The 500209-nt window shown below is 36.3% G+C and overlaps 11 protein-coding genes and 1 long non-coding RNA gene across 26 annotated transcripts in view; 6 read left to right on the top strand and 6 right to left on the bottom strand.

Annotated features, from left to right (window-relative positions):
• Positions 1 to 37526: 37526 nt before the first annotated feature.
• eys (eyes shut homolog) lies at positions 37527 to 211317 on the top strand. The gene is made up of 51 exons (XM_044136158.1): positions 37527 to 37714; positions 44724 to 45615; positions 46780 to 46896; positions 52835 to 52893; positions 54314 to 54441; positions 55973 to 56087; positions 57987 to 58146; positions 63185 to 63289; positions 69225 to 69364; positions 71833 to 71996; positions 72157 to 72410; positions 74857 to 74961; positions 78499 to 78621; positions 81246 to 81359; positions 82777 to 82899; positions 84022 to 84135; positions 84630 to 84863; positions 85745 to 85867; positions 85965 to 86078; positions 89081 to 89194; positions 90251 to 90364; positions 94134 to 94331; positions 97753 to 97874; positions 99989 to 100110; positions 102129 to 102388; positions 115607 to 115703; positions 117763 to 117870; positions 119560 to 119705; positions 126354 to 126525; positions 126818 to 126896; positions 127318 to 127517; positions 133118 to 133242; positions 133792 to 133916; positions 134308 to 134521; positions 140945 to 141135; positions 143826 to 143917; positions 147222 to 147372; positions 147508 to 147620; positions 148913 to 149169; positions 155864 to 156034; positions 165043 to 165193; positions 175006 to 175114; positions 182531 to 182754; positions 195692 to 195864; positions 201741 to 201923; positions 203134 to 203300; positions 203686 to 203830; positions 207005 to 207179; positions 207901 to 208073; positions 209149 to 209310; positions 210067 to 211317. Exons 2-51 carry the CDS (start codon positions 44871 to 44873, stop codon positions 211257 to 211259), a joined length of 9063 nt encoding a protein of 3020 aa, XP_043992093.1. The 5' UTR covers positions 37527 to 37714; positions 44724 to 44870; the 3' UTR covers positions 211260 to 211317.
• A 1705-nt stretch (positions 211318 to 213022) lies between these two features.
• On the bottom strand, positions 213023 to 226723 carry phf3 (PHD finger protein 3). 2 transcript variants are annotated; one of them, XM_044136160.1, is made up of 16 exons: positions 226590 to 226723; positions 224817 to 225067; positions 223761 to 223877; positions 221522 to 222845; positions 221157 to 221424; positions 220738 to 220789; positions 219374 to 219494; positions 218298 to 218454; positions 218094 to 218210; positions 217764 to 217886; positions 217520 to 217664; positions 217240 to 217426; positions 217011 to 217158; positions 216448 to 216537; positions 215511 to 215706; positions 213023 to 215418 (listed from the first exon to the last, which is right to left on the bottom strand). In XM_044136160.1, the coding sequence occupies exons 2-16, from the start codon at positions 225049 to 225051 to the stop codon at positions 213731 to 213733; spliced, it is 4968 nt and encodes a 1655-aa protein (XP_043992095.1). In that variant the 5' UTR covers positions 225052 to 225067; positions 226590 to 226723; the 3' UTR covers positions 213023 to 213730. The 2 variants fall into 2 exon arrangements, with proteins under 2 accessions (XP_043992095.1, XP_043992094.1); XM_044136159.1 differs by having other exon boundaries at positions 224817 to 225063; positions 226590 to 226712.
• Positions 226724 to 227654: 931 nt separating this feature from the next.
• si:dkey-103j14.5 (isoaspartyl peptidase/L-asparaginase) lies at positions 227655 to 231581 on the bottom strand. 2 transcript variants are annotated; one of them, XM_044136226.1, is made up of 7 exons: positions 231480 to 231581; positions 230183 to 230390; positions 229759 to 229901; positions 229396 to 229559; positions 228574 to 228692; positions 228333 to 228443; positions 227655 to 228059 (listed from the first exon to the last, which is right to left on the bottom strand). In XM_044136226.1, exons 2-7 carry the CDS (start codon positions 230370 to 230372, stop codon positions 227851 to 227853), a joined length of 936 nt encoding a protein of 311 aa, XP_043992161.1. In that variant the 5' UTR covers positions 230373 to 230390; positions 231480 to 231581; the 3' UTR covers positions 227655 to 227850. The 2 variants fall into 2 exon arrangements, with proteins under 2 accessions (XP_043992161.1, XP_043992162.1); XM_044136227.1 differs by lacking the exon at positions 231480 to 231581 and adding an exon at positions 230542 to 230639.
• Positions 231582 to 235422: 3841 nt separating this feature from the next.
• Positions 235423 to 332945, top strand: khdrbs2 (KH domain containing, RNA binding, signal transduction associated 2). 3 transcript variants are annotated; one of them, XR_006372564.1, is made up of 15 exons: positions 235423 to 235794; positions 250516 to 250643; positions 268027 to 268143; positions 274336 to 274482; positions 281763 to 281890; positions 283746 to 283929; positions 298914 to 298996; positions 300287 to 300345; positions 302288 to 302384; positions 305969 to 306022; positions 307647 to 307722; positions 308787 to 308847; positions 311017 to 311441; positions 317079 to 317081; positions 332931 to 332945. XR_006372564.1 is itself a non-coding variant. In XM_044136409.1 (9 exons), the coding sequence occupies exons 1-9, from the start codon at positions 235704 to 235706 to the stop codon at positions 302380 to 302382; spliced, it is 1032 nt and encodes a 343-aa protein (XP_043992344.1). In that variant the 5' UTR covers positions 235423 to 235703; the 3' UTR covers positions 302383 to 303888. The 3 variants fall into 3 exon arrangements, 1 of the variants encoding a protein (XP_043992344.1); XR_006372563.1 differs by lacking the exons at positions 317079 to 317081; positions 332931 to 332945 and having other exon boundaries at positions 311017 to 316174; XM_044136409.1 differs by lacking the exons at positions 305969 to 306022; positions 307647 to 307722; positions 308787 to 308847; ... (1 more) ...; positions 317079 to 317081; positions 332931 to 332945 and having other exon boundaries at positions 302288 to 303888.
• On the bottom strand, positions 327773 to 349381 carry prim2 (DNA primase subunit 2). 4 transcript variants are annotated; one of them, XM_044136405.1, is made up of 14 exons: positions 349276 to 349381; positions 348495 to 348644; positions 348256 to 348365; positions 346698 to 346774; positions 346501 to 346621; positions 345473 to 345568; positions 343922 to 344059; positions 340096 to 340163; positions 338629 to 338701; positions 337860 to 338045; positions 331781 to 331907; positions 330985 to 331067; positions 329375 to 329443; positions 327773 to 328218 (listed from the first exon to the last, which is right to left on the bottom strand). In XM_044136405.1, the coding sequence occupies exons 2-14, from the start codon at positions 348637 to 348639 to the stop codon at positions 327991 to 327993; spliced, it is 1521 nt and encodes a 506-aa protein (XP_043992340.1). In that variant the 5' UTR covers positions 348640 to 348644; positions 349276 to 349381; the 3' UTR covers positions 327773 to 327990. The 4 variants fall into 4 exon arrangements, with proteins under 4 accessions (XP_043992340.1, XP_043992341.1, XP_043992342.1 ...); XM_044136406.1 differs by having other exon boundaries at positions 348495 to 348669; positions 349276 to 349375; XM_044136407.1 differs by lacking the exon at positions 349276 to 349381 and adding an exon at positions 349064 to 349221 and having other exon boundaries at positions 348495 to 348669.
• A 1046-nt stretch (positions 349382 to 350427) lies between these two features.
• On the top strand, positions 350428 to 357713 carry rab23 (RAB23, member RAS oncogene family). Its single transcript, XM_044136383.1, has 7 exons — positions 350428 to 350841; positions 353518 to 353733; positions 353887 to 353972; positions 354976 to 355132; positions 355235 to 355317; positions 355402 to 355494; positions 355579 to 357713. Exons 2-7 carry the CDS (start codon positions 353579 to 353581, stop codon positions 355710 to 355712), a joined length of 708 nt encoding a protein of 235 aa, XP_043992318.1. The 5' UTR covers positions 350428 to 350841; positions 353518 to 353578; the 3' UTR covers positions 355713 to 357713.
• A 408-nt stretch (positions 357714 to 358121) lies between these two features.
• bag2 (BCL2 associated athanogene 2) lies at positions 358122 to 361141 on the bottom strand. Of its 2 annotated transcripts, none has more exons than XM_044136384.1 (3): positions 360829 to 361141; positions 360438 to 360580; positions 358122 to 359029 (listed from the first exon to the last, which is right to left on the bottom strand). In XM_044136384.1, exons 1-3 carry the CDS (start codon positions 360948 to 360950, stop codon positions 358635 to 358637), a joined length of 660 nt encoding a protein of 219 aa, XP_043992319.1. In that variant the 5' UTR covers positions 360951 to 361141; the 3' UTR covers positions 358122 to 358634. The 2 variants fall into 2 exon arrangements, with proteins under 2 accessions (XP_043992319.1, XP_043992320.1); XM_044136385.1 differs by having other exon boundaries at positions 360471 to 360580; positions 360829 to 361132.
• A 1342-nt stretch (positions 361142 to 362483) lies between these two features.
• On the bottom strand, positions 362484 to 370228 carry znf451 (zinc finger protein 451). Its single transcript, XM_044136470.1, has 13 exons — positions 370110 to 370228; positions 369567 to 369630; positions 369159 to 369242; positions 368965 to 369078; positions 367942 to 368053; positions 367676 to 367826; positions 367443 to 367569; positions 367204 to 367363; positions 366899 to 367046; positions 364963 to 366476; positions 364819 to 364890; positions 364425 to 364502; positions 362484 to 362620 (listed from the first exon to the last, which is right to left on the bottom strand). Exons 2-13 carry the CDS (start codon positions 369624 to 369626, stop codon positions 362580 to 362582), a joined length of 2661 nt encoding a protein of 886 aa, XP_043992405.1. The 5' UTR covers positions 369627 to 369630; positions 370110 to 370228; the 3' UTR covers positions 362484 to 362579.
• A 1219-nt stretch (positions 370229 to 371447) lies between these two features.
• Positions 371448 to 493267, top strand: dst (dystonin). 6 transcript variants are annotated; one of them, XM_044136131.1, is made up of 104 exons: positions 371448 to 371881; positions 372073 to 372104; positions 374267 to 374455; positions 389146 to 389362; positions 406282 to 406343; positions 410292 to 410381; positions 412215 to 412331; positions 413424 to 413501; positions 415277 to 415369; positions 422076 to 422242; positions 422444 to 422556; positions 423952 to 424058; positions 424138 to 424257; positions 424765 to 424860; positions 424960 to 425087; positions 426877 to 426970; positions 427057 to 427211; positions 427490 to 427970; positions 428054 to 428182; positions 428258 to 428335; positions 428412 to 428573; positions 428814 to 428918; positions 429031 to 429126; positions 429230 to 429355; positions 429806 to 429958; positions 430057 to 430211; positions 430295 to 430421; positions 430534 to 430717; positions 431064 to 431221; positions 431317 to 431495; positions 431593 to 431731; positions 431824 to 432017; positions 432206 to 432368; positions 432445 to 432528; positions 432639 to 432746; positions 432848 to 432946; positions 439034 to 439180; positions 440466 to 440554; positions 440638 to 440746; positions 441513 to 445367; positions 446084 to 446230; positions 446375 to 446593; positions 446678 to 446821; positions 446916 to 447152; positions 448641 to 448793; positions 448882 to 449115; positions 449214 to 449495; positions 450541 to 451089; positions 451271 to 451447; positions 452427 to 452550; positions 453308 to 453516; positions 453607 to 453924; positions 454009 to 454175; positions 454251 to 454407; positions 454825 to 454951; positions 455121 to 455171; positions 456241 to 456476; positions 456596 to 456725; positions 456988 to 457187; positions 457293 to 457791; positions 458660 to 460131; positions 466086 to 466247; positions 466368 to 466538; positions 466781 to 466947; positions 468270 to 468429; positions 468652 to 468978; positions 469123 to 469207; positions 469575 to 469816; positions 469906 to 470112; positions 470195 to 470314; positions 470404 to 470511; positions 470615 to 470833; positions 470915 to 471118; positions 471292 to 471523; positions 472252 to 472478; positions 472590 to 472712; positions 472822 to 472923; positions 473363 to 473464; positions 473735 to 473908; positions 474452 to 474607; positions 474766 to 474963; positions 475483 to 475611; positions 476128 to 476298; positions 478136 to 478291; positions 478543 to 478749; positions 479028 to 479147; positions 480069 to 480238; positions 480346 to 480505; positions 481848 to 482042; positions 482123 to 482251; positions 482813 to 482956; positions 483722 to 483910; positions 484043 to 484172; positions 484340 to 484503; positions 484585 to 484747; positions 484986 to 485140; positions 485220 to 485294; positions 485442 to 485459; positions 487713 to 487830; positions 488911 to 489024; positions 490903 to 491093; positions 491301 to 491408; positions 491883 to 492009; positions 492206 to 493267. In XM_044136131.1, the coding sequence occupies exons 1-104, from the start codon at positions 371695 to 371697 to the stop codon at positions 492460 to 492462; spliced, it is 21873 nt and encodes a 7290-aa protein (XP_043992066.1). In that variant the 5' UTR covers positions 371448 to 371694; the 3' UTR covers positions 492463 to 493267. The 6 variants fall into 6 exon arrangements, with proteins under 6 accessions (XP_043992066.1, XP_043992069.1, XP_043992070.1 ...); XM_044136134.1 differs by lacking the exons at positions 371448 to 371881; positions 372073 to 372104; positions 374267 to 374455 and adding an exon at positions 388661 to 388864 and having other exon boundaries at positions 446916 to 447185; XM_044136135.1 differs by lacking the exons at positions 371448 to 371881; positions 372073 to 372104; positions 374267 to 374455; positions 389146 to 389362 and adding an exon at positions 390915 to 391087 and having other exon boundaries at positions 446916 to 447185.
• On the bottom strand, positions 376865 to 379399 carry LOC122842351. Of its 2 annotated transcripts, none has more exons than XR_006372537.1 (3): positions 378709 to 379399; positions 378087 to 378193; positions 376865 to 376959 (listed from the first exon to the last, which is right to left on the bottom strand). It is a non-coding gene; the product is annotated as an uncharacterized LOC122842351 (long non-coding RNA). The 2 variants fall into 2 exon arrangements; XR_006372536.1 differs by having other exon boundaries at positions 376874 to 376959; positions 378076 to 378193.
• Positions 433061 to 439034, top strand: LOC122842350 (desmoplakin-like). The gene is made up of 2 exons (XM_044136138.1): positions 433061 to 436672; positions 436810 to 439034. Exons 1-2 carry the CDS (start codon positions 433763 to 433765, stop codon positions 438826 to 438828), a joined length of 4929 nt encoding a protein of 1642 aa, XP_043992073.1. The 5' UTR covers positions 433061 to 433762; the 3' UTR covers positions 438829 to 439034.
• A 1320-nt stretch (positions 493268 to 494587) lies between the features above and the next one.
• Positions 494588 to 500209, top strand: part of zmp:0000000760 (collagen alpha-1(IX) chain) — an 18107-nt gene continuing 12485 nt past the window's right edge. Inside the window, exons 1-7 of the mRNA XM_044136130.1 lie at positions 494588 to 494649; positions 495122 to 495233; positions 496025 to 496148; positions 496872 to 497265; positions 497357 to 497434; positions 498579 to 498674; positions 498750 to 498803. Coding sequence (XP_043992065.1) covers positions 495155 to 495233; positions 496025 to 496148; positions 496872 to 497265; positions 497357 to 497434; positions 498579 to 498674; positions 498750 to 498803 — 825 coding nt within the window. The 5' untranslated portion in view covers positions 494588 to 494649; positions 495122 to 495154. The remainder of the gene's footprint in view (positions 494650 to 495121; positions 495234 to 496024; positions 496149 to 496871; positions 497266 to 497356; positions 497435 to 498578; positions 498675 to 498749; positions 498804 to 500209) is intronic.

Below are 500209 nucleotides of genomic sequence, written 5' to 3'. Positions count from 1 at the left end.
GGGGGTGGACACCATTCCTTTTATATTACTACTAAGAGGAAGCATTTGGAGGATAAACAGGGGAGACTTAAACACTGCTTCCCAAGGGGGCACCTTGGTACTGATGAGTGATAGATGAGGCCTGGTTGCTGATGTGACAAACTGTTGTCTGTTTGTGAGAGGTGACCTTAAACATGCGAGGGTAACACCAGTCATACTGAGGTTGAATTGAACGCAGCGAGAGGTGTAGTGATGATGAGGGTTTTTGAAAACTGCTGTGAGGTTGATGAGCATGGTGAACAAACCTAAACCTTTTGAAGACAATGAGGTTGTTGGTGACTTTGGGGAAGGCTGAGTCTGGCCTATGTTATGAGCAAAGACTGGAAATAGTTGAAAGTCATCCCTGGAGATGAGTTGGGCTTTGAATTGAGAGGAAACAACATAAGTCACTTATTTCTGACAGAAAAGAGAGATTTGAATTTGGAAAAAGTGGAAAATGGTTGGTGTCAGTGAGGAGTCCAGGGTTTTTTTTTTTGTTTGTTTGTTCTTATGTTTCTCTTTTTGCTGCTGGTACCTCAGCCAGTTTCAGCATTTAGCAGGCTGAAGGAACAAACAAAGGATGAGTTAGTGATTTCTACTACAAATCAGTAGGTGGCTGGGAAGTCTTTATTTAGCTGAGAAGAAACATTATCAATCAACATTATGAAAAAATTGCATTTTTGTTTTACTCATTTAAGTATTGATATATCTTGTCAATGTTTGTGTGAATAATATATTTGTAATAATACCTCTAAAAGCAAGATAATGTCTTCCTTTCTGATCTATAAAAATGGCATCAGGTGCCTGGCATAGAATCATAATGAAATCCTTGGGTTCATCAATGTTAAGGTTTTTGTTATGACACAAAACATAAGACGGAATTGCAAAGGATGAAGGCTAAGAACAGCAATATGAAGAAAGGGTTGATATTGCCATGGTAACAACTCGAGATTGTGAGCTGTTGTGCAAAGCAGCGGAACATCTGAAAAGAGAGATTTTATGATATTATAGTAGCTATCTGACCCACCTCTATGTTCAGAGCAAAAAACACAACAAAAATACTGCATTTATAATGGAGTTGACAAAGTATTTGAGCTGTGTAGAGGAACAATTGTGTAGAGTCTGAAAATCTTAAAGCTTTCAGAAGCTTTAAGACTGAAAGTTCATAATGTGCATATGTGAGTTGGTCTATCATGTCAGTCTAAAACATGATAGACCAGGTGATGAAAACATATTTGCCAATGTAAGGTCTTTTGCCTGGTTTATGATTTATTCCAGACATTCAACCCTAAATTGTAGATGATAAATGTAACATTTTTATTTTCTAAATGGTCAATTCTAAATATGGCCTTTTGATCAACCTTCGCTTGAGTCATTATTGTTAATAGGAGAAAGGTGCAGGAAGCCGATTTAAAATCCATTTTTACTGTTCTTACTTTTTCATCGATTACCACAGACCATCAATAAACCTGAAGAAATGCAACTGCAAGGGGTTACAAAAATCAGTGGGAGTGGTGCAAAAAGCATACCACCCACATACGGTAGGGGTGGTTCACTGAAGCAACTTGAGTTTGTCGAAGACAGAATTCCTGAATAATTTCTAAAATATTTTCCCATATTTGGAGTTCTTCAAAGTCCAACATGACAACACTCATCCTGCAGATGAATGGAATTTTGTAAAAATACTTGCACAGGAAATTGTTTAAAATTGGGAAAACATGTTAGATTTATAGTAAACTTATTGTACTAGTTTAATGCAGTTCTTATGAGAAGAAAAAGTATCCATATCCCAATGTCACTTTTTGATTTTGTCACAGTGACTTTAGTGGCCTTTCAACTGAAAGGCTGTCAGTTTGATTCCAGTTTCCTCCTGTAACATGTTGTATAAATCGATGATTAAATAACCAATGTTTAGAATAATTGACCAAAGCGTTACATGTGTAAGGTTTACAACATGATTGTTATTAGAAGTATATTGATTAGGATGAACACTGACACAGCTTTGTGATTGTTTATTGCATAATGCGCCAAATTATTACATAATAATTTTTTTAATAGAGCTACCTCCTCATTTTGTAATAAATGGTGCAAAATATGCTCTGGCAGAAAATTTTATAAAATACCCTCAAGGATTTATTACATTATGTTTTGATTATTAATGTCGTTTTAATGACATTTTATTGCATTTTGAAGCCAGAATTTATTGCATATTTCAACATTACAGTGTTGGCTACTGTTTCTGTTGAAGCCCCTGCTTTTTGAGCAGCCAATTGAAGTGTCTCTTAAGAATTAGTCATGCCTAACTGTAAGTAACTGAAGAATGTGATTATAGTTACTTCCTTAATTAAAAGCTCCATGCATACGTGGGGTGAACGCACACAAGCATTAAGAGAACAAGCAAACTCAATGCAAATGCAAATGAATGAGGGATTTGAACCCGGGACGTTCTTGCTGCATCATTGTTAGCACAGTGTTATACTAACGGCACAACAGCGCATCGTTGCATGAGGGAACGATGCAATGCAATGATGCACTGTTGAACAGTGCTAACAACGATGCCACCATGCAGTCCTTCACAAACACAATCCATAAAAACACAGCCCTTCTGTGAAAGTCTTAAGGGTTTGTCAGGGAACATTAAAAGAGCAAACAGCAACCAACAGACACAGACAAGCAATGAACTAAAACAGAATTAAGACAATGAAAAGTACTCCTAGATTTTAACATTTCAAAGAGCTATGTTTCATTCCTAATCAGAGAATGGAATTTGTATTATTCAACCACATACCAAAAAAGTTATGAGTAAGCCCCAGACCTGAACACCCTGACAAAAAATTGCCGAGATCCAGAACTGAGGTAAGATAGCTAGTTTGACAGGTCTTGCATTTCATAAATTTGGCAGCTGTTGAAAAGTACCAAGTGGCCTTGCAAAGCAAAAGCAAAAAATGCGGTCAAATGAGACCTAAGTTGAACTGTTAACCCAACCAGAAAAATGTTCTCTTTTAGCAAAGATTTTAAATACACTCTGTATATACTAGATAAATACTAGGTACTTCAGGAAGAAAACTTCGAAAAGTTTCAAAAACAGTCCTGACTAGGGTGGAGGTTCGACTTAAAGCTGGACCACAATAACCACCTTATAGCCAGTTACAATGGAATGGTTTAGTTTAAAGCACCATGTTAGAAAATTGCAGTGAAATTAATAGAAATGTTTATTGATGGAATACAAAAAGATTAATTGTATACAATTCATATTCCAAATCTGTGTCCTCTTTTTGAGAATTTGACTTCAGGTTTCAAGAGTCAACATCATATCACCAAAAGAACCTGACAAGCTTTGAAGCCAGACTATTATACCTACACATGCATGTGTGAACATGCAAGAGTAACACAATAACACCTAGCCAGCCAAACTTTTGCAACTTTATTGAGGCAAGGTAAATGACACTCTGTAGCTCTGAACATTTGATGCAAAAACATTCTTGTATATTTTATGTTGTGAATTCTGGGACCCTGCTAAGTATTTATATAGAGAGCTTCAGTGGGAGCTTTTAGCATCACAAGCATCCCTGTTTGTCACTGATAAGGTCTCAATGTCATAAAGATCAGAGGGGCAGTTGAGCCCAGTGGATCAATAACTGCAGATGTTCTGCCTGTGCACATTTGGTAATCTTTAAGTCAGGGGTGCACACAGCACAGCTGAGAAATTAGCTCTGCAGGTTTTAAAAACTATTGTATTGCAGGACAACAATAAAAACAGATGTGCAGATTTAGATGATTTAATATTTATCCTCATGTAACTCCTGAGTTTATTCAAAGTCCATGGTTCAGATGTGTGGTCAGTTATTACATCCCGTGTTGATATATTTTCAGCGAAAGTTTAATTTAATTTTTGAAAGGATTTCAGTGATTTAATGTCCGATTATAGTCTATTGACTTTCATCTACAAAGACAATTTTGCAGCAATCATGAAGCATTAAGTCTCTGATAGAATAGGCACAAACTACAATTTTCCTCCTACAACACAAAAGCAGTGTGACTAAACAACACATTTCTCAACTTAAAAAATGTGTTTATTAATGTCAGATGAATGGTGGTGATTAAACCCTTGTTTATGTGGGCTTGTACACAAACATGGCTATATTTGCCTGAAGGACTAATGGAATATAAAATAAAATCCACAGTCTAGTCTGTAATCAGGCCACCCATTTGTATTATAATAGTTTTAATGTGCAATTAGACCCACTAAAAATCACTTTGTGAATATACTTACAACAAAACATAAGGAAATGTGTGCTTGGTTGATTATTCTTTTTGTATTTATGTTTCTATTGTTGAAATGGGTGGATTGCTTGCTCCGACACTGCTGTGTGATGGCATCACATTTATCAATAAACAGCTTGTGCAAGACAGCAAATATGCCTGTGTTGGTCATTCGGGCATGAGCAGTATGGTCATGCTGATCCCACAAGTGTTCAGTGAGGTCAGTGCTGCAGACCTGTCCATTGTCTCCTCTCCCTCATTCTGGAAGCAGTCTGTGATCAACTCTGCTCTGTCTTGACGCGCATTGCTATGTTGGAGGGTAGAGCTCTGTCCCTAAGAGTGCAGATATGGGGTGCCCACTTGTTGCAGAATATCATCTCAATATATGTCTCTATTAAGATGCTCTCTACTGATGACAAGCCTTATTTTTCAAGTGATAGTAGTGCCACAGCAAAAGCTTTTTGGCATTGTCAGAAAGGATTTTGCACGTACACATGGGCAGACACTATCCTACCAAGGATTTATTTCAAACTATTGAGAGAAAAACACACCAATTTCACTTTGAAACTTTGCTTTGAGGCTGAGGCAACTCTTAAGTCAATGAAAAGAGGAACAATTTTCAGACAAATGCTAAATACAGTGCCTATTATAAGTATTTGACCCCCTTGGATGTTATTCCTTTCACAAAACAGTCATAATCAACATTAGTTTTTGGGGAGGTGGTTGACAAAAATAAAAACATTAAATGCCAAAGTAAAAATTATTTTTTGCACAAAAATGAGAAACCTCAATCTGACAATATTTCTGGCAAGAAACTGGATAGAAGGAAAAAAATAAGTTAATAACCTATTTTCTTATAGCTGGTATGACTACAGTATACTTAGAACAGGTTATACTGCACAGCTAAATCTGTGACCTTTCACAATCATTTTGTGTTTTAACAAGAACTTCAAAGTTCACACACATTATTAGGCAAGGGTAAATGAGAAATAATAGATCAATGACTGGTTCTCTAAGAAGCAACTTGGTCAAGAACGGCAGAAGTCTGCCCATGGTTCAGAGTAAATGGAACGCAACCTTATATTCCAACAAGGAGTATAAGTGATGTTTCTCATATACCTAATTAATAGAATTTCGTAATAACCTCAATTTTGTTTTGTAATTACTCAGTTTGGTTGTTCAGCAGCTTAGTTTGGGATGTAATCTGTTAAGCCCCCCAGTATTTGTCCAGTATGGCTGCTAATGATTAACAAGCAGGGGGAGTCTGCTGCTTTTATCTGAAGCACCTGGAACAAAAACTGGATTCTCAATAAAGAAGTCATTTGTGAACAATCAAAACATGAAGATGGATGGCAATCAAATGCAATATTCATCCATACCCCCAACTTCACCATCTGGCATGAACAATGTCTAAGGAAATAGTGACCCATATGAAAAGTTTTGCTACAGAAATGCTGAGTAGCATCTGCTTGCTGTGAATATGCCTTGGGTCTTTCAGATGCCATGACAAATTACATTAGGCAGTTTACATTTAATTAGCCACTTCAGTGCTCACCTCTTAGCAGAAATAAAATTCAAGCAGAGTATTCTGACTTATCCTTGACAGTTTTTATCCATAACCTCAAATGTTTATGGTTTTCCAATTTGCTGTTTGTACAACACACAGCTATATCAATAGACACCAAGTATCAGGTTGTGAGTGGAACAGTTTTTTGTTTTGTTTTGGTTGTTTTCTTTTTATTTTGTTCTGTAAGGCCTTTCCTTTGACACTGCCTGCCTGCCACAGTTAGTAGTCACAGATGGACATTGTGGGTTTCCTTGGAGTCACAGCTGGCAATGTTTGCAGAGGAGAGTAGAGTCATTCAGCAGCTTTTGGCCATCCTGTCACAGATCAAAATGATGGGATGATGATAAATAAGCTTGTACTGATGAATGAAATTGTATAACTTGAATTCATCTTATGTCATGAACATTTATCATTTTATTCACAAATACATCCCAGCAAATAATAAATAATTATGAGTGATTGCTTTTAAGCTCGGCCAAATAAATTTGGCTCCTCCTCCAGTTTCCACCCAGTCTGTATAGAAATGGTTAGTGATTATAAAGTTTGTAACATGAAAATGTGCACCTACAAGACTTTCTGCTCAAGGCCTCACACTACCTTGGGCCAGCCCTGCATGATGAGCTGGAGCTATTGTACTGTGTATCTCTCTCCTGGATTTGAGACACAAAGAGGGAGATTTCATCCATGTGATAATAGTGACAAGGCCTTTCTGTTGTGTGACCGTTGAGTTTTTAATAGATTGCTTGTTTCCGTAGGGTGGGCTTTATGGAAAAGGGCTTTCTGTTCTGCACTCCTCATTGTCAGCCAGGTAGCTCTATAGCACTCATTTAGGTGTTTACAGTTCCACTCTGCGGCCATGTATTTAGCTGATCTGCCTGACTGGAGCAGAAGCAAGATAGAAAAGGCATTTGATATGACATAGTTTGAAGTGTAGAGATGCTACGTAACGACATGTTGCATAATGTCGGGACGACTGCGACAGGTTCACCATAACCAAAACCATTTGCCCACTAACTCATTTGTCCACTGAGGAAGTTTCCAGTAGTTCTGTATGCTGATTCATACCTGCTTTGAGCCATTTCAGGAACAAAGTGTTGGCCTGACTTATCAGTTCAAAAATCTGTTTTATGTTCTTTAGATCAGTGGTCCCCAACCACCGGGCTGCGGACCAGTACCGGTCCAGGGACCAATTGGTACCGGGCCGCGTAAGAAATAATTAAATATGCCCGTTCTATGTATTGAATCTGGAGGAGCTTTTATTTTGAAAATCCTAAACGAGATGCAGTCGGTTACGTCATCTGCGCCAACATGCAGCAGAATGAGTAAGAAACAACTGCATCGGTCTCGATCCTTACGGCGCAATTCAGATTTGTCCACACAGTGCTAAGTTTTAAAATTCAAATGTTTAAAAGAGTTGATATAAAGGCTTACGATGAAAATTTTTTTGGGAAAATATGGGTAAATTAAAACATTATTTTGACGCATTTTATAAATATTAGAAATTGATATTGAAATCTAAAGAGTTTCTATTATATATATATATCTTTTAACTCACTATTTCTAGACTATAATGATCAGTTTTGGATATATCAAATATCAGTTTCCATAGCCTTTCATCAGATATTTTTGTAGAGACATTTCCTAATGACCTGAGGAGTGAAGTGGAAGTGATGAAAGACTTATTTAAGGTTGAAATAAAAATCTAGGTCAATATGAATCTTGTTTTGTTGATATGGAGTAACACAATCAAATTTAAAACTTTCAAAACAGAAGTCAGCCCTTTGCAGGCTCAGACCCAAAGACAGAGGGTGAGTCAGAGAAGGTTTTTCAACTATTGCCCAGGATTTAGGTCAGCCAAGTAACTCCAGGTGGCACAGGTCCTTCCCTCAGGACATTATTCCATCTGTATCTAGACCAAGGTTAGAAACAGTGGCCCAGGGGCATAATAGGACATTAATTTTTAATGTAAACTAACCCATCTCTAGTTAGGGGAGCAAGGTTATGAGAGGTATGCTTGACTCTACATATAGAGTTCTAAATGTAGCTTTGTATTTCTTGTCCAGAATTCATTTTAATAGGTTCCAGTTACAGAAACAGGACATAAACCCTCAGCTATTATCCAGTACCAGCTAGTTTAACAGTCTGAAAATTGTGGAAAAGCTCAGAAGATGACATACCCTTGAACAGGTAACGCCTGCAGAAACACAAAATGATTAAAAGTGAAAATCAAAAGTACTCAGTCAGAAAAAAAAGAAAAGAGAATGATTTGGTTTCTAGGCCCATTTTCCCAGTGACCACTTACCAACTCACTTCAGAAGTTTAGCAATTTGCATTTGTTAGACAACATTTTTGCACATACAATATAATCAATCAATCAATCAAACTTTATTTGTATAGCACATTTCAGCAGCAAGGCATTTCAAAGTGCTTTACATCAAATCAAACACAAAAATACAATGCAACATAGAATCAACAATAAAAACACAACATCAAGTCAGATTCCGTCAATAAACTTGCAATTGATTACGTTTCAAATACAACTCTAAATAAGTGGGTTTTTAGTTGAGATTTAAAGGAAGTCAGTGTTTCAGCTGTTTTACAGTTTTCTGGAAGTTTGTTCCAGATTTTTGGTGCATAGATGCTAAATGCCGCTTCTCCTCGTTTAGTTCTGGTTCTGGGGACGCAGAGCAGACCAGAACCAGAAGACCTGAGAGTTCTGGAAAGTTGATACAACAGCAGCAAATCTTTAATGTATTGTGGTGCCAAACCATTCAATGATTTATAAACTAACAACAGTATTTTAAAGTCTATTCTTTGAGATTTGTAGATACTCTGCCACAGTCTTCTAATGTAACCCTGCTGTTTAGGGTTCCAACAGTGCCTCATTCTCGTCTTGTGTCCATTGCCTTTGTGTTTCATATTTCTCATCAAAATGCCCGGCCTACATGTGAATACATATAGGCAGACTTTTATCCCAATGCCTGTGATTCAGATTCTTATGTTGACGTACTGGCAATTAAGATGTCAAAACAAACTAAAGAGGAGTGCAACCTAAATATAACTTCTGTTTCCTGGTAAGATTTTGTTTTTGTTGTTCACCAACAAAACAATGTTATTTTTTCCATTTTGTGAACATATAATAATGTTAAAACATTTCCTCTCAAAAAAAAAGCTTCAATAGCCAACATGTTTATGGTGAAATCATACAAGGCATAAAACAGCTGATGAGAGATGTAAGTACGTTTTTAGGATGTCAACATTAAAAACCTTGTCCATCCTATGATACCAAAAACTAAATGAAGTGCTCTAAAACAACCCCATAGATTATTTAATTGATTTTTTTATTGATAAAGTAGCAGTTCAGTTTAATACTTACAGCCTGCAGGTAATTGCAAGCTGTCTTACCAACAAATCGCAAAGACTAGAAACATGAAGATAATGAAACCCTGTTACATTCATGACATTTGATCATTTAAACTGAACCATATAGAAAATACCCATTTATATTAATGTGGTCTACTCTATTTCCAATATATATTAATGCATGGTATGAATTTCTTCGCTATGTAGACAGGCATTTTCTTCAGCCTTCTACTCCCATTAAATGAACCTGAGGTTAATTATTCATCCACCATATAATGATTGATTTACAAAGGAGGATTGTGCTGAAATGGTTATTTCATTTGAATCAAGTATTAAACTATATAAATTAAAAATGTTTCTTTTTAAATTGATGTAAACTACAACCACAATATGCAAAATTATTAAGTGACTAATGGTTTATTGTAAACATTGACCTGTTGGTTTGAGATAAAATTTTATTTTTTATCTGCTTGATCAGTTAATATATTGCAGTCACAAACAAGTTGTACAATGCTTAAAGCAATGCTGTTGTGGATTTTGTTCTTATTTTTCTGGAAAAGAAGATAACACAAAAAGAAAAATAAATACCCTGAGCATTTATCTTGTTTGTGCAGATGTACTCCATTGATCATCAGTTGTCAAATCGTGAGAACTGATTGTATTTTTGTTGTTCTCACCATGATGGTTATTTTGGCCACAGGATATAATATTTCAAGCTCTGATGCTCAAAGCCTACTTTGTCATAATTTGCTCTGATTTGTGATGCCTTGATTAGATTAGGGATTTTGATTGCAATCAACAATTTACCCTGTACTGGAAAGCATCACAATGAACATTGATAACATTTACTCAAAAAGCTATAATGTGCCTTTCCCAGTCCTCTCTCCTCCATGATCCATTTATCCAATACACTAATGGCAATTAAGTGGCAGTAAAAACCAGTTAGTGTTCACTTGTGGGGCCCCGTGTGACATGAACGTGTAGCATTCACACAGAGTCAGGAGGGATAGGCAGATGGTGAGACCATAGGAGTGAAAACTTCATTGGATAGGTTAAATATGTACAAGTCCTCCAGTAACTGCAGACATTAAAGGTGTTTTTTCAAGCTGACTTTACATATTGCCTCAGGGTGGTGGAAGCACTATATTTACTGCAGTTTATTTATTTATTTATTTTTATTCACTCACTGTCTGTTGCTGTTGCACTTATTGGTATTTTATCCTGTTGCACTTATTGGTATTCTATCAGCTACACTTTATCCAGAATCTAAGTAAAATGTAACACTCAAGGACAGCTTGAAAAGGAAAAAAAGTTGTCAATTTTCTGCACAGTCTCAAGACAGTACTGCATGGCAATGCAGAAGTATGTAGGTTAATAAAGCATTAGGAATTCCTTCTTTCAGCCACTTTTGGAACTTTGCCCATTCTTTTGTCAATATTCTAATTAGGTGTTTAATAACTGTGGCAGGTAGTTTTTAACCAACTTTTGGGATAAACTATGACTGTTTGTCTGCAAGTAGTCTGTGGGCAGAGACTGGCAGGGATTATAGCACAGACTCATATCCATCCTAACTCCATCAACATACTTTGCCTGGAAATTAAGGAACTCCCAGCAAGATTCTGGCTGCACTTGCTAACAAGTGCTGCATGGATGTTGATAAAAATCAAACGGGAGTTCAGCCAGATCTTTGTCCATGGCTCAACACTTAAACTTCTGTGAAAGTAAGATAACAAAAATTGTTTTAACGTTATGACAAACCTAACTGACTAAAACAACAATACCCAAATCAATGTATGACAAGACAAGAAATTGAAGCATCAGAATTTTCTTGTACGGTAGTTGGAACACATTTAAACATGTGTCATATTGTTAGAGCAACTAAAGGACATAAGTCACATCTTTATCCATTGAAATATCAGGGGAACATGTGTAATCAGTGCAGTTTTTTTTTTTTCTGAGCAATTTTGTTCCACAACCTGGATTCCGTGTCCACAACTATTCTTCAGGAAAAATCAGTAGTGGAGGACTGCACTAATGCTTCTGATTTAAACTGTAGGCTACTACAGCATCAGGATATGAGTGATACTTTAGTGTACTAAAGCGAGCAAAATAGATTTTTTGCTAACTTGATTGGCTAGAGGTCACCAAAAGTCCTCTAGGTCTCTGGTGCTAGGTCTTTTGCTGAAGACCAAGTGTGATTTAGTTATATGACTTAGTTGGCTGCCTACTTAGTGAAGTAGGCAGCCAACTAAGTACTTAGTGAAGTAATCCTACTTCACTTAGTGAAGTAGGATTCAGAAACATTTCTTTGGAGACGGTCAAAACAAAAACACAGCAGTATCTTAAAAACAGGTGAGAATGCTGCATGCGTACTTGCCACCATAAATAACCCAGTGGTATAGTTGTATCTGTAACCTCAGCTCTAAGATGTAGGTTGTTAATGGCCCTCAGCAACAGATAATACATCTTCGAAAGTTATCCTTATCTGACTTGCAAACTTGCTAAACTTACTTTTCTTTGAAGCTGATACAGACATATTCTGTTTGCACAGCCATTCCTAAAAATGCTAATATATCAAACAGAAACAACATCTTCAAAAAGTCAGACCATATCTGTTTAAACCATTTGCTGGATTTTTGAATCACTTTTAAGACACATTTTGGTGAGCTGAATAAATGCACAGTACGAAAGCTATTGCTATGCTTGTTCTTCAGCTGCTTGCTTGTACACAAAGTTAAGCGGAACCACTGAGGGCAGTGTGCAAAAATAACTTGAGTTGTTTTTGCAGATGTACAGAAGAGAATTTCTGTGAAGAATTAGGTGCAGACCTTCTTCACAGTTGCTGTTCATGTGCTACACAGCTGGATGTTCTCTGCTTGAGAAGCAATCTCACAGCAAGAAAATCTCCAGGGTTGCATCTAGCTAAAGCACCCAGGAGCCATGATATGATACAAATAGTGAGGTGTGGAAATTACAGGGTTTTGTTCGGAGGAAAGTAAAATGTCAGCCGAGGCTCCCTACCTGTCTGTAATGCACAATGTTTTCTGTTGATACAAATATCACATGTATTTTTGGATTCATCTACTTTGATTGTTTGAGAGCACATACCAGGATACAAAAAAAACATCAACTCTTTCAGAAAGAATTTTGCAGTTGGTCACATTCTCATGAGTCCCACAAAAAACATGTCTACAAGTATCCACTGCTGCGCATTTTTTTTGTCAAAATTTCTAAATTTGTAGCTCCAAGCAGTGGAGAAAAAAACAAAAAACAAAGGGACATGTGAGTGCCACTTTTTTTTTTAAACCAACTAGTTTCAGTGGGAAAGAAAATGTATTAAAATGTGATGACTGTGGCACACTGGTGGTGGTGGTGGTCCTGTAGACAGTTGGCTAGAGAAAAACAATATGCTCCATGATTGCAATGCACTTAGAATTTCTACCAAGAAATATGAGGCTATTATACAGTGCTTGATGCGTGCAATGGTTCAAACAATGTCTTCTCATTATGTACCAGTACTGCTAGATTCTAATTCCTTGCCACACAGAAAAGTGTTTCACAACCATTAAGACATTTTTTTAAATCCTCCATAATTTTCCCATCTTTACACTTGTTCTTACTGTTATAATAATAGGAAACCAGTTTGTATTTTCTTCATAACAGAGCTAAAGAAAAAAAAGAAAAAAAAAAGAAAAAAACACAACTATACTCCAAAAACAGTTTTATAACTTATACAGCACGAACACTACATATAACTGAAACTAATGGGCTGTTGGAGGTGGGTTTACTATTTATTCCTTTTGTCAACTGCTGTTAACTCAAAGTTAATCAAACACTCACGAGCCTCTAGAACAGACCTCGGAGGTGATTTAATTAAAAAAGGCATTTAAAATTTGCTGGCTTGGAACTCTGATTACAAGTGTATGATGATTAAGTCTTGAATCCAGGAAGGAAAATTATTTACTGTAGATTCAGGAGTAATTGATGAATAAGAACACAAATTAGTCTTAACTATTAGTAATATAAATCTCAGAATCACAGCTGATTAACAAAATACAGAAATTAACATCACCAAGTCACGCAAATACAGACAACTAAGGCTGCCACAGTTTGGTTAATGAATAAACAGCATTTAAATGACAGGAAAAAAAGCTTGATTCCTCTCTCATAAGAAAAGTGTAAAATTGAAGACACAAGTAAAGAGCAAAAAAAGTGTTTTATATTTTAAGCACACAGCAGTACAGGAGAAATATTGATTTTCACTGTAGATAATTTACTGTATGTCACTGCAAAATAGCATTTATGGGAACACCATAAGTGCAAAAATAACTTCACAGCCACCAGTTGTGATAAACTTTGACTTCCAGTAAACACTACCACATTTTGCATATGTTGGAGTGGTGTGTGTTTAGCCCACCATTTACAAAAATATGAATTTGGTCCGTTGATCCAAGACGTTTTTCCTTTTTATTTGCATTTTCCCTTGCCAAAGTTTTTCTCACAATGTTTTCACTTTTGAGTATAATCTGCTTTTACTCTTGTTTTGCTGTAATTCTTCTGGTAATGAGAATGTTTTTAGGAAACAAACATGATTTTCCCAAAAATCATCTGACAGCGCAAAAACCATTCCCACCCTGGTTAGAAAGATGATGTTCACCTACATTTTAGCACAGCTTGCGCTTCATTAGTGCTGTACATTATACAATATTTTCTAAATGAAAGAGTGGTAAAATACCATAAATTTTGCACGTTAGAAAGCAGAGTAAACTCTCATAAAAGTACAGGTCATTATATGACAGCACATTTGAGCCAGCTTATGGTTTATCATCTTATTAAAAAGCATCCAATGGTAATTGCTGAAAGCAGGTGAAGGAAAAGATATCAAGGTGAATACATGCTCATCTGAATGCTGAACTGCCTCAATGATGCCAAATGATCTTTCTCAGGCTTGACTGGATACAGTCGACGTTCTGGAGGCAGACATCAATCCTGTTTATGGCTATTGGGCTTGAGGATGTTTTCTGGCTCTGCTGTTTAACACTACCCCCCCCCCATAGCGAAAGCTGCAGAGAGGAAAGAGCAGGAGCGGTTATACTGCAGCTCAGGGCAATGCAGCTGTCAGCTGCAGCCTCACACTCATTAAGGATTGATGTAACCAAATAAAATGTTGCTTGTATGTATCCAATGTGTATCAAGACACAATTTCAGGTGTTAAAAAGAAAGGCAAACATGCATATGTTTATAAAATATTTTTCACAGGGAACCTCTTGTCCTGGTTCTATTGAATGTCATTCATTACGTACACACGCACACAAACATGCGCACAATCAACAACTTACTTTTTGTTTAAACTCTAAATGGCGCAGTTCATCGTGGGTGCACATCGTTCATCATCGGAGGCGTTCCTGCCTCGGTTATCATATCCATCCTAACTTGTAATTTTCAGCGTCAAACATTTTTCCGGTTCATAATTTTGAACAGGGCTGTTTCCGGATTGTGGCGCGCTGGGAGGGAGTCACCTGATGTCATCAGGACGTATTGGGCGTTTTCTATTAAATTGAGTATTGTATCTTTTGGTCACAGGTTTATTTATTTATTTATTGTTTTTCTCTGTGCTATGATTATTTTATTTTGTATACTTTGATAAGAGTTTACTTGAGTAAACGGTTATATTGTTTAGTTTTTTTGTTTTGTTTTATTTTATTTTTTTGTCTTTCTATGGGTGGAGCCTGTGGCTAGAAAAGAGGGTTCTGCAGTACAGGGAGCCAGTGTGATTTTACTCTCCAGCCAAGTTACACAGAAGGTGTTGGACTGTTACAATGAAGGTACTGTTGTTTGTTGTTTTTAATCTCCCTTGGGCATCGTGTGTGTATATGCTGCACATCTCCATCTTTGTTCACCTCCTACAGACTAAAGATGAGCACAATAAACATCACTGAAGTGAACTATGGCATTGGCCAATCATTTTTGTTTTGTCCAAGTCATAATAGAGCCCTGCTACAGAAGACATCATCCATTTGATGTTCAGACAACCAAAAAATGTTTTTGCATCATCCTGTTTTTGAGCTATTTTGACATGGATCATAGACATGGCCTTAAGTGAACCACTCTCCACTTTGGGAGAGTGGTTCACTTTTGTGTTCTGCTTTATCCACCAACTATGTTTAATTTCAGGTGTCAAGATGATGGATTGACATTTTATAGAAGAAATGTAAGAACGTATCCCTCCTTTATTCCATTCACAATGTATAATCCACAAATCCATAACCAGAAAATCAACATCCTTAATGCAATCCATTGCAGAATCGATTTTTGAGCTATTTTTAAATGGCCATTAAAGAGAAGATATTTAAAATGTTCTTTTTTTTCTTAGTTATATGTTTATATGGCATTATCACTTTTTTATAGTAATATTATTGGGGTTCCTTGAGTTCTTGTAGAGAGGAAGAGAGCAAAAAACCCAGCAAAACAGACAAACATATATTTCTTTTTACCAGTTATGGAGTATATTAGGGAGAAAAAAAAAAGTCATATGTCATGCACGTTTAATTCACATGACCTGAAAAGTTTTTCTGGCTCTAATATATCACCATATTTAATCTAAAAATGCTTTTTTGTTTCTTCAGATTAGACCAGTTGAACTTATTTTTATCTGCTTTAATGTTAAGATTCATGAATAATTTCATGTATCTTTTTATTTCCCTTTTTTTGTGTTAAAATTTTTTAGACACTCTGCTCCTACCTTATTTCCCATTGCTCAGCTATGTCTTGACTAAAGAAATTAACATTTTATGTATTTTCCTATGTCATAATGCCTCATACTACCAACTTTGATTCGTAATATATATATATAAGTCACCCTGACTACTGGCAAACGTTTTAGCTTAATTTTTTGAGTAATTTGAGCAATAATTTGAGTAAAAACGTGTCATATCTCATAAGACGCAAGGTAGTGCAATAGAATATTTATAATTTCAAAGAGTAACTTCTATATTGTCATTAACTTTGCAAATAAGACATAGTGAAGAAAGCAAATACCTTGCCTTGCATTACAGCCAAAATGAAAAAAAAACAAACAAAAAAAAAAAACAAATGGAGTATTACATTGGCAAAAAAAAAAAAAAAAAGAGGAAAACAATTTAGTAGGGGTTTTTGTTGCTGTAGATAGCAAGCTTTTCTTAAGTGGATGATTGCTCTTATGACATTGATATATGATGTTTCCTGGAGCCTTACAGGGCCCTGCTGTGTTGGGTGACACATGGGAATTTCACTAAATGCCTGTACCCATGTCTTAGACCTGCAATGCAAACCTAAGGGGAATGTAGGTGATTTAATCCAGTGACATGTCCCATCAAAGCCTTTACAGCACTGGGAAGTGGAGGCTAAGACAGGTGTTATAAACACTAGGTTTAAGCTAACCACATGATGTCCTCTTAACCACACTTTTATTAAAGGCAGTTTCTTAAAAATTGTTGCACTGAAATGAGTAAAATGTGTGTATATATATATATATATATATATATATATATATATATATATATATATATATAAAATTATTATTATTATTAAAGTATAATTAAGCTTCCTATCTTCTAATTACAAGGTCAAAGCTCTTTTTTTAGATCTTGTCTTATAAAGGCAGAGTATTTAAACAAATTTTGTTGTCAACCACACTTTCGGCAAACAAGACCGCACAACAGGTCATAGGAATCCACACAATATCTCTAGAGTTCCATAAGTGGAAGATGTGTCTTTACGTTTCAAACCCCCAATTCTTTTGGATGGCATTTCATTATGCTGAAAAGAACCATCACTGTAATGAATTCATCAATGTTGGTAAGATAAATGGCTCAACAAGTAATAGATAGGGCCATCTACCCAGTCTAGTGTTGGAAATTGTCTTTTATATACATCATCTTATTAGGAAATGGAGCAGGTGTTCTGACACAGCCACCTTATGAATGAATTTTTCCATTAAGCATGTTTGAAATATTGATAGCAACATGATTTGAAAAACTGCAGACATATCAGAGCTATCAGATTTTGATAGTGGACTTTTGCCCTTCTTATGATTTTAATCTGATGGAGAAAGAAGCCTATACAGAAATAAAGCATATATTTGCTTTTTGCATGGGTGGTTTTGCAACTATTTTGCAAAGGTTATTGTCTAAATTAGAGTCATGCATTTTAGAGCTTACATTTATTGTTACAAAAAACTCTTACTATTAATACAGCAACACAATAAGCATATAATCTTTAGACTCACTTATTCACCCTTTTTCTTGTCTAGTGTACTGTATATAGTATCTACCAGTAGCTCAGCATTATCTGGCATCATCATCACTTCAGAGTTACATGGCAGGAACGTATTTAACAATGTGCCAATCATTCAGTTGTTCCTCATTTTTTTCTTTTTCTATTTTTTCTCATTTACTCAGTTACCTCCTGAACAATAATAGATTTTGATTAAAATGTTCTAATCAACATATAATTGCGCAATGGGTTCCATTTTTTCAGACTAGTGGGTTCTCTAAATATATGAGTCATAGATTGAGTTTTATGACTTTAAGAACCCAAATGTTATTTTTAGCATTAGAGAATCTGGTCACAATTATGAGAAGGTTTTGATTGCTGTTCTTTCAGTAACATTTTTTCTATTGCCTTTTGATAAAGATCTAAATAATGTTCAACAGCCCATTACTTAATGTTAGGGAGCTTCATGTTTGGACTAAGTCCATGACTATTAATCAATTATTATACAACTTAAATGACATTGGTATTAGAAAGTTGCTGCTAACTTTCTCTAATAAAACAAATATAAAATTTTAGCTAAAGTTACAACTGATTTATATCCAAGTGAGCTGAAATAAGAAAACGATTCTGAGAATGGGAATTTTGGTGTTTGTGTGGAGGTAGAGCTATATATGAAAGCGAAGGACAGTTACAGTATGAATTATGTAGGAGTGAGAGAAAAAAGCCTCTGTTGACAACGAAGAAAGAGAGCTCTGAATGATGGCTTTGCTGCAGCCGTTGCTCACAAACTTCTCAGGTGTAACAGACAGTAGACAACCTCAGTTTGTAATTTACCATAGCAATGCCCTCATAGCTATGGTAATTTTGTATTTGTAATGGAATACACATGCACACAGAGAGAGATGTATGTCATTTATCAGTTTGCATATGTCTATCTCAAATGATTTTCCAAGGCATAACAAGTCATATTTAGACATTATAATGTGTGCTTAGTCAAAGCAGTTCTTCAGGAAGCTGTAGTCATCTCTGTAATTACTTTGTCATTTCCTGCATGTTTAACCTTTACAGTGCACCATATGACTAATCTATTCCCAAGAATGATTCCTGCTAAGTGCATATATATATATATATATATATATATATATATATATATATATATATATATATATATATATATATATATATATATATATATATATAAGTGAGAAGTCGAATGCATGTCATCAGAAAATGCAGTGGATGCCAAGTCAAACAGCTGTGCATCATAATGCATTTATATCACCTCACTGTTTTAGGGATGCACATATACTTTCTGGTGCTAATTGTTCTCCCCCAGTGGTAATCAGAAAATCCAATTATGTCTTGTGATAGACATTTATATTTGAAAAAGGTCACATTGTTCCAATTCTTGCACATATTAATCAAAGAGTAACAGTAAATGTCCTCATCAAAGTTAATCAGGCAAAGCAGTCCTACCATATGCTGAAATGCAATTCTGCCTATTAAAATAAAATGCACCATCCAGTCTGCATTTTTCAATAATAAGTTTAAATTTAAAAATCAAGTAAATTCACTTCAGTTCAGAGTTTTTAAAATAAATACTGCTCACAAACTAGCATTGGCCTTTTGCATCTTCTAATATATTTCAGTGGACAAACAACTTGCATATTCACCTGCATCCCTTGTTGTCCGATGTCATTCTATGTTGCTGACCTCACGTCCCCTGTTATTTCTGCTCCTGCAAATATATCACTTAATTATAATTACATTAGGTTTGTGCAAATGAAGTATTTTTAATGTTGTGACACAAGGTGGTTCTTTACTTCAAAAAATATTTATGAGAAAGATTGAAAATGCAATTTTTCTGTGTCTATTTGACAAGTGTGGCATGGATTTGTATTTAACTACTGGAATGAGACAGAATCACTCCTCAGGAAGTGGATAAATAATATGCATTTATGCTGTGGCTGTCCACAGACTTTGCCTCAGTAGATCACATAAAATCTTACTAAAACACATTGAATTTGAAAAGTGTAAACTTCAGAAGGTTTTGTTTTCCATGGAATTTTCCTGACCAGCATGCAGAATCCAAGTCAGGATATAGAACAAATGGCAAGAAAGGATTTATTCACAAAATAAACAAGAATGCAAACAGTGATGGTCATTTAGATATCTGGGTTTAGCAGTCTCAGGAAGTGAGAAGCAGTTAACAAAAATTAAAGATATGCAGGTAAATCTTTGAAGGAAATGAACTGAGAAGGTCTGCTGGTTTAGAGTGGAGATTTGGCATAGAAGAGGGTGAAAGATCCTCATGAGAGATGTTTGTTGATGTTAGAGCCTTGCTGGTCATTCAGAGAATATGAAGTCTTGAAGTGTGAGATCTTAGTGATTGTTGTCAGAGTGGAGTTGGAGAGTGGGCAGGCATGTGGTAGCTAAGATTGTATGAATGGGACAACCGTAGAATGATTGATGGTCTGAGAATGAACTGATGGTGTCCAGGGAAGCATACCTACAGGTTTCTACCTGGAAGTCAGAAGAAGCAAGGATTTAAAGGTGCAGGTACCTCAGATTCATAAAGTTACCACATATTTTTTAGAAAGAGGAAACTCAAGAAGACCTCTGGCTTGATTTTACCAAGAGGCTTGACAATTAGGCGAAGGCTGGTCGTCCAACAGCTCCTTAAGTACCCAATTATTTACCCAGCACTGCGATAGGTTAGCTCAATCTCTGCAACAATGATCCTCCACGGAAATTCTCACATTCACACCAACACAAGCCAAAATCCTGACACAGCTCATCAATGTATGGTAAGTATACACAAACACCACCCAAATGATTATTTAGGCATGTAGCTTTTTTAATACCATCAAACCATAGATACATTCAAGAACGTCTGACCAGTTAGACCAGTTTTTGAAAAAGCTGTGTTACAATCTCCAAAGCTTTGTTTAACTCTGTTTTAAAATCTCCCCTCCATCCCCACCATCCTTTCTCTCTCTTTACTTTCTCTCAATAATCACTAGCAATTTTCTCACTGAATAAAATGATTTTCTAATTGCACTTCAAAAGAACATTTGAGCTGTAAATGATTTCTAAAGAAAACAAGAAAAACTATACAAGAGAGCTGTCATAGGACTGTTGAAGAGGTGTATTAAAACCAGTGATTGGAGAAGTCTCAGAACAGTTTAACAGAATCAGGAGTCCTGCTGCATAACGTATAACCTTTATAAATGAGTCAACAGAAAAATTCAAGAAATACAAAATTTATGTAGCTATACTAATAAACAATCAAATAGACGAATATTCCAACATGTTTTTTTTTGGGGGGGGGTTGCAATGCAACAGTCCTACTAGAGTTTTAACTATGTTATGTTATCAAGCACAAGTACTAAGATAACGACACAGCCAGATTAAAGTTTCTAAAAATAACTTTTTTCTAAAATGAAAAACATCAAAAGCAGTACGAAGGAAAGAACCTCAAAACCTTGTACAAAATAGTCGTGCTTACAAGCAACAAGAATGAGAAAGTATTCTCAAATCTGATACTGAAGTAGTCAGCATAACTGTTCCTGGGTAACAAAGTCCTCTCTAACAAACTCTAACTTTTGGGTGGGCTAAAGATCCATCCGTTGGGGCACAGTCATTGGCTTTGGTCTCTTCTTTATTTTAAAACAGCAAGATACTAAAATAGTTAAATAATACAAAAAATACTTATATTTTACCTGCATGAGTTTTTAAAATCCCCAAATTGCACCACATTTGTGTGTAACGTCACGCGTGGTTAGATGTTTATTGTACTTTGTTGTTGTTATTTTTTAAGTAACACTTTAATGAAATGCATTCTGGATGTTACTATTGACAAATTGGGTCCAAAATTAGCATCCATGATGTTACTCATTTTGCATTTATGAATTGTATCCAACTTTACTACACAAACATCGTCATGGTTTATGGTTTAAAAGTGGACCCAAATGCAGCATATTGAGACTTCAAGTAGATTTAGTGGATTTAATTAAAAAAACAACAAAAACAACAGAGGACACAGGGAACCAGAGCAGGGCAAAAAAAACAGGAACCCAGATGAGAAGAAAGCAGGGAATGAAAGAGAAGCAATGGGGAGATATTGGAAGGAACCAGTGAGGAGTGAGAGGAAAAATAGGGTGCAAGTAGAGGGAGAGTGAATGCTGGAAACATGGACCTTGGGTGATTAGCTAACTGTTTGCTGGTGTGAGAGCAGAGAGCAAAAGGCAGGCTGAGCACAGAAAGAGAGAGAGAGAAAGAAATACATGGGTCGAGGGAAAGTGCATAGGGGACTAGGGAATCAATCTAACACCAAAGAATAACTATACATTAGGAACAAAATGAAACTGGAGAAACTTGTAATAACTATGCAAGAAATAAACATAATAAACTAGAATCAGTAAGAGAGGACTGAAGTAAATTAAAACAGAAACAAGGCTGATCTAATCAGAGAGAGACTAAGGAACTCATAATAATAGCAAAACTAGAAGAAATACATCAAAATTCAAAAATAACTCAAAACAACCCAAGATCCTAATAAACATTTCAACAGTATTTTCTTTGGTATTGCTGAATTTATTATATATCATATTTTAAAAGCTGCTTTTGGATAAAAAGCTCAGGTCATCTACAGTAACATAAACCCCATGTCAGCTGTAAGGGTAAAAGCATTTTTAAGATAAGTTCTGGGCAGGCTGTTTCTATATTAGACACATGACTTATTGTTGTTGTCCTATTTAGCCTCGTATCTGGATGGCCTACGGCAGAGAGGCCCGATGACTATCTTACGTCCATTTGCTATGCCCAAGACAGAAACCTGCTGGGGCTGGAGATATTTTCTGCAGAGCAGTCTCAAGGAGCAGAGTGAGTGGGAGTAGGTTGTCTGTGTGTTTCATAAGATGCTGGCATTGTCTGAGTGTTCATCCTTCTATGAGGGTGTTAAAAAGTGATCCAAGTAAACTGGTGTGGGTGAAGCACTGTTTTTTTAAGACGACTCAAGCATCCATTAGAACTTGGCCCCAAAAGGGAGAGAAGTCATTCTTCTTGTTATGAGTAATAAGGATCAATGAACAACACATTGTTAAATCAGTGGTGTGACAAAGGTATTACCAGTTATAGTTTGTTAAATTGATCAATCCTGATTTATTTTGCCCATAAGCTATGTTTTAATGCCATTTAGATTGGGCTTTGCAGAGATAACACTTTTTTTTTTCTTATGAAGAGACTAGGTGAAAAGTCCTCTAATCCAATGATTGCTGCAAACAATCATTACAAAATTGTCATCTAATTGCAAAAAAGCCCAAAAGATTTACTTTCTCAAGTGGAGCATTACAGTGGTGCATCAGGATAACTTCCACCTTCACCCCAGAGAAGAGCCACAAAAGTCTCCCACATCTAGTCCAACTGCAGGTCCAGATATCTGAGACCCAAGGGGATACCACCCTCCAATAGAGGCACAATAAAGCCAGACCCCAAATTTGGTGGGGGGAGCTGAGATAATGAATACATTATCTATGTGGATGGTCTTCAATCAGCTCAATACCACTGATGGCAGGTTTGAACTTATTAATTGAGCTAACACTAAATATATGAAAATAAGTAAATGAAAGTATATGCCAAACCTCATCATGATGCAAAGGCCCCCATAGTCTTGCCAGTGGCTTCTTGATGTTATTCTTGGTGTGTATGGGTGTACATACCTTCTTTGTCTGTATGTTGATTTGCAACTCTCACTTTTCAGATTTTCTCAAAAATTTAATAGCCTAATCTGCATTTATTATTATTATTATTATTTTTTTTTTTTGTCAAGCACATGGAAACTTAGATTAGGCCTGGTTCTAACAACATAATCCTGTGTTCTATAATCAGCTTTCTCATAGCACTAGCTTTGCACAATCCCTATTTCTATATAAGGGAAAACACATCACTTTTTATGTCCGATGACTTCAGCAGAGACGGAATTGACATAATTTCAAAATTAGTACTCTGAGGTGTGTATCACCACATGTCACATTGTTGGCATTGTTGCTGGAACCATACCTGGCAGAGGCAGCTTCCCATCTGTTTGAAAGTCCCCTCTTGGACCACAGCCAGCATGCTGCTTCACATAAATGGCTCACTCTCCATTTATACGTGATGTAAAGCAATTGTCAATTGATCTGCAGCTTTTCAAGAACATTTGTCTTGCAAAGGGGTTTCATCTAGGGTTTCAACATTGGCTGGTATCACAGAAGCAATTAAAGCCATGTGTTTTGTGGAAAATTTTGCGGATTAGACCATTCAAAATGGGACATCAATTTACTCAAATTAATCAAATATACATGTTTGCTTTGAGGCTTGTTCATTCACTGTATCTTGTTCAAATATTCAATAGTTGGGCCTGATTCATTATGCTTCACTTTGGTTTAATTTGCTTTGCTTATTTCTCTGTCTGATTCTTTGTTATGAGTCACAGCAAATAATGCAACATCAGTGTATTTGATTTTTCCATCTTGCTATTTGTATTCCATCTGTGATTGGATTCAACATGATGTGTAGCTTGGGACAGTGTTATTAATTTTGCCTGTTATATGTGACTGTTAGACTGTGGAACCTCTCGCTTGTGAATTATTCTTGTTCATAACCTAATTAAAGCATCTTGTAGGTTGCAGCCTTTCTTTTAGGACTAAACGACTGAATGTAAAATATTATATGAGGTGTCTCTTTCTCAAACAATGGAAATCAGAGTACATTCATCATCGACTGTATAGTTTTTAGTTTATACATTCCAGTAAGCTTGAATGTCATGAGAAAGTTAATATATCTCAGTAACACAATTCCAAAAGTGAAACACAAATTATGTAAATTTAAATTCTGGCTGCTTATTTCTGCTCATTTAGCAAATCTTTATCTCAGTAAATCAGAAAATTTGAACACTATAGGGAAGAACTATACAACCAGATTTTTTATGAAGAATTTATTTATTTATTTATTTATTTATTTATTTATTTTTTTTATTTATTTATTTATTTATTTATTTATTTATTTATTTATTTATTTATTTATTTATTTAGGTCATCTTATGGTCAAGATGGAAGTCTGAAATGACAGACACTCCACAAGGACTGTGAGCTGTATTCAAGCATAATAATGGAAAATTGAAAGGAGATTCATAAAATGGTAGAAAAAGGCACAGAAGCAACAGGAATAATTGCAATCTTAAGGGGATTGTAAAGCAAAGCCCATTCAATACTTTAGGGGAGATTGACATTGCATGAAGTGTGGCTTGAGTCAGTTTTTTAAGAGCCATCATCTGAAAAAGAAGACATTAGAAAGATCCTGCCTGAGTTAAGAAGAAAAAGGACTTGACTAGACTTTTAAATTTTTGCATTATATTTAGAAATCCAGGTTCCATAGAATCCAAGTTGCTTGAAGTCGAGAGGGAAGCTCCCACAGTAATTTTTAAATGTCATGTTATGCGGTGGTGGTGGTCCGCTGTCCAATGTTAGTGCAGTCATTTACCACAAAACTCCAAAGCACCTTGTGATTCAATCTGCTGAAGAGCTTTGTAAAGGTGCTGATTTCATTTTCCAGAAGGACTTGGAACCTGCCCTCACAGCCAAAAGAACCAACACTTTGTTTAATTATAGTGACATGACTGCCTTTAATTGGCAGGAAAACTGGACTGACCTAAGCCCACAGATAAACTAGTGGGTTTTGTCAAAAGATAGAGGAGAGACAGCAGAGCCAAAAAAGATGCTATCAAAATTGATTTGATCAGAGTCACAGGCTTATTTCCTCAATGCCACATTGCATTGGTGTAGTAGTAGTAGTTATTGCTAAACAAACCCAGACCAAGAATTCAGTGTATATACTGTGCAACTCATAAATGTACTTTTTAGTAGTCCAACATTTCTGTTTAGATATCCTGTCTTATTTATCTGACACAATGTTCACATTTTCCAACTTGGGTTTTTATTAGCTGTAGGTCAGTAATGACCAAACCTTCTAATATAATGGCCAAAATAGTCAAATTGTTAGTATTGTTGGTCACACAAAAGCAATTCTTTAATAAGAAATGCAAAAATAAATTATGAATTTATTATAAATTTTACATGTATTCTCTTCTTAATAAACTAAATATGCAGTGTTTTACTGAAATGAACAAAAAATACTTAATTTTTAAATATTAAAATTAATCAGCAACTCATTCTAGATTCAAAACCTTATAAAGGTCAAACATTCAGTGAGCGCAATTTTGCTTTTCACTAAAGGTTGCTGGATCTTTGTGGTTCTATTTACTACAAAATGAAAATTATTGCAGAAAACTAAATGAGTGGCTACCGTAATATTGTTAGTGAAAATGTCACCTTAAAGGATGTGAAAGTGACTATCTCAACTTCCTGTGCTTGAATGCCAGATTTGCCGATTGTGGTTTGGAGGCCTGCATGTGGCTATTATCATAATCATCACAATAAATAGAAAATAAAAATTATTTAAAATAATGTATTTTAATCAGTGTACTTAGCCAGTGTGATATAGAAAAATTTACTTTATGAGTTATTGTAAAAAATAGGACTTTTGATATTTTAATGTAATTATAATAAGTAAATTAAAGGAATTTAGGCCTTATCCTAATTATTTTGAAATTAGGTCATTCAGTATGTAATTTTCTGAACTAAAGAAATGCATATTCCAATGCATATTGTTTTACATAGTTTTAGAAACCAATTGTAATATATGGGCATAGAAATAAGAATGCAAAATTGGCTGCAGGTAAAACAATATAACACTTGAATTATTACTTATTCAATAGTCTTACATTGTAACAGTCAATGCTTAGAGGAGCATCTGCAAAAGACCTACATACTGAGGGGATAAAATGTTTAAGATGGCATGCGCATTCCCTTACCTTTTTTTTTTATTTTTTGTGAAAAATGAAAGCATAGACGCATCCATAACACAGCCACATTCAAAAACTAACCTTCACTGCAAGCATCAAGGAGAAAGAGTCCTGAAACACTCCTGCACAAATAATAAATATCCAAAGTATTTGCATGCCAGGCGCACTCACCCTGTGTTAACAATGCCCGGTCTCCCTACATCAAAGTGAGAAGTCCTTGAAAAAACAGAGCATGAGGATGGAGGTGTCTGTGGGCCTTCTTGGTGAGGCATGGCAAGTTGCTTGCTAAGTATAGCCAGAGAAAAAAAACAATTCTGTGCATTGAAAATTACTTCCTCTGAGAAAAGAAAATTGCAGAACTTTTCTCCCTGTGAAAATAGGTGTAAAGGCTGTATAGGGCAAACATAATTACATTTTCAAATTGTAAATGTTATTTTTTTTATTCCTATTACAACAGCTTTTAAATGATTGCTAAGCATCTCAAGACATGTAATTGAAAACTCATTACAGATATTGTCATTGTATGTAGGATCACAGTGAGCAGAGACACACAGAGCTAATTTCATTTGAAAGACTGACTTGATGCATGCCTTGAGGGAATAACACTATGTTGGGGTAAAAAAAAAAAAAAAAAAAAAAAAAAAAAACTTAACATAGCAGAAAACATGTGACATTCCTAGAGGAAAAATGCATACTTTAACATTTCCCTTGGGTGTTTTATTGAAAACTGAAAAACTGAAATCTGCCGAGCAGAACACCTCCAAGCCTACCCAAGGTCAAGAGAAAAAAAAAAGAAAAGAAGGGAAAATGAAATAAAATCTAATAATTTAATTAATTATTTCATAAAGTTAGCAATGCTTAATAGTGACATCAACATTCCAAGAAAATGTATAACTTTTTATCCCTTAGTCATGCTATTTATTTGTGTATATTTAACATAAAAAGCAATAATTTTACTGCTTATGTGCAACTGCATTTGAAGAGCAGATTGTATAAACCACCAGGGAAAACAACAAATAACCTGCTGCACACTGTAAAGAAACAAGATATTACATAGGAAACCAGCCTGCTGAGTAAGGAAACCTCTAAAGAGTTTTGCAAGCACCTGGTAAAATGAGTGAAGGTTGGATAGGACAATGCAGCCCAATTTCAAATTAAAGCCCCTGTGGAAATTATCACCACAATGCCATTTACAAGTAATTCTGCAAGCTAATCTATTCTAGTCTATTTCATTTTTAACCATACATGATTATTAGTTTACAAAGCTAGGGTCAGTGTTTCATAGTTTTAAGTAGAAGACAAAACTGTTGTTTGACTATAAAGCCGACTATCCCTACAGCTCAGAGACAGAGGACCAAATGTGACCTGCAGAAGGTCACATCCAGGAGTGTAAAAAGACCATTGAACCAAAGAAAGGAAAAAGTGGCATCGCTTGAATTCATCCTTAGTTAAAATAGTTTAATCAAATATCATGGCTCAAAAACAGGCCTCGAGGGCCTGGTCTTTTCCTTGTTTTCGAAGAGATCCATAAATTCTTAACAAATGTTTTCAGCTCCTCGTTTTAGCCTGTAGGGGAAGCTGATCTTAGTTTTACAAGTTTCCTTTGTTTGATTAAACAATTATTAAATAGTGTAATTAGAAATAAAATAATTTTTGATTACACTGATTCTCAGCTCTAAGGTGTAATTATTTTAGTCTTAAAGATGAGGAAGTCCGGATCCTGATAAAAATATAAAAATGTTCTAAATTTTCCTTAAAAATTGTGGGGGGGGAATTAAGTGCAAAAGGGAAGATTTTGTAATTCAGGTTTGGTGTTTTTGCTACAAACCTGAAAAGCAATTTGATTATGACAACTGCACAACTTAATTGTGCAGTTGCTACAGCTCATGCTACAGCTTCTCCAAATTGATAGGCTGTGTTTCATATTCAATGATAAATGTGTTTAATTTTTTCTTATCTAATCTTTCTCAAGAGAAATTGATGTCTTTTGTCATTTTTAGAATGCACAATATTTGAGTTGTGAATTCTCAGACATGGCACCAAATGTCCCTTTGCAGAAAAGCAGTGATTAATTACCCTACTTATCTGTAAAATTAAGAATCTTTGCTTCTTTCAGATAATACATTTATTTTCTTTTTTGTGGCCGGAGGGGGAGAAAGCCAAAACGCCTGTCATACTATTAACCAAGTGTAAAAATCCCTAAACTTGCTGTTCTTTAACATTCTAATTATTTGTCGTATTATAATATAAACACATCATCTTATCAAGAAAACACTATGGCACCAAAACAAGTAACAAAGCACCATCAGTGACTTTCAAAAATAAATCCGTGGTCATGGATTTCAAGAGCTGTGACCTCTCAGGTGTCATTCGGTACACAGATATGCTCTGTCCAACTTGATTCATGTTCTGGCCTCTGTGAGTCATGGCAACTCCCCATCCAATTACCATCCCATAATATATCAAGGGAATTACAGGGAAACTGAGCAAAGTCAGAAGTGGCTTGAAGACACCTGAGGGTAATGGACAGTCATGGCATTTTGTTTGTATCACACCACAGATGTAATGATTCTGTTGGAGGGAGCCCAAGTTGACTGATAACTAGGTCAAAGGGAGAATGTGCTGCATCATTTCTCCCTATCTTCTGTGTTTAGCTTGCAAAGTTTAGAATTCTTTATTTGGAATGAAAACATCTAATCACTACAGATTTATTATGTGACATGATTTGTGAGTGAACCCTAATTAAAATAGGTTGATGAGAAGATCCAAGTTGATGTCAATAATTTTAAAATGAACAATAAAATAAACAATATTTATCTCTCCAGCTCGAATACATAAAGCACGTTTTTGTTTGTTGTTTATTTGAAACAATGCCTTTTGAATTTTTGCTTTAAAAACGTTTTCTACAATTTCTAAAAAAATAGTCAGGCTCTCATGCAAAGAAGGCTAAAACGTGAAATGTTGAAGTGCTGTGTACACTGCATGCTGTCTCACTAAAGGAAATGGTGTGTGGTGAAAGCACTTTATTTGGGAGTTGAAGCGGGTCTCTGAAGGGTTTTGTGCTGTATTTTGTTTTTGTTATGAAACTGTAAATTATAGGCATCTGGTAACAAAGAGCTGACTTTTGACAAGGAAGAGATTTTTAGAATCTGTTTAGCTGTACATGTCAACTTTGGATTCCCTGTTCTAATTTTAAACAGCAACCTTTAATAAATTTCCAATATGTGCTGTAATATCACACTACAAACTTAGTGTGCAAGAGCGAGTTGGTGCTCTGAATAACATCGAGTTTGGGCCATGTCTATGTCTGGCTTTATGGATGAATAATTGAGCCACTTGGCTCAAATTATCGCTCTGTTAGCTTAAAAAACAATACAGCTAACAAGGGAAAAATATGTCCCAAAATAACAGTAAAAACAACATGTATTAATACTTTGCATCAATTTTGTACAGCTGTTCTAACGTTAAGGTGGCATGTTTCTTGTTTCTGTTTGCTTTACAATTTTAAAATTGGGCAAGGGTTTCCTTAAATATATACTAATTATTAATTATTATACAACCTAATGTGTAGAAAAAAATAAATAAAAACAAAACATAGATTTTTTATTTGTTTGAGAAACGAGCAGCTGACAAAAGTTAGTGCAGAAAAAAAAGTGACAAATTAGGATTTCATTGTGGCATCACCACTATACTGCCTTCTCTGTGATGGTCTGGTGTCATTGGACGTCATGTTAAGGACACAAGGGTACAATGCATTTTCTGAGAGTGCCATGAAATATGAAGCCAAGTGATGATTTTAATCAATTCAATGGGGAGACTTAGAGGATGCAACCAGAAAGTACTCAAGCACAGATAAGTCGTCACAGTTTCAATTCACTGCTTTTCTTACCATGGACTGAGACTTTCATAAGAAAGTAAAGCTCAGTGAGTTTAGCGTCTCTTACTTCTGAGATGATTTATGTTATACAGGCTTTAAGTATTTCATATGGCTTTCTAAGCATGCTACAAAGTTTGATATTTTTAATATCATGGCCCTGACTCTATTGCTTTCCTTAAGCTATCATTAAATCCTTTAGCTAGACTGTTGTATAAAGTTTGTGAAATCAAGTTTAGTTATTTATTTATTTTTGCAAAGGTGGCTCAGCTGATTTTATGGTCACAGCATTGAAGTGTGCAACATCATTTACAGAATTGCTTCGTGGAGTTTAAGATAAATTGTTTTTTGGGGGTTTTTTTAGAAATGGTTTTTAGCCTTAAAGCTTCTTTAGAGTCACATTACTGGTTTCATCCTCGACTCATATCAGATAGGTTGTGTATTTATATAAACTGGGTTTCCTGTAAGGGAATGTTACAATCCTGGTGGTGATTTCATGGTTCTCCACAATTCAAAAAGACTCAAACAACATAGATGTGATCAGAGCTGGCCCATGGCATAGGCTTTAATCTGTTTTTATTTTTATTTTATTTTATTTATTTATTCTTTTTTTTTTTATTGAGAATACTATTAAATTTGATTTGGTGTTTCAGCATCCTTCAATCTTTACTTTGAGGTTGAGCTTGGTTTGCTCTCAAATAAATCATATCAACACAATTTAGTGTTTAATATAAAACTTATTGCCATGTTTAAAAAAACAAACATTTCATTAGTATTTTTAGATGTTTTGAACTGTGGTCCAAGAAATATTAACCATTAGAGACCTGGATTACTGGAGAAAAATATTTTGTCAAGTCTCTCCCACGCCTCAAAAATATATAGATTTTTTTTTTTTTTTTTTCACAAAACGTGTAATATATTAATATGTAACACAGCAGGTATTTGACAGTACCGTTAAGACAGAATATCATTGCTTAAGGCAAGGTGACAGGGATAATAATCTGCAGTGCTTTATGTTTAATAATTAAATCCCAGAGGTGGTGCAAAAAGATGCTGGTGTCCTTGTTTCCAGTCCTCTCAATACTCTATCACCTGGGTCCAGGGTAATCAGTCAAAACACCGGAGAGCATAGTTCATGTTTTCCAATTGTACACAGGTTGATTATTATTAAAATGATGTGGGAATATTACATGTACCAAAGCCGGGGATACACAAAGAACATGTATTCAGTTAACACAAAAAAACAAACATAATAAAAACAAAAACAAACCAAAAAAAAAAAAGAGGAGAACTACACTTTCCATTTGTAATCTCATGTTTCAAGGTGTGCGCTTATTTATGTTTCATGCATCACTGGTCTGCCATGTGGTATTTAGAATTATATGTATTTGCTGCACCTGCTCCCATCTTTTAATGGAATTACATTCTTTGTAAGTCAAGAAATGTAGAAATGAAAGGCGATTTATTGCATTTTGTGTAAATGTGAATATGCAACAGCATTTACCTTTGGATCTGTGTGGCCTACATGAGCAAGAAATGTCACATAACTCTGAGGCAAAACTGACTGTCACAAGTAAATGCTGATTAATTCCTGGAACCCTCAAGAAAATCTATGAAGTAAAATTTTAATTTCATATTGCCTTAAATATTTAGGGTTTTGAAGCAATTTGGCCAGAACATGGCATTTGGCCTATGAATCAGTAATTAATGTATTTCTTTATGTGACATTTTAGCACCGTCTGTCTATGTTAATTATTTTTACGTCCCTGTCTCTATTTTCACATTTCACATTCTTGACTGGGGGTTCTTAAAATGTCATCTGCTGGCACTTTCTATTTTTTTTTTTTTTACATTCAAAGATCTTGTTAGAGTTATAAAGTGAGAACATTTTATTTAACTGGAATAAAAAAAATAAAAGTAAATCATTTCACTTAACAGACATGTGAAACTTTGATTGTCAAGTGTTTCTTTGTTGTTGTTGAATTGTTCATTGATGCAATTTTACTTTCATCTAACAGTCTCTTAGTTGAATATACAACGTATACCTGAATTTATAATGTACGAACAGAGAATTTGCAAAAGTTTAATTATATCTGTGTTCAAGCAAAGGCCAAGTATTTCTCTGTGGGCTTCATGCAGCTGAAAGTGTGTGCATAAATGGAAGCTTGATTAACAAATTGTTAAGTCAGCACAAACTATAGTCAAAAGCAGGAAGCCCAAAGACGTTCTCACCTACAGCAAGGTGATTTAAAGTTCAATAAAGTGGTCCAAATCAAGTTTGTTGTTTTACTTTCATTTAGTAAATATTGTTTATTTTGGCAAAGTTTGGGTTAAGTTTGACAAACTCACCAAGTAGATAATAAGAGAGTACTCTTATAGTCATGTAATGATGAATGACAAATGAAAACATTAAAACATCTTCCTAGTTCCTAAGTCCATATTGCACTGACTTTAATAGTAGAAAGTACCTCTTGATAACAACTGTCCCAAAGCACTGTCAGTTTTGAAATATGATAGGACCCATGCATAAAAATGGGCCTGTCAAAGAGAACAAAATAGAAACTTACAAGAGAAATAGAACAGGTAATGGAACAGAGGCAGAGAAATGGAGGAATCAAGCAATGAATAATGGAAAAACAAGGAGCTTAAACACTGAGGCAGGAGTGGAAAATGACAAAGAAACCAGATGTACTAATCAGAGGAGATATGGAACAGCTGTGGCAGAAGGAAAGCAGGAAATTGAGGGAGGGAGGATAATAACACAAAGGGAGCTCATTCAAAAGGAACTATAAACAAAAGGGAAAAGACATACAGGGTTAAGAGATACACATTCAAATGCACAGAGAACAAAACAAAAGAGACTCAAGACAAACAGAGGAATTAATATGGCAATAATTTACTAACAATAGTGAACACAGAGATATTCACTTAATATATATTGATCTATACAACATAAATGAACAAAGAAATAATCAAAACATAAACATCACAAACACAACAAACACAAGCATTATAACAATTACTTGTAATCCTTTACTAAAATGACTGTCTTTCAATAGGTCACTTCCTTTTTGAACTGGTTTAGTCAAAGCAAATTTATAAACACCTTGTTTGGCTGCGATACTGCAGCTGTTTCTTTGAGTACCAGACAGTCTCTTTGTAATTATACAAGCAACATTTCTCGCTAAGTCTGGTCTGGTCCACCTCGGAACTGAAGTCTTATTTTACACTAAGATTGATGGACATAAGACACAAACAAGCTTTCATGTGGAAAGAAGTTGATTCCTTGTTCGCTCATCTCTGCTGTGTTGTGTTTTATCAGTAAATTTGGTGCAAAATTCTCTGTCTGCACCCACTTGCTGTACAGACTTGTGTCAGTTTAAACCAACAAGTCTTTTAAGAGATTTCCCCATTTCTATTACCATAAGGTTCCATCATGTTCCAAAGCTTGGTCCACACAGACCTCCACTGCCTGTGCCAGAAGGAACAGGACCATCTGCCTGAGTGACACCAAGATGCTGTGCCAAGATTGAGCCTTCAGCCAAGTTGAGTACGGGTGTTGGAACTGCATTTTTTTACAGTGACCACTGATTCTTGAAAGCCAAACTCACACTGCAGTAGTTTTGGAAGTCGTAACCCAAATGTTTTGTGGTGAAAGAAAATCTATTGTACTTGAAAACAGATGCAATGCCTGCTGATTCTATGATTTTCTCTGAACTGTGTGGCATTTTCTGGGACAACATGGAGTTTTTATGCTGCTGTTGCAAACAATGTGATTCTTCTCCTTTCTTCCACAGCCAGGCGCATCTCCATTCTTTTTTATTATCCTCCTTTTTTTGTATTTTCACCATCTATGTCCAATAAGAAGCACAATGACAATAATTGCTGTATCTTTATTTGATAGGCTGTGATGTTTGACTTCTGACAAGTTGTCTACAACTTTTAAAAATGGCACAGCTCAAAAGGTGAAACAACCTGGTTCTCCATGGTGATAAAAAACAAAAAAACAAAAAACAAATTCAACTTGAATTCCTCTTGCACCTTATATTAAAATTATGTATTATAATCCAGCATTTTTCTTCTTATAACCCAACAACTCCTGGTAAATTTTAAAATCTTACTCTAATATTCATGTTTTAATTGTTTGTTTCTTAGTTACAAAATTTTCCTGCTTCAATGTTAAGATTAGAATGCATTTTAAAACTGAAAATTTTGTATTTATGTCAATTTTTTTTATTTATTAAATTTATTTTAGTTCAATAGCAATAAGTAGATATTGCCTCATTAACAAATGCATGTATTTATTTAGTTTATTGGTGATCAGCTTTACTTCATTTAAATTCAAGTGGGGGTGTTTGAGAACCTGGACGCCTCCCTGGTGAGGTGTTCCGGGCATGTCCACCGGGAGGGGGCCCCAGGGAAGACCCAAGACACGCTGGAGGGACTATGTCTCTCGGCTGGCCTGGGAACGCCTTGGGATTCCTCCGGAGGAGCTGGAAGAAGTCGCTGGGGAGAGGGAAGTCTGGGCCTCCCTTCTGAAGCTGCTACCCCCGCGACCCGACCCCGGATAAGCGGAAGAAGATGGATGGATGGATGGACGGTGTTTGAGAAATATTCAGAAGTCCTATCATTTTAGTTTCATAGTACAAAGCTCTCTAGGGGACATGGAGAAAAAAAAAATTCCTTTTGCATTCCCTCGCAATATGCTTACTGCCATAATTGCTGGTCTATTTTGTATAGAGTCACAAATGTCAATTTAACACTTCAAATATATACACATTTAAAGAGCTTCAGTGAAACGTGTTTATTATTAACCGTTGGTTCAAAAAACTGATTGAAAATCAATGATTCTCTGCATGTTTATGTTTGTGTACGGTTGAGATGGAACTGCACATGGCCCTGTAAGGCCTTCAGATTACCAACAAAAAAGAGACACATTAAAAACTGTCAATTGATTACCCTGCAATAATAATTCAGAAATAGTCAGAATAGTTTGGATATATTTTTTCCATATATATCATAGGCCTGTGGTGCATTTCCATCCTAAAGAAAAATATAGAAAACTTCAGATATTTCACAACGAGATATTAACATACATGGAAAAAACTTATGAAAACCTTATATAATAGCAGAAAGTACGATGGCCACTGTAAGAAAGGCTTAGAGTGTTCAGTTATCCCGCATGAACTGATCAGTACATTATTGCGGAAGAACACAAAACGTATTGCAAGGTAACATGAATGTTTTGCAAGGTAACGCAAAAGGAAACAAATATCCTCCATGTCCCCTAGGGGGCTCCATATTATTGCACTCAATGCAATCTTTTACATTGCATTGAGTGCAATGTAAAAGATTTATTCTTTTCATTAACTTTGATAACCTAATAGGTTTATTGTCAGTTGTCTATTAGTTGTCAATCACATAGCTTAACCGAGTTATAAAAATAGCTCAACTTTACCACACAATACAATTTTAAGAGACAATAGCCAAAAAGAGGATTCAATCACTTATTTCACAATTATGTCTTCATGATCTCAAGTTTCCTAAGTGTTTATTTTTGTAATGTATAGAAATATGCACTAACAATTAAATAAAATTAAAATAATTATATCCCATGAGGGCACTCTTAAAATTAATCCAAAAATACATCCAAGCAAGGATGTACAACACCTGGAGATATAGAGTGATGAGTGTAGTTTGCCAAGCTATATAGATAAATGCTGGCTTTTCTCAGTGATACATTCTCATAAAAACCACTGAAGGTCAATATTTCGGCGTATAATGAAGCTACCTTAAGCTGGAGGAAATATGGCCAATGCTGTACGCAAAAGGGCAGCTCGTTAATCTAGTCACAGTGGGGGAGGAAACCAAAGTCAAGAACTTAAGAGCCTTTTCTCCAAGATGAGCATATGAGATGGAATATGTCAGCCCTTAAGGTCAGGCAGGTGCTTCATTCTGATGTATTTTGATAAGAACAGCCATCCTACAAATCCTGCAGAAATTATTTGAAACGGTCGTCTGACAAGATAATTTGCAGAGTTCCTCTATAGGACGAGTGCTTGTGGGGTCCCGCATGGAACAGGAGCACCCACCACTGCTGTTCCTGAATCTTTTGGGGGTTTTTTTGTTTGTTTTTTTAAAATATATTTTTTTTTTTTCATTTGCAAACACTACAGTGGGGAAGGAATAAAAAAGGAAAGCTGTCAGTGACCTTTATGAAAACATCTTACTTCACATCTCACCTACAGAAGCTTAAAAGTGGGTCATAGTTAGCTTTTGGCACATGGGGTCACAAAGGAGAATCTTGATTGTAACTATAGCCACATTAAAAATGCCCATATGATTTATTTTTTTTCAACCGTTATTGATGCTGTTTATCTCCATCTCTACATCTGATGTCATGGCTTCCCTCCAAACAAAGACTGAATATGTCTTTCTAAGTGACTTTATAGAAAAATTTTCTGGTCCAGCAGCCTGCTTATGAGAGGACAGTGTGAGGCTATAGAGAAGTCAGGCCTGGGTATGTTAATGGCCAACACTTTTTTTCTCCCTCAGTAGAATGCCACTGAAATGCCCTGGAGCAAGGCACTTAACCCCTTGCTTTATACTGCTTTTCATCAACCACCAACAGAAGACTGATTGCTGTACAGCTCCCTGGTGTGAGTATACCTGTACAGTGAACAGGGATGTAGGTCATTGCAAAATACATTGTAAACATGCTGTCAAAATATTTCCCTGAGCAAATAAACATTAGAAATAACATAAATATAGTGCCGAACAGACCCTCTCCTTGCTGTCTGGTGAGTTTGTGTGTGCGCACGTGCGAATTCAGAAGGAGGAGGAGGTAAAAACGAAGTGAACTGTAACATTTACCACACAAGACAGTGTGGAGTCTCTGCGGATTGCCTGCATGGGAAGACTGATAAATTTACCGCTACCAACAACATCCATAAAAGCAGAATAAACCCAATGATACCAAAGCTATTAAAAAAATCCTGGCTTTGGTCAGTAGATGTGTCACAACTGTATAGTTAGAAAAAAACAACAACAACCAAACATTCAGCTCTAATGATTGGAGATATTTGTGCATTTTGTTTGATTGACCTCATGAACAAACTGAAGTTTGAGGCAGAGCCCCCTGCCTCCCCCTGACCGTGTGTGTGTGTGTGTATGTGTACTTCCTCACTTACTGTAACAGGTTCAGCCGTTTACACAATTAATCTTGGTTAAACCCAGATTAAATACCAATCAGGCAGGCTACGGCCCCGCCCCGCCACGCTGTACAGACGGTGCGCGCTCCCAGCACCTCGGCGTCTGATCACATTTTGCTAAGCAACAGGTTTCCGCGTGCACGGACGCAGATTGACCCGTCTCCCCCACGGAGAGACACAAATCCTCTGCCAGTCAGAAAATTGCCCTCCAAAACGACGTTACAAGTCGCCGTCTCCGGGCGGAACACAGTTGCAGCTTGATGGTGAGCATGCACTCTTGCAGAGCAAACTTACCACTGTAATTAACTTTAAGCAGCCGAGACGCAGTTTGCACCGTTGAATACGGGAGATGGACATGTGTGTACTCTAGATGTCAGATTACCGTATAGTAAATCCCGGGCCCAGCGTTTTCAGAATGAACGCAGACAGACGCGTCGATGAGTTTAATGCTACAGTAAACTGTTTAACTGTGTTCTTTTGGCTCCAGGCCTCAGCCAGGTTTTACGCATGCGGAGGCAGTCCAGGGTTGACTTTAACCAACTAAAACTGATTAAAATTCCTTTAAATTGTCACACTTTAAGGCTTACCTGCTCAAGGAGGTAAAGACTCAGGAGGTACATTATAGTCTAAACTTACCAATGGCCCATAACCCCTGTAGAGACTTGATGTGAATCAACAGGGAGTTTCTGAGTGAGGCATCCTCCTCCACACGGTTTCAGGCAATCGATAGACACTTTGTCTCAAGCAGTGTGGGATACTAATGGAGCTCAGCATCAGGAGATGTTTAGGATGTCAGAAAGAATTCATTTTGAAAACTTTAGTTCATGTTAGGTTTGTATACCCATTTGACAGATTTACACAAAATCCGTGTAAATGTGATTTACACAGATTTTGTGTAAATCAGATTTACACAAATCTGATTTACACAAAATCTATGTCTACTTTTTTTTTAACAGTATGTCAATTGTTGCAATAATGTTTTTATATTATCAGCCATAACATCAAACCTATATTCCTTATATTTTTAAGGTACCAAAACAGACCGGTTGAGACAGAAACATGTAGTTGAAGCAAATCCAACATTCAGTTTAATTTGGAGTCCAAGTCAACACTTCAAATTTGATACTGTGCTTCATTTTTGCTTTGTCACACTGCTGAAAGAGGCTGCAGCCGTCAGAAAATAATTTTCTAATAAAATGGTGTGCATGGGCTAAGACAATGCTCAGAGTATTACAAGCAAGCAAAGTGGTTAAAAAAGTCAAAGAAAGACTCTTACTAACAGAGAACTCTAGTCCATTGTTCAGGTTAAAAAGCTGCTCAGAACTGGATTGTTTGTAAATGTCACCAGAGAAGCACAAGGTAGACAATCAATCAATCAAATCTATTTGTATAGCCCATTTCAGCAACAAGGCAGATCAAATTGCTTTACGTCATGAAAACATAAAAACATCAAAACACATCACACAGTCAACAATTGTGAAAACCAGTAACAGATGTTGCATTTTGCCATCATTAAAAAAATCATCAATATGCATCAAATATGGTGTGCAGTGTTCCACTTATTATGGTTCAAATGCAACTCTAAAGAGGTGGGTTTTTATTCTTGATTTAAAAGAACGCTACAGTTTTATGGATGTTTGTTCCATATTTGAGGTGCATAGAAGCCGAATGCTGCTTCTCCATGTTTTGTTCTGTTTCTGAGCAGACCAGAACTAGAAGACTTGAGAGGTCTGACAGATTGATAGAATAACAGCAGATCTTAGATATATTTTGGCACTAAACTGCTCAGTGATTCATAAACTAACAGAACTATTTTAAAGTCTATTCTCTGAGCTCCAAGGAACAAGTGTAAGGATTTTTGAAGTGGTGTGATGATAATAATGACAACATTTTATTCTGTGTTGACTTTTAGCTCTATGAAAGCTGATGTAAGTAATTATTTTATTCTAGGTATTAGGTGCTACCAAATGCAGTCAGTGCGAGTGGTGCACACCGCTACTCAGACCTTTCTGGTCACTGTCACTCTACAGAGCATTACAGTTAAGATTTTACCAATTATCCACATTGAAGATTTTTAGGCAGATAAATAAAGAAAGTAACTTGGGTAGTAATGCAGGAAAACTTCTAATTCATGCATTGACCTATTCACTCTACATGTAATAATTCTCTGGTGTGCATGTGCAATGCATACTCTTAATCTTGATATCCATGACCATGTTTTTTTTTTCTCCTTAGTGGGCCTCTTTTGCCTGTGTGTAACAAATAGTAAATTGTACTATGCCAGGTCAAGTGCTATAAACAAACAACAGCATACAGCTTTACCTTACTGTGGTTCTCCTTCAGAGGACTGCATAAATGGGAAACTCTACAATTTACTACTGAGGTTAGTGACTGATAAAGGTACTGCCTCAAAGAAAAAAGAGAGCAGGAAACAGAGGTGAAGTTACGCTGCTGCTGTTGGCTCTGGGCTAATTTAACCCATGGTTAAACATTATTTGAGGTATTATATACTTGAAACATCCTGCATTCAGAGCACTTTGCAATGTTCCTTCAGGTGATAGAGAACAAAGAGCAAAACTAAGGGATTCTGGGAGAGCAGACATGTTAACCGTAGCTAGTTATGCACTTTGCTGAAATAGAAGCAGGTTTTGCTGTCAGCTTTGAGCGTTGCTCCATTTGAAGCAAGAAAATCAATGTCTGTCTCTGTTTTTGGAGGTTTCAAGGCGTGGAGGCTCATCAGCGTTATTACTGATTAGCGGGGATCCACAGAGCTACCCTGGGAGCACGAGTGATGAGTCCAGCAGTGCGCTGCGGCCAGCAGCATGCTGGTGTTTTGCTAATCAGTCCTTCAGTGGCTCTGCAATGACATCAGAGGCTCTGTGTCGTCTCAGTGACATCCTGCTGCTAATAGCACACAGAAAATTAAACTGACTGCTGCAGCTTTGAGGCTTACCTGCAAGGAGTCAGAGTGAATATGCTTTGCATTATCAAGTGAGGATCCTTTTTGTGATCGTTCGTTGCACATCTTGGAAGAGGTTTTCATTAGTTAATATGCTCAGAAGCAGGTGGTCTGACACATCTAATGATGACATTTGATCTTTTCTGCTTTCTGTTGTGCAGTATATTATCAATGACCAACTATCAGCTGTGAAATGGGATGCAGAATAGAAGAAAGGGCTCTGTGCCAACTACTTAAAAAGTGTCTGTTATTTGCAATGAGACTTTCTTGAGTAAGATGAGATCCATAAAATATTTATATTTATTTCAACATGAGACTTTCTTTTTCATGATGATGGCAAATGGTTCTCTAAGAACAATTATCGAACCTCAGTACTAGAAGTTCATTTGTGTTCTTTAGTTGGTTGCAATTGTTTCAAAGACATACAGTATATTTAGCAGTTTTATCAACTTCACTATAGTACCTTTTTGTATGGCACAGAAAATGTGAATGATGTTTGAAACGGTTACAACAGAAAAGCTTCACATTTTGAAAGTTTTCATTTGACATTATATTCTACTTTTTCCAACAAGCAGTGTTGGATAAAAGGTGTAAACCTCTGAGAACTCACCCTTTGTCCCAAAGCAGGAAAACATAGCATAGTGCACTATTTGCCACTGGAAACACCACCAGACTCCAGTCACTGCAGCTGTCAGATTGTAAGAAGTTCTGAATGAAGCTGACGATAATGAGAAATTACCATATGCAAGGAGGATTGCACTGTTTATTTCAGCAATGTTTACCTCAATCTACACCTGTGTGTCCCAATTTTGCATGTGCCATTGTGCTGTAACTAGCATCTGCATCTCACTCACTTGGCCCTATCTTCATCACTGTCTCTTTGCAGTGCACTAACTGCTTAATGAGCAAATCTTTTTGCTACTTCTAAAGAAAATGAAAACACAATAGCTTGTACTTTTACAATGTTTTTCAACAGGTGGTAAGTAAGCAAAATATTTTTTTTAGAAATGAGCCAGTTTTGGATCCATTTAATGCATTGTATTTGTACATGGCAGTGTAATGGTACCTGTAGCTATGCAGAGGTTTATTTATTACTTTATATTACTTTGTTATATTTATGTATTTAATACTTAGCTTTTGTTACTCAGTGAGTAACTCTGTTCATAAAATTGTCTTAACTAAAAAAAAGTATTCACATTTAAGAAGCCAAGCTAATCCCTTTTTGCTACAAAGAGACTTTAAGTTATGAAAAAATATGCTGAATAATGTTTTTGATCATTTTTTTTCCCTTTGAAGTGGTATTATAGCTGTTGCATCTTATTTTATCTCACGTAACAGACAGCGACTGACACACAACCCGCCAGTTTGATGTGATAATTTGTCGAATCCTCCTTGTGTCTCTCTTAGTTATCAGCCAACTGAGAATATACAACACTCCCTTGATCTATTCCTCTCTGTGCACCCATGTGACTGGTATGGCAATTTTAAGGTTAAACTGCCATCTATAGGTATAAGTAGTAGGGCACTTTCTACTGAAATCAATTCACGCCATGTTACATAAACCTTTTTCTGACCTCTGACCCCTATTACAAATAAACTTCTTTTGCTTGTAGCCCTCAGTTTAATTCTTAGTGGTCAACAGCCTTAAGGTACTTAAATATCTGTGCTTCATGCATTTAAGTGCTTGTTATTTATTTAGATCAGGGGTCTCAAACTCCAGGCCTCGAGGGCCGCAGTCCTGCAACTTTTAGATGTGCCTCTGCTGCAGCACACCTGAATAGAATAATTAAGGCTCTGGAGAACTGATCTACACAAAGTGGAGGTAATTAAGCCATTTCATTCCAGTGTTTTGTACCTGTGGCACATCTAAAAACTGTAGAACTGCTGCCCTTGAGGCCTGGAGTTTGAGACCCCTGATTTAGATGGAAGGCAATTATTGTAATGCTGGAGATTTACAGTATGAGATTTCATTAAATGTGATTCAAATAGATGAATTCAGTAAACTCTAAGATAGAATAATGTGCTTCAGGGTCTGAATTGAATTCAGGATCTAAGTTGCATTCATTATGCAAAAATTATTGTGGTTTTAACAGCACTCTAAGTATTTCATTACATAATAAAGGCAGTTAAAACTAATTCACAGCTGAGTGTAAGAAACTATTCTCTCTGTGCATCCACTGGTTCTTTCTGGGTACTCCTTCCTCACACAGTGCAAAAACATGACTGTTGGGTTAATGCAGTGCTTCTCAATTCCGGTCTCCATGCCCCCCTGCCCTGCATGTTTTAGGCGTTTCCCTGCTGCCACACACCTGAATTGAATCTATGAGTGATTAACAGGCTTCTGCAGTACTTGATGCCTGCAGAAGAGGTATTGCAATCATTTGGAATAGCTGTTCTGAAATAGGGGCACATCTAAAACATGCAGAGCAAGGGGGCCTGTGGACTGGAATTGAGAAGCGCTGGGTTAATGTGTCTCTCTAGAGCTAGAAAAAAATGAGGAATATTCAATTATTGGCAGCAATATTTCAGATTTTGAGGTGGTAGCACTTTTTTGTCTCTAGTTAGAGCAAATAAAGGTAATAATCATCCAATTTCAGTATTTCTCTGTATATTTTTTAAAAATAAAACAAGCACTGAATCAACTCTTTGCTCATTTGTACCCATTTTATACACATACTGTAACATCAGCGTGTTTCTTCTGTTAAGCATCATGGAAATTTTCTGTATACCGGTAATAAGAATTACTTTTGTGAATATCCATTTTTTTGAATGCAATTCTTATCACCATTTGGGCCATTTATTGACCACTCAGGAAACCAAAATAACTAGGAAACTTAGTTTGGTAGATGCTATTTATTTAAGTCAGATAACCACATTTGCCTATAGTAGTTTTCTGCCATCTACTTATAGATAATAAAAAAAATGACTTTAAACACTGACCGTGAAAGCGAATGCAAACTCTCCCCAGGGTGGGTGCTAATAGATGGATGGTTGCTATGAAACATCTTGTCAGTACATTAGTATGAAAGAAAGAAAAAATAATGAAGCTGTAGAGGAAAACAAATGGCCTGCAACCTTAAGAATGTTATGCTCTTTTCTTTTGTAATTGTGTTAATTACAGTTTATTTTGCATCATTTTATTTTTTTTCAGAGATAGTTCTGGTTCATTAACATCAAAAAGAGAAGTTTAGAAAATGGACTGTGAAAATGCTTTCAGCTGATGTTGGTGATATTCAGTGGTAACATGTATTTCTTTTTGTGGGTGGTAATGATGTGCAGAACTCCTCAACATGTCCCTTTGGGGTTTGGCAATCCACACAGTAGGATTTTGGATCTGTTTCATTGAAACCAGAACCCTGCAGATAGTGACAAAAACAAGGTTTGTAGCACTGAACAAAATGAGTGAAGTTACTATTCCTTAAAAAGGGAACATTAAAGTCCAGTGTTAATCTGAGGAAATAAAGCTCTAAAATTTTATCTTTGCCTCTGAGACATTTCATATTAAATAAATTATCTTGAAAGCAGTCTTAAATTATTCAAATTAAAATTTAGACAACTTTATTGCAGTTTGATCTTGAGTCACTTCTTATGATAAATATCCCTCTAACAGTAAACCAATTACACATCTTTTGGACATATTAGAAATAGATGATTAGATTTTTTTTTCTTGTCTTCCTCTTGCAAATCAGGTGCAGCATTCTGATTTGCTCAGTGAAACACAATTGTCAATCTCATCTCATATAAATGACGTTCCCTAAATCCCCTCTGAGCTCTAATGACAATACATGCAATCTCATTCAGTTTATCACTCCTCCCGTCTACTGATATTGATGTTCCATAGTCAGAGCGTCATTACTTATCACCATGCAGTTATTCATATCTCCCTTTGTGACCTGATCAACCGGCAGAGTTTTTCATGCAGTGAGCCTTCCTTACGTTGTTGTTTTTATATGGAGCGCACATATGAAAAGGGCCTGAGGGAGAAAGACAATGCTGTCTGTTTTAACTCGTCTCACTGCCCTACACTGAGGTATCAGACATCGGCAGAGGAGAAAGAATATTTTATCTGACACTGTCACTCGCTGTAGAAACCTCAGGGAGGCAGGGACTGCTGTGACACACTTGGTGGTCAGCAGCACTGCATATGATTATGACAACTCCAGCAAGACAGACTGACAACGCAAGTCTGGTATTACAGTGGAGCTAAATCTTCAAATTACATTCACTGTCAGTTGTTTTGCAATGTTTGGAAGATGAATGTTTTCAAGAAAGCTGTTCGTTTTGCAAAAATTTGTATTCTTTGTTTTCCCCAGGTTGCTTCCGATCCTGTGAATTTGAAGCATGTGGAACAAAAAACCATATGACACACAATGCAGTCCATTTACGTCATTCATTAACCTGATGAAGTTGCTGCTAATGTTTCAAGACTGATTAGGCGTTAATTGCTACGGAGGGGAAAGATGTGGCCGTCGCTGTTCCACTTGATTGCCGTTTTTGTGGATGTCCACATTACCAAGTGCCAAACAGTTTGCAACACACAAGCGCCTGTTGAGTGGTACCTTAAGAAACACACAATCCAGCTGAATTGGACTTTAATCGAAAACATCTGTGAGAATGATTTGGAGTGCTGGGGCTCTCAGGGGAAGCGCCAAGTGAGCAAGCAGCCTTTAAGCTTCCCACAGATATGCCCACTTCAGCTACAACATGGAGACAAACTGCTCATGTCTGCTGATGAAACTCTCAAGACGTATGGCATCAGGATCTTCAACGTGTCAAGAGAGGACTTTGAAAGCTGTACTACAAATGCAGAGTTGAAGAATCAGTCTGTGTTCCCTCACAATACAAATGAAAGTGAGCATGTTGAGGCCAAGTGGATTACTCCAGGTCATAATTACTTTATCGCACTTCACGAAGGGGATTCACAGTTATGCAAGCTTGGTTTAAGGCTTAATGTTTCTGTTAAAACGCAGCTCTGCCGGGCCTCTCCTCTTCTGAGACTTTGTTCAGGGAATGGAGTTTGCCGGACAGATTTCTATGAAGGCTCTTACAACTGCCAATGCAACCACCGCTACTTTGGGAGGTTCTGTGAAAGGTTTGACGCATGTTTGGATAACCCCTGTCAAAACAAAGGAATCTGCTTGAGCAACGGGTCCACAGATCCAAACAACAGAACCTACAAATGCTTATGCCCACCACACTTTACAGGTAAGGATAAACATTTTTTTGTTTTCCTGTTGACCTCTTAAATTATTTTAAGTTTGTGTTGAAGTGTTTAAGTGGTGTCCGCAAAAAATACCTAATGTAAAGTTTATTTTTTAATTGCCCTATGCATTATGTCATCAAAGTAAAACATTTTTCTTTTACTTGACTGTTTCTTGTCAAGAGTACAGCATTTATTCATTACTTACCAGAAAACATAACAAATGTTGCATGCATATTCACTTTTTCTATAATGTTTCTAAATAACATACTATCCTAACAATTCACCTTATTAGGAAATAGATTCCGCCTGTTTGGGTCTTTTTCTTTAGGATTTTGGTTTTATGTGATCCTTAGTTTTAAGATTTGCTGTACTTAATTTTTGCTCTTATTTACATTTTATTTCAAAACAGATTTTTAGACAGGACCTCTCCCTCCACAAGACAGTAGAGAATTGTAACTTGGACATGTATAAGTAGCTCCTTATCTAAAATCTGGGCCACAATTTTCAGGTTTTCCCTCATCACAGACCCACAATACAGACAAAAGAAGATCTCCACAGAATTCCAGATGTTAGAGCAATAATGTAGATTGAACTCTCACATTTTGAGACTTCAAGCTTTATCTAGTTCATAAAGTGGTTGCTTAAATGGCAGTCACTTTCACTGCTCCTTCACTAAATAAAGAAAAAAAAAGTTTCATATGGCACAATTTTTCATCTTTTACATTGAATATATATATATATATATATATATATATATATATATATATATATATATATATATATATATATATTTGCATTCCACTTTAAGATTATATACTACTTTGTGTTATTTTATCATCCAAATTCCCTGATAATCTTCATCAAAGTCTGTGGTTGAAAACTACAAGTTATTTATTATTTATTTATTTTTAACATAATAAAATTATAAAATCACACACAAGGAATACAAAATACTTTGCACTACAATAATATTAACACATGTAATATGTCATCTATTGTAAGATTGTATGTAATGTTGATAAAATGATCACCTAAGCATTTATAAATAACTTTCAGAAAATCTATAATAAAGGAAAAAAATGACATCTCTCTCTTGCTTAGAAACAAACCTTAATTGCTCAACGTTTCCCTTTAAATGAAAGCTTGTGTGTTGTTTTCTTTAACAGGTGTAAACTGCTCTGAAATCATTGGGGAAGCAAACTGTCAGACAATTTGTGAAGATGGGACATGCATCCAACTGTCACCAGCTTCCTTCAAATGCATTTGTGCGTTTGGATTTCCAGGTAATAAGCTTTATTTTCTACTTAAATATGGTATTCTACAGATCCACTTACACTCCCAGGAAATATTTTTTCAACATGATACAGAAATTTTATTAATGACCTCATAAAGTCACTTTTTCCACAATACTTCACATCACAAACAAGCATTTCACTTTAATCAACAATGGAAAAGAAAAATGTAGTGGCTAATAACTACCAAGGTTGAAAAACTACAAAGACACTACTGTTTCTTCATGGGCTGTGAACTTGTTATAACTGGTGTCACAAAATATGAAGCAGCCTTGTCAAATCAAGCAACTCATGTTGCAACCAGTAATATTCTACTGGGGAGTCCTAAGACTGAGCATGTCTCAGTTAATAAAACAAAAGTTCACGGCTTTCAGTTTAAAGGTAATTTACAATGCATTGCTTCTGCTGAACTTGAGATACCAGTTTAATTATTACTGAGTGAAAAGCCAAAAGAGGTATTGGACCAAACATTAATGTTTTGTTTTTGCCTCATTAACACAGCCCGCAAAGATTGACAATTAAAGCTTACTATGGATTACGGTACTTCTCTTTCTGGAGTTATTCTTAAAGGGCAGTGCAAAAATTGGTGACAAATTTAGTTTATTTAGCTTTACTGTGGTAATGTGCTAATTTATGCTAATTCTCCTTCCCTATAAAACATTTATAAAGGCCAAACTGCTATGATGTTGTCATTTTAAGAAACTACTGGATGCTCATGTATGAAAATTTGATGGGAGTAATGTTCTTCTGGCCTCATAAATTTAAGGTTATTACTCCTTTAATTATAATGTAGTTTAATCTACCATAGCAAAGCACAGTTGGGTTAATAGATATCAAAAATACTTAAGCTACAAGACATGGATACTCTTCAGATTTCCCAGAATATCAAAAACATGAGATAAAAGTAAATACAATGGACCTTCTGGAGTAAGCCCCTCCAGGTGGCTCCTTACATTGATTCATTGTTTCCTTTGCTGCACACTTTGCTTTGGCAGCACTTTTGAGGTGTCATAGTTTTGCCTTTTGAGTCCAACCCATGCTTTCAGCTTATTGTTTCAGAAATGTGGTTTCAAGGTTGCTTGGAGTACTTGCTGGCATTCTTTTTTACAAGAGATGATTATGGCTGTACTGCAGAGTAAGAGTGTTATCTTTTTTTATCAAGTTTTTTTTCTTTTCTTTTTCTTTTTCTAAGGTTTTGTTATGAGCCAATTGCTTCTCTGTCTATCAGAGTTGGACTTTGAGAGTAGGTGGAGCATAGGTGAAGGATGAACATTTGTCTGTGTAACTGAATGGCTTTGTCTAAATAATCAAGAACAAGTTAAAAGACAACTAATCTCGAATGTAGTTTCAGAGTGCCACATAGAAAATGTAGGTTACATGAATAATGTGTTTGAAGCTGAATTTTAGAACAACTCTGATTTATGAGAGAAGATCATTAGTTAATTTCACATCTCTGAAAAAGAATGTCATCATTTCGCTTTGATCTTCTACATTCTGCATGCTGGATGCTTGCCAAACTGAATCCTTGATAGTTTTTTAAAAAGATGAAGGAGTAGTTTTATGTTATAAAAAGTTTTATTTGGTTACTTATCATGCTATAAGAATGAGTAAGGAAATATAAAATTTGAAATAGCAAGATACGTTAATTTGGTGAGCACAATTTATGTACATGCATTTTGAATTCATCCATCCATCCATTATCTGTACACCCTTCTTCCCTAATGGGGTCGGGAGGGTTGCTGGTGTCTATCTCCAGCAGCGTACCGGGCGAGAGGCGGGGTACACCCTGGACAGGTCGCTAGTCTGTCGCAGGGCCATTTTGAATTCTTTACAGGGAAATAGAGAATTAAAAGCAAAAAAAACAAAACAAAAAAAAACAAAGAAGAAGCAGAAGTAGATAGATAGATACAAAAATCTAGACACCTATCCACTGTCCAGGTTCAGAATATCCACCAGTAACACATTGTGTAAGCTCTAGCTGCCTTAAAAACTTTTCTAAGAAGCCAATAAGACATCTTTACATAAATCTGAGCTTGTGATAATAAAGATGTGAACCAGACATTCTGTGCTATCTTTTTCATCCTTTACAGCTGATTTCTAATTCTTAAAATATTTGCTGCTGTGTAGCTTTATATGATGTTTATATGTTGACATACTCCAGTCAATTATATTATAAAAGTATCTGTCAATAAATACAATATTAATCAAGGCTTTTATTTTTTTTTTTACATATCTCATAGATGCTGTAAGAAATTAATTTCCTACCTCAATATGTTTCGCAATTGATTAGCCAAATCATGTAGGATTTATTTTGTTAAGGGTGTTTGTCTGTTAAATGTTGCTGAGTGTGCAACATTTTACACTGCTACGATCTCCTACCCCCTTTGCAATTGGAGATATACACGGTAATAATTCATTTATTTTGTCACAAATATATATAATAGTTGAAGATATTAAAATGAGTCAATTTGAGAAAGTTGGGACATCTGAAACTCAATGGAATCAATATGCAGCTGGACAGACAAGTTTTAAAGAACTATATAGGGAGTAAATTACTTTTTGTAAAGTAATAAGTAAAATTATTTAATCAAATAAATAACTTTAAATTATTTGATTAAAGATAATCAAATAATTTATTTAATTATCAAAATTAAATGTATTTATGTAATTTTTTTTCTTCACTTGATGACTGTTATCAAATGTGCTTTAATTGATGGTGTTGTCTTTAGTAAACCGTATCCACTGGATGTGTTTGCATCGTCATTGTGTTCTGCCGTCCCGTCAGCTTCTTGGGAGTTCGGCGAAGCTTGTGCTTCCTCCGCCTCCCTGATGCTCTTGGCTCATTAATCAACTGAAATTTAGTGGCTGTTCCATTGCTTGCTGCCCTCACAGGCCAAAGTCTTATGTGCACAGAATAATGAGTTGAACTCATGGGATGTTTCAAATAAGATTTTCTTTTGATTTGTCTTTCCTTAGCACTACCTCCAGAGTATTTGTTCCAAGGTATTACCACATTTATAGGCCCATAATCATTAAGCAGTAATTATCGTGTTGCGAGTAATATTAAATTGAGACCCTTTCAATTTTCACAATGTATGTAATTATTACCCTCATTAAACTTTTCAATTACAGTGTGACTGTATTTGTATGTGAAGGAGACAGTTTGCAAAAGCTCAATAATATTTGTAAAGAAATAATAGGACAAATGCATATGCATAGCATGAATACTCTGGAAAAAAACATTATTAGACAGCTCATTAGATAATAATTATGTTATTATGTTTCTCATGTAAAAGTGAGGAGTAGAAATATTTGATGTTATTAGAACCAGTTCTGGAAACTTGTAAAAAGGAGGTGATGCAAAAGCAAAGCCTGAAGTTGTGTACATTAAGATTGATGCCCACAGAGGAGGCTCCAAGGAGCCTCTGGGACATGAGCACTTGTATCAGCAGGGGGATTAAAGCAAATCTGCAAAGAAAGACTCACTTGGAAGATAAATGTGCAGGGACCATGTGAAGAGCACAAAAAATGAAAACCCTCACGTGGGAATAACATGAAATTTTTATTCACCTTGAACCTGCAGTAAATTTAGTCTAATTTTATCTTTTGCACACAACATCTCTGTCAATTTCCTTGCATCTGGTTAAGTTGCTGTGTTTGAAAATGGTATGACTTCGGAGTTAAGTAAAATATGGGGTACAACATAAGATGAGCTGCAGCATTGACTAGCTGGAATGCATTTAAACCCCTTAAGAGTACTAATTGTAATAATAATTGTAAACAGAATTACACTTTTAATAATAATGAAAGTTAATCCAAAAGTAATAAAACACATTATTATGACCTTCAAAATGTATCAAAGTCAAAGTCAGTAGGTTATATATACATTGGGAACAACTGCTGACAAAAAAGACTGTCCAGAGAAGAATCAGTGAGACAAGAATGGTTAGCTGCAAAAGGTCATTGGTAAAGAAGCAGAGGATTGAGAAGATGTTGAGAGGATTATCAAACAAAATTCATTGAAGAATTTTTACAAGGAGTGGACTGAGGCTGGAGTTGGCACATCAAGAGCCACTATGCTCAGACGAAGCCTAACCATGAGCGAGAAAATGTTGCATTAATTATTTTACCGTAACGTGTTGGTTGCTCAGTGAAATACAAAGAAAATTTGTATTTTATCAAGGACCCAGAGTCTGCAAGAACAGTGGCCCAGCATCCATATTGTCCATGTAGTACATGAGTCTGAGTTTCTGAAATGAATGACAACAAATATTGAACTTTTTGGGATATTCTATAATTTAGAGCAGTACCTATATTCAGAATCAAGAACAAAAAGTTTGAATTTGGATTTCAAATTTTTTCAACATTAATATGAATATTCAATAAATATTAAAAATATTCAATAAATATATATTTAAAAAAAACATTGCACACTCTATCTAGTGCAATCCATAGTGAAGAAGTAAAACCTTTGAAGATATGTGCTATTTAGATATTTGCTAAGTAACTTCCTTGACAAAGACAAAAAGTGCTTTGTTTTTTTGAGATTTGATTCTTTGTTTTCGTTGAGAAATATTTTTTTATGAGGTTTTTGGTCTAGATCCTCAAAGACTTGTGAGAGAGAACATAGAGAAAACCTTCAATTTCAAACCAAACGCCCCCAACAGCTCTGCAGCGAGTCTAATATGACCCAATGAATGAAGAAGCATTGATAAAGAGAAGTGCTCAAGACATTTAAGAACTTGTTGAAACACTGTTGAGAACTAATTAGTAGAACGAGTTTCAGAATGAAAGCATTTGGACAGAATTTGTGTAAATTATGTAATTGTCATTTATTTATAAGTACACTAAGGGAAAACATTCAGCAGCAAAATAATATAGGCTGAAGACAGTGCTAAACATTAAATTTGCATAAAGTCCCATTCTGAAAACAACTAAAAGCATCTAACAGCTAAATTTATTAAATAAATTTGCAGTTAAAATTTTAAAGACAGAATTTAAGCCCATTTTATTTTTATTATGAGGTCTAATGCAGTTACTCTAATTTGCCAAGTTTAAAACAAATTTAGGATGTTAATTACACCAAAAATATGTTGTGTCACTTGACATTTTTAACTACTTCAGTAGTCTGAACAGTATCAGATTTTTCTTTGTTAAACCACTAATTAAGAGGCTTTCCAATACACTCAATCTAGCATGTTGTCATTACAGGCCTGTTAACAAAGACTGAAAATTAGATACTGTTACAAAATTTTGAATTAGTAATACAGCTACTCCTCGAGGTTACAGAGTTAAAATATAAAGCATACTACTACATAAAAATTGATAATTTATCCTACTATAACTATGAGGCCATCTTTACACAAATTAAACAAGTTAGACATTCCTTTGCATATGTCACTTCATTTTGAGGTGAAGCACCGAACACACAACAAAGATTTTGGAGTAGCCTAGACAAAATTAAACTCTGAATCGTATTATAATGCTGTGATACCAGCACAACAGAGACACCATCAAAACTGTCAGATGACTTATTACCACACGATAATAACTTGGAAATAGTCCACATAGTTCGGATGTATTTAGATTTCTTTTCTACTCATGGAAAGTTTCTGTTTATATCATAGGTTTGTGGTGCCTTTCTATCCTAAAGAAAGATATAAAACTTCAGATATTTCTCAACGAGATATTAACATTCATGGAAAAACCTTACATAACCTTGTATTAAATCAGAAAGTACGGCGGCCAACGTAAGAAAGGCTTACAGTATTCAATTATGCCACATAACTGATCAGCACAGTATTGTGAGGGAACGGAAAACCTTTTGCGAGGGAACGCAAAAGAAAAAAAATTCACCATGTCCCCTAGAGGGCTCCGCAATTAATAGCCTGAATGAACTTGCACTAATCTTTTGTTGCTGACTTTGCAGGCCCTCCCTGTGAGAAGAGGAAAGCCCAGTGTGATCCGAATCCATGCAGAAATTACAGTGTATGTCAGAGACCCATAAAGAATTGGTTTGTCATTTTCCAGAGTCTGGAGTTGTTTTCAACTGCTTGCCATAGTCATGTCTAAAGGAACCAAACTGCGATGCAGCTGAGCATATGAAGACTGTATTTCCTCTATTTGCTTTATATCAGTGGGGCATAAACAAAAATGACATGTGAAAATTAATAATCTCCCAAAACAAGATCAAATGGTTTCCTTCTGAAGTCTCCCACAGCAATTAATATTTCTAGCAGAGGATGAGCAAAGGGGAGGAGTGTCTGCTTTCTCTTGCATTTTGATTAAATGACCCTGCACATATTTAAGTGCCAGGCTGAAATGGCTCTCATCAAAGGCTTTGTGTAATTGGATGCCTTATGCAATTTTCACCTTGCACTGGAAATGTTATTGTGGCAATGCATTTTGCAAGGGCGGTAATGTTTCAAATGTTCTTGAAGATTCTCTGGGGGAAACACAGTTGCAGTCTAATTGTCTCTGTGTGTAACCTTTGTTTTCTTTTACACTCTGTGAAGTGCACTACTAGCTATTACAACTCTTTTTACAACAACTGAGTAGGACAGAATATGATATTTACAAGACTGTGGTTGTTCTGTTATTCCTGATGCTTTATATCAATAAGTTTTTATAAAATATCAGTTTATCACTTTGGAAAATTATTTTTTAAGACTTATGGCTAAAATATTTTAAAAAAATGTTTTAGACCTTCAAAAATGTACTCAACATCCTTTCATAATTCATAAGTAATTTATTTACTACTTTTTGTGTAATGTTGTTGCAGTTTTAAAATAAATGTTCGGATAAGGCAAACAAATTGACTGTGGTTAATAGAAGTATTCCCATATCAGATTTATCTTTGTTCTTCAAACCAGGCCATTTTGATAAATATTATCTGCCCTCCCTCCTTTGTACAGAAACTCACTGAACCAGAAAAATAAGACCCTGAATTAGATGCAATGCTATTTTTACAGATATCATTCTTAAATCTGTGAACAATTCCACTTCACAGTTTTTCACAGTGTGGTACTTCCCATCAATAATGTAATATCTGTCAGCAATGAGTGATTTAACTAAGTTCTTTGTAGTTATTCCCTTATTTATGACAAACAAGCTTCTGCAATTTAAATGTGAATGAAGATGTATTTAAGACATTACTCCCCTTGGGCTATGGCTTGAAATTAAAGTGAATTCAAATACATATTTTTTAAACTTCTGCATTTTGTTTTCAATCTTCATTTTGCACAGTGTGTTAATATTTTTAAAGGATAGTCATTAGAGGTTGATTAAGACAACATTTATCACTGCACTTTTTATTAATAAAACTCTAGAAAGTAGGGATGTAGATGTACCTATCTACCTTTAATACTGAGCTTACAGGTGACCTTGTTTTGTTGTATGCTATATGCAGGGCTCCGAATGTGCTTGTGCAGATGGTACTTTGGTCCCAGAATGCAGAAGGCAGCAGAGCATGTGCAGCCCATCGCCATGCCTGAACAATGGTACCTTTGTGTCTAGGGGAAAGGATTACTTCTGCAGGTAAAACACAGAGTGGTGTCTAATGGGGTCACCTTCAGAGGCCCTGTTCATACATGGCATTAACATGCATTCTAAGTGATCGAAACACTTGTGGACATTTAACTTCAAGCATGAATGCTCGCAAGATGCACAATGAGCACACAGTGCTCTTATATGGTTCAGACTACTGGAATACTACTGGGTGTTATATATAGATTCATGTAGCATTTAATATTTGTGCAAATATACTCTAGGGTAAGCTGATAGTGCAGCTTACGCAATAACCATCACAAGTAGAAGCACTACTACTATAAAGTACTTTGCCTGTAATTAGCCTAAACATACATTTTCTGGTTTTCTACCACCTGTCTGTTAAAACCAAAGAGCTAATAACAAAATGTTATTACAGCACTGCCTGGCACTGCCACATTTAAAGAGGTCCATAAACCATTTAGAAGTACTTCATTTTATTGATAACACTTGCAGTCAACAATATGGACTTTGTTTTGGCTCCGTTATTGTAATGAAGTTATAGGAAGTTTAGTTTAGTTTGTGTGATAAACGGGGACTCTGGTGAAGGACCTGAACTACATTCAAGCTTTAGTGCATTTAAAAATTGTAAGCTGAAAATCTGCTTAAAATCGTATGTGCAAACTTTTTAAAGATTCAGGTACTCTGAAAATATAAATGAATCACATTGAGGGCTTGTAGACTTAGCATTAAAAGATTCTATAGCGTAATGGTAACTTTGCATGGAGTTACTTACTAAAAAAAAGAGAAAAAAAAACTTTAGTTCAACTACACTAACTTTTTCATTTACTTCAAACATGCTAAGCTATTCATTGACATATTTGTTCTGTTTCATCTGTTGAAGTTTAAATTTTTAAACCATTTTCACTCATGCTTTCAGAGACTATAAGCTTTTGCCAGATTATTCTTTCTTTAATTCCCTTCAACCTATTTCTACTGTGGACTAAAGCTGAAGTTTATTTTTCCATCTGTCTTTTTCATACAAAATGAGACTCCTTTAGAAAACTCAAAATGAAATAGCTTTTGGAAGTCACATTGACAAAGTTTCCAGTCTTATTTAGTTCAAGGCATTCCACTTGTGCAGCTTGTGCAGACTGTGAAAGCGTATTGTTATACTGCATCTCTGGAATAACATTTCATTATAATTGCTATCACTCACGAGATAAACAAGAATTAAAATACGGTATGAAAACTTTGTGGGTCGTTTGTCATATTGGTACATTTGTCACATTAGACTGTACAGTCAGTAAGAAAAGAAGATCTATGTGGGTAAAATATGGTATGTATAATGAACTTTCATTTGTTCTTGTATAATACTTCTACCCATTTGACAGCCCAGGTCGATCAAATTGGAAGAAAATTGTGTATGCACTATTCCAATCAGCTCCAACTTACGATAACTGCCTGCGGAATACAAAATTTTAACCGCGTGTGTCTCACTAAGGCAGCAGTAACATGTGGCTTGTTAGTGCTTTGGTTCTGGGTGAATTGACTTTTGACGAAACTGACCCCCTCTCAACAGATGTCTGAGTGGTTTTTCTGGGAAGAACTGTGAAGGAGTAATTGACTACTGCAGACTGCTCAATATCAACTGCCTAAATGAGGGATTGTGTTTGAGCATAATTGGTGGATATCAGGTGGGTAATTCAATGTCTCCATCCTAATGAAATATTATAAAGCCCAGGAAATGTGACTCAGGCTTCATCTTAATAAGGATTTGGATACAGGGTTAAGTTTTTCTTAGGTATATCACTGTTTACTGTAGAGATGTTGTTTTGATATTGAGACAAGAAAATGACAAAAAGAAACGTATAAGAAAGCAGTGTATTTTTATTGCTTTTACTTTCTTCAGTGTAAGAATCAGACAAAAATAGAAACATCAGTGTGAATTCATTTTCTTCACAATTAGTTTTAACTTTGTCCAAAATAGTACATTTACATTAACAGGGGTAGTAAAGTTTATTTAATTTTTTGAAGCCTTTCCATTTTTCTGTCTATTGCTCTTTTCATAGAAAAGTCTATGTATTAGTAATTAAAGAGGCAAGCAGACTATTAGAGCATCACTGATAGAAAGTCCACAGACAGTAGTAATCTAATTCCAACCCATTAATCACTTTGAGTATATGGAAACTTTTTTCATTCAGTCGGATTCCAATCTAATTTTCCTCTTTATTGCTCTGATTTCTCAAATGTCTGGACTTTTTTTCCCCACAACACCTGAGGCCTGAGCCCTTAATGCCTTGTAGTTCCTAATTACACTACCATCAGTCTGTTTTCATTAAATCACATAGTACTTTGGCTCTAAAGTGTATTCTTAGATGGTTTGTATTTCTGCCTTTGTAGATGGACCGCAGACATAATCAGAAGTTATTACTGCAAATTGGCCTTTTTTTGGTTAACTTAAATTTTTATTTTATTTTATTTATTTTATTTTAAGCCCTCCTAGTCAATAATTTATGAAACAACTATTTATTGCTATTTCATTGTTTTAACTCTATTGCTATATGCTTTTTGGCCCAAATATTTAATTTTGGTCTTGTCTTACCAGCTCTTCTTCTACACTTTTCTGTGTCCCCTTCATGAGTTTAGGCAGGTTAAAAAAATGCTTTTTTTTTTTTTTTCTTCAACATTGGCTTTCTTCCTATCATTCTTCCGTACATTTTGGAATTCTGAAGTTCATAGCTTGAAGTTGGCCTGACATACTCTCCAACATGAACTGGGAGTCTCTGCAGTTTCTATTTTATCTTTGGACACTTGGCTGCATCTCTGAGTTATTTTTTTTTTTTTGTAAGCCTTTAGAATACTATCTATCATTTCATTCTATGTCCCAGTTTTGTGCCGTTTTCTGTCGGTGCATCACAAAAAATTCAGATAAAATACACTGAAGTTTTGATTGACAGAATTAGAAAATGTTATAAGGGTTTTCAATACTTTTTCAAGACATTGCATTTAGAGAAGTTTTGTTTTTGTACTTCTGAGAAGTGGAATAAACATGACATTCTTATTAAGTTAAATTAATGTATTTATGGAAGAAAATGTGAAACATAATATTTAGCTAGTCAAAAGATTTGAAAACACTTCTTCCTGGTTGTCATTATCTATCTGTAATTTTTGTAATGTGGTGATCAAAGTCTGTAGGAATCACACTTTCCTTGGCATGAAAACATAAAGTCGTGCTTCTTCCATGTGAGATACTGCTAAAAAGCTTGAGGAGACAAGCATATTGTACATTTATGTGTGTGGGCAGGTATACAGCTGCATATATAATGGCTTTCAGTAATTTCAGTGAATTGTGGCTTTTATTTGTGAGACATTTTTATTCATTTATGCTGGAGGTAAAAAAAAAAAAAAAAATAAGCTAAGACATTTCAAAATGAGATTCACCATTTTAAACCCCAAAATCCTTGAGTAATTTTACATCTACTCTGCTGAAATACAGACAAATATGGCTTTAATACATGCAAAACAGTTCAGTATGATGACTGTATACTGTACTATGCCACTAAATTTATAGATAACATACAGTATTTCTGCAGTGTGTTTGTATCCCGGGGTGGATTGGAGAGTTTTGCCAGCATGTAGGCGATGCATGCTTGATTCAACCAGACAGCTGTTTAAATGGAGCCACATGCATTTCTACAAGTCAGCCAACTTCTCCTCCTGAGTACTACTGCAAATGCCCTCCTGCTTTCACAGGTGAGACACCTTAGCCTTATCTCTCTTTTTATCATGTTTGGTTTTTCTCTGCATCTCAATGTAAGGAAAATGTGGTCTAACAGTATGTGTAAAAACTGTTGTAGAAATGGATTGTTATGGGTCATGAAATGATATGGTGCAAGATATGTTTAGTCTGGCAGTAATCAGGCCTGAATCTGTGAAATAAAATTAAATCACAAGATGTGTTTAATCACATTTAGTTCGATATTTACCACAAGGTGAAATTATGTTTTCTCATTGGCCAGATTGGTTTCGAAAGCAATTTTTTTAAGTAAGTCACTAATCATGTGAAAATAGCTTTTTTCCTTTGCTCAGTTTGACATTGTGTAATATTAAGGTGGCAGATAATTTTTCACTACACTGTAGGTATTCTTGGATAACTATGTTGGCTTGGAAATTGGTTTATATATTGATATTAAACTTGATCGTGATTTATATATTATTTTCTTTTGGATTTTATTTGAATATATGAACCGTGTAGACACTAACTTGTTTAATACATTTATTTTATTAGTCACTTATTTATGTTATCTGGGTGAAATAAACCAGACCAAATCTCCCCTGTTATATATAACAGTCATGTCTCACATTGCTTTTCAACATTGCTGCACAGATCAGCCAAAGACTTTAATGCTGTAGATTACACCCAAAAGGAGATGCAGCAAGAACCATGCTTCCCTTTAACTATCACTTCGAAGCTCACGCCCACTTTTCCAAGGATTTATTTTTTATTAATTTTGCAAAAAACAAAAAAAAAAGAATCACAGTAAAACTCAAGAGCTTTCCACTTGTCCAGGGGCATCTGTTCCACAACTGACCCCTGAACAGTGCACTGAGGTGGACATAAAGTACACAAATGCCTTCCAGTGTTTGTAAATGTTTTATCTGTAATACTTTGTTGCTAAATCATTCCAATTGGTGACTCACATATGTGCTGTTTAAAATCCAAAAATAGAGGCGTAGAATAAAGTCATGTCCTCTAATGGAGATTTTGGTAAAAAGTAAAGTGCCTATTTTAGGTCAAAGGTCTGATGCAAAAAGCATGCCAAGCAGATACTGTAACCCAAAGCCGGTTGTCTTTATGGAGATATTTTTTTTCATCAACTTGAGTCATAGTTACCAGTAGCCTTGCCTGCTTGACATTTGTAAAGTCTGCAGCTGATTGCATTTTAATCCAAGTACTCTTACAAATGGATTCTTAATTATACTTCAATGCTGGTGGAGCTTTAAGCGTTTAAGATGTTATAGACTTCTATAAAGTAAAAGTAGTTATTTCTTGATTTGTTTATTTAATTAGGAAAGCTACACATGTATTGCATACATCACCCATATACAGTCTAGTTAGTCTAATTGATCTTTATTCAAAAAGCACATTCAAAAACAATAAATCTGAACCAAAGTTTTCTTAAATACTTATAGAAACAAGGAAAGATAGAGAGAACAAGACACCAGCACGGTAAGTAAAAACACCGGATAAATAAGAGTTCAACTCACGTTGTCATAAGCTAGAGAAAACAAAAAGGATTCCAAGAGTTTTAAAGACTTAAAAATAAGTAGCCTGCCTAATATCTACCAATAACTTATATTACAACTTGGCTTCTGAGAGAGCAAACCATTCATCTCTTTAGAGCTTCAGTCTAGTTTTCATCACAACCGAGGTCAGTGGATCAGCAGACCTTAGGAACTGAGATGAAACTTAAGTTTATAAATACAAGTCAGAGATATTGGCAACACATTTCAGAATAAAGTCTCAGTTTTCATTAAGACTCTGTTAACTAGCATAAAAGGTCCAGTTAAGTCTTGTTCTGTCTGTTAATTTAGCTTCTAAAAGGACAGAAATTGTTGATTATTACTAATGATGGAAGATCAGGACTTTCATCCGTTTAATCTTATATCCAAGATCTGCCATGAGCAGGTCCAGGAAGGAAACCCACATATCCTTCTCTCCTGTAACACTGCACAACTCATTCTGGGGGATCCCAAGGCATTTCCATTCCAGGAAGGCTATGTCGTCCTTCCAGCATGTTGTAGGCCTCCCCCAGGCATGTGGAGGCATCCTGATCTGAGTCCCAAACCACCATAACTGACTTCTTTGAATCCAGGAGAACTGCTGCTTTTCTCCACCTTCCCATTTGATGAGCTCTTCCTTCTGTAAGGTTGTGACTGGCCATCCAATGGTAGAAGCTAGTTTGAACATAGGTGACTGTGAGAAACCCATAAATTACAAGCTTCTCTTTTTGACTTAAGTTCTTTTTTCTAACAACAGACTGAAATAGCACCTGTGTTGCTGCAGATAAAACCATCCATTCCTGCTCAGTCATATCGGCATAACCTAAGTGTGCATAAAAAAAAAAAAAAAACAATAAAAACATCAACATCAATTATCATTTTTGTGGATGCCTGACTCAGAAATTTTTTTTTTTTTTTTTTTTTTTTTTTACAAGGTCATAGAGCTTCCATTATGACTTATGGAGCAGTATTACAGGTTGGTCCAAATCATAGGTTATTTTTTTCTTTGTCCATGACCAAAAAATCTGAAATTTTGGCATCACTGAAATTCTATACTTCATTAACTAAGTGGTAGCAACACTTGCATTACGTTAGCTTCTTTCTGTCTGCCCCAATGCAGCTGTAGCTAAACTGTAGCTTACCAACATCAGCAGAACAATGTGAATGACTGAATGTAATATAAAGTCTGTTGAAGTACTGGCCATTGGCCAGTTTACCCTTTCTGTAGGCTTGCAGTCAGAAAGGTTGGTTCTATCTGGGAACCAGGGCTGGTGGCAAAATGAAGCCAGAATATAAGAAGTAAGCAGGTAGCTGACTTGTATGCCAGCCAAGGAAACTCTGAATGTATGTAGAGGAAAATGTCTGGTGAGATATTTATGGCTATTTGGAAAAAATTATGTTTAGTTGTGTTTTTTATTTAGAGGTTCTGCTTTTTTCATTCAGTCTGTGACATGAATTGGTTTTCATCTCTCTCATTCTTCAGTTTGTGTGGGGTATTGCAGGGCGTTGTATTTGAAACCCATTTAAAGCCTTTACTGTGTCACTTTGTTTTTCATTCAACTTCTACATATCACATAAAGTATGTCCTAAATGATGTAGTGGAGAGAAATGTATTTATACTGGTTCGGATTCTAGTTGAGGATTGCTTAAACAAGTCAGTACTTTCCCCCATCCATACAGTGCTCTCAGCCTTTGGCTAGTAGTGTGCTTCACAATCTAACTGTAAGCTCTGACACACTCGACTGTCAATCACATAAGCCCTTACATAGCACTACATGAACAATGCTTTTTATCTTCTCTGTTCAAAGCTGGAATCTGTTGCCACTTCTGTAATGGAAAATTGTCTCCTGCACCATGGCACTTTCTTAGTGACTGATAGAATTCATCATTTTCTGGCATCTTGGGATCTCAGGTTTAGTATTTCAAGCTGTGCAACATAGAAAGGCCCATTTAATTTAACCCTACACTCTCACAATCCTTATGAACTTTATCACTAAGCATATCTTAGAATGTATTGCTCTAACTCAATCAGTTTAAATGGCTTTGCTTTTTACAATACATGAACACATTAACTTAGCTTATATTTTTATAATTACTGTTTTTCACTTTGTATCATTTTCATAATTGTTATATAGAAAATATTTTTTTTTACCTGTTAGATAATTATGCCTCGGCAATCTGCATGATATTCTGTAATTATAAGTTGTGTCTATCAAGTATATGCTGATATATTACTTGTCTTTTCTTATTGAGAAGCCACATTTTGTCAATTCCCACAGTTTCTTGGTGAATTGTACTCATGCAGTTAAGTGTGTTTTAGTTATAACACTTGACAAAAGGACACATGGACTGGAGCACATGTGTCATCAACCCCAGGCTATGTGAATAACAATTAGGACTGGGCCATAACAAATCATTCATAATACCACCTGGTAAAAAAAACCCAAAAAAAAAAAAACAACTTGCTTATTTCATGGCATAAATAAATCACCCTGCCATCTACTACCATCTACCAGTGGTCCCCAACCACCGGGGAACCAATTGGTACCGGGCTGCACAAGAAAAAAAATCAAATATGTCCATTCTATGTATTGAGTGTGGAGGAGCTTTTATTTTGAAAATTCTAAACCGGATGCTGTTGGTTACGCCTTGCACGCCAACATGCACCAATCACCTAAAAACTAGACTGATATTTAGTGATTTTCTTTTTTTCTTAAAAAACAATTTCTGGAATGGATGTGACAAACTAAGACCAATGTTTATACATCGTTTTTTATATTATGATATATTTATGTAGTGCATAAATTGTTTTTATTGTTACTACATATTGTTTTTACTAAAAAAAATATTGTTAACTTTCATAAATCCAGATAATTTTATGCTGCAGTAGCTTATGCAGAATAAGCAGTCTGCATCCCCAGCATATTTAGGCTGCTCAGACTGTGTTGTCAAATGTTCATTTTCTTAGCTAGACATTCTAAATTATAGCATGGTGTTATAGCAGTACAACTTCAAACGCATTGCATAAAATATAGTTTTAAGCTTAATAATATGATGAGGATTCTGGAAAAACATGTTGATAAAAGTAGCACACACATGGGTATTTTACATCGGTTAAAATAAATTGATTTGCCACCCCCATTTGTTTTTGTCTACCAGAGTGATTAGATTGTAATGCTGGCTTGCATAATGTGGCTTTTAGTTGCAATAAACTATTAAAACAGACTTGCAGTTTGTTCTTACTTTTGGGCCAAATGCTATGTAAGAAAAAAATTCATTTAAGCATTATCACAATCAATCTTTTTACTCAATCATTTATTCCAGAATGAATCTTTTATTACCACAACAATTCAGTTTTTGTTCCTGTGTATAGGTAAATAATGTCCTGGAAGCTGATTTTTATTTATTATTTTTTTAGGCAATATAAAGACAGCTAATTCTGCTTTGTAAATACAGTGATAAAATATTATTGTAGTGATGAGCATAATGTTTGAATCTCTCTTTCCAGGAGCAGCGTGTGAGACCGAGATCAACGAGTGTGATTCCAACCCATGTCAGCACAATGGCACATGCTCTGATTTACTTGGAGACTATATATGTCAATGCCCTACAGGTATGCTGAGCTATCTTCACATTGGGAGTGTTGCAGTAACATTCAGATTATATTAGCCTTGGCAGCAGTACTATTTAAACATGTCTGCTGTTAATTTGGGCTAAGATCCACATCCAGGGCCCTTCTGGCTATCTCACTATACATTGAGAACCAGAGGTGATCTGCTTTTGCCAGCAGAATCCTAAGTGTGCACAGAGTTCAATTTAATTCATATTAGTCTTTGCACTTACTTGCATCCTCGTTAGTCCAACCAGTTGTTCAGTTTTTTGTTTTTGTTTTTTGGTGTATGACTAGCAACTGAGCAACTTTTTCCTGCCAAAAAATAAAAGTAAAAAATCCCTTCAACAGCATGATGCTGCTACAATCGTGAGTCAGTAAAAGGATGCTTCTGGTTTCATCAAGGTATTGTTTGCTTTCTATCAGTTTTTTTTGCACTCAAGCCAGAAAGTTAAATTTTGGTCTTATCTAACCAGAACTTCTTCCAATTGTGCTTTTCCACTCTGGTATTCAGGGCCCAATGGGACCCACATAAAACTTGTGGGACCGTCAGCACTGAGGACCAGGGTTAAGAAACATTGCTCAACATAAATCCTGGCCTAACCAAATGCCAGATTTCCTACAAACTCTTTTTAGCAATCACTTCTCTCCACTCTTCCATGAATGTTGGATCTGCAAAATCAAAAATGAAAAAAGTATAATTTACCACTTTTCAATCATTTGCTACTTTGTGTATGCTTTTTATTATGTAATACAACAAAAATGTGAAAAAGTTAAATGCTATGAATACCTGTGCAAGGCACTGTATTTCTTTCAGAGTTATTGGATTTTACTTCTTTTTTTAATTCCTTGGCTGAGTCTCATTTTTTCCCCCTAAATATAAGCAGGTAGAAGACATGCAGAAGATTTTAGGCATTAGTGAGCAGTAAGTCAGAAAACTTCCCTTGTCCAATGAGCTGCAACATTACTTTACATATAAACCTAAAACCCAGACGATCTTCACTCAAGAGTTCCCTATTTTTATTTTATTTTTAGTCTTAGTTTGTGGAAAAAAACCCCAAAAACATTAAAAGTAATAAAACTGTGCTCACACTCGTGCAGTTAAACAATAAAGTACTACCTCAATGTGGATGACATACAGTTGGGATTGAAATGATAGCAATGTGTTGGGGGAAAAAAAGCAAGTAAAGAGGTGGCATGTGATTTAGTGATAGATCAGGAGAAGATATCTGTCCTTAATATAGCTGGCCAAACTTTAATTCAGAACTTTCCTCTTGTCTTCCCTTCTTTTCTACTTTCCCATTTCCTATTTAACAAGCCGCTAGTGGCGCAAAATGATTATTAAGTGAGTAAATATAGATAAAATACTCCATGTACGCAGTTCATCGGGTACATTGCACATTTAATGTACCTGAAATGTAAACTGAAAAGAAAATGTTACAAATTTACAACATGCATAGTAATCTATGCATATCCTCTTATGCATAGATTACTGTGACCTTTTCAAGTATTCTCTTGCATACAAACTCATCAATGATCGCTTGTATGAGATAAATTGGGATAATTTATGAGAAACAACCCCACAACATAAAATCAAGCCACCATTCTTCACAATAAATGTTGGCTTGAATTCAATCTTTTGCCTCAAGACCAAAAATAACAACTTTGCTCCCATCGGTCCAAAATATATTACACTATTTTCTTTTGGTCAGTCAACGTGTTTTTTGGCAACTTCTGGCAATTTTTGTCAGAAGAGGTAGCAGAAAATAGTAACCCATCGTTGATCACCTTGGAGCTGATCATTTGCTAATTTTTTAAGTATTCTTTGTTCCAGTGAAATGGTAGTTTTCCATTTTCCACTCATATTTCCTTCTTGTGTTTCCAATTTGAAGCATTTTAACGGGACATTGTATCATTTTGTCCAGTTGTTGAAATGGGTCTGCAACTACCCATTTCATTGAGATTTTATGAGGGAACATTAACTGTCTTTGTCCGCAAATGAGAGCCACCTATTTAGTACCTGTTTTTTCACAGAATGAGTGACCCCATCAACTGAACTCCACCTTGCTTTTAAAGCATCTTTTCAGTGATTCAATTACATGGGTTCATTCATGACTGTTAACTCGGTTGGGTTTCTAATAATCCTCCACAACAAAAACTATTCATTACTGTGTTAAGGTAACATTCTTTTTGCCACATAGGAACATCATTTCTAATTAACAGTGATTGATCTGTTTAGTATAATTGGATTTCCCTTATTTTGAATGCAACTTTATCACATTTTGTTAATTGTTTATTGGCTGTGATATTACAGCAAATGAAGGGAGCATTCAGAAGTAGTGGTGTGTTTTCATAAACCCATGAGCTGCCCTTGTTGTGCCCGCACCTCTGTTTAGTTGGAAAGACTGCTTATGAAAGGTTGAAGTGTACTTGAAAGGTTTATGTGGTTCAGGGTTATCGAGTGCTGCGTGAGAACTTATCATTGTAGTCCAATTCTGTTCATATCAACAACAAATATGGTTATGGAATTGGGTTTTTCAATTTCTGACAGAGCAATGATAAGCATACAGAGATAACACCACATTTTGCCCTGGTTGTCCAATGCAATCAGAACAACAGCATGTCACAGTTTCACATGAGTAAACTTGTATAAGGATGTGCTGAGTTAAAAGACAGCTTGGACAAGACAATGTCAGCACTTACACACAATAACAAGAAACAAAGTCATAGCTCCAGGGAATTAAGAGTTTCCAGTTCACTTACATGGCTTAATCTCAGGGTACATGACCCCATCCATCCTCTTCTCAATACAGTGCAGGTTTCCTGTCCCCTTTGCAAAAATCATTCCCAAAACACAAAATTCCTCCCTTATTCTTCCCAGTTGACACTGTCTTCTCTTGGGCTTGCACTCATCCTTTGTCTTCATTTTCCCATACCTCTTCTGGATCAGCCTCAGGAGAGTCTGTACATATGCTGCCATTAGCAGGAAGACCTTGCATGTGCTCCAGGATCTTAATCCATGACAGCGTAGTCATTAATGGTAAACTTTGAACCTACGAACCATCTCTCTTCACGTATTTGACTCAGGTATTTAGTTCCAGGCTCACCCCTCATCTTTCTCATGATCATTGATAATCTGTGAGGTGAGAGCTTTCATGGAGAACCAGTGCAAGGGAGACTGACAGTCATCTTGAGTTTCTTCCATTTTCTAACAATTTAACAAACAGTTGTTGCCTTTTCACCAACCTGTTTGCCTGTTGTCCCTGTCGCTCATTATTACCTATGGTGGAATGTCATTGATTGACAGTGTGGACATGTCTTTTATACAGGCATAAACAGATGCAATTAATACAGGTAATGAGTGAAGAAGAGGAGGACTGCTCAAAGACAAACTAACAGCTCTGTGAGAGCCAAAGTGCCTGCTGATTAGTAGGAGGTTAAATTCTTATTTTATGCAATACAATTGAAATTAATTCTTTAAAATTATACAGAGTGATTCTTTTGGATTTGTTTTTCTCGTTTCTCTAGTTGAGGTGTACCTATCATGAACAGTACATATTTTTATTTATTGTGAAGCAGCTTGAAAAAAAAATGTGGTTTATTAAATACTTATTTCCCCATTGCACATACCTTAGAATATGCCAGTGATTTTTTTTTTTTTTTTTTAAATCCTGAATTTAATGCTTACATTTGCAGTATCTACTATTTTAAACCTGCAGTATATATTCACACAAGCTGTTCCCTTCCGTGGTGTATCTGAAGCCCAGGGTTTTTTCTTTGAGCTCCTTCTGAAACTGCCTACTGTAATCCCTGATCATGAATCCTTAACTCCCTAAGCAAACTGGAACTATATGCGGCCACTGCTTCATGGTAAGAAAATGCCACAGTGTACGCCTCGGTCTTCCAGAGTTGCTACTAAATCTCATCTGTTATCTTTGAAAACCTAAGCTGTTGCTTCTATGCCTCATCTTCAGTGTCTTATATTGGAGTCAACTGTGTAATTTTAAAGTAGTTCTTTTGAGTGCTGGTCTGTATGACGGTATGAAGAAATGTCACAAAGCATGGGTGGAATCATAATGTGCTTTGCTGCTGAAGGTACTCTGTTAAGCTGAAGAGACCCCAGTGTACCTGCTGTTTACTCATCTAAAACACAATGTTGGCTTGCTCTGCATTCATTATAGGACATTTTATTGCTTAAGTGAAAACTGTCACATACAAGTTTATCTGAATAAAGTTGAACATAGCTGAAAACTTAATTCATTTCAGCAATTAAAAAAGAGAAAGGCATATATTCTACAGTTATTCTCATTATGTGCAGGGAAATGTGTTTCAACTACCGGTAGTTATTTCTGATGATTTAATGATCATGTCTGAGCAAAATAAGGTACAAGTTAAGTTCCTCAGAACATTTGAATGTTATATAAGATCAACAGAGATTTTAATACAGAAATATTTATGGATATGGTTTTGTGTGGTGGCTCTTGATTAGCTGATTCTACCAGCAGTCCAGATTGTGTGAATCTCTTAACCAATCTCTTTCAAGAGCATCACCCACTTTCAGATCATCCATCATCCTTACTTTCATGATCTCCATGTGTTAATGTATGTCACATCTCATGATTAACAGAAAAATCCTGAAATAGAGTGGGATGATGAGACTGATTAACTACGGTACTTTGGGGAATTAGTAATAAACCTGAAACAGTAAGGAGTAATGGAAACTAATGGGATATGGAGTGCACAGGAAAGTGACAACATCATAAGATCCTCTGAGAAATGCATTGATCAGCAGAATCTGATTATGCCAACATGTACTGGATGGGACACAACTTTACCTTTATTTAAACTATGCTTTTTGGTCCCACAATTTTAGTTAGATAATATAAAAGCCTAAACATTCATTGATCTCTGCAAATTGCTGTGTACTATGTAAAATAACAAAGCCATGTGTAATAATAATTCTATTTTAAAACTATTTTTCTATTTCTCTTTTGTAATCTTTTTCATTGGCTTTAAGCCATAATCTTCAAAATAGAAGATTTTGAAGATTCTATTCAAAATAGAATAGAATCTTCTATTTTGAATAGAAGATTCTATTCTATATAGCTTGGAATATAATATATTCCAAGCTATATTCCAGCTTGGAATATATTATACAGTGTTCAATCTATGACTTTCACTGTTTAACTGAAATACTGAAATAAAGCAACTTTCTGATTAAAAATAGAGAAAATATAGAAGTATTAGTCACAATAAATGTTCTTGAGGTACAAACAAAGAATATTTTTAAAAGAGAAGCTTAAAAAAATCTCCAAATAGGGCATTGAAAACTTCACTTGTCTTTGTAACATGGTGACAATAATGCCATGATTTAAGATTATTTTTGTTGCATTTGGGCCAGGGTGGGTTTCCATATTTAATAGGACAATTAATTATGAATGAAAACACCAAATTCTGAAGGAAAATGTCAGGACATCTGTTTGTAAAGGGGAAACTTAAGAAAAAGTAGGTCATGCAGCAAGACAACCTGAGCCCAGTACTGTTTGTTGTTATGTATCTTCTTTTGTGAAGTTATCTTTGTGCCAGAATAAAAGAAAATCTACTTTCATTTTAAATACATATAAGACTAATAAGAAAAAATTATGAAGGTGAACAAGAAATAAAAGGCTCAACACTAGTGTTTCAATATTTAATTGCAAGATAAATTGAAGCAAGTTACAAATTCAGTGGGGCACTGTGGTTGAGTGGAAGGAGATGCTTTAAATGGGGCCAGTCCTCCTCAGTTGCACCAGTTTTGGCCTTGTTTATTAAATATATAGAAGAGTAGGTCTGGTGCATCAACATGAATTAAAGATGGGTTAGTGGTACTGATTTCTATTTTTGCTTCCAAAGTATTGCATGCAGAAAGATTTCATGTTTTTTTATCTTCGTCTTGCAGGTTTTCAGGGAAAAAATTGCGAAATCGACATAGATGCATGTTCCCTACCAGACACTGCATGTCAATCAGGAACTCAGTGTTTGGACCTCCCTTATGGCCTTGAATACACCTGCCGTATACCCTGCCCTACAAATCTTCAAGTAGGTACAGTTTTTTGTCAGTCTGGCTTACCAAAATTATTTCTACTTACTTAATGCAATAATGAGCAAGATAATCTATATTCACTTTTTTGTTTTTTGTTTTTTAACTGTAGAAATAGACATAAATCCTTTAGTATTTGATGCAGTTGGCCTCCAAAGTGTATTACTTGGGTCAAACATTTTAACTAACCTTGTAATAGTTTACTAGAATTTTGCCCCATTCTTTTAGACAGAACTGCTGCAGCAGTCAGGTTTGTAGGCCATTATGCCCACATGGACCTTTTCAGCTATGGGGTCAGATTATCTTTAGGATTGTGATCAAGGCTTTTTGATGGACACCAAACCCTAATTAAGAATTAAGCAAACTTCTTGATATCCAGTGTTATAAGTAAATTGGATGTATGCTTCTGCCCAGTATGTTTGACATATATATATATATATATATATATATATATATATATATATATATGTCAAACATACTGGGCAGAAGCATGTTTGACATGCTTCTGCCCATGTCAAACATGGGCAGAAGCATGTATATATATATATATATATATATATATATATATATATATATATATATATATATATATATATATATACTTTTTTTTGACAAAGTTGTGCCTTCCTGGCTGATGGCTCAAGATGTTATTTCAATATCTTCACATAATGTTATCTCCACATGATGACATCTCTTTTGTGAATTTCAGTCCTTCATGTGCTTTACAGCTGGAATGGTGTTCTCATACTTGCCAGTTGCATCCTCTTTTCTCCAACTGTAACAATGTTCATTTTGGTTAGACACTTCTGTTTTAATTTTAGCAAACCACAGGACATGTCACTAAATATTAAAGTTTTTCCATTGGGGTATTTGCAAACTGTAATCTGTTTTTTATGTTTCTTTTGGAGAAATGTCTTGTTGGTCGCTCAGCGGCATTTCAGCCCATGTTGATACAGGTCTTTTTTTCACTTTCAATGCTGTTATTACTAGCATCAGTGCGTACCTTTTCTTTTTTTCTTCTTCTGTTTTGGGAGTTGAAATAGCCTCAATATTTTTGACCAATACTTGTTATTTTTGGGACACAGCACATATCTCTTTTTCTATATCAATGACTGGGCATTTACATTCTGTTTGTACTTGCATCTAATATTTATACGAACAGATGAACCTTCCACCTGCAAGTATCTCTGAATTGTACCCAGCGATAAAATAGGTTTGGGGAGGACCACATTTTACTGCCTGATTTCTTTTGATTTTCCAATAATTTTTATTATCCTTTACATTAGCCCACAAATATATGTACTTGATTCTGCTCAGTTGGGTTCTAACTGATTCTGCTCAGTTAGAACCCAATTTTCTAATATATATATATTTATATTACGTCACATTTTATATATTTTTGTGTATGATTCCAATGACGATGAGCTTTAATACTACTTTTTTTCTGAAGAACAATGAGGCACCATGACATTTCCATACAAAAAATATTAAAATTGGTTATTGTTTATCTAAATATCTTGGGTATATCAACAGTTAACGACCCATTCTGCAATTAACTGGTACTGTGACTATTCATTGAGGAAATGTTTTTATATTCTACTGACTGAAACCTAAAAACTCACACATAATCTTGAACCTCTGAACTAAGTCGTAAAACACATAAAACTTTGATAGTTTATTTTCAATCTTAAAATTTCTTAAAAATTTATTTTAAGATTGAAATGATGGCAAATCTTTTTAGACAATCTTAAAAAAAGACAAAGCTTGACTTGTGTAATTGTCAGGATGTTTACATTTTATCTGTATAATGGATGGAGCTTTACGGGACATCTCTATTATTTTATTTGAATGAATGCCGTAGAATATTGACAGTATCTGTATTTTTGCATGTGATACTTTGTTGTGTGTTAGCAACTGAACTAATCATTTGCATCAATAAAAAGTCTCACTTGAACAGATGAACTACTCCAAATGACAGATGGGGATGGTCACTTGCTGTGGAGCAAGGCTTGCCTTGGCTCTTGTACATCATCGGCTATGATGACTGTATTAAACTGTGTCCCATAAGGCACTTCTTCCTTTGCCCTTTTGTTTCCCCTTTCCATAAATGCAGCTCCTAACCTCATGTCTGCTTTGTTACAAGGAGCTCTCAGGAGCTTTAGCTCTCAATGACCATTGATCTTGTCTTGTAGGACATGATGTAGATGCCACCTGGAATACAGAGTGAAGCCCTATATAAAGCAGGAATCAGTATTCATGAGTGTGTCATGTGGCTGTAATGAAGCTCATTTTCACTGAGCCAGGAGCAAGACATTATTAGGTTTTTCTTTGTGAAAAATAGCTATGATTCTGACCAGAATGAGCTCAGTTCAATCTGTGACATTAATGTAAAAAAAAAAAAAGAAAGCTTTCATTTGCATCTATGATGTAATGACACGTGCTTGACTAATTCATCTTTTATCAACAGCCATGTGCCCATGGAGGTCGCTGTATGCTGAATAATGCCAGCAGCTACATGTGCATCTGTGCACGTGGTTGGTCTGGTCAGAACTGTCGCACAAATGTCAATGATTGTGTCCAACACTGGTGTCAAAATGGAGCCACTTGTGTGGACGAGATTGATGGTTACAGGTAAGTTTTCAAGTCTTGATTGTCTTCGGGCCATTCTGGCACCAGAATGTCAATGATTTTAAAAGCTGTGACATTTACTGCGCTCCCTTTAGAAAAATCCCTTTAGAGAAATCTTCTAACTCACTCTCCTATTATGAAATTCTCTTTAATCTGTTTCCAGTTGCCTTTGTCCCAGTGGATATACAGGGGTCTACTGTGAGCAGGACATTGATTACTGTGTCGACAGTCGCTGCTCTGAACATGGTGTTTGCCTGGACCAGCAGTATAACTTCACCTGCCGATGCATGCTGGGATATGAGGGGCCACTGTGTGATGTGGAAGCAAATGAGTGCAACAGCTTCCCCTGCTCTAACGGCGCCACCTGTGTGGACCTAATCAGTGATTATCGGTGCCACTGTCCCCCGGGGTTTGAGGGTATGAGACCATCTGATATGAATCCGAGCCCATTTTGCAGCTATTAATACAGCTGCTAGTAGAAGTGTCGGGCTTTATAGTCTAGCCCTAGTTGTTAAAAACTAAACTTTTAAAACAAATTTTCAGTATTTGGCAAAATTCACCAGTGTAAAACATGCTAAGAGTATTTCCAAATACAATCCCAGATATACAAGTAATAAGTAAAGTAAAAATTAAACTAATTAAATTAGGGAATTTTGATATTTGACCTGACCTTACAATTTCGTATTTGATTTTCCTAATTTCCTAATGTTTTCTGACTCATTTTATTTTTATTTTTTGTATTTCCATAATATTTCACTAAATTCACTATATTTTTTTATGTGAATACATTTATTTTGTGATGTAAAAGTCTTTAATAAGTAATTGCTTTTGTCCCTCTTGACAAACGAGGAATAAAAGTAGACCCATTTGCTAAAAGGACAGCACTTATTCCCATTCAATAGCATTTCCAAAAGTTGAAGAATACATAGATCTTTAATAATTCATCATTGCGTCCTCTATAGATCATCCTGAGTCGTTGGCCTTCACTTTTATTTTCTTCAGCTTGTTTCTTGAATCTAAACTTGGGGACAGAAATTGCAATGGAAGATGTCAAATTTTGTGTCTGCTGAACCATTTCTGTTGTTTTTGCATATATTTTGGATAATTAGCTTACTGAAAGACCAAAAGCGACCCATTTTCGGCTTACTGGTAGACTGCACTACATGCTTTATTCAAAATCTTTTTTTTTTTTTTTTTTTCAGAGGTCATAATACCATGGTTCCCAGTGATATTGGAAGAGAAACAGAGCCAACATAATTAACAATAGACATGAAGTAGTTTTCCATATATCATGTTTTGTGATGCTAATCTCAAGAGGAATGTTTCTTGCCAAACAGTCCAAAGGGCTTGACAAATCTATCCCTGTTTTATATGTGAATCTATTGGATCTTGGTGACAAGCAAGCGCTATGATCCACTCAAAGATATAGTGTTCACTTCAGCTTCTTGTGGGGTGATAATGCAATTCTTTATACTGATTCGCCTCAGAGATGAAGAGGAGAGAAAATAAAAACAAAAAGAAAGAAGAAATTGATTTCTCACCAGATTATCAACGTAGTGTTTGTATTCCAGTTGTCCTAGAAATAAACACACAATGAGAAAAATGCAGCTCTCCCCCCACTCTGTTTCTTTAAAACAAGCTTTGTTTTTGTTTATCCTACTTCTCCTCATGATCTGACCTGTCGCTTTCTTTATCTGCTGTGTGTTCGGACTGGAACTACTAATGTCCCTGCCGGGGCGCAGTGCCAACATTTGCACAAAAATCTAGGCAGCATGTCCACAGAGACCCCTAGCGGATCCTAGAGCATCGACAGTTGGTGTAATTTACGTCACACAGGCTTTGTGGTTGAGCAAACAGCAGATCTGACTGTAAGGCTTCAGTTTCATCTGAAAACCTTTTCTGTTAAAATCCAGCTGTAGTAAAACCTGCATGTTTACATTTAGAAACATTAGACAGAGAAGGCTCTTCCAAATAACAAATTAGTGTGTAAATACAGTCTAATGATTGTTGTGGAGATCTGGTTACATAACTACCCTAGGGAACACTCATTACTGCTGAGTTTTGTAGCTTTATATTGACTCCATTACTGTCTTAATTACTTTGCACATTGGGTGATCAACATTTTAAAAAAATGCTTGCCATAAAAAAATTATTTTGTTAACTAGTGAAAATGTACTTCTTAACATTGAACTTTTGAATAAATTCACCCAAAGGTATTGGCATTTTTGCCACTATGACCCTATATACTTGTATTTTTTCCTCACATTTTTAATGTGAGATTATGCAGCTGCAATAATATTTAATGTTTATCTGGTGTTCCATTGAACCCTAGCTTAGTTCCATGTATTTTCATCCAGAATATAGGGTCATAGTGGCAAAAATCCCAATACCTTCGCTCCAGTTAAGATTGTGGACAGAAAAGTGGCGCCCCATGGCTCAAAGAGAACCAAGAGTTCTGAATTATTGCTAGAGGCCAAAGCTGGTGGAGCTTTAAATTTTGTTAGCAAAATCATTAATCTATTCCATATTAAACGTTTGCTTCAAGGATACTAAAACTGAAGTTGCACCACTTATGCATACATACTACGCTTCAGCATAATGAATACATGATCATTTAACTGGATTTCGATTCATTGCCATCAGAGTTGATCAGCTGTTCATGTTCAGTTAATTTTTTGAGTGAAATGAGAATTTTTGTCTTTTCCTTGCAGGTTTTCTGAATTTTGTGGTTATGGAAACACAACAGCTATTATTTAATTTCCAAAGTAGCAACAGGGAAAGAAGTTCCTCCACAACATCTTTTTAGCTGTGTTTCCTTGATCATCAACTAAAGCTTATTAATTGATCTGACTTTATTCTGTAGGAAGGACGTGCTCTCAGAATGTAAATGATTGTTGGTCGCAGCCTTGTCTAAACGGAGGTTCATGTGTGGATCTGATAAATGACTACATTTGTCACTGTCCTCTTGGTAAGTAGCGTGCATTATTGAGGATGTTTACAAAAATACTCCGCTATTAATTATCAGTGACTGTATCTCGGGAATACATGAAAGGTTTATTCCTTTAACAAATTGTTTGTTTTCTTTGATAGTGTTTTGCGTTTTGTCAAGAATGCACTTCCAAATATAGCAAAGAAACAATGGATCGTTTAGTCTGGTCTTTTCAGTTTGAATGCAAGCTTTTAGTAGAGCTCCATGTAAGGAAAATAGAAGCAATAAATCTTTATTACAGATTAGAATAAAGGTGAAAATCAATGTCCGTGTTTACTGTTTGTTTAATTCACCGACTCCATACGAGGTCTATATATGGCCTATGTTACTTTTCTTTGTGTGCATCTGGTTTTATTTTAACTTATCATGATAAAATATTTGATGCCTATTGGATTGGACATGTCATGCTGCAATGGCCAATCCATTTGCTGCTGTATATGCACAGTAAGTTGCAAACAGCCACACTCAGAACTAAGAAACAATGATCTGAGAACCCCTGTATATTCTGGGGAGTGATAATTAGTTTCAAAATTTTCAAGATTTTTTTAATCAAAGTTTTATATATTGCATTATTAATTTGACTAAGTTTACCTTTTGTGTTTTTCTCTCTTGTTTGATTAAAGATGCATAATGGTCTTTTACAGTATGCAGCTCCTACTACACGGAAGATTTTTTATTTTTTTATTTTTTAGAAAATGTAAAATGCATCATAGGTCGTCAGTAAATAATCTACTTTCAGTATTTTCTGCCTCTTGTTTAAATTAGATTTTGGCAGAAACAGAACACTGATGTGTGAGCACAGCTCCCATTACTGTTTTAATTTCAGTGACAGATTTATAAACAGGTGTTTTTGATCTCCTTTGTCCTTTTCAGAAATCCAATTAGATAAATGCTCTGCCAGGTTTCCGCGCTTCTCCCTGCAAAACATACACAGAGGGAGACAGACAGAAAAAAAAACAACTTTTTCAGTTTTTAGCTATTTGTGCATTTTTCATCTTTATTTGTAATTTTTTTGTCACTAATTATTTTTTCTCTTTTGATCATTTCCTTTGTACCTTTCCTTTATCAGAAAGCAACACATTTCCCACAGGAGTTCAACAAAGATTGCCTATCTCAATTTCTTAATTTGTACTTTAGTGTCAAAAATTTTAATTCTGCTTCCACAAGTGTATTAATTGGGAATCTTGTTAGTTAGTTGGCAGACCTTATTTTTGACAAAAGCACAAGTCATATAATAAAAATGCTGCACATTCAGAGATGATATTCTATATACAGTGGAATGTAGAATATCCACGGTAAACGGTGGTTAATTGAAGCTGCTGTTTTCTTACTATAATTTGGAATCATTCTGCCCATTTTCTTCTGGCATCTCACATCAATGAGGTACATTTGTTCTTAAAACTGTATTTTTTTTTCTCTTTTAGACTATTCCCTGTAAACTTGGGAAAGAATCAGGATATTTTTTTAAACTGAACACTAGCCCACGTGGCACTAGACACCTTCCATGTTCAAAGTTAGTTGAACTCAATTTCTTCCCCTGTCTATTGCTTGCTTTGAATTTCAGCAAATTGTCTAGATGCATAAATGCAATGACTCACTGCAGTATGTTTTGCTATTTGTGTTCATTAATAATTTAACAAGTTAGCTAATAAGGTGGTATCTAGCTGTATGTGGTAATATGCAATAGGTAAGAAATAAAAAGATCAACAATCATACAGCAACAACAATATTGTAGCAGGATATGGTCCCCAAAACAAGCTTGTCTGGCAGTGTTGGTACTCAGACCTGGATTCAGCTTTCAAAATAACACCAGGCCTTTAATCCATTTAAATAAATCAAACTTCATGTCTGGTAGCAATCTGAATTTGCTGAAAAAGTCAAAAGGGCAATTTCTATTTCAAACCTCCTTCTCTGTTGCACTAAACCACTAGCAGCTGTCTGATAGAGAAGGGAGGTCCCATTTGGAGATGGTGACACTGTAAAAGTGACATTCCTTCATGCAACATTAACCTCAAAGTGAATTGCATGCACAATTGGTTATTAAACACTTCTGAAACACCCTGTTGGAGGCAATAGCTGTCCATTAACTAGTCAAGGCAACACATAATCTAATGGGAAAAGGGTAACTGGAAGGTCATCAAACATCTAGATAGATATGATGTAAAGTAAGCTCCTTTGGACTTAGGTTCCAATATGATAAAAACTAAGCTAACTTAAAGGTAAATGTACCCACAACTTCTTGCAAATGTTTTCTTTCTAAATGGACTCCAGTTTTCCAGCACTCAGCATGCAAGCAAAAGTAATAATGCTCAAACTTTAGAGGAAGTAAAATGAGAATAAGGGAACAATGTGTATTTTACATATTTCCAGCCACTTTTATACATAAAGAAAAAAAAAAGATTGTTGTGGCATTGCAAACATTCTTATTTTGTTTCACAGCAGAGTAGCTGACTATTCTGTCTGTAAGGTATTCATTTAGTTTATCACAGAGACAGTGGCAGCTGTAGCACCGCCCCTGAAGGTAAAGGTCTAAACAGTTTATGTCCAAAATGTGTGTTGTCTGTAGAGATGTTAGCTGCCCTTTTCCTTTTCTTGACATTAGAGCTGTTCCAGTCCTGGATGCAAGAAGTCATATGTAGTCTCTTGACAGCTAGGGAACCCAGCATTACACGTTTGTACTTCATGAGGTTTTCTTCCTAGTTAGTGTATAGATTTATGTTGACTTTAGCTGTTATCATCATCATGTTATCAGCAATCATTCATTTTAGTTGAAGATCATCAATCATATTTTTTTTGTCTGATTTAGGATCTTTGCTTTGTAAAGATTTGAACCTCTCATAAATTGTCACCAATGTTGATTTCTCTATAAGGCTACAATTAAAACAATTTGATCTTTTAAAACAAAGACAAAAACTTACAAAAACAAATTACATGTTAAACTATCCCAATTCAATGACAATAGCACCCAATGTATAATTTATCCCAAAACAAAATTATTTGGGTTTGTCACTATTTAAAATTGCAGATAATTTATTCCCTTGAATAAAAAATAGAAGTCATTTGCACACAATGTACAATAATGTAATACTGTCTGTGTAAAGATTATATACTGGGATTTTAAATACAAATACATAAAACAAACCAAAGTAGCCTATTTAAGTTAGATTAATGATCAATCATTCTGTCTCTGTGCTTTATTTATAACTCTAGATATTGATGTTGGGATCAGTCGGTGACATGCAGACATGCAGCTTGTGTGCAAGATAAATTTGATGTAGATCAGTCTGATATGGTGAGCTGTTGTCAATGATTTTACTCATTTAGCATACTGCATAGCAGGTAGATAGTAAAAGGAAGGAATCAATACTATTAATCTGCTGAGAATATATAAAGCCATACAACCATGAAGATGAGCTCCTGGCCTATATGTTTTTTTATGCTTATTAATTCACTTTACCTGCGCTTTACCTGGGATTTTTATGTATTAACATGAATTTTCTATATCTATGCTTCCAGGATTTAAAGGAAAAGATTGCTCTGTGGATATTGACCTTTGCTCATTTGGACTATGCAGCGAACACACATTAATATGCACCGAGAGCAGGGATGGGCAGAATGTCTCTTGCACATGTGAAAAAGGTGAGTGAGACCTTTAAGAGGGTTGAATAGTGAAAGGGAGAGTGTGTTGTAGAGTTGTGTGTGGAGTGTGTGTATTTCTGATCTCTGAAGGCTTGACAAAGATGACTTGACTGTACTGAAAAGATAAGGTGATCTAAAGGACAAACAGTAGCTTCAGGGAGTATTCATTTGGCAACATTTTTTCATTGTTTTCACAGGATTCTATAATTCACTTTTTGTAGGGGAAAAAAAAAAACTATTTGCTGATTCACAAAAAAAATGATCATTCTCTGTACAAGCAGTTGCATTTGGTCAGGAAGGTTTTAATTTCTTTCAGAGAAGATGAGTCTCATTAGTTGCTGAAAGAAATTACTCAGAAGTGAGTGGGTTAGACTTGAATGAAGCTGTGCAGAGTGTCTAGGCTTCATGATAAAATGAGCCCTTCATGTTGAACTACGTCCACATGCACCGGGAATCATGCCGCTCATTTCTGGATGCTGTCAGCCTGCTGGAACTAAAAACATTTTTCCTACCACGCCAAGCATAATTCACTCTGGAGCAGCTAGAGCCTCTCTTTTCAAACGGATGGCTATTGCATAGAAGTTCATGTAATGCAATCAATAACTGTAACATCATTACTCCTGTTGCATTTATGCTTGGCATATGTCAGAATGAAGTATTGTGAGTGATTTCTTATGTAAATGAAAGCAACCTCCACTATGCTGCACTTCCCAGATCACTTCTCAAGGGTAAACTTTCAATTGCCGTCTTGTTTAGATGTCTCTTGTCAGCGGCCTTGGCATCCAGATTATCAAGTTTAATCCTTGTCTGTCTAAGTTGCAGCTAACTGGTGCTAAGTTTCCTTTTTATTCTATATATTGTGTAAAAATATTTAGGCCTGGTAGGATGCCTAATTTTGAAGTGGAAGGAACAAGAGATATGGTTTTTAAGACTTTTTCATGAAGTTCAATAAATGCATTTCTCAGAGGACATGGTACTCACCATGAAATATGATGATGATGGCAGCATGATGCCAAAGATGGAGCACTTTTCAGGCCAATCCTGGAGAAAGACCTCTTCAATTCTTCAAAGGACTTGACATTGCACCAGATATTCACCTTACATCAGTGCATCAACCTTAAATATTGACTCTTTAAGAGGTAAGAGCAAAACATATTTAGGTGTTAGAGTGGTCTAGTAAAATCCCATAAATAAATTCAATTGAGACTTCAGTTGTAGCACAATTTGATACAGACTCATTTTTTCCAATCTGACTCAACTTGTACCACTTAGAAGATGCAAAAATGTCACTCTCTAAATATGCAAACCAGATAGTGACATACTCTAAAAGAAATGCAGCTGCATTTTCAGTCAGATGTGACTTCTGAATCATTGACTAGGGTTCTGATTACTCATTTATTCTTCTCACGTTTGAATTGTTAACAATAATTGAAATCATATGTATACTTTTAATTCTACTTTTTAATTATGCTTTGCTTTATTTTGGTCTGTCAAATCTAAATAAAAAACTTCGGGTTTGTGTTTGTAATGTGACTAGGGTTTAGGGAAATGACTATATTTTACATAGCTACATATATCTTTATATTGTCAGAGTTGTAATTTTTTTACCCATTATCTAAACCATAAATAATATTTAATCCTAGCTTATATTTAATTGTAATATTCAACTTTGAAGAAGACGTGAGGATCATTTGTATTTGGTTGCTGGGAGAAATCTGGATGTTTAGCTACCATACCACTCATAGAGATTAATTTCCATATTTTAAGTGGGTTTTGAATTGAGACTTTTTAGACAGAGGCATTGTTTTCTTGCGCATGGTTCATACAGAGCAGCTTTGCCGTGTAAGATGTTTTTGTGCCATAAAATTACTTGAGCTCCATTATTTGTTTCATCAAATGCTCTTTCTGGCGTAAGATACGTTTTTTTGTTTGTTTGTTTGTTTTTTTTGCCATCATGCAGGTTTCTGCTGTGCAGCAGTTGTTTTTGTTTGGCTTCTCTTTCTGCATTTTGTCACTGTTATTTTTGCAGGAAACTGCTTATTCTGCAGCCAAGCAGATGCTGCGACTGTGCCTTTCATACATTTTTTTCTATCATATATCTAATTGTGCAAAGCATCTCGAGCAGCTCATATTCTGTTTTACCTTGGCTGACTATGTGAAACATTATTGTACCCAATGTACATGCAAATGCTTCTGTGGGTTAATTTAAGGTCAACCCACATGCAGGCTTTTTTCTGCTTGCAGTAAAGTGACTCAAACACAGGAATGTTTCTTTCCTTTTGGGTGTGTGTACGGGTGTTTGTGGGCGTGGGCCTTTGTGTATGCTGATGCATGTTATTTGATGTAGTACTGTCTGCGTATAGATTGATTTTGAAGAAGGCATTTGGCCTGTTTTATGTAATAAATCAGAAGGGCAATGATGGGCTCTTATTAAACATGATTAAATGATCCAGTGAGCTGAGTCTGCCTGTTCTCAGCAAGCTCTGTGAATCAATACAAGCATTGAAAGCCAGCTTTTGTTTGTGAAAACGAAGTCATGCTGATCCTAATTGGCTGAGGAATGAAACCAGGCGAAAAGATCTGAAGTAAAGAAATTCTCCCCTCTTCTTTAATATGTACTGCAGGGTATGGAGGTGCATTTTGTGAAGCAAATCTCAGTGACTGTGAATCAAAACCATGTCAAAATGGAGGAATTTGTGTGGATGACCTTGACCAGTATCAGTGTTTGTGCTTGGAAGGTAAGTTCCAGGGAACTTACAATTCACAAAAAAGTGAGTCCTTTACAGCAGACTGTTTGTTGCTTTGTAAGATATTTGAACATATTTCATTTAAACTTTAATGATACACAAAAGTTAATATAATTGATGCTGAAGAAAATACCTTTGAAACTTCTGTAGAATAAATTAGGCCACCTCCACCATCATTTTCATATAGAAATGCTAAAATTCCACTTGGGCATTTCGCATCAAATACACATGATGCAAACTTTGGCATTCAGCATTGTAAGAAAGACTTTCATTGGTGATACAGTAATGATTTACTTTGGCTTGCTCCTGATTGTTAACGTGACAGTGAATGCCATGTTTAGATTGAAAGAGAATTGAATTAAAACAATTTTTACTGTATATAAATCTTGAGAGGGAATACAAAAACATTTCACTGCACGGATAGTAGTTTGCAACTGAAAGATTTTCCAAACCAGTGTCCGCACGTTTCTGTGCATCAAGTAAAGCCAAACTGAAGCCAGGCTGCAAGATGCTAAAAAAAGTCTCCAAAAACTCTTAATGTTCCATTAAATAACCTACAGCAGTTTAAAGTAAAAGTGGTTACATATTAAATCAGAAATATATGGAGGTTCTGGGCATTGTTATTATTATTATTATTATTATTATTATTATTATTATTATTATTATTATTATTATTATTATTATTATTTAAGTAATTAGAATATTCTTAAGGTCAACTATTATTAAACAAATTTTCAGATCTCATAAGAGGAATTTCACTTGCATCATTAGTTTAATGAGAAATAAATCCCAGGGAGCTTCCTAGTAGAGTTGACACCATACCAGTGAAACGTATATCTGACTAAACCTTGATTGCAGGTGAAGTCTGTTATGCATTTTTAATGAAGTCAGAATAATTGTCAAATTTTATGACTTGGAGAGAGATGGAAATTGGTTCCATGGTCAGTTTGAGAAATGATGGGGATTTGACCTGCACTGATGGTGCTGATAGCTAAGCATTAGTCATGGCTCTCCTGTAACTCTGGTGTGTGACAGTGCTAATGATAGTCATTTTGTAGCGTGACCATGCAGTGGAATATGTTTATGAGAAACAGAATGGCAAAAATGACAGAAATTTCAGCCCTCACTTTTACTTCAATGCTTTAACCGTTTATTGTGAGAAAAAAAGCACCCAAGGTGCAAATTAAAATTTATTAGAATGAAAAAAAACTGTTAAGGCAGAAAGTGGGGAGAAATTGCATTTCTTTTTTCCTTTCCACTCATCAGTATGCATTTGCAAACGTATGATGAGCTTTCATTGACAAGTCATGTCAGATTTCATCACTTTTGATACCAATTAGTATCTTTTCAAGTCTGGTGTTTACTGACATTCACGCACCAATCCTGATGCTATTTTTCTTTTTCTCAGGCTTTGGGGGTTTCAACTGTGAAATCAACCATGATGAATGTGTCCACGGGTACTGTGCCAATAATTCCACGTGTATTGACTTGGTTGCAGACTATGAGTGCATCTGTCCTTCAGGGTTTGGTGGTGAGTTATCTTTATCATTTCTCCTGGCAGTCCTTAAAACACAGAGCATAGATTGATAGCTCCTGAGTGCTGATAACCATCAACCTGTCCCTTTGTCACATCCAAGAGCTCACTCACTATTTCCCAAATGAGTGCACCTGACTGAGAATGGTGTTATAACTGTTTCATATCCTGTAGATACCAAAAATCAAAATTTCGAAGTAAAAGTGAAGTGAAACTGATTCCATAACATGTACTCCAAGTTCTTTACTATGTTTAACGATATGCTGTATACAGCACACAGTAATGTAAGTTTTGTTATCATTTGTCTCATGTTTTATATATTCCATATGATGTTCTTTACACAGACACATATCAGCTACACTCAATAGCAATATCACCCTTACAGGATCCCGTACCACACATGCAATACACCGCAGTGGTTTAAATCCCTGCTGGTGATGGAAAAAAATGTCCATCAGAAATTAATTTGAAAATGTGCACATCATTAATTGAACACATATCTTGCAATCTTGTACAATTCCGCTTAAAAACAAACAAATATATCAGAGAGAACAACATAGAGGACAAAGTTTCAAAAACCTGGTTGCACTGACCATTTAAATCGTCATCCACCTTGACACGAATTCAAATTCTATCTCAAACATGAATCATCGTTTTTTTTTTGCTTGTTTGTTTTTTACCTGACTTGGATTGGCTAGATCATAGCCTGAATGACCCATAATTTTACACAGTTTTGAACATTTTATAATGTTATTTATTTTAAAAAATGTATTTTGCATGAGATGTTACAAAAATAGGAGTAAAGGTATGGCTTCAGAGTAAGCTATTATGGTGAAAACAATACACGATACTTTATTATTTAAAAGTAAATAAACCAGCGTGTTGTGGTGGGGCAGGGGTAGAACACAACCCACGTATGGAGGCCTTAGTCCTTGACGTGGCCATCGCAAGTTTGAGATAAATTGGAAGGTATGTGGTATTGAATTGAAGTGATTGTTTGCAAAGAGCTTCGAGACAACATTTATTGTGAATTGCAAAGCCATTTAAAAAGAGATGTGAAAAACATATTCAGAGCCACTGCCATTTACTTGTCTTTCGGATGTTATTCAAATATTTCAGGTAAGAATTGCACCATACCTTTGTCTGCATGCACAACTGATCCACACCTCTGCAGAAATGGAGGAACTTGTTTCCTTTCTTACACTGAGGAAGTACAGTGCATTTGCCCTTTAGGTAAGGATTTAATTTTTTTAAAAATCTAATTTGAGTTAAGTGAATTTATCTAAATTTCTATTAGATTTAATACTTGGGCTAAGTCTTTAGTCTTATTTATGATATAGTGGTGTGGTGACTATGGATTACACCATGTTAGGCTATTGTGTTTACCTGGACCTTTTCATGCTTAATGCAGTCTCCTTTGTGAGTTCTGTCTGTAATGAAAACATATTAATCTTGTTTATTGCTGTGAAATCAATGACAAACACATTAACCTCTGAACATAATCACAGTTTATTTGAAGACACTACCCGTGTTTTCTTTTTATTATTATTGTTTTTTTTTGTTGTTTTTTTTTTTTACAATTTCTACTCAGTCTACTTAAACAATAAAAATCACAGGCAACTGAAGCATTATGTAAAATCAAAATATGTGAATCCTGCCATGTGTAGGTAGGCATAAGGAAACCGCTTATGGCACATCACTCTCTTCTTTGATCCTACCTCTTTCAGGCTACAGTGGTGGAGACTGCTCGTCGTCAGTGAACCAGTGTGTGTCAAATCCATGTGACCCTGAAGGGACCGTTCTCTGTGTAGACCTGAAAAGTACTTATAGATGTGTGTGCCATCATGGCAACACGGGAACACACTGCGAGACACCTATAAACCACTGTGTTGATGGCCTTTGTCAACACGGTTCAGTATGTGTGGATCTGTCGAGAGGTTTCAAATGCAATTGTTTACCAGGTGGGTTCACCCTTCAGCTGAAGCTTGTTTCGTACAGAGGCATTCCCTCGACTGAATCATGTACATAGCAGGCACACTTCCAGCTGATGCTTTCACTTGTTCAGCTTTCTTCTCTGTAGGAGTTTAATCTCTTTGGCCTTAAGCAACAACCTGCAATAGCCTTTATGCATTGTGTAAGTCAAGGCTTAGCTCATCATGATGTGAGTTGACTGATAATGCACAAGATGTCTCTGTTTTGGAATGTGTTGGATTTTTTTTTTTTTTATCAAAGTAAGAGTCTACTGTTAGGGAAAGTACCGGCAAATCCATACATTTTAGGTTTACCGGTATATTGTAATGACATAATGACTGTTATGCCTAATTTATCAATGCAAATATATCTGTTTAGTTAGTAGTGGTAATAATAAAAGAACATACAAAAAGTAAAAATATGAAAATAAAAAACACCATTATTGTCAATGAATAAATTATTATGATGGCCAATGTTAAATCACAGGCCAGATCAGGTCACATACAACACTGGATAAGTTGTGATATTTCAATCACATCGTTGTGTTGTATTATATTATATTTGTATATCTAACTATATATATCTACATGTGCACCCCTACATGAGTGTTTTGCTCAGAATAATGTACCTAAATGATTACTTCACTTGCATGACTATATAGAAGAAGAGGGTAAGTTTAACTAAGCGTATGCATCTTCCTCAATCTTTTCAGAAACGTTAGATTTTATGGAAAATGTACCATTTCATTTATTTGACACACATTTGATATAGAGTCATCAATCAATCATATATTTGTAGCAGTGGTCACAGCAGTCGCATAACAGCATTCCATTGTTTTATCAAGAATGAGCTAACAGCCTGTTCTCTACAGGTTTAACAGGTCAGTTTTGTGAGATAAACATTGATGATTGTGAACTGGATCCATGTGGACTTCTCAGCATTTGTAAAGACTCTCTGAATGGCTATAATTGCTTCTGCGCACCTGGATTTATTGGTAAGTGAGAGCTATCTTGAAGTCATTCCTTATGAAATGATGTGGCTTTTTCTGTTTTAAATAGCAATCAACATATTCTGCTCTCAAACATTTTTAGGAAATGACTGTGAGATTGAAGTGAATGAATGTCTGAGTCACCCTTGTGAAAACGGGGGGTTATGCATTGATGAGCTCAACTCATTTAGTTGCGACTGTCCTGCTGGAATAACAGGTGGGTGATAATTTATTATATTCTTTATCTTCCTTGTTAATTTAAGATACACTTTTAAAGCATTTTTCAGTTATTTATAAATTATGTAGTCATAACAGTCAATATTTTTTTTTAATCGCTACTACCAAATGTGATGGATTTGATGGTTGTGAGTTCAGTTCACACTTTCCTCCTCTGCCACGTCTCCAAGGATCCTTTGACAAGTTGTCTACTGATCACTCTCACCTGTTATTCACTCACAGATCTCTATGTTGTTTATTTAACTAGTGTCACAGCTGTCTCCTTAGTTTTATGACAGCCACTACAAAAGCTGTTTTTAGTAGCTTTTAAAAGAAACTGTAGGTGTTTCAAAAAGATGTAGCTCAGAGAATAAAAACTAACTTTAATATTCAAGTATGTAGGTATACAAATATCAATTAGATTGCTATAAAAATGTACACCTGCTTAAATGAGTAATTAACAGAATTATCATTTGTACTGTAAATATAGCTAACACTCATTAGCTGACGGATATTCCTGTTCACAACTGAGCAATGAGAATTAAAATGCATTTAAAGTCTAATTATAACATTAAATCAGGATGCCACTCAAATATCCTTTGATATTTTACTATCTTAATTCTGACTTTGTTTTGCAACATTGCTTGTAAAAGGCGATTATGAATACACCATGCATGCTATTGATTTTCAACATTTTATGCTTTTTCATCGAGTGCATCAATCGGTTTATCAGTGCAATTTTGATAGATTGCTCCTGGGTTTTTTTTATTACATTAAAAAGTTGTACTCTGTAGTTGGCTTTCTGCTGACAAAGCAACCAACTGACTGAGAAAGAGGACATCAAATGTGTTGTTCTTTGAAGATCAAAGAATAACACATTCCAGGCACACACTGAACTGTTGCACCACTTATTTAGCTGCTAATGGATTAAGTTATTTACACACTCAAGCACATAAACAGCACATACAACTGCAATTAAGTGAGCACTGCCCTTCACAGACAACTATCTATACTATAACTGTAACTATACATTAGCAGTGTTGGAAAGTATATCCTAATACTGTGATGAAAACCAGAATTTAAATCTGATGCAGTTATAGATTCACTAGGAATTGCTACAACTCAATACAATAGTTACCTCAGATAATAAACAAAGAGTGAGAAATTTTGCAACTGTGTTTTCCATCATGTTTTTTAAAATTAACTTTCTTGTGACCAACTACCTTCGGAACACAAACAATAACGTTTATCTTTCTCTCTATTAGAATGGTTGGGACAACTGTACAGGACACAGACTTGAGACATTTTGATTCTGGATCAACAGAAATAAACAGGCTGCATTTATTTTCTGGCCTCCAACTGCATTGGGTGACATCGGTGTCACTTCGTCTGAAACCCAGCAATAGCAGAAAGTTGTTTTTCCACCGTCATCGCACTTAACAGGGAGAATATGAGTTGAGTGAAAATGTTCAGACCTTGCTCCAGGCTCTGATTGGTTGTTTTTGGTCAGGAGCGGTGCATTTCTGTAGATGGCAATAGTAGCTCAGGGAGGAGGTGAAGGACATTGATTTGTTCAAAGATTATCTGTCTCATAGCAAACTGTGACAGTTTTAGCAAATATGTAAAAAAAAAAACACAAAAAAACATATTAATAAAAGTTACAAACTTCAGGTTTAATTCTGTAATGATATTTACATCAGAAAGATACACACACACACGCGCACATTCCTAGGATGTTTTGTGATATATTTCATAGACTCATTGGACAAATGAGTCCATGGACAAATGGAAAAAAATTGCATTCCATCAAGCCTGGTATAAAACTAACACAGCATTTCAGATTCATCAATTGGGCTGTGTTGTTGGTGGTAGTGTGATAAGCTGCCTCAGGACCTGAACAACTTGCCATTATTGAAGGACCATGACTTCTGCTCAACACCAGAACATCCTAAATGAGAATGTTCGGCCATCAGTTCATGGCCCTAACCTCAAGTGCATTTGAGTCAACTTAAATCCTGTCCATGAAAATAATGTTTTGAAATAGCTTGATAAAAGTCTGGACTTTAATCAAATTGGAATGTAGAGTATGACCTTAAAGAGGCTATTTATGGTTCAAATTAATCTAATGAGACTACGGTAAGCTAAAATAAAGTTACTTGAAAGTGTTGCAATTGTTGCCACCAACGATGGCTCAACCAATTATTAGCTTGAATCAGTTTTTACTTTTTTACCCAGGGCCAGATTTGTTAGAATTCTTTTATTTTTTCCTCCCTTTTTACTAACAGAAATTTAGTTATGTTATTAATTTGTTGGATTCAAATCATGTGACAAAATATAAAAAACTGAATACATTTTAGATTTTTGCTTTATTTAACATGTTTGCTTAAGAAAAATCTAAACACAGATGTAGATTGTTCTTAGTTTTCATGAACTTAAAGATATTTGCATTTTTCCAAAGTGTTTGTGAAAGTCACTGTTTTCTTTCTTACCGACAATAGACTTTGACCAAAAAAAAAAAATCAATATGTCAACATGAACTACATGAACAACCTTCATGGCTCGTCTTCAGGGAAGGTAGTGAGGCTATAAAGCAAGTTCTGTCCTTTGTAGTGCTACAAGACCAGCACAAGCAGTACTCTGTAATTACATGAATTGTTGGCGTAATTCAAAGACCCATTATCATGTTGGCATTTCACACTTTGTAACAGGCTCCTCTTGCGCTCACACAGGCTGTAAATGTGTGAGACAGTGATAGTACAAAAAGGAAAAGGAAACATCTTGTGACTTACTGTGTTTGCTGTTCAGCTGCTTTGTTGTCTTTGCCCAAAAAAAGTGGAGCAATGCACAGCCCATTATGGGTCTATAGAGCTGGTGTATCTATTTTTTTTACATCTTTGTTTTATCCCATTTATTATTACTGTAAACAAAACCATCACATGAACACTTTTGTCATGTTTTTACTTTATTCGTCTTTTGTTTTATTTCATGTTGTTTTTGTCGTAGGTAACTTCTGTGAAGTCAATATAGATGAATGCATTTCCTCTCCTTGCCTGCACAATGCTACATGTGTCGACCTTCTTCATGGCTATGAATGTGTTTGCAAGCTTGGCTTTACAGGTTTGTACATTTTGCTAAGGAGAATTCTTACTCTTTTGTCTCATTTAGACTTCTAGAATTTTCTGACTTTCTATCACCTACTCTAATAGTCTTGCTAGCCATGTGCATCAGATTATAGAAACATTTCTGATTTCCAGTAGAAACGTAAGGTTAAACAATAAGCTCCAACATTAAAATTTTTGCTTTAGGTGTATTTCATTCTAATTATCAATTGGAATTATTAAAGGTTTCCTAACATTTTTCCAGGGCACTGATTTTACCCATCAATACAAATTAAAATCGACAGTCATTGCAACTAAACTCACTTTTTCAAGACCATTGTTTGATCTGTACTATACTTCAATGTTCTTAAACAAATAACTGCTAACACCAATTGTAAGCAAGGTGGAGAGAAAGCAATAAACAAAAAAAATCAAGTTTTATTTATTTATTTATTTATTTTTTTTTTACAAAGACAAGTTGAGATTAATTGGGAGATGCATCAATTCCACTCTTCAAAGTCAAACACAGTAATTGCTTTTCAACAGTTTCCTGACAACCCCAAATAATTCTCACAGAGAATGAATTATTGGGTGAATTACCAAAACCACTTGCGTGTGGTTGTTTGTAGAGGCAAATCTATGCTTACTAATTGGGTCGTTTCTATTTTTCCAGTTAATGTGTTAATTCCACACAAAGTACACTGAACACTCTGCTGTTTTTTCACCATGTTGCATCACTACTTGAAATATATCACATTCTTTAGTTCTGTTTCGCACGCCCAGATGTCATTGTTTTGTTTTGTTTGGTGAGTAATATTTGCAAATAGTCCTTTCTCTTAAACATTTAATTTTGTCAAGTTCATGTTGGTTACCCAAGATATTTAGTTGCATTTTTCAATAAGATAAAAGATTGTTCTGAGTCATTAATGCTAAGAAACCTGTTGGACATTAGTGATCCCTTAGGACACAGATCATGAAGTGTTTGACACAAACATTAAATTAATTACCTGCATTCTTTGTCTAAGACATCCTTCACTACAACATATTTATCAGTTTGTGTTATTTTCTGTCAAAGGTACAGAATGTGAGCTTGACATTGATGAGTGTGCTTCATCTCCTTGCAAGAATGGAGCAACGTGCATTGACCTGCCCGGTAATTACTTCTGCCAGTGTGTGGCTCCATTTAAAGGTAATGAGCACTGAGAGAAGGGGGACAAAAAGCAAAGTTAATTAACTTCTCATACTATTATTTTCACCCACCTGAACTCACTTCATATGACACATTAAAATGAGTACATCTTCATTTGGTATCTCAGGTTAAAGAAAGAATACGGGAGTGATTAGACTGATGTAAGCCCTGGTCAAGTTTGGGCCACCCAAGTGTCGACTTCATCACTTGGCTAAATAGGAGGAGTGGCGCTTTGCAACAATATTAGTGCATATAAAAGCTAAATAGTTTGAGGTGATTTAAGAAATCTTTGATTTAGATTCCATTATTCATTATGATAAGTACGGGTGCATATCAGATTAGAAAATCATTAAAAAATGTCTAACTATTTTTAGTATTTCAGTTAGAAAGTTACATTTATGGTTATGGTCAGTGCAATGTTGACTATGGCTTGATAGCAGTTTTCTTGTGACTGCTGATGTTTTAAAATAAATTAAGATTATAATGGTGTACTTCAGTTGCCCTGCTTTGTTGGATCTAATGTTTCATCTTCCTCTTAAGAGCACTCCATAGATCCTCTTTGAATTTTAGGTTTGATGAGTTTGAGCAGTCCAGCACAGTGAAATCACTGCTAAAACCCCACATACCAATCCATTTGACAGTGTCTGCAGGTGCAAAGCCCTGCTGGGAAATGAAATCGGCATATCCATAAAGCTTTTCAGCAAAAGGAAGTATAAAGTTCTCTACCATCCCTGGTAGATGGCTACATTGATTTTGGTTTTCAGAAAACACAGTGAACCAACACCAACATATGGCATGGCTCCCCAAATCACCACTAACTGTGGACAGTTCAATTGAAACCCAAGCCTGTGCCCCTCCAATTCTCTTCCTGACTCTGGGTCCTTGATTTCCATCAAATGCAATGTTTCTTTTAATCTGAAAAGAGGACTTTGGAACACTGTGCAACAATCCAATCTATTTTCCCCTTTATAAGATGGGCCTGAAATAGTCTCTGGTTCAAGACTGGCTTTACTCCAGCAATGTGACAGTTGTGATCCATGTCTTCTATGTCCTGAATATATCTGCCTTCAGTGGCTCTTGAGCATCTGCCCCCAAACTCTTGAATGTATTTGTACAAGCTGCAGTTAGCCTTCTGCTTATGCATCTTATTTCTCCACACTTTTTTCTTCTTCTCAACTTTCCATTCACTTGATTAGATGCAGAAATTTAACTGCCAGCTTCTTTACAAATAGGCTTTTGTTACTTTGTGTCAATGGCTCTTTGCTAACAACTGATGAGTCATCTGTCTAAAACATACTGGATGCAGACCCTCAAGGACTCACTGTGGACCCCATGGGTGTAGACCATAAAATAGTACTTCTGGTTAAAAAAATTCCTGAAAAGTAAGATTAAAATTTTTTGAGAAAAATAATTTGAGGTTTTATTAGCTATAATCATAAAAATGAATGCCGGAAATATCTCACTCCGTATGTAGAATGAATTGACAGTTTGAGGCCTGTCATAATGCATACCCTGCCTCCTGCCCACTGGCAGCTGGGGATGGGCACCAACCACAGATACGTGGTTATACACCACAAATTGATGGATTGACATTAGTTTCACTTTTTGAGTTAAATTACAGAAATTAATTCATTTTTATATTTTAATTTATTGAAATGAAGCAGTATTTTAATTCATTTCTAAGCAGCTTAAAAAGTGAGTCTGCCATTAACTTCAAATAACCTAGTTAAAATCTTTGTACTTCAGTTCCTAAGAGCAGCTCATTGCAAATTATTAAAACATATGAAAGACATTCAGTCAGGCGCTATCTTTACACATTTTGAATGAACCCTTGTTAAAACTGTAGTACCACTCTCACAATCCTAATTAGTTTATTGGCTGTGAGGTCCTCTTGAAAAGACAATAATCAAGACAGCACTTCACAAATCTGAACCTTGCTGAAGCATGACAGAGGAAGTGATTACTAAAAAAACACACCAATAATTTACACAAAGACACTTCAAACTGGCAATGTGAGTCAGATAAATTTTAGAGTCCAGACAAAGATCTAGCTCTTCAATCTGCAATTCTAAGCAGATTAGTACTTTTTTCTTGTATGTTTTTTTTTTTTTTTTTAGAAATTGAACTACCTTCCATCACACCAAAGCAGGTGTATGTACACCCTGAAAGAAGTCAAAAATTGTACATAATACAATTGCCTTTGAGTGAACATTTAACTGTTTATTGTTTTTTTTAAGTTTTATATCCAGTATATTCTTTTTGACAGCTAATTTTATTGGCAATGAATTATTTTGATCAAAAACATTGTATTTATTTTGCAGAGATTATTAGAGGTAGGACAAAATCCCAAAGCATTTGTTTTAGCTTTTTTATTGTTTATGTCATAGTTTCACAAGTATTGCATGGCGTCGTTAGGCTTCTGCTTTATTAAGCCTTTATTAAGCCTATATTTATATATATATAATTTCAGTTGCTTGTTAGATTGCTGACATTGTTTTTGTGTACTTCACACATTGTCTGTCTGTGTGGGAATGATTCTAATTGTGTACTTTAACATTTGTGAGTGGCCACAACAAAACCAGCAACAAGTCTCCCCTGGAGCTTTCTGGGTTATTTCCAGATTCGAGAGGTGTGGATTCTGAGATTTCAAATTACTTCAAACACATATAAAAACAAGGCAACCAAAAAAAAAAAAAACACATAAGATTTGACCATTTGAATGTTGGCACTCTGCAAACAAGATTGGTGAGAAAACAGGCCTCAATGTTTGTCCATTTGCCTGATAACAAAAGTTACATATCCTACAAAAAGCTAACTTTTGTGTAGGTTATATAGTTAAAAATATATGTTTAGAAGTTTTCATCTTTTGCCCCATTATCCAATAAGGCGTCATGGAGTCATCTGTGACTCAGGAATACAACATGCTAGACTAACCCAGAGAAAAGCACAACATAAATAATTATTTTATTTTAGGTGTTACAGCCACTAGAAATAGTGAGTCAGCACAACGCACACCACTGCTCACCCACCTGGTCACCAACATAGCACACTCAGCCCATCTTTAGCAGCGCAAGAGCTGGTAGCGTCATGCAGGTTTCCATGACAGGTCATGTGGAGCTGACTTTAGCATGTTATGGACAACAAGGCCTATGCATCACATTACAGTGGAAGTCTTGAATACACTACACATACATTATTATTATTTTTTTATTTTTTTCGTGAAAATTACAATTTTCTCTATTTTGTTCTGCTATGGTGACTTGTTCCTGGTTTTTCCATGGTGCAACATATTTGACTTAAGTGTATGTGTTTTTCTGAGTTTTAAATACCTTTATTTGTCATTGCTGTAGAAAAAGTTAAACAAATATTTTGTATGTTTTAGGTGCTTTAAAAACTTTTTTTTTAATAATAAGCCATTTAGAGTGACACGGTTAAATGGACTCTGATAGTCTATAAATCTCTGACTTTGATAATGTTACAAGATTTCAGAAATAGTTTTCAAGAAGCTGATTACACCAGTTTATTTTTCAGTTAAGTAAAAGAGAAGTTCTGTCTTCCTGCTGTTTGCGTTTTCTGACTTAATTTGTTTCTAGTTGACCAAGTGAGCTTCATTGATCATAATACAGAGTCCTAAATAGATATTACGTTAAACCCTAAACATAGGTTTAGTAGGTGACACCCAACTTTTTTACAGCTGAATTGTATGTCTATAGAGATTCTTTTGTTCTGCATGGTCCCTCTATCTGTGTGTTTCCTTTCCTAACTTCAGGTTATAAGTGTGAATTCTTGCCCTGTGAGGCCAGTAATCCCTGCGAGAATGGTGCAGTGTGTGTGGAAGAGTTGGATCAGGACCGTTTTCCTTTGGGCTTCCGCTGTCACTGTCGTCAGGGCTTCTCTGGCCCCCGCTGTGAAATCAATGTGGATGAGTGCAGCTCCAGTCCCTGTTTTCACGGTTTCTGCTATGATGGTAAGAAACAGCTTATGTTGGCAAAATTCTTAATAACAGGCCCTCAAGATGGGAGGAAAGTTCCAGACATGCATTCATACACACACTTGCGCACCCGCATACACACATCTAATTTGTTGTGCTTTGCACAAGTCATCTTCTGGCTTTAAAATCTATTTCAGAGCTTTTTAAAGAGGCACAGTAGTAAGTAAGTCCCTGATATTTGTGAACATATTTATCTTTATGGGAGGTCATTGGCTTCAAGGAGTTCTATTCAGTATGAAAAGTTTGGGGAGGAGAAGTTAAATCAATTTCACAGTGTAATTATTAAGGTTACTTAGCCACTTACTTACTTAAAACAAAATGTCCATACAGAAAGTGGAGAAAATACATTAAAATGTTTCTCAAAATATTTTTAATTATGGAGGAAGATGTTTTCAGATAGTTTTTTAGCTTGTTAAATCACCTTCCTTTGAGTTTGTAACAGATAACAAAAAACAAAATAAAAAAATTAACGAGCTACAGCTAATTAAGAACAAAGTAAAACTTTACACATGCCTTGAGAGAGAACTCATCTAGCCCCTTCAGTCTGAAGCTAAATGTCTGGGGGGGGGCTTTCCTATCACTTAATAAAGCATATCTTTAGTTCCAGCAGCATTCATCAATGTCCATAATGTTACTGAGGGAATATCATTTGGCCTAACAAGAGAAACATAGCAGGTTGAAGAAGCTTCAAGGAAGGACATATCCCGAGAATATGTGCTTTGTTTATTTAAGCTGTTGCTAAATAACAAGAAGAGCTATTGCAACAAAGTTGCTCTGTTTTACCAATTCAAGAATACAATTCTGCCTATCGTGCTGGATTTGTCAACACTTGCAGCCTCTTGAAAATCGCTACATTGCAGTAAGTCTACTTACAGTACAAGAAGTACATACCAAACCTGCTTTAATAATGTAGCAATATTGACTGTAACAGTCTTGCTGTTCATTTGTGTAAGATGGTAATTACAGTTTAAAGCATCCGTCCTGCAATCATTTAAATTTTTAACATGCACTTGGGTTTTATTTGGACAGATATGTCTGTCCTACAACCTGAAGGATTTTACTGTATGTTTAGATTCAGAGATTTCCAGTGATGCAGAGAGGTGTGTAACCTGGAACTCTTCATTTAGATTTCTTTTTTAGATTGTCTTTTGACTAAAATCTGTATCAGCAGATCAGACCCTTTCAAAATTTCTGCTCATTGCATCAGTCAACTATTTCATAATATTCCCAACACAAAAAAATTAACAAGACTTTGTCTTTGGAAGACAGAAATTCCCAGGCTAGATTATTCAAATTTTGATTCTTGACTGAAATGCATGGCTACACAGTAACAGAAGGCTGTGAGGCACTCCAAGAAGTCACTTGGGTGTCTTTCTGAGTATTATAGTCTCCTGAAGCTGTCACAGAGCAGAAATATTTTTAGCTAGCTCACAATCTATTGCTTTATAAAAACACTTTTTGAGTTTTGACAATTTAATACATATTCTACATATCCATGTTACCCATGATGCAAAATTGTGGACAGCTGTGCATATATAGTTGGGAATCGAAGTCTAATGAAAAAAGGCAAGGTTATATTAATTGAGATAAACAGTAGTGTCTGTTCCTTATGTTTTTAATTTTCAGTCAGTGACATTTATATATTTAGCACATAACATGTTTGTTATCTATGTTATTCTGTCAGTTTAGACATTAATAACACAAATAACACATTTCCACTATCATATGCATAACCCATTAAAATTTGCCCTCCATTTGACTCCATTGTTGCCTCCCTTTAAATATTCTGAACATAGTAAAATGGAGTGGTTACGTATGGATTTAAATCTGTGTTCACTAGTGTCTGTGTGTCTCTCTTGCTTTTTCTTTATCTCTTGAATTGTGATACTAATTTCACCCACTTTTATAATCTATGCTTTTGTAGGGTCACACTCACAGCTAATATGAATTACTTGATAATAAATCTGATGTTAGGCATGAGAGTCCCACACATTGCTTTAATGTTTCACACCTTACTGGTTCCGCAATATGACTTTATACAGAAATGTGTGCAAATGTTGTGGTACAATGTAACTTATAGATGATAAATGACATTATTTGTAAGCCTAATTTGATTTCACTCTTTATGTGTCATCTTAAGCATATGTAATTTAAAAACTAATTGGTCATAGTCATAAAAATGATTCGAACTATAAATCATGAATTATAGTAATAAAAGGTATGACTTATTTCCCACTGACCAATGATTGCTCTATAATTTAATAAATTTCTTTTCTATGGATTAGAAAGATAAGTCCTTTGTTATTACATTTTCTGGGTAGGACATGATCAGTGAAAAATGGAGTCCTGCAGCATAGCGTTTTTACTATCTAGCCTTTAATGTATCCTGAAATCCTTCTACTATTTCACCTTAATTGTTCTGTAAAAAGAGATGTAATTGCAGTTGATTACTATCTAAGGATCACTCTCTGTTCCCCCCAGTGCTACCGTAGACCTCAGCTAGCTTTGCTGACCAATCCTGAGCATAACCAGGTCACTTCAGGTTAGAGAGCAAGGGCCTCTACATCCTACTGGCCGGTGCTCGGCAACAGCCAGCCACCAGGGACAGCATTGCTTAGCCGCAGTGGCTGAGATGAGTAATGCTGCTGCCACCCAGGACTTAAAGCATTTAATGAGAGTAATAGCATCTACACGCAAAAAGACAGAGTGACAGCATAGATTACGTGGTAAATCTTTGGGATAATGAAGAATCCTGGGACCCTCACTGGGGAAGTAATAAATTTACTCTTGTAAGAACTGCAATTACCTCTGTCACTGGCTGCCTGTACCCATGTTGTGCAGGAGAAACAGAGTGAGGCATCTCTCTTTAACGTCATTAATAATTAAGAAGAGGGAGGAATGCATTGTTAGATGTGGGAGATTCTAAATTTTAATGGAAAAAACTGGCATATTTATAGCATTTGGATAAAGAAAACCATGAGGATCCGAGCTGTCCTTTTCTGTTGATCTACTTTCCCTTTCATGTTATGCTCTGCATACATGTTGAGTGTGCTTCTTTAAAAGACAATTTTTTTATTGAGAAGAAAATGTGGAATCTCCCATGAAATGGCAATGAAGAATGTATGGTTTCTATAGGCATGTTGAATTGAAGATGCTCATAATGGCAAAACCAATCTGACTAATGCTCAAGAAGCATTTCCAACAAAGGCTTTACTGATGCTGCAGAAGGTGTTTATTTAAAGGTCATATTCATAGGAAAAAAAATATTGTTCCCAATGGTCATTATGCTTTATGCTAATAATCAGCACTTACCTTTATCAAGATTTAGTACCCACAGAGCAATAAATTATTTTTTATAATGCAAGGTCATATAATTGTGCTACTATCTTTCTTCTAGTTGTAGATGGGTTTTACTGCCTTTGTAGTCCTGGTTATGTTGGGCTGAGATGTGAGGAAGACATTGATGACTGTGTGAACAGTTTGTGCAGTCCCAACTCTGTCTGTAAGGATCTCCATCAGGTGAGTGAGGTTTTGTTTTGCAAATACAATTGTTTTTTAAAAGCTTCAAACTGGGGTATGTCCTGTAGGTGTATATATATATATATAATCAGCAGTATTTGGTAACAGAGGTATAGTTGCGTTATATTTTAATTTTATGGTTCTTTTGCAGTGTAAAGTATTCAGTCTGGTTATCTTATTGAAACTGAGTAAACTGGTAGCTTGACCAGTTTACACAGCTTTAATTCAGTACATTAGAGCATCATTAAAAAATTTTACTTACGATTCAATTCAAAGCAATATATTATTTCAGTTCTTTACGCAAAGTGATTTTTAAGTGTCTGTATTACAGTATAGTTAATTAAAAGTAACTAAAAGGAAAGGTTGTTAATTGAAAACATTTGCATTGTATTATGGGTTACACAATCATGGGAGAATCAGTTATCCTGCAGCCAGTTGCTGGCACCCTCCACAAGAAAGACAAGCCATGAAATTTGACTGTTGATATGTTTGGTGTTGCAATGAAACACATCAATGACAATGTGCCTGTAATGAAAAAAGTGTGATTGAAAATGCTGTTAAAGTAATATATCTACTGTAGCTTTGAGAGTATTGTAAAGCAAGGCTCTTTCTGTATTTATTGAGGAGATTTACAAGGTATACCAAGCACAAACTTAAAAAACTTCGATAGATTTTAGCTTAAGAACACTTGGGTTTTAAGAAGAAACTCAAGAAGAGCTTTTTTAATTTAATGGTAAATTCAGGACAAATCCTATTTGCCACTTGATTTTACAAAAAACAAAGACAGATCCTACTGTTGCTCCTTTTCGAACCTTAACTGGAATTCTGGAAAACTCATTTTAGATACAACTGAACATGATATGCAGAATAGAATGGCATCTCAGTCAATATGTTTTTAATCCTAATGTTGGGAATAATTTTCATTATCTCATTATTCAAATAGGGATGGTTTTCGGAAACTCTTCTTGTTTACAGTGCAGCTATTTGCCTCTGTGAACACCTCGTCCTGTGGAGCTTTTGCTTGTTTTGGAGAATTGCAGTCCCTGAAGGTGACTTAGCAGTAAAAATGAGATTATGTTATTTTGCCAGGGGTAAGGAATTGGAGTCTCCTGGAGGTATCTAATTTATCACAAGATGACGGCATTTTCCCTCTCTGTCTTTTGAGCCTATATTGTACAAATTATAAGAGACAAAGTTTAAAGGCTTCCCTCCACTGCATGAAATGATGACTATCTTGCATTAAGCCAAAGGTTGCTTTAGAGCATTCAACAGTATGTTGACATATTAGGATTCACATCAACCCTTCACTGCTGCCCCTTATATTGTAAAGAGGTATTTCAATTAACCTTGCACATCAGAAAGCAATGGGCACAAAAACATTTATCTGCCATGTTGTGATTTATTATGATAACTCATAATGCCACAATGGCTAAGTGACAAGCAGTTCACATGTTGATTCAAATCCACAAGTTTTAAATAGAAGAACTATAGAGACAATTCATAACACAAAATCTCCCAAAATACTAATACATACATACATTTCAGGGGGTTATTTTTTTGTTTGCTATTAACAACCTTTCCCTGTCAGAAAGCACAGTTGTAATACCTCATGCTTATAAAAGCTCATATTGTGTATATTGAATGGCACTGAGGAACAGGCTTTCATAATGTCCGTAGGGTGGAGAGTAGGAGGAATACATCTACATAGTGGTAATAGGAAAATGTAAGACTACCATGACGCTTTGAGTTGAAACAGATTTCCGCAGGAAAGAATATTTGTTCATGAGTAGGAAGTTTTGTTCTGCAGTGTTTTTTATTCATAATGTTTTCAAATATTTTAAGAATTCCATCATCTCTTCCTTGCTCAAGAAATTAGAGCAAGGAATTTCATTTGCTATGGTATGCATTGTATACATTGTATGCATTTGCTATGGGATGTAGTATCTGTTACATCACAATCTAATTAACAGCTTCTTGTTGCGTATGCATCCCATTCAAAGATGTGACTTTGCAATTTGTACTTATCTATAGCTTAAACACTTGTAATACCAAGTGCAGATGTGTCAGTATTTCCCTCTGTTTATCTAGGACTGTCTGCGATTTTTCTGTTGCAGAGCTATGACTGCGTGTGTCAGTCCGGATGGGAGGGGAAATACTGCCAAGAAGAAATTGATGAATGTTTGTCGCTGCCTTGCAAAAACAACGCCACCTGCACAGACCTTCTTGATGGCTACAAGTAGGTTATGCTATTTGGCTCGAGGGCACTGTCCTCACAGGTCACATCAGAGATTTAATAAATGCATAAAAGGAAGCTGTTTAGAGACAGCAATATGTCCTTCCACTGACAGTGGGGATAATGAATTGCAGATGGCAAGTAAAACAAATGAGACAATCAATGGCTCACAGCATGAAAGGGTTTCAGGAGATCTGGGACTCATCGGAGAAAAGAGCCAGTGGTGCAGCTTCGGCTTATGCCCCACTCTCACTGGGGACACGTAAAAGTGCTTCAGGTGGAAAACTTGGGGGTTGGACAGGAATGCCATGAGGAATCGTTGCCAACTGTGTAGCGCTTGCTGTCACTAAGTGAAATATCCACCTGGCTTTAGAGCAAGTACTTCAGATTCACACACCCACACACACATCGACACACAGGTATTCTCATTCTCTATCCCATGTCCCTCTGTCTATGTTAAGCAATGCAAGCTTTTCCTTTTAATCCCCACTCAGCACTCTCACCTTTGGTGTCCTACATTCAGCCATCCAGAATTAAAAGCTTCTCTCACCCGCAGTGCAATTAACCTGCAAATTTCCCACACTGTCTTATACAAAGATGCAGGACAGAAGTGTCGGTGGATGGTGTTTGACATTATACTTGTATGCCAGAGCATGTGGCATATGTGTAGAATGTAAAATAGAGCACATTGCTCTACAATACTATACAAGTATTAATATCCATTTGAACATTTTGATTTTATTGTAATTTTACAATAACAAACCTGGATGTTTTTTTTTTTTTTTTTTTTTGTTTTTTTTACAAAAATAGTCCATGGGCATATTTTCACACTTTTTACTCTTGTGCAATCGCATTGTTTCTGTGGATGTACTTTATTGGAACTTACTGTAATATTGTAAAAATATACTTCATTTTCAAGTGGAAGGATTCAAAGTTCAATATTTTTCACAAATAAAAATAAAAATGTTTGGCATATAGAATAACATAGTTATTGTCTCCAAATCAGCACCTTATCAAACCTTTGGCCTATTCTCAAGTCGTTTGACCATAGTGATGATAAATGCAAGTTGATGGGCAGTGATTGTTTTCTTCCAGATGTAGCACTTTTCACATTGACCAAAAAGTGCAATTTTGGTCTCATCTGATCAGAGCGCATTTTCCATATGTTTGTTGTATTCCCTTGTGTAAAAGTGGGCACACAACTTTCAGGGGAACTTGCTTCATTTACTCTTTAAAATGCTTCTAAGGGCAATTAGTTACATAGACGTTTGCTGTGGGTGTGAGACTAAAAAGGAGAAGAATACAGAAGCACAACACACTTTTGTTGTTTTTCATACATAAATATGCACATTTTGTAAAATTTTAAAATTATCTTACTCAGTTGTACATTCTTTTGGATCAAAGTATGCTATTTTAAATTTTTGCCTTATTATATATATATATATATATATATATATATATATATATATATATATATATATATATATATATATATATATATATATATATATATATATATATATATATATATATATATATATATATATATATATATATATATATATATATATATATATATATATATATATATATATATATATATAGCACAGACCATGACAAAAACAAGAAACAAATCTCCCCAAGACGTTTTGAATTATTTACAGATTCTGAAAGCATGGCTTGTACGCTTTCTAATGACAAACACATAGAAATAAAAAAAAAATGTAATGTTGATACTATGCAAACAAGATCGAAGTTGGCGCTCGGTCCACCCAGACACCTTGCACAGTTGAATCGTTGCCTCTGGAGATTAAAGGATTTCTCAAACAATCATGAAAGAGAAAAAGCAACACTCTAGCTATGCTTTTGACAAGGGAACAGCATTGTAAGATCATGTAGGTACTTACCGTAATTTACTAAACTACTTAGAAAACCCCCTTACTTGTACATAATTTATTTAGGAATTGTTTTATTAGTGTTATTAAATTACTTCTACATATCTCCTGTCACTTGTATTCAAGGTGTTTTTGTTCAACGGGCTGGACAGGTGTGGACTGTGCACAGGATGTGGATGAGTGTGATTCTGGACCCTGTCTAAATGGAGCTCAGTGCACGCAGTCAGACATACCTGGGGAGTTCTCCTGCACCTGTTCCCCCTTCTTCACTGGCCTCTTGTGTGACCTGCCTTATGACCCCTGCGACTCCCTCCACAACCCCTGCCTGCACAGTTCCACCTGCCTGACACGCTCCGATGGAACAGCCTCTTGCAGATGCCCAGCTGGTGAGTGAACACTTTGCAGTAGCCTCATAGTTTCGTTTCTATCATTTTTCCCCATTTTTAGTAATTTCTACACAAAGAATTTAAATAGCTGTTGCAAAGCTCAATCATAGTTGCAAAGAAAAATTAGCATATATGATTTATTTACCTTCCATCTGAATTGCATTATTAATTCTATGAAAAAATTGGTTTATTAACAGATATTAAAGCAATTCTAGAGAGCCCAGCAGATGCTTGCTCTTTTGCTTTTTTCCCCACACTCAATGGATGCCTCATCACTGCTGTACCAACAAATATAAGTTGGTACAGCATATACTTGTACGGCACAGATGTGTTGTCAGACTTAAATATTTGGCATAAGGTAGATCAGAGAGTGCAGAACTTAAAGGGGATAAAACTGTATTACAGTATACTGATTGTAAAATAACTGTCTATTCTAATTTTTCGGGGTTATATTCTGTAATGCAGTTTAGCCATTCTGAAGCAATTTAAAAAATAGGAAATGAATGTTGAAAACATTACCTTCGCTTATTAGAGGTTTAACTTTTATTCTCTTTTTTTCTCTCTCTGTTTCTCTTTCTCTCTTCATCTGTCTCTTTTCCTCTCTTTTGCTGAAGTTTATATAAACAATTTTCAAACTAATTTTAAGTTCTAATCTTGAACAGTCATAGAAGGAGAGAAAGTCTGAGAAAGAACAAAGAGAAAGTCTGAGAAAGATCATGCCCAGGTACTCTGAGACCGCCTTAGCATGTCAGATACTTAAACCAAACCATGAAAATAGAACTTAAGAAAAAGTCTTCTTCTGGATCAGACAGATAATGATTTTCTTGAAAAATAATTGCATTTCTGCTCCAGGTTTGCAGGCTCTGAGTAAGTGAATGCTACTCTGTAATATTTATGTGCACTGAACTCTGTAGTATTTTATCAGAAATATGCAGAATTTCTTTTTTTCTTTTTTGATGAGTGGAGGTCATTACATTACACGTATATTGTATGTTTGCAGAATTTACAAGATTACATCTGGTATATAGACCTTTATAAGTTTGATCAGTTTAAAAAAATGCTCACTGTCTAATGAAACTACAATTTTCCTGAATTAAGTAACCTAAGGATAGCCTAACATTTTTATTTGCTAACTGCCAGAATACTGAGTATTTATTTATTTATTTTATTTAAACTCTCTTCAAATTCAGAGGTTTGCATTGGTTTCCTTACCATTTAGTAAAATTGCCATTAAAACGCATGACTTGGGTTAACATTTTGATTATCCATCCATTAACCACCACACTTATCCCTCGAGGGGTTGCCAGGGGTAGTGCTGCTTCTCACCATCCCAACCCAAATGACCAAACAGAGCATCTCATCCACAAACTTAAGGAATTTGGTTTTATGAAAATCAACACAGTAACATTAGTGAACATGATGTGCAGAGTTCCTTGAAATACATGATTATGATGATAAATATTTAAAAGGCCAGCTTATAATTTAAAATATACCATTTATTCAGTGTAAAATTGTTTTATCCAAAATTATTTAACATGCTAACATTAATAACATATTGGTGTTTGCTCTTTTAAACTTATCAGGTGGGTGAGCATACCTGTACACAAATTTACTTGTATTTAACAAACCTCTGCATTGAAAATTAACATTTTATTTCTGTTAGATTTTATCAGACATTTATATCATAGAAATTGAATTTTTTATTTTGTTTTTCTTTTTTTTAACTTGCTAACTTCTCATCCTACAGGTTAGGATGCTATGAGGTTGCTCTGTAACTAATGACTCTCTCTCTCTGCACAGAGATGAAAGAGATGTTGCCAGATATAAATAGAGCAGCTGGGTTAGTTTCAGAAAGGTTCCTTGGAGAGGAATAGGAAATTGGGAACTGGCTGCATACATTACAACAAGAGCTTTGCGTGGGCTTGGTCGTTTTCTCTTCATACAAGCGACTGTGACTCACTACTCTTCCTTATTATTCACCATAAATCCAACCTACATAACAGTCACAGAGCTATTATACAACTTGTGACTTGAGTTGTTATTTACCATCGAACATAGGTTATCAGTCAAGGAAATTGTTTTGGCTTCACAGTATGTCTAATTAGATTTTTGAAAAATCTGCATATGTCTGCAGATTTAATCCTGAAGGCAAATCGTATGTCACATTCTGTAGATGACCATTGGAACTGAATGTTTTCAAGGTTATTTGACTTTTATTTGGTTCATTTAATGTTTTGTACAGTTTCTGGTGAATGTTCACTAAAGAACACTGAAACGTAAAAAGATTTGTTTTTAATGGACACTTATTACACTTATTATGGACCTTGTGTTAACCAAGTTCAAAAGCAGTGTTGCTGCAGTTGGTGGTCAAAGATAGCCTACAGGTGTGTGTACTACAGAGCTGTTTCGAAAATCCCTTCACCACTACCTGCTTCATCTTCTTTAGCTCAACCTCAAGCTAAAGAAGCTCAACTAAAGCTCAACCTTACTGCCTTTGAACAAGAGGAAAAATACACTTTTAATACGACCCCAGTTTATCACAGTGCTTTTGCAGAGCCAGAACACCACATATACTCAAGGTCATATTTATGGTCAATTTAGCATCTCTGATTGATTTTACATATATATGTCTCTAGACTATGAGGTAAATGTGAGCTACGAGAAAAAACAGAAGCAAGGATAGCATGGAAATTTCATACAGAAAATATGAGGCTAACTAGACATCAGTATATATTGGTTGGTTTGCACAATTGAAATTCATGAGAATTCCTTCAGTAGAACTAGAACATGAAAATATTTGCTGATATTGATGATAATATATGGCATACATCAGTGAACTGGAATTTAATTTTGAATCTATGGAAGTGCAGTTGCTCCTCTAGTTTTAATATATTAGTCTACACAATAAAATTTAATTTCTGTCCATTTACCATATATCTGTGGGATTTAACACAAGGACTGAAATTGTGTAGAACCTTTCTAGTCTTACTAGGTGGCAAATTGACAAGTGGCAAGAGGAAGCTGGGATCAAGCCCACAACATTTGGACAAGACATTTACTCTTCAAACTGAGTCATAGTCACCCTGTAGTGCGTTTTCTTGAAAACCAAAAATGTTTCCAAAATCACATTTGGAGGAATGTCTAACTTGTCATCAAATTTTATACAATAGATCTAATCTGATATGTTAATCAGGATCTTCTACCTGATCCTGAAGTTTGAACACCTGCTGCTACAGATACTTTCACATGCATATTACTTTTATTTAAACATTGAGAGTTGTTTTTGCTCCTAATGTTAAATAGTATAATGTGACCACACACCATAGGTACTGTCAGCAATACTACTACATGCTTTCTTTTGTGTGTCAAGAATGACACCTATTGCCTTTGTGTTCATGGGCTATTTTTGACATTTTTAAGAAAGACAATTATTTGTAATGAATTTTGTAGTATAATAATTTCCACACAAGATTGATTTTATTACAGGTGCACCAATTGCAGTTATCTGGCTGATCACCAATCTTTAAAAAGCCTGACCTGCCGATTCCGATTTCAGCCAACATTGTCCGTATTGCTAAATTTAGCAAGAAAGTTGCTGCATTGGAAACAGTGGGGTGACTATTGTAAAGTGCAATCATTCATGGCCTGGTGGATGGGTTTTATCTACCTCTTATCCAGAAGTAGATAAGATCAGAGGATAAGATTAGTTTCTCCTTAAGTATTGGTCGATCACTGATCTCCCGCAATTAAGGAAATCAGGTCTGATTTAATTGGTGCAGCACTAGATTTCATGGTTAAAATTATTTTTTATGAACATAGAACCACTTGAAATATTTAAAAAAAATATGAAAAGAAACAGCAGCAAAAGACTTAAATCAATGTCTAATTTGTAAGCTTGTGTATTAGAGTATTTATGTGAAGAAGTAGCCTAAGTATCACTAACAAAGACCTTGTTAGTAATATACCTTGCAGCTATGACACCTGTGTGACAAGCACAAATGTGTCATAGCTGGCAAACATTTCTAATTCCAATGTTTGATTTATACGCAAACCTAATTAACAATATGCATTTAGACAAATGTTGAGCCAACACACAGAGAAACACCAAAGCTATGCAGACAGTAATGGCAGCTTGCTAGAGTAGTGAACATACCAAATAAGCTAATGTAATGATAGATTGGTGGAATCCTTTTTCCTTCAGGAATTAAACTTGATTTTTATTATAGATAAACTGTATTAGAATTAAGATAGGTTGGTGCTCAAAACTAGCACAAACCTGTATGTAGTGAAAAAATATACTACATATAAACGTGTGGCGTGTGATTGACTTGAACCATCTTTCTACTTCATTTATCATAGATCGTTTTCAAACAATCAGATGAGTGGATCAAAGTTTTTGTATGCATCTATCATGAAGAAAGGAAACTTTATTTTCTAAATATTAAAGACTTAGGTTTCTCTACTTTGGCACCAAATTTTGAAGGAGTATCAACCCTAAAATGTGGACTCAACTACTAAATTTTGGAATAAATCTTGATCCTGAATATTGATTTACCTTAGCTTGTAAAATTTGAACTGTACATACAGTATGCAATATTGTGAGGCTTTTACTGTGGGAAGCAAATGGAACAAGGTGTTGCTGACAAGTTTGTAAAATAAGTTACCGTAACAGTAACTGCATTTTATGGTGTGACAAAACAACAAGATGTCAAGGAATGTTTCCACTACCACTGTAGATGTAGACTCGGGTTGCCTCTTAAAAATAAGGTGTAGTTGTCAAATAAATAGACACATAAAATTCTAATAATTCTGATCATTTTACAGCAAATGAGCATTATTAAAAATAGAAAATTAAATCATAGTTACTCAAAAACAGTTTTTTTGTTTTTTACAACCAGTATTTTACACAATATGTGGAGTTTTAATTCAAATATCAAGAAATAAAATTTTAAAACAAATCAGTTCCTGTAAACTGTGCCATACAAAATACACAGTTTGAAATGTAAAACTCAATGATTTATTGATTGAAATGAGCTTGGGAATTTTCTTTGTCAAGACTTTTTATCAAGGTTGTCTTTGATCAAATCAGTTACACAGTTCTTAAGAAAAAAATATGCATTTTTACTGTAGGTAACTCATTTTTCTTTGTCAGACTTTCTGCGCAGATTTTTTTTATAAAGATGAGTGTGTGGTCCAAATTTAATTGAACAATATCTATCTTTAAAAATTGTTGATGTAGCAATTTAATGTTCATCAGTTCTATAAGTTCTAAAAGGCAATCATTTAGAGGTTTCTAGAGGGACTAACATTAAAGGATTTTTGCACAACGCAGTCACAATGGAAATGAGCTTTGTCTACAAAGGTACACTATGTGAACCTGGAGGGCAAAAAGCAAAGTTTGCTGAATGGAATAAAAAGAAAATATAGGTGCAACAGTTATCCTTTGATCATGGAGAGATTGTATAGGAAGATTTTGTTCTTGCGAACAATGACTGTGCTGAGACTCTGACCAGGAGGCTAAAGTCATCTTTTCTGACTGGCACAGCTGTTTTGTTTTCCTCCTAATGAGGAGTCCCAGCGGGGAATGGCAAACCTCATAGAAGAGAATCCTGAAAATGAAGGAGTTAGGGGAGTATGTGTAGTGCGTACAGTTCCTGGTCAAAAACAACAACAAACGAAACAAATAACTCTTAGCTTTTTACAACGAACCATATTGTCACCAGTGGCTTGACATTCAATGTAAGTATTAGAGAGGTTAGAACACTGAACCTAACCTTGGAACATTGAGTGGGCTTCCTGTCGCCTTACAGGGGATAGGCTCAACCACCAAAAGATTTCTCTTTTTCAAATGAGAGATTTGGTTTCCTGTGTTCTTGCTAAGAAAACAATATATATGATATATGTTGGAAACAATTTTAAGTTGGCGTACGATAGAGACCTGTAGTCTATCGGCTAATGTTTGTTGATGACAAGATAGGGTGACATCCAAACAGAGCAAGCAGAAATCCAGTTAGTCACAATTGAGATTATGCTTCTGCCTGTCATTGAAAGCACAACTTAAATCCTAACAGATAATGCAAACTCAGCAGTGTGGGAATTGTTATAAGCATGTTCAGAAAACTGGAAGATTTAGATTTGAAAATATCTTCATTTAACCAAGAAGTTTGTTTCTGAGGTGTGTGTCTCTACATAAGACACACACCTTTCAAAAGATTGTGCAAAAAAAAAATAATAATAATAATCCAAATATTAAATTGAAGTTATCCGTTTTTTTTTGGTTTTTTTATTATTTTGTTTAATCCCCTTACCTCTCACCTCAACATGTGTCCTCATGCCTGTAAAATGGTTAAAAAGTGCCATGTCTAAATTTTTTCAATTTTTCTCAATAATGAACAGGAAAAGTGTTTTTGTGTGAGATAAATCAAACTCTTCTTATGATTGCTGAGTAATATTTTTCAATGTTTTCACTGGTACTTTGACAAAATCTAAATCAGGAGTGGCCCTAGCCTGTTCAGTTTCCTGGGCAAGCAACATTCAGGGCCCTGTGGTTTAATCTGTTGGTGTCTTCACTATACTGGTGTGGTCACGCTTCAGGAATAAGACTCTGCAGTCTGGAGTTTAGTTGAACATCAAAGATTTTACTACCAACTGCAGCCTGAGTCAGCACATCCGGATCACGTGGAATTCTTGACCCGATCATAAAGAAGTCCCCCCAATTGCTGGACAACGTCCAAATTATAAGGCTCTGACAAATACATATTGCCAAAAGTAAATATATTACCACATACTTTTATGTTCCACATTTATGTCTTCTTTGGGTCCTGACGGTGGATTGTCTGCTGATGCATATGGAGTACATAGATTAAGCTTGTACTCCGAACTTGGTGTCTTTTAAACTTTGACCTGACTATTTTTTCCAAATATTCTATTGTGGGATTGAGTCCTCTGCGGTGTGAAGGAGGTGATGGATGATGGCTAAGGTAGAGGGATAGTGATAGTCAAACTTGCTAAAGAACTGGTTAATATCGTTCACCCACCCGAAAGTCTCTTTTGCACTTTGGGGCTGGGCGCAGCTCAGCTTGGCCTGGGCTCCAGCCTTTAGAACTGAGAGCTGTGGTTCCATTCGAGCCAGTCAGAACAGCCATTGACTGTTTGAATGGTACAATTACCTTCATCCTTCACAAATTTAAGATTGCCTCCTGCTAAACATTTAAGTAATGAGCCACAGCAGAGCTGATGTTAAAGAGTTTACGCACACCTAATATAAATCGAGAGAATGCACTGCCTAAGACGAGTTGAAAAGTCTTTTCTTATTACATTTGTTTTGTCCTTTTGTAAAGGAATTGGATTGTGTGAAGCATAGCAGACCTGTTTCAGTTGATAAACCAGCTGCCCCAACAGATGAAGTATATTTGAAGAGGCAGGTTTCCTTTATGGGATTGTACAAGATCATTCTTTCTGTGTCCCAGGAAAATAAAGAAACAGTATATAGAAAATAAAGTAAACACACAAAAAACATTTCAGTAATAATGAAAAAATCAAATAACAAAAAAAAAAATAAAAAAATAGCCAATATATGATAAGACCATGCAGTATTTTATAAACCAAGAGGGAATATTTTAAAGCCTTCCTCTTTCAAAGAAGTAGCCAGTGCAATGATTGCACTGGCCTGATATTTGAATGCAAATTGTATTTTATGTATTACTTTCTGTATTAGAGAAGAATTGCTCCATGCTAGGATTTATAGAAATTGCTGTGGCTTAGATGAAGGGATCCTATTGATCATACAGGTTAGTTTTTTTAAGCTTTTTTCTTCTTCTTTTTTTTTTTTTTTGTATATTTGTTCTGTATAATTAATACTTTTAGCATTGTGCCTTAGGAAACCAGCAAAGTAACTTTAAATGTCAACATAGCTGTACTTAAAACTCTCAAGATAAAATAAAAAAATCAAAGGTCAAAGAATGGCCATTTAGGATTGCAAGTCAGTGCACGTAAATTAAGGACAATGGTTTTGTTTAATATTTTGAACGTGAAGGCACGCAGTGAATAAATAAGCATCATTATGTTGAAAATGTTTGGTTTCTAATTAAAGTGTGTTCCCTTTTGGGGGAGGGTCAGAAAAGGTCAGTAATATTTGATTATTGAGGGCAAAGGCTAATCTTTTTCTTAACTTTGAGACCTCTGTTCCCAGCGTAGACAACTGATACATACAAGAAGTGGTGGAAAATCATTAAGCCAACTGTGTTTACAGAAAAAAAGGGTCAATACAGAAGGAAACATTTCCATCTTTAACTCCAGAATGCTTCATACTTTGTGAAGAAAAGCAAGATTTTTATATCTTTACATCCTTAAATCAGCAGAATATTAATGACAGAATCTACCTATTTATGGAGTATATACAACAGCACAGCATAACTGTCAGATATGTGAGATATTAATCAAAATTGAATGAGAACATGAGCATATTTACAGTTTTGTCGAATAACACAGACTTTCTGTTTTCAATTTTTCCAGTAACATTTATGTAACATATAGGTTGAACAAACTAGCAGTAGCATGAAAAGCTAAACTGGAATTGTCTGGCCTGAACAGTTCATGACTCCCCAAAATGTTTTTTCTATATTCTGGAATATTTTCATAGCTTGCCTCAATGGCAATGATCCTCATAAACTGGTTGCAAAAGTATTTATTGTGAAAATCTTGTCATTTTATCCTGACAAAGAAGAAAATAAGAAAATAAATTAATGGTAAGTTTTTGAAATTAAAATCTGCACTTTGTTGATTATCAGACTTATGTAATCACTCAAACCCAGTAACCGCCATAGTTTATTTTAATCATTTAAGAAATCACAGCTTTATTGATCTTAATTCTTTATAAGTTTGATTTGTATTTCTGACAATAAAAGGCCTGCAATCCCAAACGTTTATTAACATGGTTATGAAGTACAGAGGAAATAACAAGTGCATCTAGCTATTTCTGCTGTTGTCATAGGCCATTAATTGGTGATGTTTGTGTGTGGTTCAAGGATTGATTGTACTTTGAAAACCAGGTAGGAAGCCAGTGCTTCTGACAAAATAAATATAGGTGCTTTAGTTTGCTGTTTATAGCTTTAAGTGGCTTTCTGCGGGTGGCTTAGAATGTTTTCTTATAGTATGTGTAGAGCTATAGAAAGAAAAACAGAAGCTAGGGGTTGTGTTTAATGATCTCAAATAAGTGGTTTGGCAGTTTGAAGCCAACTAGATATTTGCTGCATGTAAAAGTGCTGTGGTCACAGTTAATAATGCCTCTTGAAAACACAAAAGCAGACTGTGGTAAAAAGACTGCATAGGTACGCTGTGGGCTTGACATCAGCTGTGGTTAAGCACTTGCACAACATAGTGAGAAAGAGGTTGGTGGCGTCATTTATACATAATGCTTAAAAATAGGTCCCAGGTTGGTTACAGCTGTACGGTAAACAAATTTTAAATAAACTCGGTGTTTAATCATTTTGTGCCGTCATTTGCAGAGCTGAAGAGGTGGTCCAGGTGTTGAAGAGAGTGGTAAATAGGCTTCACTATCCTGGTTATATGCAAGACTTTTCTATTCTCATCCCACTTATTCAAATAACCCACTTTTTGGTTGTGTGGAGGATTGAATTCTGTACCCTTTTAACTGCAGAAATAGAACCTTGTGGTTCTGAGTGTGTATATATATATATATATATATATCCTTTTAATGGACATAAATGGACATAAATCAGATTCAAATATAATTTATAATGTTTATGCTCTGGTTTAAAGGTTTATTTATGCAATTTAAATTGTTATTTTACACAATTTTAAATCAGATCAAAATATTGTCAATAGTTATAAAAAAAGTTTTTAAAAAAAGACAATACTAGTGAGAAACTGGTCAGTCACAGGAACCGAACAAGTTTCAGCTTGAGGCATGAACCAATGACTAGCTTTTTAGAAACTCAAAAATTCCTATTTTAGATAAATTTGCTCTTAGCTGAATGCAAGGAAGCACAAAAATGTATTAGACAATGAAAAGTTATATTTTCCTTAAATAACATCTTAAGTTTGTCCAGATTTTGAGAGTACAATGCAGAGTGCAGATACCAGAACGCCTGAATAAAATACAGGAGAGCTTATTTCTTTTATCTTTTAAAAAGTAACTGACACCAGCCAAATTCAAAAATGTTTCTAGAATTTTGGAAGTCTTAGACTTATTTATAATCTACGTTATTCAAAACATATAGGCAGTATCTGCTGAACTAATAGTAGCTAATAATAGCTTCAATATTTATTAACATGTGCTGACATATTCTTCTCTTTTAATTATTATAAAACTGTCTTGATCTTGTAAATCAGCTGCAAAAGTCTGATTGGTGCTTCATGAGACAAAACTTACAAACTAACCAAATAAACAGTTTGAAAGCCAATTTCAGCTTTATTTATTTTTCTTTTTTGCAAGATCTGAACATTAAAGAATTATTGTCTTTTTGTAAATGTTTTGAGGCCAGTGTAAATTTTAATCTTAGCTAAATGCAATAAACAAAGAAATAAACAAACAAACAAACATTAAAAATGCTCTCAAATTCAAAGCACAATAGATTCCAATCAACATTTTAAACTCAGAAGGTCAGAGCTGTGACTCCAAACCTACAGTAATATTGTGTTTTCATTTGGGTCAGATAATCCTGTGCAGATTAAACCACCAGTGACATCTGACATTTGATGTGTGACAGCACACAGATGAAACCACAGACAGAGATCCTAATCTATATTGCAGAAGCAGTGGGTGATACAATTTTAAATAAGCCTCTTCTTAGAAACTGTTACATCTGCGTGGCTGAAGACAAAAGTCTCAGTTGTGCCAGTCCAAACCAGACTTACACTTGCAAAAGAACCAAAAAAAGAAGACATTCATCATTTTCCAATTGGAATGTCAATCAGTTAGCTGAGTATCCACCGGGGATTACGCACAATTTCTTCTCCGCTGAGACAGTTACTGGCAGCTGCAGTGATCGCATACTGTAGCTCCTGCCAAATGATGAAATGGCTTTGTGGGCTCGCGCCCTGGGTATCCCTTTCCGTACTCTGTCAAACAGAAGCCTCCAGTCACTGCTTAGTGGTAGAAGATGCATTACATTGCATTGACATTCGAAATAGTCCCCAAGGTGCTCCACTGTGCCTTTGACTGACAGACCAGCTAGGAAAGCTGTGTTGTCCCATAATTCACCAAACACATTGTTCTCTTTGTGGTCTCATATGTCCCTGGATGCACTTAGTAGTGTCACTCCCTTTATCTTTTTTTTTTTTTCTTTTTTTTTTTGCTTCACTTTGTAATGTATCAAAATTGGAGCACCATTCTTTTTGGGTGTGTCATTTTGAAAACACAAGAAAATGAGAAAACTACTGATACAAACATGGTGTTCTGTGTCTTTACACAAAACATGTTGGTATCAACAAATAATATTGTGAAAATTATAAAATCCAGTGTTTTAAAATTATACAGATTCCTTTTTTTTCTGTTGGGATTATACATGCATTCTTGTTTATATGTTCTTATACTTTCAAGTGTCAAAATTCAGTTGTCATAAGTACTTATGCTATGTACAACTGTTTTGCATTTTGCATAGTACTACTACTGACAGTCATGTCAGTCAAATTCCTGCTGAAGCTGCCAAGGCCATCTCCAGAGACCGCAATAAAGTTTTGTTCTTGATTGTCCCATCCAGCTCCTTCTGTACTCGTGAAAGCTGAGGAAAATATTACATCAGCTTTACCTTAAAAAAAAAAAATCTAATCTGAGTGTCTTCTCTGAGCTGGACTCGCATTTGTTATTGCTGGACTACCAATGCGGCTTGTGGGATTTCTTTCGCTGGAGCAAAGCAAGATGTGGAAGTCTCCTCATTTAGTCTTGCCAACTTGTTGAATGTCATTTACTATTTAAATATTTTCCTGAAGTGGCACTTGTAATGCATTAATGTCAACAGGTTACTGACTAGCAATGGTATTAAAGCAATTGCAGCATAAACCCCATAGCATCACAGATACACCACCATGTTTAACTGTTCACATAATATGCTTTCTCACATAATCCTTCTTTTCTTCAAACAGTGTTGGTTGCCAAACATAGTTCCACTTAAACTTTTGGCAGCACTTAACAAACATTATGCTTATGACAAATACTTCTTTGTTTTCCTGAAATGCCCCTGAAATAACCAGTTTGCATCAAGATTGTAATGGAGAGTTGTGACCCCAAAAAGACACCCTGTGTTGTAAGGTGCAAATGGGATGGTGACTATGTTCTTTTAGAAATCCTGTCTTATAAATATCAACACATATCTGTCTTAATCATCAATTGGTCTTTCTGTCATGTCATAATGGGTAAGAAAGAAATTTCTAAATTATAACGTCTTGTACATATTAAACTAACAAAGGATATAAGGACATTTGACTATTAATAATTACTCATGCATAGGTCTTATTTATGACCAGAATAATTGAAACAAACACTTGTTTTTATACTATTTTCATAAGAAAAAAATATTCTTTTTTGTTTTGTACAAGTCACAAATCCAATCTTGTTCAGCATAATCTGTTCCCAGAGCTCGTTCACTTTCAAAAATGGGTTGTTTTGTCTCATCTTGGATTCAATAATACCAAGTTGGTTGATTTGTTATACAGAAAAGAAATCCAATAGCCAACTACCAAAGATAAATAGAAAATGTCCTGCAGGTGGAACATTACACACTCCCAGGCTGCCTTAAAATGTACAAAACATCCATGCTGATGTGCTTAGCTGTGCTACCCCTCAACCCTCTAATGAACGAGGCCAAAAGAGCTCTTGGGCTTAGCCTCTCCCGCTTACCCTAACTTAACAAGATGTCCCCATACTCACTGGCTTTTTCTCTCACAAACACACACACACATGCACGCCTACACACATGCTTACTGGCACAAAGGCATGCCCATGCACAGACACGCACATCCCCCAAACCCCAAACCACTAACCCTCAGACCAATCTGTCTGTGGCACTGTAGTATTATTAGACTTATATACTCTCAAAGGGGAAACACTGAGGGCTGAGAGCTGGAAGATGAGATATGCTACAGGGGCTAGTAGTTCCATTAAAATGGCATTCACCGGAGCCTTTGTTATCATCGGCCTTGACGTTTTCAGGATGTAGTGAGGTTTGCTGATCCATGACCATCTCATCTATCTTTCAGGCTTCCAAGGAAGTTTGTGTGAAATTGACACCAATGAGTGTGGCTCAAACCCATGCCAAAACCATGGGAAATGTGTGGACCAGGTCAATGGTTACAGGTAAAAAATATTAATATTTTTTTTTTCTTCTCAGAAAATTCAAGATAGTTACACGTTGTATAACTATCTTTACTTCGGGTTTGCTTAAAGTTGCAATATGTAACTTTCATAAAAATGTCACAATGTTATGACAGGTAATCTGTGGAAAAATTTTGCTCCTCTGCCTTTTCCCAGTGCTAACTAGAAACAACAAATTAGAGCCAGGAGCAGGGTCTTAGTGCTTGTCAATCACAATCTCGTAAACTGCTGCTCATTCCTCCTCTCCCTCTTTCTCTCTGATACTGCTGCAGCGTTCGCTTGATTCTGTTGTAAATGCTAGACTTATTAGCCTGATGATGGTGGGTAAACGCATTAGTTGGTTGTTTTTGATCGGAAGTGTTGCATTTCTTCAGATGACAATGAAGTTTACCAGAGGGGCCGCGTTTTATTGGCTGATGCCTATTCTATTTTTAGCGCGGCTACCACGTGCTAGCCGTCTCACAAACACACGCTTCCCGTTAGCTAAATATAGCTTAATGGCAGTACTGATACAACTTCCAAAAGTTCAAAAAGTTGAAGGCCCGACGTACCCAGCCTTGCAAGAACAATAGGCATCAGTGATCTTGTCCACAGCTATTTTGATGTGGAGGGTTTGTGGATCTGCCGTTTTCCTCATCGAACGGAAGCATTTTGCTGTGATGTGCACAATGTTGGAAGCAACGTGTGGCTCAAACACCTTGATCTCATCCAAAAAAGATGACATGAACTTGTTAGTTCCTCTGTCCATTGTAGTAGCTGATATATTGTGAAAATCCAGTAGAAATGAAGCACTAATCGAGTCAGAAATACACTGCAGAGAATCGGTCGAAGTGGAAGACACCATGTTTTCATAGAAACAACGTGCTGCAAGGCTTTGTTTGTGAGACTTGCGGCCACATGGGATTTTCCAGGTTGGTTGTGGGCGGAGCTTCGTAAGGTCCATAACGGCTATGGGGAAGAGGTGGAGGAGATTGATTACCTGTCTCATAAGATACTTTTAAACTTTACAAATATGTAAAAAAAATAATAATAATTGATAACAATTTAATTATTATCAATTTCAATATTCATTTTATTATTAATTATTTTCTTTCATTTGTTGTTTTATTCTGTGCTTTCTTTAAGTGTTTTCACTGCTGGTTATATTATACTGTGTGCAGCTCTTACGCCAACTATTATTGTTTTTAAATGTGATATAGAAATCAAGTCTGACTTAACAATTAATAAATTATACATTATTTATATTGTTTGTGTCAAACATGCTTAAATTATATAGACATATAATTAAAGCATGTTTAAATTATATATACTTAAATATATACATATTTATGTACTTAAATAAATATAAATTTAAGTATGCAAAGTAGCAAACATTAGAACAACTGAGCCTGACTGCCTGCTAGCTGTTTCCAGGTGTGTAATATGCACCAATCAGCGTTAGTGGGCTACATTAAGTTCAGAAGCGTTTATTATTAAAATCCATGACAAATGTCTACAAGGGATTAAAGCCTGTTAAGTTAAGTTCATATACAACTTTTGAGAGTTATGTGTTAAATATTGATTTGTAGACTAAGAACTCTGTAAATTTACATTGAAAAAAAAGCATGGATTTTTTTTTCAATGAAAAATGTGCAGGAACTTTGGGGCGTGAAAGTCTTCAGGGTTTTAATAATAACCTGAAATTGCCTTTATTATGTGTTCAAGGGATTAAAATGTCATTTTAATCCTTTGAACACGTTCACAGATTACAGTGAGCTAATATTTCCTCTCATCCTGAAATCAGGTCAAATTGTTGAAGTCCGAAATAAGTCATTCTTTCTAGACAGTCAGGCTTCAGGTTCAGTTAAACACGTAGTATTCATGTTTGTTTTAAGGTGTGTTAAAGGTAATTAGACTAAATTTGATAGGTAATTAATCTCAGTGAATCCTACTCTTGTTTATTTTTTTGCCATCTGCATGTGTGCGCAGGAAATATAAACCTATTTTTTTGTCTGAGACAAAATGTCAATATCAAATGATTTTATTTTTTTTTCTCTTCCAGGTGTGATTGTCAGATGGGATTTTCTGGCCTTCGCTGTGAGGAAGACATCAATGAATGTGCCTCCAACCCTTGCAGCAATGCAGGCATCTGTCAGGACCTTGTAAATAAGTTAGTATGAATAAAATTTCCATTTTTGTTTATTTCTGTTTGTTCCGTTTTGCTTAGACTTTGCATCTTAGCTGTTCTTCATGATGTTGTTTTAAAAAAAATCAACAACATTGTGTGCATCAGTAAGAAGCAGGTAATATTAATTTCATGAGTTTGCTTTGAAAGGGAAACAAACTAAATCATTTTCCAAAGCAAACATTTGTAACCGTGGCTTTTCTCCTCACAGCCTTTTGCATTATATAACAAGCCAGCATTCATCCTTGACACACATAAGCTTCTCTTCTATAGAAAGAGTGAATTCAGCAGGAACACATCATATATCTAGATTGGTCTGTACTCCACCGGTGCTTTTCTCTGCTGTGCTTAATGGGAGCCCTGAGGCTTCAAGACTTAGTCGGACAGATGGGAAGAGAAGTCCCAGGGCCAATTTGAGTCCTAAACGGTTGGTCTCCAAATCGTCTCCCTGTCATGACTTTGTTCCCATGTGACCCGTCCTGGCTTAGAGCACTCTCCTGGTAGCACAGTCCTGGGAGTTCAAGTTGGGTGTGTTTCAAAGCTGCCTAATCCACACCCTCATCTCCATCTTCCCTTCCCTGAGCCAAGAAGGTCAATTTCTGCCTTGATGATGAGTCACTCTGTAGCATTATCTGCAAACCCCGGTCTTATATACGTAGTTTGAACCTGCCAGGATGGGAAGGCTACACAGACCAAAAGTGCAAGCTGTGAAAGCAATGCTCAAACTAGTGCAGCCTTAAAAATGTCTCTAATGAGAAGCTCTAAGGAAAAGAAAATATAGTTTGCTGTGAAAATTAGATGAGATACTCCTGGTTTCATTTAATAAAAACATATTGTTAAGATTTTACCATTGAGTTGTCTAATTGTGTTCTTTCTTATTATTCTAAATGCACAATAACTATCTCCTTGGAGATATGTGTTTATGTGAAAGTAGTTTCACAGAGGAATTTGATTGAATAAGCTATGTCAACATCATTTTAATTAAAGTACACACAGGGAACATTCCTGTCCCATTGTTACAGTTTTTGCAAATTTGCTTGACAACAGAGGAAAGCTGTATTATCATCTGTTTTAGAGTGTTTTAGATGGAAACAAATGCTATTTTGCACCTTTTGTTTTGTTACCATCATATTTTCTGATAGATTAGCTTGAAGTAGCACCTAATTGTGATATGGTAGGAAAATACTCTTTTCTGAAAAGTTTGCTGAGCTTTTGTATTCTGCCCACAGTATGTGTTAGCAGTTAGAGCTCTTTGATCTCTTTCAGCTTTTCACATCTTAAGACATTAATTTTCAGGTTGTGACACAGATCTGAATTTTAACTGGGCCATTTAAGACCCATTCAAGGAAAGGCCCCTCATTTGATAGAGGCCAGATTTGCAGAGTACATTAGTGCATGTTGCATTATTTACATAATTTTCCTTAAACTTCTCAATTATTTAAAACTTTATTTTAGTTTATCACATGATTGTTCATGGTTGCAATTTTTGAAATATAAAAAAAAGTTTAGTGGGTATATATACAGAATGTATGTACACCCTTTATACATGCACAGTGCCTTTTGCATGGCACTGAACATGCAATCCTACAACGGCTTTATATTACTTTTGAGGCTTCTGGTCTCTGGTGGATTCTACCTTATTCCTATCATTTAGTGTTATCGCTTCCTCCTCAGGTTCCACTGCGTTTGCCCTTCTGGTTATTTTGGAGTGTTGTGTGACCTGGATGTGAACGAGTGTGAAGTCTCACCTTGCCTACATGAGGGCATCTGTATCAACATGCCCGGAGGCTTCAAGTGCATCTGCCGGCCTGGATACACAGGTACCCGCTTTGCCCTCAGGTGACAAGAAGATCATGCTTATCATGATGGCTAGGGCAGCTGCATGGTATTGACACAGCTCTGACACAGATCTGGCTTAGTGTTTCAAAATAATAAGACTCGTAATATTTGCTTTTAATTAACCTGTTGCTGATTCAAGGTATTTTTTGTTTGTTTGTTTTTTGAAAGACTAACAATGTAAATTCTAATCACCTAATTGATTTGTTTTAGGCTTTTAGTTAGCTTTATTTCAATTTATGAATCTATTTAGTTTAGATAGCTATTACTGGTTTCTTCTGATTCATTAGTTTCATATTCTGCTCCAGTATATATCGAGTTATTTTAGATCAAGTACATTTGTATGTGTGTGTTGGTGCACTGTCCAAAGCTGATTCCTGTCAGGTACGGCGAAGATTAATTTCACTTTTCTTCCACACTGTATCTTCAATTTATCCTTTCCCAGTTCAGAAAAGGTGGGGAATCTCAGCGGTATTGCCACTCTAGAGAGCAGAACCTGACATGCATGGCCCAATTCCCACAGAAGCTGCTTTTATTATTAGGCCTACACACACCATAGTACAAGTCATTACTTTTTCTGTTGCTCTAAGCTCATCTGAGGAAACGGGGTCCCCCCAAGAGAGTGAGCAGCCGGGGGATACAGGTTCGGATTGGCTCAAGCCAACCAGAACTCGTACGAAATATTTACCCATCTAACTTGTGCAGCAGCACTGCAACTTTGAATTTCTTGTTTTATTTGGTAGTAGCTGCATGTTCTGGTGATATTAAGATTAATTTCAGCTTTGCACGATGACTCATGCAGAAGTATTTTAATTGAAACTGAGAAAACGTCTCTCTGCTTTGGTAGGATAACACACCATGGTGGCTTAAAACGATGTAACTCATTGTGTCACTTCACAGCATTGCCAGTTATTGAGTTCAGCCATCGGGGAATTTAAGGGATAACTTTTTTTGCATATCAACTGACACAAATAATTTCAACTGTAGCAGCTGAAGCTGCTTCCTAATAAATCAGTCTGGCGTTGTGTCTGTTTACTTGTGATGTGATTAAGCTAAGATGACACTTTATTTTCACCTGCTTCACCGCCTACTTTGAGGTTTTATGCAGCCCTCTCTTTTTGCTGCTCTTTTATCACACTTGATTTTGGTTTATTTTTGGAAAAGGACACTTCAATACCTAAAGGGCTTTTCTATCTAATTTTCAAAATAAAAAAAATAAAAAAATCTAATGATTTTCTTTTAATTTGTAATAGAGAAAAAACTGAATTTTCCCCTTTGTGTATGGTCATGTTTTGTCTTCTAGAAACTGAAAAGCTCCTTTCAGAAAAAGTTCAGGAAAGCTCAGTAGCTCAGTAAGTTTAGATGAAGAGTGTGTCTGAAAACAAACCTTGATTTTATTTAATTTTTTTTTTTTTTCCTCTATAGATTCTTAGTTGGACAAATTTGGAAATTGACCTGTCATTCTTACACATTGTTATGTTTGAATTTAATCCATGCTATTAGCTGTTGGAGTGTGTGTTTGGATTCTCACTCTGCTCTCAGCCCACAAGTTTGTATATACTCTTAACAGGTTTTCCTGCAGTATTGACTTTTGTGTAGCTATGCCCATCTTCCCATCTGCTCTGAGCTGCTCCATTTGAATAAAAGCCATCCCCCATGATTCTGCCACTACATGTCATAATGAGACTTTTTGTATTCAAGATGACTTATCATTATTTTATGATTTTTTTTTAATTTATTATTTTTACTTGATTTTTCTGACATGCCTGAAGGCTTCCTGCTTCTCTTAATAATTATCTTCTGATTGCTCCTGCTAGCTAAGTTGTCTTGGTATACATAGGGATGTCATAATCTTTCATTTTTCAGGTAATGGACTGAGCTGTATTCTTTGAGATGTTCAAAGAATATTATTATTTTCCAACCTAACTCTGCTTGTAACTCTCCACAACTTTATTTTTGACCTGTCTGCTTTATACCTAGGTTTTTGTGATGTTGTTTGTTCGCTAGTCCAGAAAATCCAAGTCCTTTAGAGTGTAGACGTATATACAGTCAAATTTAATTGCACACAAGTGAATCCTATTCACAAAAAAAATAGGGTTGGTTGAACTAAACTGAGTATATACTAACGCCATACTTTTCAATTCTTTATTGGGGGGAAAAAATTATTAGAATGGTGTAAAAATGTTGTTTAACTTCACAATTATGCACTAATGAGTGCTGTTCTACCATCTAAAATCCAATTAAAGTATTACAAGGTTTAAGGAGTGACAAAGTTTAATGAGTATGTTTTTCCTGGGCACATCATGACCAATTTTAAAGGTATATAGTCAGATTAAAGAAGCCATTTTTTTTCTTTTTTTAATGCAGTCAGTGTTTCTTTTGTTAAGTAAGTTGTCTGACATAATCACATTTAATTTTCTATGTAGTAAGCCACAGATTTTCTTTTTTTTTTCTGTCTTAGATACTCTGAAGTTTAAGGTTTGTTTTGACACATTTGGCCGATTTGACAGCTGCATAGATTTTTGCTGACAGGTTAATATTAAGAACATTTCACTTAAGAGCCTCTGCAGTGCCTGTAATATATTTTTGAACTGCACATACTGTAGATGTCATGTTGTATTTGGGGGTCATAAGTCACTGCAGCAACATGATTAATGGCTGATCTTGTTTATATAAATCACAGTTTAAGCACAGTATTCATCACCTTCTGTTTTCTCTTCTTCACCCATCATTAGTGAGCAGGCTCCCTTGAGTTATTGTACAGTGCAATCAGCACATTGTAGCAGTTTCCTCAGTCAGCACAATGTTGAATGTTGATGTTTCAGCTTTTGCTGTGTTTGTTTCAGTTTTTGTTGTTGATGCTTTTAGAAATTCAATCTTTGCTGAATGAAGTTGTTAAAAACAACAGTGGTAATGTCTGTTTTTGTCACAGAGTGTCCATTTATATTTCATTTTATTTTATTGAATAACTTTCTTGCCTGTGTACCCTTTTCCACTGAATGTGTGCGCCATTTATGAGTCAATTATAAACCTGGTTCTTTGCACTGTAAGTCAACAAGTACACATTGTTTTATGGTTTATAAGATTTGTTTATAAGAAGCAGAATGGAGAGAACTGCAGACAGTCAAGCTTGATTATTCACTCTAGCAAAGTAGTTTAAAAAAATATAATCAGATTGTTTGCTTTACTTTTTTTTTTCTTTTTATGAGCAGTAATATGCAAGAAATTAGTTAGGGTTTACAAATGTCATCTCCCACAAACTTTTTTAAGTGAAATGAACATTCCCTTATTGGATACATGCCATTTAGTATACTTATATTATTGCATTGACTCAGAACTGTTCTGTAGTGAGCACTTTAAATTGTGATCTTAATTCTACAGCTAATGTAAACAAATTTTTATTAGTTTAACATCCCTGAATAATTGAACGTGCTCTGTGAGCTTCTTAGATGTACATTTTTTTGCTTATTTGCTTTCTTTCCATTTAGAGGTTTACACAAATATTGGTATCCTTTTTAAGCGGTTTGTGAAAGGTAACAGGTTAATTTACCACATTTTACTTAAATGGAAGGTCTTTTAAGCTGCACCTCAAGCATGCTGTTGCCTTTTGTGACATTAGAGGAAAATAATAAGACATCAGGCAAGATATAAGAGAAGAAAATTTTGGACCTCAATTATTTTTTCTTTCCTCAGGCAAAATTTCTAGATGCCTGAAGCTAAACAGTTATGTGCAAGAATAGGTTCCATGAGAATGTCCTTCCTTTACATCTTTCAGCAGACTGATTCTTTAAATACAGTATCTTCTTCAATAAAGACCTTGAATTATAAATACATGACCTGTGGTGTGATGAAGCTAAAGTTGAATTGTTTGGTTATAATGACCATTGGAAGAAGGTAAAGCTTCAAAGCCAGTGAACATCATCTCAGTGTACCTTTGTGACTTAATGACGGCAAAGTTAAGCTTTTGGATTGGTCATTGCAAATTTGTGATTAGAACTGGAAAGATGTGAGAGAGCGAGGCAGCCTACAAGCCCGACTCCATTACACCAGTTCTGTTAGGAGGACTGGGGCAGAATTCGAGCAAAGCAAACTATTGTGAGATGTTTGTAGAATGTATGTACACACTGGATTATGAGGAAAGCTTAAACATTTCTCTGAAAGACTATCTTGCTCATTATTCTTGCATTTAGCAAATAAAAATATGCGTAATTTGAACTGACTTAACACATGAAAGGCTTAATTTGATTCCTTGTTTGTTTTTATACAATATATGTTAAAAACCTAGTTTCAGCTGAGCATATCAATTAGGAAAGCATCAATTTTGAAATAAAAATCTGACAGAGACTAGGATGAAGTGTCCATACCTAATTCTGCCCACTCAAAAATCAGACAAGCATTGGTATATTGAATAAATCAATAATGCCTGCATAAATTATGAAGCCATTTAAACCTTAGCACCCTTAAAAACGATTTTTTTTCTGATTTATGTGAAGCTGCTGACTGGAGCAGTAAAGTGCAAGGGTCTTTAACGGTGATTTTTAACTTAAATCATTGATGAGCCTCTCTTTTTTAGGTATAGAGTGCAGTCTGTTCTTAAGTTAAAATTGTATAAGGGGTACTGTTCTGAGGTGCTGGTTACAGGGAGTGTCATGTAAATCCTGCAGAAGTTTCTTATTAGTCGAAGCAAGGCCTGTTAAACTTCAAGTTCTTTGTCTGAATGTTTTGAGTTATACTATAACAGCAAACCTCCTCTGCAAATCTGGTATTTCTACTTTGGCAAAGTAGCCGCAAAGCTGCACATGTGAGCATAAAATCTCCCGTTTGCTTGGATATTGTTTGTGACATCTGTAATCTTTTATTTAAGTAAGGTTTTCTCTACTTTTTTTTTTTTTTTTTTTTTTTTTTACTTTGAATTTGAATCTCTTTGGTAGCATTTTTCTTTATTCAGGATGTTTTAGACTAAAATATCCATTTGATTTTTAATATAGCAAATGTGCATGCTACAATGCCAGTTTGTTCCCGTAATATCTGAACACAATCCTTTGCATAACCATCCACAAACAGTAAACTGCAATATATTACAATGAGCATGTGTTCATAGTCTTAATTAAACATTTGTCCAGGATTTAAATTGAGTATAAACTGTTGTTATTGTTGAGATGTTTTTTTTTTTTTTTACTTCTAAAATGCCTGTGTCTTTTGACTTCAAAGTTTTATTAGACAAGCCAAGTAAAGCCCAAAGACATTTAGAGTCATCAAAAATGGATAAAAGCAGAATGTGCTTTCACAGGCTGGTGCGACTGAATATCTGGGTTGTTTGTGTACTAAATAACTTAAATGTGTAATTTAAACATTAGGGTTTTTAAAGATACGTTTTCTTTCTGCTTATCAAGAAATCTAGCTCTCACCCCACCAACATATTAAACTTGCAAGGACTGAATAAATAGGAATAAATTTAGCCAAACAACCATCATAGCAAAAATATTGCTACAGATCTTTTTTCCGTCCTTAGAACATTCTGAGCTAATTTTGATATATATATATATATATATATATTAAAAAAAGCAAGAAATTCACTGTTCAGTGAGTTTGACTTGCTTTGGTGTAAAAAAACAGACTTTATTTGATGTTGCTCCATAGCAAGACTTTTATAATAAAGATAAACTATGAATAAAGGGAGTTTGTATAGAGGCAAAACATGAGTTCAATAAGAGAGTTGACGAATCAAGAAGTCTTTTATCCTTTGGAGTGTAACATGCTCATGTTTACTGTTCCGCCAGGCTGTGTGATCACTTCATATCAACGGTTACTAAAGAGATCATAGAGGAAATGCATATCTTGCTGTTAACGCAGTTTTATCTGGACAGAATGCTCTTTGTAAGACACAGGAATCCACATAGTAATAACCTCTTTTTATTAACTGATTGAATTTGTTGTATTTTATGAATGGCAGTTTGAGTTTGCTGACTCATTTTACGGAAAAATTAAAGAAAATGAAGGTGAAGAATTAACACCAGAACTGTGTAGATCAAAGTTAATCTTTTTCACAACGGTTTTGCTTTTGATATTATTAAACAATTTGTAATTGTTTAATTTATACATGATTTAAATATAAACATTTTTGGACCCTTCCCCACTTTTTACTTTTTCTTTTGATGAAGAAATAGAAGAAAAAAAACAAAACAAAAAAAAAAAACACCCACTTTGATTTAAGTTTGAAGTGTTGGTCCATCATATAAAATTATCAGGTAAATATATTCAAACTTGTTTTTGAAACATGACAAAGTAAAATGTCACAGAGGTGTGAATACTTTTTAAAGGCACTGTAGTTGCAAAGAAGGACATAGTCTGCATTTATCTCCCATTGGCAAACTAAGAAAACTGAGAACTTAACCAAGGTTAATTTACATTATTGGTTATGGTTATGGTTGTTTAATTTTAAAAAGCTTAACATACCTAGAAAATTGGTTTGAGCCCAGATGTCACAAAATAATTAAAGCTATTTCCTCTTAATAGAACATAAATAGTCCATAATCCTCACTGCCCTTGAGCTCGGTTGTTGCTGTTTTGAATAGACAGCATATGGTTTGGCTTTGTTAGACTACTAAGACACACTCTTTTTTTTTTTCCAGGGTTACGGTGTGAAGTGAACATCAATGAGTGTCTTTCTAGCCCATGCCAAAATGGTGGAAGATGTATTGATGGGCCTAATCAATATCACTGCTGGTGTCCTGATGGCCTCATTGGGCTCCACTGTGAGTCCAACGTTGATGAATGCATGTCAGCACCTTGTCTTCATGGAAGGTGCAAACTTTTCACTGTCTTTCAAAAAAGAATGAAAAACATTGCGAGCAAAAGAGGAAACGTTTCATAATTAATGAGCTAATGTGATGCATGGCATCCTCTTGTGGTGCTTAAATTGTGACCCTTAACTTAGCTAAAGAAAAACTACTACATTCAAAACACTATATATTCCTTGTATAAGAATTATCCATAACTATCCAGAAATAAAACTTGAATGAAAAAGATGGCACTCAGTTTTTTTTATGTCTCACTACAGGACCCAGTTTTGACCTTGTCTGTTTTCCTCTCTCAGCTGCAAAGATGGAATAAATTCATACACCTGCTTTTGTGAAACGGGCTGGATCGGCAGCAGATGTGAAACAAACATTGATGTGAGTTTCGCTTAATTAATAAACCTGCTGGGAGTTCTGCAGAAAATGCCAGGAGAATTGTGTAGTCTTTCTATGGCCTTTGGTATCATTACCTCTATTGACTTTTGTGCAAGATAAGTCAATTGCACTACCAGGATCATGTAAACATTGTACAAATACCTGATTAAAAGGAATTGCTTAGTTTAATGCCTAATTGATTTAGACCAAAGCACTCTGCTGGACTCTAGAGATAAAACATAGAATTGCTTGCAGGCGTTTTGTAATTTTTATGCATAAACTGATGATTTTCATATTAGCTATTGAAAGATTAATTTATTGGGTGTTTCTTACCTCACTTTAAAATATAAAATAGTACAAAATCTTCAACATTGTAGCTATTTTTGACCAGGTGCTTCTCGTTTCAACCTTTTATATCTTTCAGGACTGTGCCCTCAAGCCCTGTTTGAATGGAGGCTCATGTGTAGATCTCATTGATAAATATGCATGCTTCTGTCTGGATGGGTTCACAGGAAAGACTTGTGAAAATGACATAGATGTTTGCAGAGACACCGCTTTAAATGTCCCACTATGCTTCAATGGAGCCACTTGCCTTGATGGTGAAGGATCAAATTTCACTTGCATGTAAGTTTCCACAGAATCTGTTCTAATGATCATCAAATATTCTACATTGATGGACAAGGAAGAATATAGTTCAAAGGACATTTTGCTGAATATTTTTTGCAAATATCTGTTGGCCTAATACATCTCAGTAGTTATAAGAAACTACAAAACATGACTAGTTCTGATTTTTAGGAATATTTGCAATGGACTAGCCTAAAATAAATTCTCAGTTGTTACCGGCAAGCTTACCTGCTAGCTGGCTCTAGCAGGTAAGCTAAAGCCAGCAAATCTAAACAAATCTAAAACATACCCAGAACAGCAGTGTGCTGTTCTGGGTATGTTTTAGATTTGTTGCCATGGGGAGCTTTGGGTAGTTTGGTTGTTGAGTCAAAGCCATTTGTTGAATATCAAAACGTTTGACAAGAAAACAGATAGTTAAATGTCCAGATTTTGCTCTTCTAAAATTTACTAACGCTGTAAGCCATTTTAGAAATGTCTGTAAACTTTCTGTTTTTTGTATCAACATAACTTATTTATTTACTAAGTAAAGTAAAAATGTGGGTGTTCTGGAGAGTAGGTTCTGTTTATATGACAAAAAGCTACTCAAAAAGTGTAAAAGAATTTCCCTTCAATTTATTCTGTTGCAGAATAAGGTTATTCTGCAACAAGCAATAATTGGTTCAAAATTGTATTTCTGATTTTAAGCTCTGTTGGTGGCAGACTCAGTTAGGTTCTTAACATAAAATGGTTTTTATCCATATAAATTGCCTTGTGTTACTTTTTCTTGTTTTATCAAGTTAATCTTCGTTTTGGCACCTGTAGAATTCCTGTAGTTTCCAAAGTTGTTTTATTTTGCAAACACATTGACTTTGGAAGACTAAGTCTTAAAGTAGCCAGGAAACGGGTAACATTTTTAACCAACCTCTTAAAGCATTTCTTCATTTTGCAACCAGCTTTAGTGGATTTACCATAATTTCTGGACTATGAGCTACTATTTATTTTCACGCTCTTTGGACACTGCTTTAATAGAAAGATTTTACCAGGCCGTGCCGTGGTGGCATAGGGGACAGCGCGACCCACATTTCAATCTGGATAGACTCACACAGAGAAAGAGAAGCACTTAGAAGATTTAATGATACAGAAACTTTGGCGCTCGAACCCGGCGGAAGACTTGTGAGCTGAGGATCACCAGGCAGGTGATCGGTCCAGGTTTAGCTCAGGGTAGTCTTCCCCCCGGCCCGAATACTGGTGGTGGAACGGAGCCTTGAACGAAGGAGCAGAGAGGGAGCTAGGAAGATGTCCCTGGGATGATGGTGGAGATGGGGAGGAGGTGGGTCAAAGCACGGCTGATGAGCGAGAAGATCCAGGGAGGATTGTCCTTTGAAGGGATCCGTGTCCTGATTGGCTGCGGCGGGAGCGTGATGAATGTCTGATGTGTGACGGCTGTGTTTTGTCTCCCAGCTTGAATTTTCGCCTATAGGCTTCATTTGGAGGCCTTGAGTCCTCGACGCGGCCGTCGCGGGTTCGATTCCCAGACCCGGCAACATTTGCCATATGTCTTCCCCCCTTTCCTGTCAGCCTACTTTCATGTAAGGGACACTAAAGCCCACAAAAGACCCCCTGTAGGGGAGAAAAAAAAACGACAAAGCTTTTACCAACAGGTTTCAAAGGGCTCAACTTCTGCGTGGTGAAGAGAACGGCATAAAATGAGGCGAAAGTGTTTTTGAGGAAGACAAGAAAAAAGGCACTGAAGTGTGAGGCCATGGAGCATATTGTTCGAGGGCACACACAAAAACCATCCACGCACCTGACCCACATTCATTAACATAACCTCATCCACAACACGCATCATGCGCATGGTGCACAAAAGCAGCACAATGCACCTGACAAATATAGACCATATGTGTGTATATTGGATACACACATGGCACGCAGAAACAGCAACTTCACACTGCACACCTTACGCTCGATTCCTGACCTACACAAATAGACCAAGTGTGACGCGCATTGGGCACAAAAACGGCACATCTGATCCACACAAGGCCTAATGCATGCAATGTAATACAGGTACACACACTTATGTGTACATACCTATTTGTTACAAATTACCTTATTTCTGTACATTTGGCAAGCCATTCCACCACATTTAATGGTTTTAAAGACTATTTACTCATTTTTGGTTAGCTTCATTGCCAAATTTTGCTTATGGAAAAAATAAACAATAGATTTGTTGTGTTTAGGATGTATGTGTGCCCACACAGTTGCACACAGTACAGGATGTTTTGACGAAAAGAAGAAAAAAAAAAAAACATAAGAAAATTTCACAGTTTTGTTAATAATGAAAGAGAAAAAATAATTATAATAAAATAGTTTGACAAAAATCTCAAAGGAAAACTTCAAGGTATGCACAATATAGACATGTGCAATTTACAGTATATACAAATGCAACCTATGAATATGCCCTATTTATGTTTTTTTTTGTTTGTTTTTGTTTTTTCTTTTAAAGTTAGTTTGTTTGTAGCTTTTATTCAGGTGCACTCAAGTCCATAAATTAGATTATAAATCAAATCAGCCAGTGTCACATTTGCAAGTACCCTAAAGAATGTTCTAAGTAGTATTTCTTTAGAAAACAATCAGTCAGAACTGTAAATTTTGAAGTTAAAAATGTGAACAAAAATATCAATAAGATGTTCTTAGACCAAGCTGAACAAAGGAAATTGCAAATACCCTGGTAAACCAATGTACAGTCCCATTACTCAAAATTCTCATTACAGCCCACGTCTTAATTTTTTTCAAAGTTGAAATCGTTGTCGGTGACACACAGTTCCAATTAAAAATGCATCCGGTGTAATAATAATTGTGCTTCGGTACATCTGTGCACATGCATCAGTCCTCCAGGTTGTTTGCAAGTGAATCATTACTTTTTAATTGCCACCATGCTATGTCTTGAGTGATGAAGTGTATCTAGATACAAGATAAATGCAGGCAGAGTATCCCAATTTGACACAGCAGATCCCTGGTTGCTGTACAGTTAATTACTTTGCCTAACCTTGTGCTGTTGTACTGGTATATGCTTGATGTCATGATTTATATGACTATGAGTACTGCGACTCCAAATAGGTTGCTGCTGTTTACAGTGTTAAGTGATGATATAGTGGACTGCCTTACCAGTATGTTTCAAATTATCCCCTGCTCATTTAGTGCTTGTTTCTGTAGATTAGACTACACGGATGCATTATGTGCTGTTGTTATTTCACTTGAATGAAGAGGAGCTGGAAAGAGCAAAAGACTAAAATCATTTGACAATATTAAATAGAAAATAGAAAAGCTTAATCTCAATCTACTCAAGGAATGTCTGATTTAACACAGTCTCTTCAAAAAGATGATCTGTCAGATGGTAATTTTATGGGTATAGATTATAAAACATTTATTCCCAGTTTTAGATATTGTATTTGATATCTTTCAGATTTGACTTTATAAGGGCTGTAAAATTACCTAAATGAGGCTGTAGGTCCCATAAACCCAAAAAGACTTTATAATTTTCCTTTTCACTTTCTATTTTGACCTTCTGGAATCGTTCTTATTGTCTAGCATTTGTGTTGTTCCCAGTTGAAAATTTCCCAGGGAGGTCCAAGCCTTAGATTTTTGCCCTTCCTGCCCTCAAATTTGTGGTAGCTTTGATGTGTAATTAGGCCCGCTGTCCATCTGGAAAATCTCAGTTCTTCACCAGTGCATAAAGACACAGTGGGATTTCAGAATTAAATGCTCCTTTTATTTTCCCAGTGAGTCAGTTATGTTTCTATATCTTTTTCATTTCTTCAAATAACTCTGATAATACACGTTGTTAGTATTCAAACAATGAATATTCTTTAGAACAGTATATTTCAAAATCATCTTGTGATTTACATTTCAAAATCTGCAGCCTACTTGGTAGTGAAGATACAATTTCACAGCTGCAGTCATTACTTTGTCCATGTTTTATGGATGCAGAGAATAACTTATTATACCAGACATCTCTGCTGGGCTCTTTTTGACTGTGAAATCTTGTCTAGCATGCACTTTCATCTGGTTTGTTCTTAATGTTAGAAAGCAATAAAAAAAGAATAATTGGTTTCTAATATTTTCTTGACAAATGCAGTTAAAGGAAATAGCCAGAGGTGCACTTCCTTTAAAAATACTGGACTGTTATTATAAATTAGCTGGACACCAAAAAAATCAGCAAAATAAGACATTTTTAAATCGCTTGCTAAACAGTATGTGTTTTGCATAGTAAACATCTGAGTCACCGATGTCACAGCAAGTCAAATGGACAGACACCAGATGGAGAAAATAATCATAAACATGCCCCTTCATGGATTTCTACTTAATTTGCTAGCTTTACTAAACACAAAGTTGGGTGAGCAATAGGATTTCAGGATAGATTGTAAAGCAATTTCTGACAGTCAGTTGGGCTTTTTTTTCCAGTAGAAATACAACTCAGTATTCCATTACGATTGAACTATAGTAAGACTTTATTGGTACGAAAGCCATCAAACATCCTGATTTTGCAGCTCTTATTTGGGACTTAATGCAGCTCATTTTTGAGTGATATTTTGAACAAAACTTGTTTTGTTTCACATCCCAAAAATACAAAGTGGCTGTGCTGTCACGGGAGAGACCTATGAAGACTTCCCAAGAGTTCTGCTCTGGTGTTCTTGTGATTATTAACCCAGATCCACCATCCTGCATGTTTTAGATGTCTGCCTGCTCAAGCACAAGTGATTCAAATGATTGCATTGCCTTCTTAGCATGCCTCCTATTATGGCAGAATTGGTTAACCAGCTTTTAATTTCAGTTAGGTGTGAAATAGCAGGGTAACACTTAAAATATGCATTACGGTGGACCTTGAGAACCAGGGTTGGGGACTTTTACTCTAGTGGACACCTCATATGCCACCAACTCCAGTTTAAATAGGATTTGTTATCAAATAAGGAAGTGGAATTCACCCATTTCCAAATTTTGCTTTCATTTTATGGGCTAATTTCTAATACCTTTGAACATGTAGTTTCATATTGTACTTTTAAAACACTTAATTTTTATTATGTATTCAATCCAACTCCTCCAGATGCCTCTTCTCCTCAGGTCCCTGAGCAACATAATGACAATGTTCCCTCCATGTTTCTGAAGATTTTCTGCCCTGGTGACTGTCCCCTGCAGCTTCATTTGATTTTTAATTTCATTTCATTTACATTATATACAAGACATTGTTATTAATCCAAAGACATAAAGAGCTGAGTCTTGGGACTTTTTACAGAGACTGCTACTCGTAGTGCCGTATTAATAAATGAGATATTGTAAATATAGTTCTGATGCTAAATAGAGCAAACTTTTACCACTTTTGTTTTATGCTATGTTGTCATCCGCTTTGTCCCCAACCTCCAAAATTATTTTTGATCTATGCTCATTAAATGCTTTATCTTAAAAAGAACTGATGAATAAAATAGATGAAATAACTTTTTTTTTTTAATATATATTTGTTGCAAAACTTAGCAGTTCTTGGACACAGCTTGTCAGATCTACAAAAATGAAGTGACAGCACAGTGAGACTGCCTAATAGTTTTCCAAACATCATGTTTTTTTAGCTGTCCACCAGGTTTCATGGGGGATTTCTGTGAAGTGGATGTTAACGAATGTTGCTCAGCACCATGCCAGAACAGCGCTGTTTGCCAAGATCTTATTAATAGCTACGTCTGCCACTGCAGGTCAGGTGAGTCATTCTGATATCCTGTGATTTTTCTCGGTTTGCCTCGAAATAAGGCAGCAGGGGTTTTTTTCACCTCTTTGTAGATCTTTTACAGGCAGCATTTCCAGCTTATGTATGTGGATACTAAAACATAACTTAAATAGCAACATGTTTTTCTAAGTCAACAGGAACATCTTAGTCTCTATCATGTCCCAGATGTGGAAGAATAGTTTATCAGCTCTAGTTTCTTGAAGATCATCCTGTGAGAAAGGCCACTCAGAGGTGACTGTGATACCTGCATAGTTCACCTTCCCTAAAGAGTGAAATTTCCTGTCATACAGTTCAAAAAAAAAAAAAAAGACAGTGATTAAAGAACGAAATGACCTTAACTTGTTGAAATGGATGTGACATCTTACTCTTTAGTGAAAGCCTTTTCTTGTCCCTGTTTGTGTGTGCGTGAACCCAGAAAGAAGCAAATCAATGTAAGCGAATCTGATTGATATTCACTTCAGAGGGTGGAAGTGAGAGAGCCCAAGCTCACTACGGCACTCTGTGGGCTTTTGTTCCTGGCAGGTTGGACAGGCCTTCACTGTGAGGAGGACATTAATGAGTGCCTTCCACAGCCCTGCAACCAGGGGATATGCATCCAGAATGATCCAGGCTATGGCTACACCTGTTTCTGTCGTCCTGGATTTGTGGTGAGGCTCCACCACTTTACACTCCCACTCCTCTTTTTTTAAACTAAACTTACTTTTATTAAACTGGTTGCTCTCAAGAAGTAACGTTTGAATAATTTCTTGACAATAAAATAACTTGTGATTAGTCATTCTAGTTAGTAATAAAAAAAAATAAAAAAAACACTATCAAGTAAAATCTAACTAAATAGGGGAAAATTATGTAATTACATGACAAACTAATCATGATCTTTTTTTTTTTTTTGCTGTTGGGTATCATCTTTAATAATATGGTTTTTAAATCTAAAATCTACAAACTACTTTGACGATTCAAACTATGAACACCACATCTCATTTAGCATTTCAACGCAGAGTTGCATGACACATCTCAAGACTGTCTAATTTATGTACACAGGGGAGGAACTGTGAGCACAACTATGATGACTGCCTGCTTAATCCATGTCCAGAAGCGTTTTCCTGTGTAGATGGCATAAACAAGGTCAGCTGCCTGCCTCCCAATACGAATGCTGTTCCCTTGGTGACGCCAAGCGAGAACATCACTAGCTGCTACACACCCAGGGATCTAGTGCCGGCTCTAAGCCCAATACCAACAGCTGAACCATCCACAGGTATGGACCATGTTGTGTACTTAGAAAAAATGTTTGTGGTAAAATATCAATGTGTCAGTATTGCTTGTAGTATTATCCCACTTTATGATTCCTGAGCAGATTTCACATTCTACATTTGAACAGTTTATCTAGAAAATGTAAATGACATTTGACATGAAAATATTTGACAAATAGTCCAAAACGACAAAAAAATAAATTTTTATGTAGTAATTAAGAACACTTCTTGTTTACTTCCTATGTTCCATTTGTTCTGCTACATTCACTAAAATTTAAATATCGTCTGAGCTCCTTGTGTCAATAAAACATTGTAATGGAAAGAGTCACAGTCCACAGAGAAAGGAGTGCTGTAGTGTTTGCAAATGCACGCAATGACCAAAATCTACAATCTTAAGCGACATGTCTTGTGTTGTGACACAACTAAAATTTTAGCTATCTTGACATAATTATTATCTCAAGACCATAAAAAACTGTAGGCAGACCTGTTGAGGTGTTTTCATGCAAGTTGTCTGCAATCCTGACTCATTTACATCAATTATGTGTGGAGGAATGGGACAAAAATCCAACAGATGATAATAACAACCTTTATGTTTCATTTCAATCATTCACATATAGTCAAATTTAGCCCTTTGTGTTATGTTGTATTATGGAAATATGGAAATACATTTATCAATTGTTAGTCGAATGATAAGATCAATTAACTTTAGATTAACTCATTTATCATTAACTTTGGGGGTTAGCATTGCTCTTGCTAGCCCTAAAAACTGAGATGGTTATGCATTTCAAGAACTTTAAATGTTTTCATATTACACAGAATTATTTAAACTTTTTTTTTTTTTTTTACATGTTTCATCAGTTTATTTTGATCAATTCTTTTGTGGCCAAGATAAATTTTCATTTCAAGATGGAAATACAAAGTGATTTGGTATTGAAGTACTAAATTTGCACCTCCAAAGATTCTGTCATATGGGAACCATGCTTCTCTTTCTAAATGTATAAACTCTGAATGTGGTAAAGTAATGAGGCCAATTACAGGAACTTGGTTTTGAATTAAAAATCCATAGTTACCATGTCCTTCAGAGCAAACACAGCTACACAGGTTTTTGCTAGCTTTGAATGAGAGAAAACAATCCGAGTCCTACCCTAAATAGAATTTTTAGGGAGCCTTTTGAAAATAACAACTTATGATTTATAAGCTCTGATTCAGAGATTGTCATAGGAGCTCCGTGCAGCTGTGCTGACATTCTGTGCAAATATATCTTTGTGCTTTCTACTAAATTGTGTTGCCTATATCTATTTGAGGAAAAAATGGGATTCCAAAGAGTAATATAGCTGATCAGTATTTGGTCTTACATCCTTAAAATCTCAAATGACTGATGCTGAACATAATTTGTTACACATTATTGGGATTGGATGCAGTCATCTGTGTAACAGGAGGAATTCAGGAGTGCAGGACAGACTGTTACTCTGTGACAGATGAGGTCTGTCTACCTTTGAAAGTGTGCGGAGAACTGTAAAACAGACCTACTGAACACAGACAAGCTTGAGCCAATTTATTGCGACACTCTGAAAATCAGTGTGGGCCAAATGTAATTGAGTCCTCCACACAGCACCTGATGCAGCTCTTAGTCAGCACACTGTTTAAGAAAGGGTTAAAGGTACACAAAAAATGTTGTTATAGGAAACAAACCCGAGCATCTGCACACTGAAACATCCTTTTACTCTTCTACACATAAGTGCATAATCAAAGTAAATAAGTTTTAAAGTAAGTGGAGCCAGAAACTCACAAGTTTATTAAAGTAGGTCACCATCTAAACACATGCAGTGCCCTTGGTGCTGCTTGAAATAGACTCAGTGCTCCTTTAAACCACAGACTGCTCCACAATCTCTGAAATATATATATATATATCAAGTTAAAGTGAAGTCAAAACATAAGATCGGTGTATGCACAGTACATTGACAACATACGATTCTTTTCTTTTATTCTAATGTGAAAAGAATATTCGGAACTGCTTCGAAATAAACCTTAAGGTTTAAATCAGTTATTTTCTGCTCTGTACATATAGAGCTGGGCTACACAGTATAGAACCTTTACTATGTAATGTGAAAGCTGATGAGAATCTGAAATTGGGATGGAAGGAGGCTTACTTCTGCTAAGCTATGATTTGGTTGACTTTCCTTCAAGTGATCACCATGACACAGGTGATGCTGTTATCTTTTGCAGCCATGTGTTGTGGAAATCAAATTACCCCCTTGGAGCTGCACAAAATCACCAAGATGAGTAAGATGTTTGTCATCTTTAACATTCAGCACCTCTTACTCCAGTTCCACTATTAATCTTAATTCCCACATCTGTGATTTTGTTTTGGTGCTCTTGATTATGTTTTTTGTAACACACTTTGCCTGTATTTAGATACTGATTCCTTGTAAGTTTTCTGATTGATTTGGTGAATTAATATTGCTGTCATGAAGACTTTCTCTGATTAGAAATTTATAAATAATGATAAGAACAAATGTTTTTAAAAAATTTGACATTTAAGGCTTATTTTATACATTCTCCTGTTAGAAGTATTTCCTCTTTTCTTCCATTGTAGCTGTTGTATCAGTCATTTATTTAAAAAAAATCTAAATATTACAACAGGAATGTATTGAACCAATTTATGTTTTTTGTTTCAAATATTTTGGAGATATTGAATAAGTCCATAAATGTACTGTGAAGTGAAATTACACACATAATAAGTACTGAGCATTCTTATTGTACTAGTCTTATGGATCACTTGGATGCGATTCTGACCCATTTTTTCCCACCTACTGTCTTAAAGGTTCTGTTGGCCTCTTCTCTGCATTATGATTATCAGTTATTTTCATTCTCAGGCTTTTGATTTCTATTTTACCAGCTTTATATTCTTTTGCTGAAACTAATTGGTTGTGTGTTTGGAATCATTGTCTTGCTTAAGAATCTATACTATTTCCAGATTGTTACCCTCAAGGTCAGATTAAATTTTTCCATTCATTATTCCTTCAATTATTTAAAGTCTGGAAATACCACACACTGAATAACAATCCCACATTGTAATGTTCTCATCTCTAAACTTCACTCTTACTTTGAGGTTTGAGGTGTTGCCTTAAAATACAGCCACAGGTGTCCCTCCAAGAAGAAAGCATCAAAACAAAAAAATGTCTAAAACCATTTTTTGTTTATTCTGTCACTGAACAAATGTGAAATATTTTTGATAATCCTAACTAACATAAGACAGGAAAAATTAAGTTTGATTTTAAGTCAACAATGGAAAATTGGTTTGTGTGATGAAGTGCATGCAGAAATCTGGTTGCAGCTTTAGATTTCTCACCAATTCCATCAGTACGTTTTGCAACACAATAAATGGCAAAGGTCCTGAGAGAGCACTTTACTTTTACCCATAATGATATGTTTGTTGTGTGATGCCTAGGTAGTGTTACGTCTTTTTATAGATTATCAATGCTATTAATTGATTATATTAATTGGCACGGAAACAAAGAAGAATTGCTTTCAAATTACTGACAAATTGTAGCTACTTTAACCGTTTGCTGTGCTTCTGTTCCTAATGTGTCCAATTCTTATTGAGTTTCTCCTTTCACTTTAGTACACACAACATCATTTGTGGAGTTTTTTTGTTTTAATTTAGTTGTATGTCATCTGGTGATGCTATCATGTCAATATGTACATTATGAATTACTGAAAAAAACATTGATCTGTTTAAGATTTGGGCTCATAGATATACCAGCGAAACCAGAAGAAGCCTATAATATATTTTGAATTGGATCTTTTATGTTCTATAGTAGAAGAAGGATATTCAGCAAAATCTTATCTATTATACGTTATTTCTCTGCCAATTTTGTAAGTACAGAATGACCTTTTGCCTTCTTTTGGGACTGTAAAATTGCTCGGGTCCAAGAATGGTCTTCTGCAGTATTTTATCTCTGTCCTGTGACAAGTTCAATCAGTCAGTCTATTACCTTACCCAATAAATCAGTGGCAAAGCAGAACTTACATCATGACTTCTTTTTTTTAAATAAATGGTACATTAAGTCCATATTAATTAAATTTCCCCATCAAAGTTCTGTCTCCCAATTAATTGATCCTTGGTTCACATTTCCTCATATATATTTTTCTAGTGGAACGTCTTCTACTTTAACCCTGGTGACATTCGCCTACAGTTTGTGCCGCAACACTGCGCTCCTTCTCTCCTTGTTCCATTAAATATGACTTATATCAGTTTTCTCACCTCTTTTATGATCATGTATCAGAACTGGCCCTAATTAAATCAGATCTGAAAGATTTATATCAAAGAATATCCTCAGTAGACAACATTTTCCCTTTATAGGAACTAGAAAAGCTTTTGAACAGATTAGAGGGTTGAAAAATTGCTTTGTCAGCATTATGTTAACGGTGAAAAAACAGATGTGGAGCATAGTGTGAAAGATTGTGCAGATTTACAATTTAGATAGGACGTGAAGAGTTACCTAAGGCATGTGCAAAAATCTGGAATGTGAATGCAATAGGTAATAGTAAAAACAGTAGACCTTTGAAGAAGAGACTGAAATCTACTGTTAATGAGGCATGATGCTGCTTCCTGGCAGCAACCTCCTAATGCATCAAAGACTACATCAGACTAAACAAGGCTTTAAAATTAATGAATGGCTTTGTCTCTGAGGGGTAATTTTCCATCATCAGCATTGGCAAACCCCATTGTCGGTAGCAAAGCAGAAGACAGTACGGCACTGCTTCCGCATCCATTTATCCTGATTAATTCATGCAACGCAGTAGGTCTGATCCTGATGATTCTCTCTTTTTGTTATCCCGGAATACTCCTCAGGGTTTGGGTAATATTGCTCCCTAGAGAGAATGTGGGTATTTAGGTTAGCTGGCTTTCCAAATTCCCTAAGGAGTTTCTGCTAGATCAAAAGAGGTATGGCTTATTAGAACTTGGCATTTGACTAGTATTGATAAGTTCACACTGAACAGCTGTATGGTTAATCACAGTATCAACTTAAAAAAAAACATGTTGCTAATTTCTCTAGTGATTTATTTTTTCTCTGAAAAGGAAACAAAGCAGAAGATTATTTCATTTGGGATTGCTTCATCCATTTAGCAGGCTCTGGGTTTTGACTTTTTTTTATATAGTTTGGTCTGCTGTTAAATTAGAAATATTGAGCATCAGTGATCTTAATGCAGGAGTCGTTTCGGTCTTTTAAGTTTTTTTCCATCACTAATGCCCAACTGTGTCCAAGGAAGAGAACCTTCAATCAAATACCCCATAATTGCCTAGTCTCATCCATGAAACATAGTATGTTTCATGGATACATACTCATGTATCATGTATTCATGGATTAGTAATAAGGTGAGGAATGTTGCATAGTACAACTTCCATGAATATCTTAATTTCAGTTCTGTATATAATTTTTATAACATAATAAAAGTGGGAAAGTACATCCATCTAGCTATTGTCCTCTTCTTTTCCGAGACTAGGTCACAGGGATAACAGTTCCAGGATGGAAATCCAAGCATCTTAGTGTCCATGGATATTCCACAGCTCATTTTGTTCAAATCCCAATGCGTCCGTAAGCCAAAAGGGATATATATATTCCCTCTGGGATTCACCTGGAAATTTATCCATCCGTCCATCCCTCCACCCATTCCTTTTTTTTTTTCTTTTTTTTCCCCACTTATCCTGGAGCACTAAGCATAGAGTTTCACACTTTCCTCTCTGCAGCCACTTGGGCCAGCTCCACTGGGGGCATCCCAAGGCGTTCCCAGGCCAGCCAAGAAACATAGTCCCTCCAGCATGTCCTGGGTCTCCCTTCTGGTCTCCTCCCAGTGGGACGTTTCCTGAACATCTCACCAGGGAGACATCCATTCTTTCAGTCATGGTCGATATCTCATAACCAGTTGTGAATCAAAATTGAATGACTTTAGACTCAGCTTGATGAAATTGAAAGACTTATGACTTGAATAGGACTTTTAGCACCAATGATATGACTTTACTTGAACTATTCAACTTGAAAATACTTGATAGTTTACACCAAACAGAAATGTGTTACAATACCTGGTGCGCAATTCAGCTCACTTGAGCGCCTCTGGCTATTTACCAGTATTTTGTCCTTCTGTTGCCACAACATGTACTGTCTGTAGACTTGCGTGAAAATACTTCAAAATTACTTGTGAATTTCAAAACAATGACATGACACCTTTTGTCACAAGTCAGTTTTTTTATCATTCTATAGATGTTTCTCTGTAGCATATGCTGACCTTACTGATGCTTTTTCCTTGAGAGGATCCATTGGGAAACCTAGCTGATCGCACTCTAAAGATTCATAAGGTAACATAGCTTATGTCTCCTTAACCTTTCCCACAGTCTAAGCTTTGTGTATTTATCTCTTTCCCAGATTCAAGCTACCTCCATTACTTTGGGAATTCATACCTTGAGTTTCAAGGTGTTGACCTTGGAACTCTCAACAACATTTATGTGAGATTTCAAACCACAGCATCTCAGGGAACTCTCCTATATGTCGACCAAGGACCCATTAATGGGGATTTCTTTTTCATGAAACTCTTTATCCAGGATGGGATCTTGCAGGTAAATTGTGCTTTTATAAAGATGTTCCAAGTTCTCACAATAGCTATCTGTTTGGTCATTTTGGCTTAAATATGCTTGTTTTTGTTTTAGAAAATTATTCTATAGTATCAAAATGAAAATATGAGAAATATTGGCACAAACTATTATCAAAATAGTAGGGCAAATAGAGTAGAACAATGTTGTTGTAGTATGTACCGTTCTTAGAGAGAGATCTAGTGCACTATAATTACAGTTGCTGGGGGTTTAGTGTGAAATGTGTTCTTAATGTGCAGTAAACTCTTTGGCACTGAGATTTAAAAAATCTTAGTGAAAAGAAGAACTTGAGACATTTATTGTGAACTGGCATTATACAGGTAATTGTATAATGAGGAAGAGGATTAGGGCCACCGAGAAAAAAAAAAGAAAAAAAAAGAATTCTGACTTTAATCTCAGAATTCTGACTTTAAATTCTGAGTTTGAAGTCAGAATTCTGAGATTAAAGTCAGAAAGTCTGAATTCTGAGTTTAAAGTCGGAATTCTGACTTTCTGACTTTAATCTCAGAATTCTGACTTTGAAGTCAGAATTCATTGTTCTTTTGTTTTTTTTGTTTTTCTTTGGTGGCCCTAACCCTCTTCCGTAGTATAATGCAGATTGAATTGAATTAATTTGACAGTTCCTAACTTTTTCAGAATATTTACTACTCTGGACAGCTTTTCAGAAGTTATTTTCTTGCATATGTTGATGCTGGCAATTCATTGTCCTACAGGCCACTGAAGTTGTCTTAATGCATCAGTACATACAATACACAAAAAACTTATCTAAAAATTAGTCTTGTACAAAAAGAGGATTAAACTGATTGAATGCAAATAGCTGGTGATACTAGAATCATTCATAAGTTTAGTTGTTTTACTTACACTATGGTTTATTTCGGGGGTCACCAACATGGTGCCTGCGGGCACCCGGTTGCCCGAGGGGACCTTGTCAGTGGAGCAAGTTCTAAAAATAGCCATAGTCATTAGGGAGCACTGCCAAAGAAATTATTTAATTTAATGTTTTTACATAGAATTAATAACATAACATTGTCAAAACCTTAAGATTTTCCTTGAAGTAAAAAAAGAAAAGAATAATTTCAGAAATTTTTATTATCGAACCCTCTTTATAATTACCAAAATTGTGGAGAAAAGAAAAAGATCTTATGTGTCAAAACATCTACTAGCGCACGCCTGATTCTCTGGGGGTCAAAGGGCTTGCCAGAACTTAAATCTTAATTGGTCAGTTTGCTTTTGTTTATTTGGTGGCTTGGCGCTTTTTCTGTCAGCTAAAAATGAATGAGCGGAGTTTGAACCTCCCGTAGTTGTAAGAGCGGTTTGGATCCCGGCAGATCTTTTTATTGTGTGCGGTTCTGGCAGGTCGTCGGTTTATGAGCTTCTTTGATGTTTGCTGAACTGGAGAGCTGGCGGGTCGCCCGTTAACTGACATCTGCCGCTCTTCCTGAGAGTCGCGCTAAGACTGAGGGTTAAACAATTTAATCTAGTCCAAACATTCCCCAATTAAGCAAACATTGTTGCTTCACCTTCTCCTCCTTTGGATGTCTGACACAACCTGAACTTGAGAATCAACATCCTCCACTTTCCGTGGATCTCACAGGGAGGCTACGCTTCCATGTCTTTATTATGTGTAAAAAAAAAAAAAGAAAAAAGGGCGACGCGCACATGATGCATGTTGGAGAGGTGGTTGTGCTCTTGCAGGTCAGGTGCAGTGATAGTTTCATGCGTACCTTCTGATCTGCTCTGGTGTCAGCTTTTAAGTTTCCCAAACCACAAAAAAAGCTAATAAACCGGCGACCCGCCAGAACCGCGCACACTGTAAAAAGCTCAGGCAGGATTTTAGAATAACGGGAGATTCAAACTCCACTCATCATTTTTAGCTGACAGAAAAAGCAAACTGACCAATAAGATTTAGGCTTTGGCTGCCCACCCCCACAGACTCACGCTGATGTGCGCTACATATGCATACATGATGTTTTGGCATAGAAGAACTTTTTCTTCTCTCCACAATTTTGTTAATAGTAAAGAGGGTTGGATAATAAAAAATACAATAACTTTTCTATTTTATTTAAAGGAAAATCTCAGTGCGTACAGCTGCAGCTGCAACAATCCGTACTCTTAGTGACTTGTGGGCAATTTAGAATCACACAGAAAAGCTCCAAAAGGGAATCAAACTTAAAACTCTGAACTAAGAACTTCTGATCACATAATAGCAATTAACCATATCTGCCATGGGAAATTATTACTGATAACTATTGTCAGTAGTCCCTAACATTAATATGATCAGGCAGCATGTAATCATATATACATATATGTATTATTGCTATAAAGGCTGAGCCAAGAAAATTTATGTCTGTATCAAACAAGTAGCCCTTCGTGTTATTCTGTACCCGTGAAGTAGCTCCCGGTCTCAAAAAGGTTGTTGACCCCTGGTTTATTTAATAAGACTGGAGTACAGTGACCATGAAGTACCCTGTAATGCTAAGAAACTTCAGTTTTTTCCCAGAGATAAAGCATTTTTTTATCTACTTTTAGAACACGCATGAATATTTTTGTTATTCCTGAAGATGAACGAAAACATTTTCTGAATGAGGCTATCAGAAGTCATGCATGAAACAGGCCAACACAAGTTGCATACTTAAACCTCCTCTCAAATGTTTCAGTATGCCTTTTGCTGCAATGAAGAAGATGAGGTTACACGGATGAGTGCATCAAGTCACGTTGATGATGGCAGAGTTCACATTGTCCACATTAGGTATGTACACCTTAATTTAAGCTTGCAGAGCCACAGTAGGTATTCATGATCAGATCTGTGTTGTGGTCAGGCTTCATAAAGAAGCGCTTTGTGTGTGTTAGTGTTCTAGCAGAAGTGAATAAGCAGTGGAAACATTTCATGGCTTTTACTGTACAGGACATCAAACGAGATGCAGTGTGATATTTATCTGCTTCAGGCAAGAATACATTTTCTATTGAGGAAAAAAGATGCATGTTCCCAGTGATAAGCCACTTAGGTCCTTGTAAAAAATCTGATATTTTTTACAGTGTAAGCACCCCAGGTCCTTTGAGCTACAACTCTTGTTACCTACATTTTCCAAATGGCAGATTTGTTTACAGGGTAGGGTTATAAACTAGCTCTTGAGCATTACAATTGTCAGGAATTACCAGATGAAGGATTTAGGTTTTATAACAAATAGACCGGGAGGCTTATGTTTTAAAGAAGCGAAACAAACATTAGAATGTGCCTATTAAAATGCATTAGTGATTACTGACCATGTTTTATTGGCTGTTCTGAAGTCTTCATTTGCAGTTTTTCATTATGAAAAGATTAACAAGCAAAAGCTAAGCACAAAATCAATGTTTAAATGATTTAAAGTGAGGCTGTGGACCCTTTAGTTATGTTACTTCTCATGTGCACTCTTGCTGCCAGACCTCTGTATTATAATCTGACATAAGACAAATTGTGGGTTTTTTTCAAGACATAAAGTTATTATGTATGAGCCTGAAGCTGAACCAGTCAGTGTTCAGCTTATAAAAATTAGGTTTACAGACATATTTGCATTGTTTTGAGAGTCTATTTTTCTTTCTTTTTTTTTTTTTTTTAGATCAGAATTATGTTCAGAAAAAAACATTTTAACACACCACTGAGAGAAAGAAATTAATTTGTTGCCTGAAGATGACATTATGTGTACAAGTTAAGACACTGAAGGTGATAACAAACATGCAGTGCCAAAGGAAAGCAAATTATTTTCCCACAGAAACAGAAAGTGAGTGGGAAGGTTGCCGTCTTGTTTTCTTGGCAGAGAAGCTGTTCTGCCCTAAATATATGAGAGGCCAATGAGGTTCAAGGGGCTACAGCCCTTGTTTTTTTTTTCCTGGAAGAAAAATACAACAGCAGTAAGAATCAATCATAATGTTCTACTCCAACCCCTTGAGACACTGCAAGAAAGAGAGCTGTCATAACTAGGGGGTTGGTTGTATGGAAAAATGGTTTCTGGTGTCACAAAGCAAATTCTTTGTAATTGTCTGATGGCTAACTCCGTCCATCTTTGTCTGATTTGACCCAGAGCTACACCACCACAGCCATCCTCAACGTCACTGCCTAACTCATTATAGACTTTTAATATATCTTCCCGTCAAAGACGCTTTTCAATATGTTAAATAGAAACCCGGTGGGGCTGACTTCTCAAGGACAGTGAGCACAGTGCCCTCTGGCTGCCGGCCAGGCCGCTCTAGCAGACTGCTTCTAAATTAACCGCATCTCTATGCTGGCTTTGGAGGAAGGACTTACGCAGGTTGTAGCAAGTGCCCCGAGTGTTTAGCCAGCATATGCAACGGCCTGCAACACCAGCTTAACAAATCAGACTAGATTGCTTCACGGACTTTCTAACTTCTACTCAGGGAACAAGAGGCATTGGGAGGCACAGAGAGGGGACTTTGTATCTGTGGCCTGAGAACCCTCAAGCTACAGCTAGTTAGTCCAGAATCTGCACTTAGGTAATTATCTGTGTTCCCCTGTTGTTTCCAAAAGGAAAATTGGTTTTGGAATCTGAGACTATGGGGTGGGTCCAGAATAGTTTGCGGAGCCTCATAAGATGACTTGAGAAAAGGAAAGGGAAATGGCCAAAGACTAGTTGGCGATTTGTTTTCTTTGTTGGTCATACCAACATAGAAAACCATTATACATGTGCATGTACCACAAATATTAAACTTATGCACAAATGTGGCTGTGATATCATGCCTGACACATATTCTGTAATTTCCAGATGATAGGCTGCTACTTTCTTCACACGTTTTAAGCACAGCGGTGCAGCTAACATATGGTTGTTTTAAAACGAGTATTGGAATCCTGGCCTGTTGCGTGATAGAGGACAGCACAAGCTCAAAAGCAAATTTGCCTTGAGACAATAAGAGCAACAACGAGAGAGAGACGACTGAGGAAGTGTGTGTGAGACTTTTCACTTCCAACACTGAAGAAGAGGACTTTAATGGTTCTAGTGTGCCGAGTCTGACCTCTCTTGGTTGTCTGCTGATCACTGACCAGTGCTGTTTGAAAAAAGCATTTTTGGTACATGTATGTGTGTTAGCAATACGTATTTCATAATAAGTTGAAAACCAATCTGTGTACCTCTTTCTGTGTAAATATCTCATGTTACAACTTGTTACAAGTTTGTGGGTGCGACTTGTATTGGGGTTTCAGGCACCCTCAGTAGGAGTACCTTAAATAACAGTGTCATTACAAACACAAACTCGAATGCTTTTATAAGGATTATTGCATAATAACACTACACAACAGTGATGTATAATAGTATAGTTGAGGAAAAATGTTTGTTTAAAAAATAGACCCAACTACAATATAGCTGCCCACCTAAACTGACAACCTATGCAAGGAGAACATTATTCAGAAAAGCAACCAGAGGCACAAGATCTGCACAGATAGAAAGAGCTGTCAAGATTGTTTTATCTTTTTATCAATTTAAATACTAAACTTAGCTGCAGTGTTGTATTACTTGGATGTTGTGTTATGATTTTTTTCTTGTCAATCCGACCAATATAACTAAACTGAATTGAAATCTACAACTCATATAGGAGGATCTTGTTGCCTGAACTATTGTTTTTGCACTTCCTGAATCTGACCATCATGAAAAAAAGCTGTGATGTGAAAGAAGGGGTTCTGGTCAGACAAAATTTGACCTTAATCCCACATGTGAGATGTGCAGTGTAAACCCTGCACATCACAAAGAAAACACCATGCCTACAAGCCTTTGGTGGTGGTAGCATTATCCTGCAGGGACAAGGACTCTGCTCAAGGTTGATGGGAAGATAGATGGTGTTGAATTCTGGTAAATTGCGTATAAAGATATGACACTGGTCAATTTATCATACTATCAAATAAAATCTTAAACTGAAAATACACTTAAATTTGTGGTCATAACATCAAATTGTAATGAATTTCAAGGGATAGGCAAATTTTTACAAGACACTGTGTGTTGCATGTTCTTGACATGGCAGCTTGTGTATGTCTGCTCCAGCATTTTGCTAACATGTTTTTGCCTTATCAGACAACATCTGACCCCTTGTGAGGCAGAGCTGACACTTTCGGGGCACAGGCGAATTAAAAGCACAGCAAGTAATTACTGGCTGGGACACATGATTCAAAGAACAAACCATGTCTTTGTAGGTGGTTTGCGACAACAATATATTCCCAATCAGGTAAACTTTGTGATTATTGTGGGATGGTTTAACTAGCTGTCAAAATTATATGGTTCTGAATGTCACTTTCAAACTTTATGGGTTCAACACATTATGAAGCTAAAAATATTTTCTTATGCATATTTTCTTTTAAAGAAAGCAAAGCCTCTTCACAACTATACTGGCTGCATTGAAGTAATAGAAATTAACCGTGTAAGAAGCTTCTACACAACTGATGCAGTTGCTGGCAGCAACATAGATCAATGCAGGTAAAACACACTGTATCCCTTTTTACCAATGAACATGAAAAGAAACAGCTATTTTGTATTTTCTTTCGTCATTTTTATTTTTTACAGTGCCTTTTTTTGTTTTATATTGATAAAGCAAAGTCGTCATGTTATTTTGACATCAACACCAGATCAAGCAAAAATCTGAACGTGGGGACTCTTTAAGAAATACCACTAATGTTTTTTTTTTGGGTGTGTTTTTTCTTTCCTTTAAAACTAGTCCTCTACTATAATTTGGCAACTTTTTCTTAGAAGAAAAATTAGGCTTGCTGAAACCTGATGAAATATTTGTGACATTCTAAAAATAATCAAGATTAAAGTGTCCAAGTCCTTTTTATTTTATATTTTACAGTTTCTTTCAGATGAAGCTATGTTTCATAAGACACTCACAGTCTTACTCTGATCCTCAGTTTTCTAAATATACTAAGAATTTATATGTGGATATTCTGTTTAGTCATTAAGCTAAACTAAGATTACCAGTTTCTTTCTGAAATATTTTTCTTTGTCTAGATTTTACATTGTTGATAATGATACATCTTTTATGCAGTCTTTTGCTGTCAGTAATATTTCAAGCTGTCCCATTCATTAAAACACAAAACCCCTGTTGGAAATGCAATGTTGGGTAATAATGAATAAGCCACACTTAAGTATTGCGTTTTCATTCATTACCAAATAAGGCTTAGGTTCCACTGCCATTTTAATTTCAGTGTAACGACAGCTTAACAATTATTGTTGTTTTTTATTGGAAGAAAAATTATAACTGTGTAAAATAGATAAAATTATACATTTTCTTTGTATTTTATTCAATAACAAATCATTATGTCTATGAAGCAAACAATAAATGGGCACAATAATAACTAAGAATTTACAGTATCATTTAATTTGGAAACACATTTCTCTTTATTTTGTTTTTTTTTTTTTTTACAGGAATGTGTTTAAAAAAGATTGATCTATAACATTTTAAGATGAAATAATCTTTATCTTTTCACAATAAACCATATTATCAAATAATTTTATTAGAAAATATAAAAAATAAAATGAAACAAGTGTGTTATAGAGATGCTTTGGATAATATATTTGGAATCCAGGAAGATTAAAAGTTGGGAGGAGATGCCAATAAAGAAGAAACCTTTTTTTCTTATCTGGACCGCAGTATTTCTGTACCTTTTGCTCTATAAAACTTATGAGGCCCAAAACAATTATTAGATTTTTTTGTTCTTTGACCTGAAAATATATGTCTTTAAATTGATGTTTTCCTCAATCCTTTCATTCAGGTATACTTTACATCACACCATGGCCTCCACAGAAAATTACTTGAGTCTGACCACTCCACCAGCTTCACCTACCACATTAAGCACAGCAACCCAGGTATTGTCCACACCACCTCCCAAACTTCCTCTGCATGAACTTGAAGCTGGCCATGCTGATCTTTGCCACAACGGAGGAATATTCCATCAGATGCAGCTTCATGGAAGAACTATTTCCTCTTGCCACTGTCCTCTTCATTTTACTGGAGCCTTTTGTGAAAAAGGTACCTCAGTATATTTGCTTTTTTTTTTTCTGTACTCTGTTTTTATTATATCTGATTTAGGAAGCACAGACCAAAAACCTGCTGTAATGTGACCTTTATAGTGGTATCACCAAGAGCCATCCTTCGAATTATGTCTGGTAATATATGCTGAACCTCTTTGGCTAATAGGTTTCAGTATGAGGGGTAATAGAGTCAGCTGCATTAAGAATTTTGAGTGATGTGAATTATTCAGAATATGATAAATGAAATGAGAGATCCACATAAGCAGCTTGAACATTGCTGTATGTTCATATTCCCCTTCGGCATGCACCCAGAATGAGAATGCAACCTTAGACCACTTGTTCTGCATTCAGCTACAGCTCTCACCACTTTTCTAAACAAAAATATTTATTTCTTTCCCACTACAAGAGTTTTAAATCCAAGATGAGGCTAGTAGTACCTCACATGCTGCATAAGAGTTTTTCTTTTAACCCATATTACAGATAAAATCCAATACATACTACTGTTTAAAGTCTAAATTAAACATTAGATTAATTAGATTTTAATGTTTGGCATTTTACTTGTTTCACACTTAAGAGTGAACTAGTCATATTCTTTCTGCTTAAATGTCAGTTTGAAGACAGTCATATGTACAAGTTAACATTAGTATGTAGTTGTGCCAAAAATGTGTCACAACTGCAAACCAATCAAGACCTGATCTGTAGCCTGAGCCCAAACCAAAATTATACACCTGATTGGGTTGGGTGGGTTTGACATTGACTTCTATAGTGTATTTTTACAGCACAAAGAAAAGTAAATCTGAACTGAATAAAGTTGTCTTAATCTACTTATCATTGACTAAAAGAAGAGCAGGTCATTTATCCTGTTGAGAAAAGAAAGAAAGTTAGGTTCAGAAGTTAATTAGACTGTAACAAGCCCAGTGCACTACACAACTAATGTGCACGTGACCCCACCCTGTTCAGCTTCTATCAATCACACCTCACAAAAGAGTGGTCCAAATACAAAAGCAGTAAAAGCTTCATTACAATGATATGACACGGTTTCATAAAGATGCACATCTTCAAGTAGATACAGATAACTTTGTTTAATACATTATTTCTTATAAAACATTATAGCATAGATATCGAGCTACACTGCTAAAAATAATATCTTCCACCATTAATTAAATAGCCTGGCTGTCAATATAGTTTGTTTATTAGCTATGTAACTTATTTTTATCAGCTAATATTTTCACTACATCTGGAAAGTATTCCCATTGCTTCACTTATTCCACATTTTATGTTACAGCCTTATTCTAAAGTGTATTAAAATATTATCTTTCCTCAGAAATGTACAATTGCCTCATTATGACAATGCACCTCACCTGTCTTTAGGCAGGTGAGTTAATGGTCTGAGAGTCCTTCAAGTACCTTTTGGCAAACTCCAAATGACTGCCATGTGCCTTTTATTAAGAAGTGGCTTAGCAGCCGGGACAAGAGTGAAGAACTTGAAATAATTACGCCTTCAGTCATGAGTTTTAAATTAAGACTTCAAGGTAAACAATAGTTACTAACTGTCATATGTGCTGCCCGTTGTTGACCTAAGAAAAGTTTAACGTGTTGGGAAATTATGCTCGTAACATAATCTCATGTTCCCAGAGCTGACACGATCCTGCCTCTGAGCTAACATTAACAGTCATTAACATGAGCCTGAGTAGTCCGCCTGCACCCAGCACCCTGATTTGACACGTCTGCCATGTTTCTTAAAAATGTTAATTTACAGGTGTTTAGCTAATTTACAAAGCATTATTTGTCTCTGCAGGCACTGTGATAAAATGCTTCTATTTTTAAGACTCGTTTGTTTTGTTGTTTTTTTTTTTCCTGCGGGATACAACCACGTTGACAGAAGCTGCTACCCGCCCCTTGCATGATACAGACCCTGGTTTATTTAGTTAGTTTAATATTTTATCAGCTAAGGTATTAGCTGATAAAAATAAGTTACATAGCTAATAAACTATATTGACAGTCATCATTCATCTCCTAAAGATCTACTGGAGACGAATGATGCATTCATTTGCTGTTTTCCAGAATGTTAGATTTGTTGGTTCAGGAAAATGAAAATGATGCACAACAAAATATCATTTGTGACTCCCCAAATTAGGAGAGCTTAAAACTTCCCAGACCAAATGGTGATTAAAGTTTTTGATTCTTTAGATTATGTGATAAATTGTTTTGTTGTATGATAGTAGGATATTAATTTCCTCCACCATACCATAACATTAATCAAATGTTCAGTTTGATTTAATTCTAACAATGATCCTTTCACCCTTTCCCTTCCTGAACTAGAAAATAAGTTTCTGCTTACTTGTCAGACTTAAAAGCTTATTCTTTAAATACCAGAAATACCCTTCCAGTGTCACTTCTGCTGAGTTTGAGAAATTGCTCTTTCTCAAAAGAACTAAAGTCTCAGGTTTAACAGGGTCCAGTCTCCTTCGAGCACTTATCCAACAATGTGCTTTGCAACACGAGTTTCTCATAGCCCGCTTTAAAAGTCCAGGGGCTGTTTACATGCTGACACAGTCTCTGAACATAAATTTGCCACATAACGACTTTGCCCGGCGACAATCTTGTCATTCCATCTTGTCAAATTAAGGAATAGCCACATGAGAACAGTGAAGCGAGTCACACCTGATACAAGCTAATTATAGATAAATCATGCAACCCAGTGACAAAAGAGGTGGACTGGTTTCTGTCCTAGATGAAACACTGATACGTAGCACAGATCTTTAACAAATATATTAATGCACATGGGTATGCAACCAGTTTATTTTTAGCTAGTAATTTAATGATAAACAAAAGAAATGCTGAAAATAGTTGACATTTCAATGACAACAAAGCTCACTGACAAATATTTTTATTACACAGGCACATAACTACTGATTGTTTACAATGCTCTAACTTTTATTTTTCTTGCTGTTATAAACTCATGATGCAATTGAACAGTAAGAGACTTAAGTTCTTTAACAGTGCCCTGCAAAATTATTTAGCTTTTTTTACATTTATTGAGACTTACAGAATCTTCAGTGTATTATTTTTAAAGGTTTTGTGTTATAGTCTTTAAAATACAAAAGATTGCTCTGTATTTAGTCGCACCCAACTCGGACCACCTTCCCGTGTATCCACTGTCGTCTGGAAAAATCAGGCAGGACTGTGAGAATGATGTTCTTTGATTTCTCAAAGATTTAACACAATGCCACCAGATTTACTGTCGGAAACTCCAGAAAACACAACTGCTTTCTGCCTGAATTAATGACTGCGTGACAAACAGAGCACAACATAGCCTGTTGTAAATATTCAGACTGGTTAGCATGGCCACTGGTGACTGCAGATGGTTATGGTTTTTCCTTAACAACAAGTTTTTTTCTACACCATTAGAACATTTAGGAGCGAGTACATGAGTTTGATTGACAGCGATGGGACCCCCGTCTTGCTTTCAGGGACATCCTGAGAGCCAGGGGTTCCAGACACTCATTGGTTGTTTTTGGTCTGGAGCGGTCATGAGTTTGGTCAGAGAGCAACAGTAGCACAGAGCGAAGGGGGTGTTAAACTGTTTTTTTTTTTACAGATTCAAAGCCTCAACATACTGTCATGACATGGTGAGAGTTTTAGCAAATATGTAAAAATTACTCTTTTTTTTTTTTTTTTTTTTTTTTTTAAGAGTTATGTACTGCAGCTTTAAAAGATATTAGTTTTATTGGATTTTATTTAAGGATGTCAAAGTAAAGGGGCCTAAACACTAATGCAAATATAAATAAATAACAATTATGCGCTACTTTGTGTTGGTTTATCCTAACAAAAGCTCTATTAATTATATTTAAAAAATTAGCTGCAATGTGAGGGGAAAAAAGCATGACAAGCTGCATGGGGTATCAGTATTTTTGCAAAGTAATGCAATACATTTTTATATACATTCTTCTTCTAGAATGTAGTCCTCTGCAACAACAGTTTGTCCAGCCTCACGATTAATAGAAAGTAATCTTAAAATGATGTAGTAAATGGCACCTGTGTCAGGTGGTATTTGTAAAAGACGAAACCAATGAAGTGAAAAATTATTCAAGGTTGCTCTGTATTGATCACAACTTCATTCCACACCTCACCGAGTTTATTTCTGACTTGTATATTAGAAGCTGTGATATAGGAAGCTGACCCCTAAGGGAAAATAAAATGCCAACTGCACAGTATGTCTCATTTGTGTCATTCCAGCAACTTTTACTTAACGTCTAACATCAGTTGCAATAAGAGAGTGTGTAATTTCCCCCTCTTAAAGCATCACAGCTCTGTTAATCTAATTTGCATTTTTATGCTCATTTAATTTTCAACCAGTTTAGCTTCAGAAATTATTCATATTTCTTTTTACAGTGAAATATGCAAAAAGATTTTTACATATCTTTTAAAATATGGATAAGATATGTGAAAGTGAGCCAGCTTGGTCATCCTTGAACAAATTTATTTGTTCAGTAGCAAAAAGGCAAAATGATAAACTTATATTTAAGAGTTGGGTTCATTCGTGTTTTCTTTTTTGTCTGAAAACTGAATACAGAAATCCAAATTGGAGCAGGTAACTTGAGCAGAAAGAAGACTGTCAATAAATTTAATCAGGAAAAACAAGAAATCATGCAGAACAGAGAAACTGATCAGGGCTTTTTTTGAGGTTTTCTGTTTTTGTCTGTCTTTGACATTAATGGGATCTGATGTGATGTGGCTCCTGATTTGCCAACATTTTGACTTGGTACTGCCAACTCCTTTTGTGGGCATCTAGTGTGTGGTTTCTATAATTGCCTGTGTCTTTAAAAGTGAGCCAGCTTGGTCATCCTTGCTCAGACATTTGCCAGCAAATATTACAGGATGGATTCATCATTTTTGGTCCAATAGAGCTGCTTCTTCCACAACGGAAACAACGTTGCTGATGTTTTCTCTTTGTAAGTTGAAGCCTTGGCTGCCATGTCTATTCGACATAATGTTCTGCAGAAAAAATAAATAAATCACCCACACTGTTTTCATGGGAAAGAAGAGTCAGCTCAAAATGTATTGAAAACACATTAAGAAAAAGAGGATCATGACAATATGACAATGCCACGGGAATCTTGGTTATTCTTTCAACAGGTGAACAGTTCAAATAGTCAAATGTGGTACTTCGAATTGCTGATACTTTCCGATACAGTAAATCTATAATACATCATTCTTCCTGCATGACGGATTGATATCAAGAAACATCAAAAGCAGAGCAAACTCTATGAAGAAGTAATTCCAAGTGCTATTAGTAAAAGTATTTGGGAAATTATGTAATGAATAGAAAAGTTAATTGTTGTGCAAACAAGAACAAATGTTTTTACTCCAAAACATTTCTAGAGAACAACCTCCCTTAATACATCCAAGGTTCTCAAGCTGTATTATTAATGGAACTTGGGCTGCCATCTGTGGTAATTTAGTAAATTGTGTGATTTACAAGTTAAATATGACACAACTTATTTGTAAAGTTGATCTAAAGAAAGAGACAAACTGGTAAAAGTGATGATGAATAGTCTTGTACTGCAGCCCTCACATTAAAAAATTTAATATATATACATATATATAATGGGAGTACAAATGTTTGTACAAACAATAAAATAGGAACAAAGGAACTCCAATGGCTCATCTCCTGTTGCATGATTTTAAAATTATTTGTTAACATAGAGTAATAGAAGGAAACTCATAATACCCTTGGAGTAGTTCTCAGATAAGTGCAAGGTGTATTTTTGTTTGGATGCAGTGACTATGAGCAGAATCCCCTTAGCTGTGGCTCATTTGGGCTGTTTTGAGCTGACTTTCAAGTTTCTGAACAGCAAACAATCCACTTGGTGTACAGTGTCCTTTGTGTAAAAGGCCAGCAGATTATCACTGGCCTGTGTAGTTGATGACCTGAGCCTTGTACGTCTTCCACCTTTCCTTAAAATCAGACCCTTTGTCATCCAGTGGGAAATGACACACCAGCACATAGCCCTGACAGCCCTCTGCTGACTCTGCTCACAGACAAGCTATCTGTGCTGTAAAGGCATACAGCAGGCAATTTCTGTTGTTCTCCTGACAAAGGAAAGCACTTACAGACATTGCTTTCACTTGGTATGCCATTCTTTGGAAAAATAAACTTACAAACCACTTTGCTGGGAGCAACCAGCAAAGTGGTTTGTAAAACCAGCCAGATCTAGATGACCGTTAATTCTACTTTTTATGAAGCTTCTGCATGTTCAGTTTTTGTTGATTATGCCAAAAGGGTGCTCAGCTTATTTCACTTTTATGAAACTTTGGAACTACAAGAAGCAAAATACTTGAAAGAGTTTGTAATGCACATGACCCCTCTCTGTTATTGGGAGTAGGAGAGCCTGAATTTCAAATATCTGTAGGAGTTCTTTGTTTTGGATATATTTTTCTTTTCCATCTCTTCTGCCACTCCCCCTCAGAGTATCCCATTGCAAGAGAAACTTGTCTTCATCCAGCCTTATTTGTCACACATCCATTTGTTACAACTGTTTAATTACTCGCATGAATTCATTATGTCACTGCAATAAAAACAATGATGATACACAAATGTAACTCTTCAGGTTTTAGAGCAAACTTTAAATATTAAGAATATTTGCTCTAATAAATGTAATGTTTCATTTCTGTTCTTGTGTTTTTAGATACCATCATCTATATCCCATCTTTTGATGGCACGTCGTACCTCGAGCTGAAACCTCTTTCGTCCCTTCAACACCCTTTAAATGACAGCAACAATCGACCGACCAGAGCAGAAGACACAACTTTCTATTTGACAGTCAGAACAGGATCAACCCAGGGCACCATCCTCTTTAGTGAGTACAGTCTCCCTTTAAAGTATATTTTTACTTTCTGAATGTTAAAGTAAATTTCACTAAAATAATCTGATTGTTAAAGACATACTTATTGTTCCGTTGAAAAGATATGTTAATAATCTACAATAAAAATGGCAATTTAATTGTTTGTTTTAGTTTAAGTTTACGTGCTGAGCACTGTATTACTAACGGTAAGAGAGTGTGCATAAAAAGTGGAAAAAATTTGATTCATCATAATATTTTTTATGTTTTTATATATTTAGTTAATAATTTATTCATTTAAGCAGTGACAAAAATTTAGTCTCCAAAAATCAGCAATCTCTATTGCACAGTGAATCAGAATTTCCATGATGACGTAACAAGACACCACACCATGATTCTTTTTAGTCAACTTTGCCCCAGGAAAAGTTTACATCCTTAAGGGAGGAAAGTTGTTTTTCTGATGTGAGTCATGGCAGGAATGTCAGTGTGGTAAAAATGTGTGCACCTGCACCAGTACTTGGTGAGTCTCATTGTTTACTGGCATAAAAGTGTTGTGAAGCCACTTAGAAAGTAATCTTTATAAACAAATTAATTAAATAATAAAACTCTGAGCAAAAGTGGTAACGTGGTGTCAGCACTTTTGACAAAGAACTGTATAGAAGTCTGCAATGTTGCAATTTGCAGGGTTTTTATTTATATAATGAGGATTTACCCTAATGCAGAAAATAATGCTGAGTTTTTATAAATCTTCTGGGTTTCTTTGCACAGATTAACTTTGGACTACTTAAAATTTAAAGCCACATTTGGTTTTCTTCTGTTTATGAATAGCTGTTGGGTAATGGAGCAGTCAAATAAATTTTTATTGTTTTAGCAAAGTCAATTCCTGTTTGCTTGTTTGTTTGTTTGTATAGAAAAAACGCATCGAAAGGACAATGAAAAGGCTGTTTGCGTTTTCAACAACAATCATAAAGATTGAAAACAAGAAATGCATAAATCTGATAAGAATTCTGTACATTTTCATTTTAATGTTATTGTTATTATTAAATTGGTATTTATTTTTATCCATAATAGTTATTTTATTTTGAACAATTGCTATGAACAAAAATTGACACAAGAAAAAGCATTAAAAACCCTCATCTTAACTAAATCACTTCGTACTTTTGTCGTAAAATCTCAAATACATTTTACATTTTCCAAGTCTCAATTACATTTAACTTTAAAACATTTCAAACTTGTCAGATAGAGTTTCATCTAAGGAGGAAAAATTGGTACTCCTGTGAAGGAAATCTCTCCTCTACTCATCTTTTGTGGGCATGTTGGCAGCTTTTCTGGTGTTTCACAACTGATGATTGAGCTATAACCTAAACGCAAACAAAAGAATCCTCAAGAGCTGGTCACTCGCATGCTAGAGATAACATTGCTTTCACCCTTTACATCAACCTTGAGCGCTACATTGTATCTCTGTCGCTTGCCAGTTTCTTTGTTCCTACACCTGCACAGACACAGACACACACCCCTTTGTTACAGAGGAAGATTGGGATGGGGAACCAGACACCCTGAGTAGATCCTCTCAACAATAGAGCATTGTTTGGGGAAGAGAACAAAGTCGTTAGATTACCCCCACCCCCATCTTTTTTAGAAGTTGCAAAAAGCTGAAGCATGAGAATATTTCTTAATTTTTCCAGATTTCTCTTTGTCACACATTAAGTTAAAGCATGTGCATATAATTCTTATTTTCCAGACAGCTTAGAGGTGAGGTCACCATGCCTTGAGCTATAGGTCCTCTAATGACTTAAAAAAACCTCCAAGCGTGTGTCTCACCGGACTGCAGTGGCTGTTCCTCGCTCTAAAAACTGCAGCCACCTTGATTTTTGTGAGTCTGCTCCCATGCTGCACCAGTCAGGTGCAAGTCCAACTAAAGTTTAACCACCATGCATTGTGTGACGATCATGGGTGATTTATTCCACACAAGCCGGGCACAGACATCATAACATTCATCTTACTGGTATGGCCTAGATCAACCTGTTATCTGTGACATCCTCTGTAGGTTCGCAAGCTCTGATCTACATTTCCAGGTCTGTTAAATGTTGCTGCACACCTCAGGGTTAAATGTCTGTCCTTTGATCACAACGTGGATTTTCTAGTCTCAGTACTATGAGAACAGGAAGATGAGGGTCGGGTTAAAATGCTCCCCTGAACCATAAAGTTGATGTTACACTGTGTCTAATTTTAAGCAAGTACATTTTGCTTAGAGAGTATACTTAATGTTTGAGGTCAATACAAAAAAAGAACTGAATTAATACATATTATATCTGGTTATATATATATATATATATATATATATATATATATATATATATATATATATATATATATATATATATATATATATATATATATATATATATATATATATATATATATATATCGCTTTTAGTAGTAGTTATTCTATTAAATATTCATTATATACTCATTACTTAACCCTTTTTTGTCTCTCTGAACTGCAGGTGGCTTTCTAAGATGGCTGCTGAGTGAAAAAAAAATAAATAAAAAATATATGTAAGATACTGACGGTTAAATCTGTCAGCTCATGAAACATAAAAGTAATGGATGCTTTATGTACAGTTGGTTTATTTGAAGGTCAGTTAAACCTTGAATATAAATGAGCAAAGTTCATATCAATATTAGTACAGACGCCTGGTCCAAGTATCCAATTAGAATTATAAAACTAATTTTTTGACAGCTAAAAATATTCAGTTTTAATTTGTTAGTTATCTTTTGTACAGTTCGGGTTGCTGAGGTCTTAGTGTAGATTATATTACTGTACAAATATTCTTGAGATATTTTTTTTATTAACTCATTGTACTGAATAAATTGTATTCAGATTTATAAGTTTTAATCTGTCTATTGAAATGTTATTATGGCATTATGATCAGCATAGCAACTTCTTATTTACCTCAAAAAATGTCTACGACAGGTGTTCAATTTAGAGAATCTTTGTCAAAGTGACTATATGTGTATGTGTGTTTTAGTCTGATAATATGTATACATTTATTTTCTGACTATAGTGGGTTGAGTTATGGAAAGTGTCCCATGCATTATTCAGGAAGTACTGTTTTGCAGACTTAAATAAAAGGTTTCTGAATAGAGTAGCAGAATAATTGTAAAGCAAAGCTTTTTTTTATGCTTCACTACAGTAATTACTAGCTATTTGGATGTGTTTTTGGAACATAAAAAACCTATACACCTGTGGTGAAATGATATTTTAGATTTTTTCACTCTTCTGGGAAAACATTTGCTGTGTTTGCAAAAGTATTGGTAAAGCCACCACCTTAGTTTCTTCAAATCGGTTTTAATGTGATAAACCATCTTAAAGGTGCATAACGGTAAAGAGAAATGAAAAAAAATAAAATTCTCTTAAATATATACTTTTTACCAATAGCAACTGAATACTCTGGGATGTATCTGTTTTTACCCCTTTGCAACAATGCTTTGTAGTCTGTCACCACCTATGTGCACAAAGGATTTCCTTATCTAGATACAAATACTTGTATTTGCTTTTAAATATCTTAATGGCCTTCCTCCAGCCTTTCTTTCCTTTACCATCTCCAAGGTCAGCTGACCAGAGGTGACTGGGCTTTTGTGGTTGCGACTCATACGTTATGAAACAGTTTGCCTCTAAATGTTAGGGAGGCTCCTTCACCCTTTTGTTTTAAGACTCATATTTTCCTCTTTCCAAATCCAGTATATAGTTTGGCCTCAATTGTTGAATCAGTGTTTGCCTAAAAGTATCAAACTTGTTTCCACACATTATAAACTCAGCATTTAAGATAAAATGATGACTAAGTGTTTAGAGTGCATCAGCTCTGACCACAGTCTGATGCTGCCACCTGGGTAGATGATGTGTTCAGGGTTATTTGCAGTGAAAGTTTTCTGCCACATAGCTATACACCTGGAAGCTTCCCTACATTTTACAATCCGTCTGTGGCAACTCATTTTTGTGGAGAAAACCCTTTATACTTACGAGCCCAATTCTCCCTTGCTTCCCTCAGGAACTGTTCGTGCTTTCTTGGATTAGCTGCCTTTCTCAGAGAAGCTTGCAACAACACATTGAACCAGCAGCTTTTCTTCTTTCCTCATCTCTTTTCCCACAGTCTACCTCATCCTACTTACTATTAAGAATGTATCCAATGCCATTCCATGAATGCTTACCTACCTTTTTGAGATCTGATTCAGATTCTTGTCTTTGCCAGACATTCTCTTGAACAGAGAAACAATTAGTTTGTTTATTATTTTTGTTTATTATTATTATTATTATTATTATTATTATTATTATTATTATTATTATTATTATTATTATTATTATTATTATTATGTTTGAAACTATTTTCTGCATTTCTGCAAGCATGACATGGAGTTGGAGAGTTGTTCTATTCTTTTTTTTCATTTTCATATGATGTATTGAATAGTTCTCTTTTAGGGCTTCAAAATTTGAGATTTAACTTTTTAATCATAAATTCCTCACTGATGAGGAACAAAGCTTCTGCTTTGTTTGATTAAGTGACTTTGGAAGGTACACTATTCAGATATGTATTTGTAAAAATATATTCAAATAACTTTTTTGTGTTGTATTTGAACAATTATGCTTTATATTGTATTGGACTGTTGTATCAAAATTCCAATAAAACCCATCAAGGTTGTGCTTGTAAACATATGTACACTGGTGATACATTATATTTTATTTTAACTAATTGTTTTTTCCTCATTACTGCCAAATATTGGAGGAAAGTTACTATATTCATATTACTATAGTAGTTATTATATTACTATAACTCGATAATGAGATGGAACATTGTACCATGGCGCCTCTGGAAGATAACACTGTATGACATCCTGATGAGTCACCTGTGCATTTGTGCTTGAAGTCAAGCTGTCCAAATTGCTTCACCTCCACACTGTCTTAGATTTTGTCATATATTTGGAGCAAGGAGATATCTGGTTAAGTAGATTATCAGTAACTAAATAGCTGAGTGTATAATCTCCCCGATATAACTTAACATAACAGTTAGCTAACATCATTGTGCCATACAAACATTTCTTGCCATTAATATCAGACTTGAAAACTCTGGTAAATTGGACATGAAACTCATAATTTCAGCCTTGTTGTCTCAGGTAAGTTAATTCTTTGTTGTATTTACAATAACGCAGTGCCACATAATGTAGAGGCTTAAAAGAAAAGTACTAGCCTTACGGTGAAGAGAAATGAGAGTTCAGAAAACACACAGTTTGCACAGTGGCTTTTATCTACCGTAGTTATGTTTCCTTGCTTATGACACGCTGTCTTTTTCAAATCAGACGATGGGAACTGAACAGAATCCTCCAGAGATCAAACATACAAAGTTAATCAGAAGAAAACCAAGTGATATACATTGAGATGTGAGGAATCGCTTCGCCAAATGTGCTCCATATTCTCCACCTCCCCTTTCACAACTCTCCCCGAAGCAAATCCACGAGTCTCCCTCTGGACTTCAATTGTCAGATTGAGAGTAGAAAGACTGGAAGGTGAGTTGTGAAGGGGGAGTAAAGGGAGGGAGAGAAAAGGAAAGAGAACAGGTGACAGGCACTGACAAAAAGGACGAATGCTCTGGAAGGTTCAGTGCACACTAAGAGGGCCACGGAGACGCCACAAAACAATTTCCTTTCAGACAAAAATTGGAAGAATAAAAGATAAGAAAACATTGACATCTGTTGTAAATAATATTTGTCCAAAAATGAGTTATGACACAATGCAGAAACAACTGCTAAAAGAGGAGACTATAGGTTATTGTTGTCAGAAATTGATATAAAAATTGACATGACTGATTGTGCTGGTTTGCTCATTAAATCTAATGACTTTCTTCTAGTTTGGTGTTTTGAAAATAAGTTAGATAATTAAGTGTCATGAGTAATTATGTTTTGCGGTAGTCACATATGTTTTCTTCTTGCTTAGATAATTTACCAGTTAACATTAGTTTGTTCTTTTCTTTAAAATTTGCAGTTTGTGTTTCTTCTGCTCGTTTCTCTGATGTTGGATGCAGTAAATAGAATTATTACCATAATTTATGCATTATGGCTCATTCTCCCTTAGTTTTCAAGGTGAATTAAATTTCTCACTGTCTATTCCTTTCTGTATCACAAACAATTCCCATACATAAATTTTTATTTAGGATTCATTAAAATGTTTAAAGTCCTTGAGATGTAGTGCTTTCTTTCTTTCATTTAAAGAAGTAGAAGCCTTCGGTTCAGTCTGCAAACAGAGTATGTGTGTGCAATTAAGAAGAGACATCGTCTGTAATCTTATCCCTTGCTGGCACAAGTTCCAGTACTTTTCGACCAATTAAATGGTCAAATGTCATTGCAAATTGCTATTTACAAAGTAGAACCATGCATGGAAATTTTGGAACACAAAGTCATTACATTCACTATTAGTGTGTCATTAGCAGCATTGCAGACTGGAAAATGTGGAGGACCAAACATGTTAAGCTAACAGCAGCCTCTATCTCATAAAGAGATGGGGATTGTATTGATCCCCTTCATTTTCATCTCGGTTACCATGCTGCCTTTAAACATCTAGCGTAGAAGCTGGTTTCTTTGCTGATGTCTAAACCCCCCACCCATGCCATTACAGGACCTCAACATAGATGACATGCATACTGCTAAGACACAAGGCTGTCAAGCCCACACACCTTCATACTATTTTTAGTTCGCAACATCAGCCTACTTCCTGAGATTCGTGGCTCTAACCCTGTTGTCTTTGGAAAATCAAACAGGTCTACTTCGCGCCTACTCAGTAGCTCTCTCTGGACTAGTACTCCCTTGTCACTTCTTCTATTTCAGCTGAAATATCCCCTATAGGCCTTGTTGGAAACACAGAAACATTTAAGGTCTCTCTAACAGGGCAGCATTGCTGCTCAGTCCCCTGCCCTGTAGCCACGTTTTCCTTCACTGCGAGACAAGAGGTACAGGTTCCCTTTCTGTCTGAGTCTCTCTCAATGACCTGCATTCTAACATTGTCATGCATTTGTTCCTGTCTGTTCAGATAGCAGTCTGGGGCTGGTGTGAATGTTCCCTCTACCTCCCTTATGAAGACCACAGTAGTTTATGAAGGAGCATAAAGCTGTCTAACACTTTCAAATTGCAATTACTTTTTTGCAGGAATTATGTCATGCAATAAAGTATTGTGACAATAAAGATTACATATCTGACAAATGACTAAATAAATTGTCAGTGGTCATATCATTGTTTTATCATCGAGAACATAGTGGTTTAAAAATCCAGACTGAAAGCAGATGTCATGAAGCTCTCCACTCAGAGACAGTTAGAGCTCTGCTGGACACAGAGTGCAAATACAGTTCATGTCATGATTTAGAATGATAAAAAACCTGAGTTTTAGTATTTTAAGAGTCCCATTTAAAAAGTGAAACTTGTAGATTTCTTACTCACTTTGATGTAATTCAAGGATCTATTTCTATTTATTTACCATAAGTGGTTATAACTTACAGCTTATAAAAACCAAACCCCTCTCTCCCTCCTGGAATATTAGAATATTAAATATGAATATAAATATTAAATATATATATGTTTATTACTGCTCACTTGACAGGTGTCCAACACAAAGCCATTAACACCATCCAGTCCAGCTGCAAATGATCATCGCTAAAGAACGTTCACAAAGAGCTGTAAAAGTTTTCCTTACTTGCTGTAAGGGTCTGCAAGTAAAAAAGTTGAGTAGAAGGAAGACGTATGGTCAGAAAATCCTGCTCAAGTAACATGGATAACTGCAGCCTTGAGAAGATTGTGAAGCAAAGCTCATTTGAGAGTTTGGTGGAGATAAGGCTTGGACACCAGCTGTAGTAACAGCATCTAGAGTCACCACACAGACACAGAATTTGGAGAGTCATGTTGTCTGCGGTGTTGTCTCAAGTTAACAACTTTCTACCAGGACATTTTAAATTCTGACATGATATTTATTTCTTATAATGTTGATTTTGAAGGGATCTGGCTTGTGTTGAGCTCTCTGACTGTGTATAGAGGCATTTATACAGCAGAAAATACACCTATATATTTTCTAAACAGCTTTTTGTAATAGATCAGTCTTCCTTTTCCAGTGGCTCCATCAAAAGTTTATCTACCCCTTAGAGAGAATAAATGATTGTATTTCCAGACTTTTTCAAATGAACTCTCTTTGCCCTTTGAGCAGATTCCTGTCTGTATTTCTTTATTCATGTACTGGAGAAGGAGGGGGTTACCGTTACTTTTAAGAATCGTGTCGCAGCTGAATTTTTTGACTTTTGTCACACAGTGGCCTCATACAAATAAACTAAATTGAACTGAATTGATTTTAAGAAATAAACATAGCATTGCATGCAGACAGAGCTTTTGACATTTTACAGTTTCTCAGGTCTGGGTCAGTTCCATGTTGCGGTTTTATTCTTCAAGGGAGGAAACGTTTTGCCATTGGCTTGTGTGTGTTGTTGCTGAGGTCAAAGCAATGTGAAAGATTCTTGATAAGCTTCTGTCTAGAGAGAGGCAAGCTTATTGGCTGTGAGATGGTATTTGTTAGCAGACAGGAGTCCTCCCTCAGGTTTTCGTGTGAGGGTTATTGATCTCCACAAGTATGACCTTGTGCTCAACATCCTCTATTTTATCGGTACATTGATGCAATATGTAAAGAATCTGTGTTTAAATAATTGAAATAGGGGTCTAGCCATAGGATGGCAGACGTATCTGATAAGGTCAGACTTGATCTACTTCTGCTTTTATTGTCTTTCTTTTATAATAAGCCAAAACTTTTTCTCTAGTACAAAACTAATTTCTTCAGAATCTTCTTTCTTTCTCTTTGGCATCACGCACAGAAGGGACTGACTTTAGGGCCTCAGTTTAGTTCAAAGTCATTTATATTTAAGTTTTTTGTCCATATGCTGAATTTAGGAATAGAAAAAACAAAACTCAAACTTTTTCCAAATTCTATGTTCTTCTTGTTTCAGCTCAGGAGCAGAACTTTGGGGATCAGTTCCTCCATGTGTCCCTTGAAGATGGACGCCCCATTGCTCAGCTTGGCTGTGGGGGCACCAGTGTTTTATATGCAGCTGCTGACAAGAGCATCAATAATAACAGATGGATGTCGATCCTAATCCGGTATGATGTTTGATTCCTTTTGAGTTTGATTCACAAAATATGTGTTTAAATATAAACACAACAATTGTGTTTATATTTATGTTTGCCACTATATAAATGGCAAACCAAAATCAAAAAAACAGATAATCTTTTCAGCTTCAACAGTATTAGAAACATGGCTAATAAAACATAGGTATTCAAAACTTACTGACCATTGAGCCATGGATCTATTTGTTCTTCAGAGGTCTGACTTGCTTTGACTTGCAAAACCTTTAGGGCTTCTAAGTCGCCTGGTTAGATTAATTAATTTATAATCTCATTCATGATAGTAAGTGGGAAATGATTACTGTAAAACCAAGTAGCAATGTAATATTAACAGAAAAAAAAACTGTTGTGTGTTTTGAATAAATTACATTCTCCATGATCTACTTGAACTTCAGAATAAGTTGAAAGACATTTATATTACATTTCTTTATATTTATCAGATTCACCTTTTAATATAACTATAGTAACTCTAGATTTAATTGTTTAATCAAAGATGGCATGCGATCCAGACATCAATAAAGTTTGTAGTCTGAATGTGAGAAAATAGGAAAAATGTATAAGGGTACATTTTGTTTTTGTAAGACAATGTACATTATGGGCAGGAATTTCATATTTTTTCTTGTCAAGGATCTGATATGTTCTTGTCAACACCAATATGTTTAAGTAATATAACTGGTTCTTGTTAGGCATTTTCTGAATGTAATTTACATAACACATACTTTACCAGAAACTTATCAAAATATTCATAATATTTGCCTTTTCACAATACTTGCTATTATTTGACTCATTTTCTTTAAAACATATTTCTTGTATTAACATCAAAATCACAGATGAATCAATCTTCTCACAATACAAAAGAAATGACTTGGCTCATAAAGATCTGGCACAATTTGACATGTTGATCTTGATCTCCATCCACCTACACTTCTTTCCCATCTCTTACACATAAGCCTGATGAACAATGCTTCTCCCCTGCACAACTGATCTTTCATCTCTGTGGTTTGCACACTGGCTTATGGCTCATCACTGTGGGGCAGCGGGAGCTGCTTGGGGAAATCTGAGAACGACTGCCGCAGAGCTCTGGCGGCTCTATTTATTCTTGATATGTTCAGCACTTTTGATTCATATGCAAATGAGCGTGTGACATCAGAGGTATTTGTCTGAGCACTAAATACCTACTTTCCTCAGCTAGGAGTTGACAACACTGAATACAGCCTTGGTAACTTGCAGGTGTCAGCATCTGTGTGTTGCAGGGCAGTAAATGCATTTAAGCATACATAAGCCAGGCATTTTTTTTTTTTTTTTACTTGGCACACGACACCAGAAAGAGAAAACATTTGCCTTTTGCTTTTTGAACAACCACTGTTAGATGTTCTATTCACTCTGTACTCTTAGCAAGTGGTGTGTTGCACTGATTCAGCACTATCAGTATGAAGAAATAAGTACACCCCCACTGTGCAACATTAAGTGTTGTGAAATGGGAAAAGGTGGTTCTTAAAAGTGCTAAGTATCATTATAGCATACTCCCATTACTTTTTTAGTTTATTTTATGACAAAAAGTTATGAAATTTTTGTGAAAGAAAAAAAATACAGCCAAAAGTAGACATCAAACTATGAAGGAATTTAGTTTTTTCTTCCAGTAGGATTTGTTTTTTGGCTACAAGAACAGTATTCAGCAGTGCTAAAGCACTCCTCTCTGCTAATCATCCGCAACAAAGGCATAGAAGACATTGTGAATATTTAATCTGTTGTGACACTAAACAGAATTGTGAAAGAACAGTTCAAACAGCTGCAATATAAATGAATTTCAGTGTCAAGACTACTGATAAAATGAGCACAGCTGGTATTTAGTACATTCCCAGTTTAATATTTGTTAATATTGCGATCTGCATAGAAATATTGGGTTTCTATTACATGAAAGTAGGCAGTGAAAGCAGATTTGTTCAACTTTATAAGAAAGCCACTATGGTCCTTGCTTAAAACTTAACAACAACCCAGAGCAACAATGCAAATTCATATAACCTGTGAAAAAGTTGACAGTTATATTATATAGGGCCTCTTCTATGGTGTGTTCCCCACTTTTTCACAATACAGCACTACTATGATGAAAAACATTGTAATGACCTACACCGCACATTTAACTTCTTACTCACCTCATCAGTCATATGTGTCTTAATCCATGCTGGGTCAGATAATGTTTGAAAAAGAAGGCAAGGAAAGCAGAGTAAAGCATCAGCCTCGCTACATGCACTTAGCTAAGCCCTGTTGTGATGTTTGGCTGATCCGATCCCAGCTCTTTCACCTCTGGCTTCTCTTAAAATGTTCTTCTCTCAAAAGGTATTGTTTAAAGTGACTTGACTGAATTATTTACTTTCTCTTGCTCCATTTGGCATCTCTAGTCGATCGTCTCCAATTCCCACTGCGCGATCTGTCAATCAGGCGAATTTTATGACAGGCAGCCCCACCGTCGGCCCAGTGGCAGGAGGATGGTGAGATGCAAAACAAACTGCATTCAACTCTGGGCGCAGGAGAGGGGCACCCCAGAATGGTCATATCTCTTGTATTGAAGCAAATTTTAATGAGTCTTTGGCCAAAGAGTTTTGTGCCCCAGGGCGGAAATATGTCACCACTCAGTTTACTCATTATGAACTATAAAATGTTTATCTTGCACAACAAAAAAATATATCCATATATTTCAATATATATATTTTTTAATTTTATTATTTAATTTATATATATATATACTATTTTTTTTTTGTCTTTTTCAAGACATTATTGCTCTCTATTGGCCAGCTGCAACTGCTAAAGAACTACATGAATATCTTCTCAAGGCAATGTAGGAAACTTGATACTAATGGAAAGAAGCGCAACACAACAGCTTTACATTACATTAATTTTCTACAGAAATTTTGTGTTTTTGTGTGTTTGGCTTTACTTTCAACAAAACTAGTTTAAAGACACTACCTTTGACAAGGGAAAAAAGAGCACTCTTGAAGTGCTCTGTGCTGTCATATCAATTCACAGAGAGGAGTCTGTGGGGTGGGGGAGGCTGTGTCATTTTTCATTTGGGGAGGACATGTTTGCTGTTGGCTAGCGTTTTGATGTCGGGAAGTTTTCTTTTCTTCAGGGACATTTTGGGGCTATACTGCAAAGATTAAATTTCCAGAGTGGCAGACTCCAAATGCTCCCCTGGTCATTTTGTGAGCCTGCGTCCATTATTTGGTTGAAACCTGTTGTGCCTGACATTCACTGCTAGAGTAATTTTCATTCTTAATACACACAGTTAGGGATCAATGAGGATGATACATAGCTTTCTGCTGGAACACATTTATTCTCTTGTCACATGCGAGTCCCTGGTAGATATGATTATTCAGCCTCCTTTATTTCTCGGCAGTCAAAGGAATGGAGTCTTTTATCTCTTTAAATGAAAAGCCAGGCTGTTATTTACTATATTTCGACTGCGTGATGGAACCACGTCTTTATTAGAAACAGGAGATTTATTAATTTTCTTTTATATGACCTGCCATATTTGCTTAAAATGCCACATTTTGATACTTCAAAATGAAATTGTGCACATAAACATTGAGCCCTTATTTCTACATGAGTGCATATTTGTGAGTAAGCCCAATTTCTATTATTTCTTCACCTTGCAGTGAGAAGCTCATTAGAAATTTGGAGTTACGGCTCTATAGACCATCTGCTTCTTTTCTCTTGACTTTTTGTCTTTGTGTCTTTCAGTGTCACAAAGCACCGAAAGACACAGTGTCTTCAATTCCACTGCAATTGAAGACACTGAATAAGTTCAGCTATGAGCTTTAAGCTCTTCACAGTCTCTTCAGACTTCATGGACTGTATCACATTATAAATCAATCTGTTTTTATTTGTCAACTGTAAAACATGATCAAGTATATTATACCCAACAACTTATTTGAATCATACATTTGTATATTAACCTTTATATTTTATTCGGATAAATAAACTTCTACAAATCAGCAATGTTACTGTAGTGAACAGATTTTAAAGTGTTAGAAGGATAAATTCTATTGGGTAGACATTTTTTTTCACAAATTTGTCTGATTTTTTTGCTCTGACTGTTAAATGTCATCCAGGCTGCAAATTAAATGAACACAATTGGATTTTAATTGGGCTTATTTATTGTTTGTTTGTTTTCTTCTTTTTTGCATTAATTTTGTTTTTATTTTGCACTGTATGGACTGGCAGAATTAAATCGGAATGAATTAAGCTGAGTGGACTGCACAGTGGCGCAGTTGGTAGAGCTGTTGCCTTGCAGCAAGAATGTCCGGGGTCTTTCTGCATGGAGTTTGCATGTTCTCCCTGTGCATGCGTGGGTTCTCTCCAGGTTCTCCGGCTCCCTCCCACAGTCCAAAAACCTGACTGTCAGGTTAATTGGGCTCTCTAAATTCTCCCTAGGTGTGAATGTGTGTGTGAATGGTTGTTTGTCTTGTATGTCTCTGTGTTGCCCTGCGACAGACTGGCGACCTGTCCAGGGTGAACCCCTCTTCTCGCCCGGGACACAGCTGGAGATAGGCACCAGCAACCCTCCCGACCCCATTAGGGACGAAGGGTGTTCAGAAAATGGATGGATGGATGGATGGATGAATTAAGCTGATGTTCATTGAATTGAATTCTGAGTAAACTGGAACTTAAATCGAATTGGATTGATTTAAACTGAATAGAATTGCAATGGGTCAAACTAAATTGAATTGACTTGAATTGAAACCAATTTAAACTAAAATGAGTTGAAATATAATTGAATTTATTTAAAATTTAACCAATTCCAAGTGTAGCTTTCTTCAGCATCCAACATATTTATTCTTTGTGAAATCAAAAATGATTTGACTGTATAGGAAGACTGCATTCATATTATATTTGGAGAGTTTCTGTTGAAGACAGCTTTTTGTGGGGATTGTCGTCTTCCTAAAAGGCACCACATGCATCTGCTGATCAATCAGCAGAATCTAATATTAGTAAATGATTTATGAAGCAAAAGCAAAGAAGCCCTGAAAGTTTTACTTGTTACAGACGACAAGTCAAGTTCCAAAGGCACCAATTATAAAGATTCTTCTGTCATTAGAGTCTCCTTGCATGGTAAATGTATTTCTTTACAGACTCCCATTAGGTTTGCAGTAATAGCTTTTTGTTATTTAGAGCCTCAAACCTTGGCTCAAGTCTTATTACCCCTGAAACAGCATGTTCCTACAAGACAACACATCCATGTTAATTTAAACTGAGTGATATCAAGCATTTTGTTGACCAGTTTTTAAATAGCCCGCACACTTAATTTACCCATGGAATTCTGTTATTTACTACTGCTGTTCATTGACCATTGAGTAAGTTTTCAATGTAAAAATGCACATGTGGGTGTGAGTGTCGCATAGCAACAGCCGCTGTAAGAGAAGGAAAACAGGCATGTGCTGTGAGGGGAAAAAACTGAAAAGACATTTTTAGGACATATCAGGAGTCTGACTTCTTTAAATTAATGCCACAGAAATCCTGCTTACCAGGTTCAGGTCCAGCCTGTTTCAAAAAATACCTGATAATCTGTGTAAGCTTGTTCAATAACAAACTCCTTAATGGAGAGCTGACAATGGAGAGCTGATGCATGTCTTCACTGCTTTTCAGTCTGTGAGTTTATAAGGTTTGGGGTAACTTAAATTAGAAGTCAATAATTTCTTAGTACAGAGAAGTTAATAAATCTCTTAAAAGATAAACAGTCTTACTCCTTTTGTTTTTATACACAAACAGCACATCGTTATTACACTGTGTTTCAGTTGCTTTAAAGTTTCATTAGACTTAATGACATATTGTGTATTCACTTGATCTTAATATAGAGCATTTTTGTTTTCAAACACACATCCACTCAGCATGACGCCAGATCAGAGTAAGGCGTGTTTATTGCCTGCACTGTATTCAGTGTTTTATTGACAAGACCTCCTCTTAAAAGGTTCACTGGAGAGGCAGTCGGCAGCCGTGCCTGCTCACTTGGAGTTTTGTTTTGTGAACCCCCACAATGCCAAGAGCCTTGCTGTGTGCTGTCTAATTGAATTGCCAAAGATATAATGATAGAACACAGACTGCCCAAATTAATTGAGGCTTGCCGGTCACAGCACAAATTATGCAGCAAATGCTGCAGTGCTGCGTGTGAGAGCACCACTGCACCATAGCCAGAGCAGAGATTACATGCACTGAAAGTGCAGATGTTGCTCTGATATATGTTTGAAAATACTTTGAAAAAAATAATTCAACTTTTCCCCCAAAATTGTTCCCTCTTGATGGTTTGTGCTAGATGGTGTGGAGAATTTAATAAGTAATGAATATTAACCATATGAAGGGTGATTTTTGTTTTGTCTTCTTATGTAACTGTTCAGGCTGTTCTGCTACAACTAAAAGCATGGTAACAGGTGGTATTTGTGTTCATCATATATGTATAACATATGAGTCAGTAATTATTAATTTGCTCATAAACATTAAGGGTGTAGTAAGCACTATTAACTTCAAACATAATAGTCGCGTATTGGTTAAACGCAAAACTATCAGAATACTACAAATTTACCATGTTGGTTTTTAGGAATATATAATATTTTTAGAATAATAAACAGCTGAAAAGGTGTCACCAAAGCCCATCAGTCAGAGAAATATGTTGCAAGGGCACCAGTGTGCTGCATGATGTTTTACTGCCATCTGTTGCCAATACTTTCAGATGTTTTATGCAGTAGTAATATTTTAATGATGATTCTCCCTCATTGCTAATTTTCTGCAAGGGGACTGTGAAGGAGGCACATTTGATTAGAAAGACTAACGCCCACCTCAGGTTTAATAAATACCTTTGCGTAAAGGTGCAGTGCTGAAAATATCGCCTGGTCCCTTAACATTGCAGGTAATATTTCAGAGGTTATGCTCCTGAAAGTTACAGAAATGCTCCTGCCCTGAATTAGTCACACACCCGGAGTCTAAATGAAAATTTTAGAGATGACAAATTGCTTATGATTAGATCATTAGCCAGATGAACAAATGCATAAATGATGATTGAGGATGTAAAAAAGCTTTCCATCACATTGAGGTTTTGTGTGCCTAGAGAAAATAAAATATTTACATGTCTTTGTTTGTTTATTTGAAGCTGGGATATTTCTCCTGTTGATCCTTTGAGACCAAGCAGTGGAATAGAGCAAAGAAAACCCAGTTCCAGATGATTTAATCTCTCCATTAAAAGCCTCTTTTCCCTCTCGTTCATTCATATATATGGAAGGCCTCATCCATTGTGCGATTTGTACTGTTTGTGATGTTAATTTGAACCCATAAGGAATAGTTTTAGTTGTCTGGCTAAAAAGACTAGAATAGTTATCTGTATAAATAGCCATGTTTTCCTTAGAGCCAGACCATTGTAAATTAGCTGAGTGGAGCAGTCAGTGTGCTGACAAGAGCTCATCAGGAGACATCATCCTATTTGTTTAGGCAGTGACTGTTTTTTTGGAATAATAGCAGGCACAAAAAAATAATCCCCACTGAGCAAACCACTAAAATATGCATCAAACATTTTCAGTAACAGACATTTAATAATATTTCTAGGATTTTTTTTATACTTTTCTACAGTTCTTTTTGCTTCACAAAAATGTGTACTTATGACATGTATGTGTTCATTTCCACCTTATCATCTTGCTTTTTGAATTTCTATGAGGAAGATATACTTTTCTACAATATCTTTCCAATCTGTTAATGTTATGGTAATGTATGAAGAATGACAGAAGAAACAGACCAGGCACCCTGGGGATAGTAATGTTTCTCTTCTCCCTTTTCTCTGGACATTAGGCTGCATTTCACATATTCAATCTTAAACATGTGTGCAGGAATATATGTGCGCATCCAGATATGTGTGTACAAAAGAGCTCTTGTGATTTCCATAGTTGTAATTAGTCCTACCTGAGGTTGTGTGTGGGGGATGGCCTCAGGGAGGTGTCCTGGAAGGCTGTTTCAAATTAACAGGAGGGCGATTGCCCTTATTGTTTCCATCTGGCTATTAAAATACACATTTGAGGCTTTGTCCTCATCAACACTCAGCCAGTCACAAACAGCCGGATGGTCAATTTTGCAGAGTCAAATTAGCAGCTCGGTGACATACAGCAGCTCTCAAAAGTGTACATAACCCTGTTAAAATGTCAAGTTTTCATTCCAAACCTTTTTCCACTGTTCTTGTGACATATCCTGTGCCGTATAATTCATAAACTAATCTGTTTTGGGAGGAAAATTTTAAAAGGAAAAAGAAATTGCAACAGCCTGGTTGCTGGGAAGAATCTAAACAATTTTTGCCATGACATTTTTTGATAAAATTTAAGCAGAAATAGTTTTATTATTCTCTTTTATAAATCAACACACTTCTAGGTGGAAGGAAAATCGTTATCAATCTAAATCTTCTGGAGGAATTAAAAATTTTAGGCTTTAACATACAACTTCTAGGCGATTGACCAGAGGTGAATTTACTGCAGTAGTCAACAAGAAGTTAAAGTTTTGTAATTTTCTACAGCCAGAATCCAGAATCATAAAGTGCTCCTTCAAAGTATCAATGTATGTATATGCACTCTAGTGCAACCAGGTTGTTGTAGTTTTATGTAGTTTTAAATCACACATTTTTTTATCAAATGCAACTTTTCCCTTTAGTTTTATATGATATTTGTCAAATCAATTAACTGGAGGTTTTGAATTTGTGACTTTATTTAAAGTCACAAAATCCTGGATTTTCATTAGAGGTGTAAACAAGTTTGAGATCTGCTCTGTCATTTATCTCACATTTAAGCAGCAGGCACTGCATAAACTTGTAGAATGAAGGTGCCTCATGTGAATTACTTCCCAGCACATAATCAAGTTTATATGAACAATGAAGTCCATATGCAACCTGTCGCAATATAGAGAGCCCATGATTGTATAGCGCCAGCATAAACCAATGATGGATAGAGGAGAGGGAAGTGCTTGACTTTGCCAATGTTGGAGTATGACACAAGTAGACCAGCTACTTAACATTATGGCTACAACATTAATGACTAGTGCAACTGTATATTTCCCCAGAGAGTCCCAGCAGGTCAAATGACAAAATTGTCTTCCTTCTCATTAGGGTTATTGTGCATATATGGTTTTTGCCCTCATTTTTATCATTAATTAATCCTGAGTGACATATAAAGCTCTTACACCAAGGTTTGCATTTTGCATGTCTTTGTGAGGCTGATTAGTTTATGTATTTATGACTGTTGTAATTATTAGTAATGTTAATGTAACTCCTGTTTTATTTGGCGTGGCAATGTGTGTCATTCAGTTATCATGTAAATGTGCATGCTAATGACTGCTTATCTCTTTATGTAAATTTCATATTTTTCAAAGGAGCACAGCGATTTAAAGTATATCACTGCAGTGCTGAGCAGAAACCTATTGTGATGCTTCTTTTTTTATTTAAATCCTGCATCCAAACCATCTTCTGTTTTTGTCATCTCTCCTGGGTTTTGGCTGGTGGGGAGTGATATAAGCGCATCATTGCACCCAAGCCAATCTACCACTGCATAAAAATCCTCATAAAACTGTATGTAATGTATACCTAGTCAGTTTATGGTATATTCTCAATAGTCACATTAGCAGCCCCATTACTGTGACTGCTGTCTGTCTCGCCATCAGAATATTTTCATGCTATGCTGGATTTATTGCGAATCGCAGATATTGCTTGGATCTACCTTACTTACTAACTCTCTGAATCACCTCATCTCTTTCACTGATTTTTTTCTTAACAGATTCAGCCTTCCTGTTGGCAAACAAGGAGGGTCATGTCGGATTGAAATTGCTGCAGATAATGGCACTACACAGCATCTTGAGGAACTTGTGTCTCACCCTGTGTCAGAGGTATGCTTACCTGCCTTCAATCACATCAACTGTTGCCCTTAATGTCCGGATCTCTCTTTGGCTTTCTATGAGGTTTATCATAGACTGCTGATTGCCATTTATAACTTCCATGCATAAATGGCATGCATGCTTACTCACTATTGCATGAGTAAGCAATAGTGATGCAGCAACCAGAGATATTAGGAATGAATTTCCAGTCAGTTTCTATAAAACTGACCTATCAATGCTCTACAGATTTTAGCTTATCTGTTGTTATTTTCTGCTACAAAATTTTTAAAAAATCTTTATAGTATATGTTACGTCCACAAAGGGCACAAAATATTTGAGGACTCGAAGGCAAAATTGAGGATTCAAAAAGTATTTTTTATTTCAAAACTCTCTTGACCTTTTTCTTTTGGTTCAGCTTCTTTTGATTTCCTGTGAAGGAAAAGAGAGAATTAAATCCTCAGTTCCCCGTGTCCCAAAAAAAGAAAACAAAAATCCCAAAGTATAAACAGGAAGTTGGACCTGGTGAGCTGATCAAAAAGAACAAAACGGTACAGCAGGGGGCCAACACTATACAGGGCCGTCGAAGCCCCTACTAGTACCGGACTACAAGAAAAAAGAAACTACTGCAAGGGAAAAATTGAAAACAGGACAACCGCTCCTACTAGGTCAAAATCACAATGAAAAAAAACAAACAAAAAAAATAGCAACCAAACAAATGGCTAACAAAAAACTACCGTATGGAGACGTGCACACCATGTCAGAGCGCATCCGTCCTCGGTGGTTGTTGGGAGTGGGCGTCGCCCTTTACATGGTGCAACCCAGCCTATTTATAGACAGTACAACAGTGTCACAAATTAAGGGGAACAAATTACAAAAAGAAAGAATTATCCAAAGTATATTAAACAACAAAAAAATCATACGACTAAAGTCAATACGAAACGATCCAAGAGAAAAAATAGACAGAAATAAATACAATGTGCCGAAAGCACATAACAGTATAGTTCTCAAAAACAGCCACAAGTTACAAAGCTGGGTCTCTCAGCTTCACTGAAAATATACAAATTTTCTATTGTACATTCAGAGTGTGTTCAGGAATATAAAATCAGAATGTCATGCACTGATGAATTATTACTGAACATAACTGTCTTACTTGTTCTTAAACCTAAAATTCAGTGAGGTGTGGATGTTCCTTAGAGGGTTTTTTGTTGGTCAAATGAAAGGGATTTTCACAGAGGCCACAATCATCTTGAATCCTGGTCTCACATTGAAAACAATCCAGTGATTCCAGGAATAATCCTACTTCACTTAGAGTGCATGTTAACTTTACAACTTCAGTTTTGTCCAAGGTACTCCTGTCCTAACATGGCCAAGCTTTGTGAGCACAAGTACTAATTTTACTAAAGATTATTTATAAATCTTTAATAAAATTGGGAAAAAGCATTAGAGAAGCATTGCACTTATCCACAATGGAGTTTTGTGGGTTTTTTGTATTAGCTTTATTTAGCACATGACCTACCTATTCTTGAATCAGGTGAATTTAAGGTGAAACTAAGTTATCACTGCCTCACTTATTCTACCATGCCTTGTGATGATCAGGAGGTACAAATAAAGCATTGATGTTGGAGAGCAACCTGGGAATATACACTCTCACATATTTGATTAAACAGATGATGCTTACTGGCAGCAGCTGAAACAGCGACTGCATTGTTTTTGGGGGGTTTTGTTGTTGTTGTTGTTTTGTTTTTACTGAACTTTGCCACCATCTCTGTGCCAACAGTGGCTTTGTTCAAACAACTGACCTACTGAACTCAAGACAGCAAAACAATGAATTGTTTCTTTGTTGCCCTTGTGTTGTCAAAAGCAGCCCAGTAACATCCAATACTCGTTAAGAGTAGGTGCACCTGTTATATTTCCCACAAATGATCAAAGTTAGAAGACATAAAAGCACCATTAAGATAGCTCAGACTCAATAATCAGATGTGGCTCATTAATTTCACCTATAACTCCTCTATATGTTATTTATTATTTTGTTTTTCTCGTTCAAAGGCACAGAGAGGGACTCAACCTTCCCACTGGCTCAGCATGCCCCCTCCCTCAGCATGATTTATGGTCTTCTAATTTGAGATGCTATGATTTTTTTTCACATCTTCTTTCCTTTTTCTTTTTTTTTAAATTTTCCTTAAACTTATCCCACATTCATTAATTACAGGAGCACTATCTATGTTGCAATTAGCAAGTAGAATAACAGATAACCTTTGCTTGCTCAGATTACCACAGTATATAGATGTGAAGAAGTGACAATGGGTTGAGTACTCAACAAAATGACATTAATGGCATTTTATTGGAATAATATTCAATATTATATTGGTATTAGATTTATAGATTTATATAGATTTATATTTCACATAAATCTAATATCTCTTTGAGTCCACTCATAAATAGAATGGTTATGTTGTCAAAACATAACCATTGTTTTATGTTTTCATCTAATTTTTATTTATATGATGCAAAATAGCATTCTAGTCATTTTGAGCAAGTTCACCTTAATTCAGCTTGTTTGCATAATACTAACATTAAATGTCATCTCAACTATACATAATTTCATTTAGTCAAAAGTTGATACAAATCAATCTTTTACATTTCAATACACTTAGTGTGGAAATTGTTACTGAAAGAAAAGCCCATGACTAGGTATTTTTAAGATGGCTAAGCTGTTTTAAAAACAGAAGCTTGCAGAAAGGAAAGTGATTTTCCTACAAATTTTCATTTGTGAAAGACAGTTAATTATTTTTACTCTACAATATTTAATTTATCAAAGCTGTCATTCATTTAAAAGAATGTTGTAAAAAAATAGCATCCTCAATTTGAGATGTCTCATTTTTTGTTAAGTTTTATTTGTACAGATGCAGCTGTCTAATAATAATTTGAAGGATTTTACTACATTAGATTTCCAGTGAGGCAGAGAAATACAGTTCTGCAATATTACAATTCACTTTTTATCATATATATCTTATAAATTTTCATTTAAGCTAAAAGGAGAACTTGTGATATTTACAAAATCTGAAATCAAGAATCAGCCACACGTTTTCTGATCAGTGCTTCTCTGGCACAAAAAATATCTATGTAGGCCCTGCAGATTGCATCAAGGAATTCACTTTCCACCAAATACTCATCCTGAGATCACATTCACTTCACAGTGCACACAAGTTTAAATTACGCCCAGTTATATTGAATCTAACTCTCTTCAAAATTCTATAATTCTCCCCATTCAGATTCAAACACAGTCCGATTCAGATTGGAGTTATATCCATTTCTAATTCGACAGTGATTTATTGTATTGCATTACTTGTGAAAGCTTTTTACAGTATGTTTACAAATGCACTTTAAAAGGACAGCCTATTCACAATTTGAAAGAAGCCCCTTACCTGGTTTTGTTACTAATGTTTATAGAAAGCTTTCAGAGAACAAGTAGTTCCAAGTGTTTATTCACGAACTGGCTCTACCACTGTCACAGAATCATTATACTTGTCACATGTCTCTTGGCCAGGGCTGCACCACATGAGAAAATAAGTCAATGCTAATATTAGTTGTAATATAGAAACTTTTTTTAACTCTCTATAGCTGTCAGCATCTTTAAAACTATGATATTTATCAGGTCTGGTTATCTATAACATATATTGACAGGCTTCATACTGTATCTGGCATACAAAGTCTGAACTTATGATAGCTTTGTGAAAGAATTATGATACTCTTGGTAATAATAATCTTCACACAAATATTGGTATCACAATATATTTGCTGTACATTGGACTGTCTTATCTATGGTAATATTCTTTTATTCAAAAATGGCATGGAACTGTTTACTAAACTGTAAAACTGGATTAATCCAAAGATGTAATATACACTGTAACCACGGTGACCATGTTAATAAAATTCCAATTCACTTGATAGAGTGAAAGACCTGTCTTTGAGGTCACTGTTGAAGAAAAATGTCTCCCTAAACGGTGTTTTCCCATTATAGTACTGAAATCAAGGTTTTTGCTCCAAGAACATGAAAGACCTTGTATGTGAAAGTATCTGCTATGTCTCCCAGTTTATTGCATGTATTAAATCTTCTTGTACAGAAGATAACTGTTTAACCATGCAACATTAATTCAGTACAGCCAAAAGCGCTACTTTAAAACAAAATTCAGAAATGAGCATATGGCTCTCATGAACTCAGTCGCTGTTGGTCCACTCACAAAGTCATGAATATTGCATAAGTGAGCATTTCGAATGGACTCGTCTCATAAACATGGTAAACACACTTGCAGGGGCCATAAATTCATTCTGCACCCCACTGTCATTATGTAACTCTAGCAGCTCATTGCTGATTGTATCAGTCAAATAAAGCTTTGCTCATTGTAAAGGTTTTCCAGCGTCGCAGCTTAGTTTATTTGACTCTTACGCTTTATTACAGATACTCTCAGGACTCCTAGCCTTGTGGTGACAGTACAATAGATGCTCCCATGAACCCTGTCATCCATGTTGTCTTTATGGGTTTTCAGATAAGCAGCAGTTTTGCCACCAAACGTTTGCATTAAACCAACACCCTCAGTGATTATGTGGCCCAACACTTCACTGTCCCTCCATGAAGCGACTCCTCTGCAGCTGTCCATCACTTTCGCTCAACTGGCAGCATAAAATCATAATTGACATTTTGAAAGCACCATAAATACATAAATACTGACGTGACTGCTCAGATTTTGTGCTGGCAGTTATGAAACTGAACTGTTATATTTGATAGAGGTGGAAAAAATATGGCGTAGATTTGGAAATAATTCACGTTGCGTAATTTCTGAGAATGTCTAAATTATAATGGAAGAGAACATAGAGTACAAAAGGAAAGTTCATATTTAAACTTTACATTGCTGTGCAAATGTGTAGTGTTTTTTTTACTACTTTTACTTTGATATTGACTGAATTTGTTCTATAATATTTATAAAAGGTAGTTATCCACTATTGCATTGTGACCTAAAAATTATTTGTTGTTGTAGTCATTGTATGGATTTAGAGAAATAGTTTGTCATTTTTTTCTGATTGGCTTTCGGAAATCTTTATATTTTTTAGTCAGTTCACAGCCTCTTTTTATACTTCAGAGTATTAAGAGCAAGGTTTACTTTTGTTGAGCCACTTAAGATTGACTTATAAATCATTCAAATATAAGCAAAGTATAAAGATTTAGGAGATGAACTAGTATTGTATCTATTCATTCTTAAAACTTTGGCACATACACTGACTTGTTTAAATTTCTTCCTGAGGATTATTTGTTATTCATTTCTCTAAAAGAGAACATATTTTTATTTTTTTAGTTGCAGTGCTGTAAAAGCTAATTTCCACATTACAGACTTTTTTTTATTTTTTCTTTCAGACAGACATGCTTTATATATATATAATCAGCATGAATACAAGAGGCCATTTTCAAATAGATTTATTTTTTCCCCAAGTTATTCATAATAACAAAACTCAAAGTAAAACAGTGAATGAAATCATTGTCATTAACTAGTTTTGTAGCAATTAGTCTAGTTTCACAAAACAAGAAATCACTTACATATAACCCATCTTTCAATATTAGATAGCTATAAAGAAATCAGAAAATTCAAAAACAAAAAAAGGAAACAAAGTTAATGACATCTTTTGGCTTTGAAACTGTTATAAATCACTTTTTAAGGCTTGGGGTCTCTAGAAAAAATTACCAAAAGTCATTATCCTCCAATGGAGAAAACATAAAACAGTTGTTAGGACACCAGCCACTACTGACTGGTTTCCAAGAGAACTTCAATGCCACATCCAAGAGGTCACAACAGAATCCAAAACAGCTTCTAAAGCACCACAGACCTCACATGCCTCAGTTAACAACACTGTTTCGAATTCAACAGAACGAAGGAGTTTGGGCAAAAACAGTAACCATGGGAGAGTTCAAAGATGAAAGCCACAGCCAACCAAACACACACAAAAGAATGGCCCACAGGATGTTTGTGAAAATATTAAAATGTGTGGACTGATAAGATAAAATGTTATTTTCTGGAAGATGTTTACATTTAAAAAAATGGCAATAAAGCATTTCAGAAATATTTAAACTGATTGTTAAACATGATGGTCTGGGGCAGGTTTGTCAATTCAGCACCTGGAAGACTTGACATAATTTATTCGACCATGAACTCCACTTTCTACCACAAAATCCTGAGTAGCTTTAGTTGTGGATGTTAAATGTGTGCGAAGAAAGGTTTGCATGCCCTCGTTGTTGTGAAACTGGATGCAAAGAGAGAACTGGTGGTAATTTATAGTGGCTAATAATCAAAACAAAAAATACATAATTCAGTAAGAAAGTTTCAATGTGTTATTAAATCAGAATTAGCTAAAAGAGAACATTATTTCAAGACTTTTAAAAACAGCATCATCTGTTTTCATGTTGGAATGGCAGCACCATTCCAACATGAATTATTCATTCACATAATGTTAATTAAAGAAAAAAATTCCTCGTCGGGTTTGGACTTAAAGTTCTAATTCTATAATTCCCTACATAATCTTTATTCCTGTGGCTTTTATGCAACATCAACATTGAGTGTCTCATCAAAAAACACAAACCTGTTAAAAATCTGAATTGTTTCAACCAGGCTATATAAAGGCAGGCTCAATAATAATGTTTTGGTTTAGTTCTATTTTCTTTAGCATGGACAAGCATATCGTTAAAAAGAAAAACATGACCTGAACCCTCACTGTGAATAAAACCTTGTTTAACTGAACTCCAACAGGATTATTTCTCCAAATTATGTAGCTCCTTTTTGGCAGCAGAATTAATTTTACTCATTAAGCAAAAGGTTATGGTAGAATAAGCTGTGTGTTCCTGAAATTTATCACAATTAATTCTATTTAAATGTCACATCAAAGTTAGCAGGTAATGTTTTTGTTTTTTTATTTCTTTTTCCATCTGTCTGTCTGTCTATCTAGTTGTGAGACATCTTTACAGCTTGTTAACTGAGAAATACTGATTTAAACATTTAACAACAAGTCAAAACATACCCTGGAAAATCCAAATCCTCTGCTTACAGAGGATGAGGCTGCTTACATGCTAACTTAGAGAACTTAAAACGCTTACATGATGGATTTACGGATTCCAAATTATAATTCTGTGCAAATAGATTAAGAAAGTGAATTTAGTTAACAGTATTGTGTTTTTTTCTACATTATATTAGCGTTGAACCTAGCAGTAGGTTCTAGACTTCATCTTGCATATTCATATTAATATAAATCAATCTCAATTGAAAATGTTATGTACTGTTATATCCAAACTGATCCTAACTTCAGAGACTGATTTATTTCAACATAAATCAGCTCTCTGACTTTTGTTTGCTTGTCTTTTCTTTTTTTTTTTTTTTTTTTTTGCAGAGATCCTTTGGACCTATATTTCTTGGGGATGTTTCATCCCTCTGGGAGCTTCATGATGAGAGAGGAAAAGAAAAGAGGAGATTCATTGGCTGCATCAAGGAATTCCAGGTCAACTCAAAGGAGATTGACCTGGTGGGTGAAGCAGTGAAGGGGAGGAACATCAAGAACTGTGACCCGCCTGTCTGCCAACACCTTCCCTGCCGCAATGGAGGAACATGTGTCAGGTACAGTACCAGGTCACCTTTAAGCCCAAACAGATTATTTAAGGTGCTGGAATGTAAAAACCAACACGAACGTGAGACAGTGTCCCTGAAAATTCATTTCTACATGATAACGCATGCTGCAGAAAAATGAATCTAGGAGTAGAGACCGCCTGTGACTGATTACACCTTACTTACAATATTCACCTGCACCAGCCAAAGTGGTAAGAAATGATGCTGCTGCATCACCTGATGTTTTCTTTTTTCTCACTGATTGCTTTGACACAGGATCGTAATAGGTAGTTTGTTTTGTGGGAACCAACACTTTATAGCTCTAACCAGATTTTTTTTCCCCACTTTTTAAGTAAATGAATGGTTATGGTTGCAAAATATGTGCTTTCACCACACATTAACCGCCCTGCCAGATATGGAAATGAGAGTTTGGCTGTTTCCTTACCTACTATTTTTTTTACATACAAACATGTTATGTTGTCAAACTCTGGTGTCCCTTTATCTTAATGATGTTTTTGTTGACTAATGGTTTCTAATGCACATCTGATGCTTTCACTGACGCACAGAGTAGTTATGGTTAAACTACACATAGGTGAGTTCTGTCTACTAGTGGGTTATATTTTGAAGAAAGAATTTTATTTAGAAGTATTAGATTTACGGTGGCTAGATACAAAATGCACACCCCACATGCAAAATTGTTGATAATCACAGACAATTGTTTCTTCCATTTTACATTTATGCAGACCTCTGTGTTTATCTCAATGAAATTTGTTGAAATTAGCTATTTTGATACAATAAAATCAAGGGTAAAAAAGGGTTCAAAGGCTCTGGATTCTTTTGCAGACACAGTATGTTTGTTGGCTGTTTTCTCTTTGGTTAGGATGGGGCTTTCTTTGTCTAAGGGACAATATGAAGTGTCCTTCACACTGTATCAAGCTTTTGCCTGGTTCATGTCAATATGGCTGTCACTGCTCTGTCTCAACTGAACCAAAGCTTGTTCTGTGCATGAATAGCTAATTCACAATTAAACTTCTTTTTTTTGTGTGTGTATATATATATATATATATATATTTATATATATATATATATATATATATATATATATATATATATATATATATATATATATATATATATATATTAGTTTCATATAAATATTTGGGAACATGATGATGCATCATGCATAAAATGTGGGTGGGAGGGTCTTATATAACCATTAGCAATGAATAAAGCTAACATGAACTCATGTGTTTTCTGCTCACAGGCATATTCATTTTAACTGCATAAGCTTTTCTAATATTTCATGGAACCATGAACTGCAACAAAATTATGTACAGGCTCTGTTTTTCAAAACATAATCTACAACACAACTCTGAAAGACTCGTCACATATTGCATTATATCATGTTTAACATTTTATTGTATTGTGCTGTACGGCATTTCTGAGACCAGAGATTTGCCTTTTTGTCATTCAGTTTTATTGTTTTGTTTCATTATACTAGTAAAAGTGTCATAATAGGCTAAAAAAAATACTGTTGCACACCATAAACAGAGTTATTGTCAGTTATTTCGTGACTATAAAAGAATACTTCTAGCTCTTAGACACAAATTTAGTTTTATGTTCTCTGTATGTGTGAAATTAGTTGCACCACCTGACAAAATGACAAAATAGGAGCTTTCACTTGCAATCTTAACTGCATCAAAACCATTTGCATCCATGAATTTGTCACAGTCACTGTTTGCCACATTCCTTTTACAAGCTAATACAATTTAATGTTGGGTTGCGGTTGTTGAAATGACACAGCAATTCTGTCATCCTTAATTTTATGACTCATCAAAGATTTCCTAAATGGAAATAAAAAAGAAAACTGTGAATAAGTTTAACTTTTGAATGTGCTGCAATCCTAAAACAACTGTTTTTGTAAAGCACTTTTTTTTCCGACCATTTATTCAGTCAACAAGCAGAAGAACAATTCCCTTACATCTTTTTATCTCCAATAATCGGCCTAATCAGTCTGCCATCACTCTCCACTTTCCAGCAATTTGGCTCGACTTTTTAAGTATGCATTAACTGTGCATGATGCTCTTTCACCTTTGTTAATCTAGGAAATAGCCACTCTAAATGTCTTCTTCATTGTGTTGTGACACTATCAATTAACAGTTGCATTTATTAAATAGGAAATGAGAAAGGGCGCCATGAATATTGGAATATGAATAGCTTTAAGAATCCCAATTAAGAGCCGGTGGTCATATTGGCTTGTCATGTGGGACAGTGTGAGCCATGCAATTATCTGCATGATGAATATGCGTTATTGCAGTATCCTTTTGAATCACATTTTGCCGGGGTCATCCAGAATTTGCACAGCTCTGCTCATTGTATTGGTATCCCTAGATTGCACTGCCGCAACATAATAGGATGAATCGAGGGTTGAGTTTTGGTTATTTTGGTTCCATCCTCTTTTCATGTGGCTGTATGTTTATTAAAGCATGTCGGAATATAAATTGAAAACTAAGAGGGTAGTGATTTGTAGTTGCTCGGTGACACACAATAGATTTATGGGTGAAATCTTTATTAAAAAACCTGTGATTGGAACCTGAATATTTTTGGCCTACTTATTTTGTAGTTGGGATGTTTGACGTCTATATCACTTATGAACCCCAGGTACAGGTCACAGAAACAGATGTACATTATTCAGCAGGTAAAAATTGTTTCCGAGAAGTGTTCACAGATACACGCGTATTGTAAATGCCGCTCTGTAACAAAAACTGTCAAAAAAAAGTCAAAAGATATTAAACCATCTGAGGAAAGATGTGAACACCTGTTCAATCAAAAGTGATAAAAAACAAAATCTGTGGACTAAGAGATCCAAAAATCTATACAACTGCTTCATTGTTTCCATGTACAAATATACTTATGATCAGTGTGGTGCAGCTTGCACCTGCATCCTTTGCTCCCTGACTGTGAGTTCCTTGCTGGGGTTCTAATGCTAATGGCATCCCCTTGTGCTTCTTTCTGAGCAGTTATTGGAAATTCTGTGGAAGCAGGTGGCAACATCCTGCTGGGAGTTTGTCTTTAAGACACCTGAAGACAGAGGAGAGATTATGAACACACTTAAAGATGCATGCCAAATTTTATTCCAGAGAACTAGTTCTTTTGTGAAGACTTTGTCTTTATGTCTTGTATATTTTTTTTATTGTTTGTGGACAGTTTGTTTCCAGGGGAATCTTTTTACATGCATACATTACTATTATTTTTGTTTCAAGTGAGATATAATAATACAATTTCTGTGCTTAAAGTGTGATCTTTAAACAGAGTAAGGGTAGCTCTACCACTATCAAAAATATTATATGAAACAAGATTAAAATTCAAAGCTAATTGTTAAGTTGGAGCTGGAAGGACTGGTACATTTTAAGTTAATATCTTTTTTCATGCATTTATTCTTCATAAAATGCATGTGAATACTAATAAATAGTTTCATTGAAAAGTTAATTGATTTCAATAGATCAATTGAAAACGCTACCCCTAATTTTGTTGTTTCGCAACTCCGAGCGTTTTATTTTAAGACTTTATTTCTGTTAATTTTTAAGAAATTATGGCTCACAACCACTGAGAGACCCAATTTTTTGTTTGTCAGAAAACAGGTCATTACATAAGATCAATTACAAAGGAATTTTAATACAGAAATATTTGTTCTTGATCGTATCATATTCCATTCAATGATGGATTACACTATTGACTTCACAGTTGTTCAACTGACACACTCGGCTTGGAGGGTAAACCAAATGTCTATATCAGAAGAAACTGGCTGGTTAGAGGGCTGAGTTCAAGTATATTACTAGAGAGTTGAATGCAAGGAAAAATAGATTAGATTTGTATAGTATTCTACAATGAATACTCTGTGTCTTTCAGTATGTTCCTTTGTCTATTCCAACACTACACTGTGTGGATCAGGTTGTCATAGCTTAATTAACACAAATCATCAGAAGGACATATTTAAAAGAATGATTTGCTCACAATAATTTTACATGGTTGGCATTTTCAAGCACATTTTTTTTTTCTCTTGTCAAAAAAAAATCGTGTGGCCCTGAAAAAGTCCTTCGATGCAACGCAGAAACCAAATAATGAGTTATTATATTTTTAATTCATTTATAACACAGAGCAAACCTTACAAAGTTAATCCCTTTGATTTAAAAGTGCCTCTTTTCTGTCTCATTTTGTTTGAAAATTTGCAAAAATGAATTGAATTTCACATTTAGAAACACACAAATTGGTGTAGAAGTAGAAAGGGCGCCTCATATATGGAGGTTATTAGTTCTTCATGCAGCCATCCAGGGTTCGATTCCCAACCCCAGGACCTTGACTTCCCCGCTTTTCTCTCTGGCTGTTTCCTGCCTATTATTGCAAATAAATGTTGCTAGCGCAGCAAAAACTAGGTAGGTAGTCTGTAATGGTTTGTTTACAAATAGTTTTCTGTTCTGTAATACTTATCATTACCTAACCTTAAACCAGAATGTTCGGGGATTTCTGTAGACATTCAAACATAAAACATTCATATAAATCAAGATGAATAAGACAAGGCCAGTAAATCAGTTGGAAGAAAAGTTGGAATGAAAAAAAATGTTTATCAGCTAAAAATGATGGCAAAATGATAGACATGAATTACTATTATGTGCAGCATTGTGTGCAGTATGGGTCAAACAGTGAACAGACCTCCTGGCCTGTATTTCCAAACAGCTTGTCAGTCACTCTCTCACACTCCCTTGACAGTCAAACAAGTCATGCCCTCAGAAATGCGTCTCTTTGAGGCCTGCTATCATTACTGATTATTTTCAGCAGGACCACTGGCACACTGATCAGAAGGATTCAATTTAACAACAGACAGCATTGGCATGATTATATCTTGGTGAAAATAATTAACTGGGAGCCAGAGATATTTTGAAACCAGCAATCGGTGATCCTCTGGAGCTGCATAACAGCATCATTTTTTTATTATTTCTGCAGCTTTTAAAGAAGCCACAAAGACAACCTTATTCATGGAGTTTGTCAATTTGAAATTTTTTTCTGTTGAAACTTCTTTTCCTTTTACCGCTAAATGTCACTTAGAAAGGCAGACATTGTGACATAACACTGCTAGCAAATCTGAGCCTTGTCCAAAAAACAGAATGTCCTGCAAATTTCTCATTCTCTCTGCTAGTTGCATTATAGCCCTTTGAATCAACAGAGAACTTCGTCTTCCACTGCGTTGGCTCTTACAATGTGTAACTGATTGCAACCTTGAAAGATTGTGGCAGCATTTTGCTACTGGGATGGTTTATTTAAGTAGGCATAAGAAAGTTGGTCAGAGTTTATGGGAAGACACATAGAGGTAAATAAGGAACAATGATTAAACTGAACCTGCTAAAGACCACAGTGGATCTGAAGCTGGGGTGCTGGCTGAGATTACAGCAGGATGACAACTCTAAGCAGTAGTTAGAACTACAATGGTATTGTGCAGGTCAAAGGATAGTCATGTGTTACTCTTCGAGTTCCATTCCAGGCTTAAGCAAATAAGAGTGTGTGGTGAAATGTTCAGAACGCTCTTCATCCAGTCTGACTGGGTTTGCTGTTTGCAATGAAGAATTTGTGAACATTTCGATCTCCAGATGTTCGCAGTTGGTAGAGACAAACTGTTGCACTTCAGTAATCCAAATTAGTTGTGTTGGTCTATCACATCAAACGCCGATAAAGTAAATTAAAACTTGTGACTGCAACTCGGCAAAATGTGAAAAGGTTCAGGGTTTTCAACACCTTTGCAGAGCACTGCAAAGCAGGTGTTGGTTCTTAATGTATGTGTTTTCTCAGGTGGAACGTCTATGCAGTAGAGCGAGGACTGTCTCTGGCCCAATGACCTCACACTTTTGAGTCTTTGTGTTCAACATCCAACATGCAGCAGCTGTGCAGTGAACATTAAAATCTAACTAAAAAGAGGAAATAAGCATTATTTATTATCCTTTATTCTTATTTATTAACCTAACAAACGTTATTCTATTAAACTGCATTTCTTATGAGCTCCTCTAAATGTATATATATTTTTTTCTTCTTAGCCAAGAGCCTGGATATATGAAATACATAGGTTTTTACATCGCTAAACCCTGGCTTGAATATACTTGAAGAACGGCTGAAGAAATTCACGTTCTTTTCCAGAGGGCAGAACTGTTGAAATGTTGCCTGATCCCTTGAGAAAAGTTCCCTTGGTGCTTTATTCCTCCTTTCTATACGGATTTTATTTCAAGTTATCATCTTTGTGTGCATTTCTATGGCACCATATTTGTAGGGAGTGCAACCGAGACTTAGCAGACATCACCCTGATTTACCACCCAGGCAAATGTTTGAAAGAGAGCCTGGAAGAGGTCAGGGAGATATCGAACAACCTTTTGCTCAAACAGGAGGCTGAATATGTCAAATGTGTGCTGTGTGCAAATTGCACCTCGTTCCTTTTGCTTTTATTAAAATTTAAATTGCAAATAATTGACTGAGAGACTAGTTACCTTTTACTCTATCCACTCACTTATCCTCCACTCTTTAGAAGTGGAGGATAAAGAGTAAAGTATCTTTTGTATAGCTGTGTCCAATTGGCTCCTTACAGTGTTGGAAAGCAAATGGCATTTCAGCACCAAAGCAATTCTCCTCTATAAATAATATCAACTCCACCCGGTGGTCGTTTTTTTTTTTTTATTCTCAAAAAGTATAAAAGCTTTCATCACAACAACTGAAGACTTTCATGGCAGTGGAACTATTATGAGAGATCTCTTTTGCTTACCAGAATGTACTTGAAAATGACTGCCCTGTGAATAACTTACAAGTATGAAATCTGAGAAAATCTGAGCATAGGGTTCTGAATGCAGTAGCAATGGTATAATACACAAACTGCTCCATTATTCATCATTTTATCTGGTACTTATTAGATTAAAAATGTATATCTTCTTCAAAATTCATTCAGCTTCTGTGCAGTGCCGTTCTCGTTTTGAATGGCCTAAGACGTGTCGCGTAACGGCTTTAAAGCATTTGTGATTAAAATATTCAAATTAGTTTGCAAGCCACAGTTTTGATACCACAATTATGTAATCAAAGTGATTGCCTCAGGCAAATTAAAATAACCTTTTGTCACCCCACACATCGAGATTTTGATTAGGGCAATTAAATCTTGAGTGTTTTTCTAAGCATATACCGTCTCCTGATCTACACATCTATGCGTTACATACAAGGAGTCAGAAACATCTGCTGCTTGTTGTTGCTCCTTCTGCTCAATTGACTTTCCAGTTTATTGTAAAGGATGTACCTTCCCTGGAATTACATGATTATAAACAGCCTAATGCTGTTCCTCCTATCTTTTTTCCACCAGGTCTAAAACTAAATTTCTTTGGAGAGCAAGGAAAGAAGATTGCCTCCCTCAGAACATGAAACTTCTGACACATCAGATTTTTCTCCATTATATTAACTTGGGCCTTAAAAAAACGTCTTTACCAAATCAGGGTTTGCTGATACATTGTTCTGAGCTACATATCAGTATTAGTTTATGTATGTCTGTATGTAGACCTACCTAAATGCAAAGTTTATATTTTTATTAAAGACGCACCAATCAATTTTTTGGCTAACCTCTAATGATTGTTTTTTATAAAGCTTTATTCTTTTTATAATCTTTATTTTTTTAAAGAACAAATGTTCCAACTACTCCTACTATTTTGTTATTATACAACTATATCTTATATAATTATTATTACAATAATTTTGAATATTATTGAAAAATGTGTCTATTTCAGTATTTAAATTTACTAAGTAAAACACATTATATTGATTATTAAACACAGACTGATTTTTTGAGTATTTATTTCTCTAAAGTATGATGGATTTATTTTGTTTTCTTACAGTAAGTAAAAACATTTGAGGATAAAATCGTAACTCTTCAGCTTAACATTGCAGAGTTTAGCAAATAGAAATAATTTAGGTAGTTCTAACTGAATAAAAAGAAGAAAGGTTTGAGATAATTTAACTCCAGACAAAGAGTAAAAAAAAGGTGTATGTTTCTTTTTATTTGGTGTATGTAAACTTATTTTTTCCAACCACATTTATTTTTCTGGGGGTATTTTCTTGTTTGTTTGTTGTGATTATTTTACAACCAAAACAACATGTTAATATATTTCAATTTCTCTGATTAATTACTATTTTTCAAAAGCATAAAAAAAAACACAAACATTTATCTGTTGTGATTTCTTTAGCCATAAAAACTAAAGATGCCAGAGGTATGTTAAGCCAGAGTCTACTACAGGTTAGCAAAACTGGGGAATTTGTTGTAAATGTTATTCTACTTCAGATTATCTGGTGAACAGTATTATGGTTTTCTGCAAAGTTGCCTAATGTTTAGCTCTAGAGTTTTATTCGAAGACCTCTTTTCTCATGTTGCCCTTTACCTGGAAAAGGAAGAAATTGTTACTAGGAACTCCTGACCAACATGACGGCAAAGAAGCTTTCAAACATGAAAGGCGGAGAAAATATAGCCGAGCAGAAAGGGTTCCAAGACGTACAGAAAGCTTGTCGGCTTTTATAAGAATCCTCTCATAGTTATGATGACTTACAAACAGCTTTTTGAGAATTAGAAAATTAATAATCTTTACAGACAAATTATTGTAATTCCTTATGAGCATCGTTTTGTCAGTTGTTTGTCATTAACAGACATCAGAAATGTATTGATCTAAAAGGAAAATACAATATATCAACATAAGCCCCAAAATCTGATAAACCGCAGATTATCAACATAATCTGTGGCTTAATTTGATGTAACCCACAATTTATATCAAATAATCTGTGACTTGACATTAATCAAGCCACAGATTTATCATCAAATTGATGATTTAATGTCAGATTAAATCATAATAATTTGACATCTAATCATTGAAATCTAAATTGTGACTATTTAGCCAAAATCTTGATTTTGATTTTGGCTAAATATCCAAAATCTATTTAAGAACATCATACTGTCTAATTAATGATCATGTATATGAAAATCAACTGGCATTCATGTTCATGTTTTTGGGTATAATCTTGAAGTTTATTCCAGATATTTAATTTGAGTGTCTGATGGTTTTATGTGTGATTTAAAGGAATCATAGTAATTTAGAGAGGATATTTTCTGCAGTTGCCATTCATAAATGTTTCTTCCAAATCAACTGATTTCCTGCAAGATATCTCCTCTAAGTGTAAATAAAAAGACTCCATTTCCATTATCAAAATTTCAGTGCTGTGCAAAATTCCAAATTTACAATTGACAGCATGTTATTAGGAACTTGTAGAATTTGATGTGATGGTCTGATTCAAAACAAAGCATTACTCTGAGATGAAAGAAAAAGCAAAAATTGTTACAATATAAAATCTGAAATGTATGTATTGCATTCAGTCTGATTCAGTACTTTGTCAGCTTACAGCTACAAAAGCTTTTTCTGATTTATCTATCAGCTTCGTGCATCTAGAGAATAAAATTTTCTTTCAGCCTATCTTGCAAAAATATAATAGCATCTGAGAATTGCAATTTTCAACTACTTGCACAAATTCAGAACTGGGTTTGGGTGCAGACGTTCATTCCAACACATGATAATGCTTTGATCTCTACTATACCATTGGAGCAGTTCTTGTATGATTATGGTCACTGGTCCACCTGAGACTCAAGACTTTAGGAACAGTGTTTCTTCTGGTTTTGGGTTGTATTTAATAACATCCATCTTCCCATCAACTCTGACCAGCTCTGCTGAAGAAAAGCCTCCCTGATGTGGAGATTCTTTCATCTGACCAGTTTTTTCGTCCTTCACAGTTTCTGCCAACTCGTGTCTCTTCCATGGCACGTAGAGAATTCCAAAGCATATCTTATTTATTTATGCTTTCTTTCTGCAATGTTGTCATTCTTGTCACAAAGGCCAGGTTTGTGGAGTTCACCACTACGAAGATTCTCCAATGTGAGCTGTAGATGATGGGAAACTTCATTTCTGTCAGCTATGGATCTCCTTTCTCCCTGAGTTACCATGGGCCTCTTTACTGCTGCTCCTCTTTATGCTTTCCTTCCTCACCCTTTCATTTTTACTGGACAGCTATGCTTTGATAGGTTTACACTTGTACCCTACTTTCTCCATTTTGTAATGGCTACTTGAAACAAGTGCTGTGTGGCATATTTAAAGCTTGAAAATGTATATTTATATTCTATATTCTAAACCTGCTTTAAACTTTTGCATAACTTTATCCCTCCCCTGTTTATTTCTTGCATCCACAGAAAATATGGATTTATTCATTTATTCAAACAAAGATTAAATTACCAACAGCTTAAGTTTTTTTTTGTTTGTTTGTTTGTTTGTTTGTTTTTTTACTAATTAGCTGACTTTTCAGCTGAATAAACCGAATTTTATTCTTTCCCTTTATTCTGCAAGCCAGAATAAAGGGAAAGAATACATATTTGTCTTCGTTATGACAACTTGACTTTAACCAAGACATTATGATCCGACATAAATTTGTTATAAAAGTATTACTGATTAAACTTTAAAAATTATGTAGCTTTATGTTATTAAAGCTAAAGTTTAATCAGTAATACTTTTATAACAAATTTGTCAGATTATGATTTTTTTGTTAATGTCAAGTTTTCATAATAAAGATATTTTGAAAAATTTTAACTTTGTGTTAAAAGTGTCATGATTTAGTGAATGACACTTTGACAACAGTCATAAATATTCATGAAGACTTACTCATGTTCATGACAGGTGTTATGTCATGTTTATGACGGTGTCATGACAGTCTTATTCACAACCTGTCAAATGAATTGGTGCCATATATTCTTACCCCAGTGTTAGTCTATCATGTAAGTCCTAATAAGGATTAAGGTTTAGTGACAACAGGTGAAAAGCTCAGCTGGTGTGAATATTTTTGCAAGGCATAATGATTGAAGGTATTGTTTAGCATACTGTCTTATAGAGACTCTCTCCAAGAATTACTGCTATTTTTGAATGCTGCTCACATTTTCTGATCTCTCCAAGATTTTGCTTGAAAATATCTGCAAGTCCAGAACAAAGTCGGCTGACATTTGCGCTCTCACTTGCCACCCGTCTGGAACATCTTTGCAACATTTCAACTCTAGAGCTGTATTTCATGTGTGAAAATGGCCTTCATGTCAGTGTTCAGTGTTCACAGTTCCTGCACTCTATATTTTGGAGAAAAAAAAGTATGACTTGCTGAATTTCAGCCACAGTTTGATGTGGAAAATAAAGATCTTTGAACCTATTCACCCATGATAGAAACCTATATCTATGGTTAACGAGTCGTCTGCTCTTGAGGTAAGTTAGGTACCTTCACTGTATTTTAGAAATTATCTGGAACTTGCGAACAAAACCCTATGCAATTTAAGAATCACATTTAAAGTGACAACTTTAAAGGCAATTTATCCAATTTAAAAGAACCAAACTTCTTTGTGTCGGTTGTCAAAGTCTATTAAAAAAAACCCATCTGTGCCTTTTCTGGCACATCTTCTCAGTATTTTCTATTGTTGTCTCTTGCTGTAACAAAAACCAGCACAGATGGCAAAGACAATGAGCTGCCATATACAGATGAAACCAGATATGTACATTAAAAAAAATAATTCTCACTGATAATAGATCAGACTAAATATTACCTGACGTTATTGCTAAAATTATTTATATCTCATACATTTGAAAATAATAGGCGAGATAAATGTTTTCATTTAGTTTTATTGTAATTCAAATTTGACATAATCTAACATTATTGCATGGTCGAGTAATTTTGAAAAGTCCAGATGAAGAAATGGCTTTGATAAGCTTCTGTTACTCATTCTTGTAAGTTTTTTTTCTTTCTTTCTTTTAAAACAATCTTGTGAAATTGATCTCCAGACACACACTGCTTCATTGTGACCTTTAGAGGGACAAATTGCAGCTGTAGTGAGAAACTTGCGAAAGAGTCCAAAACTCTTGAAGTGAAAAACAGAAGTGTTTAAAACAATTATTTCAGTCGTTTTTTGCTTTTGGCTAATAGAAATCCTTTTAGCAATCCTAACCGACCTAAAACAATAAATATTAAGATGACCTTATGTCAGACAGTGATAGTGCATGTATTTCTTTTGTATTTTTATACATTGTATCTGATTTCAACTGTATCTTTGTATTTAGAAAGAAAGCTCAATTTGTTAATCATCAAAATCATTCATATTGCGTATTTTGTGTTGTAGAGAATCCTTTTTGTGTCTCAGTAGACACAGTCTTTCCGAACAATGCTCAGCTTTGATGGCAGAATGTAAATATTTCATTCATAGAAGCCATTTTCTGAAGGACCAAAATAAATCCTACAGTGCTGCTGCTCAAAAAGCATTATTAATTTATAGGTCTGAAACCCTACCAGTGCTTCCACTGTCTTATCTTATACCTTTTTAGAATTGTGCATGTCGTAAGAGCACTTTATAAAGTCCCAGTCTAGATATCACTTCAGATGTTGGATCATTCTTTCTGTTCTTGCTGAGAGACGAAGTGCGGGGGAAAGAAGACAGAAAAGAAAAGGAGACAAACTATTATATAAATTCTTGGTATTTCTTTGGCTGTCATACTGCTAATGACCTGCTTCCTGCTGTTATGATTCAGAGGATCTATATTCACCTATGCAAAAAAAAACAAAAAAAACAACAACATCAAAAAAGTGTGCCCCTGCTGTAGCTAGTAAGATGAAGAAAGCTTTAATAGGATTTGTATTTTTCTCAACCATTATCAGAAGATTTTTACTTTCATTCCCTCTGGCTGGACACATTTGCTTTCACCATCCATTCAGAACTGGGTTTTCTTGATAGTTTATTTATCTCATGCTTTTTTTCCCCCAGCATTGTTCTGTGAGCCAATGCAGATTGCGACAGCTAAAACGATGTCTCTGCTTACAACAGTGATGCGGAGAACTGGTTCTGTGAGTGCCCGCCATTCCACACAGGTCGACTGTGCCAGCTCAGCGCCTGCGAGCGTGGACCCTGCAGCCACGGAGCGACATGCATCCCAAAGTCACAGCTGGAGGCCGTTTGTTTATGCCCCTTTGGACGACAGGGGCTGCTCTGCGACCAAAGTAGGTGATAAACACGGAATAGGTTGTCTCAGAACATTGTAGAGTGGTTAAAGCAGATACAAATTCATTAAGAGTTGGCTCTGCAAACAGTTGGTGGATGAAAGCCTTGAGCAGTTGGTATAATCAGAGTCTGTTGTTGAATAAAAAGGATTAATGAAACTGAATTGAGCTGAGCAGGCAGAAACGTCCTCCTCCAGCAGAGGAGTCAGATAATCAAACTCATGGCTGCTTTGCTGAATATTTTAAAAGACTATTTAAAGTTTATAAGATCTATTTCCTCTAACTGGATCTCCAGTGAATGACATTATTTCTCTGTGTATGTACTTGTGTATGACTGACACCAGCTATATAGAGCTTGCAAACATGATTATAAAGTCATGCTGCAGTATTATTATGCAGCCGTTTAATAGCTGATAAATGACTGCCACGTTAACTTTTTACACTTTTTGTATTTCTTATGCCATTTTATAATCCTTAACCCAGCCCCGAAGCAGTGCCATTAACAAAAAAAAACAAAAAAAAAACTGTGGGCTTCACAGGTCGTGACACGCAGAAACAAAAGGTTTTGCTTGACTAGACTGTAGCAGCAGCAGGGTGCTTGGCATATAAGTCGCTCAGCCATGCCGCAGCCCCAGTCAGAATCCCAGCACCCACTTGCCAAACACAGAAACCTAACCTTCTATTTTCACACTAAGTACATGGCTGACATTTGAATTTTAATCCTGAAACATCAGATTAGATCAAAGTCAAAAAGTGATCACTCCCCCTGCCTCCTGGGGCTTTTTTGTTCTTGGAACTTTGCACTACTTTTTGTGTGGTGCCTTTGCAAAATAGCAACAGTAATTACATGGGAGCCAAGCTGTCTTTTTTTTCTTCTCTCTTGTTGGAGAAGAGAGCTTACTCTGTTCATCTGCCAGGACATTTGAAACAGCTGCAAGTCTTTCCTTTACAAGTAGCATGTTTATTGTTTTGTTCTTATATGCAGCCATTAGTTACACATTTCACAAGGAACTACAAAGGAGCAAAATAGGAAAATGAGAGGCCAGGACTTGAAGGTGGAATGCCTCGAAAGCATAAATCATCAGACATTTGAAAAATATTCAGTATTGGAATTAAGAGTTCTATTTGTACTCTATATTAAATGTACACATATCTTAATATTGAGTCCTGTACAAAAGTATTTAAACTCTTATTCATATTGTTTTGTATTGGAATTTTAAAAAGTCCAGATTTTTTGCTGATAAATCTCAAAATTGTTGTGTGCATTGTATTCAGTCCCTTTTATTTTGACACTCCTAAACAAAAATAAAAAATAAAATAAAATAAAAAAAAGTATGGCACAACTTGCAAATCTATCAAGACATGCACATCCACTGAAACTGACCAGCCAGGCAGGCAGACGACTGATCTGAGAGGCAGCCAAGAGAATAATGGCAATTTACAAAGATCTGCAGAGATTCACTTCTCATGTGGGGAGAATTATCAGCCATTCACACAACATATCTGATCTCAATGGAAGAGTGATGAAAAGAAAGTCATTTGAAAGACACTCACCAGAAGTCCAGTAGGTAGTTTGCCATAAGCCATGCAGAGAACACAGCATACAAGAAGTTGAGCAGGTTGTCTGGGTGACTTGGCAATTGAATCTTTTGGCCAACAAATGAGATGGGAAACTAGTGCTACAGGCCACTCTGAACACATTCTCCTCCTATGAAACATTGTAGTGGCCACATTATCAGTGGACATGCTTGAACTCTTCATGTTGGTCTGTTATATAAAATCCCACTTGACTACACAGGAGTTTGCTCTTGCAACGTGAAATCCAGGGGATATCATTACTTTTGCAGTACACAATACAGATCTCTCTTAAAGGTTTTCACAGATTTGCATCACTAAAACTGAATATTTGTCTTGTTTGCTAATTACAAGCCAAAATGTTAATCTGTTTTCAATTTCAAATGTTTCCAGTGGGGCAGAAATAGATCAACAAAGCAGAAAAAGAAGTAAATGCGAGTAAATAATCTTCAGGATTTGATATAATAAAACAAGCAGACACCCACAGCTGTTAGATAGCAAAAACATTCTTCAAGGTTATGTCACACAATTTTGTGCAAATATTATCTTGTTAAAATGCTTTGTTCAGTTACATATTTCGTTGATTTTGGTCTGCTAAAACAAGAGGAACTCCATAAACGAGTCTAATATCAAATATCAACGCCCTCTTACTTTTAGCACAGTAAGAAACCTTTGTTCTTAATCTTAAAATTCACCACTGCTTATTTTAATGATCTCCAAATTTGCTGGTAATGGAAAAGTTTTATCTTGTCTTCTCAAAAAAGGTTTAAGATCTGATTTAGACAGTTCTTTTGTATTTGCATAATTCTTTTGGTCACTTTCATTTAGATTTAACTAATATTTAGAGTAATTTGTTCTTTCTCTCCGTGCAGTTTCTTGTACTTTAAGTGACTTCAAAATCTAACAATTAAGTATTTTAGTGGTTGAGCTTTGCGTTGGATGAGATATTCTTTTTTAACAGGTGTGTTTCTGTCTCTTAAGACTTTATGAGCTCAATTAATTTTCTTCTGTTCGCAGTTCTAATTTTCCATTTTCTTTTGTATAATGTAGATTTTATAGTTAAATCACAGATAATGTCGATAATATGAACACTAGCTGTTCAATCACAATCCAGAACATCATAAGTAGCGTTTTACTTCATGTTTTTCTTGGTGGAAGTGCAGGTTTGCCTGGGAGTCATGCTGCGCTTGCAGATCTTTTCTGGATTTTCATTTTACTTCAGCTGCCTTTTCTTCATGATAATCCAAAGAATTGAGAATTGTTGCCCAAAGCACTTTCATATATTTTTTATAACCTTATTTGTACCCTTTGATAGCTTAATTTTCAGATTCTCCATCAGTTATTTCAAGGAGTCGATGTTTGCTTGGTGTTGCCACAGAAGGGATTTATCACCTCTGGAGTTATTATAAGCTGATAATTCTGAATTATTACTTCTTCCCTTGAAGGAGCTCAAGTCAATTCAGGTCTGTCATGTTCTGAATCATGCCCACAACATTAAATACAACTGCTGTGCATTAGCATTGAACAATGCTAATATGTTATGGTAATTTTGCTGCAGGGGGTAGCAGTGCTTCACCTCTTTTACCTCTTAGATCAACAAATTATGTATTCTGCCCAAGGGTGGCTAAGCTTGTTTATTTTATACACTACACTAACAAATGCTCCAGTTTGGTTCATGTTTAGGAAGCATCAGCACCTCTGATTAGTATTAATTTATTATGGGGTTTTTTTTGTTTTTCTTTAGCTTTTATTATAGAAAAAATAGTTGTTTTTTTATTCAGGGTTGTTTTTAGAAATCATGAGTAGCCTTACCTTCTTTGTGGGTGAAAAGAAAAAAAGATGCACGTTGTGTGCAAGCAGTTCTATGTCAGAACTCATTTCACAATCTTGGGCTGCATGTCAGTTTGTTTTATTTCTTCAGCTTCTGCCTGTTTGGACTATATAACACAAATGCACAGCAAAGTGGAAATAATATTTAATACGGTCTGACTGGATGTAGCAGTTTACTCCTGCTGTCCAAAAGTTACATCTTGTGGGTCATTTTGTGATTCCTAATGCACGCAAAATAAAGAGTGAGAGGCCATACCTCTTGAACTTTTTCATACTTTGAAATTTGCGATTGTATCATGACTTTGTATCATAGCTTTAATGTGATAGTTTGTTAAATGCTGAGTATTTTTATTTTATGTTTACATGTATTTTTTGTAATTTTTCACCAATAAAAAAAATGTATTTTACCTTCTTCAGTCTGATACTGCCAAATAAAATTCAGTTATATTTCCTTCAGTAGTCCCCTGATTAATAAACAAAGTCCATTCAGATTCATTTAATCTTAATGCAAATTCAATTGTTCTGTGAAAGCCTTAGACATTTGTTAGACAACATTAGTAAACAAACAGCAATATAGAGACCAGGAAGCACAAAAGACAAGGACAAATTAACCAAGCATCTCATAGAGGACAATCATGTCTATCATCTGATAAAAGAAAAATTATGGCACAACTACAAATCTATCGGGACATAGTCATCCACCTAAATTGATAGTCATGTAATAATTACAGTAGATCTAGAGGAACTGCAGAGATCAACAGCTCAGATGGAAGAATCTATCAACAGGATAATTCATAGTTGTAATTTTTCACAAATTACAACCAGCCTCATAAATTTGTACCATCCTTTAGCTAAATTTGTATTATCCTCTACTTAAAGGGTAGTATAAATTTACCCTTTGAGAAAGAGTGGGACAATTGTTGAAATGGTGAAAGAACCCCATAAAATATTTTATTTGCCACAGCTTATGTTGGGGACACAGCAAACATGTTGGAGAAACTGTTCTGGTCACATTAAGACTATGATTCAGCTTACTGGCCTCAATGCAAAACTCTAATTGTGGAGAAAAACACTGAACACACTATTCATCCCATGAAATATAATAGAGGCAGCATCATGCTGTTGTTGTGCTTTTCTTCATTAGGGACTGGAAAATCTCTGAGTTCATAGGAAGATGGATGGTGCTAAATACAGTACAGTACTGCTCCAAAAAACTTCAAAAATTCCCAGTATTATGTATCTGAAACCTAAATTATTGTTTGTTAAATCCCCTGTAGATAGAGGATTTCAATTATTTAAATTTAAATTGTGAGACCAAATCAAACAAGATCCAGATTTATGGAAGTCTTTGTAAAATAATTTTGAACACTGTGCCATGACAATGATTTTCAATTATTAGTAGTTTAGGAGGAGCTGTTTTTGCTTTATTTATTTACATAAGCTATTTGTTCCACATCACTCATTTTACTTTAGAAAAGCAATTACATTTAAATGCTGTCACCTTAAAACCAAAATCAGGTCTGATCAGAAATTCATATTGGGCTGTATAAATGCAAGGAAAAAAAACAATTTATTTAGCTAACTTTAGGGTGTTTATGTTGTGTTATTATTCTGAGGTCATGAATGCAAAGAACTTAATGGCAGAGGTATACATCAGCATATTTGTATGATCTAATTAAACACAGCCCAGTTTGCAGATAAAGAAGCGCAATGACAATTCACTGAGGCAAACTGCTCTAGCAGACAATAACCGGAGCATTTGCAGCTTTATTAATAATTTAGTAGCCAAACTGAGCCGAGGGCAGTCGCAGAGGGTGCTCTGAAGCAGTCTTAGCCATCGCCCGAGGCTGCAGCAGAACATGCAAGGAGCCTCCGCACAGAGAAGACGGAACAGTTTTTTTTTTGTTTGTTTGTTTGTTTGTTTTTTCTTTTTGTTTAGTCTGGGCCCTCATTGATGTAAAGAAAATTGATGAACAAAACCCTAAACATGGCAGCGTGTTATTTTGATAGAGCGTGGGCAAATTTACACTGAGTCCCATGTGTAAAATCAAGTAGATGGGTGTGCTCAGATAAAAGGCAGAGGGGAACATTACTGAATCAACCATGCATTCTGAATGTGTAAATTGAAGATTGTAATTGAAAATCATCTGGATTATTGTGCTACCCTTGTGAACATCGCATTTAAAGTAAAGCCTGTATGCCAGAATCTCTTCTAAACAGCCACTGATGAAAATAGAATAGGAGTGAGGAGGTGGTAGTGTTTGAAAACAGGTCATCATCTAATAGCATCAGAAAAGAAAATTCATGTTTCTTTAAGCCGGGGTCTGTAATATGGGGCAATAGTGCCATCTTTTGGTAAACCAGGAAGCAGATTGTGAATCAGACCTCTTGCTAGATTACTACTCGAGCAGAGAAGTCCTCACAGCTGCTGGTGAGAATTTTTGTTTCTTCTCCCCCTCTCTTCTTTTCAGCCATCAATATAACTCGTGCCAGATTCAGTGGAACTGATGAGTTTGGCTACACATCGTTTGTGGCCTACACCGCCATCCCCAGCCTCAGTTTCTTCTACGAGTTCAAGTTGAGGTTCACACTCGCAAATAATTCATCTGCTGTCAGAGACAACCTGATTCTGTTTGCTGGACAAAAGGGACAAGGTGAGCTGAACCCCGTCACTCACAGAGGTGTTTAAAAGGAATCGAGCCAGCAAGTGAAGATAGAAAACTGATCAATTTTTAGGCTATTTAAGCCATTTTGGTCATCTCCAGTGTATGGTAATGTACTAAGTAAGGGACTTTCCTTCTCTCCTCTAACAAAGAGGGCTTTTTTTTCCTGATGATGATGATCATTTTCACATTCCGAAACTCATAGAATTTCCAGCTGATGTTTTATTGTTTCTGACTTGCGTGCTGCAAAGTTGTTGCGGCTTGCATAAACCGAACATGTAAACCAATCATCCTGAAAGTTTTGAAATTAATAACTTTAGACACGCTTTGAGGCGAGAGACTGTTGGCAGCTCTCACAATAAATTAGTATGTTTTCCTCCATGGGGTCAAATTTGGTTGCAGGTAACTGCTGTGCAGTTGTCAGCAGCATATTTCATCTAAAATAAAAAAAGAGGGATAAAAAAAATTAGATCTTACAGACCTCTGCACTTGTTTTCTCTTGAGAGATCAGTTCATCAAGGTGGAGGCAAAACAATACAAGAGGAATGCGGATAATGAAACACTTGTGAAGAGAGTGTGCTGTGACTGTATGCTTGGAACAAAGGCACAACATAAGAATAGATTAAATGTGAACATTTCACAGGATAACTGCTCTAATGAAGTGGCATCTCTTGTCAGCATCATTAAGGAATGTAGTAGCACTAATTATTTGATGTGGGCTCAAGTAGCACACACACTTTACAAAAGCAATAACGTAGAGCCAGTTTATTGGCATCTATGCTGAAGGTTTTGGAAAATCTAACTTCTAATGTCAATACATTATTTGGTAAGAAAAAAAAACTATTAAGAGGTAATTATTTTTAATTAAATCAGCAGAGCCATTCAAGTAGGAAAGATGTGTCTTAAGACATAAAATGGCTACAAGAAAATTCTCTCAAAAAAATGTCCATTATCCACAGTTTGAGAAATAATTTACATTTAAAACAACTAAAACTGTGCCAAACAAGGCTGAACAAGGACTTAAATTCAGCACATATTTTTTTTCTCTCTGAAATTATAAGAAATACTTTCTTTCTAGGCTTTATACACATCTTTACCATTACCAGTGATCATATAAAGAATGCAATATGTTGTTATGTCTAAGTTAGGATGTTTATATTTTTGATCATTACTAATGACCTCCATGTCCACATATTTTCAGGCAATGATGGGGATGACTTCCTTGTTTTAGGACTACGAAGCGGCAGACTTGTTCACAGATTTAACCTCGGGTCAGGAATAGCAACCATAGTCAGCGATCGACTCAACTATCACATCAGCATCCACACTGTTATCTTTGGAAGGTCCAAAAGAACAGGTTGGCTGAAGGTACTTTAATGCTTTGTTCCAGTTTTGTGTTTTCTTGTAAAGCATTCACTTTCTTTTCTAAACAAGTCTATTCACTGTAGTAACCAGTGAAACAGGATGTTTGTATCATCTGACTTTAGTGTAAAAATCTGCAGGCAGTAATTTTTATTTTTATTTTTGTATAAAACAACGTTTGAGAGTGTTGGTGACTCAGTGCCCTATAAAAGCCTGTTTAGAGGCAAAAACCTGGGAGGGTGACTATTAAGTGGACACGGACTGAGCGATAAATCTGAGATTGCACATTTCGTCAGGTTCAGCAGATTGTGAAATTGTCCTCCTACTCCTGACGCCTACAGATGCTAGGCTCCAGCGTGAATATTGATGTTTCACTTTACATCTTCCTCAGGTTGATGGGCAGCGGAACAGAACAGGATATTCTCCTGGACCTCTGGTGGGCCTCAATGTTTTCAACCAGCTCTTTGTAGGTGGATATAATGAGTTCACCCCTGAACTGCTGCCACTTGGCTCCAGATTCCGTCAAGGCTTTCAAGGTAAGACTTCAATGGCTTTATTACAGCCCAAAAACTGCTATCTGCAGCGGGAGCACTGGGGCTTGGACTTTCTCCCAGGATCTTTGTCTTTGTGCAAGCAGAGGGAAGGTCTGTAATGAAAAGGGAATTACAGGCCGGAACAGAGCTTTGAGGTTGATTGTATCTGTGCTCTGTAATTGCTTCACACCCTGTACTGTGTGTTGTGTGTAAATTCATTCCAGTACTGATAAGTCACTTGAACAAGGGCACTATCCAAATAATCTTTTGTCAACACCAGCGTCATTTATGCTCTCTCCCTGGTGACCCTCTGTGAGAACTGATTTTGGAGGGTATTCATTTTGCCTACTAATGTGAAGTGCCGTGCAGCAAAAACTGCCACCACTGTAATGATGACAACTGCTATGAATAGCACCATAACCCTATTTGGCAATCTCTGCACCACAGCAATGAAGCTTGTCATTATAAAAAAAGTCACGGCTGATCAATTTGAGTGGAACAAAAGCTTTTTAGTCATAAGGGACCAGAGTGCTTTGTATGTTTTCTTTTTTATCGTCTAGAGTTCATTCGTTGTTCTCCAGACAAAGCAAAAATCAAATCAACCAAAGTAAGACATTGTTATTTTCCTGCTGTGTTAACTGTGTCACTATCGCCTGCTAGAAAGCGCTACCTGAGCAGGGCCACACTGGTGGAACCGTAACCTTTCTACTCAGGATGTAATGAGAACTCATGAGCGTCTAATCAGATCTGTGTGACCTTCCTTGAGCCCTAATCATGATGGCTGGCAGTGAACACACTGATAATGCACTTCAGTCCCGGTTATCAACAGATCCACACTCCCCTGCTGGAAACGTGAAATAGCAGGCTGTGTGGCTGCCGCAGCAGTGGATAGAAAGTTGCTCTGTTTAGACTGCTGATCAAATAAACAAAAACAGAAATGATTGTCCTCACATTTCTATTGCTGATTCAAAACACACACAGTCACTTGCAAAAGTATTTGTACTGCTTGAAACTTTTCACATTTTGTCACATTCAATTACAAATGAATTTTGCAGTTGATGGAAAAAATAAATAAATACATTTTATATATATAACCTGATATAATATATATTAATTCAGTTCTATATATATAGTCAAAAATGTTTGCTGACACTTCATTTGACGGGTTGTGAATAAGACTGTCATGACACTGTCATAAACATGACATAACACCTGTCATGAACATGAGTAAATATTTATGACTGTTGTCATAAAATGTCATTTGGTAAATCGTGACACTTTTAATACAAAGTTGACATTCTTCAAAATGTCTTTGTTATGACAACTTGTCATTAACCTAGATTAAAAATATCTTTGGTATGGCAACTTGACATTAACCAAGAAATCATGATCTGACATAAATTTGTTATAAAAGTACTACTGATTAAACTTTAAAAATTATGTAGCTTTTTGTTATTAAAGCTAAAGTTTTATCAGTAGTACTTTTATAACAAATTTGTCAGTTCATGATTTCTTGGTTAATGTCAAGTTGCCATAACAGACATTTTGAATTTCAAAAACTTTGTAGAACATCTTTTCAATGCAATTGCAACTGCACATCTTTCGGAAAATGTCACATCTTGAGATTAAAAATGTTTGCGCATTTACTTTATCTCCACACATTAACTCTAACCAGCTTGATTGGCCCCTCTAAAAGACATTCCCTCAGCATAAAACTGACTTATGACTTCAAGTTTTAACATGAGGATAGTGTGTTCACAAGGATGTAATGTTTTCCAACATACAGTACAGACCAAAAGTTTGGATACACCTTGTTATTGTTTTCAATTACAAGGTGTGTCCAAACTTTTGGTCTGTACTGTACATGTATGGTCACATCTGATTAGTCCACCTTCCCCCACATGTTTGCTGTGTCCCTTTTGTGGCTTATGACAATTTGTAAATAGGACTTGGTTTGCTTATTTTCCAAAAATAGCTTTTTTCTTCCTTTCCCATTTCATCCCCATTCCACAAATTATTAGACAAAATGTTAAAATGATGCATCCTACACCTTCCACTTCACAGATATGCAATGATTAGTGTTGGTCTGTCACATAAAACCTCCGTAGATTAAGTTAGGGAAATGTTCTGTTATGAATCTGGGTTATGTTGTGTCACAATGCAAATTATTTACAGCCTTTGAAAGAACATGCAGCATGCAACTGCTGAACCTAACTCTTTGAGTTTCTTGGTTGAACAAAGAGGTATGCAGCTAAATCGTCTTTTCTAATCTTCCTCGTTAATTTTCCGTTTTGTTTTTTGACGTTGTGTGTTTGCATCAGAACAATCACTTGAATCTGCCAAGCAGACAGCATCATGCCATGAATATTCATGAATGAGCATGACATTTCCCAGGCATCCTGTTTATGCCAATGACTAATGCAGCTGAGAGAAAAGAGTCTGCATGGGCAGATGACTGTGAGGGTCGAGTTTGGCCCTTTTTATTTATAGAAGGCCCCGAGCGCTGGAGGTGCAGGCCAAAACAAATATTTTCTTGCTAAAATTGAATTGTAATAGCAAAAAGCAAACATGGAGATGGATAAGCTTGATAACAGATGGAGAGGATTTCTTAGAGGACTGTCAAATTAAAAGGTAGACTTGTGGTGCAAGTGGGTGGATTTAACAACTACAACCATGGTAATATTACTAATAATAATAAAACTACTTCCCCTTTTTTGATTGCATATAGTATTTTGTATGTATTTATTTTTGTATAATTAACTCAATATACCTTGTTTTATTTAATTTGATAATTTATTTTAACTTTTATGTGTATTGTTATTATAATACTTTTTTTTCCCCCATAAACCTCGCCATTCATTTTTGTTTATTAAATGATGCCATTGTGGAATCAGTAGTTTTGTACATACCAGATCATGTATGTTTAAGGTATTGTTAACAATAATTTTTTTCTGTATCTGTTGTTACATATGTTTTTGTTTCTTGTATTAGTCACTTTCCCATCTTCCTCCTTTTCCCTGAATCCTTGTTGGTGTAACAATTAACCTGCACCCCCACTGGAAGTGCTTTATGCTGTTTCCATCTGTATTTGGATCACACTTTGGATCTTAACTTATGTCCACTTGCTTAAAATAAAAAAAAATGTCTGTCTAACGTCTGCATGGGCTCCTTTCACAGGATGCATTTTTGATGTTCAGTTTCGGACCAGAAGAAATGGGAAGTTTCAAGCATTGGGGCAACCTGCAGGGCAACAAGCCTTCGGGCGTAGTGTGGGTCAATGTGGAGTCACCCCCTGTGTTCATGTTCACTGCAGGAATGCAGGAACGTGTGTGGACTCTGGTTCATCTGTCTAGTGAGTTAAAAATCTTTGTGATTAATTGGGTTATATTTTGTAGTGATTCCATTTTGTAATGGAATTTTAATTATATATTTTAATTATACTGAACAAAAGTATAAATGCAACACTTTTGTTTTTGCTCCCATTTTGTTATGAGCTGAACTCAAACATCCAAACATTTTCTACATGCAAAATAAACCCATTTCTCTAAATTGTTGTTCTCCAACTTGTCTGAAGAGGTCCTGTGGTGGGGTGGTTACACGTGGTTTGTGGTTGTGAGCCCGGTTGGATGTGCTGCCAAATTTTCTAAAACATTTTTGGAGATGGCTTATGCCAGGTCACAGGTACCCTGAAAACTTGTGACATCTGTGGCTTTGTGCTGTGTGACAAAACTGCCGAATTCACAGTGGCCTTTTACTGTGACTAACCTGAGGCACACCTGTGCAATAATCATGGTGTGTAATCAGCATCTTGATAGGCCACATAGATTATCTCGGCATAGGAAAAGTGCTCACCATCACAGACCTGGACAGATTTGTGAACAGTATTTGGGAAAAACACATCTACTGTGTTTATGAAAAAGGTCTGGATGTTTGACTTCAGCTCATGGCAAAATGGGAGCAAAAACAAAAGTGTTGTGGTAATATTTCTAGTCAGTGTGGTTGCAAAGGATATAAGTAAATGGAATAGCAGAATTTACAGGTGTTACAATGTGCTTGACTGTTCCTATATACAGCTGCCAATGCCCGCCCGGATGGAAAGGAACCCTCTGCACTGAGACCGTGTCTGTGTGTGATCCTGAACACCGACCCCCTCCTCTCTGTGCCCACGGCTCCACCTGCATCCCTCTGCCGAATGGATATACCTGCCAGTGCCCCTTGGGGACTGCAGGACTCCACTGTGAGACAGGTTGCAACACAGAACCTATCAATCCTTTTTTTTTTTTTTATAAAGCCTCCTGCAAAAGTATTTATAGCCCTTGTACTTTTCCACATTACACTGCAACCGGAAATGGCAATATATTTTTAGTGGGACTTTATGTGAAAAAACTTTTATGTAAAAGTTGTGCTTAATTGGAGAGTTTTTATACAAAAAGATTATCATCCATTTGTATTTTGACTCCTTTACTCTGATGCAACTAATTGCCTCCATAAGTCATGCATTTAATAAAGTGAATTTCCCTTCTGAGCATTTAGGAAAAAAATACATTTTTCTACCTTTATCAGTAGGCTTTGCAAAGTCAACATTGATCAGAGAAGCAGCCAACAAGCTGCTTACTTTGGAGGAGCTGCTGAGATCCACGGTTCAGGTAGGATAGGACTCTACAGTCCTCAAATCTGGCCTTTATGATAAATGTCTGTGAAGAAAGACATTCTAAAAAAGGTTTTATTTATAAAACTCATGGCCTTTTTGGCCATGAGTTATTTTGGGGACACAGGAAACATGAGACAAATCAGTGCTATATGTGATGGAAAAATAACTCTGCACATCATCCTGAACAAACAATTCACAGTAAAACTTTGTAGTGGCAGCATAATGCTGTGGGGATGTTTTTCTTCAAAAAATTTTTTTCAAAATTAAAGAGAAAAACACTGGATGGAAGTGTTTTTGAAGCTCATTCTCTTATTTTGTAAAGGAAATTGACCAAATTTTATATCAAAGAATGTGCAAGACTGGTAGAGACATCTCCCAAATGAGTAAGTGGTTGAAAAGGGCTTTTAAGACCCATGTGTTAAAAGCTGGATGATTACAAATTCAGGGCATAATTTCTGATTTTTATTTGAAAAAAAGTATTTTGAGATCATTTATCAAATCAAATTTCTGTGAAATAGATGTTTGCAGATATAATGTCGCATAAATTTTAAAAAGTACAAGGGGTATGAGTATCTTTCAAGGAACTGCATGTCGTTTATATTTTTATAAGACAAATATCTTCTGTGGGCTACTTTTTAAATTTAACTTCTACCTTGTCTTTTCCATTCAGCTGTGAGGATCACTGACCCATTCTTCAGTACTAACAAGTCTTCATGGATGTCATTTCCTCCAATGAGTATTCGGCACAGGACTGTTGTTGAACTGCAGTTCCAGCCTTTGTCACCTGATGGCATCCTTGTCTATTCTGCACAGCATCTTGGTGCCAGAGCAGGTGTGACGTTTAATCTATAGTTAAAGATCACCTTCTACCTCCATACTTTGTCCTATTTCAACCATTCAACTTTTCCCGTTCAACTGCAGACATGGCTCAATATGTGCTCCTTAATTCAGCTCATTAAGTATGTCATAACTATGTCTTTTGGTATTAACATCCTTTATGGTTTATGAAACATTCAGCTTTTTCTGCTCATCTTGGGTCCAATTGAAATTAAATTCTACTAAGTACTTTGACGTACTTGCATCTAGAAACACTAACATTAAACATTAGGCCTTCCCTAAATTATTTCTGCTTATCTTAGCTTTTGTCATATCTGAGAGAACAATACCCCCCTCCCTCAATCCTCTTTAAAACTCTTACCTTAACCCTCCTTCAAACCATCTTAACAACCCTATTCCCAATCCTCTTTCAAACCCTAACTCCAACTCTACTTTCAACCCTCCTAACAATTGCCCTTACCTACTCTGATTCAAGCCATATTTCTAATCCTAATTCCAACCTCCTTCTAACCACTGTTAATCATCGTGCTTCTGTATAGCCAAAATGAAACAATGACAACAAAGTTCTCAACCAAGAAATTATTCTGCTCTTTATAAGTCAACACTTGCAACATCTACATTCACAATAAGTGCCAAATGCTTACATTTTTGTGCTTTACCAAGAAGCATTATACAATTATAACTAGAAATAAGGTATTTTTAACCCTTTTGTCCACCACAAAAAAGAAATAATGATTTTTTTTTTTTTCAGGAGATTTCTTCTGTCTCTCCTTGACATCTGGGTTTGTCCAGTTGAGATACAATTTAGGTGATGGCACCCATGTTCTGCAGTCAATCCGGACAGTGGACCTGCGTGGCAGGACATGGCATGTGGTGAAGGCTGGCCGAACTGGTCACCAAGGCTTCCTCAGCCTGGACAGCGAGGAGGTTAGAGAAAACAGGACTGAAGGGATGACTACACTTGACGTTGCAACTAACATATTTGTCGGAGGCGTGTCCACTTTGAGCTTTGTCTCCCCTGAAGCAACTGAACATGAGCCAATGAGCTTCACTGGTGGCCTGAGAGAACTTATAATCAATGGTCAAGAACTTGAGCTAACAGAGACAGGAGCTATTGGTGGAGCAAACATCGAGGACTGGGACGGCACAGCCTGTGGATACAAAGTGTGTCATAACGGAGGTCAATGTAAAGCTACAGGGGCTGACTCATTCATATGTACATGTCCATCATTGTGGACTGGATATCTGTGCAACCAGTCTGTAAGCTGTGTAAACAACAACTGCAGACATGGCTCGATATGTGCTCCATCTACTGTGCTCTCCTACAGATGCATTTGTCTCTTAGGATGGGGAGGAACACATTGCGACACTAGAATGTCCACAGACATATTCAGGTTTGTTGGAAACTCTCACATTAAATACAAAGATCAGAGGTCTAACACAAGGAACTTAAAATTCACACAGGTTTCATTTAGTGTCTATGCCAGTTCAAGTGACGGTTTGATAGTGTGGCTAGGGATGTCCGAACAGGAAGATGATGACTATCTTGCAGTTGGACTTGAGGAAGGAAATCTGAAGATTGCAGTTAATCTTGGAGAAAGACTTACCCTTCCAATAACTTTAAAAAATCACAATTTCTGCTGTAGAAAATGGCATAATGTGTCGTTAAATCTAAACCGAACTGTTATTCAAGCGTTTCTCGACAATGAGGAAATCCTGTTTGAGGATTTGGACCCATTTGAGAGATATGTAGCCTTAAACTCTGGGGGTGTGGCTTACTTTGGCGGGTTTGAATTTTACAGAAATGTATCAGTGGTCACCTCTGGGATATTTTCAAAGGGGTTTGAAGGAAGTATCAGAAATGTGTTTTTGTTTGGAGATGGGAACCCGGTGCTTTTTCATAAAAACAGTGAAGGCTTTAATATTTTTGAAGGCACTGAATGATAGTGAAACTCTTAACTTTGGACATCTACAAAACCTGGAGAAAAGACAACATGAGTGTAAGGAGTTCTACAATTTATTGAAGATGTATATATATATATATATATATATATATATATATAGTTTTATAGAGTAATAGGGATTTGACTGAGTTGCATGCAAAACACCAAAAAATTGTGGATTAAACCATATTTATAAAGAATTTTAAGTTCTCTATTTCACTTTATTTTTTTGTCCCTGTAAAAATTTTGTATCTTTCCACAGATTGGCCATTCATGCACTCACTGGTCATTTTATTATGTACACCATGGGTTGAACAACTTTTATAACATTAGAACTGCCTTAAGTGGCATTGATTCAACAAACTGTTAGAAACATTTCTGGGAGATTTTAGTACATGTTGAAGTAATAGTATAACACAAAAAATTAGTAGGATGAACATTCAGGATTGAACTCTCCCATTCCACCACATCCTAAAGGCGACTAATGAGGTATTTGTTGTTCAGATAGATTCTCTTTTAGAAACTATTTTAGATTATGTAAACTTTGTGGCATGAAGCATTACCTTGTCAACAGTACTTATCAGGACTGGACATGGTCTGTAACATTATTCAAGCAGGCTGTTTGATTCTCAATTGTCATAGAAAAATATCAACACAGTATTTACACAAGACTGGTTGGATCAATGCTTTTGTGTTATTTTTATTATTATTATTGTTATCTGTGTTGCAACTAAAACTGATACTAACATCAAATTATTGTTCTGTTACTATCCAATTTTGGTGAGGTTGTTTGAATTGTCACCCTTTTCCTGTTCTTAGGCTGCCATACCTGATGTGGTCTTCTGCATTTGTACCCCATCTGCTTCAAGTTTCAATATGCTCCAGTGATGATAATCTACAAAACTTGGTTTTGACTGACTATTTACCTGGACTTATCTCATAATAAGTCCAGTTTCCTCCAAAATTATTGCCACTTTCTAGACATTTTTGCATTCTTTATTGGATAGTAAAGAGTGAAAATTCAGTAGTTGCAAATCAGGCCACTTGGAAAAAAATTTTTTTTTCACATTCAGTCACTAAAACTTATTTTTTTTCCCAGTTTGATCCTTAGTTTGAACTTCTGCAAGTTGTTAGCTGAATTTGATGCCTAAATGCATTAAATTGGTGCCATTTGCTTTAACATAAGTGACAAAGTGTACCTACTTCATATCTCTACTGAGGGAAAGATTAAAGTTGATGCTTAAAACTCAGCATCGACGGGAACAGTGGTGAAGTCTGTGATCCGTATAAAGAGGCTTCAGTCCTCGACGTGGCCGTCGCAGGTTTGAGATCCTGCCTGATGACCACTCCTCACAACCTTTTTTCCTGTCTGACCATTATCAAATAAAGGCCAAAGCTGAAACATTAAAAGCATTTCACCATAAAAAACACTCAGCATTGACTGGTTACCACTATCAAGGTCGAACAAGGCTACGAAACGTTATGGTTTTAGTAATGTAAATATTGTCTGCCAAACTGTGGCTTTGGGCTAGAAGTCCTAAGTTTTCTCTGGTATTACAAAGTAAAATGTAACAAACCATTGTCCCTCCCTAAAATGTTGCAATTCTTTAGCTAAATCCTGTTCAGTTGGTCGAAGAAAAACTGCTGCTGCTGCTACTTTTTCCTCAATTGCAAGGAATACAAAGTCAGCTGTTGGCAAATATTTCTACCAGTGAGCAACACCGACAGGTATGGTGTGGAAACTAAAGGACCACCACCCATGACTCTTTTCAGGGCAACACTGTTTTAATTGGTTTTAAAAGCAGATCATGCTATTAATTTTCGTTTTAAACATTTGTGTTAACACTTGGATATTTGTACTGAATGCAACATCTCAAAAAAAGCCACCTTCGGTAACAATTACCAATACAAAAGGATTAGTTTTATTATGAACTGTACATAAACACACAGTGCAAAGGCACACATTTCTAGTGTATATTACAAGCCAAAATGTACACACTTTCTCAACCGAAAGCTTATAAAATATTGAAGCAGTTTAAAAGAAATTAAAATAGAAAGAAAAGCACAAAGCTGCTGTTTAGATTTTCCGTAGTTAAATATTGTGTTAAACATTCAAGCTAAAATGTGGTGCTCATCTTATGTTCTCCATTCGCCCACATTTTTGCATGTGACCAGGAGACTGATAGTACAGCAGCATAATATAAACAAGATAGAGAAGAGATAAATCATTAAACCGTTCCAGTATTCTTTTCTTGGTCTGAATAAAAAAAAACAAACAAAAAAAACAGTTGGGATCTCATTTGGCTGCACCATTAATAACATAAAATGGAACTTCATTGTTGTATAAAATTATTTTATCAATTGCCAGTGTAGAAAAGTGGCATGTACCAGCCATGTGATCAACACGCTTCAAGTCCTTAAGAGCTCAAAACACTCTTTAGGCAGGATTTTTTTAAAAACAAAGCAACAGTACTATGACGAGTAGCTGTCTTTTGAACTTCTACGTCCGTTTTCGTAGTCAGAGTCCCGCCTGTGCCTGTGTCTGTCCTTGTGATGGCCGCTGTAATCGTTGCTGTGGTGCCTCTCTTTCCTCCTCTCACCGTGGCGGTCTTCAGAGTGGCCGTGGTGCCTGCTCCTCTCCCTGTACTTGTCGTCGTCACCGTACTTTTTCTCCCGCTCCTTGTCATGGTGCCGGCTCTTTTTCTCGTGGTACGAGTCCTTGTGGTAGCTGTGCCTCCCGTAGTGATCTCTATCTTCGGTGTTTCGCGGCCTCTCCCAGGGGTCGGTGTAGCGCTCGTTTAGAAGTTTCTGGTCTCTGGCCCCGGATGATATATGGCTGGTTGGCTCTGAAAGGCTTTCGGGATGCGGAGGAAGGGCCTCTGAAGTGCCGTCCTGATCTTTCTGCACGTTAACATTCTGGTCTTCTGTGTTCAAGTTGGACATAGCATTAGAAGTCGTGGCACCTAAGTTGTTACAGCTGCCAGCGACTGGCTCAGAGGCTTCTGTGTTCGACAATTCTTGATGTCCCTGGATTTCAGGAGGATTTGGATTTTGACTAACTGCAGCACCAGGATGACTCAGGCTAGGATCATCGTTACTGGGAAATGATTTACAGGTGGTTTGATTTATTTCTTCCAGCTTGTGTCTGGCCTGTGAGAGCTGCAAATATCCTTGGTGAAATGGTAACAGTGGATCCTTTTTAATGCTGCTTGACACGGGGACTGGTTTAGGACCTGAAACATCAGGAAGGCAGGCTTTATCCTTTTGTAGCACCATTGTCTTATCTTCGTTCTCTGAGGAATATGCTGAAGATTTTTTCAGTATTCCACTTAAAGGAGCTTTCGAGCTGTTTGTGTGATCTGCAGTAGCCTGGGATTCTGACTGCAGCGGAGAATTCCCTTCACTTGTTTCCTTTTCAGATTCAGACAAAGGGCCAGAGCTGCTTTTGTTTGCTGAGGCAGAACCGCCGGGTTCAGTGCCACTCGGATATGCCGACATGCTCACCAGGAACGCTTCAGTCGATACATCTGGGGGCTTATCTTTCAGTGTGATTGATGTGTGATGGACCACAACAGGAGAGACTTTTCCAGAGGAGATGTTGGAAGCAGACGCGTTAGAAGGACACGGCAGCTCCGATCCAGCTTTAACAGATTTAGTTTCTTTCTTCCTGATGAGAAAACGAGAAGAGGCACCAGCTGTCGGACCCTTCGAGTCACCAGTTGATGCATCTGTTTTGGGAGCAGGCTTGGTCTTTGGGGTGTCGTGTCCTGCTGTCGCAGGTTTATCTCCGACATCTGGCAGAGGAGGTAATTCCCCGCCCCATCCCACTAACACACCTGGAAGAAAGCGAAGTGGCTTTTGTGTCTCCTGGTTCCCCGGCTCTTCTGTTGCAGCTGGTTCTTCAGACGAATCGGCAATAGGCTCGTCTTCGTTAGTATCGAGGGGTTTTTCCACCTCTTTTTTGAGCGAAGCGGTCAGAGAAGACAGGAACAATTTTTCCTCCTCCTCAGTGTTTCTTGTAACTTTTGTGGCAACTGTGATGGGCTTGGTTTCTGGGACAATCCTCGTAGATTCATTCACATCCACAGTGAGGAAATCTCTTTTTGGCCTCTGGCGAATGATGAGTCCAAGAAGGAGGTTGGAACGGTTGTTTTCCAAACCTATCAAAGATATCAATTATTTTGAAGTGTTGCATGAGTAAGTTTACAAAATAAAAAGAAAACAATTACAAACGCTCTGTTGCCCTAGTTACCTGGCCCGTCAAAGGGAACAAGCTGATGAGGAACTTTTTCTGTGGCACCAAGGGGAATGAGATACATATCCTTCACTTGTCGCAGGTTATTGGAAACCACCCCAAAACGCCTACGGCTGCTGAAGTAGGCATAAAGAAGAGTATAGGAGATCTCATCTTCTTCTGTCTCCGGGGAGAAACGAACCAGGCACACCTCCTTTAATGAAACAAAAGCCATGCGTCGGTAAAAAAAAAAAAAAGTTTAATTACATTATGAATTATTGCATAATTAAATTAGGCATCCACTTTAAGTTAGGCCACAGCTTCTGACCCATTAAAAAAACAACAGTCATTTTTGTTTTATGGAGCATTTAGCCGGTGAAATATGAAAATGTTGGCAGGCATTTGGGAATCTCAGAAAGAAGGTAAGGACTTACACTTTCAAAGAATACAAATAAAAACTGATTTTTTTAAGTAATATTAGGTACCAACTTTAAAATGTCATCTCTGCAATAATTTTGGCTTTGTCCTAAATAACTGAAGATCCTGTTTTATGGGAACAGGACTGCTCTCCCACACACAGCATGACATAACTGTGATTAATGTAAGCCATTAATGACCGCTCATAACAGAAAAGCTAGGAAAAATATTTTTTAATGATGTACTTGAATCGTCTTGTACCTCTACGTTGAAGCCTTACAAAACAATAGATCTGAAAGCCCACTGATTACTGTTCAGTGTGTTTTACTCTTTTTCCTAATAACTCGATCTGTAAAATAAATGTTCCATGCAAAAAAATTTGGAATCCAACTTGGAAAACTTCTATATGAAGTAAAATCCTTGTCGTTTCATCCATGTGCACCAAAATATTTAAGATAAATTAATGAAGGCGGAGATTACTAGCTCATATTTTTGCTTTTGCTTGATTCCAAATGAAGAAAAGATGCCCAATACTCACTTTTGTCCCAGTTGCCCGAATCTTCTCCAAGTAGTCCCAGACTGTTTGAGGACTTATCCTTCCACCAACTTGGATGCTGTCTGGAAGGTCCTATTGAGACAAAAAAAAGAAAAAAAAAAAAAGACATTAAACACAGTACAGACCAACAAAATTAGAAATGCAAATTTACCAGAGTTTTAAAAACTGTTTAAAGACTTAAAGCTATTTGCTGGATACTTCATTTTTATTTGACAAAGTAAAATTGTGTTGCTTTTTAAAATTATTATTATTATTTTGCAGTGATAGGATGCTGCAAGTATCTGGGTCATGTCTCTGCAGTTCTTGTGCCTGCTTCACAGGTAACAACAGCCACTTATGTGGCAGTCAAACGATTTGAGCCTTTCTGACTCATTTTTTGTGTTGAAGTTACTCCCTGAGAGTTGTTGAGCTGTGTAAGGGGCACACAGCTGATAATCCAGACACTTCTCATAGGCTGCACCTGAATGCCTATTTCCATCTGCACTTCACTGTAGTGTTTACTTTTCACGAGAGAATCTGAACATGCTTTTCCGTATCCACTTTACCTCCGATAAGTTGTCCAAAATGCCTGAGACAGGAAAAGCTTTTGTCACAAGTTTTGCCACCGCGTGCATGTGAATGAATCCTCGCCACAGGGTCTTCAAGTTGGAAAGGAAAGCGGCTTCTTCATCTCTTCCAGCCGCGTGATCTGACCTGGAGCAAAAAAAGTGGAAAGCAACAGTGAGAAAAACTTGCAAGAGGCAAAGTTATAAGAGGTCAAGCAGTGCTTCCCACCTTGCTTCAAAGCCTGATTTGGCATTTCTGAAGCTCTCCTCCAAAACGGTGAGGTGCAGGTCGTCGTCGACTGGAGGAGGCGGCGTGCTCTTCCCCTCCTCTGATTTAGCTGAATGCCTCCGTACTACTGTGGTTGCAACTTTAGCCACCTTGGTTTGAGCCTCTTCCACTGGGGGCGCCATACGACCTTATAATAGAATGTAAAATAAACCAAGTTGGATGCTTAGAATGCTAATGTGATTAGTAAGATCACAATCAGGAAAATAATTTCAGCTCTTACCTGTGCAGATTTTGCAATGTAGATCAAATAAATGAGACTTGTGTTGACTTGTAGTGTCTTTCTCAACCTTTGTAGTCTCTTCTTTTCTTTCCGGGGTTTTGGGAGGTTCTGGTACTTCTTCAGTCACTTTGGGGAGAGGCTCAAGCTAAAAACGAAGAAGAAGGAAAAAGCTCAGGGTTTATCACTAAACAACTTTTGGCCACGTTTAAGAAAAAAATTTTCTGCTTTAAACTTTGGCATTTACTTCTACAGGCTCCGGGGCTTTCATCGGCTCCTGGCTCTCGATTTCAATTTCTCCTTTGTGTGTAATCTTAGTAATGGGTCGTCTTTCCACCTCTCTTTGTTCCTTTTCAATCATCTCAATAGTCTAAAACAGAATAAACAGATATAAGTTGTTTTTTTTTCTTAAAATTTAGGCATACTTCAAGAAAACTGACCAAAAACATGCAAACTTTTCAACATAAAGTAAAAATGACCTCTTGAGATTCACTTTTAATTTCACAGCTCAACAAGAAAGTCAGTACAAGTCGTCAGTGTGAGCAGTAACAAACAGAAAACATTAAGAATCACATACGTGTCTGTTTTCTCTCTGTCGCCAGGCAGCCAATTCTTTTGAGGCCAGCTCCTCCGGACTCATGCGAATTAGGTTACCAGGAGAAATTTCCCCATTAAGAACCCTTTTGAACAGAACCTGCAAAAGAAAACAATTACAAGTTACAAAAGGCAGATGGTATAATGGCAAACCTTTGAATTAAGTCTGGCATAAATAGGCACTTACATTATTTTTTGTATCCTTTAGGTTAAACATCAAGCTTCTGTACTTGTTCTTGTATTTGTGGTCAGTGTCTTTATAAAGTTGAAACAGCTCTCTTTCAGTCTTCTTGGCAACCTCAGAGGCTCTCTCCTCTGGGATGTTTAGATCTGAATCCTTCAACCTAAAATGAACAAGATGTCAGTTATTTAGAACATACGCAGATTTTTTGAATAGTTCAGCGTGTTACAGATTTGGACAAGATGCGCTTCTAGACAAATAATTGTTAGAATTTATTTCAGCTAGAATATACAATGTGAAATTCAAAAACTGGGGAGAACAGAGAGAAGTGTCTTACTTTGAGTGAGACTTTTAATTTTATTATAATTTAAATTTACCTACACGGTTTAGGTAAATTGCTGGTTCTTTTCAGACCCAGCATGACTCAGCTACTAATATCCACCCCTACAATATATACTACACTTCAGAACATTTACTAAAATTTAGATAACCACTGAAATCTTTATTAACTAAACCTTTTTTATATCTACAGTCTATCATTGTGGAAGAAATGGTAGTATTGACATGAGAACGATTTGCTTTTATTTACATAAACATGCAATTTTAAACAGTTTAAGGAACAAGAATTCTATTGCAGGTATTAAAATATCTGGGGATAAATTCCTTTCAACTGTCCTTGCAACATGGAGCTTGTAGTTATGAATATACACATTTATGACAGTTAAATATATTTTACGGGGAAAAAAAACTGGGTACATTTAAAGCTTTATAATAAGACATTGCAAAGTTTGTCATATACCCAATAGTTTCTGCAGAGAATAAGAGTAGAAAATAGCACACATGTGGTTGTATTTGAAACACTGAATGTAACTAGACAGCCTGCAAGAGAGAAATGACCCTGAGGTCACTCAGATATTGGGTTTTAAGGGGAAAGTCTGACACACATGGTATCACTTCTTTGTTAATGCTGTGGAGTTAAGGGTCTCCCTTTTTGCTCCTGACAGCGCAACACAGAGATGAGTCGTCACGGAAATATGATCAGAAAGGGTTAACAATTGTATTTACTTCTAAAATATACTGACCTCTGTGTGAGAATTTCTCTAAGGGAATCACGCACACTTTTCCTGATTGCCTCCACAGACACGGGTTTCTTCGAAGTCAATGACGTAGCCTTGCTTTTAGATTCGTGTTTGGACAGACTCCCTGTGAGGACAGAATGTTAATATGATCAACCTGTGTTAATAAATATTAAACTGTGAGTTACAAAAAAATATATCAAGGGATTATCAAATTTAACTTCAGCAACAATTATTTTAGTAATTGTTTATTCGAAAGAATAATCTAACAATTGATCAGATTTTAAAAATTAGAACATTCTGCAGATTTTTTATTTCACCACTTAAAGATTTGTATACACTATTAGAAACATATCAAAATATACAAAATGTTTTTCTAAATAAGAAAATAATCATTTAATCGCCCAAAGTGCAAAAATATAGCATTGCTTTCGTAAATGCTGGATCATTTGGAGTAAAGGTTGCATCAACAACATGTGAAAAACTCAGCTCTTACTGCTTGATTTGACAGCAATACATCGTAGAGCTAAACTGTTGAGTTATTTTTGAATTTAACCAATTAATAAGTAGAGAGCAAAAGTTGGTTAATTGATTTTTTTTATTAATTTATCAGCAACATTTAAATCAGGTGAAGCTAAAACTATGCCAGTTGAGGAGTTCTGTGTAGAACATATTTAAAAGGGTTTTTTGTTTATCTTAAATGCTAAATTTATATTTTTATACAGTTTTGACTTAATTACTTCTGAGTGCTGTTTTTTTAGTAAATGGAATTTTTTTGAGTCTGCTATTCCAGTTAATAATGAATGGATTACTAAATATGTTAACTATTATGTCAATAATTGATTCATAACAAATTGATCTGATAAATTGTTACAGTCCTAATTTCAAGCATCAAAAATCAAGCCAAAATTATGAGTAAAATTAAAATATATATATATATATATATATATTTAAATTACAATTAAATGTATCTGAATGAAAAAAGACAATAAAAAAAGTAAATAGTAATTTTAGAAATTAAATAGACTGCAAAGGTGAATCTCAAAATTATTTTCTATGAATTCAAACGTGTTTTTGATCAAATATGCAAGTGCTTAAATTCCTCTTGTATGTGTCTGGGAAGGTTTTCAGTCAAAATAGAGTAAAAAAGAAAACACCCCTAAAGATACATACATATATAAAACAAAATAATATTTATAAAAAATAAAACCAAGTACTGCAGATTGTTGTTCCACGTCAGTCTTCAGTAAATCTTGTGGATGTTCTTATAGGGAAGCTGAACCGAAGAAGCCTTCTGGCCTCAAGGCCATCATAATGTTCAAAACAGAACTAGACAGAAATATTTTTACATTCACAGCCGTTATCTGCACCTGTTTTATGAGCTGTTTCTTTGACATCAGTGGACTGTCTCCTCTCTGCATCCTGTTTCAAAATAAAAAGAAACAAAATGCATTAGATATACTACTTGGACAATTCATTAAGACAAACAGAACAAACTGCATTAAAAGGAAAGTCCCCAGTGACGCAGAAATGCTAGTAGATATGGTAGGTGAGATTAGTGTGTGAGAAACTAAATGTGTGAGTGGAATGTGTTATCCAGACACCTGTGCGAACACCTCTAGTTCAGCCAAAGTAAAAGCAAAAAGAGAACAAACCCTTACATAGTGGAAACACTGGCTATGATTAATAGAGGATTAATTAGCCAGGGAAACAAACATCTTAGTAAAATAAAACCAAATAAAAAAAACCAGATTGTTTAACTGAGACCTCCAAAAAGACTTCTGCTTACCTTTCTTACTGGTCTGACGCCCCCTGATGCGAGCGGCTGGGACGACCCTGGACGGGGCTTTTGAGGCGGCTTATGATCCTGCACTTCATGAGCTTCTGGCTTGGCCTCTGCTGAGGGCTCAGGATCCATCTTCTTACTTTCCTCCTCACAGCATTTTAAGCACACATACATCTGGTCCTCCTCCTCCATCTCGCGCACTTTGGCAAGGTCGAGGCCAACGCAGTCGCCGTGGAACCAGTCATCACAACGACCGCATCCCACCATGAACCTAAGCGAAGCATCAATGTGTTTAAAAGATGTTTCTCGAAAAAATCCCTGAATTCAGGTATTGTACGTCTTATATATAGGTAGAGAGCAACACTCACATGTTGTTATGATGTTTTTTACACAACCCACAGCAGTTGTTTCCATCCCAGACACTCTCGGTATCAGCAGGCTGCTCCTCAACCGTTTCCTTCTTCACAGGTGGGGCGTTATCTGGAACAAACAGCTCTGGCTCATCCAAAGAGATGCTCCTCGAATTCCTGCTTTTTTGTTTCTGGAAAATCTTTTCAGGCTTTTTGGCTTTCTCCTGTCCTCCTTCTTGAGTTTTTAGAGAATTGCCTGGATGATGGTGGTGATGCTCAGCTTTTGAGATATTATGAGGATTATTTAGCCTAGCTGCTCCCTGATGGTCACCAGTGCGATTAGCTGTTACTGGTATCTTCTTCGCAGCCGAGCTGGGTGTACCTGGTGATTTTGGCTTCATTTTATCTTCCCCTCCACTGTGCAGCTTTTGAACTTTAGCAGCGTGCTCACTGTGTGTGTTTTCTACGTGCCTTTTCAAAGGAGAAGAATCTTGTTTGTCCTTCGTAGTCTTCATTTTGTGCAGGTCTTCTCTGGTTTTAGATGGCTTGTCTTGGGTCGCTTTATGCTCCTTATCCGTGTGGCTTGTTTTGGATGAACCCAACTCCTTGTTCTTGTTCAGTGTTGGTCCTTGTTTAGGCTTTGGTGGTATTTTGGCTGCACTTTGAAGCTTTTCCTTACCATCAGTCTTGTCTTCATCAGCTATGTCTTTCTGAATGCTCAGTGGATGTTTGACACCGTCCTTTCCTTTGTGGAAAGGCCTTTTCTTTTTTACTGGAATTTTCTTATCTTCGTGTTTCGTCTCCTGCGTGGAGATGGTTTCTACTATTGTTCCGTTTGACGTCTGCACATCATTCGGGTTTACGTACGGGCCTAAACCGAGATTTACATCATTAGATAAGCTCTTCTCCGTCACATCAGTGGCCGACGCATTTTCTGGTGCTGGGGTTTCTTGTACTGGATTCTGTATGCAGGCAGCACCTTCTGGCAAAATGGCCATGTCGATGTCACCACCATAAGAGAAGCCGTCCTCGAAGCACGCTGGCTCACCAGTGTCGAGGCTGTGTGTGTATGAAGGTCCGGGAAGCAACTCAATTTTAAATCCACCAATTGTGACAGTGAGCCGTCTCAATTCAACTGTAGGATTCAACCATACTCCACTGTCTAGATCACTGATGTTAATACGGCCCCCCAGAGTCAACTCTTTCTTCTGCTGTGTGCCTCTAACTCCTTTCTCAATGAGAAAAGACTTGCTAAGCCATTTGCCGTGTCTCCTTCCAGGTCGTCCTCTGATTAAGGTGTTCTTGGACATCCTTGGCTGTTTGTCACCTCTATGATCTGAAGCTGAAGGAACACAAAACAAATATGACTCCTTGTCTTTTAAGCAAATTTCTACACGTTAAAAAGCTCTCTAACAACCAAACATTTAGAGAACAAACCTTTTCCTGTGAAACCATCCTCTTTGAGAAGGGTCTTCACAGCACATAGGTTTGTAAGTTAATAAATTCATAAACAATTTTCTCACTGACTGTTATAAGCTGGACATACGTATATACAGTTTTTCTAAAGGGATTAAATTAACATCGGAGATGCACCAATCTGAGAGTTTGTGGTCTATCACTGAAATGGAGACCTGTAGATTTTAGCCGGCTTCAGTGCCTTTGCAATAATGGAAATGTTTTTGTCGACTGTCTTAACAATAAAAAACATCAATAATAGAAAGAAGTATTTCAACTTGGTTGAACAAACTGCAAACATTTCCAAATGCTTTATGATCCATGTATGACAGAGGTTAAAAGTTCAAGTAATAAAATAAAGCGGCGTTGCGTAACACAGTTAACTTTTGTGTTGTTTGATGAAGCTCTCATAACTGGAGCTCTTCTGTTTTCTCAGGAGCTATTAGTGTAAAAATTTAACTAATTTCTACTGGTCTAAATATTTGCATAAAAGCAAACATTTATTTCATAGACTCAAAAGACGATGGTGAGCAGCAGACTGTCCATCGACAGCAGGCTTCCTTATCAAACTTTGTGTACATCTAAGCTTAAAATAAACTACAAATTCTAAAACAAACATCTATTGATATGACTGAAGCAATTTATAATTTACCAGATCACTATGTATATGTTATCTCAGAGTCTAACAACATTTTCTTTGTTTCTGGCCAGATGATCATCGCTCAATCATAAAAATTCTATTTCTGTTCACCAAATGATTTTTTGTTGTTTCCAATCAATCTTTAAATGACTCCCTACTTACCGTGGTCTAAACTGTTGGGATGTTTCTTCTGCTTGCCAGTGATTTGTTTATCCTGTGAGGTCTCAGCAACATTCAGTTCACTAGAGAGGCCTGCAGATTCTGAATCCCTACGCGGACCTACAAAAACCAAAGAGGAAAGAATCTCCTTATGCCGACATAAAGCGCAAGTAAACTACAAATGAATTCTAAATGCCAGCGACAAATATTACTGACTTTTTTATTGTGCTTGAAACAAAGTCTTGATCTACACATGCAGCTGACAAGGCTTGGGCCTGTCACAGATATCAAAATATAATATTTACAAAAGCCCATTTCAAAACTGCTTATATTTCCTACTACATTATTCCTAATGTTAGAAAAAATTAGTATTAATTACTCAGCTGAGCTCTGCAGGCTAACATTCCAATGAACCAACCAGCTGAAAGCAGCCTGATATATTTGTGTTTCTCTATAAAGACAAAAATTGCAAAACAGTGCAATATTTTGCAAGGTAACTTAAAAATTTTATTTATTTATTTTTTCCTTTATTCTATGTATTAAAATCAAAATAAACATATGATATAGATGATATCATCACTGTAGTAATCAAAGTGTTTTCTTAACTGTAGGACTAGTTGTTGCTTTTCTGTTTTGAACAGAAAACAGAAAAGCAGTCACGCAGTGCAGCTTTGTTTCTTTGCCATGTTGGCTACTGTGAAAATATTATTTTAACTCAACGTTATCAAACTGGGTCTCGTACCAGCAAGTGTTCTGCGTTGATGAAACAAGGCCTACGTACACACAGCTGGTTACCATGAGGATCTTACAAAAGCATCTCAGTGTTTGAACTCAGGTCAAACTGGCTTAAAAATTAACTACGCAAAACCAGCAAAGAGAAAAACTCTTTACAGATTTGTTTCTTAAACTTTTTTTAAAGGTTTTATAAAACGAGTGAGAATTTGAATTACAAATTCTCATTTGTTTGTCAAACACTGAATTACATGTTTGTTTTTAAAGGTACAAATCCAAAATCTAGACAAGATCATTTCTCTCAACATTTTTTGGCTTTGGACTTACTTGTTGAGCCAGAAATATGAAAAGCAGGATCTTCATTTTCCAACAGGTTGAACTGAGTGCTTGCACATCCAAACATGGGGTCTTTGTCACTGAGCATGTTCTTTAGAGAGTCTTCCAGTTTGGATCCTGTCCCAAACTCATTACTGGCTTCACATTCCAAATTCTGATTCAATGTTAAGGACTCATCCAACTGGTCACTGGGTATCAAATGGTTAAAGGTGTCCACAATATCCATGAATGCTGCTGCCTTCCTGAATCAAAACAGCAAACACACAGTATGAATAAGTGGCACAAACTAAAATACTACATTCGTAATGTTAAGAAAACCGTCAACAAGGCTTTAATCAGGTACACTATGAATACATACAAATGTTTTCCTTTTCCCTGTAAAAAACATACCTAATATTTGTTATTGTGATTTTGATTCAACAAAATTCTCTGTGTTTGATTTGCACAAAGATAGGTATACTGTTTAAATTAAGCAAGTAGGCTGTTCCATAACACTGACAAGTACATATGTACCAAAAAGTAACTGATCGATTTGATATGTCAGTGCCTGCTTATTGTACTTGTGTATAATGATGATTTCATCATAATTTATCAATTTATTTTTAGGATTTAGCTACAAATTTTAATTCGAAAAGAAATGAAGAATATTATTTTGTTTTAATGCAGAATGTTTTATATTTAACTGTAAAAATATTTTACAGCAAATATAGGTCTAAAGATCTGAATAAAAGGTCAAGTCACGTAAAATGTAAATTAGGCTAGCAAAAATTTCAAACATTGTTGAACAATTCATGGCATCCGAAGAATACAGAGATAAGTGGATTACACTTATTTAAAGATTTTCAGCTTCTAAAACGCAGCTACCTGAATTTCTAATCTACATACATAATTACGGATTTATTTTAAAATTGTAATGTTATTTTAGCTGCAATTGTTTGCGTCAATATAAGAATCAGGATGCGTTTGCGAACGTTTGTTATACGCCAATGCAAAAAAACAACTGGGCCAAGCAAACTTTATTTTTTGCTACTGCGAGTGGCTCAACATCTGGCTAAACTTTACCGTGTTTACCAACAGAGATTGCAAACAATCTAAATAGGAGTTCTGGTAGTTATCAGCGAATTCAACTTGAGAACTCTTCGTGGTCAATTTGTAAAATGGGCTAAAAGTAAGGCAGCGGATGACGTGTGTCCAATATTTTCTGGTGAACAGCCGCAAAGACTACACATCATGCAACAAGCCACATTTAAACAGCCTGTGCGCCATAAAACAAGACTGGAATCTGACAGGTTAATGTTTGATTTCTTTAAGGCTAAGTTAAAATCCACCCATAAAATTTACAATCAAAACAATGCCTCACTGAATCAATTAAAACGTGTTAGCAGGCTAGCATGCTAGCACTGCAGCACAACAATCCGCTTTAGAACGCCATCATGGAGGCTAGCATGCTTTACTTTTATGGGAAAAATATGCCCCTACAGTAAATCACTGTTACAAACCTTACCATCACTCTTTGCTTCAAATATGTCGGGTGCCTTAAAATTAAAAACATTGATTATTTATGGCATATATTTTGTGCTAATCTTGGAGCTAAATCTCCGAAACGGCGGCAGCTAGATAGCTTTAGCACAGGCCTTGGCTATCAAGTTTGTTTGTAGCCTATATATTGATTCTGGGCCGTTAGAAGATCTCGATCACTTGCATGTCGTGATAGATTTGCAGTTGGGTTATTGTGAATGATTGGTTTGTGTGCAACAGACTCACCTCTCCTGTGCCGCGTTAACGTTGCCCACTCGTATAAGGTTACATTCTAGCACAGCTGCACCCAGTAACTTCCTCTAACGGAGCCGTCATTCGTCCCGCTGATGCAAAGCTCCTGACAGACGACTACAGTGGTCACGTGGTTTCTGTTTACGGACAGTAAAGAAGCTCATTCTTCAAATATGATGGATATTATGCCTTTATTACTTTGCATCTCTACCATATTCAAAGTTATACTTTCAATATATTTAACATATTGAAAGTAAATCGTGCCAGTATGACATGCACCCTAAGAACTTTAAGAAACAACAGTTCAAATAATCTAAAAGTGAGAATCTCTAGTCTGAACTGTTGAAATTGATGGATTAAAATAAACAGACGTCATTTGACATACACATTAGTTATTTAGTAGAATTTTTCAGGTCAGATTTCTACCAATCCTATTGGACAGTGCCTTGTTTAAATATTTACTTTACTGATATCTTGTTTATGACAGTTTTAAAAGCTTTTGTTGAGTATTAGAACAATGGCTACCAGTTCTTGCACATCAACACACCTGATTTAAACGGACTGGTCATTCTAATAGAATGCTGAGTAACCTATTGGTACATCCAGAATCTTCAGGAAACTAGGACATTATTTTTATATATTAAGTGTAGGGAGCTTTTAGGTCTTGATCAACACATAAAGTTTAGGAAACATTTACAAAGGTTCTCTGAAAGTAAAAAAAAAAAAAAAGTTTAAAAAAATCTAACAAATGAAAAAATGTTTCATTATTGAATATAAACAATATTTAGCTTACCAAAATGGGACAAAGACATTTTTCCTTCAATCTGCTCTTCTCCCGGTCAGATTGATTTTTCCCCTAACATTCTTATTGTGCTCTCTCCCCCCAAAGTAATACATCAGCTGTGACATGTTCATACAGAAAGTCCAGTTTACATAGATACATACTTTACAAGAGATGCTTTATTAGCATTGGAGTCAAATATGTGTTTGACAATAAACAACTTAATGTGTGAAAATATTTAATGAAACACATATCAAGCAATCAATATATTAGCCAACCATAAACATACTTTCCATTTATATTTTTCAAATGAAAGCAAATACATTCATTTTATTATTGTGCACATATTTAATTAAAGTCCATTGTTCACTAATATGCACTGAGTGAAAGAAAAATACTTCTATAAAAGAGAACACAGTACTTTTGAAATGCATGTCATCTACTACTCAAAGAAATAATTAAAAAACCCTTCTTCTACTGGGACAGTTTCTCTTTCAGCCTCTCTTCTGGGTTTATGCCAAACCACAGCACACCATCTACAGCAGCAGCCCAAGCCATCCGCTTGGTGGTGAATGTTGCAGCCCACTGCCCTGACGGAGCAACTACAATTGTGCCACCTGCTCCTTGGACACGATCACCCATGTACTGCAGGGACAACTGTGAGGCATCTGCTACTGATTTTCCTGTGACAGCAGAAAGGAGACAAAAGAGAACTTATTTCTTGAATAATTGTGTGGTTGTTTAATTTCACTAAAAGTTACATGATAAAATTTCATTTTATAAAGAACTGGCACATTTGAAACTTTCACATAAAAAAACGGTTCAAAAACTGAAAATCACAGCAGTACAAAAAAGCACAGAAATTCATTGAACTTTAAAGGCGATCATACAAAAAATGCTTGACTGCAGACAAAATCTTACTTTATATGGTTTTTTTGTTTGTTGTTTTTTTTTACCTTGTTCGACATGAGATAGGATGAGTCTGGCTAGAGTCACTTTAAGAATAGATTCTCCATGTCCAGTACATGATACAGCACCACTTGAGTTATCAGCATATCCTCCACAGCCTTAATTATAAGACAAACAAAAAGAATATATTTTTTTATCTGTTTGCACAGAATTTAATAAAAAATTATTTTCATTAAAAAGTTTTGTGAAAATAATTAAGTTCTTTTGGAATTTCAAATGACACCCTACCAATCACAGGAGAATCTCCAACTCTGCCGACCATTTTATTCCTGATGCCTCCAGTTGATGTTGCACATGCAACATTCCCAGCACAGTCCACAGCTACCGCCCCAACGGTCTCATGAGCCCTTTCAATGAGAAAAGTTTGTTAACAAAAAAATAAAATGTGCAATCTGAATACATACAGAAAGCTAATCTGGAGTTATCTGCCGGATTTAAGGGGATTTGTATGTTGGCCCAAAGGCTGCGCAACATATCAAGTGGCAATCGTCTTTGCAATTAGCAAAGGACTGATTTATTGCAATATTTTTAAGGCCACACAATTTCAGGTGTGGTAGATTGAAACTCCGTCTTCTTATATGCACCCGTTAGAATGAACTTTCACTGTCCTTTATTCCCTTAAGTGGAACAGATCTTTGTGGCCAAAATTAGACAGCTTAATAAGAGTCGTGGAGACAATTATGTAAAAAACTGAGTATCAAGGAATATGTGTTAAATGTAATCAAAATTGCCATTTAACTGTCGAACAGAAATATTGTAATGTAAGCTTTTTGTACAATTGGGCAGCCTTAATTGGGCTCAGAGCCTTCAAAATCAACTAATCTGTATGAAAGTGAGATTATATTTGCTATTAGATATCATTCAACTGTATAAATACTCAGAATAACATTAGAAAAATCTAATAGACAGTCAAATATTATTGTCTGACTGAGTAGCCTATTCAGATCAAAACTTATGGTTTGATATAAAAGGCTTTTGCTTTTACTGAAAGCAGAATAGACATCCGTCATATAAAAGTTGGATTGAACAGTGCATTAGAAAACTGCATACCATTTAGTGTTGAATTCTTGCATTACTCCTGCAAAGTATTGCTTGTGCTTTTCCCATTCCTTCTTCTCATATTCTGTCACCAGTTTATCAGTGGGAACGGTGTTGATGCCAATGCTCTCCGCAAACTGGTTTGCACCTTTACCAGTCAGCATTACGTGAGTTGTCTGAAAATTTCCACAGCTTATTACATACTAAAATTCAATTAACTGATGATAATGTTTGAATTTTTTAATGTTTGATAAGCAAAAACATTTAAAAAAAAGAGTCCCAATCCATCACTAATACTATTTAACTTCTGTTCTATTTTCCTTAAAGACAGAAAGAAAACACAACACAATAAATAATAAAGTAGAATAAAAAGACCTTCTCCATGACAGCTCTTGCCAGGGACACAGGGTTAGCAATGTTTTTTACACAAGACACCGCCCCGCTGGCAAGTGTCGTTCCATCCACAATAATGGCATCCAGCTCCACTTCTCCATCAATATTTAGTGTTGCTCCATGCCCTTAAAGAGAATGATTTGAAGATATTTTGTAATGTGTTTGTACAGAAAGAAAACATAGCAAGATTTTGCATGTTTGGCTACTACTTCTTCAATTGTTAAGAAGAACACTAGAGCCCACAAAAAGACCCCCTGGAGGGAAAAAAAAAAAAAGAAAGAAAGACCCCGGGCCGGGAATCGAACCCAGGACCTTCTCGCTGCAAGGCATAACTCACTTAGAGTATTGTAAATTCAAACTAAGCTGCATACATTTATCTTGAAGTGATAAATGAAATTGTATGCACCTGCGTTAAAAATGGGATTGTCTTCCAAAGCCCTAACAGCAGCCTCAACAGCATCAAGTGCACTTCCTCCATTTTTCAGGACTGAAGCTCCATGGCGTGCTGCTGCTTTTACCCCATCAACAGAGCCAGGGGCCATCTCATCTGGTATGGCCCAGGCACCACCGTGAACTACTAACACTGCTGACATCATTAGGGTCCTGCAGAAAAACTTTAACACAGACAAGAATGTCAACATAAATTTCCATTTTCCTGACATTTGCTAAGCATGTAATGAGTTGCTAAACAAAATTTTAAGCTGATACTAAAAGCAACATTGAACTTTGAAATTTGAACTGAAGGTATGTTTGTTATCAAGATACCAGAAGGACTTTATTCCAAATAGGTTACTTATGTGTTTGGGTCAAGAGGAAATACAAGCGGCCAAGACTATTTAACTTAGCATTTTACTTAAAGGGTACTGGGGAGCGAACTTTTCTTTCTTCAGAAAATACGAGCAGTCCTAAAAATTAGTCAGGCAGATCTCTCTGGCATATTTTTGACTACAACAAATAATCCACGATTTAACGGTTTATTTTGCATGAACCAACCACACACATTATAGAAGTTAGCATGTGATTCAACCTTTCAAATTCTGCCGTTAAGAAAAGTGAAACTGCCGCTCCTAAAGGAGGCGAAAATACACTTCAAATCGTATGCCAACTTCAATTATTAAGAACAACAAAATGTGTTCTTGCTAACTTTATTTAGCTAAAGTTTTACTTAAAAAAAGATTTGCTTACACAATAAGAGTCTTGTGAAATGTACATAACTCTGAAAAGACAATCTAAACGCAAATAATTAAAAAGTGAATTTATCTGACACAGTGTGAATGCTTGATGAATTTTTGTAGTGGGTTTGAGTTATAAGCGGAGGTAAGTAAAATAAGCAGCAGGTTTAAGGTATGTATGACCCACTTTTACGAGGGTCTGAAATCTCTTCAACTTATAACACGTCTATCGTAAATGTGGAAATACAGACCATGAAATATACATAAAATTTATACCCCTCAGCATTTTTTTTTTTTTACCCCTTTTGGGGATTTAGACCTTAGTTATGGGAGCGAAACCCCTCTTTCTCTGTGCAACTCGCACCTTGCTTAAATGTTATTTTTTATGTTAGTTCATTTTTTGTCTCTGTACAGTGGATGACAAAGCGCTGATATGGAGAGCAGTTGGGGTTCTTAACACTCGTTTCTTGTCACTTCGCACAGTTCGTGAAAGCATGTTATTTCACAGAGCGGTATTTCAGCGTTTCTTACCTGTTATGACTTCCAACCTTCTTTCAGAAGAGACGGCCTGCCGACACCAAAAGACTGCGAGGGGTGTTATGCCGAGAAACGCATTCCTACATGACCTGTTGCAGGAACGCGGATCGCTATAAACTCTCAGATATTAGTGACAAAACGGACCGAAATATGACTGACGAAACAACCTTCAAAAATATTCGTAAAACTTGACACCTTTGCCGAGTTGTTTGAGTCGAATGTTTTACATTGAATATTAAAAAAAAGTCTAATACAAAAATACTTTATTAATCCCAAAGGGAAATTAAATGGCCTTCTGACTTACTAATTCCTCAAAGAGTTATTGTAGCTTGTAGATATCTCTTGTAGCGGTAAGGTAACCCTACCCTACATATTACAGGACGTAAATCTTTAAAAGCCTCTGACTGAAGATACTCTGCCTTCCCAAAACAGTCTCACGAAGAGGATGATCAGGGTTGTCCATAATCAATATGTGCAATTCCCCACTTTTTCTATTAGGACCATAATAGTTTAAGCATTGTGTAACATCAAAACTTTTGAACCAGCTCTTAAACGCTGGTTACAAATAGAAGACAGTCTAAGAATTACATTCGGTAAATTGCACAATTTGGTTATCAGTAGGTCTAAGAAATGCGAAATAAGACAATATGCAGAATGTGTGTAATACGTTGCATGTTATCCCTATAGCAGAACCTGCTATAAATGGCTTTACAATATAGGTTCTGAAGATACATTGTGGTAAGTAAATAAGTACTATTTAAAGGAAAAAGACAGTTATAGAATAATTAGAAGATTTTTCTAAGTTTAAAAGAATCTTTTCATGTGCAGATTGCCTGTAACAGCTGCAATAAGTGGTACATCCAACATTGTGCGGAGAACCCACCAGCTGACAGATTTTTCCTGTGTTGTGCATTTATGTGTGCTTTTAAAGCTAAAAGTTAACAGTGTGAATGTTTTCTGATGAACATATACTACTTAGAGTTAGACCTTTTTATAATAACTTTTACCTAATCTCACAAAATTTCAAACTGCAAACAAAAAATTATGGCAAGTTTAATTTTAAAGCAAACATTGGTATGAACAAAGACATTCTAAAAATATTCATTTGGCTAATCAATATCCTTAAATACACAAAATGAAATTTTGTTGTAGACCACATTAAATCCAGGAAAACATTCATCCATTAAAAGATGTAGTACTGCAAAATAGAGAATTCCTTGACTTTTTTACATAAATAAATTTTGCAATATAGAGAAGAGCCTGGATGCAAACACTTGCTAAAAATTTCGAGTGTACAGAGAGGCAACTTTGGTATATACATTTTTTAAAAATGAATAAAAACATTGGAAACAAACTGTGAAAGTGAGAAACCTCGATTTTATGAAGCCAAAAAAAAACCTGCAAAAGTTTATATTTTATAGAAATAAAAATTGTCCCTGTATGGAGCTTGATGGTAGTTTGATGTAGTGTTGTACTTTGAGCAGCAGATGGTGTAACCCCTCTGTCAGGGCTGCAATTTGTTTCCCTATATATTGTAGAGTTGCAATGTGACCAACAGATGGCGACAAGAACATGTTGAATGAATGAACAACTGCCCATCACCAGATCATACAATCAGTCTCAAAAGAGTTCAGGTTAAAAAAAGAGGCAACTCTCTCCCCAAAATTAATAAATATCTGTATCCTACCTCAGAATTCCATTTCCCATCAAAAGCAACAAACTTAATATACACCATTAAAACAAATCAATCCAATAATTATGGTGATCACAAAAATAACGGTAGGATAATGACAATCATAAATCATTACACTGACTGCAACCAAGTAAAATTTCCTCCTAAAGATCATTGTACATATAAGGTGAAATGATTTTACTTGCGTCCTGAAGAAACAAAATGTCCTGGATTAACACTTCTGGCCCAGACCAAATATTAAACTCACTTTGATAAATACAGCAGTTGTAGCACAGAAATGCCTAGCAGGCAATGCTAGGCATTTCACAGACAATGCAACCACTATCACCTAAAGCCCAACCAACACACTTAGTAGAAATAGAGTAGAATGAATCCTAGTCAGCATCAAATGGAGTCACATGAAATTGATCTGGTATCTATTCAGAATGCCTCTTGGGTAAACTCCTTTGCATGATTTCTGCACACGTTGGGATGGGAACAGTAGGATGTGGCTCTCATTGGAGTTTTTGCTCCAATGAGAGCCAAAACTCTCATTCAAGATCACAGATAATGTGTGATCCAAAAGTTGTCTGGTTCAAATTATGTTAAGAACTCTGTGTGAGGAGAATCCATGTTCTATACCTTCATTCAGAAGGAGAGTAATGAAGTCAAAAAACAATCACCTTTTCGGGCTATGATAGAAAGGTGAATTAGTAGGAATGAATATTCATTTACTCTAAGGAGAAGTGTGAATGTGCATTGTTTCTTTTGTATTTGTCCTGTATTTTATCTGCAGGCTTTCCACAACAGGACAGTCGCAGTGGATATAAAGTTCAGGCTCTTTATGACCCTAAAAATAATGTTGAAAATAATTATTAATGGCAACAAATTTAGCTGATCTGTGTCAATTTTCAGAACAGTGCATTTTGTCTCAGTTTTATTTCGTTTAATTATGATGTGCCAGAGATCACATCAAAGTCTGCCAGATTGGTATTTCTTGCCAATTGTAAGCCCCTCAAGGTTTATATTCATGAGATGTTTAATTTACGCAGTAAACAACTCATCCTATTAGAGGAGGAAACATAAATGACAACAGAATAATTAACACCCACTTGTGAAACAGTTTGTCTGCAGGTCCCCCGCAGTCTTTATGATTCTGATTGGTGGGAAGAGACATGACTTTAAAGGTCAAGTGGAGCTGGAATTGGTTTTTTGCCAGGCTCATCTGCTAAAATCTCATTTGTAAGTGAGTTAGACAGGCAGCATGCTGGGAAAACGATGTCTTTAAGATTCAACTTACCATTATGACAAGATTAGGGAGGCATTTGAAATTCTTTACACATTTTTGCTTGACCATTAAGTAAGTCAATTAACTTTCTAAAAATAGTTGCAATTTTTTCAGGAGTTTATCTTGTGATCATCAGTTATTTATTAAGCATTGTTTACAGTCACAATGTGCATGAAATCTGGCTCCAGCATAGACACTAACTGAAAGGAATACCAAGCAGCTTTAAATCATGGCAGGTAACCTAAAAATCAGACAGTGAAGATATCCCCCTGTATAAATAAAAATAATTTCACATTCTTTAGAATTTTATGTTTAGAAACTTTAAACAATAACTTCAAAGCACTGTTTTTAAATAATATGACTACAGATGAGAAGTTGTTTTTTCTTTTAATCTATGTTACATTTGAGAAGTGAAGCTCTCCTGGGGGCCTCCTGCTGCCCCTCTGTCCCAAGCAGTAGCCTACTTTGCCTTCCAGATGGCTTTGCTTTATAAAAACAAACATTTCAAATAGATCAAGCAGAGTTCAGCATTATGAACAACTACAAAAAGCTGTCTTTTTCTCTCAATGAGCACATCTGGTTGTGAATATTGTTAAATAGCAGAAACTCACAAGTCACAACTTCATTTGTAAGGAGTTTATAATTATGAAAAAAGGTGAATCGACCATATACCAAACTAAAAAGGCTGTCTTACTACAATGCTCAATCACCCAAGTAGAACAAAAGTTCAACTTTTGATTTTGATTATAGGACACCTTAACAGCTGGACTATTTTCAGCCTCCTTATAAAGCATTTTTTTTCTGCTTTAAAAAAAAAAAAAAAGACATTATTTTACCAGTCGCATATCTTGCATGAACAAGTGCGATCTTCAGCGCAGATGGTACGCTCAGAGGGGACCTAGCTGAGTCTTCATCAGCACCAGTCCCACACTGAATGTAGCCAATAATGTTGCCGAGGGGCGGGGGAGGGGAGCGCAGGCTGCAGACCCCCTGAGTCTGACGAGAGTCTGGCGGCTTTCTTACAGAGGAGAGGCAGCGGCGGCGGAGATGGACTCACACCTCTGATTACTGCTCATCCTCCAGTCAGCTTTTCTCGCAGATCTGGAACAGCTACATTTCACAGACGGGATTTTGGTTGGTTCTGGACGGACAGACTGCAGCCACCTGAACGCAGGAAGGAAATATTTTTAGTTACATTCCGACGCTTAGTTCTGTGGTCTCACCTGTACTGCCGGTGGAGAGACTTGCTGCGATCATAATGCATCCGAATAAGTGCTTACCTGAACTGATGGCCGAGAAAAACAGCCTGGACCCTTCTTTTGTTCATGCGGTTCGGCTTCTAGCAGAGGGTAAGTCAGGTAGCCTATTATTAATTTTTATCTAATTTGCTTTGAGCGTTAACGTGCTGTAAGCATCGCAAAAGAAGACTTTACTGTAGTTCCTACAAGTGCAACTGATATGTGATTTACTTTGGAACTTTGCAGAATACCTGCAGACACGGAAAGTAAAGTGTGCAAAGTCAATGAGTAATCACCTTGTCTCCCAAAAAGTCAGACACATTCTATGTCAGATTTGAACGGAATGCTCTTTTCACATTTGCATGTAAAACAATCAACAGTTAATACTGTTGATTGTGATCAACAGTATTGAAACAAAGTTGAAACAAGATTTAAAAAAATGAGACTGAAAGAAAACTAATTTCTGAAATGTCAGATTGATTTAAAAAAAAAATGGTTTGGTTATTTTGTTTTCTTCCTGTACTGATTGTAGTATTTTGGCATAGGGTGCTGATAAGTATTAAGGCACACAGAGGTTTTAAAACATTAAAGTCCTAACAACAACGGAAGTTTTTTTACACACAACTCTTGTGGTTTAAACTGTCTAATGCTATTCTGGAGAATGTGATGGAGTGGCCAGAGTCATCCCCAGCCATATGGACATACAGTAGCAAAACCCTCCTCTGTCTGTCGCTGCACACTACCAGTTAGCTGGATGAAAGAAGGCAACACATATCATTCTTATTATTTTTTTTTAGGTGACAGTTTTAAAACTTAACTTGGCAACCTGGGACATCATCTATGTTTATCAGCAGGTGATAAAAAAATAATTCTCTGCAAAAAGTGTTTGAAAACTGCTGCTAATTTAGTAGATATTAGTCCTATAATTTGCATGATCCTATGAATCAAGATAACAGTAAATAAATTATATACATAATGTTAATTTTATATATTTACTATAGTACTTTAGCAACAGTAATATAACTTGCTTTTCTGTTCTGAAATCAAAGCTATTGGATCATGTGGGAAATTTTAGTTTTAATGTTTTGTGCAAATACAAAACACTTTACAACTGGTGTATTTTTAATAATAGTGTTATTTGTAGTTTTTTCTTCTTTTAATAGCCAAGATGCTGGTGATTGTGATGAAGAAGAATGTGGGTTCATTTTGATCAATGCTGTCATTGCAATATTCACATCACAGTTAAATGTTTTTCTGATATTATGTAACCATAGTCATCCTGAGACAATTTCATACCTGTCTTTGCAGACTCAAAGTGACCTCAAATTTCAGTTGTGGATGCCTCTCTACTAGGATTTTGCATATTTAAATCCAACCTACTTTTTCATGAAAGTATCCCAAAACATGCATTAGGTTCATTTGTGACTCTAAGGTAACATTAAGGAACACGTATATGCATAATCTTTTTCTCATGTGTCTCAAAGTTTGAATGGGGTTCTCATTGTCTCAATTGAATTGCTGCAAGATCAGACCTCATAGAAACCAAATTAAAGATAAAAAGTTAGAATACAAATCACGAGTTGTTTGTAAAATACTGTAGAAGATGACGGTATAAAAGCAGAGTAAATATATGGATGAATGAGTTTTATGAAAAAAAAAACAACGTTTATCAAGAAAATATGAAAAAAAGTAAAAAATTCCCTAATGACCTTGAAGTTCCTCCATTTAAGCATTATTTGAAACCCATAGTGCGGTACAGTATGCTGGATTACCTTCTCCTTTTAGAGTTCTAATTCAAATTAGTATATATATATTTTTTTTAACAATTTTACTGATGTAAAAGTTTAATAGTTTTAAAGAAAACTTGTATATCAGCGTGTTTGTGTGAGAGTAATGTGCATCAGCTGGACAGGATGTCTTTAGAGTTCGGTCCCCCCTCCCTTTTGTGTTCCTATTGAAATGTGTTGATGAGACACCTGACAGTGCCGCTTTTGGCGCTTACTGGAGTGCAGATGGGATCATCTGTCACACACTACATTTTGCCAGATTTTCTCAAGGCTGACTCACATGCACAAAAAGTGAAAACAAGAAAACATGTTACAAAGACCATTAAGATGCTGTCATGCGTAAGAACTCATCAAATGGCGACTTTAAACTTTCTTTGCATACAGTTGCTCTTCAATTAACCATAACATAACAGTGCAGACTATCGATGCTTTACAGATAGACGCATAAATAATACACTGGAACAGGCAGTGTTAGAGGTGTGTGATTTCCCCTAAATCATTGTGAAAACTTCAATTTAAAGCCTCATCCATAATACTGGACAACCACCTCTGGAAATGTTCTAAAATTCTGTTGGCTTAATCTAAGGTAACAGCTGGTATTTCTTTTTCTTTCACAAAGCTCTTTACTCATTGATAATGCAGAATCCTGTATACCTGCGGGCAGCAAGATAAACTGCTTTCAGCAATTTATTGATTTAGTTATTTATCACTGAACAGAAAGGCACGTAATCCTGCATTATTCATATCACAGACAATGAAACACAAAACATGGATTTATTGTGGTCTTGGATAACGTCTCCATATTTAAGAAATATATTATTCACGTCTTGTGAATGAATGATGTACTCTGCATAATCATTTGTCTATATTTGACCAGATATATGATAGCTTAGGAAGAGGATAATTTATCACCTGGTTGTCCTGCAAGGCCGGAAGTGTGCTATTGCATTTTAGTCTGTAGGAACTTTTATATCTTTTTGACATTCAAAGAAACAATTAACTTTATAATATTACAAAACAGCTTTAACAGCCAGTGGCCATAGCTATCTTGGCATTTGCTGAAAGGCATTTGTTAGTTGAAACGGGAGGCTAATGACTTATCAGACTGACACATGAAAGTCAACTCTTTCTTGCTTTTTACTTTCTTCTTACTGAAGAACAGTGGAGTTGTTTTTTATTGTGGGTGGGAGTCAGAGACAAAAGAGGCGAGCCATTAATAGATCCCACAGGTTTTCCTTGGAAGACTCGCCTACATGCCATGTACGGAAACCAGAGGGATTTCTAATGAGCAGAAAGGGAGGCAGGAAGGAAGTGATGGACATCGAGATGAGCACTGGCATTTCGACGTTTATAAGTTTTTTGTTTTCTAACCAAGTCCTTTTCTATCAGATTATATTTTGACAGAAAATGTAATAAGAAATACAGGAAATCTGTCATATTGCAACCTTGAAGGATTTTTATTGGGATACAACATGCTAGGCTTGCTCAAACTGGTGCAGAAATATTTGCCAGATAGCGATCTTTAAATTTTGTTACAGATTTTATTTTTTCACCCTAGTAGTAGTAGTTAGTGGAGGCCACTTGTGGGTAATTTTATTTCCGAACAAATATGTCTATTTCATGAAGGTTTGTTAGAAACACTAGAGGAAACAGTATCATGAAGACCAAGGAACACAACAGAAGGGTGAAGGATTAAGCTGCCAAGCATTTTAAAGTGGGGTTAGGTTAGAAATAACATCCCAAGTGAATATCAGACCAGAATCATATTGGATTCAAGTACTAAACTGATCAGTTTAGACTTTGAAATTTCAATTTAGGCTTTCTGTCTTTTCCCCTTTGCAGACGTCTCTGGTGTGTTGTTTTTATATTCCTTTGTGTTCCTTTGCTGTCTTCTAACTCCCAGCTGCTCCAGGCAGACATCCACTCTGCCTGAGTTTGGTCCTGCTGGACATTTCTCCTGATTGAAAAGGATTTGTCCACAGCTGTGTTGTCCAATCAAAATGCACAGCCCAAGGAATTGAATCAAGTTGCAGATTAAATGCCAGTTTCTGATGACCAACTGAGTTGTATTTCTGCCGTGTTTCACCTGCAAAGTCCTAAGTACTTAAATGAAAAGCATCTGTGCGGGAAAAGCCCATCTAAAGAAGTTGTAAGTTTGTAAAATGCTAAAATCAGGTCTGCACCACTTGTTACTATGGCATGTTGCGGGCGATCGTAATGAATGACACTTGTTTTGACAGCTGCTTTGATAAGAAATTGTGGCTGTTCAAAGACTCCTGTTTACACTTTTATCCACAGTCATATTTTTGTCTGGCTATTGTCAGTGAGAAAACAGTAACAATTCATGAAGCCTGAAAGCTTGACATAACTACAAAACATTTCACCAACCTCATTTTATGTTTCATTGTTTGTTTACCTGTGATAGCTATGTCCGGGACAACAGAGAATCTAGAGCAATGCTTCCTATCATTACATCGGCTCCTGATTTAGACCTTAATTTAACACTCCAGATTCACTCGGAATTAGTTTAACAACAAATTTAGAAACATTATGTTTCTGGTTTCACTTTTCGGGCCCCCTGGTAAAGATGTGTCAAAAGCCTAAAACTTTTGACACATCATATATATCATATGATATATATGTATTTGTACGTACAAATACATATATATGATTTAAACTTTAATGTGAAACCTGTCATTGAACAGGACACTTGAAATAGAAAATACAGACTTACATCACGCTAAATATATGACTGGTTGTTGCGATAATTAAATACGTTAACTAGAAATATAATGCTATTTTACAGATATTTAAGTTGGTTGGCTAAAATGGATTGTACCGAGGAATACATTGAACTAGACATGGTTCTGTCACTACTCATACATCTTTGGCGACATGTCAAGATCTTTCAAATTTAAGATAAGATAAGATTTATTTGTCATTGTCATCAACAGATTTCAAATACACATCAGAAAAATCTACAACACGATCACAAAGTACAAATGGTTCAAAGAAGATTTATGTCTAGAAGACGCACGTTGCTCAAACACTATAAGATGACGTTGCACTCTCTCAAATTTGATACGATTATCCTTCCTTTCATTCCCTCTTTGTTCCCTTTCTTCCTTGTTTTCTTCCTTCTTTTTCTTTTCCTTTAAGAGAAAGGAAAAACTACTAAAACTCCTTTCAGTAGTTCGTGCAGAAAGGAAAAGCCTGACCACCACAGACATATTTATTTTAAATATATAGTGAACTTGTCAACTGGCTAAAAAAGGATCTGAAAAAGTATGGGAGTTTGACCAGGAGAAAGCCTAGAGAGCAATATAATCCCTCTTAATGTTTAACTTTTACTTCTTTACTCTGTACCCAGAGTGCATCTTTAAGTCGTAAAATTGATTTCGAACATGATTTTTCTTTTACCTTGAAATCTAAAAATTGATTTCCACTTATCTACCTTTCTTTATTGTTCATCAGTTGTTATTCAAATTTTTCTTGTATCCAGTAAGGCCTGCCAAGGATCCAGCGGTGACCGAGCTTGTTGTCACAGATAAACGGCAGCTCTTTTAGTGTGATCTATCAAAAGGATGCCAAAATTACATCTCAGGAAAGAGATGTAATTTTGGATTGCATTTTCGGCATTTAGCAGACACCCTTACTGAGAGTGACTTACAATGAGTGCTCGGGTCGAATAAGATTAAATTCCAAGGTCACGGGCATTTCCAGTAACAGAAACGAGTGAATGTGCCAAAGATTCAGCTCTCAGACAATAGATATTAGATAGCAGATTATATTACAAAGTATTTAATATTCACATAAAAGAAGGGAAGTTTTAAAGAAATACAACACTGGAAAAAAAAAACATCAAAGTCTGCCTGGTTAAATTATTGTTAATCCCAATTTTTTTTCTATTTGGATTTAAGTATTCCAGACAGCAACAAGTGAGAAGTAACACCAATCTAATGAGGAAAGTGAAAAGGTATTCATACCACTCTATTTCTTTTACATTTAGTCATGTTACAGCCTTGAACGTATGTGTTAAATTGGCATTTTATGTGTTAGAGGAATACAAAGTAGCACATAAATGTTAAGTCAGAAGACAATTGGAAGTCTTTTGCAGCCTCTACCTTATTTTCTTCCAGGATTCCTTTGTTGTCTCCATCAATGTTTCTATCAACTCATACTTGCTTCCTTCTTCCTGCCAAAGAAAAAGATCCTCACAGCATGATTTTTCATGGTGGGCATGGTATGTGGAATAAATTTTCCACCACAAAATATTACATGTTGAGCAAAAAAGTATCTACACAGAATACCTTCTAATTTCACATGCAAGCTGTTTTTCTTTAATAACTTCTGACAAATTTGAAATGGGATTTGTTTTGGGGTTTTCTCAACAGTAACTTAAAAACTATAATTTATTTAGGGGTATCAGAGTAACTTTTAAAGCAATGTATTATTTTTGTCAACTTTACAGCCACAAGGTATTTTGTTTTCACCACATAAAATCCTAATGAGATTTATTGGAGAGAGGGATTATGACAAGACAAAATGTGAAAAGGTTCAAGAGGGAATGTTTTCATAAGTAACTGTTCAGTCCTTGTGAATGAAAGAACTTCACATGTCCCTTGTTTTTGTTATTTTAGAACACAATTCGGTTTTTAATGTCTGCCAATTAGTTAGAATTTCAATAAAAAATTTAATAAAAAGCAAACAAATGAGGTAAGTGTCTCAACATATGAAATATTACTGTTGAATAGCAACTAGAGGAAAAAACTAAACATGAATAAAAGAAAACAATTACAAATTAAACTGTTCATGTCTACCTCCTAAAACCATTTTCTAACACCATTGGCTTCAGATTATATTTATGCAAATTAAACTGTAAACTGATAAATATTAATGTGTATGGTTTTTAATTCTACCTGCCATATCAGTAATTTAAAAGAAGAGTGATCATTAAAAATCCATTGTGATTAAAATGATAAATTACCCCTTACTTTTAATTTGTAATTTTTGTCAAACATAATTACTTTTCGACTCAGCACACTTCTCGGCACAGAATTGGAACATAGCATTGTAATTAGACAAGATGGCCTCGGTGCATCACAGTTAAAATCACATAATCGGCATGTGACCAAACACTTGGTGGCATGTGGCTCGGAACACTTCTTCCCAGCCGCATGTATTGTTTTTCATCCGTCTGTGTTTGAAAGAATAGGCCACAGTTCATTGTGCATCTCATAGTTCAATCCCCCCACTCTACCCCTTTCAGGCATTGTAACATATTTCATGGTTTGATCTAAGCAAGCAATCACTTAGAGGGGAGTAATTACACAGATTCATTTTTTCAGCCAGTGTGAAGTTATTATTGTAGATACTGTTCAATGGTTGGAAGAAATCTGTGAGTAGTTGAACCCTCTGCTAAAGTACTTAATAACAAGCCTCTGCTTTTAGGCCTCTGTCTGCATTTGGCACAGCAACCTCTGGTTCAAAGTATAATATAATAACAATTTTGCTCCCTATCGATTGGTTTACTATTATGTAAACAAACATTTCCAAGGATTTTGACATTAATAAACAGCATAATCAAATAGGTGTGAAGCCAAAAGCCGCACTATCACCTTACACACTCCATGTTTTAGTTATTTTTTCTTGCACATCAGATTTAGGGCTATTCAGGGTCCCCTGTCTTTTTTGCACCTAGACAAAGTAAAAAAGGAAGTTGTGGTTAAAAAAAAGAAAATAGTCAAAGAAGGATGCTTACTGTGTGCAATTTTTGTCTACTCAAAGCAGACATCAGATTCCTCAACGACCCTGAGTTTGCTCCACTGGGTGTTATGATGTGCATGCTTCATACTCTGTTTTATCTCATCAAATCTCAGTGTGACACGACAGTGCAGCAGACTGGAGATTAATCAGATGTATGTTGGTGGAAATTAAAGCTGATTGGATTGATTAAGGTGTCATTTCATCACTGTATGCCTGTTTTGTCTGGTTTCATGTTTCTCTGTCAACCCATTGGAAAAGCACATTTCCACCCCTCCTGCTTGAACCTCCTCTTACAAGCCCCAGCAGAGAGACGAGATGATTTGAAACCACAGAAACTGTCTGTGATATGTGTACACATTTCAAAAGGCTTCTTCCTCCTCAGTAGGAGAAAAAAAACCTGTATGCTAACATAGACTTTACAGCAAATAAACAGACATGGATTCGGAATATTGTGTGTCAAAGAATAGTATGGGGTTTTTTTTCCTGGCAGTTTTTAGTGTCAACATATTGAACGTTATAGTCTCCACATTTAATTTATATAATTTTCTGGAACATTGTTTAGGTTACTTTGATGCAGTGAAAGTTATTATTATCAAATCCCTTCATGCTGTCTTTTGTAACTTGTGTCTTTTTTAGTTTCCTCTGTTATTGGTTAGATTAGAACAAACACAAGGAACACCATTTGGAACAAATTTGCACTCAGGAGATTATCAGGTGACATATGAAGGTGTCAATATTGGGTATAAAAGCAGTTTTCAGGGAAGACTTGTCTTCTTCCATGAAGAGATGTCATTGCTTCTTGCTTTCATAAAGGAAAAGTTAGTCAATTATCAATATACTTAGCTTTTAGAGAAATTTAGAGATGACAACAGACTTTTTGAAGAGATGATTCTACAACTCTGTGAAATATGCATTTTCAAAAAGTAGATATAAATATGCCCTAGGTCTTTATGATAATTTTTTTGTTTGTTTAATTGCAAAACAACAATATTGCACAGAACACTTTTGGTAATTCACATCAGAGCAGCTCTCAGAAAAATCTAAATTTTGGCAGAATTTGTTTTGAAAGTAAAAGCGTAGATTCCCAAATGAAGTTTTAGAGATCTAACAATAATAAACTTTTCATCTCACTTTTGATTCAATCTTATCTTTGTAAATGAATTGGGCCTTGAGGAAATAAATCCTCAAGGCCCAATCCAAATATTTGAAGCCAAATTTTTGTTCTGGTTTGTGGTTTATTCCCTTTTTACATGATTAACAGACTTTAATCCAAAAAATAGCTTTCACCTGTTTGTATGCAGTATTTTCAAAACAGCTAAAGTGCCAGTAAGTTTAGACTTCCTGAGATCCAAAACACTTCTACATGTAGCTGCAGCATCAAAATTGAACATCCAGTATCTGCTAAGCTTTTAAGCAAATTGAACAGATTTAAGTTTGTGTGGCATTCTTTCTATTTTTATTTTTTATTTTTTTTAAGAAAAAATCTTCCCAACTTTCCTTTGCATAATTCATACTTTTCTTTCCCATTTCAAGGATAAATGTACTTCAAACTGTTATTTGGTCTCTTTTGGTGCTCTGTGTCACTGCATACATGCCAAAGCTGATGTGTTTAACCTTAAGCCATGGCAGGCTGACTTAGCAAATTCTCTCTTTTTCAGCAGAAACCTTGTCTCCTAACTCATAGAATTGCACACATACATCTGGCTGCTGTGTGGCTGATACCTTGTTATGTTTTTTTTTCCACTGCTGCCTGCTCTGAAGCAGCACTGATGCAGTTCGGGCAGTGAAACAAAGGGGATCAGGGGCACCAGAAAAGCCACTAAGAAGGTTTTACTCATTCAGTCTCCCCAAATGAGATTTTTTAAGCCGACAAGAAGGACTGAAAGAAGTGACCTTCAAAGTGCACTCGTTCTACTTTGATCTTTAGGCTCCTGCTGCTCTCTACCACGCTCTATACAAAGATATCAGCTCTCACCTTTTTCTGGATTAAATAGTGTAAGCTCATTTTTTTTTCTCTTCTACACAATTGACTGCTGAATTTACAGACAGGCTGTTGGCTAGAATAAGAGTTTTCCACTGCTATTCCAAAGTATAATCTACTTTCTAGCCAATTATAGATTATTGATGTAGTCAAGTAAAAATTTATATTAGACATATTTGTAAGATATACACTCCTCAGTCAAAAACACTAATTAATTTTTTATTCAATCTAGATCCAAATCTGTTATGTAAACTGGAAACCTGGTACTAATGTAACACAATGGTTGGTCTTAGGATATGTATGTATTAACAATATTTAAAATGTAAAACATAGCTTACATACTCCATAGAGGCTGAAGCAGACTCGGAACGAATGTCTGCAAGACATGTCTGCACCAAGATAAATTTTTACGACTGCATCCGGATTCCCATTTTTATACAGCAAACTGCTTGGCGAAAAATGGTGTTCACATCAAACTGTTTTGTAATCAAAACTGAGCTGATAAACCTGAAAGTAAGTGCATTAAGTCGCAAGAACACCCATCAGCCAGAATGCCACTAACGACTGGGCGGTGGCTGCCCTTTTGGACAAAAGGCTTGTTTAGCTGTACAACTAGCTTGTCACACTTTCTACTATCCATTCAAATTGTGGTAAATGTAGAAATTTTACATGAAAAATGAATGCAATCGGTACACTGCCCTATGAAAACCCGACAGTCTGGGGACAGTGTGTGCGCAGTCTGCGTGGCTCACAAAATACGGCACAGTATGCCCCCGTAAATGGCCCTTTTATTCTTTGTTGATGGAAATATTGATAAAAACTGAGAAAGCCCAGTTTTCCCAATGATATGTGCAGCTTAAATATTAGATCAAGGGTTCAAGAGTGATGTTCTTCAAGTGTTTCATTCTGTTAATATAGTTTCTCTAAAAAAAATTGATGTTACACAAAACTAGCAAGATAGAATACCATACCATACCATACCAGCTTTATTTATAAAGCACTTTAAAACAACCACAACCAAAGTGCTGTACAATCCAAAAACAAAAACACAACAAAATAAGAATAATTATAATTAAAAGTAGTTTAAAAACAAAGACATACACTTTAAACTGAAAAAAAGAATTAAAAAAAAGAACTGTTACCATGAAATACATTGCTAGAAAGACTGTTACGTAACTTGTCTGTTGTCTAGCACACAGCCACAGACATCCGGCATGAGGAAGGTACTCCCCAAATTATCACAGTTTGAAAAGCTGACTGTTCACAGAATTCTGCCTCCAAGCATATTTTGCAAAGTTAAACCATTTTCCAACGTCCTCTCTTCAGATAAAAGTAAACTCTGGGCTGGAGGTCCAACGTGAAGCTTCCGTAGTCAATACAGATTTGGGGAGCCATCTCAGCTGCTGCTGTTGCCCATCTGTGTTTTCTCATATCTAAAGTCTCCCCTTCGTGTTTCACTCTGATGGCAAGCTTTATTGACTGGCCAGCAATCTCATTTGACTTGAACCGCGTAGAGAATTTATGGAGTATTGTGAAGAGACACCAGATCCAGCAATGTAGAGAAGCTGAAGTTTGCTAATGAAATAACCTAAGCTTTCTTAATCCTCAGCAGACACACATGCTGTTTACCTCCATGCCACTTACCACTGACACAATAATTCATGCAAAAGGACCCATGATCAAGCCCAAGTCATACTCTGTATATTAAATAAACATACTTTCCAGTAGGTCAATAATTCACCTTTTGAATTGGATTACTGTAGCTTAAACAGTGATTTTTAACAAGATTCAAATTTATTGAGATGCTCCTGTATGTGGAGGCTCATGTTCTGTTTAAATGTCACAAATAGTGATGTGAATCATCTCTACTCATAGGAATAAAAGGTGAGCGAGTTTTCCAGTTTGATTGACTTTGATTTTTAACTGGAGGTTTTAGTCACACTCTGTTTCCAATTGCAGGTGACTGCAGTCTGGACATTATCTGGTTCACTGACATTACATAGTAAAGTCATCCTGGAACCTCTGCAGAAAACACGTGAAAGCACTTTTATGTACAGTACCAGTTACAAGTTTGGCCACACTTTCCTCATTAATCTTTAATTAGTTTGGTGGATCTGGTCTTACACGAATAACAAAGCAAATATTGATCTGTTTTCCAGAAGGAATTGAGTTTTAAGATTTCATATAGTTTTTCTAAGATTAAATCTTTAACATGATACTATACAGTACAGAGTTACAATGAAAATCGGTGGAAACAAAATCAGAATTGATAGAAATGCCTGCAAGTCAATATTCAGCTTGTGACCATATTGTGGTTGGAATGAGGGTTTTGTTCCTGTATGTATAGTATGTAGTTCTAGGAGATTCTTCAGCTTTTAGTCTACCTAGTGCTGTTTGAAGTCAGTCCTCAGAGTTTCTATAGAAACCAAGTTATAACTTGGTCTCATTTGAGTAACAAAATGTAGTATTGAGGAGGATCTCTCATGATGTTGGCCTGTTTTCATGTAAAGACTGTGAAAGAATTTGGCAATTGAACAACTCAGACAAAATTTGAAGTCAAAGTTTTTTTTAATTTTTATATATGTAAGTCACGGTCAGTACCCAAGATGTCAGTCAAAAAGGCAGAAGTATCCAAATCAGTGGGCAGAAGCAGAGTCAAAAGAGCACAAGGGATCAACACACTAGAGGCAAAAATCTAAAAAAAAAACATGCCTGGAATGCTTGGTAGTGGAAACAAACTGGAATGGAGGGAAGGGAACATAGTAAATAAATAAATGTGGGAGGTGAAGTGACTGGGAGCAGATGAGTTCAGTTAAGCATGCTTGAAATCATAGTAGAGCTGTAACGATTCCTCGAATGATTTGAGTACCTCGATTATTAAAATTTCTCGAGGCAAATTATCTGCCTTGAGGCTTTGTTAAATTATGTTTTACTGTTTGGCGCGCCTTGTTGCACCCGGTTGATTATTTGTGTTGCACAACGCTCTCACTTCGCCGATAAGTTGTTGATAAATGACAAATATTATGCAGCTAGCAGCATAATATCCAAGTTCAGTCCGGGGGGATTTTATTGATTGATGATAATGTCTGGGTTTACATGGAATACAATGGATTTTCTCTTCTTGGAGCTGCTGCCTACTGCGTGGCGGGTGTATGCATGCAGGCGGATAGACGATTTCTAAACTACAGAAAAGTAATTGTTAGAGTTAAATATGAAAAACTGGACTGACGTTCATATATGATATTAATACTGCTATCATGGCAGTATTAATATCTACAAAGTATAGTGCTCTTATTAATAAAAGCACTATACTTTGTAGATTTTGCAATACTAATTATTCTATGCCTGTCTATGTTTGCTTTATTTATGGAAAATCTAACGGACTAAGTGCTTTTCTTCTGGCAAAAAGGGAGTTATATTTATTGTGAGTCAACAAAGTTGGTATTACCAAATATAAAAAAAAAATAAAAAATTCTTATTCAATAGTTTTTCCCACTTAATAAATGCATTTAAATTAAAAGGTGATCTTTTCATAGTATTATAATACGCTGATGTTATATATGACTGTTTTTTATTACACATCTTTACCAGTGAAATCAATAATTTCAGTTTTTAAAGAAATACCATTGTCATTATTGACTTCAGCACAAACCAAAACATGAATACTGCCACATTTCTGGGTGTTTGGGTTTTGGGATATGTTGGTGCATTTAGATTATTTGGTTTCCCATACTAAAATAATAATTGACAACAGCCCTGATCCCTGTGCATTCCTATAGCCATTTTGTCCAGTTCCTCTGTTACACTTCAGTTAATTGTCTTCCCTCACAGCTGCAATCAGTTTCTAATCAACCACATCAACAAGGAACATGGGAAACATTGTTCAGCAATCAGCTCTCCTGCATAAATATCTCTGTCAGACAAGTCAGATCCAAGGCAATGTTATTTTGGATTTACCCCTGGACTTTCATTTTTGATTTTTCTTTATTTTTAAATAAACTATTTGAGTTTCACCAGCCTGCATCCTTCCTTCCTATCAATTAGAATATTAGTTTCAAGGGTCTTACGGTTTGTTTTAAGCATACTTGTGGCCAAAATGTTCTATCAGGTCCCTGGTCTCACAAAGCAGGATACAAATCCTGCTTAGTTTCACAGGCATTTTTGGCCATTTCTTTATGGTCTGGGATGCTTTAATGCAATTTTTTAAGGATACTTAAAAATTCTGTATATTTTAAGGAAAATACACAGTGTTAAATGACTCCAGAGTTTGAAGCTGCAAATCACATCTTTAAACCCATGAGTCACAAATTCAACTGACCGTCGAAGGATTGAGAATTTCTTTGTGTGGTGTGAAATTATTTGTGAATTTACACAGTGAGATCCACAGAAGTGTGACAGACTACATGATTTTTTGTAAGTGTAGCTCAGAAGGGATTATTGATCTCCTCTGATCCTTTCTGAGGTCCAATTCAAAACAGAATGAAAAATTTGTCCATTCTGTTTCAGGGGACAATCCCCAGCTAGGTGAAAAACAATGGTTTCTGTTTTAGAGCACTTACCAGCTGGAAATACAATGGAGGGAATCCCCAGAGTGATAAAATCTCCTTCATGTATCCTCCACAGACTATTTGATTTATTTATACGCTGGATTTACAATGCACTAAATGCATGTAGGTGCAAACACAACTACCAGGTTCAGGAGATGGGAGCAATTTGCATCTATTTTTGCATCAAGTCGCAAAGAAACTGCAGCAGGAGTAAGATATCTGCACGTTTCTAAATTAAAAGGTGATAATAAATTCTTTAAATGAATTAATTCAGAGGTGATTAAAAACATTTATTCAAGTCAGTCTATGCAATTTAAATATTATTATAAGGTGCCTGAGCAAATATATGTTCTAACTTAATTACAACAGAAGAACAATATTTATCCACAATTACAATAATTTCACTTGAATAAAAAAGTGTCTTGGGGCCAATTTGTTGACTCCTCTTCTCAGGTCCCTGGCCTCTCAGGAGGGAAATACTTCTCAGTGAACCTCACCCATGTTGCACAATAAGGAAAGATTTTCAACTTACTAAGCAAAAACACGATTTCAAACATAATTTATGCAATTTGTTTAGTTTGAATAATGAATCTTAGGCCCAAGACACAAAAAAGAGATTCTGCCTTCTGTGACCTTCCTGACCCATTTTCTTAAATAAGCCAGTCATATGTTAATTTGATAATATGCACATGTAATCTTTCTAATCTTTTTCTATTTTTTTTTTTTTTCATTTTGTTTAATGCTTCTGCAGAGATTGGGAAATATGAAGGTGATGAGCTGAAAAAAGATGCAGACACAAAGAAATACCTTGATATTATCAGCAATAAAAACATCAAGCTCTCTGAAAGAGTTCTTATTCCTATCCAACAGTATCCAAAGGTAAGAAACTACAGTTTCAAATTACTTGACTATTTAAGCTGTAATGCCAATACTTGTTTGTGTGTTATGTCTTCTGTGATTTCAGTGGTTAATTGCTGAATGGAGACTTTTGGTCTGGGCTTCCCTGTTTGGCTGCACCTGTCCACAAGCACTAAAATTTTAAAATCTCTGTGGGCTTGAAACTGCCTTACGGAGAGCTCTCGGATGGTGTCTGTTTATTTTGAAGTAGTCATCAAAACCCAAAGTTTTCAGTAGACTAAAGCACCCAAGGGCACAGTGAAGAACAGTGGTCATAAATCACTGTGACACAGTGCTCAGGATTCTGAGTTATGCAATGTCGGTACTGGCAAAGTCTGAAATGTAGCCTAATGAGACTTCTTCAGCAGGCAGTTTAGCATCGTGGAGCTGCTGGTTGAGCAAAAATGAAAAGATTTCCTTTCACTGTAATCACAGAAAGCGCAATTTCTAATCACAGATTCATGCGCAAGGTATGAATATATTTCATGCTTTAAGTTATTCGTTTTTAATGTGTTCATTTTTAGCTCTTCCATTCTGGGAAGCATCATTAGTTACATCTTTGTGTTACGCTGCACTGTTGATAATTACTGTTATCAGTCATGACAGTCATCAATATGAAAGGAAAAAAAGTCTGAACATTTTAATTATAGTCATTTAATTATTAATATTAGTTCCTCTGTGTAAGACTAAAAGCATTAGAAAATATATGAACAAAAAATTAAGTTACTGCGTTTTCCCTTTTCGCTATTCAAGATTTAATAGAAATTTTGAGACTAATTTCTTGTCATGGATTTTTGTAAAGCTTTGATCTGCAAGCAGAAATTTTAATCTATTCTAATTTCTGTGCTACAATTAAATAATATAGTTTTTTTTTTTCTTTTCAAAAAGTCTGTTGTTACAAAGTAATCTCTCCCTCTATCAAGGAAAATGCCTAAATATTTAGCATACAAACATTTGCATAAAGAGGCCCAACGAAAAAGTATTGCATCCAGTTTCCTTTACTCTTTTACAAATCAGATTACTATTTTGTAAACCTCAAAATCTAAAAGTGCATATCATTAATATTGTCTGCAAAAGCTATTTTATGGAATACCAGCATCAGTCAACTTAATATATTAAAATACATAAAAAATGATTAAATGCCTTTACTCTTACATGAGAGATAATTAAATCATCAGTTTACGCAATATAGTATCTTCAATAGCAGTAATCCTTTGATTATGAACATCTGCAGCATTAAAGTCAGAAAGAACTGTCAGCAGTCCTTTCTACCAAGGGAAGAATATTCTAGCAATATTCTACCAAATAGTGCTTTATGGCACTATTTGGTAGAATAGAAATAGTGCACTATAGTGCACAATAATATAATAAATATAGCAATATTTATATTGCAATAATATAATAAATCTATTATTGGAATGCAGGATTTGCATGCATATCCTGCATTCCAATAATATATTTAGCTTGTTGGACTAATTTTTAATTTTCTCACTTGGTGTGTATTTGTAATGGTTAAGATATTACAGCCCAAAAAGTGGTTGATATATTGCAATAAAGGGAAAATCTCATTTGAAAATGTCATTACAATGTTCAGCAGTAGTCTTGCTGTGGAAGCTTCAAACAGCCTTTATTTGCTTGATTAATAATTACTAACATTCAGACCAGGGCAACCTTATAATATTTTTGTGAAAAGGAGCAGCCAAGATTGCACAGCTATGCCAGTTAAAAGGATTTTATATTTTTTTAAACAAGCCCACTCATAATTACGGAGCTGACATTTTAAATATATCTAAACCAAGATTAACAGCATTTAAAAAAAAAATAAAATCATCAGTGGATTACAGAAATAAAAATATAAATTATAGGGAAAGAAGCTTAACTATTTAAACTACTACTTGCGTGAAAACCTTTTGATCATTTTTTGCACCATCACTGCAAAATAGCACTACATTTTTTTCCTTAATAAAATATCAATTCAGGACCAAAAACATCATTTGTTCTACAAACATTACTTTGTTTTCTTGAAACAAAACAAAGTACGGCTGTGGACTTCTGTATTTATTTAGCTCATTTGGAGTTGATAACTGATTGATCCCCTTTGTGTGATTGTTTAAATTTGCAAATCTATTTCAGCTTCATTAAAATTGTAAGCTGTGTGGAGCTTTTCTTTCAGTTAGACTGATTTAAATAAGATCCCTGGTTAACTTGCAAAGGGTAATTATTTGAATCTGCAAATACATTTAGCTTAATTACCAGTGGCTGGTTTATGAATGAAATGCATTAATTTGCAGCACAAAAAAAGACATTATGTTAGTTTTGAAAAGGTCTATGCAAGTTCTTATTCCTTTTAACAGAACTGGACCTTGAACAGAAAAATTCTTGCTGAAATGTGATTTATAAACTTTTGAGACTGAATTGACGACACGTCTCTATGAAGCCATTCTCATGTTTTCCACTGAATGACTGAGTTGATAAAGCACTACAAAAGTGCAGACAATTTACCAATAAATCAAGTAATATGTAAATAAATGCATTCAGCTTTAAACATAACATAACATAATATATTCAAAATAATTTCTATTATTTTGAACATATTATATGTATGTGACCAGTAATTACTAACAGTAGTTACTAAAATAAAATAATTCCTACTTATGATTTTTGGCTCAGGGATTGTAAGATTCCAGAGAAGATGCATAGCATATTGTAACTGATCTACTGTATGTGAACTGAGTAGTTTTTTTAGAAGGAACTTATTGCATCAACACTTTATTCCATCACCATATCAGCGACTGAATAACAGCATCACAGCTTGACATGAACCCATGCTCAGCTCCCACTTAAAAATCAGAATAGCTGTTCTTTGTTTTGTTAATGTTATTCATTGTTAGGAGTATGACAGCTTATAAAATCAAATTAATTTTTATTGTCCCTTATGCTCAAATTTCAGACAAGTAAAAACATTAAATATGTTTTATCACTGATATGTTTTGCTCTCATAGCTTGATTTCAGTTGTATTCTCAGCCTTGAACTAGATGAAACTATAGTACTTTGCAAAATCCCACTTCTGTAAAAGAGAAGACTTTCTTGTAACACATCCTAAGGAACTTTGTTGCAAGCAGCCTGACAAAAATACACAATGCGTTTCTCAACGTGGCACAAGGTTGATGTTTGGAAAAGACCAACTGCAGCATTCAGAGACTATAAACTAGCCCCAGCTGTGAAGCACGGAGGTGTGACTGACTTACTTTGGAACTGCTTTGCAGCATCAGGAGCTGGCCACGTCACCATTAGAGAATGCACCGTTAATTCAACCATTTTTAAGAAAGAACTTGACAAAAACGTGAGACCATCTGTCAAAAATCAAAACTGGATTCTGCAACATGAAAGTAACCAAAGGCATACCAGCAAATACTCCGAGGACTTACTGATAAAGCGAAAGGAGAATCGTGGGACAAGAGAAGGACCAGATCTTGTTCTTGTTAAGATGGCGTGGGGTGACTTGAAAATGACAGTTCATGCAAGAAACCCCTCAAACAAAGAGGAAAGTGAGAAGTGAGGCAAGCTTTCCCTTAGACCTCTAAATAGTAGATGGACACAAATAAATATTTTAGTTACTTTCACTAGCATTACGTAAATAAGGTCTCCTCAATTTTTTCTTCAATAGAAGACACCTTCTTGGGTGATATCAGTTCTAAAGCAAGGTTTACTTTAAGTGTTTTTCAGTAATTAAATAACTTTTTTCCCATTTTCTTTTATTTATAATGATTTCTTTCATTAGGGATATGAACCTAACGTAGAGTCAACAAAATCTATGAAGCTGCTCCATTGCTTTTTCATGCTTTAAAGCTGCAGTATTTTTTTTATTAAAGTTGCATTCTTCAACTCTAATACAGTCCTCATCAAAATGAATCACCATCTTTTGAAAATTTCACTAATAGCATAAAATGTGTGTATTTTACACCAAATTAACATTAGTAAGACAATCTTACGGAAACAAAAAATAAAAAAAGGGGCAGCTTTATATTTTTCTTTCCCACACATATACATTCATTCAGAGAACCTAGATGATATCCAATGGAGTCAGTTAGCTGTTTCATCCACAACTCACTGCTGTGACAGTAATTAAGACTTGTTCAGGAACTCTTAATTCTATTAAGCTGATCACGATCGCAAAAAAAAAGGAATCTGTATTGACTTTTTGTCCTTTTGTTTCATGTGCATTTCCATTTTTTAATCACTGAAAATCTTTGGAGCTTGTATGCAAATGAGAACTACTCTGGCATATAACTAATGTATTTTAATAAAAATCACACACATACACAAAACAGAAAACACTGACTTAAAATTGTGCTTCTATGTATTGAACTGAGACTCTTTTGTCTCTCCAGATTAAAGCTGCAGTCTAGAGGGACAGAGCAGTTGTCCAACAGTTTCGGTGGCTTAATTGCACAGTCAGCACTTCCTGTGACTGCAGTGTCACTGTCTTAAACATCTTGGTAACACTGCTCTTTCAGTTAATAATAATTAACCACATAAAGCAGCTCCTTGAAAAGCATCCGCTGCAAAGAATAGAATAAAGCTGAAAAGAAAGAGAGGTTCTGCTTGGAACATATAATTCTTGCTGATATAACATCCAAAATATTTACAGAAATCTTTGCACAGAAATGACCATTTACCAATGTCGGAATCACAGATTTTAGAGCAGAGGCATTTCTAGACAAGACACCAAACCAAGACAACACTAAGCAACTGCCTTTATTTTACTTGGTTTGGAACTTATTTGTATGTCAAAATGTTTTCACGGCTGCTGATAAATGATACTTATATTGACTGTCTGTCTCTGGAAGCAGAACAAAGCATAAAAAAGCAAACCATTTGTTCAAGCAGTCATATAATAGCGCTCATTCAAGCTTAAAGCAGCCATCTTGCTGCAGAGTAATTAAATGCAAGATAATTAAATTGTTACTTGAGAGAGGTCCTATGCATGACTTCAGATTTGTAGAAGCCAGTCATGGAAGATCAATGTGACAAATAAAACACAGAAGAAAAATTTGCATATATTTGTCTATGCCCGTACGTGGTACAAAGACAGATAAGTTGTTTGCACTGTCGACACATTGGAGCAGAAGAATCAATGGTGTGATAAAGAAGGCAGCTGTTATTAATCTTCACCTTTTGCTTCATGGTCACGCCTTGTGCTGAGAAAAGGAAGTGTTTGGTTTTATCTGCATAACTGTTTTATCATGACTGCATTACAAGGGAATTGATGGTATTATATCATTAATTATTAGCAAACAGTGTAAATTTAAAAAATGTTAGTGACAAAAAGTCAGGACCATGCTCAGCTACGTTTGAAAAAATGAGCTGTGTCCACTGGGGAGTTAAAAAATAAACATAAAAAGTGACTAGACATGCCTGATAGAACCAAAGTAACAGTCCGGGTATGCTTTTGAAGAGGGAATGACATTTTAACGTGAAGAAAAGCTCAAAAAGTTGGTTTTACATAATACTACCTCTTTATTATAGAACTGACAGCAGCATTGTTGGACTAATGATATAATCCAACTAGAACAACATAGAAAAACTAGAAAAGTATGTACTCACACAAACACTCTAATAAGTGCTCATTGTTTCGAAGCTAAAATATGGAAAATGTAATATTTAACTGGCAAAGCTTTGATTATCATATATAACAGAAACGATTTGAAGTAGCAATAAAAAAAATCATATAACATTGTCCACTTGGGATGAATGAAGGCATTTCACTTTACTGACAACATGGGAATTTAGTCTACACCAGGCCTATAAAATATTTAGACTTGACATCTAAAGCATTTTGTAGTGGAGAACCACATCAGCAAGTAACATATGTGCTTTTACAAAAGGCATCTGCATTGCTTTTTTTTTTTTATCAAGTACTGTGCTGACAGTATATGACATGAGTGTGACTAATTTCTGTCACATTAATCTTCCATGAGATGTACTGTATATAAATGTGTTATGCATAAAATTGTGTATATTTTACTGTCAGCCGAGAAAGAACATTTTTCGCCACTTTTAAATCAAAAAACCCATTTGTTTAGAGTTGCCTTTGAATAATTCTAACTTGAACATAGATTAATTCTAGATTGAATCTCATGTTTTCATTACTTCTCACCGGTGTCTTACTACTACAGACAGCTGTCAGATCTACGGTAGTTTGGGAATAACCTGAAAAACATTTGAAGTCAAACTCAACCTCAGTATCTTGGCTAACTAGCTTATGCTTTGATAAATGCATTATTTTTTAGCAAATCATGAATGCACTTAGATACATATGGGGATCATGTGCTGCATTTCTGAATATTACATTTGTCGTGACCTTTTCTTAGCATTGAATTCAATACAACCTCAAATACAGTGATGCAGTGAAGTGATCAAAGAGACAAAGAAAACTCTTACTTTTTTTTTTTTTTTTCTGTAATATAACCAAGTTATGGCATCCAAAAATTAATTTTTCTGTGGTGAAAGCATAAAATATACATTTGGCCACTTTAGGTTTTGATGGATTTCTTTTGGTTCACGTTGACATTTTTTAAGAACTTTCATGCTTCCTGCATTGAGCCATAAAATATGACTTTTCACCAAAGAGGTTCTTAATCATGGCTTGTGAAAATGCACTACTATTACTACCTTTGTTTAATCATTCTTAATCAGCTGATTTCTGATATACACCAACTGTTGAAAACAGGACTTAAAGACAATGTTTAGAGCAAGACCTATCAACACCACCTGGAGATATAAAAAGATCAACAGTGTTAAAGAACTGAGCAGTCAATGGTGTTTATGAGTTTAGGGGGAAATAATCAGCTCTGAGAGCAGCTGTAAGCAGTGGATTGACCTACTTAAACTTGGTGACGTGTGACTTTTAAATAAACTGCAGGATGATAAGAGACAGTCAGCTTTTTATTCTGACACTAATGCAACATTTTATTCTTATTGAAATGCTGGTGTCTATACGTTTTTCATTTTTATATATTTTTAAATATTTTGAATTTGATCAATCAAAAATGGGACTACCGTAAACGTTGAAATTTTAAAAACTTACACTCAAATGTTTTAATTGGCTGCTGTTTTACCATGAGCCTGTCCCCCAGCTCAGAAAAGCAGTTCTTTTCTCCAAACCCATAGACTTTGTGTACGAATCCAAACCAGCCCAACTCATTTATTCTAAATAGAGATGCGCACCAGAAGTAAAACCAATTTAAATTACTTCCAGCCCTACTGGCTCATTGGTGTAACTTCTCCTGTTTTTAGCTATTATTTAACATCTTCAAGCTCCATTTTGTCGCTTGTTGTAACTGCACGGTGAGTCAAGTGTAAATCTTCTGGGATGTGTGTGTGATTGATAGGAGTGGAGCAGGATGCTTGTCTGATTTACTAAGCACTAGAACTGGTTTTGGTGAAAACATGCTACTGTAATGTATTTTGGAAAACTTGAAATTTCAGGCACAACAACTCTACATATTTATATTGTAGCTTATTTAAGATCTTAATGCTTAATTCAGCCATTGGATTAGAATTATTAAAGCATTACTTTACAATGTTAAATATTTTTTCACTGCAGAATCTTTGCAGTATTCTTACATTACTGCCATGTGCTTTTTAGCTACAGTAGTTTTACTGTGTTAAAATATTTCAAATGTTAGTTCATCAATCAGTCTTTGCTGCATTTCTTTACAGCTTTTACAGATAAATTGTCCTGACGGAGCAAAACTTTGTGCTCTCTCACTAATGAATGTCCCACATGGCATGCAGCCAGAACAGCTCTGATTTCAGAGTCAGGGGCTCCATGAGGCCTCAGCCGCTTCATGTGTTATCAGCAGGCTAGCAGCAGGAGATGAGGATTATCCCAGCACATCCCTAAACCTCAACATTTTCTCCTGGTTTAGCCCTTTTCTAACCCCCATTTGCACTGTTCACACTCACCACTACTGGCTAGTCATGTCCCCACAAACCCTGTTGTTTCAGGGATGTTCAAACCCGCATCTTTTTGGCCCTGATGGCTGCTGTTGTAAAATGTAAAATTTGTGAACATACAATGCTCTGCCAACATCAATTGTTCACGTTCCATCTAAGTGATAAAAGCAATTTGTACGTGTAACTGCTGTAAAATTATTAACAAAGCTTCTGTCACCTGTGAGTGCTTATCATTTTTTAGCTTATTGTTGCACAGCTATTAAAACAATGTCCTTCAGTGGAATTTGGATTATGTGTACTCTTACAGATTCACCCCAGTGCCTTGCATCATTCATAGTGGACAGTTCGGGTGCTTTGTTCACCATCTGCAGAAAAAATCTAAAATGAAGCCTTCTGTTGTTTTGCAGCAAGTGAAATTGTAAATTTGGCCTTGAAGTGTCCATCCAATGAACTAATCAACACTTTTTAGTGTTTTGTCCTGCTAGTTATGTACTAAAATATAATGTTATCAGGAAATGGCAATATATAATTCATAACTGCACTTGCCTTATTTTGACATTGACAAGAGACAGAATTATACAATTTATTCAGTAGAAAAGGAAAGATTAAGATAAGCTTTGTCATTTTTACTGTACATGAATTTATTTTTGGCTCATTAACTAGATAGCTTGATTTGCATTTCATAACCTTGGAACATGGGATGGCTTTAAAATGGCTGGGATTGTCAGATGGTTTTGTTTTCTATTTTGCTTGTGCGCTGGTAGGTGGAAATATGATTTCTATTAGATGTATTCAATTTAATTTTCAGTGGCTACTACTATTCTATATTACTTGGTAGTTTTTGTGTATGCAGTCTGTAGATGCATTTAAAAACCTGATTTTATGTGTGTTTGTGATACAATTTTAAGCTTATCGGCCTTGGGTTATTGTGACCCTTAAATAATTCCTTTACAACCGAGACTCTGCCATACAAATTTCATTTTCAGCCGCTGTGGGATGTCGGTGTCCCAAGCAAAGGCACTATCATGTGCAAAGGTGTTTTGCTTAGATAAGTAATGAATACAGTGAAAGGAGTACAGAGCGTGAATTAAAATTAAGCACTTGTATGACAGCATCTCAGTTCCGCTTTATGGTAACACGGGCTAACTGTTTGTGTGATGGCTTTCTCTGGCACAATGCTGTTCAAGAGATGTAATAAAGATTAAAGGTCTGTCCACGACCTTCCCTGTTACATTGCTGTCTTACCTTACAGATAAAATAAATTCTGATCGGGGTTGTTTGTTACAGAAATTTAAATAGTTTATTTTTTTCACATGTGACTAATGATCACTAAAGAAAGTAGCTGGTGAATATTGCTAATCTCCACAGGACTGTGTAACAATCTGGAAAATCAATATGGTGTCCTGATCTAAAGGACACTATTTTGTCAAATTATAGAATTCAGGGTTTTAAGTCACTTTCACAGCCCCAGCTCCAGATATCACTCAATTAAGTATGCAGGCTGCTTCTAAAAAGGCATTTATAGACATTTACGTTGCTCGCAGGAGCTCAGTAAATGATAAACAAGTCTGGGTATGGCTGTTCCCACGAAAAAGGTTGTAATATAGCTGAAAGACAATGTAAGGTTTGGCAGAGGTGGAATTATGTTGTGGGCTTTTTCAGAGCTGGGTTAAAATCATGTGACTAACGTTAGCCATCACATTTGAGTTCCCAAATTTTCTCCCCTGCCCTCAAAAAAAGAAATTTCATGCAATATTGTTATGAGACACTGGAAGAATAACTAAAATATTTTAATGGGGGTGCTGTACCTGACAAACAGTAGCCTGGCCATTGCCTTCTTACGCAATTCTGCTTGATTCTCATCTCCCTTCAGAGCTCAGTTTAGAATTTCTCCCATTGAGCTCGATTTCTCTCTTTGAGCTAATTAACAAACAAAAGGAGTTGTAAACGATGACCCCAATTTTGTACAGCTGTTTTAGAATTGTAGTATTTCTATGGGAGCAAAGGAAGTGAACAAAGCCATTAAGTCCAAATACCAAATTAACATTATCGGCCATCATGTTTGGCTCAGCACTTCTATTTTTACGAGGGTTGCTTACATAACAAAAAAATAAATCCAATAAGCTTCATAGCATGGAACAGGTTTATTACATATGTTACAGGCAAACATTAGCAATTGGGTAAAATTTCAAATTTCAACAGAGTCACTTCCAGCAAGAAATTGGTTCCAACCGGTTCAAACCCTCTGAATGAAGCAAAGTGTGGAACAAGAGACTGGTTTTTACAGAGGCTACACAAATAGTAGTATCATTTGATAGAGGCTGTTATTTTGCAAAATATATGAAGACAGAAAAAATATAAGATGCTCTGTTGGCCTAAAATGTAAAAAAAATAACTAGTCGAGTCACAGTTACCACCAAACCTGATGTATCCTTTCATATAACACCACATGGTAAAATATTAGCAATTGTTGAGAAAACTGCGGTCTTTTTGACCAAAGAATGGGCACTTTTTCAATAAAAAGAATATGAGGTATATTAGAGCAGTACAATATATTGAATTATAGGGTTTGCGTAAAATTTCAATTGTGAAAGATAGCTGAAAAGCAACAATTTTAGAAGATTAAAATATTGCATTGCATTCTCTATTTCCCTGTGCCAATAATATATTTGGCCAGTTGGGTGATGTTTCTCTTCCCCCGAGGCCTAAACCTGACATGGATTTCAGAATCTGCGACACAGTTTGGGATTTTCTCCTTTTGTTTGTGTTTTGTTTTTCAATGTCATTCTAAAAAAGAGAAGAACATTTTTAATTGTTATGGATATTGTATTTTAGAATATTTCTCACCCATATTGAATTTCCTAATATAGATCAGCCTCAATGACTGAATAGAGATCTTTGCAGTATGCTTCCCATGTGTTTTCTTTGGAGCTTTATTTGTAAATTTATATCTTTCCTATGTTGTCGAAAGTAGGAGATGTTCTAACAGGAAAACTGCAGCTTTGGCAAGAAAATACAGGGTTTTTTTGTTTTGTTTTCAGTACCAAACAGCTTTTGAAGCTGAGTGCCATTTCAGCATCGCGGGCTGATTTCACATGTTGAGGGAAGTTGAAGAAAGGCCACAAAGCAGAATGTTTTAACTCTACAAATACTTCAACATATAAGTCAATATAGATGGTTAGAAGGTAATGCTAAAATAGGTCTGTCAAGACTTAATTTCTGTACAAAATGAAGCTTTTTTTGTTCACACTCAGTAGAGGTAGAAAACATATTTGGTGATTCAGATTCGAATAATTTTCTCAGTCTCCACCACAGCAAATCTTGTCCCCCTTACAGAGGACCCAAATGGTGATTTCTCAACTTTCTTTAATGTCTGTGGAGCTCTAGCGAAATAGTCCTCTGACACACCTTCCATCAAGTCCTCCACAGCTGTCATTAAAGCACAAACTTCTGCCTGAGGCGTTAATCCTCCTATCACACAAGAGCTGGATTTCCCCAATACCACAGCTCACTAACCTGGCAGTGAGTGCCTCGGGACGTGTTGACTGGCCCCAGTGCACAGCATAAAAGGGCAGTACATTTTCAAGCCCGAGAGATTAAATGTTGTTCTGTTGTTCAATTTGTGTTGCCACTGTGCTTTGTCAATATTTTTTTGCTTTTTTATGGAACTGACCTTATACTGAAGTATGGAAATATGCTAATTTGGCACCTGAAGTCACCTTGAGGCTGCTTTGATTTATTCTCTATTTTTATTTGGGATATTTTTCAATCATTCATCAAGATACCCTTGATAAATGATTGATGATTTTTATTGACCAGTTTTGTTTTCCTGCCGTTTGGAGCATGAAAAATTTGGCCATGGAAGAATCAAAATAATGGAAGTAACTCAGGCTTCTCTCCCGGGTTTAGAAATTATTATCTACTGTTGTTGTCAGCAAACTCATTTATCCACATACAAATTTGGTTGGCCAAAAGGAAATCACCGTGATTTGAATTGAACTCAAATCACAAGCTTAAACAGAGAAGTTTGAGGAAAATTTTACAGACTCACTATGTGGTTTTGCTCATCCACAAAACGGAGCAAGTCTAGCCTGCAACAAACATTTAGGTCTGCTGAGAGGATCATTAGAGCTAACCTTCCCTCCATCCAGGACTTGTACAGGTCTCAACTCAGAAAAAAGGGCAGGTAAAATTTCCGCAGACCCCACACACATCACGAACACAAACTGTTTGGACTTTTACCTTCGGGTCAATGCCACAGAGCACTTTTTGCAAAAACCAGCTGCCACAGAGACAGTTTCCTTCCCCCGGGCTGTCAGTTTGATGAAAAGTTAATAGAGTGCCTAGATCAATACCATGCATATTTGCCCTATTTCAACCTTGTTATTTTTTTTATTGTAAAAACATTTTATATATGTATATACGCATTTACAAAAAAACCCTGTAATTCTTACATTAATTCTTACATGTTCATGCAAGAATATGTAAATTCTTCTCATTGACCAGCACTCTTCTCTGGAGGCCTGACATTGGTTAGTTTGTGAAAGCTGTTATACAGACCCCTGTTCCTTCTTGTTACTCAGAAGAAGACATCTCACAATCTACCCATGTTATTTCATCAATCTTTATCATTTAAAATAAAATACTCATGTCTGGCAACTCAAAACCCAAATTGTATATTTTCTGAAAAACACCGTCACTTGAAAAAGTGACCAAAAAAAATGAATAAATAAATGAAACAAATTCTTTAAAGTGCTATTCTACAGACAACAAAGACATTAAACAAAATAAGTTGCACTCACATTCTGGAATTAACCTATTGCAATAAGTATACTAGTGTTACAAATACTTTGATTCTTTGTATTTCATTTGATGAACGGAAATATTCATGTTAGTTTTGGTTTTTTTATACTCATCTCCTAAATGATGATTTTTGCTGACCACTGAAAAAAGTGAAATGAGCATTTCTGGACATTCTAGCAACTAAGAGAAAAAAGTCCAACTGTAGCCCATCCACCCCTGCTAGAACAAAAGCATAAGAGGTAAGTTAGGTTAAATAATATAACTGATAAATATTTTTTTTCTCCAGTTAATCACTGCATTACTTTGCAGTTACACCATCACAAAAGAATGGACTGAACAGTAGAAAAAATATATATATTTTTAGTAGCTGCCATGTTTTAATAATCCACTGCACCCCGATTGACTGGATTGATTATTTAGGCAAATGCACATGCAGTTTGAGACTGCTTGAAACTTTACAAAGGCTGCACCAAAATTGTGAAGGGTTGCAGTTGCCCTTTTGATAGCTTGGAAGATTTCTTTTGAATGTCACTTTATTCTCTACTTAACTTTTGATGATGTGAAATAGAAAACTGTGTGTTTATCATTAGAACTTTTCCAAATTGTTTATTAGCATTGCAAATATTGTCTTATTGGCAAATAGAAATAATACCAATAAATCCAACTCAACACACATAAAATGTTTTGTCTGATTTAATATCCAACACTAAAGAATACTGGTTATGTGTGTATACAGTGTGTTTAAATATCTGGTTTTAACAATAGTTCTGTTACAAGCATTACCTTGATTGTTTGATTCAGTGGTGAGATATTGCAAAAACATCACCGTAGGACTAAACATGGCTCCTGAGTTGCAGAAGATTTTCACTTCCTTCCAAGCATACATGCAAAACTCTGTAAGCTAATCTCAATTTATTTAGTGGACAAAAGATGAAAAATTGAGTGGCTGGATAAATGGATTTCCGCATCTATGAATATGTTATTGCTCACAACGAGAATGGATGTATTAAGGAAGACATTTTCAGGCTAACATGGAGTACCATTTGCTTATTTCAATATTTTATTTTTTGCTTCTTGTTCCCTTGTGCTCTGCATATTGTACCCACTTAGTACTGCTTAATTTGACTTTATTTTGTCTATTTGTGTATTTTAAGGCCCCTGAGTATCTTTTATGAAGTCAATGTGATCTTGTTCAAAAATATAACTATAAAAAATAGAAATGCCTCAGGCATTGAGCTCCTGGTGAAATGTGCTTTGCTCAGCTTGAGTGTCAACTTTGTGGATGCACATTAGTGCAATGTGACTCAACCTGCTACTGTTTTATGCCCTGTCCACATAGAACTGCATCTAAAATTAGCCTATTAAAATGATCTCTCTAGGCTCTCGGTAAAATTTTGTTTTATTTTCTGCGGAATGTATTCTGTTAAACACATTAAGCAGAACAGTGTGCCCTCTTTGTAATGCAATATTTGTTCATTGTTTAAAGAGTCTTTTGTGCATAATTGCTGCATTCACAACACCCTTCCTTCTAATATCTGCAGAGATATCATTGCTGAGACTGTAGGGGGTACATAGCATAATTTCAAACCTCATTTAACACTGAACGTACCCTTTCTGGAGCTCAAATTGCTCACCATGGAGCAGCAGAGAGACTCTAGACATTCATTAGCTTAATGAAAACAGGCCACTCTTCTTCTACCGCCCAGTGAGCTTGTTCCTGATGTAACCGCAGCGACCATCTGCTCTTCTGCTCCCTGCCAGCCACAGGATAGTCCTGTCACAGCAGCTTCAATGAAGGAAGACATCCAGAAAGGTGCTTTAATCACTGAGATTTGAGGACAGGCAAGGACAGCAAGAATTCATCCTTTCTTGTTTTTATCTCTTTCTTCTTCTTTTTTTAGTTTTATTGGTTTTATCCCCGCGTCCCTTGGCACTTCCCGATTGTGGTTGCTTCACTCATCTGAGATGTTAATGATGTTCATGAAAGAAGCTGAGTGTGCAGTCATCAGAGTTGACTTGCAGCAGCCACACACAGCTGGCAGTAAGTTATTAGCTGCTCAGGCACAGCAGGAGATGATGCAATCTGCGAAGGTTAATATCATCTAAGGGTTAGATGGTAAGATGTAGTGGTCAACTGACCACCTGTTCAGATCTGAAAATGAACTTTTAAGATCCTAAGATAGGCAACTTAACTTTTGAAAGTCAAAAACATTGATTACAATTAGAAAACATCGTAGGGCTTTAACTTTGTTTCCAATGGTCCTTACGTTTATCTAAATTTCCAAGTTTGAGGTTGTTTTATCCATCTACTCTTAAATTAATCACAGCTAATCCTAGCAGAGACTCAGACTGACAGTCTTGAAAAATTATTCAGGTGCCCTGAATGTTTTACACCCTGTGACATTTTGTTAAATGTGCAAACCTTTGACAGATTACCACTAAGGTGTAGATAATTGTGAAGTGAAAAAAGATTTACATAATTCTTATTTTTTGGAATATGTTTCTATCGCAATGCATTTCTAAACTTTTCCTGAAACGTCTCATCCTCAGACAGGTTGGATTGGAAGCATCTGTCAGTAGCAAATTTTGTATTCTTAATTAGATTTGGTTATGTCTTGGGTTGTCTTGAGTTCCTTTAGAGATTTGATTATGCACAAAAGAGGATATGAAAGCACTTTTTCCAAGCAAGTTCTGACATAAGTGAACTTTAAATCACATGACTAATCAGCTGGTTCCACTGTTAAAATCAGTAGAACTGCATTTCTTTCTCCATATCTCCAGGCATCATGTAACATTGCCAATACTAGTTGACATGACAGAACAATTGCAACTTGCCAAATGGCAACATATTCTTGAAAACCTCTCTCCATTTTTTTGAGATGTGTGGTTCATGCTAGTTTGCTGTCTCTCCTTTCTGTTTGATTTTCTCTACAGTGGTAGATGGTATGTCCAAAAATATTTCCTTCCTTATAATCTATAGAAAATCTTAATTGGCACTACAGCTACCAAACATTTCTTACAATTGCTAAAAAGACTTGTAATTTTATTGAATGAGACCAAGCTTATAAATTCAAGTTTTAGCTTCCTCACTGTCATGTTGATACTCTAAGATTAATTAAAATCTCTCCCTGGGTTTTGAATAATTTTGGGTTTACCTGCAGCCATCTTTCAATAAACTCTGGTTACCTGCAGATCTCTTATGATACAGTTATGATACTGCTACCCCCACCATGTTTCATACTCAGTCTTTAGGGTGAGGTGCAGCTTTAGTTTTCTGCCACATATAGTATACATGTTTTGGTCTTATCTGATCAGAGCACCTTCTTTGTTTGTTGTTTCCTCTGGCTTGTGACAAACTGCAAATGCGACTTCTTGTGACTTTGGTCTTTCCAAGTCCAAGTGTGTGGAATGTATGATGGATGGTTGTGTTGATAGATTCTTCCACCTGAGTTGTGGATGACTGCAGCTCCTCCAGAGTTAGTAGTCTCTAAGGTCTGATTTTTGCCATGTTCTTTTCTTTTGAAGGAGACAGCCTGAACAATTCTGTGTTGTTTAAACACTGGCTTAATTTTCTTTTAAAGTCATACTTAAATTTCTCCATAACTTTATCCCTGACCTATCAATTGTGCTCATTGAGCTTCATGATGCATTTTGTTCACTTATGCTCTCTTACAAACATTGAAGGCCTTCAGAGAACAATCATCCACAGCCCTTATTGGCAGCCCTAGATTTTATAATTTTATAATTTTTGGATATCAAAGTCATTGGTAATTAAATATAAATAGACAGAACTTCTTATATCTTTCTTTGTAAAATAATTTGAAAACTATGCATCTTTTCCGTTCCCCTCTATTACTTTAATTATGAGTAAAATACATTTGTGGTTTCAATAAGTTAAAATGGTAAAAAATTTAAAGTGGTATGAGTATGTTTGCAGTAGTTTTACATGAACATGAGCTGGTGCAAAATAAAAGGGTAAATGATAGTCAGAGCCTGGAGGCTCGAATCTGATGGTTTGTCATCTGAATAGTATTACTTAATTTCCCAATGGGATGGGAACTCATTATTTCTGACTTTATCTCAGTGCTGACCTCTGGAACTGTTTCAGGAATGTTATTGGTTTGAGTCCATGCTCCCATTTTTTTTTTTATTTCTACAGTCCAACATTGATGGTGAATACAGATATGATACATCACTAGCGAGGGCACGGTGCAGGAGAGGGATAGACACATATGTCATCCTGGACCGCAGATGAGAATCACATTCACCTTTAATGCACAGCACAAAGACCAAAATGATATTGATTTATTACAGGCTACGTTACAGCCTTTTTCTGGCACAGCGAATGGAATGTGAAATTTTATTGATACAGGATGACTAATGGCCAGCAAATGTCTTTTATGACTAACCTTTTCTCCAAAAAGATCAAATTCCCTTTACACTAAACACTTACGGAGAGAGACTCACTCTGTGACATTTGTCTTCAGTTATCTAAGGTTTTTTTTTTCTTTTAACATCTGTGCTCTTCTCAAATGTTGGAAGCACCAATAGGCTGCTTGATTTCCACTTTTCTTTCTCTCTCTCGCTCTCCTGTCTCAGTTTAACTTTGTAGGGAAGCTGCTTGGACCTCGAGGGAACTCTATGAAAAGATTACAAGAGGAGACAGGAGTGAAGATGTCCATCCTTGGCAAAGGATCCATGAGGGATAAAGAAAAAGTAAGACACAAATTGATTTGTGCTGGAATGTGGTTATTTGACAGTCCTAAAAGGATTATTTACAGAAACCCAAGCACTACAAGATATTTAACTATGAACAAACATTTAGGATTAGAAATAACTTAAATTTACTATCAGATAACCAAAGAAAGTACAAAACTTTGTTTTTAAATGATAGCATGCATTAAGGGAAAAACCTCTGTGACCCAAACAAACCTATGTGGCCCTATGTAAATAAGAATTTGACCTTAAACCTAGTGACTGATTTTACCACTGTTGTCTGGTGCAACGCCTACCATCAATGATTTGCAATAAATGGCAGTAAATCTTGCACATTGCTAGAAAACCGAGCATTTTGTTTAAGGTCATACCATAGTATTTGATCATATTTCAGTACAGACTTTCACTGGGAATCACTGAATTTTGTGTTTAGTTTTCCTTTTGTTTTTAGGCATTCAGAAATGCACCGGACAACATTTTTCACACTACATGCACAGGGTGGCACATTTGGTGCTTCACCATCTACCCAGCTCAATGCATCAATTATAACCCTAGCTTATAAGCCTGGTGGGCCGCCAGGCTTATAATAACCTGGGGGGAATCCTGGGGCTCACCCTCTGAGACGTTTTTGCTTACTTCATGTTGTCAAGACAGGTAATATTTTAGAAACTTCCTGATTCTACAGATCAGATGAAAATTGGGCCTGGGTATGTCTTTTGAAATTTCACCGTAAATGGGCTTAATTACATATAATTCATGATTTAAAAAGGGCCGTTTATGTCTTCCTGTAGAGACGGGTTGGTTTGAATAGCTTACAGTATTTTCCATAGCAATTTAACATATGGAAACTTCTTTTGCTTCCATGATTGTATAATATGATGATCTGAAACTTTAAAGTGTGCTCAAAAAGCAAAGACAAGAAAATAAATTTGTAAGGGGACCAAATACTATTTTAAAGCACTTTATATCACACTGTTCATGTGCATTCTAGTGACTATCTTAAAATATTGTGTGGGGGAGTAAAATATATATACTTTTCACTTAACAGAACTAAATGAGAAAAAAATATTTTCCCTTTCATGTTGTTTCATAGCTTTTGTCTACTAGGAATCAAAGGTATTGAATGTCCTTGACAGAGCCATTTATCTCGTTGACTTATGGTCCCTTGGGATCAAATCAGGCGTGAGGACAGACTGCCTTCTGGGGATTATATTCATGCTTATAACAGGTCTCAGAGTGTTCCTATTGAGTTACAGTGCTATTATTACTGTAGCCTTTGATTCAGACATCTTGACATGACAAAAGACATACAGCCTTCCCATGTCTTCACTGAAACCGGACCTCTTTGTTTCATTACAAGGGAAAGATGGGGTGAGAAAAATAATGCAGGGGCTTTTAGAATGGGTTTAAAGTGGCTGTAATTGATAGTTTCACAGAACCATGAAGACTATTTGACAATGTGAAAGGGTGTTTTTGCTCGGATTATCAGATGGACTTGTGGCTACCCACAGCTTAATGGAGTTTTGTGCTTTATAATAATACATTTCATGTCACTGCTAAGTGCAGCTGTCTGCCCAGTTCCAATGTTCATGTATGCAGGAGGCAGCAAAAAAGTTTTGAAATCTAAGAATAGACTTTTTGCTGAAGGCAAAGCTGTGGGTCAGAAAAGCATTTCATAGAGGTTGCAAAAGTCCTTAGAATCAAGTATTCTTCTCAACAAAACAAGGTGGAGAACATTTAAAAGAACATCTAATATGCCTGACAATGACGGAGACTTGATCTGATACAGGACCTTAAACATTCAGCAAAAAATCTTTTAATTTGAACATGGATTCAAATTTATTTTAAATGCAAAATGACCAGGTCGGGACACAATTAGTTACAAACATTCGGCACAACAGCTGATTTTGTTTTATCTGTACAGTTAAAATTAACTTTAGCAGTGCTGATGTAATGTTTAAACCTGTTTGCAGAGGTGAGAAAAAAGTTGAGATTAAAAGAGAAAGCCTCAATTTTATTGGTCCATTTACATCATCACCCTCACCTGGAGTATGAGATAGGCATCGTGAGCAAAATAAATCAAATCCTGTATGCAAAGGGGGTAGTCTCCATGTAAGTAGCTGCTGCTATTTAAACACCAATTTATTCATCTATTTTTGCAATATGCTCATATCAAAAATATGTACATCTATTGTGGTACAAGCCTTTTTCATGCAGACTGACTTTTAGACAGTCAGATTCCTGCAGACAGAGGTTTGATACCTTTCAGATTTAGGAGTTTTTCTTTTTACGGTATTGATTTCGTCTACTATCTGAAGGAGATGCAACTGACATCCAGAGGTTATGGATAAAAGCCATCCTGCCATTTAAGGCAGCTGGCCACTTGACAGTGTCAAGCAGTCCCAGCCAAAGTCCAGTTATATATCACACATATGTCAGCATCTTGCAGCCAGCATAAATACCCCAGAACTGTGGTTGAATGCATCCATACCCCAAAATTTCAACTTTGTATTTTCATTTTTTACCTCAGCATAGTTCATCTGGGATATGTGTGTATCTAAAAAAAAATTGAATGTTGCATAAATCGGCAAAATTCTTGCCAGTCTACTGCTATTACTTTAGTGAGAACACGAGCAGAAGCGTTCTCAATCAGCTGGAGCTGATTTTTAGACAGATCTGTGAGGACACTGTTGCAGTAATCAATGCGACTAAAGAGGAATGTATGGATGAGTTTCTTAGATCTTGCTGTGACATGACTCCTTCAATCCTGGAAATGTTCTTCAGGTTATAGAAGGCCAACTTTGTAACTGTCTTTGAGTGACTCTGAGGTTCAGGTTAGAGTCAATCGCTACACCCAGATATTGGGCCTTATTGCTTGTTTCCAAATGTAATAACTGACGCTGTGTGCTGACTCTAGATTGTTCCTGTTTAGGTCCAAAGGTAACTTCAGCCACTCCTGAACCAGAGACAATGTCAGAGGCATCCTACCTAAGGAGAAAAGGACTGTTGTAATTTGTTGACTTGCACCTTCATAGTCAATAAACCAACATGTATTCATCAGGTTAACATAAGACAAAAACACAAAGCTTCTAGATGTTCTCCTCCAAGACAAATCAAATACTGATGGTTAGAGAAAATAATATTGCTTGAATTTACTTAAGGTCACAAATGCCTTAAGGCCCCCTGTAGAACAAAATTATTTAAATTCATTGAAGAGTCAGGCATACTGCAGGAGAAATAATTATTTCTAGCATAACTTGTGCTGTCCTCTGTTTTGCTTTTAGACATCTTGGAAGCAAAGACACAAAGACAATCTACATGCAGGTTTTGATCAGATCCATACTGATCTGACAGACATGCAAAGACTGCTAAAATCCTGGAGTGCTTTTAATTAAAGACGACCTCTCTTAAAGGGCAAAAAACAGTTCTGCAGTGCGAGGACAAGAGTTGGAATCCACAATCAGGCTGATGGGAAAAGAGTACATGACTGACACTCCCACCTCCACTAAAAGCCACTTGTCCTTGAGTAAAGAACCTAACCCTTAAGTGCTGATGTTCAAGATGGATCAGTTCAGACAAAAAAGGGAAACAAATTACAGTTCTGGTCAACAATTTACACACACTGAACATTTTCATTTTGGTATTTAATAATATTGACAAGTTAAAGAATATCTTTAAAACTCATACAGACAATAATTTAGCCATTTTAAAGGCTAAGTCATGGTCAACAGAATCATTCTATCACGATTCTGTTGATTGATTTTTAGTCTGGAGAATAAATATAACCAGTAATATAATTTTGAGTTGTCATAAACAATTAATTTAGTAATCGATTACTATCTGTCAATTATTCTGATGATTAATTAGGTAATCAAATAAGAAATTTGAAAAACTAAAATATTGGTAAATACTGCCCTAACAGCAGTTTTAATATCGGATATCAACAGCAGCCCAAATTTTTCATATTTGTGCATCTCTGACAGTTACTGTTCTATAGTTTGGAAAATTAACCTGTAACAATAATATAACACTAATAGTTTTTTTTTTTTTTTTTTTTTTTTTTATTTAGCTGGACAAACGTTCTTCAAACATTTGTTATGTTCAATGTAATAATAAAGCAACAGGCTCACAAAAACACTTCTAAGAAAATGTTTATACCATCTTTAGTTTATGTATTCATTTTCAGTCAATTTAATGGATTAACTCTCACTTTGCACAGCCACTTTGTGTCCATGTTAGCGACGGAATTTGGCATTTGTTATACAAAGAAATGTGTTTGCCAGTAATGCAGACACTACGGTGTGCTCCGCCATCCATTTATTGTGACTGGGATGGTGGTAAATTTATTTTCCATTTCATCCGTAAAGCATCAGCTAGAGCAGTCCGCTGTGTTCAGTCTATCCGCTCCACCTATATAAATACGTATACCGCACCCTTCAATGCTGCCCACCCCAAAGCAGCCACTGAGAAAAAGCTGTGAGAGGATAACATTACATTGTCCTATTCCATGCATCACACTTTAAGAATGCATATTGGTCCCCCAAAGAATGATAAAAACCCTGGACATTTTCATCGAACTTGAACATTATGATGCTAACATTCAAGTTATCAGTATAACTTTATTATTTGTGCAACATAAATAATCACCTGGCCAGAAAAATGTGTGTTTAACAGTAAAATGTAATTTAATTATGCTTCAAGACAGGAATTTGAATAATCAAGATACTTGAATCATTCATGGAATCGCTACAGCCCTAAAACAATCGAAAGATTAATGCACTTAAAAATGGCTTCCAACGTGATTCCAGGTATTGAATATGAAAGCTAGATGATAATACACTACCACAGTTAAAGGTGGTGGAACATGTGTGGACTTTATGTTTGACATCAGAATTGATTATTTTCCGCACTTTCTTTATTTTTCTATGCATCCGCTGTACCAAGTATTTTTGATAAATCTCATATAACTATTAATTCTCTTTTGGAATTTACTGAGAAATTGACTGTTCGTTCCAAAAGGGCTGAAACAGTTCCTCGATAAATTTGGGTACCTTGATTAATAAAAATCTGAGAGTTTTGACAACCAAAAACAATAATAAAAAATTAGCATACTTCTGAGGAAGAGTGAGCCATTTTCTTTCACATATTATGCTATTAGCAGCTGATTGTTAAAAACATTATGCACAACTGCAAGTTTGAAAGATAAAAACAAATGTTAACCTGTATTTAAAGCCAGTTCTGCTGCTCCCAAGTGGCCAAAGCAGATACAAACTCAAAATGTTGAGTTTACTTTAGAAAACAAATTATCCTGCCAGCAGTTTCCATTTTTTCTGTACAATTTATGGGATCTACTTTAAAAGAAAATATCGGAAAGCTTTGCAATTTACATCTCAACACTTTAGGTTTATGGAAGCAAGCGTGGTTTGAAGACTAATACAAAAAACAGCAAGCAAAAAATAACAGAATTGCATTTGCAGTTTGTCTCTGTTGATTAAGCCTGTCTTTTTCCTTTCCTAGAAGAAAAAGATGACTCAAGTGTTGTTGCAACTTTTAGCATGATGATGAAACTTAAAACTTTTAGTAATGTATATCTGAACACTTCCCAGTTTGTTTGTGATATTATTTCAAACTCTACTGCCTCTACCTATGATGAGACATTTGATGTGGTGCCTTTCAAAAAAATTGCTCCTGCCTCATGAATCTTTTTCCACATTTTTTACGACCTCAGGGGTCAATGTGTGTTATTATGATTTATGTGATAAATTGACACTAAGAAGTGAAAATCCTGATTGTAAAGTGGACGTGAGAAATTTTATTTATGAATTTTATGTTGAAATAAAATCTTGAATAGCATGGCATGCCTTTGTATCTTGCTGAAGCTTCATAACCTGAATAATCAGTAGCCCAATTACATTTGTAACCTGCGATATACATACTACAGGAATTCCTTGAACTATAGATATTATGAGCTCATGTGAGTTTTATTGACAGAATATAAGGTAGAGTTCCTGTTTTTTGGTGAGGTGTGTGTTTACCTTCATACAGTTTTGTGTTAAAGCACAGTGTGTCTTTTATTATTAATGTATGTATTGTTAAGCTGAAGACTATAATCACAGGATAAAATTATTAGTTTAAAATTTGACTTCTGTTCAAAAAGGCAAAATCACTTCACTGACTCCTTTATTTCTACAGGAAGAAGAATTACGGAAAAGTGGGGAGGCCAAATACGCCCACCTGTGTAATGATTTACATGTTTTAATTGAAGTCTTCGCTCCACCAGGAGAGGCCTATTCCCGCATGAGTCATGCCTTGGAGGAAATAAAAAAATTTCTTGTTCCAGTAAGTTTATTGCTTGATTCTCTCTCTTATTTTCTTTTATTATTTTTCTGTAAGAGAACAATAGTCACTACTGCTGACATGATTGTTTCTTCACCAGACCTATTAATTTTTTTGCTGGGCTCAGAATATGCAAGGTTTCGTTTATAGAAAAAGAAGTATGAAAAAGAAGTATGAGATTTATCTCTGCTGCTCTACATGGTTTTTTTTTTGTTCCAAAGAAAAAAATTATGTATTCTGCAATTAAAATGCAGTATGAAACAACTTGCAAGACTCTAGCAACTCAGAGCCTGAAGAACTTTGCTGTAATTAGTGTGCATGTTGTGTACTCTTGCTGAGTCTAAGCTGTAAATATTAATCAAGCTTTGCAAATGTGACAAGCCTAATAGAGGAGTTGTACTGGATGAATCTACTTTATGGGGTTCACGCTTCTTCCTGTACTGAGCCAGCGCTCTGTATGCGAACTGGGCCAGCAGGATGATGATGCTGCAACAGCACTGAGCTAAAGCAAATACAAATTACTTAACACCGAGTGCCAAAAAACAAATTAGTAAAGGATTATAACCTCCTTCCAAAGTGGTTAGGATACCGTATAGCATTGATTAAAACAGAATGAAGTGATTTGGAAACCATTTAAACCTTCTATTTAATTATAAAAGTGCTAAAACAACGTGATGTTCGAAGCGAAAGCTTTTTGAGCACGCACAACGGCTAGTAGTTTCTACTTTCATCAAATTTTTTTAAACATGCTGTGGCACACATTATGTTATTTAAAGAAGTTTTCACGATCAAGGACCTCACAAGTTTGCTTTTTTCACATTTGGAATATGTTATGTATTTTTGATTACTTAACTTTATTTTTGTAGGTTTTAATTCAGTTAATTTTGTGTGTGTGTGTGGGTGTACCACATTTTTACATCCTTGTGGAGACCTTTCCTCTGTCTACATTGTGAGGTTGTGGGGGCCACTGCTCCTTGTGGGGACAAATGAGGGGAAATGCTGTTTGTTACTGACATCTGGTGTAAATTTCATGTCAATAAAATACATTTTCTTCCTAATAATTATACTCACAAAAATATATATATTATCTGGTACTATGTTAAAATAAAAATGAAAATTGGATCAGTGAGCCCATGATGTTTAGCTTACTATTGTTTAAAGTCTTGACTGATCTTCATATCTGTTTATATTTAAGATTTACATAATCATTTATTGAAACAACCTGTGCAGTTTCATGTTGTCTGGAATCAAAACATTCATTGGGAATGGTACATGCTTGAATACAAATAAAACCCTTTGCAACTCCCCTCCCTCTCAAAGCTGTCATGCTCACAATTTAAATTTTACTTTAGTAGCCAATTTGATTCCTGCTGTGCCTTACGCTGTAACACTGTCATCCACCAGTCCTAGTAAAAAGGAAGGGAATTTATTTATTTTTGTTGGATAAAAATGCAAATATGTTTTGTCATTCTGAGAATAATAAAAAGAATACTGCAGGCAGAACTTCTTCTCAAGCTTTATTGCTGCAGTGTGGAAAAAGATGAGATACATTTCTTTTAGATATCGCAGCCATGTTTTTCAATTAGAATATAGGCAGAATGGACAATAAAGGAAAACATATCCACATCTATGAGAGTAAACAGATTGTCTCCTTTGTGAAGATCTCCCGCCACAAATAATGATGTGGAATCACTGAAAATGGAAACTCACATTGTTGCCATATAGGAGAAAATACTGTAGTTGTAATTGGTAAAACTCCTTATCCTGTCTTAACTTTGTAAATCTTATTCTCAGATAAAGCACTGATTGATAGAGGGGAAATATTTTATTTGGTTTCATATTGGCAGTTGAGGTGTTTGGTGTTTGAGTCAAGTCTACAAATATTTAGTTAAATTCAGAGCAGTGTACACCAATATTTAACAAGCAATCTCTCTATGTGGCAACTAAACCTAAAAATAAAGACATTGTACCTTCTGTTACATGGATCTTGCTTGTTGCCTTAGGGATCTTATGGATTTGCAACTGAACTCACACAATGCAACACAACAGGCACCTGTCAGTATCTATAGTGACAGATGTTTCCTGCCTCCAGTGAAGAATGAAATCACTGTCCTGCTGTTTTCCTTTCTTATTGACATTCGATGCATTAAAAGCTGTGCTGTAAAAGCCAAGCTGTCACATTATTTCTAAGCAGAAGTTGCACATTGGTGAAAATCACGTGCATAAAGCTGCATGTCGAACACACAGAATGACAACTTAACTGCTTCTGGTGAGAAAGCATCCACAGCTGAGTGCAGATACTATTACATGTTAAAAAGAGACAGGGCCTTTTTGTTACTGTCCATGCTGCTGTTTGGAATAACGTCAGAGCTTTACTTTTACAACATGGCTCTTACTGCATAGAATGGCTGTAAGAAAGAAAAACTGGAGGAGAGTAATTTCATTCATATATATATATATGTACACACTTTAGAGTTTTGTTTCAGGATTAGAAAAACATACAAATGCAGAGAGAAGCGCAATACCCCCATAGATATTTTGCAGAGTGAGAGGTGCTTTGGAAGACCAGGCTATCCTGCATGTAGATGGGTGGCCGTACTGCTTTAATCTCAGCCCAAATGGCAGCAGACTAAGGGTAGCACAAATGCCTGAGGAATTGTTATCAGAGCCTCACCAAATAAAATATATATAATTTAGTTGATGCATAATTTGGTTCAGGGCTGGTTTCTCATTAAAAGCCAGCCTGATTAGTTATCTAGTATGAAAAGTTGTGCATTGGACGCTTTTTTTTAATGGAATTTAAAATATTAGCACCCAAAATTGTTAAAGCTAGTTAAGAAAAAAACTAAAGATCAAAATCATTCAATGATTTGCTCATTTTCCTCCTCACCTAAAGAGGCAAACATTCTCAAACATTTTTAGATGTTCAATGTGTATGTGACTGTATTTCACACATTTTTGCAACAAATGCAATTTTGTGAGGATGCATTGTTCAAACCCCGGTCCCCGTAAGAGGAAGTGGTTTTTTGGATTAAGTTTAGGACTACAGTATGAGTTGAGTTTAGGTTAGAATGAGGTACTGATAATTGTTTGGCTTAGGGTAAGTGTCAATATTAGATTTTAGAAATTGATGAAAAATGAATGGTCCCTCTGAAGGTAGAAAGACATGTTGTGTTTGCATGTGTGTGGGCGTGTGTGTGTGTGGGGGGGCTGTTTGTATCTATGTATGAAGCATCTGGCTTTTGATGAGGAAAAAAATGTTGCACAATTTCTTCTGCTACCACGAGTCGTGATGTGTTCCTAAAATCCTCCTGACCCGTTTTATCATTTCATGCATCATTTCTTGTGAAATGATACATAAATTATTGTACTATTTTATGATTCATCCCAGTTTTTGATAATGTTTTCTACATTTACAGTGGGGATGAATAACTAGAACACCAGATTTTGCAAAGTCAGAATAGCTGGTTTTGTCTTTTGGCACCTATAGCAAAGATGCAGAAAAAAATACTAAAAAATTTAACTAAATACAACACCATCAGTTTAAAAGATTTCAAATATGAAACACACGCAAATATTCCCTTCAAACAACTCAACTTGCGACAAAGTGTCCAAGCTCTTCCAATCAATCATTACATAATAGAAAATACAACTCTAGTTTGACAGTGTTGCCCATTACAACACTTCCGTGCAAGTAGCATAAATCTTTCTCCATAAACTGTCAAATTGTTAATCTTGAAAAGATCTGGAACCAGAATCTGAAATGCTTTGATGCCATTATTTGAACCTTTTTTCAAACTGACTGAAAGCTGAAATAGAGTAAATATTAAAGAAAATTTTACTAATGTAAACCAAAATAAAATAAATATCAAAATATCAAAATATGAAAGTTAGAAAAAAAATCTAGTACAGAAAAAGAAAATCCCGCTGTTTATACTCAGTCTCATCTGTCTCAGATCCATGCTGGTTAAGAGCATGCTGTGCTGGCGCAGGGGCAAAGCACAACCCATGGATTGAGACCAAAGTCTTCGTGCTGGTGGTTGCAGGTTCAACTCCCGACCTAGGGACATTTGCCACGTGTCTTCCCCTCTTCCCTCTCAAACTACTTTCAAATAAAGGCAACTAGAGCCAACGAAACCTTGAAAAAAAAAACACACATGTTACCTTTCAAGGCTTGCTAAGTGAAGATTTGTGGAGGGTAAAGGTGCTTCAGTGGATTCATACTCCCGTAGGTAGCTTCTAATAGTTAGAAACAAGTGGCTTCTGTGTGGTTACCATAGTCATTCAAGCAGTCCGAACTCTGTTGTTGAACTGTTTGGGAAAAAGGGTGAGGAAAATGTGTGAAACCAATGAGGAATGGTTCATATATTTGCAAGAGGCGTCTTCTGTTCTTAAGAGCAAGTGCTGATAATTGACTGGATTGTAGTTCCCTTAAGCAGGTCAAAGAAATCAAAAGAAAACTGTAACTGTTGCCTGAATTTCTTCTCAAACTTGATTCCACCTCCTCACATACAGACTACTCGTCCTTGCCATCATCTATCTATTACTCTCATCCTCACTCCCACCCATTCTGATAAAAACAAAAACAGTTGTGGCACCTTTTGAGGTCTGTGAACTCTTTGCTAATTGCAGACTGGTGTGAAGGAGTGTCAAACATTTGCTTCAGTGGTTTCAGACTGATCGAGGTAGTTTCCAATGGATAGGAACAGGGAATGTCAATCCAATGAAAAAGGGTGAACACATTTGCAAGAGGTGTCTTCTGTTCTGCTGAAATAGTGATGATGAAAACTTAGTGGATCCCAGTTTCTTTAAGCAGGTCAAAGCAATCAAGAAAAACTGTAAAGAAATGCATGTGAAACAAGTAATGTTGTGTAATAGACCTAGATCCATGGCTACCGGTTAGACCACCCTTCATCTGCTGACCTTGTAAAGTCTAACTTTAGCTTCATGAACAGCGGTGAGGCTGTTCAAGGTCATGCATGGTCAGAATTAATCACAGAGAGCAAACAGTCAGCCCCGAGAAGGCTCCGATGGGGGTTATCTCTATGCACTCATTCTAGCACCTCTGTCAACAGTCAGTTTTGACGAGCTCTGGCTGCTTTGTTGTCCTTTGTATGAGCTGCCAGCTTCCCTATTAAGAGCTCCACCATTCCTTTTCAAGAAAACCAAATCGACAAATGCAGCCTGAGTGGTTCATTAAGAAAAGGAGCACATGTGCAGCTTGATAAAGGTTTTGGAACCCTTACAAAAATGATTTTTCCATTTGTCAATGACGCATTGATGTGAAAAATGTAATAGGTCTGTTTATTATATGTTTTCTATATACTACATAAAAACCATTCTTATGAAACTACTGTAGCTACCTGTCAATTTAAATTTTGATATCTCTTTGGGCTTTGGTTTGATAGATCTTTACCTGTTTCGGTTCACTGTACAAGTCTGAACATTTGTGTGATTTAGTTAGAAATATTTGCCATTTTGCTGCATGAGTGCTAAATGCTTTTTAAAAAAGAGTTGAAAGCAATTTGGCTTTTATTTTATTTGTCTGATGTTGAAAGCTGAGATATATATTTTTTATCAAACAGAAGTGATTAATAGATAACAAAATTACGTCTGATCTGAAAATGGAAATCTAAAACTAGATGTACTGTTTATTTCCATGACACTTGCGAACTGTGATTGACTAGAAATTAAAATAATTATCAGTGTTGTCACTTTCCAGTCCACCAGGTCAAATACACAGAAAAGCAAACAAAGTCTTACTGATATATCTGTCAAAAATATAGGAATAAAAAAACAAGGCAGCAAAGCAAATCTTTTAATATTTCAGAGAAATAAGCCTGTCACTATGTCAGAGATGACATGATAATAGATACTTTGTGTTTGTCCCTCTGTCTGCTCTGTAATGATCCATATTTGAAGATGTGCTGATAGAAATAATTCAAAGGACAAAATATTTTGAAAAGTGCCTGAAAACCTAAAGTGCAAACTATTAGATCTTTTAAGTGCATCCTAGGTTAAAGTGCTTTACTTTATTTGTACCTTTAGTCATGTTACAACCACAAATTTTATTTTGTGTGACAGACCAACACAAAGTCATGTGTAACTATAATGTAGATAGAAAATAAGAACATAAATCTCAAGAATGTGTAAGTGTTTCTACTCAATCCCCTTTTGTCTGAAACCTCCAAATAAAATCCAGATACTACATTGCCTTTCCTGTGTATATTTTAATTGCAGCATACATGAAGGTGCTCTGTAAAGGCCCCCGAGGTTTGCCAGATAACATATGTGATAATGAATCATCAATTGGGTAAGGTTGGAGTATTGTATTTAAGAATTATGGTATAAAACAACATCCTGAGCCCTGAACATGAGGATCCCTGTTGAAATCATCATCTTAACATGGAATGAGCCTAACCCATTGCAAATCAAAAAAAAAAAAAAGTCTATTCACCCAGACTTACATAATTAAGGAGAATGTCAATCAAAGCAGCTGCTAATAGTGCCATGCTAACTATCATCTAATTGTCCTGACCTAACTCTGAGGATATTTGATTGGGCTTGAAAATTCCTGTTCAGAGATACTCTCTATCTGATCTGACTGATCATAAGCTATTGTGCAAAGAAGAATGAGAAAAACTTTCCTTCTTTCAATATACAAAGTTGGTAAAGACATAAGACACCATAAAGATGTGCTGCTTTGACTGAGTAAAAGATTGCTCTCCAAGAATGACTCAGGGAATGGGCTAAAAAATATGCATGAAACACTTTTTTTAGATCTCAGTTTTTATTCTTTAAATTGAAACCCATGTATCATTTTTCTTCCACTTCACAAGTATGAACTACTTCATGCTGGTCTATCACATAAAATTCCAATAGCTTGTGATGAAGTCTGGCACTGTAAAAAGGAGGAAATGTGGAAGAGTCAAAGAGGAAGAAACTCTATAAGACACTTTTTTCTGTCTCCATACATGGCGAAACTTTTGAGTTCTGATGATTTTTTCAATTATTTTTACTGCAGTCATTTAAACCCTAGGCCTTCTGAGGAATATTAATTATGCTTGATATGTGTGTCAAGAGCAATAACTACCTACCACACTTTGTGTACCACATAAACAAAAGACAGCATGCTTCATCAACTATTTAATGCCTAACAACAGTGTGGTTTTCCTCTGTGACGAGATCATTTTCATTTGGTGCTGGTAAAGCCATCTGTTGCAGTCAGGAAACAGGTGTCCTTTCCTTTGGTATGCAAGACATGGTTCTTTTTGCTTCCTCAGGACTACAATGACGAGATCAGGCAAGAGCAGCTGAGAGAGTTATCCCTGCTGAACGGATCAGACGAGTCGAGCAGAGGGAGGAGCATACAGGGGAGGAGCCTAAGGACAACAACAACAGCATCCACAATGTAAGGTGGCAACTTAGATTTGAATCGAAATAAATCCTTGAATAAAGCTGGCGGAATATATGTAAAATGTGTGGTCTACTATGGTAAATAAAAAACAGATTAAATTCAATAGTATTACTTTAAACCTAAATATAAATCACTTTGAGCTCAACTATATATATTGTCAATATCAAGTTTCATCTTTAGTTGTGTTTGTAGATGTCTGCTTATGAAGACTGCATGGTCACTTTTTTAATGTTTTTCCCATCTGTCAAAATTTTCTTTGCTTTCAGGGGGCAGATAATATTTCACATTGTCTGCCTACTGCAAGCAACTGTGGTGTGGAGAGACAATACATTTTTATTGTCCTGTAATTTGCATGAATATGTAAATATGGGCATATTCTTTCCCTAAAAATGTGCATACTTGCTGATGTAAATAAAATTGCACAAGAGCTTGGCAGCACAATTTCAGAAGCAGAATTTCCTTTGCAGCCCCATAAATATAGCTGTTTTCTAGAACACCTTCAAAAACAGGTCCTGAGTTTAAATTAGATTTTTATTAACTGAAGAAAAAGAGGGGAGACACATGGCTGTTCAGACCCATAGAAGGCATATGAATATTTGTTAATCCTCTGACATTTTTCAGCCATAATGTGGCATGCTGTAAAATTCAATGCTCTTATGGACATTCTGGAGCTCAGCAGGATGTTGTGAACGAGGTACATTTCAATAAGAAAACACAAAGTGTCCACCTTCATGGTGAATTTTCAGATTAATTGGTTCTGTAGATTTTCTTTCCCGTATTTCAATTCAATTTCCACCGAGTTTCCTCGAGGGAGATAGCGTTAAGTATATAAAAAAAGGCTTTTTTTTTCCATTAATTTTTTTTTAATACCTTAATCATTCACGGTAGACAGAAATCTCTTCTCTTCCATGTATCCAGAGTTTGGGGATCTAAGCGGCACCAGAAAAAATAGCATTTGATTGACTTCGCCATATATTCAGCTACCTGCATGAAACACCTTTAAAGCAATTTGTCTGTAATCCACCTGAGCCGTGGCAGTCCCTCAGGAGAACGCAGGCACATTGTACCATGACAACATGGCCTGATTCAAGCAGTAGCTAAATCCAGCACAACCACGGGTTGCTCCCAATTCAAAAAACATCCCCACCACTTCCCTACCATGATTTTCTCCTCTTACTGTAACGATAAGCAATTTTTCAAAGCTCCATGAAAATATGCCATCAGAAATTCTGCTTTTGAGTATTTGTATTTTGGCTCCCAGTGCGCTGCTACCTAGAGGAGGATGTGCCAGAGGGAAGGAAGGTGTTCTATCCCATCTACGGGAGAACGCTAAAAGTGAGTTAACAACGCTACATCCTTATCGGTGCAGCAGTTTCTCTGTGGAGCAGTTGCCGGACAGTCACGCTGTTATTAAAGAAACAATATGGCCTAAATTCCTTTTGATTGCCCCGGTCCTCTGGCCTCTCTGCTGGTGGATGCAGTAATACTGTTTATACCTGTGTGCCTACAGCCTGAGGCAGGTGTTCTTATACAAACAAAAGGGTACTGTTCAGTCTTACTGAAAGAATGGTGTTTCTCAGTCATGCTTCGGGTAACTAAAAACAAAAAAAAATACTTAGGAGTTCTCTGATGATTGTAAAATTTACCTCAGTAGTTTTTTTTCTAGTTTATTTTGCCTAGAGTTAAGAAACAATGAGGCTACGCATATGCCAAGATAAGAGAGATCTGCCAGATTTATCTCTGTCTTAATTCTACTTTCTTGCAAAAATAACTCCACCTTTGACAAAAATTGCTGTGAGGCAAGATTCTGAGTCTATGCTTTTTTGTGTGTGCTTGTTTGTTTGTGCAGGGGCCAGGGAGGTGCAAGCAGAAGAGCAGCAACACCACGAGGGACTGCCTCAGCCACACACAGCAAACTTCCCAAAACTGCTCTGACGAGGGACTTGCAAGCTCCAAGGGCCAGGAGAGCAGCAGCAAACTCCAGATACAGGCCCCCACTGTTAGCAGTCACACATGAATCATATGATGACTATGTAAGTCCAATCATCTTTACTCAAATGCAGAAAGTCTCTCTGGTGGAAATTTGACTCAATCAGAAATGCTCCAATCCGCTTCGATGTGCTCTGGATGAGTGTGGCTTTTTATAAATGTGCATCCTACAACATGAGTTTGCAAAAAATAAAGCAGTAAGAAATGATCCCTTATGTTAGTTAACATATTTCATATTAAGTTTTGGTTCATAGCAAAACTTCATACCAATCTTTGATCATGTTAGGTATCTTATGGCATACTGCATGGAATAAATAAGATACAAAGTGCTGTACAGCAAACAAAGCAAAACATTGCAAGAGCAAAAATTTGAAGAAACAGTTAAAAACTAATGCACAAAAATTACATTGAGTCTTTGTTTTCATACATTTAGTTATTTGTGGTTCTCCTTATTGGAGCACAGTTTAAATCTTTTTGCTTTTTTTGACCTGTGCCTAAACTTTAAACAGAGAAACAATGACAAAAGAAAGGATTCTTTAAAATAAACCAGACACAAATATTTATTCCTTTCTACACAATGGATACTATCAGAATCCAGCAAAAATAGTAACATTGCTTTTGAGTGCTTTGCATGCAAACAAGAAGAAGATTCAAACTCATTTATCAGAAATAAACAATAACACCAGAATGATGAAAATGTGCAGCAGTATAAGGCACTGGTGTGTTAATGCAATACAAAAAGTACAATAAATAGTATTTCAAACAGACAGCTACAGGAATGTTGCAGAACTGAAGCAGAAGAACACATCAATCAATACAAACAAACAGCATGAACAAATGAAAAGAGATATGGGAAATATTGTACGATCAGGGACTAACAAGACACATCAATCCATTTTCTTTACTTGCTTCATCTCATTCAACAGCTGGAGGGTTGGTGCTAATGTCAGCCATCAATGAGAGAAGGACAGTGTACCACCTAAACAAGTAGCTGACACACCAAAAAACGTAATTTAGAGTTGCCAGTTAACCTAAACGTGGATGTTTTAGACAGAGGAAAGGAGCCAGAGTACTGCTGAAAAAAATGCACCACACACAAGAAGACCCAACTGAAATCCTTCTGGTTTTTAAATTCTAAACACGATTATATTAAAGGGGAGGATTTATGTGAAGTTGACTTTTTTAAAGCAGTATATCATTAAAAACATTGCATTGATTATTTTATGCGATAGAGTACATTTACATATGTGCTGTTCAAAATGATTATTCAATATGAGTCCCTTATCAATGAAATGAAATTAAAAACATTTATACAATGGAACAAGCTAAAGTAAATAGTCCTCTCCTGAAGCAGTTGAACATTGAATTTAACACTTTTTATGCCAATAAATAAGAAATATTTAAAATTTGAGTGCATCAAAATATGCTTAAAATGCCTGAAAGAACAGAATCCCCTACTATTTCTCACTGTTTAGATCAAAGTAAAATGTTTCTCTGTATGTAAATGTACATGGGCAGAAAAGACTGTGCGACTACAACCTAACAGAAGTCAAGTGAGTCATCACAGACATTAGAAAAACTGTTTCAAATAAGAGTGAAGAAAAACTATTTATGACTGAATACAAAATAGCAGATTCTGACTAACTCAGGAAAACAATGAAGGTATTTGCTATGAACTTCAGATACACCAGTGCACCTTTAAGAGCCACAGCTTTAGACAGCATCTGTAAATTGACTGGTAAGCACCTTTTCCAAAGACATTAATTTTTATTTGCATTTACTTTGTCTGAGCTATTTCCCAGTGCCTAATAGAAGGGAGGGAAACTATGTTGGTCTCCAGAGTGAAAACCTAAATATTCACAGCTAGCATACATCTGTTTAGCGAATGAAATTTACAAAACAGCAGTATTGTTCTTTAGGAATTAAATAAGCATATTGGTTTGAAGAATAAATCCCATACATTGTGGAATGTATGGGACCACTAAAGGTCTCCCTTTAGGATTTGAAGACACAAATCCTTGAAGCCATTGGTGATAAATAGTTGCACCACTAAAATGCAAAAAGAAAGATCCTCTAGTTAAAGGGCCTCTTGGTGCCTTGACTAGCTGCCTGCAAAATTTCTCACATTACTTGAAATAGTTCTGGGTTTCCATGTTGAAAAATTATGTACGGCCAAAGCTGAAGACAAACTTGTCCTGAGATCTGAGGGATCTTTCAAGGTCATTTTACAAAGAGAACACCAGAAGTGTTCCAAGTGCTCCAAGTTTCATCCAGATTAAAAAAGGCAACACTTTTACCAGTCTATTTCCTCAGCGCTTTCCTGCAAAGGAAAAAAAAAAAAATAGAAAGAACCCATGTGTGCAGGCAGTTGAAGATTGGGCTGTCTGCATGGGGAAATGCACAAGCGTAGACTCATTACCAAACCAAATTGAGTCCTGATGCAGAGCCTGTGTATTTCTGAGGAGCGAAAAAGCAAAGCATTTCTTCTCTTTGTAATTGGAGGTCGGGAAGGAGGCTGGAAGCAGGGAAACGAGGGGATTAAAGAAAGATGAGTTTGTCCTGAACATTCCCTTCTCTCATATCTCACTTTGCTGTTTTTTTTTTAACCACATTAAATAATTACATTTAACCATGCTTCAAGATTGTAGCAAGACCTTTTTTAACAAAGACCTGATTTAGCTTAATTTTTTATTCACTAAAGTTATTGAATCCTGCAATGTGCAACTTTAGCATGGTTTCCCCTTTTCACCCAGTGTTTTCCTTTAGGAAAATATTGTGTGCATGAGCATTACGTAGTATCTCTACAGTATATTCAATGGTGGATTTTTGTCAAACTGTCAGTCTGCCTTATAAAGGTGATACTCAGAAAAAGTCTGAAACCGTTCCTAATTGAGTGCTTTATTGATTTAAAACTCTGAAGGAACATTTTAGGTAGCTGGCAGTTATCGTGTATCAGTGTTTGCTCTGGAGTTTGTGATCTCAGTGTTTGTCTTTTAATATCCTGCCTCAAATCCAACTTTACTGGATCCTTTACACCAATACTTTGTTTTCTCTGTTCCTCCTGGAGTGCAGCTCTTTGTGCGAAATGATTCTTGAAGTTTCTTTTTTCCCTTTGACTAATCCCCGGGAGACTATAAAACCAGCTGAGAATTGATCCCACTAAGCACCGTCTGTGCAGTCAGAAATTAATATAGCTTATTCTTCAGAGTCACCATTCGTTTCCAGTATTGTAAAAACCACACATTGCTCACATTTACTTTAAGACAGCATGTTTTATGATTACAATGTGTTATTGCTTTCTGTTGTATTTTTTGTCAACTCCATGTAATTTACTCTGCTGTTGTTTTCAATAAGGCAATACTTTTCATTAATAGATATATAAAGAAAAACACAACACTTTAGAGTGCAGTTACTCTTAAACTGAAAAATATGCATTTGACATTATATTTATGCATACTCTTCCTGTGCTGCTTCTCTGATTTCCTGCATCTAATTCAACATTTCATGATTTTTTTTTTTACTAATCTATCTTTAAAACTAAAGACTGCATGATTTTCTATGGCAAATGCATATCTGATTTATCTTACATAATTATAGAACTATCATATCCTTGTTTTGCAGTGCTACAATTTGAAAATTGTGTGGTTCTCTTAAAAGCTTATAGGCAGCTAATTTTACCTGCAGTACATAACTCTCTTCATGACTTCATTTAGTATAAATTCACATGAGCTAATCCCTGCGGATTAAGCTAATGGCTAGCCTAAAAGCAAACTTCTACTATTTTCGAACAACAAGAAAGGTAGGACATAGTGCAGTACCACTTATCTTCTGAAGTTTAATGTGTCATTTTGTGCCGTAAACTAGTTTGTTTCACATTCATAAGACCTTACATGGATATATATATATATATATATAAATGAATTCTTTAGCTTGCTGTTGTACTTACTGACTGTTTGACAGATTTATGTTTCCATAATGTTTGTAGCATTTTTTTCATATCTTCATGGGACAGGGAGACTCTGGAGACTATAGTGATAAATGGACTCTGTCATGTTGTCATTTAAGTTAAAGCCAGTGCAGTGACAGTAAATGTTATCCGACATTTTAAAGGACTGCAACATTTCTGAAGTGAGTTGTCTTTATTCAAGGGTCAGGACGGATAATTATAATTTGGCATCACATCTCTGCCCTAACACAATAACAATAACAATAATAATAATAATAATAATAATAATAATAATAATAATAATAATAATAATAATAATAATAATAATAATAATAATATTGTGGGACAATTAAGGTTTATATTTTATTCTATACTATTAATAACAACAATTTTTTTATCAGTAACTTTAAAAACCCAAGGTTACCTTACATTGTGAATAACACATAATGGCAACATTATTATTGAAAGACACAATCAAGATAAAAAATAAAAAAAATAAAACAGAAAACTATAGCAGAATCAATCCATATCATTATGCAACAGTGGTAGTTATGATAATAATAATTGTTGTATCCAACCCAAGTAACTAGACAGTGATCCTCACTCAAAGCAAGGTAGTACTCTGGGCGGGGCCCTGGGAACATTAGCATTTCACTAATAAACAATTATGGGCAAACAGAAGAAACACATACTAATCAGCTTTAACCTTTTATACTTATTTATGATTTTTAAATATGATGGTGTCTCCAATAACCAAGAAAAAATAAGAGCTACTTTATTTTAAACTCAATAAGAATAAAGAATTTTAGCTTTCAAACCTTGTGCATACTTGTAGCAATATAATTAGGGCACAAGTCCTCTCCCTCTTGGGCCAGATCCTTCAGGGGAAAATTTAATGTGTCTCTCAATAGAAAGGTTTTTTGTTGTTTTTTTCATTTTTGCTAATTGGCATAAAAATATTTTTTATATATATATTTGGCTCTTCAGAATAATGAAGATTACAATTTTCTTGCTGAGAGAGCTGCCATTAGATGTTGGCCTAAGGTTTGCATACTGCATTAGGCTGCAGCTGATGTGTTAACATTACCACTGCTAGCTATTGTTTAGTGGCAGTTTAAAGTGGTATTAGTGGAGAAATGGCACTCGTTCTCCGGAAAGCAGCGAGACAAACAGTGTGAGTAACTCAAAGTGAAAAGTGTGAAAGGAAAGCTGGGAGCAGATAAAAGATGTGATTGATGCTTTTCAGTATGGACCAGGACCATGGCCTTAGCTCAATGCTAAAGATCAGATCCCTTCTGGATCAAATGGTACCCCTTAATGTCAGAACTGATGATGGAGGAGAGGATTTAAAGTCTGATACAGCTTTTAGTAACAGACAGCAAGTACAAATAGATAGTAAGAATTGAAACTTGCAGCATGGTTTTTAATCCTGAACCTTGCAACTGAATCAAAGCTATGGAGAAAATGTTTTTAATGCCATTAAGCACAAAGCTTTTTAAGGAAAAGAGAAAAGAAAAACAACACTCTTTTAAGATGAAAACAAAATCTGCTCATATCTATTTCTTGAACATAAAAGATAAAGAAACTCATTTATTGAGATTGAACAAGTGAAATGTCTGGATTTAACGCATACTCTGTAATTACATTATATAACAATGGGTTAATATTCACTGCTGAGTAATCATTTGTTATATTAACTATGGTCATTTTCCATCCAGAACTCATTTGTGTAATAAAACAAGTATATGCAGCACACATGTTCATTAAGTTATTTAAAATAACATAAAAATTCTCCAGTAGAATACATAGTGACGTCGGATGCACCATAAGGAATTGACACTGCCTGTGATGGGAAATCAATTAGCACCTGTTAGCAATTTAAATGCAAACATATAACACCAACTTGCCTGATTTGTTTTGTTTCTATATCCATTTCATTAACACCAGCTATCAATCATTATTTACTTAATATCACTAAAGTAAACAAAGTTTGATATTAGAATTACTGTATGGTGAATATGAACACCAGACATTACTTGGGTAATAGTTTCCTATAAAGTCTCTTCAGAATTTTCTTGTGCGGTTTGATGTATAGCCTTAGCAACCCCTTATCCCACACAGATGGTGTCCACGGTCTTTATGTACAATTATTATATAAAATATAATGTTTGGCAATGAGACAGAGATAATCAGCCAAAAATCCTTTATCAGCCTAGTCACTCTCAACCAAGCCTCATCAACCGTTGAGATAAATGCTTTTATTTTGCACTTCAGTGCTTCAAAGTTATGTTTTGCTTTTTCTTCACATCTCCACAATTCAGCATTTGTGCTAGTACAATTATTTTTTGTTTCTTCACGTAGTTAAATTTTACTCTGCCATGCCTCTTTATTTGCAGAGCACTCATAAAAAGCAACATTGCAGCTGACACAAGTGCAGTAGAAAAATAGTAAAAAAAAAAAAGAATGAAAACAAAACAATAAGAAAGCTGTAGGACCATATAATTTTAAACATATACAAAGAAAGAGGTCATTAAGATAGAGATGCGAGCTCACGGTAGAATAAAATATTTTTGAGTCTTTATGAAATACACTTTTTATTGTGATAAAAAAAGACAATCAACTATAACATCAGAATTATGCAGAATCTCTTAATTACAACTTTTCAAAAGGGAAGCAGGAATTCAATCTGCAGTTATTTTTTGAAAGATTACGACACTAATTATATAAATTTCTTTATGTATATTAAAATTGTTCAATGTAACTTATCAACTGTTATGTTTGCATAAAATTATTAAAAGCAAAAAATTGATTCAAAATCAAACCAATTATTTTAGTTCCACACTATATGAGCAGCAACAAAATGTGAAAAACACCATCTATTCACAGAAACAAAAGCCAGCAAATCTAATTTTACACCGCCGTTCAGTTACGCATAGTGGGCTTTAGAAGGCACCTCCCTATGAAGATCAGTCACTGTCAGGGGACATACAGGTTGTCAATTGATAATGAAGCACAGTGCTAAGGGCCTTTAGGTTCTTGCTGTCCTAATTACACCGGGCGAGGACTCCACTCTTGTGTTAACATTTGATTTATGTCCTCCTCTGTGTTAAAAAAGCACTACAGTTAATTGTTTTTACAGATGAGTGTCAAACTGGAGGAATCAAGCCTCATTAATTAGAGACTGGCCTGTTTACAGATAATACCCTCTTGAAGCTGAATGCATGTTATGCATGAAAGCAATACTGAGGTCAGCGAAAAAGAGATAAGCTGAGGAGAGATTAACAAATGATTCTGTTTCCTTTGACTCTTGACAGGCCAAACAATACTCGCCCCCAAAGATGCTTTTCGTTGTCACTGTTGCAGTGAAGCTTGCATTTTTACAGACGGAAATGTAATATTCAGCTACATGTAAACAGATAGAATATATCTGACAAAATACCATCTGTATGACATGCAAAAGTCCATATCTCCCGAGTGTTTAGTTCTAGAATGACAATATGATAATGGGAGTCTGATGTAAAACAGAAACATACCTGTATCCGTAAAGCAGCATGCAGCAAATAGCCTAGGCCAGAAATCAAACCATGGACCACTGAACTGAGGACTGTAGCTTCTCCTCCACCACCAAGCCATGTGGTCTGGCAATACCTTATGCCTTGTTTGCGAAACTTTTGAGCCAATCGGGTAGGTGGGGAAGAGTCTCAAGCAGGACACTTTTGAAGCGCATAGGAAATTATACATACATATTCAATTCATTTGAATATTATTGAAAAGTCTATTCATTTCAGGAAATGTATCACTAAATGAAATACACTGTAGAGATTAATTACACACAGATGTTTGAAAGGCTCTATTTTTGTTAATTACAGGTAATGAAAACATGACATTCATGATTAGAATATTAATTAGAGCAATTAGAAAACATTTTTTCTTTTTTGCAAAAATGTGAGTTTAATGAAAAGCATATTTAATACCATTTTAAATGCTGTTGTCAAAAGGTACTTTTAATCTGACTACTGGACCTTTATCTGAATGCATACTCTTATTTGTTGAATATGACTGAACTCATGTGCTACAGACACATATCTAATTAGCTGTAGGTATTGTAGTGACCTCTGACCTTTGTATATTTTACACTGACTTTTAACATCTTAGATAGGAATTATATACTTGCAGCAAATTGCACCTGTTGTGATAGTTACACAAGGCATTCATATTTGCCAAGTTAAGCTGATATATAAGGCTACAAATGGCAATAATATAAGAGCCATTTGCTCTTCTTTAACAGCCACGTCTACCACAAGAGCCGACTCTCTGAAGACTTGAACTTCCCATCACTGGCTGATTCACAGTTTGTGTTCAAACAGGCAAAAGCTAAAGAAGCTGCTTTTTTTATTATGGCAATTTCTTTAGATTTGTTTAATTTTTTTTTTTAAATAACAAGCACTATTCTTAAAATGTTTTTAACCTTGGTCATGCATTGTTACAGATGTATTACAACTGTGTAATATTTTTGTGTGTACAGCCAAAAAATATTCTCAGACTAATTTTGTCTGGATTTAATTTTTATCTTCTGGGACACAGTTAAAAGACAATGAAACATTAGACAGCATATCTCAAATGCATTGCAATATTTAATCAAAAGATGCGACTCAGCGGGAACCTTTGGAGATAACTATATCAATACCTTCCTCATGGTGAGCTGATGTGCTTCACAGATCTTCCCAATAAAGAAAAAATTAATTAGGTTTTCGCATGTTTAGACTAATATTTCCAAAATTGCCAACCTAGTTGTAGGGAGAAAACCTGTGGATGTGTTTCTGTGTCATGAATTTAACTTGTAATAAAGAAAACTTTGAATGGTCAATAAACCAAGAAAAGCAATGTCTAGATGCAGTCCATTTTTGGGTTATATGACTTTGTATGATTAAAAGAAAAAAAAAAAAAGGAAAAGAAAATGGAAGATTTATTTTTATAACCCATTATTTCTCCAAAATTAATCCACTGACTGCTTTACAGTCGTGGTTCAGTATAGCCAATTTCCGTATGGGATAGCTCACAAAATGTTTAATTACCGAGATATGCGGGTTTCTGACTCTGCTATTGTGGGTAGAGACTCATGCAAGAACGGGAGAAATAGAGGATCCCCTGAACAACTTAATCCCTGACATAATCCCTAACTTTAATTTAGTCAAATTCATGTTCACACAAATAAAGCCACACAGAAAGCGGAGCAGTTTGAATCAGCATTACTCAACGGGAGACGATCCTGTGTACAAGCGCAGTAAATGTAATTTCTTTTATGTCATCACCACAGATGTCTCTCACGCTGATGTCTCTTCTTTTGTGTCCCAAACCTTGAAAAAAAGACAGACAAACTCAACATTAAAAGCTATACTGTTTCTGTATTGCTGCAGACAGAAATGGAAGATATTGTCTGCCTCCAGGGCTGCATCTGGCACAACATTTTATTGGCGCATTAAAAGCAATTGATTTTTTTCTTTATTTTTTAAAGGGAAATGATTCTTGTATATTTTACGGTGGAGCTTTATTTTAAATAGCATGTTCAGAAAAGGATTAGAGGAAATTAGATCATGATGAAAAAGAAACAAGAGCACTTCAGATTCTTCCCAATCTCTCTAATGAGCAAAATCCAACACTTTAAATAAGAAAACAATAGCTGACTATACTGCTCTGCACACACTGTGGCCTCACATTATTTTCAACTTGGGCTGTTTGGTCTGCTGAGACTGATTATTCCCGTTCTCATGAATAAACCATTTGACAGAATATTATTTGGAGTTGCTTTCTTTTAGATATGTTCTCATGAAAGAGTAGGATTTCTCTCTGAGATAAAAAGAATACGATGAAGTCTTACATGTTTCACCCAGCTTTTTTAAATATGATTTTTTATTTATTTTATTTTTTTTTCAAATGTGGAGGCATTGCCCCCAAATGTGTGTGTTTATCTGAAAGGGTACACTTGATATTTCAAAATATATAAAAGGAGAAAAGTGAAAGATTTTTGAGAGATATTTCTCATAAAAACTGTGATGTTTAGAACAGGAAAAAGTAATACAAAAAATCTACTGCAACTTGTGTAGCACAGACTTATGGACTCCTTTATGACTTTAGGATCATTATGTTGTTGTAAACACGTCCCCTTTGCACTTTCCTATTTAAAAATCAATGCCACACTGTTTGAGATTTGTGTAATTAATTTTATCTCTTGTTTGCTGCAAGATAAACTCACAGCATGACCAACCCAAACCTCATTTCCAGCTGTTAGACTGTTTTTGGACCACATCCAACCCAAACAATCTTTTTTTAACTTCATATTTCAACAATGGTTTATCTGCAGTAATCCAGCAGGTTAGTTTCTATATTCCATGTAAAATTGCCATAATAGCTGCTGTAAATGACAATGCAGAGAATTTTGATGTCATGTCGACTTAGACGAATTCTCTTATCTTTCTGAGGAAGCAATGGCTGGAGCACCTTTACCTAAACGTTTCTGTGTTTCTGTGGTTACTGATTATTCTAATAATGCAATCATTTTTTTAAAATACAAGAAAGTGTTCTGATTAGTATTTATTTTGCTGATTATGATTTCTGAGAGGGCCTTTTAGATTTAGTTATGTCGTTGATAAGTGACTCCTGTGAAAAGGAAGTTGTTTCCTTCCACTTTTACCACATTCTTACTCAGAAGGAGGAATTGTTATAAAGTCAATGACCAGATTTTATTGAAATGGCTTATTAGATAAATAGCTGGAAATGTGTAATTAACTAAGTTTGACTATACAATGTATTATAATTGTGGTCTAATTGGAATGGCAGTATCTGAACTTGAAGCTGAGCTTATACTAATGAATAAGATAGATTTGACTGCATAATGTGATTTGAAGCTGTTTCCTTGTAAAATACCTTGAGATGATTTTTTTTGTTTGTTTGTTTTGAATTGGTGCTGGAACATAAACTAAATAAAGCAGAGCTGATCTTCCTAGTCAACTTTCTTTCTTAAGATATAACTGATAACTATGAACAGCAAACCACAGAATGCAGCAAGTAAGCAAATATTATTAATTTAAATAGCACCTTTCACTGATACATGAAATTGTGAATTTAAATATTTCTTTTGTTTGAAAGTGTTTTGGTGCAGATGGTTGGGAGATGTTGAGGTGAGCTTATTGGAGTTGTGGCTGCTGTGTGGTTCCACTGCAGTCTCAGGACACCTGGGGGCCCTGGCATCTGTTCATGTGTTACTGAATTAAAATCCCCTTTAAGGAACATTAACAAGATGTTCTCAGAAATATGCTCTGTTTTCAAATCATATGAATGGCATTACATAAAATGTATTTATTCAAAAACAGAGCATGAAATAATTCATATCTCAAAACATAATAGCTACTGTATTTTGCAGGTTGAGTTCATGGTCAGGCTTTTGAAATTTCAATATTTAAAACGGCATCTGTAAGACAGCAATGAAACAGAAGAAACGAGAAACATACACACGTGTTGATACAAGGCAGCTAACACATTTAGGTGTCAATTTTATGAAAGAACAATAATTCCTTTTTGTCACACGGAAATGTTTCAGACAATTTAAACAAATTTGAATGTCAGACATTCAGAGGTGTTGGTGTGCTTGAGGTTAGAAACTGATGGCCAGACATTTACTTAAGGATTTTCTTTTAAAAAGTAAATTTAAAGGCCTGAAGCAGCAAAACAGCCCCAGATAATCTTTCCACCACCATCATGTCTGTCTGCTGGTATAATGTTCTTTTTTCTGAAAACTTTTTAGCTTTACAACCAGGTTAACAGGACACACACTTTCCAAAATATGTGATGATCGAGTTGTATTTTAGCAAATGTGAGTGTGGCCACAGTGTTCCTTTTTAGCCAATAGTGGTTTTAACCTTTTGAATAGTTTGAATAGTTTTCCTTTTAAGTAATGAATCAGTTTGAAAACTACATTTTTTAGGGGGGCTTTCTTTATTTGATGTTAAAATTTGTTTCTGGATTTGAAATAACTAAGATTGGAAAAACCAAAGCCAGAAGAAAACCGCAAAGATAAAAAACCTAAAGAAATCCAAATACTCAGTGTTAATGTCTATTGAGAAAAGACATGATTTGCAGAATCTGCCACCATGTGTATCCTGGCATCATTCTCAGTTTCAGCTGCTATATCATGCTTTTCAAAAGCAGGTTTGGCTGTGTCATCTCCCTCTTCATCCTCTGGATCATTCCTCAACACTGAAGGTTTTTAGATGCAGCAATGAGCCACCTCTGGCCAACCTTCATGTCAGCTTAATAACTACTCACAGATGGAGGTCTTTCAGTTGTAATGTTTTGCTTGCTTGAGGCAGGGAAAGGCGTAGGTAGTCACTAAAGATTGCAATAGAGAAATTTACAGGTCTTGCATGAGGTAAACAGGAAAAGGAGCACGAGCATGGAAACAAGCAAATAAATGGAACAGAAGAATCCAGCAATGAACAATGAAAAATCAGGAGCTGAAGCTCTGTGGCAGGGATAAACTAATCAGAGGAGATATGGTGCAGCCGTGGCAAGGAGAAAGGGAAACTGAGGCAGGAGGACTAACAATGCAGATGGAGATGAACCAAAACTTAAAGGGTATAGCAACCAACTAGAAAAAAAGCCTTATAATAATCTAAGAAAAATAAATTCAAATGTAGAAGGATGGCCTAAGTATGGCAAGACCTAACAGGCATATATAAGCAACAAAGAAATGGTCAAAACACAAAGAAAACTAGAACGCAAGGATCACAACAAGAGTATCCTTACTTTTCTTTTAAAAAAATCACAATTCTGTTGAACTGAGCAGCTGTTTACTCCGATGTTTGAGTAGTATTCAATAATTGGTAAATTAGTTTCAGCTCATTATAGTTCCACCCCTTTTTCAGTTGTTTTCTCCTCTAAAATATTTGCACATATGGCTCACAACATGTAAATTGTTTTATTTTGTTTTGCTGAGATGGGACATTCCAGCTTGTAAAATATTGATCCTGAGATCGCAAATAAATACTTTTGTCATTTGAGTGTAATAAGGCATCTTTGAAATTCTAGCTAATAGAAAATCTGAAAGGAACCAAAGTTTGGAAAGGATGTGAAATTGCATTTTTCAGATTTAGTGGTGCCTCTGGGAGAATTTCTACCAAATCCACGAGAAAGACGTCAACTAGGCACTCACATCACCTCGTAAAACTTAATTACTCACAGCACATAGTCGTAACTGAAAGTATCTCTGCAGAGTTTATTAACACTCATCCACTGGACAGTAAAACTGAACAGCTCTTTTAAAGTGGATTTTATGAGTAAATCAATGAAAATTGGAAAAATGAGAAGTCCAAAAATAGGATTGTGAAGCACCTCAGGTTGTTTTCCTGGATGCAATTACATTTGATTCAGCACTACCAATAAAAACATAATATTCTATCAATAAGATCTTATGAGCTAAAAATTTATACTAATTGTGACATGTAAAACATGTTTAATAAACAGTTGCAATATATATTTACTAGCAGAAGTTCAAACTCCAGATTTGTGTAACACAGTAATGTATTAGTAATTCTGTTTATGTTTTTATGTAGTTATCTCAAGTGGAGATATTTGGCTAACCATCTGAGCGTAGGTGGTTGCTGCTGTGCTCCGTGTAGTTTAATCAGTTTTCTTCTTGCTGAACATCACCGGCTGCTGCCTGGTCATTTTACCTGTATTAAAGTATCTATGGACACAGAAAAAATTATCAGCAACCCTGGTTTTATCAAATATCTGTACCGCTGCTGACCCCGTTTGGCCAACAGGGCATCACATAGTTTTCCCTTTAACATTTCACAAAATTGAACCACACAGAGAAAAGAAACTCTGGTCATTCTTCTCTCCACAATCTGTCGTGCAGTCTGCTCTTCAGCTCTTCCCAACATGTTTTCTATTAGCCTAAGGTCTAGGGACTGTGATGGTCACTGAAGAAGGTTATTTTTGTACACCTTCTCTGTGTTGTTTTGCCCATTTCTTTTGATTCACCATCCAACTAAAATGCTCAGTATTGACTCATATTTATTCTTAGTTTCCTTGGTTGCATACATTCTAACAATGACATTTGTAATAGAGAAAAAACCCTGCCACATACATCCTCCACCATACTTTACAGTGAATATCAGTTTTTTTAACCACATATTCATCCTTTTTAAAATTTTTGTCTACTGAATCAAAGCACAAAACTCCACTTAAAGAGCAAACTTGGTTTAACAAATGCTTCCCTTCACTTGTAATGATGGTGCAAAGGGTAATCCCAAACATATGGTTGCTATGTGGATAGCCTTTAATGGTTGTTATGGAGGTTTGCTGACCCAAATATACAACTCTTTGCTGTAGTTATCCAGCAGTGACCTTTGGAAATTTTCCTTATTACTTCCCTTACTGTCATATTACTGTGTGGTTGCAAGATAAATATGGGTCCTCATCTATTCTAGTGGCATATATCCCCAGGGATATATATAAGAAAAGAGTCATGTCATGGATTACCAATTAAAAGTTTCCAATAACTTTGGTCAACTTACAAAAGTAAAGCAGAAATACAGAAAATGCTACAGTTACATTTATGCCTTTAAGCTGATTTTTACAGGTACAATCAATCCTGCCACCAGTAAGTTTATTAAAAACTATTCTCTATCTAATGTGGCTTCTTTTCTTTTTCTTCCAATTAAATATGCTCAAATCAAAAGTTGCATGTTGGTCAATTATTTTTATAATGCGATATGATACAGCACTGAAAGATTTATTTTTAAAGATTTTTACACTTCTTTACCAAAAATCCATATCTGTATGTCTAAACTTTCAAGATCCGGTTTGAGCCTCAGAAATTGCTCATTAGGCTTCAAAAGTGAGGCATGTTCTTTCGCCAGCTTTAATCAATAATTGCCGTTGGGCATTACAGACTGAAAGGAATGCCTTTTCCCATGTAGCCCAGTATGGCCTGTATTAAGTATTCATCTTTACATAGCTGCACTGGACATGAAGGAGAAAACATGTCAGCTTTAATATTTATTGCTTCTTTTCTTGCAGGGCTATGAAGACGGATATGATGAAGAATATGAAGATGAGACTTATGAAGCCTATGATGAAAACTACAGCACTCAGACAAAGAGGTGATTTTTACAGACACATACAACTGCAAGAACACAACTCCCTGCACAAATATCTGGACCATTTATAAAGATACAAAAGTTTTGAATTCCATTATCAGTTTGGAGGCTATTGTTTCACTGAAAAAAAAAAAAATTCTAATTAAAGGCTGCAGTTTTCTAAATTTGTCAATCTGAGATTTGGCTTCTGAAGATCATTTTGTTTCAGGCTCCTTTACCCATTTTCTGTGGGCTTGTTCTAATAATTCTCTAAGCTCAACAACACATATTTTAGTACCTGAATAAGACATGGCGAAAAGTAGGAAAATTACATATACAGAAGCTGTGGCATCCATCTCCAATGGCCATTAAAAGCACATCATTGAACAATTGGAGGAGTTCAAATGTATCAGTAAATCCCACAATCTCCACGGTTGTTGTTGAAAATCCCCACTGGAGCTCCAAATGTGTATTAATTCACAGATGTGAATAGTCCTAAACAAATGCTTTATTTACACCTCTTCAGGCAAGTTTCTAAACATTACAGAGCCCATCTGTTGTTGGATTAATGAGCTGTCCCACAGAGTAAAAGCTACACATTTATGAGCTGCTTTTAAAGGTCGGCAACTTCAGATGAAAACTTTCGTTCACAGTAGAGTGATACTGACAGTTTAGATGAGGACTGATATACAGGGTGAGTATTTTATAAAGTAATTGTGAAACTGTTGATTCTTGAATTAGTGGTTTATTTACAGTGGCTGACAAATGTGTTAATGCACAAAGTGAAGCATAACTGAAATGAAATGAAAATGGTACATCGCTTTTTGTTACTAAAAACAAATATGGATAGCAAATGTACAGCTACGGTGCAATATTTTGTAACACAGCATAGTCATATATTGGAATGGTCAAGTCAAAATCCCCACAAATTAGGCCTAAATCTAATTCAACAAAAAGTAGTACCACAAAGGATTGACTCAGGGGGACTGAGACCCAAAACACACTCTCCTTTCTAGATTAATAAAATTGTGAAAAAAAGAATGTATTATTTTACTTCCACTTCACAGTTATGCACTACTTTCTGTTGGTTTGTCACATGGGGGTCACATTTATCATGCTTCATAATTCCAAATATCTATGAGGTCTTGAAATTTGCTGCTGCAAATCTACAAATAGGAAGATTCAATTTCAAGTGGGATGAATACTTTGCAGATATATATATTTCTTAACTTTGTTTGGTTTTGTGCATTATTTATACACAAAAGTGCATCCTTTATCCTGAATGTTTTTTCTTTGTTTGTGTGTTTATTAAAGCATTTCAGAATACTATGAACATGGACACGGAACCAGTGATGAATCGTACAACAGCTATGGTAAGTGTGGCTTACTTGCTGTTTAAAAAAAGTTTGTACCGTGAACTATAGTCACTCTCATCCTTTTCTTCTGACAAGGACCCAGTGTAGAGTATTTAATTTAGAAAAAGTTCAACAAAACCTATTATTAAAGCTGAAAAGGGGGTTGATTATTTGATTGGCCCATCAATAAAAATTATTCTGCAATTTTGAGGTTGATTAATTGAGTTCTTTATCGAGTAAACTTTGCCTACTGTGTAGCGCATTCTTAGACTTATCAAGACCAATCATAAAATTAAAATACAATTTAGCTCCTATTCTCAGCACTTGCACTGGGGAAAGTCTAGTGCTAGGCCTGGCAATATATTAGGAATTAGCACTGTTTTTCTTGTTGAGAAGGAGAAAAAAAGCTATTGTAATTTTCCACTATTATTTCAAGTAATTAGCTATATTCACAAGTACAATGAAGGATGTTACAAACATTCTGGCAGTTTCTGCAGCCCAAACAGCTGCTACACTGTTATTAAAACCAACCAAGAGACAAAGAAAAAAGCCCTGCAGCCCACTTCCTGACCCAGCGAGCCGCTCCTCTACGCATCACCCCTCCTACGATACCTGACTGCAAGCTGCATTTAACTAAAACTGAAACTGTGAATGCACCAGTGGAAGCTTATGAGGCAACAAGCTGTTTTTTCTTTTGGGTGTTTTGCCCTTAAAGGCTTTTTTTTCTCCATAAAACTAACCTCTGTTGTGTGCATATGATTCATTCTTGGATGCTTCTGAAAGCTACATGATCTTTAGACTTCTTCAAGTCCAAAGACTTGTTTTTCTAGAATAGCATATTTGAAAATGCAGCAATAGAAACTTTAATTTTAATCTTATGCTAGAGTCAGAAAACTTTAAATAAGTCTTTAGAGTATTAAAAAACAGGTAAATTATATTGAATCTATTCACTGGTTTTTAATTTTAAAATATGCTTTTTCTGTGACCAAAAACCTTTGGAGATCCAACCCCTCCCCAAAAGCTTAGAACATTTCAGGGAGTAAGCAGCCAAACTGTGAGATGACTAAGGGTGTGGTTTGTGAGCATAAAGTTTGCATGATAATTAGCTGTAACAGTTTATTTTTTTCTACATCTGGAAAAAAACTTGGGCCAATATTTATAGCCAATATTAATATTGCTGTTATGGCCGATAACCAATATTTACCAATGGTGTGTATGTACATGTGTGTATACACACACGCACACACACACATATATATATTTTTCTTTTTTTGTGTAATTTTTTCCCCCACAAATAGAATAGAATAGAAATATCCTTTATTGTCTCACAGTGGAGAGCAGCAAAGTGGCAAGCAATAAAATAATTTTCCCATGTTTGTTTTTTATCATATATTTCTAATTTTTTAACATGGAGCTGAATTTGACTGTTGTGATCTACAGGCCTAAATACTGTTGGAAAATAAAAGATTTATTAATGTTGAAAATATGCCTTGTAAGTATAAAAGATAATTTGAATTCCATTGGCAAGGTCTAATGAAATCAACGGTTAGCTGATTGTTGTTGTCTTTTTGCAGGTTCATTTATTTTCAGCACAATGAATTTAAGCACTGGGGTGTTGAGGTCAGACCAAAGGAAAACCAAGCAGCCAATAATTTAATTTTCTGCTTCATAAACACGCGTACTTGAAAACAGTGCAGTGTGCCATAGCAAAGGTGGCCAACTTTATGTAATTTGCCTTTAAGGAAGGAGTCTCTGACAGTCTAATCTCAGTACTGGTCCAGTAGAGGGAAAAGTGGTTATGACAGTAATTTCCTGCTGTGAGAGAACCCTGTATTTCCCAGGATGCAATTTATTTTCTTTGCTGAAACATTCTGTGAGACGATAGAGTTCAATACATATGTGCACCATATGTTTTGAGAGATTTAGTTTTCACAAAAGTGAATGTGGTATATTCCCACAGAAGAAGAGTGGACAAGCCCCAGACCCATTCTCAAAGCTCCAGCTTTACGCCTGACAAGAGGAGGCTACAGAAAACATCCCTATGGTAGATACTGAAGGTGCTCCAGATTTGTGACCTCCTCTTCTCTTTTGAAACCTTTTTTCAACTTTTTCATAAAAAAAAGAAATGTAACTTTTCCTTTCTCATCATCAAATTTTAAAATAAAATAAAAAAAGATATAATCAATAATATTCTGATGTGTGAATAAAATCATACACAATCAAGTCTCTTTTTTTACCTTTAAACATAATCACCCATGTACAAGATGATTGTTCTTAAATTAGCTCTTTAAATTAACTCAATTGTCCCTATTGCAGAAATTTCACAATTTTGACAGACTTGTTCATAGAGAGTATATGTGTGATTGTAACAGATTGGTTTCCATTTATTGGCTTCGTTGGAGTTGTTATTAAAGTTTCACAAGCCGACCCCTTATTCTTTTCACCGAATTAGACATAGTCATGCAGCCATTGCGAAATTGGTGACTTCAACCTCCTGCGTTTTAGTAGGATGTTGTTTCTGTTCTGCTTCTGTGTCAGCATCATTAAAATATTCAGAGACAGAAGTTGAAAAGCAAAATATGTTCACAAAGGCTGTGAAAAATAATATTTTGGCCAGTGAATTGTTCCAACATTGACACAAATAAAACAAGCAGTTTCCCAGGAGGATGGGGGAAATTGTAACATAACACCAAAAGATAAATGCTTCATAATGACAGAACATATTGTTATATGAAGTAAAGCACAGGTGTCACCTGTTTCACTGGAACATAAGGTGTTGCTCTCTCTTATTATCGTTTGATGTCACTGTCTAATTGGAAACATATTCAGTGATAATCATGTTAGAAAAATAAAGTGTTTCATCAGATATTTCCAAAAGTCTTTTGTAGAATTTAAACATAACAGAAACAGCTTCACAATACATGCATGTATCAATGTGTTAATTATCCATTTTGTAATTACCTCGCAATGAATGTCACAACTGCACCTCCAGTTCCCGACTTCTTTATTACTTTCAACTACACTTTGTAAGTCAGCTATTAAATCTGTGCAGTGCAAGTAGCCATACGCCTTCATGGTATTGCTGTCAGTGTGAGAGCTTCTAAATGGACAGTAAACATGCATTCCCACAAATAAATACAAAGATCTGCACGTACTGTTGCAGTTTTCACTACAACATCCCCACTTGAGAGTAGTAAACAGTGGAGTGTTTTGTTTCCACCATTCTGGCCCGAACGGATTAATTCTTTAGACCACAGTAGAGTTATTTGACATTTAATTGATTGTTGTAGAATTTGGCTGACTCCATCCGTTTTAGTTATCTCAGACTTTTCCTATAAAATAAAATATCCCAATTTAATTTGAAGTCGAAAGGAGTATAGATTAAAATACCCCAATTCAAAATAAGATACATTCATTGAACAAGAAAATATGAAAAAACAAAGTGCATACAATATGCATGCAAATCATAGGATTTATGACTATCACAAGGTAATGTTTTGTTTTAATCCTCCAGTCCTAAATAGAACTTTCTTTTGCCATCATTTACAACAGTTGATGTCTTTTTACAGAAACAGATGCATTTTCAATATTCCAATTGTCATGTAAATAACTATAACAGTTATTTACATAATAACTGTTATAGTTATAGTAACTGTTAATAACTGTTATAGTTATTTAACTGTTAAACTGTTAAATAACAGTTTAACAGTAAACTGTAACAGTAACAGTAAATAACAATTAACAGTAATTGTTATTTAAATAACTGTTATAGTTATTAACAGTTATTATGTAAATAACTATAACAGTTATTTACATAACTGCTCTAGTTATTATAACAGTTATATTAACTGTTATAACTGTTATTTGAAGATGTATATAACAGTTAACTATAGCTGTTATAGCTATAACTTTATTTACATCAAGACTTTTGCCGTCTTGACGCATTTATTACACTAATAAAGTGTAATTCATGGGAACAAAGGAATTGTTCCCCTTTTTTCAGAGAAGTAGGACAATTCTCACCTGCTGACTTGACAAAATTAAAGGATAAGGACTTTCCCATTAAGTTATCAAACTTCATATTGTAGCACAACTTAAGATGTTTTCGACCAGACCAATGTAGAACCAATTTATTGTAAGATTAAGTGATATGACCAACACACCTTCATTAGTTTGGTCTATATAAAACAAATATGTTCAGGAAAAGTGTGTTCCTTGAAGTCTAATGCGGACCTGCAGTCTTCTTGGTCATTTCAGCAGGTGCTTAATTTTCCAGAAGTATCACCATGGTAGCAAACCAACAGAAAACAACACATTCCTTTAAAAGGAGTTAACATAAAAGACTGCTTAAAAGCAACAAATGGAAACCAGTCTTAAAAGAATCAAAGACCTGAATGTAAAATGTCTTAATGATCTAAACATTTCTTTAAAGAATTGTTCAACATTGTGAACTCTAAATATTTCAATAACCAGGTTCCCTTCCTAATTTAAAGCATAACATAACAGTAACTGACACCAGAAATAAAAGTTACTCCTGGTTTTATTGTGAATTTAGGGAATGTTGAAAAACACATCTTTATTGTTTGGACTGAAAGCATTCACCACAGTGTGTAATTCATAAACTGTGCTTTGTTCTGTGTGTAATCTGTATTTGTACATAAAGTATTTAATAAAAATAACTTAAACCTAAATCCTGAGTGGAATACTTAATAAATAGGAGAAAACCAAGCTGTAAATTAAATTTCTCTTTTAATTTTGATTCCTTCATTCATTATTTTTTGTTGATTTCTGTCAGACACCAGCTAAAATATTTAATAAAGAAAACTTCAACTTGCCCAATATGAATATTTGATCTCTACTTAAAACTAATACCTGTTTTCTTGCAACCCAGTCTCTGAAGTGAATAAACATATTGATTCACACAGACTTTCTTATGGAGTTTTAAAGAGGTAAGAACTCCTCTCATATATATCATAATATTGCCTTAAATATGTCCGGCTAGTTAAGGGATCTATATACTGATACTCTGCTTGTTTGTTTAAGGGAACAAACCTAACCTACTGAACTCAGTCGCTACCTGCAACATCTCAGTGTCTCTGCTAAACTCCTTCTGTTTGTGCATTTCTTCCATGCGATTTCTGCGTGTTGTAAACACCTCTGTGATTAGCACATCCGAAGCCTGACTCTGATTAAAGACTGTAGATGATGGGACTAAAAGGAAGACTAAACACTAAACAGGTAACCTTAATGCTAATCCTAATTTAACCATCAACTGCTAACTTTCATTTAAAAAAAAAAGTAAACCTGCTCGTTTTAACCCAAAGATTAATCTCCCTCGATACCTCTAACCACACACGTAAGAGATTCAGCTAAACTGAAATAAAAGAAAGATTAAATTAAATTAAAAAGCTCTAAAATAATGTTCGGCTAACGTTCTCATCACTCCTGAGAAATAAATACATTTCTCATTAAATGTCTTTTTTTGTTAACTTTGAATTGGTTTACTTTTTTTCCACAACCATGTTATGTAGATGTATCTCTACTTCGTAGACACTTAACACTGCATGCAGGCCATTAGTTTAAATATTATGCTATATAAGTTTATGCATGCTTTATACCAATGATCTGCTCTTTCTTATAGATACTGAAAAACAACCATAGTGGGTTGTCATCAAAGCACAGAGAAACACTGCAGGTGAGTAGAAACATTTGCGATCACATTTTCACATCTGTCTCTATTTATGCCTTTGGAAATACAAAGATATAAAACATGTTAGAAACTACTAAGACAAAGGAGCATAGCATAACAAAAGCAGGACTTCTGACTCGTGGTTTTTTGAAGTTTCCTTTTTATTCATACAAGCTGATAACTACTTGTGGTTATCAGCTTGTTACTATTTCCATTTAATAACTATTTCCATTTAATAACACACCAATTCACAAAAGTGTTATTTAATCCTAAAGAGAATCTGATGAACTCCTCCTGCAATCTTTTTATTAAGATAATCTCTGCCTCTTTTTGTTCTTTAGGGACCAGGTATTGCATATCTGTTTTCTGCATTTGTGTGTGCATTTTTTCTCTCTAAATATTGTCAGGTAATTCTGCAAATACTGTAAAATGTAATCCCCAAGGCCACATGCTCGCTGACCTATTCATAATTCACCAGCTGCTATACAAACCTTGATTTAAATGAGTACTCCTTTTTGAAAATGTATGTTAGGCCTAACGCCAAAGTTGTACAAATGTGCTGATAACACACAACAGGATTTATGCTCAAAACCACAAAAGCAAAGCATGCAGTGTCAGTTTTATTTAGTGGGTAAATTTCACTTGTACTGGTGCAGTTTGGTTTGACTGCTCTATCTGTGACATCCATTTACATCTTGATTAGAATCTGTACTTTAGAATAGTAGCAGTGCAAAATTTAGGCAAAAATATTAATGTTCTAAATTTAGAACTGCTAAGCAAAACTGAAAGATTTTTACATGCAGCATGAAATTATTAAAGATAAAAATAAAACAAATAAGTGCACACAGAATCTTCAGCTCCAAGATTAAGGTATGATCCAGATACGTTTCCACTTTGACTTTGTAGAAAACACTAGTTAAGAAAAATGTTAGAGAAAAAAGAATAATAATAGTAATCTTAAAAAGGTATAGATCAATAAAAAAAGCTTTTTGGTTGCTTATGTTCCTCAATACATACCTGACTGTGATATACCCACTTTGACAGTCAATGATTGAAATAATTCTTTTCATTATCAGCTCATAGCTTACTGTAAACAAAAGTAGTTATACAACTGAAAAATTATACCTAGCACTAGTGAGTCACTACAGTAGTTCTATTGTCTGATACTGATCATGAAATAAACTCTTAGAGGAGTCAGTTTTCACAAACTAGGATCAGAAACACAATCAATGTCAACCAGATGTAACATAAACTCTTCTGAATATAAGTTAGCAATAAAATCAAATATGTGAAATTAAAATTATTTTATGATTATCTCTAAAATATTCATAAAATATTATGTAGAATCTCAGTATTAATCCTACTATATTAAAATGGTTTGTCATTCCTGCTCCTGAAATATTGTGTTAATTATTAAAACGTTGTTAATGTCATCTGTTTTCATTCATATACATAAACAATGTTACTTTAATAACAGACATGGGTGTGTGTATCGGAAGGGCAGCGCTGTTTTGCTCTTTGCTCCATACATCCAGAGCTCCTTCCTGCACTTCCTCTCGGATCTTATGCATTTTGTTTTGACCAAAGAGTTTTTGTACAATTGTCTTTTTGTGTGTGTGTTTTCATGTAGGGCACAAAGAAGACACATTCAAGATGGAAGAGTCCCTTCACACATTTTCATCTTCATCCGAAGAGAAAATTCTTGGGTAGGTATTCATTGTTTCATAACAATGACCCACAGTCATTGTTATGAAACTTGAAGGAACAAGTTTCATAACAATGAAACTTGTTATGTTGACTTGTTTCAATTATTTTGTAAGCTTAATTAATATTTAATCGAATGTCTCTTTTGTTTGGACTTGAATGTGTTATGTTGCCACACAGAGTATTTTTCAAGGTTGTTTTCACTTATTGGAAATAATTGTGTGCCACAATACAACAATGCTCCTTATTCTATAAATTCTGAGGAAGAAAACAACCAAAGAAACAAAAAAGCTGCTCAGTAAGGAAAATAACAGAGCTTGATACAAAGATAACACAAATGGAATGGATGTCATTTATAGAGGATTGTTTGTCAAATATGTGTTTGCTAATTGCTCTAAAAAAAAAAGAAATAATAAAGGATTTAAATGCCTAAACTACGGTTTTCAACTCCTTGTTGATAATTCCTCTGTGACTTGTTCCTTCAAGTTACAGTTAAAACTTTAGTTGCACCTGCGGTTTGGAAGTGGTCCATGCATCAGTGGATGCCAGAAACACTGGCTGCTTCATTTTCATAACAAACCTTCCTCCAACAGCAAATGTGCCAGAAAAAAAAAAAAAAAAACATCCACAATTTGCCATAGATGTCCATGGATTACTTTCAACTGAACGCTGCAGATAAAACTCCTCTCAGATACAAATAAAGTAGTTTAGGAAAAAAATAGAATAAAATATATTTATTTTTGTTTTACACAAAGAATACATCCTAAGGTGCTTACGGTCTATGGAGCTGGCATTTCATCACTTTTCCATCAATCCATGCATGAACTCGGCAGTGATTCTTGTCCATTAGGGCAGGCCTGGCCAGCAGCCTTGGGCACAATAAAACACTGGCAGCTGTTTGCTTTGTTCCCTTGCCAACTCTATCACCTCTGGTGATGTTTTTGAGATGTCACACCAACCTTAAAAATATGCACACTGATATTTAATAACAAACCACTGTTACAATTTTGTTTCTGTAAAGAATAAACTATGGGCTCTGTTTTTGTTAATTTGTGAATTTAATCAGTCAGAGACAGAAGCAGACTTCGGGGGACAATCTAATGTGAGACATGATGGAAGATCCACAGGTAAGGAAGTGAAATCTAAAATTGCTTCCATTATTATATTAAAGGAGTTATGCATTCTATGTATTTTGAGCAGATTAAATCATGATCAAGCCATGCCACAGGAAGATTTTGAATTAAAATTACTTTTGTTCAACCAAGGCATTTTCTTCATGTAGAAGGAAATATGATCTGAAGAGTTTAAAAATATTCATTTTTTTAATGAAAATTAGGGGGAAAAAAACAATTATTTAAAAAATAGGCAAAAAAATCTTTATTATTATCCCTTTTATAACTTTAATGTTGAAATGCATCCTTGCTGTTACCCTGATCTTAAGCTCCCACCACAGATTATGTTACGCTTAAGTCAGAATTGGCTGGACCACTTCAAAGTGTTCAAATCAGAAAAGGCATGTTGGTGAAATTAAGACTAAGACTAAGTGGGTTTGTGTTTGGATGTGTAGGAAGCCCCTTAAAAGCAAGGCCCCACACATGCAAGAAGCTCTTCAGACTGCAGCCACTGAATAGTCCTGATATAACCATTGTTTCAGATTCATTTGTTTCTTTCTATAAAATGTCCCTTCAAAGAACATAATCCAACAACAACAAGAAAAATTTGTTCTTATTTTTATGCAGATTCTTCTGTGGAGTTGTTTGTAATGACATGTCTTCTGAAAGTAAAATGAAAATAAATATGTATGATTGATAATAAACCTCCCACAGCTTGAGCTAATACCAACACATTCTGTGGTCATGTAATGACACCATCTGCTCCTGGGTTCAGACTGGCTGCTAGAGAGCAAGGCGTTCTCATTGTGCAGCATTACGCACTTGCCAGTTTTGGTAAGCAACTGGAAACAAATAAATGAGGCCTGCCAAGTCTTATGCTGAGTGTTTTTATTTCCTTTAATAATTGCACCCTTATTGCTCATAACAACATGATAAAAGCTTGTTTGCAAAGGTTTAGGTGAGAGTGAGGAGCTTTAGCCTACCTCTGTATCCATTTCAAGGACAAGCTGATCGTGTTGGGCTAAAAGCTGCATCTCCATACAAAAATGTCACCCTGGATGTTGTACGCTAGTTGACAGATTATAACCAGGGGATTCACAAAGAGACAGCCAGTGGATCGAGGGGAATTACTGAGCCGCAGTTGATGCTCACCCAGCCCAAATGTCAGACCCGAGGGCTCAGGCTGCTACAAACCAAGGACACAAGTGTTATTTATCATACTAATAAAAATCCATTTGAAGAGATTGTTGCATGCTTTTTTTAGTAAACATTGTAAACCATTATTGTAAAAATACTAAAAGAGATGTTGGCTTTGGGAAAATATGCTATATTGTTGTGTTGTTTGTAGTTGGATTGGAAAATTATGTAAGGCTGTTAAAAGAACAAATGATGTAATTAAAAGAAGAAATCTAATCTAAATAGTCAATTTTGAACTGTTTAAGCGGAAATAGCCAAGAGTATATAAATTTACTCTTCATGTATATATTTTTTACATCCCTTTGTGGAACAATGTGAAAATGCAGGTCATTGTTGTCACAGAGGTTCGTTTATACTGACAGTACCAAGTGAATGTGGTAGTAAACAATTGCGATTAATTCAAAGAATCAAGTTTTCATGTGATTTGTTGGCTTTAGTAAATATTATGCTAGACAAACTACTTTTAGATTTTAAGATGGATTTTGAAGCATTTCATCTGGTCTGATTGACATTTTCCCCAAGTACTACTAAGTTACAGAGAATGTGAAAGCCTTCTGACATTTTTTTGTCTTCTTCCCCGCTGGTGTTGGGTGGAATGATGCTACTGATATATACTGTACTGCAGCTCATTTTGAGGCTAACTGGTTTGTCTGGCTCTATCATCAGTGTGTCAGCTTTGTCATCATTCCTGCCAGTTATGGAGAAAGATGCGGCAGTTTTTTCAGATCCCTGCAGGATTTAGTTGGTGCCTGAAAATGCATTCTGGCAATTCCAGTCCGTCACAAACTGATTTCACATCTTTTTGTTCCCAAATTATCTCAAAACCTATGCATTATCCTACATAGGGCTAATTACTTTTGATTTCAGCAAGAATTTGAAACAATTACATGAATGGCAAGGGATTTGTGTAAATATATGCAGTTAATATTCTTCTGGCATGCGCCTTTCGTGCATCACATGTATATCTCCTCTTTGTTTGTCTTACAGGCATACTTTGTAGGATGGGCTGAACACCTGGTGGACTATAAAACGTTCAAGTCTGATTGTTATGGGCATGGATAATAAAATATCCTTTGGCTATATAATTTTTATTTCTCCTAAAATCTACAGAGTTTGTACTTGTAGCTTCAAAGACACAGAATTTTATTGTTTTCATAAAACTTCACTTTGGTTGTACTAAGATAAAATAGGGGAAATTGCCATAGAACATGTTAACATTTTCTCAGTAAATCTATTTATTATGGGGCTATTGGCATAAAATTCACACCCGATTCTAGAAAATAATTCACACAAGTCTGTAGACTGTAGTTATGTGAAATAAAATTGAAAGACACAGTATAAGTACTAACAGGAAAAGTAATTTTAGGCTAACTCCAGATTTTTTCCAAAGATGATGAACAGTTAGTTCATTGGTGTAATGGTTAAATGGAATGTAATGTTTGTGATGAGGACAATTTTATGTGAATAGCCACATTAGAAATATATTCACTTAGAAAGATATTGATGCATTGAATGCTTATTTTACAGATTATTATTGTTCTCTGTTATTTTTTATTTTATTTTGAAAATCCTGATTATGAAAATGGTGAGATGTTTTCATCTGATTTCAGACTTGACCGACTGCACCCTGTGTTTTTACCCCGGTTGTTGTAATAAATGGTACACTTAGGGCTGCCAACAGGAACGTGTTAGTTCATTAAGTAAGTTGAGCCCACTGCCAGCATCCTGGCCAAATGTCACAGCCAGTTTACAACCCTGCTGGTAAATCCTCCTGCTGCGCCGTACAGCTTCACTTCTAGTCATTTCCCTGGGTCTTCATAATGAATGATGCTCTCTGTACCTCTAAATATGGCACAAGGTAATTAACGTCAGAGATTGATAGAAGCAATACAAGGTCACTACTGTTCAAATAAATGTTCGTAACTGGCTTCTGTTTGAGTTCCTGTGTTCCAATTTAATTCACAAAACAGCTTTTCAGTCGCCTTGTGAAGCAGGCACATCAAAACATGTTTGATTTGCCTAACTTGCAATATGATCTTCTGCATCATATTTGTTGCAGAAGATCATCTATTTCTTATTGTTTTGGATGGAGGGGGATTTCATACATCTACATAAGTTATCCACCCCTCTCCCTCACTTTGATATGTGCTTAATTCATTTGCCTCATGACACACTCCACACAGCCTGTTAGGCAGTACGGCATTTATCTCCCTTGATATTACTTGATCTAAATCCTAAAAGCACAAAGACACTAAAAGTGGGTCAGGATTTAGGCAACGTACATTGCCTCAACACAGTGTGTAGCGTTAACTAACACACTGCAGCTTTCTCCATCAAGGACAAGTACCTGAGCAAACTCAGCTCTGTTTGGACAGCTGCTCGATGAGCCAGAATAGAGAATGAGGGCTTATGATCACCAGAAGTCGAAAAGAGCCTCTTCAGCATCACGGCACTTCTGATGAAATGATGTCTTTGCAGAGTCAGAAGTCTTTGGTGCGTGTGGGTGATGTTTGTCTCTTATTTTTCTTTTTTTTTTTTTTAAAGAAAAAAAACCTGACATCTAAGTCAGGTGACAGACAATAAGGATTTACTGCTTGACTCACAATTTTCAGGAAGATATGAGAGCAAATGTAGACAGAATACTGGGTTGCATTTAAGCTTAGCTTTTGCAATTGTTTGCTTTTTCATTTTTGTCCAGAAGCCTCATTAGAGCTGCTTTACAGATGTGATGAGTTCTGACATATTGAGATGCTTTGTGCAAATGGAAAAACTAAGCAATAGAATTGCACAAATTATGCTTTTGACTGATGAAGGGTTGCAGAGCAAAATGTCTTCACATGTGCAATGCTTGTTAAATATCCTGTAAGAAATATACTATTTGTAACAAGATTAAAAATATTGTTTTAAAAGTGTTCTGAACAATACCAACAATTGACTAAAGGAAAATATAAGATATTATTTGAATGTTAAATGACTTGTATTTAAGTTGTTGTTGTTGAAGGAATCAAATAAAAAGAAGATAGATATTCAAATCATAACTCTTCATCCTGCTCGTTAAACAGAGCAAAGCTAAAGTCTATTCATATTTGCCATAATTTTATAATATATTGTAGAATTTATGGATGATATTTTTTGTTAATGTAATAGAACTTGTGAGGAATGCCAAGATTTTGTAACAAAACATCAACACATAAAGCCAGTTCCTTGGACATGTGGATGATGAAAACTAGTAAGAAAAACATTTTAAAGCAAGCTAACGTTAGAATTAGGAAACTTGTGAGATGTCTCAAAAAGGGTTATTTTGATTTCAGAAATGGGTGTTAGATATGATGGCCTTAATAGATGATATGCTGCTCAGCACAAATTAATCAGATTCATATTTTCACCCTTTAAGTTTTGGTTTCAAAGGACAGAATAAAGAGTTACTTGGGAACACATTTTTTAAAGGGAATATATAATCCTTTTTGGAAGCTTTCCTTTTTGTTGTCAGTTGGATTTGAGGGATATGCAAAATGACACGATAGGCAAAAAACATAAAGGAAGCAGAAAGTTGCAGAAGAGTGATGGTATTTTTTTTCAAATGCCAAATTTAGAAAATTTATAACATAATACCCACCCAAGACAGAAATTTGCGACAGTGACAGGTCTTCAGCAAAAATAAGAATTTATAAAGTTAAGACTTTTAAGGGGATTTATCCAACAAGGAGGACAAAGTCAGGAGAAATGTTGTCTTAGAGCATCAGGTTGGTGACCTAATAAGATGGAACCCCATGCAGGTATTTAAAAGCGCTCCATTGTGATCCCAATCTCCCTATAATTTGCCACAGTGGAGAATTAACATTTGTGACAAAAGTTGCAGATGGAAGTGCTAAAAGTTCACCCTGACCCACATTGTTGTTGGATGGGCACATTTCCCAGAAACCTTGTCCCAACAACTGTTACCACAATAGCCCACTTCATATTACTAACAAAAGCATCAGTTTTCTGTGACATTGTGTACCATTAGCTTGAAATGAGAATGTCACTTCAAGTTAATGGTACACATGTTGTGATTGTAAAGAAAGTTGAAGTATTGACAAACAAGACTTCAATTGACATCAAACACTTTTTTTTTTTTCAATCAGCTATGACATGGAAAATAATTTGGTTGCAGTGAAGGTTGGAGGTCATTAAGCAAAGGAAACTCATGAAGGGAGTAGTTTTATAATTTAGGACAATGTGCTAGCTTCAGCAGACATTTTGTACTGAAACTGTACATAAGTGAAAAACAAACCAAAAGAAAACAGTGGCGTCTCCGGTCTGGCTGTGCTTTTTGTCTTTGCAGTGGCATGAACTGTGTCTTGTCCACTTCCCTCAGACTTGGTTCACTCTATTCTTTTAAGCTAAAAGAATGGAGGATTATTTCATAATCTTGAGGCCCAACATGTCTCCTACAGTGTGGACTAATCTGTTCTCTTCACCTGTTTCCTTCCACTAATCTGACCTACGTTTCCTGCATTGAGGATTTTTGCAGAAAAAGCACTGACTAGATCCTTTTGTCTTTGACACCAAGACTTTGACACCCATGGTCACGTTAGCCAAATATTTTCCATCTTTGACAGTTTTTTTTTTTTCTCATAAACGTTGATGGAAAAATCTCTAGGCCATCTGTTATTTTGACAGTATACAATTCACAACCCAGAGCACTTGGTGCAGACATACATTTTCAACTTTACACACAGAGTACAAGTAACTAATTCAATCAAAAGAGATTCCCATGAGAGCATCTAAGCATAATCTGTGGACACTGACCTAAATGCATCTCACTATCCAGGAGCTGACAGGATGTTGAAGAATTATGGAGGTTTTGGAGCGCATCTGTGACCACTACAGTAAGACTGCTGCAGCTGAACTACTGGTGCAAAAAGAGCGCATGCTGTAGGATTTCCTCCTAATAAAGCGGGTGTTTGAAGGATGAGGAATTTCCTTGTTCAGAGTCTATTTCAATTGTAGAAATGTTTCCTGATTTAAAAACCTTGGCTGAAGTGATGCTTATAATTCCAGCAGCAGAGTATGGAGTTAGCCTCCAGAAAAGCATCAAAATTCCCATTAGAAGTAATTTGTCTGAGGCAGAGACAAAGTTAAAAAATATCATAACAATAGCCTCTGTAACAAGTTTGAAATATTTGATAATGAACAAGCAAATGAGGAATTCAGCTTCATGCAGAACATGAGAAAGTTATTAGATTGTGTGTTCAGGCCGCGGAGGGTGATTGTTCATATTTTAGGTGCATTGTTTCATTTCATTCTTTCTACTTACTGGGGGTCATAGTCAGAGCTTTAGTTATTTTGGAGAAAATGTTACATGCATTCATCTGCTTGATGTGTGATAGCATTAATTGGATTCTCTGTTAAGGTTGAATATTAAAATGAATGAAAATTAAATACAACAAATTATGTAATTTTCATTTTAGAAATTGACAGGTAAGTAGAGTTTACGACAAGATGTTTTTGATCCTGCCAGTAAAAAAAAAAAAACTAAACAAAAATAGTATTTTTGCAATTACTGGTGCACTTATTTGATATTCCTGTTAAAAAGCTCCTTTTTATACTGACTGCTTGTTTTTAAGTAGAGTGTGGCTGCAAATTTTCTGTCAACAAAAAGTGCTCTTAAAATTACTTATTTGCTTTGCGAAATACTGGAAAGGTCTCTTATGATTTATAGGTTTTGTAGTTTTATGATCTCAAACTATGATGAAGTTTTCCCTCTAAGGTTTGAAAGTACTCATTCTTAAATTTTGGTTTTTATGTATGAGAAATACGTACAGTTCACATAGGAGTTGTTTGTTAAATTGCTTGTTTATTGTCTTCACATGTACATGATAAAGTTATTGGACTACATATATTGATTTTATAATTTAGGGTAATGAGATACATGAAAGTTGACATGGTCTTCTACATAGGCTTTTACATTTTTATTTTCATTCTTCTGTACTGATTTTCTTCTGTTGTGAATGCCCTGAATGTTTTTGTGCTTTTTTGTAATTTAGAACCACAACCTATCAAATTTAAATTCCAGTCATGGAACACGGCTGTCTATTGAAGCTTGCTGCATAATAAATTGTGCAAGGTTAACATTGTGAATGAGTTTCTTTTATTTTCTGAGACTAACCCATCATTTTCCTATAAATCTTTTTTTAGGTAATAGATGTGCAAAATGTGTTGTGTTCTAGGACTAATTGTGTCAACATCTCTCTGAGCCATAAATTCTGAATCTCCCTAAATGGAAGGTTTTCTCATGCATTGTGCAGATAATCTTCTTAGAAGAGTTTTGTATTTAGATTACAAATCAAGTCATTTATGAATATAGATTATGTGCTCTTTGGCAACCGTGCTGCTGTAAACCACTAAGCGATAAGCACAAAGGATGCTTGTATGTGCCAAAAAATATTAGCTAATTATGGTTTTCGATCCAAATCTTACATATCTGAAAGGATCGAACAAAACAGTGTGTCTGGTTGTGTGCATTTATTCATTGTCCTATTACCCTGCGTTAGCAAAAATGATTATGTAAGATAGTTTTTTTTTTCTTTTTCAAAGCAATTTAAAATAAAACATTCATGATACATTTATAAAATCCAGTATGTAATAAACTGCATGTGGAAAAATGTCCACAGCACTTGTCCTTTTTTTTGGGGGGGAAGACTTCTGAATTCATGAAGATCTACAGAAAGAAAAGTGAGAAGGCTCTATCAATTTTTAAACAGTAAGTGAAATAGCACAAAGGCGCTGGTCTAGAAGTTGAAAGATAAAAAAAAGTGCTTTTTTTGGTTTCTTTTCATCTTCAATATGGTCTTCAGTTTAAACCTCGGAAGTTACCTATTATATGAGCCTCCTTATGATCAATGCTGTTTTCTGTCTCATTTACGACTGCTTGTTATACAGAAAACCAGGTCTCCCTGTAAACACAAAGTAAATGTATCAGACTCATTATCCCAGACAGGGAGTTTCAGGCGGACACCCTAAAGTCAAATTAGCGCAGAAGATGAAGGCACTGCCAGGATTTCAAGTCAGTGCAACATGTCGAGAGAGATTAGTGAAGAACTCTTTTTGGTGTCAGAATTTGTCACAAATATCCCTAAAATTATGTGAGGATTGTTCTGCAAGACAGGCAACATGTTGCCTGTGGAGACAACATGTTCAGAGTTACTGAGTTATTGAAATTTAAAGGACACAGCGGTCAAGTCGCCACAGAAACAGTGGACTGTTGAATCAGAAAATTGTCAGTCGAGGTCATTATGTATCTTTTTTCGCTTCAGTGAAGATCATTCTTACAAATTAAAGGACAAGCAACGGAAATTAGGTTAGTGGTTACATCTTCACAACAGAGGCTCTCTGTAATAAGATATGAAAGTGTAAATCCTGGAGATTACCAATCCATCACGCCTACAATCAAGCATCGTCTAACCTAACATTAAAGATTTTAAAAACATGCAGGCAAAGACAAACTTTCCAATTTTCAAACAGAAAAGCCTGCATGGGTGTGAACTGAGCAAGAGAATGTTGTGCATGTGATGCAACGTTATAATTGATTCAATGCCAACCAGCACACCTCAGTGTTGTTCGTATCTGAAAACATAATCAATGGAACTTTGATGCAAGCTGAGGATGTGAGAAAATACAATAAAAAAAAAAAAATCCTCGTATATACTTTAAGTGTTGTCTCCACAGGCCAGTCAGATTTTTACTTTTTACTAATCTTCTGCCAAGCTGCTTAAAAACAAATCAATGTTACTGTTTGTCTAAGGAATGTAGAATTGTAATTGAAAAGTTTAAGCCGAAAAGAAATCCCAATAAAGACAAATGTTGATGTCTAAAAGTGGGTCAGATGCAGAAGGAGTCAATCAGATGGGCTGATCCAACCTTACTTCCATTGCCTTTGTTTAGGCAAAATTTAGACAAAACTTTTAGATAATAAAATTATTTTTTTCTGGGGTATATTTTAAATAAATATTTAAAAAAGATGGCCATGGAAGACCAATGCTTACGGCTGATCAAGCATACTGTACAGTTCTGTGAAAGAGTTGTACTCAGCTACAATATTAAATATTGTATTAAAATATTAAATATTTTAATATATATTATACAATATTAAAATCTGTTTGATTTTTAATCCAACAAATGGTGGAAGCTTTCAAATGGTGATGTTAAAACAAGAACTAATTGTGATCTTACTAATTGTGATCTTACTTAATTGTGATTTTTATTTTATTTTATTTTTTTAGAAAGCTGAGATCATTTTCACAAACCAAACTAAGGCATGATTATTAACTGACCTGGAGATATAACAAATAGCAATTTAAACATAACCTTTCTGACAGATGAAATATCCCAAAATCAGCAGATAATCAGAAATAAATGAAGAAATTGTAGAAATTTCCCATTTTCAACAAGGTTACAAGGCTATTTCAAAAACTTGGCAACATTAATGAACCAAAATAATCACAATCCACAACTAGAGAAAACATGTTCAGTGGTCAAAATGACCTAGAGAGGACAGTCAACCAAAATTAATTCAAGAGCACAAAGACAATTTAACCAGGAGCTCACAAAACAACACAGAACGGCATCTGAAGCACTACAGTGTTCAAGATTTAACAACAACGAAGAAAATGGGCAAAATGGAAAAAGTTTCTAAACCTTTTTTAAAACTCTTCAAAAAAAGAAAGACCCATGTTACTTCAGCCAAAAACCATCTTCACGACCCCCACAACTTTTGGAAAAAAACTGAGGACTGATGAGAGAAAAGTGAAATATTCTGGACGGTGTGTGTCTTATTACCTAAAACAAAGACTAACACAGCTTTTGGTCAGTTTTCATAAATTGACCATTATACATAAAGTCAATCATGATGGCAATAGTGTGATGGTCTGCGGCTGCTTTACCTCCTTCAGATCTGGACAACCTGCCATAATTGATTGAATCATTAACCTTGAACTTTACACCAATCAAATTTTGCTGATGTAACAGGACAATGATCCAAAGCACTGACACATCTGCAACCTTTGAATGACTCAAAAAAAATAAATAAAATAAAACAATTTTAGAGAGGTTTTGCCAAAGTCTAGCCTTAAGCAGACTTTGAGCTGCTGCAGTTTGATCTTAAAGACATCATTCATACTTTGAAGCCCACCAAGGTGACTGAGATAAAACATTTCTGCAAAGGAGACTGAGCCAAAATCTCTGTGTGATGTTGAGTACTTACTACCACTTATCATAAACACTTGATATACATTGCTGCTAAGGTGGTGTAGCTAGTTTTTAGCTTTAGGAGGCAATTACATTTTCACAAAGGCCCAAATTGGTTTTGATAGCTTTTTTGCTTATTATATGAAATTCTAATTTGAAAACTGGGTGTGGTATTTACTCAGATATTTAAAAATGGTAAATGGCCTGTACTTGTGTAGGGATTTATCAAGTCCAGAGCACTCCAAATGTGTCACTCTGCATTGAGTCATTGACTTTCATGCACCCACAGACTTGAAACAGAGCAATGAAACTTCATCCCAAAATAATCTGGTGATTATTAGTATGAAATTAATCAGTTGAACAAAAAAGCCAAAGAAGTGAGACTGCAGAAAAGTGGTTTGTTCTGTCTTTACATAGCAGAGCACTGTAAATTTGATACCCTTTATCCCATCATACAGACATTATGCATCATAATATACACTCATACTTCATAGACATTACAGGAGTTGAGTTTTCAAGTTGTTCCATATTTTTTTCCATTTACATTAACTTTCACAAGCCTCATCGTTATGTAATTCTTCATATAACTTTCAGCTATAACATACTATGATGTATAATAATTTATCTGTCTGCTAAAGTAGACACATTTACTATGTGTCTGCTTTAGCACAGACCTGATGCAAACTAGGGTTATGTATAGTTAATAGCATTATTTTTGCTAGAACTAAAAAAAAAAATGAAAAAGAAAAAAAAAAGTCAAAAACCATTTTGCTAGTTAAAACCTTTTAGAAATGTCATGGTGAAACTGAAAAGCCTTTTCTCTAACTCTGAAACCACTGGTTGAAATCTGCACATGTAAGAGGTCCTCAAAGCAAAGACACCAAGGTTGAGACAATTATAGGGTTTGGCGAACAGCAGTACTTCGCTGTGGCTGTTGCTGGAAAACTAGCAAAGAGGAAAAATGCACAAGAGCAGTAAAAAAGAAAAAAAAAACTGAACCTCCCTACAGGAAACCAAAGCTATGAACCACAAGAAAAAGATTAACCAGTGCAACTACAGAAGAGAGAAGAGATGGTTTTCCTCTCCACCCCATCTGCTCTCCATCTCCAGATTGTTCTCAAAATGATTTATTTTTTAATAAATGTTCAACAGCAGGTGGGATTCAGTGGAGGAAATAATGTCTGTCAACCTGAACGGCCCAAAGGTTTGTTCGTTCTCACGATGATAAATCATGTACCTCTGAAAGCACAAAGCATTGACACATTTAACAAAACTCCGATGTCTTGATTAAAGAAATACGTTTTGTCAGCAGGCATGTTTTTGACAAAGATACAGAGCCAGGAGCTACAAAAAGGCTGTTAAAATAAAAGGTCTGCCACACAGTGTTCATTTTAATGTTCGCACTGAGGTGATGATGTGAGAGTCAATGCATTTTAACTCCCTTTTTTATCTGCAATATACTGACAATGTCTCAGCATTGAAAATGAGCAGTGAGAAAAACTTCTGGATCCATAAATCTTAGGAGGACAGTCTGCTGGACCCAAGAGAACTCTTGCTCATCTATTTGTCAACCTCAAAAAGGAAATTCAGACAATTGCATCAGTCTTTGGCTGTTTAAGCCCCCCGTACCTCATCTGATCTACCATCTGATCAGATTGCTAATTCCATGTTAATACAAGAAGTGTCAACAAACCCCTGCACCCCTGCTGGTTAAAAGTACAGACTTTCCACTGGTTGATTGTCAGCGCCATTATTCCATTACCCCTCACACCACCTCCGTTCCTATGTGTCTGCTTATGCAACATCGTCCCTTAACAAGGAGCTTTTTGTTTCCCACTTCTCCTTTGATGTGCCACCATTTGCTTCAGATATGTTTTTAATATGTGTGACAAAATCCATTCAGCTGGAGGTGCAACAGAGGGAGGAAAGTGTTTCTCTTGAGCAACAACCACCATTCAGAGCGAAAGCAGTTTAAGCTATTTTTGAACATCATGTCAACCCATAATTTAACATGTTTGAGTTTATGATGAAACCACCAATAATAACCACTTTCAAGTTGCAAAAGCAAGCAAATGGAAGTGATATTTTTCTGTTTTAATTCATTTTTAGCATTTAATTTTTTTTTACAAAAAGAATTGAAGTGTCTATATTTGAGACTGTCGATTGAAACAAATGGATTGATAGATTGGAAAGTCTTTGGGGTTGTCTGGTACTTTGTTAGACTTGTTCAGCAGACAGGGATTCCCATTTCTTGTTATTTTTTTGCCATTTTGAAGTTCTACATAAAACTCTCTTAAGATCTAAGTGCAAAATGTCAATTCTTACTATTTTTCAGCTAGTCTTAAAATTTTAATCAGAGTATATCAGAGTGGCTGTTCAGATGTCGACCATGTACACCCCTCAGTTCATCAAAGATATGCTCACTATTTGTCCCTAGGTTGACAAATATACAAAAGGAGCCAGCATTTAGTTTCTGTGCTCCTCAGCTGTGGCTGTGCAGAAACTGTTGGTTTCTTTAAATCAGGACTGGATTATTCTTTATGGAATTACACTCTTTTATGCATATTTCCCTTGGATATTAAAGAACACTTTAAGATCTATTCTTTTACATATTTGCAATTTATTTGTTTCTTTTTATGTGGTGCCTACATTTTATAAATGTATTTCTTGTTGTAAGATAGCTTTTCTTTATTTTCCTTTATTTACTTATTACTTTCAAATACATGTCTTGTGCATGTAAAGTGCTATACAAATAAAGCAGTCTTTGATTGACTTGTCTAAAAGGATTAACTGAAAGGATACTCAAAGTTAACTGTGAAAATGTATAATTATTCATAGTGAATTGCTTGTCAACACAGTTTTGGAGGTCAGTGATTGCCAAAGATGTTTGATGAAGGATAAGAGAGACTAATAATAGCTTTCCTATTAAATTTATTTTAGCTGTAAAGCAGAGTCATAGCACACACTCATAAGAAAATAAGTTAGAGAGCAACAGCCTTGGCAGTACATTTTCTTCATTTGTCAAATTACTACTAAAAATAAGACTCAAAAATCTTAGCACAGATTTATCATCTCAGTACAGGTTGAAATTGAATATCAAAAAATGAAGATAAAGCACAAGCTGTGGCAACAGTGCTCTAGCTAAACATAAAATTGATATTCCAAATAAAAATGTGTTAAAGGGATTTTAAAGTGATTATGTTGATATCCTTCGTGGAATTAAACAATTCAGATAATCAATCCACGGAGAAAAATTTGCTGTTCACATCTTGTACTTCTGCAAACTATTTAGGTCCACCATGTTAGAACTTCAACAAGACACCACAACAAAATGTAGCCGATCATAATCTTATCACCACGACCTGGGATTCCACTGACAGCATCCAGCACGACTGTTCATTATCAGAGAATCCCCAAAACATATTTAACAGTCAAGTTGTACACAAACATACAAGCTGAATTTCAGTTTCATTATCTGTTTCTGCCTATCCTCAGCAAATTCTTAACTAAAAGGAGGTTAAAAATTTAGTTGAAGGTAGATGCTATGACTTGAATTACAAAAAACAAATTCAATGATAATTTTATCTCACTAAATATACAATAATTAGCATGAATCAATCAAGGTGTTGTTATCAAAGCATAGCAGCTGAAATGTAACAGCACATAAAAAACTCTAAATGTAACCTGCCTACTTTTTCAGAGCCTGTTGTGCTCAGTGAGGCTGTTTACTGTGAACTGCCTACTGATTTTAATAGAAAATAGAACAGAAAACATTTAGCTACAAGCTTTTGTTCTGCAGGCAAACCTTTTCAGGATGACATTTCATACGTCAAAATCGTTATTTTGTTTATTGCAGCCATCATAACCCCAGTCATAATGATCCTCCTAATAGTAGTCTTACAACAAATTTAGTTGATTTCACTATCTGTTTTATCTCTTCTTTTAATGCTGTTGCTTATTTTTCTTGTGATCTCATGGATGTTGGCTGAAAATACAAAAAAATAGGATCAGATTGCTTTATAAACTCCCTCTCTGTCTTTGTTATTTCGGTTTTGATGGGCATACACTCAAGCAAAAAAAAAAAACAACAACAAAAAAACAGGAAGAGCACTGTAAACAAAGATGCAAGTCCTTTTCAGATCAAATATGGAGCATGTGTGCAGCTGTGGCTAAAAGCAAGCAGCACTGATGATGCTTTTAGCAGCCACCACTTTCACAGCTCTTGTTCAAGATGAGGTCTAACGCGAAGTGACAGCATGGCTGCAGGTGAGGCTTAGACAGAGTGAAGAGCTTGCAAGCAAACTTAATCACATAAGCAAAGAATCTCACATCTGTCAGGTTAATGAGACAACGCCCTAGGAGTGATCATGAGTTTACATACAGCTGCAGGAAGTTTGTCTCTAATTTTATAATCAACAGGGTTGGCACGTCTTCTGGCTAATTTTATCTTTAGGAATAGGCTTGATGATAAATATTTAGCTTGACAACACGAGTAGTCTACTTCCTTCTTTTATTTAATTTTTTTTTAGATTTTATTTATGCTCATTTTAAAATCTTGATAAAGAGAAAACGACCGCAGTCAGCGTGACAGCAAGAACTGCCAAGTTTCACAAGAATTGGCCAAAATGCTGATGGGGGTGTAACTGATGCTTCCATCTGGTGTTACGATCAATACCACGCATTGTCACCAGCAGACAGTAATGGAAACTGGAGGATCTCCAGATTTAGACCGATGGAACAAGGCAGGAAGGTGAGTCTGCACAGACACTTTGATGACACCTACTTGTGAATGACAGCACTGTGGATGTTAACCTTTGGCGTAGTGGTTAATTATTGTTTAAACTGTGAATTGTGCGTAAATATTTAAACTTTTATTTGTAAAAGGAAACTAAATATATTCAAGGATAACATTGAGGTCAGTGATTCTGATTAAGATGTACATTACATAATTACATCCAGCAGTTTAGTATGCAGCTCAATAGTCGGAGCCCTACAGTTTTCACTTTAGCATGGAAGCTGTTTCCTTGTAAAATGCCAAAATTCTTATTTGTGAGCAGGGCCAGCCCAAGACATAAGCAAACTAAACTACTACTTAGGATCTCAGCAGGGGCCACTGAGAAGCCCCTGTATTCTCACACAGGATGAATCTCAGACTGGGCGCTGATCACTTCATACTTTGTGGTTTTGGTTGTTTCATACTTCATTTATTCAACAAATGGAACAGTCTGCCATGGGAAGTGTTCAAACTGGACCTGCCAGGGGGACATTTCACACAATTTTAAGTAATTTTCTGTAATTACATAAATAAGCAGATCTGGTTGTCTAGATCGCCACTATGTCAGAAGATGGTACAAAAAAGGTCAAAGGGCACAATTTCTTAGTTTGAATGATCAGATTCAGTCTATATTATGACAAAACTGAGATGACTTTCTAATTTAGCACTGAAACAGAAACTTGAATTAAATACCAACTTCTGCATTACCAGCCAGCTGTAGTGTACAGATATGTTTTCTCACATTGCTTTCACTGTTCTAATTGTGTCACTAAAAATGATTTATAGATAAACAGTTTGAGATTCATTGAAAATATGTTTCTGCTTTTTTAGCATCAAAACAAGCTAAGATTGAGACAAGTAGTAAAAGGCAGATACAGATCAAACCTTAATTAAGTTATTTCTTCAATGATTCATTGAATCACTGTTCGGGTTTTTAAAACTGAAGAAAAAATACACTTAAATAGATAAAAAGAAATGTCCCCTCCGGACATATTTTATTATTTTTGGTGTATACTCAAGTTTAAGCCACCTTAAAACTGTCTTCACCAATTGCAAACTGGAAGACTTAAAAGAATCAATTACAATAACTTACAGAAAACTTTATTTATTTACAATTTAAAGAAATTTACAATTGTACTTTAATTGTACAAAAATAAATTTTCATATTTAGAATTCATGGTTTTCAGAGTGTGAAAACAAAATTTATAAAAATTATATCAATCAGTTCACCATATAAGGATTTTGTTGTTGAATCACTAGTTAACTGTAAACAACTGGTCTTAAAAGCAAATGTACAAACAGTTAGGATGTTGCTTGGTTTCCCAAATCGAATTTTGCTTTCAGTTATCTTAAAAGGTATTATAAATGGATCCAAACAGAAGCCACGACTCACCATTTCTTTTTTTGTATAACCCCTAATCTGCTTTGAATGTGCATGCTTCAATCTGTTTCTGGCAGAAAAACTAAATGTTCAGGTCAAATAATTATTTTAGCAAATTGTCCCACCATATTCATCTTGCTATGTTATAATACAACCTTCTGTCATTTCTTTAGATTTGCTTTGATGCAAGTATAATTCAGTGGGAGAGACACATTGATTTCAGTACATTTAATGTTACCTGAAACCAAGAGACCCAAAATTACTCTATTAATCCTGTCACTGAAATGTACATATTCCATCAGAAACACAAATCTCTTAGACAATCGACAACAAGACACAAGAAGGTTATCACATACTCTAATGTGCTAATGCTGTAAAGCTCTAGAGTGAAATGTGTAATGCAAGTATCAAACATTGCCTATTATCTGATTCTTAAAAATAAACAGTAATCAGACACACACAAATCCTCAAATTAACCAGAGCTGCCTCTGGTGAGGCATACCGAACTCGCATCATTTCATGTTCGGCTTCCTCCTCTGGGTTAAATTATAGCAGGATAAAGAGAAACATCATGCACTGAATAGAAATATACAATTAAGACAATGTAATCACTGCAACTCATGAATAACCTCTTGATTCATACTGGGACGCTTTTAAATTGTTAAACATTTAGGAGCTAATAGTTCAAGATTTTTCTTTCCACTTACTCCTCAGAGTGCCGTGCAAATAAACTTTTAAGTATTTGCACTTTGAAGTGCTGCAAATTCAAAATGCGGCAGCGAAAGCCTCACAAAGGATTTGCGGTACATTCATACTCAAGACTCCCAATCTAAGGCAGCTCGCTTATGTGGGATCAAATGTGATTGTTAGCTCTTGGATTACATTTTCTGCTTTTACAGTTAACACTCCAGCCTGACAACTTTGTAATGAGAATAGAGTCAATCCCGAAATGCAAAGCAAGTACAGTAGGTTCATGGGTAATGACCGTAAACGATCAGAAAACAGTCTCAAAGAGGCCAACTGTGCGAAAGAAGTCGTGCTCTAACAAATGTTAAACATCAAAGCTGTCTTGCAGACATAAACTAAGAAGCACATTATCTACTTGCTCTATTAGAATAAATGTGCCCAGTCAAGGATTATGAATTAGTTTAAGATGTGTTCAGCTTTGATTATGCACAACTAGAGTTCTGTGAATGTTTCCATAAAACAAGTATAACATAAAATGATTAAATGACCTCTGTAAATAGATCCACATTCATATAATGAAGGAAACACATCAGTCTCTCATTGGATCCGAAAGCAGCAATCTTGTAAAAGGTAAAGGAAGAATAGAGTAATTAGCTACTGAGAGAGAATTAAAGGAACAACTTGTGTTGGATTGCCATGGCAGTATAAAGGCTTTATAGCACTCACAAGGGATTGTTTTATGTGCAAATTCCTAAACAGAGGCTCAAGAGAGAAGGGGAAGTATCTTTTGACCAAGTGTGCTTTGAATAAATTGTACTGTGCTCTATAGCCAATATCACAGAAGCAGACTAATACAACTGTAGAAATTGTTTATTCTTTTCATCCATCCTCCTGTCACCATCCATTCACACTGCTGCCAGAAAATACAATGACATTGTTTCTGAGACAGCAGGGGAACGTTCAACCGAGCACACCCCAAAACCACATCCCTGCCAGTGTGCACTGAGATGGAGTGTGAGCCATCCAAGTTCAAACTGGAGTAAAAGCAAAGAAAGCAAACAAACAGGCTAAACAAAATAAGCTAAAAAGGCAAGACAATGCAATTTTGACTGACAGCTTGATAAAGTATTCAGTTCTTTAAAATGTTGTTACAATATAGCCATAAACATAAGGAAATTATTCAGAGTTTATGTTGTAAACCAACACAAAGTAGCACATAAGTGAGAAGTGGAAGAAAATTGTGTTTTCAGTGTATTTTTCATAATCAAAATCTGAATAGTAACTATGATGCCTTAAAATTAATTGTCTTAAGTAGTCATCCAATTATTAAATAGGGTTCTCCAATTTATTCCAGCTGCTCTGGAAGGCCTTAGAGGCTTGTTTAAGTAACTTTAATAAAGATCAAGCCAAACCAATCTTAAAGATTTAAAATAGGCATCTTATAGTACAAGCTTAATTACAAATGCTTTTTCCATCAATTTCAATCACTAAATAGATATTCTGTAAGAAAAATGGGGAAAAAGGATCGGTATATACAACTATAAAATTGGTTCAAACATTCCAGAAGACATGCAGCTGTAGTTGCACCTAATGTACTGATGAAGTAGTTGGTAAAGATGAGTTCATAGAACTTTTACAGATTTTATTTGTAAAAACAAAATAAATGCAAGCCATCCTTTTTTAAATCATTTTAATGTGTTGGACAATCACATAAAATACATTGATGTTCGTGACTGTAATGCAGCAAAATATGTAAAAGAACAAGGCACTGCATGACTGACTATAACAACGCAAAACGATCTTACTCAGCAAGTCAAATGATACAGTTTTTAATCAGCAAGAGACCTGACCCTCAAACCAGTACTTATTTCCACATGGATTAAAACAGAAATCAGGCATCTTGAAAGTCGGTCTCCAGGTTCTTTGTTATCTCAGCCAAATGCTGGGATTCATCTACTGCTGGCTCTCGAGCTGCAGTCAATCCTCTGGTGGCAGAGTTTTCCTGTGGCCTCTGCAGTATGTCCGTTTCTCGCTTCACATCTTTCCCTCCACCCAAAACTTTCTGGCTCTCTGTGAAGTACTGGTTGGGGTGACTGAGAGAGAAAGCGGTGTCTTCCACCTGCTCAGAAATATGAGAAAGCACAGCAAAGGAAGGTCAAGAGAAGTTATTAACTGCTAGATGACAGGTTGATTGACTGATTTAATGCAATGTCACCTTTGATGAAATGGTCATTTAATATCTCTCTCACTGTCAATGAGAAATGTTTCACTGAATTCTTCGCATTAAAGAATTTCAGAGACACATAACTGAGGTGAGTCATTGTTGGTTTGAATCATTTCATGATTTTATGGTTTCCTGTAGAGGAAGTACATGACTTTTCTACAGTTGCTACAGCATCTGCTGTGTGACAAATTACAGAGAGTGACAAAATATCAAAATTTGTAATTTTTCCCTTTGGAGAACGAGAATAAATTAAATTATGTCAACAAGAAAGGCAACAAATACATTTAGAGAACAATTTGTGCAACAATTTGTGTCACAATACTTCCACCTACTCATAACTTGCATTAAAATATTACAATAAAAAAACTGAAGGTGTTGTTAAAAGTAACAAGAGTGGAGGAAAGTGCTGCTTTTCTTGGCAATAAGCATAAAACTAACAAACATATAAAAGCTGTCATGTAGTATATTAACTCATTAAACAGATGATTTATTGGTTGATTGTTTCTAAGTAGCCACTGTTTAAATAAGTTCACATATGAGAATGACCCGTACCTGTGTGTACTTTTCAAAGCAACCTTTTTCTTTCTTTCTTTCTGCATTACAGATATGCTCTACATTGTATTAGATTACATTAAACCCCCCAAAATTAATTGAAGCTTGTAGCTGTAACAAGATTAATTTAGAATAAATGCTGTATTTAAATAGTGCAAGCTGACTTGACAAATTATTTGATTTAGGCAGATCATGCCATGTGTTTCAAATCAAGTAGAGACACAGGGCATCCCGCCAGATAAATGTGAGGAAAACTAAAATAAAATTACACATGGATCCAAATGTTATATGGTTATAGTTAGCAAGCATCTGCATCACACTGATCTAAGCAACCATATATTCAGGCAAAACGTGTGCATATGTAATGAATTTCAACCATCAAAAGTCAAACAGATCACAATTCTTCAAAACCATATATTTTGAACAATCATGGATGTGATGACTGTGTTTCAGTGTGAGATGTAAACACTGATCAGCAATTAAAACAGACTGAACTTACATTGTGGGTCAATTCAAAGTATTTTTGGCACGCCAGCTGATAATGCATCCCTTTGACCAGCTCAAGAATCTGCAACAAAAGGCAGAAAAAGTTACACCTTAGATAATTCAAGTATTTACATAAACAGTTAAGAGTCACATTTAAAGATAACATCAGCATCTGGTGCTGCTGCAGCAAAGTTTCAATAACCATTTTAACTGGATTTGGGTCAACTACCAACAAAAGCACAGTTCATAAATCATATCGGCAGCAGGAAACACATTCTTAAAGAAATCTTTGCAAAGCTAATAAAAACAGATGAATCAGCTCTTGGTAAATTGACCACAGGCAGCTTAACACTTGGTCTAAACTGTATTAACTATTTTCATAATGTGTGAAGCTAACTTTCCGAGGACACTGAGGTTCTGTGCAAAAAGAAACATCACATGCACCACAAAACAAGAGCGGTTACTCTTACATGAGACTAACTGGAACTAAATTAAGCCTTTTGGAGCATTCATTTTGGAGCTTTTCATTCTCCTGAAAAACAAATCCAAAGACTGCTCCTCGGCTTGGGTTTGTTTGTAATCATCATTCCCAAAGCTCTTACTTGCCAGCCTCTGGTGTAATAACGCTACCGGCACGCTCGTCTCTACAGCTGGTAATAGATCAGGAATGAGCTAAGCAGATTCTCTGCCAGAAACTGTACTTTCAAACTAGTTTTAACCAATTTTGTTGAGGAAAAAGGGGGATGTTGAGCATCAGGTTAATAAGAAAAAAGAGAAAATGGCAACTGTTAACTGAGATACATTTCCAATCTATCTCCAACAAACATACAAATAAGATATTAACGATGTCTCAGGGACCGCTTGTTTAACCTAATGGTTGAAGACAGATTGCAGAGACATGGGAAATATAAACAAAAACTTTGGTGTAACCGTGTTTCACTTAACACCACAGCTCCTAATCCAATTAGTTTAAGCGTCACCATGATGCTGATTTTTGTGGCTTCAAAAGTGCTGAATTCACTGTCATTATCATGCTTCAAATTGGTGAAAATTACTTTTATTAAATCTGTATAAATGTTTATTTCGCTTAAGGAAAACTTACTGATTAAAGTAAATATCTTCAAAATCAATATTACATTCCTTCTTATACAGCCTTTATGTCCTTTTCTTTAAATTATGGACTTTGACAAAGCCTCGTCAAGAAGTTTGCTTTATCGAGCACAAATCTCAAAAAGAACACATCAGGGGGGGAAAAGATTTGCAAAAGCTCTCAATTCTTTTACTTTCTTGCTCAGTTTGCCATTTACAATATCTGTGACTTGTCCATTTATTTTAATCAATTGCAATCCTGTTCCGCAGTGTTAGATGACATTATGCTGCTTTGTTTCAGACCAGCAAAAAAAGTCAGCTCACATTAGTCAGTAATATCACAATCTGTTGGTTCCTAAATGTTTTATTTGACAGAAATGTCATAAATCTTTCACTGGATTTTTCCTCAGCAACTTCTAAAAGTTTTCTAAGATAATTTTAAAAGTATCTGAGTAAAAGAAATGATTTTACTGCTCAGAAGCAAAAAGGTTATTTAATAGTACAACTTTATGGTCAGACTGGAAAAAAACCCACCTGACTGACTCCACTGGGAGACACTTTATAGGACTGAAGCTTCTGCTTCAGTAGTTCTGGATCACTGTGACGGAATGGACATCCTGGCAAAGGGAACAACATAGATCAATAAATCAATTATTAGACACTTCAAAAGAGACACTTGACACACACACACACACACACACACACACACACACACACACACACACATATATATATATATATATATATATATATATATATATATATATATATTGGCCATTTATGCTACATTTTCGTAGTTGGAAAATATTTAAGTTAAAACCAAAATTTGTAATTAATTTTTAGATTTGGAATTGTTTAGATTGTTAATTGTTAGACCCTCCCATTAATTTGAGTATTTAAGAACACACGGGTGCTTGGTGGAGTATTGTTTGTGGACGGGAAATTTTGTAAAATGATTTTTTGACCACTTTTTTATACCTTCAAACATTAAATTGAGATAATTTTTTTGTTTCAACTAAGTTACAAGACGTTTTTAGTAATTATTTTGTCTCTACTTCTACAATAAATAAATCAATTCGGAAGTTCATACAAATCCAAAACCCACCTGTTACCACCTATGGCCTTTATTGGAAATTTTGGCTTTTTGGAACAGAAGGCCGTGACATTTAAATCAAAAAATCAATCTTCTCTAATAAAATACTATATTTGGTATGTAAAAACATTACAGTTTTTACATACCAAGGTCTCTACTTCAAATCAAATTTAACATAAAAAATAAATAAATTTTTAAACAACAGATAATGATTTCTTCTTGCAGATGCTAACTCACCATGATAGTCGCCTTGGCTGGGTGGGTTTGATAAAATCACCTTCATGCAGCTGTAGGGAGTGTAGTCTGCTCGCTTGCCTTCTTTGCCAAACATGTGGCGGATGCTGTAGGCATATGCTTTGTCAAACTACAGAGAGAGACGAGGGTAAGGAAGGGGGGGGTCAGGAAGAGAAGGCATTAGTAAGGATGAGAGTATAAGAGGGACAAGGTTGGTATGAAAGAGGTACTGTCATACATCACGTCAGTTCTGAAGGGAAGTTTTCCAAGTGAAATATAGAGCTATTAGAGAGAACCTGCTACAGAGGTGTTGCAACACTCTAGATAGCTGCGTTATGGATGCTTTAATGAGGCCATCCTTCTCCGTGCTTTTTGCCTCCTTGTCCTGAAGAGCACTCTGACACAACATGAGGCGTACTTCAAATCAAGAAATAAATGAAGGCAAATCCAACACACTTCACAAGTTTCATGTGAAAAATAGTGCATTGCTTTGTGTGTCTCTTACTAAGGGGAATAATACAATATTATAAAACTGAGTAGAATCAGTTTTGACTAGTTGTAGCAATCAATTTCAAAGTGAAACCAGAGTTTCAAGCAATATGATGAAAATATTGAGTAAGTGTATCCCCTAGCTTATTTAAAGAACGGTTCCTCCTCCCAGTGTTCTTTCCAAGATATTTGTGAAAGCGCAGCATGGCACAGGGACCTGCAAAGACCAGGGTTGCTGATGCTGAAAATGATTTAATAGTAATTTCTGATAAGGTGAAAAGGTTAAAAAAAAGAGTTTCTTCACCAAGAGTGTTGGAGAATAAAAAAACTCGCTACATTTCAGTACAAGAACATTTGCTTCATTAAATGCTACATTAGACCTTATATTGACCGCTCGAAATAAAAAAAATAAAAACACAGAATTCCTAAAATTCATCACAGCAAATTGAAGAATAAAACTGTCATCACGTATCCTAAAATGTTTCTGAACCTCATATAATTTGGATATATTTTATGTGTTTATTTCAAGTTTAGTGAAAATTTTTGTACACGTCTCATTAGTATATAACTATAATTTAGATTGCCAGTAGGAAATGTGATCTAAGACCAAAAAAACATATATTTTGAAAGCAGAAATGTTTGCCTGCTAAAAAGTAACACATAGAATATGTGTTACTCAGGGCTTGGTTTAGTACAGGTGCTCTGGCTGTCCAATTAAACAATGATGGTCATTAAACCATTACCTTTCAAATGAAATGGAAGAAAATTACTGGCATCTTAAAACATAACTTCTGATTATAGATGCATATATAGAACAGTCAGGTCCTTTTGTCAAACAACTAATTATCTTCCAGTTACATGCAAATTTGCACCGTCTTAATCTCAACAAATACACAAAATATCAAAGCCATCAGTAAACAAGCTGATGGCAAAATAACCAGACAACACAAAAAGCAAAAACAAAAAGGTTGCCTTGAAAAGCAAAATTATGCTATTTGTCAAAAGAGCTTTTGGTAGGTTACTTAAAAAAATGAGTTAAGAAAACTGAAATCTACTCCAAATACAACACAATGACAGCTAGAAAATGTTCTGTTACCTCCACTGCCCAGTTCTCTGTTCCTGTATTGATGCTTTTGTCTGCATGTTCAAAGAGACTTGTTTTCTTAGAGTATAACATTGACTATAGATTAAAAAAAGAAGAAGAAATAAAAAAAGAACTTTAAAAAATCCAACTTCAAAAGATGCAGAACTATTCCTTTAATCTTTCTAAAAACATCTCTGACTTTTTTGCACTGAGGTTTAAATTAAATGAACCTTCACAAGTCTGATTTTTCCACTCTGAAGAAACAGAGCAAAGAAGCAAAACATCAAAGTCAAGAACACAAACTAAACATCCATAGAATATTTTAAAAGTGTCAAAATTTAGAAAACTTTCACATTCACTTCACTTTCACTCTATAGATATTTTTATAAATTCCCCCCCAAAATAAAACCAACACACATTTGTAACTGCCTCTTAAAAAGAAAAAACATCATTGTAACATCCACCCAGAGCACTCTGAAAGTACAAGATTATAATCACCAAAACTGCACCCACACACATTAATGTCGAAATAAAACCTTTGAACTTCCTAACGTGACAAGCTGCAGTGGCAATTTAAAAACCCATCAAATCTTCTTTAAGTATGATAAATCACACATTAATTATGTTGAGCTTCTAAGGATTCAAGAGGCCACTTGCTGATTTAAGAGCTCCATAGTCCACTGGCACTAAAGTGTGTTTAATATGCATTTTGTGGACTAATGTAAATATAAAAAGAATCCTAAGTGGTACAAAGTGATCACATGGTCACTACTGAGGTTAAAGGAGAATGATAAATATCTTTTTTTCTGCTAGAGGCAGCTGCTACTTTATATATTTACTGTTTCATCTAATTACAAACTACAGTGCTATACATCCAATATTATATCCAACACTATAACACTAAAACACTGACAAAGTCTTAGCATTAGAAACAATGAAATGAGACTCAAACAGCTGAGACATCTCTTCTGCAAATCTTGACTTATCAAGCTATTTCACTGCAAGACAACATCCATGAAAAGGCAAAAGTTCAGTTTTATTCCCTTCAACTGTGATATTAAATGCAATGTGGTCTAAAATTTGGGTGCACCTAACGTTTGTGCTGGTCCACCTGAGATACGTTAGCTACCCTATGGAATGAGATAAGGGTTTTGTAAAGCACACAACCTTAACGTGATTGTCCTTATGCCACTTTGGCACTAATTTGACAGTATGTTTAGAGTAATTATCTATTTGGAAAATCTGTTCGTACTCAAGCTTTAACTTCCTCCTTAAAATCTTGAAATATTGCTTCAAATTTTCTTCATACTTTTGTTTCCTCATTATGAAAACAATTTGACTGTTTTGCTGCAGTTTGTCCTGCAGCAAAACAACCCCGATGGTGTCAGAAGAAAGGAATTAACTTAAAGTTAAGGTCTGTAAAACAAGTAGTTTAACAGCAGTTCTGCCCCAAGGCTACACTACGCCACAGCAAAGTGGCACAAATAGACACTCTTACAAATGAATAGGCCAACCTCTGTGGCAAGAAGAATGGATACATCACGTTAATTTCATCAATTCTCCCTCTCCCACTAGTCTAATATTACATTGCCTCTTCCTCCAGGCCTTCCTTTCGGCATCGCTGCCTCTCATCTTCCTTCTCTCCTCTTGTCGCATACTAATGAGAAGGCTTTGTGCAGCATGCCACAAAGTGCAGCTTCTGACACAACACATACATCACTGTGAGAGCTGTGAGCTGGTCAGCACCATTCAGATGCCTCGGCTGTAGAACAAAAGCAGGGCTTTTTCCGGAAGCCATCACACGCGTTACATGGCAAGTAAGACACCTCAAAAACGGGGCACAAAAAAAGGGCCACAACAAAAGGTCCGCCATGTGAGCCTGATGGATGGAGAGATTATAAAACTACAACGGGCACTACTTGATTAAAGTCAATGTTATTCGTTTTCTTTTTTAGGAATTTCTTCCCATTTCTGTTTTGATAATCATTGCACTTTCAAACAGCATAGAGGTTTCTTTGAAATTCCTGTGTGGGTTAGAAAACTTTAATGTATGCACAAAATATTCATTGTGAATACACTGTGTTATCTTACATTGGTAATAAAACTGGTGTTTACACTGACTTCTGTCAAATCCTGTTCCCAACAATCTCACCAGTTTAACAGCACATCAAAGCATTTGAACTAATGAGAATCAAGAAGCACCAAGTTCCTCTCGAGCTTTTCTATATTGATTAAAAGAGAGAGCTAGCTCGTTTACAGAACATTAGCTGGTAAGAAACAGGAGTTTGATTGGTTGGAGAAAATCAAAGTAATTAAGAGAAGAATAAAATGACTTGTAAATTATGTTTTCTTGATGTTTTATAATTGATAAATTGTTAATTTTGACATTATTTATATAAAAGTTAAACTTTTGTTTTTCTTCTTCCTCTCTGGAAGACTGAGGTGATTGGTAAATTTGAATTGACAGGGCGTGATCTGAGATGATACAGGTGGGTGCCATTTTGAAAGCTGCTGCTTTTTTGACATCGTGGAAAATAAACTGGCTTTCTTCAGCAAAGTCAGAGCCATGACTCCTGTTTTCCACATTACACCTCTCGTTGTAAGAAGAATTTTCAGTCTAAGTACAAGGAATGTCCCAATTAAGATGTCCTATTGCTGATCGGATCTGAGCCACTGATGTTTTTATTTTTGTATTAAGCATCTCCTCTTCTGCTCTACAAGCTCTGCTTTGAGATCCATGCACCTCAGTGTGATGCAGAGCTACACAATGAAAAATTGATCCTATTAGCAGAAGCAGGGTAATAACACTAAGCAACCATGTGAGCTCTAAGTTTCTGCAGTAAAGCCAATTAAAGTTCACATCAGAGACCATACCTCTTAAAATAATTGCAAACTTATACTATAATGCCTGTGCAGCAGGATGTTGGATATGTGGTTGGACATCACAGGGGTAACCCTTGCACAAACACTTCTAAAGGGAAGGTAAATTCCCAATATTCTCATCCAGCAATTGGTAGGTCAACTAGGGTGTTGAATTTAATACACACTCTGTATTCCGTTTTGCCATTTGCTAGTCCTGTGGAAATGTAGCTCATTTCTTTGAAGTTTCTCCACAGTTTATTAAAGAGGATTTTGGCTTCTAATTCATAGAATTAGCTAAAAAAAAAATTTAAAAATCAAAATCAAAACACAGAAATACAGAAATGTATTTCAGCAAACCACAGCCCAAGTCAACTGAATGAGCACAATGTATTCTGTCAGTGTTTTCAACATTAGTTGTCTAATTAAATTGGTAGCACTAAACACAGTTCTGTCTTTACAGCACAAAAGACTCAAACACACAGTGGCTGCCAGTGGCTATTTCTGAAATACTTTCCCGTAGCAGATGTTAGCATAGCGTGGCTGTGGCAACATCTCCTGCCAACACTCTTTAAAGCAAGCTGCATTAAAGCTCAGCTGGCACAGCAGAGGAGCCGTCAGTACAGAGTGACATCAATCCTGGCCTAAATGAGGGCCCCTGTTAAAATGCAAGCATCATTTGGGATCAGACATTTCAAGAGCGTATTCTTAATTTAACATGTGATGTGATGGGCACTTTTATTTATATAATCAAATTTGACTGTTTATGTTGCACAAACTTTATTTTGTCATTTCAGTATAAGTGTCCAAGTAAATCAGCAGGGGCAAAACGCAAAAGCAAAAAAAAAAAAAATGAATTAAAAGCAGCTATATAAAGTATGAGTGTATTTCTATATGAATACAGATTTTTTCTTTTGTTCTATGGTCCAGAATAAAGTTAATCCACTTGGAATAAAAGTTTATTGTGGAACAGTGGAATGAGATGTAGCTACAGTGTCTTGCAAAAGACTCCACATTATTGGAAAGCAAAAACTATTACATGGTTTTCAAAATGTATTACAAATAAAAATTTGAAAAGTGTGGCGAACATATGTTTTCAGTTCCCCTGAGTCAAAATGTACTGTATGTCTCTATCAACTTTGCACATCTAGAATATGAAATGCCTTGGTACTATTTGAAAAATGTATAACCCTCAAGTGAGATGGAGTCTGAATGGCAATTCTTAATTATAGCAGCCACCATTATGTATTAAAGTAGGCATTGCATTATGTGTTGGGAATACCAGTTTCCCTTCAAATAATTTCCATCAGAGTATATATCCAATTCTCTGTCAGAATATCTCGAATCTGAGTGATTCAAATATAAATAAACTTGGTAAAGGCCAGCTATCTGGACAGGACATAACCAAGGTTTTTGTTGTCTCTGTCAAGGAATTTTGCTTCATTTTGAAATGATACTGAATTAGGTTATAATTTGTGTAATAAAAACAAAACAAGTCAAAATTTCAGTGTCTGTTAAAGTTCCTCTTAACAACTGCAAACTAGGTTGCGGCTTAATAATTCATGAGTATTTTGTTGACTATGATGCATTCTGCTTTGTTGCTAAGCAGGCCAAAGCAAATTAAAATTAAAAGTTTAGTTACAACATTACCTTGTCTGCATCCACTTTGCCTCGTATGAACTCCATCCTCCAGAACTGCAGCGCCTGCTCCAAAGAGAGGCCAATGCCTTTGAGGAAGAGACCGTACTGCATTCTGCCTCCGTGGCGGAGATGGTGCTGGTCTCTGAGCGCCTGGTGGAGCTGCCTCATACAGAGCGGGAAGGACTTTCCTGCAAGCTGAAAAAACTCGACTTTTAATGATGGACAAAAATCTCCCTAAAAAGTTGCACAATAAAAATTAATAACTTTGTTTTACACATGTATAAACAAAACCATGCTTCTGAACATCCCATTAATCACACTCAGGGACCACTTTCCAGTGTATTTTAGAGGTTTCCCTGTTTCAGCACACCTGACTGAAAATAAATGGGTTGTTAACAACCTTCTGCTGGCCCTTAATGACATGCTGAGGAGGGAATTTAATCATCTTAATCTGGTCTGATGAAGCAAGAAAACATCTAAAACATGTAGCATAGTTAGAGCAGAGGTTCTGGATTGAGGAATCAAACAGTACTCGTCGCATCCCTTAGGAGCAAAAGCCTTCTTGCTAAATCAAACATTAATTACAGTGAGGCTCTTGGTCAATTTTTTTGGCTAAAACAAGAAACTGTGAACTTTCTGTATTTTTCTCCAGGCACTTTAATATGTCACCACTGAGTGACCAGATATTCTATAAGCATCCCATTGCACTGCTTTTTACCTTCTATCTTATAATAAATAAAACCTGGCATTCTAATCAGACATAGTCAGAAAGACTTACTGAATCGATCTGCTCCAAGGAGATTTTCCCAACATTCTTTTGGACGCTGTAATCCTGTCCCAAATAGGAATGGCTGAAATAAGAGAATAAAGCATCAGGTCTGTTTCTCTCTCATAAATACAATTGCCATTAAAACTCAAAATAGCATAAAATATGTTTATGGTGGCTAAGATCATCCAGCCTTTTCTGATCTCCTTCCAAACCCACTTAAGGCCTGAGCTGAGTCAGAGTCCAACTGATTGGGCAGTAAATCATATAATATTCTCCCTATTATAAAGATTACTGACATAGCTTTTCATCTCAACAACCTATCCACTAATCCCTAACAACACTCTGGGATAATCCCTTCTTCCACCAGTGTATTTGGGTTTTTACTTTTAAGGCAAAATAAACACCTTCAGCTGTTTTACTGAAACAAAGATAAGATGCTGTTATTTTTGCCAGGATGCTTCATTATTTCTTGCAACCAAATCTAGATTGAAACACCCAAAAATTGCACACAGCTTTAATAAAGCCTTAGTGATAACAAATGTATGTTAGCACATTTGCTATAAGGAACATTCCATAAAACTATCTGGTGAGCACATTTAGGCAGAGTTCAGTTTCACTAGCATGACTGCAAACTGGACAATTGGACACTCAAACACCTGACCTTTGTTCAGTCAGTAAACACACCATACCCAACGGTAAATTGGTCAACAACACTCTTCAGCGTTGAACTTGCTATTTAAGGTAATAGTAGCAGTTTTACTGGGGTGTTTAAAGAACAAAGTTGGATTAACACTTAATTTCCTAGGCAGAGTCTGACAGTGATAACAGAAAAGTCAAATGAAGTTAGCGTTTAATCAATTTGAGCTTTCAACTTCTGTCCATATTCTCTAAGAAAAATACAGAGATTGTGTGTAGTAATTAATAATGAGTGCAATAGACAAATGTCATTTGTGTATTTATTTAGATCTGTGATGTTTACTATAGTGATCAAAAATAAGTCACACACAAAGTTCTGACTTTCTGTCCATTAAAGACACTGTTTTAGATTCAAGCCATGATAAAAGTTGTAAATAAAGCAGTCTATGAAAACCAAAACTTTGGAGATCAGAGTTCAGGATGATTCAATATTATTTTTTAACCAGCTGTCAAAATGACAAAAATAATCATTAATTAAATTTTTACAGAGTTTCCCTGATTATAAGTCATGACAAATGTTGACAGATTCTTTGACAACTAACTGACTACATGACAACATCACAGCTCTGGGGTGTCTGTTATCAGGAATATAAAATTGCATTTGCAGAAACAAGTGAAAATAAAATATTATGCAGCAATGCACCCCAACAATGATGAAGAATTACATCAGTAAGTGACAGATTTAACTCAACAACACTTCAAGACCACATTTGATGTTCTTTTGTGACAGTATTCTTTTTCAACAAGAAAAGCAACAAAGTTTTTAATCCTGCTGCTTACCTGAGGTGGTTAAGAAGCGGTTGGAGACGCTCATCAGAATGCACCGCTGGTAGGGAGCGGGCTGTCAACTGAAGAAAAGATGGGCATCACATGAATAATGTCTTGGTCAAAGGAATAGAAAAACCTACGGCTGCAGATCAGTACAACCAAACTGCTTAAAGGCATTTCCACTGAAAACTTAAGAGACAACATCTTTTAATTATAACCCCACTGTTTCTCAGCTTTTTCATTTAAACTGAATAGAAACATTTCATAAAATGGACACAATACCTTCATTGAATTAACCTGATGGTAGTTCTAACTCTTTTAGAAGGTAATGTTTTTGTTTATCAGACAAATTGTGTTTTAGATGCTGTGAGTCTCAATTGCAATATTTAAAACAGAGAACATTCACACAAAGTTTGTGTGATGGGGAGCAGACAGTTAACTTGGGAGTGTGAAGACCTTTAAAGTGCAAATAGATGTAAAACTCGCACCATCTTTAAAATATCTGCACCATATAAAATAACTGTCTGACAAAATATGACTGTTTCTGGTTTTGGTATTCAAATGCTGCTTCAGCCTAAAAGCAGCATTTGCTGCTTCAGCCTAAAAGCAGCATTTGCTGCTTTTAGGCTTCACTACTTATAAAAATACAAAAAGAAATAAAATGATGGTGTAAATATACATCTTTTGTTCAGAGGGTTTATTTTTTGTAAGTTATGTATTTTCCCAAATTTACTTTTATTGTTGCAAGTGGAAGAAAATATCCAACACAGAAACACAATAGTAGATTTCCAGAAAAAAAATAGAATTGTTTGGAACAATTATTCAATTTCAGCAGTTAGCCATCCGGATCATTACTTGGAAATGGAAGAATGGCTAAACCAAGCTGATTTTTGTTTTTTGTTTGTTGTTTTTCCCATTTGCATTAGCTTTCACCTCCTGTCCTTTGATAGTGGACATGTGCTTTTATCAACCAGAATCAAATACATCAGGCTCACTTTGCCAACAATAGGACATCTGCACCTAAAAGTGTGTTAGATTGAGGAGGAAGCAAAGAACTGATTGTTTCTTAAAAAAAACCTTTCAGACAAAAAGAACAGTTTGTGAAACCTCTCATCCTTTGTTACTCAGCAGGCACCAATATGAGAAGTTATATTTTAACCATCATCTGAAATCACACTTCTATAAATCAGGCGATCATAGAATTCAGTTTGCCAGAAGTGAGTTTTAAATAAGTTTGTTAAACTGCAAAAAGTAATTTTAGATTGTGTTCTGAGCAGAATCCAATGTTTGCACTACATTGCAACGGTTGGAGGCTTCTGTATTATAGTCAAAGGGAACAGAGCATAACACTGCTAATAAAAAAATATAATTTCTGTTTATGTTGCATTTCTTGTGCACATAAAATAAGGTTTTAAGACAGACTAAAATAATAAATAAGAACTATTGGATTTCATTTTGCTTAGCCGTGACACATTAAATTAAATTAGTTCAGATTTGGTTAGGAGACCTAAACCTCTGTCCATTAATTATAATAAGAGTTTTGAGGTTTAGACATTTCTGTTAACGAATAAATCCAGATATAATAGCATTACATAGAGACATAAAAAAATGAAGTACCACCATGATGATAATGAAATGAATGATGTAGCACTATGACATCAATGTGCTTTTGTAAGGCTCAGTGCTTTGGTGCAATGTGGGTGCCTGGAACTGTATGGATGCCTTCACATAGAAACTGCTTTCAGTTTTAAAATGTCACTCCAATCAGCTGCTGGTAGTGACTACTAATCCATCTGTGAGGCATCCGAAGAGTCAAGTGATCTTTATAATGACTGTCAGTTGCCCTAGCAACGGCCTGATAACAACAATGTTCTTCTTGTGCCCTCACAGCAGTGACCATTACAGGCATCCCAGCTCTTTGTGAACTGGACCATTTTTATCAGGTACTTAACTTTTTATTTCACAAGAAATGTGAATATTAACACCGCCTCAGACATTAAGTCCCAAAATGTACCCCGCTTTTTGGGATGAGCCACATCCTCCCTACAACTTTGGAAGGAGTAAAACTTTATACATGGATGACATTAGGCCATCAAAAACAACAAAAGCTACAATACAGTAAATTAGATATCTACACCAAGAATCAGAATCAGCCAAATTTCCCAAAAGTGGCTCTATTCAATTATCAAATTAGGGCTGCAACTAACAATTATTTTTGGTAACTAATTATTCTATTGATTATTCTGACAATTAATAGCATACAAAATTGGAACATTCTTCAATTTTTTCATTTAAGCACTTAAAAAATACAAATAATACAAATAATTCAATTCCTTTGTTTTAAAATAAGAAAATAAATATTTCGTTCCCTAAAAAACAGTATGTAGCAAAAAATTACACCAAAATGTAAAAAATTCAGGGCTTTCTGTCTGACTTTACATCAATGTAGTGTATGACTACTCTGTTAATTATTTTTTTAAGATTAACTGATTAAAAACTGAATCACAAAATGTGCTTAATAGAATATTTTTTTTATCATTTATTTTCTCATTACAGATTTTGAACCAGGTGGAGCAAAGACTATACCATTCCAGTTCTGGGTAGAAGATTGTTACACAAAGGGTATTTTTTATTTGAAATAAAAATGTGTATATTTTGCACACTTTTGACTTAATTACTATTCGGAACAGTCTTCTTGTGAGTCTAGATGTACCAGATGATGATTAGTCCATTTCTAAATTAGTTGACAATTATTTGAATAATTGAATCATTATGGTTAATCTAGTTAATTGTTTTAGCTTAAAATAAAACACATAAAAACTTGGAGTGAAAGGTGGGTCCAAAGTAAGTCCATCAGTAAAAACTAAGAATATCCACAATTTCTCCTACAAAATTCAGGCAAAGTTTAGGGACATATGGTTTGATGTATTCATGAGGGAAAAAAAAAAATCACAAAGTTCCCCAATTTTCTATAAGATTACAAACTACTACCTCAATCAAAGAACATGTAGTACCTTCTTTCTCTTTTGTGTTTTAACCTGGAATCAGTCAGAACTCAATTTGACAGGTTAGACTTTTGAAAAAAAAAAAAGAAAAGAAAAAGAAAAAGAAATCTGTCCTGGCCACGGACAGTCTAAACGTGGATTTGTTGATACTTCTGTCACTTCAGGTTATCTCTTCAGGTTATCTGTAAAGCATCTAATCAACAGAGGTTGTGTTTCATTTATCATACCAAACTACAGACTTTGGCTACTAAATGAAGCTGTTGCCTGATCTGCAGGCTGGACTCCTCCCCAGCACAGAACTGTAGTTGTCGCCTCGCATAAATAACAAGGAATGCCTCTGGTTCCAAAAAAGCTGCACTTCTACTGCCTCAGGTTATTAAGAGCAAAACATGAACCCCTAGATGCTGCACAACCATGGACCCCCTGCTATGCCTAAAAAAAAAAAAAACAACAAAAAAAACACATCAGGCCTGCGGGGACAATATGCTTTTTCCTACTAGCTGTTGCCAGTCTTCCCTCCAGACATTTAATACCATGTGTGCACACTAATTCTTCTCATTTAAACTCCGCATTTCTCCAATTTCCCTCAAGGCAACAAAGTCAACAGACGCAATTTACCAATCTGCCTCATGAAGTCAAGCTTTTAGTAAACAATGTGCATTAAAATAAAGTACTCAAAGAAGCACTTGAACTTGTTGTGCAATGAGTCAGAAGAATGTTCTTAACACCATAAGTAAATTGTGCTTTTCTGACATTTGATTTGCAGGACTGCAATGTTACAGCCTTCCAATCATTTTGTATGGTTTAAATATAAAACGTCCATCAGTACTTACTGCAAGAGCTTTAGAAAGCCTTGTGCGGAAATCGTTGAGAACAATGGTGACAATTTCATTATGAGGGATGTATACATAGCCTTCTTTAAGGTACACTTTTCTTGTTCGCACCAGGTCGAGAGCATCTTGAAAAGGAACCTTTAAAAACACATATTTGATTAATAGCAAAATCTGACTCGAAAGTGCATTGCAACCACCTAAAATGAAATAATTTATTCAAAAATACCCAGGATTAAAGGGATTTGGGGATTGACAGAGTGCTGTTTACTTGAAGATTTACACAAATTTCAGCGCTGTTAGGGAGAATGATTTACATTCGGCTCAATGGAATGTAAATTAGAGTCAATTAGGAGGCCAAAGCCACTTGCTCATTTTGTGTTTATGTTGTGAACCGACTGCAGATTGAAATGCACTCAGACATTACAATTTTTCTTTTTACTATATCAACTACAAGTTATAGTTTTATAATTCAACAGGTTCTACGTATTATGAATGTGATTGCCAATGACATTTCTTTTTAATTGATTCAAATTTACATGTAGCCTCAATGTGGTGTTGACAACTAAATTCTCACTTCTTTGTGAGTTTCCTAACAGAAAACCTGTGGGGGTTTTATTCAAAGCCAAATCATTTGGAGCTGTTCAGTATGCCTCATGGGATTCATTTGGTAATTTTATTTCATGCCAAACAATTTTAGGAATTATGGGCTAAAATGTAAAGTAATGCTTCATCAGACCATAACACATTATTCCAGATGGTTTTGGGAGGTTTTTGTCAAGTCTCTGGAAAAAATAACAAAACCATCTGTTTGACAAAAACTCTGATCATATTTCATCAATTTTTGAAAAAACATCTAGTTTTTGTAATGCTGCATTTGTGTCTCTTTTCTATTGTTATGGATGCTGGTCTTTACAGCATCAAAAAAATGACAAATTGGACGTTTTGCATCTTTATACTGAATCTCACCTTTATGCAATGAGATCAATTTTGACCCATGACTTTAAATAATGTAAACAATATTTAATTAAATTGTGCATTTGTAACTCAAGACTTTAAGATTTTTAAAAAAAATACTTACTATAACAGTCCTAAAATGTGTTTTCCTTTTTCTCAGGTTTATATCATGATTTAAAAATAAAACAATCTGGAAAAATTTTTTTGGTTTGGATGAGACAGAAAGACATTGGAAATTGTGTATAGTTTCTGGAAAAGTACTGAACGCAGGTTATTCATATATTAAAATATGCTGAAAGCTGCCACCTACTCAGGTTAAAAGTTCACAACTGTACAGGAAAGAATATAGAAATTTGTCCAATGAACAAGACCTTATTTGGAAATATTGTCCACATGAGACATATTGAATCCTACAACATTCATGTAGAAATTAATTGATATTTATTATAGCATTTGTTATAATAGGCACATATTAGCATTTGAAACAGTTGATCACTTTGTATATAAACTCTAGATGAATACTTGATGTTTAAAATTTTACTTGTGAATGTAATTAACGTTCTCATCAGTCTCAATGAAAAGAAATGAGTAACTCACTTTGTAGAAATCTTGTTCCTCCACCTTGACTCCACTGGCAATATAACTGGAGATGGCAAGTTTCTCCCTCAGATTATCCTTCTCCTCAGCACTAATCTGAAAGATTAGCAGAAAGTTTCAGCACTGATGTGTTCCAGCTATAAAGGCTGAAACACATCAGTGCTAATAAACCGACATCTGAGGCTCAAGCTTTTTTAAAATTAGCGCAACACTTCTATCCTCATTTGACGTCACTTGACGAGATGAATTTATATAGTATATTTAGTCTTTTTCCCCTTATGCATTTTAGTATTCATCAACATATGCACTGCTAAAAATATATCTCTCAATTGAAAATTTAGACTACATGGACAGACAAAATAAAATTACATAGTATTTAGTAAAGTATTTTATTACTTTACAAAAAGAAACAATTAAGTCCTTTGTGATTAGGATGCATGAGACATAACTGCAAAAATCAAAAGTGATAAAACATATTTCCCTAATGCATTACAATTTAAAAGCAGTACTTTAAAAAACAAGCAACAACTGCAGCTGAAAGTCAGCCTATGGATAACATTCAGGGGCTCAATGATCAAACTGCCCCACCTAGTGGACGACAAAACACTGTACAGCCATTATAGAGCGCTCACAACCAGGCAGTAGCCTGCTCCTTTCACAATACAGTCAGAGATTGAACAGGAAACATAAAATACAATATGAAACCCTGAAAGCTAAAATTGTTTGGATTTTTACAATCCTTCAACCTTTCTTTTATCTCCTTTCAACAAAAATGTTCTGCTATCAGTTTCCTCACTCTGCGTATGTCAGTAACTAAACATTTAAAAGTTCTTACAAAGTGCAATGTAAGATTGCCTTTTACCGTTTTAATCAAATATTTGCTTACAAATATAAGTATAATACCCACAAGCCTTTTTAGCACACCAGCACAAAGATAAAATAGTTTACATGACGTAAAAGGTATTTCAAAATTCTGAAATATTTAATGCATACAGTGTTTTTACTAAAATGGAAACAAATACACTTACTGTATTGTATTGGAGATTATTCTTGTGGAGAAATTCGAGTTTTTCACCACATTTCAGTTCTTTAAAGCGGTATTTGAAGAGATCGACTTCCTGTTGAATAAACCAGCGCCTCAGATCTTCCCTGCAACATCAATGGAAAAAATGTTAGCTGCATTGTAACTCTTCAATATATAAGATAATTAAAATCATCAACTTACGTTTGACAGTAGGCCAGTCTCAGAATGAAGTGTGAAATGTGGTCTTTCCTGCGTTTTTCGGTCTGTTCCTTAGCATCCTTAAGTTAGATAACAGATCATTTATCAACCCATTAATATATAGGTCCTGACAGAAGAGAAGGTTGTAATTGTACTTATCACAAGAATATAACCTGAAGAATAACTCAGTGCAACATATATTTGCCCCATGTTCTGTTTGCCTTATGCAACTTTTATACTAGTCCACAAATAAGCAAGAATATGCCATCTTTGTCAAATAACTGACATGGTACATTCTTAGAAATTATGGCATAGTACTTGCGTGACCAGTGCCTTCCTGTACAATGCTGCTTGAAAATAAATCTTACTTACAGCACAGTCTGGGCTTTCCCTCCTTGACTCAGAATGTCTCTGGTCAATTTTTCACCAGGTAGATGCTTTATCTAAAGCATCTGCATAAGATGCTTCAGATGAAGCAGTAACATGACACAAGATGCTTCAGATGAACTTGTCAATCTGTAATCTGTGTGTTTTGTTTGACTTACAATCAACTAAAACGTTTCACCATAGAATTGGAGTTCAAGTTAATGTTATGCACAGTCCACATGTATAGAGAGATCATAAACAACAGGCAATCCTCCAGAGTTCTTATAAAGTAAGAAATACACTGACCAGCTTATATGGATAATTGCTCATATTATCCATATCAGCTAAATCTGATATGGGTAATAAGAATCTTAGATTGTGTAAATGTTCTTTCTTATTCTTTGAGTCTCTTTAAAGGCTCTATACAAGTTTGAGTTGGTATTATTATTATTATTATTGCCATAGGAACTCAGACAGATTTTAGGAAAATCCATGATGCTCAACTTCAGCTTATTATGCAAAAGAACAATCCATGTTGAAGGTCAAGTCCTTTTTATATCCACAATCCCTACAGCTTGCTCTGATAGTAAATATAATCTATGATCTCAGCAGATGACAGTAATAAAATTATTTGAAGGGGGGGGGGTAACTGTAGAACAACAAAGAAGCCTGTGGTTTAAGTGTATGCACATTCGTAGGAACGCTACAAGTGTACATACATATATGTATTTGTATGTAATGGTTTTAGAAGCACAGACACCTTGCTACAGTCCAAACCTTGAGAATTTCCCTTAAACTGTTGAATCACTTTTGCTTCACAATTTTGCCAAAACTTCACTTATCCTTTTGGCCTGTGCATCTACCACTACCACTGACCTTTTCATTAACATAACGTCTTACAGTACTCTGAAACAGTACTGTACTTGTGGAGGGTGTCATAACTGTCTGGTGGACAATATCAAGTTGCATTTTGCCCTGTGATTGTGTGGGTAATAACATGACATTTCTGCCTTAAAAATCTATTTTTAATTTATCTTCAAATATTTTCATTTTCTGTTAACAAAAATATAAGCTTGAAATATGATACACCTATAAAGTAACATTTTTTTTATTTTCACTGAAATACTAACATAAACTATTTCAATTATATACCAATATGTTCAAATGCATCTAAATGGTGTTTCACTATACTCACACCAGCCCCATGTGGAAAGTTCAGCGTTCTAATCTCATTATCAAGTTTTTTCGAGTAGTCCTCATTTAGTTTCACATAGCTGACTCCCAAATTCTCCACAGTCTTCAGCACTGCAGTTGAGTTAAGGAAAGAAAATACATATGGAGGCACATTAAAATTAAGACACATACAGACAAGTAAACAACACCTTTTACAAAAAATATATGTTTAAATAGAGAATAAAGAGATTACAGTCTTACATTTCAGTCTGTCAACAGCAAAACTCTCAAATTCAGAGAGGGAGATGTTTTCCAGTGGAGGTTGTCCGTAGAACTGCAGAGGCTGTGAATAGAGCTCAGCCTTGATGTCAGTAACAGCCTTGGATTTTTTGCTAGGAAACTGCATGGTGCCTAATGGTTGCAGAAACAAATTATCCTAAATATACAGATACAAAACAAATGGAGTCGTTAGGTTTTTACATTTAGAATAACACAATTGTTTACTCTATGTGCACACATTGATGCACCAACGTTTGTAAAATGAAGACACGTTGTGTAAAATGTTTAAACACCACATAGGCAATTTTATATCGTATGCAGACAAGGAACACTGAGTAAAAGTAGGACACATAGTATAGCTAGTACCAACTCGACCACACATGCCAGTTGATCGTAGTTTTTTATATTGCAAGAACACTGTCAGCTAGAACCTCTGCTTTCAATTCAACTGCACTTCAAAAAGCCGCCGATGCTAACGATGCTAATAAATGTTACCACGCAATGAGTTGAAGCAAGTATCATTAAATAACTGCAAATAAGCTTTAACATACCCGATGTCTAACCTAATAAAAGTCAATCAAACCAACACATTCACCAACGTTGATAAAATCTTTTGTGACAAACACAAATAAACTCTCAATAAAACTACTTTCCCGTCGAACCGTCTGTAAGCTAGCATGCAACATTTAATGAAGACATAAACGAATGACCTCAAAACAAATAGCACAAACAACATTTATACAAATATTTTCAATAACATTACCAACAAGACGAGGAAGCAGGCTCTACACTGTCCAATCCCGCCAAATAAAAGTGGGCAGTTCAACAGACTCGGCTAAACTGTGACGTAGCAGGAAAAGAAACGCTTACGTAGTAAAGTGAGCGCTAGTTTTGTCATTCCATCTGACACCGACACATGAAAAAAAGTAAAAGAAATTGAAAAAATAAAACACCAAAACACAACATGAAAAGCGACAAAGTTCTGTTACATAATCGAAAAATATCCAACACTTTTTTTCGTAAAAGATTTTGTTTAAACTACTGTCTAGGTTAAAGAAAAACATGGTTAGATGTAACCTTTGCTGTCCTTTTAATTAGCGCAGAAAAGTGTTATAAGGCGAGGTAGAGCATAGGCCACTTAATAATCGCACTAAAACCTAATAAAAAACAAACAGATAAATGAATAAATAAATAAATAAGTTTCCTCGGTAAAATGCTACTACAAGTAAAGAAATATATCATGTATGTATGTATGATTATTTTATTATTTCACAATGTCTTAAATTTTATGTTTAATTCTTCATGCAATGCCAATGCATTGCATGAAGACTATTTATTCCACTGCTAGAAAGTTTATTTATTTTTTTATTGTTTATTTATTGTTTATTTCCACTTGAATTAAATAGTTAGGGCTAGCAACAATGCATTGTATCTCTCTCTCTCTCTCTCTCTCTCTCTCTCTCTCTCTCTCTCTCTCTCGCTTTTAAAACTGAACATTTTAATTGGAGATTTATTTCCCACAATGAGAAAAGTACATTTTCTTCTTATGTTGTTCTATTGCAGTTTGTTTTATTTGCCGAATAATTTCTAACGTTTTACGGCACAGTAAAAATCTTGAATTATGTAAATGATTTTGCTCCTTTTGTGCTCCCCAGTCGCTCCCACCAGTGGCCAACTCTGAAAAAAGAAGGCATCCTCGTTTTTATCTTTTTACTAAGTACAGCTAGCCATGGCAATATTCTTACATTCATTATGTTTGAACAAGTAAACAAGATTGTACAATGACATATATTATTATATACTGATTAATATTGGAACATCTTCTTCAAAATATTTCAAACTGTCATGAGTTTGGAACTACAAACGATCCCAAGGCTCCCAAGGAAGGCGCATATTCCTTCTTTCCTCTTTTGCCTTCTGCACTCTTTGGCGCCGCTGCTTAGCAACAAGCATTCGCGAGCCCCCGCTAGCTTCTCAGCACCAGCGTAGCAAGCTGGACCTTTTAGCTTACCAAAGATAGGAATGTTTTTTACACACAGTTAATGTAGTGAGAATTCACCCAGCATTAGATGCAAATTTTTTTTTTTTTATTCGACACTGTAACAGGCGAAATATTTTGTTCTGTTTTCTTGTCAGACAGAAATCGTTAACGCCCAGAGGTTTCTCTCCGAAAAGTGGCTAACCTAGGCAAGGTAACCTTAGCACCGTAGTCTGGCGTCTCCACTGGCTGCGAAGAGGAACAGATCGAGGACGTGGATATGTCATTGTGGGTTAGCTGGCCGGTTAGCTGACCTAATGCTGGTGGAGACGTTTTAACTGATTCTCACAGGTAAGAAATAACCCAGTTGTGTAGTTTCTCGTTTTCCATTCATCCAGACTTGCCGTGACTGCGTCAGTTAGCTTTGAGAAGCAGTTACTCGGTTTCCTACACCTCCCTGTCAGCAACAGGTCCTGCCTTGACCAGAAAAGCAGTTAGATATGGAAGAAAGAAACAGCAACGAATTACTCAAATTTAAGACGCCCAGGGGTTCCCACACAACATCTATATTTGCAGAAAACTGAGAGAAGGACCATAGTTTCATATCACTGAATTGGGGAAAAAAAGATTTTACTGCATTGAAGGATTGTCTTTCAGTCGCCTCAGGCCTGTAAAAGTAACGGTGAATCTGTGAAGATGTCATTCCTCGTTGCAGAGAGGTGTATTGTCTTTCACATGTATAATTTAAATGAAGTGTCTGCTATGTTCTGTGTATATCTTTTATGCTTGATAAGTAAACCCACTTTGCTGTACACAATGATTTAAAAAAAACGTATACTCTCCCCACTGGGGCGGCCACTTTCATCTGTTACTCGCTTGAACTTTTAGTATTCTTGCGAGTGAACTCTTCTTTATCAGATATATTGCTTGATTCGTCCACATTTTGATTTCACCTTAGTGTAGATTATGTTTGGAGGGGGAAACACACTTCAACCCATTCATCCATTGTCTGTGATTTGATCGACTCCGACTCATCAACTTACACATCAATGTTGACTTGCTGCTATATGCCACTAACTAATTAATGTCAAGTTGAAGAGATTATTTACATTTCCTGTTAGTGGTCAAAACGTTATGCCTGACTGCTAAAGGTAGACATTACTTGCCACACAGTTTATATAAGTATTATTTCATAACAAGACATGAGATTGCTAATATCTGGGTTAGATTGTGAAAATAAAGTAATTACTGACTCCAGGAGATTAGCCTGCTTTATTTTTAACTATGTTTTGGCTGCATGTTGTGATGCATCATGCAGCTTAATTATAGCTGATGAATAATCATTTTCCCTACTGAACCAAACTCACTGAGGCTGTTGGACGGCCTCGTCAGCAGCAGGCTGCCAGTGTCCACTGAGAGCAGCTTTGCAGCAATATGTTGTTTAGCATTGCACTCTTGTCACTCCACACATATACGTGGGGAGGACAGTGTTGCCATGTAGAGCCTGCACTTTTTATCACTAATGGAAGAATAAACATGCTGATGGCTGCTTTAGATGAATTCCCTGTAGAATTTACAACATTTATTTGAGTATTTTAAATAGGGAATTACAGGTTTAAGCTGTTTACTGAGTGAGTGATTATATTGTTGCTGAATTCATCAGATGCATGTAATAAGAGTCCATGAAAGCCACTGATGTTGGCTTTGATAAGAATAAAGTAGTTTTTAAATACTGCTTATTTTTTAATATGTTTTTTTATTTTTTTCAGAAATCTTAAGATTCTTTATTGTATACTATTTTATATTTACTTATCAAATGTTTTACCTCCTGTTAAAATTTAAATGGAAATAAGATGCAAATAACTTGTGTGCCATTGTCTTTCTCAGCAATAAGATTTAGAAACTTGTCAATATTTAAAATTTTGATTAAAAAATGATCAGCTTCTTTCTGTAGTGTGGGAATATGAAATTAGTTAGAACAATATATATATTTTTTGTAAATATATTTCTTGATAATGTTATCCCTTGCACACAGCGGTCAGGAGTATAAACATTGACAAAATCTCTAGTTTGGGCGGGGCCACTGTTTCCTGCTGCTAGTGAGTGTAGTAATAGGCTGACTTTTTCTCATAATCTACCTGGACCATTATTCCTCTCACCTAATATGTTTTTTTCAAATGTGAATTACAAATTTACATTTAAGCTATCTTGCTGACCATCTACTGGACTTGTACCAGGATGTAACAAACCAAATACTGAGTAACAAGGCATGGACTGGTATGAGGTTCTGACGGTGTCTCAACATTATGGTGTTTTGGTCAAAAAATACAAACATATTTAAGTATAACATTAAAAAAGCAACAAGTAATTATACTGCTGCTGAAATATTAAAATTTAGCTCATTATGGTAACTTGGACTGTCATACATCAAGCAAAAATATAGAATAAACATCTGATAAGTAAATATATATAAGGCAGAAAAATATTCTTTTTTGACATTTGTTAATATGTTTTTTATTTATTTATGCTTAGCAGAAAAGTTTAGAGCTTTTATGCAATAAGCATAGTAAGTTGATAGCTGTTAATTAGTCAGGCTGTCTGCTCTGGTTTGCAGTCAGCAGCTTAAAGAACATGTCACTCATTTTGCAAACTGTAGTTTAAAAACATGGATTTTTTATACCTGCTTGTCCCATTTTCAGCGATCATTGGGTGAGAGGAGGGGTGCATCCTGAATAGGTTGCTGGTCCATCTCAGGCCAACACAGACACACATAGGACAAACAACCACATACTCACACACACTAAGGACAATTTAGAGAGACCAATTAATGGAACAGTTATGTTTTTGGACTGTTGGAAGAAGCCAGAGTATTAAAATTAAAAACTCATTGCAGAAAGACCCTACCCCTGAGGCTACCAACTGCACTACTGCAAAATTGTTTCCAGTGTGGCTCCTGTCATAGAACCTGAATGTTCAAAAAATGTAACTTGTTTTATTTATTTTTTTGTTGTTTTTTTACACTTCCAGTTGGTGCATGTTTGCGTCATATCGTTGAAACCACTGAGTGCAACCAAGCAAAGCAGCCACCATGTTGGAAGAGGACATGGAGGTGGCCATCAAAGTGGTCGTGGTTGGCAACGGAGCCGTTGGCAAGTCCAGCATGATCCAGCGTTACTGCAAAGGCATTTTTACAAAGGACTACAAGAAGACAATCGGGGTGGACTTTCTAGAAAGACAGATTATGTAAGCATTCTTTGTCCCTGATGTTCTTCTGTGATTTACATTTAAAGCCACATAGTGAGAGTCTGAAATCATTTAATGAGTTTCTGTGAATACATATCACTGCGTTGAATTGAAAGTTACATAATGTTCCCTATTCATTGCGTTCCTCTGTAGAGTAAATGGTGAGGAGGTTCGACTAATGCTGTGGGACACCGCTGGGCAGGAAGAGTTTGACGCCATTACTAAGGCTTACTACAGAGGTAAGATCACCTGGCTGTATTACAATTTTATGCAAAAGTTTTGTTACTCCTTGAATATTTTCACAGTTTGATAAAACAACACAAAGTACCACCTAACTGTAATGTGGAAAGATTAAGCTTTTACACAGTTTTTGCAAATAAATACCTAACGAATGAGGCATTTATATGTATTAGAAAACTTGAATACTTTCAATGGAAGATGTTATAGGCTCCACTACTTGTTCCTGCTGCTGAATCACCTCTGAGTCAACAAACTAAGCTGTGCAGCAAGGGTTGAGTGCTAGTGTAGCTATTATTAGAATCAGATGGTGAAAAGAGAAGGAGGTGAAAAAGATAAAGGTAGAAACACTCATAGCCAGGCAAAAATGGAGAAGAATCAGAGGTGATCAAGGGCAAACACAGAGAATCACACTGTATTTTGGTCTGTCCATTTACCCATCAGCTCTGACCAGATTCTCTGTCCTCAGTCTGCTATTTGTTCATGGTGATGCGCAGTGTTGTCAGTACAAGCAGACCTCCATGTCTTGTTAGGTTTAAAGTTGTTATACTCCTCCCACTTTCAGATGATTGAACAGAACTTTGTGTGATGTTCAATTGTTGTTTTCAACCTCACCCTGTCAACAATTTTTTTCCTGCAGTACCTCATGCCTTCATGATGCTGTTTGTTCACTAATGTTCTCTCACAAACCTCTGAGGCTTTCACAGGACAGTTGCATTTATAAAGGTTTGAGGTAGATTTTAGTTACTAAACATTACTTCTCTATGGTTGCATCACATTTTATTTCAAGGCGCCTGAATAAATTTGAGTATACATGTGCATTTTTACATTTTGCTCAGTTGTTTCAGTTTTTATGGTTCTGTCACCTCACTTATAGAACCAACATATCTGAACTGCAACTTTAAGCCACATCCTAGATTTTTAAAATAATAAAAGACATTGAGTGTATATTTTGTAAGGGAGTCAACAGCTTGAAAACCGATTGAGTATGTTGTTGTGTTGCAGGTGCCCAGGCCTGTGTGCTAGTCTTCTCTACAACAGACCGCGAGTCGTACCAGGCCATCGACAACTGGAGGGAGAAGGTGGAGGCGGAGGTTGGAAATATTCCCACAGTCCTGGTGCAAAATAAAATCGATCTCCTGGAAGAAACTGTAATAAAAAAGTAAGTCAACTGTTTACAGTTGAATGTGTAAGACAAAAGGTAATAAGTAGAAAGTAACTAAAGAGATACCAAGATTTTTTATTTTTTTTCATTCATTTGCAGTGAAGAGGCAGAAGCTTTGGCTAAAAGACTTAAACTGAGATTTTATCGCGCATCTGTGAAAGAGGATCTGAATGTCAATGAGGGTAGGTAATGACAACGCTCCCTCTTGGTTGGATACAAATGAAGATGCACAATTAATTATATGAAATAAATTAAAATCTTTTCAGTTTTCAAGTACTTGGCTGAGAAATATCTCCAGAGACTCAAACAGCAAACAGCAGAGGAAACAGAGGTGATCCACTCTACGAGCAATAAAATAGGTACACATCTTTTTTTAAATGCTACATTTTAGTTACATTTCATTACTTTGGGTACAATATTGATAGTTTGTTTTTTTTCCAAAGGTGTTTTCAATACCACTAATAGTAATGTAACCAACCAGAGCTCCAGCAATGGCAGAGAAGTCATCACTTTACGACCCAATAAACAGAGGACCAAGAAGAGTAAGAACCCTTTTGGAGGCTGCAGTCTGTTCTAGAAAACATTTCCAACAATTTAGCTTTTAGTTTCAGCGACTTCCATTTCTGTTTAAGATGACATCAGTCATTGTTGTATTGCCTGGAGGTAAGACCATAAAGACTGGGAGTGTCAATGTAACACCATTTTCAGTTCTTCATTGATTTTGCAACTTTTGTGCACCTGTTGCTCCTCCCATTGTGATTGCCTTAAATAACAACAACAGCTGCAGTTTTCTTTTGTGTCCCTAATAAATTATATATTTGATTGTTAGTGGATTTTTCCCCTCCAAACTGTCTTGACATATAGAAATTTGTCCAGATGTGTACAAGCAAAAGTTGCACTTGGACTCTGGAAACATTTCTTCCAGTATGTGAATTTTTTTTACAGCTACTGCGGTGTTTAACATGAATGCTGTGCAATATATTTGCATGTATTGTAAAAGATACACAGATTATTTTGTACCATATTTTTCTAGCTATTAACAGAATATGGTTCAAACTATTACTGTTTATCCCTGACAGATCCAGAGGTAAATTGTATTTTTGTATTAAGCACAACAGTGTTGAGTGATTACAATGTGCCAAATTTACTCTTAATGAGTCTTTGTTGAAGATCACATTTCAGTGATTTGAATGGAACCTCAATTTTTTAGAATATGCTCCTCTGAGTTAACAATTGTGAATCAAGAATTACACAAAATTATTCCTTTTATGTACACTTTTAGTAAATGTAACGTTTATTTAGATGATAAATTAATTATGCTCTACTCTTTCGAGTCCTATGATATAAATTACAATTAGCGATACTATCTTTTCATTGCAGGGATTTACCTTTTACATCTTTTTTAAAAAAAAATATTTGAATTTATTTAGCTGTAAATACTAAGTATTGGTGATACTAAAAAATCAAGAGGAAATATATTTTAATTCTAACATTACAGATATTCAGGCACAAGCCTACAAGATTAAAAGCCCACTGCTTAGTGACATCTGTGGCAGTAAGTCTATAACAGAATGTAAAACCATGGCTCTCAAAGTGTCACAAGCCGCCCATTAGGACAGGATATTAAAGTGTTTATGTTCTTGTCTTTGCCTGAAAGTAAAAGAACATGAGGATGTTGACCTAAGCCTATATGTATGCCTTTTTTGTATCAAGCCTTTCAGTTTTTTTTCCTCTTTTGCAAACCTGTTCATCAAGCACAAAAACTTATACGATGATGTGGTGTAATCTGGAATTATTACCAGGATCAAAGCAAACATTTGCGTTCTACATGCAGCTACATCTGTAAGTCTTATGATAATACCAATGTATGCATGTTTTGTTTTTAGTTTTTACAATAAAATTCTCTCGTGTGTTTAATCCTCATCTTTATGATGAATTCTGAAAATACAAAAAAGGTGCTTAAATGTGTTCCACAGTCACATCATGGTACTGAAAATGTCCTGAAAGATTCAAGTTTTTTTTTATTTTTCCACATTGGCTCCATGTGAAATGTACTTTATATATAGATATATAAAATGCATGCAAGCCTTCTTTCACATCGGTGAATGTTCAACAATGTTTACATTAACAACTAGTAAGCATTTTAATCCCATCTCTTACCACTTGTGTGAAACTGCCTACACAGTAAACCTGTAAAGAAAAAAAATAAGTACTCCTTAAACCGTTTTTTTGTTGTTGTTGTTTTTCTGTTTGGACATTGTTTACTTTATTAGTAACATCATGACTGAATGATTTTTGTGCACTTTATCATTTAGATGAAATTAAGTCTCAAAACAAAACGATAATAATTACTATTCATATGTATTGTTACTCAGGTGGAATAATATCTCTGCTTTACTTGTATTCTGCTTTTCTCTCACATCGACCTTCGTAAACCAAATTAACACATTTAAACAAACTGACATGTACCAGTGTGTTGGACGGTAAGGTATGGCACTCAGACGTGCACCAGATGTTATGTTTTGGGGAAAGTGTTTGTTGGAAAATTGACAACTAAAAAGTTTTTTATTTTCACTCATGTCTTGGTGGAGTTTTTTTTTTCTCTTCTTCGCCTCATACTTTAAAATAGAAGAATAGAAATTCAGATTACTGATGTTTATGTAATGTTTTTATTGAATTGTTTCCATTAAAAACTGCTTCATGAAAACATCAGTTAAAATGCACAGCATATATGGCTTGCTGCCTTCACACAAGGAGGTAGTGCATAACATATCCATAATCCTTCTCTACCTAAAGCTGAGGTTTAAAAATTAAAGTAAAAGATACTTTATTGAGTGATTGTCAACTAGAATAATCCAGTTTTAGAATAGTATTTTCATAATTTATCAAGCTTGCTTTTGGCATTTGGATTCTACACATAATTTATCCAATTTTAATGAGCATCTTACTGTAGGAATATAGTTTTCAATTATTCTCGCATTGTTGCATTATCAAATATTATTTGGTAAAAAACTCCTGACTTAATGAACATGCATAGTTAGTGTAAACAATGCCATAGAGGTAACTGCATTTCTTCTGTCTTTAGGGTTTGATTCAGGGCCTTGCAAATGTATATATTCCTCCCAAACTCAATATTATATAGTATTCTGTTTCAGAAGAACCAATAACTTTAATGTATTTTAATGAAACTGCTCAGTGGTACATAATTGTGAAGTGGAAGCAAATTGATACATGTTTTTCAAATGTTTTGTTTGAAATAAAAGAATATTATGTGTTATTCTAGCACAAAACTCCCAATGAAATACACTGCTGTATGAGGTAATACACTAAACGGGAAGTTCAGGGGTGTGGCTACATTTGCAAGGCACTGAATCACTGTACTTTTCCCACAAGGATTTGCATGACAACTCCTGAAATTAAGTAAACACATAAAAGTTTTCATCAACTTTGTGTGAGGTTAGCGGAATTCAACACGAGTTTTAGATGTTGCTTTGGACCTTTAGTGACCTCCACTGGCTTTTGTGTCCTCGAGTTTTTGGTGATCCATAATCTTGATGTTCTTCTCAGCGTTTTCAGTGTTCCTCACCAAAGTCTCCAGCCTGCTCTTGATCTTCTTCTGGTCCTCCAGAGCGCAGCTGATCACTATGGCTTGAAACTTCTGGTCAATGGGGACAGGCGGTGCTTCGGTCACGCAGGCCGCGTGCAGAGCCAGCAGCTGCTGCCGAGCACCTTCCATGTCACTCAGTAACTTTTTCACTATTTCATCTATTATAGACGTGGCCTTCTGCAGCGCCTCCTCCTGCTGGGGGTTCCTGATTGTGCCAATAGAGATCTCCACAGACAGTGTTCGCCCCATCAGACGGTTTGCAGTTAAATTCAGCTCTTCTCTCTCACCTTGAAAATATAAGGAATCATTAAAAACATCATGCATTTTAAAACAGCTAAACCAACAGTTAATTAAACATATTGTAAAATTTGACTTTTGTCAAATATTACTTGATACTTGGTTGTAGAGACAACAAAATCTGACATTTCTCATTTTATAAATGGATAATATGCACAAAATTCAATCAATTGGAGAAAATTGAATCAATATGAAGACATTTGTATCATCCTTCCTCATCTATGCAAGCCATTCATTGCAGTACCTGTCCTGTCATGACTTGGTCACTGGAGTCAAAATTGGATGGCTGAACCCCTCACAAACCAAAGGTGACTTGAACATATCAGAATCTGTCATACCTTGATCAAATGTACTTGCATAGTACACTTAAACCAGCTAATGTTAAATTCTTCTGCCTCTTGTGATGAGAGTCTCCAGAGTCTGGAGGAAGAATCTGAGAGGCACAGAATCCAGGCTAAGTTCCAGTGTGAAGTTCCCACTATTATAATTTAGTGAGCCATGTCATCTGCTGTTGGTTCACTGGGCTTCATCAAGTCCAAAGTCACAAAGACATCTAGGGCAACAACATTGTGGAGCACTTCTTGCTTCTCTCTGCCAACAAGCTTAACAGACATGCTGATTTCATTTTCCAGCAGGTACCTGCAGAGCCTCCTTGCAAAAAGTGTCAATTCCTGCTTTAATGGCCCTGTTATCTTTGTGCTTTATTGGACACCAAACTGGCCTGACCTAAATCCCCTAGAGAACTGTCAAGAGGAAGAAGAGGGAAAACTAGCCCTGAAAAATGCAGTTGAGATGAAGGAAACTATTGAAGCAAACTGGGTCTTCAGAGGGTCACTTGTCACACTTCATTAATACAGCAAGTCATATAAAATGCACCCTGTTTAAGCACTGAGAGTAGATAGCCTACTGTGCGGCACATGGACATTTCTATATTCTGAATGTTGTGATATTCTATATTTCTGAGGAATAGAGTTTTGCGTTTCCACTAGGGACAAGGGAGAACAGAAATGGATGGATGGATAAATGTAATCATCAGAATTAAGACACATTTCAAAATAAATCACTGTGTCATGAGTTCGTCTTTCATTCATTGAAATCTCTAAACTACTTGCTGAGATTCTAATTGAGATGCTCTTGGATCTTTAAATGGTGACGAAATGATCTGGATGTAAAACAGTCGAGGCTTAGTGTAAAGTCACTGTGGGTGGAGGAGTAGTTGATTCGTGTTCATCTATGGCTTGCTCATCGTCACGATCACCCGTGCATCAATAACCTCATTGGATCACAATGTTGCAGAAAGAACAAAGCAACTGAAAAACACCAGATTTCAAAGCGCAAGCCCAGTTGAGCTCTCGGATATTTATGTTGTGTGGCATAAGGCTGCGGATGACTTTTTACCCTTATGTAAGTTGCAAGAATTAGCAGCCTCACCCGGACAGATGTTACGCATTTCCTGACTGTTCTGCACGGACTGAATCATTTCCAGGATGCTCTCCCTTTCCTGCTCCATGGCTGATGCAGCGTCGCGTAAAGCCTCCACCCTGATAAAAGGCACAAACAAGCGCATTGTTGTCGTTGTCAAACAAATTAAACCACAGCAATTTACAGTGAAAGAGCTCTTCTTAGGTTCCTACTCGACATGGTCCAGACGTTATTCTCTTATATTTGTAATCGTAAAGTAAAACTGCAACCGTAAAGATTTAGGTGGTCAGACATTAAAGTACACAAACGGAACATCGGACCGAGCTGACGTAGCGCACATGGTCTGGCCTGCTTTACTCCACCGTACCTCATTTCCAGCTGATCCAAACTTTCCAGGAGTCGCCCGGAGCGATCTGCCATAGACAGCGTCCTGCTGAATTTGCTGCAGACAGATTCGTTCATTTTTGCGTGTATTTTTGCCTGTGCCATGATAATATTGATGATGATGATTGTCCGCTGTGCTGTATTAAAATCTTCCGTCCGGGAGCGCTAATGTGATGTGCGTTCAGCACTCGCAGTTCTCCAGCTAATCGTTATTCTTCGGGCTGAAGCGACGCCTCGGGGGAACATTTCCAAACATGGGCTGCAACTTCCTTCACTTGCTTGTAGAAGCTTCCCGAGGAGACCCGAGCTGCGGTTCCTAAATGTGTGGGCCGTGGACCCCTAGAGGGGCCAAGGGAACGGTCACCTGGTCCACAGATATGATCTGCTTTAGGATATATATTTCTTTACATTTGTTTTGTAAAGGAAGCCTTTAAGAGCTCTTGTGCTTGGATATTATGAAACTGAGTGAGGAGCAAAGTCCTCAAATTTTATTACAAACTTTTAAATGGCTGTAGTAAAATATTTTTGATAATTCTTCAGAATTCTAAAGTATCTGTTAGCTTTGCTAAAAGTAAGGCAGTTTTATTTGTACAGCAAAAAGGTTTTACATGATTAGGAGGAAAATGAAACAGCCCATTGTTGTGACAAACTAAGAGAAAACAGTAACAGTCTACACTTTATGATATTCAGATATTAATCAGACAGCCTGCTCTAAATGACTGCTTTTTTAGCCTGGATAAAGGAACTCATAATTCAGCAAAAGTAGTTTATCCAAAACCTTTCCCTATATTGTCTTAAATTCATTATATTAAGTGACAGACCCAGAATTATTACTTATTCCTTTAACACATAAAAGTCCGAGAAGTTTGGCATGCAGCTAACCTAAATTTATTACAAGTCTCCTGGCTCCAGACGGACAGTCATGTCTTTGTAGGTCTACAATGAATATCTAAAGAACTAAATTAAGTTTGTGTTTTTGTCAAATCAAAATCTGATAAAACACATTAGTTTGACTGAAACATAAACAAATATGGAAAAAATGGATGTAAATACCTTTGCAAGTTTTCATTTCATTATTTAAAAACAACTCAAACTTTGATGGTGTACAGCTGTCACCTGCCTAATTCTACATGCAAAGATCCAATGTCAAATAACATGAGCATACACACTCAGGCTGTACCTCCTGAGCTACCATCAGTTTTTTCCTTATGTGTGATTGAACATTAATTTGTATAAATGTATAAAAAACAAGTTAAAATTTTATAAATATATTATTCTATGGCACGGTTAAACTTTTGCCCCAAATTGCATTATCATACTTTCCTTTTCACATTAACCAATAAACTCAATTTTACTTATGCCTTATCAGAAAAACATGAGATACTTTTTCTTTTCTTTAAGGAAACCTAAGACATCAGATGTAGAAATAGTCAAGAATGTGGTCACAAGGCCAACTGAGGAATCTTGCAGTGTCACCAATGCCAACTATAGCACATGTGTCAACACACCAAAGTGTTTGAGACTCCACAGGAGAACTCTTGGCAGAAAGCAACCAGCTCCCACTAAAGCCCCAAAACAAGCAATCAGCCCAGTTGCAGAAGGGGCAGCATGACTTGTGTTGCCAAAACAGAAGAAAGATGACGACAAGATACGTTTATTTATTAAATCAGACAACAATGAGAGTAGAAAACTGAAATTTTCAACAGCAGACGATTTCACAGAAGTTCCAGGTTCTTAGAATTCCAGAAGACTTCGTTGTAGAGCTTCCTCCAAATCTGTACAAAAAAATTAAAGACAAGATGAGGATTTACAGAAAAAAAGAAAATCACCCTATTCTTTTTTTAAACTTTGCACATTTGATTACTTTTGAGGATAGTCTTAGTTTGACTAGCATCAGTTTGAATGGCATCGGTTTTAATGTGGACATACTTAGACCACTTAATTCTGAAAAAGCTCCATTTCTGAAAAAGTACAATGCAATACAAAAAGCTAGAACTGATGTTTTGTGCAATGAACAGCTCCAATCTTCAGTCTTTACAGTGACATAATATTTGATTTGTGCTCAGCTAGCAAGAAGGAAAAAATGCCTCTCCGTTACTTTCAGTCCTTTACAAGCTTATTGGACTTTTTTTGTGTCACTAGAAAATGCAGAAAAAATGAAGCAGCAGGATTTGTTAAGTTAATTAGTATAACCAAAGCAGGACTGTGTCAATGGTCAGAGTACTGAGAGGCTACCGACTGAGCTGACCATTACATCAACATCTATGCATTGTTTACATATTATAGTAAAAGATGATTTAAGCAAAAAAAGAGAAAGTCTTGAGGTGTTATATAGGTTTACATTCTTATAAAAATGGTTTCATCCAAGTAACACAAACTTACAAATGTCAACATCATCATTTTACACCACACCGTGTTAAAGTAAAACTCATTTACTCTAACAATGGACAGACAGAGCGGCAGGAATCCAGAGTAATATTCTTCATCAAAGTTTAAAAAACATTTTAAAAGACAAATGTCTTGCTGACAAATGTCAGCATGCTTATGGATAGCTTCTGCACATTAAATAACAGAAAGAACTACTTGACAAACATCCAGGCACAAAAATCAGTCTGGTTTTCTGTAATGGCTATTGAAAGAGCTTTCAGTTAAATCCATACTAGAGCAGTGAGGACTGAGAGTCAAACAGGTTCTTTATGGGATTCAGGACAGTGGAAAAACCCTGACTAGTCTTTGATTTTTTTCCCCTCAGAAACAAGCATACTGCAAAATAGTGGAGTCCACTGTCCCAAAAACACAGGTTTCCACAAACTCAACAAGTGGATGTAAAAAGAGTAACATATGTCTGACACATAATAGAGTCAATGACTCCACACAACTGACTGTGTGGCTTAGATAGGGAAAATTTTCACCAAAAGCCATTAATAAACTGTACTCGTCTTTACTGTTATTCTGGGATTCAATTGGTATATGACTGCATATGAATTGAACTGACCAAGTGTGCTGAGATGACTTTCAAGCAACTCTTCAGAAACAAAGAAGGTAATTGTTTAATTTTAGGTGAATTTGTATAAAATATCAGGAAGCTTAGGAAAATATAAAGCACAAATAAAATGTTTCCTCTTTCCTGGATTTGAACCTTTAAATCAATGAACTCCCAACTGTTTCTTCTGATTGTAAAAGATGGAACTCTCCATAGGAACACAGCTGTGTTTAGGCTTTGTTTTATTGGGTGGTAGCATACCAAATTGTGCAATAAGTTATGGACAAACCAAGATGGTAACAATCTGCCACTTCTGATGTAGGTAACCGTGAATAATATACCGAAAACACATGCCTTTCCAAAAAAGTACTCTTCTGGTAATTGCAGAATAAAAGTTCACCATCAATAACAGAAACAAAGCAAGTTATAATATACACACCCAGGAACTGAAAGAAAAACAGTTTCTGGTTGTTATTTAAAGCTGCTATAACAGATCCTTCTAAATAGGAAAATACTCATCACATTTCCTATTAGAAAATAGGAAACATTAGTCTTAAGACTAACAAGTTTAGTCCTAGTTTAGTATGAATACATACCAGCAGACTCTCTTGCAGCCTCTATTGCTTCTTCTGCGCTCAAAGACAACACACGGCGCATTTCTTCATCTATTTGCTCTGGAATAAAAACAGAAAAAAATGCAACTGGTTGATTCTAAAAATTATAACCAATTACCAGGAATCTGTTACAAACAGAGCAAGTCAAATGCAGAGTTATTTTCACTTCCTTGATGTCAAAAGGGCTTTAACACAGAGCATTAAGTTTGCAGATAAATCAATCTGTAATTTCAACTGACATTTTGCAGCATCCAAACAAAATCACTATGGCCTGGCCGAGGAAAATGACAACAGGCTTTACATATGTCGGATACATATTTTTGGTAGTAAAACTATTTTTTCTTACAGTAAGTGTAATGACCAGTAGCTTGCTTACCTTCATGCCCTTCTGGTTCATCACTGACTTTATTGGTGCTTAAAATCTTCACCAATGTTTCGTCTTCAATCTCTGCATAAAGCACAAACCAAGATTGAAATGTGGTACAAAAAATGTGAACAAACAAAAAACTAACTGATTTACCGTCACTTCCTGAATTGATCTCCACAGCTTTGATTATTTTTACAGTTTTGGGGTCTGGCTTTGAATCCCTCATGCACTCCTGGGAGCTGAGGCATGGTTCCAGTGTACAGTGCATAGAATGATAATGTTTATGGAACTTCGGCACACTGCTGAAGCTCTCCTGGCACTCTTGGCACACTACGTCAAAGGTTTTGTCCAGGTTTAGGGACGCATGTTTTGTGTGGATATGAGTCTTCATCTGTGCATAAGAAGGAACAGACACGCAGCAGGCCGCACATATGTACAGACATTTTCCTTCTGTTGCGAGATTTCTCATGCACCGGGTGTAAGTGGCTTTCTTTTCCTCTATGAACCTTTCTCCATCCATACAAGGACATGCACTCTGACTGGTTTCCTCAGCAGCAGGAGGCTGAACAACTTCAGGCTCATCCATGCAGTAGTAGTCCTTACTGTGAAGATTCCTGTAGTGATCCATGAACTCGTCCTCGGTGTCAAACTGCATGCTGTCGCACAGGCCACAGAAGTGGGAACTCTTTATCTGCCCGCCGTGCTCATTCATGCAGTGTCGCCGCACGGTGGATTCTTTGAAGAACTTCTGTGGACAGTGTCCACAGATGAATCTCTGGAAGCTGTGACTGCTCAAATCGGTGCAGTGTTTGAAGACAGCCGCTTCTGAGTCAAAGACGTCTTCGCACATCCTGCACATCCAATTGTGTCCCGCTGTCGAAGAAGGAGTCTCCACCGTGTCCTGCTGCAATTTGGAAGCAGGAAGCGAGAGCAATGAGATTTCGATGCTAGTGGAAGGTTTGCCATCCAGATCTGAGGTGAGGTCATAGGGAACTGCCTTCTCTGTGAGGTAGGTGTGTCCGCTGTGGACTTCGGAGACATGCAGTAAGATATCTTCGTGCCGGGGCATTTCCACTTTGCACTTGCGGCAGAAGAACAGGAAGTTGGAGAGGTGCGCTCCCCCATGGAAACGGCTCATATGTAGGCGGGCGATTGAAGACTCCCCCATGTGTTTGCCACAAACGCCACACTGGTGGAAAATCTGGTTTGCAGCCAGTAGATGCTTATTAGCGTTGCCCTCCTCAGAAAACTGCAGGCCACATTCGCAAAACCAAGCCGCCACCAAGGTCCTGCTGCTGCTGCTGCTGTCATTCAAGCCGGGGCTCAGTCTTTGTCGTTTGGCTGGAAATCCATGGCGGCCACTCCATTTATTATTTCTTTTTTGAAACTCAACCTCAAGGCCAGACAATATTCTTTTCTGATGTTTCTCTGCTTTTCTTTGACTTTGTTGTGTTTCAACAAAGCGACTGTACTGAAGGAGTGCTTTCGCCATTGTTTGATTGACCTCGACTTCGTGTAGCTTCGACTCTTTGTGTCTTTCGATTTCAGCCTGGTTGAGAAAGATTTTAGAGCAGGGAATGCACTGGCCTCGGACTTGGAGCTGTTTTATAATGTCCACTATGGTTTTGTCAGACTTGGCCACAGCGCAGCCTTGCCTGCAGTGCACACTAGAAGAGAAACATGAAGAGTAAAACATCAGTGCAAACAGAGCCTTGCAAAGACAGTCAGACCACTTCAAATTTTTCTCAGTTGATGCATTATAGCCACAAACTATGTTGTGTTTTATTGGGAATTACTTGAAAGACCAAAGATCATCAACATTCAAAATGTACCGAGCCATTTTTGTCCTCATCTCTCCTAAGTAACATTTGTTGGAAGCCACAAAAGCATCATGAGCCATTGAAGAGAGAGCTTGTTGAGTCTATAAATGCCAACTTTGTTTAATTAAAGAACCATTTTTATTCATTTATTTTTTATTTCTTGCACCATTATTATTTATTTATTTGGAAAAAATGGCTAAAGAAAATTCAAGGAATGCTTTTGCAAGGAATTGCATATGTAGCATTAATAAAGTCACGAAGAAACCTACTTGAAGTGTGCTTGAGCTGTCTGATGGGAAATCAGCACTTGGTGACATAAGGAGCAGCGGACCTTGAATGCTACATCCTTACACAAAGCAATGAGACGATCCTTCACGTGATTTGGGACCGGAACTGGTTGCGCTGTTCCTTTTCTTTCTTTAAAAAGAAAGTGAAAGAAGTTCAATGAAAACTCGATCATCCAATTGCTTTTAAGTTCAAAGAAAGCATGTATACGAAGTCCAACACAAATTTATCAATAAGAGTACCGGTATGTGTTGCCACATCAGTTGTTCATTAAATCAATAAACCTTACCGGTCATAACGAGAGACTCAGTGAAGTGGTTTTTGTCTGACATGTGCTGAAGACACTCATCTCGCAAGTTAAAGAGGAGGAAGCAGGCAGGACAGGCAAAGCAAACGATCTGCTGATAGGTTTGATCCAAGCTGTGACTGTCAGTGCTAGACGAGGAAATCTAATAATGAAAAGCACATCAATTTTAAATTTATCAACTGAATATCCACCATCAGTGATTTCACTGAAAACCCACCGACCTTGGATTCAACGTGTTTCTTCCATTCTTCCTTGGTCTGAAAGCGCAAACAGCAGGCAACGCAGGCGAAGAGCTCGGATGGACTTCCTCTGAGGTGAATTGTAGGGTCACATGGAGAGTGATCAAACCTGCAAAACATTTGCACAAAATGATACATTTGCACAAATTGACCCCTTTATGTACGTGGCAAAAACTACACAAATAATACTGTAGCGGACAGAGAGACAACATTACCGCTTCAAGTGGCCATCAAGGAGGGAAATGTTCTCATAAACACGACCGCAGTTAATTACTGGGCAAGTGTGACCAGTTGAACTGCTTCTAGAGAAAGCACCATGAGTGTGTCTCCTTCCTGAACCAGCACTGATCACTCCAGGCTTAGGGCCTAAACAGACACAAAAAGCATGATGATTATTTATATTTGACAACGCACAGAGATCAAAAGAGTAAAACTATTTATATTCCAAACAATTCCAGATTTGTTTGGAATATAGACTTACCTGGCATCCTTAACCACATGTCCACACAGCGCTTTGCTTCCATGCTTACACCATTTGCTGAAGAACCAGCCAACTCTTGCTGCCCATGAGCTTTTTGTAAGATTTGTTTTTCCTAAAAGAAAAAGGAAAAGCAGCAAAGTTATGACAATAAGCACAAAGTTGTGAAAACCAAGAAAGAAAACATAATGCCAGTGTTTTAAATGAAAAGTACTGACTGTGCAGATTAGAATACACAAAGCATTGCTTATTTATAGTTGATTGGAATTGTTTATTCTAGGCTTTGGCCACTGGAGGGCACTGTTATAACTTTCTTTTTGTAGTAAAAATATCATTATTGTTATTTCAAGCATTGTCCAAATGTTTGTTGTTTTTTTTAATTCAAGATAAATCCTCAAGAAAGGCAGAAAGAGGTTATTGTGAACATTTGGTTTCCGTTATTCATTTGACTCTTTATAACTAAGCAACATAATATGGTGTGACTTGGTAAAAATCATCCACACACACATCAAAAACAAAACTTTTTAAGAATACATGCAAAAGTTATGTGTAACAGAAAAGTAGCACTGCACAACATCCTGAACATACTGCCACCAAGAGGAAATACACTTGTGGCTGCAATGAAATGGTTTAGATCAGAAGGAGAGAAAACAGGAAATTGGTGTTTACAGATTCATCCAATCTGACTGTGTAAAAACAACTGGACAAAGATTTAAGATTGTAAGTATTTTATTTTTTTTACCAGATATGAAACAGAAAGCTAGAAACACACCCCAAAATACCTACAGCTATTCAAGAATTTAATGAAGGTAATGACTAAGGTGGGCATGAATTTAAAGATTCCAAGCAGTAATATTACACTACAAGGCATCATATTTAAGGAGTATGAATTCCTTTGCAATGCACAATATTTACAGTGTAAATCTTTATATTTTCTGTTTAAAATACAGTATAGAATGTGATTGTTGCATCTACATGCATTAGAAAGGCAGAAAAAACATTGAACTTTGTTCTTTCAGGTCTTACCTTAAATGCTTTACATTTATCCGCTCTTTCTTTTTTCTCCTGGGCCACCTTATGTGCCAGTCTGTCAAGTGTAGACGTTACATGAGCTTTGTGTCTGTGGATTTTGTCTTCAAGCTAGAAATTTTAAGAAAAATATCACACTTTTAGAAGTTTGTATTACCACTTTTAAACAGATTACCTATTTTGTCACCCACCATGCCAGTCAGTGATGAGCACCCTTCATCCTCACTGTCACTCAGCAGGTCAATGCATTCCAGTACTGGTCTGAAAGAGCCCTCCTGAAGGAAGAACATAGCTTATCATCACAGAAAAACACGACTACACAAAAAGAGCTATGCTGGAGCTTCTTGTGCTTTATTACATTTAATACAGATAATTTGACTAAGTAATATTAAAATAAAGATTAATTCATGAGAGTAATGAAATAAAATCATACAATCATAAATGAAAGAATGTAAAACTGACGTGATTTTCTGATAACAGTGCAATGGTGCTAAATGACAGACAAATGACAACTTCAATAAATAAATTTTATTATCATTTCAAACTGCAGCACTCTAAAAGCTAATAAAAACGTGAAACGTAACGTAAACGTGACCCACCGATACAAACTCCACTTCTGCAAGCTCGTCGTCATCGTCTAATGGGGTTGGTGAAGACATTTAGCTTGAAAAAAACAACAACAAAGTTGGCTGGCAAAATTAGAGCACAATTCAATCTATGCTCACCATTTAAAACCAGTGTTGTTGAAATATAACCTACACAACCAACAGGGGAAGATATGAGCTAGCGCGACAAAATGCCATGTTGAAGTACTTACCTGAATCGAATATAAAATGCTCTACTTTGCATTTATTCGATCAAATCCGTATTTTAAATACATTTTTGCATTTTCCTTTAGGCGAACTACCACAAGTCAATTGTACAAATGCTTACCACTTGCTTAACAACTTTAAAAGTTAGACAATCTTGAACAAATATCCCAAACGGTGAGATATGTAAGCCTTACTAGCCTTACTAGCTAGTAAGGCTAGCTACTTGAGAAGTGCAACCACAGCAATGTTTTGATTTCGCTAAACTACTCCACAATCATAAAAGCGTGACGTTTTTTTCAACATATAAATCAAAGTGAATAGCTCGTTTACCAAATTTCTCCTACTCGCTTCTCCGTATGCAGGGTGGTAACTAGCTCCTGCAAGACTCCAAATCAACGTGAACGCAGCTAATCCAGTCTACTACGTCATGACAAACTTATGCGCTTCTTTCTCATAACGGTGTGTGCCGGACAAGCGGAGTCTATATTTTTCTGTCACTACGTTAAAGTATCCACCATGATGTGTTGCCAGCAGTTAAATCGTATATATTTATTTATATTTTAACAGAGTCATGTCAAAATGTAGTTAATCCCCTCTGAGTTATTTAAACTCCGGTCAGTACAGCAATTAACTGACCACTCATCATTTGCAATGAGCTCCAAGTCTTGTACAGGCTACAGCAAAGTGCGTTTTTGAATTAACAAGTAGTAGTTGAATTAACAATTTTTAAAATTTTCTCATGTGAATGTGCAACTAACTTCAGTATCACAACAAACCTCGCAGTCACACAGCCTGATTTAAAACTTATAGATCAGAACTGAAATTTGCTAGTTTTTAGTTCTTATTTTATTAGCTTATTTAATTGAGTCAAATTTATTAAGTTGTATTGTGGCTGTGTTTTATTTTATTTATTTCATCAAAACTGGTCTCTCTTGTAAGAGATCTTAGATCTCAATGAGACGAGCTCAGTGATGCCACTCACAATATGACGGAGGTGTTAACTCATCGGTTCGAAGCTCTTCTCTTCTGGATATGCTGTCAAACGTCAGAATAACTTCCCACATGTCTGGGGTCGTTTCCTAGGAGACGGGGGATATTGTGGCCAGATTCTGTGCTATTTATGTCTGAGGGCCAGTCTCACCATCACAATTCACTTTGATTAGGCTACAATCAAAGTCAAATGCGCACATTTTTCTGTAGCCTCATGAAGCAATCAGAGGTCTTCCATACTTTACTTTGTGACATCTGCTCCTCAGTTTATTGGATTCCTGTTTGACTCTCATTTTACAGCAGAAAATTTACATCATCCAAAATTTATAATCAGCCCTGGATTATGACCAGAAAAAGTTTCTGTGTTGATTGCCTTCCCAAATTCTGAAAATGCTAGAATACAATCCCATTTTATGGACATTATTTACTAGATAGGTATTTTTAAGAGATCAAGATCTATATCACACTGGAAAGCCACAGACTATTACCAAACAATACTGGCAGAAAAGCATTCATCATTTTGCATCTGAACTGGGCTGACACAATGTGACTGACACAGATATCCGTCCGACCGTCCAATAGGACAGTGTGAAATATTGCAGCGTTATCCTGGTGGGCAGGCCACTCTGCAGCAGACGCAGCGCTGCCTGGGATAAATCTGCTGACTCTCCCTGCCCCTTTTGGAAATGAAATAAATAATAAAAGATGCGCCTCTCTGCTGAGTCATGCGTTGTACCTCACAAAAATTACATCTCTAGCCTGGACTGTCCACTTTAACCCTGTGCGCTCTCCACGTTTTGCAGTGTGATGCTCCACGTTTGCCAACGAACGTCTTTAGTCGCATCCCGAGCTCTGAGTGGTGAAAAGGCGCACAGGAGAGGAGGCAACTGTCTGGAGCAGAAGGAGCTGTCCTATATTTCGCCTTATGATGATCGCTGCGGCGTTTTTGGTCCTGCTAAGGCCATACAGTATTCAGTGTGTTCTGCTGCTTTTGCTGCTTTTGCTCGGGACTATTGCGACGATTTTATTTTTCTGCTGCTGGCATCGCAGGCTCCGAAATGGGAAACATCCTATGAAATCTGTGCTATCCGGGGGACGCTCCAGGAGTCGCGGTGAGTACAGCGCAGGCCAGCCGCATCTCATCATCCCTAACTGCTTAGTCTACATTATTGTGCATGCTGTTTTCTGCATTCTTGCGTTAGTAATTAACATACGTTATAAATCTGAGAGTTATTGTGCAGTTTCACACTTTAAAAGAATGTTTGATTAAAGTCTAATGTAATATCTGTTGTCTGTTCTGTAGTTGGTCTCCGAACACATCATTTTCGATCGGAGGTAGGATAACCTTTCACATTGTTTTGTCAATAATACACTGACTAAAGTTTAATCAAGTAATGACTTCTGAAATACATGAGCTTCACAAAGTTAGGTTCTTGAACTTTTACCCAGGACTGCATGACTATTTCAGGCACTGTAGATGTGCGCAATGCGCAACCATTATCAATAAGTAATGTTGGCAAAGAGGTTTTGCAGTTTAAATGAATTAAGATTTTGCATGTGCTCTTATAATTGTCAAACATGAGGTGTAATTGAACCAATAGAAAACATTGTAATTCTGGCAAAATAAAAACCAAAACAACATATTAATCTATAATGTGTTTGTTTTTCTTGCTAGCTTTTCAATCCAAACAAATCATAAAAATTGTCTAAATCAAGTGTGAAAAGCTGCCTTTGCCTTGTACCAGGATTGCTGTTTTGCTGGAACTTTCTGACATATGAAAGACGTGGGTTCAGTATCTCTGAAAAGTTATATATTTCTGTAATGATAGTACAAACTGATATTTTTCATCCTTTTAAAATAAAAAAAACCAAGAGCTACTTTAACATAGTAGGTCATGTTATTGAACCCCTGGAGTTTGATACAGAATCCAGGGGGATTCTGTTCTCATAGAGTATCATATTCAAGGACATCAAGGCTGTTGTGGACCTTTAGTTAAACCAAATCCTTTTGACTCCTAATAAACCTTCTAGAGTGAGAAAAACAAAAGTAGGTGCAAAAGCTTTATTTTTAACTTTATTGTTTGTTATTTATGAAACAAAAACATGTACTTAATTTTGTTTCAACATGAATTCTAAGTTTTATACAGTTCTCCCTGTTAAAAGTCCACATGCCTGTAAGAAAGAAAAATGTAATAAATGATTAAATTTTTTTAAACACATGTAATAAGATATGTGTGTCTTGTACAACTCAATTGTGCAGAACACATGGAAGTCAAGCGAATATCTTTCATTAGTATGTTAAAACAACCTTTGATGCAATTTCTGCACTGAGACCTTTTTGTTAGAAATCTCTAAACATCTCACATCTTGACTTGGCAGATTATTATTAATCACCTCTGCCTGCAAAATTTCTCAAAATCAAATATGTTCCAAGTTGTAGGATCCCCTCTGGTGACCTCTCAGTCTTTTTGTCGGATTTAGTTCTTGACAAATGGACAAATGTAAAGCCCATACCAGAGCTTTATATTCTGTCTCATGAGATCATTGTTTTGGCGATTGATGAAATCCCTCTTCATTTGTGCCTTTCAAAGACATAAAAATTTGGGACAAAATTAAATAATATTTTGACATATTTATAACTTAATTCGTGTCAACAAAATTTCAGTTCCATCTGAAGATAAATAGGCAAAATAACTCCATAAGATTATGCTGCCACCATCATATTCCATGAATATAGTGTTTTTGTCAGTGACAAGCAATGTGTTGCATAATCCCCATCTGTCCAACCTCTTTGTTTTCAGTATTTTACATTGTTGATTATTTACTAGCATTTATTTATTTCTTCAGCTTTTCCACAGCATTTTCAATACCTGTGTGCAGCTTGCTCACCCCATCCTCGTCTCTGTGTTTGGGTCTCCAGTCATGGCAGTGTGTTTTTTGTGCCAAACTTTCTGTTTGTAATTATGTCCTAAAAATTCCAGTATGGTCTCATGAGTCCATTACACAAGGTTTTAGGAGATTTTAGAACAAGGACAGGTACTCTTAATTTCAACAAGAATGTAGTGTCGCTATAGTTGTTGGGAAATATGAATTTAAGAAGACTGAATGTTGATATCTGATCAAAAGGGGTATCAACAAAGTATGCAACCAAGTAACTGCAGTTTTAATTCTCTTAGAAATTTTCATTAGTATATATGATTTTCACCTCAATTACACAGCAGTAAATATTGAAATTATTTATTCAAGTCAAAATGTTTACATCTCAAAACTGCTAATTTTAACAGAGGTGCAAGAACCAGTTTCCTCAAGTTTGTTCTTCTTTGGGGGTTTTCATACTAAATGTTTTTCACATTTGGGGTGGAAAACACAAAATGTTTTTTCACATTTAATGTGAAAAGCATCTAGAACTCAGGATTTTGGCATCTTTAAATGTGAGACGGTTTCTGTGTTGAATGTGTAACATCTGTGCCTTTTTGACACTTCGTTGTTTTTCCCAGGGTTTCAGACACAGTCCACGTCACCTAAGAAGGACCGTGCATGCCCGAGTGACAGAAGAAAAGCCCAGTCTGGTCGAGGTTCCAGAGAGTGAACCCGATGTATCCTCGACTGTGAGAAAACGTAAAGTCAAGAAGAGACTCCCGCCAGAGTTTTACCAATCTGTGCAAGTCACTCCCACTCGTAAAGCTGTAGGTATCCCTCCCTTACGGTAACCATCATTAACACAGATGATGAAGTGGTGCAGGTTATTTGATTTATTTATTATTGGGGCATCTGTGTGCTTTTGAACATTTAGGATCTTAAAAACATGTTTATTTAAAGGGCTTGCGTATAGGTGTGCTTTTGAACTTTGATCTCCACATAGGTAATCTCTGGAAAGTTATTACACTGTAAAATGTAATAAGTTCACTTTACTTAAAAAAAGTTAGGAAACCGATTGCCTCAAAATCTTCAAGTAAAGTAGCTAATTCATTTTAAGGTGTTATTGCTAAAAATAACTATGTTTAGACCACTCAGATAAAGGCAGTAAACTTGAGTGCCGTTAACTCAAAATCATTAGTAAAGTTGACTATAAAATGTAAATTATGACTACTTCAAATTGTGAGTTATGTCAATTAAGCAGTACTCATAAAAATAAGTTATACTTACACGTTTAAGAGTTCACATTACTTGCAAAATATTAGGAAACCAATTGCCTTGATATGTTCAAGTAAGATGAACCAAAAGTGTTAAGTTATTGGAACGAAGAGCCAACAGACAACAGTTTGAATGGAAAAAAATGTTTAATAATTAAACAAGTTTACCTTAAATACAAGGTTCTCAAGTGTGGTTACATACACACTAACCTGGAAACAAAGTTTTCCATAGACTTTTTTTAGGGAAAAAAAATGACACGACTTTTTTTCTAGGGTAGCCTTCAATCTAATATTGAATCCTTCAAATGGCCCTCAGTCTTTAAAACTTTGAGAATCCCTGCTTAAATGTCTTTGTTGACTGGTGTGAAACAAAAACTCAATTCTCAATACTAGAGCCCAACATTTATCATAACATTGATAAAGTAAATAGTGAAGTAGTGAAGTGAAGTAATGTTTCTCCTCATTAACATAAAACCATTTAGTAGTCTGCAAATGCAATGATGCTCTCTCCAACAATAAAAGAATCAAACAAGAAATAAAAATCACTTTTCCAATAAGGGTAAAGGTATCAACGTTGATCCATAATGTCACATCACATTCACTCATTGCATCAGAAAATTTTTGAGTGATTGTATTTTTGGTTTTAGGGATTTATGTCCAAGTGAGAGAAGCACCCTTTGGATGAAGTCAAAGGTGTACTTCAGTTGTTGAGGGTACTCCAAATTCAGAGTATAAATAAGTCCAAAGAGCAAGCACATGGCATGTGGAAGATTTCCAAGATCATTCATGACAAAACTTCCTTCCAAAATGATGGCAGTTCTTGAAGACTGGAGGTGCAGTGAGTCAGTGGAGGCCTGCCTGTCCTCAGGAATGATGGTCAGGATCCCAATGGGGGTGTGAGACACGTCTGGGTCTTCGCAGTCCTAACAACAATAAACACCACAATTACATATCAACGTAACACTTCTTTAGGGTGACCAGACGTCCTCTTTTTCCCGGACATGTCCTACTTTTCAGACCTAAAAAATGTCCGGGGGGAATTTAAAAATCGTTAGGGATTTTGGTCAACTGCCTCAAAACACATTACATAGCTTACAGTGCATTGTGATTACATTGCCACTCCGTTCCACTACTCCATTTCAGGTTTCTTTGTATGGCAAAGAAATCGGTAGCACATGTACACACATGTGCTACCGATTTCTTGAGCTGTGTGAAGCTGACACCCCACCCACGTCAAAAAATTCAGCAAATAGTCTGAATGGTTAGTGCTCCGTTTGTGCAGGTTTGTGCCGTTAAAATTTTCGTTTGTGCAGTTTTGGTTTCTGAGATATTAAAAGTTATTTTTTAGGTCATCTAGAGTTCACCATCCCCCCATATCGCTCCAAAACAAACCAAAGTGGGCTAGTTCGTTAGTGCTCCGTTTGTGCAGGTTTGTGCCGTTGAAATTTTCGTTTGTGCAGCTTTCGTCTTTGAGATATTAAAAGTTATCATTTTGGCCGATGACGTCACCATCCCCCCATATGCTCCAAAACAAACCAAAGTGCGCTAGTTCGTTAGTACTCCGTTTGTGCAGGTTTGTGCAGATGAAATAGATGCACACATTAACTGGCCACTTTATTAGGTAGACCAGTTCAATGACATATGCAAATCCAGTAATTAAATAGCAGCATCCTTGTACATTTAGGCATTAAGATGATGACAGTGATTTCACCTCTAGCGTCAGAATCGGGAAGAGATGGGAATTTAAGTGACGTCAAATGCGTTGTTGTGTTGGTGCCAGTCATGCTGGTCTGGGTGCTTCAGAAACTGCTGATCTGCAGGAGTTCTCATGGACAGCCATCTCTGGGCTTTACATAGAAAAGTCAGAAAAAGAGGAACTAAATAAGTTGTCTTAATGTCTATGCTTGGGCAAGAGTGCGCAAATTGTTCCAGAAACGTCGAATAACTACTTGTTGCAATCTGGTGCGATCATGTAAAGTGCTAACTCAGAACGGCCAACAAATAAAACGGTGAAGAGGATAAGCTGCAGCCGCAGAAAGTCACAGCATGCGCCACTCCTGTCAGAAAAGGACAGGAAACAGAGCAGGATTGTCAATACTGGACTATTCCGTTTTTTAGCATTAAATGGTGTAAAGATCATGAATTGAAATTGGCAGATTGGAGTCTAAATGGGAAAAGCAGATGCTCATATCAGTCAGGAAAAGCCTGATCTGTAGATTTCTAGTTCAAATCATTTTAATACAATGATAAAGAAAGTGGAGCGACCAGACATTCCTTTAGCTGCTTGACGGCTGCCTGAAGCAGATCAATATTTTAAGACAGTTGATTGGAAATACTTGTCGTGTTTTTAAAGCCGTTGTTGTCTGAATGGTTTTCTCAGCAGATAACCTGACAAACTGATCAATTAATATCAACTTGTTATACATGTAAACATTATGCACTTGAATGGTTATAGTTGGCAATATTGTATCTGTAATGATCAATATGTCATATTTCAGCAGCATTAAAAAACTAGAAAATTTCTGAAGAAAATTAAATGGGGCCTGCCAAAGTGCGCCCGTCAGTCTGGACCCGGCGTTCCGACACTGAAAGTTAACATCGACGCCATAGAAAGCTGCAGCACGATCGACGGCATGAGGAGAATCACGAGAACATCGACTGACATGGACTTGCGCCATTCAGCGTCTTAAAATGAGCGTATGAGCTAAAATTAGCAAAAATGCTAACGTTTTTGCTAAACGTTAGCATTAGCCAAGACGTTTCGCATTTTGGCTAATATTAGTCAAAATGCTAATTGAGCTAATTAGCATTTTAGCTTAGTGCTAATTAGCTAATTTAGCATTTAGCTAACTTTTGTTAATGCTAAGATTAGCTAAATTTAGCATTGCTAACACTAATTTTAGCATTTGCTAATTTTAGCTAAATGCTAATTTTAGCATTTAGCTAAAATTTAAATGCTAATTTTAGCATTTAGCTAAAATTTTAATGCTAATTTTAGCATTTAGCTAAATAGAATTTAGCATTTTAGCTATATGCTAAAATAAAAGGAAAACATTTCAGTTCCTGCAACAATGGAGGACAAAACATCAAGAAGAGTGAATGATGTCCATGAAAAACCTGGAAATGACTCCAGCAGACATCCAGGTATTCAGAGCAAAACTAAATCAGTTGACCTTGGCTTCACCTTGGAACCTGGAAAGAGTCTCAGGTGGAAACGTTTACGCCATGATGTTCATGCAGGGAGAGGAGATGGGAACTGGGAGAACTGGGAGAAACATCTGGGATGAGTCCCTGGAGAGAAGACGATCTGAAGTTAAAGGAAGACGGACAGAAAAACTGAACTACGCTGTACGAAAGCTGCCACATTACGATTCTGGAGGACCAGAAATAAAAACCAGTCCTACAGGATTCACTGCACAGATGTTGAGGCAGATGTTTTAGCAAAATGAGACACTCTTTACTCTGGGTTTCTAACTGCTAAACATGAACAAGTATAAAATGACCTAACTACTAAAAATTGAACAAGTATAAAATGACCTAACTACTAAAAATGAACATGTATAAAATGACCTAACTACTAAAAATGAACATGTATAAAATGACCTAACTACTAAAAATGAACATGTATAAAATGACCTAACTACTAAAAATTGAACAAGTATAAAATGATCTAACTACTAAAAATGAACATGTATAAAATGACCTAACTACTAAAAATGAACTAACTACTAAAAATGAACATGTATAAAATGATCTAACTACTAAATAACTACTAAAACTAATTTACAAACAATAACTATACTAACTTTTCCTGAGTTTCAGGCTTTACATTTGGCTGTAACTCATTTACAAATGATAAGCCTGTGTAGGTTTTCTCGCAGGTTTTGTACCACTTCCCTGAAAGCCTTTCTCACTGACTTAAAGGGGTTCCACTGCGGCTGTAGTCTGTTTGCCATCGTTACCAGGACATTTCGTTGTAGTATTGGGGTCCCCGCCTCCAGGACAAGAAGGATGTACTCTACGTTTTTGCACTCCTTCATCAGGTCTTTAAAGATGGTGGTCTCCTGGAGTGCAATCTTTTCTGGGCTCATTTTCAGAACTCTGGGTTTTGTTTCAACCCAGAGTTTCTTAAAGAGTCGATCACAGATATAATTATATTGAATTAAAGGGTAATGGCTGTTTTCTGTCTTGTCAACAATCTGTTGGATAACTGCTCTGACAAGATTTCTTACAGCAGTCCTTCTCATATATATCTCTTCGGACTGGTCTTCCTCTGCTTCGTTGAGGGACTGGTCTTCCTCTGATTCACTGAGGGACTGGTCTTCCTCTGCTTCGTTGAGGGACTGGTCTTCCTCTGCTTCGTTGAGGGACTGGTCTTCCTCTGCTTCGCTGAGGGACTGGTCTTCCTCTGGTTTGCTGAGGGACTGGTTTTCCTCTGCTTCGCTGAGGGACTGGTCTTCCTCTGGTTTGCTGAGGGACTGGTCTTCCTCTGGTTTGCTGAGGGACTGGTCTTCCTCAGGTTCGCAGAGGGACTTGTCTTCCTCAGGTTCGCAGAGGGACTTGTCTTCCTCAGGTTCGCAGAGGGACTTGTCTTCCTCAAGTTCGCAGAGGGACTGGTCTTCCTCAGGTTCGCAGAGGGACTTGTCTTCCTCAGGTTCGCAGAGGGACTTGTCTTCCTCTGGTTCGCAGAGGGACTTGTCTTTCTCTGCTTTGCTGAGGGACTGGTCTTTCTCTGCTTTGCTGAGGGACTTGTCTTCCTCAGGTTCGCAGAGAGACTTGTCTTCCTCTGCTTCGCTGAGGGACTTGTCTTTCTCTGCTTCGCTGAGGGACTGGTCTTCCTCAGGTTCGCAGAGGGACTGGTCTTCCTCAGGTTCGCAGAGGGACTGGTCTTCCTCAGGTTCGCAGAGGGACTTGTCTTCCTCTGCTTTGCAGACGGACTGGTCTTTCTCCTCTTCCTGTAGCTCTGCGGTTGTCTTGATTTCTTTAGGAATATCAGCTGCCATGGCCGTCGTTTCCTTGTTGTCTTTGGCAAGCTGAGGTACGCACCCTTTAATGTCCGAAAGCGAAGCCTCGCCTTCTGACATTTTTATGTCTTCCACTTGGATGATCAGTGGAGCCACCTTTGCTGAATGTCTAGCAAAGAAATTCCTGAAAAATCTCTTGATCTCTCCTGTCAGACCTTTAGTCTTAGACTTTGGCTCACTGTCGGCTGGTTCCATGAATGAGGGCGATCTATCCAAAACGGTGACGTTGTGGGTCTCAGATGGTGAACTCTGACTATTTTTAATCATTATTTGTCAGGTTGAAGATAATTTTCAACACTAGCAAAAACAGCAGGTTCTGTGAAGAATGAGTGCAAAGTGATGTTTAGGGGGGAAAAAAAGCAAATAAAGACCTTGACCTATGACGTCTGTCCATACGTCATAGACATCAAACCGCCCACACAGCAGCGTCATATCCTCAGTATGAAGTCACGTTCTGTCAGGAGCCACTTTACTGCGCATGTCAGACTATATTTAAACTTTTTACAGATGGGATAATTAAATCATTTACAAGTGGAGCCACCGCAGATCGCTTCTCTTCGCCCCGCGCAACTCCCGCAGCCTTGCGGCGTCCGCAGCCGTCAGGTCTATTTTTAGCGCCTCAACCAGCTGCTTTTTATTTTGTTACATTTTTTATTATTTCTGAAGGTTTTGTTTGTTAAATGCCGTGATAGGAGAAGCTACAGCTTCATTTTCCTCTGATTGTGACCAGAATAGGGAGAAATGTTTTTATTTGTCCTTTGCTCGCTAAATATGAATAGCGCGGTATTTAGGTTTTTTTGGGGTTTTTTTATGCAGACGGAACTCGGTTTATCGGTAAATATATCTCTCATTGATGTTACCACGAACAAAATGGCTTTAATATCGCTAGTTTATAGCTAATATCCGACGTTTGGGGCATGTTGTCTCATTTATAGACTCACCTGCATTTAGTACTGATGGCTCATTAAGACAGAACCGAGAGTTAGAATAAATTACTCTGTGATAAACTGATTGACGACATGCTAGCTAATGCTAACTCGTTCATTCAACAGAGTAACATCTGTGTGTATGTGTGAAGATCCAGTCCTGCTTCTCTCAGTGATCAATTTTAGGGAAAAATAATTATCATTCAAATAAACAGAGTTAATAATATCTGTTCATGTTATGAAGGGGAGCAGATTAATTCACGAAGCTGAAATAATTCATCCCAAATAAATTTGACAAATAATGAGCAAATATTTTCAAACTTACAGGATTTGTTATTCATCAAGAAAGGAATATTGTTAAAATGTGTTTGATTCAGTCAGATTATTAAACAGTTAATCTTCTCCACTTGTAGAGTTTAATCAGGCACGTGCAGAGTGCCTGATCCGTGATGCCCCTAGTGCCCTTTTTGAAATTTTTTTTTTTTATTATTTATTTTTAATCTGTATGTCAGAAGGCCTGTTTGTGCCCCTCAGCAATAATAATTAGCTAAATATAAGTTAGCAAAATAAACTAGTCTGGCTGCCCTCAGTCTAATAATGACTCTCAGAGTGTAACTGCTCAGAGTCATTATTAAAAATAATAGCACCCCTTTGCATGGCAGGCCCCCAAAACAACCTTTTTCTATTCCATTTTAAATAAAAGCTATTCCATCATGTCATATATTTTCCTTTGACATTTTGTGAAAATATGATGAAGCTGTAATATTTTGGCCAATGTTATCATATTGCAAAAAAACCCTCAAAATGCTTAGAATGAGTGAAAAGCACACTATAAGAAACCTTTATGAACCCAAATTAGATCAAAATCGACTGTATGTGTGGATTATTCAGCAGATTTTCCGGCGCATAAATTTAATCCACTGCCCACTTGTCTGCTCTAAGGCATGTTCCCTCCCTTCTACTTTTCTCCCACCTGGCATTAAACCTCTTCCTAGCACTAAAAGCATATATCATGGAATATTTGGAGTTGTTCAGTGTTGGCCAAGCAGACTGATCGGAGCCATCTAACCATTTCCTTCCCTGGGATTATATGTGACAACATGGAACAAATTGTAGCCCTTCTGAATCACTCCGCAGCCCCAACAACTTAAGCACTGGAGGACAGCTGTGGTGAGCAGCGTTGGGAGTGCCATGCATCTTAAACCTGTCGGAGTCAGCGTTTCAAAGTGTAAATATGCGTATTTGCAAAGTCTTCCAAAATTCTTTTTTGTCAGGTTGTGTACTGTGTTGCTGCTACGGACAAAAAATAAATAAATAAATAAAGTGCAACCTTTGTTTATGTGCAGGTCATTTTATGTGGGGAATCTACTTAATACCTCCAGATCAAAGAGGAAATTTAACAACAACCAAGAAGAGGGACTTTGACAGCTGAGAAATGCTTGTGTCAATTTAAGCCAATTATGACTGTAGCTATTCTATCGTGATTTCAGGACAAAACACTAACACTCTTAATTTGACCGAAAAAAAACAGCTACAACTCTTCCTATAAAGACAACATTACAAAAGAATGTAGAAATCAGAAGTGAAACATTGTCAGTCATGCAGACACTCGGCAAACAAAAGAGCAACACTGACATGATTAGAGGTTACATAACTCCAACTGATTTGCATGCAGGTTATTAATTTACTCTAAAATCTGTGGGTCTCCAGGGTTCCTGCTGACAAATATTATATATATATTTTTAATTAGCTTAAATGTTAGAAATTAAACTGGGAAAACCAACTTGATATTTTTAAATTCAAGACTATTTTAAGTGTGCAGACACTGCTAGAATACAATTTGTGTCGTTTTTATGCAATTGATGTTGCTATGTTTTGGTAGAAAAGGTATTATAAATCGTGTATACAGTTAGAGTAAGACAATATCTGGTAATTGTCTTTTTGTTTTTTTATGAAGTTGCATGTGCCTCATGGTTTGCTATTGACACACCCAAATATCTGTAGTGTGAGGCAAAGGGTTTCTATCCTAATTGAGAAGTAATGAACCATGAAAGTGACTGTTTTGAAAATGCAATTAAATTATACATTATTATAATTATTGCTATATAATTATTATTATTATACTTTTTTTCTCTATTTTTTGAACCGTTATAGGCTAATGTATATTTTTTACACGTTTGCTGCATAATCAGCAGACAGTACGTCAACAATGTGAATATAATTGTTCAGACCACCTCCGAAATCAAAGCACAGTTGAACAGGTTATACACATTACGTTAGAGTCAGGGCTGCATGTCCTTTATTAGCAGGATTCAATTATTGTGGAGAGAATGCTACGTTCGTGAGAAAACATTGCTATCTTGAAACATTACTTGAAATGAGACACATTTTTTCTTGTTCTAAGTCTTTATTGAAGTTCAAAACAAAAGGTACACATTGTACAACAGCTGAAAATCTGAAGAATTAAAAGAAGTAGCCCACTTTGGTTTGTTTTGGCGCAAGATGGGGTGACGGTGACGTCATCGGCCAAAATGATAACTTTTAATATCTCAAAGACGAAAGCTGCACAAACGAAAATTTCAACGGCACAAACCTGCACAAACGGAGCACTAACGAACTAGCCCACTTTGGTTTGTTTTGGAGCGATATGGGGGGATGGTGAACTCTAGATGACCTAAAAAATAATTTTTAATATCTCAGAAACCAAAATTGCACAAACGAAAATTTCAACGGCACAAACCTGCACAAACGGAGCACTAACGAACTAGCGCACTTTGGTTTGTTTTGGAGCATATGGGGGGATGGTGACGTCATCGGCCAAAATGATAACTTTTAATATCTCAAAGACGAAAGCTGCACAAACGAAAATTTCAACGGCACAAACCTGCACAAACGGAGCACTAACGAACTAGCCCACTTTGGTTTGTTTTGGAGCGATATGGGGGGATGGTGAACTCTAGATGACCTAAAAAATAACTTTTAATATCTCAGAAACCAAAACTGCACAAACGAAAATTTTAACGGCACAAACCTGCACAAACGGAGCACTAACCATTCAGACTATTTGCTGAATTTTTTGACGTGGGTGGGGTGTCAGCTTCACACAGCTCAAGAAGCTGGTAGCACATGTGTGTACATGTGCTACCGATTTCTTTGCCATACAAAGAAACCTGAAATGGAGTAGTGGAACGGAGTGGCAATGTAATCACAATGCACTGTAAGCTACAACTTTGCGGTTCAAAATAATTAATTTTTATGGTAATATTTGTCAAGTTTTATTCAATTCTCTTGAATAAAACCTAACAGCAGGTACCAGCAAGCTGGTACCTGCTGTTAGTCCAGCCATATCTGTTTATTTCCTTTAGCTTTAATTGTAAACATAATATGCCTTGCTTATTATGTACCAAATAGCGCAAAGGTTTTATTCTCAGCAGAGCGCTTTATCTTTTCAGATTATGGGGTCAAAAAGTTATGGAGAGACAGAACCCATCTCCTGATCAGAACAATGATTGCTTGCTTTTTATTGTCTTGCTAGAAAAATACAAAGAGCTCTAAGCATATGGGATTATCCGGTGTGGACACATTGGTTAGCCATCCAAATTTTTGTATGAATTCTACTTAAAAACATATATTCCCATACAGCAAATATTTGAAAAACTTCATATATTATACAAAAACTACTTACCACTTTCACATCATAAATGTCATTGTATTTCATTGTGATTTACGTGATAGACCAAAACATAGTAATGCATAATTATAAAGTGGCTGAAAAATTATAAAAGATTTGATTATAAAAGTATCTAATAAGTGTGGTACTTATTTGTCGATAATTTTCTGAATGAAAGCTTTAAGTATTTGGGGAACGTCTCCTTTGGTTTTGCACATCGAGACACTGAGACTTTTACCACTTATTTGCAAATGTGCTCAAGGTCACTCAGGCTAAATGGAAAGCATTTGTGAAAAGCTATTCTTACGTACTACTAAGAGTTTTAGATGGATTTAAGTCGTTCTAATTCATATTTATGCTTTGAGCAAAAACCATTCCATTGCAGCTCTGATTTATGTTTTGTGAAGGTGAACTTCAACCCTCGCCCTATCTATTCTGCAGTAGTTGTAGTTGTGATCTCTCTGCTAAATTTTGTGTGATGTTGGAAGTGACTAATAGTTCAAAGGAACCTATTGATCTGTGTAGTCCTGTTATTTGCTATATGATAGCTGGAGATCACAGGGACACATTGGTTTTCAATCATTGCAGTCTTCAACAAACAAGATCCAGCATAGCTGTGCCAAAGCTTGGTTTTACATAATTTTTTTCACTTATTTTACTTTCAACTAAGCAATAATTTCAATAAATTTACCATAAGTGTAACATATTGACAAGTGGCAGAACTCTTAACCTAATTATGCAAATAAACATTAGTAAATTTGTAAAATCCCAAGAATCCCAAGATGACCAAGCATATTTTATCATGTCAGGGTTCAGCCTGAATCAGAAAAGAAGCAGTAATTTGCATAATTAGGCTGATTATCATCCCACCCTCTTTTGTGGTACAGTCCTAGATTGTCAAGATGACACATTTACAGTGGTTGTGTCGATAAGAACATGTCTACAGTGTTTAATCTATTTAACTGGTCCAGACCAGTGCAAAGGAGCTAAGGACAACACATTTTATTGACAGGAAGTGAAGCCGATGCAGACGTGTCTTATTTCATGTCTAGCTCTTAACCTCTAGAACCCGACGGACCCACCGGTGGGTCCGTAGGGTTCTTGTTTTTTCAGCTCGGAGGATTCTCCGAGCTGAAGAGGTTAAAGACATTCACTGCCTGCATGAATCTTGTCAAAAGCTAAATGTTTTATCAAATGAGCATGAAAACTTTGTGCTTTTTTTCATGTATTACTCACAATGGGTTTTTTTAAACTTCCTAATATAAGGCCACTCCCTGGAGAGAAATTAGTCATTGTGAGGTAGTTCTGTGATCTTGTATCTTTGCTTCTGTAGGGATTTTGTACAGTGTCAGATTTACTCAGGTACATTTTCATTTACTGCTAGAAAAACAAGGTATCTTAAGCAATATATCCTTTCACTTTTTTATATTCTGAATAAGCGGGAGTATGATCATAATATAAATGCAACATTAAGCTGCCTCTGGAGGACTCGGATTTAATCTGATGAAACAGGAGGCAGTGATGCTGCTATTATTAACAAAGTGTTGCTTTCATCAATTCTGCGGCATCTATTTTAAACGAGAAATGATTCTGCGCGGCCCTGTTGAAAAATTCTTCACACAAACAATTCATCTAGTCTATTTATAGATGCAAAAGAACAAAAGTGGATAGAAATGCCAAACTCCTATTTTATAAATATGTGTCCCAGAAGTCTAAAAAAATTACATACATGTTTCAACTGTTGTGGATGCAGAAAAAGAAAAAGTAGCTTTACTGGGCTTTTAAATTTATGGTAGTATAACCAATAGGTTTCTTTTTTGTTTTTAAGAATTTGTAAAATATTTACAAAAGTTTGAGTTTTATTTTTAATCCAAAATTATTTGGTTAATTAATGTTTCATTCATTGTATTTTATTTTATTTTTATTTCATTATCAAGATGTCTGCACAGGGACTGTTCACCTTATGTTTATATCAGCTACTATTTTAGCACAAGATCCATGTGTTTCAAATACCATAAAATGACTTATCATAAACAGGGAGATACATCTGATTTTAGAGGAAGTAGATTCCTAGACTAAAGTTTCAATAGATGTTTTGATAGGTACACATCTGTGTCAAAGTTTTGAGTCATATTTATATTTTTTCTGTCTAATACATTTCTTTTAAACTCATTATCATTTCTAGAAATGTTTTCATCAACCCAAAAGGTGAGACAAAATGTTTAAGAACCATGCCACCCTGTATATGGTCATGTAACTCAGTCACTGAAGCAAACCAAAGACAAAGAAGGAGGCATGGAGCACGGAGTATACATTTGTTGCATTCTGTTGGAACTGTGAAGTAAGATTTACTGAGTTCCCAGTCAGCAATAAAATATAAACACCCCCTGAAATAGAAGTTCTGAGAGGGAAAAGTTTCAAAGCAGCCGTAAGTTTAGAATCAAGTACACTTGCTACAAACATTTATGAACACTTCTGACATTTTGAATGTCATTAAATCAGTAAAGATTAATCAATAATATCTATGCAATATCTAAATAGCTTTAAGCATTCAAAAATGAAAATGAAAGTATATTTATTGTGATAAATCATACAGATCGATTAAGCTAAGTTGCTTGGGGTCGAAAGGTGAGATTGACATCATCCTTTTCAAAAAGTTACTTCTTCATTGTCTATTGTGCCAAAAATTATTCACACCCCTGACAGGTTTAGCTTTAAGATATCCTTTTAATTTTTCTAATGTGTTTTTTCTATTGATGTTGACATTTTGGAGTTGCCCAGTCAGAGACCAAACTGGAATATGGTAGAGAATTTGTGGAAGGAGCAACATACTATGGTATTGGCAAGGAGATGTTTCATTGTCAAATACATGAAGCTCTTCAGACAAATAATCGCAATATCAGCAAAAAAAAGCACCTTGGCAAATTGATTAAGCATCTGATTGCTATAGTAATAGCAGTAATAATAATATTTTTCCACTGATAATTGTTTTTCAGGATCATTTTTGTAGGGGTGCACTGATTTATTTCCACCAATTTCCTTCATTTTGGGAGATAAGTAATTGGCTTGGGAAGCCCTCGATCTTATCTACCTCAACACAGGTCTAAAAATCAAGGTTTGACTGACAGACCGGCCCACCAGGTCATGTATGCATGCTTGCAGTTAACTCACCAGCACCAACTCAGCCACTTTATTGCTATGTTAAACAACATTCCAGACAAAAAAAAAAAAAAAAATGGTATCGGCCAAAATCTGAATCGGCAGGTCAGACATTTTAAAGATCGCTAATTGGTGATCGGCCAAAAACCTGCAATCAGTGCACCCTTACATATTTATAAAGAAATGTAAGTAATAACTATTTTTTGATTGATAACTTTTGTGCTTTTGTAGTACTTTTTGAGAGATGCTTGTTTAATTTTTTTGATAGACTTTTTGATCAGCTGATAGATTTTCTTTAGAAAAGTATCCAGTTATTGAATAAAACCTCCATCTATTCAATTCTCAAAACTTCGTAAAACAACAATAAAAACAATAAGTTAATTATTTTAGTTGCTCCTAAGCAACTAAAATAAGCCCCGTTAAAGTCCCTGATCACCAGGCAAATTGAACGTGATTGTACAAGTATATAATTCACCCAACCCTCTTCCTTAGGGATATGTTTGTCTTTATTTGTTCTGTTGCTCACTGGGAGTGTCAGGGTGCAGCAAGAAATGACTACAGAAACAGAGTCAATCACCCCTTACTTTAGCCAATGAATAGCCAAACTTAAAGAATCTTACAGGAAGAAATGAATGTTGGAAACAGAAATCTTCATGCGCAACTAAACTTTTGTCAGGTAACTATCCTATGGTAGGTGAAAAGACAAATTCGTGCCTTCTTTGTGCTGAGCCCTACATTTTGTTGTGGAATTACGTCTGAAGTCACCATTGTGAAAGCAGCGTGTCTCTGGAACTTATTGTACCCTTTATGAGAGGGATGTTTACAGCCAACAGCTTCCTTTGTGTAAGAGATGGCGCTCTAACACCGCCATCAGAAAGCAGTTGCTGTTGGCTGCCGGGTATGACGCGCAGACACATGCAGTCTGCTCTCCCATCACGGTAGCTCAGCTCAGCCTCGACACACAGCACCCACCGGCTTCATCCTCTGTCGGTCCTCAGGAGATCTTGCATCACTCCGCATCCCTGATGCTGCCTTAAGGGGGAAACAGAGTCCGGAGCATCCCTGGAAGGGTGTGGCACCCCTAAAATAAATGACCGAAGAGAGAAGCAAATGATGCCCGAATAGGATTCTATATTTTTTTTCTTCTTCTTCTTCCAGCTGACAGGTCTCCATGTATACTGTGGTAAGTCTTAGACTTGACCTGGCGGGGGAGCTAGATGCTATTGCCTTTATTTGGCTCAGTATTTTATTGTTTTGGGTCACTGTGAACTGGTGGCCCATGTCACTCATAACATGCACGCACATTACGCACCTTGACCAGTCATGGTGAGAGAAATGCGATCACAGCCTGGCGGTGTTTTCTGTCCTTTTAGCCTTTCATCTATATGTGTGCGTATATATATGTGTGTGCGTGTACGTGTGTATGTATAATCAAGACATTGTTCGTTTCCTTTTGTCTCACAGAGCTCTAGTTCGGGGAACCCTTCCCTGCACTGTTCCATGTCTTCCTCGGCAGATATCTCTGACGAGGATGACTACAGCAGCGTCAAATCCGGATCGGCGTCGCCGGCACCCGGCGACACTTTGCCCTGGAACCTGCCGAGACACGAGCGGTCCAAGAGGAAGATCCAGGGAGGATCCGTACTGGATCCAGCGGAGAGAGCTGTGCTCAGGATCGCAGGTGAAGAACCCGCACCTTGTTAAGTTAGAGAGCGATCGAGAGAGAAAACAAATCAAAACAAAGATTGAATGAGCAATAATGGGATTTATGTACGGTTATATTGTCCGTGATATTGTTGATGTGCTCCTATGTATTTAGAATTTCCTATGGATAGGCCTATTATTTTTCAACGTTGAATGTCAATGAAACAATAAGAACTTTAAGAAATCAGGTTGATAGTAACGTGATGAAATGCGTGGCGAGCTGCCTTTATGGCCCCTAATCGTTTTACAGTGTTACTTTGACACAGCTTGATATCGTAAAATTGTAGTCATAACTGCAGCCTCCCGTCTCAATTAAAGCTCAATTAAAGTTTTGTGGATTTATAAAAGTTACAAGAATTCAGTAGAAGGTATGGAAGAAAAAAATGCAATAATAATAACGGAGCAAATTGACAATCAATTTTTGGACACTGTAAAAATACATTCCTAACGATTTTAGTTACAAAATATTTTGTTTAATCTTCTGGACCGGTTCTGCTAATAAAATAAATACAATAAAAAAAACAACAATTTGATTTTAATTATGATTACTCTGATTCTCAATCAAAATTACAAATATCGCACCAATCCTCCACCAGTTCTAAAAAAAACCCTCAAGAATTTAAGTTTCCGGGCAAGTTGTTAAACAGTGAACACATCATGTCTGAAGCTAAATCTTGAGCATAATACTTATTTTCAGTTACGTCTTACTTTTCAACACTATAGTATTATATACAACATGTTTTCCCCTCCAGGGGGTCTTTTGTGGGCTCTAGAGCCCCTTATTTGAAGGTAGGAAGACATTCGGTGAATGTCGATGGGTCCAGGAATCGAACCCGCGACGGCCGCATCGAGGACTCACGACCTCCAAGCGCTAGCCCCTACCCCACCACAGCACGCCCCATATACCACATGTATGAATTAATTATATTTTAAAAAGACATCTTGCGAGGAGCACCTTTCCAGGTGTTTGAGATCGAAAGCTAAGTCGTGACTTAGAATTTTTGTTGTATGTTACATGTTAATGTTGAAAAATAAGAAATTTAAAAGAGACATATTCTTGTTAAAAGGGCATTTTCCACTAGAAACAGTTTGTATCTACGGATTAAAATGGCACATGGTCATATGGTCATATGCTATAAAGAGAGAAGTAACTTTGGAAAACAATTAAAAGGTTGTTTACACTAATATTTAATGCTATCAATTTTTTCTGGTTTTCGGTCCATTTTTAGTAATATTTTCTTCGGATTCTAACTAAGTCTGGTCTAGTAAGACTGTGCAATATATAGAACAATTAAACATCTCTTAATGTTAGTTTTAAATTCATTTTTTGGGTTGGGTTGTGAAGATGGGCATTGATTGCTTTTTTTTACAGTGCAGTCCTTCCTATCAGTCCTGTAAAGTCACAGAGGAAGCGTTTCCTATTGGTCAGACTGTAGACAAGGGAGGGCTGCAGGGCGTTTCCTTCAGAACGACAACAGCGCCGATCACTCTCAAGCCCACAGCAAATACACACGCACAAGCGCACGAACACACAAGCATGTAGAGCTACACAACGACACACATGCTGTGTCCCAGTCCGTCTCTGGTGAGCGTCCAGTTTGTGAAGCCCGGGTTATGGCTCAGTACGCGCCGCAGGGGTATGTGCTGTCGGACGAACAGGAATACCTCCAAGCCTATGAGGACGTATTGGAAAAATATAAAGGTAGGAGCGGAGCTTTAAGACGAGGCTTTTTAAGCGATGAAGAAATCTGCCCGGTCACTGCTTGACAGTTAAGTGGCTAAATGTCAGCCTGCTCCCTTTTCCTCTCTGCTGACTGGCAGCTTTCAGTGGGAGAATGGAAATATTTCCCGCATGACATCACATTAAGTCTGAATTTTAGAAACAAAAAAACACATTCTTATAACAATAGTGCTTATCGTGATATAAATTGATAAAAAAGTAAAGGGCAGAAAATAAGAAAAACAGTAATTATTTACATGTAGTGGGCGCGCTTAAAATCTAATGAACTCCATTACGTTGTCAGAGTAAAGGTCTGTATATTTCTGGAATTTTGTAAATTCTCCTTTAATAATATACATGTGCAAAAGAATTGCACGTCTAACAATTTATTTCATTTCCAAATGAAAAAAGAAACATGCATGGTAATTCTTGGAAAGGTTTATAAATAGTTAGAATATCAGTTAGCTAATTTGTATTTGTCCTGTTTAACTAAAATGCCATTCTTTTATTACTGTAGAATATATGTTCGACACTTAAAACAGCAGAGATAATTGTGGCTTGAACATGGAGGAGACATTTGGTTTATGCTATTGTTCAATGTAAAGTTTAAAGTTATTCTGTAATTGCAATACATTTTTCAAAAGATAATTGAAGTTTAAGCATGTACTGAAAACATTAATTGACAATATTTGATTGATTTGATCTCATACCCCATGGTTTCTTGGGACAAAACCTAGCAAATAGGTTCAGTTATGTTTTGCAGCAAGGTGTGGGCCAATGTGGTATTAGGGTGGTTACATTAAGTAAAAATAATAAGGTTACATGATGTCATAGTAATGTAATCTATTAAATTACTCGTTTTGAGTTTGTTGCACATATTAGAACAATTACCTTCCACATTTAGAAGTCCTGTTTTGAGTGACTAAATTGGATAGAATTATTTGAAAAAGTATCCTTCTTGCGATTCTTCTCTTTATAAAGTAGCACAAGTGCTACAAGCTGATAGAAGTACTTCAGCTTATTCATGATGTTGTTGCTTATTTGTTGGTAGCTTGTTGGGCTAGCAGTAAGTGGGGTTGAGGGAGCACTCTGGTGAAGTAGTTCATTCTATTTGTCACCAATATTCAGTGAATGAAGCCTCCTTACTAAATCGTAGACACACTGGGCTTGGTGAGCCATTAGCATGACCAAATTAGTTACAAAGTGGATTCAGGATAAGTGATTATTTTTTGAAGTGACCATCACAATATTAGCTGGTAAGTTAGTTGGGCTAGCTACAAGTATGCTTTATATCCAGAGAAGGCACTTTATCTTCATTCAGAACTTTAAACCATATGAACAATATGACAAAAAAAATCTGTTTTAAACCTTGTAAACTTTCATACTAGTAACCATCCCTATTTGTTCAGTTGACTTGGTTTGATTTCTTGTACAGAGATAAAATTCATTGTGTGGTGCTGTTATGACCCGTGAAGTCTCCCATGTCAGGCAGTACAATATCTTATAACATGGCTCAAAGTCATCTTACATTAGCAGCTCATGTCACTTCGCATTGCCATGCCTCTTGAGAGTACCACATTAATTAGAATCATTCCATCACAGATTCGAGGTCCACTCTGCTTGAGCATGGCAATATCAGATACATGTATCCTCAGGTCAGGCCTGAAGACATAGAAACAGGCTAAATTCAAACTGACAGCAGTGGTTTTTGAACTCTTTGTGTCTCAGTAAAGCGCAGAGTAAGTCATAAGAACAATAAGCAGCAACTGCCTGGCTCTTTTGTGAATACTCAGCATATGTGTGCATGTTCTTTCAGCTGTTGAGGATTTTTTGTCAGTAGGCCCAGTCAGCTGTGCTGGAAGGGCTCTGAAGGAGTCATATGATGGAGCATCATTAGGAATTCATAGCTGTTGTCTTCAGGCAGATGGGCTGTGACAAATAGAAAGCTTACTTATTTCCTGTGTTTTCAGCCATTTCAGCCAGTCTGCGATCAGTTTCCACATGTTATGGACAGATTTTTGGGAATATTTGACATCTCACCAGCTGTTGCATGAACAATGAATTTTTTACTGAAGGGTAAGGGCACATTTCCAAAAATAATGATAATTTTATAATTTTACAGTTTATCGTATCCAATGTAGTTTTACAGCAGCAGTGTACTTTGTGATCTGTGTTCACCTTACTTTATGCTAAAATAAGTTTTGATTAATTTTATAATTATCTGCGATGTTTAAGCCATTGATGCTACAAATTAGATCCACTGTGAGCTGATAATTTCTTTTTTGCCAACTCTGAGTTTCCTGTTTCCATCTACCCAGGTTACAGATTACCCCATGGAGGAGAAATTGATGTTGGAGGTTAACATTTATCCACTAGAGAGTTAAGGAGTTAATGAACAGTCTGTTTGAGATGATACATTAATAAGGTTAAAAATGCTTTAGTGGCGCAGAGGTATTTAAACAAAAACATTCACTGAAGTGTCATATCGACACATTTTTATTTGCAGTAGTTACTGATTTTTGTAACACTGTTAGAAATTAATAGCAAGCTGAGAAATGTGTCTTGGTTGTCTGTGTTTGTCTACCGTTAGAAAAAAAATCAACATATACCCTTTTAAAGTGTTCTTTACTTTGTTACTTGAATCACTTTCTATCTAAACCGTTATCTAAACCCTTGACAACGTTGTTGTCTTTATTATTACCTAAAGTTAGCTTGACCTTTATTCAGCTACCTAGAGCCTCGAGCTCTGCTCCTTGTGATGCATGGAGAATCAATGGGATGCATTTTAAAAGTAAAATCAGCAGCAGTAACTAAGCAAACAAGCCAGTAAACAAAGCAGTTGTAGGGACAGTTATAAAACTAGAGAAAGTTTACTTCAACCTAACATACAGAGACAAATACATTTTTAAATTGAAATGTTTGCTTTTAGGTTGTTGAAATCAAAAATATAATTTTTTAACTAGATATTCAGAGACATTTAACTGATTAATAATAATATTAAAAAACATTTTGTGATTTTAAAAACATCCAATGCAGATCAAGTTGTAAAATTTCATAAAATTTCTTGTAGATTCCAGCTCTGAGTAAGTCAGATAAAGTTATGTTGTGCTACTAATTGGGCTTCACAATTATAGTGCAGTTATGTGGCTATTTTTACAGCAGATTGTGCAATGTACCATATTTACTGCAAAGTTTGGGATTCAATTAAAATATAACTTTGAAATGGAATCTCACTGCAATAGAGCTTCATGTCTGGCACAGATTACAATCCAAGAGAGTGCTGAAAGCACACATGAGAGAGACAGAAGGAAGGGAAATGTGGATGTATTGTGACCAATATCAATATGTACTTTTTGTATCACCATCTCATGGTTTTCACATAAACTGCAGCCCTACTTACCCAGGAGTTACGTTAATCCTGTTGCTTATATGTGTTTATCTTTCCTTTTTATCAGTTCAAGAAATTGTTGAACACATTTTTTATTTAAATTTATTTTAATAACTGGAGAAATTGGCAAAATTAAACATTTTATACCCAGGAAGTTCTACACTGTATATAAAGAAACCGTAGACTTTGAGACTTCTTTGATTGAATGCAGATCACAAATAGTTCTTCATGATTCAGTTGCTGAGATAACATACTTATGCAGTTTTGTGTGTTAATAATACACCTACTAGTGTGGAGAGGTAAGGCAGGTTTCTTGGATTAAAGATGGAAAACTTTGGGAATGGGTTAAAGGACAACAGCCATGTTTTATTTTAAATGGGAGCATGTAGTTCTAGCTGAACCTGCTGGATAGGCTGTCAAACATGAAGTTTCACAACAGCGGATTTTGCTCTGTCATCAGAGTAGATTAAATGGATCAGTCAGTAGTTTTTGTTTTTCATTTTTTAGATGGCGTTTGGTCTCAGTGGTCTATCTTTCTTAAACACTATGTTTTTGTAATTAAGAGCAGCAAGCTATATTTGTTTTTCTGCTGTCAAAACCCAAATTAGTAAATAATTGCTTGTGATGGTTGGTACAGCAATGTAATTGTATTGTGCACTTTTAATATTTATTTCTTCATAGTTTTCCCTAAACATTAAACTGTCTAATTTCCCAACAAAGGAGAAAAATAAACTTAAAAAAATACAAATTTTCTTTTGTTTTCTTATTGCTTAGTAGCAAAATCGATTAAATCTTGATGTCCAAACCGCATTAGCCGTTGTTCATCTAGCTCTAAATATTCTGCTGTGTTGTAGGGTGTGGTCTGCAAGAGTCTCTGAGGCTGTGCTGACTGTAAATTCATTTATCCTGCATTATCAGTTAAAAGACCACTGAAGATTCTTAAAGAAAATCTTGAAATGACTAAACTAAGTTTTCAACACCTTTATAATCACATGCAGTGGGGAGTTAGATAATATTCTGCTTTTTTCTGCACAGTCACTGCCTTTGTCCGGCCTCCTGGGCTCAGCCCTGCCCCTCTGCTCTCTGTTGACAGCCCACTCATCACATTCACATGGCCCACTGGCCCACACATAGACTGTAGGCCTCCTCTGTGAAGCCTGTCTACTATTGAACAAAAGATACATTGTTTTTATGGGAGTATTGTCCGAGCCTTGTGTCCTGCTTAGTTGGGTGAACCTCTTTGTTAGGATGTTTTATTACAATTTAAAACTAAATGAATTTAGGTACACTTTGAAGATAGGCAGTACCAGCAAAGCGGGTAATGTCTCATCTGAGTCTCTGATATTACCAATTACTGAAGACTAGCTAACTTTATATTCAGGACATGTAAAAAGGAGGTGGAGTGAGGCTCAGACTCAAACTTATTTTGCAGACCGTCAAATTAATGGCTGTAAATACAGCATAATTGTTGGAACTTGCAGTATTTCCTGAAAGGTGACATCATTTGGGAGGTCACTCCTGGTGTTGCCCAGTGGAGTTTTGACTCTAAATTTCTCTCAGACATAGACAGAGATGTGCATTACTAGTCATTATTGGTCCTGCATCTTGAAAAAGTTTATTACATGATCATAATAAGGTTTAAAAAGTTTTTAAACCACATTTTACGTTATATTTCAATGGATCTTTGCCAACCCCCCCAAAATTGCTCTTAAGAAATGTTTCTGTTTATGGTCCCCCCCAATAATAAGATGGGATTTGCACCCTTGCCCTCAGAGAACAGAAAACATTAACAAAATGAGAGCATATGTCATTCAGCCAGTGGTGGATTCTGCACTACACTTACTCAAAGATGTATTTATACTGAAACATTGATCAGGCATAACATTATGACTACCAGGCTAATGGTAACAGCTTTGGCGAGCACATGACACATGTTCAGTTGGCGTGAGATATGAATATTTGGTGGACAAGTGAACATATCAAACTCGTTGTTTGGCTCCTGAAGGTGTCCCTGAGCCAATTTGTGCTTTGTGCTAGTGCAAATTATCCTGCTGAGTGAGACATCAGCCGTCAGGGGCCAGCATGACCAGTCTGTCACTTTGCAGGCTCTCAACCAACAAACTGCAATGCATTATGTATTATAACACCTAAACAACTTAGCTCTTGTCATACTCACTCAAATTCTTAAGCCTTCCTTTTCTTCACCAACAAGTCAACTATGAGAACAGGTTAATCATCGTATCCCTCCCAATAAAGGGTGCAAACATAAATAAATTATTAGTCAAAGATCACAATGTCATTCCTGATCATTGTACATATGTTATATTCATGGGGGGAAAAAACTATGGGTAGTTGGTTAGATTAACCTTGGTTTGCACAAGCGGTGGATTAGGTTCAACAAAGAATGAACATATAAAATCAGTGTGTTTAGTATAATTGCTGATCATAATATACCTCAGTTCTGACTGGAAACAGCGAATGCAGGACAACTTTGATCAGTTGCTTATTCTTTCTCAGTAATTTTACAATAGCATCATGAACTTGTTCTATATAGCTGTTTTATCCAAGATATCCATTATATTTACCTTTAAAAAGATTAGATGTTCTGATCTTGCAGAATACAACACAACTGTATCCCTGTGATGTTTTATAGAAGGTTATATAAACTATGCCTGCACTGCAGTCCCATGCAGTTGCATCATATCGATGCCCGTGAATGATGCATACTCGCTGTTGTATTTGTATGCTGTCATGGTGATGGGAAGACCAGTATGACTGAGCCTCATACCACAGCTCTGTTTAGCTCCTCTTACATGAGATCATCTTGTGAGTCTCCATCCCTCCCCTGACTCATGCTCTGTAGCCTTCCCTCTCCCTCTCTGGCACCACCTCCCTTCTCTGTCCAGAGAAACTGACAAACTGACTTCCTTTCTTTACTTTTATGGTAGATGACCAACAAACGTGCTCAAGCATTTATTTTTGTCACCGCTAAATTAGGAAGTTTGTTTTGAGAAGGATGTGACATTTTTCTTTTAATTGGATTTAAAACCTAAATCTGGAAGAAAACAAAACATCAAACAGATTAAACAAATGCTGTTCTGGCACATTATGAATGAACTTATTGTTGCAGTTGTGTGAAATTGGGGTCCTACGGGTGCTTTTGGCTTAGTAGGATAAAAAATGACAGAAATGTGAATAAGCTGTTGTGTTCATCCAACTTTCAACATGGTTTATATGTGTGGGTGCCAAAATGAGTTTGAACTTGAGATTGTACTCTGACTTTAAAAGTCAGGCTTCCAAATATTTCTGTGAGGAATGCCAAAATGTAAAAAATTCACACAATTTGAACACCCCATTGTAAATCTTGTGAGGCTTAAGAACATACCAAAGGAGTAAGTCTTTGTTATGTATACTGATCACCTAAATGAGAGCATTTTACTTTAAAATGGCATCTTCACATCTGCACATACGAGGGTTAATGATGGCTTTGTGTTGGTACTCAAGTGTGATGTTCAGACAGCCATGTTTATTGCATCTTTCCAATCCAACAATTATCCTTTAAAATTTATTTTTGAAGTTCAGGCAATAGTTATGCTTTAAATAGAGTACCATATTTGCAGTCATTATTGGACATTGCAAAAAATATATATATATATTCTTATCTTTTGTTTCTAGCAATGGAAAAAAACAAATACTCCCTTGGCTGTTTTGAATGCTGACAACCTGTTTCAATTACAGAGCTGTTCCAGTTACGTAGTTGTGATGCTGCCCCACCTTTTTGAGAAGACTGCAGTTTCTCACCCACAAGGAATGTTAGAAATGTATCGACAAGTATCTCACCATCACTATCAGTCTTGTGCTTGTTGTTAAAAATTGAACAGAAATACTTTTTTGCAACTTTTAAAGATGTGTTGAAGTAGCCATAAGGTGAAAGTCAGAATGAGTTTGCTGGTTACTGGTACCAAAGTGTATGTAGGTTCATATAAGATGTGAGAGAGTTTGCCTAATGGACAAGGGTTTTATTCTGCTGTTTAAAAAATTACATAAATGCGTGCTCCCACCTCTTCATACTAGTGCTGCATAAAGCCAGTTGTTTATGCATCTTCTCTTGGTTCCTTAAAAGACAAATTTAGTTAGCTTATACAGTAGAAAATGGCTTAATTAAATTTTTTAATTGTCCAGCACAGTAGTTATTTCAAACATATGTAAGTTTTTCATTATTTAAACACAACAAATACATTTGATTACAGATTTTGGCTCAATAATGCTTGGCGAATCTTTGTCCTTTGTCCCTGACATTAACGCAAAAAGCTTTAGTTTAGTCTGTATGGTTTTACTTCCCTGTCACACAAGGTCAAGAGGATTATGGAGGCTGGATTTTGATTGCAGTGACTTTTGGATTCAGTTCTGCTCAGACTGAGGATTTTTAATACAGAGATGCCAAGTGCTGTTAAAAAGACAGCAATTTATCTTCTATCCTATTTAAACAAGCCTGCACACAATTACGTTCTGCAGGTTTAGAGTACAACATACAAAACATATGTAATTGTATTAAGCTTTTTTATAGAGTGAATAGTCTGTAATCATGGTTCAAAACAGGCTTTCAACCATTTTTTCTCCTTTCAGTTATACAAGCATGACTCTCCTTCAGTTTTCCATAGTGCACATTAGGAAATGAAGGATGTCACCTAAGTGGCAGAGATTATGTGGCTTGCAGTCGGAGGGGCAGCATAGTTTAGGGTTGTGTTTATTTATAGCCATGCACATGTGCTTTTGCTACAAATAAGTGTCTGAGGCAGCCAGTTTGAATGCTGTGGTGGTCTCAGGAGGGGCTATATCTCCATTGACTATTAGCAGCAAATATTCACCCAAATATGAGATACAATACTTATATGCAAAAGCTTGGATAAAACTGTCTCCTGCAACATTTTATTATTACGAGCACTTCCATAGTAGTGTGCTTCCCTCTTGCTTTAGCAAAAAACACCCACAACATCCATTCCACTTGACCCCTGAAGGTGTGTTGTGTTACCTGGTGCCAAGTTGTTAGCAGCAGGTTTCTTAATGTCTCATAAGTGGTGAGGTCAGCCATCATGTATGGTTGTAGTCCTCAATCAACCATTCCTGAAGCATTTTTTTCTTTGAATCGCTGCACCATTTTCCTGTCCACTGCCAGTAGAACCAACGATGGGCTTGTGATCATCACAGCTGAACCACAGGAAGACGTTGACCTAAATTATTTACATCACATATATGGCCAGGTGCATGCATGCTGCTTATCTGGTCAAAACATGGCATCAGAATTTGTTATGGCAAGAGCAAACTGGCAGAAACAGTGTGATGCTTTGAGCGATGTTCTGCGAGGAGACCTTGGTTTATGCCATCTATGGAAATATCTCTTGACATGTAACACCATTCTAAGCATTGTTGGAGGTCATGTGCTAATATTATGAAATAAATTGTGATTTCACTGCAAGCGATACAAAATAAATAATATCTTTAAGATACTAATTGTATTCAATATTTCACTTTGGCACAGTTTTGCACAAACATGTTGCAAACAAACAGATACTTGGGCTCTCCCTTTCACTGAACACTGATTTGCTGACGATCAAACTATGCGGCTCTACAGGAAGTTAAACATCGACATGACAAGTACTTCCAGAGAAGAAGAAAATTTATGATCCTCTTTGGTCAAAAGGCAAAAGCAAAAGTGTAGTTTGGGCATATTTTGCCTATGAGGGAGACAGACAGGAAAAGGCTAAGGATGTTGATAAGCTCTTAAGTAATTAGTGCAGCAGTGTTGGCCACAAAGAAGAGTACCGCTACAGACGTGGTAAATCATCTTAAAAAACCCACATTGTAAAGATGAGGAGTTAAAAAAGGACAGTTATTATGATGGATGGCACAAGTTAATGTTTTTTTGTTTTGAGATTGGTGACCTCTTGATAGCCCCATTATGGCTCTGACCTTTTACGGGTGGGAACTATGAAGTGGGAAAGGGGCAAAATAACCTGCATCCTTTCATTACTGCGTTTTTTAGTATTTAAGGGATACAGGGTTGAAATTTTGTCTTAAAACTGTTTTATCAATTTTTTTTAAAGACCGAAACTGAAGCTGACAAAGGTAAACCAAAAAGGTGTGAGAATATATGCGAACAGACAAACTTTTTAAAGTTAGGGTTGATATTGTGGTGAAAATGGGATCAAGTGTTAAGTTTTTTTTTTTCTTTTTTCTATGGGCATCCAGTTTGAAATGATAGCGTTGCTACAACCCTATCATACACACCCTTTCAAGAAAGTCATATTCTTTGTTGCTAGTAAGATTATGTTTTTGTCTTTAAGTAAAAATGATTTGAGGATCACAACAATAAGTTTTTAAGTGATGACTAAAACCTAAAGTTTCTTCTGATTTTAAAATAATTGACCAGGTGTTACAAAAAAGTCTGATATGCTTGACATTTGACATAGTACATGTCCATAGGTAAAAAATTACTTCTCAAAAGGAAATTGTTTCTTATTATGTTAAAGAAAAACATCTTGGTCACTTATAAAACTGCTAGTTGTAAACGTCTGATCAGCAGGGCCAGATTTGTAGAGTGATCATAAAAATTTTGTCTTAAAATATTTCTTAAAACACAACTATTGTGAAGCCACACCTGTAAAATCTTTAATTGTCTTGTTATTTCTTTTTTTTATGTTAGACCTGTATTTAGCTTTTGAAGTTCAATCTTTGTTATAATTTGGTTGTGTTGTGTTTTATGCTAAACCTTCACATTGAGGCTGATATTGGTATTCAAAAGCTTTGAGTGCTGCTGGAACTCAATACAAATTAAATGGAATTTTGCTCTAAAGTTGCAATGTTTGCTGAAGTAATGGAAGCTTTGATAGTTAACAACTGAATTGAAGAAAACTTGTTTACTTTATCTGATTCAATTAGTTGAGAAAAACAATGGGTGAGATTCTAAGTATCAAATTGTTTGCTCACTGATTTTGGAAGATTGGATAACTCTAATCTGTATGATAAAGGTGCTGAGGCTATGTAATAACAGATAACTATGGGAATGATAACATTACTTCTCACCTTGGCACTGTTTGGTTTCATATCTTTGTTGTTGTTAGTTTGATATGGTCCCAATTCTGTCCACTTCATGGCCAAACATTGAATGGCCTTTAATGGTTTGGAGAATTACCAAGTATCCTGCTTTTTATTCTTAGAAGATCCTCCAGAGGGCACCACAATATAAATCTTCCTTGAATATTTTTCTTGGAAGTGCAGATCATCTCTTTTTCAATTTTTCTGGTCCGAAATATATTATTTTCAGACATTCATGGTAGAAATAATAATGCTAAAAAATCTGTCACTGTTATGCTATCTCATACCAGTTGATGTTTCTGTGTTTGTCATGAATATTTCAGTGTGTGGGCGTGTGTGTGTGTGTGTTATCAGTGAACTGTCAACATATGAAGCATGGTAATCATTACTGTCTGGCTCTTGGATGGTTTCTTTTTCTGACCTGACCTTTACCCTGAGCTGGGCAGGTTCCTGGAATATATAAGCAACTTGTCTATGTTATTTCCTTTTTGGATGAATTTGTATGTAATGCAGTGTATGAGTTGGTGTCCTTCTTCAGTCTGAGCAGCTTTCCCCATCTGTGATTCAGCTACACGATGATGTAAGGATCAGCGATGACACAGCAGAACTGCTGAATGTCTGCCATTTTCCTTAGATATCTTATTATTTCTTGAGCGTTAGCAATTTTTGGTATTTTATTGGTGATGTTGCTATTTAAGCCTCAGTTTAACTGACTTTATTGTAACCTAAAATTTATATTGGATTCGATTTCATTTGTTATCAAAGTCAAATAAGCATCGCAACTTATAAGTCTAAAGTATTTTATCTTAAGATTAATCTAATATTTTAAGTTACACTTAAAAAGAAGAGTAGATTTTTATTTATGGGTATCAACTGATTAAAATATTTTATTGCGATTAATGCATGTAAGGGTCAAAAAGTACAGAATCCCTTGCCTTAAAAAATGAACTGTAGTAAAAGAAATTTGCGTTATCTCATGATTAACAACCCTGATTTTTACATTATTAAAAAAATGATAACCATCACAAAGTTTTTTACAGGTCATAGAGATATAAGGCACATGTATTACTAGACAGTATCTGCTTATTGTTAGACTCAACTACAGTAAATTAAGTTTGATATTGTGGCAGAAAAAAAAAAAAAATTCCGCCACAACATACATTAGTGTCTGTTGGACATTATTTTACTCCTAAGCTATACTATTTGTTGACAAAATTAGAATCAGACTTGGAGTAGTTCTCCTTTAAGTATTTAGATGAACCTTACCCTAAATTTAAGAAAAACGTGTTTCACAGATGTTCAGAGGAAAATTACTTTTGCTTTGATAAAAGCCTAATGTTAACTTTGAGGAAAAAGTGTCTGGAGAGGGAAAAAGGTTGAGATTCCAGGTGTGGTTCCACAATTTTTTTGGGAATCAACCATGTACGTTTTTTGCCCAAGGTTCTGCCACCTGAACCCCCCTCGCTCCAACAGTGGATCAATCTGCTATTGCACACCAGCTGTCTCTATTACATCTAGTGTGGCTGAAGCCTCATGGTACTGGATTTCTAGGATGTCCCAAAGCTTTTCTCCTTGGATTTGGAATTAGGTTATTTAAGGTTAAAGCCAAAAAAAAAAAAAATGAAATAAATAAAAGTCTTGTAGAATATTTGAATATGGCATAAAAGTGGACTCTGCTTACAGATGTAAATGGGTTGGTTCATGTTACAGTGACATAATGTGACTCTGAAATATTTCATCTTCTACTTGATATTTTTATTAAAAATAATTGTCACACCACTTCACTTTCCAATTCCCAGTGCCTCTGACTCATAGCCTATTTTTAGATGAACTAAATGGAAAAGTCTGTGGAGGACAGAGTACCAGAACACTTAAAGAACCCTTGTTATACATTTTCTGGGGTTTATGACCGTTTTGAAGGATTTTCTATGTGATAGTAGCTTTTTCACTTTGAATTTTAATAGTGTAATGAAAGCTACGATAATTTCTGCAGCTTAACATAAATATTTCTAACATTTACTGAAAGTTGGCATCCATTTATAAAGAGTTGATTCATTTTTAAAATCAATAGTCTGTTAGAAATGAACGCTGGATATTTTTAAATCTTATCATCTGTTTTGGTTGTTTTCACATCTTATCAGTCAGGTGGTTGATTTGTATTTACCTGGATGTTTTTAGATGACTGTGATGATTAAAAAAGCACAAACAACTGCACCAGACAGCTAATTTTGTTTTCTTGCCTAAAAAATTGTTACATAATAGTTAATATGCTGAGTTAACTCACCATGTTATGGTGAGTTGAAATCATCCTGGCACTAAAAATGGACGCATTTGTAAAAATCTTTCATTTTTCACTACCCTCACGAGCTGCTGCTAGATAAACACCAAACCGCATGGAAACTCAGAATAGCATGTAGCCATGGAAAACCTGACAGGACTCGCTCTGGATCCTTGATGAGAGAGGGAGTTGCAGCTCCCTCGGAGGCTGTTAGGCAGAAAGAGAAGCTCAGAGAGACTAAAACAGCTTCTCTGGTCGTGCATTTACGCGACATTCGTCTAACTGGACCACTATCCTGTTGTCTGCTGGTCGGAAACCGCCAGACAGGATGAAGTACCTGCTTGAAACTGAAAGGGATCACAGAGCACATCTGGTAACTCTCATGTGCTGTATGGGTCAGTACTTATGTTACAGTTTTCTTAAATGATCAGGTCCTTCAGTGTTTTCTAATTAATGATTGTTCTGATCTGCCTCAACAAAACTTATGGTGTAATCTACCGTGGAGACTTAGAAAGGTATTGGGTAATCTGTTGTCCTGTTGTTAGGGTTCAGGAAATATTTCTCCGAAACCACTGATGGTGGTAGTTGTGGAACAAATGTGAGCTGGCTGACAGATGTTGCCTTTATTAATATCAGCATGTAGAAGTGTTTTCCTTCTTCTTCTTTTTTTGTTGTTTTTGCTTTCACTAAAGATTACTCTAAGGAGAGTGTATGCAAACGTGTAAGCACTGGAATGAGTCACATGCTGTGGTGTCTGGCCAGGACTTGACGTTTGGAACAAAATAGATACTTGAATTTGAAGATACCAGTTTGTGTTTTTCCTAAAATGCCCGTGCTTTTACAGTGGTGTTGTCATTGTCACAGGGTGATGTCAGTGTGGTTGGTATGGCGATGCAAACAACAAATAAAACATTGTGGTGCTTTTGACAGCTTGTAGTTCAGAGTGATTTCATCTTAGCCTCTGGGAAATCACAAACTTCAATTGTGTTACTATAACACTTTCCCGTCCTCAAAAGTTCCAGCATTGCTTCATGTCTTCTTTTGAAAAGCAAGAGTCCTTTTTTTTCTGCATCAATTGTTTATAATCTTTAATTTGAATTGTGGTAATTTGCTTTTGGGTTTTCAGGACTATGTTCTTACTGTCTTTTTGTTAACTTGTTTTGCTACAAATGTTAGAAAGAAAGCGATTAATTATGGTGATAGAATTATTTGCACAGTTAACCACATGTTTTCACATGTTTTTTACATAACAAACTGAATATTTAGTATATATTATCAGACTTTTTTTTGATAAACTAATACAGTCTATAGAAGATTATTATAAGACCTTAGTGAACAAACAGCATAATTGAGCAGGGGAATACACTGTATAGGTCAAGAAAAAATTTGTGGAGAAATTCAGATTTAGCTTATAAAACAACATCAGAAGCTTTAACCATTTCATGGATCACTGTTCAATCCATCATATGAAAAATGATCAACTGACATAACTACAAGCCTACCAAGAAATGACTTAAAGTCTTTTCTTGGTTGACGTTAGATCTCGAATATCAAAGCTCAGATGGGCATTATCTATTGACAGGATTTTTGGTGTGAACGTCATAAATTTGACTTAGCCATGTACGGTATACAGCAAACATGTGGAAGAAGGTGCTTTAGTAAACAACTGTCCTGAACTCACTGCCCTCAACATGGCAGTGACAGCATCATGCTGTGGGGAGGCTTTTCTTCACCAGTGACATGGCTACTGGTCACAGTTTAAGGGAAAATGCATAAAGCAAAATATAAGAAAAGCCTTGAGACTTGGGAATGTTTTCAGATGCTCTCCAATAAACGTGACATTTTTGTCACTAGTTGGGTGAGACGTAAAACATTTACACCAAAGCGCAGTTCTGCGTAGTGTTGTTACAGGAGGGACAAGAGTAAAACTTGAAGATCATTTAAGATTTTTTTCTTCAGCTTCACATTTACAAATAATTCTACATTTGAAAAAAATCCCAGTAGAATGTATTTGGTTTTGAAGTGACAACAGTGATTTCATGTTTGTTTATGTAACTGGTTACCTAGGTTTATATTATTTTTGTTTTTAATGTTATTAGTGCAGTGTTGCCCTCTGTCCATTTTCACTGCCTTGTCAATATAAAACTGACAGGGTTAATCTAGAAATAGAAGAATTTGCTAAAAAAAATAAGCTGTAAAACTTTGAAATCCCCCAATTTAAGGAAAATGTTTGTAGGATATCATACAACCACAATTTTGTTCCATGCAGCGATTCACCCATCCTTTGTAATCGTTTTTGCTACAATAAAATGCATATTAACCTAACAATTTAGATAACATACTGCTTGGAGGAGTTTCTTGATGGATTTTGGAGAAGAAATCAATTAATGTTGTGATGTTTTTTCCTTTTTGTAGATGAAAGAGACAGAGTGCAGAAAAAGACCTTTACAAAGTGGATAAATCAGCATCTATTCAAGGTAAGACATATTATCTGGCAGTAGTTTGCAAATGTTTGCTTGTAAAAACTGATAGTATATGAAAACTGTACTGATCATATGTTGAGCGAGTCCTTTTTCTGTCACATTTATCAAAACCATTTTCATGTAACATCCACAGTAAATCATTTATTGCTAGTTTTTTGTTAGGTTCCAACATGTTAACATTCCTCCTGAAATGTTATTAGAGCTTGCTGAAAGTCATTTAGGAAGACATGTGTGGCTGCTGTGCAGCAGCAACAGGTTTTCTTTTGTTGAAAGGTAAATTTGAAATGCTTATTAAGTGGTTTCATCAGTGTTGGGAATTTGGTGAAACACTTAAGAAAATAGACAAGCATGGACATGTCTCATCTGTCACGCCTTTTGAAATATGAAGAATATGGAGAGGATATGAAAATGTTTGTATATGTGTTTCAGATATCGGATGGAATGACTCACTGCCATCTCTTAAATGAGATTTTCTGAGTTGTCTTTTATTGTCTGATTTATCTGTTAAAGAAAAATAAAATTGTTAATGTTGAAGGAATTTTATTGGTTGCAATTTGACTGCTGTGAATTGCATGTAAAGCCTTGCAGAAAAACAGAAACTTTGATGATCTTTGCTAGTTAATTTGGCACAATGACACCAGGTTTGGTTCTGCAATATAGAAAAACCATACAGGAAATCATTGTGTAGGATGTATGTGTGCATACAGTGTGTTGCAAAAGTATTCATAGCTGAATTTAATCAGTTTGTCACACTTTATTCTCAATCCTTTTTGTATTTGAGTGATATTTTAAATAATTCATCAAAAGAGTAGAAGAAATTGTGGAGGAGAAGGGAAAAATCTGATACACTGCAGCATAAATACAAATGAAAGTCACATTTTCAGAATTGCTTTGTGGTTTGGGGTCAACGTGGGAAACTTAAAACGTAAAGGGATATGAAGTCTTTTAGAAGGTACTGGACATTAGTACATATTTACAGTATCCACATGGGGCAAAAATATAACTTGTAGAAGTATACACAACAGTTATAAACACAATACTGATATGCAGTCATTAGCAAAAGGAAGTACACTCTGTGTAAAACAGAGTTTTATGCATCAAGACCAAAATGTAGAAACTGTTATAAATTAAATACACCTCCAATACTTAAATCATTTTAGAACCTGAAGGGATCATATAATTTTTTACTCCTTTTATGGAGAACCCTGGCATTAGAGGAGGATATACTTTCTTTTTTCCATTACAGTATGACAAGAAAGAATGCTAGGATGACGTTCCTCTTATAAATGCTAAACTGGTAAATAGGTTTTGCCTAGTTTTGCTCCTTTTTCTTAGAAGCCTATACTGTTTTTCACATTATAGTTTCTCATATTCTGTTTGCTTTAGCCCTACGCTCTCCTTGTAATTGAATGGCATTGTTAGAAACTAATTAATTAAACAGGAAGCGAACATCTATAGAAACTTTTGTATGAAAATTCAAGGCCAGAATGTCAAAAGAAGAATAAAGGCTGAGCAGATTTTTTTTCCTCAGAAAAGAGACTCTGTCACGTCTCTGTCTTTTGGTTTAAAGTTTTATTTTCTGTTTAAAAAGTGATTTGATTTCATAACTAATTAAACCACTGTGGTTTAATGTGTAGGTAAATATTAAAGCATAAATGCTGATCTTGTATTACCAGATAAAAACGAATATGGTCCACTAAACACATTGAGCACAGTGACCTATCAGTGTCCAAAGGATCAGTCTGAGAAAGGTGGGCTGTTTGTGCTACTCCATCAAGAATACTTTACAGAGTATCGGCAGTATGACCTGAGGAACAGTAAATCTCTAGAATAAAGCACAATTAGTCATAATTTTAATAATTTTCTGAAATATGAACTTGCATTTTGAATTGCCTCCCACTCACCATTTTAAAAATGTACATTATCTGTGGGACAAATTATAACCCACTGCTTTGTACCACCTATAGCATGAAAAAAGCTCATTTCACTTTGTCATAATAAGTAATGCAACTCCGACAGCCTTTTAGCCTCTTATCTCCAGCTTAATGCCGACATTACTGTGAAAAAACTGCAAAAATGCTGACTTTGTTTTTCATTTTAAAAGGCAGAAGGAAGAGTTCAGCTTGAGATCAGAGTCTGTCGTGTACTGTCAGCTTTACCAGTCTAATGATTTCATGACTCTTGGATCAGATTTTACACGACAAGAATGTCAGCGTCCTTTCATCAATGTTTAAGGCAGATTGAACCGAACCATTTGCCATTTTGTTTTTGGAAGAATGCTCGAGGCTCATAGAAACTGTTAGTTCCAGTTCTTGCTTTAGGAATCATTTACTGCAGTGCAGGCTACATAAATCTTGGCACAATCTTGGCAGAAAAAATAATGAAATAATGTATCCTGATGAAATTACCTCCTTAGAATTATATATGAATTAGAAATTGCATACCAAAGTAAAAATGTTTGAAAACCATTTCTAAGCTGCTATCCCTGTGACCCGTCCCCGGGTAAGCGGAGGAAAATGGATGGATGAAAACCATTTTTTATTTTATTTTAACTAAGGTACATAATTTTTTCCATGTATTTTAGAGATAATGATTTTTGCTTTGTATGTTTTAGTAGTTTGGAGTGTCAAACATGCCACAAGAATTGTGAACTTCTGAACAAGAATTCAGAAAAAGAAATTAAAAAAATATAAAAAAGCATAGGTTTTTCTTGCCTGATAGCGTGACTCATCAAGACCATTAGTTAGGAATAAATCTGCTCCAATCAGGATGATCGACCTATTGTGTACTTGCGATGTTGGTGACCGCAACAGTTGAAATAATTTCTTTGTGCAGCTCAGTCATTTAAACCGCCAATCATAGTCAATTGACACATTAATGCATTTGGTTAGTCTAAATGTCAATCACACATCTTTTTATTTTGAATTCTGGTACTTTTGTCTCTTCATACAAAGGGTCTCACATGTAGTTAATGAGGAATTAGAGGTGCCAAATTATAGGTTAAGATTTTCTTTGCTGACTCAATAATGCAAACATACTGAGCTATTCTGGCTCCACAGCTGTGGTTGCTATCAGGGAATAAAGTCCTGAAAGTCCTGTGTTAAAGCAGGTCAATCGGCAGCTGACTGTTTTCAAGGGGGTGCTATTTAGGCCAGGGAGGACAGAGTCTCTGACTGCTGTTGTTTAGCACCTCTCTTAAGTTGCTAGATGAAGTGTCACGCTGATAACCTTGGAAGACTTTAATGACAAATGCTTCTCTGCATACTTTTGTTATTGGTTTTACCGTCAGGACAATTTGGTGGCTTTTAATTGTGTATTTGAACTCTTCTGTTTTCAGCATTAAAAATGGTGATGTAACTATTTAACAGAGTTTTAAAAGCATGTAAAGAGTGCCAAAGATTGATTTTATTGTGAATTTTCAGCAAAATGTAATCAGGGTAAGAATGTTGCATAAAGGTTCAAACGTACACAAACAGCATTTGGATAAATATCTCTTAGCAAGTCACAGAAAAAAAATACTCTCTTTTCTGTAGCCTTCAGCAAACTTCTGGTATAATAATCTTTTTTATTAGAAATGGTAATGCTAATTTGGTTGGCTTCCAGACATGATTCCACATTTCAAGAACACTTCATGAATTTCGATATGGTTGAGTTAATGAGATTCTGAGTTGTCAGTAAATGTATTAAAATAAATATATGTGTGTGTGTAGAAATAATGTCTTCCTAAACGTCTCGGATAATATAAAGTAGAAAAGTTCAGTAATAATAAAAAAATCTTTTAGCTGAAAATGTATTATTTTACATAAGAATATGTGAACTTTAAACGAATAAATCCTATATCACATGTAATCTATAAAATATTAAAAATGTGAATAAACAGCAGCAGCAGGACAGTAATTTGTGCAACTTGCAGACATTTTATCTTCCTTTTTGCTTCTTCAGGTACGAAAGCACATAAATGACCTGTATGAAGACTTACGAGATGGACATAACCTGATCTCACTGTTGGAGGTTTTGTCTGGAGATACACTGGTGAGTTTGTGCTTTTTCTTTTATATGCTTCATAAAAAGACAAGGGCTCAGATTTACATGGAATAAAATCTTATTATCTTTTGGCTCACTTGAAATTGGCTTTTGATATTGAAGTTAGTGCCACTTTGAAAGAGATCAGTCAGATAACCCAGACACAAACAAGACATCTAGAGATTTTGTCATACAGCACAGACTAGCCTACACTTTCAGTGTTGTTGCTCTGGTACTTTCTTTTTGCTCTTATGTAACTTTAACTTAGTGAAGAGGAAAATCCTGGGATTTTAATCCCTGTAATCAGCTTTTCCGCTCCACCCACTAAAGTAAAATAAAAAAAATCTACTTTTCTTTTTTGCTGGTAAGACATCAAATATTAAATGCTTTTTAAAAATCTAACATATTAACATACAATCGCTAAATTAATTACATGACACTTGTTTCTAAATGTTGCTTTGTTTGTTTTTGTGTTTTTTTGGAAATGATTGGACTGAAATGGTGTCATTGCCCTTGATATTTAACATATAAACCTAATTTCTTTCCTTGTGAGGTATACAATGTTACCCAATGCTCTGTTTAGAGTTCGCTTTTGCACAGCAAAACCCTACAAGTGCATTTTTTATAAAAAGACCAACAAAACCTGTTTAAGAGAAAGTTGTTAATGTTGTATGGAATGGATAGATACTCACCAGCGATCTCAAGGTCAAGATAGTACGACATTAGTGTTAATGGGTCACAGGAAGTTTGGATAACCTCATTTCAGAGTGAAGACAAACACAATTCTCCTGAACTAAACCTGATAGTTCAGGTTGTGTTGTTTTCTATAGCATCATATTGATATTTGATATTTCCAAATGTATCTCTTCTGCATTCTATATGCTTCCACAAATTCTAAAATCTGCAAAATTTACATTGTAAATTTTCCTACACCAGTTTGAGTTTTCCTGTGGAAGAGGAAACACTATTGTTATCTTCATCAGTTTAACAGCAATATGAGAGGATGAGGGTGAGCAGGGTTTCTGTAGGTTGTACAGAAACCTTGTACAACCTACAGAAAGACAAGACATATAGAGATTTCTTGTCTCTAGATGTCTAGAGAAACCACTGTACTTTGTAGAAACCACTGTACTTTGTAAAAGTTTTCTACTACCAGAAAAAACTGTTTACTATTGTCTTAAAAATATAAGAACAACTCACCTATACTAGAAGTTAGGTCTGCGTGCTATTTTTTCTTGTTGAATTTGGAGCCTAAATGTTTGCAGTTTGTTTTTCTATAAACCAGAATTTTTCAGGACTTTTTTTTCGCTCGGAATTATGAAAAATTTAATGAAAAAATTATGAAAAAAAACCAACAAAAAACGTCATTACAAAGAGAAAATGATCAAATAATAGTTAATGGACTTTTTGTATTTCTATAATGCAATAATTTGTATCTGTTAACAAAATTGAAAATTGAAAAAGGATTTATAGTGAAAGTCATATGTAATTTGTGAAGGTTCTGATTATATGCAGAATTCTAACTATGATAATTCTGCTGATTCATTCTTTAAATATGTCTAAAACTCTATTTGCCTACATCAGTGTATGAGACTTTCATGTTATCATTTCTTTCATTCATCCAAATACTGGCATCCCCCCTCTTACATCAGTGTTACGTTCATCCTCTAAGCACCTGTTTGTTTTTTCTGTTTATTTCCTACTACTCCTCATCCCCCTCTCTCCATTCTTTGACTGGATTGTGTCCATTGTCCAACTTTCCTATGATTTGGTGGCTGTGTGTGTGTGTGTGTGTCCATGTCTTCCTTTTCTTCCCTATATGTTGCCTTTTCGGTGATAAAGCAAAGGGAGCGTGATTTTCTGAAGACGTTACGGTTGGTGAGTGGGAGAGAAGCATGTGCGGTTGAGCAGCATGGAGACACGGTGGATGATGATGATGATGATGATGATGATAAGGGGGTACGTGTGGCTTGCACCCTTAAAATAGCCCACTAATTCAGCTCATGTTGTGGCATTTGAGTAGAAGCATAGAAATATTCATACAATAGGGTTTCTTTTCTTACAGGTCTGTGTAGTTATTTCTCCAGCTGATAATGACATTATTTGCCCATTGTTGAACATATTTTCCTTTTTTTCACATTGTTTTAAGGCATTTTTCCTTGGGACTTTTTTGATGAAGGCATAATGGAATTATGTTTAAATTTTATGCTGCAAACATAATGCATAGCTTTTTCTGGGAACATTCACATCAGTTCTTTACAAAAACTGCAACACGCGATCAGCCACACCCATGTATAAAAAGCATTAAAAAAGTCTCCCTTGAAGGCTTTCACATCCGCATCACTAACTCCACGCATCATGAAGTCATACAGTTAATTCTGTCTGAACCTCTATGATGATTATTTTTTCTTTGCCTTTAAATTGTGGATTTGGAAATATTTAGCTGCTGAATAGCCTTCACTAAACCTTTTTTTTTAGTGCCGTTGCTTTACTACAGAGAGGGACAGGATGGCTGGATGCAGTTCAAGCCTTTCACTGCTGCTTCTGCTGCTGCATCCTGGCTCGAATGCATTTTCCATTTCATTACCTCATCGTTCTGTGGCCCGTAGCCTTTCATGAGCATTTGCCACAGAAGATCATAATACAGCACTATATAATCATTGGTGGCACTGAGATCCAAATGGATGTTAATTTATTTCATTCATTCATTTTGGCTTTAAGAGTTGCTTTTCCTTTTGGTTTTGAGATTTGTTTTGTTTTGAACTAATCTATGTGGCTTGAGTAGATGGAAAATGTTCAGCACACTGGTGGTGCACATACACTTTATTCAGAGTATGCACACAATTTGAGTGGATTTGAAATGGCAACAATTGTTGTGGATTCTATGTCTGTCAGTTGTCTGTTCTTTTACTTTTTTTTAACCTCTTCAGATTGGGGGGTAAGATGCATGTTCTGTGTCATTTATTTTTTACCTAATCATTTTCCCACCTATTCCCTGATGTTAAGTATTTGAATAAGCATACAGCTGTTCTTTCCTATTTATCTCCACAGCCTCGGGAGAGAGGACGGATGCGCTTCCACAGACTCCAAAATGTACAAATAGCTCTGGATTATTTAAAGAGGCGACAGGTAAAGGACTTGGTCATGGTCATTTTAAGGTTTTTGTTTTATCTTGTTATTGAAAAAGGCCATAAAGAAAATATCTCTTTATAGCCTTCTCTACTTATGAATGATCAATAATTATTTATGATAGTAGCAAAGGGAATGCTATATCAAACATGTAAGAGAAGAATAGTTGCAATGCAGTAATATTACTTTAAGAGGAAAACTTAACTGCTGAGCTGACATTTTAAGCTACCTTTCATTTTGTAGCAACTGGCTTGATCAGAATGGTTAGCATAACTAATAGCATGATGTCATTCCCTTAAAGAATGTAAATACCAACTTTAACTTTGAGACTTCTAAAAGCTTGTCAGCATTTCCTCTTTCAGTACAGTTTTGACAGACAGAGGTTGAAACTTAAAGTTGAATTCACTGATTTGACAAAAATTTCCCACAGCAGGTCTGACTGGATCTTTATCATTTGAGTGTTCTTCCTTTAGTAATAGCAACCACACTAAAAAGTGTTGAGGTTAGATTGACCAGTTAGTGCTTAGGTATGGTGCATTTACTGACTGGAAAAGGACTGACCTTTGAGATTTTATTCAACTGATCAGTCAGCTGATTCCAGTCATCAGCTGACACGGATTTAGATTTAAATGATTAACATTCAACAGAGAAGGTACTTTTTGCCAGGAAATTAGACGGGCGTCTCTCAAAAGATAAGAAAACAATGTAAGAAGAGAGTAAACATTTTTGTATCTGTTTATTTATATTTGCTGATGAACACCAGGTCTTTGAGGTTGGAAGTCCTCCTTCCCATCACCCTCATTTTTAACTTCTCCCACAGATTTTTGAGCATATTCAAGTCACAACTCAGACTGGGGCTGTCCAAAAATGTTATTACATTGAGACAGAAGAAACATGTTGATAAAATTTACAAATAACTTTAAACCTAAAATAAAATGCTAAAATAAACAGCTGATGTGTGCAAATATATTACATTTTGGGATTGTTAGCCATTTACTCATGCGTAGACATTGACAACAAAGAGATGCACATTACTTGGTAACAACTGATGTGTTCATTTGTTTCATTTCTTTTGTAATTCCCTATGATACCTTAAATTAATTTTAGCTGCTCTAAACAGAAATAATACCATTGAATTTGTGCAGACTAAAATTTCCAGCAGAGAGAGTGTAAAGCTCTCTGGTTGCATCCCCTCCCCCTCGGCTGTACACAGGGTGTACAGATGAACACAGCCTCATTGAGCTGTAGCCAGATGTGACGTACAGCCACAAACAAAGGATTCATGGAAGACCACAGATGAGATAATGTGTTATTCCAGCTAAATTAGAAACAAAATGTATTTGTGCAGTGTTGTTACTGATAAAGTAATCTAGCTATTAAAACATCTTTAGATCTGCCTTTCCCAGTGTGGGGTGATTATAGCCATTCTAGTTAAACTCAGGAACTAATGATGGCTCCTCATAAACCCAGACAGAGTAGACTTTGCTCTACTTCAATTTGAAAGACAGCTCTAAAGACTCTTCACTTTCTGATTGTGGTATGTGCTAATGTCCTAGCAAGTGTATATAATCCCCCTAGGTAAAGTCATTATTACACAGAGTTCACCTGAAACGTTACCATTCAGAACCTTTAGACAAGGGTGCCACCTTGTGGTGGTTGTTACACATGACCAGGAAAAGTTAACAAAACAGAGTTGCAGTTATTTTGTGTGTGATTATTACAACTAATGAACATATAAAGATGTGTTTTACTGATTGTAGATCTTATATCTCTAGGTCAAACTTGTAAATATAAGGAATGATGACATCACTGATGGAAATCCAAAACTGACCTTGGGATTGATCTGGACCATTATTTTGCACTTTCAGGTTAGTGATGCAACTCATTCTGTAGTAATGCAGCTTCATTTCTGTCAATGGCTTTATTATCTCTTATCAATGAACTCATGGCCTCATTAATGAAAAAAGAAAACACTGCATTGGTGAACTATTGCACTTCTTGAAGTTCTTTTTAATGTTTCATCACATTTGAAGCCATTCATTTATTTCATTTGAATTTACGTAATAGTCCTTAAAAATGCATATAATTTTAAGTGAAAGTTGGTAAAAGTACTTCGTAAAGGTGCCTTTTTCTATAAACATCAGTTTGCAAGTCTTTATATTTAAGTTGGCACATTGACAAGGCCTTTCTCACAGATTAATATAGTTTGAGCTAAATTAAACTATGTGTGTTTACGGAAGATGATTATCCGCTACAGGAATTAAGAATTTTGCAACCTGCAACACATTTTACTTCAAGATTGCTGGCTTTCAGATTTTTATATACAGAGAATTTTAAAAATTATGATAATTTAATTATCATAATTATAAGATAGAACATAAGAACATAATTAAACACACATAGTTTAATTATGTTCTAAAGCTAAAATAACCTTTAGCTTTAGAACTGTACACTAATTTTTGTTGATCAAAACAAAAATTTGTGTTTTTGAATATGTTGGAGTCTGTAGTTGTAAAGAGATAAATAAAAAGGTACATTTACAAAGAGCTACTTTAGGAAGATCTCTAGTTCTAAATTACCTTTAAAAAAAAAAAAAAAAAAAGAAGTTCTTTAATTATACAAAACATCTCTACATTCAAATAGACTAAGCAAATGAAACGTCATATTCATTGTTTAATTTTGTTTTTTCTCAAATCTGCCTTTCATCTACAAAAAAAAACAACTCTGTTTTGTACTTATTTATACATGCAATCATTTGAGCCATTTTGTATTATTTTTGAGGAGCTCTAAATATTCTGTGCACTCTAAACTCTAAATTGACATATGGTGCTGTAGATCCTCAGTTTTCTCCTAAAAAATGTTCCCCCTGGGAACACTTAATTGCTCTAATGCTGTTACATAAATCATGTCACACGAACATCCAGGTGCCAAGTGAGGAATCTCTTCCTTTCATGTTTGCTTTAAGTTTCTCCCACAGACAGTACAGTTTTTAAAGCTTCATAATTTTGGATCAGGAACATAATTTCTTTAAATCAATATGTCACTTATACTTTGAGCCTGTGTTTATTTTCTAATCTTAAGGATAGTATTAGTGCACATCTAACTGCTCTGTAGCGCCTGAATAAACAGAGTGAAAGCAGCAGATTGAATTTTGCCTGGACTCAGACAAGCTGACAGGTAGCGTCCATGATGTTGCCAACACCTGCCACTGTCCGTCTCACGCAAGCCCGGAGCGTTTGGCGGTGCGGCACAGGACCTGTTTCTTCTTGCTCTGCGAGGACATCAGGGCACCTGATGGGTTCAAATGTTGAACTTTATTCAAGCTGCATACCTTTGTCTTTTATTAAAAAACTCAGCTAACAGAAAACTGACAGGTGTCAACAGAAGGAATTTTATAATAAATGCTTTATTCTTACTATGTCTGACAGAGGAATCCAAGATGTACCTCTTCACCTGAGGACAAGTTTTTTATTTTTTTTATTTGGAACGTTGTGTTCATGCTCATCTTGCTGCTTGAGGCTAATTTAAAAAACTTACATACGTTTTGTTTCTAATTTTCAATTTTCTACTTCATACCAAGTTAGCTTTTTTCACTTGTAAAGTTTGTTTTTTTTCAGTCTTGTCTGAGCAGGGATGTGGACAGTTCTGTAACAAAGGTGTACTCTAAGATACTGCATTTCTATGTGGCAATCATACTCTTTTGAGTCTGGCTGCTGCCACGGTACCACTGTAGCACTTCACTAACGTCAGGGGTTTTAAGCAATTGTGTGACTTCCTTGTTTATTTTTCCCTGATTGTGTCACTGCTTCTCTCTGCAATGTTTTTGGTTTCTCATTAAGTAGCTAGCATAAACGTAGGTTGATGAGTCACTGTTTCATTTTGCTGTTATTAAAACTGTCACTGACGAAGAATGCTGCAACTGGAACAACAAGTCTTTATAATTTACTGGTATCTGGAGAGACAAGCTAATAATACGATCTGCTTTTAGGCTACATCTTTAGAAGAAGGACTGTTATTTGGACTGTACTTAGTGTCCGGTGACTGTGACCTCTGGAGAAATTTCAATATTATGCTTCACACGAACATATAGTTATTTTTAGATTTACCCGGATGCTCATTAAACATGTTGCCAGACAGTTCTAGTAGCTCTAATAGTTTTATAAAATGAGTCATTTCCTGATCAGACTAATAGTGACTTTCAAAACTGTTAGTTGTAATATTTGCTTTGTCTATCGGAACTCACCCCCGATCCCTCTTCTGGCACAGCTATTGTAATTTGATTGATAAACAAAGTGAAGTGAAATGACGTTTTGTCCAGTTGGGATTTGCTTCAGCTTCTCATGCTCTTTTAGTACAATCCTGTTTTTCAATTATCCTTCCTGCTCTTCTGAGACTCTTTCTGGTTCATGAGGCCACAATTTCTATGCAAAAGCAAAATATGTTGCTTTTGCTTCACAGTATGTTGTCACTGTTTTAAAGAAATGTAGAAACAGCTGTTGTTTGTGGAATTATTCTCTTGGGGAAAAAAAAGCAGACTAGCCAGATTTAAACTGGTTTGTCTGCAAGTCTCTTTCATTCTCGGCCAGCTGAATGCCAGAAGCATGTGGGCCACGTTTGCGTGTGCATTTATGGTGTTTGCGCTGGATTAGCAAAGCTGGGAAAATGTTTCAAAGGTCAGTAAAGACTGCAGTGTAAGAGGGGAGAGCACGGAAGAGGCGCAGCATGAGAAAAGGTTTGACCGGTTCTCAGCAGGAAGTTTAAAGGACGAAGTCGACTCCTCTGAGTGCAGAGCTTCTTGTCTTGCTGCCGGACTGCAGCTGCTTTTGTATGTTCCTCTGCTCTAGTTATCTAATGGCTTTCCGTCAGTGGGATAATGCTACTATAGACTGAGAGATAGCTCACTGGATGTTTAAATCCCTCTGCTGTTTGGGGATCCGGCACTGTCGATGGAAAAGTATTCAAAGATCTGAGAGTAATGGGAAACATCTGTGGCTATGTTCGGGGACCTAAAGAAGAATGCTATGTTGACCCCAAGAAAGCTCCATTAAGTCCTGGATCTAAAGAGCTCAGAGGTCGTCGATATTTTCAGAGGAAAAAGAGGAAATCAGAAGATTTAAAGCCTAATGGACCAAGTAGGAGTTCCCCAAGTGAATTCATTGGAAACAGTACTGTCTGCAATAGTTCTGAGCTTCAAGACTCAGAAGACAACTCTAACCAAAACCAAACAGAGAATAATAAACTCTCCCAGGTGGAGAACGAACTAACCAGGCAAGGTAGTCTCAGTAAAGGTGTATATATTGGAGAGGTACCAGCTTTTGTCCTCAGAGGCGATGGTAATCCATCTCTTGACACAAGGATAGCATGTAGGTTGGAGAGTTTGTCTACAGACATTGAAAATAATAACAGCTGCAGGAATTCTGTTGAAGGAAAGCTCCATGGTGTTAGTGCAAACTCCAAGAATGTCTCGGCCAAAGATGGTCTGCTTGTAAAGAAGCTCCTGCAGCGCCAGCTGAGACGGGCTGTTAGCTTCGGAGCGGTGGAGCATATGTTACAAACTCTGAAGGGCAATGACATACCTGAGAGCGAGGAGATGTTTGCAAAGATCATATGTGGGTCTCAAGCACACAGGAGGAGAAGACATAGGACATACACCTGCCCTGGTTACATCGAGCCTGGTCCAGCTCCTGCCAAGTCTGTTTCCACCCAACACAAGGTAAAAGGAGAGTGTGCTATAAATAGTTACCATGGGGGTGATTCAGGGTAGGGTGAAAGACTGGTGCACCTGAACAGTGATTGTGTCAGTTTATAATAAGGTGGCACTACTGCTACATTAAAAATGTAGCTTCTTCATTGCCAAACATAATTTTAGATTTCTTGTAGATGGTCCAAATTGGCACACATTGGTGAGTTCAACGTATGTTTGTTTACTGTTGATTGGTCACTCATGGACTTATTTCCTGTGGAATTGAGATCTGAATACAATAAGAATGTACTTTTTTTAGCTACTCCTGAACTTTACCTGGACATATTTGGGAACTTGGTCATTCTAGAACAGTATTTCATGACTCTACCATAGATTCACATCCTGCATGTTCTTTGGCTCTCTCTGCCATTTTATTTCCTTCCAAACAGAGCAAAGTTGAAAAGTTGATAATAAAGAACTTGCACTTGGTATTATCTAAACTCGGCACTTTATCCCAATCTTTCTCTAAATACTTTAGTCATATTCTCTGACAGATTTAAGTTAAGCTTCTTTAAAGCTGCATGATATGAAAACATGTAATATTTGATAATTTTGAATTTGATAATGATACGATACGTCTACAGATTTGGTTGTCTTTATGTTTTGGCATCAGTGCAAACATACATAACATGATGCTTCTTATGGGCTTTATCACCTTATGAGGATTTTTTCCTTCTTTAACATTCTCATGCTGCATTGAATCGTAAGTGCCATCAAGCACAGTTAACACTAGTAACTATAGAAAAGTTACGCGTATTTGACACCCTGAATGCTGGGCACTTAAACAAGCCCTCCTTATATTATTAATAGGGTGTACAGTAATATATACATTATAGTATGATGTGTCATCAAAGGTGATGTTGGTTGCTGTGGTCCCAGTATTATCCTTTAACAGATCTTTGGTTTTGACTGGTGTGGCAACGTTGAAATGGACGAATAACTCTGTGGACAGGCGTGCTGTTTATAATTGTCACATGGGGATAAAGAAAAACTGTGTTGTTTGAAGGGGGGTCAAGTATTTATTGTTTAATTTGTGTATAATATATTATGATGTTTGTTTAATAATCTGTCTCTCAAATTTCAAGTGAAGCTACCATAAAAGTTAGATTGTTTGTTTTGCACAAATTAAGAAACATACTAAATCTTCAGTGCATGATATTGTTATTTCTCTCTTTTTAAATTTCCCTGCATAAAACATAAACTTAGCTGTTATTTGCTCATAGTGTATTTTGTATCTGCTTTGTGTTGCTTTTTTGTTGTAGCTTACTCATTATTATTATTATTATTATTATTATTATTATTATTATTATTATTATTATTATTATTATTATTATTATTATTATCATCATTATTATTATTATTATTATTATTATTATTATTATTATCTTTTCCATTATTGATTTGCTGGTGTTTTTGTCATTTATGTAATGTTTCCACATTTTTGGCTTCTCATGATATTTACAAATTTTGCCAAATTTGAGCAAGTACTATACACATTAAAGAGCTCAGAGGTTGTTTGTATTTTCTGAGGATGAAGAGGAAGTCAGAAGATTCAAAGCCTAATGGACTAACAGTCTGTCCAACTCTGTTGAACAAATACCTTATTTTTACAGCATCAATTCAGAATTTTTGTCATCTCAAGGCTCTTTACAAGATAAACAGATCCAATGTCTATATAGAAATACAGAAGAAATTTAGTCCAAACATACAGAGTCAATCAAATTTATATTCTAATTGTATATGTTATAATTCTGTTGTAGTTGTGATGAAGCCTGTCACCCAGTTAATTACTTGAAATAATTGAGTTTGTAGCATTTCTGCCTCCTCCTACATGAGCATTATGATAACAGTGGACAGTTGATTGCATCAAGTTTTTAAACTTCCAGCAATCTTTCATTCTGATCATGTGGGAATAATGGAAAGAAAAACTACCTTTTAACAGGAACTGGATTCTATAGGAATCCAGCTTTGTGTAAATGGTCATTCCCGTAACTGACTGAAGGTTTTAGAAGACAGAGTGGATGCACAAAAATATGGAAGCATTGTTCCTGAACCTCTCTCGATGTTAAGAAAAACATAATCAGGGTTAATGGCAGAAGCAGCTGCTTTAGTGGCTTTATCTAGCAGAGAAACACACCTATTTAGATAGGTATGAAAAGAACGAAAAGCAAAGTACATTTGACTTGGAGAGTAGTTCAGCAGAGTAAATCAGCTGATCTATTTCTGCAATTAAGTTATGGTTCTCTCTTCCAGGAAGTTGCAACAGCTGAATGCAGAAACACCAGAAAAACCAAAAAGAGACTCTATATCAAATTGCAGCAATAATTGCAGCTAATGCATGATTAAAAAGTAGTTGGAGAAAGTAGAGGAAAGTGTTGGTCAGTATTTTATTCAGAGGCTTAAACCTATAACATCCTAACTACAGAGATTGCTTAGGATAACCTCAACTACTCTAACAATAAACCTTGTCAAAACGAAGGATTTACACCTTGTCATAAAAGTAGATATTGGGTTTGTGCAGTATAACTATGGTATATGCTGCATAACTGGGTGGTGCCAACCTAATGATTCTCATAAGAGCAAGAATGTAGCACATCTGTGATGCTGGAACACTGGAATAATCTAGTTTTAGTGCCGACAATTCTGTTCAGGGCTGTAGCACTGCTGGGACATTGCAGTTGTTTTAGTTACGATGTTTATTTGAAATATATGTTGATGGAATAATAAAATCATTGTTTTAAGTGAACTCTATGACACCAACTCAATTCTTTAAGCTATAAACATCATGTTAGTGCATTGTGAAACACCTTTCTCCCTCTGCTCTGTGGTAGATCTCAGATATCCACGTCACAGGGGAGTCTGAGGACATGACAGCCAAGGAGAGACTACTGCTCTGGTCTAAACAAATAACAGATGGCTATGTAGGCGTACGATGTGACAACTTCACGACTTCCTGGAGGGATGGGAGGCTGTTTAATGCCATCATTCACAAATACAGGTACAGTTTCACAGAATGGTAATGTGTTTACTACTCTTTAGGACTATTTCATATAGGCTTACCCTTTATTCTTTTATGCTCCATATGTTTGTTTAACACTTATTCCCTATCTGGGTCTTCCAGCTTGACTCATCTCAACATACTTTAAAAAACTCACACATCGTTTCTTTTTTTTCTTTCATGTTTTTTTACTTACTTCAGACCAGATCTGGTTGACATGAGCCGGGTGTCGACACAGACCAACCGCTCCAATCTGGAGCAGGCGTTTACCGTGGCTGAACAGTTGGGGGTGGCCAAGCTGCTCGACCCTGAGGGTAAGACCTGTACAGTGTCCCCTGTGCACTGGATAATAGTGAAGACATGTGCACCTTTGAGTTATAAATTATCTCAGAACTGGGAGAAGCTCATTTTCATCTAACCTTTAGAGTGCAGTTGGTAACTATCATAAAAATGTGTTTTTAAAAATCACGCTCTACTGGCTCCTTCCAGTGATTCTACACTGATCTGCAGAAATGCACTGCTCCCAGTCAGAAACAACTAAACAGATCCAGGAGGAATGTCTTAGCACTGTCCATCATGCTCATTGAAGTGCTGCTCACATCCTTTCCCCGCAGAGTTCCATTCGTTGTTCAGGCTCAAAATTGCCGTTTTGTTGCAGCTGGAGATACAATCAGAGATACAACCACCAGGAAACAGGAAAGCTATTTATCTGCCATCATTGGTGGCCATGCTTTCTAGCTTGCATTTTCATGGCAGGGTCTGTTGTGGAGGAAGGCCTGTAGTGCATCAGAAAGAAAAGGAGAAACCTGACAACTTGCAGAGAAAGTTACCTACTGCAGCTTTAAGTGTACAAAACTATGTTTAACCCTCCTGTAGTCGTAGCACGAGGCTCAGGGAGAGCGCAGCTGATGTCATGGTTGGACAGTGGGCAACTGATGGGGATGTCCTGTCAGCTCGTCAGTTTCCAAAACCACACGCACACACACACACACACACACAAAAACTCATAAAAGTGCACGCAGGGTCCTTATTACACGGCTGGGACTGCACACAGGCTAAAAAATTCATGAAGGGGTTTAAAGAATGATTTAAGATGATTTGTTCTTGTTTTGCAGCCACAGCATCTTATAAGCATTGAGAAGACCATGGGCTAATCTCTATTCAAAAGTATTTATTAACTTTGCTTTATTATGCAAGTTCATGTTTACAGTCACATCAAAAGTCAGATGTTCGAAAGCTGAAGTTGGTCAAAACAGCTAATCTGAAGAAAAAAAGAATAGTGTTAGTAATACTGTCTGAACCTGATGGGAAGGCTCTGCTTGTATTCTAATAAAACTGTCCACAATTGTTTCAGGCATGATCATTGATTAGAAGAGTGGAGCAAAGTTTCTCCATAATGATATGAAAAACTGGTGGAGACATTACAGATGACAAATAGTTATTGGTTCCAAAAGTTATTAAATAATGTAATTGCAATGTTTCATATTCTGCTTTTGCATTTTAGCTGAGATTTACATTAAATAGATTACAGCACATTTATCAAAATGTTTTTGTTCATACAAACTTGTTTATACCAGTTTCTAAGAGCTTTTTATACCAATTTTATTTTATTTTTTTATTTCCCAGATTTACTTTAAAAAAAGGACATACTTGTTCTCAGCATGTTATATGTTCTTTCCTAACGTGTTGGTTTCAACTTTGCTCATCAGATGTTGATGTTCAGTCACCGGATGAGAAGTCTGTGATTACATACGTCTCAACTCTATATGACGCCTTCCCCAAAGTACCAGACGGTGTTGATGGAATAAGTCCTAATGTGAGTTCATGGCACTGACACACATGAAGGAAAGAACTGTTGACAGCTGCCTGGATGATGACTGTCTGTCTTTCAACAGGATGTTGATATCAAATGGGTGGAGTACCAGAACATGATCAAATACCTCAGCCAGTGGATAAAACATAATGTGGCTGTTATGTCAGATAGATCTTTCCCCAACAATCCTGTGGAACTCAAGGTTTGGTTCTCTATATTTTATGAATTTTAGGCACCACTAGGATTCCAACATTGCAGTTGGTAGCACTTACCTAGCAACAAATAGTAGTAGTAGTAGTAGTAGTACTAGTAGTAGTAATAGTAGTAGTAGTAGTAAACCTGACTGTAAGGTTTTGAAAGGATGGATAAATTTGTGTCTTTTACTGTACAAAAAACTGGTTAAATGGAAGTACATTGCATACAACAAGCTATCTGACTGGTCAAGGTTAATTGCCTGCTTCAAAAAGCATAATGTGATCCCTGTCTGCTGCTGTAGGTACAGTTGATGGATTTTGGAAAGAAGAAGCATCCATTAGCTGTAGGATATTGATATCTTGCAACAGTGAGAGTAATTCCTTGGGGATATGTGGACCTGGTTGTGAGGGTGGTAGCAAAGAGGAGTGGTTATTTTCAAAAATGATATAAGAGGGTCATTGTCCTGTGGAACAATTAAACAGATTAATTTTCACTTTCTGACTTCTTTTCTCAGGCACTTTATACGCAGTATCTACAGTTCAAAGAACATGAAATACCACTAAAAGAAAATGAGAAAACAAAAATCCAAAATCTCTACAAAATGCTAGAGGTATGGAAAACAGAAAACAACATTATTTTCTCTTTAACTTTCATTGCCATTCATTGTGTGTCACACCAATAACAAGCTTGGTTTTGCTGTGGGTCTCAGATGTGGATCGAGTTTGGACGTATTCAGTTACCCCCGAGCCATCATCCGAATGATGTGGAGAAGGAATGGGGTAAATTAATTGTTGCTATGCTGGAAAGAGAAAAGAGCCTGCGGCCAGAACTGGAAAGGTATGAGCAGAGAGTGAGAGCTTCAGCACTTGTTTTTTTCAATCTGACCCATCAAGATTTATTAAAAGTTTGGTCTTAAAAATGTGAATTACTCAAAAGACAAACACACCTGGTTCCAAATAGTATGTGGTTATTTACCTGGTCCCAAATTGTCAAAATTTGACTATAAGACTATATTATGGGGCATTAAACTCATAAAATGTTTTTCTAATGTGCTGCTTTATGATTTGAAGCACACTACACACGTTAGCGTATTGCTCTGTAAGGTTGTTTTCACAGGCAGAGTGCACCCATATCATATTTCAAGCCTCTTAATGTCTTTTCTGAAATTAGATACTGAGGGCACTGCTGGACTCCTGTGTGCAATTTGCAGAAATCCCCTTATTCTAATATTTTTGCACAGTCAGCAGGTCTGTAAAAACACAAGACTTAACGCACAGATGCACATCAGTGAGCACAATTCATAGATGTTATTGTTCAACATGTAATGGAGTGATCTGCAAAATGTCTTGCAAACATACATAATACATTTTATACTCATTGAATATACGGTTAAGACATTTTATTTAATTTTTCTCATTTCATAACATAATGCCTGGAATGAAATAAAATGTAGAGTTTGAAGTCAGAATGATGAGAGTGAGACTGAAAAAATGTTTTAATAACAAAAGTGAAGAACATTTTTTTAATGTTGCAATAAGAATGTGAAAAAACCTGTGAAATATCTGCCCACAAATGTAGAGCCTTGCAAAAGTATTCATTCCACTTGATTTTCAGCTAGTCAGCCTCAAGTGGTTTCATGACCTGCAACTATGCTGTGTTGTAAGTTCTGACTTTTGAGACAACAATAGTATGAAAGGTCAACCTTTAGTTTAACTTTATTCTCACAATCTTATCTGTACTGTTTAGACTTTTTTGAAAGCCTGCTTTTATTCTCGACACGTTTTAGCTCGTTGTCAAAATTTAAAAGAGAAAAAAATTCTGTCACCTTGTGCAGCTGTTCCTTTATTTTTTTTGTCATGTGGAAAGAAACAGCTGTCAACAAGTTATCTAAAAACAACAGTTTTAAAACTGTTATTAGCTAACTCAATTACATGCCAGTTGCATTTCTTTTTTTTATATATATATTTGCCTTAGTATTATTTTTATGGAGATGGTGTTTTGTGTTCAGTTCACAGTAGTTCAAACATCTTTAAAAAATGCAGCATCTGCTGTGGGTGTGGCTCTTTTGGCTGTGGTCTTTGCAGTCCTGTTACCTGTGAAGTTGCTCTGTCCCAACATGCTGTTTAAATTTCATACCCTAAGGAGAGGGATTGTCTTTCAGGGTGGCTTGTTTTACACACCCCTCGCCTGGATGGAACGCTATAAATATTAGAACGTTGGAGATGGTTCTGTCAGTTCTTTCTAATAGTGCTTGTAGTCAGGCTCTCAAGGTTTCAGACTCCAAATCTGATTGGTAGCGTCGGTTAGTGGTACACTGGTAAAGGTAATGCCGGCATAAAATGTGAAGTAAAATGGCATATTTGAGCGGGACCTCTACTGTTAGCAACAGTAGCTTTAATACGAGCTTTGGCTCCTGTGACAGCATCCTCACTGAGCCGTTGCAGATTAACAGCTCGGTCTTTCTCAATAATAACCTCGCCTATGGATCCAGGTGAAAATACTTTCTTCTTTCTTGACTTTTACGAAACATGTTGTTTTAAAGTGTGATTATTTGTTTATTTATTTATTTATTTATTTATTTATTTTCAATCTTAGTCCATATCTTGAATATTCCTATGTTTTTCAGGCTTGAGATGTTGCAGCAGATTGCCAACAGAGTCCAGCGAGACTGTGTTAATGGAGAAGACAAGCTGGCACTGGCGAGATCAGCTCTGCAGTCTGTAAGTGTTTTGTGAAAGCAGAGCTTGATAGAAAAAATTATCCCTGGTGTCGATAATTTCTGTTTTTTTTTCTTTCCCATTTTAAGGATACAAAACGTCTGGAGTCAGGGATTCAGTTCATGAACGAGGCTGAGGTTGCAGGCTATCTGCTGGAGTGTGAGAATATCCTCCGACAACAAGTGGTGGACATCCAGATTCTCCTGGATGGAAAATTCCCATTTGCGGATCAGCTTGTTCAGAGGTACAAAGGGAATCCTGATTCCCCACTAAGATACTCTGTTTAGGAATATAATAATTAAAAAGTCTTATACACTGCAAAACCACAAAATCTTACTAGATCATTTTGGTCTAGTTTCTACTGCAAATATCTTAGTACATTTGAAGTAAGAAAGCTATAATTACTTTCATTAATAATATGAACATTTACTTAATATATTATTTTAATTTAAAAACAATAATAAAAACAGTCAGAATTTCTATCAATTAAAACTGATAACTGCTTTCCTCTGATATTTTTAGGGTCTCCAGACTCCGTGATGATCTCATGGCCCTCAGAGCCGAGTGTTCCACTGTGTACAGCAAAGGTCGCACCCTAACAACAGAGCAAACCAAGCGCATGATCTCCGGCATCACCCAGAGCCTGAACTCCGGCTTTCCACAGAGCATTAACTCCAGCTTTACATCAGATATTACTCCTTCTCTCACATCAGGGGGTTTGGGTACCCCCGGATCCACGTTCACCTCCGGCCTTACCCCGAGCCTCAACTCGTCACTGACCTCGCCTTTGACCCCTTCCCTGACACCAAATCTGCCACCGGCTTCCGTCCCAAGCTACATGGGAAGTGGGGGCGGCATGGAGCCTGGTAACCTCATGCATCTGAAGCACATGCAGATCAGGAAGCCGCTGATGAAGTCGTCACTGGCCGACCCCAGCATGACGGAGGAGGAGGTCAACCTTAAATATGTGCAGGACCTCCTGAACTGGGTGGAGGAGATGCATGTGAGCAGTTTCTGTCCTTTTTATTTATGTAGGCTGTAAATAAAGTTTTTTGACTCACTGAATTCTTTTCATTTTCTGTTTAGTTGCAATTGGAGCGCTCAGAGTGGGGAACAGATTTGCCCAGTGTGGAAATGCATTTGGACAACCATAAGAGTGTGCACAGAGCCATTGAAGAATTTCAAATGAGTCTCAAAGATGCTCGGCTGAGTGAAGTGAGTTAGTTTTTAAACTTTCTCATAGATGTAAAGCATGAAATTTATTTATTCACAAAATTGTTTTCCTCCCAGATTCAGATGAACATGCCACTAAAGCTGACATATTCAGACAAACTGAACAAACTCGATAAGCAGTACGAACAGCTGTTGGTGAGTATGACCCTAGAGCTAAGCTTGATTATTTTTCCATTTTTAAACCACAGTCTAACTGTTTGAAATATTTCAGAGCTCTTCAAGGGACCGGCAGAGCCACCTGGAGAGCCTTCTTGACTTTGTGTCGCAGGCGACTCAAGAGCTCATCTGGCTGAATGAGAAAGAGGAAGAGGAGGTCGCCTTCGACTGGAGTGATCGCAACAGCAACATCTCGCAGAAAAGAGACTACCATGCTGTAAGCCATTTCTGTCTTAACCTATTGGGATCTTTTGTGCACCCAAGAAATAAAAAGCAAATCAGTTTACAGCATTCATTCAGAAAAGATAATTTCAGGGAATGGGTTTAAATTGTTCTTTGAACGATTGCCTCTACTCTCCGGACTGAGGCAGGATGTGAGATTATATGAGACGATGGAGTAGCTGATCCTTCACCACATCTTAGCACCAGGGGCATTTACCTTATTGTCTTTACACAGGAACTGATGAGGGAGTTGGATGAAAAAGAGGACACCATTAAGTCTGTGCAGGACAAGGCAGAGCGCCTCATGCTGAAGAACCATCCAGCCAGACTAACCATTGAAGTGAGGCCAATGTGCTATTTTCTGTATTTGGGCCTGGAATTGTGCAGACAACTACAAGTTGTTTCTAGCAGGCAGTTTTCCAGTATGTCTGATTCTTTTTGCTTCCTCACAGGCATATAAAGCTGCAATGCAGACACAGTGGAGTTGGATTTTGCAGCTCTGCTCCTGCGTCGAACAGCATCTTAAAGGAAATGCTGTGTATTTTGAGGTGCATTGCTCCCTAAGACTGTCCCATTAAATGCATTTATTTATTTATTTATTTATTTATTTCACATCTAACCTTTAAGCTCCTTTTTATTTCCCCTATGCAGTTTTTCAGTGATGTCAAAGTGTCCATGGACTACCTTAAGAATCTAAATGATTCAATTCAGAGAAAATACAGCTGTGATCGATCAAGCAGCCTGCACCGACTAGAGGATCACATTCAGGAGTCCATGGTAACACTGACGCAATGACATGAAGTGTATGGATTTATGTGTAAAGATGAAAAGGTACAATAGGTTTTCCACATTTTGTCCACATTTTGACTGGTCACATTCTTAATGTGACCAGTCAAATAAATGAGACTAGAGCACCCTTTTTCAAGTTTTCAGTATCTTCAAAATAAATATTTAGCAGTACTTATGGAATTTTTTCAACAATGGCTTTATTCTTGCCTCTTTTGCATGAAGGCAAAAGTGCTCCTTGAGATCTTTTGAACGTTTACACAACTCATAACTTTTTTCACCTCTTTACAAAAATGTGCTACTTTATGTTGGTCTCTCAGAAATAAATGTCATGTTACAGTCACAAGTTTTTACTCACAACATTGCAAAGTACAAAAATGTCTTTTATTTTTTAAATTTTTATGTCATGTTACAAACTATATTTATTGTGTGTATTCTCAGGATGAGAAAGAGCAGCTACTTCAGTACCGTAGCACTGTCGCAGGGTTAGTGGGGAGGGCCAAAAACATTGTGCAACTCCGGCCGAGAAACCCTGAAATTCCTCTGAGGTCCTCTATTCCTGTTAGAGCGATATGTGATTATCGACAAATAGAGGTATTGTTGTTTTAAAAACATCACACCACAGTTACTCCCATTTAATTTAGAAGCTTGTGTAACAGATCTCTGCTGTATCTGTCTCCCAACTCTTTCAGATTACCATTGATAAAGATGATGAGTGTGTTTTGGTGAGCAACTCTCACCGAGCCAAGTGGAAAGTCATCAACCCAGCAGGGAATGAAGCCATGGTTCCCTCTGTTTGCTTCACTGTGCCTCCACCCAACAAAGAGGCTGTTGACTTGGCAACAAGGTGAGATGCTCGGAAGCTAGGATCCATTTTGTGAAGTTGAGAGTTTCCTAAAGCATTCATTGTTTAAATCACTTCTACTGCAGAACTGAACAGTTATACCAAAATGTCCTGACGCTGTGGCACCGCTCCCATGTCAACATGAAGAGTGTTGTGTCCTGGCATTACCTAATGACTGACATACGGGCCATTCGCAACTGGAACGTAGCCTCGGTATTTATAGAAATTTGTTCCCCCACTCACTGATAGTAATTATTACTAATTAGCTTTAGTTTATGATCACACTAAGAGGTTTGTAATGCTTTCCTTTTTGAAACAACTTCAGATAAAAACAATGTTGCCTGGCGAGCATCAGCAGATCCTGAGCAACCTCCAGTCCCACTTCGATGACTTCCTGGAGGACAGCAAGGAATCAGAGGTGTTTACAGTGGCTGACTGTGTACAGCTGGAGAGAGACGTGGCAGCCTGTAAGGAGTTCTACCAGGAACTGCTCAGATCCGCAGAGAGAGGCAAGCCTTCAATTCTCCTCCTAATAACAGCTCAGCCTCCAGCAGTAGCACTTTGGCCCTTAAGGCTCTTAAGCTATAAATTAAGACTGTGATTTTGTAGAATTACATAATTTATACTTTTTTAACATAGAATTGTGTCTATTAGTTTACTTTTAAACCAATAAAAGCCAGGGTTGTAATTCATGAGCCATAACTTGGCATACACTGTGATAATGTCGCCACCTAGTGGTGTATATCCCACATAATTTCTTTTGTGTTTTACATTGTTTCTGTCAAACACTACTGATTACAAAAAAGTCCTTTCTTTATTAATAATATCTTTATTGTTTATATTTTTTGTCAACAGAAGAACACGAGGAGTCAGTGTACAATCATTACATCTCAGACATCCGCAGCATCCGTATGCACCTGGAATCCCACGAGGAACACCTAATCAGGCAAATCCGATCACCACTGGAGAGAGATGACCTGGAGCAGAGTCTGCAGCGCATCACTGAACACGAGGTCATCAAATTAGTATTTATTTATTTTTATCCTTCATACATAAATAGACCCATATGCAATGGGCTTTTTATAACATTCTACATTTTGCTTTGCAGAGGAAGATGTCTGAGCTGGAGAGGCTGAAGGGCGATCTGGATGTCATGAGGGAGAAGTGCGAGCAGTTCTTCATACAGGCTGCAGGCTCTCCGTCTGTGTCCACACTTTCCTCTGAACTTTCTGTCCTCGTTCAGAGCATGAGCCAAGTGTACTCCATGTCCTCTATTTATATGGACAAGTAAGAACGATGTTTTATTGCATGTCAGGGAGATATTTTTTTTAACAGAAAATGGTTGATGTTACAGTTGAACTTAAGTGGAGCCTCGTTTTTGCAGGCTGAAAACAGTGAGTTTAGTGGTGAAGCACAGTCAGAGCGCAGAGTCTCTCGTTAAAGCCTATGAGTCCAAACTATATGAAGAGGATGCTGTCAACTCGGATGTCAAATCCATTGAAAGTGTGATTTCTACACTTAAGGTAGTGCTACATTTAAAAAATATATATATAAAAACATGCTCCTTGCACTGTGACAGCTTGTTTTAAGTGGTCATCCATCTTTCTGTTTGTAGCAATGGCGGACGGAGATCGACGAGAGGCAGGAAGTATTCCACGACATGGAGGATGAGCTGCAGAAAGCTCGAGTCATCAGTGATCGCATGTTGAAAGTCCATAATGAGCGAGACTTTGACCTGGACTGGCACAGGGAGAGGGCGGATCAGCTGAGTGAAAGATGGCAGAACATTCACTCACAGATTGATAGCAGGTTTGTAGGACGTGTGTTTTGTTGGATGTCTTGTGTAGAGATGTACTGATCAGAATTTTGCCACAACTTTATAAATCCAATTTCCGTTTTTGTAGAGCTTTGACCAGCCAAAATTGATTTTATTTGATCTCAGGATTTGTGTGCAGAGCTCTTATAATATTCATGAAGATTTCCTATAACAATTTCAGGCTGCGGGACCTTGATGGTATCAGCAAGTCTCTGAAACACTACAGAGACTCCTACAGCAGTGTGGATCAGTGGATCTCAGAACTGGAAATGGCACAGCTGAAAGCTCAAGAAAACAAACCTGATGATAGCAAGGCTCTTGCTGAGATATTAAACAAACAGAAAGTAAGAGAGAACTAGAGTCCCCTTCTCAAAATAAGATTTGTATAGTGTTCGGTCTTAAAATATGTGTTATTTTTAGGTTCTTGTTGCTGAAATGGAACAAAAGCAAAACAGAATCGAAGAGTGTCAAAAGTATTCGGAGCAGTACTCATCTGCTGTTAAAGTAATTTGAGACTTTCTTTGATTTTGCTAAGGCAACACTTAAAAAATGATCTTCTTGGCATTTACTAGAAATATTTCAACTAACTTTTAAAATTTCGTTTAAAATTCCAGGATTATGAGCTGCAGTTAATGACATTCAGAGCAATGGTTGACTCCCAACACAAGTCCCCTCTTAAAAAGCGGAAGATACAGAGCTCCTCTGATGCCATTCAGCAGGAGGCAAGACTAGATATTGATTTTATTTACAGTGCAAAATATCTTTTGCTTTTGTATTTTCTGCACATTCACACATTTATCTTTGTTGGATTAATTTTATGCAGTTCATGGACCTCCGAACCCGCTACACTGCTCTTGTGACTCTTATGACCCAGTATGTGAAGTTTGCCAGTGAAACGCTGAAAAGAGCCGAAGACGAGGAGGTGAGCTGGTTTCAATTTAAGAATAACCTTAATTTATAATGCTCAAAAATGCATCCTGTTTTGTATTTGCTCTGGTTCTTGCAGCTTCTGGGGCCTCTTTTGTTCTCCTGATGTTGACTCAGTCTTTGTCTTTTCTTCTGAAATGAGATGTGTGATATTTAGGTTCATGAATCTTCTATGTGCTTTACTTCTCATCCAACTTGACTTCTTGACTCACAGGCTCATCGTGCTGGCAAAGAGAATTTGCTTCATTGAGCAAAAGAAGCAAAGAAAGTGCATAAGTGTGTAAAATAGCTGCATGTCTGCTGGTGATGGTGAAGTGGGTAGAAACATCTCAAGCATTCTTGGACAGAATCAAAAAATAAAAAAAATCTCTCTAGGAGTTTGTAAGGCAGTTTGAATAGCATTTGCATTTTAGAGATTTTAGATGAAAGACTCATATTTATCATTTTTATCTACACTATTCCTTTTTTATTAATGTGGCATTCTATTCCATTGACTGAAATATTCAAGTTAAAGGCTGCTACTTTTCTAAATTGTCCAGTGTGAGATTCTAATGCTCCAATAAATATGAGTGGCGAAACATTTGAATGATGATGTGTTTATTAGTTTCACAAAAATAATCAGTAATCTATTAAATAATTTTTAGATACATATTTTTAAATCTCAAAGTCTTGGAGAGATTCTTTTGGAGTATAGCTGCATATTTGAGGTAACCATGTCTATTTAAATGTGAATTTGTGGATGACTCATTTTTTTGCATTGTAGAACAGGAGAGCTTTCGAAAGAGCAGAGGATGAAAAAAGGACAGAGAGCATGGAGGTCCAAAAAGCCAGAGGGGAAGTAGAGATTAGACAACTTAAGGAACGGATTCAAGAACAGGAAGTTTTGCTTACGGAAAGGGAAGCACAGGTGGAGAAGCTGGAAGTAGAACTAGAAACACAAAAGAAGATTGTTGAGGATTTAAACTTTCAGAAAGCACAGCTTGAGCATGATGTCAGTCAGTATCACACTAAGTTAGATATAGTGATTAAAGACAAAGCTGCACTTGAGCAGGAATTAAAGCACACCAAAACTTTAATGGAACAGTCGGAGGCCACCTCTTCTCTGACACAGAAGAAACTTGAGGAAGTCTTAAAAAAAGAAAATGATGCACAGATTTCCGACCTACAAAGAAGAACAAATGCACAGGAAGTAGATTTAGCAGCAGAAGAGCTGCAGAGAGAAGTTCCAGCTAAAAACAGTGATCAAACTGCAGAGTCTTTGGGACTTGAGAGCCAATCAGAACGGGGCACCCAACTCGAGGGATCTGAAGAGAGAATGCATGATGTCTTGCAGCAGAGACTGGATGAACTATCTCAGGTCCAGAAAAAAGCAGAAATGGCTGAGGAGAAAGCACAAAGCTATAAAAAGCTTCTGGATGATAGCAACAACAGACTGCAAAAACTGCAGATGGAGATGAAAGATGAACGGGCCCAGACTAGACAGAAGTCAGATGATTTCCATCAGGAAATGCTGAGCATGAAAAAATCCATCTCTGAATTTCAGGAAGAAATCAGATCCCTCCAGAGAGCAAAGTCCTCATTGGAGCAAAGCACCTTTTTCCAAACCACCGAAGTAGAAGGCCTTAAAGAGCAGCTGAAGATCACCCAATCAGAGCTACAGAGGAGAAGCTCTGTAGAGCAGGAGAACTCGTACAAGATAAACAAACTAGAGGAAGAGGTAGCTTCCAAACAGTCAGCCATAGATCAGCTGAAAACAAAATGCAATGAGTTGATGAGGATGAACGTCTCGTCAGATAGTGACATCCAAAGCCTTCAAATCCAAATAGAGTCACTGGAAAAAGAAAGATCATTCTCTGAACAAAAGATAAAATCTTTAAAGAATGAGGTGGAGAGCTGGAAACAACAGCTTCAAATCTCGAAGGACGAGAGCAACATGGTGAAGAGATCTGAACATGCCCTGCAGATCAAATACAAGAACCTCGAGGCAGAACTTCAGAGGAGTGAAAACGTTACGTCTCAGCTGCAGAGGAAGATCGATCAGCTCAAGCAGATGAATTTAGAAGTGGAGCAGAATGCAAAGAATGTGAAAGCCAAACTCGATCAAGTGATGATGGAGATTGAGAGCAAGGACCAGCAAATTAAAATCTTCAAGTCACAAATAGAGGGTGCTAAATCTCAGGTTAGAATTATTGACGAGGAGCTAAGTAAGAAAGCGCAGATCATTCATGAGCTTCAAATTAAATTGCAAGAACATAGTGAGGAGACAAAGACCATTGCTGATCTGCAGCAGAAATTAAAGTCCCAAAATGGAAAAATCCTAAATTATGAGAAAGAAATAGCAAATCTGAAATTAGAACTACAATCTGTATTTGCCGATAAAAACTTAGTAAATCAGAAAGTCCACATGCAGAAAGCTGAAATAAATGATTTGAACGAGATGCTGAAGAAAAAAAATGTGGAGCTGCAAAAGGAATCTTATGAGAATCAGAAACATTTGCATAAACTTAAAGCTCTAGAAGAAGAACTTTTACAACACAAGCACAGCTTTAAAGGAATAACTAACAACTCTGAAAAAGTCATAGAAAACCTAAAGCAGGAAATTTATACGCTTCAGAATGACAAGGCAGCAGTGGAAAAGAAGGTAGAGAGTCTGAATGTTAAACTTTCAGAGGTTAGCTCCGCAATGCAAAGAGCACAAGATGAACTAGCTCAAGAGACAAAAGAAAGAAAATTGAAAGAATCTAAAATTATTCTGCTGGAGACTGAAATTCAGAAACACAATCTAACTATCAAAGAAATCACATCCAGTTCTGACAAATCCCAATCAAATCTACAACGTGAAAATACATTCCTGAAAAGGGAGAAATCAGAGGCGCTGGAAAAAAACCTTTCTCTGGGAACTGAACTCAGAATGCTAAAAGACAAGCTGCAACATACCCAAACAGATGCAGAGATAAAGCAAAGAGAAAACATTACTCTTCAGCTAAAGTCCCAGCAGATGGAGGAACAGCTGGAGAACTGTAAGAAGATGCTAGAAGAGCTAAAGAGTAAACTCGAGCTCCAGAAAGAAGGCTATGAGAGGCAACTGTCACTTATGCAGGCAGAAATTGAGAGAAAAATGATTTTTTTGCAGTCTGAGATTGCAAAGGAAGGCCAACAGTCACAAAGGGGAGAATTAGCAGAGAAACTCAACAAGTATTTTAAGCAAGATGTAAAACTAATTAAAACTTTGCAACACACCACAGTAGAATCAAGGCAACATATGGACAAGGAACTTCAGTGCAAAATGGAGAAAATGGAGCGAGAAAGAACAAAGCTTGAGCAAGACTTGTTGAAAGCAAAGTCTGAGATTACCCAACTTGAGGACGATAAACTGAAACTCACCACTAAAATAAGTACTCTGCAAAGCCTCTGCAATCAACAGTCAATTGAGAGAACAAAGTTTGAACAAAAGCTGTCAGATAGTGAGCACAAACTGTCACTGAAAGAAAATGAAGCAAGAGCCCTACGAGAACAAATAGAGCTGTACGTCAGAGAGGTGAAAAACCTGCAGAAAACTCTATTGACTCTGAGAGGAGGGGTGACTGAAACTGTCCATCCAAAAGTGGCAAATAGCAAAGCTGATCTGTTGAAGTCAAATGTTCCCATGGAGAAGAAAATAACGACAGTCATTGAAGGAGCAAAGAGCAGAATTGAGGATGAGACTCTCAATAATAAAAAGGTATGACAAAAGATGCTGAGTTGAATTTAAAGATATTTTACTAATCTAAATGAAATTTAATACTGTGAATATTTTAGTTTTAAAAGTGAATTTTTGTCTTTCATAACTTAAGTATTCCTCTAATGTCACATCAACAGATGGAGACGATGGAGAGAGAAAACGTTCTCGAAGGAATTAAGCAAGTCAAGGAAGTTGCCTCTCTTTACGAAACCCCCAGTATTCAAGCAAAAACTCTGCAGAACATTGCTCACAAAACTAAAATTTCATCTGATCTTCCCAGCTCAGTCAAAGTGCCAGGATACATGGCTCTATGTGGACTTAAAGACCCAAGGCATAATGAAACTAACATCAGTAATACAGGCACTTGCAATGTCAGAGAAACCCATGAAGTCATAATCAAATCTGAAAAAAGTACAGGAAAATCTTATGGAACACAAGGCATATCCACTTCCCAGAAGTACCAGGAGTTAACTGGGAGTCCTGGCATTCAATACTGGATCAAGCAAAAGCTTCTAGATGAGGGGGTTTTACGAAAGTTGGAGATGGGCCTCCTCACCGTTGAAGAAGTGCAAGCGTCACTTGTTCATCACACTGATAAACCTGCCACGGTAGCTGGACTTTATGTAGAGTCGAGTAAGAAAAAGACGTCTTTCCTAGAATCAGCTGAAAAGGGCTTTCTTGCAAAGACATACGCTCTTGAGTTCCTCGAGGCTCAGGCTGCAACAGGCAGTCTTGTGGACCTAGCTACAGGAGAAACTGTGTCTGTTGCAGAGGCACTAGAGAAAGGCATCGTAGATCTAAGTATGAAAGAGAAACTGAAGGAAGCAGAGAAAGCTGTTAGTGGCTACAGCTGTAAGGGCAGAAAACTTTCTGTCTTTCAGGCAATGGAGGAGAGAATTATAGATAGATTTAAAGGGAAGAAGATACTTGAGGTTCAGGTTTCTTCAGGAGGGTTATTTTACCCAGAAACAGGAATGAGAGTCCCTACTTTTATTGCATTGACTGACGGTCTCTTAAACAAAGAGACTCTCCAGAGTCTGCATGATCCAGTGAGCAACCCAAAAGGTTTCCACAGTCCTGACACCGGACAGAGGGCATACTACGATGAAATACTCAAGACCTGCTTGTATGACATCAACGGCAGTGTGTTTCTTGTCCCATTTGGGGAGAGACACTTGACAAACACATCTCCGATGAGTCCTCATAGAATGTCAGTCGTCAACAGCAGCTGTGGATCAGAAATGTCAGTGTACGAAGCCTTCAAGGGGAAACACATCAACAAGAGGACCTATCTGTTCCTGTCTCAGCAGGAAAGCAACTGGCAGGAAAACTCTCTGGTTGACCCAAGTGGAAACCCACGTCACTTCATCACAGATGCCAGAAGTGGGCGACAGCTTTGTCTAGAATCTGCTTTAAGTCAAAGATTTCTTGAAATGTCTGAGTTTGAAAGCTACCGCAGTGGTCTTTTAAGTATCTATGAGATTGCAGACATCATATTTTCAAGAAGGGTTGTTGTGGAAGATGTCAATAGCACCATTGCCGGTCTCTGGGACATCACTAGGAGGAAGAGGCTCTCAGTTCTTGAGGGTCTTCAGCAGGGGGTTACTGATAGAGTGACGGCATTACGACTGTTAGAGTCCCAGGCTTGCACGGGGGGAATTTGTGACCCTTCAACTGGGGAGAAACATACACTCTCCGATGCTCTGAAAAGAGGTCTTTTAGACGAGGCTCTAAAGCAGCAGCTCCAACAGTTCGAAGAGGCATTCAATGGTATTACCCACCCACAGACTGGGAAGGTTTTGTCTGTTTTCCAGGCTGTTCAAGAAAACCTCCTCCCAAAGGATGTGGGTTTCCGCTGCGCTGAATTTCAGCTGTTGACCGGTGGACTGATAAATCCTGACACAAAGGTCAGAGTCTCTCTTGAAGAAATGATTCAAAGCAACTTTGTCGACACAACTACAGCCACTCTGCTCAAAGAGGAGAAGTTCCAAGCTCAAAGCCTCACCTGTCCCAAGACAAAGAGACGAATCACATTCAAAGAGGCGCTGGAAAGAAGTGTGTTTGACTGCCACACTGGTTTGAGGTTATTGGAGGCTACAAAGGTTCATGCATTAGGAGCCAAAACAGCTTTTCATTATCTTTGTGCGTTTAAGTAAACATCTGTAAAGGATATATAAAAATGTGACTTTAATATTCTTTCCTTTTGTTGTTTTTTTACGCCCATATTTTACTGCAGTGTTTGATGTAGGCCATTCTTCTGCTTTGTGGCCAAGTTGTAAATAACTTACTTTACTTATTAACAACATTTGATTTTTTGAAAAATTAAGAGTCCTGCTGAACGCCTGCCTGTTTTAATTGTAGAGGTCTGTTGATGAGGAGAAGCGAGAGCATGGTGATAAAGTTAGCAAACTGTTGCACTGGATGTCTGATGTGAAGCGGACCATGAACAATGACGGGAGTGGTCCGAAAGATAGTAATGCCAACACAGATGCCTCAAATAAACACCAGGTAACTTGTGTATATGTTAAGGTCTATCCTTGTTGTCACTGTGTGATTTACAATAAAAACCACAGACAAGTTATAAGTGGTTGCAGTAACCTCTTTTGGGTTAACACTTGTTTAATAATATTAATTTGATTATATGCTGGATTAATCCAATCAACTTCCACACAATAAAAACAATTCAAGAAGTTGCACAAGCACTCATATATATGAGAATGTTTTCACTCCCAATTATTATTACAATCTTATAAACACATTCCAAATAAAAATAGCTCTGTGTAATGAAGGAATGAAAACTTTAAAAAGAGAATAGTACAACTTATGTTTTTACATCCTATTTATTTCATAATAATTGTGAGGGCATGTTAATAGTGGAGGCAATGGTGATTTACCTAAAAGCAATCTTTTGTTAATAATGTTGAGTTATATAAATATAAAAAAAAGTAAAGAAAGTAATGACGAGGCTTTGAAAACTTCCTGGACCTGTCCTAATGAATGAAATTAGGAAAATTTATGTGCACCATTAATTCATAGCAGCCATTATTTTAATTTACCGACATAATGCATTGGATGACTGACCTATTTTTTGCAATGACACAAACATCGTGGCCCTTTGTAATTACTATGCAATACAAGCTTATTAGATAAATTATAAGATTATTTTTGATTCTGCTTTTAATCAGTGTTTATGTCTTTTTATGTCTGTGACAGAGATTTAAAATATGTTTGTACATTTCTTTGAGAAAAGGAACCTAACAAGGATTAAGTTTTAATGATTTCCAATTTTCTTTAAGGCCCTGCCAGCCAATTTAGATTTAGATATTGCACAATTTTTCTTTAAATTGTGAATGCCGACATTCAGTACTGGAGCAATCACTATAACACATAGAGTAAAGTGTTAAAGATTCTGATAGAAATGTTTGTTTTGAATCCAAAGAAAAATAAAAAAATACATAGTTTTCACCATTGTTACAATAAAATGTCACTTATCTTTAGATTATTTTTATTGGATTCAAACACCAGGCACATGCTGATTATTACATTTATAGGCTCTTTCATTTAAATCACATTTACATTTTTGACCTGCTGATTAACAATCAGTATTGCTCAAATGAAAATTTCTGTTTGATTACTGCATCTTTATAAAACTCACACAGTAACATTTAAACAGTTTAAACCCCAAATTTGAAATATAATTGTGTTATATTGCAGCTTATCAAATTCTCTGGATAATTACACAAATGCAGACTGCTTTATATGACATGTAAACATTTACCATTTGATGTTTTAGGTTTCAGCTGAAGAAATGGCTTCCAAAAAGGAGCAAATTGCAGAAGCACTGAGGGCCACACAAACAATGCTTAACAAACATGGTGACAAGTAAGTGTTAATACTGCATCTATAATACTTTATCCACTGTGGAAACTCAGCTCTTCACTTTCACTCTCTTTTGCTTTTCACAGGATGACAGAGGAGGACAGGATGAAGACACAGGAGCAGCTGAATGCTCTCACTCAGGCCTACAGTGAAATCTCTCAGCAGTGTTCAGATCAAACAACCTCTGCAGATGAGGTTGGGTTCTAGCCATTATGTTTGACTGCATCTGTTGCAAATGTGTGCTACCATGCCCTCCTGATGTTTAGATGCATGAATGAACATGATCTGCTTTTCCTTATTATAGTTGGAGCAGTTTTCTCTTGCACTTCTGGTATGATATGTGTTTAGCTGGAGTCCAGAGTATCTGAGTATGCTGTAAACATGCTTCACTGTGCCAGCTTTGGTCTGAAAAATTTTCCATCATTTGTGTATTTCAGCTCTCATAGGGTCCAGTGTCAAAACAGACTTGACTTTTAACCTTACAGTGTGTAAACTAACTAACTACACTCCTTTTTGCAAGATGTCGGACACCACAAACGCATGTTAGCTTTCAGTGTGTTGTGTGTCACTCTCCAGTTGTAACCCTGTTGCAGTCTTGCTCTTCTGCACACAATATTTTAACCATGTCTGTATGATGGTGAGTATAGATTTTGTCTTTCTGGTAAAAATTTTAATCCATATTTACAAAGAACACATACAGTTCCTTGAAAAAATATTCTTACCCCTTGAAGTTTGTCACATCTTGTGATATTACCACAATCTCCAATGCAACAATGCAACCTTTACTTCCTCTTCATAGTTATGTTGATTTATCACATAAAAAACCCAAAATACAATGGTTTTTGTGGTTGTAGTGAGACAAAATGTGAAAAATTCAAAGGAGTATTAATATTTTTCCAAGGCATTGTATGTATAATTCAAGGCTAGTGGAGTTACTGGCTGTGTTTCTGTTTTTCTACAGGATTTAAAGACGTCCAGGGCTGGAACCACAGGAGAAGTGTTTGATCACTTTGTTTCTGCAGCTCTCCCATACACGCTCGCAGACTGCAGCCCCTGTTCCTCTGAGCCTCATGTCCAACTGGACTGGGATGAAAGTGTCCAAAAAAATCATATCTACACATCAACACTGCAACATTCCCTCCAATATGAATCAAGCAAGTGCATACAAAGTTCACACATTTCCTCTGTGTCTCTGAGTGATATAGCAGCAGCTAGGGAGGCTTCTGCCAGTCAGGATCTGTACATGAGGATAATAAAGATAAACCAGATCGATGACGGATTGAATGTGTCCTACACAGGAGACACGCTGATGGTAGAGAGGGCTTTTCAGTGTGGGTTGATTCCTGCCTCTACTTATTTAAAAATTCTGGAAAGGCAGAAAGTTATGAGAATTTCTGATGGTTTGTCTTTCTGTGAGTCTGAAGAGGAGCTTAAGCTTGACGAAGTTCATGGCCTCATTCTTAGGTGCCTCGGTAAAAATGAATCACCTCCCTTGGGGAGGAAATTTAACCCGCTGAGGTCTGAGGGTGAGTCAGGTTCAAGTGATCAGGTGACCACATTAAAGTGGGATGATTGTTCTGCGGATCTCCACAACAATGATGATGTGAGGGTGGATGTAGCAGTTCAGTGTGATTTGATGAGCTCCAGCAGCTCCCTCATAGTGTTGGGACACCAGCAGCAGTTTATGGGACTTGTGCTGCCCCCTGCTGGGGAAATCATGTGTGCGCGTGACCATCAAATCACCACCAGTGAGTTCACCAGCACACTGTTCAGTAGTCGAGGAAAAATAGCTGCCATTTACCTTCCAGGGAGCTCAGAGATAATAGAAATCAACTCTGCTGCTAAAAAGGGTCTGATTGACAGCTGCACAGCAGACATAGTGAGATCTGTTGAAATTCCTGACTCACTGCCTGACTTTGAGCACCTTCATGAGACTTATTCATCGTGGCTCATGTATAAAATGCTTTCAGTGGATGGATGGCATCATTCTGCAGCTGTTTCAGATCTGAGCTCTCCCTCTCCATCAGAGGCAGAGCAGCTATTCATCTCTTACTTGATGATGAACAGTTACATCGATCTCAGATCAGCTCAGAGGATTTTGATTCTTGACAGTCAGTGTCAGACTTTTCTTCAAAATTTTACTCATTTTGCTTCTAACTCCAGTTACGATTCAGAACAGGCGGATGTAGAAATGTTGCTCATAAATGAGGAAACAGAGCAAGTAATGGAAAACCTACAGAATAATTTTGATTTTATCGATAATATCAATTGCCCAACTACCCCTGATGAAAACTATCAACATGAATCAGAACTGAATAATTTAGTCTGTCTGGATAATAAAGCAGTGACTTCTGAAGAAATAATTATCACTGATGTTCAACCTCTGAAACAAGATTTTACGTATGAAGTCTTACAGGTTAATGGCATTGACCCTGATGTAGACAGAGAAACTACTGTTCATTTCAAATGGGCCACGCAGCATTTCCAGTGTGGCCCCGGGAACGCTGACAGTAACAGCCTTGATGACACAGCTTCTCTGGAAACACCAATGCCTCTGACTTCATTTTCTGCAAAGAGTAAAAATGCTGATTCAACATTTAATTATGAATCTGCGATAAAATTTGATCAAGAGACTCTGCCAAATTGCAATGCCGAGTCACTATGCAGAAAATCAACAAAGGCTGATATAACCCAGTCTTATTTGTTATGCTCTTCTGATATGATTGAAGGTGAGAACAACTTTAACTGTACCCTTTGGGTTCATAAAGACCAAGTGGAGGAAGAGGGTAATTCTACTGATCCCTTGGGATCTCTAAAGAATATTTTGGCTGTACAGGCTGTACCAGAGCTAAATAACATGCAGTCAGATGAAAAAATCAGTGTGTTAGGACTCAATCAAGACACATTGTTAGATCTGGAACAAACAGACATTTGTCAGACAGAACAGGAGAGTTCTTTGAAATTTGATTGCACTATTACTTATAGCAATGCATTGAAATTTGGATTAGGTGAAACTGAGCCGGTTGCCATGGAGCTAAAATCCTGCTCTTTCTCTGGAGAACACGTCAATTCTGACACCTTCGAGGGTCACACTGTGAGTTGGAGTCAGATGTACGGTGCTGAAAATGTGCAGTTGCAGACGACGAGGGGAGCGGCTGTCATGGCGCTTGATTTACCAAATGAGGAAGACAATAAAGACACTGAGGATGCTGATAAAGAAGGAAGTGCAGGAACAAAGATTAATCAAAAACACTGTGGTGATGAGTCCAAGATGATCTCACACTCGTCTTTGATTCCTGTTTCTGGAGACTTTCTTTTTCCTACAGACTCTCTGCCTTTGATGGCTAAAGACTGTGACTCACAGGTTTCACTCAACAGGCAGCTGACAGGTGGAGCTGATGTCCACAGTTTTATCGAAGAGTACACTGCTACTATGAAGGAGTCAGACTTGTCAAATATAAGTGGCATGAGCACTGACTCACAAAGCCAGCCTCAGCATGCAGCATCTGTTACATGTTGCTCTCATAAATCTAAGAGCCAGCCCATTGATGAGCTTTCCATTGAAGGGAATGACTTCCAAAAAGAATCTCATGTTAGTGAGAGTGAATTAGGGACAACTGCACCATTGTGCAATGATTTCTGCTTAGAAACAGAACGCGACACAAACATTGCTTGCTCATATTTAAACAGTGAGGCAGCTCAGAGTCTTCATCATTTGCCCCCTTGGAATTTAGTTGAAGGTGCATTTATTTCGGCTTCATCAGATGAAGGTATCAGTGAAATGAATCATGCAGGAGCTGCCAGCACATGTGCATCATCTCAGCCAGATGTGCTTCATTTAACAAGAGATTTAAGGACTGAATCTCAACCTGTTTGTAGTCAAATCTCACAGAGAGAGCGTGCTTCTCTTTGTGACACACCTGCACAGCGATCAAAAACCCCTCCTTCCAGTCATAAATGTGATGTTGAAGATCCATCAAAGACTATCAAACATGCATTAAAGTCAAACGGTAATTGTGGAAATGAAATTAATGTTAAAACAAACAAGAAGAGGCTTTCTCCAGAGAAGCAGCATGATGACACGTTCATGATCTCCAGCGAGGCTGTGGAGATTTCAGTATCAAAGCAGGAAAAGGTCGATAATAATGTAAATGTGTCCTGTTTGAATCAAACATGTGAAACTTCAAACATTCACTTGAGGCAACCTGAAACTGAAGGATTGGGATCTGATCCTCAGTCAGTGAGAGGTGCTGATCTGCCTAAGGGCAACATTACATCCTCTGTTTGCTGCTCAAGTAACTCCACAGTTTATAAAGCAGTAAAGGTTTTAATAAATGACCAGGAGGAAATCCAACAAGCTGAAGACAAACTACAAGCTAGAGAAAAAGACAGTTTTCAGGGAATAAATAAGAACAGTACCTCAGACCTTCTCATGGATATGCTGAATCAAAACAGCAGTGACACCAGAAACTCAGAACTGACATGTGAGGAAGATGAGGCCTGTGAAATCAAAGAACAGGACAATCCTTCGAATATTCAGCTGCAGCTCCTGCAGCTGTTTAAGACAGTCTCTTTGAGCCAAGACTTTTCAGTGCTTCAAGAAATGGTGGAAAGCCTGAGCAGTGCTCTGGGGGGTGACACTCAGGAAGAATGGCTGCGCACGTTGGAGAGCATCAAGGAGGAGAGCTCTGAGGGAGAGGACGAAGAGTCTACAAAAGATCCAGGCATCGGGGATCCTGCTGAATGTGATCACCGACCGTCCGCTTGGGGGTCCGACAGCTTGGACGTCTACAAAGCTGAAGAGGTCAAAACTGAGGTAGAGTTTGTGTTTTGTTCACTTACAATCTTTCACAGATTATTTTGAGATTTTTTGTGATAGGCCAAATTGAAGGAAATTATACATGTTTGGTTAAAGCTGCAGTTACTGTTGCAGCTCAGTCTTCATCCGGAGACAGGACGTTCTCACATAACTCAATCTTAGTCAACCTGGATTTGTGTTTATGAACAGCAGATTTTAGGTCTGCCAGAATATTATCATTTGGATTATGGTCTGGACTTTAATTGAGCTACCTTGCTTTGATCTAAGTTCAAGCTCTGGCTGCATGTTTAGGATTATGGCTCTGCTGGAAAACGGATCTCTGCCCCTCTTTCAAAACATTCACAGCTTTTAAGACATTTATGTTCCAGGACTGCATTTATATCTTTGTTACCTTCTTATTAAATCTGACCAGCTTTGCTGTAGCTGCTGAAGAAAAACACCTCCACAAAATTCTACAGATGTGTATCAGCATAAGAGATGCTGATTACAAATATCTCTCACTCTTAGAGTCTAATTTGCACAAAAACATTGAAAAGTTGTGTACTCCTTATATACAGAACTATGCCCTGCTTTGTTTTTGCCACACATAAAATCACATCACATAAAATTCTTGTGGAATACAATTAGTTTTAATTTTGTAAAGTGAGAAAATTAAGTTCAAAGAATATGGAGTGAAGTTGCTCTTCCACTTATGTATTTCTTATTTTCCACAGTTCTTCTCCGTTCATGATTACCTGGAATGTGTTGGCAGACTGCAAGATCATGCTGATGTTGTAGAAGATGTAAAGAAAGACCTTTTGATGCAGGAGCCCCCAGTTCACAACATGGAAGGACTGCAGATCCAGCTAGAGGAATGTCAGGTCAGGCAAAAAAAAACAATGAAAGTAACAACTTTTCTCTTTAGAATGATCTAACATTGATGTTATCAATTTTCATTGATTTTTTTTTATATAGTAAGCTAATGGTGTTTATAGGTTTGTTGACATAAACTGTCTTTCTTCTAGTCTTTAGAAGCTGAGGTTTCTAGACTGGGCAGTGTCTTAAAAAGGGATTTGGAGAAAGCTAAACATCTCCTAAACTCTGCTGACGACGACCAAATTCCCAAACAGATTCACCAAGATTTGGCCTCCACATATGTGCAGTTGGAGTCAGATTTTGCTGCTGTCTGCCAAATATCTGCAGAAAGGCAAAGTTCTTTGATTCAAGTCTTGGAAGCAGAGAAGGTCTGTGTTAAGAAAGGAAACAATAAAAAATAAAATTAGGCAACAGCTTAACAAGCATATAACTATTTTAACTCTATATTTCAGTCACAGTTGGAGTCAACATATCAGAAACATCTCGACGATCTTCTTAACGTAACAGACATGCTTCAAAATAACTCTGAAATGTGGGATGTGGATTTGACTGCATGTGATGTAGACACCCTGAAGCATATAAGTCAGCTAAACATGGTACCTTTGCAAACTAGTAAAAAAGATGCATCAATACATTAGCCAAAACTGGAAAAAAACCCACCCTAATCTGTTATTTTTTTTCCACTTACAGGACACAAAGAGTCTTCTTTCAAAAGAAACCAGACTCAAAATGGAAGATGTTACATTTGATATCCAATGCTTCATTTCTGAGAATGCTCAGTTTCTTAGCCCAGCTCAGAGCAGTTACCTCCTTAAGTTCCTCACTGGCACACAGCGAGCCTTCAGGGAGCAGACAGACAAGCTTGCTACACAGAGGAGTGCCTTAAATACCCTGCTGGATGCTAAAGAGAAAGAAAAGCAGGAAGAGGTCTGCCTTAGGAACGAGCAATTAGAAAAAAAAGTAAAGAGTACAACATTTAATAGACACAGAATGTAGTGACTTGTATCAAAGTTAAAACAATATATGGAATATATAGAGAAATATCTTTAAGCAAATAAATGAAAAATTTTAATTTACAGAATAAGTACTTGTTGAACATCTTTCATCAATTATGGAAAAATATAGGTATAATTTTTTCAGCAGTAAAACAGAGTGAAAATCTGAGTGAGAAAGTAATAAAATAAAGAATACAAATAATAATTTTCTATTGTTTGTATAGTTGTCATTTGCAATGTGCACATAAAAGTCTACATGTCAACTTTTATGCCTCAAGACAAATCTCAGGAAAATCTTACAGTACAGTTTTGTAAAACTATTAAGGCAAGTCACTACATTCTGGCTCTATTTTGTTCTTCTGGTTTTTAATATGTGCATGCATCTGTGTATTTCTTGCCCCTAATTGCTTGTAAAAGCTTTTTGTTGTATAGCAAGAATATGATTACTTCAGAAAAAATCCAGAGGGCATCAATGCTGAAAAAAACCCAACACATAAGAGCAGAGACAAAGAGATGCATAAAACCTGAGTGTCCTTGTAAAAACATCAGCAAAACAAAACTTTGACCTAAAACACAAACTACAAGCTAAAAACAGTCCTTTGAACTGGCTAATAACAAAAGCTATATGTCAAAGATATACAACTTGCTAAAAGTTGCCTTCACCCTCACTTCAGTTCCACAGTCCAGTTTACTTTTATTAGGCCGTTGAAAAACCAAATACAAAATTTAAGCTAAAGCCGAGTGTCATATAAAATTGTCTTTATTGTCAGTGTCAGACGTATTTAATGAATGATAAAATGAGCCATTGTCCCTTCAAAAAAAAGGAAAACATACCTCCACCATACTCTGGTTGTTTCATACATTGACATTTTTTGGTACTCAATGTAAACTTTAGTTTAAATTACAATTTGTTCTTTTACATTCATTTGCTTTTGTTTGTTGATTTTCATTTTTGCATTGTTCTTACCTTTAACAGTGTTTATTTCTGAATTTGGAGCTGATTGATTCTTCTATAAAAGCCTGTATATTTTGATAATGATTGCATGCATTGGTGTTCACCACTACCTCTGACTAACATTTGTGCTGCTTATATTCCACAGGTCTCAAAACCCCAGTGGACTAAATGCATCATTGGAATTTTTTTTACACACATCAACCTTTGACACCCACACACATGCACACACACAAAAATGTCTTCTTGACCTTAGTGGCATCACAAAAGTCCAAATGGCAAATCTGAAACAGCATGTTTACAGCATATTGGATTTAGGTTACTCTTTGCATGTTACGCCTGAGTATTTCAAAAGGTTTCTTCTTCTTGTGCAAGTTTGTTTGAAGATAATGTTTTATATAAAATTTACCTCTGAAGGTTTTAAGTGATGATATCACTTTTCATGTTTTCCTTTTTCTTTTTTGTTAGACTTTACTGGAGAAGCACAAGGAGTTTACTGAAAAGCTAGAAGAAGTGTGTGATAATCTCACTCTGACTGAAAACCGACTGATCGGTCATCAGCAGCAGGCTGATAATGCCGAGAGCGTCATTGATCTTCAACAGTACCAACACGAGCACCAGGTGTGATGTTCTTTCATTTGCTTCATGTCAACATTGAAATGACTAAAATCACAGATCAGTCTGAATGTATGTTATTGCTATGATCAAGGCCCTGCAGAAAGACGTGTTGACGAATGCCAGCGCTTTAAATGAAGTGATCATCAGCACTAAGAAGTTTCTGGAGGAAAACCGTAGCAAACTGACACCTGATAAGATTGTGAAAATTGAGAAGAAGTTGGAGGAGGCCAAAAGCAAAGCCGAGCTTATGAATGAGCGAGCGGAGGAGTCCCGGAAGGATTTGGAAAAAGTTGTAACAACAGCCATAAAACAGGAAAGCGAAAAGGTTCAGGTTCCTTCCACGTCTGCTGTCCAAAATATAAAAAAAATCTGAATTTATAGCACAGGAAATCAACATTGCTAATGTGTGGTCTGTTTAAGCAGGCAGCAGCTGTTGAACGGCTTGAAGAGAGTAAAAGCAAAATTGAAGGTCTTCTGGACTGGATATCCAACATCGGGAATGAAAACATGAGGAGTCTGGATCAGACGGACCATATAAGTAAAGCAAACGGAAACTTGCCAGAGGAGACCTCGGCCAAAGGACTGATAGAGAATGATGATGCCAATGGAAATGCTTTGCAGACCTCTGAAAAGGATTTTGGCAGTGACTCCAAAGAGGAGAACTCTGCATCCCTGGACCTTGATAAACAGTACGACCGGGTCAAGGTACAGCTTGTTTATTCTAAAAATGTTATTTTTGTAACACTTCCCAGTCTACTTCATGTTGTATACACACTTTAGATTTTTTAGATTGAATATTAAGAATATAGCCAGGCATTTACCTCACTTTTATAAAGTGGACAACTTTCAAGAAGTAATGAAATACAGTCGTAGATAAAATCACAATGAGTCCTAAAATGGCTATATTACAAACTGTTCATACAAAGTATCAAATAAAAGGACAAAGCTTAGCTAAAGACTATAAAAGACTTACAGTGTTTTGCAAATTTTATTGGGATTGTACATAATGTTTTACTGACAAATATAAAAATTGTGGCGGCATTAATATTCAGCCCTTTTACCTGAGTACCCCAAAATAAAATCCAGTGCAACCAGTTGCCCTCGGAAGTTACCAACTTGGTAGAATGGGGACAATGTTAAGATGACAAAATGTATAAGAAGTGATGCTTAAAGTTTGTAAAATGGAGTTGCATTTTTTAATTAATTGAGACTAACATATAGTAAGATATGGTAGAGGTAGCATTATGCTATGAGGATGGTTTTCTTTAATAGGGAGAGGAGAGTTGGCCAAAGTCGATGGAATGAGACCTAGACCTAAAGGCTTCAAGATATTAGAGACTGGAACAAATGCTCACCTTCCAGCAACACAACTATGCTAAACATACAGCCAAAGCTACAGTCATATAGATTAAGACAAATAATATTCTTATCTTAAAGTGGCTCAGTCAAAGGCAACACAAATATGATTGAGAATTTATGACAAGACTTTTAAATTGCTGCTCATTGATGATTTCCATCCAATCTGGCTGAGCTTGAGATATTTTGTGAATACTGATAGAAATTAAAGTCTTTATATCTGGAAAACTGTCTGAGTACTGTCTTCTCCAAGAGACTTGCAGCTGTCATTGTAGCAAAAGAAAACTCTATAAATTTTTTGATTTAAAGGTACTCCCTGCCTTTTAGGCAAGAAACTGAATACGAATGCATGAATTATCGCTGTGATAATAGAGACTACTTCTGTTTTCCACAGGCCCACCATCAGGAAATTCTGTCCCAGCAACAGGATCTGATCATGGCCACACGGTCTGCTCAGGCCTTGCTTGACAAACAAGCCAATATGTTGTCTCCTGAGGAGAAGGAAAGACTGCAGGGAAACATCCAAGACCTGAAAGAGCGCTATGAGACCTCACTGACTCAGGCTGAACAGCAGATGAAGCAGGTGCAGTCAGTCCAGGAGGAGGTGAAGAAGTTTGAGGATGACTGTGAAGAGTTTGAAGACTGGTTGAAGCAGGCAGAAAGAGAGATTGAATCGCTGGCTGCTCCTGCAGGCTCCCTTAATATCCTGAGTGATAAACTTCAGAAACAGAAAATGTTCTCAGAGGATGTCATTTCGCACAAGGGAGACCTTCGCTTCATCACAATGTCAGGACAGAAGGTGTTGGATGTGGCTAAAACCTGCGGATTGGCTGATGTTACATCTAAGAACGCTTTGCTACACGTGGACACTTCAGGGACCTGCACTGTTGTCAAGGATAAACTGGATTCAGCAGCCAGTCGGTACAAAACGCTGCATTCACAGGTATTTCATTTTCATGGTTGATCACAGATCTGTTGGCTGAAGTTGCATAAAACTTCCCCTGGGTGGTAGCAGTTCTCTTTAATACTTTATAATGGTCAATGACTATTTCTCATTTGATTGTATGATCTAGTTTCATGTGACGTTTTGTAGTCAATTTTTGGATGTTTTCACCTTATTTTAGTGCAATCTGCTTGGCAACAACCTCAGGGAAGTGGTTGACAAGTACAAAAAGTATGATGACTCAAGTGCAGGTCTTCTTAAGTGGCTCAACAACTCAGAAGAAGAGGCGAGAAAGCAGCAGTCAGAACCCATTGCTGCTGACCCACAAATACTGCAGAAACAGCTGGAGGAGACCAAGGCAAGGATTTAACGATTTAAGTCTCTTCAAATTCAAGTTTGTTTTTTTCCCCAAAAGAGTTTTAGCCTTTTCACTCTTTAAAATGTTACAAACACTGTTTTTCTTTTTTTTTACATTTTGCCTAAGTTTACTTTATCCAGAGCATCAAGTAGCCTAAATAATTTTCATCAAAGCAAAATTCATTTCTAATATAAATCTAGTTCAGAGTAGATTTTGATTTAGAAATAACATGTGGATCTGAAAGCATTTACTGTGTTTTAAAGTCACTGCAGAATAGCTCTGTCTTACCTTATACAGTATTTCCATCACCTAAAATACAACAAAGTTATTTCTGGCTGCGTGTCTTCACACACATAAATAGTTTTCACTTGTAGCTTGGATACTCCTATAAAAAGGAAACAAGAAAAGGCTGACAAAACTATCTGTGTGAAAGCTTTTCACTGCAGTTGACTTTAACATTTCTCTACAGGGAGATGATGAATTATTGCATTGATATGCTGTGATAAGAGGCTGCCGTAAGCCAAGGAATGAGTTTAGGATGTGAAAATTGAAATATTAGTCATCTAAAAAATACCGGAAGCCTAAAAGTCTTCCAGTCAAAGCAGAAAGGTTATTTAATTCATATGCCTAGATTGAGCTGTTATTTTTTTAATGCCAAGTGTATCCTTATTGAAGCATATCTGTCAGAGTTGCAGATATGTTTACAGAAAATATATTTTATGTTGATAAATTAATACATTAACAGAAAATAGATCTTAATGTATGGAATCAATTATGACACTTTTTTTTCTAAATCTATGTGATAGGTAAGATTGAGAAAAACTATTTTTATGGCTATTATTCATTCTATAAGGCATTAAAGGATTAAATATTTTCAATCAGTTGTGTTTTTTTTCCCATTGCACAAGTGAAAATATAAATGCACCACAAGTGAGGTTGAGAATTGAATTTTTCTGATTTGTCCTCTACTAATCCCCAGGCTTTACAGGGTCAGATGATGGGGCACCAGACGGCCGTCGACATGTTACGTAAAACAGCCGAGTCATTAGTGACATCAGAAGGAAACCTCCTGAGCAACCCGGATGAGATACAGGAGACAGTCGGTAAACAAAGCCAGATGTGTATGCATGACAACCCAATACTGGTTTTAAAATGCCAGCCTTTTAAACTAGATATTGAAATTTTGGCATGTGTACGAATACATCGGAAACTATTTATACAATTTAAAATTCTCCTATTTCATGTGTTGCTTAGTACTGGCAACATTTATTATTTGGCAAGTACATCACACTTTAGATTATCAGCTAATCTAAAAAGTCTGACAGTTATTATTTTTAATTAAGTTATCTTTGTTTTATCTTACTTGTGTTCATTTAAAACAATGTTTGTTTTTCTGGGTTATACTTTTACCAACATCATTTACTAAATAATCTCATGGATCTCTGGTCAGTTCCTCATAAATAAAAACTTAAACCGATTAAACCTACTGAATTTTACTTTGAAAAATTCAACAAAACACGTCGCCCTGAATACACCTTCCTCACTTTGGAATATGGTGGTGGCAGGATAATGTTGTGCATATTATTTATCTCGTTCTTTTGTCTGTTGAAGCCAAGAGGAAGAAGGTTAATTTTCATGTTTCAGGCTGCATATATTACAACAAAAAAAACATTACGCTAGCACAACTGCAAGAGCAAATGATGGAACACAAGCAAATCACCAACAAATTGGTGACAATAGCATTTTACATCAACAAGATTAGTAACTGAGGGCTAAAGCCGAGAAAGAGAGGAATTTATAAGGTCAGTTTAAAGCTCTGTTGCCGCACAACAAACAAGCTGCTTTGTCTCCATTTTGCAGAAGACATTGTGGAACGCTATGACAACCTTTCCAAGTCTGTAAGTGACCGAAACGAGAAACTTCAAATCACCCTGACGCGATCTATGAGTGTGCAGGATGGCTTGGATGAGATGATTGGGTGGATGGAGGGAGTGGAGGCAAGTGTGAAGGAGGAAGACAAAATACCTTTGGATTCTTCATCTCTCAGGGACATGCTCGGTAGAGAAGCAGTAAGTTTTTTACCACCTACTCATTGATAACTTTTCTTTCACATCATAACTGTCGTCAGTCCCTTTAACTATCATATAAACTTGTATTAGGCATTAGAGCAGGACATAGCGAGCCGCCAGAGCAGCATCTCAGCCATCAATGCCAAAGTCAAGAAGTTTGTGGAGACGGCCGATCCCTCCACTGCTGAGCTTCTGCAGTCAAAGATGGATGCTCTCTCCCAGCGCTTCTCTGATACGTGTGACAGGCATAAGCACAAAGTTTTCCAACTGGAGCAGCTGAAAGAAAAGGTGGAAGAGTTTGAAAAAGTCACAGATAAGGTCCAGCAGTTTGTCATGAAGCGGTCACAAGAACTGCATGAAACAGACGGACCTGGAAAAACCTTTGGTGAACTGTCTCAGCAAATGCAGGTGTGCATAATGTTTATTTAATGTAACATTTTCAGTGTTTTTTTTAACATGAAACTTAAACTTTATGTTTGTATTTTCCTGTAGAACACTAAGGCGGAGATGGCTGAATATGCCAGTGATATAGAGAAGCTGCAGACTCTGTGCAGAGAGTTGTGTGAAATAAGCCCGGATGGAAGCAAAGCTCAACTTCAGAGCAAGATTGAAAATGTCTCAAATATTTTTAGCACCTTCAAGAACACAGTGAATGGAAAGTAAGTATTTTACAGTTCAGCAGTGCTCAGCTCATGTTACTTTATGCTCTGACTGACTTTCCTTGACGATTGCAGGGAAGAAGAGCTATCATCCTGTCAGGACCAGCTGGGAGAGTTCAGGTCTGCCGTCTGCAGGCTTACCAAATGGCTGGAAGAAACCAATGACAAAGTACCTGCCACTCAGCCTAGTAGCAGTGAGAAAAAACTGGGGAAAGACCTGCAGATAGTCACTGTAAGTCTAGTATAAATTAATATCACATTGTAGAAACTATTTTATTCCTTCAGCACTTGTATTCATGTGAGTGCACCTAAAATGTAGGAATACAAGTCACAGATTACAAGGTACATCACGTCTGTTACACAATTTTTTTTTAACAGATATTAGCCCTGTCCTCCCTAACCTCCCTTCAGCCCCAGCTTGTTTTCTCTGCCAGTTAATGACAGATGAACTGTGAGTGTTTACACAGAGAAGACCAAGGAGTAAAACATTGTTATCTAGTTGAGAGGCTGTTTTCAGCTCACCTCATCACAAAATGCAACATATAAAACAATGCTAGGAGAGTTCCAGCATATACTATGTAACTTAGTATACCTTAAGTTATCATCATTAGATTTTTAAATGCTTTGAATTATAAATTGTTTTTATTAGGAGCTGCTTGACGAATGGAAAACCAAAGACTCTGCAGTCAAAGACCTGAATAGTAAAGGGTCGGTGCTGTGCAGCCTGATCACTTCGCTCACATCCCCTGCCAAGACAAAGACCCCCAACAAGTCCGGTAAACATCTCCATCCATCTCATATATCTGAATTATTTAGAAGACGAGGAGGCATGGTGTTTGGGATAACTTGTGTTGTTTTGTAAGACTAACTGTGGAAGAACTTTTATCAACAAACCTGGCAGTTGGTGTTCTGCTTTTCATCTCTTGTCTTTTGTCTTTGCATCAGCTCTAACTAATGGTGGTGGTCCAGCAGGCCATACCTACCTAACCCACAAAGGTAACCAAGAGTGGACGCTAATGTGGAGAAAACACTGTTTGTGGTGAACTGTGATATTTCTGTGTTGAAGTGCTGTGGCTTTATTGTAGACGTGGACGTGGACAGGATTCTCACCATATGCTAACTTTGTCTCATTGAACTGGAACATTCTAATAAAAAATGGTTACTCTTCTGTTTTACTCAAAACAAAATTTTTTCCTACTTCCTAATGCTATTATAATGCTGTCCTTACATTTATTCAAGGTTATTTGGATTTCAGTCAATACATTTAAACAGAAACCTGCTGAATAGAGGTTTTTAGTGCTTACAATTCCAAATTTTTCCAAATCTTTTGCTGTTCTGCTTTTAAATGGCGCGACACAAACATAATAAACTCATCTTAACTTGTTTAGTAGTCATCTTTAGTAGTCTGGAGGACTGGTAACAGTTCCAGTCATTCGAATTAGTCTTTAAGGAATATAGTTTCATTTTTCATCCAGCTGACCAACTATCCTTAGCCACAGGTTGGGGAGGGGCATTATCAAATGATCAAACTCTAAATTGTAGGAAAAGTCAAATAGCTCATCATGGGTTACAGCAATAACCCAAAATGATTGTTATAAAATGTTACATCATTTTGTAAAACTGCTGTAACAAATTCAGGCTTATGATTATTTTTAGTAGCATCAATACTCAACAGGCACTTTGTTTACACATATATTTTTCAGCAAGACCTTTATAAGTTTATTTTGTCTCATTTTGATATGTCTAATGTTGTATGTAATCCTTGCTCTAAATGTGTGAGGTATAGCTTTGCAACTCTGTTAATTTCATAGTAAACCTACATTCGTTTTTTATTACTTTAAAAGGATCGGTTCTATTTTCTCTTAGTCATTCAGATGGAATGCAGGTTTTATTATCAGATATGATTTGCTATGAACTTCTAAATGGACAGTTGAACCCGTACATAATGAACTTGCAGAAATACACAGCTGATCAATAATGAGTGCTTCTCACTATGAGGATAAACTTATTGATAGAATGTCATAGAAAGAGGGGAGATTAAAATGTGTATTTATGATATCTTCAGAACTGATGGGAATCCAGCAGAACATTTCGTTCGTCAGTGAGGGATACACAAACCTTGGAGAAACACTGAAAAGACGTTTGGAGCAACTAAGTAGTGCGCTACAGGAGGTGAAAGAGGCCCAGAAGGGGACAGAGGAGATGATGACGTGGCTGAAGGACATGAAAAAGACGACGTCATCCTGGAACACTGCAGCATCTGAAAAGGATTCTGTGGAGACTCAGCTTGAACAACAGAAGGTAAAGATGTTTTTCAGCTCACCAAACAAAGCATTCATGTTGCCTGCCATATTTTTTACCTTTGAAAAGAAGTGGTGTCTGTGGAAACATTTTATATGTAAATTACTTATATCTCACAGACATTTGAAGATGCCATGAAGCAGAAGCAAGAGCAGCTCCAGAAACTAAGAGAGAAGCTTCAGGGTCTGATTTCAGCTAATCCAAGCTCTCCCGAAGCAGAAAAATGGAAGAAGATGCTAGCAGAAATAGGTATGTGTTTAAATACTATTTATTTATGTCACTGACACTCTCACAGGTATGTTAGACATTATGTTACACTGTCAGCTTGTTGTCTAAAACCTGCAGAGTGTGTTAACAGAATGGAATAGGATCTCAGTTTGTGCTCTATGCTACTCTAAATAAACAAAAGTAACACATTTCTGGTGTCAAGATGTGCACAATAGGAGGTCAGAAAGATGTGTTTGTGCTAACTAATACAGAGTGCCATTGTTTTTCTTCACTTCTTTCGTAGATGCTGCATGGACAGAAATTAGTGGCTCGGTGGAAGAGAGGAAGCAGAACCTGGAAGAGTCCAACAAGAATCTAGAAATCTTCCAGACCACAGGCCTGCAGCTCAGCCAGTGGCTCTCAGAGAAGGAGCTGATGATGGGTGTTCTTGGACCTCTCTCTATTGACCCCAACATGCTTAAAATGCAGAAGCAACAAGTGCAGGTTTGCAAAAGCAAAAGAAAAAAAAGAAAAAGAAAAATTGACTGTACTAGAAAAGAGCATATCAACAATTTTATTTTATTTTTTTTTTAAATCTGTGTTCTCCAGATTCTGCAGAATGAGTTCAAGAGCCGTAAAGCTCAACATGAACGACTTGAAGAAGTAGCCTCTGCCATCCTCAATTCAGCAGGCAACCAAGAGCCCTCAAGTGGGATACTGGTGAGGGAAAAGCTTGCCTCCATCTCCCAAAAATGGCAGGGCCTCACTGGACAGCTGGGCCAGCGGGACAGCCTCATCGATCAAGCGGTGGTGAAGACGGGGCAGTTTCAGGAGCTGCTGAGGAGCCTCAGCAATACGACCACTCAGCTGGAGAATCAGCTAACCAACCATCACAGCAGCAGCACCCAGCCGGATGCCGTGAAGAAGCAGCTGGAAGACGTCCAAAACATCTCGGCTCAGCTGAGGGAGGAGAGGAAGAAGCTGAAACAAGCCGAGGCCATTAATGTGGAACTCTCAGCATTGGTGACTGAAGACTATCTTAAAGCTGACCTGGTTAGGCAACTGGAGAGTGTTAACAAGCCATTTAAACAGCTGGAGGACAAAGCAGGTTGGTGTTTCAACTTTATTGCAGAATACTTTTTTTTTTTTTTTTTGTAGAGATGCACCAAAACAATTGCCTAATGACTCGAATTGGCAATTTTTATATGAACTGGCTCTTACTATAAAGAGGCCAACTTAAATCTCCAAAACCACATCAACACTCAGTATTGAATGTGTTAGTGAGGGAGAAAACTCAAAGCAGCCTCATTTCATTAAACAGCACTGGTAAACACACTACATCAAAGCCCTAACAAAATCCATTCATGTGTAAGTTGCTATTGAGAGGAAAGAAATCAGTGTAAACTATTTTCCTATTAAGTGAGTTTTTCTGGCTGGATTAAATACAAAATATTTAAGAGAGTTATAGTTTCTACAGAGAAAGTTCATTCATACCGCTAGAGAGAAAGTGAGTATTTAGCAGAAAACTGTTTTATCTTTTCCAACTTGTACTTCTTTTTATCAAGGAACAAGCAGCTAACCATATAGTATGTTCTAAGTTACTCAAATGTAAATTAAGTAAATTTCTCTTTGTTTTAAAATGTTAATACAAAGTTTGTTTGTATTAACTACTACTCTCTCGCACTCGAGACACTTGTGCCTAACACAAACATATTATAGATCCCTGCTCATGGTGGGATTGGTAGATTTTTCTTTCTTTCTATGAAACCTGTTACTTGTAGATCTAGAGATATTGCAATTGGCTAAAATTGATATTAAGCAGACAGAGCTTTTTTTTCTTTAAAAAGTGGAGATTCTATAATCTGCTGATTGGTGCATCTCTGTGTTAAATGTTAAATCTCCTCAGACATAAACTGTAAATGCTTTAAAATATCAAAAAGGTTGTTTTAGAATTCTGATGTTTTTTTGTTTTTTAGCTAAACGGATTGAGCAGCTGAACTCAACCTTTGCAAGCTCTCAGCAGTTCCATCAAACCTCTAAAGACTTCCAATCTTGGCTGGCTGAGAAGCTTCAGGACCAGTATAAGTCTCTGCCCATTTCTGCCAAAGTGGACATCCTGCAACAAGCTTTGGAGGAGCACACAAAGCACCAGAGGTCTCTCAGGGAACACGAAGAAGCTTACAATGCAATCAGAGGAAAAGGGGAGATGTTGCTGCAGAGTACTGATGGGGCGGAAAAGCTGGCGCTACAAGGACAGTTGACTACTTTATCTTCCAACTGGGAGGAAGTGAAGAAGAGCTCCGCAGAGCAGGCTGACAAACTGAAAGCCGCCCTGCTGAGATCTCAGAAGTTTCAGGAGAGTGCAGAGAAGCTGAGTTCCTGGATTCAGGACTGTGTAGCCAGTGAGGGTCGTATCACGCTCACTGTTGACCCCGCTGCTGTCGAGGGCTCCATTTCTCAGGTAAAAGCTCTCCAGAAGGATGTTGACAAGCACAGAGGATTGATGGAGCAGCTCAACACAAGTGCCGAAAGCCTTTTGGAGGTTGCCAACACAGACACTGAAGCAATAACAGAGGAGAAAGGCAGTATTGGTGCAAGACTAGACAAACTAGTGGAAGGACTGCAGGTCAAAAGGGAACACTTGGAGAAAATCTCACACACTGTTAAAGAATTTAATGATGCCTACAAGGAGGCACAAAGTCAACTTGAAGGAGCTAAGAAGCATATTGATTCATTTGAATTAAAAGGGGTTCAGCAACATAGCAACAAAAGCCTTACAAACTTGAAAGCCCAACATAAGAGTTTAGAGGCAGTGCAGAACCAAGTGGAGCACATGAAGACCTTGGCAAAGGACCTTGTAGTTGATGTCCCTGATGCTGAAGGAGTGACTGATCTCCTGCTTCAGACCGATAGCGTAGAAAAGGACTATAGCAATCTTAACACAAAACTGGAGGAAGCATGCCAAGAGCTGGAGAGTAAACTGCAGGGTATTGGACAGTTCCAAAACAGCATTCGTGAGATGTTTACTCGTTTCACTGAACTGGACGATGAGCTCGACAGCATGTCTGCAGTGGATTTAGACCTGGTCACACTTAAAGAGCAACAGCAGAGCATTAAAAATTTCACTGCGAAGCTGCGGGAGCTGATGGCCAACACATCAAACGCTGGGGACAGTTGTAAGAAAATGCTGAATGAGTCGGAATCTTCGCTGGACCTGTTGGGCCTGAAGCGGGATCTAGATGCTTTGAGCAAACAGTGCAGCAAACTCATGGACCGATCCAAGGCGAGAGAAGTCCAGGTGCAAAGTACTCTTGCCAAGCTGGAGGAACTGTATGATAAAGTGCATCATGTGGAAGATAAACTGCTCAGAGCAGTGGCCAGGGAGGCTTCCCAGGAGGCGGTCAGCTTGGAGACAGATGTGATCAACCAACAGCTGGATGCTGTAAAGGTGCGTTCTTACAAAACAAATTTAATATTTTGCATTTTTGGATTTTTATTATAGTTTGTTATTAGTTTAACTGCTCTGTGCAATGGTTTGGTGCTCTAGCTCTTTGAAATCCATAATGTTTGAAACTTTAATGTGCATTCATTCTATTTTTAGTGCAATCTATGTATGTTGTGAATGCGTACTGTTTTATTTTCAATTGGACCGCAATAATGTTTGTTGCACTCTCTTTTATATTTTAACTTGTAAATATAAAAGAGAGTGCAACAAACATTATTGCGGTATTTTTATAGATATTTCAATCCACCTGCTTTTAAATAGAAAACCAGTTTAACATATGTGAATTTTTTAAAAGAAACTTCCCTTTTCTATACACAAAGTTTTTCTTAAAAACAGCATGACTTCTTTACATATTGGGATGTATTTTTTCAATATCATACTTTGGTTTTATTGACATGCACCATTTTCTTCAATGTTTCGGACCATTGCCGAATAGCTGTTTCAGCACATCTCACCCAGTCGATCAATCACAATTATTTTTAGTCTGTGTCCAGAGAAAATATACTTTTGTTTTTTACATTGATCATCCACCGTAAATTTGGTGTGAAGTCAGCTTTGCAAGTTTTTTTTTTTTTGTAAAATTTTAGAGGCCTTAGTCTCTAAAGTACTTTTTCTGCATATGTAGCAGTCCTCTGGGACTACTGTTGTGTTCAGTCAGGGCAGCTGGTGCTCACAAAAGCACCGGGGTCTATGTGCAATGATGAGGGCAAATGGGACAGTCCGTCACAGCCAGGTGGTTCTCAGCAGGGTGTCACTTTACACAGTAGTACAGCTGAGCCTATGTCTTGACTTCTGAAGATTTACATAGTTATTTTCTGACCAGTTATAATAACAGATATTTTGATTCTGTATCAGTAAGTGATGGATTGATATTTTCAAGTGTCTGAAATGGAATGTTAGTGATTTGTGAAAAACATCTTGGTGAATAACAAGTTTGATGACTAAATATGGAAAAAGGTTCATGGGTGCTATAATATTCCTGAGACAATCAAAATATCGAAACTATTTTATGTACAGTAGCTACTCTAAGATGCTTTTACTTTTGTACATCTGGGGGTCAGGAGTTCATTCATTATCAAAATGTGCAGACAGATATGAAATATATTAAGTCCCCTAAATTCATCTCAATTCCTCCATTCAATGGATTAACCTAAATATGTGAGTGAAAGTCTGAAAGCCTTCCTCATTTACAGTAATAAATTACATTACTCTAAATTAATGTAAACGGTAAGTGGATGTTCTATGATGTAGGTCTATCAATGTTTCTTTTTTTTTTCTTCTTTATACTATGAGTGTTCTGGACTCGCGTCGCGCTTTCTTCTATGTCACATGCCTGGATTAAAATATCACTGGGGTAGTGTGGGGGTGGAAGTGTCAGTCTCTAGAGTGGAGTTTTGGTTTTGTTGGCAATCACAGAAAAAGTGATTGATTCAAAGTGTTGCTAAGCAGCAGTGGCATTATGGTGCACGCCCAGTCTTTGTCCTATCGCTGCACAGGGTTGAGAGGTCATACATGCCTCAGCTGCTTGTGGAAAGTCCTTGTTGTGGATAATATTTAGTTTTAAGAGGACATCAGAAGCCAACAGTGATTCGACTTTGTTTTCATCAATCAGACTGGAGCCTTTAGTGATAGAAAAATGAAATAAGTTTTGATTTGTGTTTATTTTATTCTTCTTTTTACCATTTCTGGTTAAGCTTTGAGAGAGACTCCATGTGTTTATTTGGCTTAATAACTTTTCTAAAGCACAGCAGACCTGGTTTATGTATGTTTTAATGTGTGTAAATGTCAGCTGTACTGACTCAACACTTCTGCGTGTGGGCGTACATGTTTTTTTTTAATCTGCTCAGACATTACATCAGGATCTTCCGTAACTTTAAAAGAATTTCTACCCACTGAATCATACTTATACTACTCTAAGTTTCTGATGTTGATGATAAAAAGAAGAAAAAAAAGTGTCACTGAAACAAACTATTATACCCTGGTCTGTGGATCATGACACATTTTCCTTCAGGCGAAACCTGAAACCTCTGCAGGCTTGTTAGTATAAGAGCAGAGATGCATCATCCTTCCTGGAAGGTGATTACTTTGAGTTATCCACTCAGCAAAGATTTCTAATCTTTGTTTTCTGCGCATACCTACATCTCTGTATGGCAAGAGGTCAGATTTTTTAAGCCTGATCCTCTGAGAGTGACTTATATACTCTTTGTGTTATCCCCTAGCTTATTTTAAATATAAGTCTGTTTTATGTCTTGTCTGACATAATTCAAAGTGCTTTCTCAGTAAATACATGGAAACACGTAATAGATAAAAAAAAAATATATATATATATATAATAATAATGTTAATATCAGTAGGGTTTTTTTGTTAATGTAGTCAAAAGAAAGATCAAAGATATAAAAAGCTCTTTAAAACAAAACTGTATATAAATATTTCAGCATTTTTTTTCAAGCTGCAAGAATGCGAGACTTTGAGTTGTAAGGAGGCATCATTCTTAAAAGCACTTTACCTCTACTCATGATTTTCTTTTAAATCCTATTTGACATTGTTCCATCACTCAATGCTTTGAGTGACTAGCTGAAGAACAATGATGTTGAAAAACGATCTAACAATTTTATGTTACAAATTGGCATCTTGTCTTTTAGAATAAGAAATAAACCACATAATTTACAATTTAGTAAATAATGCTCAATTATTGTAGTTTTAAAGTTAAGAAAACAGGAAATACAGCCTAAAAAAGGCTGTATAAAAAGCTTTATAGTTATTTCTTCAACAGTCTAAATTAAATAGGAATCCATGCTCCTGTTCTTAAACATCCTCATTCTCCTCTCTTCCTCATAGCTTGACTGGGAATACCTTTATCCACACTGTTGTAGTGGAGATATCAACTACAAATTCCTATTATTTCTTCCTCTTTCCTCTTGTTTTCATTGGTTACTGGAAATAAAAACCCTATCACACACTTGGCAAAGCTTTTGGTGTTAAATTACCTGAGTCCTGTGCCTCCCTCAGCATTCCACTGTAATTAAGAATATCTACAGGGTCCACAGCAACTGCAGGGCAAAAAGAGAAAAAAGGGGAAAACGTGTATCTGTTTCAGCATATTGTGATGTCATCAGTGAGAGCTGGTTCTGTGTGTACGTGTGTGTGTGTGTGAAGCTTGCGCGTGCTGCTTCTCCTCCCCATTCCCTCAGTTGCTGAAAGAAGAAAGACGGAAAGTGAGTGACTGTGTCAGGATGCGGAGGATGGCTTAGAAATGAAGTCATATGGGCCGAGGAGAAATGAGGGGGAATTAGAATGAGGGGGGAGGAAGGGTCACATGTCCACCAATCAACATGTGCCGGAGCAGCTCGGAGCACAAATGGAGTTGTGGCAGATGTTGTCTGAATAATGAGTGGGGGCGGGGCATGAAACCTTCTGCCAGGAGGGTGTCTGTCAGTGCGAGGGGAGCGATATGAGAAGAAGGGCAGGCTTTTTTTGTTTATCCCGGAGTACCAGCTCCCCTCAGACCTGCTTGTATTTTCAAGCAGAGCCTTCTGGATTTGTTTGTGGGTATATTGTTTGTTTTTCTTTCAAGCATTTTTCATTTGGGTAAACTGGATGCTGTGAAGATTTTTGGAGGAATAACGGAGCACTTGGGACAAGAGGAACAGACAATAAGTTTTCACGAAAGCCTTGAGGAATATTTTGGGAATTGGTGCCTCTACAAAAAGGCAGGACTCTGATTCCTAATTTGGAGTGTAAAAATGTAACATTACTGCTCTTTAAATGTTTTTACTGAGTAGACATGTTTGTATTTCTAAAACTTTTTACATGTGGAATACCTCAATAGTAATATTTTTTTTATTATATGTAAAAAATTTTACAGGAAATGCTGAGAGGGTATTTCTTGACTTCTGATTCAGATTATCACAAACATGTTTGTATACAGGTGCTGCTAATTTATTTTGACCTCATTGCTTAATGCGCACTGAAGCATTGTGTAGTATACCTCAAAGGATTTCATTCTGTATCTTTTCTGAGTTTTGACCAGTAACGATTGTCTGGGAAATGGGTAAACCACTGAGCAGACCTGATTGCCTCAGACAAAACCCGTCCTGTGTTGGGAAGGGGGAGGAGGAGGACCTGAACATTGATGACTGCTACGTTCCCCAGAGATCCATATATGACACTGTGCGACTCAATGAGCAGATAGACTCTGGATCTAAGGGAAGCCTCTCTTCCAGACACTTTGCGGGAACTTTACCGTACACACATCGCACCTTGGATTTGAGCAGCCTCTGTGGGAATGGAGGCCTCTCCACTTCTAGCTCATTTGAACTCCGGATGAGGAAACCCGCAATTCTGGATGAGAGAGCAGTCTTCGATGGGCTCAAACTTAATGGGAACATGACAGGTGACACAGTGCTCTCTAAATCACGTCTTCGTGGAGGAGAGAAGAAGGATCATCCTCATCACCGAAGGTCGTGGAGGATTTTCGTTCCTAATAATTTGGGAGAGTACGTGAGCCGCAGCGGGACGCTGTGTTCTGGGACTGGGGAGAGGCCCGACTCTATTGGTGGGAAGAGGGGACAGAGTATGACCACCTCACTTACGTCTGAAGAGGACTCAGGCCTTTATAGTCCGTCTGTGGAGAGGGACCGACACAAACACAGATCCCACAAAAGAAAAGGCCCTGGCACAAGAAGCTTCTCATCCTCCGAGGCAATGCATACCTCTGGGGATCTGAAAACAGGGCGTTCACTCAGTTCAGGGCAGGAGGACTTTCCTTTCACTCCTGTTAGGGACAACCAATCTCTTTACCACAGCAGCAGCATGATTCAGGAGTCAAGACTGAAAGAAAATGTAGTGGTAAAGCTTAATGAAAAGGACAGCCAGAACAACGGAGAGCATAAATACTCCACAGGGAGGTCATCTCTGGGGTCTGGTTCCAGATCGCAAAATGGTACCTGTGGCTATCGCGCTAGGGCTTTAACAGACTATGATGAGCTCAGCACTGCTGAGCTGCTGGAAGATGTATCACCTCAGGATGATTGTGAGCTGGTTAGTGTGGTGGTGACACAGCCTGAGACGTACGGAAACTCTGTAGCTTCACCCACAGGCAGCAACCAGCTGACAGATCCATGTATTCTGCAACAGCAAGGGGCGTCCAAGTACAACATGGAGGAGCTGGAGGAATTCCTGCAATCACTGGAGGCCTGTCTCCCTAAAAGTTTACAGACATTCCAGCATGCAGGGGAGCAGGAGATTGAGGCCTTACTAAATGCCATTGCTGGATGCCCTGATCTTGAACCCTTTGATTTTTATTCCCCACAGGTGCCTATAAATAGCATTTTTCTTCATTTCTAAGTGTTTTTCTTATTAGCTTGCCTAGCAGACGTTTTGGTAACTGATATGTCTGTTTAAAGTTTATTCCTGGCTGCCTGGATTCATACATATGTGATTACATAATGTGTGAATTAGATTGATTCCTAGCAGTCCGGCCTAGATGTCATTCACAGTTGCGGTTTAATTGTTAAATCTGTTTTTAAATTTTTTTTAGTCTTAAGTTATTTTTTACTTTTGTCTATGTTGGTAAATATGTAAGAAAATATCAAAGTGAAACAACAAGAGTAATAACGTTAAAGGATATTTTAGGGCATTCAAAATGAGAAGACCTACCATTATAAATGAGTTGAGTTAACCCTTACAATCTTTAATGACCCAAATTATATGCGAAGCATTATTGCTTTGTACAAATTTGTTTTATTAATTTCAAATTCAACTAATTTCATTTTGAAGTGTAGAAAAAATTGTGTCTTGTTTGAACAACAATTTTAAAATGACCAAAAAAGTCTCATTTTATGTGAAAGCTTTTTATTTCGAAATGAGTATTCACTGTTTATTTGTTTTTTCTTTAGGCTTTCCAGAAAGAAGACATTGATCCACTGCAGACGCAGCTCCATGACATCAACTCACTTGGGCAGGGCCTCATCCAGAACGCTGCGAAAGGCACCAGCACCAAAAAAATTGAGGATGACCTGGATGGAATCAACTCTAAGTGGAATACTCTTAATAAGAAGGTAGTTTCAGTTCTTATTAGTTTGTGATTATACTGTGGATATTTGGACAAGAACATCCTTCATAGTAGCATGAGCCATTCTCAAGTGAGTGATTTGTTAATATTTATAACGTATCCGCAGGTTGCTGAGCGTTCAGCACAGTTGCATGAAGCCTTGCTACACTGTGGAAGATTCCAGGATGCTCTGGAGTCCCTTCTCAGCTGGTTGACCGATACAGAAGAGCTTGTTGCTAACCAGAAACCTCCTTCTGCTGAATTCAAAGTGGTGAAGGCACAGATTCAAGAGCAGAAAGTAAGTGTTAATTACATGGTGTGAAATGCATGAACACCAAAGCATTTCTGCTTTAGACTCTAGCACTTAAACACTTAAACAAACATCTAACATTTGCTTTGCCATTCATCTGACTTCACTGACACCCATTGTTAACCATGAGTGTTTTACACAAAGCTTTTTGTGTAATGGACTTCTAATTTGCAACTGTTGGATTTACTAGTTGTCCTTAATAACTCACTTTCTTTGTTCCTGACTGACAGCTCCTGCAGAGACTGCTGGACGACCGAAAGCCAACCGTGGAGCTCATAAAAAATGAGGGAGGAAAGGTTGCAGAACTGGCAGAGGCTGTGGACAAGGAAAAGATCACCAAAGAGATTGAATGCTTGGGAGAGAGGTGGGACAATCTGCTCAAGAAAGCTGAAAACAGGTCTGTATATACATGCACGTAACTCATAGTGCCCAACTATCTAACCATTGCAAAACATGATCGCTCATAAACCAAGATTTCAAATGTCTAGCAGAAAAAATTACATCCCTTTAACTTCTATTTGCATTTTGTACTATTAAAAAGTTGGGAACTGGTTTTGTGCTTTTGTTTTCAAACCTACCGTCAATACTTTAATTTGGGGTGTAGTTTCTTTTGTGTACGTACATACTGACATTTCTTTTTTTTTATTTTTTTGCATTTTGAAAGTAACTCAAACTCATTTGTATTGGAATAGAGCACATCTGTGAGCATCACTATTCAAGTATTGCCACAGATTCAATTGAATTTAGGTCTAGGCTTTGATTGGGCTAATTTAACATTCTATCACATGAAAGTACTTTGATCCAAGCCCCAAGGTCTCAACCAGTCCTCATAGGTTGGTGTGCTGCAACTTTTAGATGTAACTCGCTTGAATCATATGGATGAATTATCTCTTCAGGAGTCTGCAGGGTCTTTCTAATGCTTTATTTGGTAACAGTTTATTTGAAGGGGTGTGCATAAGACTGACATGACACTTTTATAAATATGACATAATGCCTGTCACAAACTTAAAGGAGTATTTATGAATGTTTATAACTGTTGTCATGAAGTGTCATTTGGTAAATAATAACACTTTTAGGGCAAAGTTGCTTTACAAATTGCATTAAAAGTCTTTTAAAAGTGCCAACTATTAATAGACAACAGTCAGACATTCATGAGCACTCCTTCATGTTCATAACAGGAGTAATGTCATATTTATAACAGGGTCATGTCAGTGTTATGCACAGCCCTTCAAATAAAGTGTTACCCTCCATATTTTTTTTATTCAGTGTAAAAGCAGAAATAGATCTAAAGTTGCAGGAGAATGACCTCCGATGACTGGAGTCTGAAATTCCTGGTCTAAACCACTCCGCTGAATGTTTGGCATACATTTTGCATGTATGCTAAAAAGTTAAATTTTGATCTCATTTGTCCAGAGCTTTTCCCTCTGCGTGTTTGTTCCCACAAACTGCAAATAGGTTTTATCCAAATAAAATACACTGAAGTCTGTGATAGGATTACAAAATCTGAAAACACAGTTTCTCCATTTTAAACTTATTCAGCTGTTTTAAGACTTCCATTTTTTCTCTTGTATTTATCTATCAGAGCTTTCTTCTCTATGTCTGTTTGCAAATAATTGTCAGCTCTTTAGTCCCACTCTAAAATTGAAACTTTATGTACAGTCCAGTTTATTTAGGACTTCTAAACAACATTTTCTGTATCTCCTTTAATGCACATGGCAGGCAAAAGCAACTGGAGAGTATCTTAGTGGTCACCCAGCAGTTTCATGAGACTCTGGAGCCACTGAGTGAGTGGCTCACGGCCACAGAGAAACATCTGGCCAATTCTGAGCCAATTGGTACTGAGACATCCAAGTTAGAGGATCAGATCACTCAGCATAAGGTAATATTAGTGCTTTTGCAACATTACCTCACTTGTTTTTTTTTTTTACATTTTGCATCACCAGCTCTAGTTAATTTATTTAACCATGTAGTTACATTCATTTACCTTTTTATTCTAAGTTTTTCATCATCAATCATTTCCATTTTTGTTCAGTTTTATTTGTATTTTTTTGTATCATCTTTGTTCCCCCACTCTCCCCGTTTTCCATCCACCCCTGGTCAGGGTTTAGAGGAGAAGATTATGGGTCACAGTAAAGACTTGTGTCAGGCGGTCAGTCTGGGGCAGATGCTTAAAACTGTGAGCTCGGTGGAAGAGAAGGAGTTCGTCCAGTCCAGACTGGATGCCACCCAGGCCAGTTACATAGAGCTCCAGGAGCGATGCAGGAGAAGAGCAGACATGCTGCAGCAAGCTCTGGCCAACGGCCAGTTGTTTGGAGAGGACGAAGTGGCTCTCATGAACTGGCTCAGCGAGGTGCACGCCAAGCTGAAGGAAGTTTCCGTGGAGGACTACAAACCTGACGTTCTTGAAAGGCAGTTGGCAGAACAGCGGGTATACTTTCCTCCCCAGGCCAACCATTATGTTTTTCTTTTAAGTTACATCATCTTTCAGCTCATATCAGTTACCTGTGTGCCCTGCGTTGTTTGACTCGTGCCTCTGATCTCCTCATTGACTCCCTGAAATCTTTCCCTTCAGACGCTGCAGAATGATATTGAGTTAAGGAAGAAAAATGTTGACCAAGCCATCTCCAATGGAATGGAGCTTCTGAAGCAAACAACAGGCATGTCATTCTCTTACAGGAGTAGGCTTCATGAATTACTTAGAAGCAATTAAAAAGTAATTTTGTATACATTTTTTTCTCTGTGGTATTTTTAAGGGGTTTGGTGCCAATAGTTGTGCAGTGGTGATTTGGATAAACATTATTATTTTTTTAACATAATTTATTTCCTCCCTAACTGAACGAAGGTACTCAAATCCAAGATTGAATTTTTCGAACTTTTTCAGTGTGAGGATTCCTGCTCAACTTTACCAGGAGTGTAAATAAATTAGCAGTTTTTATTAGGTTGAAGTTCTTGAGGTTTTAAGGTTACCCAAGCTACCAGTGACTCTGTTTAACGTTTATTTTTATTTTTATTTTATTTTCCTAGGAGACGAGGTGGTCATCATCCAAGGCAAGCTGGACGGAATAAAAACAAAGTATGCTGAGATTAACTCCATGAGTGACGATGTTTTGAAGACCCTGGAGCGGGTTTTGAGTCTCTCCAATAGGTTAGCGCACACTCATGAGGTCCTGAACACCTGGATAGAGACAGCTGAGGCTGAGATGAAGGAATTTGCTGATCAGGAGCCAATGGGCGAGCATTTGATTCATTCACAAAACAGACAGAAAGTAAGACTTGTTCTTTGTTTAGATGTGTTCAAGAGAAAGAGTCGGTTATATTATTTTCAGACTAATGTGTTTCATGTAATGTTATCCAGGCCTTACTGAAAGAGACTAAAGACCAAAAGCCTGTCTTGGAGAAGCTAAATGAGCTCAGCAGTTCACTCCTTGACCTGATCCCTTGGCACACCCGGGAGAGTTTGGACAAACTAGTGACTGAAGATAATGAGCGGTACAGAGTCGTTTGTGACACCATCACTCAGCAGGTCGACAAGATCAACGCTGACATCCTCAAATCTCAGCAGGTAAATCAAATTGGTTGCTACATCAGTTCTTTTTGTGTTTTGTTCTTCTGTTTAACATTTATTTACCATTTTCCTCTCCCAGTTTGAGCAGGCTGCAGATAATGAACTCTCATGGCTGGCTGCTGCTGAGGGGAAGCTGCTATCGATGGATGAGATAAGGCTGGAGCATGACCAAACTACAGCCCAACTCCAAGCACAGAAGGTTAGCGCATGATAATGTAATCAAAGAAACATACACTAAATCCAGTTGCTATGTGACTTCAAACTGGATTCATTTGACTGCTTTTGTAGAATATGTCTATGGATATCATGAAGCACAAAGATGCTGTGGATGAGATTGTAAAAACTGGAAAAGCCATCATGAGCAGCAAAAACCCAGAAGAGAAAGAAGCCCTGAAGGTAATGTGTGTGTATAAATATACATATTTTTTATTTATAAAATCATTGGTTCATTGGTAGACAAAAGCTAGAGATTCTGTTGTTTATTTTTCTTTAAAATCAGGCTAAGACCGAGAGTCTTTTGGAGAAATACGGCATTGTCAGTCAGCTGAATTCAGAGCGCTGTCTCCAGCTGGAGCGAGCGCAGTCTCTGGCTGGGCAGTTTTGGGAGACCTACGAAGAAATGTGGCCATGGCTGCAAGAAACATTGAGCAGCTTCAGCCAGCTGCCCTTGCCTGCCATCGAATATGAAATGCTCAAACAGCAACAGGAGGAGCTCAGGGTAAGAACATGCTCATTGGGACTTATATACAAAAGAAAGAGAAAAGTAGGTACTTAAATTCACTTGTGATATCTCTTTCAGCAAATGCGAGAGCTAATTGCTGAGCACAAACCTCATATCGACAAGATGAATAAGACAGGTCCACAGTTGCTTGAACTGAGCCCCATGGAGGGAGTTCCCATCAGAGAGAAATACACAACAGCCGACCAGCTGTACACCAAACTCAAGGCTGATGTGAAGGAGAGAGCAGCCAGTTTGGATGAAGCCATCTTCAAATCCACCCAGGTGGGGAGTAGTTTATTTTTTGGTCTCCAGTTGTTAAATATTAAATGGTGTATTTGAGGTATATTGTTAAAGCAATGCAAAAAATCAACTCAGTTCTTGTTAACACAGTTGGTCACAAACAGTATAGCAACCTTACACTCTGACTAAGGAGCTTCTTTCTGAACTTGCCTTAGTTCCACGATAAGATTGATCCCATGCTGGAGTCCTTGGAGCGGATTGCTGAACGCCTGCGCCAGCCTCCGTCCATCTCTGTGGAAGTGGACAAGATCAAGGAACAGATTTCTGAAAACAAGGCTGTTTCTGTGGACCTGGAGAAACTGCAGCCAGTCTATGAGACGCTGAAGCAGCGAGGACAAGAGATGATTGCACGAGCTGAAGGAGCAGACAAGGACATATCTGCCAAAGGTATTGGATGTGCTGTATCAGTTTAGAATGTGTTCTTCCTGTAATATTTGTGTAATAAAGTTTTGGCCACCCGATTAAAAATATACAAGATAAAACAAAATGGTAATTCAAAATGGGTTTTTTTAACCTTTCTGTAAGTCAAATATTTCTGTTAGGAAGAGTCATGATTTCACACTAGATGTGTAAGAAATCAGTTTCTCAAACAGAGTTTTACTACTTTAAGAATGAAAAATGGTGCTTCCTTTTGGTGTAGTTTGTTGACCCTTCCTGTTACCTATTTTAAGTATTGCTCTCTTTCACTTTGTCACAACCTGGATGAACCAAAGACATGTCTTGAATTGTCATAGAAAATACTATATATGATGTAAGCTCTTTGTTTTATGTGCTTATTTTAGAACACCTTAAAGCAGCTAGCTTAACTCTCTCTCAATTAGGAATAGTCCCTGTTTTTTAATTAATTTATCTTTTGATACTGATAGTTATGGTGTGGAAAATGACGTGGAATGATCTTCTCAGTTTCCATCTTCCATCAAGATTGAATTTGTAATTTTTTTAATGCTTCTCTTTAGTTGTGAATGTGCTGTATGTAAAGAAATCTTTAACTTGTCGTAAAAACAACCAAACTAAAGTGACAAAGAGTCAGACAACAACACTTCAATAAAAATGCTGTCAAATCCTTTATATTCTAATTATCTTACTTGTGACACTTTCAATTTTCTCTGCTTTAGCCGTCCAAGACAAACTGGACCACATGGTGTTCTTGTGGAACGACATCCAGGTCTTGCTGGAGGAGCGGGAAGCAAAGCTGCTGGATGTGATGGACCTGGCAGACAAGTTCTGGTGTGATCACTGCGCTCTCATCGTCACCATCAAAGACAGCCAGGACCTGCTGAGGGAGCTGGAGGAACCTGGAGTCGACCCTTCTGTTGTCAAGCAGCAGCAGGAATTTGTGGAGGTGGAATGAAAATGGCTGGCTTTTTGAATTAGCACATAGATAATAAAACCTAATGGGGCTTGTCTTTTAAAAGGCTTGTCTTTAAAGGATTTTTTTATTTTTATTTCAAAGGGCTTTAAGGAGGAAATTGATGGGCTTCAGGAAGAGCTTGAGATGGTGCGAAACCAGGGTGCAGAGCTTATGACTGCTTGTGGAGAACCTGACAAACCCGTCATAAAGAAAAGTGTGGATGAGGTAATAGATAAAGTTCTGTCTTATATGCAGAACTTTCACTTGGTGATACTGTGAAACATTTGTGTGATTAGATTTTATTGCTCACATGTGGACTGTTTAATGTTTCTAGGTGAATTCAGCATGGGAGAATCTCAACAAGACTTGGAAAGAACGAGTAGAGAGGCTGGACGAAGCCATGCAGGCAGCTGTGCAGTTTCAAGATGGCCTGCAGGTACGTAGGCCAGATCACCTTTGAGTACTTATTTCTTTGGGTAAATTTATGTCATATGTAAGAAGTTAAACCCGAATCGTATGCCAGATGATTTCAAGATCAAACAACTGATTTGTGTGATAGAAGATTTAATGAGAAGACTAGTAATTTAGAGACAATAAACACCGACCACAGTGTTGTTCTGTTTTTGGTTCAGCTTAACTTCTGTATGAAGTTCATATAAAGTCTTTTAAAGTCAGCTGGTTTAACTCTGTTGAGGTTAGGGATTTATTTTGCGGTTTGCTTTTTAATTTCAATGTAAATGTTTACCCATTTGGAGGCTGTGCAGGAGAGCTGGAACCTTTCTGCATGAAATCAGATAAACCTGAGTGAAACATGACTCTGTGTGTGCTAAGCCTCGCTTTCTGACATTAACAATGGTTTCCCACTTTGTACACAGGGCATGTTTGACTGGGTGGATATACTGGAAAACAAACTGGATTCAATGTCACCCGTAGGCACAGATTTGGAGACGGTCAAGCAGCAGATAGTAGAACTCAAGGTACGGTTTGGTGATTTTTGTTCTGCTTGATAATTCTCTCCTGGTTGTAAGATATATCACTGCAAGTGTTTTTAACACCAACTGTATTCATATCAGCTGTGTTTACGTTTAAGGCCCAATTTATTGCTCTTACCATTTTTCTAAAAGAAAAGGTTCCTATGCATCTTTGATGTGCAATAACACAAACGCTGTCCTAAGCAAACAGCTCTGCTTTTCTCTTCGTGTCTTTGAGCTTGTGTTGACTTGGTTTCATGCCGCTCCTTTTGTCAGGAGTTCAAAGGAGAGGCGTACCAGCTCCAGATCGAAATGGAGCGGCTGAACCACCAGGCCGGCCTCCTTCTGAAGAAGGTGACCGAGGAGGCCGATCGCTGCGCCATCCAGGAGCCGATGTCTGAACTCAAGATGCTCTGGGACAACCTTGATGAGAAGATCATCAGCCGACAGGTCAGAGCCGGGAAACAGCTGGAGAGAAGAATGGACCAGACTGTGCCAAGTTTTTAAATTTTATGTTCCAATTTCAAAAATAATCGCTCATTCCTTTAGTGTAATGTTGCAAAAATAATTACACTTAAGATAATTCTTTGCATTAACATCATGAAGCAACAATTCTTACAACTAAATGCAATTTTTAAAAATTGGATATTATATTATCCTTTAAAAATTATGAGTTTAATAAAAAATGCAATTCTCTGACAGGTTTGCATTATTTTGTCATAATAGTCATAAAAATTTATATTTGAAAAATTAATAAGTTCATAAAAAAAATCTGTTTTCTGAGTTGAACTGAAATGAAAATGAAATTTTTTTTTGCCATTTCTTTAGAACTTAATTCTTTGCATATTTAATTCTTATAGAAATTAGCTACAGCCGCTATTTGAAGTCTAGAGCCCTGAACAATAGCTCCACCAGGCTAGTGAATATGTCTTGTGTATGTCAAGTGGTTTCACTAAATGCCAAATCGAATGGCTCAATCTGTCATTAATCCAGCACAAATTGGAGGGGGGGCTGCTGGCACTGGGCCAGTTCCAGCATGCACTGGATGAACTGCTGGCCTGGATGAGCCACACAGAAGAGCTGCTCAACGAACAGAGAAAAGCGGCGGGAGACCCCAAAGCCATCGAGATAGAACTCGCCAAGCATCATGTACGACAAATCTCCTTCACCTTCATTTAATTCTTTCTCTGGAAGTGTAGATCACCCCCTACAGTCAATGTACACTATATCCATAAGGTTGAAAATATATCCACATTGGGTTCATATACATTTTTGTTTGAGTCATCTCTGATTTTTCCTCCCTAAAGGTGCTCCAGATTGATGTGTTAGCCCACAAGGCGACTGTGGAGACGGTGAACAAGGCTGGTAATGAGCTGGTGGAGTCCAGTGCCGGAGAGGAAGCCTCCAGTCTGCAGAGTAAACTGGAGAATCTGGACCAGAGGTGGAAGGCCATTCTTGAGAAGACAGACCAGAGAAAGCAACAGCTACAAGCGTCTCTGCTTCAGGTTCTTATTAACTTCTAGGAAACTTCACTTTCGTTTTAATAAACTGTGATCCGTTACTTTTAACCCAAGGAAACAAGTATGTTACAACTAAGTCCCAAAGTTTTGTTGGGATGAGTAATCCCAGCTTTTCCAAATTAATTCGGCAGTCGTGTTTTTAGGTATGACATTTCTTTTAGCTAAAAAAAAAATAAATAAAAGGAGAGAAAGAAAGAGAAGTCTTCAAAATATAATTTAGTCTTGAGGTAGAGTGAATTTTTTAAAACAAGAATGAAAGATATGCATTTCAAAGGTTCATCTTGTTTAAAATTAGGAGTATATTTTCATCTTAAAGGTAGGATAAAATACAGAAAAATATTACAAATTATACCCCTCGGTTAAGTTCAGGCTGAACACATACAGGAGTGAAGTGAAGGAATTATTAACTCTGGGCTGTTCCACTCCCAGACTCAGGTTTCTAACAATCAGCGTGTGTGTGTGCGAGTCACCTTTTGTCCTGACCCAGGTTGTATTGTGTTGTAGGCCCAAGGTTTCCATGGCGAGATAGAAGATATGCAGCAATGGCTGAAAGACACAGAACGTCAGCTGTTGGCATCAAAGGCTGTGGGAGGTTTACCAGACACGGCCCGGGAGCAGCTTAACGCCCATCTGGTATGTGTTTAACAATATGAAAGGCTGCATGCAGATGGCAGGCTGGCGAGGAGGTGGCTGTGTCTGTGCTGTGTTTCATCTCAAGTGTGAAAATTAAGCGACACTGCAAAATACACAACTTGCAGAGCGACGGAAAGCCCCTCAAGTGTTTCTAATTGATTTGTCCATGCTTGACCTTAATGAATCTGGGAATGTTTTCCTTCTTTATTTTTACTCTCGGTTATGGAGACACTTCAACAGCAGTGGTTTCCCAAAAAAAACACAAGTGGTGGCATTTGATAGAACTATAAACAGTAAATCTCTAGAAACAATAACTTTATCAAATTGGTAACGTTATACTGTTTAAATATTTATTGGAAACATGTTTCTTGGGGTTTCAGGCAGCTTGCCTGTGCTCATTCTTTTCCCATTTTTGGATGAAACTTGGCCTAACTGCTGACAAACAAATGGTCTTAAACCTTTTGTTTTGCGCTGACAAAAACTCTCCTCACGCCAATCTGTTTATTTCTGTTTCAGGAGTTGTGTTCCACCTTTGAGGCCAAGGAGGAGCTTTATAAGGAGCTGCTAAACAAAGGTGGCCAGCTGCTTGCCATGTCGCCTCAGGGCCCGGACAGCAACACGGAGCAGGACCTCGCCAGCCTGAAGGAGAAATGGGAAGCTGTGCAGGCGAAGGTCACTGAGAGGAAGGTGGGTGTATGGCTTTTACTGCTCTGAGCAGAAATGACTCATCTCCTCTGGTCCCAGAGAGGTATCACTGACAAAACACTTGAACCCTGACTCTGCAGCTTTAAACCCTTTAATCCCAGTGTCGATAATGAAGGGTGGAAGTACTGGCAAACACACTCAGGATGTGATTTCCACAGTTGATCAGGGCAGTCCAGTTGCTGTTGAAGTGGAGCACTATTCTTTTTAGATTTTCTCTTTGTGATCACCTGACAGAGATCAAAACAAGTAGTTATCACTTCGTTTTTAAATTCAGGACCATGTTTTCAAATTATCATTATTATTATTATTATTATTATTATTATTATTATTATTATTATTATTATTATTATTATTATTATTATTATTATTATTATTATTATTATTATTATTATTGCTATAATAAAGTATAATAATTTTTTTATGCGGCAAAAATGTGTAGTGCCTTAAAAAAGTATTCATACCTCTAAAAATGTTCACATTATGACCACAAACATTTTGTGTTTGATAGGATTTTTTTCAGAATAGTGCTAATTGCAACATAGGTAGAAAAACAATACTATGTTTGTTCTCTTTATGTGAATGTTTTGTATGCAGCTCATTTTATTCAGGACTCGTCTAACCTTTGAACAAAGTACACCTTTTTGTAATTTAATTTCAATATTAATGTAGCTGCTCTGTAAGAAGGCATCGTGGTAACGTAAGAAGCACACCAGACAGGCCAGGGATGAAGCTGGGAACATCCCACTGAGGTCTAGACAAAGCAAACCAAAACTAAGCTTTTTCCCCTACTTGCTAATTGCAATTTGTCGTGGTTGGCAGCATCAAGCTGTGGGAATGCTTTTCTTCAGGTCAAGTTGATGAAAAAACGAATGGAACTAATTATAGCACAAAGCAGGAGCTGCAATAGACTTGAGAGATGGATAAAGAGATGCTCACCATCTGACAGGATGGTGACTTTGTGCATTTCTCAATGTAGGTAGGCATAAATGTTTTTCCAAACAGATCATCACTAATGTTTTACTACTTTTTATTGTCACTTTATGTTTATTGTAACAGATATCACAAAATATTCTAAGAAAAAAATTGTATGACTTACCCCTAATACGCTTTATTTAGTTGTGAAAACATTTTTAAAGCAATGTAACTCAATCATTCGAGGCAACAATGATGTACTGCTCTTTGATGGTCTGTTGCATATAATCCCAGTAGAATACAATGAAGTTTGTGGCTGTAATTTGATAAAATGTGAAAAGGTCTGTGGGATATTTGTAAGGCTCTGCAAATTTTCATTGTTTAACATTCTATTCTCCAAAAATGGAGTATTTCTGTGTGAGTCTTTGCTGGTTTTTGTTCCTATTGACTTTGGTGCCATTCCTAGGAATTTAGAGCCTGCTAAATCTTAGAGCTTCACAAAGTTGCCAGTCAGTGTAAAACCTTTGTTGTTTTGAACACAGAGTGCAAATAAATCATAAATTATATACTTTTTGTGAGTTTTATAGTGTGCTCTGACTTTAAAGTTTTATATTTAGCAAGCCACTGATTTCTCTTACATAGAATTCATTAATCAGAAATGTCATCAGCATTGTAATGTCGTTTGAGTCCAAGCCCTCTCTGCTGGGGCGAGAGGATATGATTCAGCTTCATGGATGTTTCTCTTCCTCAATTATAAGCTCATCATTGCCTTTCAGTTTTGCCATTTACCCGTCCAGATCTGTCAACAGGGAAATCTGCAGCACTGAATAGTGAACTGTGGGTTATGGTTAGGTCAGTGTGTATGAATTTAGAGAAATTAACACTTTCTGGCGGTTTGTCTCCACAGGCAAAACTTGAAGAAGCTTTAACACTGGCCACAGATTTCCACAACTCTCTTCAGGACTTCATTGTTTGGCTAACCCAGGCTGAACAGACGCTGAACATGGTTTCTCCTGCTTCCCTCATTCTAGAGACCATCATGTTTCAAATTGATGAGCATAAGGTAATGTGTGGAGAGACAGAGCCTCTGGTGGGAAAGCTAATCCTGATGAAAATAAATACATTTTAGATTGTGCATCATTAGTGAATATATTCCTGGAATAAAATCAATTTTAAGAAGCCAAGCACATTTTTTTATCTAGCTTTTTTTCCCCCTAAAAAAACAACCAAAAAAAAAGCGCTGCACTTAAACTCTTTTCATTAATGCACCAAACCTAAATGTCTTTTCTCTGCATGTTTTCTGTGTTTGTGCAGATGTTTGTGACTGAGGTGAACTCACACAGAGAGCACATCATTGAGTTGGACAAGGCGGGCACGCATTTGAAGTACTTCAGCCAGAAACAGGACGTGGTACTGATCAAGAACCTTCTGCTCAGCGTGCAAGGCCGCTGGGAGAAGCTGGTGCAGAGGTCTGTGGAGCGAGGTCGTCTGCTGGATGACGCCAGGAAGAGGGCTAAGCAGGTAATGCTTTATGCATGTTTATGTTGAGTCTGGCACTGGCTTGCTTCACTACTATCAGGCTTGTTTTATTATCATTGGAAAGCTCCTTGGAAAGTGTATTTCAGGCCTGTTTAAAATTCTGTCGGCACTCTGTAGCTTTGTTTTTATTAGTGTGTAGAACTTCTTTCCTTAGAGCCAAAGTGCTGGATCATGTGAACATAAAGCAGGACTTTGTGATAAATCAAGTTCAATCGTGCATTTCTCTTAACTTATTTACACTGTTTCTAATGTTTCTTTAGTTCCACGAAACCTTCAACAAACTCATGGAGTGGTTGGATGAATCCGAGAAGGCCCTGGACTCCGAAGTGGAGATTGCCAATGATCCTGACAAAATCAAGATGCAGCTGACACAGCATAAGGTGACAAATCACTTTGTGGCCCCCTTAATGTTATTTCCTTATATGGTACATACACAGTCAAGCCTTCACTCATGAAACATAAACGTCTGCATGTCAGATGCTTAAATCGGTCAGCGAGAAATCAAAAGAGACTTTGACTGGCTGTGTTTTAGTGATCATCAGATTCAATCTTTTTCTTTTCATCTATATTTAAAGCCATTTACGTCTGTGAATGAATGAATGTCCTTTGATGCACTTTTAGTAAAAATTCAAATGAATGTAATGCTTTGATATGAATACACCAGTGATTATTAGAATTTCTTGTTGGATGCAAAGCTACTTTCTTTGTCCAAAAACCCATAGCTCATTATTAAGTTATTAAGTTACATACATGCTTTTTCTTGTATGAAATTTTGACACCAAGTTTAGCTGATTCTGAAATGTCTGAATTGATTGAAACTGATATTGGCAGATCAAACACCAAAGAAAACCAGGAATTGGCACTGGACAGAACAAGGTCCATCTCTTACACTGTCAGGCTCCATGTTCATAGTATCATGTCCAGTACATCAATTAGGTCTATTTACACAAAATACAGCATCAGGAGAACATAATATTTCTGGAACTGTTTATTTTATTGTTTGTTCTTGCCATGTTTGCACTGTTATGTAGGGAGATTGAGCTAATCCCATCATAATCCGGGGTTGGACCAAATCTACTTGGGATTGGATACTTTTAATCTCTCTGGAGCAGTAGCTGAGATTTGACCCCCTTTTGTGTTTGCCACACATAGCTTTGCATCTTCATCACAACACACACACAGAGTTTAGAGCCCTATTGACATTCCAGCAGTAGTTAGAAAATAATCTTTGTCTGGTTTTTCATCTAGATGTGCAGACGTTTAGCACACCTCTAAAACTGACAGTGTTTTGTCAAATGCAGGAGTTCCAGAAAGCTCTGGGTACCAAACATTCTGTGTACGACACCACTGCTCGAACCGGGCGGGCCCTGAAAGACAAAACTGCTCTTAAAGATGATAAGCAGAAATTGGACGACATGTTGAGCGAACTGAGAGATAAGTGGGACACTGTTTGTGGAAAGTCAGTGGAAAGGTAAGAAGATATATATATATATATATATATATATTTTTTTTTTTTTACTCTCTTGTCTACAAACTGTAGTCAGGGCACTTTGCTTATTTATTTGTGTTCATCTGCAGACAAAACAAGCTGGAGGAGGCCTTGCTGTTCTCGGGTCAGTTTACGGATGCCCTCCAGGCACTCATCGACTGGCTGTATAAAGTGGAACCTCAGCTGGCTGAGGACCAGCCAGTACATGGAGACATAGACCTGGTTCTCAATCTGATAGACAACCACAAGGTAGGAACCTCCCTCCAACAAAAGTGTGACAGGTTGTCATACTTTTGTTGATTGTGGATATGAGACGCAGTTACAAAAGCTAACTTTGAAAACATGTAAGGGTTTTCACTTCTGCACCACCGCCCTGCTCTTTCATCCTTTTAATGGCTTTCTAATCATTCTGGTGCATAAACCACACAAGGCTTGGGCTGTGAAGATAGCTGTGTTTAAACAACTTCACAGATGGCACCATCATACAGCAAATATAGCTTTGTGGTATTGTTTGTATGTTAGGCTTGTTTCATGCAGTATGTTAAATATCACGTACAGTGGCTTGTAAATATACTCAGACCCTTTGAGTAAGTTCACATTTTGCCACAATGAAACCAAAAATTTCAGTATATTTTTATTGGAATTTTTTGTGATTGATTAATTATGTGCAATTGTGAAGTCAAAAAAAAAAAAAGAAAAATGAAAACTGAAAACAAGAAAAAAAACTGAAAAGTGTTCCTTTAGAAATCCTGTTTAAAGTTTCCCACAAGTCTGAGGGGACCAAAGTTGATCTGATAACATGAAACTAAAATTTAACTATTTGCTGCAAAACATGAAAAACACTATGTGTGGAGCATCTTTAAAATGGTGGTGGTCACAGTATTTTAGCATCATACTGTGAGGTTGTTTTTCTTCTGCACAGACAGGGAAGCCGCTTAGACTTGATGAGAACATGAATGGAGCCCCTAACGGACAATTCTGGAAGAAAACCTTTTGAGTTGAGACTGAGGTGGAGGTTGAGCTTTCACTAGAACGATATTAAGCATACGGCCAGAAAAACAAATGTGTTGAGAGCAAAACGTATTTATGTCTTAAAAATCATCCAGTCAAGTTCCTTTTCAAAGTCTGAAGCAACACTTAAAGATTCTCAGATGCTTTCCATCCAGTCTGACTTAGCATGAGCTATTTTGCACAGAACTGACAAGAAGTTTGTAGATGTGCAAAGATTAAAGATGCATGTCCCAAAAAAGACTTGCAGCTATAATTGCAGTGACAAGTTGCTCTATAAAGTTTTGACTTGGGAGGGATGCATATAAAGATATGCCACACATGAAGAGCATAAATCTTTATGTGTTATTTTGTCACATATTCTAACAAAAATTGGAATTGTTAAAAGCATACTAACACTTTAGCAGAACACCGTAATATTTCACTTTGTGTTTATCTGGTTTTGCCCAGTTTTTTAGTAAACTGGGCAAAACCAGAAATATATATTTCTATTTACATTTGTTTGAATTAGTGAAAAAAGTCTGAAGTGTTTTACACTATGATAAGTCATCTAATTGTTTCCCCTGTGAACTTGTGACTGTAGGTTTTCCAAAAGGAGCTGGGAAAGCGGACAGTGAGCGTTCAGGCTCTCAAGCGTTCTGCAAGAGAGCTTGTCGAAAACAGCCATGATGACTCCTCCTGGGTCAAAGTTCAGATGCAGGAGCTTAGCACTCGCTGGGATACTGTGTGCAACCTGTCTGTATCAAAGCAGGCCCGGCTGGAGCAGGCCTTATGCCAGGTAAAGCACAGCCTCCGTTTCGTTACGTGGAAGGTAAACTAGCTCTGTGAGCCTTATTGATGTTTGTCGTCTGGCTGCAGGCTGAGGAATTTCACTCTACTGTTCATATCCTGCTGGAGTGGCTGGCTGAGGCCGAGCAGAGTCTACGTTTTCATGGTAACCTCCCAGATGATGAGGAAGCTCTGCGAACGCTGATTGAACAACACAAGGCAAGCATTGCTAATATTTATGTATTTTCTAACACTTCAGAAGGGTTTTTTAAACCAGCTCAAATGCTGCATACAAGAGATTTTATGCCCTTTCGCTCCTGCAACTGCCATCTGCTAAGAGCTGTTGCTAAGTTTTGCACAATAGCCCTTCTTTATATAATATAATCTAGCAAAACTTTAGTATTTAATCACCCACAAATGTTTCTTTTTTACTCAATATTTCTAACTTTAATCAGTGTCTCTTACCCTAAAATGAATCAGAGATCCATCATTCCATCCTTCCCAAATATTATGAAAGAAATCCAGCTTGCCAACATTTTTAATGATGTCTTTTGCCCGAATAAACAGTCAAGACTATGTAATTGCAACCTGTCAGCCTTGTCATCCTTAATGCCAAAAACTGAGTGCTCTACTTTTCCTATGATTTCATCTTATTAAAATATCTCTGCATTGCTCTTACATGAAAACACGCACTAGCAATGATTTATTTTTATGTTTGCTGAAGATAAGCCAATACAAATACAAATAACTTTTTTTTTTTTTCCATTTTCTGTTTTTAAGGAGTTAATTAAAAAGCTGGAAGAAAAGCGAGTTGCTCTGAACAAAGCGACCAGTATGGGGGAGGCTATTCTCAGCATATGCCATCCAGACTCCATCACAACCATTAAACACTGGAACACCATCATTAAGGCCAGGTTTGAAGAGGTCAGTTTGCAGTGGTTATGAATGCCTACCATATGTATTGGTTTGATAACACACTTTCCTGTCCAGTTTCTTAAGCAAGTCCAGTTTCTGTCAAGAATAAGCAAATTTACATTTATTTATTTTTTTTTATATATTTTCTACACTTATTGAAGAATGAAGTCTTCTTGTCAGGAAGGGAACTATTGCAGTATATGTTTTAAACAATGATTAGTGAGGTTCTGTATGTCTTTAAAAAAATAAGATGTATGTACTGCGAAGTCATCGACATCGAATCAAGGATTATATTCATTACTACTCACTTTTGAGAAATCATGGACAAGCTTACATTTCAGAATTCAATTTCAGTTCATTTGATTTTGTGTTTAATCAAATTCAAATCCAACATTGTTTCAAGTCACAAAAACAAATCCAATTTATATATAGAAAAATGTAGTTAATTTGATCCTGTCATCTAGACAGATTCAAAGTTATATATTTCCCTGAATCTCACACACATATCACTTGAAGTAACAAATTAATATTTGGATTATTTTGAATGTTTCCAGATTTGTACACTTATTTGAGCTACAGAAAAACATTCTGACATATTTTGACTCAAATTGTTTTTTTTATGATATATCTAAAACAAACATATCTTGAAAATTTCCAGAAATTGTCTGAAGATCTAAAGTCCTTTTGAATTACCTTTGTGGAAGTAACTGAATGTGTGCCAAAGGACAGATCTCAGGTGTTTGTCTGTGCTACATGCATTTCCCATGAGTGCAGGTGCAGGCCTGGGTCAGGCAGCACCAACAGCGACTGGCCGTGGCGCTTACCGAGCTGCTAGCCACTCAGGAACTGCTGGAGAATTTGCTGACCTGGCTGCAGTGGGCTGAGACTAACCTGAACAACAGGGACAAAGAGACACTGCCTCAGGAAATTGAAGAAATCAAAAGCCTTATAGCAGAACACCAGGTAAAGCTTAAATACTGAAGAAGGAACAAAAAACAAAAAACACCTCTTTTGTTTTATTTCCGATTTATTTGACGAAGGCATCTCTGGTTTTGTAGTTGTTTTAAAAACAGTAGCTGTTCCCTTCCTTTGCAGACCTTCATGGAGGAAATGACCAGAAAGCAGCCAGATGTTGACAAAATCACTAAAACACATAAAAGGAAGCCAGCTCTGGAGCCCCAAATCCAGTCACATATCCCTGTGCTAGATAAAGGACGAACTGGAAGTATGTATCCCTTTCATATCCTGCCCAGAGCATGATCTGAGGCAGCTAGCCAAGCATCGTGTCCTTGCACAGTGATGCAACATCCTAATCTTCTTCCTTTTAGCTGCTTAAATGATGTCATGGGGAATCCTTTTCTTCTTATGCAGAGCTTTATCTTTTGCTTGCAGGAAAACGCTCTCCTACACAAACTATGTATGCATCAACAACACAAGCTCCGATTGAAACCAAGAACCCTCGAGTTAACTTGCTAGTAACTAAGTGGCAGCATGTGTGGCTGCTGGCTTTGGACCGAAGAAGAAAACTCAACGATGCGTTGGACAGACAGGAGGAGGTAAGTCAACGCTTCTATTAATTCAGTGATTCTTTTTTAGAAATCTGTGCTTACTTTATTTTTCTTTCCTTTTTGGTTTAGTTAAAGGAATTTGCGAACTTTGACTTTGATGTGTGGAGGAAACGCTACATGCGCTGGATGAATCACAAAAAGTCTCGAGTGATGGACTTCTTCCGCCGCATTGACAAGGACCAGGATGGCAAAGTGACTCGACAGGAGTTCATCGAGGGAATACTCTCATCCAGTAAGTGTCCACTACAAATCTAGTAGAATTCAACGTGCTTCCATTCATCTGTACATCTATTTATTTATTTATTTATTTATTTATTTATTTATTTATTTATTTATTTATTTATTTAATTAATTCAGGATTCATCATTCAGCTTTTTCATTTATACTTTAAATGTGAAAATAATTTTAGTATAAATGTGAAATTTGGGAAATATGTGAAGTCCTGATACAATGCAATTACTCCTCTAAAGAATTCCCGACCAGCCGCCTGGAGATGAGTGCCGTGGCAGACATATTCGACAGAGACGGTGACGGTTACATTGACTACTACGAGTTTGTGGCAGCTCTTCATCCGAACAAAGATGCCTACAAGCCATTGACAGATGCGGACAAAATTGAAGACGAAGTAATGCAAACTGTCATGGCTGGAGTTCATTATCTTTTAATTCAAAGGAACAGTTCAGTAATACAGAGTATGTTTGCAGGTTACCCGTCAAGTCGCAAAATGCAAATGTCCAAAAAGATTCCAAGTAGAGCAGATTGGAGCAAATAAATACAGGGTAAGTTATTATTTAACTACATTCTATCTAAAACGGATTTGTTTCATTTTATGGAAAATTGTTTGAAAGTAAGTGTTGAAATATTCAAAAATAAATCAGACATTTTTCTAACGTTTTAATATTTTCTTTTTGTTTTTCCATCACCAGTTCTACCTTGGAAATCAGGTACATCTGAAAGTCCTCCTCTGTGTCCACATGTCGGTTTGGTTTCTCTCAGCCTTTATGCTTTTCTGCATTTACTATGTTTGCTGTCCAGTTAACACTTCTTGCCCAGATTTCTGGCTGCAGTTATTGGACTGGAACTCAGAAGTAGAAAGTAAAATTTCTAATAACACCTGACTATTTTTTTCTGAAGCCAATCAGATCTTTAAACTGCCATAAAAAGCCCAACATGAACAAGTTTTACATCTGTTCCTGTAGATGTTTATGTATCTGCTTTTGAGTTTCAGAAAAAGTTTTGGCTTGCCAGCACCATTTCAGCCCATGTATTCAGTGGCTCATGGGCATAAATTCATCAGCTGGGCATCTATTAAGGCTTTCTGTTTGCTTGGCTTTGATGCTTCAGTATCATGGGAATGATTTACCTCCACAATGGCTGACACAGTTTGATCCATCAGCCGAATTTTAATTATCTGAGAATTTTAAAGTTGGGCAACTTTAATTATGTTTTTTGCTCTTTGGGGAAAACTAATTATTGGATGTTAGAGTGCCTTACAAAAGTATTCATCCAGTTAGTTTTTTTTCTTTTTTTATTTATCACGTTTTATCACAAAAGGCCATAAAATACAGAAAAAAAATTGACTACAATGTGCCAAAATGTGAAACATTAGCATTAAATAATTTTGCAAGGTTGGAGAAGTCCATTTGGGATGAGGGTTAGAGAGATGGGACAAAGGTGTCAGAGGTGGTTTGTGCAACAGTTTGTATTGATGTTTCACTCAACAATGAATTGAAATAACTCTTTTGACAGTTTGGTCTGGTTCACTGCTTACATGACTCCCTAATGGGCGATGAGACAATAGCAAACAGGGAAAATCAAAATCTTACCCACCACCTACACGTTGAGGTTTTGGAAAGCTGTATTCTGGTAAATGGTTACTCTTCAGATGTTTCTTTGTGCCTCTTTTTACTTCATCACCTGTAATGTTTCTGATCATTAGAATCACCAGTCACATTAAATCATTCCAATACTCATAAAAGATTATACGAAGATTTTATTTATTCATTTTGGGAAGCAATGATTAGGAGTTTGGCGAGAATCATCAGTGTTTGATCATGTCTGCGTGTCACACGTGAATTAGACAGAAACGACTTGAACCATTCCCTCATTTTGTTCTCACTGTGTTAGCAAAGCTAGCTGCATCTGATATGCATCAGTGCCATCAGTGCATTCTGAGCAGTTGTAGCTGTAGAAAGTGCAACAAAGGTTGCAGGAGTTGGATGTTTGCTCCCTTGATCATTACGCCAGCCTGTTTATGGACAGAAAGCATGCGACTGTGATTGTGATCTGCACGTTTTTGTGCAACTTCAACTGACATGCCACCATTTTCATAGAGCTTGAAGCATTTAAGTCCACAAAATGCTCAGTGTTTGTATGTTTGTATGACGTGATCAGGTGAAGGCAAATTATTGTACACTGGTACCCCCTGGTGGCATAATGATGTGCCTTCAGCTGTAGTCTTTTACTGGCTCAACCTGCTGTAATGGGTTAAGCCACATGTGACTGAAATTGATGTGAGATTATTACAGTGAGAACCAACATGTTCAGAAATGACTGAAGCTTGTGAAGCTGTGGCAGTTTGAGTTATTTCTGTATTTACTGCTCACCTCCACAAACTAAAGGAGCCTTAAATCAAATTGTCACTGGTCTGTATGTAAAGCCTGACTGATACTGCAGCCGAAACATGATCTGAACTCTCTATTTATGAAAATTTGATTGAATGACTCAGACAAAAAAAATTGATAACTCATCCTGAAAATTTCACAAATGTCAGTCATGATGACATTGTTCAGTCAGGCTTATTATCAGACCATTGTGTGTATTATAGGATGTCTTGTGCACAAAAGTAAAATAAAGAAATCATAATCAAAAACATAAAAAAAAAAAGCTTTGTGTGTTTGACAATTGAAAGTAAACATTTATGTTTTGTGTCTGCATATCTTTGTAATTATGTGAAAAGAAAACCAGACTGCACACAGGGTTGATTTTTCCTCACTAAAATAATTTAATTTGAATCAAATTTGTGCCAAATGAGTCAATGCGATTCCTCCAAGCAGTCTGGTTTTTTTTTGTTTTTTTTTTGTTTGTTTGTTTGTTTTTTAAAGTTGCACAGCTTCTTGTTGTGTAGCAACAAGGAGCAAGCAGTTAGTTCAGTGTTTCTCACATGTCATCTCTGTGCTTTCCTTGCCCCGTCACAGTTTGGAGACTCTCAGCAGCTGCGTCTCGTGCGAATTTTGCGCAGCACCGTAATGGTGCGAGTGGGTGGAGGCTGGATGGCTCTGGATGAGTTCCTTGTGAAGAACGACCCCTGTCGAGGTGAGCTCAGAGAGGAAGCATAAAACAAACATTATGGAAGTGAAATAAGAGAGCAATTCAATGATTCATTCAGAGTAACAGAAGAAGAGTTATTAGACATTATTTTCCACAGATTTTAAATCAATTTTGAAAGATACACCAGATACACTCAGGTTGATATGAAATATTTTATTTTCTCTAGTTTTAGTACTTAGTTGTTTTGAAGGGAAATTCTTAATTCCAGTACTTGTAAAAGTCACGACATAGATTAAAGTTTTGTGGTTGGTCTTTTGGTAAAGCATTGACATACTAATCTCTTTGAGGCTTGTAATAAACTGCATTTGAAATATATTTTAGCTGTTGTTTCATGAGATTCAACATTTGCTTTACTATCATTCAGGATTACCTCAAAGACACAATGCAGAATGAAATTAAATTACATAAGCTCCCATAAGAACACAAAAACATCATTACAGCTTAAGAAAGATGGATAGTAAATAATAAATGAATAGATATAAATCCAGTAGTAAATATTAATGTGGTCATTTTTTATACACTGTAGGTATTGAAGGAGTTCTAACTGTGTGGGATATCAGCTATTTTGAAACAATGTTTTTCTGACTAAATTAATAGGTGTTATGGTTTTGCATTAGCAATTTGCGCTGTTAGCATTTGTAGCTGTAGACAGTAGTCTCAATCTATTCCCCAGAGAATGTAAATCTTTAATCTGAAGGGTACTTCAGAGAACAACTAAAAGGTTGTTTGGAGAGCAACTGTACGTTTTCTTATGATTCATTATGGTGCATTTACTGACTGAAATAGGTTTGGTGATCGTTAAATTAAGAAACTGGTCTATATTACCTGATCATTGGTAATTTCCTTTTTTTCTTTTTTCTTTGCATAACCCTAAAAATTACATGATTTAAAAAAAAAAACATTTATAAAATTCTTTATTAATTTTGAAATTTTCTGTAAAGTTTTTCACTATCGACATGTAAAGTTTTAGTACTCTTCATGTTTCTGCTTTTCTTTTTAATAACATCAATCTGTGTCTCTCCTGCTTAACCCCGCTGCTGCCAAACATGGTATCGTTTCTTCTAGTCCATCACCACGGGAGCAAAATGTTGCGCTCGGAATCAAACTCTTCAATTACTCAGTCTCCTATAGGTTGGCAAATTTCACACTTTCTCACCTTGCTCCATGAACCCACTGGCGGTATGTGTGTCTGCACATCCGAGTGTGTGGTGCTTGTGTTGGTTCTGGTGTGTACCACTTGTGTAGCCTAGCAACATGTGAGAGCTCACTGTAAAATGAACGGCATTCTCAGAAAACGGCCACCGCCCCAGTCAGCTGCTGCTGGGATTTTTCATGCATGCAGTTGTTTGTGTGACTCACATCACCTCCTGTTACTTTGTCCATGAACTTGGATTATTTAAAGACTTGAGAAGAACAAAGTCTTTCCATGTGTGTTTTTGTTCTTTCAGCATGCAATGCCAATTATCTTTTTCAGCCAAAAAGGGATCATGAAACAATGCTTATCTGACTAACAACTTTAAATATCCAGAGAGCATTATGATGCTAACTTTTTAAACTTTAAACTGAAGCAGAATTCATTGCATTTTAAAACAATGTGACATTTGCTTTAAATTGCATAAAGGTGCGTTTTTGTGGCCAAACTGATTTCTTTGTGCAGTTTGTTTCATTAGTTTTGTAAATTATTTAACTTTCAAATTTTAGTTGTAAAAGTTTAAAACTTTGATCTTATTGTTGGAAACAGTAACTGAGACTGGCTGAGAAATACAAAAAATAGCTACATCTCAGTAAATGACAACATTATTGAAACGTTTAACTTATTTGGTAACTCGGTGCAAAAAATTAAAACCTATATATTATTTAGGTACATTATATTATATGACCTTTTGGTTTGTCCTGTTAATTTAGAACATTTTACAAAAATGTTATTTTATTATGCCCATGCTATGGGCAATACAACCATGCATAAGACTGCTGATTTTGCATTTTGTGAATCTATATTTAGATTCACAAGTAACCTGAAGCTGGAGTCAGACCTTCAAAAGCCATCACATACAAATGTATTCAGGATTGATCACATCCGATCACATTTCTTGTGTTAAGCCTCTTCCTTGCAAGTGACAATATAAGAAGAACCTCTTTTAGGCAAATGAGAAAAAAATTGACTCGTGTTCTAAAATCCTCTTTTTAGATTTAGTTACATATTGCATTTCATTTAGAAAATCAGGGTCCCTGAGTTGGCAGGAAGAGTGGAGAGGCTTAGACTCCAATGTTCTCACACTCAGTAATAAATTGGGGATCCTTGTCATCTGCTGTTGGTGGTTCATTGTGTTTTATCAAGTCCATACCTCAGCAAAACCACAGGCTGTTTGCCTCCATGCAACACTGCATTGATGTAGTAATTCTTGCAAAACCAAGCACTGTGTGTACTAAAGAGCACATGGACATGCTTTTCAGTGGGTTTTCATCCCCTGTAAGCTTTAGTCATCAAAAGTCACTAAAAATAATGCTTATCTATATCACTCTTGTCTGCAGTTTGCACAATCTGAGTTTTAATATTTTTGTCTGAGTTACTAAAATACGTTACCTTTTACCTGCTGTTGTATTGTATTGAGGTATACCTGTATTCCTCTACTGTTGCAGCAGTATTTTCCTTTCTTTTACTTATGCTGGTTGAGATGTGTTGCTGCATGAGCCTTGCTTTCATGACAAAAGACACCTCATTATCTTAACACTTTATTTCATAAGTCAAAGATCTCTAAAAATGTGTTTGATGTGTATGTGGATATTTGTTTTAGTTAAGCAGATTACCTCATTTATTTAGATTTCCTTTTGCAGGTAATCTTTCACAAAAATTATGTTGAGAAGGCTATACGTTTTACAAAATACAAATCTAATCTGAAACATAATTGTAAAAAATAAAGTGTTATCACCGTTATCATCATCATCATCATCATCTTCATTACCACTGTCATCACCCCGAACACATTAAAAGCATAGGGTTGCAATCTCTATTGGCTGATTTATCCTTTATGTCAAATTCTGGAATGCATTTTTCAGCTAAAGGCCGGACCAACATGGAGCTCCGCGAGAAATTCATCCTCCCGGATGGAGCAACACAAGTAATGGCGAGCTTCCGCTACAGAGGCCGGAGGTCTCGGCCATCGTCCAGAGGAGCCTCTCCCAACAGATCCACCTCAAGTCAGAGCTGCCCAGTTCCAACAAATCCAGCTGCTACCAGCACTCCTAAGGTGAGAGGGCAAACGTGCTTGGCAGACCTGTTCTCATTTTGCTCCCTAAAGCACTGCAGAGTTTAATTTTCATCTCATTTAGCTACTTGACTTTTATTTTTCTGCCACGTATATTACGTAACTCCTCCATCTACTGTTTCTTGTAGTTTTTTTTTTTTGATTTGTGAATCCATATGTTTTGTTTCTTAATTTGCCATCGTTCCCTAGACTCAACACATTACCCGCAATTATGATAAGCCATGGCTTACAAACAGCAAACCCTCCACTCCTCTTAAATCATCAGACTCCTTTGAGAGCCAAGGTTCATCCTCAGAGGTATTGTAGAAACTAGCATGTGATGCAAAGTGCTTCAAACCTGTTACCCAACTGACATCCACTGTATTTCAAACAAATATGAAATACACTTAATTAATATTGCATGTGTGTTGTTTTTCTAACAAAGAAACTTTGAATAAAAGACAACAAAGAAAAAGATTTCAGTTGGGTCGGGATATTTTGAAGTTTTCAAAATTCTGCTCAAAATCTAATGTGTTCCTGATACCTGGCTGCTTTGCTTTGATGGACTTTTAACAGTTTCTAACAGTTTGTTGAGTTATTAACTCTTTCATACTAACACCTACTCACAGGGGCTTTGCTGATGTTACAAGAGGGTCTCAAAAGAGTTTTGATCAAGATTAACTCTAACTCAGTGACATTTGTTGTGCTTGTCTGGAAAGTTTGTTGTGTATTTCAACTGGAAATTACTGCGTGACAAGAAAACTTATTTCTCTTTCTCTGTTTGTATTGCAGAGCACGGCAGTTCAAGGCAGCAAACTGCGTCTTCCAGGTTATTTATCCGGCAAAGGATTTCAATCAGGTGAAGAGGGAACCTTAATCAACAATGCTGTACTGAAAGCACGAGCACAGACAATTGGAGGTAAGTTAATTGCTGGATATGTCTCCATTTCAGCTGGAAGGACAAACAAAAATTGATACCTTTTTTTAAAATAAAATTAATAGGAACTAAAATTTGGAGCAGGTTTGCTGAGGCTTGCAGAAAAATTCATTGTTTAATTTTATTCATTTATTTCTTTTTAATAATGCTTACTTACATAACGGTTTCATGCTTCCAGAACCAAGAAAAGATTCCAGCCGACCAGGAAGTAAAGCCGGCAGCAGAGGCAGCAGTCGCAGAGGGAGCGACGCCTCTGACTTTGACATCTCAGACATCCAGTCTGTGTGTTCAGACATGTCGGAGACAGTCGGCGATTCCACGCGAGCAACTCCACGCTCTGCGTCCCGCCAACATGGAGGAAAACCATCAAAGATCCCTACTCCTCAAAGGAGAACCACTACCATAAGCAAACTGGCCAAGGGATCCAAGCGATAGTCAGTGGCCTTTAAAACAATGACCCTGGAGCTAGTTGCACCCTAAAACATATACTGGACACTGTTGATGTCTGTTGATGACTGCAAATTTGTTGAGTGTTATTTAATTTGTTGGGAAGATGTAAAATATTCTGTTAAGAGGCAATATGGTTTAATATTGTGTGCGAATGGATTGGTGATGGCCCTGTGTGTGTTGGTTTTTTAATGTATTTTATTTTTTCTGAAAAATGTCAAATTGTTTTTTATTGTATTTAATTTTATTTATGCAAATCCTGTAGAGGTTTGACAAACACTAAAAAAATCTGGGAATAACCATGCTAAATGGTCAAATTAACTTTTCTTCACTCTAATGAAGGGCAGAAAGCAGGAGAACGTTTTAAAAGTAACTGAATGTACTGTAACTTATGCCTGCTGATGTTTTGGAGTAGTTGGTGCAATATTGTACCGCTTGAGGCACTGCAAATATCTATTTAAGTGCTTTACCATACTGCCACTTTGCATTTAAAAGGGCAATGCAATATTAAACACTAAACTCTAGCAAGCACTCCAGAAACCTTTGAAAACTCCTACATGGGAGAAGTAGCAGAAGCCTTGTAATCCTCACGCTTTTTGTTTGTTTGCCACAACAGCTCCTACTTTGTTTCCTCCACTTCGCAGCGATGTGTGGCCTTGATGAAGTGCCACTCCATGTAGCCATTCTATGTGCATTTATGTCTATGTATGGTTCATTTCAATAGAGCTGAAATTGTTATTGTAATGTTACTTTGTAATAAATCTGCTTGCAAAAAGCCACCAGAAACTGTTAATCACCCTGTAATCATCTCTGCTTCTCTCGCTTTTTGAATTATAGCGGCAAGCAAAAGTATTCCGGCCAATTTAACTTGTTCACATTTTGTTGAGCTTCAATGATAACCCTCTATGCATTTTATTGAAATCTTTTCTGATGCACCAACAAAGTTGTAAAGAATGAAAATAACAGTTTTTGGGGTTTTTTAAAATATACAAATAGAAGTCCGAAGTGTGTTGTGTTCATCCAATCCCCCCAAAAACTTTCTAGGACTTTAATTACAGCTGCATGTTCTTTGAGGCATGTCTTCATTAGCCTCAATCAACAGTATGCTGAAATTGGTGTGTTTTTCTTTGCTAAATGATCTTTTGTAAACTGGAAATAGGTGTGGGCTATCCCTCCCAATCCTACTTTCACATAAAGTCCTAGCTGTATGTTTAATGTCACTGTTCTTCAACCACACGTAGCATTTAGTTTAAAGAACAACGTGATGTCATGGTACAGTTTTTCCATTTCTGGAAAATATGATTGAATAATGCAAAACTTGGAACATTGTTTTATCAAATTAACTTCTCAATTGTTTCCTCCTGGAAACTGATGTGTGCCTCATTTTTGGTTATTTCTGTTAAAAACAGATTCACAATGATTTAGTAATTTATTTTGGTGTATCATATCAAATCTCAATAAAGCATATTGTGGTTTTGGGGGGTCAGTTGGCAAGATGTAGAAAGGTTCAACTACCCATGAGTATTATACAGGACACCGAGTCTGTGCTGCTTAGCTGTTATCTTTTGTAAATAGTGTTTCACTGATCTTCTGTGTGGTGATTCAGTCGGGTTGGAATGTTTGTAGAACACCTCGTGTTTAACTGTGAAATACTATGTCTTCCTCTCAGCTAAAAAGTGTAGATGATGAAACACTTATCTTTAAAAAATGTTTTAAAATCTACTTTAAAATAGGATACATTTAAGATTTTGTTGGAATCAAATATCTTAGCTCTACAAAAGCACACTTCATACCAATGCACAGAACCACTTAACGAACATTTTCTTGAAGGCCTAATTGTCTTGCATTTTCAACATATAGGTATTGAACCTTTTAAATGTTTCAACTTGCTGTATCTGCCTTTTGCTCCATATGTTAAATCAGTGTGGCATGCTGAGATCCGTTAATATGACTAGTGTCTCGCTGGCCTATGAGGAGAGACAGATTCCCTTAGGGACCACAGGTGGAGTGGAGCTCAGGGGACAAGCTCCTCTGGGCTCCTGACCCTCTCTGTGTGAATGGCCCTCCTGTTCAGGACAACCCAGGCCCTCAGGCTGCACTTTAAACTAGGACCTATCATCACTGCAGGACCTGCATAAGTTCTGTCAGCAGGAGCCCTGAAAACTTCAAGAACATGTGAGTAATTAAGTTTTTTTTCCCCCCTCTCTATTTAGAAATACATTGTGAATGGTTGGGACAAATTATGTTAAGAGGACATCTTTGTAATTGTGGTTGGTCATATATAAAGATGAAATTTAATTTATTTGATTTACAAACCCATTAAATGTATTTTCTGTCCTATTTGTCAGGTATAAAACTGAATGCAATTTAACCTTAAGCCATTGATGTTTGAATTACTCACCTGAAATTCAGAAAATTCCTCAACTGGTTAGGATGCTTAATTTGCTAACAAGTTCACATAAAATATTGTTTCAATTTTGTTTTTATTTTTCTCTATTTTCTACTTTAGTCTTTCCTTGTTACTTATGAGATATATTTATGCATTGGATTTTGAATATAAGGTACCTATTTAATCATGCAATGCATCAATTAGTCTGATGTGATCTTATTTTGTTTAAATAACTTAAACTGAACTTTTGTATCACAGGTACTCTTAAACTCCAGTCTTTAAACATCAAAAATGCCAGTCTTGAGAGATATGCTGTTGTTTGTGGCAATCGTTTCCATCTCGGCATCAGCCCATTGTCAAAAATTGCCAAGTAAGTTTAAATCTTGCGATATCTGCATTAATGCAGCATATTTAAATAATACTGACATCACGCAGAAACAGTATGTTGGTAGAGCAGGATTTTTGCCATTCTATAATCACACATTTTAAAGAGATAGCTGAATCAAAACAGGCAATGTTAAGAGACGTGAAGATTTTTTTTATTTAATTTTTTTCCACCATGGTTGCTGTATTTCCACGGTGTGACCAGCAGGTGTCAGCGTGTGTCAGTTCATCATTGCCCAGTCAGTATTTCCAGTAGAATCAGTGTAGCCGCTTTGAGGTCATCCTGAGGTTAATGTGTGTACATAAAGCTTCAATGTGCTGCCACTGGGGCTCGATGCCACTGTAAATTAACCAGCTGGCACAATGCTTCTTTGACTGAATTAACTGCCAATAAAAATGTACAGTATGGCTAGGAGGGAAAAAAAGGACATTTCCTCTGCTTACGTCTAAATATCTGAATTCAGAACCTCGTCCAGCTTTCATTCAGAATTTCTTGCTTAAAAGACACACTAGAGCCACACTGAGTTAATACAAACTCAAACACAAATCACCATGTGTTGAAAGTTCAGGAGCCAAATGCACCTCTAGGAAAAATCAACATGCTTCTCAAGCATAATGGCTTTGATGGATTACGTCATTATTCACAACACTGAGTAATGCAGCTACTTAACAGAAATCAGTGATATCAGCCCTGACGTATGATTCAGAAGCAGTCCAGCTACTCTAATTGTTAAACTGAAGTGACGTCAAACTATGACTAAATGTTTGTGCTGTGAGGTTTTGATCTGCTGGAGGGGTTCCATGTTCCTGAGTCGAAAGGAGTGAAGAGAGTGGATGGGTCTGAAGCTGAGGCAGTGGCCTACCGCATCAACCCCTCCATTCATTTACAGAAGACATTGAGGTATTGTTCTTCACTAGATAATCCGATAGTATTACATGGAAAGAAAATTGTGCATTCAGCTGACTTGGTATTACTTACACGTCCATGCTGACATGTGCAAGTATTTCATGGGTGTCGCACTCCAGTTCTCAACGGCCGGTTTCCTGCCAGATTTAGATGTGTCTCTGCTCCAACACAGCTGATTCAAATGGTCCAACTCGTTCTTCAGCATGTCAAAGTTCTGCACAGGCCTGCTGATGAATTGTTGTTTGGTTCAGGGGTGTTGAATAAGGCAAAGTCCTAAAATATTCAGGACGCCAACCCTTGAGGGATGAGTTTGGACACTTCTTTACATCAAAGCAGTAGGATATGTTGTAAAGCATTTTGTGGACTGTGATAAGGTTACCAAGATAACTTAACAGATAAAAAATTAGCAGGTGAGATTTACCTCCAAATAAAGTGCTCAAATTGCTGCTATGGCAATATTGTGAGGTTAACGGGATTGTAAATTATCTTAATTTTCATCTGGATTATCATAATTATTAACTATTTCACAGAAAACGTGGGTATTGCAGATGTTTCAAAAATCCGAATTTGATTGTGTTTGGTCCATTTTAGTATCAATTGTATTTAGTTTATGAAACTCATCTGTTTCACCAAAAGCTCTTCAGTATTTTTATTTTTTGTTTTATTTTTTTAGAATTATTCAACTCTTTGAATCTTAATCTCAGTCTTTTTGCACAGTGATGTGTATCCAGATGGACTTCCCACTGAATACTCCATTATCACAACATTTAAAGTGAACAATGACACAGCTCAGACGTCCTGGAACCTTTGGCAAGTCAGTGACCCAAAAGGACAAGAACAAGTCGGCCTGCGTTTCCAGCCTGATGGACAGTCGTTGGACTTTTTTTACACTGGTCCACAGGAGACACAGATGGTGAGGACATTCCAAGGTTTGCAAAAATTGTTTAACAGAGAGTGGCACAAGTTGGCTCTGAGCGTAAAGGGCAACCAAGTAAGGTTGCTGATTGACTGCAAGGAGATCAGAGTAGAGAGCATCGATGAGCCGAGGCCAGTCATCCGACAAGGCTACACATCCATCGTGAAACGAGCTGCAAGAGACCGCTCCGCTTCTGTATGTTGCAATCTTGAATCTTTGTAACAATAAAATTTGTCGAAGTTTTAATAAAATAATTCATTTTCTGTTGTGTCTTATTGTCATCTAGGTGGATCTCCAGCAGATGCAAGTGTCATGTGACCCAGAGCAGGCGTATTCAGAGAGCTGCTGTGAGCTCTCCAGTGTGGTAAGTCGTCTACAGTGCTAGAGTTGTTTCCATACACTCATCATGGGCATATATGTCACATCAGTGTTGGGTTATTAATGATACATTTTAGCCATTTTCCCCCAGAGTGGAATGACCATCCAGCAAACAACTTCTATAATCTGAGAAATCTAGAAACAGGTGCATAAGTTTGAATTTATTGTTAATTTTTCTATAAAACTCTTCAGAGTAAAATCAGAGCCACTTTCACAAGTATTAAGATGAATTTCTCTTCTCAAGTTGCAGACTTTTCCTTTCAGAAATGGTGGAGTTTATTTGATTTTGCTTATTTTTCTGGTATGAATCTGCCTACTGACTTCGATATTTTAAATGGGTTGAGTTTGGAAACTATCCCTTAAACGTTTCCATTCCAATGCCATTTGGGACATCTTTACTGCTAGAACATCCAGTTGGCTTTATGTTTCAGTTGGATTGCTTTTGATTCTGGATGAAGTTGAAGAATTTGAAAGTAGTTTTCTTTCTTTATTCTTTTATACATATATGTCTTTTGCAATAGAAAAGTACCACTGGTAGTGAATCTGACCCTCATCACTATACTACCATCACCATGTTTCGTAGTTGATCCACTCGGTAAGGGGTTTTTATTGCAGTGGATGTGTATATATATATATATATATATATATATATATATATATATATATGTATATATATATATATATATATATATATATATATATGTATATATATATATATATATATATATATATATATATATATATATGTAATTATATATATATAAATATATATATAGATGTGTGTGTGTGTGTGCGTGTGTGTGCGTGTGTGTGCGTATGTGTGTGTATGTACAATTTTGATCCAAAGCAAATGAAGAAAAATTCTCAGTAAACTTGAACATCCAATTCCAGTTTGAAAAAAAAAAAAATTACTTAAGAAATGTGTTGTATGAAAATCTTCCCTACCCTGAAAAAGACTGTTTCCTTCATGTGATTAAGAACAACTTTAATGTGATACATGTGCTTGTGACGAACTATTGTTCATCATGAGAATATGTAAACTCTGCCTTTTCAGCCTCAAACATTGATCCACTTCAGTCATTGTACAAAAGCGTTAAGCTTGAAACCTACGCTGTTGTCTGTCTGCCCAGTGCGGGGGATATGCAGAGATCGGCCTCACAGCTGGAAGAGCAACTTGTAAATGCATGCATGGACAACCAGGACTTCAGGGCTCTCCAGGGCCAAAGGTGATTGCACCTGCATGGAAAACTTGTTGTACATTACTTGAAACTATTCTGACATACATGCATCCTGATCCATAGGGTCACAGAGGGCTTCCAGGAAAACCCGGAGACCAAGGAAGACTGGGCAACTGGGTAAATAAATACAAGATGTTAAACTGTCATGCAAGCATCGAGGCTTGCACCACACAGTATGATTCATGTTCTCAGCATGAGTACAACTGAGTTGTTCTCGCTGCACCCTGAGGAGTTGAGCTGACTCTAAAATGACAGTGTAAGTCTATGGAAAATACAAGTAAGAAACTCGACTAAGACACCATTGAATGGAAAAAGATCTTGAAACGAAGGCTCTTAGTGATTGTAAACACAAGTGCTCTGAGTGTTGTCTTGAGACGGTTCCTTTCAGGAGTCTGAGATAAACACAAACAAACACATAATGACACAGAATTTGTTTTTTCAGCTCCAAAATGGCATTGTCAGTATTAAAGTGTTAATTCCGTTAGTTTTCAAAGAGGAATTTCTCTCAATCTGGCTCAAGATAAGAGGATTTTTAACAGTTTTGATTTTGGGAAGAAACGGAGCCAGATGTTTTAATTAGTCCCACACACAGAAAAAAACTGTTAGGCAATAACTGTACCCTCCAATGATCTGGTAATGAGCGCAGGTCAGCTGTTTAACCAAACTGCTTTCTTATGGTAATATTTGCATGAATAATCACACAGCTTTATCTCAGGAAGACCTTTTTTTGGGGAAAAAACATGGAAGGTATTATTAAAGAAGAAAATCCCCTGCTAAAGGAGCCAGTTGCACATTCAAGAGCGAACCACAGACGCTGTTATTTCCACTTTGAATTTATGTCTTGTTAATCTCTTTGATGCTTTGCAGTAAAACTCCGAGAGTTTTAATAACCCTCAAGAGAATATGTGTTTAAGACGGAGATTTTTCTCTTATTTTTTTAAACGTGATGGCTTGGCGTTCATCTTGTCGGTGGACTCAAACAAAACTCGTTCTGGTGCCTGAGGAAACACATGTAGATGGACATACACCCAGAGCACATTTCCAGCGCTCTACATGCTACATGTTCATGTCTTCAGTTGTTGCAATAGCTCATCTGGGAGGAAACATCTGTCTCCAGTAACTGGTTAGAGTTTTGACCTCCTGCCAGCTTGTGAATCACAAAGCCACAACTTATGTGCTTTCTAGACGGCATCCAAGGAGGGCATGTACTGGCACAGGTACATGGATTTGCATGTCTCAGGTGGTGGGTGGTCCTTCAGTCGGACAAGCTGTCCTGCCCACGTAAATGCAATAAATGTGACAAAATCTCTGAGGTTAACCTCTGTCCAGCTGTGTCCGCTGAAAGCACACAGTTAGGTGAAATGGTCAAATAAACTGACAACACAAAGGTGTCCAGGTCTTCAACAGTTTGCTGTCTCAGTTTAACGGAGGCAAAGCAGTGGAAAGTGCTTTTCCATCTACAACTCAGGAAGTCACCATCTGTGCAAACAATTACTGTTGTATTTATGACTAATGTTTCCTGA

Source organism: Gambusia affinis, linkage group LG13 (genome assembly GCF_019740435.1).
Source record: "Gambusia affinis linkage group LG13, SWU_Gaff_1.0, whole genome shotgun sequence".
Taxonomy (NCBI): Eukaryota; Metazoa; Chordata; class Actinopteri; order Cyprinodontiformes; family Poeciliidae; genus Gambusia; species Gambusia affinis.
The sequence above is the reverse complement of the archived record's forward strand: the minus strand, read 5'-3'. Positions and strand labels throughout refer to the sequence as shown.

Bases quoted from the DNA above. Each gene is read 5' to 3' on its own strand.
- prim2 (XM_044136405.1), bottom strand. From the start codon at position 348,639: ATGCAGTTTCCTAGCAAAAAATCCAAGGCTGTTACTGACATCAAGGCT. The intron at 340,164-343,921 runs GTAAGTACTGAT...TCTTTTCTTCAG, and splicing joins GGCTTTCTAAAGCTCTTGCA to TTGACAGCCCGCTCCCTACC. The intron at 331,068-331,780 runs GTGAGTTAGCAT...TCCCTTTGCCAG, and splicing joins CAGCCAAGGCGACTATCATG to GATGTCCATTCCGTCACAGT.
- rab23 (XM_044136383.1), top strand. From the start codon at position 353,579: ATGTTGGAAGAGGACATGGAGGTGGCCATCAAAGTGGTCGTGGTTGGC. The intron at 353,973-354,975 runs GTAAGATCACCT...GTTGTGTTGCAG, and splicing joins TACTAAGGCTTACTACAGAG to GTGCCCAGGCCTGTGTGCTA. The intron at 355,318-355,401 runs GTAGGTAATGAC...AAATCTTTTCAG, and splicing joins GGATCTGAATGTCAATGAGG to TTTTCAAGTACTTGGCTGAG.
- si:dkey-103j14.5 (XM_044136226.1), bottom strand. From the start codon at position 230,372: ATGATGTCAGCAGTGTTAGTAGTTCACGGTGGTGCCTGGGCCATACCA. The intron at 229,560-229,758 runs GTCTTTTTATTC...GGAAATTTTCAG, and splicing joins CAAGAGCTGTCATGGAGAAG to ACAACTCACGTAATGCTGAC. The intron at 228,693-229,395 runs GTATGCAGTTTT...TCTCATTGAAAG, and splicing joins CAAGAATTCAACACTAAATG to GGCTCATGAGACCGTTGGGG.
- phf3 (XM_044136160.1), bottom strand. From the start codon at position 225,051: ATGGATATTGTGGACACCTTTAACCATTTGATACCCAGTGACCAGTTG. The intron at 221,425-221,521 runs GTGAGTGTTGCT...TGCTTCGCTTAG, and splicing joins AAAAAACATCATAACAACAT to GTTCATGGTGGGATGCGGTC. The intron at 215,707-216,447 runs GTGAGTATTGGG...GTTTCATTAAAG, and splicing joins TTCGGGCAACTGGGACAAAA to GAGGTGTGCCTGGTTCGTTT.
- LOC122842350 (XM_044136138.1), top strand. From the start codon at position 433,763: ATGGAGGTCCAAAAAGCCAGAGGGGAAGTAGAGATTAGACAACTTAAG. The intron at 436,673-436,809 runs GTATGACAAAAG...TCACATCAACAG, and splicing joins AGACTCTCAATAATAAAAAG to ATGGAGACGATGGAGAGAGA.
- znf451 (XM_044136470.1), bottom strand. From the start codon at position 369,626: ATGTCTTCACCAACCCCATTAGACGATGACGACGAGCTTGCAGAAGTG. The intron at 367,364-367,442 runs GTCGGTGGGTTT...TTTCATTATTAG, and splicing joins AGAAACACGTTGAATCCAAG to ATTTCCTCGTCTAGCACTGA. The intron at 362,621-364,424 runs GTATGTATTCAT...TTTTTTGTACAG, and splicing joins GGCTGCAAGAGAGTCTGCTG to ATTTGGAGGAAGCTCTACAA.
- eys (XM_044136158.1), top strand. From the start codon at position 44,871: ATGTGGCCGTCGCTGTTCCACTTGATTGCCGTTTTTGTGGATGTCCAC. The intron at 117,871-119,559 runs GTTAGTATGAAT...CTTCCTCCTCAG, and splicing joins TGTCAGGACCTTGTAAATAA to GTTCCACTGCGTTTGCCCTT. The intron at 201,924-203,133 runs GTGAGCTGAACC...ACATATTTTCAG, and splicing joins TGCTGGACAAAAGGGACAAG to GCAATGATGGGGATGACTTC.
- bag2 (XM_044136384.1), bottom strand. From the start codon at position 360,950: ATGGCACAGGCAAAAATACACGCAAAAATGAACGAATCTGTCTGCAGC. The intron at 360,581-360,828 runs GTACGGTGGAGT...GCCTTTTATCAG, and splicing joins TTGGATCAGCTGGAAATGAG to GGTGGAGGCTTTACGCGACG. The intron at 359,030-360,437 runs GTAAAAAGTCAT...TATATTTTCAAG, and splicing joins TTCTTGCAACTTACATAAGG to GTGAGAGAGAAGAGCTGAAT.
- dst (XM_044136131.1), top strand. From the start codon at position 371,695: ATGATGATCGCTGCGGCGTTTTTGGTCCTGCTAAGGCCATACAGTATT. The intron at 428,336-428,411 runs GTGAGTATGACC...GAAATATTTCAG, and splicing joins AGCAGTACGAACAGCTGTTG to AGCTCTTCAAGGGACCGGCA. The intron at 449,116-449,213 runs GTTCAGGTTCCT...CTGTTTAAGCAG, and splicing joins TAAAACAGGAAAGCGAAAAG to GCAGCAGCTGTTGAACGGCT.
- khdrbs2 (XM_044136409.1), top strand. From the start codon at position 235,704: ATGCATCCGAATAAGTGCTTACCTGAACTGATGGCCGAGAAAAACAGC. The intron at 235,795-250,515 runs GTAAGTCAGGTA...ATGCTTCTGCAG, and splicing joins GGTTCGGCTTCTAGCAGAGG to AGATTGGGAAATATGAAGGT. The intron at 274,483-281,762 runs GTAAGTTTATTG...TTGCTTCCTCAG, and splicing joins TAAAAAAATTTCTTGTTCCA to GACTACAATGACGAGATCAG.